Source organism: Microcaecilia unicolor, chromosome 1, assembly GCF_901765095.1.
Source record: "Microcaecilia unicolor chromosome 1, aMicUni1.1, whole genome shotgun sequence".
Classification (NCBI taxonomy): domain Eukaryota; kingdom Metazoa; phylum Chordata; class Amphibia; order Gymnophiona; family Siphonopidae; genus Microcaecilia; species Microcaecilia unicolor.
In genome coordinates this window covers 450,442,037-451,018,752 of record NC_044031.1, presented here as the reverse complement: position 1 = coordinate 451,018,752, position 576,716 = coordinate 450,442,037, and the positions used below count along the sequence as shown (strand labels likewise).

The window sequence follows — 576,716 nt, the reverse complement described above, 5'->3', positions numbered from 1 at the left end:
AAATCAGGGGCATAGCCATGGCTGGGCCTAGCCAATTGGCTAAGGCTCACTCAGCAGTGGTGTGTGGGTATCCTCAAGCCCTGCTAGCTGAAGACATCTGAAGGCTGACAGAACTCCACTCTTATAAACGATCTGGAATTCGGATTGATGAGTGAGGTGATTAAATTTGCAGATGACACAAAACTATTCAGGGTTGTTAAAACACACGAGGACTGTGGAAAATTGTAGGAAGACCTAAAGAAATAGGAAGGCTGGACATCCAAATAGCAGATGAAATTTAATGTGGACAAATGCAAAGTGATGCAAATCATTGTTACCTGATGTTGGGTCCTACCTTGGGGGTCAGCACCCAAGAAAAAAAATCTAGGTGTCATTGTTGACAGTACTCTAAAATCTTCTGCCCAGTGTGCGGCTGCAGCCAAGAAAGGCAACTGGATGCTAGGAATTATTAGGAAAGAGATGGTAAATAAGACCAAGAATACTATGACTCCTTATCACTCTATGGTGCAACCTCACCTTGAGTATTGTGTTCAGTTCTACTTGCTGTATCTCAAAGATACAGCAGGATTAAAAAGGCTCAAAGAAAAGCAACCAGAATGATAAAGGGGATGTAACTCCTTTCATACAAGGAAAAGCTAAAGAGGTTGGGGCTCTTCAGCTTGTAAAAGAGACGTCTGAGGAGATATGATTGAGGTCTACAAAATCCTGAGTGGTGTAGAACAAGTAGAAGTGAATACATTTTTTTTTACTCTTTCAAAAAGTACAAAGACTAGGGGACACTGAATGAAGTTACATGGAAATACTTTTAAAACAAATTAGAGGAAATATTTTTTCACTCAACGAACAAGTTAAGCTCTGGAACTCTTTGCTGGGTAGCGTATCTGGATTTATGAAAAGTTTGGACACGTTTCTGGAGGAAAAGTCCATAGTCTGCTATTGAGACAGACATGGGGAAGCCACTGCTTGCTCTGGGATTGGTAGCATGGAATGTTGCTACTATTTGGGTTTCTGCCTGGTACATGTGACCTTGATTGGCCACTGTTGGAAACAGGATACTGGGCTAGATGGACCATTGGTTTGACCCAGTATGGCTGTTCTTACGTTCCACTCAGCCAAACTCAGCAGTTGGTGGCAGCATTCCTGAACTGCCAGTGCCAGCACCCTGCACATGCTTAGTTTGTTTTTTCTCATGCATGAGAACTGATCATGCACGGGATGCTGGATGTCTCCATCTGGAGGGGTTTGAGATCTTTTCCAGATAATATATTTAAATGTAAAATTGAGCAGAGTGGAGGCGAGCGGGGGTTGTTGGGGGGGGGGGGGGGCAGTCAGGAAATGTTGTGACCCACCCAAAATTTGCCATCTAGCTGTTGCAAAGTTTTATGACTAGGAAAAGGTGTGACTGAGAACTTGATCTAAAAGTATTAGGAATGACAAGTTGTTAATTCTATAGGTGAATTCATTAAATCACACTTTATTTTATGAGGGAAACATATTTGAAGTAGTGAAGTTTTCTTCTCAGCTTTAATGTAGCTTGAGTCTCTGTAAGGACATATGGAGGACCCTAGACAAACGTTTGTGGATAGCCCCCTTTTTCATTTTGATGTTACAGGGGATATTTCACTGTTTGCATGTACCAAATGTTGACTGAGCTGGGCAGATACTATATTCTCATCTTTTGCCCCCCTTTACAAAACTTGATTTCTTTCGCAGGACCTTACATATAGGCAGTGGGCCAGGGATAGCTGTCTCCTTTTGCCCACAGAGTAAAGTTAGCCTGGCTGATAGCATAAAACCAGCCTGTTTCTAAAAGGACTTGAAGAGGCCATTAAAAACTGTTAATGCAAAATGGGGGTTATGTTAATAGGAAATGGATTGTCAGAGTTTATGGGGTAATAATCCATTTTGGTGCTTGATGAATAGCTTATTTACAGTAAAAGGATGCTTGCTTGAGTTTTGTTATGTATTGCTGAAACAGAGAGGAAGATTGGAGGCTTAGTGTCAAGTTTATTTTGAAATGGAAAGAATTTAAAAAAATTGGCTTCATTTACAGTGTTTCAAATGAGAAACAAGTATCTAAATGCTTCTTTAAATTTGAAATGCTCATTGTTATATTTCTCTTTATTCCCTTTTATGAATGTGTTTAGAAGAGAGTTCACATTTGCACTAGTGAGCTGCATGTTTCAATACTTTTTTGGGGGAAGTATCTTTCTGCTGAGAGGTATTCCAGTGAACAGGGCAAGTAATTTGTGACTCTCAAATTGAACTTGGAAGCAGTTATTGGACAGTTCAAATTAATAGGAACACTGCTAAAAGGTTCTGGACACAGCCAGCCAGTCAGGTTTTCAACTCATCCATAATGAATATATATGAAATAAATTTGCATGCTCTACTTCCATTCTGTGTAAATCTATTCCATCGTCATTGTGGGTATCCCAAAAACTGACTGACTAGGTGTGTCCCAGGGGTCTGTGCTGGGACCGCTGCTTTTTAACATATTCATAAATGACCTGGTGATGGGAGTAACTAGTGAGGTAATTACATTTGCTGATGACACAAATTTATTCAAAGTCATTAAATCGCGGGAGGATTGTGAAAAATTACAAGAGGACCTTACGAGACTGGGAGACTGGGTGTCTAAATGGCAGATGACGTTTAATGTGAGCAAGTGCAAAGTGATGCATGCGGGAAAGAGGAACCCGAATTATAGCTACGTAATGCAAGGTTCCATGTTAGGAGTCATGATAGGTTGAAACCTTCTGCTCAGTGTGCTGCTGCGGCTAAGAAAGCAAATAGAATGTTAGGTATTATTAGGAAAGGAATGGAAAACAAAAATGAGGATGTTATAATGCCTTTGTATCGCAGTGGAGGAGTAGCATAGTGGTTAGTGCAGTGGACTTTGATCCTGGGGAACTGAGTTCGATTCCCATTGCAGCTCCTTGTGACTCTGGGCAAGTCACTTAACCCTCCATTGCCCCTGATACAAAATAAGTACCTGGATATATGTAAACCGCTTTGAATGTAGTTGCAAAAACCTCAGAAAGGCGGTATATCAAGTCCCATTTCCATGGTGCGACTGCACCTCGAATATTGTGTTCAATTCTGGTCGCCGCATCTCAAAAAAGATATAGTGGAATTAGAAAAGGTACAGAGAAGGGTGACGAAAATGATAAAGGGGATGGGATGACTTTCCTATGAGGAAAGGCTAAAGCGGCTAGGGCTCTTCAGCTTGGAGAAAAGGCGGCTGATGGGAGATATGATAGAGGTCTATAAAATAATGAGTGGAGTTGAATGGGTAGATGTGAAGCGTCTGTTTACACTTTCCAAAAATACTAGGACTAGGGGGCATGCTACAATGTAGTAAATTTCTGGAATTTGTTGCCAGAGAATGTGGTAAAGGCGGTTAGCTTAGCAAAATTTAAAAAAGGTTTGGACGGCTTCCTAAAGGAAAAGTACATAGACCATTATTAAATTGGACTTGTGGAAAATCCACTATTTCTGGGATAAGCAGTATAAAATGTTTTGTACTTTTTTGGGATCTTGCCAGGTATTTGTGACCTGGCTGGATTGGCCACTGTTGGAAACAGGATGCTGGGCTTGATGGACCTTTGGTCTTTCCCAGTATGGCAATACTTATGTACTTATGTAAGGTGGTCAAACAGGCAGATAAGATGGTAAAAGCCAGAAGGATTCTTGGATCTTAAGAAGAGGAATGGCTAGCAGGAAAACGAAGTGAGAGAGAGAGAGAGAGAGAGAGAGAGAGAGAGAGACATCCTTTGGAGTAATGTGTACAGTTTTGGAGACTATACCATCAAAAGGATATGAACTGGATGGTCAGTCCAGAGGATGGCTATTAAAATAGGTAATGCCTTTGTCATAAAGCATATGGGGAGAGATCTAAAGTCTAAACATGTGTACCCTGCACATGAGGGGAAAGGAAACTATGGAATGATGAGTTATAGAATGAGGGTGAAAGGGGGTATATTGGGAGTAACATAAGAAAATATATATACAGTGTTGTTTTTCTAGCAAAAAAGGTGCCGGTACTCAAATGCTAGGCCACCCTTCAGGAGTGGGGTAATCACGGAGGGACCCACCCCATAATAGCCAGGCCACCTGCAACCAGTCATACAATCTATGACAAGACAGAATTGGTGTGTAGAGCCTGAGCTCTTTCATTAAAACTTGGGTTCCATGGGTCAATTTTAGCAGACAATGGAAAAGGTGCCGGTACTCAGTACCCCCTCAAAAAAAGCCCTATATATATATATATATATTTTTTTTTTTTTTTTTTTAATGGAAAGAGTGGTGGATCAGTGGAATAGTCTTAACAGTGGAAATGATGGAGACCAGGACAGTATCTGAATTCAAGAAAGAATGGATAAGCACAGAGTATCTCTTGAGGGAGAGGAAATGATTTTAGAACTGAGCAGCTGGTGTGGTTGGGCATAGAAACGGAGAAAATGACGGATAAAGACCATATGGTCTATCCAGTCTGCCCATCCATACCCAGCTGGATAGGCCATATGCTCTATATGTGTGTTTATTTTCTTTTATTCTATAATCTGACCCTGCATAGAAACCAAAATTTTGATACATGTTGTAGTGCAGGGATGTAGAAGAGAGAGCCTGATAAGAACTTTACAATGGATTCACTATTTAAAAGAGCAAGAGCTAACTACCAGGTGACAAAAAAACGCATATAAAAAGGAATGTTTTAGGAGCACAGCAGCGGAAATAGCAAAAAAAGGTGGCTAATATACTATCTGTGGGTCTTATTCCTTCAGTACCATTGAATATCTTCCATTTGGCTCCATTGCTTTGCCATTTTTCAATTTAGCTAGCTCATCACGAACATAGTGTTCTGAAAATTGTTCAAGGCCCACTTTCATGCTCTTGACATTAATCAATTGGTCAGAGTAGCTTTTGACCTGAAAGAGACAACCTTGGAAAAGGCCTGTGAGCTCAATGACACACGTGCTAAAGTCTTTTTTTTTTTTTTTTTAATGTTTGTTAAAACATTTCCTCTGGTTGGTTTGGGCTTCAAGCTCAGTTAAATCCATCCTTTATTGGACTTCTGGCTGCAAAGTCATTTATGCCTAACAGAAGTTGCTTTCTTTTATAATCCCCTCTGCCCCCATGTAGCCTAGTCATTGCAGTGACAATTCTTGGCCACAGCCAATGGATTGTGTTGCTCTTTGGAAGTTTGTGTGCATGCAGTCTAAACGTGGCCATTAGATGTCACTGAGTAAAGGTTGAAATTATCCATTTTAGAAAGGACATCCAAATCATAATTCAGACATACAAGACATACAAGACAGGACATCTGAAGTTCCATTAGTATCTTAGAACAAGGTCTGCTGACATAGAGCCTTTTCTAAATTACATGGTAAAATAGACATTCATGTATCAGTGCGTGCAGCACGAGTATGCATTTCAGAAAAATAGATGTCTAAATTATCAAAGGGATAACATAGGAACATAAATGTCCCTGTGGCAACATTTGTCGTGTTATATGAAATGACAACATAAGCGATTATGTGCTGGAACATAATGGTTGTATCAGCCAATTTTAAAACACAGGCTCTTTTACAAAATTGCGCTAAGGATTAACGCATGCTTACTGCAGCAAAAAATGGCTTATAACGAGGCATGCCGATGTGTCCCATGGTAATTTTGGAATGTGTGCTTGCTACCCACTTTTTCTAGCTCTGGGACGGAGAGTGGGCATGTTAGGCATTGCCATTTAGCAGATGAGTCCCAACCACCTAGAAAATAGGTGGCGGTGGGGGCTTAAATGCTAATGGAAGAATTAGAGCGTGGCCATTAATACTAAAAATTGGAAAATTTTTGGTAAAGTGCCCCATAGACATCTAATTCTTCCAAAGCTGTTATAGAGCCCAGAATCTTTTGCCCGTTTTTGCTGAGGGGGAGGGGTAGAAGGGAAGCTAATTACTGAGAGATGAAAGAGGTGACCTCACTTAATCTCTCCAGTGGATCGCTGCTCAATAGGAGCAGGTTTAACTGCCAATGCCCATTCCCCTCCTGAAATGGGGAGTAAACATCTATTTTTTTTGGGCTTGCCCTATTCCCCTGAAAACATGCCCAGACCCTGCCCCTTTGCCATTTGGACGTCCTTCAGTTTTAGACATTCATCGGTTTTACACATTCATATTCTGGCTTTGCAAAATTGGAAATTAGACATTTGTACATGATAGACGTCCAAGTGCTGGTTTATGGATACTCAAAACATAAGTTGGTAGAGATTTTGCATATATATATTATCTCAATTGATTCCACAGATCTTTTTCAGATCTTTTTTTTTTCTTTACTGTAATCTTTATTCAAAAATTTAATAAACCAAACTGGAACAAGACAAATACAAAGAAAAAAAAAAGAATGATACTTATTGCAGGCAAAAAACCCCTACTACTATGGCACTCAAAAATATAATCTTGGAGATCCAACAGGACAAACCCGCCCCAAATACAAATGAATAATACAAAGCCAAGTAAATAACAAAATAGAAATCCCTCCTGTCCCTGCCCCCTATTGAACCAAAACTACCTAACTCCTAAGCAACCAACACACTAGAGAGCGGTTCAGAAGGACAGTCAACAAAGAAGAAGCAATCAAGTAGAAGTAAGGCGCAGTGCTACGAGAACAGGAGCCCACAGGTCTTCATGCTGTTGCTTCCTGCCCCTCAAGGAGGATACAATCTTGCCATGTCTATGTAACTCCCCACAGACAGACAGACAGCTGCCCACTGTGAGGACTCCTTTAGATTTCCAAGAGTGAGCCAAAGCCATCTTGGCCTCTAACAACAGCAAAACCAGTATTTCTAAGTTCTGGTTACCCTGATTCTCCCAAAACATCCCAAGCAAGTAGAACTCTGAGGACGTCTTCCAAGGCATAGCAAGCCAGGTAGCAAGATGCATCCAGACAGTAGCCCAATATTGCTGAACTTTAGGACTGGTTCACCATATATGCTCAGAGTCCCCCTGGAGTCTGCCCTTCATCCAGCAAAGGCCCTCCTGATGCTGCTCATGAGACCTTTGCCTGCTGGGCAGGCGTCCAATATAACCTTTGCATCAGCTGATATTGCATTTGATTATACTCTGCTACAGAAGAGCATTTAATAGCATAGACATGGATCATTTCCCAGTATTTCTCCCCCTTAGGTTCCCTAAACCACTTCTCCCAGGCCTCCACATGATCCTTACTGGCCAGACAGCACATCTGAAGCAACTAGCTATACACCAGAGAGCGTTTCTTTCCTGGTTCCTGTTAAAACTACTTTCAAAGGAGTTGCAGTTCTACGCAACTGAGCAGCACCATCCCGACCCAGTAACAAGTCTTTCAGTTGGAGGTATAGAAAAAAAAAAGGGATTCTTGTATCTAACAGATCTTGCAGCTGCTGGTGAGAGAGCAAAACCCCCTGTTCAAACAACAAATTTGCACAATGAGTAAATCCCAGCGCCTTGAGCCTGCCAAAGTAGGGGATGGAGAAAGGAGTATAATCTTGCAGACAATTCAGGGGATGAAAGGAGCCTGAAATGCTGCAGGTCCATTTTACACCCTCCTAGGGTGACACCAAAGGGCAAATAAAAGTCATGCTGCCAGGAGACCATGGATCACCACCTGGGTCTGCAGAGTCACTGTTCTATGCAAGGCCTCAAATAAACCCTGCTCTCCCAAATATTCCTGCTCTATGGGAACCTAATAATTATGAGCAAACTGGTCATGATACTCCTTAAGCTGTGCAGCCCACCTGTGTCCTCTTCCCCTGCCATAGAAATGCTGTAAGCATTTTATTCCACTTAGTAAAGAATGCCTGAGGGAGAGCAATAGGTAACTGTGCAAAGAGGAAAAGAAACCTAGGGAGAATCATCTTCACCAAAGCTTACCCGCCTCCTCCACTGCTCTATATCATGCCGAATGTTAGCCAGTAACGGGGCATAATTAAGTGCATATAAGTCAGCCACTTGCGCGGATATTTGGATCCCCAAATACAAAAAAAATTCCTTAATAGCCAATTGGAAGGAGAACAGAAAACCAACTCCATAACCATAGTATTAAGCAGTAGAGCTTCTGCTTTGTCAGCATTCTGTCAGGTTCTCAGGTTCAGAGCCCACGGGGACGGGCTCTGGAGCAAACGTGAGCCCTTGGGCTGCTGACGAGGAGCAACAGCAGCAGGTAAAACCCACCAACCAACACTGGGCTAGCACACCGGCACAGGAACACACTGGACCTGGACCGGAACACACTGGACTGGAGTACACAGGACTGGTCCGCACTGCTTCACCTGCACTTACCCCACTGTCCCTCAGGAGTTGAGCCCCTGGGTTCAAGTGGCCGGCAGGACTTACTGGATACAGTATAACACAGGGAAAAGCAGGGAAACCCAGCAACTCAGAGTACCTATAGCGAACCAGACTGAAGTGCTCCACAGCCCACTAAATAACAGAAGTGCTCCTAAGCACTGACTTAACAGAAGTGCTCCTATACACAGTGCTCCTAAGCACTGAACTAACAGACACTAAACTTAACAGGAGAATTCCTAAGCACTAAACTAACAGAGGTGCTCCTAAACACAGTGCACCTATGCACTGAACTACAGCAGTGCCCCATAGCACTAAACTAACCAAGGGGAAACAGGGGAGCCACAAGGAGAAAGCAGGGAAGCAAAACACATAAACTAACACAGGTGCTCCTAAGCACCAAGCTAAAGCAGTGCTCCACCGCACAAAACTACCAAAGGTGCTCCTAAGCACCAAAGGGAAAGCAGGGGAGCCACAAGGGAAAAGCAGGAAAGCTAAACACAAGTAAAAAGTGCACACTGCACCCACACTAACCTGAATCTTTAGCAAAAGCAAGCAGGGAAGCTAGACACAAAGTCAGAAGTGCACACTGCACCACCCCTACCTAAAGCAAACGTTGCAAAGGCCCTGAAGGGAAGAACACCACTTCCCTATCAAGGCCCTGCCTGATGATGTCACAGCTACCAGACACGGGCAGCCAGCATACTGAAACACAGAGAGGCTAACCCACACAGCTGCAGTATAGTGAAGCAATTAGAGCTATACTGGGAGCAGCCAGCATACAGAGACAGAGCTAACTCAGGCAAAACAGACAGAAGCCAGCCCAGAAACCGACCGCCAGAAATAAGGTGAGTTTGGGAGGGGGCACGGCCACAATCGTGACACATTCATTTTAAATCCAAAATGTGAAGCGAACTGCAAATTTTCCTCCGTCGGGGTAGGCAATGAGGCTTTGGGGTCCCCTACAAACAGGTGGTATCTGCATACAACAGAATTTTATTGGCCAGGCCCCCCACAGAGATTGGAGCTATGCATGGATTGTTACGTATGGCTGTAGCCAACACAAACAAGAGTGGGAACATGGGACACCCCTGTCCTAACCCCCAGATGGAACAAGAAGTCATCTGACTGACCCCCTTTCACTAAGATGGTATTACTGGGTTGAAGATGCAAACTGCGAACCCATTGACCAAACTGACCCCGCAGCCTCATAATGTCCAGCATTTGGAAAATAAATGGCTGTTCCACACTGTCGAAAGCTTTTTCAGCGTCCAACACTGCTGTCTGGATGCGAGACCGTTGTAAATAATCGGTGAGATTAAGGGCTGTATGAATATTATTCCCCAATAGCTGATCTTTAACAAAACCAGTTTGATCTGTCCTTATCAACTCAGGTAATTTAGCTTGTAACCTGGTAGCTAAGAGTGTGGCAAATATTTTCATGTCTAAGTTGAACAATGCTATGGGGAGATAACTGGAGCAATGCACTGGGTATTTCCCTGGTTTAGGCAGCACCACCACCTCTCCTTGTATATAAATGAAATCAGCTGCCCCCCTCCCCCCAGCAGCATTGCACTAAATACCCGAGGAAGAAAGATGCTATTTAATCTGGCCTGGCATTAAAAAAATTGTAAAAGGAAACATCCTCCGTTCTTTGTGGCCATTCCCTTAATCGCTGCATGGACTTCAGAGACATGAATGTTGCTCCCCATCCATTCTTGGGCCTCCTTAGAAAGACTGAGCAAGTGCAGAGAGGGGATGAGTACTCCTGTATGTCCCCTGACAAGGAAAACTACCTCTGCCGCATAGAGTTTTTTCATAAAAGGACCGAAACTCCACCACAATCAGAGTTCTTAACCACCAGCCTTGTAGTGGAAACCTCCAAATGTCTAATCCATCTGTTTGTCTGTCTTTTTCTTGAGCTGCCAAGCTAACACTTTCCTGGCCTTGCTCCCATGCTCCAGATACTGAGCCTGTGTACACTACAGGAGATATTCCTTGTACTGCATATCTAAACTAATCAATTCCCTATGCTTTTCTGCAGCTGGGAAAGGAGTATTGCACCCCCCTTCAGTTTGTGTTGTGCTTGCAACTCCCCAGTGGCATCTAGTAGAGTTTTCATAGTAGCCTCCTATTTCTTTTCTTGGGATCCTTTTTGGATTAATAAGCCCTATGGCTTTGCCCACATCCCACAACATTCCTATACTAGTATCCCCAGTATCATTGGTGTGCAGATAATCCACTCAGCGTTCCTGTAACCAAGCTTGGATATCTCTGTACAACAGCATACTAGTATTGGCTCACCAGTGTCTAGAGCCCACGGTAACCGGGTCGAGAGCCAAGTGCTCCATCACCAGAGCATGATCTAAAATGCCTAAAGGAAAAGTCCATAGACCAGTATTAAAATGGAGTCGGGGAAAATCCACTGCTTATTTCTAGAATAAACAGCATAAATGTATTGTACTGTTTTGGGATCTTGCCAGGTACTTGTGACCTGGATTGACCACTGTTGGAAATAGGATGCTGGGCTTGATGGACCTTCGGTCTGTCCCATTATGGCAATACTTATGTTCTTATGTACTTATGCCAGTTGTGGCTATCTTCAGAGCCAACCAATTTTGAATGTGCATCGTCAGGCCAAGAAGATAGTCCAGTCTAGAGTATGATTGGAAGTGACAGAAAAATGAGAATACTCTTGGGCCCTGCTATGAAAATGCTGCCACATATACAATAGTCTTCATTCCTGCGTACTGGTCCTCAAAATCTTACCCTGCAAAAGGTCTTGTTACCAGGCGGGACCTATCCAACATATCCAAACAATTCATGTTTCCCCCAATCACATATGCTCCTACGAATTTAGTAGTAATTGCTGAAAAAGTGGTTGGAAAGACCCAGTTTTGTGACCTGTAGCGGTATATATATTAAGGGGTGAAGATTTCAGCATCATCAATGTGCCCCGTTACCCACACCTACCAGCCATTAGAATCCTTGACAGTATCATAAAGTACAAAAGGAAGGGTTTAAAAAAAATGAAAATCACCACCCCATGCTTCTTAGAACCTCCAGAAGAATAATAAATCTATCCCCAACCTCCTGTTCACATTTTAGTGGCCTTAGTCTAAGCTTGGTCTCCTGAAACATCGCTATGTCTACTTTAGAGTCTCTCGAGTGCTTCAGGATAGACTTGTGCTTGATGGGACTGTTTAATTCTACCCACATTCCAACTAGCAGAGTTCCCAAACCTGGACCTCGAAGCACCCCAGGCAGTCAGGTTTTCAGGATACCTACAATGAATATTCATTAGATAGATTTGCAAGTATTCATTGTGGGTATCCTGCAAATCTGACTGGCTGGGGTGCCTCTAGGACCAAGTTTGGGAACCACTGCCCTACAGGACCAAATTTAAAACTTTTTTTTTTCCAAGGCTCTCAGACAAAATGGGCCAGAGTACTTATGTTTCAATCATTTTTATTAAGTGAACATAATCAGCTGTAACATTTCACATTACATAAGCAAGTTCCATAACAGCAATTGGCATATCTTCACATTTTGTATTTTTATTGATATTAGTATTTCCCCCCCTAAACTACTCCCCCTCCCCTCCCTGTTCCCTACCCCCCTTCCCTCCCCAAAGCCTCCCCCCCTTTTTTTCCATATATATCCAATAACAAGCAGAGGTTACAGGAGCAGCAGCAACGGGGATTATAGGTTCAATATCTGGCTCCGGACCATTGGGGTCAAGGTTTCCCAAAAGGGTGCCCATCTTATTTCAAATTGTTGTCTTCTTATCCGTGGCTGGTTCCGCATTGCCAGATGTTCTGTACGTAAAAGTATAAGCATTTGAGTTCGCCAATATTGCAGTGATGGTGGTTTGTTCCCCAGCCACTCCTGCAGAATTGCTTTTTTCGCTACTACTGTAGCTCTTTTTACAAAGTCTGTGAATCCCTTCGGCGTTGGCTTGCTTAGCCTTGGGTGTCCAAAAAGCAACTTTGGATCATATGTCCATCTTCGGGACCAGAGTTCTGTCACTTGTTGCAGTATACTTTTCCAAAACCAAACCACTCTTGGGGCATGTCCAAAACATGTGAGCCAATGTAGCCCCTTCTTGATGGCATTTCCCACATACTCCATCCGGTGATGCTCCCATATGGAAAGCTCTTCTAGGCGCCACATATATCCTTAGTGCGAATTTATATTGTATTTCCCAGTGCTCTGCCAGTTTTGTGGTCTGCCAGAGCGACCGCACATGGTCCTTAAACATAGTCTCAGTTATCTGGCTTCCCAGATCTTGGCTCCATTTTGCCGCGTAGCCCCTGTAATCCAATTCTGGCATTGTATCTCGGATGTGGCGATGATGGTAGGCCATGGGCATTTTCAATTGCGCCCCCAGCGACATAGCAGCAGCCAGTTCTTCCCTCACGTCCTCGGTGAGGTCTGTCCAAGTCAGACTGGACACATAGTGCCTCAGCTGGTAATAATGGAAATAGTCCGCTGAATTTATTTTGAACTGAGCTCTCAGTTCTGGAAACGTTCTGATATGCCCTTCGTCTGTGAGCACATGATATAGGTATTCTATCCCCTTTTCCTTTAGGCCAGAGTACTTATAAAATTTAGCCCTCTATACACCTTTGAGGCCTCTTAAGTTTTTATGGAACATCAATGTCTGTACCCTTGTCAAAAGAAATCACATGGGCCTTTTCAGGATTATCCCCCACCTCCACACTGCCAGATGGGCTGTGCCTAATTCAGCTGTCTATTTCATGAAGCAGGTGAAAGCCAGGCTCTTCTCCCATGCCTTTGGGAACGGACTAGCCACTCATTCTGCATCTAGACTAACTTGCTGCTCATGTTGTAAATAGGACTACCTCCATGTATCGTATTTGACTGTACATATAATTTGCCTTCAGTTTTGTCACCCTTTAATTTATCCCTATGCCTTTGGCCAACCTATTTTTTCTATCTATACGTCTCAACTGTACTTACTCCCCTGGCTGTGTATTAATATGGTTGCATCTATGTTTGAACAAAAAAAACAGCACTACGGGCCTTTAAAAATGGAACACAGTTCTTTAATGAATGAGCCTTGACAAAAAGACCCGACATGGGCCGTGTTTCGGTGACTAGCACCTGCGTCAGGGGTCACAGTGATGACGTGGAAAACTTGGGGAATAACTCGAATATATTCCTCTACAATATATTATTCCTTACCCCACGTCTCATATAGTAAAAGCTACAAGGCACCAAGGCACTTTCACTTTCTGTATCCAAACGGAAAGTGAAAGTGCCTTGGTGCTTGGTAGCTTTTACTATATGAGACGTGGGGTAAGGAATAATATATTGTAGAGGAATATATTCGAGTTATTCCCCAAGTTTTCCACGTCATCACTGTGACCCCTGACGCAGGTGCTAGTCACCGAAACACGGCCCATGTCTGGTCTTTTTGTCAAGGCTCATTCATTAAAGAACTGTGTTCCATTTTTAAAGGCCCGTGGTGCTGTTTTTTTTTGTTTGGACTTTAGTTTGTACTTCGTTCCCTCTCTTTTGCTGCATCTATGTTTGAACATTCTTGTGCATGCTATTAATGTTTCCTTGCATTATGCTCATGTTGTGAGTATCTTATCTATTTATTTATTTGTTAGGATTTATTTACTGCCTTTTTGAAGGAATTCACTCAAGGTGGTGTACAGTAAGAATAGATCAAACATAAGTAGTAGGCAAATCTATGTTACTACTACTACTACTATAAATCACTTCTATAGCGCTACCAGTCGTACGCAGCGCTTTACAATTGAACATGAAGACAGTCCCTGCTCAAAAGAGCTTACAATCTAAATCAGGACCTTTGCTTCCTGTTAACAGCATTTCATTTGTATTCTGGTGATATTTATCATATTTCTGGTCTGTGAATGTCCTACAGTTCTGTAGTATGCGTATTTCAGAAACTGCATTACATCATTGATATTTCTAAGATGTATTTATAGCCTATCGCTATTTACCTCATTGATTGAATGTTATGTTTACACTTGGTTGTTGTACCATTATTAAACAGCACCATGTAAGTTGTTTGTCAGGCTGTACATTGCCTTGGATGAATTTCTTCATAAAAGGCAGTTGATAAATCTCAATTAAATAAGGAAGTTTCACTTTTCATTTTTTTCCAGCTGTGGCAAAACTGTATAGAGCAGGAGGCATGAAATGTACTGTAAAAGGTCACAGCTATTGAAAAGCTTTAAATGTGATTTAATTGGCCTCTGCCCTGTATGGAAATAGCCTGGAGGGATAGGGGGTTAAGGGAGGGGAGAGAGGTAGCAATTAATAACACAGGAACTGGCAGGTGGGAAACTATTGTTACACCCTTCTGTACAAAGGAGCACACACTCTCTCCTCCTCTGAATCAAATTACTGTTTCTTCCCCTGCTTCGGTCTACCCAGCTGTAATTAAATAATAATCATTAAACTAAAATTGCCAGAATATTGAAACAGAGAAATATAGCAAAATGTTGTTAGATAGACCATATGGCTTATTCAGTCTGCCTATCCATGCCATTTACTCTTCCTATCCAGGGCTTTTTTTTTGTGGAAGCATTTCACATTCAGTTGTAAGAGTCAGCCCTAGAGTCCTTTTCTCTCCCACACCCTGCTTCCTTTGATGTAATTTCCTGTTTCTGCAGGGGCACAGCAGAGAGAAGGACTCCAGGGCCAAGGCTCACAGCTGAATGTGATGCCCTGCTGCTGTTAGTGGTCTGAAGAGGAAAATCACATTGAAAGGTACACAGTGGTTTTTTTTTTTTTTTTTTTTTTTTGGGGGGGGGGGAGGGGAGTTGCACGGGGAAATGTTTACCCAACCTGGCTGGGGGGCAGCAGGAGAGAGACATGTTAGACTGGGGGGAAGGAGGAGAAGAATATGGAGAGGGAAGGTTAGGGTTACCATATGTCCGGACTTACCCGAACATGTCCTGTTTTTGAGAACATGTCCGGACGGGTTTTGCCAGTCCGCCCGTTTGTCCGGATTTCTGGACAAACGGGCGGGTGGCGGGCCTATCCTAGCCTCCCCTTCCCTTACTTACTATCTACTGCCTCCTCTTTCCTGCCCGGAGCGCTGCCATTGCCCTGCATCTTGTTGCTGTGACGGTCTCGGGATTCAAAATGGCCGCCGAGAGTTGAGGCGGCCTCGTGAAACTTCAACTCTTGGCGGCCATTTTGAATCCCGAGACCATCACAGCAACAGGATGCAGGGCAAGGGCAGAGCTCCAGGCAGGAAAGAGGGGGCTCTTTCCTGCCCTGAAGAGGTCACTAGATAGTAAGTAAGGGGAGGGCAGGGGAGGTGACCCGGGGGCAGGGGAGGTGACGGAGGGGAGGGGAATATGTGACAGGGGGCGTGCAAAAAGGGTGGGGAGGGGGCGGGACATGGTGTCCTCTTTTTGAGAGGACAAAATATGGTAACCCTAGGGAAGGTAGGTGAGATACTGGAAAAGGGGAGGGTGGAAAGAGAGGGAAACATCCTGGATCATGGGGTGAAAGGGAGGGACGAAAGAGAGAACCATGCTGGATTGTAGGGTGAAGGGGAGGGATAACACAAACCAGACTAGCAAAACTCACACACTGAACCTGAATCAACTCGTGGTATTTCTCAGATTTGGAGCTTGTTGTGAAACTTAGCCAAAGGCATATGTGTCACTATGGGGGGGGGGGGGGGGGGGGCAAGGGGGGCAAATCCTCCCCCCCAATTTATTTGCCTCCCCTTTTCACCCCCAGTGAAACTTAGTGCTGAAGCTGCACATCTCCTTTCCTCTCTTCTTCCCTCCCTGCGGGTCCTACAAACAGAGTTTGCCAGCTCTGCAGTGATCACCACAGGCTCTCTCCAGTCAGTCCTAGGGTTCTTCTCTCTGTTGCAACTTCCTGTTGCCACGTGAGAAGAGTACAGCAGAGGGGAAAGCCTTTGAGCCGCTGGAGGGAGTCTGTTGTAATAACTGCCGGCAATACATGTAAACTCTGTACGTTTGTAGAGCCTGTAGGGAGAGAGGACAGACAAGGAGGTAAGGATGTGATGCCAGACCTGGAAGGGGAGGGGAGAAACTGCCCATGGATGGAAGGAAAGGGGAGGAGGTAGGATATGCTGCACATGGATAGAGGGGGGGGGGGGTAGACATGCACATGGAAGGGACGAGGGGAGGGGGACATGCACATGGATGGGGAAGAGGTGGAAAACAGATTTGGAAGGAGGCGGAAAAATGGAAGAAAGTTGAAAGATCAGTGCTAATGATGGATGTAGGGCAGGAAGTGAAGAAGGAGGCAAGAAAAGAAATAGCACATAAACAGGAGGGCCTGGACATTAAGTGCACAAAGTTAAAGATACAGAACCAGAGAATGGGAACAGGATGATTAGAAAAATAAAATCACTAGATAACAAAGGTAGGAAAAATGATTTTTTTTAAAGTTAGTGATTGAATTATGTCAGTTTTGAGACTTTACATCTGCCAGCTTTATTTTGCGCTGTACAGGAGGATATGTTTCTTTCTGTTTCTCTGGTGTTGCATTGTATGCAGAGTCTGGCATCCCAGATTTCAATTAAATTTTTGTCTATATTAGTACTTTTTCAGCCCGATGATCAAAGGTAAATGTGGGCGCTAGAGACCACTAGTGTGCCGGACTGGCACCCACATTTACCTTTGCACCCATGATCATTGGGCAAACAGCGGCGGTGAGAGGATTAGCGCGCCGCAGAGCTCATTCAAATTAGATTTAAATGAGCTCTGCTTGTATTCCTCCCCTATGATCAGCGTTCTGATCGTAGGGGCAGAATAGTGCCTTAAACCTATGCCAGCTGAGAGCTGGTGTTATGTAGGGTTACCATATGTCTGGTTTTACCCGGACATGTCCTCTTTTTGAGGACATGGTCAGGCAACCGGGCGGGTTTTGCCAGCCTGCCCATTTGTCCAGATTTCTGGATAAACGGGTAGGCTGGCGGGCGGACCTAATGGTGTCCTATCCCCTAGTCCCCTACCCTTACCTTACTCTACTGTCCTGGTGGTCTAGTGACCTCTTCGGGGCAGGAAAGAGCCCCACCTCATTCCTGCCCAGAGCACTGCCCTGCATCCTCTGACTTCCCCTTTCAATGCTGACAGTCCTGCACCAATTCAAAATGGCTGCCAAGAGTCGAAGCGGCCTCGCGCTCCAGGGGTAAAAACACTGAATGATGATTAAGATGGAAGCCCAGAGAACCTGGATGAAACTGCTGTGTAAAGCAAACAGAAGAGACACAAATTACACTGTGCCTGTCAGTGATTCTGTTATTGCTCACCCACTAATCAGGAGATGGGTGCTTGCTTCCCTCAAATAGCAGGCTTCTTTGCACTTCAAAAAGATCTAGTGTTACCATTATGGCTTTGCTACTTCCTGGTGTATTCTTCTCTTATCTGCAAAGGAATTGTAGTTTAAAAGTAAAGAAGGCAAACCTAGGCAAAGGTTTGTGATTTGTGAGTCCATAAAGTTCATGTTTCTCTTGATAGTCTTTATTTGTATAATGTATTCATTGTTAAGCACATAGACCCCCCATTGTGTGGCTGTACTTGGGGTGGGGAGAGGGGGCTAGTGATTATGAGGTGAAATCAGTTGCAGAGGAAATAGACTTCAACTCTCTTGGTCCATTCTGCAGAGCATCTCTGACTTTAGATGTGCATTTTTTTGGCAATTCTTTTATTTAAAATATATATTTTTTTCTTCCTGAAGTTTGAAACTCTTGCAGGTTCATGTACGGCATTATTTCTGGTTTTCCTTTGCATCCTGTTTTCATCACCATTAAACATTCAGAGAAGCTGAAATTGGAGCTTGCAAATTATAGAAGAGAACTAATAAATATTAGTTTGTAGTTCTCTCGCTGCAAAGCATAAAACTGTTCAGTTGGGGTCCTAATATTTATAATAACAGCAGTCTGCTTTTTGTCAGGTCTGTGAGTGCCAGCACTGAGTATCAACTGCAATCTGTGTAACTTTCCAAGTCCACTGAACACCTGAATATTCAATGCTGGTGTGTAGACATGGCCCAGCATTGAATATCTGGGTCTAATTCAGCTTGCAGTTGTCAGCAGCTTAAAAATCTCTGACTGACGCGGACTGAATATCACCGGGTAAGAAAATTTGAAGTAAGTTAGGTTCTGTTCAGTGCCCCACACATGCATTTCCTTGTCACACATCTTCCCCCTCCCCCTATGCCTTAGCTTTCAAAGGAAAAGAAAAAAAACTATACAAAAGGTCCCATGCCTTAGTCTCCCAAAATTTCTTACCCCCACCTAAAGCCATTTGCAAATAAAAGGGATGATGGGACACGCACCAGAATTTGCTACATGCGCAGACATTGGTACAATCTTATAAACCTCTCTTCAGAGAGAACCAAGTCTAAAAGGCATTTTCATATTCAGCTGGGTTAACATTAGAAACATCTGGATGTCTTTGTACTGTGAAATGATATATTTCAGTTCCTGGGAGACTGATAGATAGAACACCAGGTCTTTATTTAGTCCCAGAACAAAGGGTACCAAGAGTGTTTGCCTAGGAACAACTTTCTCAGATCCTTCTAGGAGTTCTGAGCTGCTGAAACAGGGACCAAAACTTTTATCTTGCCTTCCACTGTCAAATCTGGCATTGAGGTTCAGGAATATAATATACTCTTTTTAAAGGGTTCGCTGCTTCAGAAAAAAAGATTTTTAAAATTCTCTTTGGGGTCCTTTTACTAAGCTGTGGCAAAAAGTGGTTTTAGCGTGCCCTTTTGTGGGGTTTTCCTGTATGCTTAGGCCATTTTTACTGCAGCTGTAAAAATGGTCTTTTTATATTTTGTGTGTTAATGGCCATGCACTAATATTGATCAAAATCTCCAAGAATACATATATCAAACCACAGCAAACTTCAGTAACCAAATAGTGTTCACATAATAGTGCTTGAAGGTAAAGGTTTGATGAGCCTGCCATGAGTGGGAAAGCGCGGGGTACAAATGTAACAAAAATAAAATAAATATGTCTTTTTGGAGATTTTGATCACATTCCACCTATCAAAAGACCTCTGAGGGGGAACGCCGGTCCCATTTCAGGTCTTTTGTTCTCCAATAAAATCAAATTTTGAGTATCTTTTCTCGTTCCGAGTGACTACTTGTTGGAAGACTCATCCATTGACCTTACTGCTTGCCTGGTTCTATGGACTCCGTAAGGTTCCTTTCATTCCTCCACTCCAGTGGTTTCTCCTCTCATATACTAATGTTGCCATTAGTGCACGCCATTAAAAAGTTTTACTGTGTGAGCATTTGCCACCTATTTTGTAGGCAGCAAGGGCTCATGTGGTATTCCTGCACTAGCTGGTTAGTATGTGGTAATGTAGTGGCGCTAACTGATTAGCTCAGGGATGCCCACTTTCTGCCCTGACATGCTCTCTCAAACAAAATTTAAACATTTTTGTAGCACACGCTAATTTGGTAGTAATCTCAGGACATAAGTACATAAGTAATGCCATACTGGGAAAAGACCAAAGGTCCATCGAGCCCAGCATCCTGTCCCTGACAGTGGCCAATCCAGGTCAAGGGCACCTGGCAAGCTACTCAAACGTACAAACATTTTATATATGTTATTCCTGAAATTGTGGATTTTTCCCAAGTCCATTTAGTAGTGGTCTATGGACTTGTCCTTTAGGAAACCGTACAACCCCTTTTTAAACTCTGCCAAGCTAACCGCCTTCACTACGTTCTCCGGCAACGAATTCCAGAGTTTAATTATGCGTTGGGTGAAGATAAATTTTCTCCGATTTGTTTTAAATTTACTACACTGTAGTTTCATCGCATGCCCCCTAGTCATTTTATTTTTGGAAAGCGTGAACAGATGCTTCACATCCACCTGTTCACTCCACTCATTATTTTATATAACTCTATCATGTCTCCCCTCAGCCGTCTCTTCTCCAAGCTGAAAAGCCCTAGCCTCCTTAGTCTTTCTTCATAGGGAAGTCGTCCCATCCCCGCTATCATTTTCGTCACCCTTCGCTGCACCTTTTCCAAATCTACTATATCTTTCTTGAGATGCGGTGACCAGAATTGAACACAATACTCAAGGTGCAGTCGCACCATGGAGTGATACAACGGCATTATTTATTTTTATTACATTTGTACCCCGCGCTTTCCCACTCATGGCAGGCTCAATGCGGCTTACATATTATATACAGGTACTTATTTGTACCTGGGGCAATGGAGGGTTAAGTGACTTGCCCAGAGTCACAAGGAGCTGCCTGTGCCTGCAGTGGGAATCGAACCCAGTTCCCCAGGACCAAAGTCCACCACTCTAACCACTAGGCCACTCCTCACACCTGTTCTCCATACCTTTTCTAATAATACCCAACATTCTATTCGCTTTTCTAGCCGCAGCAGCATGCTGACGGAAGGTTTGTGAATTATGAACACTGACACCCAGACAGGGCCGCCGAGAGGGGGGGACAAAAGTCCCCGGGCCTCCGGGGGGGGGGGGGCCCGGCGCCACCGCCGCTGCAGTGTGGCCCGCCCGCCTCGCTCCAGAACTAACCTTAAGTCTCCTTCTTTCACTTGGCGCAAGCAGCAGCAGGGCAGGCCACTCCTTCCTTCTGTGTCCCGCCCTCGCCTGATGTAACGTCCGCGAGGGCGGGACACGGAAGGAAGGAGGAGAGGTCTGCCCTGCTGCTGCTTGCGCGAAGTGAAAGAAGGAGGCTTAAGGTTAGTTCCGGGCCCGGTAGCGGGTGGAGGGGGGGCCTGGCGACTTCAGGTGGGCGGCGACCTCGGGTGGGGGGGCCTGGGGGTTGTCTTGTCCCGGGCCCGGCCCTGGCTCTCGGTGGCCCTGCACCCAGATCTCTTTCTTGGTCCGTAACTCCTAACATGGAACCTTGCATGACATAGCTGTAATTTGGGTTCTTTTCCCCCCACATGCATCACTTTGCACTTGTTCACATTAAACGTCATCTGCCATTTAGCCGCCCAGTCTCCCAGTCTCGTAAGGTCCTTCTGTAATTTTTCACAATCCTCTCGCGAGTTAACGATTTTGAATAACTTTGTGTCATCAGCAAATTTAATTACCTCGGTTACTCCCATCTCTGAATCGTTTATTAATATATTAAAAAGCAGCGGTCCTAGCACAGACCCCTGAGGAACCCCACTAACTACTCTTCTCCATTGTGAATACTGCCCATTTAACCCCACTCTCTGTTTCCTATCCTTCAACCAGTTTTTAATCCACAATAGGACATTTCCTCCTATCCCATGACCCTCCAATTTCCTTTGTAGCCTTTCATGAGGTACCTTGTCAAACGCCTTTTGAAAATCCAGATACACGTCAACCAGCTCCCCTTTGTCCACATGTTTGTTTACTCCTTCAAAGAATTGAAGTAAATTGGTGAAGATGCCCTAAAATTCGTTAGAACCCTTCCCTTACCGATGCCCTTAACGAATTGGTAAGGGAAGGGCATGCATCAAGGAATAGGAATGCAAATGAGCTGCTCGTTGTAGCTCACTTGCATTCTCTATTCCATCGGTAAACAGTCGCCCGTGGAGCATGCGCAGAGCAGGCAAGCGTTATGCTGGCTGCTCTGCGCATGCCAAGAACGTCCTTTATGGACGTGCTTCACTTAAAAAAACAAAACTTTAAAAACCTGTACCTCGGACTGAAAAGCCAATCACAGCGTGTTTAGCTCGGCTAAATGCGTTGTGATTGGCTCAGAGACTTCCTGGCCTCAGCTGAGTGAAGCACTGCCAAAAAAGACGTTTTTATTATTGCAGGGGTGGGAGGGAATGACGTCCAAAATGGACGCCCATCCAAAAAAACAAAATCCATTTTGGCCGTCATTACCCCCTGCAATAATAAAAACGTCTTTTTTGGCAGTGCTTCACTCAGCTGAGACCAGGAAGTCTCTGAGCCAATCAAAACACGTTCAGCCAAGCTAAACGCGCTGTGATTGGCCCCTATATCTTTGTGTGTATATACCTACAGGCAGAAATATACAGCGTCAGCTAAAGAAGAGCTGGAAACACAAAGTGCCAGTCAATATTTGTTTACTTATAGGTATCATCAACCTCTTTCCTTGCCTTTAAAATAAAAGCCCCCTAAAACAATATAATTTATTTTTGTTACATTTGTACCCCGTGCTTTCCCACTCATGACAGGCTCAATGCGGCTTACATGGGGCAATGGAGTGTTAAGTGACTTGCCCAGAGTCACAAGGAGCTGCCTGTGCCTGAAGTGAGAATCGAACTCAGTTCCTCAGTTCCCCAGGACCACTGGACCACTCCTCCACTCATACGTAAAGTAAAACAAAAAAAATATTTAAGCACAACCAATGTCATATCAAACATTCCAAGACAAGAAACATAATGGGACACACAAAACAAACTACTCAAGATACCTGGGCTAGAAGTAATTGCTTGTGAAATTTCAGATACATCTCTACAGGGTAAGTTAGGAAGCTTATTGATTTTATCATGGCCCTGGGAGCTGGTTGGCCACCAAAGACTCATTATATGAGTTTGTGCTATCTTGTTTGGTAAAGTTTGGCTCCTGTATTAAACTGGGGGATTTTAACTTATTGCTAGAGCTACAGAAATAATTATTAGTAGTAGTAGTCTGTTGAATAATAGGGTTCAAGATTTTAGGGAATTTTTAGAGATGGTGGGTTTGAGATTTCATAACGCTTTAGTCACACATTAGGATATCAGATTGATTTTCTTGCTTTTACGTGTGGCCATTTGGAGAAGAAAAATGTAGCCAATTCAGTTTGGCCTCGGATAATTTGGTCCATACCATTTTATGCTAGAATTTTCTTTATATTAGAAAAATGATAAATATGTTAGATCTAATTTTATGGGTAGGAAATGTTTTATATATCTAAGGGAAAGATCGAGTTTGGCATGTTCTGGAGTTCATTGACCTCTATTCTTGAGGGAGGGGGTGAATGGAAAAATTACATTTGATAATTGGAAAGATACAGTTGTAACTGTACTTGATCAGATAGCTTCCCTTACAGAAAGTTTGTTTTCCTAGGGTTAATGCCTCTTGATTTAATTATCACCTTCTGGCATTAAACAGCAATGTCGGCACCTGGAACATTGGTTGTCCAAATCCCGGGATGACCCAGCTGTTAAAGTAGATTGAGAAAGAGCAGTAGGAATCTATAAAGCCAGTATTTTATAGGCTGAGCATGATCACTACAATTAATTGATTCTGCAGTGTTTGACACTAAAACAATTATTTCAAATTGTAAATTCTCTAGTGAAACCTGAATTAACATTGGTTCTGCGATTGGATCGTCTTTTGGAATCTTCAGTGAATGATTTTTGCTAATCTTTTTCAAGATAAGATTAGGGCTCTGAAGAATCAATTAACTACAGTTTCTGAAGAGGCACTAGAGACAATATGTTTAGATATTGAAGTTCTGGCAGCCCTAGTTGACCGTTTGTGGTCAAACTTTGCTGTGCCAAGTATGGAAAAGTTCTGCAAATCTTGGTGTCATTGAATAGCTGTCTAAGGGCTGCTTTAATGACTGCGCCCCTCAATGTTTAAATATATATAAATGTTGTTGTAATTGTGACACCCAACAAAACATCAGCCAAAGAAATCAAAAGCACACAAAAAGCAAAATGAAATGACCCTCTTTATTCCCAGTTATACATAGTATTGGATTAATTGTACAGACTAGTCACCATGAAACTAAATTATATGCATAGAGTACAAGAGTTTTCTCAGTAGTACCAGAAACCTCTGCATATAGATCACAAATGGGACAATTTACTGCCAAGTCCTATGAGCAGTTTATTTAACTGCAGTCTTTGCAATTTGAAAACTGAAAGTATCTTGACTTTAAAAATTGATGTTGGTATTAATTGCATGCGGACATTTGCATCTGTTTTTTTCTGGAGGTACTTTATGGCACGTACATTTTGAAAAAGCAGTACATGTGCTTTATTTTCCTGTCCTGACCCAAAGACTTTCAGGCATGCTGTTCCCTAACACGGGTAAAAGTACATGTGTGTGGAAACGTGTGTACTTTTTAGCTGGATATGGATTGGCATTTTTCAGACAGCTGGGTAAATTAGTGCTTTCTTAGGTAAGTAAGTGGCTTTTGAAAAACTGCCCTCAGATAACTATTTTGTTTCTGTACAAGGGAGGCCTATCTCTGTACTTTTCTTAGTTATCTTTGTGGTGCTCCTTCTTTCTGTTCATGAACTCCCTCTTGTCTTTTAGCCTGTGCCTGATCTTGATTAAAAAAAAATATTATGTTGCTTAACATAAAGCTAGCTGTATGGGACCAAACTGAGAAGCAGGGATTTACTAGTCTAAAGAGTAAATGCAAAGACATCTGCCCAGCAACAGACTTTCCAAAGATAAAAATTAACCAAAAGCTAAACAAGATATGCCCAAGCATGTCTGCACAGTGTGGCAAACCCTTGTAGCAAGAAATCTCAGTGATCAAAAGAGGTTCAGATTAAGCTAATGTTGCCACTTGAATAACAAGAGACCAAGATAAGCTTAAATAAACTAATCGACCATGGAACAAATTGCAGAAGGAAGAAATATATATTATAGAACTAAGAGAATGTCTAGCCACCTAATAACAGAAATAAGTTGGTAAGTCTGCAATGGACTGTGCATGACTTTCTGTCTAGAAGAGGTGAGGAGAAAAGGGAAGTCAGCAGGCAAGCGAGAGAGAGAGAGACTGAGAAGATGAAGGAAGGATGAGGCAAAAGCCTTCCATAGATCACATTAAGGTAACATTGGAGCTTCTTATCTTTCCCCCTAAACCAACCTCTCCTTCTCCCCCATTCTCTATTTCTGTGGATAACACTCTCATCCTTCCTGTCTCATCAGCTCGTAACCTTGGGGTCATCTTCGACTCCTCTCTCTCCTTCTCTGCACATATTCAACAGACTGCTAAAACCTGTCATTTCTTTCTCTATAATATCAGCAAAATTCGCCCTTTCCTTTCTGAGCACACTACCAGAACCCTCATCCACGCTCTTATCACCTCTCGCTTAGACTATTGCAACTTGCTTCTCACAGGTCTCCCACTTAGCCATCTCTCTCCTCTTCAATCTGTTCAAACTTCTGCTGCACGACTAATATTCCGCCAGGGTCGTTAAGCTCATATTAGCCCTCTCCTTAAGTCACTTCACTGGCTTCCTGTCCGTTTCCGCATACAGTTCAAACTCCTCTTATTGACCTGTAAGTGCATTCACTCTGCAGCTCCTCAGTACCTCTCCACTCTCATCTCTTCCTACATTCCTCCCCGGGAACTCCGTTCACTGGGTAAATCTCTCTTATCTGCACCCTTCTCCTCCACTGCTAACTCCAGACTCCATTCCTTTTATCTTGCTGCACCATATGCCTGGAATAGACTTCCTGAGCCTTTACGTCAAGCTCCATCTCTGGCCATCTTCAAATCTAAGCTAAAAGCCCACCTTTTTGATGCTGCTTTTAACTCATAACCCTTGTTCTCTTGTTCAGAACCCTTATTTTATCATCCTCACTTTAATATTCTCTTATCTCTTGCTTGTCCTGTTTGTCTGTCCTAATTAGATTGTAAGCTCTGTTGAGCAGGGACTGTCTCTTCATGTTCAAGTGTGCAGCGCTGCATATGTCTAGTAGCGCTTTAGAAATGATAAGTAGTAGTAGTAGGGCCGATTTCAATGAAAGGGGAGGAGGTAGTTTAGGATATGTAACTTCCATTCAACTAGGTAGGGACTTATTGGGGCTCCCTATCCCCACTTGGTAGACAGGTTTTTTTTTTGTATTGCCTTTTCTCTGTTATATGTGCGATACCTGCTAGCCTGTGATAAGTGCTTTTCTGTGAAATTAATGATCCTTTGAATGTTGACGCATGCCAAGAATCTGAGAGAGTTATTTTAGCCCTGTTGGTAAATTTGGTACTGGGTATGTCAGTGAGTGTATAGATGTGGATGTGTAATTTAGAGGAGTGCTGTGCCTCAGTGATTTGCACCATTAAATGTAGAAATGAATATAATCGCTAAAAGTAATGATGAGATTCTGAGGAAGACATGTTGTTTTGATCTGCTTAATTATCGATTCCAGATTCTATAGTTGTGCTTCCTCACCAGTTCCCCCTTCCCCCACCAGCCTGTAGCAGTCCAAGCTCTCCTAGTTAATGAGATTTCTTGTTAAAGAAAAGTTATAGAAGCATAACTTGCTCTCACAGAAGCAGGGGCGTAGCTACCCAGGCCCACCCAGTCTCAGCTCAGGCCCACCCAGTTTAAGCGCAGAAAAGTGCAAAGCTGAGCTGAGCAGCCACTGCCTTTCTGCCTCGCAGCAGCGCCGGCCTGCTCAGCCACCTCCCACCTGCTTTTAAGTCTCTCGGGCGGCACTGGTAGCTGTAGTGAGCGAAGTGACGCTCCATGACGCAAGCCATGCACTGCGCGGTGACGATCAAATCCCCCACTTCCTGTGGGCTGAGGTCGCGGAAACGAGGAGCTGGGCGCAGTGGACAAACCAACACGTGCCAGGCAGCACCAGTCGCCGGTTTACCAGTGCGAACGAGAGCTCTCAAATAGCTTCATGTCTACACATCCTGAAGGGACATTTGGTGTAATAATATATATGAGAGCAGGTGAGTGGCAAAATAAATTCTTATTGCTTTTATTTCTCTTTAACCACTGTGATCGAATTACTTTAGCAACATGTATAAATTGGCATGACGATAGTTATTTGAAGGTGAATCGAGCTAAAATTAAGGAATACATTTAGGATGTCCATTGAAGTTCTAATAGGCACCAAATGCAATAACGTCAAAAGCAGATCCATAGTTTCAGTGGTTAAATAAATAGGGTGGTTGCCATGTTGCATGTTAATGCTCTTGGCTACATAGAAATAAAGGTAGTAGAAAAATTAAAAATACTGCTTTGGTTCTAACTTGCAAGACCAATTGCCATTTTTAGGTTTTGATGTGAAATTTTCCCAAGGAAATTATTAGGTCCCAGAACGCTGGGTAACAGAGAGCCTCAGTTTTGAAGACCAGGATGTCCTCCCTTACAAATTGACTTCTTATCATCTTATGAGAAAAATGCTCCTTCTGTTTACTGTGGTATTCTTTAAAAGTTCACAGAAGAAGTAATATCCTCTGACAATTAAAACTCTGATTGCTAAGTCATTATTCTTACAACTTCTCTCCCCCCCCCCCCCCCCCCCCCCCCCGTTTATCTTTTGAACTCTCAAGAGCATAAATGTTCATAATAAATAAAAATAATGTTCATAACAGTGACAGCAGTTACTTTTCTCAGCATGGGATCTGCTGGTATGTGGATTTGCACAAGAACAGCAAAAAATAATTCAGTTACAAATGCTATTTTGAATTACCACAGGCAGGGGAAGATTGTGCCTAAAAGCTTAGCACAAGCATGGCAATCCTCTCCTCTCCCCTTTCTTTCTCTCTCCCTTCTCCTCCCCATCTAACCTTGGTGCTGCAGTGTGGGCTGCTAGGTTCAGTGTATTATCACTGCAAGTCTCTGCCTCATTTAAACAAATTCCAGAAGCAATAGTTTCCCTTCTTTCATATCTGCCCCCTTAAAGGTACAGGAGTTCATGAGCTGGCAGCTATTCCTGTAGTGTGGCCTGCAAATCCCTGCATCTTTCAGAGGCTCGGAGGGGGGGGGAGCGTCATCACTTTTGGGTCGCAAATCCTCTGCCTTCCTGGCTGGCGCAGATACTAAGCCCCACCAGCCAAAGACCTCTCCTGCCTGGGTCATGCCTGCAGCAGCAGTTATTCAATAGGTGCGCTTTTTACATGCTTAGTTGAGGTCTAACTGAGCATGTGAAAGAAAGCAGGTATTAGTGATGAAGCGCTCCTGCCAGCTCAGGCATTTATATTTTGAGGAGCCAAGGGCAGGCACCATGGGGGTGGGGGTGGGGATAGAGAATTACATGCCCACCCACATTGGGCCAAGGCCCACCCAGAATTGGTTGTCTGGCTACGCTACTGCACAGAAGGGAAATGTTGCTGTGAGTCTACCCAACATCAAAGGATGAGACTGACTATGAAATACTACCAGATAGTCAAATGAGTAGACTCAGAAACCAAATAGTGGATAATCTGAATTAACCTAATATCAACTAACTAAATAGCTCCTTAGTGCAGTGATTTTCAACCTTTTTCCTCTCGCTGCACACTTACAATGCGCAAATATTGTCGAGGCACATCCCTGGAACCTAACCCATATCTGCCTGTCCTCGCTAAAATGCTCTCCATCCCTGCAAGTAATCTCCGCCATCCCCACCCATACCTGTAACCTTCAAAAGTAGTTATTTCATTTAATTATGATCCTGAAATACATTATAGCACCAATATATCTGCTGCTGGGAAAATGGAGCAGGATGGACTGTTACAGATTCTTACACAGACACCACATACTAGCAAAATCCTTAACCTCAGTTGCAGATGCAAACATGACTCTCACCTCATACAAAATAGAGAACCGCAAAAAAACTTGCAGACAAAAACTGAAAGCAGAGATACCAAGACTCTACATGTCCTGCAACACCTGAAAAATAGAAAGAAACGCATGTCCTCCTGTATCATGCAAAATAAAGGAGACAGATGTAAATTCTGAACACCTACATAATTCAATCACTAACTGAAAATAAAATCATTTTTCCTACCTTTATGATCTGGTGATTTTATTATTCCAATCATCTTGTTCCAAATCTTTGGTTCTGCTTTCATCTGTCTGTGCTCTTAATGCTGTTTCCAGAGCCTCCTTTTCATTTGCAATTTCTTTTCTCACCTCCTGCCCTATGTCTGGCACTGATCTTTTATGTTCAGCTTTCATCAATTTCTCTGCCGCCTCCTCAGATCTTTCTTGATTTCCCTTTTTCCTTCCTTCATGTGCAGCATTTCACTTATTTTCTGCTGTGGTATTTTCTCTCCTCCTCCTTCTTTCCCTGCAGGTCCTGGAAGCTCTGTTTCCGCCCCCCCCAGTCTAGCACCTCTTTTCCTCTCCATGCCCCCTCTCTTTCCTAACTGACCTCCCTGCTCAACACCTCTCTCCCTCCTTGCTCCCCCCCAGATGCAGCACCACCCTCCCTTTGCCCCTCATGCAGAACCCTCCTTCAACCCTTGTGTCAGTCTTCAAAATTATTTTCCATATTTGCTTTTCCATTTCTTCTCTTTTCTCTTATTTTCCTTCTCTACATCTGTCTGCCAGTGATCTTTTTTTTTCCCACTTTTCTCTTCTCTGCCTTTATATTTACCTATTTGATTTTACCCTAATTCTCTTTCTCACCCTCTTTTTAGTCTCCTTCTTTTTACTTCTCATCTTCCTACTGTTTTTTTTTCCATCCCCTCTCCAACATTCCCCTTGGCTCCCTTAGTCTCTCTGCCTAGCCCTCCATTTCATAGTAACATAGTGGATAACAGCAGATAAAGACCTGAACGGTCCATCCAGTCTGCTCAGTATCCTCTGTGCATTCCCTCTCAACTGTCACCTGCCTTGTACTGCATCTCATCCCCTCATCAGTCCCAGCTCCATCCCTGTCTCTCCATTCTTCTCTTGCCTCCACGCTATGCTTCTAATTTCTTACTCTCAACCTCACTCATTGCCTCTCTTTCACCACCTTTTTAACCCTATTCCAGCCCCCACAACCCTTTCAGAGACCCATCATCATCCCCTTCCGCCAATACCCCTCCTCAGGACCCCACATCCCTTTTCAGTTTCTCTCATCCTGTCTCGAGTCTACCAGGTCAACTTGTAATTTCTTCACTCAACATGTAATTAAACTCTGGAATTTGTTGCCAGAGAATGTGGTAAAAGCAGTTAGATTTAGCAGGGTTGACAACAGGTTTGGATAGCTTTCTAAAAGGGAAAATCTACTGCTTGTTTCTGGGATAAGCTATTTTGGGATCATGCCAGGTATTTGTGACCTGGATTGACCACTGTTGGAATCAGGATACTGGGCTTGATGGACCTTCAGTCTGTCCCAATATGGCAACACTTATGTAGGTCATTTACATTATGTCTCAACCTTTCCTACACAGTTCATCCCTTCTCTCTTACCCCTTTCATTTCACACCTTCACTCATTCTCCCAACCCATCAACACAACCTCACTCTTACTAATTACGCCAGATCCTCACTATCCCCTCAAATTTTTCTTTCCATCTCTCTCATCCATAGTCCCCCCCCCCCCCCCCCAAAGCACTCCTCAACTCAATCTCAGTCATCTTCTGCTCTGATTCCCTAGCCCTGAGTCCCATCTTCTGCTCTTTCCGGGGTCTCTAGTCCATTTGACATTTTTTTCTCATTCAACCATCATTCCCTCTGCGACCTGTCCTCGCTGGCACCTGTCCACTGTGTCCCCATCCCTCCCCCTACGTCCATTCCCTAGCTCAGATTCCCATCTTCTGCTGTTTCCAGGGTCTCCATGCCATTTGACATTTTTTCTCGCTCAACCATCATTCCCTTTCCATCCTGTCCTCTCTAGCACCTGTCCACTGTGTCCCCACCCCAACCCCTGTGTCCATGCCCCCTCTACTACTCAGCTCTTTCCCCTCATCCAAGGGCAGGCATCTGTTTTGATTTTTCTCTTTCCATCTTTGGGTCCAGCGACTTGCTCACTTTTCCCTCTGCTCATGTGCCTTCACCCCTCTCCCCAACATCTCTGTCTCTCTTTCCCTCCATTACTCTTGTCTCTCTTCTACTCTCTCACTACTTTATCCGATCTCTTTCTTACCTCCAGGTCACCTCCCCCTCCCCAGCATCTCTCTTCCTCCCTGCCTCGTGGTCAGGCATCTTTGTTTCCCTGCCCATCCTGCTCTGCTCAGCTGAAGGACCCCCCCCCCGAGCCAGTATCTTGCGCCCGTGCCCCCCCCCCGTGCCGGTAGAATCGGCATCTTTCATCTGCGCCCCCCTCCCCCCCAGGGACAGCATCTTCCACCTGTACCCCTCCCTCCCAGGTCCAGCAACTATTTTTATGCCTTTCCTCCTCTCCCTGACACTCTTCCAACCTTCTCATTCAGTACTAGCAGCAATGGTGATCCAGGCAGGCCACTCCCTGAAGCTTTTTTCTGCAGCTCCTGCCTATATGGGAACAGGAAGTTGCATCTGAGGAGGTGGGAGCTGCAGAAAGAAAGCCCGGCCTGCCTTGGCTGCTGACACTGCTGGTAATGAATGAGAAGGTTGGAAGAGCATTGGGGGAGGGGGAGGAGGAAAGGAATAAAAATTTGGCGGACCACTCTGGGGGGGGGGGGGGGGCATGGATTAAAGATGCCGCTTCGGGTGGGGGTGGAAGATGCAACATATCTCAGTAGAGGGGATCCTCATGGGACCCCCGCGGCATCTCAATGGCACACTTGAGAAGCAGTTGCGGCACACTGCTTCAAAAACACAGCTTTAGGGAATGTAAGGGAGGTAAAGTTTTTTGTTTTTGATGTCAGAAAGGACTTGTTTTATGGAGCAGCTGGTCCTGATCCGACCAGAAGAGAAGAAATTTCACTTCTGGTTCTCTGCTGGATATAAGAACTAAGAGTGTTCACAATGAGGGGCATTAAAAAAAAAAAAAGTCCTCCTCATAACAGCCCCCTCCCCCCCCCCCCCCCAAAAAAAAATTGGTTATCTTACAGCCAAAATCAAGCAGGAGAGTTTCTAGATTTCCTGTTTGATTATGGCTGTGAGATGGATATTTTTGCATTGAAAACATCCAAAATGAATAGCCATTTTCCAAAGTGAAATGTTCAACATTTGAATGACACAAAGTCTGGTGTTGCTTTCCCAATCTCCCCCCCCCCCCCACAGGGTTGGTGTCATTCACCCTCCCTCCCTCCCTCCAAGTCCCTTCTGTCCCCCCCCACACATTGTTGCCGGTGGCGACGCTGTGTCCTGTATCGCACTCTCCGTCCCCCCTGCAAGCTCCGGTGTCGCTCCTCCACCTCTCCACTCTGCTCCCTGCAGCCTTTCCATCTTCCGGGCTGCTGGCAGTGTTAGCAATGTAAGCACGCTTCCTTTGCGCAGCCTGGAAGCCTTCTCTCTGCAGTGAGCGACCTGCCTACGAGGAAACAGGAAGTCGCAATAGAGAGAAGGCTTCCGGGCCGCGCAAAGGCAGCATGCTAACATTGCTAACGCTGTGAGCAGCCCGGATGATGGAAAGGCTGCAGCGGGAGAAGAGCAGAGAGGAGGAGGATTGACACCGGAGCCTACATATGCCATGCCCCCTCCCTACCCATCTTCAAATCTCTGCTTAAAACTCACCTCTTCAATGCTGCCTTCGGCGCCTAACCGCTTGAGAAATATAGAATGCCCCAATCTATCCACCCATCAGATTAACTGTTCACTCGTCCTCTAGATTGTACACTTGTCTTTAGATTGTTCTCTTGTTTTTTAGATTGTAAGCTCTTTGAGCAGGGACTGTCCTTCTATGTTTAAATTGTACAGCGCTGTGTAACCCTAGTAGCGCTTTAGAAATGTTAGTAGTTAGTTGGAAGGAGAGAGAGAGATGCTGCCATGCAAGCTGCTACGGCCATGACAGGACAGCAGCTTTTGCGGTTTAAGGAGAGGTCATGCCTTAATACTTCCAGTGGTCAACTGCTCAATTAGAGCAACTGTTTGTAACTTGGATGTGACTGAAATAGGTCAAGATAAAAGTGTCGTTTTTAGACATGAACGTTTCTTTCCATTCGAAAATCCCTGTTGGGTGTCTTACAGCTGGGAAAGGGGATGGGGCTGCTGCTCTCCTTGCACCCGCAGAGTTGGCACATCTGCACAGCAGCTGGAAAGGGAGGGAGACACTGCTATTAGAGCAGGCCTTCCTCTGGCTATCTGGAGGCTTTCCCTCTGCCACGCCCCTCCTATGCAGCAAAAAGAAATCATGTCAGAAGGAAGGACCTTGGGGCTGGCCAGAGGAAGGCCTGTTCTAATAACTACTGGCAAACAAAAAATTTGTAGAATTGTGGCAGAGAGGACAGAGACCCAAAGGGTGGAAGGAGTGAAGTGTGCTGATTCTCTTGTCGATCCTGTGGGATCCCTGCGGCACACCTGGGAAGCACCCATGGCACATAGGTTGAAAAATGCTACCCAAATCCCTTCCCTTCCATTTGAACTAGGACCAGCCTAGTAAAATCTGAGCAGACTGTGATGAATTACTGGAGGACCTTGTGATATTATGGAACTGGGCATCTGAATGACCGATCAAAGTTTCCATGTGGACATTGTCAAAGTGGTGCTTATAGGGACAAATAATCCTAACCATATTAAACACATCTGGGTTCCACATCTGGAGTTACCACTCAGGAAAAGGACAATGGAGTCATTGTGGACAATGCATTGAAATCTCCAGCTTAGCCTGCAGCCATTGAACCTAACGCTGGCAGAATGTGAGGAATAGCCTATATAATAAAAAGCACCTCCAACGTTCTGAAGCTGACTCTGTGGCAGTGTAGGGTTCGTAAGTCTGTAGTTCAGCATTTCATTGGCTCTCACTGTCTCCGCCCTCACGTCGAGGAAACGGAACAGTGCATAGTTGCCAAGCAAACAAACGTGACGTCACAGGAACGAAGAACCAATCAGACAGAACGGAACAGGGAGGTAGGAACATCAGTGGAGGCAAGTGCACAGAACGGAAGGGAAGGCAAACATTAATCAGTTTCACACACACACACACACACACACACACAGACACACACACACAGACACACACACACACACACACACACACACACACACACACACACACACACACACAATCACTCTGTGTATCTCTCTCTTACACTGTCTATAAAACACACTGTCACTCTGTCTCTCACATGGGCAACTGTATGTTGCATTCTCACGAGCAAGGATTTCTTCTGATGTGATTGTTAAACTGATTGAAGGGCCTGAACAAGGAAAACTTTTACCACATTGTAACACAGTTTACGCAAAAAATATCGTATATAAAGAAATCTTACACATGTAAACAACAATTATATTCAGAATACAACCGTGGAAACATTAATGGCAGGAACTCATTACATTGCTAGCGCCCGTTTCATTGTGTTAAGAAATGGGCCTTTTTTACTAGTAGAAAATAATTTATCATAAATCAGTGACCCAGCCACACTTTGAGTATGGTATGCAGTTCTGCTTATCCCATCTCAAAATCAACATGGTAGATGTCTTTATTTTAGCCACCCATTTATTTATCCCAACTGACTCTGTACCATGTATCTTGTCCCCATCTATATATCTGCACTTGGCTCCTCAGCTGTATGGTAAACTATATTGTAGAAAAGCATTAGTATCATAGCAATGTTATTTGAATGCTCTAATTGTGTGATTATTATGTATTCTATCACTATTATGCTTACATCGTATTATGTCTCTGTTATTTGAATTTTAATGCTATTAAATGTGTATATTTTTGATCATTTTATAGCAGTGCGTGTTTCCTAGCAAAAAAGGTGCCGGTACTCAAATGCCAGACCACCCTTCAGGGGTGGGGTGATCAGTGATGAACCCACCCCACAATAGCCAGGCCCCCTGCAACCAGTCACAGAATCTATGAAAAGGCAGAATTGGTGTGTAGAGCCTGAGCTCTTTTACTATAACTTGGGGACCATGAGTCAGTTTTAGCAGACATTGAAAAAGGTGCCGGTACTGAGTACCCCCAAGTACACCCTCAAAAAAAGCCCTGTTTTATAGTAATCCTATTATTAGGTCTCCACTTGCTGCTTTTAAGTTTCCCTCTTTCATTCTGTCTCTGTCTATACTTCATTTTACTATTATTATGCTGTTAACAAAATTGTAAGTTTGATGTTAAACTGTACCTGCTGTACACTGCCATGGGTAAGTCTCTTCATAAAGGCGGTTAATAAATCCCAATAAATAAATAGAAGGGGGGGTCACGTGGTGCTATGATCGGAGTCAGACGCGGGTAAGAGCGGCTCCGTTCCTCGAGGTTCCCCGCTTCCTGTAAATTGCACCTCCACGATATTTTTTGATACCCAGAAGAAGTGCTGAAGTAGGAAAGCGGAAAAAGAGTTGTTAATAGTACCTGGAAGGGGACGATGGCAACGAAATCTGCACAAAAAGAAAAGGCACGAGGGAAAGACAAAATGGCGGCGCCGTCCAGCCCGGCGGACTCCTCGATTTCATCAGCTTGGGTAGCAGAAATAACAGCCGAAATGTCGGCGGTATTCGAGACATCGTTGGAAAGACGGTTGGCGCCTATAGATTCGAAACTGGAGACCCTAAGTGGACAATTTGGGGAGTTCACCAAGGACTTAATAAGTTGTCAGGAACATGTGAACGCGGTGGAGGATCGCGCTACAAAAATGGAAGGCGACCAGGAACAACTGAGGAAAACAGTAGCAGCCTTGGAAGCGAAGGTGGAAGACCTCGAGAATCGCTCGAGGAGGAATAACTTGTGGCTAATTGGTCTGCCTGAAGAGCTAGAAGATAGGGAATTAATATCATTTCTAGAAAGGTGGATTCCTAAAGAACTGGCCCTGGATGGGAACTTCAAGTCTCTGCAGATTGAGAGGGCACATAGAGTGGGTCCACGTGGCACGAGGCTAGAAGCTAGGCCCAGAGTGGTTATTCTTCGGCTATTGAATTTTCGCCAGAAACAGGAGATTTTACAGGCGTTGCGGTCGGGGAAAACACTGATGTATCAATCAAAGAAAATTCTTTGTTTTCAAGATTATTCGGCCGGGGTGGCGGCACAACGTAAGAAGTTTGCACCGTTATGCTCACAACTATTCCAGCGGAAAGTGAGATTTGCTTTAGTATACCCGGCTGTACTGAGAGTGACCTGGAATGGGATAACGCGTACCATGCATTCGGTGGAAGACACTAAACTTTTTGTAGAGCAACTGAACAACAATGGACAAGCTACATAAATAGTACATGAGGACTGGTATGACTGGGATATAGCGGGTACAAAGTCACAAGACAATGGTAGAGGTTGGGGGAAATATCCTTATGATGGGGAATTGTGGGGGAGAAATTGATGTCTTTGTAATGGTTAATAATGGGGGCTGAGAATTGATCTGATGTTGGGGTTTTTCTTTTATTGGAGGGGAGGGGGAACCAGGAGAGGCACTAGATGTGACGTTCCGGATGTGCGATCTGGAACACGGGTACGGGAAGAATAAAAGGGGGGGGAGGGAGAGGGGTGGGGGGGATGGTTTGATATATTTACAAATAGAGTGTGAGTTGGAGAGAAGTTCGAGGGGAGCTATGAAGAGTGGGAATATGTATGGGGGGGGGGGGGTGGAGGCTGGGCTATCTCCTCCCAAAGTTAAAAGGAAAATATTTTGATATGTTACTTTGGGGTCACTGGCTTACAGTGTGAAGGTGGTAACATGGAATGTGGGTGGTATTAATTCACCCATTAAGCGCACAAAAATATTACAACATTTACACAGAAATCACATTGATATTGCATTTTTACAGGAGACCCATTTGGACGCTGGAGAACATGGTAAGCTTAAAACATGGTGGGTAGGCGAGTGCTGGGCTGCGGATGCTAATCATAAAAAAGGAGGAGTAGCCATCTTATGTAAGAAGGGTATTATTGATAGCCATCGGGTGTTACATGTAGATTCAGGGGGGAGATATATAATGGTGGAAGTAACAATAAAAGGTTGCCCCTATTTGTTATGCAACATTTATGCCCCGAATCAGTATGACAAGCAGTTCTATAATCGCATAATACAGCTATTATTACAACAGGGGAATTTGGATAAGGTGGTGGGAGGAGATTTCAACGCAGTGTGGGACCCAGAGTTGGACAGCACAGGACGGAGGGCTCCAGAGACATACAGAGGGAATAGAGGGCTTAAGCAACTGGTTCGTCTGTTTGATTTGGTGGACAGCTGGAGAGCACTGCACCCTACTGAAAAAGACTACACTCACCTTTCGAGAGCACACTCCTCTCAGGCAAGGATAGATTATCTTCTGATTTCTAGGGGGTTATTTGGGAGAGTGGAGAAAGGGGAGCTGGGACCTTATGTGATATCAGATCATGCTTGGGTGCTAATGGAGTGGTCGGTGGGATTGGCAGATAGTAGACCCAAAAGCTGGCAATTTCCAATTGAATTATACAAAGATCAAAAATTTAGAGAGCATATTATTGATTGTTGGCATCAATATGCAAGTCATAATAAGGAACATACGAAGGATCCGATTCTGTATTGGGAGGCCGCAAAAGCAGTTCTCGGGGGAAATAATTAGCTACACTTGTAGGAGTAGGAAGTTAAGAGATAGGGAGATTCTGAGATTGGGGGAGCAGTTACGTAAGGCTAGGAAAAGACTGGGGGAGGAACAATCGGGGAAGGCCAAGCAATTAGTACTTGAGTCACAGGTGGCGTTGAACTCACTGCTCCATCAACGTGCAGTTAAGTCTCAAATATATTATAAATATCAGCTATATAAGCATGGTGATAAAACGGGGAGATTGTTGGCCAATTTGTTAAGACCTAAAGCCCGCCCACAGGGGATATTGCAAATCCAGGAGTCGAGCGGGCATTTAGTACGTACTGATAGGGAGATTTCTCAGGTATTTCACCATTACTACACAGAATTATACAAAAGCCCTCCGGACTTAGGTTTGAAGGGAGAGGTATATCTGGAATCCAAAGTACTGCCCTTGATAGATGAGAAAACTAGAGAACAGCTGAATGTACAAATAAGCGGGGACGAGGTGGAGGGGGCGATAGGGGAAAGCGCGTTGAACAAGGCACCTGGAGCTGACGGGTATAGAGCCGAGTTTTACAAATTAATGGGTACGGAGATCATAACCCCGTTGGCTGCTATGTTTAATACAATTATAGAACTGGAAAGAATGCCGCAGTCCTTAACGGTGGCACAAATAATTGTACTGCCAAAACCGGGTAGAGACCCATTGTTGCCAGAATCTTTTAGACCGATTTCTTTGCTTAATTTTGAAGCGAAGTTGTTGGCAAAAATTCTAGCTAATAGAATGGCTAAGGTGCTTCCGGAAATCATACATGAAGCACAGGTAGGATTTGTGAAGGGAAGATCAATCACCAAGAATGTAAGGAGAATATTGACTTCTTTGGAGCAGAGATCAAAGAGAGCGATACCATCTATCCTAGTAAGTTTTGATGCAGAGAAAGCATTCGATAAGGTGAGATGGGACTTTATGTTTGAAGTATTGAAGGCATATGGCTTTGAGGGTCTCTTTGTTTCAGGAATAAGAGCATTATATGCGGAGCCACAGGCAACAGTGTTGGTGAATGGAATGTCGTCAGCGATGTTCCCAGTTCTACGGGGTACTAGGCAAGGATGCCCTCTGTCGCCGCTTCTCTTCGTGCTGACTTTGGATCCCTTAATTAGAGAGATACTGACAACAGACGAAATTAAGGGGGTTCGAGTGGGGGAGGGGTGTTTCAAAGTAGCGGCATTTGCGGACGACATACTAGTACATTTGGAAAGTCCTCGAAGTTCCCTAGCGGCGCTTCTGGAAATTTTTGGGGAGTATGGAGACTTTGCAGGTCTCCAATTGAATTTGAGGAAATCGGAGGCTTTACCTTCCTCAGTCCAAGTGAAAGATGAATTGAGGGAGGGGTTTCCCTTTAAGATGGGCATCAGATTCATTTCGGTATTTGGGGATTAATTTAAGCATGGATGTGACAAAATTATATCAGCTAAATGTGGAGAAATTGATTGAAGACACCAAGGAGAAGTTGGAGCGGTGGCGTTTATTGCCAATTTCTTTAATGGGTAGAATTAATTTGGTAAAGATGGTTCAGTTTCCAAAGTGGTTATATGTTTTGCAAATTTTACCTATATGCCTTCTTCAAAAAGATTTAAGATTGTTTTATAAAAGGGTGAGTGCTTTTTGTTGGGCAGGGAAAAAGCCGAGGTTGAGAATGGCACTATTGGTAGGTCACTGGAGGCAAGGTGGTCTGGGATTGCCAGATTTGAGATTATATAACCAAGCTTGTATGCTTAGACATATGGGAGATTGGATTGAGGGGACAACTGTATATACACCTTTATATTTAGAACAGGAACATTTTGCGCCATATCATCTCTATTATCTGTTGCATTGTAAAAGAAGTCAGTTGCCTGAGGACATAAAAGGGAGTGTGCTCTTGGAAACATTGAGAGAGGGGTGGAAGGTTCTAGTGAGGCGGTTAGGAGGGGACCCTGAGGTGTCGGATCAGTTACCTATAAGAGGTAACGGTAGGTTTAGTTCAGGATGGGATAATGTTTGGTTTAAGAGATGGGAGCAAAAAGGGATATATCTTTTGGAACATGTACTGGGAGCCACAGGGGAGTTAGAACCACTAGAAACTTGGGAGGAAGAGTCCTCGAAGGGGTGGGGAGCACAGTTTGCCTATGCACAATTAATACACTACATAAAGACTTTGGATAAGAATAAAGTGCAATTTAAGCTAGGAGTAGAGCTTAGGTCATTTTTTTTCAAAGATATCGGATTGTGGATTGTCCGTCTCTGGGTTGGTGCAGGCCCTTGCTCAGTTAAGTCCCGCTAAAAAGTTTGAGGGGATCAAGGCAAAATGGGAAGAGGAATCAGGAGTGGGGCTAGGTACGTGGGAAGTCTTGCAATCTTTAAAAGGAGTTTATACTTTAACATCTGATATGCGATTGAGGGAATGTGGGGCTCGGGTGATCCTAAGGGCATACATGACCAAGGTGATACTAGCACATGTGGAAGGGGCCCAAGATTCGCAGTGTTCCAAATGTGGTCATCCTAGACATACATACTACCATGCATTTTGGGCTTGCCAGAAAGTAAAAAATTTTTGGACCCAGGTGGTGCGATTTTTGGAACACCTGGTGAATAGGTCTATTCAAGGTTCAATGGAACAATTACTGTTGGATGTGCCTGGAGCATTTCACAATTTAAGGGGGCCTGGGCGGCTGCTTTGCAGGAAATTATGCTTGGTGGCTCGGAAAACAGTATTACAATACTGGGTGGGGGCGGAGACTCCTGCATTTGGACATTGGAGGAACCAGGTACATCAGTTGATGGCATGGGAAGCTCGAGATGCGAAAGGCACTTTAAGACGCAAGAAACAGTTTCTGACAATTTGGGACCCATATTTACAAATGAGTCCAAGAGGTAGAAGTTTTATTGTTAACAATTTGTAAACTCCCTGGGGTAAGATTTATAAGAGGAAAAGGAGGGTAAATTGCTCATGCTCAGACTTTAGACATTTGAATGAAGACTGGGGAGGGAGGGTAGGGAGGGGGGGAGAGAATGGTCTGGGGGGAGGGAAGTGCTGATTCGGAATCCAGTATTGGGTTGGTTAAGGAATGGGGGGAAAAGAGGGAGGAAAATAAAGTTTGGGGAAACAATGTATTTTGGTTCACTGTTGGAATTTTATGTCCTTTCTGGAGTAGACGGAGGGTACGTATCTTGTCCAGCAAAAGTGGAAGATACTGAAGTCTTCAGAGGGAGGGGCAGTTATGAGGATATTAGTACGGACTGAACGATATTATGTTAAAAGGAGGTTATGGAGATTCTGTAAACAAAGGTTTAAGGTTTAATGTAAAGGAGGGGAGGATGGGGGGAGAGGGATTATTTGGGGATAAAAGAAGAAAATGTTTTGACGTACGTGGCTTGATAATAGTTGTATGTTGTATTAACAAGGTTGTTTGCTGAATATTATGAATACATATTTTATATGATACGTCAATAAACAGATTTAAACATAAATAGAAGGAACACAGGTGAAGAAAAACAATAAGATGCGTAGAACTGCTGCCTTATAAAGGCCTTAACAGCTGACTGTCCTTTAGGTTGTGGAAGAGTCTGCTGAGAGGGTTGTATTATAAATGTGTAGCCATTCCTTTCTTAGGAGGGTTTAGGGTCTGACCTGCTGACATACAGCATTTGTTGGTTCAAGCTATGTACAGTATGTGCTTTACATTGTACAATGGGCTCCTTTTAATTAAAAGTTTTCCTTTCTGTATCAGATATCTAAATTCTCTCTCCCTTTCCTTTTTCCGTTTTGGACCTGCAAGGGTCAAGCAGCATCATGGATTTGAGAGACTCTTTCAACCCAATCCTGGGAATGCACCAATCAGGTTTTCAAAATCCCCACAATGAATATGCAAGACAGAGCTTTGCATATGAGGCAAGGCAGGCAAATTGATCTCATGCATATTTCTTGTGGATATCTTTAAAACCAGACTGGCTGCATGCCCTAACAGTATGAATGAAATTGAAGAACAATGAAATGCACTTTTGTTTCCCTAATTCAAAATTATGAGCCATAGGAAGGCCTAATGTTAATTCAGTTAAAGAAAAATATATGTTCTTTGCTGCCTTTGCAGTTTTATAAAACGCATATGCTAGAGAAACAAATTGAAGTCCAGTTTTGTAATCTGTTTTAAGATATTTTATCTAAGCATTTCTTGTTTGTTGTGGAATGTATATAGGAGGGAATTCTATAAATAGCGCTCAAAAATGGGCACCAAAAAAAATTGACATTAAGCACTATTCTTGTGTGCCCTTTATAGAATAGCGCATAGTACCGATTCCCATACCTGACTTTAGGCGCCAGACTTAGCCTGCTGAAGCCTGGTGTAAATACTTGTACGCAAATTAGACATGCTTACCCGGTATTCTGTAACTCTGTGCTCTTGACACGCCCCCCCCACACCTCCCATGACTATGCCCCCTTTTGGGATGCATGCTATGGGAAAAGTGTGCCCTGCCTTATAGAATAGTGCCCAGCCAGATGTGTGTGCAGATTTTTAATGAGTGCCAGTTAACATTTGTAATTTGTTGTCGGCGCCCAATTATTGATGGTTAAGAGCTCGTTAGCCAATTAATTTGCGCGCACGTCTCAGCAGTACGCCCAAATTTGGGCGCCGTATATAGAATTCGGGGGTAGTGTCCAACTGTATGCAGATGCAGGTCCCTGACATGTATATGCCAATTTGTTGACTAAGCGCTATTCTACAACTACGTGCATATCTTCAATAGCATGTAGGTTGTATGTGGATGTACGCATAGGCAGTGTCTGGGCAGAAGCTAGGTGTGGGTGCAAAATTAGAAATGCAACTCCTGCACATAATTCATAGTTTATCTCCAGAATGTAGGTGCACTCACTTATGCCAGCTCCATGCCAGTGTTCTATAAAGAAACTTAGACTCCTAGTTCCTTTATAAAACATGCACCAATCAGGTGCTCAGTTGTAGAATTACTCCCATGGTGGCAGTGGAATAATCAGGATTTGTATCTGTTAGCTCTTTCCAGCCTTTTACACTAATCCTTAGGTGACGCCCTTGCATTTCACCTTTACACTGTCCTTTAAACAGGTCAGTTTGCAATGTAAACACTATCCTGTACTTTGTTTTACCCTGTTAACACATAAGAACTTTCTGTTAATGCCAGACAGAAGTGGGAACTGATTGGGTGGAATTCTAGGGGCCTCTATGTGCAAACTGACACTCCTCATTAGCAACTCAAGATTGACCCAGTGACAGTGTAAGTTTATGAGAAAGGGACTGAGCAGAAAGTTAAGTGCATCTCTTCCTCAGCAGTTTTCTTTGAGCAGATCTGACCAAATTAAAGCAGAGAAGAAAAAAGCAATGTATAGCAAAATAGTAACTCACTTCTTCAAAATTGTATGCCTTCAATTATCTGATGTAAAAAAATAAAATAAAAAAATGATCGTGAAACTGAGAGTGCAGATTGGGAAGGTAAAAGGGTGAGAAGGGTCATGGATTTGATATACTGCCTTTCTGTGTTATATATATTGGTTTATATGTATTATATGCAGTTACTTTCTCTGTCCCTAATGGGTTCACAATCTAAGTTTTGTACCTGGGGCAATGGAGGGTTAACCTTAGTAACTCATAGAACTAAGTTGACTCTAGTCTGGTGAACTCGCTTGCAGAAAAAGCCTGTTCACTTTAGGTTTTTGTGCTGGTTGGGCAGAAACTCCGAACTCCAGGCAACCTCTTGCACATGTTGTCCACTAATGGAGATGCAGCTTTTGTAGAATATTCATATATCTAATATAATAAAACGCACCGTGAACGTTCTGAAGACAACGTTCTGTGAAGCCGGAAGCTTGAAGCCGGAAATCTGAAGCCTTGAAGCCTGAAGCCTTGAAGCCTTGAAGCCATCTGACGTCACTCCCAGGCTGAGGCTGAAGGGTTCGGGGATTCGTGGTGTGAAGCCTTCAAGCCAGCCAGCCGTCTCTGCCCCGCCCTCACGACAAAACAAACAAATCCGGAAGCGAAACGTCAGGGAAGGAGGCGGCGCTCCCGACGTCTAGCCTTCCCTTCGCTGTGTTCCGCCTTCAAAACAAGGCGGAACACAGCGAAGGGAAAGCTAGACGTCGGGAGCGCCGCCTCCTTCCCTGACGCTTCGCTGCACGAACCGCCACGGAGGTAAAGTTAAAAAGAATTAAAAAAAAAAAAAAGGGATGCATGGATGCGAAGGGGGGGGGGGGCATGGATGCGAGGGGGGGGCATGGATGCGAGGCATGGATGCGAAGGGGGGGGCATGGATGCGAAGGGGGGGGGGAAGAAGAGGGCGGGCCAGGCTGGGACATGGGAGAGAGCGTAGCATGGATGCGAGGGGGGGGGGTCATGGAAGGGCGAGAGGGGACTTGCTGGAAAAGGATGAATGGAGACGGCAGGGGACAGAGGAGCATGGATTACAGAGCAGGCCTCAGGCAGAGAGGGGAAATGCTGGATAGGGAAAAATGGAGGGGCCAGGTGACAGATGAGCATGGATGGGCATGGATTGGAAGGGCAGGACTCAGGGAGAGGGGAATTGCTGGATAGGGATGAATGGAGGGGACAGATGGGCATGGATGGATATGGATTACAGAGCAGGCCTCAGGCAGAGAGGGGAAATGCTGGATAGGGAAAAATGGAGGGGCCAGGTGACAGAGGAGCATGGATTGGAAGGGCAGGACTCAGGGAGAGGGGAATTGCTGGATAGGGATGAATGGAGGGGACAGATGGGCATGGATGGATATGGATTGCAGAGCAGGCCTCAGGCAGAGAGGGGAAATGCTGGATAGGGAAAAATGGAGGGGCCAGTTGACAGAGGAGCATGGATGGCATGGATTGGAAGGGCAGGACTCAGGGAGAGGGGAATTGCTGCATAGGGATGAATGGAGGGGACAGATGGGCAATGGATGGATATGGATTGCAGGGCAGGCCTCAGGCAGAGAGGGGAAATGCTGGATAGGGAAAAATGGAGGGGCCAGGTGACAGAGGAGCATGGATGGGCATGGATTGGAAGGGCAGGACTCAGGGAGAGGGGAATTGCTGCATAGGGATGAATGGAGGGGACAGATGGGCATGGATGGATATGGATTGCAGGGCAGGCCTCAAGCAGAGAGGGGAAATGCTGGATAGGGATGAATGGAGGGGGCAGGTGACAGACAAACATGGATGGCCATGGATTGGGAGGGCAGGGCTCACGGACAGAGGGGAATTGCTGGAAAAGGATGAATGGAGGGGGCAGGGGACAGATGGCCATGGATTGGGAGGGCACGGCTCACACTCTCTCTCTCATATACAATGTCTTTCTCACTCTCACACACTCTGTCTCACACTGTATCACATTCACTCTCTATGTGCCACACAGTCACTCACACACTCGCTTGGTCTCATACACTCACTGAAACAGAGAATCTGTGTCTCACACACACTCTCTCTCTCGCCCACACACACACACTCTCACTCACACTGTGTCTCACATACACACTTGCACACACTCTCATTCTCACACACACACTCTCTCACAAACACACTCACACCCAGACTCACGCTCTCTCTCACACAATCACACTTTCACTCCGACTCTCAAACAGTCACTCTCACATACACTCTCCCAAACATACACACTCCGAGGAAAACCTTGCTAGCGCCCGTTTCATTTGTGTCAGAAACGGGCCTTTTTTACTAGTGAAATTATAAAAAAACCTTTGTGACTCTTTTTGTAAAGCAGAAATAAAACCATCTATCAATAGGTGTTTTCTTAGGCGCAGATAAAACAGAACTCTGTTTACTAAACAAGTTGCCTTTAAATTACATTTTAAGATGTTCTTTACTCATTTTTATGTTTCAGACACAGAGTAGATTGAATGATATCTCGATCTGAAAGTTAACTTTTAAGAAAAACGTATGAAAGTTTTTTTGGTTTTTTTTCTGGAGGAATAGAGGAAGCCAGAGAGAGAGAGAGAGAGATGTCAGTTGTATACAAGGTCATGATCCCAGTGTTTTTCTGGCACAGCAGTGTGCATAGGTTGTAGTGGATGAGATGTTCAATCTTACTGTACCTTTCTGTATGCAATTTTTCAGACATAGCAATGAGATAGCAGCCATTTGGAGTTTAGTGCTGTGAAAACTTTTGTCACTTTTCAAAAATATAAAAGCGGCTTATGAAGCTGAACAATAGCAATAAAAACAACTACTGAGAAGGCATGAGAGAGACCCCAAATCCCTTCCCTTCCATATGGTAGGTCAGATTCTCAACTCAGTCCTCAGAACATACCAAGCTGGTCTGGTTTTCAAGATAACCATAATGAATATGCATGTGATAAATTGCATGCATTGTCTATATTGTATGAAAAAAATCTCTCATGTATATTCATTTGGGTATCCTGAAAACCTGACTGGCTGGTATCCTGAGGACTAGGTTGAGAAACACCTGTGCTAGGATGAGGGCTTCAAACCATATTCTGGCCTCTGTTGGAAGCTAGTGTAAATTAGGCAGTACCTCAATCATATGTTATCTTCTTCAACAGAGCTACTACATATTGAATAAGTTGTAACGTTGCAATCAGCTTTTGGATAAACCCTAAAATAAGATGCTATTGTAGTCCAGCCATGATATTACTGTCACTTGTCCTGTTTTGAAGATATAGATTTTTAGTTTTGATAAATACCTTGCCAAGAAGGTAGCTTATAGGAAATTAGGAGGGAGCTGATTGTAGTGGAAAGATATTGTGAAGAAAAGATATTAAATGGAGTTAGCCTGTTCAAAATGTGGGCTGCAAAAGAAAGTGGGATCCAAAAAACTATGAGTGTCATGGTTCTCAGCAACAGCTAAAAGCAGATAAGTAATGAAGGAGCAAAATCAGTTTATTTTCAATATATTCCCATGAAAGTCTCCCTCACTAACCAAATAGCAAAGGTGTATTGTTTTTTTTAATTTCTGATGTTCTCATCTGTAGATATACATCAGATCTGGAGGGTGCTCTTACCTTTCCAGAGATGGATCTTATCTGAACATTAGACCTCCTTGAACTGTCCTGGTCTGGCAGGGATGAGCCACATGTATAGAGCTTTTAGTCAGGTTCACATGAGCAGCTTATTTCCACCATGGATATCCCAAGATTATTAGACAGTGCACACATCATCAGACTGATATCTTAGGAACTTTGGGTTCAATATTCAGAGTAATTTAAATGGGACAGAGAGACTTCTGACCATTTAAATTGCTTGTGCTATTGGGGTATATTCAGCCATACTTAACCAGACTGTGCTTGCTGAATATACCTTCTAACCACCCATGCCAAAACATGACCAAGACTGAGCTTCTTATCTTTCCCCCTAAACCATAACACTGTCATTCTCCCTTTCTCATTAGCTTTGTAACCTTGGGGTCATCTTCGACTCCTCTCTCTCTCTCCTTCTCTGCACATATTCAACAGACTGCTAAAACCTGTAGTTTTTTTCTCTATAATATCACCAAAATTCATCCTTTCCTTTCTGAGCACACTACCAGAACCCTTATACACACTCTTATCACCTCTTGCTTAGACTATTGCAACCTGCTTCTCATAGGTCTCCCACTAGAGAATGGCGCGGGGACAAATTTTGTCCCCGTCTCCGCGAACTCTGTCCCCATCCCCGCAAACTCTGTCTCTATTCACAGAAGCCTCGCTGTTTAACCACACTTAAGATTTACCTTTGGGTTTAAAAAGCAGAATCATGTGCATGTAAGGACTGCATACACGAATTAAAACAAATGCCCTAAAAATGTAATAATACTGGACTGGTCTGGCAAGCAATAATGAAACAGTGCTGGAATATTAATTCACATCTACCCTCCACTGGATCTCATCACCCTATCAGTCACCAACGCCATCCGATTCTCTTTCATTCCCTTGCTTCGAAGGCCCTATACCCCATGCCCTTCCTTCCTCTTCCCCCTTACAAGGTCGTGTCACTCTCCCTCCCTCCCTCCCTTTCTTCTTCCTTCCGTCCAAGGTCCAGTGCTACTTTCCCTCCCTCTCCCCCTCCACAAAGTCTGGTGCTTTCCCTCCATACCACCCCCCCCCTCAAAGTCTGGTGTCGCTTTCACTCCCCCCCTCACCACAAGGTCTTGTGTTGCTTTCCCTCCCTCCCCCTCCCAAGTTCGGTGTCACTCTCCCAATCTTCCTGTCTCCCCCCTCCCCCCACAGGGTGAGTGTCACTCTCCCTCCCTCCGTTCCCACAGGGTCCAGTGTTGCTCTCTCTCCCCCCCCCTCGCTGCTGCCGCCATCGGGTCCTGTATTGCGTTCTCCCCCCCCCCCCCCCGCAAACTCTGGTGTCACTCCTGCACCTCTCTGCTGTGCTCCCGCTGCGGCCTTTCCATCTTCTGGACTGCCAGCAGCGTTAGCAATGTAAGCACGCTGCCTTCGTGCACCGGGAAGCCTCTCTGCAGCGAGCGGAAACAGGAAGTCACAATAGAGAGAAGGCTTCCGAGCTGCGAGAAAAACTGCATTGACTCCCAATTAAAGAACGTATTACTTTCAAAATCTGCACCATGGTCCACAAGATTATCTATGGAGAAGCCCCAGGTTATATGATTGACCTCATAGACCTGCCAACCAGAAACACAATTAGAACATCACAAACATACCTAAATCTTCACCACCCTAGCTGCAAAGGACTCAAGTACAAATCAATTTACGGATCCAGTTTCTCCTATGTAAGCACGCAACTATGGAATGCATTACCAAAGGCCATAAAAACAACCCAAGACCACCTCAACTTCCGGAAATCACTAAAGACCGTTTTGTTCGAAAAGGCATACCCTACGGATCCAACTTAATTGCCGAACTCAGCTACACAATAAAACCATAACTTGCAACAAACATTATTTAACTTTTCCATTTTCATACGCCTACCTCCTAACGCTCTTTTCCTTCTGCACCCAATTCCTCCTATGTTCAATTTATTTATCCGTTAACCTCATTAATATTACTACAAATTGTATATTCGTCTTACGACTTTGTAATTCTTTATATTGTTACTTATGTAAGCCGCATTGAGTCTGCCATGTGTGGGAAAGCGCGGGGTACAAATGTAATAAATAAATAAAAACTCTTCTTCTCTTGATTTTCTAATGTCTCTGCAGCGCATATATCTCATTTCTCCTCGTCCTTCCCTACACCCCTTCCTGTGCACTCCGCTCCATGGATAAATCCTTCTTATCTGTTCCCTTTTCCACTACTGCCAACTCCAGACTTCGCGCCTTCTGTCTCGCTGCACCCTACGCCTGGAATAAACTTCCTGAGCCCCTACGTCTTGCCCCTTCCTTGGCCACCTTTAAATCTAGACTGAAAGCCCACCTCTTTAACATTGCTTTTGACTCGTAACCACTTGTAACCACTCGCCTCCACCTACCCTACCCTCCTCCTTCCTGTACACTTTAATTGATTTGATTACTTTTTTTTTTGTCTATTAGATTGTAAGCTCTTTGAGCAGGGACTGTCTTTCTTCTATGTTTGTGCAGTGCTGCGTACGCCTTGTAGCGCTATAGAAATGCTAAATAGTAGTAGTAGTAACATCACTCTGTATTTGTTTCATCACCGGAGGTGGCTAACGCCTCACGGTACTATGTAAGCCACATTGAGCCTGGAAATAGGTGGGAAAATGTGGGGTACAAATGCAACAAATAAAATAAATAAAGTTTTGGACAAGTTACTGGAGGGAGAGTCCATAATCTGCTATTGATACAGACATTGGGGGATAGCAACTGTTTGCCCTAGAATTAGTAGCATGGAATGTTGCCATAATTTGGGTTTCTGCCAGGTACTTGTGACCTGGATTGACCACTGTTGAAAACAGGAGTCTGGGCTAGATGGAGCATTGGTCTGACTCAGTATGGCTACTCTTATGTTTATAAGTTCCAAAATGGAATTTGTTCCAACGAGTTATCCTCCGGTGCTACCTGTCAAAGTTCTAGATTTTCTATAATCTTTTGCCATATTGCAGAAGTTCAATCTTGTATCCTCGTTTTCTCTTTGGTAGTATCCCCCTAACGTCCCCCTGTATCTTGCCTTGTAGTTTTCCCCATATAAGATAATGGTGAGTCCAAGAGAATGGTGTAGCTTCCATATTATCTATCTTTACTATGTCAGGATTACAAAAATTCAAATACAGTGTGGTCCTACTTTACCTTAGGAGTAGGAACTCAAAAGTATTTGAGGTAAAGCCAAGTCCTGTAAAGCTGTTAAACTATCCTCCCCTTTAACCATTTGCTCATTTAAAATGTATATTGAAGTTTCCCAGCTTAATTTCTCCCTTTTCAATAAAGCTTCAGTAATAAACACTTAACGTTGACCACACAGACAACTCTGCAGATGAGTTTTTTGTAACTAAAACACCCAGCTCATTCTCAGCTTTTCTTAATATTTCCTCACATGCTACTCATAAGACCCCCAGGGTGACACTATAGGCTATACCTCAGAAGGAAAAATACATCTCAAAAGAAATGTCAACCTGAAAGTTTAATGCCATATCATGGTGAAGATAAGAATGTTTGGTCACTGTTCAACCTTTGTACCTCCTATTCCAGATTCTCATGATGTTAAACCTAGTCTTCAGGAGCCCCCCCCCCCCCCCCCCGACCTGGTTTTCAAGATATCCACCACAAATATGCATTATGTGAACTGGTGTGTACTTCCTCCATTCTGTGTAGATCTGTCTTATGCATATATGTTGTGGATATCTTGAAAGCCATACTTGGGATATCTCAGTATGGGTTGAGAACTCCTGCCCTATACAAGGTTCAGTCCGAGCACTTACATATGGATTCTTTAGCATTTAGCTTGAATGCTATGGTCTAGGCCTGAGGGATACTCTTGGGCAATCTGTGTCTTAGGAGAAAATAAAGGTTTATTAGGAAATTTTACAACAGTTCATTGGTAGCTCTCAGTGGACAATATTTCACCCCCTTTAAACCTAGGGTTAAACAGACATGGGGGGGGGGGGGGGGCTTTCTTTGATCCTTGGTCTGGAAACTGTATCTAACATTGCATCAGACTATCCAGATCTGTACTCAAGTGTTTTTGGCAAAAGCAGGCAATTTATACTTTCCTTTACACACTTTGGCTCAGACGCACTGAAACTCTAGGAGCAGAACTGGAAGTATTGCGAAGAGGCCAGAGGATCCCAACCTGTTGAGTTCTGATAAGAGATTATGGGGTAAGGCTCAGGCTTTTGAATCCAAGTGGTACCACAGATGGGTGGAATGCAGAGGTGGGACCACTGGTGCATGTCAGTGCAATAAGGGTGTTCACAAAAATGTTGCATGATAGGTTCTGCAAGCCCTGGTAGTAAGGCAGACTGCCTACATAAGTACATAAGTAGTGCCATACTGGGAAAGACCAAAGGTCCATCTAGCCCAGCATCCTGTCACCGACAGTGGCCAATCCAGGTCAAGGGCACCTGGCACGCTCCCCAAACGTAAAAACATTCCAGACAAGTTATACCTAAAAATGCGGAATTTTTCCAAGTCCATTTAATAGCGGTCTATGGACTTGTCCTTTAGGAATCTATCTAACCCCTTTTTAAACTCCGTCAAGCTAACCGCCCGTACCACGTTCTCCGGCAACGAATTCCAGAGTCTAATTACACGTTGGGTGAAGAAAAATTTTCTCCGATTCGTTTTAAATTTACCACACTGTAGCTTCAACTCATGCCCTCTAGTCCTAGTATTTTTGGATAGCGTGAACAGTCGCTTCACATCCACCCGATCCATTCCACTCATTATTTTATACACTTCTATCATATCTCCCCTCAGCCGTCTCTTCTCCAAGCTGAAAAGCCCTAGCCTTCTCAGCCTCTCTTCATAGGAAAGTCGTCCCATCCCCACTATCATTTTCGTCGCCCTTCGCTGTACCTTTTCCAATTCTACTATATCTTTTTTGAGATACGGAGACCAGTACTGAACACAATACTCCAGGTGCGGTCGCACCATGGAGCGATACAACGGCATTATAACATCCGCACACCTGGACTCCATACCCTTCCTAATAACACCCAACATTCTATTCGCTTTCCTAGCCGCAGCAGCACACTGAGCAGAAGGTTTCAGCGTATCATCGACGACGACACCCAGATCCCTTTCTTGATCCGTAACTCCTAACGCGGAACCTTGCAAGACGTAGCTATAATTCGGGTTCCTCTTACCCACATGCATCACTTTGCACTTGTCAACATTGAACTTCATCTGCCACTTGCACGCCCATTCTCCCAGTCTCGCAAGGTCCTCCTGTAATCGTTCACATTCCTCCTGCGACTTGACGACCCTGAATAATTTTGTGTCATCGGCGAATTTAATTACCTCACTAGTTATTCCCATCTCTAGGTCATTTATAAATACATTAAAAAGCAACGGACCCAGCACAGACCCCTGCGGGACCCCACTAACTACCCTCCTCCACTGAGAATACTGGCCACGCAATCCTACTCTCTGCTTCCTATCTTTCAACCAGTTCTTAATCCATAATAATACCCTACCTCCGATTCCATGGCTCTGCAATTTCTTCAGGAGTCTTTCGTGCGGCACTTTGTCAGACGCCTTCTGAAAATCCAGATATACAATATCAACCGGCTCCCCATTGTCCACATGTTTGCTTACCCCCTCAAAAAAATGCATTAGATTGGTGAGGCAAGACTTCCCTTCACTAAATCCGTGCTGACTTTGTCTCATCAGTCCATGTTTTTGTATATGCTCTGCAATTTTATTCTTAATAATAGCCTCCACCATCTTGCCGGCACCGACGTCAGACTCACCGGTCTATAATTTCCCGGATCTCCTCTGGAACCCTTCTTAAAAATCGGAGTAACATTGGCTACCCTCCAGTCTTCCGGTACTACACTCGATTTTAGGGACAGATTGCATATTTCTAACAGTAGCTCCGCAAGTTCATTTTTTAGTTCTATTAATACTCTGGGATGAATACCATCAGGTCCCGGTGATTTACTACTCTTCAGCTTGCTGAACTGACCCATTACATCCTCCAAGGTTACAGAGAATTTGTTTAGTTTCTCCGACTCCCCCGCTTCAAATATTCTTTCCGGCACCGGTGTCCCCCCCAAATCCTCCTCGGTGAAGACCGAAGCAAAGAATTCATTTAATTTCTCCACTACGGCTTTGTCCTCCTTGATCGCCCCTTTAACACCATTTTCGTCCAGCGGCCCAACCGACTCTTTGGCCGGTTTCCTGCTTTTAATGTATCTAAAAAAGTTTTTACTATGTATTTTTGCTTCCAACGCTAATTTCTTCTCAAAGTCCTTTTTTGCCCTCCTTATCTCCGCTTTGCATTTGGCTTGGCATTCCTTATGATCTATCCTGTTACTTTCAGTTGGTTCTCTTCTCCACTTTCTGAAGGATTGTTGTTTGGCTCTAATGATTTCCTTTATCTTACTGTTTAGCCACGCCGGCTGACGTTTAGTCTTTTTTCCCTTTTTTCTAATACGTGGAATATATTTGTCCTGAACCTCCAGGATGGTGTTTTTAAACAGCATCCACGCCTGATGCAAGTTTTTTACTCTGCGAGCTGCTCCTTTCAGTCTTTTTTTCACCATTTTTCTCATTTTGTCGTAATCACCTTTTCTATAGTTAAACGCTAGCGTACTTGATTTCCTAGTTTCACTTCCTTCAATGCCAATATCAAAACCGATCATATTATGATCACTGTTATCAAGCGGCCCTCGTATCGTTACCCCCTGCACTAGATCATGAGCACCACTAAGGACTAAGTCTAGTATTTTTCCTTCTCTTGTCGGCTCCTGAACTAGCTGTTCCATGAAGCTGTCCTTGATTTCATCAAGAAATCTTATGTCCCTTGCGTGTACAGATGTTACATTAACCCAGTCTATATGCGGGTAATTGAAATCCCCCATTATTATTGTGTTGCCCAGTTTGTTTGCGTCCCTGATTTCCTTTAACATTTCCGCATCCGTCTGTTCGTCCTGGCCAGGCGGACGGTAGTACACTCCTATCACTATCCTTTTCCCCTTTGCACATGGAATTTCAATCCACAGTGATTCCAAGGAGTGTTTTGTTTCCTGCAGAATTTTCAATCTATTTGATTCAAGGCTCTCGTTAATATACAATGCTACCCCTCCACCAATCCGATTCACCCTATCACTACGATATAATTTGTACCCCGGTATGACAGTGTCCCACTGGTTATCCTCCTTCCACCAGGTCTCAGAGATGCCTATTATATCTAATTTTTCATTTAGTGCAATATATTCCAACTCCCCCATCTTATTTCTTAGGCTCCTGGCATTCGCATATAGACATTTCAAACTATGTTTGTTGTTCCTAAGTACATCATGCTTAGTACTTGACAGTATTAATTGGCAATCTTTTGTCTGATTTTTATTGTTATTTAAAGATACCCGATCTACTACAATCTCTTTTGCAACCTCACTATCAGGATACTCTATCTTCCCTGTTATGGTGATATCTTTGAAAGATACCGTATCCCGAACCATGCTCTTTTGAGCGACTGTCGGCCTTCCCCCCATTTCTAGTTTAAAAGCTGCTCTATCTCAGAAGAGGTGTCTACAGAGCAGTGCTTCATTTGGGAGATTTGATTCTTCCTTACAGTCTTGGACATATTATAGTAAAGAAAAGATTCTACATTAACTTACCAGCAGATCCTTGTTGATCCTCCAGACAGGGAGAACTTCTGAGGGTCCATGAGCATCAGCGGCATGCCTCATCTAGAACAGTACAGATGCATCCATGAATACTCAGTGGTGCTTGCTGAACCCTCAAATATATAAAGGCAGTCTGCAACACACCTGACTACAAAGCTCCTACTCAGGGTGTTGATGATGACTCCAAGGGGACCCTTGCAGGCCAGAACAACAACTAGCCACTGTTGCATTGAGCAATTTCTCGAGATGCCTGTAGAATATACCCCTGCTGCATGGAACCATTTGCTCCAGCAGGGCTCCTTGGTAAAGCCTGATCTTAGTTCAGAGATAGCAATGGCATACCTCTCTAGGCCTCCTACAGGAGATATGTAATCTCCATGGTTGAGAGATGTTACTGGAAAACACAGGTTCTTAACACTTAAAATGACCACTGTATAAAAACGCAGACTTCCACTGTAAGATTGATCTAAAATTTGGAGAGAACTTATGCTGCAAGTCGAGAGAGAGGAATAGCTGAAGGACGTGCACATTGCCATTTTCTAGTGCTGGCTCTTGTCTTGCCCCTCTCCAAGTCAAGCGCAACCATCACTGCTGGATTTGGGAGGAGGGCAACAGGCTACTGATTTTTGATAGAGGGGTAAATGTATGCAAAGTTTTAGGTACAATGCCGTAGTGATAACTGCATCCTTAGCAAAGAATCTTGTTCCTTAAGGTATTTAATAATTATATTTTGACTGCAAAGTACAAGATAACAATACCCAGCAGTATTTCATACTTACAGCAAAAAATGCTTTATCATAATTGAACGTTCCTGGAAATGTGTGTTGCACCTGTGGAGTGGAGGAGTACCTACTGATTAGAGCAGTGGGAGCCCAGTTCAAATCCCACTGTGGCTCCTTATGACCTCTGTCAAAGTCACTTAACCTTTTCTTCAGGTATAAACTTAGATTGTGAACCCTCCAGGAACAGGGGAAATACGTAGTGTACCTGAATGTAACTTGCCTTAAAAAAAGGCATGAGCTAAATGTATATTGACTTTTGGTATATCAAATAAACATATACTTTGTGTTTCTGTGGCCTATTAAATGACATGAAAGTTGGAATTGATAGGATAGCCAAATTTTACTCTTGCACATTAATTCAAAAGCAGTTTGATTTATGTTGGCCTATCTTCCCTGTCTGAATTATAGTTAGTATATGTTCAAGGAAAGTGGCACAGCATGTCCTCTTTATTTAAGATAAGAATACTTAAATTGTTATACATACTCATTATACTGAGAACAACATGCACTGAACAAGCTACAGTCGTTCAAAAAAATATTTTGACTGTCTCCAGTAGATTAATGGTTGGGGTGAGACTTTTGTGGTATGACCTTGGTTTTGACTAGTTACTGTATGTACACAATCAAAAAGGCTGAAATACATTCTTTAATAAAATTGCTGAAATCTCTTTTTTCTTTCTTTTTAACAGTCTATTTGCTGCAATAGGTCTTCGTGAACTGTTTGCTGACTGGTGTGTAATGAATCAGTGGAATAAAATTTTGTTCAGTTTTTACTCAACATTTGGGGAATACAAATACATTATGGTTGATGTTCAGCCAGCAGCGCTCAGTGTTTTTCTGACTGATACCAGCGTTATCCTCAGAAATTCAGTGCTGGGCCATGTCCGGGCTCTGGCATTGAATTTCTGGGTTTGCGGACATAGCTAAACGCATGACTGGCTAAGGTTGATATTTTAGCACTTAACTGGCTATGGGGCACGACTGACTTTTCTATGGTCCTGTTTATGTGGTTACCTGGGCTGGTTGCATGCTGAATATCGGAACTTACTACTACTACTTAACATTTCTACAGCGCTACTAGGGTTACACAGCGCTGTACAAGTGAACGGTCGGTCCGATAGGGGCAGTCAAATTGGGGCAGTCTGGATTCACTGAACGATAAGGGTTAGGTGCCGAACGCCCCCCCAAAATAGCAAGTTTAAAATTTGGTGCTAACTGGATGTTTTCAGTGTCACTAACAGGTTAATGCTGCTGAAGATATCTGGATAGATTTAACTAGCCAGGAGCAGTTAGATAGCTTTGAATATTGAACTAATTATGTATTAAAATAACTTGTGTACCTTAGGGAAAATAAAGGAAGAAAAAAAAACTTTTATATTTTAAAAATAACAATGAAAGTCGTAACGCCTTGAAGGCTTTCTACCTGTTGTTTGCTGTGCACCTGCTCTTAAGCTATGCTTTTCATAAGGCAGGTTTATTATACTGCACTGTACATTTTAAAACTTGCTTGAAGGCAATGGCTGTAGTTTGTTTTACAAGCTTTGCATCGTTGTGTGTTTCTTCAAATGAGGAAAAAAGCTTTAAAAAAAAATACATTGGGACCAATATAATCAAAGCAATATAACTGGCCAGAAATGACTCCTGGCTGGTGAAATCGCTTGTTCGGAGCTGTCTGCTGATATTCAGTGGCACTTAACTGGTTAGCAGTGGTGTCCTGAGGGCAGCTGACACCCGGGGCGGGTCGCCGCTGCACACCCTCCCCCCTCCGTAGCGCAACACCCCCCCCCCCCCCCCGCCCGCGAGAACATACCTGGAAGGCGGTAGAGGGGCGGGTGGGCAGGCCAATCCGCCGACAGCACGCCGCTGGGAGGGTGTCGGCGCCTCGCTGGTTCCTTGCTCTCTCTGCCCCGGAACAGGAAATAACCTGTTCTGGGGCAGAGAGAGCAAGGAACCAGCGAGGCGCCGACACCCTCCCAGCGGCGTGCACCCGGGGCGGACCGCCCCACCGCCCCCCCCCTTCCTACGCCACTGCTGGTTAGTGCCACTGAGTATCACCACAGACTGCTAAACTCAAAGCCAGCTATTCTGTGGGCAGTCCGGGGGCAGAGTTGGCACTTGTGCACATAACGTTTAAATTGTACTGTATAAAATTCTGTTCTGTCTTTAAACGCATAAGACAGAGCCGGCTGCATAAACTCAGGTATCCAGTGCCAGTGCCCAGACTTGGCCCAGCATTGAATGTCTGGGAATAATGCCAACGGCAGCTAAAAATGAAATGCTCACTGCTGCTGGCTGAATACCAATCCCATTGTATTTTGCAGGGATCTTGCTTTGAAATGAATACAAAGCAGCCACTATGTATGTATATTAATCTGATATTACCTAGTTATTAGCCGACAGCTCTCGTGGCTTTTTATTGAATATGTTCAGCACAAAAAGACAAGGAAGAACAAGAGACAGTGCAGCAAAAACTGAGCAACTCTTCTAAATGGCAACGCGAATAATGTTACAACTTCCTTGAATAATATACATTATAAAATTTTCTAAGTACATAAGTAATGCCACACTGGGAAAAGACCAAAGGTCCATCGAGCCCAGCATCCTGTCCACGACAGCGGCCAATCCAGGCCAAGGGCACCTGGCGAGCTTCCCAAACGTACAAACATTCTATACATGTTATTCCTGGAATTGTGGATTTTTTCCAAGTCCATTTAGTAGCGGTTTATGGACTTGTCCTTTAGGAAACCGTCTAACCCCTTTTTAAACTCTGCCAAGCTAACTGCCTTCACCACGTTCTCCGGCAACGAATTCCAGAGTTTAATTACGCGTTGGGTGAAGAAATATTTTCTCCGATTTGTTTTAAATTTACTACACTGTAGTTTCATCGCATTCCCCCTAGTCCTAGTATTTTTGGAAAGCGTGAACAGACGCTTCACATCCACCTGTTCCACTCCACTCAATATTTTATATACCTCTATCATGTCTCCCCTCAACCGTCTCTTCTCCAAGCTGAAAAGCCCTAGCCTTCTTATTGGGAGGTGGGAGGCTTATGGACTCTTATGGCCTCCCTCCATACCCTATCCCTCATTCCAACTACCCGCCACCCAGCCCAACCCCTCTCTCACTGGTATGAACAGATGTAGAGATGCGCGCCAGGGATAAATTAAGCCCCCATATCAAAGTTCGGTTAAACAGTAAGCTGTAACTTATTTAAGATAACGCTACTGATCTTCTGGTTAAGAGATTGAATATGGTCATTTCAAATCACTAAAAAAATGCCTTGAATGTTTACTAGGAAGATTGGCCTCCATAGCCTCCCGCATCATAAAGGTATGTAATTGTTTTCACCATTGCCAATGAGAGGGGCTCTCCCCCATTGCTGGAGGATGCATTTTTTTCCCCAGCAAGGCAGCCTTACGAAGGAATAATTTAATTATTATTGTAATTGTAAACCACTTCGATGTCATAAACCTTAAGCGGCATATCAAATAAAATAAACTATTAATAATGAATGTTGTCTAAGGCCGACTACTGTGAATGTCAATTTCAGGTTATTCACAGGGCTTACTTTTCTCCACTGCGTGCCTTTAAAGCTAAGATCATAAATTCCCCGACTTGTGCAAAGTGTGTGGAGCCTGAAGGTACGTTGTTGCATATATTTTTGGGCTTGTCTTAAAATTCCTGCCTGTTGGAAGGAGATGGCTGATTATCTGAGCCGACTGCTGGGTTCCTGCATCAAACTTTCTTTTGCAGTTTGAATTTTGAAGGTGATTTGGGGATAAGAGACAACAGTCCTAAAATATGGTGAAAAGCCAGACAAACATGTAACAGGGCAGACATGGGGTCTTATGATGGGATAAAACAGAGGAAATGTAATTACAATATTATACAATATCATAAATGTTTCAGTAATCAGAGAATACAGTAGAGTAGAAGGGAAAGAAAATAAATGGGATCATGGCTAATTCCAGCTATGAGGGGCAAGGCTAAACTACTTGATGGAAATAAGCTGTGTGGAAATGAGCTTTCAGTAATGTTTTGAAAGTCCCAAGAGATTTATTTATTTATTTTATATAGTAAAACTTATATTCTGCACTATCACAAAATTCTGGACGGATTAGATTTTACATACTGTAACCAGGTACCTCTAGGTGCAGCCAAAGATAGAACAGTCTCCTCCAGCTACAGGCTCCCGATACAGTCAATAAATAAATGTCCACCAGCAACTTCAATCTTAAGGACTTTATTCCATGCAGGTTTCTAGTAGACCTGATACACAGTTCCAACAGCAGCATTCACCTTCAATCTTAAGCACATGTAAGCCACCTGAAAGTGTGTGGCAAATCGTCCCCTTTAAGCAGTAGGCTATCAGCATGTACCAGGATTCAATACAGGCTCACAGTCAACTCCAGTCTGGGCTCTTTATCCAGTGCACAATAAGCAGTAGTTCAATTCCAAATAGAAGCAGTTCATTTCAATTCATCATCACAGTTAAGTCACAAAGCAGCAGTTTCTACCTTCTCCTCTCTTTACCTTCAGGAGGGGTTCCATACTTTAGGTTTTCTCATACCCCAAGGGATTCCCCTTTACATCGGCTTCACTGGTAGATTCAATACTTTAGGGACCTCTACTACCCAAGGGTTTTCAGCCTGCAAATACTTTTGGGACTTTCTCACACCCAAGGGATTTCACCCTGCATCTGCTTCACTCTGCCCTCTTCTCTCCTTCTGCTTCTCTCTTTCCTGGGACTCCTTCCCACCTGCCTAATCAATCCCTGGCTTCTGCCCTCACAACCAATCATTCTCCTTCCATTAGCCTCCCCCATACCAGCTGAGTTAAGCCTTAGACTAATGATGAGCTCCTGCACATAGGGTTTCCTAACTCTCTTTCCCCCTAGTGGCAGCCAATCTACACACCCTGCCAGCTTACATCCATGTCTTCCCCTATTGCAGCTAGGAGTCCAGTCCGGGTTTCTCATCTCACCCCCTGGCTCCTTGTCTGCAATGCCTTCTGGGACTTGTATTTCAGACTGAAACTGCCTTAACCCAACTATCCTGAATATGACTCTATCTCAATACACAGTGTGAAATTATACATACACAATGTCTAATGCCCATTGACCGACTATTCCAAAGAGTCCGGTGCAAGATCACTAAAGCAAGTGTCCGTGGTGTGATATAATCTAATTAACCAATGGGCTGGGATTTTATTGAGGGGAATGGAGGAGATGTGTTGGTGCATACGGTTGTCAGGAGAGTTGAAAGAAAGGACTGGAGGCCTGAAGCAGAAACATGAAATGAAATAACCAGATTCATAAGTGGTGTATGATAGGAAACAGGGATCTAGTGTTCAGACTGAATTAAAGGAGTAATGTGATCAAACCTTTTCTTTCCAAGGAGTAGTTTCACCACTGAATTTTGTATTAACTGGAGTCTGCTTAACCAAGTAGAGGGAGGCCCCTGTCACAGCGAATTACAGTAATCCAATTTTGTTATGGGAAGAGCTAGAATCGGTATATGTAATAAACAGATAACCAAAATAGACATATCTGTTGTATATAACAGGAGTTGATTCCTTGATCAGCAGCTTCACGCTTTGCCCAATAAACTTCCCAGGTGTCGTCATGTTCCTTCCATTTGTCCTTTAATGCATAAGTGATTTGCTGTCATGAAGTAATCTCCAATTTTGAATTGCATCAGACCTCATCTTGAGGTTTCACATTCTAAGTATGTGTAATAGTCCATCTTGTTGCATCCAAACTTTGAAATATTAGTGCCTTAGTTTGCCCAGATGCGCCTTGAGACCACCAGCAACCTTTTGAAGTTGTGGGTCATATCTAGTGATGTACCAGTAAAGGCCATTATCTCTTTGTATCAAGTAACTGATAAACTTTTACAGGAAGCTGATTAAGGAAGAAAGAAAAAAACAGAAATGCAATATTGATCCCTATGCAATAAACAAGAAATTGTTTTAAACAATCAACTCTGGTCCACAACTTTAGGAGATCCAGTGTTACTCACAGAAGCTGTTACATAGGAAAATTATCATGGAAATCACAATGCCACAAGAGAAAAGTGAGGAACAATTACATCATTAAATCCTATTAGCAGAACCATTACAGGGGCTCCTAACAGTCCCTTTAAAAGCCAAAAATGAAGTCACGTGAGCAGGTTCCCAAAATACATAGATATGAGACTGATAGTGCACAATGCATTTACAAGGAAACTTTGAAAAGAAAAAAGCTCCCATCTGTAACATCTTTTCTGGGGTTTTCATGAAATTCAACACAGTGTGCTATTGTGAATTAAAAACTGGTTACAAGATAGAAAACATAGAGTAGGGTTACATTGTCAGTATTCTCAATGGAGAAGGGTAGATAGTGGGGTTCCCCAGGGGTCTATGCTGGGACCGCTGCTTTTTAACATATTTATAAATGATCTAGAAATGGGAGTAACTAGTGCGGTAATTAAATTTGCTGACAACACAAAGTTATTCAAAGTTGTTAAATCACAAGAGGATTGTGAAAAATTACAAGAGGAGGACCTTATGAAATTGGGAGACTGGGCATCTAAATGGCAAGATGACGTTTAATGTGAGCAAGTGCAAAGTGATGAATTTGGGAAAGAAGAACTCAAATTATAGTTACGTAATGCAAGGTTCAACATTAGAAGTCACCGACAAGGAAAGGGATCTAGGCGTTATCATTTGATATGTTTAAACCCTCTGCTCAATGTGCAGCGACAGCTAAGAAAGCAAATAGAATGTTAGGTATTATTAGGAAAGGAATGGACAACAAAAATGAGGAAGTTATAATGCCTTTGTATTGTTCCATTGTGCGACCGCACCTCGAATATTGTGTTCATTTCTGGTCTCCGCATCTGAAAAAAGATATAATGGAATTAGAAAAGGTACAGAGAAGGGTGACAAAAATGATAAAGGGAATGGAATGACTTCTGTATGAGGAAAGGCTAAAGCAGATAGGCTCTTCAGCTTGGAGAAAAGATGACTGAGGGGAGGTTTATAAAATAATGAGTGGAGTGGAATGAGTAGGCGTGAATCGCTTGTTTACTGTTTCCAAACATAATAGGATTAGGGAGCACACAATGAAGCTACAAAGTGGTAAATTTAAAACAAATCGGAGAAAATATTTCTTCACTCAACTCGTAATTATGTGTCGAGTTAAGCTTGTGTGGGGTTCTTGTTTGTAAGGGTGCAGTTTCATCTAGTATGCTTTTGCATATTTTGTCCCATTCTATGAGGTAGTATATGGAGTCTGTTTGTGTTGCCCATTTGTTATTGTATATTAGTTGCCAGAATGTTTTCGTGTCTACTTGACCTCTTGTGCTGTAGGGATAAGTTTAGTTTGTAGTGGTCAGTCCAGGGTGTGTCTGTCCATTTCGTTTTTGTTATTGTTAGGTTCTGGTCTGTTGAGAGTTTGTGTGAGATGAGATCAAGTGTGTGCCCTTTGACGTGGGTTGCTTGCATATGTGACCATTTGAGATCGCATAAACGGAGAAATTCCTTACATTCTTGTGCGTTGATAGAGTTCGGGTCTTCTAAGTGAAGGTTGATGTCTCCTAGTACTACTGTATTGGAGTTGGTTACACATGTGTTTGAGATGAAGTCCATGAAGTTGGTCTGGCCTTCGTTCCAATTACCTGGATGTCTGTAAAACAAGACACAATTCACATGATCGCGTAGGGTTTTGTTGTGGAGTCAAGTAAATAAATGAACATTAACATGTGTCTAACAGGTGCGAGAACTTGCTCCAGCCATAGATTTAGTGGAAGTAATACCTTAGTGTTGGAGAAATGCCTTTAACATACAGTATTTTATAAGTTGTGAATGTCAGAGGGAGCCCTGCCCATGCTCCATTATGCAAGTTAAGTTAGTATTTGCAGAATAGCACTAAAGTGGAATTTTGGCATTCATGCATGTATGTAAATACATGTGCATAAATCTCATTTTAAACATTTATCAGCATATAAACATTAGCACTTAAAATAGAGCATTGCTCTCATACTGCATAAAAGTGTGCAGTTTGCATTGGTAGCGTGTACTTTTAAAGGTAGGTGTACCCCGGGGCAATTATTTTTAAGTAAAAGCACTGTTTTACACACAAAGGCTTCTAAAATTACCCCTTTGGGCAACAATTTTAAATTATCCATATTGAAACAAAACCCACAAGTACTTTAAGGGCTTTGCACTAATTTTAGAACAAAGTCCATGTCTGCTTTTTCTGTAGATACCTTTCTAAGGGTCCTGTTTATTAAGCCGCACTGTGCGTGCGCTCATGATAGACACCCATTGTATTCTTATGGGTGTTCCCTAATGTTAGCATGAGCTAATTTTTAGCACGTGCTAAAAAGTTTGCGCGCCTACAGCACGGCTTAGTAAACAGGGCCCTTGATGGAAAAGAACATGTGTAGAGTTGAAAATACAATCTAGCTGTTATTTCTCTCATCTAACTTAAACACGCTTTGAGAACACCTCCCCTCAGTGGGGGCAATTCTGTAAAGGGCGAACACAAGTTAATGTACCATGGCGCAGGAAACAACGCTAATTCTGTAATGGCATCTGGCCACCCAGATTCAGTTCTACAATCTAGCGTAAGTTGGCATTTATGCGCCAGTATTTAAGTACACTCACACTATATCAGTATCAAGATTGTGCTTTGAATAATACGCTAAAATGGAATCCTAGTAAAATGAAGGTCTTTTGGTTCAAAAATCCTTGTTATTACACCCTCTTCAGTTGTGTTGTCTACTGAAAGTTTTACCAGTTGAGTCTGAATCCAGAGTACTGGAGGTGATTCTTGATTCATCTTTGCTGTACGGCCCTCTAGGTAATCAATTATAGCAGAAAACACTTTTCAGATTAAGTTAACTGTAGTTAATAAGATTATTCTTTGATGAAGATACATTTGTTCTCTTAGTCCAAATGTTAATCCTTCCACATTTGGATTACTGTAATGTTCTTTACTTAAGCCTGCTTTCTAAATATTTAAGAAAGCCTCAACTTATTCAAAATACCACAGCTAGGCTAATTTTTGGACTCGGTACGTTTAGCAGTGTATACTATTATATTTCTAAATTGCACTGGCTTCTGGTAAGCAAACAAATCTTATTTAAAGCAGCCTGTTAGTTTTTTCAGATTCTTCATGGCTCCACCTCCGAGCTATTGATAAATATAGTCTCAGTTCCATTATTTGGATTTTCATCTCTATTGCGTAATCAGTTAATTATTCGTCTTGCTTTTATTAGGAACATGCGTTTTTTCCAGAGTGGCTAATACCATATTTTCTATTATTGGTGTGTCTTTTTGGAATTCTCTCCCTCTTCATACTAGGGTAGAAGAAAGTTACTTGAAATTTTGGAAAAAGGTAAAAACTTTCTTGTTTGATAGTGTGGTTCTTTACTCATTGATAATGTTTTGAGTAACAACATGTGATCACTCAATCTTTGTTTTTGATGAGAATGTTTTTTATGCCTTTATTGTATATTTTGTTTTATCTATTTGGGATATTTTTATTTTATATATTGTGTTTTGAGGTGTGCACTGCATTGAACTCTTAGGGAAAAAATTGTCATATTGATAGAATATCAGGCATAAATGCGACAATTTATATTGTAAAGTTACGCGAGTAAATGTGGGACTCACTCATGTGTATGTCCCCTTGTAATTGCAAGCTAAGCATGTCGAACGCAAGTGTTACAGAACACCACTAACCACACGGCTACCGCTTACATGTGTAAGTTTAGTAATCATGCATAAGTGCTAATATTCTATAAATTACATGACCAATTGGTGCCTCACTTTAAGTGATACAGAGTTACTGAATGGAGAGAATGTGACTAAAAATAAATGCGATTTGGAAGAGCCATTTGCAAACAGCCAATTAACTCGGGCAAAATGTTTGTTTACTTATGTAAATCACATTGGGGCCCTTTTACAAAGCCGTGGTAAGCACTAATGCATACTTACTTTAGCAAAAAGTGGGGTGCTACGGGGTACGCTCAGGCATCCCGCAGTAATTTCGGGATATGCATGCACTACCTATGTGCTGAAAATTTTAATTAAATTTTTGGCACGGAGCGTGTCTGGGAGTGGAGAGGAGCATGTTCTACACTAATCAGTTAGTATAGGTACATTGCCATGCGCTAACCAATTAGCGCATGAGCCCTTACCACCACCCGTTACGTAGGTGGTAAGGGCTCACGCTCTAATAATGTCCACACACCAATGACAAAATTAGTGCATGGCTATTACAACCAAAAAGGGAAATTTTGATAATTTTATCCCCAGCGATAAAAATGGCATTAGCACGCGGGAATTGACCCATGTAAGGATGCGCTAAGGCCACTTTTTTACCACTCTTTGGTAAAAGGGCCCCTTTGAAAGTTGTAATCTAACGTCTTAAAGAACAGTGTCTGTCTTCTAGGGTTCATGAGGCTGATAACAGATGGTATCATGGGTCAGGTTGCATATGAAAGTGTTCCAACATCTGTTAAAACTTTTGAAGCTGCTGAAGTGATATAACAATGTTTATAGCTTTACCAGGAAGCACTGCAGGATTTAACTGGTGGGTTTGAATAAACAAATTTTAGAGAGGGAGATTCTGGTCAGAAAACAAATTAGATACTCATTGATGAGCTCTGGCATACTTGAAAGGGGAGCAGTTGTTCTGAGATTCTCAGTTCAAGTTCCTTGAGATTTAAAAGAGAGGAAAATGAACAGGGTTATTTTGGAAACCAGCAGCAGGGAATGGTCTATTGCAGTGGTATCTAAATGTGAATGAGGGCGGGCCCTGGAGCCAGGATAAACTGGAGCCACACACACTGTGAAAAAAAAATATTTATTTACAATGTTAGGTAGAGGGTCCTGTTCAATTCACAGGTGGAGGAAGAAAAATAAGCACAAAATTAGTCCTTAAATATAAATGTCCTTTCATGGCATGCACTACTATCTGTTGTCAAAGCAGCACACAGAGCTGGGCTCAGGTCTGTCTCCCCAGAGTTTACCAGTACAGTTGTTAGCAGTTCACATAGGCAGACATACCAAGGGGCTCATTTTCAAAGCACTTAGCCTCCCAAAGTTCCATAGAAACCTATGGAACTTAGCCTCCCAAAGTGCTTTGAAAATATGCCTCTTGCAAGTCACACACATTTTGCATGTGACACATGTATTGGGCTACCGACTCCAACTCGCACACCAAAACCAGCTCTTGTCACCAGTGGCGTAGCCAGACCTGATATTTTGGCTGGGCCCAGAGCTAATATGGGTGGGCACTATATATATATATATATTCGAGATATATATATAGATATATATATATATATATATATATATATATATAGTGCCCACCCATATTACCTAGGGCAATGAGGAGCCCATCCCCACCCAGAAATTCCCCAACAATAAATTTTAATAGTGACCACCAGCTCCAGGCAGGCAGCAGGCCCCAGCTAGCTCAATTTAAAAAAAATTACACAGCACACGTCACACAATGTTAAAAATGATGAAAAAAAAAGTATTTAAATTTTTATTACCGACTCCTATTGCTGCTGGGCTCGCCTTGAAATAATGTCAAATCATGAAGAAGAACCTTCCAGGGCCAGGCTCGTGCTCCTCACCTCCGCTCCGCAACCCTCTAAAACGTGCACTGCATGGCGTGCACGTGGTGGTGGTGGTGGGCTGGACTGGAGTCCTGGACTGGCAGCTGAGCGGGTGCCACCATTCATTCCAGGCAGCTCGGTGCTCCGGAACTTTCATCTGATCTGGGCGCATTCAGAGCTGCCAAGGGGTCCCAATTTTTGAGAGGGAGATTTTTAGTACACACCCCCAAGCCCTGCCCTACTCTGTATTGGCTCCACTCCCTGACACACCTTAATCCCACTGCCATTTCAGAAAATATTTTATTTAATAGTCTAATACCCTTTTCAATTAACTTTCAGAGGCCAAATCCTCCTGCCTCAGGTCAGGACATCCTCTCCTGACCTGAGGAAGGAAGTGCTGGTCTCTGAAGACTAATCAAAAGTGTTTTAAAAATCAGTGAAGGTATCACCTTATTTTCTATTTTATGTTTTATTTGCATTTATTAGCCTTCATTAACACAGCTACCACATTGCTTTATCCTAAATTAAAAATAAAATTATTTTCTGTACCTTTGTTAGCCATTTACTTTTTCTAATTATGTTGGTCCCAGTCAAGATTCTGCATTCCTTTGTCTTGTCTTAACTCTCTTGCCAGGGTTTCCTGTTTATTTGTAATTTTTCTCTCCTTTTTCTTTGTTTTCTTCAATTTATTTTTCTGTCTCACTCTCTGTCCAGATTTAATTAATTCTTACTATCCATTCTTTAATTTCCCTCTTTTTACTTCATCTACCTATCCCTTTTCATTTTTCCTCACTTTTGTTCTCCCCATGCCCCTTCCTCTTATTCTCCAGTCTTTCATTAACTCTATCCTCTCCCCCTTTCTCTCCCTATCCTTTCAGTGTTTCTCCCTCTCTCTGAATCCAGCGTCTCCTCTTTCTCTCCCTAACCTTCCATCCAGCACCTTCCCTCTTTCTCTCTCCATCCTTCCACCTATTACCCTCTCCCAATCCATCCATTCATTGTCTCCCTCTATCTCCCCTTCCTTCTAGACAGTTATCTCTCTACCCTTTTCCATTCAGCATGTCCTTTCTCATCCTACCAGTGGCTTTCCTCTTCCTACCCTTCCATCCAGCGTCTTCCCTCTTTCTGCTCCCAGCATTTTCCCTCTTTCTCCCTCCTTTCATCCAGCATTTCTCCATTTGACCAGCTAAGGTCTCCCCCAGTTTCTCTCCAGCAGCTTCTCTCTCTTTTTCTTCTGCCATTTTCCATGTCCCCTCATTCTCTCCCCCATCTTTCTACTCATCTCTCTCTCTCTGTACCCCTCTTCCATCTAGCATCTTCCCTCTTTCTGCCCCTCCTTCTAGCATTTTTCCTCTTTCACCCTCCTTTCATCCAGCATTTCTCCTCTTTGTCTCTCCATCTGACCAGTCAGGGTATCCCCCTTGTTCCCCTTCCTTCTCCCCAGCAGCCTGTCTCTCCCCTGCTCTTTTCCATGTCCCCTCTTTCTCTCCCCATCTCTCTCTGGCTCTCCCCTGCTCTTTTCCATGTCCCCCTTTTCTCTGGCTCTCCTCTGCTCTTTTCCATGTCCCCTCTCTCCCACTCTCTCTCTGTACTCTCCAGCGTCCTCTTCTTTTTTTCTCTCCCCTCTGCTCTCTCAGACACCCTTCCCCTACCAGCCTCGTTTCCTCTCTCACTCTGGCCCTCTGAAGCAGGAGCAGCAGCAGCAGCGTCGTCGTCAACACAAGAAGAAAAACAAGCGCGGGGCCGCCCGCAGCAGCCTTCAGTCATGCGCTTTCGGCTCTCTCATCCTCTACCCCCGCTGACGTCAATTTCCCGTTCCGGGAGCAGAGGACAGGCAGAGCCGACAGCGCATGACTGAAGGCTGCTGTGGGCGGTCCCGCGCTTGTTTATCTTCTTATGCCGGCTGAACTGAAGTGGTGGCTCGGCGAAGCGTCTGTTTTTGTTCCTGCTGCTGCTCAGGAGAGAAGCGGCGGCGGCAGCAGCTGCAGCAGTGGAGTTCAGCGGGAGACCGGAACGAAGGTGGAGATGTCGATGGGCGGGCCTGGAGGGAAAGTGGGTGGGCCTGGGCCCACCCAGGCCCACCCGTGGCTACGCCCCTGCCTGTCACGCATTGGCGTTTGGTCAGGCAGCAGCACTCCCCTAATTGCTGCTTCCAATGCTGGCTCTGAGGTTTAAAATGGTGGCCGCAAACTCTTGCGAAACTACTTCTGCCATTTAAAACTGTGGAGACGGCACAGGTAGCAGCAACTGAGGATCGCTGCTGCGCTCACATATATTGCAGCTCAGCTGTGGCACAATTTGACCTGGCACAATTTGAAAGATTTCTTATTGGCTACCAATACAATACAGGGCTAAATTTAAAACTCTTATGTCTGATCTTCAAGGCCCGGAAAGGAAATGGCACTGAGTACCTAAAAAATAGGATGATCCTCCACACACTGCCAAGGACACTAAGGTCCTCCCAAGGACTTTCACTAACTACACCCGCTCCAAAAGATATTACACGATGTGATACCTGCAAGTGGACCTTCTCTGGAGTAGCCCCCCCCTCCCCCACTCTGGAATGCACTGCCTGAAAGGCTGAAGCAGGTGAAAGCTTGGCTCTTCAACCAGGCCTTTACTGGAAGATGTAACTAATTCGCTAGTCTCACACACACAAGGAGTACTCAGGCTGCATATACTGCAGCAGGACATGTTTATCCACTCCTACCCTAGCTAAGATAACATTTAACCATTTCTGTGACCTCATGTGCAACTTTCTTTAAATCAATCACCTTACTTTCTAACTCTTCCTACTTTCTTACCCTTCTATATGTTACATCTTTACTTTACCCTTCACTATCACCTATAATGTTCTATTACGTATTGTGTTGACATTGTAAATAGTATACCATGCCATACTTTGTATTATTCGAATATTTTTACAGCTCTAATTTTCTCCTGCTCATGTTTGATCTATTCTTACTGTACACCGCCTTGAGTGAATTCCTTCAAAAAGGCGGTAAATAAATCTTAATAAATAAAAGAAGCTAATTGATGTCTTATTGTGAGTTTGGTCATGATATTCCAGGTTTGATAGGAATACTAGTAGTATCCTTGATTTCTTTAGATTTAATATGTTTGTTTTTCTCTTCTTCTCATTGATGTGTACTTGGTGATGTTTGTCAATCTCTTTTCAAGTACTGTGTAGTAAATTTTCAAATAAAAAAAAAAAATACCAAAGCAAAGGGGATCTTTTACTAAGGTGGGATAACGTTTTTAGCTCACACTAAAAATCAGCTGGTGCTACAACGCTCAGATGCCAATAGGAATATACTGATCATCTTGGCGTTTAGCACCAGCTGACTTTTAGTACGAGCTAAAAACGCTAGCGCACCTTAGTAAAAGATCCCCAAAGACAGGACTTTTTTTAAAAATTTATTGATTAGAATATGTCATTTTTGGAATTAACATATGCTAGAGCTGATTTAGACTTGGCAAGGACCCGTGAGAGAAATCTCACTCATTGACCGGTAAATCTCCAGCATTGGGATGGGCCACCCTTGCCATCTGTGCATAGGCTGGCCTGTATCCAGCCAGGTTAATACCAGTTTGCAAGGTACCAAATCAAACTGGACCTATCTGACTGTCCCGGTTGCAGTTCACAGGTATGTGGTAGAGGCATATACAGTCAGACTTCGCTGCTTCCCTCTGAGCCTCCTTAACCTAGCTGTGCCCGGAACGTTTATATTTCTGGACCATGCCCTCCTGGCTTCATCCCTCCTATGTCATTTCCCTTTTTGGCAGGACTGTGAAATCTAAGGTGGTTCTAACACTGTGAGGGAGTATTCTTAAGGGGAAGTGGCAGTGTTCTCATAAGCTGCTTCCCATCTTCAATCTTAGCAATCCTCGGAGTTCTGGAAAAGAGTGTAACATTACCGCTCGAAAATTAGCTTAGCTGACTGCACCTGTATACCCTCTCTGTGTACGTCTGGCCTTCGCTTCTCAGAATCTTTGAACCCTCATTATTCTCCCTTCCAGTCATGGCCTTCAGTGTGGCTTTTGGGCCAAAAGATTTGCCCACTCCTCTTCTTTAGTTTTGTAGCAAATGATGTTTACACATGGATGTTTACTCAATTGTCTGATTTCATGTAAAGTTATATTTATAGAAACGAAGAAGTTTCAAGCCTTAGAGATTGGAAAGTAAGAGTTTATCACAAAATAACAGCATCTGAAAAGCATTGAAGATCAGACGATCATGAAGAATAAGGTTGTCAACTGGATCCAGATTCACCCAAAAGGGTTAATCTAGTCCTGAGTTTACCCCATTGCATGCAGGGACTTAGTCTTGCATTTTTTTTAGCAAATGCAATAGGGAAATGGGAATTACAAGTCCCTGGTAAATCCAGGATTGGATCAGTCCTGTTGGGCAAATTGTTTTTTCCAGATCATGTTTTAGAAACTTAAAGCACTAGAGACAGAGCATAGTGATTTCCATAATATAATCATGTACACGTGGTTTTTGTGGCACCCAAAAGTATCCTAGTGGTTAGAGCAGCTGGCTAAAACCCAAAGAACTGCTGTACAATTAATAATCCTCCTCTTACTTATAATTTACAGTAGAGAATATCACTCTTGTGCATCCAGAGTGACAACCAGGTAGGGTATTCTTTGGAGTTTTTAAAGAAGCCTTAAGAGTGCTCCCCTGTTTTAGTTACTACTTTCAACCGACTGGGGACCTCCACTCTCATCATCGGCTCCACACCTCCACCTCCCACTGGTTTTTTCTTCTCTTTCTCTTTAACGTTCCTTCTTTTTACTTCTTTTTATTATTGTTTTTTATTTTATAAGCACTTATCTGGGTTAGCTGTGTTGTACATTCTCGAGGAAAACAGTACAGAGAGGGTCTATCTTGGAATATTGACAGTTGTTAATAAAGAATCATGTCCCATTTCTGAAGGCTCTTGGTGCTTCTATACATTCTCGAGGGCCACGGCCGACTATGGCCAAAGTTTCGGTCCTTCCTCAGGGTCCGTGGCATGTCTCTATCACTCTTACACCGAACCGAGCCTCTATCACTCACGGTCGGGTCGCTGTAAGAGTGATAGAGACGTGCCACGGACCCTGATGAAGCACTGAAACTTTGGCCATAGTCGGCTGTAGCCCTTGAGAATGTACAACACAGCTAACCCAGGTAAGTGCTTATAAAATAAAAAAACAATAAAAAGAAGTAAAAAGAAGGAAAGTTAAAGAGAAGAGAAAACCAGTGGGAGGTGGAGGTGTGGAGCCGATGATGAGAGTGGAGGTCCCCGGTCGGTTGAAAGTAGTAACTAAAACAGGGGAGCACTGTTGAGGCTTCTTTAAAAACTCCAAAAAATACCCTCCCTGGTTGTCACTCTGGATGCACAAGAGTGATATTCTCTACTGTAAATGATAAGTAAGAGGAGGATTATTAATTGTATAGCAGTTTGATGTAAGAATAACCTCCCTAGCTCGGAATTAGTCATCAATATAAGACCCAAAGAAGCCAGAGTTCAAATCCTGCTTCTCCCACCTGCTGCTGCTTGTGACCTAGGGCAAGGCACTTCATCCTTCCTTGCCCCAAGTAAAACCTAGTTTGTAAGTTCACTTGGACAGGGAAATAATTTGTGCGTACCCAAACTTGTAACTTGTTTTGAACTTGGATTTAGAATAGCAAATAACTTAAATCTCAAATCCAAACGTATTTGGAAAAGAACCAACATTAGAAATTTTATTTTTTTAACGTTCTTTATCAAATTTCTAGTGATAAAATAGTGAATACATCCTCAATGAAGAGGCACCCAAGGACTTGGCAGTGCCACTATATTGTCATTCCCATGGGTGTGAGACAAACTGGTTCTCTTCAGCTTACTTTACGAAGCATTTGTATTCTGGTGTCAGGGGATCCCTTGGCTCTATAAGACAATGTACCTGGAGAGGCTGGATCCAGAGAGGAACAGAGTGGTGTGGGAACTTAGAGATTAAAAATTAAAAAGTAAAATGAACAGTTAAATAAGTAAATGAAGAAACAGTTTAATAAAATATTATCGCCAGTGAGGATTTGGGTGCTGTTGAATGTCCAATAAAAGAGTGAAGTTGGTCATGTGCACTGCTGAGGCGATAAAAAACATAAAAAACATAAGAATGATCTCTATATGATATATGGTTAAGGTGGAGGTTAAAATCATATATGAGCCTTGTTAGGGGAGTAGTTACAGTTGAAGGGCTCTTAAAGAGAGAGTTAGTAGTGCCAAGTATGTGCGGTTACAAATAATTGTTAAACATGTTTTTCAGACGATTGACCAGAAATTGTGTCTGTGGAGAAAGCTTTAGTAGATTAGGTCCCTAGAGTCGTAGAATGAAAGGGTGTTAAATTACAGGTGGTGCCCTTGTTATAGACTTACTATATCTTTGACTAGTTGTCAAGAACAATGTACCATTCTTCAGATCATTGCACTGATAAGCGAATTTAAGCATACAAGGGTATTGGTAAATTGCATTCATTCCAAGGAAGTGGGATATCAGTGAATGCCTTGGGGTCAGCCCTGGATCCAATTCTGTTAAATATTTGTATAAATTATGGAAGGACTGAGATGAAAAGGTTGCCTTTATGCAGATGATATGAGGATCTGTGGATCAAAGTGAGGTTTGATTAATGAAGAACTTTGAAGAATGGTCAGGTGTTGGGAAATTAAGTTTCAGTGCATAAAAGAATAGAATAATACATACGGGGTGCAGAAATCTAAGAGCAGTACCTGTTGGAGGAAGGAACCAATATGCAGCAATCTAGAGAGACATATTGGGATGAGCATAATTCATGATTCATAATCCTTATTAAAATACTCCTCCTTACGATTCTCTCTGGATTCCTTCCCAAGTTACTTACTAAATTCTGTTCCCAGTTTATTCATTGATCTCCTGCAGACAGAGATATCCTTCCTATTGACACATGGGCTTTTCCCGGAGAAGGATCCATTATGCTAACTCCTATACCCAAAAATGCATCAGCTTCAAGAGACAATGTAGCAAATTATAGACCAGTAGAATCTATATACCAACTGTCTAATGTAAGGCCTTGTGACTGCCCAGTTTATGGATTACATTTCCTCCTATTCCCTTGTTCAAAGTTGTCTGATTTTATACGATTCTGTTGCAGTGAAACAGTTCTAATCACTTTACTATCTAATGTCAGAAAAGACATTAGTTTAGGTAAAAAAAAAAGTCTAGTATTACAATTTGATGTGTCAAGTGCTTTTGATGTAGTCGATCATGATATTCTATTAAATTTGCTAGATCACTATAGGGTAGGTGGAAATGTTATTAAGTGGTTTCAAGGCTTTATAGAATCTAGATCATACCAAGTAAAAATGTCCGGTTCCATCTGATCTCCATGGTCACCTGATTGTGGCATGTCACAAGGTTCTCCTCCATCGCCTATCCTGTTTAATATTATGATGGCACCACTGGGTAGCAAGTTGGAAGCAGCAGGATTCCATACTGTTATTTACGTAGATAATGTTAATCTCTACATCCTTTTTAGGCATGTCATCCACAAAATTACTGACAGGATCAAGCTAGGTCTTGATTTAATGGAATCCTGGGCGTCTGAATTAAAATTGAAATTAAACAGGGAAAAAACAAAATTTCTGATAACCCCTTTGACTACTCCACTCACAACAGTTTTACCATAGATCAGACCTCATATCCTCTGGAACCCATATGCTAGGTGTGACCATTGACTGCCACCTAATGCTTTGATTGTTACAACCAAATCCTTTAAGACCCTCCGGAAACTTAGACATATAAGATCATTCTTCTCACTGAAGATGTTTTAGACTACTAGTGCAATCCCTTGTTCTGACACAATTTGACTATTGCAGTGCTATCTATGCAGGGAGCAAGGAGCATATGCATGTGTGTGTGTGTTTCCAGCATATAGACCCTTAGCACCATCTCCTACTCTCCCCCCCCCCCTTTCCTGGGGGGTCCAATAGGTTCTTTGTAGTATTTGCTACTGTAATTGGTTATAATTAGTAGTTCACTTATGGGCATATTGATGTATACAAACCCAAAGCTTAACCAAAGATAGTTTGAACTTTGTCTTTCACTTGCTGTAATTAAGCAAAGTTTTAAACAAAGGCCTCAAATCTCCCGATAGGGAATAATACACAAAGTGTTGCAAAAACCACTATCATACATGGAAATAAGGTGTTATCATCGGTCAATTTTTAAAGAAGGCAAGAGGAAAAAAGAATCAGCATTAAAAACTCGTGATTATCGGAAAAAATCTTCTTATTCAAGGAACAAAATCCCTCTTTCAAATGCATACACCAAAGTGAATGAACGCACAAAAATATTTTTTTAAACGTAGGTAAATCCACACATTACCAATGAATCATTAATAATACTTCAAGCTTGAACAAAGCAAGTAAGCTTACTGCATTCAGTGTGCATTACATAAAATCAAAGGAACATAACCAAAAAAACACAGGAGCATAGCAACAATAATAGTTCACTTAGCTGGAAACAGTCACCCATATATATTCCTCGATGCAGCTCAAACCGTACCTCAGTGGGACAAATACTTTTTGAGGTGTATATAATTGTTCATAAAAACATCTAAAATCATTAGCAATGTCTTCCTGAGAGGTTTTACCCTCCCCCATTTTAGAGATGATTTTATTAACCCATTTATCAGTTTGTTGTCTTTTCAGTTGCCATACTAATAATTTCCCTGATTTATTACTGTATTCTAAATTTCTTTGGGTCCTCTGTATCAGATATTGTATCTGACTAATATCAAGTTTGTCAGTCTGGTGTTTAACGGTTTTATTTGTTTCAAAAGCAAAACTGAAGGAGTCTCTCATGCACCATTTGAAGAAACACTAAGGGGGTGTCTTTCTTGCATTCATACTCTGCGAGCTCTGGAGGCTAGTTGAATTAATATACTGCTCATATATGCTTTCCCATCATCCCATATTCCAGCCAAGGAATCCTCCCCTTCATCATTTAATGTCAGATTTTCTCTCCATTTTTCTATCATAACCTTTTGAGTAGCAGGGTTACTTACTAGTCGAACATTAGGCCTCCACAATGTTGTACTTTCCCTTCCCTACCCCCACCTCTTCCATATATATATATATATATATATATATAACATGATCAGATATATTAATTGGATGGATACATAAGTTAGACCACAGGCCTACAGATTTTTTTTAAGCTACAAAGAAGAAATCAGTCCTAGAATAGGAAGTATGTTTGCCTGAGTAATAAGTGAATTGCTTCTCTAGAAGATTGTGAACTCTTCAAACATCCTCCAAAGCATATAATTCAAGGCATCTTTTTAAATGATTCTCCTCACTAATCTCATTTCTACCCCTTCTTTTTGTTCTATGCAATTTCCCTAGTCACATACATATTCCTCCTCCCCAATAATAACATCCCATCTCACTCTCTAATAATTTTTAACAAGTCAGAAAAAAAAAACCCTCGGTACCCATTGGAGCATAAACATTAATTATCATAAATTTTCACTGATCAAATCTGCCCACAAACCAAACATATCTTCCCATAGTATCCTTCCCAGTATCTTATTCTACTAATGGAATATTTTTATGTTATCAGCATGGCAACTCCCTTTGTTTTAGAGCTGCCTGAGCAGTTTTATATTCTGTTCCAATTCCTGTCTTTTTTTATATTTTGCATTTCCCCTGGATCCAATTTGAGCTCTTGTAGTAGAGTGATTTTCAACTGCTTATCACACAAACATTTTAGTATCCACTTCCTCTTAATTGGATGATTCACCCCTCCTACATTCCAGGTTGCCAACTTTTATGAGCTTCCTACGTTTGATTTTAGATAATAATGTTAAAAAAAACCCCAGCACCTACCATTGTCACATATTTTATCTACCCTGTTCTTAGTCTGTCCCTAGCATAAGAGCTTCGTCCTTTGCCTACTCCACTCCCCTGCCCCCCCCCAACTTTCCCTCCATCCTTGAACACAACCTCCTTTACCTCCTGCCTCCCCCTGGCCCCCTTAACCACCACCCCAATGTACTTTACTTCCCATCAGTCAATAAGTAACCTGAATGACCAAAGCCTCAAATATGTCACAATGCCACTATATGAGTATTGAGAATATCACAATATAAATATTGAATCATTGGCACTCAGTGCATCACATCCACCGGTTTAAGCTGGTAACCCTGTTACCATCTCCTCCCTCTCTCACTTCAGGATCTGATTCTGTTCCAGCATGGAACACATGGGATCCATCCTCCTCCTTCATTGAGTCATCCAATTGAGAAACTGTATCTAAAGAGAGGAGAGCAGGATTTTTCCCCCCAAGTCTGCTTAAGGGGAGCTTTCAAAATTAAAAACTTATCTTTAGCAGCTCATTGCATACAGAGTAGAATCAGGCCAGAACCTTTTGCTTAACTCTTAAAACTGCTAGTTGGGAGAACTCAGATTATTTTTGGTTTTGAGCTGTACTGTTGATGCAGTTGGTGTCCAAATTGGTTCCTTACTTTGAGTTTTCGTATAATGTTTCCTTTCTTGAAATATTACCAGTTTGGCAGGGTGCCATTCTGCCGCTTGAATTCTGTGTGCCACCACTGCTTGCTTATACTCCCAGAGGTTTTTCTGTTTCCACATAGACTCCGCACTCAAATCAGGAAAAACCCAAATATTCCAGTTTTCTAATTTACAGGTTCTAAGTTGCCTGACCATTTAAAAAACAATCCACGTCAATGAAACAAAGTAGTTTTACAATAAAATCCTGGTGTGGAAGATTGGGATTGGGTCATGGGTACATTTTACGGTGGGCCCTCTCAATCTCATATCTCAGAGTTGCTGTTGATTCTAGAAAGTATGTGCTCAGTATTTTATAGATGAACTGCCCGGGCTGAGAGCCTTGCATTCCTTCATGTATGCCATAAATTATAAGCTTTGACAGTTTATTCCAATTTTCCAAGTCCCCAAGCTTGGACATCATCAGCTTCAGCCGTTTGACATGCTACAACTTACTCAGTGTCCTTCTCCAGGTCCACCTCCACCGTGTGCATGTGGCTTTTTCAGCAATACGGCTGTGTGTCTGAGTGCACACTGCCATCTTCTGGAGAGCATTTTGACATCTGTGTAGCGATTAATCTGCTATGGTGTCCTATTCAAAAGGATATTAATTACTTTGGTGGTGAAGAACTCTCTATACACCACATAGTCCCTGACAAAGCTTCTGTATGGGCGAAACATGGCCTGTGTTGGGCATTGTATTGATTTAAAGTTATACAATAAAGATTTGTTTGTATCTACTACTGATCTGCTTTGTTTACTTCCATGTTGGATTTTGCAGTTTGGCTGCCCTGTTGCTTCTTGTGAAATTCAAGGAGACTCGTATGTATCCTTTTTTTTTTTAATAAAAAAATGTTGACCCTTATATCTAGAATTACTATCATGTGCTACATTACCACATGCTAACACACTCACACACAACCCAATCTGGAAATCATGAATAAATTGAAGTCCTATAATGAAATGGAGAAAATACCTCAGTGACTTTTATATAAGAAAAAGGTGCTGGGCCTCTATAGCAAAAATCACCACACCGGTCCAAAGAACTCCATTCCTAATCAAAACTCTCCAAAATGGTGGTAAATAATGCAGAATCTCTGAAAAGTACACAGCAATTAAATATGAACTCAGTATAGACTTGCAGAATTATGTGGAGTGTCTCATAGGTCAAATATTTATAAGCAGAATAAAGTATTTGTCTGCTTAATGCAGAGAGTAATATTCAGGAGAAGTCTATCAGTTACAGCAGCTGGAAGAGTTATGTGAATGAGCAGCTCCCGGCAAGATCCCCTGTTTCGCTGAGGCTGCTTCAGGAGTTCTGCTCAGCAGCAAATGGACTTGATTTCATCAGCCCTGTCCTTCTGCAATTTTGATATATGTTAGAAGAACTGGCATGCAGTAACGTGGTGCTGCACAATAGTCATTTTAGCCCTAAGCCTATAAGCAACTATCATTCTATATCCCATATCCCTTTCAGAGGAGTTTTAATAAAGCAAGCAGTTACTTTACCATCAACCAAATATGTGGAAGATGACTTGACCGCTGTCAGCGGGCCATTTTTGGGGACATGGCCAAACCATTAAGTTGCCTAGTACAGCATCGGCTACTAGAGTGTTTGAAGGTGGGGCCAGAGATTGGTATGTTTGGCTCCTCCAACCAAAAAGCTGTCCTACTCCCTCTGATTTTGGGTTTTATGCCAGATATAGCACAGAAATAATGGGCCCGATATTCAAAGGATTTATGCTTCTGACTTTGAGAGTTATAACTTATATTCCTAAATTGGCTTCTTTGAAAATTTTCTAGGGCTGAATGTTTGTTTATACTCAAAATTTTACTAAACTCTTCGTTTAGAACCGTAAATAGTGAGTGACAACAGGGGCGGATTTAGGGTGGGGAAAAGAAGTTAGGAGTCTTAGCACTGATTTTCAGCACTAGGCTCAAATATTAGACTGATAGATGTTGGCAAGCAAATGGCAGGACTAAATTTATAAGCATAACTTTTGAGCTCCTAAATTAAAATGTATTTTCAGCTGACAACTTAGGCTTACAAATATGGTTGAAAATTGGACAAAAAATTAGGAGCCTAACTTAGGTGCCCAGCTTCTTTTGAATATCAGGCTTGATATTTCTAGTGTTTATAGATTATTTAAAAAAAAGCAAAAAACAGGAGTGAGTAGAGATTCTGATTGCATAAATGTGTCATTTAGATTTTATAGTAGCTTTTGACATCATGGATATATTATCTTGCTTGTAAGTCTGAGTCCATTTCACTCAATGGCTCTTTTAGCAAGTTGTGTTTAGCAGGTAACACACGTTTTATCATGTTGTAGACAGTTGCACAGGCTGGCACAACTGACTCGTGGGCTAAAAAGGCAGCCATTGCTGTAAATAAACCAAAAAAAAAATTGCCTAATATGGGGAGGCTATATAATAATGAGGTTCAAAGCATAGCTATGTATGTAAAATACCTTATTGTGTAACTTTAAATAACACAGCTTGTGTTCAACTTTGTAAGTTCCATTATTTTTCCTGTGTGGGAACTTTGGGCCATTAATGTAGCCCAATGCTCCTGAGCACCATCTTAAAAGGGCTACAGCTGCACAAATAGAAGAGCGCTCTGGGGTCCCTCTCTTCTTCCCCTTGCCCCTCAACAAAGACCCCTCCACCAAGGTTCCTCTATGCCATGAAGACACATAAGTGACCAAGTAATTAAGCCCTGCCCTACTCCCAGTTGTGTGCCCCCCCCCAGACCCCCTTACTTCTCTATAGGCCCCTCTTGGCCTATCTTCAGTAACCATAAGTGATCTAGGAGTCATGGGACAGCAACAATCAGCAATTGCCTTTGTCTCTACTGGTGCTGTATTCATAATGCCTTTAACCCCTAGCAGTAATACTGCAAGACTACCACTAGGGATTGCAGATGCTATTTTGAATTCAGTGCCAGCAGAAGCAACTGGAGATTGCTCCTGTCCTACAACCCCTGGGCCACCAGTGATTACTGAAACTAGGCCTGGGGGTGGCGATAGGGCTTAATTATTTGGCCACTTAAATGACTTTGTGGATGGGGAGTATTCTCTGGAGGGAGGTCTTTGGGGAAGGTGAACTCCTGAAGCACTATTTTATTTGTATAGCTCTGGCCCCTTTGAGAGGCTCCCTGAGAACAGAGTTATTCAGTCTTTCACTGGCTGTGATAGACTGCAGCTTAAACCAAAGTGTAGAACATCGTTGTGCGACTCTGAGCTCCTGAACCATAATCTTCTTTAATGCAAATTCAAATAAAAGAAAATTACTTAGTTAGATGTGCTGGACAAGAGTAGTCTGTTTCTTGCAGAACTGGGAGTCTTCGCTACTAGCTCATTCTGCATACAAGAGGATCTGGGAGATCTGAGCACCAAGCTGAGAGTAGATGCTGTAAATACTTTTAAACTGGTAAAAACATGGTGAAATTACAGTAGCTTGAAGGGGAGAGCATATAACAAGGTACAGCAAGTCAGCTTACAGTTCTTAGAGAAAGCATGAATGCAGTCATTCCTCCACCCCACTAGAAGCAGGCCAGCTCTAACCCAGCATACACAGGGACAAGGACTAGCTAATAATAAAAATCCCACAAGGTTCAGGGAACAGGGACTTGTGCTCAGGAAGACCCTTTCACAGAGTACTGTAGGAAAACTAAGATTTGTAGTCCAAAGTAGTGTTACCATACTTCTAGGTTTTTCAGGACATGACCAGGCATTTGGGCATGTTTTGCCAACCTGCCCATTTGTCTGGATTTGCGGACGAATGGGCAGGCTGGTAGGGCCAGGGGGCCACAGGAGTTTCCTATCCTCCCCTCTCTTCCCCTCCCTTAGTGTGGTGCCCTAGTGGTTTAGCGGCCTTTTCAGAGCAGGAAAGAGCCGAGACTTCAAGCAGTGGCCTCGTGAGACTTCTGCAGAAGTCTTGCAAGGTCACTGCTTGAACTCTTGGCAGCCATTTTGAATCGGTGCCGGGAGCAAGAGAGGTCTACAGCCATGCTGGGCAGGAAAGAGGGAGAGCTTTCCTGCCCCGAAGAGGCCGCTAGACCAGGGCACTACAGTAAGGTAGATGAGGAGAGAGGAGGGGGTAGTGAATGGAGTCGTGGGTGGAGGGGAGGGAGGCTGAAAAATTGGGGAGAGGATAACATGAGGGGAGGTGAGAGAGGGAATCTGGCTTTCTTTGGAGGGGTGTTAAAGTGACAGGGCGGGGTGGGATGTGACGGGGCGGGGCATGTTTCCACTTTTTTTTTTCTTGGGGAAAATATGGTAACCATAGTCCAAAGGCACTTCCCGTCTTTCTTAAGGGCGCAAGCACTGTAAACTGTTACAGGCAATCCAATCTGATATAAACAATGTCCAGCATATACATTTAAACAGGCAATCTGTCTCCATGCAAATGGGGGCAGAACAAGAGTAATGCAGCTTGTGAGGTTAATCGCAAGTCATGTAGTTCCTTTACTTTTTTACCACTAGTTAGTGGCTCCTACGATAATCTAAGTTGCAGTAAAATGCCATATTTTACTGCAGCATACTACCCCGCAACACTGTAATTGCTCCATAGCCTATATTGTGTTATTTCTCTTATGATGTATTGAATTACTGTATTAGTTTGTGTGTTGTGAACTGCTGTGGATTGAACCTTTGTTTGAGGAAAGGCAGTATATTAATATAACATGTATAACTCAAATGTCATTTTCCCTAAGAACTATAGGCTACATTTGAATGCTGGAAGGGTAATTCATTATTCGCATACATTGAATGATAGGGAAACTAAACTGAGATATGATTTGAATCTAGACACCGACTGAGTTGTGGTCCCTTCAACATCCATGCTTGTGGCTTTAATATATTTTGCTTTGAGCTAGAGGAACCCACTAGTGAAGCACTGAACTATTTATTTTTATAAGTTTTATTTTGAGCCAGATAACAGAACAAAAAACTTTGTCTGCAAACTAAGGGTGCTCATGGTTGGCGAATGCTGATTTCTCATGGTATGTAGTGATAAGTAGGATGAGCACATGCTGTAGGGGAGCCTGAAATAGAATGGTCAAGGTCAGAGTAGAACTGAGTAAAACCACATGGGGTTAGAAAGTCCCATTGTCTAAAATTAAGCAGTATTTCTTGGCAGGATGAACAATGAGCACAGAAGGGTGATCAAAAACCTTTTGTCTTTGTTCTTGAGACCTGAGGAGAGCTACTGTTCAAGCTGTGTGGTGCTGCAAACTCATTTGCACTCCCTGCAATGTCCCTTACCTAAACTTACTTTTCATTTTTTCCAAGAAATGCCTGTGTTCATCGGGAGGGCAAAATAACTCTGAAAATTTAATGTAATGGGCTATGATGAAAAGAAACTAGGGGTTTGAAAATGGGTCAGATAGGACAAGGGATTCCGTAGAAATAAGCCCCCCTTTCCAAACACACAGAATGGCCCATTGTATTTCTATGGGAGAAGTGGTTCCAGCTTTTGCAGCATAGAAACTAAGACTAAGTGAAAAATAGCAGTTAAGGAATCGTCCTTTTCAAACTGCCTCTCGTCTGTATTTAGTTCTTCCCAACTCCCAAACTGCCCCATCAGTGAAAACTACTCCCCTGCCACTGTGTCCCCAACACGCTCCAATGCCCTCACCGCTAAATCCCCTTCAACTACCCCCACATCATCTACTCCCCCAAACTGCCCCACACTCCTAAAATAATGCCACAACTACTCCAACTATCCTACCCACTTAAAATACCCCTTGCGCCTGCCCCCAGCCCTCCAACTACCCCCCACCCTCTCAAAAGGAGGAGTGGCCTAGTGGTTAGAGTGGTGGACTTTGGTCCTGGGGAACTGAGTTCGATTCCCACTGCAGGCACAGGCAGCTCCTTGTGACTCTGGGCAAGACACTTAACCCTCCATTGCCCCAGGCACAAATAAGTACCTGTATACAATATGTAAGCCGCATTGAGCCTGCCATGAGTGGGAAAGCGCGGGGTACAAATGTAACAAAAAAAACAAACAAACTGCCTGAGGATTAATAGTTGACTGACAGAAGGTAATGATAAATGGAATTCATTCAGACAGAAGTGTGAACAGCTTAATCTCAGGGATTGGTGCTAGGATCCCAGTTCTGTGCAGTATCTCTTTGAATGATAGTGGAAGAGATAGAAAGAAAGGTTTGTGTTTTTATACATGATACTAGTGGCATAGCTAGGACTGAATTTTGGATGGAACTGGAGGTTAACACGGATGGGCATGATGCAGAGTAAGTGCTGACACCACTTCCACTTCTGGGTGGGCCTGACTTTAGTATGGTAGGGTCATGGCCAATGGTGTGCTAGTAGATTTTTAACAGCAGGCTCCCTCTCTGGTCCACCTCTGCGCCCCCCCCCCCAAAAAAAAAAATTGCAGCGCTGGCTATACCCAGGGAGAGAGCCGTGGGGGGGGGGGGGGGGGGGGGAGGTGATGCATTACTCTGTCCGGGAAAATTTTTTTTTTAATGCGCCCAGGTTCTAATCTAATTCATGTTTAATGTGGGATAAAATGCCATAAATTAGTAAATAAATAGATAGAAACTCTGAACGTTGAGCACCTGATTCCCATAACATGAGATGTCTGTTTTAGAAGCCCTTTACAAGGAGAGAAAAAAATCAATGCATCAATAACAGGGTTAGGTGTCCCTATAACTAGCCCCTCCAAATGACATACTGATTATGATTTATAACAAATTACTACTCTACCTATAAAAAGTTTTTCCCTTATTATACTTACTCTGTGTACATCCTTATGCACAAGACGGCGGCATTTTTAAAAATTTAACTTTTTTTTTTTTTACGGTATCCTCCCCACCCCACCTCACCTACCTATTAAAGACCTCCTCCTTGCTCCCCCGAGCCAAAGGATCCCACTCCCAGCGCATACCTGAAGGCAGCGTCCCTGGTGGTCTAGTGGATTCTTTGGGGCAGGAAAGATCCTCAGTCTTTCCTGCCTGCTGCCAGCGCTGACCCTCCTCCTGCCGCATCTTCTTTAAAATGGCTGCTGAGACTTACAAGGACAGCCTCGCAAGAAATCTCCTTCCTCTTTCTACCTTCCCCTCCATCCATATGCATCTCCTTCCTCTCTCTTTCCTCTCATCCATCCTTGTCCAGCTTTTTTCCTCTTCCCCCTCCATGATCTATGTCCAGCATTTCAACTCTCTCCCCTCCCCTCCATCCATGTCCAGAATTTCTCCTCTCTCCTAAATCCATGTGCATCTCCTCCTCTCTTCCCTCCCTTCCATCCATGTCCAGCATTTCTCCTCTATCCCTTCCCCTCCATCCGTGTGCATCTCCTTCCTCTGTCTTTCTTTCCCTCTAACATTTCTCCTCTCTTCCCTTCTCTCCACTCCATCCATGTCCAGCATTTCTCCTCTCTCCCCTCCCCTTCATCCATGTGCATCTCCTTTCTGTCTTCCCTCTCCTCTATCCAGGTCCAGCATTTCTCCTGCCCTCTCCTCCATCCATCTATGTCCAGCAACTCTCCTTTGCCCCCTATCCTCCCCTCCTATCCTTGTCCAGTGACTCGCCCTAGTCTGCACCTGCCCCCCTTTTCAGACCCAATTTACGGTTTTATCTCAAGTCGCAGCGGCAGCAGTGAAAGCAGCAGGCTCTGCTCGCCTCCAGCCTTCCCTTCCCTCTGTTTCCCTCCCTTGCGGAAACAGGAAATACATCAGAAGAAGGCGGCGCTAGAGAACAAATGGTGATGGAATTCAAAAAATATGGAATAAAAATAGAAGATAACCTTATGAGGGGGGGGGGGGGAGCATTTCAGCTCAAAACAATAGTGAAATGACATTTTTTGCACGTCTCAGAAGACAAGTGTAACCTGCATGAAGAGGCAGTTGAAATCCTAAATGGAAGGCATGGAGAGTAAACTGCACATAGTGGCAGTAATGATCCTGGGCAGACTAGATGGGTCTCTTCTGTCTTTATCTGCCACCATCTTCTGTGTCACTGTGTTGTGTTGAGTGCTCATAGCAATGTACAAAACAACATGATTAGAATAAATCTATGGGGTGAGGCAAAAAAAAAAAAGTAACCCCTTAGAGGTTTTTGCTGTTTTCTCAGCAATCGGTTTGAATTTCAATGAGAAATTTTATGTACTTATTTTGTCATCATACTTGGGTATTACTATTAACATTTAATTATTTTAAGCTTTGATGATGTTACTGACATTTTAAAGTTACTACTGCCTAGCGATTTTTGCGCCCTATAAATATTTGAGTTAAAAAACAGTAATATAGCCTCATTAAAATGATAAAATTAACAATTTGTCAGAATTTTACAATCACTGTGAATGGTCAAAGTGTCCACCCTCAGCTTTAACAGAGGCCTTTAGTCACTTTGGGAAGTTCTTAACAGCCTTGCCAATCAGTCCCTGTGGCAGGCTATCCCAGGTCATCTGTAGCTCTTCCTTGAGTTTGGCAATTGTTTGCAGCCTTAGATGGAGCTTGTGATAGGCCTCCAACATTGCTCCCCAAACAAACTTTGGCATCATTAACAGTAAGCTGCCACCTTGTTCTGGTGAGGTTTTTTTTTTCTCTTCAAAATAATGGTAGTTTTACAGTGCAGATGAAACAAAAAAGTGAGGAGAATGGATGAGGATACCAACTGTTTTATATTTATTCACTTAAAAAATTCACTTAAAAAATTACATGTGCATAAACAGCGACCCGACACGGCCGTGTTTCGGCACAATGGCCTGCTTCAGGGGTCTTTATAACCTTGAATGATGTAGTTTAGAATGTTTGTTCCAAGGGAAATAACAGGAAACAAATCTCTCTGGTCTCCTCTCTTCAAAAATAATATATATGAGTATATGTGTATATAAAAGCTTTTTCACAATTTGCCGATAACTCTTAGGAGAGGAGTATTTAGATGCTCGTTTTTAAAAATATATATATATCTCATATATATTATTTTTGAAGAGAGGAGACCAGAGAGATTTGTTTCCTGTTATTTCCCTTGGAACAAACATTCTAAACTACATCATTCAAGGTTATAAAGACCCCTGAAGCAGGCCATTGTGCCGAAACACGGCCGTGTCGGGTCGCTGTTTATGCACATGTAATTTTTTAAGTGAATTTTTTAAGTGAATAAATATAAAACAGTTGGTATCCTCATCCATTCTCCTCACTTTTTTGTTTCATCTTCACGGTGTCGTGAGGATTTTTTACCTCCTTTTTTGCCTTCGCTTAGTTTTACAGTGCAAACATTTTTGAACATGTGAAAATTGTTGCATGGTCACGCTAAAAAGTTTGTAACTTTGACGTGTTCAGAGATAATTTCATTCTACTCGGGACATAAAGTAACAACAGATAAAGCTGTAAAATTTCACCTTGAAATTCCATGCGGTTGCTGAATAGCAGCAAAAAAACTCTAGGGAGGTTTTTTATTATTTTGTTTTGTTTTTGTTTTTTGCCTCACCCTGTATTGGTTCCCTGCATTCTCCCCTTCCAGGATCTTAGTGCGGCATGATGAGAAAGCAGGATGCGCTTTTTTCTATTGCCTTAAAATGTGTGATAAAAGTACCATGATACAGTACAATCAAAACTGAATGGAGGAGAAACCTTATTTTTGGGGGTTCAGATAAAGAAAAGAAAACCAGTACAATGAGTGTGCTTTTTAAATATTAAAAAAAAAACCAAAGTTTCATAGAAATAGTCCAGGCAGGTATACATAGGCAACAGAGAAAGCGAGAAAGCCAAGAAGGTAGCGTTCTGGGGTCATTGAATATTTTGCTACTGCTGACCCAAGTACAGCTCGGTTAAGGGTTGATTTGAATGCCATTGTATTTGTCTCTAACTGCAGCAGAGTAGTTTGTAACAAAAGGCACTTGCCCTTAAACAGCATTGTGTCCAGTACTTGGGTGTTATCAATCATTTTGGCCTTTCCCCTCCTGCTGGCTCTAGTGATGGGCAGTCTTGCTGAGTTGGATGCTTAGAAAGGAGAAGGCAGGAAGAAGGGATGATGGATAAGGACAGTACTCTGTCTTAGGAAGGAAGTTGGTGAAATCTTTGCTTTGACTGTGGAGAGCCATCCTTTGTGAAGACTTAGGACAATGAATTGTTGTCCAGTGGCAGCATTTACAGTTAGGGGGCGGGAGGAATTCTTGGTTTTGTCTCTTCTAGTGGTTGGCAGTTGCCATAGAAACAGAATGAGATGGTAGGTAAGGACTGCAAGACAGTGAAAGTGACTTTATACTGTTCCTGTACTGGTGGCAGTGAAGATTAAAGAGCTTTTTACAAAATGTTTGAGAGAGTCTGTATTTTTAATGCATATTAACACATTCATTAACCTTTCTACGTAATGGCTGGTGTCCTTTCATGGTCTGGCAGCTCTGTGTAGTGTGATGTCTACTTGGTTTTCAAGATGAAGTTGAAAAATAGCTACTATGATCCAAATTATACACATCACCTAATCATTTTGTTTACAACAAATGATTTGATGAGCAAACTGTATATTCAGCTGTCTTTATGCAGTCAAGTAAGGACAAGACAAAGAATTCTGTGGCCCATCTCTGATCGAATCTGTCCAGAAAGGTTTGTAGGGTTTATTTATTTATTTAGATTTGCTCACATCTTTTTCAGTAGTAGCTCAAGGTGAGTTACATTCAGGTACTCTGGATATTTCTCTGTCCCCACAATCTAAGTCTGTACCTGAGGAAATGGAGGGTTAAGTGACTTGCCCAAGATCACAAGGAGCATGAGTGGGATTTGAACAGGCCACCTCTAGAATTCATTGCCAGAAGATGTGGTAAAAGCAGTTGGTATATCTGGGTTAAAAAAAAAAGTTTGGACAAGTTCTGGGGGAAAAGGTAGGCTATTTGAAATAGACCTGGGAAACTACTGCTTTCCCTGGGATTGGTAACAGCGGTTAGCGTATCTAGGTTTAAAAAAAGGTTTTGACAAGTTCCTGGAAAAAAAGTCGATAGTCAGTGCAGGTCTAAAAGAATGAATGGATGAATGAATGATGTCTCTACCTACAGCCAGAGAGTCTGCTGAAGACTTCATCCCCCTTGATATGATATAGATGTTCAAATATTTGACAGATATAAATCCACAGACAGACATTTTCCAGAGATCGGAAAGTGGTAGAACTAGAGGACATGAATTGAGATTGAAAGGGAGCCATCTCAGGAATAATGTAGGGAAGTATTTTTTCACTGCTTGAAGTGGTAGAGATGCAAATGGTAACAGAATTCAAATATGTATGTTATAAACACAAAGGAATCCTGTTTGGGAGGAATGGATCCTAAGAAGCTTAGCTGAAATTAGGTAGCAACACTGCTAAATGGGAAGCAAAGCTAGTGCTAGGCAGACCTCTATGGTCTGTGCCCTGATCGTGGCTGAATACATTTGGATGGGCTGTAGTAGAGCTTTTCAGTGGCTTCGACAACTTCAGAAATTTAGAACAAGAACGGTGTGGGGCAGACTTCTACAGTCTATACCCCGAAAATGACAAGGACAAATCAAGATCCAGCATACATATGAACTATCACATCATACCATATATAATAAGTTTATCTTGTTGGGCAGACTGGATAGACTGTACAGGTCTTTATATACTATGCTACTAAGTTGCAGGGGCTCCACTAGTGTATGAAGTGAGCAGGGAACTGGGTACTGATAGTAGGGTTACCAGATGACTCCAGTTTATCATGCCAGGCTGAGTCAGTCTTGGTTTACTACTACTACTACTACTACTACTACTATTTAGCATTTCTATAGCGCTACAAGGCATACGCAGCGCTGTACAGACATAGAAGAAAGACAGTCCCTGCTCAAAGAGCTTACAATCTAATAGACAAAAAATAAATAAAGTAAGCAAATCAAATCAATTAATGTGAACGGGAAGGAAGAGAGGAGGGTAGGTGGAGGCGAGTGGTTACAAGTGGTTACGAGTCAAAAGCAATGTTAAAGAGGTGGGTTTTCAGTCTAGATTTAAAGGTGGCCAAGGATGGGGCAAGACGTAGGGGCTCAGGAAGTTTATTCCAGGCGTAGGGTGCAGCGAGACAGAAGGCGCGAAGTCTGGAGTTGGCAGTAGTGGAGAAGGGAACAGATAAGAAGGATTTATCCATGGAGCGGAGTGCACGGGAAGGGGTGTAGGGAAGGACGAGTGTGGAGAGATACTGGGGAGCAGCAGAGTGAATACATTTATAGGTTAGTAGAAGAAGTTTGAACAGGATGCGAAAACGGATAGGGAGCCAGGTTTACCCCAGTTGAATGCAGTGACATGATACTATCTGATAATTTTACTGAGTGGATTCTCTCCCCCCCCCCCCCCCCCCCCCCATGATTAGCATTTGGTGCTGGATCAAACAGGAATCAAATTTTATTTATCACACATTTTTCAGGTATATTAGGTTTTTCTGTTGTTGGCGGGCTCACAATCTAATTTTTGTACTTGAGGCAGTGGAGGGTTATGGGGCTAATTTTCAAAGCACTTAGACTTACAAAGTTCCATGAGGCTGATTTTCGGTTGGACATCTTTACAATATAGGATCTGGACTTTGGAAGCCATTGAACCAAGTTGCCACTACATTGCTGTTCCTCTGTTGTCAAGCAGTGTGGTCTACTAGGTTGAACTCACTTGACATGTCGAATTGTAGTAGTAATATGTTTTGTCCTTGGCATATGCTTTTGAATTTCGTTATCAGGATGGTTATGACTGTCGGTGCTGTGCTGTGGTCTGAAACCTAATTGAGAATTTTGTCAAGTATTCTGTTAGTTGCTGTGTTACTAGACCTTCCATCATTTTGGTCAGTAGTGGTATTGGGTGGCGGAGCAGGTGGGGGGAAGAGGGGTTGGTGGTTGGGAGGTGAGGATAGTGGAGGGCAGACTTATACGGTCTGTGCCAGAGCCGGTGATGGGAGGCGGGACTGGTGGCTGGGAGGCGGGGAATACTGCTGGACAGACTTATACGTTCTGTGCCCTGAAAAAGACAGGTACAAATCAAGGTAAGGTATACACATATGAGTTTATCGTGGGCAGACTAGATGGACCGTGCAGGTCTTTTTCTGCCGTCATCTACTATGTTACTATGTTATTGAGGCTACTGGTCTATAATTTGTGATATCGCTGATCTTGCTGGTAATGTTTTTGGGGATAGGTGTGAGTACTGTGTCGCTTTGTTGGAAATTGACTTCTTTCAAACATGTATGTGATGTGTTTGGTGAGGTATTCAATGAACCAGTCTGAGGAGGAGGAGGAAGAAGAGACTGAATTGAAGTTGAGGAACAGGCTATAGAGAGGGTTGAGAAAAGCAAATGTAGCAAGGTAAGGGAAAAAATTCACATAAAAAAAGACTAAAACAAAAGGGGGACATAAAGGAGAAAGCAAAGAAAAAGAGAAAGTAACGCAAATTATAAGAGGCTAACTGGCTCTAAAACAACAACAGGAAAAAAAATTGGCCAGTACCCAATTGTTCTAAATATATTTTTTTCACCCTTACAATAACTGCTGCTTCTCCATTCATTTGGATAGATAAAAGAATATCTGAGGCTATCGAACCCTGTAAGATAAGGGTGTTGCTTAATCAAGGAGACTTCCCTAAACATAGATTTGTTTTCTGTTCAAAAAAGAGTGTGCTGGGACAGGCAAGGTTATATTGACCTTAAATAGCATCTTGTTCTGTTGACTGGCATGTTTCAAAGGTTAAACTAACTGTACATAAAACGAGTACAATGTTACCCAATTCTTTAAAACGTTTTTTTTTCTTCCAAAAGAAGGGTTGAATGAGGTGAGATGGAAGAAGTTGTTCTGAAGCATGAAAATAATTTTCTTAATCTTCCAGGTCACAGTTTCCTTCTTCTCTTGGGTTGTCAGAAAATGTGGCTGGGATCCCGCACCCTGTCCCTTCACTCACACAGGTGGGGTATTTAACCCCTATTTTTGTATCCCACTTCTTCATGTGGGGATGGCCATTGTAATGATACTTCTTGAGAGAGGATCTTGCAGCTTCATTGCCCCCTTTGACTTATGGAGTCATAGTACCTGGTAACGGGCGTTGATGTTTAATGATGGCCGAGGCCTACTTTCCCATTCTTTGGAATGTCCTCCTGTTGCTGGCAAGCCCATGTCCTTTTCATGAAGGTGGATACAGCTGCTATTTAGCCACTGGGCCACCTCTTTGCATCTTCAAATGAGATTCGTGTGTTGTGTAAAGGAAAGCAGTCCTTTATTCAAGTAAAACGAATACAAAATTGCTATTTTGGTATAAGTTGAGTTGCATTATTCTTTCTTTCCATCAGATCCTCTTTGGTATTGTCTTTACTATCTTTGCATACAGTAGCTAGAGTTGCCAAATCATTTGTACAGCAGTGTTAAAAAAAATAATAATTTATAGCTTGGGTCATCAGCCACATGTTATAACTATATGCAGCTGTGCCTCTTTATTTTATTTTTAATTATACTCTTTCTTTGTAGTTCAATGTTTCAATGTGGTTGAGAATACGAAATTGTACCGATTCTTGGAAAAACTGGGTTTGTCATTGGTTGACCCAACACAAACGTTATTCAAAGATGTGTGCATGAGACCACATCTGAAGAAAGGCCCTCAAAGCTCAATATGTTAACTCAAGTTAGAGTAACATAAGAATCAACAAGGTAGCAGAATATTCTGCCACCAACAGCAGCAAGCACTGAGTGACAAAACGCGGGTTGTGTGACATTTTTGGACTTTGCCTGCTGATTAGAGCAGCTGTGCGTTATTCAAAATGTTTCTCCCCAACCCCATCGCCTTTCTTTTCTATGTGCATGCTCTGTGTATTTTCTAGGGGAAACTACATACAAGTTCAGTGACAAATTTAGGGGCATATTTACTAGTGTGTTCTAAGCGGTTACACAGTTTCTAACACAGGCTTTTAGTGCAAGCCTATACTAACATCTAGTTTGTGTTAAACAAACAAACAAAAAAAAGCCAGTGCAGTAAAAGTGAGTTGGGGACTCAGCAGAGTATGGGTGGAGAGTGGACATAGCAGTCGGCACGTGATAGGTAGTGCCCACTAACTTGCAAATGTGCAGTTAACAGAAGTTCACCTAAAAATACCTTAATAGGTAGCATTAGGTGCATTAGTACTTATAAGGGCCCTTTTACTGAAGGGCACTGACGGGCCAATGATCAGAAGCAAATGCAGGTGTTAGAGGCTGTTAGCGCCATGCTGGAGCCTGCATTTGCTACCGCCCCTTGATCAGAGCCCCCGAGCACGTGAAACAATGTGTTCGAGGGCTCTCAGCTCAACTAGCATGCAAAACAGGGCTAAACCTATTCATCCCCAATGATCAGCGACCAACGCGCCAAAGATTGGCATGCTGGCCGCAGCAAACCCTACACCAGCTTGGAGCTGGCGTTAGGGTTTCCATACCATTGGGGAGGAATGGTGAGCCCTGTCCAGCATGCATTTGCATGCTAGCAGGCCCCCATTCCCCCAAATGCAGCAACCCCCGCAGGAACCCCTACCCAACCTGACCTCCCCCCCCCCCCCGCAACAGGGGGCTGGAAGTCCCCCTAACCCCCCCCCCCCCCCAACATCCCTGGGATGTCCCTGGTGGCCCAGTGGGCTGCAGGTGAATCTCCCCCACCTGGTGGTCTAGCAGCCCTTCCTCACCTCTCCCTCCCTCTTCCATCAGTGCTGCTTGCAAAATGGCGGCGCCCAGTCCTGCCCAGTGCTTCCTGGGATGCGCTGTGCGGGGCTTCACACCATATAAGGGAGATGGTGTGAAGGCCATGCTCAGGCACAATCCTCCTGCACTTCTACCCCATGATCAGAGAGAATTGTGTGCTTAAATTTGCTGCAATTATCTCTGATTATAGGTCTGGTAAAGCTCCGCGCTGTTCCAGCGCAATTTTTAGAGCACTGTTTGGAACAGTGCCGGGCTTTTGATAATCTGCCTATAAGACCTTAACACATGGTTAGCATGTGAGAACAGGCTAACACAAAATGTGTTAGTGTTTTGCGACATTTTTCCTGTGAGTGCATGGTAACCTGCATGTAACGTATTTTTGGAAGGGGCATGTCATGGATGGAGAGTGGGTGTTCCTGCATTATCAGCTAGCTTGCTAGATTAGCACACACCAACTGGATACCGGAGTTAAGGCAGGAGCACCTAGTGCCTCCTGAACAGAAGGTGGCAAGTGCTCCCCTGTTAAACGTTTTGCAGGTCTCATACACTAATGGGAACATTAATACCCGACCTGCAAATATTAAAAAAAACAAAAAAAAAACAACAAAAAAAATCCCTAAAAAGTGTCACATTGAAGCTGGGTGTAGCGTGTTTTTAACATGGGACTATAGGTTTAAACAAAAACATTTGCAGGTCGTGCACTAATTTTGTCATCGGTATGCCTGTTAAGTGCAAAACCCTAATGTTCTTTAGTAAACATACCCCTTAGTAAATAGGGAACCTTTCACTAAAGCTTAGTGCATGTTAACAGTTCTTAGCATGTGCTAAGTGCCACATGGTGATAGGTATAAAATAGGTCATACAGCATTTACCATGTGCTAATGTCCTTTAGCAGGTTCTAAGCTTTACTAAAAGGGCCTCTTAATTCTTTATCTAAAAGCATTCATGGCGGATAAATCAATTTTATAATTTAACATTTTTGGAAGGCCCCTCAAATTTCATATTTTGACAAAGCAGTGTTGAAATATTTTTTACATTTATAAGTTCCTATTTGTGAGATTTTTGTAAAATAAAAAATATATATGCATTTATTTTTATACAAATGTGTGGTAATTTTATGAGATCTTCGTTAGGTTATATGTGTGCCCACTATTTTATGATTACTTTGTTTATATGTAATTTCGTTTTACATTTTTATGTCCTTATAGATTACAAGACCTGTGATGCAGGCATATTTCACTGAACCACAGCCGTGTTGGGTCATTATTTGATTTATAAATGCCTTTTGTTTTTGAACACTGTCCTTTCTGGCTGTCTCTGCTCTCTGCTTGTGTTTGAACTGCAGAGATTGTGCCTTCTCCCTCTTTTGCTGCAGAGGTGAAGAATTCAGCCTTTCTGCTGAAACAAGAGTTCAGTTTGGCTAACACAATGCTGTTGAGTACTGAGGTTCCAGATCCCTAGCTTCATTGCCTCAGATGTCATTGAAAATTAGAATAGTTTTATAACCACACAGTAAATACCCAGTTACCTAATGAATATGATTTCTTCATGTGTCAAACTGGCCCTCTTTGGGTTTTTTTTTTTTAAATTTTGCTGTTTGTTTCCTATGGCTAATCCACCTTTTAGACTCTCAAAGCCAGGCATTTTACGATGCTGGCAATGGCATTCATCTGGAATAGTGCTGCCTTTTGTTTACTTCTTTGCCTGGCTTGAAATGCTGACTCTGGTCATCTGGTGGCCCCACTAATGTGATTTGCACTCCCATGCTCTGCAGGTACTTAGGAGTCTCTAAAAGAGAATTAAAAGCCTCAGCCTGCCACCCTGCTGGTTTATGAATCCAAGAAACCACAGGGAGTTTGTTTTTGTTCAGTGGGGTTTGTGGTGGTTCTCTTCTTTTTCAGGGTCTACTGAAGAATTTAAGGTAGATTTGGTTTATGTTCATGAATATTCTGGGGTTTCTGGTTTGACATTTGTTTTTAAGGTTAATGATGACAAACTTAGGCAAATGCTCAGATTTATCAGTTATACAGTATCGGTTTATGGTAGTTTTAATTCTATGTTTAATTCTGTTTCCATGATGGATGTTTTGTGTAACAGCCACTGCTCACAAATAGAAAAAAAAATCAAATCATATTCACACACCACCTCATACTTGCTTCATGCTATCTTCTTTAGAGGTTTTATTTTAACTGGAGTTCTTTTCTTGCGTTGATGTATATCATAATTTTGGAAACCACCATGACCTGTTATAAGTGAGGTGGTGTAGCAGATGTTAATGAGCAATAAATGAATGACAATAGATACTGAGAGACCAGTCCAAAAATAGCATTTTCTGTCCTGTTCTAATTACCATTGAAGTGTCTTGGAGGAAAGCCGGGAAATTAATAAACAGATGTTCATTGATGTATTTCTGTTTTGGCCTGTAATTCCTCCTCTGTCCTTTATTCTTCCAGCTCAGTCCAACATGGGGCTGAGACTTCATTCCCAGCTACTTAGGGATTTTTCCACTATTTTAACAGCCCCTCCTACTTTTCATGGTTGACTGATTTGCAACAGTGCTTGAGGCCAGGAACTAAGCTGCAGGTCTCCTTCCAGAGCCCTGTATCATGGGCTCTAACCAGCCACAAGGTGCTACCTTTGACAGTGATCACATCACAACTGCCTCCTCTCTGCCTCATTCCCAGCCAACATGAGGTGTGAAAGGCCCAATGTAGAAATTGGAATGGGGACTCTATTTGGCAGCACATATCCAATGGGCTGGCCTTTCCTGTTTCTTTATTGTTGAATCAAGTTGATTTAATTTTATTCAGGTGTGGTAAACTTAGCTTAAATGCTACATTTGAGAATGGGCTGAAGGATTAGACTAATTTACATAAGAAAGCAATAGAGATATGCATTTGTTATTACTAGAACTACTACTTAACATTTCTAGAGCACTACTATGGTTACGCAGCGCTGCACAGTTTAACAACAAAGGACAGTCCCTGCTCAAAAGAGCTTACAATCTAATGGGCGAAATGTCAAGTGTCAAGTTGAGGCAGTCAAGATTTCCTGATTAGAGGTATGGTGGTTAGGTGCCGAAGGCGACATTGAAGAGGTGGGCTTTGAGCAAGGCTTTGAAGATGGGCAGGGAGGGGGCCTGGCGTATGGGCTCAGGGAGTTTATTCCAAGCATGGGGTGAGGCGAGGCAGAAAGGGCGGAGCCTGGAGTTGGCGGTGGTGGAGAAGGGCACATTCAGTTCATTAGTATACTTTAAAAAAAACATTTAGTGTGTGCAAAACCAGTTTAATGCTCATTAACCTATGAATTAATGTAAAATCGTGTTGCTCACGTTCAAAAGTTCTAATTCCGAAAAGACCTCAAGACATGCCTGTTCCGGAAAGCCTGCCTAGCAGACCCGAACTAATTCATGAACAATGCATCACATCTATCGAACTAAGAAATGAACAATACCCCTTCCATATAATCATATTACTTTATACTGTACGAATTTTACCACTCCAGTTATAATTAAGTGTACTTCTACCTTTATCCTACTCTGTATTGCTCACTAGAAGCTGTAGTCCCATCCCCGGAGACTTATCAAGCTCATTGGGATTACTTACTACTACTTATCATTTCTAAAGCGCTACTAGATGTATGCATCGCTGTACAATTGAACATGAAGGGACAGTCCCTGCTCGACAGAGCTTACAATCTAATTAGGACAGACAAGCAGGATAAGTGGAGGAGAAGGGTGCAGATAAGAGAGATTTACCCAGTGAACGGAGTTCCCAGGGAGGAATGTAGGGAGAGATGAGAGTGGAGAGGTACTGAGGAGCTGCAGAGTGAATGCACTTATAGGTCAATTAGAGGAGTTTGAACTGTATGCGGAAACTTCTCTCTGTATGCTACTATATATTCGTCCCAGTGTTGTATTCTCTTTTCCTGAACCTTATCAGCTTCCTTGCACATACTGTTACTCTATTTTCTACTCTGTAGGAGTGGCCTAGTGGTTAGGGTGGTGGACTCTGGTCTTGAGGAACTGAGTTCGATTCCCACTTCAGGTACAGCTCTTTGTGACTCTGGGCAAGTCACTTAACCCTCCATTGCCCCAGGTACAAATAAGTACCTGTATATGTAAGCCGCATTGAGCCTGCCATGAGTGGGAAAGCACGGGGTACAAATATAAGTAAAATAAAATTCCCGGAGATGGTACTCTCCTCTCCGGAACCTGTAAGCCACATTGAGCCTGCTGCTGTGCGGGGAAAATGTGGGATACAAATGCCAGAGCCGATGGTGGGAGGCGGGGCTGGTGGTTGGGAGGCGGGAATAGTGCTGGGCAGACTGATACGGTCTGTGCCCTGAAGAGGACAGGTACAAATCAAAGTAGGGTATACACAAAAAGTAGCACATATGAGTTTATCTTGTAGGGCAGACTGGATGGACCGTGCAGGTCTTTTTCTGCCGTCATCTACTATGTTACTATGTAATAAATAAAATTAAATAAATGAGTGAATCAAATTTTTAAAAGCCCAACTGGAGGGGGGGAACGTCAGACTACATTTTTTCACCTTATACATATCCCTAGAAAACTACTAAGGCAGGCAAACATGCTAGAGATTAACAGTTATCACAATACTTCCACAGCTATGGTTTGAACCAAATTCCTCTGCTGTGTGCTTTTTCCTGTTTTCTTTGTTTGTTTAGCAGCCACTGCTTCAGAACTTACTGGCGCATTGGAATTCTGGGTAACTGGCTGCTGCTTTGCTTCCTTCCAGCATCTCTCCTGCCACCAAAGCTTGTCAGGCTGCTTTTGCTCCTTCACTTCCATTTCTAACGCTTGGCAAAGTTGGAACATTTTAAACCCACTGCTACTAAGGATCAGCCAGTTATTCCTCCCTTCCCCCAGTGCCACCATTGTTGAAGATTAAGTAGAATACTGCTGCAGCTCACTTTAAACCATTGGATGTTCATTCAAGAGAGAAGGAGACAGCACCAGGGAGAGTTAGAACTGCAAGGAAGAAAGACTGGAAGAAGAAAGTGTGAAAGGATAGGCTAAAATGAGAGAGGAGACAAGGGGAGGAAGAGAATGAAGGATGTGAGAGTTGAAAAGAGGTGAGGCGTGAGGAAAGTAGACATGAAAAGGTTGGGAATGAGAGGAGAAAAAAGGGAAGAGAATATTTGCGGCTGGAGGGACAGGAAGAAGAGGTAGGAAGCAAGCATTGAGATGAAAGAGGGATCAGAAGAGAGAGAGGACTATGACAGGAGGTTTCAAAAAGGAAATAGGAGATAGAAAAAAAGAATGGAAGATAAAAAGAAAACATGAACCTAAACTGAGCGAACGGAAAAAAATAAAATACACTGTGATGTACTTGTATAAGTCTCTGGTGAGGTCCCATTTAGAGTACTACGTGCAATTCTGGAGACCACACCTATGGAAAGATACAAACAGGATGGAGTCGGTCCAGAGGGCGGCTACAGAATTAGTAAGTGGTCTCTGTCGTAAAACGTAAAGGGACAGGTTTATGAACCTCAACATGTATATGCTGGAAGAGATGCAAGAGAGAGGGGATATGATAGAGACGTTTAAATACCTCAGTGGCGTCAACATACAGGAGGCGAGCCTTTTTCAAATTAAGGAAAACTGGGATGAGGGGGCATATGATTAAGAGATAATAGACTTAGGAAGAGTTTAACAAAATACTCTTTCACCAAAAGGGTGTGGATGCATGGAATGGCCTCCTAGTGGAGGTTGTGGCGATGTGGACTGTGTCAGAATTTAAGAGAGAGTGGGACAGGCATGTGGGATCCCTTAGTAAAGGAAGAGTTAGTGGTTACTGAGGATGGACAGATTGGATGGGCCATTTGTCCCTTATCTGCCGTCATGTTTCTGTGTTTCTTACAAAGAGATTGGAAAACTTTTTATGGACCTTTTTGTGTACCTCAGGGAACTATCCTGGGACCTCTTCTTTTCTCCATCTATACTTCTTCTCTTGGTACTCTGATCTCATCCTGTGATTATCAGTATCGCCTTTATGCTGATGACTCCTGGATCTACCTCTCCACACCAGAAATTTCAGCAGGAATCTAGGCCAAAGTATCAGTAATAAGTGATATATTATGCACGGTACTGGAGCAGAATTGCTTAGAGTAGGACGGAAAGAAATTATATGGTAGTATTCGTGGAAGTACAGGAAACTGATGGCTGTGCCATTAAGTTCTTAGTCTCCTTCTTTTCACTATACGCCCTCCTAACATTCTTATACCTTTATTCAGATTTTGCTCACACCTTTTTCAGTAGTAGCTCAAGGTGAGTTACATTCAGGTACACTGGGTATTTCCCTATCCCCGAAGGGCTCACAATCTAAGTTTGTACCTGAGGCAATGGAGGGTTAAGTGACTTGCCCAAGATCACAAGGAGCAGCAGTGGGATTTGAATCGGCCACCTCTGGATTGCAAGACTGGTGCTCTAACCACTAGGCCACTCCTTCCATCCCAGTCTTCTTCCAACTTCTTTTGTTAATTCCTTGAGACCCCCTAGCCACTTAATTCTTGGCTCTCATTTCCATCCTGCTGTCTCTGCCCAGATCCTCTTCTGAGCCCCACACCCTCAGCCATTTGCCTCTGAATTTCTTAGAAATTAAGTGCAGAGTATTGGGAGAGAATGGGGACAGTTGCAGGGGACATTGTACATGCACACTTAAGTGTTGTACTGCATTACTGCACTTGTCTTTGAGGATTGTGCCATCCAGCTGTAATTCATGGACCAGCCCAAGGGTATTTGACACAGCTGTGTGCGCCCCACCAAGAATCAGCTGAAGGCTTTTGACTTGTAACCACTTGTAACCTCTCACTTCCACCTACCCTCCTCTCCTCTTTCCTCTACAAATTAATTGATTTGCTTGCTTTATTTTTTGTCTATTAGATTGTAAGCTCTTTGAGCAGGGACTGTCTTTCTTCTATCTTTGTGCAGCACTGCGTACGCTTTGTAATGCTATATAAAAGCTAAATAGTAGTAGTAGTAGTAGTCCAGCATCTCCCCTTCCCTTCCCTCCACCCAGGTGTCCAGCATCTCTATCCTTACCAACCTCCCTTCTCCTGAGGTTTCCAGCATTTCTTTAATTTTCTTTCTCCCCTGCCCCCAAGGTATTCACCATCTACCCTTAACTTTTGACCCACTGAGTTGGTGAGCATCTTTGCTCCCCAGCCCCTTCCTTTCCCTTCCTTTCCTTTCCTTTCGTTTCCCTACTCTCTGGGGCAACACCCATGCAGTGGCCAGCTTGTCTAAAGAAGACTCATCCCATGGGGCCTTCAGGATTCACACAATTGTTAAAATTTGGTATATTCCATGTTCTTGATTTTTTTTTCTTTAACATGTTTATGCCAAAAAATTAAGCCTAATGTTGCTTCACTTGCTGTTCTTATATCTGATTGATATAGAAAATAATTGTGTAAGTAGGGACTGAATTAAAAAAAAGTTGTTTATAAAAAGTTAGATCCCCAGCTCCTAGAAAACTGTAAAAAGGTTTGGCAGAAGTTACTGTCTGCTTAGAGGCCAAAAGGAAGATAAATCACTGCTTCTCCTATCTCATTATTCAAATGGTGCAGCTCAAGGATTTAGCCCAAGGACAAGGAGTGCTTTTTTTTTTTTTTTTTCTTTTTCTGAAGTGCAAATCGACTGGTGAAGGGTAAACCCTTTTGGACTTTTCATTTTGATGGATTTTTTTTTCTGTGTGAATTTCTGGCAGTGACTGTGATCTGGAAGGGGCAAGGTCTTTTGTTTTTGGTCAATGGGGCAATAAGGACTTGCCATGGGGGTGTATGTTTTCTGCACACATATTGATCCTATTGTGTTTATAAGTAGTTTGTTTAAGTGGTTCTTTTTAAAACCTCACCCAAATTGAACTAATGGAGCTGTCATCTCAAGGTCATGTTCCAGTGTCACTAACCAGTATGACTGGTGGATGTTAATACACTCTGAAATGCAAGAGGTATTATACATCAGTGCAATTTTGAGGGGATCAGTCATTGTTAGAGAAAAACTGTTACATCTGTTTGACAGTGGCACTTACTTCTACTACTACTTATCATTTCTATAGCGCTACTAGACGTACGCAGCGCTGTACACTTGAACATGAAGAGACAGTCCCTGCTTGACAGAGCTTACAATCTTAATTAGGACAGACAAACAGGACAAACAAGAGATAAAAGAATATTAAGGTGAGGATGATAAAATAAGGGTTCTGAACAAGTGAATAAGGGTTAGGAGTTAAAAGCAGCATCAAAAAGGTGGGCTTTTAGCTTAGATTTGAAGACGGCCAGAGATGGAGCTTGACGTACCGGCTGAGGAAGTCTATTATTATTATTAGCATTTGTATAGCGCTACCAGACGCACGCAGTGCTGAACACCTGATACAAAGAGACAGTCCCTGCTCAAAAGAGCTTACAGTCTAAGTAATACAGACAAACAAGACAGTTATGGGTGAGGGAAGTAATGGGTGAGAAGGGAGGAAGGGACAAGGGGAGGGCAATTGTGGCTAGGAGCTAAAAGCAGCAGTGAAAAAGTGGGTTTTCAGCATAGATTTGAAAACAGGTAGAGATGGAGCTAGACGTATAGGTCCAGGCATATGGTGCAGCAAGATAAAAGGAATGGAGTCTGGAGTTAGCGGTGGAGGAGAAGGGTTCAGATAAGAGAGATTTACCCAGTGAACGGAGTTCCCGGGGAGGAATGTAGGGAGAGATGTTTCATATACTGCTGTTCCCCATAGGTGTTGGAGCATTTACAGTAAAACGTGAACAGCTCAGTTACAGCATGATCATAAACACTGAGACACATTTATCAAGATCAGTAGTATGCTAATCAGACAACAGACAGTATACAGTTAAACATATAGATTAACAGCATAACACTAAAAACAAACATTACCACATATCCTACAAAGAAGACTGATAAACAAAGTAGCCAGTGTGGGAGCAGGATGATGAGTGATGTGGCTGAGGAACTGATTAAGTAGTTGAACTTAGAGACTGGTGGTCAACCCAGTCCGTTCAGGTAAAAGTAAAATGATCAGTAGGTTCCCTGAAGGCTCAGTGCTGGGACAGTTTTTCTTTATTTCTCTGAGGACAAGCAGGCTTCAATCTTCTCACAAGTGGGTGACGCTGATCTGCGTCATCCAGTTTGGCTTTTGCCGTAGTAAAATAAAGAGAGAGCTTTGTGGAGCATGAGCCACGCTCCACCGCTCAAGCATGAATGCCTTCCCACCCGTCTTGCGAATGCGGTCTCCTCAGTTCTCTTTTTTCCGCTTCAGGAGAAGGTACGTTGTTTTGTCCTCCTCACTCTTTTGTTTTTTTGAGAGCTTTTAGTGCCTTTCATTCTTTGTTCTGTTTCTCTTGAGGCTCCTTTCATTGGGCCTTACAAACCTATCCTTTATTTTTTCCTTTGTTTTTATTTTACCCGGGTTTAACATTTCTTTATTTTTCATTGTCATCAGGCTGTTTGTAGGCCCTGACTTCGGTAAGGTCTTTCCCTTTCTTTTCTCCGTGCCTTGCCACTCTTTCAGGCACCATCAAATCATTTAATTTAGCCGACAAAGTTTTTCCATCCAGGTTCGAGAAGATTCACAGTGGCTTCAAGCATTGTACCTGGTGCAATCAGACTGTCTCGGCTGCACAGCCAAATTACTATCCATTCAAAACCTCAATTCATACATATATGCAGACGACGTAATGATTTACATCCCGTTTAAACACGACTTAAAGGAAATCACCAACGACATCAACCAAAGATTCCATATCATGCACTCTTGGGCGGATGCATTTCAGCTGAAACTTAATGCAGAAAAAACACAATGCCTGATACTCACCTCACAACATAACACGAGCAAATTCACCACCATAAAAACACCAAACTTGTCCCTTCCCATCTTGGACACCCTGAAAATTCTTGGAGTTACCATTGATCGTCATCTTACACTTGAAAGTCATGCGAAAAATACAACCAAGAAGATGTTTCATTCAATGTGGAAATTAAAACGAGTAAGATCTTTCTTCTCAAGGACCATCTTTCGCAAACTGGTACAGTCAATAGTGCTTAGTCACCTAGATTACTGCAATGCACTCTACACTGGCTGTAAAGAACAAATCATCAAGAAACTTCAAACCGCCCAGAACACCGCAGCCAGACTCATATTCGGAAAGACAAACTATGAAAGTGCTAAAACCCTAAGGGAAAAGTTACTCTGGCTTCCACTTAAAGAACGTATCGCGTTCAAGACATGTTCTATAGTTCATAAAATCATTCACGGAGATGCCCCAGCCTACATGTCAGACCTGGTAGACTTACCACCCAGGAACGCTAAAAGATCATCCCGCACATTCCTTAATCTTCACTTCCCCAGCTGTAAAGGTCTAAAATACAAACTAACACATGCGTCAAACTTTTCCTACCTGAGTACACAGTTATGGAACGCATTGCTGCACAACTTGAAAACTATTTATGAACTAACTAACTTTCGCAAATCTCTGAAGACCCATCTGTTCAACAAGGCTTACCACAAAGATCAGCAATTGTAAATGTAACACATCTCCACCTTACCTATAATCAGAACTGTCTTTTAACTATACCTGCTTGTTTAAATTTCTATTATGTTAATCATGGTCTTTATGTAACACTAATTGTCATCTATCTATCTATTATATACCAATTATGATACATTGTAAGCCAAATTGAGGCTGCGAAAAGGTGGGATACAAATGCAATAAATAAATAAGGGTACCCATTTTTGATGTCTGCAGTGTCTTGGGCCCAACCATACTCCACAAATATTTTACCAGACAGAATAACCTGAGTTAGCCTCATTTGAGCCTTCTCTTACTTCTGTTAGATCACTTCTGTTAGATCTTTTGTAATGACTACTTGGCTTAAACAGGACAATGATAACTTTCATTTTCATCTAGTTAAAAGGTGGCTTTATAAATAACATGCCAATCTCATCTTCACTTTTTTTCATATTTACTTCATCCTATCCTTTATTTTATCTTTTTTTAAGCTCTTGGTAGAATTTTAACATTTTGCAACATTCCATGTTTTTTCATGAAGAATTTCCCCATCATAAAGACCTGGCCCTAACTCAATGCAAGTGTAGCATTTTCCCCTTTTTGTACTAGGCTGCGCGTTTGATTGCTATTCTTATAAAAAAAACTCAGGCTAAGTTAGAAGAAGAAAAGGAATCTTTATTTCTCACTAGCAACAGCACAATAAATACTATTGGCTCTTGGCATTAGTAGTTTTACAGAACAGAGTCTAACAATAGGAAGGAAAGTTTTATTCCTCACTGTCATACAAACTTACAAAGGTCATAGAACAGAGAGAAAGAAAGAAAGAATCTTAGCTATAGAGAATTAGTTTTGTACGGGGGGGGGGGGGAAGTACCCCCCCTGGAAATAGTCTGTGACAAGAATATGAAACTCTCCTGCCACCCGGACTATTTAAGTGTCTCTTTAGATGAGCAGTTACTTATATACCCTTCCCATCACAAAGGACCATCTCATATATCACCCAGTCAGCAAACCTGCAAGTACATAGAAGGAGACCTGTGATAGGGCCTTAGTGTCATTGCCACACCTCTGCTTAGTAACAAACAGTTGGGATGTCTTGACAACGGGGGGGGGGGGGGTCTTGTCAATTTGTTTGTAACAAGACAGTTGCTTGGGACGTCATGGCAATGGTCTTGTCAGTTTGTGGCTAGCCAGAAATTCCTGTCTTGTAACTACCAGTTGAAACTCATAGAAACACAAACAGAAATAAGCAGACCCAAAAGAAAAGGCCAGAAAATTCCAGAACACCCTCCCCCCTTCAACTTTTCTCTTGCTCAGGCTCTTTGCCCCCTCCACCCTCAGCAGCCTCACTCCTCAGCTTAGTTTTAACTCCTCTGCAGTAGGTTCAACCCTCAGCTTTCTGTGCCCCCTCTCCAGGATGGACAACACTCAGCTTTGTCTTTCTCCATCTCATAGCAACACCTCTAGTTCCCTCTTCATTCTCCTATTGTGACGTTTGTGAGCCCTTGGCCCAGAGGTGACCTTGTGAGAATCACTCAACCACCTTTGGGTAGACCGAGTCCCCTCAGACCTAATAGTACTCCCAAGAACTGGACTGGACCACAAGTGGAGATTACCTGAGGCAGCTTTACTAGTAGCAAAAAAACACAATGCTAAAAAGGTAGCCAAATGGCACAGACAGCCTAGCTATACAGTCTAACCTAGCTGAAGCAAGGCAAATATAAAACATAGATTAAGGTAAAGTAGAACAGCCTAGCTGTATAGGGAAATGAAACATAAGCAGCCTTGCTGTGCATCTCACTACTAGCGGAACAATGCAAAGCATAAAGTATGCAGTAGAGGTCAAGTTTTTTTATTAGTATATTATAATATATTGTATTTGATTAATAACCGGGTTGGCGATTGCCTTCTCGGTTTTAAGGTGAGCCACATTGAGCCTGCAAACATGTGGGAAAATGTGGGGTATAAATGTGATAAAATAATTAGAACAGCCTAGCTGTATAGGGAAATCAAACATAAGCAGTCAAGCTGCGCATCTCAATATCAGCAAAGCAATGCAAACATATGGCATACAGCAGAACACAATAGACTAGGCAAAGGGCCCGCCCTAGCGGGGCAAAGACAAACAAGCAATACTTGACAGCGGTAGTGGTTAAGAAAAGGGTTCATTCTGTCAGTACACTCAGATGAGCCGCTGAACAACTGTGGCAAGCTCCATCAAAACCAGAGTGGAGCAGAAGCAAAACAAAGGGAAAAGAAAGAGTCTCTTGAGGAGCTGCACCTCAGATAGAGGCCAGAGCGGGTCACTCCGCTCACAGAAGACTAGGGATGACACTTAAGACAAGCAGTCACTGAGGCACCCGAGCCGAATACTCCCAAGGCAAGCAAGATAAAGCAGCCAAGCCCGAGCTGACGCTCCCAAGGCAAGCAAGGTGAAGAAGCCAAACCTGAGCCAATGCTCACAAGGCAGAAGACTCAACAGCTTTGCACAGCACCCAAGGGCCACGATCAGCCCACGTAGACCCCTCCGCGCTACAAGCACCGCTCCCTCGTCCAGAGATACATCGAGATGTGGCCTCAGCCGCTGCACCTGCAGCACTCCCTGTCATCCAGCCCACTCAGTCCCAAACACAACACAAAGCCACTCGCTGCATACAGTGACTAAGGACTCACGGTGGGCAACTGGAATCTCAACCAAGGCACGGGAGGCTCTTGGGCTCAAAGGCCTGGCAGCAGGCTTCACCGGACCCAAGCAAAGATGAAAGCTGTAGGCAGAGCTATAACTCCTCAGAACTACCAAGCTTGGAAGCTAATCAAGAAATGTATTAAGTTATGTCCAATAAAAAAGGTATCTTCTTATTTTCTTTTCCATGTTTTATTTTGTTTCACTTCTATTGATTACCTTTAAAAGTGGACTAACACGGTTACCACACCTCTCTACTCAGTAATCACAAAATATTTCAGGTCTCTTTGGAAACTAAAAAGGACCAGACCTTATTTCTCATCAGAAACATTGGCTATTGGTACAATCATTAACATTATCCTAGTTCAATTATCGTAATGCCATATACAGTGGTGGAAATAAGTATTTGATCCCTTGCTGATTTTGTAAGTTTGCCCACTGACAAAGACATGAGCAGCCCATAATTGAAGGGTAGGTTATTGGTAACAGTGAGAGATAGCACATCACAAATTAAATCCGGAAAATCACATTGTGGAAAGTATATGAATTTATTTGCATTCTGCAGAGGGAAATAAGTATTTAATCCCTCTGGCAAACAAGACCTAATACTTGGTGGCAAAACCCTTGTTGGCAAGCACAGCGGTCAGACGTCTTCTGTAGTTGATGATGAGGTTTGCACACATGTCAGGAGGAATTTTGGTCCACTCCTCTTTGCAGATCATCTCTAAATCATTAAGAGTTCTGGGCTGTCGCTTGGCAACTCGCAGCTTCAGCTCCCTCCATAAGTTTTCAATGGGATTAAGGTCTGGTGACTGGCTAGGCCACTCCATGACCCTAATGTGCTTCTTCCTGAGCCACTCCTTTGTTGCCTTGGCTGTATGTTTTGGGTCATTGTCGTGCTGGAAGACCGAGCCACGACCCATTTTTAAGGCCCTGGCGGAGGAAGGAGGTTGTCACTCAGAATTGTACGGTACATGGCCCCATCCATTCTCCCATTGATGCGGTGAAGTAGTCCTGTGCCCTTAGCAGAGAAACACCCCCAAAACATAACATTTCCACCTCCATGCTTGACAGTGGGGACGGTGTTCTTTGGGTCATAGGCAGCATTTCTCTTCCTCCAAACACGGCGAGTTGAGTTCATGCCAAAGAGCTCAATTTTTGTCTCATCTGACCACAGCACCTTCTCCCAATCACTCTCGGCATCATCCAGGTGTTCACTGGCAAACTTCAGACGGGCCGTCACATGTGCCTTCCGGAGCAGGGGGACCTTGCGGGCACTGCAGGATTGCAATCCGTTATGTCGTAATGTGTTACCAATGGTTTTCGTGGTGACAGTGGTCCCAGCTGCCTTGAGATCATTGACAAGTTCCCCCCTTGTAGTTGTAGGCTTTCTAACCTTCCTCATGATCAAGGATACCCCACGAGGTGAGATTTTGCGTGGAGCCCCAGATCTTTGTCGATTGACAGTCATTTTGTACTTCTTCCATTTTCTTACTATGGCACCAACAGTTGTCTCCTTCTCGCCCAGCGTCTTACTGATGGTTTTGTAGCCCATTCCAGCCTTGTGCAGGTGTATGATCTTGTCCCTGACATCCTTAGACAGCTCCTTGCTCTTGGCCATTTTGTAGAGGTTAGAGTCTGACTGATTCACTGAGTCTGTGGACAGGTGTCTTTCATACAGGTGACCATTGCCGACAGCTGTCTGTCATGCAGGTAACGAGTTGATTTGGAGCATCTACCTGGTCTGTAGGGGCCAGATCTCTTACTGGTTGGTGGGGGATCAAATACTTATTTCCCTCTGCAGAATGCAAATAAATTCATATACTTTCCACAATGTGATTTTCCGGATTTAATTTGTGATGTGCTATCTCTCACTGTTACCAATAACCTACCCTTCAATTATGGGCTGCTCATGTCTTTGTCAGTGGGCAAACTTACAAAATCAGCAAGGGATCAAATACTTATTTCCACCACTGTATGCTAGCTGTAAGGAGTACCTGTTGAAAAAACTCCAAACATCTCAAAACACTGCAGCCAGGTTCATATACAAAATCTCTTGTTTTGTATGTGCCTCCGTTTCATTAATCAAATTACAATGGCTTCCCATCAAAGCTAGAATCACCTTCAAATTATGTACCTTTATCTTTCAAATACTAAATGGCACAGCTCTAGACTATATGGTGCCATTAATAAACTTACCTCAAAGAAATGCTAAATATGAGGAAATAGATTACATCTTCCAAATTGCAAAAAGGTGATCTACAAAACTGTCCACTGACTTCACTTACCTAGGAACCAAATGGTGGAACTTCTTACCACTCAAAATAAGAAATATACAGGAATATACCAAATTCTGCAAAATCCTCAAATTCAAACAAACCCTCACAAAGAGCAGCCATAACTCAAACAACTAATTATTACCTGAATTGGTTTTTTACTGTATTTACCATTAACCTTCTCTTTTCTTCATGTACAATTTCTCATTCATAATAGATTTTCTTAATGTTAAACATCCATAGCTATCCCAGTACGTCTATGATATTGTATTGAATAATTGGGTTCTTACAAGTTTCTATGCATTAATCTTTGTTATGTATCCTATACTGTTTATTGTAAGCTACGTTGAACTCAAACTTGTTTGGGATAATGTGGGATATAACTGTCACAAACAAATAAAGGCAAAAGTTTGTGTTCATGAAATATAGACAAACTCAAGAAGAGGAACACAGCAAAGAATATCAAATGGATCTGAAGGAAGCCAAGAGAGACATACACCTGGCGAAAATGCAAGCAGAAGAACGAATGGCTAGAAATGTAAGGAGAGGACGAGAATGTTTTCAGGTACATTAGTGAAAGGAGGAAGGCTAAAAATGGAATTGTGAGTCTGAAAGATGCTGTGAATATCTATGTCGAGCGTGATGAGGGAAAAATGAACGTGCTAAATAAATACTTCTGTGTTCACGGAAGAAAATCCTGGAGAAGATCCACGAAGGAAGTGTTTATGTACAACTTGAAAAATTAAAGGCGGACAAAACCATGGGACCGGACAAGATCCATCCGAGGATATTGAGGGGGCTTGGAGAAGTTCTGGCAGGTCCTCTTAAAGATTTCTTGAATAAATCTTTGGAGATGGGAGAGGTTCCGTGGGATTGAAGAAGCGTGGATGTAGTTCCTGTTCACAAAAGTGGTGGCAGAGAAGAAGCAGGAAACTATAGGCCAGTAAGCCTCATTTCAGTTATTGGAAAAGTAATGGACGCATTGTGGAAGGAAAGGATAGTGAATTTTATGGAATCCAGTGGGTTAAAAGATCTGCAACAACATGGTTTTAGCAAAGGAAAATCTGCCAAATGAATTTGATTGAATTTTCTGACTTAGATTTCAGCAAAGCCTTTGACGTGGTTCCTCATAGGAGATTCTTGAATAAACTTGACAAGCTGAAGTTAGGACCCAAAGTGGTGAGCTGGATTAGAAATTGGTTGACAAGCACCAGAGGGTGGTGGTCAATGGAATTCACCCAGAGGAAGGAAAAGTGAGTAGTGGAGTTCCAAAAGGAACAACGCTGGGGTCAATTCTGTTCAATATATTTATGAGTGACATAGCTGAAGGGTTAAAATGTAAGGCTTGCCTTTTTGCAGATGATACTAAGATTTGTAACACAGTTAAACACCCCAGAGGAAGTGGAAAACTTTAAAAAGGATTTGCAAAAGTTAGAAGAATGGTTTAATGTTTGGCATTTAAAACGTAATGCAAATAAGTGCAGAGTGATGCATTTGGGAAGTAGAAATCCAAGGGAGCTGTACGTGCTAGGAAGTGAGAGAGTGATATGCATAGACAGGGAGAGGGACCTTGGAGTGATAGTTTCTGAGGATCTGAAGGTGATGAAATGGTGTGACAAGGCAGTGGCTGTAGCCAGAAGGATGCCAGGCTACATAAAGAGAGACCTAACCAGCAGAAGAAAGGAAGTGTTGTTGCCCCTGTACAAGTCGTCAGTGAGGCCCTACTTTAGAGTATTGTGTTCAGTTTTGGTGGTCGTATGTTGCTAAGGATGTAAAAAGACTAGACGCAGTCTAGAGGAAGGTGACAAAAACGGTATGGGGCTTGTGCCAAAAGACGTATGAGAAGAGACAAAGACCTGAATACGTATAATTTAGAAGAAAGAAGGGACAAGGGGGAGTTATGAAAGGTGTGGGATGAACATAGCAAATCTCTAATTAGAAAATGGATGGTATTAAAAACAAAAGAAAACAAACCTGAAATGGCTGCATGCATCTGGATGTGTCCATTTGTACTCAAATAGCAACTCGGCTGTGAAGAACTAAGGTCTATGCCATTAAGACTTGTACGGTCTGTGTCCCGTATATGACATTGTGGTTTAGGGTGGGTTAGAAAAGGCTTTGAGAGCAACTTCAGTAGCTGGAATGTGAGAACGGTGCCAGGCAGACTTTTGCGGTCTGTGTCCTGGAAGTGACAAGACGGATTCAGATAGGCTGCAGTGGGCTTTGACAACAACTCCAGTAGTTGGAAAGTGAAGACAGTGCCGGGTGGACTTCTAAGGTCTATGTTGCAGAAATGCCAAAGAAAGACCATGATCAGGTATTTTGTATCTCATTCATTGCTGGTTTAGTCATGAATTGATAATGAGTGTGACTGTTGGGTAGACTGGATAGACCATTCAAGGCTTTATCTGCTGTTATTTACTGTTACTATGTGTATCTGGATTTTCAAAAGGCATTTGACAAAGTAAATCATGAAAGACTCCAGAGGAAATTGGAGAGTAATGGGATAGGAGGTAGTATTCTGTTGTGGATTAAAAACTGGTTAAAAGATAAAAAACAGAATGGGGTTAAATGGTCAGTATTCTCAATGGAGAAGGGTAGATAATGGGCTTCCCCTAGGGTCTGTGCTGGGACTGCTGCTTTTTAACATATTTATAAATGATCTAGAGGTGGGAGTAACTAGTGTGATAATTGAGTTTGCTGACGACACAGTTAAATCGCAAGAGGATTGTGAAAAATTACAAGAGGACCATAGGAGACTGGGAGACTAGGCATTTAAATGGCAGATGACTTTTAATGTGAGCAAGTGCAAAGTGATGCATGTGGGAAAGAGCAACCCGAACTATAGCTACAGTACGTAATGCAAAGTTCCACATTAGGAGTCACTGACCAGGAGAGGGATCTAGGCGTCGTCGTTGATGATATGTTGAAACCCTCTGCTCAGTGTGCAGCAGCGGCTAAGAAAGCAAATAGAATGTTAGGTATTATTAGGAAAGGAATGGAAAACATGTTAAAATGTCTTTGTATCGCTACATGGTGCGACTGCACCCCGAATACTGTGTGTAGTTCTGGTCACCGCATCTCAAAAGAGATGTAGCGGAATTTGAAAAGGTACAGAGAAGGGCGATGAAAATGATAAAGGGGGTGGGATGACTTCCTTATGAGGAAAGGCTGAAGCGACTAGGGCTCTTAAGCTTGGAGAAAAAATGCCTGAGGGGAGATATGATAGAGGTATATAACATAATGACTGAAGTGGAACGGATGGATGTGAATCGCTTGTTTACTCTTTCCAAATATACTAGGACTAGGGGGCAAGCAATGAAGCATCAAAGTAGTACATTACAAAAAAAAAATTAGAGTATTTTTTCACTCAACGTGTGAATAAACTCTGAAATTCTTTGCCAGAGAATGTAGTAAAAGCAGTTAGCTTAGCGAGGTTTAAAAAGGTTTGGATAGTTTCCTAAAAGAAAAGTCCATAAACCAATTTTAAAATGGACTTAGGGAACCTCCACTGCTTATTTCTAGGATGATCTTATATATGAAAATGTATTTCTGTTTATCAATATGCTATCATCTAATTTTATGCAGCACTTTGATAAACAGCATATTGATAAACAGAAATACATTTTCATATATAAGATTAGCAAAGGGTGGTGGAGGTTAAGTCAATGATTAGACAATACACACAGATAATACACCCAGTCATTGGGTGAAAAATCAAATAATCTTTATCGTGTGTTATATATGAGACTACTCCACTCTCAATAAGCTGAAGAAGCAATACACTTGTATTCATGTGTGTTTAAATATTTTGTTATATTTTGATGCTCGACAGAGCACAGGCACAATTGTTTATTTCTAGGATGAGCAGCATAAAGTGTATTGTACTGTTTTGGGATCTTGCCAGGTACTTGTGACCTGGATTTGCTACTGTTGGAAACAGGATGCTGGTTTTGAGTGACGTTGGGTCTGTCACAGTATGACATTACTTACATAACATAGTAACATAGTAGATGACGGCATACTTATGTAATGAATGACTTGAATGAGGAAGAATGTAGCATAGTTCTTGAAGGCTAGCAGTAAATTAAGTCCAAGAAAAAAGGAATTATGTACACATAAGTTACTGATTAATTTTTCTTTATACAAGTGGATTAACTTGGTACCATCATTTTACCTTTTTATGAAAATGAAAATCACCAATTTGGTTCTATCTAGAGTAGAGCACCATTGATGCAGGATGGTGGGAAACATTGCCATTCTGAGTAATGGACATTCTGCTTAGTGGAATTTTTTTTATACATGAATATCATAGTTCTCTGGATAATAGATGATATGAAATTACTTCTCAAATGACAGAAATTCTTCCAGGTAATAGAGCAGGTCCTGGGGGACTGTAATATATATTTTTTCCCCCTGACAGTGGTTCTGGTGAATGGATCTGCAGATACACAGCTTTCTGCTCTACAAGTATTTATTTCTTGGCATTTAGTAGATCCTGTATTTTCAGATTCAGTGTAAAATAATTTGTCTGTGAATGAAAGCAGACACACTTTTATTGAAGAGTGAGCTTCTCTGAGTCCTGCTTACAGAGAGCGCTCTTCTCCTAGGCACATTTCCCCTACTTTGCTGGGTGATGTTAATACATCTTTTCTTTGTTAGCACTTCACAGACTATTTCCCTATCTTTTCCAGCCTGAGTTGGAGATTGTGAAACCAGGACAAAAAGTTCGTTTACTGGTTCATTTTATATGCCAACATTATTTTACTTGGCCATTTTATTTACAAACACATTTGTTTAATCAGGATGTGTTTCAACACTATGCTGCTTTCTGTTTCAAAATGCTGACATGCAGTTATCAGAAATATTGTTTCAAAAAGAACCCCCCCCCCCTACATTCCAGTTTGTTGCCTACAGTACTTGTTTTGAGGTGGGGAATGAGATTATTCTCTCTATTTGTATATGTGTGTCTTATGAATAACTTTGGCATTCAGTTGACTCCAGATTTTCAAACTGACATTTTTTTGGAGTATCTCTTTTCACCTGTTTGGGTCTCTTGAAGAGATTGTAAGCTCTGTTGAGGAGGGAGGTGTATTTTGCATGTTTGTGTACAGTGGTGCATTTGTCTACTATAGTACTGTCACAGTCACTGCCAAGGAACAGCAGATCTTATTTCGGGGGAGGGGAATGCAGCTTTGGCCCATACAATAGCCTTCCCCCACTTCTCCCTGCCATTGCTACCCTCCCCCCCACCTCCTCCCTGGTCACCTGAAGATTGAAGAAGCATGGGTACTGCAAAGGCCCAGTAAGCACAGCCCTCGCCCCCCCCCCCCCCAGGCAGATTTCCTGTCATGGGTGGGGGTGGAGATGAGACAAAGCAGTGCTTCAGGTGGGCCTTGCTTACAGGGACTGTACAGCCCTAATGATGCTTTAATCTTCAGATCAGCCTGTAGGGAGGGGACAGCGAGCAGGGGAGACCTTGGATATGGGTAGGGAAAGGAAGATGAAATGCTAGGAGTTGGAGTTGCTGGCCACCTGCCTTGGTCTAGTAGTGCTATAGAAATGATTAGTAGAAGTAGTATGGGTGGGGGGCTGGAGGAGTTGAAAGTGCATATTATTTTCAGGCTCCCTATATTCCAGAACGATATACTGTTGCCCTCTAGTAACTTTTAGGTTTTATATCTGTTTCTGCAACTGATGCACACCATACCTGGGGTTCCATGTGGATTATAACAAGAGATATTTTGGGGTTATGCATGTATTACATGAATACACATGTGCAGTTATGCCAGCTAGTAACTTTTTGGTAGTCTATCCAATCCACATCTAATTCCAGAATGCACTCCTATTGGCACTCCTGAGAAAAGTAGGTCCCTTTAGTTTAATTTATTTAAAATAGGGCTGCACATTTAATGCGTTTTTAACATGGTTAACACATTAAAATTGCGTTAACCATATTAAGATGCCCTCTCCTTGCCCTGAAACCTATCTTTCATGGGAGGAAGAAGAGAGATGCAGAGGGGGAGGGGGTAGTGAGAGATGCTGGCGTGCAGAGAAAGTGGAGGGGAGAGGCAGGCAGAAATGCCAGGACCTGAGAGGGAAAGGAAGGGAAGAGAGAAGGGAAGAGATGGTGCCCATGGCACTGTTCCCTCTAAACTGAGTAGGAGTCTTCTACCTACAGGCCTGCCATTGGGCGGTTCTGTTTAACTATCACATTTTCAATAGTGAGGGGTAGGCAGACTCTGCAGGACTCCAGGGAACCTGCCTGTCCCTAGTGATTGAAAATGTAATATTGAAGCACTGCCCCCCACGGCAAACAGGATGCTAGGAGTTATTAGGAAAAGGATGGTAAATAAGACCAAAAATACTATAATGCCTCTGTATCGCTCCATGGTTCGACCTCGCCTTGAGTATTGCGTTCAGTTCTGGTCACCATATCTAAAAAAAGATATAGTGGAATTAGAAAAGGTTCAAAGAAGAGACACCAAAATGATAAAGGGGATGGAGCTCCTCTCTTGTGAGGAAAGCCTAAAGAAGTTATGGCCCTCCAGCTTCGAAAAGAAATGGCTGAGGGGGGATATCATTGAGGTCTACAAAATCCTAAGTGGTATAGAACAAGTAGATCGATTTATTCTTTCAAAAATTACAATACTAGGGGACACACAATGACGTAACATGGAAAGAATTTTAAAACAAAGGAGGAAATATTTTTTCATTCAACGAATAGTTAAACCCTGGAACTCGTTGCCAGAGGATGTGGTAATAGCAGTTAACGTCTGAGTTTAAGAAAAGTTTGGACAAGTTCCTGAAGGAAAAGTCCATAGTCTGCTATTGAGACAGACATGGGGGAAGCCACTGCTTGCCCTGGGATTGGTAGCATGGAATGTTTCTACTGTTTGGGGTTCTGCCAGGTACTTGTGACCTGGCTTGGCCACTGTTGGAAGCAGATTACAGGGCTAGATGGACAATCAGATTGGCCCCATATGGCTATTGTGTTCTTATGTCAGGAGAGAATATAGGAGAAGGGAACTATACAGAATTGAAGAAAGCTGACTATGAAAGGTGGATATAGGGCAGAAAGTAAAGAAGAAAGGAGGAGAGAAAAGAAATAGTGACTAGACAGGAGACCCTGGAAACAGAGTTTAGAGCCAGACAGAGAACAAGATAATTATTTAAATCACCAGACAGCTGTCTATATTTTGCGTTGTAGAGATGGAAACACGAGATGCTTATTCAATTAATCATGCCAGTAAAAGCTTTAATCATGATTCCATATCATCAAGCTGATCAATCCATAGACTGGTGGGTTGTGTCCATCTACCAGCAGGTGGAGATAGAGAGCAAACTTTTGCCTCCCTATATGTGGTCATGTGCTGCCGGAAACTCCTCAGTATGTTCTCTATCTCAGCAGGTGGTGGTCACACACAGCAGCAGCTCTGGCTAGGCCTCCAAGCCTAATCCTTAGGTTTTGTTGAGGCCTGGGGTTGAGGGCTCTTTGAGCAAGTGCAAACCTGGTGGTGCCAGGTCCCTCCTTTTCTCCCCCCTCCCGCTGGCTCCGTTTAAAAAAAAAAAAAAAAAAAAAAATTTTAAACGTCTTTAAAGGCGTTTATTTTGACGTTTATTTAAACGTTCATTGCAGCTACTCACTGGGACACCAGTTCGTTACAGCTCGGAGCGGCAAGCAGGTAATTTTACCTTTTTATAGCGGGCAGGGGGTTCCCCGATTCTTCTCCTCGTGGCATATGGCGTCGGAGGGCGAGGGCGCAAAGGGTCGCTCCCCGGATCGCTGGAGCGCTTCTAGAGGGGATGCGGGGGTTTTACAGCCTGATTCGCCCTTGATGGGTGACAGTTTAGTGACCGATGAATGTCCCGGTCCTTCCTCCGGCGTGGCGGTTTTTCCCGCCATAAACGCCCATCCCCCGCTCCTCGCCTCCGCCATCTTGGCCGGCCACGCGGCTCGGACGGCTTCTTCGGGGGCCGCCCTTGAGGTTGGAGACATTAATGCCATGAACGCCCTTAATTTGGGCGACGGCACAAAACCGGCTAATGTTAAGAGCCGTTCTTCCCGCGCGGCTCCTTCGCGGAGTTTCGCGCCGGACGCCATTTTGGATGCGCAGCATGTCTCTCCCCCGCTATTTCGAGCGCCGGTTGAGAGTGCGTCTAGGGCTGTTGCCCAGGCTGCGGAAGTGCACAGTCTGGGGGGTTTCTCCCCCGAGTTTGTTTTGCTGCTGCATCAGGCCTTCCTCATGCACAACGCTGCCCCTGCTCCCTCGTCTGGTAAAGAGGTTGAGGTTCCCAGAGGCAAACGCCCTCGGGTTGATTCCCAGGCCTTGGAGGAATTTGTCTCCTCCGATGTAGATGAGGGCAGCGTGTCTGAGGTCTCCCAACGGTCCTTTGCGGATTCCTTGGAGGAGACGGATCCCCGCTCGGTTGGAGCGGATGACCCCTCTGCAGCGCGGCTTTTTAGCCCAGAGGATTTGCCCAACCTGTTGTTACAGGCCATGGACACTTTGAAGATTTCCTCTCCGGAGGACGTCTCTCCCTCAGCCCCTGTTGGCTCTGCCATTATGCTGGGGACGAAGCGCCCGCCTAGAACCTTCCACGTGCATGATGCCATGCACACCTTAATTTCGGCTCAATGGGATGCCCCAGAAGCGAGCCTTAAAGTGGCTAGGGCTATGTCCCGCCTCTATCCTTTGGCTGTGAGTGAGCGTGAGGCCTATCTGTGGCCTACCGTGGATTCTTTAATCACTGCGGTGACTAAGAATACGGCGTTGCCGGTGGAAGGTGGCACGGCCCTAAAGGACGCCCAAGACAGAAGATTGGAGGCGGCCTTAAGGTCGTCCTTTGAGGCGGCTGCTTTAAGTTTGCAGGCCTCAGTTTGCGGCTCCTATGTGGCCAGGGCGTGCCTGACTATGGTGCAGCGGGCTTCCCCCTCGGATCATTCCTTGAGGGCTGATTGGCCGGCCCTGGAATCGGGCTTAGCCTATTTGGCAGACTTGCTGTATGATGTCTTGAGAGCCTCAGCTAAAGGCATGGCTCAGACAGTCTCTGCGCGGCGGTGGCTTTGGCTGAAACATTGGTCTGCTGACCATGCCTCTAAATCCCGCCTGGCTAGATTGCCTTTTAAAGGCAAGCTGCTCTTTGGGGTCGAGCTGGACAAAATCGTGACCGATCTCGGCACGTCTAAGGGCAAGAAGTTACCAGAGGTCAGGGCTCGGGCTAGTGCTCGTCCCGGTACCTCCAGAGGACGGTTTCAGGAAGCCCGTCGGTACCGCCCGGGCAGGTCGGGTTCTTCTGCCCCCTCTTCCTTTAAGAGGAATTTCTCCCCCAAGCGGCATTCCTTTCGCAGAGACCGCCGTCCCGGAGGTGCTCCCTCCGGTCCTCCCCCAGGGTCTCGTACCCAATGACGGGGTCTTGGTCCACGCCCCAGTGCAGATTGGAGGACGGCTGTCCTCGTTTCTGGGCGAGTGGACCACAATAACTTCAGACGCTTGGGTGCTGGAAGTCATCAGAGACGGCTACAAGCTAGAGTTCTGCCGACCCTTAAGAGACGGGTTTGTACTCTCTCCCTGCAAGTCTCCGGTCAAAGCTGTGGCAGTGCAGCAGACTTTGGACAATCTGATCCGCCTGGGTGCGGTCGTTCCGGTGCCAGAAAGTCAGCTTGGCAAGGGGCGTTACTCCATTTACTTTGTGGTACCAAAGAAAGGAGGTTCTGTCCGGCCTATCCTCGACCTCAAAGGGGTCAATCGGGCCTTGAAAGTGCGGCACTTTCGCATGGAGACTCTCCGCTCTGTTATAGCGGAAGTGAAGGCAGGGGAGTACCTGGCATCCTTGGACATCAAGGAAGCATACTTGCATATTCCCATCTGGCCTCCTCATCAACGCTTTCTGCGTTTTGCAGTCCTGGGCCGACACTTCCAGTTCAGAGCCCTCCCTTTCGGGTTGGCTACTGCTCCGCGGACCTTTTCCAAAGTAATGGTGGTCATAGCGGCCTTCCTGCGAAAGGAAGGAGTACAAGTCCATCCTTATCTGGACGACTGGTTGATCCGAGCCCCCTCTTATGCAGAGTGCGGCAAAGCTGTGGACCGGGTAGTTGCTCTTTTGAGCTCCCTGGGATGGATCATCAACTGGGAGAAGAGCCAGCTGCGCCCGACTCAGTCCCTGGAGTATCTGGGAGTTCGATTCAACACCCAAGTGGGCAGAGTGTTCCTGCCAGACAATCGGATTGTCAAACTTCAGGCTCAGGTGGACCAGTTCCTAGTAGCCTCTCCTCTTCGGGCTTGGGACTATGTGCAGCTGTTGGGCTCTATGACGGCCACGATGGAAGTAGTGCCCTGGGCCAGGGCTCATATGAGACCACTTCAACACTCTCTGCTGCAGCGCTGGACTCCGATGTCGGAGGATTATGCTGTGCGCCTTCCCTTGGATCCAGCAGTGCGCAAGGCGCTGAGCTGGTGGATGCAGACAGACAAATTGTCTGCGGGAATGCCTCTGGTGACCCCAGAGTGGATTGTCGTCACGACGGACGCCTCTTTGTCGGGCTGGGGAGCCCACTGTTTGGGAAGGACAGCGCAGGGGCTCTGGTCTCCTGCAGAGTCAAAGTGGTCTATCAACCTCCTGGAACTCAGAGCCATTCGGTTGGCGCTTTTGGAGTTCATCCCGGTACTGGTGTTGAAGCCTGTACGGGTCCTGTCGGACAATGCCACGGCTGTGGCCTATGTCAACCGCCAGGGAGGTACCAAGAGCGCCCCTCTAGCCAAGGAGGCTATGAGTCTATGCCAGTGGGCAGAAGCGAACCTGGAACAGCTGTCAGCGGCCCACATTGCCGGAGTCATGAATGTCAAGGCGGACTTTCTCAGTCGCCATACCTTGGAGCCCGGAGAGTGGCAGCTATCTGCTCAGGCGTTCTTGGACATCACGAAGCGCTGGGGCCAGCCGAGCCTAGATCTGATGGCGTCATCGGCCAATTGCCAAGTGCCGCGCTTTTTCAGCAGAGGACGGGACCCTCGATCCCTGGGAGTAGATGCTCTTCTCCAACAGTGGCCGACACAAGAGCTTCTCTATGTGTTCCCGCCCTGGCCCATGTTGGGCAGGGTGCTAGACCGGGTGGCAAAGCATCCCGGCAGGGTAATCCTGGTGGGTCCGGATTGGCCCAGACGTCCCTGGTATGCGGACTTGATCAGGCTCTCAGTCGACGATCCTCTGCGGCTGCCAGTGGAGCAGGGCCTGTTACATCAGGGTCCCGTGGTGATGGAGGATCCCTCCCCCTTTGGTCTTACGGCCTGGCTATTGAGCGGCAGCGTCTGAGGAAGAAGGGCTTCTCAGACAAGGTCATCGCCACTATGCTGAGAGCGAGGAAGCGCTCTACTTCTACTGCTTACGCCAGGGTTTGGCGTATCTTTGCAGCGTGGTGTGAAGCAGGCTCACTTTCTCCTTTCACTGCTCCAGTTTCTTCAGTGTTGGCGTTCCTGCAAGAAGGTCTGGACAAAGGCCTGTCGCTCAGTTCCCTTAAAGTCCAGGTAGCGGCTCTGGCTTGCTTCAGGGGCCGCCTGAAGGGTGCTTCCCTGGCTTCGCAGCCAGATGTGGTGCGCTTTCTCAAGGGAGTTAATCACCTGCGCCCTCCTCTGCACTCAGTGGTGCCTGCGTGGAATCTCAACCTGGTGCTAAGAGCATTGCAGAAGCCGCCGTTTGAACCCTTGTCAAGGGCATCTCTGAAAGACCTGACGTTGAAAGCAGTCTTTTTGGTGGCTATCACTTCAGCCAGAAGAGTTTCCGAGCTCCAGGCGCTCTCATGTCGAGAGCCTTTTCTGCAGTTCACTGAGGCAGGAGTGACTATTCGCACAGTGCCTTCCTTTCTGCCCAAGATTGTTTCTCGCTTCCATGTGAATCAGCAGCTCTGTCTCCCTTCCTTTCGTAGGGAGGACTACCCAGAGGAGTACTCTGCTCTTAAATATCTGGATGTGAGACGAGTCATCATCAGATACTTGGAAGTGACCAATGATTTCCGGAAATCGGATCATCTGTTTGTCCTGTATGCAGGTCCTCGTAGGGGTCTGCAGGCTGCTAAGCCTACAGTGGCAAGATGGGTCAAGGAAGCCATTGCAGCGGCTTATGTGGCCGCGGGGAAGGTGCCGCCTATCCAGCTGAAGGCTCACTCCACAAGAGCTCAGGCGGCCTCGATGGCAGAGGCCGGTTCCGTCTCCTTGGAAGAGATATGCAAGGCGGCAACTTGGGCTTCGGCCCATACATTCTCCAAGCATTACCGCTTGACTGTGGCTGCTCGGGCGGAGGCCCGGTTTGGAGCTTCAGTGTTGCGGTCAGGGATTTCTATGTCCCGCCCTGGGTGAGTACTGCTTCGGTACATCCCACCAGTCTATGGATTGATCAGCTTGATGATATGGAAGGTAAAATTATGTATAATCATACCTGATAATTTTCTTTCCATTAATCATAGCTGATCAATCCATAGCCCCTCCCAGATATCTGTACTGTTTTTATTCTGGTTGCATTTCAGGTTCAAGTTCAGTCTTCAGTTACTTCAGAAAGACTTCGTGTTCAAGTTTTTTCACTTGGATTCTTCAAGAGTTAAGACGAGTTTGTGTTACAGTGAGCTGCTGCATTCCTCTCCCCTCCGTTTTACGGGGCTGGATTGAGACTTAAAATTCTGCCGGCACTCCCTCCCGCTTCGTGCGGCTGTAGGGCAGTTTTGTACCCCTCCCGCTTCGGCGGTGTTAGGGTCAGTCAGCTCCTCCCGCGGTTGCGGTTGCAGGATAAGCCAGATCCCCCCGCATCGGCGGGTGTGGTGTCCCTCCCCCGCTCCGCGGGGATGAGCTGGACGGATTCCCCTCCCCCACTTGTGTGGGGATGAGCTGGGTTAATTCCCCTCCCCCGTTTCGGCGGTGGTGAGCTGGGCAGAGTGTCCCTTCGTGGGTGTAATTCTCTAAGTGCTGAGTCCTGCGGATGGAGCTTTGATATCGACATACTGAGGAGTTTCCGGCAGCACATGACCACATATAGGGAGGCAAAAGTTTGCTCTCTATCTCCACCTGCTGGTAGATGGACACAACCCACCAGTCTATGGATTGATCAGCTATGATTAATGGAAAGAAAATTATCAGGTATGATTATACATAATTTTACCTTAATCATGCTGTTAAAAATTTTAACTAATGTGCAGCCCTAATTCAAAATACTTGTAGGCAAGGGGTGGCTCCTAGGGGATGCAGATGGATGTAGGCCTATGTGCAGAGACTCCTTGCAAGACTTCATTTGCATAAATTAGAGGGGGCTGAAGTATGGGACTGAAAAGTGGGGACATGTTCAAAAGCCACAGTCGCTAAGTGAAAGGGTCAACCCTGTTATAGGCCTCCTCCCCAGACCAGCCTGGGTCATCCAGAGCTGTTCATAGCCATCAAAAGATCACGTACATTGTTCTATGCACAACATCTAGTCATTCTGTATTTAATTTTTTTAAACAATTTATTGGTTTCAAGGTTTGTTTGTTTTTTTTCGGATGCATATCATTCTTGTGTAAGCGGTGATTTTAGAAAAGAGAATGTATTCTACCTTCCTAAAATTACTGCTTGTAATTACATGTATATTGGCCAAATCCACTTATGTGGGTGATTCTAAAATCGCTCCCAGCACCATTAGCTAGTCTGGGAAATGAAAAGCTGTAATGCTAGCAATGGCCACAAGGTGACAGTATCTTATATTAGAATAATAGACAGTAGTCATGTGTTCTGAACATGTTTCCGTGTAGCATCAGGCTGCAGGATCCTGGTGTTGGAACAGTCTCTACCAGAGGTAGGAGAACTAATAATATGTAGCAGGAAGACTATGGAGCTCTGTTAACTAGCGTGGGTTTTTACTATGCATTAGATGTTAGCATGGGCAAGTGCTAACATCTGCCGTGAATTAAAACCAGCAGTACAGTGTCAAAACCTGTGCTAGGTGCTTAGGGTAGATAGAGTGGGAGCTAGGTCTGACATGGATGGGTTGGAGGAGTGGCTAGCTGTGACAATTAGTGTGCAGGTTGGTACCATGCGGTAGCTGTCACAACTGCCAGTAGCCCATCTGCACTTAGTATCACCTCAAGAAGAGGTGTTAAGAGCAGCCGTGCTACCAGCAGTCTGGTAACATGGCCACAGATGCACTGTAGTAGGTCCGTATTCCCCTCCTTTCCGTCCCCCCAGGCATTCTAATCCCCCTGGCAACCCCGATGTCATGCGACAACCCTCCCAACACCTCCAGTCTGAACCTCCAACCCTTCTGGAGTCCATAAGCCTGAAGCGCCATTCACGTGTATCAAATGAAACCTCCCCCCCCCCCCCCCCATGATTTACCTGGAAGTGATTACTGGTGATTTAGTAGTGAGCAGGGATTGGAGCGGTCCCCCCTCTGCTCCTGCCCTGTATCAATATGGCCGCCATGACTTATAGTGGTTTTTGTGGTACCACCATTAGGTGGCATCCTTCCATATAAGGAAGTTATATGGAAGGACGCCCCCTAATGTTATGGCAACCACCAGGTGGAGTGGATGGGGACCTTTCCCCTCCCAGCCCACCATATCACCAGGAATCACCTGGGGATGGAGGGAGGATTTCTTTTGATACATGTGGGTGGGACTTGGGTTTGGTGAGGGGCTTATCTGCTTATGGACTTGGGGAGGGGGAGTTAGGTTCAGATTTGGGGTGTTGGGGGGGCTTGCCACATGACTTTGGAGGTGTTAGGGAAGGATTGAGGCATGAGATTGAGGGTGTGGGAGAGTCATGGTGGGGGATGATGTGTGTGGGGAAAGTGCCACCGTGGCAGATCTTTATTGCTATTATTTCTGGCCCTGCACCCTGTTACTTGATCTGACATTTCAGGGGTGCTCACACTGTCTGGTACTGTAGGTGACATGATGCCATGTGTTAATTGTTTGCTGTGTGTGGTAAATGCAGCACATATACTTCACACATCCTCTGCAGTTGCCATGTAGCTTTTGCACTTACTGTGTAATAGCTTTTGCAGCTAATGCTTGGTTAGTGCCAAATCTTACTACACTTTAGTAAAAGAGCACCTTTGTGATGCCAGGGTGGGTTGTAATGCTGGTGAGGTAGAGAGCATCATTAGCACCAGCAGTGGTCGAAAGCTGCAGAGAAACTAGTGTTGTGGCAACTGTGTTGATGACTGTGGAACTGACCACATTGTAGTTTAGAAGCAGTTCAATGCTACAGGCGATGTGGCACGGGGGGGGGGGGGGGGGGGGTGGAAATAGCAAGCTTCCTCCCATCCTAGTTCTGAGCAGTAGGAAGTGGCGTGAGGGGATCAGAGGTGGCGGGGGCAGTGTGAGAGAGGCGATTAATTGGGGAATTGGAGGGCAGTGGGATCAGCTGCAGGAATTATGAGGGATATATGTGTGTGAAAAGGAAAAGAGGAGATTGGTTAGGGAGGATAAGAGAGGTGTTTGACTCAATGTACAGTATGTTTGTGTGAGAAGAGGGGCTTGGTACCAGGACTGAGTGTGTATTTGAGAAGGTACTAGAAATGTGCAGAGGTGAGAGAGAAAACTCAATAATAATTATAATTCAGAATTTATAGTCCACTTTCGCCTCACAGATCTAAGTGGATTGCAATATAATGGAACTAGAACATAAACCGGGAATCACATAATCCATAACAAATAAGTCTATTACAAATGATCATATAATACAAAATTTTTAAAAAGAAATGTTTTGAGATTCATCCTAAAAATTGTGGATGATGCCAGAAAATGCAAAATCTCTTTATCTAATCAGACAGCGTGACAAACAAATAGGCTATCCATTAATTTTAATATTTTCTTGCTTTTTGCAGATGGCATAAAAATGTATATGTTTTTCAGGCAGAGTTTAAAAGAATTGTAAAAAAAAATGATCAAATAAGGAACACAAGAAATGGAAATGATGGAGAGAGAGAGGATGAAGGACAGGGAGGGGGAGAGTTGGCATGCCAGGACAGCAGGACTGGAACAGAGAGGACTCCTCCCCCTCCCCCTCCCCCTCCTAAGCCAAATGTGAAAACTCTTCTGAAGTTTGTATTCTGCTAGCCTTCAGTGACAGAATTAGAAATTCTGTTTACAGAAATCTTGTTGCACTAAACATTTTGACTGCAAATGTTTTGTCTTTGCTATGTTTTTCCCCTGAAACTGTTTTAAAAAAATGTAAAATCATAACAAGTATATCTGAATTAAAAAAAAACAGTATTAAGCCTGTGCTACCCAATTTTTGTATTGTAATCCACTTTGATAGATTTTCTCTTAAGCAGTATATCAAGACTGATAAACTTGAATAGGACTGGGGGAGGCAGGGAATAAAGAAGCTGGTATCCTGACCATACTGTGTAGTGCTGCTGCTTTAAGCTGGAAGTGTCAGATGTTTGTTGGCTGCTCACCAGCACCCTGATCTCTGCTGTACTTGAAAGTTCTCTTTGTAGATCTTGCTTGCTTTATCTGCTAGTTGAAAAAAAAAAATAACCCCCCTCAAAAAAAACTTTAGAAAGGCTGTTTGTGGCATGTAGAATCCAGACTCCCAAAATAACTCATACTTTCCCCTTTGATGATGGTGAATTATTTTCTTTCTAATTGTTTTTTTTTTCTACTCATGAAGTTTATGGTACACTGTTGGTCAGAGCAGTCCTGCCTTCAGCATGCAGTTGTGTTTCTGTCTAGAGTTCCCGGAGGTGATATTAGCTTTTGTTCACTCGCCAGTATGGTCCCTCCTGAGAGCATCTGTCACTGCAGGCATCAGAAGATGGATGAGTCTCAAGTAATCTGCTGCTTGAAACAAATGGTGAAAACAAGAGGACAAAGGGGTTGGAGGTCTGCAGAGGGGACAGACAACAACGGGGGGGGGGGGGGGGGGGGGGGGGAAACAGGGTTAGAAACCAGGAGTAAGCAGGCAATGTGGGACCTTGCAACAAGGATGGACGGCTCTGAACGCCTTGGAAAACCAGCTTCACCAGTGACGGCACCGATCCCAGGTAGTCTTCCTGTATCACTGTTAGGAAAATGATCCTTGTACTTGGTTTAAAGGTTTCATTGCGGGCAGCTTTTGCATATGAACTCGCTGTGTTTTCTTGTGACATGAATGGTTTTGACATCCATAGTCCTGGATGAATAATACTAGGATATTTTGCTGTAGAAGTAATTCATTATACTTGCATCGGTTTTTCTGCCTGATAAACCATAATCTAAGGAACTACCCTGACTTTTTTTTTTTTTTTTAGACAGCTTCCTGAAATATTTCACATTGTAAATCCTGTATTCATATTTATGGCAGCAGGTTGAATGTTTTCTGTATTGGCTGATATTTTTTTTTCTTCTTCCTGCTGAGTTAAACCAGACATGTTTTTAAACCTCAAACGCTTGTGGTCTGGAAATCTTGGCAAATAACTTTTGAAATGCTTCCTCTGAGGGTAAAAGCATTTATCAGATGATGAGCAAGGAAGGGAGTAAACTGAAAAACTGAGGTTGAAAATTTTTTTTTTTTAATTTAGAGTTTCATGGTTGGTTTGTGAGGGTACCCTGTGTTGAATGGCTGGGGAATTAAGATGATTAGAAATCTGAAAGCTTCACAAATGGTGGCGTATTTCCCCTCCGTAAGAGTGTAAATAATAGATGAAAGAGGGAAGAGTGACAGCAAAGGAGCAGGCATTGAGGAGAATGTGTGCCGGAGGAACAGAGGTCCCTGGCCTAGGGCCAAAGGTCTTTGCTCCGAGTGTAATTAGAAGAAAATACAAAAATGTCATTACTAGCAGGTGAAGTGTGCAGCACGTGGCCAAAAATATTGGAATTCTGGACCCAGGACCAGTGGGATTGAATTACTAACCTTTTTGTGTGTGTGAAAGAGAGAGATCGGTTTTGTCAGGAGCAGTGCCCCTTGACTTTGCTGACCATCTGTGGCACACTCAATGTCAGTGCCTTGCAAGGCCACCCAGCTCCAGAGTAAGATGTATGGGATGAGGGGGGGGCAGGGGGACAGGAGGACGTACTTTCTGCAAATCTTGCTTTTAATTTTCTCTCTCCTTCTGGCATGAAGGATGGAAAAGGAGAAGACTGAAGGTGATGGAAGAAATGTTTGAGGTAATTGTTTTTTTTTATAGGGGTGAGGTAGGGGGAGCCAAGGATTGCTTTTGTGAACTTTCTATAATAAGGTTGCTTTCTGGATCAATAGTTGAACTGGCTGACAGTTGAATTTTGCAATCAGAATCTTTTATGTGGGGCTGTGGCTTCAGCTGAGAAGAAGCCTGCGTTCTTTCCTTCTTTCTTTCTTGGAATTTATTGATCTTCTATGCATATGATAATGGGTGCTTTAAATACAAAGGCTAGTAAATGATGAGTTGGGTCTGTGCAGGAATGATTGTTTTGCTTCTAGATTAGGGTATATAGTAATAGAAAGAGGGAAGGGAGTTGGATTTAGCCCATACCTTTTTAGCTGCAGCTTAAGATAAGTTGCATTCTCATTTTACCTTCTATGGTTGGTATCAAACATGAGGAAATATTGGAATCGTCTTTGTTTATATGCCCTCCAATCTTGCCTTTCTTTATCTGTGGGTCTTAGAAATGTATCTAGTTATTTTCAAATTTGCAAAAATGTAAAGACCCATTTATTCATTTGCTTTCCTGATGGATTAATTTTTATAGTTTTATCTTTTTCTGCTGTATATATATATATATATATATATATATATATATATATATATATTTTTTTTTTTTTTTACTAATTCTTTGTAAACTGCTTTGAACTACTTTTGAATGGGAATTAGCAGGATATAAGAATCAGCCTACATTAAGGTACAGTATATACTTTCCTGTCCCTTACAATCTAAGGACCTCTTACTAAACCACACTAGCGATTCCCGAGCGGCAAATCAGAGGAAGCTAAGTTTGTACTTGAGGCAGTGAAGGATTCAGTAGATTGTGTCAATCTCTCATTGAAATACACTTAAATTGGGAGGCTCTAAGAAGATAAACTTTTTTTTTAACTCACTTTTAAAAAATTTGTATGAGGCAGTGGCGTAGGAAGGGGGGGGCGGTGGGGCGGTCCGCCCCGGGTGCACGCCGCTGGGGGGGGGGGGGGTGTCGTCTCCTTTGGTTCCTTGCTCCCTCTGCCCCGGAACAGGTTACTTCCTGATCTGGGGCAGAGAGAGCAAGGAACCAATGGAACCGACGCAGCTCCCAGCGACGTGGGCTCAGGGGCGGATCGGTCCTCCCGCCCACCCCTCACTGCCAAAGTAAGTTACAATGCGTTCCGGGGGGGGGGGGGGCGCGCCGGAGGGGGGGCGCCGTGCTGCACCGGGGGGGAGGGGGGTGCGCGGCGGCGACCCGCCCCGGATGCCAGTCGCTCCCGCTATGGCACTAGTATGAGGAAATAGGAGTGATGTGGCTGTATTAATTTTTCTTAAATTTCTTCCAAATTTCTGCTTACTGGTAGTTCTCTTGCTTGTGTTATTACGGGTTCGGTCTCTGGTTTTCCATGTTTGTTTCGAGATGAAGACTTTCTCATCCATTTTTTTCTGCATAAGTGTCAGAGGGCTTCTGTGAGTAGGTTTAAAGCTGAGAGCAGGAACGCTCGGGGGACTGATGTTCCAACATTCAGACTACCATTTTCCAGAACAGATGACATGTTTCCATAGGGGATGGTGCAAGGGGATTAAGTCCCATAGACAAACCTTCAACCTTGTACTCCCCTCGATCCTTCTCCCAGCCTTCTCAGATTTTGATGATAAAACTCAACAATCGTGATTACCTGAACAACACCCTTCGTAGAACAATCCTGTAAAAATGTATAATTGAACACGATACTTTTACATTTTTATTCTGCGTGTGTGGAATTAGGGAAATTTCCAAGAGCAATTTACCACCTCTCTTCCTTTTGATAGTAATAACAAAAAATGTAAAGTTAGTCCAATAAAAAAGATATTTTCTTTTCTATGTTTTATTTCTATTGATTGCCTTTAAAAGGGGACTAACATGGCTACCACATCACTCTTTGATGAAAGTGTGTGTTGATGGTTGCGACTATTGAGACTTAGGGGTTGTTTTACTAAGCTATGGTAAAATGTGGGACTTTTCTCCTCCCTAAGGCCAGGCTGAACGCAGCATTTTTAGGGCTTTTTCTTTTGTTTGAATTGTCTGTCTTGTGCTAATGTTCTCATTAGCATGTGCTAATCATAACATGCTAGCCAGATAACACAGGAACACCCACTCTTGGCCCAACATGCTCCCTCCCAAAAATATTTCTAAAAAATTAATTAAAATATTTAAAGCGTTGTTTACTAAGGCGCGTTAGCATTTTTAACACGCCTACAATTATCATGTGCACTAACTGTGTAGGCGCCTATAGGGATATTGTAGGCATGTACACTGTTAATGCGCGTACATGGGTAACACACGTTAAAGTCGCTAACACGCCTCTAGTGCATGCCTATAATGAGGCTTAGTAAACAAGGCCCTTAATGCGTGGGTTAGCGCTTGCAAACCTATGCAACTTTGTGCTTTGAAAATGAGCTCTTAACCTGTTAGCATACGATAACCACATATTAAGGGCTTAATACCATTTAGTAAAAGGTCCCCTTACTGTATGTATTCCAGCTGCTCCCTGCCACCCTAGGCAACTTCCTAGTCTTGCCTAATGGTTTTGGTAGCATTGTTATATATTCACAGGAGTACAGACTCATTTTGAAGGACCGTGAACCGCAATTAAATAATTAGGTATAAATCAAAAAAGAGAAAAATAATGTGATACTTGTTATTGACTAGGTTGCTATTTTTTTTTTGTTAGGAAAATAAACTGATAACTTTTTTTTTAAATTGGGCTTTCTTTTGTTTTGTTTCTATTTATCACCGTTTAAAATGGACTGACACAACAACCACTCTATTTGGTAGCTATGTTTGTATATTGCCAGTGTTCTTGTGATTCCTGGGGAAAAGGCCAGAAAAGAACAGGGTTGCAGCTTAGGAAAATATCTGTGAGGTAGAGTTTGCCCAGCAGTATTGTAATTTATGTGTACCCATTGGTAGGTAGAGCAGGGTGATAATTTAGCAGCGGTTAAGGGAGGAAGGCATCCTTTAACTGCAGCTGTGCTGTGTTTGGGCATTCAGAATTCTAAAAAAATGTGATTCAAGAAATGTTCTCTGGTTTAGTTATTTTTTTTTTTGTAACACAAGATATTGTGATACTAATATCAATGCGTTAGCCATGCCAGCATGCTGACAATGCATACGGCATTAAAAAAAATGGCCTTGAACATGTGTTTCAGAATCTCAGACCTGTGATTTTTTTTTATTGGGGGGGGGGGGGGGGGTAGAGAATGGAGAGAGGGCATTGTCTTAGTTATTTGATATGTACTTCAATTATATCAGATAGTAAGTTCTTAGAATTAACATTTGAAGTAAAGCTTTGAGACAGAATATCAGAGAATTGGAAACTCTCACAACTGGGGGTAGAGTAGTGGGTCTATTCTACCCCAGGGCTGGCCCAAGGGTGCCTGACGTGCTAGGTGAACCTTCATTACCTTCACCCACCAGTAGTCCAACATCTCCTGTTTCCCTCCCTACCCCTCAAAGTGTCTCTTTCCTAACCTCCTTCCCCTCCCCCTTGTTCAGCATCTCATGTCCTCCCAGCATCTCATCTCCCCTTCTCCTCCTACTGTCTCCATGTCCACATCTTCCCATTCTCTTACAAAGCCTACTCCCTCTCAGGGGCGTAGCTAGGAGGGGCCACGGGGGCCTGGGCCCCCCAGGTTTAATCTGAGCCCCTAGTTTTGCTAGGACTTCTTCGGCGCCGGTCTCCTCGCCTTCCTCCATTGCCTTGCCGCTTCCCACGCCACACTAAATACCTTTCCTGGCGGGGGTCTTTGCATGCTCAGTTTCACTTAAAGGAATGTGCAGGACGTCAGGAGGAAGAAAGCACAGGGCAGTGAATGCAGCGTGCCAGAGACCGGCACTGAGGAAGGCTTCGGCTGGTGGAGGTTGGAGACCATCGCCAGCAAAGGTATTTGGTGCGGTGGGGTGTGGTGGGGGAGGTGAGGAGACCGGTGCCAAAGAAGGCTTCGGCTGGCGGGGGTTGGGGACCCCCGCCAGCAAAGGTATTTGGTGCTGGGGGGGGGGCAAGGAGACCTGGTATTTGTTGTTGTGGGGTGTGGTGAGGTGTTGGGGGGAGGTGAGGCGGTGGGGGGGCGGGGTGGCAGACTAAATTGTTCCCCCCCCACCTCAGACTCTGACCACCTCCCACCGTGAGGTCTGGCTATGCCACTGCTCCCTCTCCTCCTCTCCTGCCACTGCCACCCTACCTCTGCACTAAAGCACTTTAAAGAGGTGTGTATGGCACAGAGCATCTGAGAGCAGGATGGAGTCAGTAGCAGTGGGCTGGGGGTGTGGTGCTGCAGCTTTTAGTATTTCTGCAGCCAAGGAGATGCTTGAACCCCTTTCAGTTGCATGCTGCCAGTCAGCACCAATAGCATCCCTAACTGCAGCTGGGCAGGCATCTGGGACCCCACCACCTGCCACCTCCCAGCCTCTTTCTACTGAACTATCAGATAGAGCCATAATCACTATTGGAGCCTTATGAGCAGGGATAGTATCTCCTGTCTGGTCAAGTGAATGTCTGCATGCAGTGCTACATAGCCACTGGCTCAAACTGCTTGTGTACTACCATGCTGGCACCTCCTGGGGGTGGTACCAGCAGCAGTGTGGCCCTGAGGGAGTTGTGGCTGGCCAAGGAACATCATTACCTGGTGCTGGAGTCCCTGTAGGAGGATGGGCCGGTGGATGGGCAGGATATACAAACTGTAGGGAGCAGCAGGGGTCAGTGTGCCAACTTCCCACTCATCCTCTATTTTTTATCCAGGGGGGGCAGGACTTCCTGTTGCTGATCTTAGTTAATTATTGCAGTTATACCACGTCTTCCCAAAAAATTTGAGCCCGTAGTGGTTTGCAAAAGAAAACAATCAGGAAAGAATAAAAAAAGATTTCATTGTACAGACAGGCCTTTTAAGAAATAAAATATCTTCAGATTTCAGCGAAATGAGCTTGAGACTAACGAATAGAAACAGGAAGAGAGTTCCAGAGCGAAGCAACCTGGTAAGAGAAGGATTGCTCCAATAGCTTTTTGAAGCAAATAAGGAAGGGAAGAGCAACTTGCTAAAGGTGGAACTTCATTGAGCCACAACACCAGAGAGAGAGCTCACTAACCATAGAAACTCTAATGGGGTCAAATCGATAAAAAGTTGAAATGCAAAACATAATATCTTAAAAATAATTCTCTTATGCATTGGAATCCAGTGAAGACTATAGAAGAGAGGACTTGCACGTTCAGATTTTGAACATTTAAATATTAAACAAGCCACCGTATTCTGGATCTATTGTAACCTCTCTTAATAGACCTGCTGCAGTGCCTCTGTAGAGGGAGTTGCAATAGTCTTAACTGTGACGAAATAAAAAATCGGTCTTGTGAGATTAGCAAAAGAAAGAAAGCATTTGCAGTGTTTGCAATCTGCACTTTTCAACAGCTGCAGGAACAGATGAACTTGGCTGTTGCTGCTTTTGCTGTAAGAGGACAGGAGTTAAGTGGGAGTGAAACCTGGGAGACAGACAAAGGCAGCCATGGTGATTGTGCTGCTCTCTGCCCCCTAAATACTGCTGTCCTAAACAACCACCTAATTTGATTCATGCAGGGGAGGACTGCCCGATTGCCCGCCCCCAATGCCGCTGCTCGCATTACAGCCCTCTCCAGTCCTACCTTGAAGGTGGTGGTCTTGTGGATTCTGTGGGGGCAAGAAAGAATCCCACTCTTTCCTGCCCGCTGCAGCTACTCTGCATGGCCCCTAGGTAGTAAAGGTAATTGGGAGACCCCTGGACACTGCCCGCAGCCCCACTGCTGCACTGCCGCCTCAATGCTGCACCACCACCCTTCCCGGCCCGGTCCTACATTGAAGGACCCCGGTAGTCTAGTGGCTTCTTTGGGGGCAGGAAAGAACCCCACTCTTTCCTGCCCTGTATTGCTACTGTGCCCGGTGGCAGCTCCACCGTGTTTTTCAGAATGGCTGCTGAAACTTACCGCAGCAGCCACGGGTCTCAGAAGTCTTGGCATCCATTTTGAAAAAGATGGCAGCACTACTGCCGGGCACCGTAGCAATAGCAGGCAGGAAAGAGTGGGGTTCTTTCCTGCACCCAAGGAAGCCACTAGACTATGAGGGTTCTTAAAGGTAGGACCAGGGAAGGCAGTGGTGGTGGATGTAGCATTGAGGCAGCAGGGGGGCAGCAGGCAGTGTCCAGAGGGTCTCCCAATGACCTTTACTGTCCGGTGGCCCCGACCACTGTTAGTCTAACCTTAGATTCCTTATAGAACTAGCCCTGTTCTTCCCTCCCCATCCCACTGCTTATTTGTTCATACCTTTCTTCTACCTTCCTCTTGCAGCAAAAGGGAGGGGGGCAGTGAATGTGATTCCTTTGCTGTATATGCCTATTCTTTTCTCGCCAGCAGGGCTGGATTTAAGATTTTGATGCCCATAGGTAAGACTAGATACATTTTAGAGAGCAAGAGTCTTTGTGTGTGTGTGTGCACATGCACATCCAAGGTCCCAAAGCTTGCAGAGGCAGAAGAGGAGCAGAGAAAAGCCACGGTGCCCCTTTGAAGCAGCACAAGCACATGACACTAAAATAAGCAGGAGCAGGTTCTTCTTTGACTTGAGTATTTGTCAACTTCAGAATTGCCTGGACTTAAATTCCGGCCCGAGGTGGGGGGGGGGGGGGCACATTTTAGTCTGCCACCCCACTGCCTCGCTGCTTCCCCTCACCACCTCGCCACTCCCCCCGAAAAAGCAAATACCTTTCCTGGCGGGGGTCCCCAACCCCCCGCCAGCCGAAGCCTTCTTCAGCGCCGCGTTCGCTGCCCTGCTCTTTCTTCTTGCTGATGTCCTGTGCACGCTCCTTTACATGAAACTGAGCATGCTCAGTTTCACTTAAAGGAGCGTGCAGGACGTCAGGAGGAAAAAGGAGCACAGGGCAGGGAATGCAGCGCTGAAGGAGACTTCGGCTGGCGGGGGTTGGGGATCCCTGCCAGCAAAACCAGGGGCCCGGGTGAAATTTTTTGGGGGGGGGGGCACAGGCCCCCGTGGCCCCACCTAGCTACGCCAGTGCTTCACATGGGTCATTATCTGCCTAAACCCCCAATAACTTAGTGTTGTTACTGTGGGTGACGTCTCTTAATGTGTATATTTCAGAGCTGCAAATTTTCCAGTATGTTGAGGATGTTAGGTTTTACAGTGTAAATATCGGCTCTCAATTTTACAGTGTGTAAATTAAACAGTACTGAAAGCCCTGACCTAGAAAGGAAAGGCTTTGGAACAGGCTCCATGTAATATGGGCACCACTGTGTCGAAAATTGGGCTTTCTTACGTGTTTTGTAGTATCGTTGCCTTGAATTAACGGGTGTGCTAAGGGAAAACCACCTCATTCTTTTACAGGATACCAGCTGTACTGTTAAGGGTTTCAGTGTTTGAAAATCCTCATGCTATAAACTCTCCCTTGGATTCTATATAGGTTGCCTAGAATTGCGCGCTGAAATGTCGGCATGTGCCCAAGATGTGTGCACAACTCAATTGAGTAACAAGCCCTTAACTATCAATAATTGCGTGTCAACATCAGTTATTGATGTCAATTAACATTTGTGCACACACCTGACTGCATGCTATTCTATAGGGCATGGCACTTAACTTGACTAGTGAGTAACTCAAAAGGGGACTTGGCCATGAGCGTGTCAAGGACATTCTAAAAAGCTGCATGCAGAATTATAGAATATGGAATCAGTACGACTAACTTGTGCACCTGCATTTATAGCAGGCGTAAATGGTGGCGCCTAAAGGTAGGCATGGGAATTGATTCTAAGCGTGATCTTATAAAGGGGGCGCATGCCCTTTATAGAATTGCGCTTAGTGCTGAAATTGTGAGCACCATTTCTAGAATTCCCTTCGCTGTATACATTCTGCTCATGTCAGGTGACCTTTCCTCTGCTAGTGGCTATTCCTCTGATGCAGTAGGTTTGTGCTGTGGTGATAATTTTTGATGTCAAATGTGTTAACAGATGCATATTTTTGTGTTTTTCGCAGGTATTTGAGAAGTAGACGGCATCTTGTATAACTTTGCTTGCAAACTTCTCTCTTCTGGCTACAAACATTATCATGACTGTATTTCAAAAGGACAGAAGGATTTAAAGCAGGTACTTTGCTGCATGCTCACTGTTAATATTGATTTGGTTTGCCTTTGGTATTGTTTAGCAATTCATAATTTTTCTTCCTGGGATGATTATTTTTTTTCTCTCTTTTGAGATGGACCACGTGTAAAGAGGTTAATGATGGGGTTCCATAGCTGTGGATACGTTTTAGGGAGCAGTTTGTCCAAAAGGGTTAGTTTTGCACATACTGTGAACCTGACTCCTAAGCCAGGGCGTGTGGAGTATGATCCCAGTCTCTCAAATTTACTGCTAACGCTCTCTTTAAAACTTATATTGTGTCTAAGAGGGCTTTACTCTGACATTTGTAAGATTGTAACCAGGGGCGTATCTGAGGTTCAGCTGTAGGGGGGGCAGGGGCTAAAGTGAGGGGGCACATTGTAGCCCCCCCCCCCCCCGGCAGCAGCTGTCGCCGACCCCCCCCCCCCCCCCGCCGTCAACCCTCCCCCGCTGTCGCCATTACCTACCCCCGCCGAGGTCCGCGTCCTCCTGCCTGCCGGTGCCTTTTACTTCAGCTGGCGGGGGACCCAACCCCCGCCAGCCCAGCCGAGGTCTTGTTTAAGTTTTCTTCCTCGTGCTGTGCTGCTGTTAAAAGCTGCATCCCTTCCCTTCCAGTTTTGGACGGAGTCTGACGTCGCAGCACGTTGTACGTGCAGGACGTCAACGTGCTGCGATGTCAGACTCCATCCGAAACTGGAAGGGAAGGGATGCAGCTTTTAACAGCAGCACAGCACGAGGAAGAAAACTTAAACAAGACCTTCGGCTGGGCTGGCGGGGGTTGGGTCCCCCGCCAGCTGAAGTAAAAGGCACCGGCAGGCAGGAGGAAGCGGACCTCGGCGGGGGTAGGTGACGGCGGGGAGGGTTGACGGCGGTAGGGGGGGTCCAGGGCGAACTCTGCGGGGGCCCAGGCCCCTGTGGCCCCACGCAGATACGCCCCTGATTGTAACACATATAGACAACCTGTCCAGGTTTGCTTGGAAATTCTTTTTGATCTAGCCTGTGGCACTCAAGATGATGGGAAATATTTCAGCCTTTCTGCTACATTTTCTCGACCACATTTCTTTGTACTCAAGGATCTCCTCTCCTGCCACAAGTTTGGTGTCCAGATGGTAATTTCTGTGCATACAGTATATCTCATAGACACTGCCTGGAAAGTGCAATGCCTGCATTCAGTATCTCGCAGCAACCTGATCTCTTAGACGTGACATTGGTTACTTTTGCTTTGTGTTCTTTATAAGTTGTCGTGCATTTTCCTTTCTGTGCAGGCAGCCCACAAATATGCTTGCATGTTTTTCTGTGACTGCTCACAGCTAGAAATGCAGATATGGTAAAGAGACTGCAGCTGAGCTCAGCTCATTGTGTTGTGCTGCTCTCCTGATGAATCCAATAAGCCATTGATTTTGCAGTTAGTAAATATGAGGTGGTAGAGGTTGCGGGCCAGCTCAGGAAACATGATGTTGTTTTAGAAGTCGTAGGCCTGTTGTGTGGTTAGTGAACGCAAAGTGATATGTACCTCACGCTGAAAGATTTGGTGCAGCTGCTTTTGGCTATAAATACTGGGGAGCAGGCTGCAGGGTATAACCAGGAGAAAGGATGTTGATCCTTTATTTTGGTCATTAAGCCATGATGTATTTCAGTGGCCTTGCATTTTCAAGAGGTGAAAGACCTGCTCCTGCTTTATGACCCTGTCATATCCTTAGGGCACCATTGAGGCCCAATAGAACAAGGGGGTCATTGCCACAGCCTGGGTTCCATTTATTGCTGCTTCACTACCACACAGATAGCAAGCTTTTTTTTTTAAAGCTATTGGTAACGTTTTAGTTTGGAATGTGTGTATTAAGGGATGGAGGGAGGGGAGGAGGAGAATAAAAGAGTGAACTGTTGCATTTTGCTGTACCAGGTGCCAGGAGGAAGCAACATTAGCCTTTTTGATATGGGAGGCAAACACTCTGGCCCCTGAAGTTAAGGCTGCAATAATTGAAGAGGTCAAAGGATAGCTGAGTGGAGTCAAGGGGACACCGTGGGGTGTATTTTGTTACTTAGTTAAAAAGCAGCATCCTAAAACCATAGAGGATTCTCTTCAGAATCCGCTTGGTGAAAAGGTTTTATGAGTCCTAAGGTAAAAGGTTGGAGGGGGAGGGGGGAGTGCTAATTTATTTCAGGAATGCTTGGTCTGACTGAATGAAAGGATAATCCTTACTAAACATAGGCAGCCAGGCTAGGGCAGTTGAAGCAAGGCTGAAAAGGACATTTGGGGTTGGAGTGTACTTTGCTTTCTAAAGTGTTTATCCTTTTAATGACTTGCTATCAGAAAAGAATTCCAAATAGCCCAGGCATTGTTTCTTCCAGGGGAAAGTGTCCTCTGGATTGGGGGAAGGGGGGGGGGGGGAGTATAAAATGAGGCAGAAAGGCCATTAAGTCTTTTTCAGAAAACCCCATTTCCCCTTGAAAATGAAGGTTCTTTTTGGTCTTTTCCTGTTTGTTAAGATCAGACTTGGACGTGAGCATAATTTAGTATGAGCTGTAACTTAAAACTAATTTTAACCTAAGGAATCTTATTTTGGGAAGATGAAGAGGGCAGAAAATAGAAGTGGTTTGTTTATATTTTGGGAAACAGAAAACTAGAGAGGAATTAACTTTGGGACCAGGAGGCCTCATTACTTCATAGCATTATGGGCTGTCTCCAGGTTTAAAGTGTTATGTTTGTTTTTTATGCTTTTGTTAAGTTATTGCAGGTTTTTAAGTTATAAGTAATCTTAAATAAAATAAATAAATTGATCTGTTTGTTTATCCATGTCATCCCCTGCCAAAAACATAAGTTTCAATACTATCAGTCCTCAGGCCATACCTAGCTGGTTAGATTTTCAGGATATCCAACAATGAATATGCAAGAGAAAACTTCACATGTACTATTTCTGTTCTTTTTAGTTCAAATTTCTTAAAGCTTTTTAAGATAGCACTACCTCTGTTCTATGCAGATTTATCTCATACATATTCATGTAGGTATTCTGGAAATCTTACTGGCTAGGTGTGTCCCGAGGACTGGATTGAGAACCACTGCTATAGAGCAAATCGCTATAAGAGAATGGAGTCCTGGTTCAGAAAGGGAAGAGACTTCTGCTATGAGTTTAACATATGCATACCTGATCTTGAGCTGGCCTTCCATTTTCAGGGTACAGACTGCAGGTGTGCCTGGCGCTGGCTGAATTTTCAACTACTGGAATTGCTGTCAAAGCCCACTCCAGCCCAACTAGAGCTGTCTATCTATAATCATAAAGTAGAGGTCTACCTGACACTAGCCTTACTTCCCAGCTACTGAATTTGCTGCCTAAGCACAGCTAAGTTTTGTTTTGATTCTGTTTTCTTTCCATATCCTTTGTGTTTATCCCATATGTTCATGAATTCCATTACCATTTTTGTCTCTTGTCACCTTCTGCGGGAGGGCATTCCAGGCATCCACCACCCTCCCCATTAACAAGTACTTCTTTAGTTGACCCTGCTGCAACCTCAATTCATGTCCTCTAGTTCTACCGCTTTGTATAATAATACCTTTCAAGTACTTAAATGTGTGCCATATCACCCCTACCCTTCCTTTCCTCTAGGGTATACATATTTAGGTCTTCAAGTCTCTTCTCATATGTCTTTTGATACAAACCACATACGTCACTTTTCTCTGAACCACATCAAGTCTGTTTGTCCTTATGAAGATACAGCCTCCAAAACTGAACGCAATACTCCAAGCTGGGTTTCACCAATGACTTGAACCAGGGGCATTAACACCTCCTTTCTTCTGCTGGTTATACCTCTCTCTATGCAGACTAGTATCCTTCTGGCTGTGGCCACCGCCTTGTTGCATAGTTTTGCCACCTTGAAATCTTCAGACATGATTACCCCAAGGTCTCTCGCCTGAAACATGGTTATAAGTCTCACACCTCCAATCTCATACATCTCCTTTGGATTTCTGCAACTCAAGGAGCATGCCCCTGGATGGCAGGCTTCTTACCAGAATGTACAAGCAGCCTACGTGCAGTTTAGGTCCCTTGGCCTGTTATGACTTCTGTACCAATCAGAGACACATCACAATGATTATCAACCACAAATTAGTTATCAGTACACACTGCTGTAAGTAAGTTGAGGTTTATTCATTATGAATGTTATGGTTTTCAGAACCTTTACAAGTGTGAAGATGCTGAAGATTTATACAGTTATTCCTTTTGCAATATAACTAATCAAACTTACACCACAATACACTTATGTATTCAGTTAGATCTTCAGATGGTAGGCTGAATTCTTTGATTATTAGTATCTTATCTCACCAAATTCTTTATCAATCTAATTTTTATATTTTTGTAATTTTTTAAACTCTCCTATAAATTTCAATATCATATTAAATTTAAAGTCTTATAGTTCTCCCATCTTATTGCACTTTGGAATTTCCAGGAAGATAAGTGAATTATAAGACTTAAATATGATATTGACAATTATAAAAGATAAAAAATGAAAAATATAAAAATTAGATTGATAAATAATTTAGTGAGATGACTGACTATTGCATAGTTTGGAGTTAATTCCTTTTTTAACATAACTTCGTCTTCAGATTGTGGTTTAGGTATTTTAGGTGGGGTATTTTTATATATATGTTTTAACTTTAGCACTGGAGAGTGCCTTAAATTGATTTCACATCTGTCTTTTTCTTTTTTCAACTTGTGTGGTTAAGTTTCAAAATGACATGAGCATATATAGTTCTGAATAATTTCAAGTAATTCAGCAGGCACTATCACAATTTCTCGTGCTTATAAGACCTCAACAGCGACTCATTTCACAAGAGCTAACTTGATCTTGATTTGCCATCGTCTTCATCAGTTAACAAACTTTTTATATTTAATTAGCATTTCAAAATGTTTTTTAGTTTAGTTTTTTTTTAAGGTAAAATGCAACATCGTATTTAAAATATACTTAGCTCATAATTGTAAATCATTCAGTGGACCACTCGTCGACATGTGGTGTGTTTTGCATTCTTGCTGCATCAGGTTCGGTCCACTATCCACGTCTCATAATGCATTTGATTTCAAGGTCTCAATTAGATTCAGGTAGAAACATAGAAAATATAATGGCAGATAAAGGCCATATGACCCATCAAGTCTGCCCATCCTCTGTAACCCCTAATTCTTCCTGTTCCTAAGTGATCCCACATGCTTATCCCATGCCTTTTTAAATTCTGGAACAGTTCTCGACTCCAACACCTCCACGGGGAGGCCATTCCATGCCTCCACCACCCTTTCTTTGAAATAATACTTACTTAGGTTACTCCTAAGCCTATTCCCTCTTAACTTTGTTGTATGCCCCCTCATTCCAGAGCTCTCCTTCATTTGATAAAGGCTCTCTTCCTGTACATAAATGCCCTTGAGATATTTAAACGTTTCTATCATGTCTCCTCTCTCCCTCCTCTCTTCCAGCGTATACATGTTGAGGTTCATAAGGCTGTCCCTATAATTTTTGCTTTCAGGACCGCTTACTAATTTTGTAGCCGCCCTCTGGACCAACTCCATCCTGTTTATATCTTTTCGTAGGTGCGGTCTCCAGAACTGCATGCAGTACTCCAAATGAGGTCTCACCAGAGACTTATACAACGGCACTATCACCTCGTCTTTCCTGCTGGTCATACCTCTCTTTTGTGCACCCAAGCATCCTTCTGGCTTCGGCCATCGCTTTTTCTACCTGTTTGAAAGCTTTAAGGTCGTCAGACACAGTCACCCCCAAGTCCTGCTCTTCCTTCGCACACTGAAGCACTACACCCCCTATACTGTACCGTTTCCTTGGATTTTTGTGACCCAAGTGCATGACCCTGCATTTTTGGGTTAAACCTTAGTTGCCAAATATCAGACCAGTTCTCCAGCTTCGCTAGGTCCTTCCTCATGTCATTCACACCCTCCAGGGTGTCCACCCTGTTGCAGAGTTTAGTATCATCCGCAAAGAGACAAACCTTACCAGGTACAGTAGGCATTTCCTTTTTCTTGGAGGACTCATAATCTAAGTTTGTGTCTGAGGCAATGGAAGGTTAAGTAGCTTGCCCAGGGTCACAGTGAGTGGCAGTAGGATTTGAACCTCGACCTTTCTGGTTCTCAGGCCACTGCACTAACCTTTAGGCTAGTCCTCTAATTTTCTTTGAGATCCATTCACTTTGGCTTGATTGGAGCTGGGAGAAAGGGAGGTTCTACATTTTGTTCCTTGTGTACGTAGCCCAGCCACTGTAGTAACAATCTTATGACGAGCAAGCACAGAACATGGCTGCCTTTGGGAACTCACCACAATGGTGCTTTTGATCCATTTGGCAGGTGTTAACTGTTGAGTGGTGATTGGGATTCAGAAGATGGGGGAGAGGGGAGAGAGAGACTGAGTTTTGTAAATATTTGACTTAGTGATGTCTCTAACCCCTGTTAGCTAAAGAAGGAGCTAGGCTCAAGAGATGAAGTTGGGTCTCCTGTGTTGTAGGAACTACTTTGATAGCCTGTGTTCTGTTAGCATAAATAATAATATACACTTGACACTTCTGTTTTTTGCTTACAGTAAAAGTTTGAAATCTTTCTTGGATACCAGAGTAAATAATTCACAGATCAGTGTTAGCCATTTTCATTGGACAATATTTGTTTTGTGTATGATTGCATAGACACAGTGAGATGGCAGCTGGGGCTGTATGAGAGCTGGAGAGAGTCTGTAAACTGATGCAGCAGAGACAGACAAACCTGATTTTAAAGGACCACCTGAATAATTGTGATGTTTGTGTGTGCCTGATCCCTTGCCAGAACTCAGAGGCCACATTGCCTAGGACTGTATTTTATCTTTGATCTCAGCCCTGAGCCCTGCAGTTGCCTTGGTAATTGCGCCACTTCAGGGAGACTTGGGGAGGGGGGGCAGAGCTTTGTTTATATCACCCAAGAATTTCTGGCATTTCAGGAAAGCAAGAAGGCAAAGAGTCTTGGCTGTGACATTCAGAGAAAAATGTGTTTTATGTGGGTGAGAAAAACAGACTCTGTTTCCTTGGTGTTTGCAGCAAAACTCACTTTGGGGGCCGATGCAGTAAAATGTGCATTGCGCACAGGTTAGCAAGGATTTTTGCACATGATTTTGAGTGTGCCGTACGTAGAAACAAATTTTGCACATGAACTAACTGTGCGCAAAGCCTTGGGTAGACATTGGCAGACAGCACTTTCACATCCATGCTAATGAAGCTAATGTAGATAAATACAAAGCAGACAAAAAGGCTCCATCAGTGGCATAGGCAGACACCCAGTTTTCGACGGCCCTGAGCCCCCTATCTCCACAGGCAATCCGTGCTCTCAAACCTCCCTCCCCATGTACCTTTTAAACACCACTTCTTCGCCTGCAGCAGTGACCGAAGCACACTGCTCAGCGCCAGCCCACAGCCTTCCCTCTGATGCAACTTCCTGTTTCTGCATAGGGTGAGCCAGTGTTGAGCCGTGTGCAATGGTTGCAGCTCACTGCTGGGAAAGAAATGGTGTTTAGAAGGTACTTGGGGGAGGGGGGGAATACCCAGTGTTTTCAGCTGGTGGGGTTGGGAATCTCGGCTGTACAGCAACTGGGTGGGCCTGGGTTTTAGATCTGCAAGTCAGCCAAACACCGTAAAGACATGGACTGCCCAGCCCCAGCCTTGGGTGAAAAAACAAGGCACCAGAAGAAGGAGACAGAGGAACTCTGGCTAGGGTCCCCAGAGATGAAATTAAAACAGACATACACCACATCCAAGAGCAGCACAAACACAGTTAAAATGGTGGAGAACCCCAGTGCACCCCTCCTCTCCCCCACCCCCTTCCTCCCCCAACATCCCTTCCCCCGTTACCATCCATGCCACCCATCAGCTGTGCCATCCCCATCACCAACAGGCAGGCCAGTGAGTCACTATAAAGCTTATGGGTACCCATTTCCACTTTAAACCATAATAAACCAAACTTATCTTATGCTTCCCATTATTAATTTGTTCTAATATAATATAATTTGAAAACTGTGGAACAGTTGTTCTTGTCTCCATCTGAATCAGTAGTTTCTGTTTAGAACATCTGCAGTCCAATCAGTAAGCAACAAACGGCAAACTGGTACAAAACTAAAACGAATTGCCTGGTCATGTTGAAGGACAATTGATCCAATCCATGACGGCCTCTGGCAATGAGTATGATGTCCATTTGCCTTTATTGAGCACTGTTAAGGTGGCAGGATATTGTAGAATAAATCTTTCTTATTTCTACACCAACATAGCACATGCAGGGGAAAAAGCACGCCACCTAACAGTCAGCGCGGCTGAACAATCTTTAAATATTTCAATCAGATCACCATCTAATTTTATTTCACCCCTGCAGCCTTTGTAGAGCCGAAGCATTGATGATTTTTGTGAATAGAGGTGGAATTTGGCTATTATTACACAAGGTCATAAATCCCTCGTTTTGCGCTGGCCCACGCCGTGAACTCAATTTAAGCAAATCGCTCCTCCCTCCCCTGCATCGGGAAACCACCAAAAGCCAAGTTTCTAGTTTTGCTTTAGTTTCATTTCTGATATTGACTCCAGAAAACTCGGAGATTATCACAGTGAGAACAGTTTTCCAAATCGTCCAGCTTCTGTTGATGTTCCTGAGTTAGCCGCTCCAATTTAGCCAACCCCTCTGCTTGGGCCTGTTGAGTATCTTCAACCTCTGACACTCGCACCTCTAATTCTCCGGTATGACGAGTAAGCTCCGATGTTAACGTAGTCAGACCTATTAGTTGTTCGGAGAGTTGAGTGAACCTGCGGTCCAGCGCATGCACCACTGACTAAGTCAGCTCTGTTATCATGGAATCTGAGTAACATAGTAGATGACGGCAGAAAAAGACCTGCATGGTCCATCCAGTCTGCCCAACAAGATAAACTCATATGTGCTACTTTTTGTGTATACCTTACCTTGATTTGTACCTGTCCTTTTCAGGGCACAGACCATGTAAGTCTGCCCAGCAGTATCCCCGCCTCCCAACCACCAGCCCTGCTTCCCACCACCGGTTCTGGCACAGACCGTATAAGTCTGCCCAGCACTATCCCCGTCTCCCACCACCGGCTCTGCCACCCAATCTCGGCTAAGCTCCTTAGGATCCATTCCTTCTGAACAGGATTCCTTTATGTTTATCCCATGCGTGTTTGAATTCTGTTACCGTTTTCATTTCCACCACCTCCCGCGGGAGTGGGTCTGTGACTGAAATGAAGAAGGAGGGGAAGCTGCCATATTGGCCTCCAGAGCCCAATTCCTTTCTTCCTTTCTCCGAGGTGGTTTAGATTCCATCACCATCATAAAGCGGGTGAGATATTTGGCCATATGCCTCCGTGGTGCTCCTTCACTAAAATTTGTTCATCTGAAACCAAGGAAAGCTTTAGTAAAAGTTGATTAGAGATGGGGCTCCAAGCAGCCGGTAAACCACACGTCCACTCCCGCTCACTACGTCATGTTACTCTCAACTTTATATAACGTGCTTTATGTTTTCTGTGTTATTGTTTCGTCAATTTAATTAACAAAAAAAGATTTCATATAAAGGAAAGATTCCCTTATATGGTTTAAAAAAATGTAAGTTTTGCTAGCTTCTTAATATTTCAGTATTAATGTTATCTATTTGTAATTTCTAGAGGTTGTTTTAACCTCTTTTGATGTTATCCACATTGAACTCTTTGGGCATATGCTGTTTCTTTGACCTTTGTAATATAAATGTTTTCCATGAAGCCATGCTGAAAAAAGAATATTGACACTCATTGAATTGCATGTGCATATGTCTGTGTGTATGTTGGAATTCTATTCTGTCTGTAAATATTGGCACTTTATATACAGAACAGCAATCCAGCATGGTTGTGGATGTATGCACATGCAATCTAACAAGTGCTGATACAGTTTTATTATGTGCAAAACATAGTTGCCACTAGTCAAGGAGGTTTTATGACAGAAGGCAGTATGACATCAAAAAGTTGAAGCCGTCTCCCCCGTGGAGCCGCCGTATTGTGTGACCCCCAAACATTCGCAGATTCTATCGAAGCATTCCACTTTTCACTCATCAGACCACAAAACTTTCTTCCTCATACATGACATCGAACATGTAGTGTCTCCTAGGTGTTCAGTTGCAAAAAAGTATTGCTTTTTGCCAATCATACTACTATGAAATCTAAATGCTCCAAAGCTATGTAATGGCATATGTTTACCTCTTAACTCTAATGCCACCTGTTACTGAAGCTACAATCTTGACAGGTTGTGCCAAAGGATTGCACGTTTTTATACCTAAAATTACTCTTACTCCATCTGACTATCAGATACAGTTCGAAAGACTGCGGTTTCCAGTTCAACAAGCCTTTGCAATGTCAATAAATAAGGCTCAAGGTCAAGCAGTAAGTCACAGGTGTCAACATAACAAAACCCATGTTTTTCACATGGCCAATTATATGTCGCTTGTTCACGAGTTGGCGCAAATAAGTCTTTACTAGAGAAAATAATATCCCAGTTCAATATAAAGTGTCCAAATTTATTCGGTACTCTTACACACACACTTGTAGATAGAAAAATTTACAGGTTTTCTTCCATATCATTGATCATTTAGCGATTCAAAATCAGTTCTTAAAATGCCTGTGATGTGGATAAATTCAATAACATCAACAAAAATTGTCTACTGCATAAAAACCAACGGGACTCGTTTCACCGAAAAATGGCTTCATCAGGTATCTATACCTATTCTTTAGATTTCATGGCTCGCATTAGACATCAAACAAAATGTAACGACCATCATAAATGAGTTAAAAATACATACATATGGTGTAATGACACAAAATTAAACCTTGCTATTCTCAATTACAAAGTACTAACCTATCGCTGAGCAACACTAGTGGGGACAGCTAGTGGTCAATATTTTCAATGGAAAAAGGTTAATAATGGAGTTCCCCAAGTGTTTGTTTTTGGTCCACTGTTTTTTAGCATATTTATAAGTGATCTATGAGTGGGAATGAGTGAGGTAATTAAATTTACTGATGGCAAGTTACTCAAAGTTGCTAAATCACAAGAGGATTGTGAAATATTGCAAGAGGACACCACAAGACTGGGAAACTGGGTATCCAAATGGCAGATGACATTCAATGTGAGCAAGTGGAAAGTGATACTTGTTGGAAAGAGGAACCCAAACTTATAGCTACATGATACAAGGTTCTGCATTAGGAGTCACCGCCCAGGAAAAGGATCCAGGTGTCATAATTGATGTTGCATTGAAACCCTCTATTCAAGGTGCAGCGTCAGCTAAGAAAGCAAACAGAATGTTAGGAATTATTAGGAAAGAAATGGAAAACAAAACCAAGGCTATTATAATGCTTTTGTATAGCTCCATAATGAGACCACACCTCAAATATTGTGTGCAAGGTTTGGTTACAACATCTCAAAAAAGATACAGCGGAATTAGAAAAGGTATAGGTAAGGGTGATGAAAATGATTAAGGGGATGGGATGACTTCCCTATGAGGAAAGGCTAAAGAAGCTAGGGCTCTATAGTTTGGAGATGAGATGGCTGGGGGGGGGGGGGGGGGGGGAGGTATCGTAGAGGTCTATAAAATACTGAGTGAATGGATACATGTGAATTACTTGTTTACTTTTTTTCTAAAATGACAGAGATCTGGGGTTACACAGTGAAGTTACTAAGTAGTAAATTTAAAACAAACCAGAGAAAATATTTATTCACTTAACATGCAATTAAACTCTAGAATTCATTGCCAGAGAATGTGGTAAAAGCAGTTAGCTTAGTAGAGTTTAAAAAAGGTTTAGACCAATTCTTGAAAAAGTCTATACGCCATTATTAAGATGAACTTGTGAAAATCCACTGCTTATTTCTTGGATAAACAGCATAAAATCTGTTTTATTCTTTTGGGATCTTGCCAGGTACTTGTGACTGGTATTTATCACTGGGCTTGATGGACCATCGGTTTGCCCCAGTATGGCAGGTACTTATGTTCTTATGGTAAATCTTTTCAGGAGTGGCCAACCTGCCAAAATTACTCTAAGGGCATAGCAGCAACTCATCTGAGAATTCACAAAACTTCACAGAAAAACATCTAGAGAACTACTGGCCTTTCTAGCCACAGTTAAGGTCAGGTTCGTGACTCCACAGTAAGAAAGAGATTGGGTAAAAATAGGATTCATGGGAAAGCAGTAAGAGCGAAACCACTGCTATTGAAGGCTAACAGCAATGCTCATCTCACATTTGCAAAAACAAACCTGGATAATCCCCTTCTGGGATTATATTCTATGGACAGACAAGTCAAAAGTGATCTGATTTTAGTTCTTAGTTATGTAATCATTCTTGGAATATAAGAAATTAGTAATTAAGTGCGTGCCAGCTTAGAGCACTTTGTGTGCTGCAAAAGGTGTTTGGATAACTAGTTGTCAGCAGTCATTCACTGAAAGCACATTTTTCAACCTGGCCAACCTAGAGGTTTCATATCAACAAGAGGGATCAGAGCTCCACAGAAATCTTGCTATGCTTGACAGGCTTAATGAATGACCCTAGCAGTTTTGGCAAGCACTCAGAAGTCAAGTACCAAGGTTCTCTTATCTTTGGAGTTTGACTCTGTGGTGTTGCCTCCTCTCATGAACAGGCCTAACAGTTGTCCAAGAAAAGGTTTTGCTGCTGAGACTGAGTCAATACATGAAGGATGTTTGTATGAATATGTCAGTAGAAATCCACTCCATTTGTAACAACTGCCCATCAAATTTCAGATCATAGGAGAAAACAAATTCCACTGTGTTTTAAGTGTTGTGAACCATGCATTGAATTCCTGGCAGTTAAAGGATGCAAAGTGTCACTTTTATGACTGGAAAGGTCACATTAACCATGTGCTGTATGAAGTCCAAAATGTCAAGGAAGAAAAGAAAAGCTGTCTATAAGCAATCACAGGCTTCTTGGACACATTTTGGAGTTACCTTAAGGGTCAAAGCATCCACATCATTGAATCATAGTGATTCTCGGTGGGTCACTTTAGAGGCTTATTTTCAAAGCACTTAGCCTTCCAAAGTTCCATAGGTTTCTATGGAACTTTGGAAGGCTAAGTGCTTTGAAAATAATGCCTCTTTGTGAGCTGAAAATGAATTCAAGATCTGCATTTGCTTTCATCTCATAAGACACTAAGAGGCTCATTTTCAAAGCACTTAGCCTCCCAAAGTTCCATAGAAACCTATGGAACTTAGCCTCCCAAAGTGCTTTGAAAATATGCCTCTAAACATTCTATCTCTCTGTGGGAGCAGATGCACAGAACTCTGGTGCTGTGGAGAACACCAGCTAGAACACAGAGTTTGAATTACCGACCAGTGCTCAACACTAACATCATGCGAATTATATGCACGTTGTTAGTGTTGAACATTGGAAGGGGAAGAAATGTTCCTGGTGCATGCTCAGAAGAGCATGTTGCCCAGTCAAAAGGCACTGCAAATGCAGGAAACTTGTGAAAACAGATCAGCAGGGAAAGGCAAGTGAAAGATGGAGTGTGGTGTTCGCATAAAAGTGATGTAAAATTATTTATCTTTGTTACGATATGTATTGAACTGCTAACGCTGAGACCAAATCATTTTTTGAGCTGTGCCTTTAGGAGGTGAGCTACAAGGTGCCCTGTAGGATTCTCATTGTGCTGGGGAAAAATACTTTTAGAAAGTAAAACCTTCTGAGTGGTATAGGTTTGTACACCTCAGAAAGCAAGGAAGAGCTCCAAACATGCAGGACTGGTAGCAACTCAAAAACAGTTGGTAGTTTTTAGACGTTAACACAGGGGGTTTCCATGCGCTGTTTCCTGAGCATTTCACTGAATCGCTAATGGCTTCATTTAAATACCAGCAAGCTCATTTGCCATAGGACTCTTGGTGGCTGTTTCCGTGCACAGTAGAAGTGGTCTCGAAAACCTCTATGCATTGGCTGCACAATAATGTTTCATTTAGACTGACTAAATCCAATCTAAATGAAACATTGCAAGCCTGTTTTGTTTTGAGCCCTCCCCCAAGTTCTGAAGTTGTAATTTTCAGTAATTTTGCTATATGACTCCCTGAAGAAAGCAAGTTACCTTGATCTTGCGTTGTAATGTGGTCACAGAGCAAGCAGCTTTGTGGACGATTAGTCTGAAATGAGTAGAATTTGAATGTTGTAATTCGTCAGTATCAGGAGGCACTAGTTAAGATTGAGCTCACGTATGTCTTAACTAAATAATTTTTAGACTTATCAAGAACCAAAAAGTCTTTCTGCAGTTGGATTGTTGGTGACCTAGATCAGAAGTAATTAATGCAGTATTCATGATCTCCATCAGAATTAAAGCATGTAGGTTTGATAATGGGACAGCTGAGAGACCTATTAGGATGTGTAAGTTTGAATGGGGTGCTGGGACACTGTAACGAATACTCTTAACTCTAGGGATTCGAACCCCCATCTACAGCGTTCCCCAGGCTCCTACAGGCTACAGGGAGTCCGGGGCTTTTTCTGCCAGGTCTTCCCTGCCTCATCTCATCCCAGGGTGGTCCGGAAACAACGTGGATCGCGGTGAAAACACGATCCCATGACAGACCTGCTCCCTGGCACCAAATGCATCTTGGAGCTCACAGCTCCCAAGGGCCAGATAAATAATAAAAATATAATTTTATATACTAGTTACATATAGCTTTTGTAAAAGTACTCGGTTTGACTTTTGCTCTACAGGAGGTATTGAGAGCTTTCTCCCTTAAACACCCAGTGTTCCCCTGCCCCTCCCCCCCCCCACAAGAAAATTAATAGTGATGAATAATTGTAGGCTCTGTACCTAATTAGAAGAATTTTAGACATGTAGGTTTCCAAAATGGCACATATATACGTCTGTGTGTCGGCACATACACATCTGCGTTCTGAAATGCCCACTCTCACGAGTAAGCGTCAACACATAGACATGTATGTTGCCAAGTTGCTTCCGTTGATGTTTTAGACATTTGACGCATACAAAATGGATTCTCCCGTTGCGTGTTGCCAGTACATACAAGTGCTCTCCTATTTGTATTTTGGACAAGGCTCTACATCGGCAGATTATTTCTAAAATGCTATTGGAATTGGATATGTTCCATCCTGGACCTTTCAATTCCAATTTGTGTGTTCTTTCTAAGATGGGCCTTTGTAATATATAAAAATTTGGTGGTCCTTTTTCCACTAGATAATTAGCTTTGCTTATAGAAAGCAACATAAAAATGATCTAAATAAAGTTGTTGGTAAAATAATTTTTAAAAATGCTGAGCTTAGAACAGTGTGTACAGATGAGTAATCATCTGCAATAGAACAATACAGTTCCATTACGGAGGAGTGAGAGGCATACATCATTTATGGAGTCAAAAGTGCATTTAGGCAGTTTTCCTTCAAGTGAGGATTTAGTGCTCTATTGTTTTGCCTTTCCATGTGATGTTTATTAGCACACTAGCTACCGTAAGTGTTTAGTGTATCCAGCTTCTTCACAGCAGTGTTCATTTATTCACTTCATGTTGAAGTCCTTCCTGCACATCTGATTGCAGTGACATAACATCAACTAAAACCTCAACAAATGAAGTCAGTGGACACTGGTCCCTCTCTAACTGAAAGCCAGAACATTTTAATCAGCTTTAAATAATATAAAACTGATTTTAAAACATTTTTTTTAATTAGAAAAAAATTTGGGGGTTTTGTTCACCTGGCTGCTTTGTCCAAATATAGTGCTTGGAATGCTTTTTATAAACTGCTGCAAAATTGCATTTTATATAACCAGCTATATAGTAATTCTTAAAAGCTTTTGAGGCAGACATAAGATGGATCTGATTGCAACAGTAAATTTGTGTGCCATGGTTTCCAGCTTGCTTAACTTTACTTGAATTCCATATCCCCATGCCTAAATATAGGGAAATAGACTGGAAAATATTGAGTTATGTCTTCCCAGCCTCCTCATGTAGCCTTTTGATGAGCAACTGGGACATCAGAAAGCTGTTTCTTCCCAATCTTAGAGCCATCCTTAGAGGTGAGTGCCTCTGCTTTGCTAGATTACTTTCCCTGACTTTTACTTTTGGTGGTTTCAGTGGTGGTGGATGCCTGCAGTAGTTAGGGGGTACTACCAAAAACAGATGTTTTGTCAGCACATAGCAGTGACACCTGTGTGAACTGGACAGAATTTTCATAACTTCAGTTTGGAGCTGACAGGGATGCTATTGAAGGCTCCATTGACCTGGGCGTAGCTGTGAGAAATGAGATAGAGAAGTCATGGAGGTACAGTAGCTGAAAGTCACTGTCTGGTGTTTCTTGGCTGTTTCAGCATACCACTTCAGCACCAATTTCTTTAGAAAATTATTATTATTATTATTACATTTGTATCCCACATTATCCCACCTTTTTTCAGGCTCAATGTGGCTTACATTTCATCGTGGATATTGGAAATAGAAAAGAATGTACATTTGGATTTACAGCAAGTTTTGGGTACAAGATGGTGAAATACATAATATTGGGAATAGGAAAGTGTATACATTGTTTTAGCAGAAGTTTTGGTTACATGATGGTGAAATACATGATAGTGTTATAGTCAAAGGCATTAGGTACAAGAAGGTATGGGAGCAAAAGACATAAAGAACATTCCTTGATATCTAGAAGAAGGTGGAGGTAGAGCAAAAGTCAAACCGAGTACTTTTACAAAAGCTATATATTTTGTCGAAGAGATAAGGCTTCAGGAATTTGCGGAAAGTGTTCACTTCGTAGACCGATTTCAGTTTATGTGGCAGTGAGTTCCAGAGCTGTGTACTTGTGTAGGAAAAGGTTGATGCATGCATCGATCTGTATTTCAAGCCTTTGCATTTAGGAGGATGAAGATTGAGGAATGTGCGGGAGGATTGTTTTGCATTTCTGGGTGGTAGTTCTATTAGATCCGACATGTATGCTGGGGCGTCACCATGGATGATTTTATGGACCAAGGTACAGAGTTTGAACGTGATGCGTTCTTTGAGTGGGAGCCAGTGTATTTTTTCGCGGAGGGGTGTTGCACTTTCGTATTTTGGTTTGCCGAATATAAGTCTGGCTGCCGTGTTCTGGGCTGTCTGGAGTTTTTTGAGTATTTGCTCTTTACAACCGGCGTAGAGTGAGTTACAATAGTCCAGATGACTAAGTACCAGTGATTGTACCAGGTATCGGAAGACATTCCTTGGGAAAAATGGTCTGACTCGTTTTAGTTTCCACATTGAATGGAACATTTTTTTAGTTATGTTTTTTGCATGGTTCTCAAGTTTTAAATGTCGGTCAATGGTGACTCCAAGGATTTTTAGGGTGTCTGAGACTGGTAGACTTAGATTGGGTGTGTTGATGGTGGTGAATTCCTTCTTGTTGTATTGCGAGGTGAGTACTAGGCATTGGGTTTTTTTCAGCATTTAGTTTCAGTCGAAATGCATCTGCCCAGGAGTTCATAATATGTAGGCTTTGGTTGATTTCGTCGGAAATTTCTCTTAGATCGTGTTTGAATGGGATAAAGATTGTTACATCATCAGCATATATGTATGGGTTTAGATTCTGATTCGATAATAACTTAGCCAAGGGTGTCATCATTAGGTTGAATATGGTCGGTGAGAGGGGGGATCCCTGTGGAACTCCGCATTCAGGTGTCCATGTGGCTGATGTTGTCAAGTTTGATGTCCCTTGATATGAGCAGGTGGTTAGGAAACCCTTAAACCATCTGAGAACGTTACCTCCGATTCCGAAGTATTCTAGGATGTGTAATAAAATACCATGGTCGACCATATCGAATGCGCTTGACATGTCGAATTGTAGCAGTAGTATGTTGTTGCCGTTTGCTATCAGTTGTTTGAGTTTGGACATAAGCGTGACTAGTACGGTTTCCGTGCTGTGATTATATCGAAATCCTGACTGGGAATCGTGCAGTAACGAGAACTTGTTTAGATACTCTGTGAGTTGTTTGGTCACAATGCCTTCTGTTATTTTGATGAGTAGGGGAATGGATGCTACTGGTCTATAGTTCGTTAGTTCATTAGTATTTTTCTTTGCATCCTTGGGTTTGGGGGTGAGTAGAATATTACCTTTCTTCTTTGGGAAGAGTCCATTTTGTAGCATGAAATTCATATGGTTAGTTAGGTCCATTATAAATTGTTGGGGGGCCGACTTCATGAGGTTGTTTGGGCACATATCTAATTTACAGTGAGATTTGGCAAATCTTTTAAGTGTCTGTGAGATAAGATCTTCTGGTAGTATGGTGAATTCAGTCCAGATCCTGTCTGCTGGGTGGATTCCGGGTTCTGGGTCTAGGCATTCTAGGAGTGTTGTATATTCAGTTGGGCTGGCTGGTATTTTGAGTCGTAGTTTTATGATTTTCTCGTTGAAGTATCTCGCCAAGTCGTCGGCTCCTGGAGTGTCTTTGTTGTTGGTGGTGACTGGGGTTGTATCTAGTAGTTTGTTCACGAGTTGGAAGAGTTTGTGTATGTCTTTGTAATTTGGCCCGACTTCAGTTTTGTAGTATTGTCTTTTGGTTTGTCTTATGGCATATTTGTATTTCCTTCGGAGTAGTTTCCACGCGTTTAGAGTGGGGGTCATCTTTTTTTTTGTTCCACGTACGTTCCAATTTCCTAACTTGTGTTTTGAGTTTTTTCAGTTCTTCATTGAACCATGGTATTGAGTTTTTCCTGTGCGAGGTTCTGGTTTGAATTGGGGCAATGTTGTCTAGTATCAATTTGCATCTATTATCCCAGTTAGAGAGGAATTGGATTGTGTTTGTCTTTGTTGTCCATCCGTCAGTGTAGATCTGTTGCCAAAATTCAATTGGGTCTATTTTTCCTCTTGTGGTGTAAGTTTTTCGTGGTTGTTTGTTAGGTATGTCTTTCCTTCTCCATTGGAGGGTGATGTTTGCTATGTAATGGTCTGACCATGGTACAGGTGACCAATTGGTGTTAGTTGCTGGAGGAGTGGCCTAGTGGTTAGGGTGGTGGACTTTGGTCCTGGGGAACTGAGGAACTGAGTTCAATTCCCGGCACAGGCAGCTCCTTGTGTCTCTGGGCAAGTCACTTAACCCTCCATTGCCCACCGCATTGAGCCTGCCATGAGTGGGAAAGCGCGGGGTACAAATGTAACAAAATAGTTAGTATAAAGTTTGCGTTGTGATCAAATTTGTTTGTTATAATGTCTAGTGTGTGTCCTTTTTTGTGTGTCGGTTGTGTATTTGGTTCTTGTAGGTTCCAGAGCTGTAGGAATTCTTTGCAGTCTTGTGTGCTTGTTATAGTGAGATCTTCCAGGTGTAAGTTGATATCTCCTATTATGATAAGGTTAGAGGAAGAGATACAGGTGTTCGAGATAAAGTCCATGAGGTGTGTTTGGCTATCTCGCCAGTTTCCTGGAGGTCTGTAGAGTATGATTGCGTTAAGGTGTTTCTGTAAGTTTGGGTGACTTATTCTTATGGAAGCGATTTCAAGTTGTGACTGAATGGATTCCGCTGTGTTTGTGATGTTGAATTCAGATTTGTATAATATGGCTATTCCTCCTCCTCTTTTTCCATTTCTTGTCCAGTGTGTAATTCTGTATCCTGGTGGACATACTTCTAAGATTATAGAGTTTTGAAGGTTATGGACCCAGGTTTCAGTGATAAATAGGAAGTCAAGATTGTCTGCAGTAATCCAGTCTGTTATGGTTTCTGTTTTGGATACTACTAATCTAGCGTTTACGTATCCCATTTGGATTGATTGGTAGGGTTCAATTCGGGGCGTTGATGTCTTAATTTGTATTAGTTGTCTGCTTTCCTGATGTCTAGTTTTGTTATGTCCTTTCTTCCCTTTCTGGTGGTTGTTTCCGTATGTATTTGTTTTTCCTTTTAGTTGTTTGTTATTCTTTTGTTCTGGTGGGTTATACGTAGATTGTATATGGGGTGCGTATGTTGTGGGCAGGTTGGTGTGTGTGTTTGGAATGGTCCATACGTGATGTATTAGGGGGAGTAAGTAAATTATCATGATCAGTATGTTGGTTTTCATTTTGGCTGATATTCTGGGTTCTTAGTATGTGTTTCAATTTGTGTAGCAGTTGATAGTTCAATTTATGTGGCAGGTGATAATTCAATTTGTGTAGTGGGTGATAGTTCGTGTCTCTTTGTGTTGTTATTAAATGTTTGGTGGGTCGTATATAGAACTTTAAAAGGTCTAATTTCAAGAATGTTAGGACATTGGCAGATGGAGAGGTTTTGGCGTGTGTTTCAAGGTAGCGGAATATTTGACAGGTAAGGAATTGGACTTGACCCTCTGTGGCAGTATCTCCTAACTTTGTAAATGTATAGCAGAAGGAGAACCAAAATTAACTTCTCAAGATTTGTTGGTAAGTCAACAGGTTTATTTAAATCAGGCTTGTCCAACCTTTTTCTATCAGAGGCCACATTTTATATTTTGTAATATTTATAGGGACAAAATGTGCACGCACCCGCTCTCTCTTTTTGAGAATCACTTGCTCACACACTCTGAGAACATCCAGTCTCTCTCTCTCTCTTTCATGTACCCCCCCCCATCTTTGCCCAGTTTCTTTCAAGTATCCCCCCTTAGCCTTCACCCAGTCTCCTTCTCTCTCATGTAATCCCCCTCTCTCCAGCTAATCCTAACCACTGCTCACAGAGATCACATAGCCATGGATTCACTGCATTGGCTAGCTGTTTCTGAGAGGTCAGCAGCAAGCCGGTTGAACAAGCAGGATTGCAAGCAGGGAATAGGAAATTGGATAGCTGGAGTGTATTGACATGAACTGGATTAGCCAAACCTGGGACGTTGGACTAATATTATAGATATCAATTTATATTAAAAGTTTTTGGTTGTACTACCTAATAAAATTCAGCCAAGAGCTTGCTGTGTGTAGGGTAGCTTATGAAGTGCTGTTAAATATACATATATAAATCAAACAGATTAAGAGCAAAGGTGCCAATGAAACCATAATAGAGAAGCTGAAATTATTTTATTAAAAGGACAAATAGTATATTTACAGTACTCACACCCAGTATGATAGGTGTGTAGTGTTTGTCAGTATATTAACATTTTCTGTTATGTGCTTTAATGATAATTTAAGGAACTAAAGTTATTTAATATATTATTATATGTATACTTGAACTAAGGGAGTTATTTCATAGAGATTTAATTAATTTAAAAAAGGGATTTGTTTGTTTTTTTAGAAAAAAATGTGAAAGGCAATTCTATAAGCTGTCAACTAAATTTGTGCACCAGTAGTTTGCCTAATTTATAGAATTAGTAGCACTTACGCTCATGATTGGCACTAATAATTGCTAATTCTGAGTGCAAATGCTAGGCACTATTCTGTAAACAGTCCTACAGATATTCAGCCAGAGGCGGTCAGCATTTTTTAAAAACTCTGACTGCTGTCGTTTAAATTAACTTGGATTTTGAGTGCCAGGCCATGTGTAGGCACCGGTAATGAATATCTGGGGTTAATTCTGGAAGCAGTAGCTGCTGAAACATATGTTGGTTCTGGCTGATATTCAGCTGGGGGCCTGGCCTGCCTAAGACAGTTATGCAGGTCCCAACTGAATGTCGGGCAGGGCCCATACAACTTTTAAAAACCTTTTTTTAACTCCTCCGAGCACACCTCCTTCCTTCCTCCTTTGTCCCAGGCCATGAATGAGAATCCCCCTCCCCCCAAAAATGGCTCCCCTCCTGCCATTCCTCCTCCTCAGGCTGCAACTTTGAGACCCCCCTTCTCTATCTCGATAGACTTTTTTGGGCCTACCTCCAATCCCTTGTGGTCAAGTGGTGGTGATGAGGACTGGAACAAACCCCACTCACTCCTGCCTCTAGCTGTGGCTTCCACCAAATGGCTGCCATATTAGTACTGCGAGGGATCGTGGCAGCTATTTGGTGGAAGCCACTGCTAGGGGCAGCAGTGAGTGGCGTTCACTCCTGCCTCCATCACCCCCACTGAACTACCAGGGAATGGAGGTAGGCCCAGGATGACCTATTGGGGGAGGGAAGGGGTTTTTCAAAGTTGCGACTTGTGGGGAGGGGGAATGAAGGAGGAGGAGTCATTTCAGGGGGGCAGGAGGGTGCTCTGAGGGGTTTAAAAAAAAAAGTTTAAAAAAGTTGTGCAGACCCAGCCAATATTCAGTGCCTGGAACTCACGTGGAGGAGCATAATTGAATGCGAATGCCCATCTCCATGGGCGTCTATGTCCGAGAACGGGTTCCTGAAGGGGCGGGACAGACCGTATTTTCGAAAGAAATGGGCGCCCATCTTTTTTTCGATAATACGGTTTGTGCCGGGCAAATGTATCGGATGTGTGCAGATTTGAGCTGGGCGGTTCCATTTTTCAGCGATAATGGAAACCAAAGGCGCCCAGCTCAAAAACGAACAAATCCAAGGCATTGGGTCATGGGAGGGGCGAGGATCCATAGTGCACTGGTCCCCCTCACATGCCAGGACACCAACCGGGCACCCTAGGGGGCACTTGTAACATTTTAAAATAAAAAATAAAATACCTCCCAAGTCCATAGATCCCTTCCTTTGGGTGCTGAGCCCCTCAAATCCCCCCAAAACCCACTGCCCACAAATCTACACCATTACCATAGCCCTTATGGCTGAAGGGGGGTACCTAGATGTGGGTACAGTGGGTTTTGGGGGCGGTTTGGAGGGCTCCCATTTACCAGCACAAGTGGAACAGGTAGGTGGGGGATGGGCCTTGGTCCACCTGGGTGAAGTCCACGGCACCCACTAACAACTGCTCCAGGGACCTACATACTGCTGTGATGGAGCTGGGTATGACATTTGAGGCTGGCATACAGGCTGGCAAAAAATGTTTTTAAAGTTCTTTTTTTTTTTTTTTTTTTTGATGGGAGGGGGTTAGTGACCAACTGGGGGAGTCAGGGGAGGTCATCCCCGATTCCCTCCGGTGGTCATCTGGGCAGTTGGGGCACTTTTTGGGGGCTTGTTCGTGAGAAAAAAGGGTCCAGAAAAAGTGACTCTACTTCTCGCTAAAAACGCTTTTCTTTTTTCTATTATCAGCGAGGGCGCCCATCTCTGCTCGGCAGATACACACGCCCCAGTCCTGCCTTCACCACGCTTCTGATACCCCCCGTTAACTTTGTTCGTTCCCACGACAGATTGTAGTTGAAGGCGCCCAAAATCGGCTTTCGATTATACCGATTTGGGCGCCCACCGGAGAAAGGCGCCCATCTCCTGATTTGGGTCGAAATATGGGCGCCCATCACTTTTGAAAATAAGGCTGATAGATAACTGGCCTATTTAGGACAGCTTTTCGGCTGTCCTAACTTGTCCGGGTTAGCTATGCAGGCCCCTGTACTGAATATTGCCAGCACCCGCATAGCCACTGGTTCTTCCCCAGTGATGCCCCCAAGTAGCGCCCCTGACCTTCCTATTTTTAAAATGACTGGTCAGAGCTGATATTCAGCTGCAGTGTTTGGTTAAGTGTCACTGAATATCAGTGGTTGGATGGCAAGAAGTGATTTAAGCGTGCCAGAGCCTCTCTTGCTCACCTAAATTGGGTGGAGTGTACCTAAATTGCTTAGTGGAGAACTGTCGAGGGTGGGGGTTCTTGTGAGTACAGGGTATGTCGCTAAATGATGTACATAACTTATAGAAACCATCAGCATAAAATCACTTTACATGGGTCAGTTACATGTTGCTTACACCAACTTATTGACCTAACTTTTCACATGCCAGTGTGACTTTGCACTAATTTGTAGAATTGCTGCCATAGCTTTTCAGTGATCTGATACTGTATTTCTTTTTTGACGTTAAGATGCCTATGACTCCCAGTGAAAGAGTGAAGCTGAAACATGGCAACTTAAGGACATTTTCTTTTTTTTTTTTTTTTTACAGACACATATATGAAAATAAAATGCTTTCGTGCAGTCAACTGAATATTCTTGAGTAGTTCAGCAATGAATGTTGGGACTGCCAGAGTAATAGTAACCTGGGCAAAATGAAATGTTAAACACAGGACCTCACTTAAATATGTTAGTTTGGCAAGCTGCGGTCAATAGTAGTGACTAGACGTCATAGTAGTAACTGTAGGCAACAGGTGAGTCATTTGTTCAGGGAAGCTGAAAAGGAGAAGCAGCCTTGACTGAACCGTTCCTGTAAAGCCAGCCACAGCAAAGAAGTGGCAGGGGGTGAAGTAACTGGGAGAGCTTATCCCCTAGTGACGGCTGAAGAGGAGAGTGGAGAAGAACCTCTGGTTGTTTTAAAGAGCGCATATGAGATGAAGGCTTTGCCATTTTTACAGTGCGAAAGTGTTTGTCCACTTTCAGTTTTTCTAGCTTCATGCAAAGCTGGGTTGTTTATGGAGTGGCTCCTATATATTTACAACAATTGGTGAGTCCCCTATATCCTGGATTGCATTTTGCACTTGGAGGATAAGGGGCTAATGAAGGTTCCTTCTTCGAAGGAGGTGAGACTAGTTTCTACTTGGTCAAAGGTGTTTTCTGTTACAGTCTCCATTTTATGGAACAAGCTACTGAGAGAGAGCTGCATGTAGAGGAGGATCTTGGGACTTTTTGTATGATATTCATTTTTATCTATTGAAGCTTTTGGTGATGACTGGTAGGGCTTTTAGATGGGGTTGCGGGGTGTTTAGGATTTAGGGGGAGGTATGGGTCAGGAGGATTGGGATATGTGTAAGTCAGTCTTATCCTTCGGATTATGTATAGGTCGCCCAAATTTGGACTGGGATCCCAGATTCACATCTGCGCATAAATGAAGTCGGGCAATAACAGTTATTGGAGTTAACAAGTACTTAATTGGCAGTAATTAGGAGTTATGCTTGGATCTGCCCTACGCCCTATTCTGTGACATGCACACTTAAATCTCATAGTGTGCAACTCCAAAGGGGGTGGGACATTGGCAGATGTTAGGCACAATGTTACAGAATACCTGCATTTGCACGTCTAATTGCAATTAACTGGGCGCCAGCATTTACACCAGGCTTTGGCAGGCATAACTGCTCATGCCAAGCTAGTATCCTATAAAGGATGCTCCAAACAGAGTAAACTTTGGGTGCCATTTATCAATTCTAGCCCTATATATTTGTGCAAGAAATGTTTGTAAATGAATACATAACTAAATACAGCTTGATGTGAGGTGAAGCTGATTTTTGCCACATGCTTCAAGTGTGTATGTTATATTGGAAGAGTGCAAGGCATAGTTTATTGTGCTACACATCAGAAAGGGGTGCAGATTGATGTACAGTAAGTAGAATTTTTCTCTACGGTCTTGTGATCTATCCTTCCCATAATAACATAGTACCATAGTAGATGACGGCAGAAAAAGACTTGCATGGTCCATCCAGTCTGCCCAAGAAGATAAACTCATATGTGTATACCTTACCTTGATTTGTACCTGCCTTTTTCAGGGCACAGACCGTACAAGTCTGCCCAGCAGTATTTCCCGCCTCCCATCACCGGCTCTGGCACGGACCGTATAAGTCTGCCCTCTACTATCCTCGCCTCCCAACCACCAACCCAATTTCGGCTAAGCTTCTGAGGATCCATTCCTACTGCACAGGATTCCTTTATGCATATCCCACGCATGTTTGAATTCCGTTACCGTTTTCATCTCCACCACCTCCTGCGGGAGGGTATTCCAAGCATCCACCACCCTCTCCGTGAAAAAATACTTCCTGACATCTTTTTTTGAGTCTGTCCCCCCTTCAATCTCATTTCATGTCCTCTCATTCTACCGCCTTCCCATCTCCGGAAAAGAATTTTTTGCAGATTAATACCTTTCAAGTATTTGAACGTCTGTATCATATCACCCCTGTTCCTCCTTTCCTCCAGGGTATACATGTTAAGGTCAGCAAGTCTTCGTTCATACGTCTTGGAACGCAAATCCCATACCATTCTCGTAGCTTTTCTTTGCACCGCTTCCATTTTTTTAAACATCCTTCGCAAGGTACGGCCTCCAAAACTGAACACACTACTCCAGGTGGGGCCTCACCAACGACTTGTACAGGGGCATCAACACTTCCTTTCTTCTGCTGATCACACCTCTCTCTATACAGCCTAGCAACCTTCTCGCTACGGCCACCGCCTTGTCACACTGTTTCATCGCCTTCAGATCCTTGGATACTATCACCCCAAGATCCCTCTCCCCCTCAGTACCTATCAGACTCTCACCGCCTAACACATAAGTCTCTCGTGGGTTTCTACTCCCTAAATGCATCACTTTGCATTTCTTCGCATTGAATTTTAATTGCCAAACCTTAGACCATTCTTCTAGCTTCCTCAGATCCCTTTTCATGCTTTCCACTCCCGGGTGTCCACTCTGTTGCAAATCTTAGTATCATCCACAAATAGGCAAACTTTACCTTCTAACCCTTCGGCAATGTCACTCACAAATATATTGAACAGAATCGGCCCCAGCACCGATCCCTGAGGCACTCCCAGCTAGGGCATCCTGTTTTTAAGTGATCGTTTGACTTGAGCAGAGTGGTTTCTGTAATAGTTCAGTACAAAATTAGCAGAAAACCATCCAGCTGCAGTGAAGGGAAAGTGAAGCTTTCACTAAGGATGATATTGGTTGCCCTAGGTGAAACTTCATCCCTATGCTCCCTCAACTAATTTTCATATCCCTAATGTGCGTTTCCCTCCCTCCCCCAAGACATCTAGTTAGTATTCACCCATGACAGTCAGCATTTTCTTAAATGCTGGCCGCTTTAGGCTAATTTAGACTCAGATAGTCAACACTTGGCCAGGTCTGGCTACCGGATCTTAATGTCTGGGTCACTGGTAGCCACTAGAAGTTATACCCGGGTAGCTATCTGGGTAGGTTAGGACTGCTGTTTTTGTGGTTCTTGCCCAGATAGTTATCTGGGCACTGGCACTGAATATTGACGGTGCATGGATAACTCCCAGCCTCCGCCTTTGCTCTGCCGTAGATTACTCTGACACTAACTGGAGAGTGCAACAGTGGCCTGTGCAGATATTCAGCAACACTCTCCAGTTAAGTGCAGTGCACCTGGTTAGCTGCTCCTACTCTGTTAACTCCCACAAAATATTGACTGGCATGCTTTTAATGAGGGCCATTTCCAGAAATAATTTACCCCATTAATTGGGCTATTTGAAAATTGCCCCTGTCCTTCCTGCAGGTAAAAGTACACATTGATGGTTCTTTTTTAGTTTGTGGAGTGTTAGGATCTGTTATTTTGCTCTGACTCCAGTTGTTGTTCTTCACTGCTGCCTTTGGCCACCGCCTAATCTTGCCTAATGGTTGGGCCAAAGGTAGGCAGACTTCATTAGAGATACAAATATGAAAAACATTTCAAAAACGTTAAAAACACAATAGGCTGTGTTTCACCTCATGCTTGCATTAGTGGTAGTTCTATCAGTGATAACACAGAGCAAATTATCAGGGGATATACCTGGACCAAAAACCATATTCAACATATGGTCAGATTTATTGCCACAAACCCACGAGCTTCACTCATAAATTATAAATATCAGAATAACTTGCCTCACAGGGTGAATCTCAAAACATACAAGACTGCACAATTCTGTGCCTCATGTTTTCTACAGTGCTACCGTTCACACTCTACCCCCAATTCCAATGTTTCCCTTATATCAGAATCTCGGTTATTCCACCCCCCACCCCCCAAAACAAAGTTCTCCTACAGCAACCAGTTGTGGCAAGCCAAAGTGGAGGACCCAAAACCGTATCTGCACCAGGAATGATGAGCATGAAGGAGGAAGAGGCTGCAGAAGGAAACTGGGAGAGGGGGTGGATTTGATGGCTACATGACTGGCTTTAACTGAAGCATGGGCCATATATAATGTTGGTTTTGGATAACCTTTATTAATGATCTCTCATCTTTCATGAGTGGAGGAGTAGCCTAGTGGTTAGAGCCCTGGGCTTGACATCCAGAGGTGCGTAGTTCAAATCCCACTGCTGCTGCTTGTGTTCTTGGGCAAGTCATTTAGGTGCAAAATTCAATTATGAGCCCGACAGGGACCTAGCTAGTACCTGAATGTAGCTCACCTTGTTTGGTAACGATTGTCTAAACTGACCTTGAGTTACTACTGAAAAAGATGTGAACAAAATTGAAATAAATTAAAATTGGAATGCAAGAGGGCAAGACAGCAGGGCACAGTATAGTCGGAGAATTTCAAGGGAATCCACCAGTTGACAGACAGTGCTTTATCTTGTTTTCTGTTATGAGGACCACCAGCCTCCTTTTCCAAAAACTGGCCTTGCTTGCTAAATACTAGTTGGTTGGCAGCCCTAACTCAACTACTAGAAATGCTGTATAAGCAAAATCATCAGAACAGTTGTGAATGCATTATAGTTTCACAATAAATCAAACCCTGTACACTTTTTTCTCCCCTTTTCTTTTGAAAGCTGAGCATGCAAGAGAGTGAAAAGAAAACAATATCCTAAATGAATCTTCTCTAATGTATGCTTAATAACTTAAACTAGCTTGATGTGACAGCTGAGGGGAGATATTATAGAGGTCTATAAAATACTGAGTAGTAGACGTGAATGACTTTACATTTTCCAAAAAATACAAGGGTTAGGGGGCACGCAATAAAGCTACTAAGTAAAACAAATTGTAGAAAATATTTCTTGACTCAATGTGTAATTAAACTCTGGAATTCATTGCCAGAGAATGTGGTCAAAGCAGTTAGCTTAGCAGAGTTTAAAAAAGGGTTGGATAATTTCCTAAAAGAAAAGTCCATAAACTTATTTCTGGGATAAGCAGTATAAAATCTGTTTTACTGTTCTGGGATCTTGCCAGGTACTTGTGATCTGGATTGGCCACTGTTGGAAACAGGATACTGGGCTTGATGGGCCTTTGGTCTGGCCCAGTATGGCAATGCTTATGTTCTTATGTATCCAAAGGGACTTAAAAGGAATGTTAGAAATTTAGGACAAAAGGTTGCTCGTTTCAGCTGTTTGGGAGGGGGGGGGGGGGGTACAAGCTGGAGAGCACAGATTGGTTTTGAGCCTGGGGAATTTGTTGTGTGAAGAAGAAAGCAGTTTTCCAGGAAGTAGTGGTCACTCCAGGCTTGGAGGCTTACATGTGTACTGGTTGTCTAAACTCAGAAATGACTCTTGCTTGGACATGGCTGGGATCTGGGCAGAAAATGCACACCTTGGAATTTTAATTATGCCCTGGTGGGGTAGCTGGGAAGGTTGGATGGGGTGTCTGCCTTAGTTGAGAAGTGGTCTGCAGTATTGTTTTTCCCCGGCTTCCCCATGTTCTCTTCTTGAATTCCAACCCTGCTTGTTTTCCCAAAGAACTGAAAGCAGCTTATATAAAATGCAAAAATCCTTTACACTAAATTAAATATAATGCATCAAATATAACAAAAATACCAAAACAGCCCACCATGATCTATTGAACCTAGCTCAGATAATTAATTCAGCACTTTAAATGGTATAGGAAATTATCATTGATTTGGGGAAAATTGGTCTCAGTGAGAGAGAGAGATGGAGAGGATAAGTGCTCAGGATGCCTACATTTTTAATAAAGCTGCAGCCTTTGCTGAAGTTTATGGAGTTGCATGGTTATATGGCATATGATTAGGTGCTCAGCCTGGTGTACTCTGTGCCTGTGTGAATAAATGTCTGCCCTGCCTTAGTAGGCACAGTCCTCAGTTATGATTTTAGAGTACTGGTGAATGCCTTGTAATCAAAATGGAGCTGTAGTATAAAAAGAAAACATCCTTTCAGCATACAGGAAACATACATTTTTAATAGCAACTATCAAATCTGGGGTAGAAAAGATATATACACAACAAACAAGGAAAGGGCAGATGTTTTTTTTTTGGGGGGGGGGAGAGGGGGGTATTGCTTTCAGAGCTAGTCAGCAGACTTAGACAACCTTTAGCACTACAGAAGAACAGTGTGTCACTATGAATAATAGAAAAGGTTGTGCTGAGCTGAGATGTGGATATATAGGTAAACCTGAAGGAACATTTCAAAGCAACACTTAAGGACAGGTTTGATCAAATGTTAAAGGTCAATAGTCAGTCACACAGACAGCATAGACAGTAACTTGAAACATCTGACTTAGTTTCAAATTATTCATATATCTAACAGTATTTTCTGTTTAGGGGAGGTAGTTACTGACCTGCATTAAGGGAGTAATGCACAGTTTTTCCAAATAATGCATGTTAAATGATGACAAAATTGTGTGTTCATTTACCTTAATGCATGTTATTTTACCACATTGTGAGATACATAATAGATGAAAAACATGCCAGTGATTCAGAAAATTGATTGGCTATGATGGCTGGATTTATATACTTGCATCCCAGTACTTCCACTGGAAGTATCTTTGATTTTGGCTGGGTACACATTACTTTCTGTATCGCGTGTTGTCTTTTGGCCTCATGTCAGCTCCCAGGGTCTTCACCAAGTGTCTAGTGGTAGTTGCAGCATCCGCTACACAGACTGGGAGTCCATGTGTTCCTGTATCTCAGCATTTGGCTGGTGAGGAGCACCTCAGAGGATGGTCCTTGGGAGTCCGTGCGGATGATTATTCAGGTACCAGAGTTATTAGGGTTCATTTTAAACTACCCCAAGTCCCATCTACATCCTGTCCAGTGATTGGAGTTCATAGGAGCCCTGCTTGAGACACAGAGAGTTTTGAGCCTACCAGAGACGAGCGCAGACAATCTTGTCTCACTTGTGTCCAAGGTTCATGCCCTAGCAGGTCACAGCTTGGCAGATGTAGAGATTGCTTGTCCACATGGCTTCCATAGTGTGTTACACCCATGACACGTCTTCACATGAGATCAGCTCAATGGAACCTGGCTTCTCAGTGGTATCAATCCACAGGGAGTCCAGAAGATGTCATTCAGTTGTCTCCAGAGCTTCTAGGCTGTCCTCAGTGGTGGACAATTTGATCAAATTTGACTCCATCTCTCCTGGGATGGGGAGCTCATGTAGATTGACTTCACATTCAAGGAGCTTTGTCCTCCCTGGAAACAAATCTTCAGATCTACCTCTTGGAGCTGTGGGCAATCTGGAACGCTGTAAAGGCTTTCAGAGATCAGTTTTCTCATCAAATTGTTCTCATTCAAACAGACAATCAGGTTGCAATGTATTACACCAACTAGCAGGATGGCATCGGATCATGCCTTCTGTATCACGAGACCGTCCGGATGTGGCATTGGGTTTGCCAACACAGTATGTTCCTTTGAGCCACTTATCTGGTGGGTGCAAACAATACCCTGGCCAACAGTCCGAACAGTATAATGCAACCGCATGAGTGGTCTGTTAATATGGGCATAGCCCGCAAGATCTTCCAAGCACGGGGCACACCCTCGGTGGATCTTTTTGCCACTCAGACAAACCACAAGGTTCCTCAGTTCTGTTCCAGGCTTCAGGCCCATGGCAGACTAGCGTCAGATGCCTTTCTCCTCAATGGGGGGACAGATCTTCTGTATGCGTATCCTCTGATACCTCTGGTTGGAAAAACGTTGTTGAAACTCAAGCAAAACCGTGGAACCATGGTTCTGATATCGCTGTACTGGCCATGACATTTATGGTTCCCTCTTCTTCTGGAAATATCCTCCGAAGAACCATGGAGATTGGAGTGTTTTCCGACCTTCATCTCACAGAGCGAGGAGTCACATCATCCCAAGCTCCAGTCTCTGTCTCTCACAGCTTGGATATTGAGAGCCTAGAATTCGCTTCCTTGGGTATTTCGGATGCTGTCTCCCGAGTCTTGCTGGCTGACAGGAAAGATTCCACTAAGATGTGTTTACTCTTTTAAATGGAGGCGGTTTGCCATTTGGTATGAGAGCAAGGCCCTAGATCCCCCTATTTCCCCTACACAGACCCTGCTTGAATACCTTGTACTCTTATCAGAGTCTGGTTTAAAGGTAAACTCCGTAAGCATTCACCTTAGTGCAATTAGTGCTTATCACCATGTAGAAGGTAAGCCCATCTCTGGACAGCCTCTAGTTGTTCGATTCATGAGAGGTTTGCTTCTGTCAAACCTCCACCAGTATCATGGGATCTCAATGTCGTTCTCACCCAGCTGGTGAAAGCTCCTTTTGAGCCACTGAATTCCTGCCATCTGAAGTACTTGACCTGGAAGGTCGTTTTCTTGGTGGCTGTTACTTCAGCTTGTAGGGTCAGTGAGCTTCAGGCTTTAGTAGTGGATGCAACTTCTCCTAAGTTTCTTCACAGCAGAGTAGTCCTCCTCACGCACCCTAAGTTCCTGCCAAAGGGGTGTCTGAGTTCCATCTGAACCAGTCAATTGTCTTGCCAACATTCTTTCCCCGACCTCATGCGCATCCTGGCGAAAGCAGCTTGCACACCTTGGATTGCAAGAGAGCATTGGCCTGCTATATGGAGCAGACAAGGCCCCACAGACAGTCCGCCCAGCTTTTTGTTTCTTTTGATCCCAACAGGATGGGGGGGGGGGGGGGGACGCCATCGAGAAACACATCATTGCAATTTGGCTAGCAGATTGCATTTCCTTCACTTATGCCCAAGCTGGGCTGGCCTTAGAGGGTCGTGTCACGGCTTATAATGCCAGAGCCGTGGCTGCCTCGGTAACCCACTTGAGGTCGCCTCCATTGAAGAAATTTGCAAGGCTGCGACATGGTCTTCAGTCCATTCATTCACATCACACTACTGCCTTGAGCAGGATACCCGATGCGGTAGTCTGTTCAGGCAGACAGTATTGCAGAATGTGTTTGGGGTTTAGAATCCAACTCCACCCTCCTAGGCCTGTTTTATTCTGTTCCAGACTGCACTCTCATTCAGATTGTATATAGTTTCAGATTAATCTGCATTATGTCCTCACCGTTGCGAGGCCTAATTGACCATTGTTTGTTGTTTTAGGTGAGCCTGGATGCTAGGGATTCCCCACATGTGAGAAGATAGAAGCCTGCTTGTCCTCGGAGAAAGTGAAGGTGCTTACCTGTAGCAGATATCCTTCGAGGTAGCAGGCTTTATATTCTCACAATCTCTCCCCCTTGGAGTTGTCTCCTTGATTATTTTTACTTTATTTTTTGCTTTAGTATTAAACTAAGGAGACTGTGTTCACGTGACAGGTGGGAAGGCACTCGCACATGTGTGGTGGAACACGACTCGTGCTTCAGAAAGCTCTCTTTTTAGCTTTGGCAAAATGCCGGACCAGGCGACATGGATCGGTATCACCCATTTGTGAGAATATGAAGCCTGCTATCCTCAGAGAATATCTGCTATAGGTAAGTATCTTTGCTTCACAAAATAATATAACATCTTCTAATTGATAATTGTAACCACATTGAACTGAAACTTGTTTTTGGATAATGTGGAATACAAAAACAAATAAATAAACAGGCCACCCTTCAATCTTCAGCTACTACTGATGATTTTAACAACAGGTTACAGATCACTAACAGCAGAACATCAATTTCTTGTTTGAATTTTTTCAGTACCCTGGGGTGAATATCATCTGGTGCAGGTGATTTATCACTCTTGTCAGTTTGGCTCAGTATGTCTTCCAGGTTCACCAAGATTACTTTAAGTTCCTCTGCGTCGTCACTCTTGAAAACCATTTCCGGTACATGTAGATCTCTTACATCTTCTTCTGTAAATACCGAAGCAAAGAATTCATTCATTCTCCGAGGACAAGCAGGCTGCTTGTTCTCACGACTGGGTGACGTCCGCGGCAGCCCCCACCAACCGGAAAGAAGCTTCGCGGGACGGTCGGCACGCAGGGCACGCCCACCGCGCATGCGCGGCCGTCTTCCCGCCCGTGCGCGACCGCTCCCGCCAGTTCCTTTTTTTCCGCGACTGGAGAGAGTTGTGCTTCTGCCACTCTCTCTGTTTCAGCCGCCGGATTTTTCGACCGCGTTTACGCGGATCGTCGCTTCGCTCGGATTACCGTTCGGTTTTCCTTTTTCTTGTTTGTTAAAAAAAAAAAAAAAAAAAAAAAAAGAAAATCTCTGCGCGTGTGGAGCACGCGCTCCCCTTTTCCCTCGCTTCCAGCGGGGACGCCACGTTGCGGCCTAGTGGTCGCTCGGTCGTTTATCTTTTCATGGTGTGATTTTAGCCACCATTGACGACTTTGACTTCGCCGACGCGATTTTTCCGTCGATGTCCTCGAAGGTCCCGAGTGGATTTAAAAAGTGTGGTCGCTGCGGCCGGCCGATCTCGCAGACCGACACCCACGCTTGGTGCCTCCAGTGCCTCGGGCCGGAGCACAATCTCAAGTCGTGTGCTTTGTGTCTCGGTCTCCGGAAACGGACTCAGGTTGCGAGGCAAGTTCTGCGGGACCGTCTTTTTGGAACTTGCGCCGGCCCCTCGACGTCGACCTCGACGGCATCGGTATCGAAGGCCGGTTCTTCGGTACCGGTATCGATGCCCGAGACATCGGCACCGATGGCAGCGACCCCAGGAGAACAGGTCCCGTTGGCCCGCCGGTCCGCCGGTGAGAGTGGGGTTGAGAGGCCGCGTGGGCAGTCGGCCCCGGCCACTCCCTCAGCTCGTGAGCCACGGGACCGACCCCTGTCTGACCCGGTGCCTCGAGACCGAGGGGGATCGACCTCCTCCTCCTCCATGCCCTCCGGCGCCGGTGACGTGCATCGAAAAAAGGATAAGAAGCGTCGTCACCGGACGCCCTCAGTGCATCCCGAAGAGGAGTCGACGCCGAAGCGTCATCGTCGAGAGGAGAGGTCTCCGTCGGTTGTGGAGGTACCGACGCGTCGGGGTTCCGGCACCTCGGTGCCGTCTCCTGGCTCCCAGCAGCTTCCGGCACCGACACCCTTACCGGCCCCACCGCCTTTCCCGGCAGCGGGCCTGGACGAGTGCCTCAGAGCCATCCTTCCGGGGATCCTGGAAGGGCTGATGCGCCAGGCTGTGCCGGCGCCGGGGGTGCTTGCACCCTCGGCGCCGATGACTGTGGCGCCGGCGAGCTCTAGCCCGGCGCCGGGGCTGTCGACACCGCCGCCGCTTGCGGTGCCGGTCTCGACTGCCACGCAGGTGGAGTCCCCGTCGACGTCGATGGAGGGAGCTCCGTCCCCGCCGGCGCGGGAGTCCACCGCTCGACGACACCGAGACCTCGGTGCCTCGACGTCGAGCCGGGCCCGGTACAGGACTCAGCTACATGAGCTAATGTCCGATACCGAGGATGAGGACTCGTGGGGGGAAGAGGAGGACCCTAGATATTTCTCCTCAGAGGAGTCTACGGGCCTTCCCTCGGACCCCACGCCTTCACCGGAGAGGAAGCTCTCACCTCCTGAGAGTCTCTCCTTTGCCTCTTTTGTGCGGGATATGTCTATCAGCATTCCCTTCCCCGTGGTCTCTGTGGAAGAGCCGAGGGCCGAGATGCTCGAGGTCCTCGACTATCCATCACCACCTAGAGAGTCCTCCACGGTGCCGCTGCACAATGTCCTGAAGGAGACACTGCTTCGGAACTGGGTGCGACCATTAACTAACCCCACCATTCCCAAGAAAGCAGAGTCCCAGTACAGGATCCACTCCGACCCAGAGCTCATGCGGGCCCAATTGCCCCATGACTCAGCGGTCGTGGATTCTGCTCTCAAGAGGGCACGGAGTTCGAGGGATACCGCCTCGGCGCCCCCGGGGCGGGAGTCTCGCACTCTGGACTCGTTTGGGAGGAAGGCCTACCAATCCTCCATGCTCGTGACCCGCATCCAGTCATACCTGCTCTATATGAGCATCCACATGCGGACCAATGTGCAACAGCTGGCGGACCTGGTCGAGAAGCTCCCACCGGAGCAGTCCAGGCCTTATCAGGAGGTGGTCAGGCAGCTGAAGGCATGCAGAAAGTTCCTGTCCAGGGGTATTTTTGACACCTGTGACATGGCATCTCGTGCTGCGGCCCAAGGTATAGTGATGCGCAGGCTCTCATGGCTGCGCGCCTCTGACCTGGACAACCGCACCCAGCAGAGACTGGCCGACGTCCCTTGCCGGGGGGATAACATTTTCGGTGAGAAGGTCGAGCAGATGGTGGACCAACTGCATCAGCGGGAAACCGCTCTCGACAAGCTCTCCCACCGGGCGCCTTCAGCATCCGCCCCCACGGGTGGGCGTTTTTCCCGGGCACGGCAGGCTGCACCCTATTCTTTTGCAAAGCGTAGGTACAACCAGCCGGCCCGAAGGCCTCGTCAGGCACAGGGACAGCCCCAGCGCGCTCGTTCTCGTCAACAGCGTGCGCCTAAGCAGCCCCCTGCGCCTCCACAGCAAAAGCAGGGGACGGGCTTTTGACTGGATCCACGGGAACATAGCCGCCCTACAAGTGTCCGTACCGGACGATCTGCCGGTCGGGGGGAGGTTAAAATTTTTTCACCAAAGGTGACCTCTCATAACCTCCGACCAGTGGGTTCTCCAAATAGTGCGGTGCGGATACGCCCTGAATTTGGCCTCCCTGCCTCCAAATTGTCCTCCGGGAGCTCAGTCTTTCAGCTCCCATCACAAGCAGGTACTTGCAGAGGAACTCTCCGCCCTTCTCAGCGCCAATGCGGTCGAGCCCGTACCACCCGGGCAGGAAGGGCAGGGATTCTATTCCAGGTACTTCCTTGTGGAAAAGAAAACAGGGGGGATGCGTCCCATCCTAGACCTGAGAGGCCTGAACAAATTCCTGGTCAAAGAAAGGTTCAGGATGCTTTCCTTGGGCACCCTTCTGCCAATGGTTCAGAAAAACGATTGGCTATGTTCCCTGGATTTAAAGGACGCATATACTCACATACCGATACTGCCAGCTCACAGACAGTATCTCAGATTCCGCCTGGGCGCACGCCACTTTCAGTATTGTGTGCTGCCATTTGGGCTCGCCTCTGCCCCACGAGTGTTTACCAAATGCCTCGTGGTGGTAGCGGCCTACCTACGCAAGCTGGGAGTGCACGTGTTCCCATACCTCGACGATTGGCTGGTCAAGAACACCTCGGAGGCAGGAGCCCTCCGGTCCATGCAGTGCACTATTCAACTTCTGGAGCTGCTGGGGTTTGTGATAAATTACCCAAAGTCCCATCTCCAGCCAACTCAGTCTCTGGAATTCATAGGAGCGCTGCTGAATTCCCAGACGGCTCAGGCCTACCTTCCCGAAGCGAGGGCCACCAATCTCTTGGCCCTAGCTTCGCAGACCAGAGCGTCTCAGCAGATCACAGCTCGGCAGATGTTGAGACTTCTGGGTCATAAGGCCTCCACAGTTCATGTGACTCCCATGGCTCGTCTTCACATGAGATCTGCTCAATGGACCCTAGCTTCCCAGTGGTTCCAAGCCACCGGGAATCTAGAAGATGTCATCCGCCTCTCCACCAGTTGCCGCACTTCACTGCTCTGGTGGACCATACGGACCAATTTGACCCTGGGACGTCCATTCCAAATTCCGCAGCCCACGAAAGTACTGACGACGGATGCATCTCGCCTGGGGTGGGGAGCCCATGTCGATGGGCTTCACACCCAGGGTCTGTGGTCCCTCCAGGAAAAGGGTCTGCAGATCAACCTCCTGGAGCTCCGAGCGATCTGGAACGCACTGAAGGCTTTCAGAGATCGGCTGTCCTGCCAAATTATCCAAATTCGGACAGACAATCAGGTTGCAATGTATTACGTCAACAAGCAGGGGGGCACCGGATCTCGCCCCCTGTGCCAGGAGGCCGTCGGGATGTGGCGTTGGGCGTGTCGGTTCGGCATGCTCCTCCAAGCCACGTACCTGGCAGGCGTAAACAACAGTCTGGCCGACAGACTGAGCAGAGTCATGCAACCGCACGAGTGGTCGCTCCATGCCAGAGTGGTACGCAAGATCTTCCGAGTGTGGGGCACCCCCTCGGTGGACCTTTTCGCCTCTCAGACCAACCACAAGCTGCCTCTGTTCTGTTCCAGACTTCAGGCACACGGCAGGCTAGCGTCGGATGCCTTTCTCCTCCATTGGGGGACCGGCCTCCTGTATGCTTATCCTCCCATACCTTTGGTGGGGAAGACCTTACTGAAGCTCAAGCAAGACCGCGGCACCATGATTCTGATAGCGCCTTTTTGGCCCCGTCAGATCTGGTTCCCTCTTCTTCTGGAGTTGTCCTCCGAGGAACCGTGGAGATTGGAGTGTTTTCCGACTCTCATCTCGCAGAACGACGGAGCGTTGCTGCACTCCAACCTTCAGTCCCTGGCTCTCACGGCCTGGATGTTGAGGGCGTAGACTTCACTGCGTTGGGTCTGTCTGAGGGTGTCTCCCGGGTCTTGCTTGCCTCTAGGAAGGATTCCACTAAAAAGAGTTACTTTTTCAAGTGGAGGAGGTTTGTCGTGTGGTGTGAGAGCAGGGCCCTAGAACCTCGTTCTTGCCCTGCACAGAACCTGCTTGAATACCTTCTGCACTTATCAGAGTCTGGCCTCAAGACCAACTCAGTAAGGAATCACCTTAGTGCGATTAGTGCTTACCATTATCGTGTGGAAGGTAAAGCCATCTCTGGAGAGCCTTTAGTCGTTCGATTCATTAGAGGCTTGCTTTTGTCAAAGCCCCCTATCAAGCCTCCTACTGTGTCATGGGATCTCAACGTCGTCCTCACCCAGCTGATGAAACCTCCTTTTGAGCCACTGAATACCTGCCATCTGAAGTACTTGACCTGGAAGGTCATTTTCTTGGTGGCAGTTACTTCAGCTCGTAGGGTCAGTGAGCTTCAAGCCCTAGAAGCTCATGCTCCATATACCAAATTTCATCACAACAGAGTAGTGCTCCGCACCCACCCAAAGTTCCTGCCGAAGGTGGTGTCGGAGTTCCATCTTAACCAGTCAATTGTCTTGCCAACATTCTTCCCCAGGCCGCATACCCGCCCTGCTGAACGTCAGTTGCACACATTGGACTGCAAGAGAGCATTGGCCTTCTACTTGGAGCGGACACAGCCCCACAGACAGTCCGCCCAATTGTTTGTTTCTTTCGACCCTAACAGGCTAGGGGTCGCTGTCGGGAAACGCACCATCTCCAATTGGCTAGCAGATTGCATTTCCTTCACTTACGCCCAGGCTGGGCTGACTCTTGAGGGTCATGTCACGGCTCATAGTGTCAGAGCCATGGCAGCGTCGGTGGCCCACTTGAAGTCAGCCACTATTGAAGAGATCTGCAAGGCTGCGACGTGGTCATCTGTCCACACATTCACATCTCATTACTGCCTCCAGCAGGATACCCGACGCGACAGTCGGTTCGGGCAGTCGGTGCTGCAGAATCTGTTTGGGGTGTAAATCCAACTCCACCCTCCAGGACCCGAATTTATTCTGGTCAGGCTGCACTCTCAGTTAGTTGTTCTTCGTAGGTCAATTTCTGTTGTACCCTCGCCGTTGCGAGGTTCAATTGACCTGGGTTCTTGTTTTGAGTGAGCCTGAGAGCTAGGGATACCCCAGTCGTGAGAACAAGCAGCCTGCTTGTCCTCGGAGAAAGGGTATGATACATACCTGTAGCAGTTGTTCTCCGAGGACAGCAGGCTGATTGTTCTCACCTACCCTCCCTCCTCCCCTTTGGAGTTGTGTGTTTCATCTTTTTTGGCTAGTCATTCAACTGGCGGGAGCGGTCGCGCACGGGCGGGAAGACGGCCGCGCATGCGCGGTGGGCGTGCCCTGCGTGCCGACCGTCCCGCGAAGCTTCTTTCCGGTTGGTGGGGGCTGCCGCGGACGTCACCCAGTCGTGAGAACAATCAGCCTGCTGTCCTCGGAGAACAACTGCTACAGGTATGTATCATACCCTATCTCTCCGTTGTGGCCTTCTTCTTTGAGTGCCCCTTTTGTTCCTTTATGAACTAGCGGTCCCATAGATTCCCTCACAAGCTTTCTGCTTCGGATGTACCTGAAAAAGGTGTTACTATGAGTTTTTGTCTCCATAGACATTCATCATTTTAGGAGTGAGGTTATGACAGCAGCACGGGTCCCCTGTGAGGTATTGTAGGCAAAATAGGGGTGTCGTAAGAACTAGTACAATGTCCTCCCAACTGCCAGTCCAACTAATCAGATAATTATCTAGCTATAAGACAGATTCTAGTGAATCATAGTTAATAAATATTTTATGATTGTCCGAGTTCCAATGTTAGTGTATAAAGAAAGTGTAAATTTGAGTGTTAGGCAAGCAATTAGTTGTAATGAGAGAGATTTCTTTGGAAAAGACTATAATGATTATTATGTGTGTTTCATTCCCCCTCACTGAATAATCATCAAATCTACATAATCTAACTACCCACAAAATTAAATAAACCATAGTCTCATGTGTTTTATGCAAAGCATCTCTGGAATCCATCGAGACCATCCAGGTCCAGCCCTGTCTCCCAGACAAGGCACTTCAGCTTTGGAGTGCAGGCAAACAAGTTTTATGAGGCCAGTTCCAGCTGTCTGACACAAAGAGAATGCAAGGGAGATAAATTAAAGTGGGATTCTGGTGGCCAGACTTAGCATGCAGGAGTGCAGTTTTCATGGAATGTTTATAGGGCAGCTCTCCTTCCTTTATCTCGGAGAATCTTTTGAACCCTTTTCTTCTACTTATCATTTAAGTGTGCTTATGAAGGGATTGCAAAATTCTTCAGATTGACTGGATGTATAGTAGCAAATCAAAGGTTGTCCCTTTGGGACCAGTCAGGTTCATGACTGAATCAGATGATGAGATATGCAATCAAGAGCACCTTCCGTTCTGTCTGGGCTCCTTTCATTTGCCATGAGCTGTCTTCCAGTGTTGTTACCAATTACTAAGGAAGTCTACATCGCTTCACTGTCATGGTTTAAACCAAGAAGTGATGTTTATCTCACATCAATGCAGCATAGTGTTACTGTAGCACATCCCAGAATCTTTGGCTTCTAAGACTCATTTTCTTTGGGTCATGTAGCACACAGATCAGTAGAAGAGAGTCTGTAAATGTAGTGGCTACATCATTCACTTTTATTCCACCTTCCTTGCCTGCTCCAAGGTTAGCTCTGTCCCCATGTGTATTCTAGTTTTCTCCGAGGACAAGCAGGCTGCTTGTTCTCACGACTGGGTGACGTCCGCGGCAGCCCCCACCAACCGGAAATAAGCTTCGCGGGACGGTCGACACGCAGGGCACGGCCACCGCGCATGCGCGGCCGTCTTCCCGCCCGTGCGCGACCGCTCCCGCCAGTTACTTTTTTTCCGCGACTGAGAGAGTTGTGTTTTCCCCTCTCTCTCGTTTCAGCCGCCGGATTTTTTCGACCGCGTTTACGCGGATCGTTGCTTTTGGCCTGTTCGGCCTCTTCTTCTTTCTCTTTTATTAAAAAAAAAAAAAAAAAAAAAAAAAAAAAAGAATTTTGCGCGTGTGGAGCACGCGCTCCTTCTTTTCCCTCGCTTTCTAGCGGGGACGCCTCGTTGCGGCCTAGTGGCCGCTCGGTCGGTTTCAGTTTTCGTGGTGTGATTTTAGCCACCATTGCCGACTTTGACTTCGCCGACGCGATTTTTCCGTCGATGTCCTCGAAGGTCCCGAGTGGATTTAAAAAGTGTGGTCGCTGCGGCCGGCCGATCTCGCAGACCGACACCCACGCTTGGTGCCTCCAGTGCCTCGGGCCGGAGCACAATCTCAAGTCGTGCGTTTTGTGTCTCGGTCTCCGGAAACGGACTCAGGTTGCGAGGCAAGTTCTGCGGGACCGTCTTTTTGGAACTTGCGCCGGCCCCTCGACGTCGACCTCGACGGCATCGGTATCGAAGACCGGTTCTTCGGTACCGGTATCGATGCCCGAGACATCGGCACCGATGGCAGCGACCCCAGGAGAACAGGTCCCGTCGGCCCGCCGGTCCGCCGGCGAGAGTGGGGTAGAGAGACCGCGTGGGCAGTCGGCCCCGGTCACTCCCTCAACTCGTGAGCCACGGGACCGAACCCTGTCGGACCCGGTACCCCGAGACCGAGGGGGATCGACCTCCTCCTCCTCCATGCCCTCCGGCACCGGTGACGTGCACCGGAAAAAAGACAAGAAGCGCCGTCACCGGGAGCCCTCGGTGCGCCCTGAAGAGGAGTCGACGCCGAAGCGTCATCGCAGAGAGGAGAGATCTCCGTCGGTGGTGGAGGTACCGACGCGTCGGGGTTCCGGCACCTCGGTGCCGTCTCCTGGCCCCCAGCAGCTTCCGGCACCGACACCCTTACCGGCCCCACCGCCTTTCCCGGCAGCGGGCCTGGACGAGTGCCTCAGAGCCATCCTTCCGGGGATCCTGGAAGGGCTGATGCGCCAGGCTGTGCCGGCGCCGGGGGTGCTTGCGCCCTCGGCGCCGATGACTGTGGCGCCGGCGAGCTCTAGCCCGGCGCCGGGGCAGTCGACACCGCCGCCGCTTGCGGTGCCGGTCTCGACAGCCACGCAGGTGGAGTCCCCGTCGACGTCGATGGAGGGAGCTCCGTCCCCGCCGGCGCGGGAGTCCACCGCTCGACGACACCGAGACCTCGGTGCCTCGACGTCGAGCCGGGCCCGGTACCGGACGCAGCTACATGAGCTAATGTCCGATACCGAGGATGAGGACTCGTGGGGGGAAGAGGAGGACCCGAGATATTTCTCCTCAGAGGAGTCTACGGGCCTTCCCTCGGACCCCACGCCGTCACCGGAGAGGAAGCTCTCACCTCCTGAGAGTCTCTCCTTTGCCTCCTTTGTGCGGGATATGTCTATAAGCATTCCCTTTCCCGTGGTCTCTGTGGAAGAGCCGAGGGCCGAGATGCTCGAGGTCCTCGACTATCCATCACCACCTAGAGAGTCCTCCACGGTACCGCTGCACAATGTCCTGAAGGAGACGCTGCTCCGGAACTGGGTGCGACCACTAACTAATCCCACCATTCCCAAGAAAGCAGAGTCCCAGTACAGGATCCACTCTGACCCAGAGCTCATGCGGCCCCAGTTGCCCCATGACTCAGCGGTCGTGGATTCTGCTCTCAAGAGGGCACGGAGTTCGAGGGATACCGCCTCGGCGCCCCCGGGGCGGGAGTCTCGCACTCTGGACTCATTTGGGAGGAAGGCCTACCAATCCTCCATGCTCGTGACCCGCATCCAATCTTACCTGCTCTATATGAGCATCCACATGCGGACCAATGTGCAACAGCTGGCGGACCTGGTCGATAAGCTCCCGCCGGAGCAGTCCAGGCCTTATCAGGAGGTGGTCAGGCAGCTGAAGGCGTGCAGAAAGTTCCTGTCCAGGGGGATTTTTGACACCTGTGACGTGGCATCTCGTGCTGCGGCCCAAGGTATAGTGATGCGCAGGCTCTCATGGCTGCGTGCCTCTGACCTGGACAACCGCACCCAGCAGAGACTGGCTGACGTCCCTTGCCGGGGGGATAACATTTTCGGTGAGAAGGTCGAGCAGATGGTGGACCAACTGCATCAGCGGGAAACCGCTCTCGACAAGCTCTCCCACCGGGCGCCTTCAGCACCCGCCCCCACGGGTGGGCGTTTTTCCCGGGCACGGCAGGCTGCACCCTATTCTTTTGCAAAGCGTAGGTACAACCAGCCGGCCCGAAGGCCTCGCCAGGCACAGGGACAGCCCCAGCGCGCTCGTTCTCGTCAACGGCGTGCGCCTAAGCAGCCCCCTGCGCCTCCACAGCAAAAGCCGGGGACGGGCTTTTGACTGGATCCACGGGAACATAGCCGCCCTACAAGTGTCCGTACCGGACGATCTGCCGGTCGGAGGGAGGTTAAAACTTTTTCACCAAAGGTGGCCTCTCATAACCTCCGACCAGTGGGTTCTCCAAATAGTGCGGTGCGGATACGCCCTGAATTTGGCCTCCCTGCCTCCAAATTGTCCTTCGGGAGCTCAGTCTTTCAGCTCCCTTCACAAGCAGGTACTTGCAGAGGAACTCTCCGCCCTTCTCAGCGCCAATGCGGTCGAGCCCGTACCACCCGGGCAGGAAGGGCAGGGATTCTATTCCAGGTACTTCCTTGTGGAAAAGAAAACAGGGGGGATGCGTCCCATCCTAGACCTGAGAGGCCTGAACAAATTCCTGGTCAAAGAAAAGTTCAGGATGCTTTCCTTGGGCACCCTTCTGCCAATGATTCAGAAAAACGATTGGCTATGTTCCCTGGATTTAAAGGACGCATACACTCACATCCCGATACTGCCAGCTCACAGACAGTATCTCAGATTCCGCCTGGGCGCACGGCACTTTCAGTATTGTGTGCTGCCCTTTGGGCTCGCCTCTGCCCCACGAGTGTTTACAAAGTGCCTCGTGGTGGTGGCGGCGTATCTACGCAAGCTGGGAGTGCACGTGTTCCCATATCTCGACGATTGGCTGGTCAAGAGCACCTCGGAGGCAGGAGCCCTCCGGTCCATGCAGTGCACTATTCAACTTCTGGAGCTGCTGGGGTTTGTGATCAATTACCCAAAGTCCCATCTCCAGCCTACTCAGTCTCTGGAATTCATAGGAGCGCTGCTGAATACCCAGACGGCTCAGGCCTACCTTCCCGAAGCGAGGGCTACCAATCTCTTGGCCCTGGCTTCGCAGACCAGAGCGTCTCAGCAGATCACAGCTCGGCAGATGTTGAGACTTCTGGGTCATATGGCCTCCACAGTTCATGTGACTCCCATGGCTCGTCTTCACATGAGATCTGCTCAATGGACCCTAGCTTCCCAGTGGTTTCAAGCCACCGGGAATCTAGAAGATGTCATCCGCCTCTCCACCAGTTGCCGCACTTCACTGCTCTGGTGGACCATCCGGACCAATTTGACCCTGGGACGTCCATTCCAAATTCCGCAGCCCACGAAAGTGCTGACGACGGATGCATCTCGCCTGGGGTGGGGAGCCCATGTCGATGGGCTCCACACTCAGGGTCTGTGGTCCCTCCAGGAAAAGGATCTGCAGATCAACCTCCTGGAGCTCCGAGCGATCTGGAACGCACTGAAGGCTTTCAGAGATCGGCTGTCCTGTCAAATTATCCAAATTCGGACAGACAATCAGGTTGCAATGTATTACGTCAACAAGCAGGGGGGCACCGGATCTCGCCCCCTGTGCCAGGAGGCCGTCGGGATGTGGCGTTGGGCGTGTCGGTTCGGCATGCTCCTCCAAGCCACGTACCTGGCAGGCGTAAACAACAGTCTGGCCGACAGACTGAGCAGAGTCATGCAACCGCACGAGTGGTCGCTCCATGCCAGAGTGGTACGCAAGATCTTCCGAGCGTGGGGCACCCCCTCGGTGGACCTTTTCGCCTCTCAGACCAACCACAAGCTGCCTCTGTTCTGTTCCAGACTTCAGGCACACGGCAGGCTAGCGTCGGATGCCTTTCTCCTCCATTGGGGGACCGGCCTCCTGTATGCTTATCCTCCCATACCTTTGGTGGGGAAGACCTTACTGAAGCTCAAGCAAGACCGCGGCACCATGATTCTGATCGCGCCCTTTTGGCCCCGTCAGATCTGGTTCCCTCTTCTTCTGGAGTTGTCCTCCGAAGAACCGTGGAGATTGGAGTGTTTTCCGACTCTCATTTCGCAGAACGACGGAGCGTTGCTGCACCCCAACCTCCAGTCTCTGGCTCTCACGGCCTGGATGTTGAGGGCGTAGACTTCACTGCGTTGGGTCTGTCTGAGGGTGTCTCCCGGGTCTTGCTTGCCTCTAGGAAGGATTCCACTAAAAAGAGTTACTTTTTCAAGTGGAGGAGGTTTGTCGTGTGGTGTGAGAGCATGGCCCTAGAACCTCGTTCTTGCCCTGCACAGAACCTGCTTGAATACCTTCTGCACTTATCAGAGTCTGGCCTCAAGACCAACTCAGTAAGGAATCACCTTAGTGCGATTAGTGCTTACCATTATCGTGTGGAAGGAAAAGCCATCTCTGGAGAGCCTTTAGTCGTTCGATTCATGAGAGGCTTGCTTTTGTCAAAGCCCCCTATCAAGCCTCCTGTTGTGTCATGGGATCTCAACGTCGTCCTCACCCAGCTGATGAAACCTCCTTTTGAGCCACTGAATACCTGCCATCTGAAGTACTTGACCTGGAAGGTCATTTTCTTGGTGGCAGTTACTTCAGCTCGTAGGGTCAGTGAGCTTCAAGCCCTAGAAGCTCATGCTCCATATACCAAATTTCATCACAACAGAGTAGTGCTCCGCACCCACCCAAAGTTCCTGCCGAAGGTGGTGTCGGAGTTCCATCTTAACCAGTCAATTGTCTTGCCAACATTCTTCCCCAGGCCGCATACCCGCCCTGCTGAACGTCAGTTGCACACATTGGACTGCAAGAGAGCATTGGCCTTCTACTTGGAGCGGACACAGCCCCACAGACAGTCCGCCCAATTGTTTGTTTCTTTCGACCCTAACAGGCTAGGGGTCGCTGTCGGGAAACGCACCATCTCCAATTGGCTAGCAGATTGCATTTCCTTCACTTACGCCCAGGCTGGGCTGACTCTTGAGGGTCATGTCACGGCTCATAGTGTTAGAGCCATGGCAGCGTCAGTGGCCCACTTGAAGTCAGCCACTATTGAAGAGATTTGCAAGGCTGCGACGTGGTCATCTGTCCACACATTCACATCACATTACTGCCTCCAGCAGGATACCCGACGCGACAGTCGGTTCGGGCAGTCGGTGCTGCAGAATCTGTTTGGGGTGTAAATCCAACTCCACCCTCCAGGACCCGAATTTATTCTGGTCAGGCTGCACTCTCAGTTAGTTGTTCTTCGTAGGTCAATTTCTGTTGTTTCCTCGCCGTTGCGAGGTTCAATTGACCTGGGTTCTTGTTTTGAGTGAGCCTGAGAGCTAGGGATACCCCAGTCGTGAGAACAAGCAGCCTGCTTGTCCTCGGAGAAAGGGTATGATACATACCTGTAGCAGTTGTTCTCCGAGGACAGCAGGCTGATTGTTCTCACCTTCCCTCCCTCCTCCCCTTTGGAGTTGTGTATTTCATATTTTTTGCTAGTCATTCAACTGGCGGGAGCGGTCGCGCACGGGCGGGAAGACGGCCGCGCATGCGCGGTGGGCGTGCCCTGCGTGTCGACCGTCCCGCGAAGCTTATTTCCGGTTGGTGGGGGCTGCCGCGGACGTCACCCAGTCGTGAGAACAATCAGCCTGCTGTCCTCGGAGAACAACTGCTACAGGTATGTATCATACCCTTTGTGTCAGCTTGAAAGTTGTTTTGTATTGGCTTGTTAGATTTACAATGTTATATTGGCTGAAGTGTATAAAGGTATGGGAAGAAAGTATGGGAGAGTTGGAGTTTGGAGCCTAGAGGTAGATACAGTTACACACCCAAAAACTATGCTGTTCTATAGCAACCATCCTCGAATTACTCAGAGAGGGCAGAATACCACAGAGTTTGATTGGTTTGTTGTTTGGTTTTATTTTATGTATGTTTTTTATGTATACCGCCTAGTGATAGGCAGTATATTTATTATTTAGATATTTATTTAGATTTTGCTCATACCTTTTTCAGTAGTAGCTCAAGGTGAATTACATTCAGGTACACTGGATATTTCTCTGTCCCAGGAGGGCTCACAATCTAAGTTTGTACCTGAGGCATTGGAGGGTTAAGTGACTTGCCCAAGATCACAGGGAGCAGCAGTGGGATTTGCACCGGACACCTATGGATTGCAAGACCAGTGCTCTAACCACTAGGCCACTCCTCCACTCCATTTATTTAAATGTTTTAAATAAATAAATATAGGAACGTGGCAGGAATACCACAGTTGATATTCCTATGTTCACATACCTGTGCACAGAGCCCATAGTCTCTCCAGAGTCCACCTTTAAACTATGTGCCATTGCATTTAGGCACGTATCCAGAATATTGGCATTTACACATGTGGAGGGGTATTTTCCATACGATGTCTAAGTCTGAGTTGGAACGTCTTGCTGGAGTCTCAAAAAAAAAAAGTCTCGCTCACAGCCATAATCAAATGAGAAGAAACTGTTTTTTATGTTTTATGCTAAAAACATCCATCTGTAAGTGCCATTTTCGAAGGAAAAAAATCCCAGGGAAAAATGTAGAAGAACAAACCATAGGGAGGGATGTCTGTCTGGCAGCATTCCTAGTATACTGGCCACACAGACACCCCACACTGCAGAGGGGCAGTCTAGTGGTCAGTGCAGTGGACGTCACATAAAGAGACCCTGGTATAAATCCCACCTAAACCCCTCCATATTGTATTGTGAGCCCTCCAGGAACAGAGAAAACCTACTGTACTTAAAGGACCACCACTACAATAGTTCTCAGGCTTTCAAGTCACTTACATATTTAGGTGGAGGAAGAATTTCTGTATTCTAGGAGGGCTCACACATTGTACTGAAATGAAGGAGTTAAAGTGGGAACTGAACCTGGGTCACATTATTCACTGTCCATTGCACTGACCACTAGGCTACTCCATCTACTTGCTGCTTTCATGGGGAATTGCCATAATATCTGGAGCTGTTATAGACACTGGTATCTGCTGTCAGTGTCACATCTTTGGAAGGTGGGAGGGAATCAGTGACCCCTAGGATATTAGGGGGTCATGTTTTAATGCCTCCAGTGGTTAGCTGGTCAGTTAGGGCAACTTGTTTTACTTAGCCCTGACTGAAACGGGTCTAGATAAAAATATGCATATTTTTTGCCCTGGACCTTTTTTTTCTGTTCTATTATCGCCAAAAAAGTCCAGATTTTAAGTCCACCTAAGTCCCACTCAAAACATGCCCCCTTGCGATTTAGATAAATTGTGGAGTAAAATGTCCCAGTTCTGAGTTTCAAAAATCGCAACTTAATTTTTGCAAAAAAAAAAAAAAAATCCATCTGCTACTTTGTGTTGCTTTTAAGACAGGTTTTTCTTTTGAAAATGAACACCTTAGATGCTGGTGGCACTCTCTTTATAGAATTACCCCCTAAATGATGAATTTTATTCCATTCAGCAATTTACTGTACTGTACTCTATCCCTTTCAAGGTGAAGAAATATTTTTTTGTAGGGAGTTAGTGTTACATTTTTACTTTCTGTATATAATTTGGGTAAAACTCTGTTTCCCACCCCCTCCAAGTCAGTACTTGTAACATCATTGACAGCAAGTACAACTGTGAGTCTGTGGTAGGTCTCCACCAACTTTGCATATCTGGGGAGTTACATTGGAAAGTGAACTTCCATCTCAATTTCTTGCAATGGGCAGCAGATTTTCACCGTTGATGAAACATCCTCATAACATACTGCCACCACTGTGCTTCAGTGTAGGGTTTGAGTTCTCGGAGTGATGTGCTGTGTTGAGTTTGACCCAAAAGTATACAGGAAAGAAAGAGAAATAAGTTAATATTCAGCCAACAGCAGTCAGCATTTCTATAAATGCTACCTGTTGCTAGCTAAATTAGACCCAGATATTCCGTGTCTGGCTCTTCCATGGCACCAAGAAGTTACGCAACTATGACTGATACCCATTGCCATAACCGCATAGTAAACTGGGCGAAGTTAGAACTGCCTTTTGTTTTGTCCTACATGCCTGGTTAGCTGTGTGGACACTATAACTGAAATATCTCCAGATTCCACATAAACTCCTAACTCCTCTCTGACTACACTTGTGGACCATATTAGCGAGTATCACAGTAATCAGAGGTGGTAGTTGATGGCACCATCCAGTTAATTGCTACTCAGCATTGTCTCCTGGACCACCCAGTGTGATTTAACTGGGCAGGATCCTCTCTTGCCAAGTTAATTCACTCTGAATATTGACCCCATCATTTTATTTCAGTTTCATCAGACCACAAAACTTATTTGCCACATGGCTACAGTGTTTCCTGAATGTTTCTATGCATGTTTCATTTGAGATTTAATATGGTACTTCTTGCCAGACTACCACACAGGCCATATCTGTGGAATGCTTGAGATGATATTGTCCCATGCGTACTTGACTAGCTATTTTCAAATTTGCTTTTAGTCTCTTGGCTTCCTTTCTGATTTGCCTAGTTTAGAGAAAAAGCCTTTTTGGGGTATCATCTTCATGGTGTCATACACCTTCCATTTCTTAATAATAGTCCTGACCATGCTCTGAGAATTAATTATTATATACTGTAACATTCTCTTCTAACCAATAGATGACATATTAAGCCCATATTTTATATCCTCCAATACCCTTGGACCCTTAATCTAACAGCATTGGTCCTCCGCTGCAGTGCCATAGATCTACAGGCTTTCTTTTTCCTCCTTTCCATTTTCATAAACTTTTATTAACGGTTTTTGCAATTCTTTCATACTCATCGCCTGCTTTATTTATGCCTTTTCAGAGTTTTGTCCAGGAGTTCCTTAGTCAGCGTTTTGGTGCTCTTGGTTTGTTTGGAATGCACTGCCCAGCAGAGGGAACCCACAGGAACTTCTGAATTTAACCTGCCATCATGTGAATCAGTACAGTTCAACGGAGGTGGGGTTAATACACTTTTGTGTGTCTTTTAGAAGGAGATTGCTTACCCAACAGCTTAAAATATTTAAAATTGTTACAGAAGTTTAAAAAAAGGGGGGGCTAGGTGGGAGGAGGCACTTATCCAACCACCTATTCCATCTTTTCTATTTTGTTTTCTAAGCCTTGCTGGAGTAGAGACCGACCGATTTTTTTTTTTTTTTTTTGCTTTGGTGCCGAAACTGGCTGGGAAATCTGGATTTACCATGCTTCAGTTTAGGCTAAAAATGCAAGTGCATTTTTGGCTAAAACCAAAACTCCCCACCCCGTGACCACTCTGTGCCATCCTGTCATCCTTTTCTCCTCCCCGCCCCTTCTGCATGTAGGAAGCCCATCCCACCAGGCCAGCCCTCCCCCCCCTCCCCGGCAGAAATCATGTCCCCTTGGATCACCCACCAACTCTGCTCTCCCCAGGTCTAACTTCAAAATCCTGGTGGTGTAGTTGTGGCTTCAGGCAGGAGGAACTCCTGAGTTGTTCCTACTCCTGTTGACTCTGCAGTCAAAATGGCTGCTACGACTTCCCACAGCAGCCTCATGAGACTGCTATGGGAGGTCATTGAAGACATTTTGAAATTGGAACCTGCAGGAGCAATCCCCAGTCATTCCTGCCCATGCTGGTTCCAGTTTCAAAATGGCTGCCACAATATCCCATGGTAGTCTCATGAGGCTGCTGCAGGAAGTTGTGGCAGCCATTTTGATTGCAGAGCTGGCAGGGATAGAAGCAACTTGGGAGTTGCTCCTGCTTGGACCACCTCCTGGGGGATGGGTTTGTGTCTGGGGATGCTGGCCCAGCGGGATAGGTTTTCTCGGGGGGGGGGGGGGGGGAGAGGAAAGGGCGATGTTTTTGATTTTGGCTTTGGTTCTGGATGCGATCGAATGCCCCAGTTTCAGTTACCATCTATTTTGGTGTTTATTTCACTTGGCTGTTGTGGGGTAGAATGTGTGAATATATGGAGGATACATTGAGGCTCATTTTCAAAGCACTTAGCCTCCCAAAGTTCCATAGAAACCTATGGAACTTAGCCTCCCAAAGTGCTTTGAAAATATGCCTCATTGTGTTAATGCTTTGTACTTCCAGAATATTTCACAACAAAATGTGGACATTTGGAAAAGGATGTAGACTTTGTATAGACACTGTAGATCGTTTATTGAATTATTCTGAATAGTAATGTTCAAATGTGAATATTCTGTTTTACTGGTAAAGATAAATCTTGTTTCTGTCTCTTCAGATCATGGGGAATTCATATGCAGGGCAACTCAAATCTGCCCGGTTTGAAGAAGCACTACACAATTCCATAGAAGCGTCTCTGAGGTGCAATAGTGTTGTACCACGACCTGTTTTTTCTCAGCTGTACTTGGATACTGACCAGGCTCCCTTCTCCCCAGAAGGTAAATAGAAATACACAGTGCTTTTATTGTGTAGTCAGGGTCGACAGAGGCAGCCGCACAGGGCCTTGTGCTCCCAGGGGCCCCATGGTCCTCTCCAACCTACTTTAACGCAACACACCCTGGTGATCTAGTGACCTCTTCAGGACAGGAAAGAACCCCACCCTTTCCTGCCCACTGCCGCGTTCTTCAAAATGACTGCCGAGAGTTCCAGCAATGGCCTTGTGAGACTTCAGTGGAAGAAGCGCTGCCAGTAGACCAGCAGCGCACGTTAAGGTGGGGGGGGCGGCAAAGCATGTAAAAAATAAATATCGTCAAAAGGGGGTAGGTAGGGGCGGGGCTAGGCAAGGATATGGGGGTTCCCACTGAACTGGTCTGTGCAGGGCCCCACAGTTGCTAAGACCGGCCCTGTAAGTAGTAACTGGCAGGGATGAGGCAGTGTGGGTACCATACACTTCAACTAGAGAGGGCCATGTGCAGATTATTTTATATACAAGTTCAATAGTTGCCATAATAAACACATATTGCTCTAGGAAAGAATAAAGGCTGCCCCTTTGACAGATGTAGTCCTGACAGCAGTTGCTTTGTTTCAGGAGGTCACAGCATAACTTTACCAAAATATGTGGAAGGGCCTGGATAGCTGGGAAGCTTTATGCTAGGTGTACAGTATGGGACTGGGACAAAACTCCATTCTCTTTACCACTAAGGCCATGATGGGCGGTAGGGGACCAAACTCTAAAGCTTCTGTGGAGGATTGTCACCCTCGTAGTTGCAATTTTTACACCACAAAGCAGGCATGACTAGGTGTCCAGCCTTCAAGAAAGTTTCTGAATAAAAACAGACTTTATTGAAATGATTTCTTTAGATGAAAAGGCCAGATACACCCTGTGTATGAACAATTCTTTGTATTCGCTGTCTCCAAATAGTTCTTTGACAAACTCTGTCAGGGTCCTCAGTTCTTCTTGCTCCTCTTACTTTTACTTTCCTCCTCTGTTTCTTAAGCTCTGTTGAACACAAGCCCACTTTTATGGACTGCTTCCTTTTGTCGCCAAGTAGCCCCTTCCTATAGGGTTTGGGCACCCCACTGGCCTCTGTTCCTCTTCAGCAGGGTGAGGATTTCCTAAAGAATTTCTCTCGTCTCTGACACACTGGACCTAGCAACCCAGTACTGCAGGGTGCAGGCTCTCTTTTCTGAGCCCTAATTACTTCCACAGTAGGGTATTGGAAGTAGAGACCCTAGTCCCTTTTGACCAGGGGTGTTAAGTACCTTTCCATTACATTACCACCAAGTCACCTTCCATATATGTGTGTCACATTATAGTTTCTATCCATTTGCCACACAGGAATCTAAGCTGTTCATGTAGGGAAAACTGGTGGGGAAGGGGGAGGGGAACAGAATTTTCCCCCACATATGGGAGAACATAAGAAAAATACTGAGATGGCTCCATAGAGAATTTCATTTTCTGCCTGGGTCACCAGTTTTTTCCAGAGGGCCAGTACAATTTTGGAGGGGGGGGATAAATGAATGTGAGAGTTCCTTGCAAAGTAGCTTGCTGCCACTTTGAGGCAAAAAAACACCCTTCATTTGTGATACTAGAGATCCCTATGTTCTCTGAGGAGGCTTCTATCTTCTCACAAGTGGGTGACGCCGATCTACATCGCCCGGTATGGTATTTGCCATAGTAAAAGAGAGTGGAGCGTGAGCCGTGCTCCACTGCTCATGTGCTTTCCCGCCCGTCGCGCGAACGTGGTTTCTTCTTTCTTCCGTGTGAGGAGAAGGGTGCTGTTTTTTGTCCTCACTCGCCTGGTTTTTTGAGAGCTGTTTTGTGCCTTCCGGCTATTTTTCTATTGTCCTCTCTTTGGCTCTTTTTATTGGAACCCTTTTTTTACCCTTCCTTTAATTTCTTTAAAATCGTTCTGCCCGGTTTTAAATTTTATTATTTTTTCCGTCTACATCAGGCTGCTTTTAGACCCTGACTTCGGTTGGGTCTCTTCCTTTGTTTTTCTCTGTGCCTTGCCTCTTTTTCAGGCACCATCCAGCTGTTTAATTTAGCCAATTAAATTTTTCCATCCATGAAGATTCCCAGTGGCTTTAAGTGCTGTACCCGGTGCAGTCGGACTATCTCGGGAAAAGACACCCATTCTTGGTGTCTGCAGTTCTTGGGCCCAACCATAGCCCTACTAACTGTTCACATGAAGAAGAGGACCCAGGTTTCCTGAGAGGCTCAACGAGAAGATTTTTGGAGCCAAGTCTGGTGCCTCGATGTTGAGCATTGCACTGGTATTGGGAACTTCAGTAAACGTGGCCTGCTGTTATACCTTTAGACACTGGGAGCAGTTAAGCATCAAGTTGGTCTTCACCTGTCTCGAGTCCTCCTCCTGTGCAGGCCCCCCCCCCTCCCGGGACCTTCCGTTGGACCCAACCCCAAGGCAACGTGAGGATTTGACAACAGCCTTGTCTGCACCGAGGAGCCTTGGTGTCATTCTTCAGGCGAAGGCCAAGAAACAACCATCATTGGACACCCTCAATGCATGGTGCCGGGAGCTCTGGGGCATCGAAGGATTCGGCACATGAGAAGTGTCAGTGCCAGGAGGATCGCTCTCCCTCTATACAAGAGGTGTTGATGTTCCTGTCTCCAAGCAGCCAAGATCCCACTCCGGCATTGACTCAAGTGATTCTTCAACCTGCACCTCAGCTGGCACCCCAGCTTTTCCTAGTGTCGGCCCTCGATGAGTGCATCTGTGCCTTACTCCCGGAGCTGCTGGATGGCCTAATGCAATAGTGTGCATCAGTATTGGGGGTGCTTGTGCCTACCTTACCTCCCGTTGCGGCCACTCAAGCCGGCACCCTCCCCCCCCCCAAGACATTGGTGGAGGGAAGCCTCACTGGAGTCGAGGTGGAAATCGACTTTTCGACGCCGCTCTTGAGGACATGGTTCCTTGGCACCGAGGCAGGTTCATTCTCGGCAGTCCCATAGGGTGATACTGTTTGACACTTAGGAGGAGCGTTCATGGGATTCAGAGGAGGATCCCAGATACTTTTGTCCAGATGAGTCTTATGGGATTCCTTCTGAACCCTCCTCTCCACCTGAAAGGAGACGGTCTCCACTGGAGAGCCTTTCATTTCCATATTTTGTAATGGAAATGGCTGAGCTATTCCCATTCCTGTGGAAGTGGAGGACAAGCCCAGGTCCAAGATGCTCGAGGTCCTGGACTATACTTCTTTCTAAGGAGACTGTGACTGAACCTCTCTATGAGGTACTCAAGGAAGTCCTCGTCAGGAACTGGGAACCTCCTCTATTGGTCCCAGTTATGCCCAAGAAGATTTTACACCCAGCATCGGATCCACGGTATATCTGCTTTTTGATGGGCCTCAGTTGCCTCACAATCCCATAGTGGTGGAATCTGTTCTCAAAAGAGCCATGAGTTCCAGGGACTATGACTCAGCGCCCCAGACAGAGGAGCTAGAACCCTGGATTCTTTTGGGAGGAAGATGTAAATGACTTCGATGCTCATCTCCCGTATGCAATCCTATCAGCTCTTCATAAGTATCTACTTGTGAAACTCAGTGCTACAGCTGTCAGACTTGGTAGACACGCTCCCTCTGGAGCAGGCCGAGCCTTTTCACCAGTTGGTCAAACATCATTAGACGTGTTGAATGTTCTTGGCCAGGGGCACTTGCGACACTTTTGACATGGCATCCAGCATATCTTTTCAAAGTATAGCAATGCACAGACTCTCATGGCTGCATGTTTCTGACTTGGTACATTCTGTTCAACAGCGGTTGGCGGATGCCACTTCCTGGGGGGATAACCTTTTTGAAGAGGTTGAGGAGGTCGCTGACCAAATCTAGAAATACACTGATACAATCTTTTCTCTCTCCCGCCGGGCACCTTCTGCATCAACCTTCTCAGCTGGGAGGACTTTTGGCAAGCCAAGGAGGAGTACCTATTACTATCCTAGGCATAGGTACAACCCTTTGGCTCACCAGCCTACTCAGGCTCAGCCCCAGTGCGCTCTTTCACATCAATAGCATGCGCCTAAGGCCCCTGCTGCTTCCCAGGCAAATCAAGGGACAAGCTTTTGACTGGCTTCAGCAGAGCATAGCCACTGTCAGTGTCCATCCCAAATGACTTGCTGGTCGGGGGGAGGCTAAAATATTTTCACCAAAGGTGGGCTCTTATAGCCCCCAACCGGTGGGTTCTTCAAATAGTCCATCTCGGATACGCCCTCAGTTGGCATCTCAAACTCCAAATTGCCCACCGAGAGCTTATTCATTCAGTTCTCAGCACAGGCAGGTACTTGCAGAGGAACTCTCCGCCCTTCTAAAGGCCCATGTGGTTGAACCCATTCCACCAGGGGAAGAAGGTGTCCCGTCTGTGGCCGTGACAACCCTCAGACTTACCCTGTTTCTGGGAGTCAGTGTCTGTGCTGGCTTCTGCTTGTCTCTGTGTCTGTGTCTGTCTTAGGTTCTCTCTGGCTCTGTGTGCTGATTGCCCTACTGAACCTCACCTGTGTGGGCTATGCCTCTTCCAAGTTGGCTGCCGCCTCCTCCTCTTTGCCAGTATCCAAGATGGCTCCCGCTGTTCCTTCCTATGGGCTGACTGCTCTGTGTGTCAAGCCTCTGTTTGGTTGCAAGGTGATTGCTGCAGCTGTGGCTCTGGTGTTGAAGGGCTTTATTAGTCACTTGGAGACTACAGTCCTGGCCTTTGCATCTCATCTAAAGGTCCTGGTGTATAGAGTGCTCTGTACACAGTTTCAGTGTTTGCTCTGTGTGAGTTTCTATGTTTGTTTAGACTAGCTAGCTTAGGCACCGTCTGGCTTGTAGCCTGTGTATAGCTTTGCTAGTGCTCTGTGTTTGTTTAGACTAGTTAGCTTAGGCACCGTCTGGCTTGTAGCCTGTGCATAGCTCTGCTAGTTCTCTGTGTTTGTTTCCAGTGCATGACTAGTTAGCTTAGGCACCGTCTGGCTTGTAGCCTGTGTATAGCTTTGCTAGTGCTCTGTGTTTGTTTAGACTAGTTAGCTTAGGCACCGTCTGGCTTGTAGCCTGTGCATAGCTCTGCTAGTTCTCTGTGTTTGTTTCCAGTGCATGACTAGTTAGTTTAGGCACCATCTGGCTTGTAGCCTGTGCATAGCTCTGCTAGTTCTCTGTGTTTGTTCCTAGTGTTAGACTAGCCGCCCTTGCTAGCCACTATCCCGAGACTGTGATTGTTCCTAGTGTTAGACTAGCCGCCCTTGCTAGCCACTATCCCGAGACTGTGATTGTTCCTAGTGTTAGACTAGCCGCCATTGCTAGCCACTATCCCAAGACTGTGATTGTTCCTAGTGTAGACTAGCCAGCTTAGGCACCGTCTGGCTTGTAGCCTGTGCATAGCTCTGCTAGTTCTCTGTGTTTGTTCCTAGTGTAGACTAGCCAGCTTAGGCACCGTCTGGCTTGTAGCCTGTGCATAGCTCTGCTAGTTCTCTGTGTTTGTTCCTAGTGTAGACTAGCCAGCTTAGGCACCGTCTGGCTTGTAGCCTGTGCATAGCTCTGCTAGTTCTCTGTGTTTGTTCCTAGGGTAGACTAGCCAGCTTAGGCACCGTCTGGCTTGTTAGCCTGTGCTTAGCTTTGCTAGTTCCCTGTGTTTGTTCCTAATACTTGACTAGCCAGCTTAGGCACCGTGTGGCTTGTAGCCTGTGTATAGCTTTGCTAGTGTTCTGTGTATGTTTCCAGTGCATGACTTGTTAGCTTGGGCACAGCTTTGTGGTTAGCTGGTGTATAGCTTCCTAAGTCTCCTGAGTTCGCTCTGTGTATGTTTCTTGTGTATGACTGGTTTGCCTGGGTATAGCGTTCCTATTAGCCTGGGTACAGTTTACTAGTCATTGTGTGAAACATGCCGACTGCCAGAACCCGGACAGTCCCTGCCTGTCTGCCTTGCCTCCGCCTAGGTGCCAGGGGGCACTCCTGGATCTTCATTCCTGCTGTTCCTGCTTGCAAGTTCCAGTTCCGGGTTTTCCTGTAAGTCCTACCGGCTGCCAGAACCTGAGGGCTCAACCCTCGTGGAAAGGCGGTCAAGTGTAGGTGAAGCCTAGGTCCAGTGTGTTCCAGTCCAGCGGGTTTCACTCCTGTATGTTCCAGTCCAGTGGGGCCACTCCAGTGTGTCCAGGCTAGCGGGCCCCACTCCAGTGCGCACCCGTCCGGTGCGTTCCAGTTCCGAGTATTCCTGTGTAGAACTCCAGTCCGGGGTTCCGGTCCAGGGTTGTCTCATCTCCACCTGGAAGGTGATCTTGCCTGCCACTGCCGCTCCACGGTAGTGGCCTATGGACTCACAAACCCCGTGCTCCCGGGGAAGAAGCCTGAAAGGATGCCAAGGTCCTCGAGAGCGCGGCAAGCGCGAGAGACGCGACAGAAGGGAAGGGATTCTATTCCAGGTACTTCCTTGTGCAAAAGAAAACAGGGAGGGATGAGTCCCATCCTAGACCTAAGGGCCCTGAACAAATTCCTAGTCTGAGAAAAGTTCAAGATGGTTTCCCTGGGCACCCTTCTCTAAATGATTCAGAAAAATGATTGGCTATGCTCTCTGAACTTTTAAAGGATGCATATACTTGCATCCCGATACTTCCAGCCTACCGGCTGGGAACACATCACTTTTCAGTATTGCATGTTGCCTTTTGGCCTTGCGTCAGCTCCCAGGGTCTTTACCAAGTGTCTAGTGTTAGTTGCAGCATCACTACGCAGACTGGGAGTCCATGTGTTCCCATATCTCAACAGTTGGCTGGCGAAGAGCACCTCGGAGGACGGTGCTTGGGAGTCCATGCGAGTGACTATTCAGGTTCTAGCTACTATGTTCATTTTAAACTACCCCAAGTCCCATCTACATCCTGTCCAGTGATTGGAGTTCATAGGAGCCCTGCTCAACATACAGAGGGTTTCTCAGAAATGCGAGCGAACAATCTTGTCTTTCTTGCGTTCAAGGTTTTGTGCCTTTCAGCAGGTCACAGCTTGACAGATGTTGAGGTTGTTAGTCCACATGGCTTCCACAGTATACGTTACACCCATGACACATCTTCACATGACATCAGCTCAGTGGACCCTGGCTTCCCAGTGGTATCAAGCCACGGGGAATTTAAAAGTCATCCAAGTGTTCCCAGAGCTTGTATGCTTTCTTCAGTGATGGAGAATTCGATCCAGTTTGACTCTGGGATTTCCATTCCAAATTCCTCAGCCACAAAAAGTGCTGATGACAGATGTATCTCTCCTGGGATGGGGCGCTCATATAGATTGGCACATTCAAGGTGCTTGGTCTGCCCAGGAAACAAATCTTCAGATCACTCTCCTGGAGCTTCGGGCGATCTGGAACACTCAAAAGGCTTTCAGAGATCGATTGTCTGTTTGGATGAGAACAATTTGGTGAGATAATCTGGTTGTAGTGTATTACACCATCAAGCAGGGGGGCACCGGATCATGCCCTCTGTGTCAAGAGGACGTCCGGATGTGGCATTGGGCTCGCCAATATGGCATGTTCCTTTGAGCCTCTTATCTGGCAGGCACAAACTATACGCTGGCCAACAGACTGAGCAGGATAATGCAACCACACGAGTGGTCTCTCAGCATGGACATAGACCACAAGATCTTCCGAGAATGGGGCACCCCCTCGGTGGATCTTTTTCATCCCTCGGTTCTGTTCCAGGCTTCAGGCCCACGACAGACTATCGTCAGATGCCTTCCTTCTCAATTGGGGGACAGGTGTTCTATATGCGTATCCTCCAATACATCTAGTGGGGAAAACTTTGTTGAAACTCATGCAAAACCGCAGAACCATGATTCTGATCGCGCTGTTCTGGACGTGGCAGATTTAGTTCCCTCTTCTTCTGGAGGTATCCTCCGAACAGCTGTGGAGGTTGGAGTGTTTTCCAACTCTTATTATTCAGAACGAGGGGTTACTTCTACATACCAGCCTCCAGTCTCTGGCTCTCACAGCTTGGATGTTGAGCACGTAGAATTTGTTTCCTTGGGTCTCTTGGAGGGTACCTCCCGTTTCTTGCTGGCTTCCAGGAAAGATTCCGCTAAGGGGTGTTGCTGTTTTAAATGTAGGAGGTTTACCGTCTGGTGTGTGAAAGTAAGGCCTTAGATCCCCTTTCTTGCCCTACATAAACCATGCTTGAATACCTTCTACAGTTATCAGAGTCTGTTCTGAAGACCAACTCCATAAGGGCTCACCTTATTACAATTAGTTCTTATCAACGTGTAGAAGGTAAACTCATCCATGGACAGCCTTTACTTGTTCGCTTCATGAGAGGTTTGCTTTTGTCAAAGCTCCCTGTCAAACCTCCACCTGTGTAATGGGATCTCAACGTTGTTCTCACCCAGCTGATGAAAGCTCCTTTTGAGCCACTGTATTCCTGCCATCTGAAGTACTTGACCTGAAAGGTTGTTTTCTTGGTGGCTGTTACTTCATCTTGTAAGGTCCATGAACATCAGGCCTTAGTAGTATATGTATCTTATACTAAGTTTCATCACAACAGAGTAGTCCTCCGTATGCACCCTAAGTTCCTGCCGAATGTGGTGTCAGATTTCTGTCTGAATTAGTCAATTGTCTTGCCAACATTCTTTCCCCGACCTCATGCCCATCCTGGTGAAAGCAGCTTGCACACCTTGGATTGCAAGAGAGCACTGGTCTACGTGGAGCAGACAAGGTCCCTCAGATAGTCCACCCAGCTTTTTGTTTCTTTTGATCCCAACATGATGGGGTTGCCATTGGGAAACTCACCATTTCAGTTTGGCTAGCAGATTGCATTTCTTTCATTTATGCCCAGACTGGGCTGGTGTTGAAGGTTCATGTCACAGCTCATAATGTCAGAGCCATGGCTGCGTCGATATCCCACTTGAGGACAGCCTCTATTGAAGAAATTTGCAAAGCTGCGATGTGGTCTTCAGTCCACACATTCACATCGTACTACTGCCTTGAGCAGGATACCCGACATGACAGTCGGTTTGGGCAGTCAGTGTTGCAGAATGTGTTTGGGGTCTAGAATCCAACTCCACCCTCCTAGGCCAGTTTTATTCTGTTCCAGGCTTCACTCTCATTCAGATTGTATATAGTTTCTGGTTAATCTGCATTATGTCCTCTCCATTTCGAGGCCCAATTGTCCAATGTTTGTTGTTTTCGGTGAGCCTGGTTGCAAGGGATTCCCCACTTGTGAGAAGTTAGAAGCATGCTTATCCTAGGAGAAAGTGAAGATATTTACGTGTAGCAAGTATTTTCTGAGGACAGCAGGCTTCATATTCTCACAATCACTCCCACCTTCCCTTGGAGTTGTCTCCGACCAGCAGAAGAAAGGAGGTGTTGATGCCCCTGTACAAGTCATTGGTGAGGCCCCACCTGGAGTATTGTGTTCAGTTTTGGAAGCCGTATCTTGCGAAGGATGTAAAAAGAATTGAAGCGGTGCACAGGAAAGCTACGAGAATGGTATGGGGTTTGCGTTACAAGACGTATGAGGGGAGACTTGCGGACCTGAACATGTATACTCTGGAGGAAAGGAGAAACAGGGGTGATATGATACAGACGTTCAAATATTTGAAAGGTATTAATTCGCAAACGAATTTTTTCCAGAGATGCGAAGGCAGTAGAACGAGAGGACATGAAATGAGATTGAAGGGGGGCAGACTCAGGAAAAATGTCAGGAAGTACTTTTTCACGGAGAGAGTGGTGGATGCTTGGAATGCCCTCCCGCGGGAGGTGGTGGAGATGAAAACGGTAACAGAATTCAAACGTGTGGGATAAACATAAAGGAATCCTGTTCAGAAGGAATGTATATTTGGGAGCTTAGCCAAGTTTAGGTGGCAGAGCTGGTGGTGGGAGGCGGGGCTAGTGGTTGGGAGGCGGGGATAGTGCTAGGTAGACTTATACGGTCTGTGCCAGAGCTGGTAGTGGGAGGCGGGACTGGTAGTTGGGAGGTGGGGATAGTGCTGGGCAGACTTATACGGTCTGTGCCAGAGCCGGTGGTGGGAGGCGGGGCTGGTGGTTGGGAGGCGGAGATAGTGCTGGGCAGACTTATACGGTCTGGCCCTGAGCTGGTGGTGGGAGGTGGGACTGGTAGTTGGGAGGCGGGGATAGTGCTGGGCAGACTTATACGGTCTGTGCCAGAGCTGGTGGTGGGAGGCAGGGCTGGTGGTTGGGAGGCGGGGATAGTGCTGGGCAGACTTACACGGTCTGTGCCCTGAAGAGGACAGGTACAAATAAAAAGTAGCACATATGAATTTATCTTGTTGGGCAGACTGGATGGACCGTGCAGGTCTTTTTCTGCCGTCATCTACTATGTTACTATGTATGTTACTCTACTTTTTGCTTTAGTATTAAACTGAGGAGACTGCGTTCGTGCGACGGGTGAGAAGGCACTCATGCATGCATGCGCGCCACAAAGCTCTCTCTTTTACTATGGCAAATGCCGAACAGGGTGATGCGGATAGGTATCACCCACTTGTGAGAATATGAAGCCTGTTGCCCGCGGGGAATCCCTTCTACAGACATGTATCTTTGCTTTCTGTCATTGTTGCAGGCCTTGATGTGTGATCAGGGCCTGCCCAATATTTTACCTGCCTCAGTGTAAGTCTTGTCTCCTACTGTGGTTTTAGCCCTGAAAGTCTGACAGCATACTGACCACCTAGTTTATTGAACCTTCCTGTTATCTTAGTTGGGTGGCCTTGGGCCAGTGCAATTTTGCAAATTTGACTGAATTGTTTGAGGAATGGGTTTCCAAAAAATTTGAAAATTACAGTTCTATTTCTGTAGTATACCTCGCATGGCCAATGAATGTGTGTTTATGCTTTTTTTGTCTGTTTTGGGAAAAGGCAGAACTTTAACTACATCATCAGAGTGACCATTGTGTTTCCTCATTCAATCGGCCACTAAAGTGGACAGAATTATTGAAATATTTGTATTTTTCAATAGAAAAAAATGTATTTAGAGGCTCTGTGAAAGTCAGCCTTGCTAAAGGCTCACAGGGATGGCTTAACCATTAGACTGAGGGCTTCAGATGATAAACGGTGGCAAAATCTCCAGCCTCTGATGTCACCCACCAGTGCCTCACCTGGTCTAAAGGATAAACCTTCTCCCCTCCCCTCACTGCAAGTCCAGCATCTCTCCCTCCCTTTTCCATCACAGTCTTGTACATTTTACCTTTCCAGCCTTTGACAGTGGACTATTTTTCGATCACTTGGCTGTTTTGTGCTGCTTATGCTGGTTTTTTTGTAAAAAAAATTCCTTTTATCCTTGTCCTGATATGCAATGTGCGACCGTTCTTATTTAAGAAAGATACAGATTAGCCCCTGACGCAGCCCTATTGTTGGGCGAAACACGGCCTGTGTCGATCAACTGTCTTACATATGGTATCTTCAATAAAGTTTTTTGGATATTATACTGATCTGCTAGTTTGTTTTCCACGTTGGATTTTGCAGATCGTCTCCCTTGTTGTTTTCTGGGACCCCCATTTTACCTTGGTTGCCAGCAGCGACAGTGGCAGCATGACCAACAGGTGGCTTTTGGCACACCCCTGCTCCTTTCTTCTGCTACGTCCTGCCTCTTCTGATGCAATTTCCTGTGGGTGGGACACGGCAGAGTGAAGACATAGTTGGCTTGGGGTGCCGTTATTCCTTGAGCTGGCCCTGAAGCCTCACCTTTTGCTGATCATCTTTGGGAACCTACCACAAAATGAGGGTGCTTTTTGGAAATCAGATTTTTTTTTTTTAATTTAAGTTTACGATATTACATATTGCCAGTGTTTTCCCTGGTTTGGGGGGGGGGGGGGAGGTGTGTGCCTGACAGGCACGCCCCCCTCAGGACCAGCTTGATCGTCTCCCCCCCCCCCCCCATATATCTCTGGCACCCTGATGCCTCCACCCAAGGAGGAAGGTTATTAAAGGATAGATTCCCCTCCCTCTCCTTCATTAACTACTACAAAACATCAGTGAATTTGAATTTCTCACAGCTCTCCTTCATCACTAAACTCTGTCCACTCTGGCAGCCTCTCACAGCTCCTACAAAACATCTTACATCTCTATCACTTACAATCTCTTCACACTGACAGAGATCACAGAACTAACTCTCAAAACCCTTCACCTCTCTGTCATCTGTGATCTTCTCAGTCTGACAGATATCCCACTAGCAAACACCCACTGGTATTTCTTTCTCCAGAAAACTCCTCCCCCTTCTTCACATCCTTAGTTGCTATGCAGAAGAGAAATTGGTACATTACTGACATCCTGTGCTGTCTGACAACATGACAGCATCAAGTACTGATGGGAAAATCACACAGATTGAAATGCCAACTTCACTAACACAAACTACCTTCTGTCACACCCAATTTATATATGGGTTACATCAGTCAAGCAAAAAATATCTGTCTGGCAAAAAGTATAGTACATAAAGAAAAAAAATGGCAAACATTTTTATTTTATTTATTTATTTAACACATTTATACCCCACATATTCCCACTTAGTTGCAGGCTCAAGGTGGCTTACACAATACCATAGAGGCAGGCTTTGGTTCGGTAAAATACAAATACACAATAATAAGGAAATAACATTTCATTCATGCATCATACCCAGTGGGATCCATTCTACAGATACAAGGAAAGAAAATGATAACTGAATCAGCAATACAACCAGCTCTCACCATCTGATTCTTTATATAAATCAACTGTTTATGCAGTGTTTCAAATCCAGTAGCTTTATTTTTACAGTATTTATTTTAAGGAAGCCCACCGTGATTAGTGCTTTTCACTGGTATCCTGCCACAAGAGTCTCTAGATTTTGGAAATAGCATCTTGTAATATTTTTAAATGAAATTATTATTTTTTTAAATATACTAACTGCATGCCTGAATTTTATTACTGCACTGTATATTTGAATATCCACAGGTTATTTGCAGTTTAGAAAGTATTTAAGGAGGATGTGCCCTTTTTATGATTTTCTGATTTACAGCAATGGTTTGCTTTCGGGCAGGCTGATCATTTTTATATAATCAATTTGTCCACTATGTGTTCTGTTTGCCACACCAGATCTTTGTCCTTGCAGTTTGGTGGTCAATTGTGTGAGTTTTTAGAAGGGTTGGCATTGGGTCAGGTGTCCAAATCATGGTTCCACAAAGCCTTGGTCAAATGTCACCCGCCCAGGGACTATCAACTATTGCGGGAGGCCTGGGACAGGGGTTTGGGGAGATGCCTTTCTATCCTCTTTTTTTCAGCACTCCTTTAAAACCTTATCTGCACAGTGCTGAGCTTCAGGATTGCCACATCCACACAGTTTATAGAGTCTGTTTTTCACAGAAGCAAGCACACCTTGAGGGGTGTACAGGCACTCTTTGTTGCATGACATGTCAGTTGGAAGGCAGGACCTTTTCTCATGGTTTATGCCATTGTAGTGTCAGGGCTTTTTGGAAAGAGCTGTTTTTCTATTTACAATTCATAATGGGTTGCTCTCTCAGGTTTTCTTTTGAAAGGGCTGTTTTTAATTTGCCTAAGTTATTGGGTGCTAGGAACCTGGGAGAGTGGATATTTTTGGGTAAATCTTATATTTTGGGGAAAATGTATTTTAACCATTGGCTGTCACCTCACCCTCCGTTCTTTTGGTATTGGCGGAACAAACTCCATGAATGAATGCTGTGGGAGTCCTATGGGGCTTGACTTTCTCCTAAAAGGCAAAAAGATTCTTATCAATATGGGATGCCTACCTCCAAAAGAGATCTCCCAAAGCCTGTAGTCATATTTTGAATTATTTTCACCATCAGTTTCTTGCTCCTTTTTGTACTCCATGGGCTCTCAGGCTGGGATTTGGGTAGGGTTGGGCGTGTGGGGGGGGGGGGGTCTGTAGGGAAGTTAGTTCTTTTTGGTAAGTGTTTGATTTGGAGTCATAAGAACACAGGCCCTGGACCACTGTTTTACTTGTTACCTATACTGTTTATTATTCAGAAGTTGTGAGGGAATGGTGGGGTTTGGTTAAAGTTTGATGATGTTATTTTACATGTACTAGTAAAGAGATTTTATAAATAGAAAGTATTTAAAAAACTTGGTTATTCCAAACATTTGTCTTAAAATGAGAACATTTGGATTGTTTATAGTGATTGCATCTTCCAAAGGTATGCCTACGTTTTGTTTCTGGTTGTTACCTGCATTGAACTGATTATGGTATATGCGAGTTATAAGCATTGTATTGGTATTTGTATTTTTCTGTCCCTGAAGGAGCGCATAATCCAAGTTTGTACCTATTTTGAGTTCTAGTGTTAAATATTAATTTATGACATTTATATCCCACATTATCTCAAATAGGATTCAAGTTCAATGTGACTCACAATATAACAAAAGCAGAACTGACAAGGCATTCTGATTTGATTACATAGAATGAAGTGTGTGTGTAAATATATATATATATATATATATATACACACACACACACACAAAAATTACTAATAACAGCAAAACATGATATGGTCATGAAAATTTCAGCTGACAATCCTACAGTTTGATCTGGTAAGTTACTACAAGGTTCATTTACAAAAACATTCTTAACAAAGAAAATGCATTGAAATCCCCCATAAGGAGGGGGTGGGGAGGACTATTTTTCCCGAAGTAGCTGCCTTGTGGCTAAGTTAGCATGTACTTTTTATCTGTTGATTTTGCACTACATTTCAAAGGTAAAGAACACATGGTCTTTACCTTTAGAAAATTGCCATGGGTAAGAAATACCTGTGGTCTTGAGCACGTACTTTTAGTTCAGGTGGGTGTTTTAATGGAAAATAATACATGTATATTGGAAAATCGGAAATTCCAAATTATTGCGCAAAACATGTCTCCCCCAAATGTAACTGTACATACATGCATTTTGCAGGCAACCACATAAATGACTCAAAATCATCCTTATGTCTTGTATCATATTGACTGTGCTGTTAAATGTGAGTGTGTCTGTATATGCAGTTATTATAAGCAGTGGTCAAACTACTGTAATTATGCTCTCATCTGATATCTGAGTGATATGGACCGTGATGTTAAGCTTGGACTTGAGTTAAATAGGCAATAGGCTAAGGAACATAAGTAGTGAAATCAGGTTTTCCATGCTGTGTGCACTCTCAGAAGGCTGTCAGCTAAATGTGGCCCTAAGAAAGTGAAAACAGGATACAGGACAAGCCAGGGGAAGTGGGAGCACCCCTACGTCTGGTTCTGTTTCATACATGGCAGAGGGGAAGTAGAAGGACATAGTATAACCTGATCCAAGAAGGAATTTCATTCCTTTGTGTTACATGAGTACAGGGGGCTAACCAGTACTGCTTGACTAATTATGTAAAAAGTCCAGAAGGGGAGCATTCTGTTCCAGGGAGCCAGGGCGACTTGATCGGTCATTGCGGACCATAGTATAAGTCCGGCTAATTGAGGGAGAGTCTTTCCTACATTGAGTAACCAGACAGGTGTAGACATTACTGCCTCACTAGTTGTGATGCAATATTGGATTTATAACCTGGGTTTTTGCAACTACATTCAAAGTGGTTTTAACCTGGGTTTATAGTTATCCCAGGCATTCTGTCTTCGTTTACTTCTATTCCACCATGTGTGCTCCCCTTCTACCAACATCAGATAGCAGAGGATGGTTTTCTAAGCGGCATAAAGGAACATGTTAGAGAACTAAAGATTACAGGTAGGTAGCACGGTGTACTGAGCCTAGAATAGGTCGGGTAAGTCTTTGACTCGCTTACAAAAAACTGTTTTTTTGGTAAGAAAGAGAACTTCAGAAACCAAAGCTGAACAATGAAGTAGTTGTAGGCATTGAGAAAAGTACTATATTAAAGGGGGTAATTTCCAGCTAAGGGGCATGACCAAGACAGATTAATTACTGTGATGATTGTGTCACTTTTGTCTGATTTGGAAAAGTAGTTTTTGAACAGTATATTAAATGGTACAGAATAAAGAATACTTAAATGAAATGCAGATCACTTGCTACTGCTAGCCACAGTTAAAAGCATAATGAGACAACAGTTAGTTCTGCTAAAAGGTAGAATAAACAGTTGAACTTAGCCTAGCTTATCTATCACCTAGCAAGCTCTATTTCCACCCAACCTCTTTTTATACTATCAATGTAAGAGAAACTATCAATTACGTACAGACACTGTGAGGGCTTGCTTGTGGGTCACAGCAGAACTCTGACATAGGATAATTGTAGTTGTACTTTTGTGAATTAGATGTGAAACCAAAAGTGGAGGACTTGGATAAAGAGTTGGTCCATCGTTGTACTCAGAATGGAAGCCTGGACTTTTCTACAAGCCATACAGTCCCTGAGATGGATGATGAAGATGAGGAGGAAGATATGTCAGATTCAAGTAGCCCGCCACTCCCCTACGCCCAGAAGCCAGCCCCAGAGGGGTCTTGCACAACAGATGGTTAGTTTTCCTATTTATCTTTTCCCAATGAATTTTCTGTACCACAGGAATTGTGTGTAAAGTGAAAGTTTGTAGTATACAGTAGTATGGGGTAATTTGTATATTCTAGTATTGAATGACTTGTGTGTTTTGCACATGGACCCTATTATCTGCCCTGATTTTGAGCCCCTACTGAGTTATGGTCTCACATCCCCTGCATCACTCACTGGGCTGCTTCTGTGTATGTTGCTTGTTTTATTGTGGAATATTAGTAAATTGTTCTAAGCTGTTGAGTGAGGAGAGAAGCTGCATCATGCTGCTACATGATACATATACCCACACAATATACATAAAGCAGTCACTATCACACAATTCACATATACTACCAGAGACAACACACAGACCCCATATGGTACTCTGAGACTTCCCCACAGTTTGCAAATGGAGGAAGGGGAAATGTGACATTGAGGCATATTTTCAAAGCACTTAGCCTTCCAAAGTTCCATAGGTTTCTATGGAACTTTGGAAGTAAGTGCTTTGAAAATGAGCCCCTTTGTGTCATGCTGTAAGTTGTACTTTTCCACTTTTCTTTTTATAACTGTTTTCACCAGTGTTTTCTAGATTTGTCTTGAATTGTACATTTTCTTTGCTTATCTTTATTTTGTCATGTGGGAAGTAATTTTATAATAGGGCACCTATTGGAAATGCCCAAAAATGATACATGATTTGTAAATGTAACATTGTTGCATATGTGCCTTTATAAAACAGGTTTCTAGTAGACTCCTAGTAGCGCACACATTCTCTCACAAATATACACCTGCTTTGAAGAGGGTGTAAGTCTGCGTGTACATGTTTTTTATAAAATGCCCATGAACAGCTCTACTCATACTACAACCTGAGAACATCTGTGCAGAAGGCACAGTCTTGTGAGGCATCCACTTCTTAACATGGGATACCTATGCACATTTTTATAACAGCCATTTCCACATCTAAACCATGCTTTTCCTGCGGAAAATGTTTTATAAAATTACCCCCATTTTATTTTGTTTATTTAACTTTGTACACATTCTGCCTTTATTCTCCTTCTTTCATTTGTCTACACGTCTTCCTTCTTTTTCATGGTGTGCTAGAGATAAACCTGTCTGGAGCCATTGCCCCCGAAAGAAGCCTTTCTTCTCATTCTGCTCCCTACTGGACATGGGGGAGGGGGGTATGGCTTTCAGCTGCCCATGGAGCATGAGATGGAAGGGGGCACACGGCTGAAGGTTTGCCTAGGGCATTAGATATTCTTGGACCAGCCCTGGAAGCTTCTAGGGCTGGTCCAAGGGTATCTAATGCCCTAGGCAAACCTTACGCCGTGTGCCCCCTTCCATCTCATGCTCCATGGGCAGCTGAAAGCCATACCCCCCCCCCCCCATGTCCAGTATATCCCCTTTCCTTCTCTGCCCTCTCCAGATCGCCAGCATCCTTCTTCCTCCCCCCACCTGGTCTATCATTTCATAACCTGTCGTTTTCCCTGGTTCTAGGTCCATCATCTTCTCTCCCTTCATCTTCCCATGATGCCTCTCTCACCCTTCCTCTTCCAGGGCAGCTCCAAAAGTTTTCTGTACCACTATGGGGCCTTCTAGTAGAGGTCTGCACTCAAGCTCTACTGCACCCTGCTTTCCTCTCGACAGGAAATGTGTTAGGGTAGTGCATGCCATGCTAGTGTTTGCACATGGGCCTCTACTGGAAGGCCTCCATGCTGACACAGAGTACTTTTGGAATGGCCCCTGAAGTGGTAAGGTGACTGAGGTTGCATTGGTAAGGGAAGCAGTGGTGTTCCTTGGTCGGCTGGCACCCGGGGCGGATTGTCACTGCACCCCCCCCCCCCCCAATGCAGCGTTGTCTCCCTTCCCGGTGCATCATCTCAAGACACCTGCTCCCCCGGGTGCAATTGCCTCTTACCTCCTGGGCTGCTGAGCTGCTGTGTGACTGTTGGCTCTGCCGATTCCCTGCTCCTTCTTCCCCGGAACAGGCAGTAACATCAGAGGGAGCAGGGTACCGGCGGAGCTGACAGACACGCGGCTGCTCCCTGCACCCCCCTTGCAGCGTGCACCCAGGGCGGACCACCCTCAGTATGCCACTGAAGGAAAGGGGAAGAAGATTTTGGACCCAGTACTGGGAGAAGGAACAGGAGAGAGAATGTTCTACCACGCAACTGCCACCTGAATACTACTGTTCTAGTTGGTTGACTAGTTCGTTTAATTGCATCCAATTCCTTTCCTGAGGGTCACAACAGCTCTCTTGCTTCCTGGACCAGGAGAAGGTATAGCTGGAGCTCAAGGATTAGGGCTTTTCCTGGACCATGGTCCACTACAGTGTCCTCCTTTGTCTGGGTCTGCTGCAGTGGAAATGGCTTTGGACCTAAGTCACACTGCAACAGCAGAGTGAGCTGTTCCATCTTTTGGCCTGCTCAGGCCACCATTCCCTGGTCTCACGCTCATCCTTCAGCTCACTACTGCTTGTGCCACTCCATAGAATCATCCCTGCCCCCTCACCCCACACTAGAGAATGACACGGGAGCGGACCACGCGGTGAACTGCGGTTAAACCATGGGAATGGAAGAAAGTTTCTAAGTTTTACTGCAGGTGCAAAAAGAGGTTATTTCCCCACCCCGTAGGAGCAGTAATAACCCCTGCAACTGCAGTAAAACGGACACCTACCTTTTTTCTGTCCGTTCTGCAGTGTTCATTCATTGGTGCTTGTCGGCTGCTTGCTCCGCCTCCTCCAGGCTGCTTTAGCTGCAGGGCAGGCAAGACACACACCTACTAGTGTGACATCATCGCTAAGAGGATTCCTGATTGGCCTTTCTTGAGTCACTTCAAATTTGTTTACAATTCCCATTGGTGCAGCTCAGAGATGCCATCAAAGTAAAGGACTGCCTCTCCTTTGTGGCCTCGCTGCATATGCACAGCAGGCAGGAGGTTCAGTGTGCTCACCTCAATCTGTGCAGCATTCCTGATCGCAGCCCATGGTCCACTCCAACCCGACAATCTCAGCTTAGCTGCCTAGCTGCTGTCCTTATACTGCTGATTTCAGCCGCCTGCAACCCTTCCCGTGATCTGAGAGGTTGAGAGGAGAGCCCTGGGCTGGCACAGCCAGAGACCTTGCTGAAGAAGACATGCACTACGTCTTACCGGTAAGACAATAAGAAGCAGTTTGTCAGATAATGAAAGACTTTGGGGCTGGGCATGAGGGGGAGGATGAGTGAATGGTTTGGAGCAGAGGGCAAAGAGGGGCATTGCCTCCCCAAACACTGCTGCACGGAGTGCCTGATTCTCTCACCCCTGCGTGTTCCAGTATCATTCTGATCTCTCTGTCTCTCTCCTCCTTCTTCCCTGTTCAACTTTGTCATTTCTTGTCCTTCCTGCATCTGCTCTCTCCCTCAAACCTCTCCCCCTCCCCCCTCCCACAGTCTTCCAGACCAAAGGCAGTGATTAGGACAGGATGCAGGTGTCAGGGCAAGGAGGTTTAATAGACAGGAATGGAAGTGAGCCTATCTAGTCCACACACACACTGTAAGCAACAAGGAAGCCAGTTAGGTTAATCTCTGTTTCTACTCCGCGCAGCTGTCATCCAGTATACTCAAAACAAAACAAGGCAAGCAAACCTATGACCTTCTGTGAGGAGGTTTAATAGACAGGAGTGGAAGTGAGCCTATGTAGTCCACTGTAAGCAAGGAAGACAATTTGCTCAATCTCTGTTTCCACTCCCCCGTGCAGCCGTCATTCAGTACACTCAAAACAAACCAAGCAAATCATAGTAGATGATAGTAACATAGTAGATAATGGCAGAAAAAGACCTGCATGGTCCATCCAGTCTGCCCAACAAGATAAACTCATATGTGCTACTTTTTGTGTATACTTTACCGTGATTTGTATCTGTCATTTTCAGGGCACAGACCGTAGAAGTCTACCCAGCACTAGCCCCGCCTCCCAACCACCGGCTCCGCCACCCAATCTCGGCTAAGCTTCTGAGGATCCATTCCATCTGAACAGGATTCCTTTATGTTTATCCCACGCATGTTTGAATTCCATTACCGTTTTCATCTCCACCACCTCCCGCGGGAGGGCATTCCAAGTATCCACTACTCTCTCTGTGAAAAAAATCTATAATAAGTCTAAAGCTGTTTTAGTTGGATAGGCAGTGCCTTAAAAGGTGGAGGACAAAAGATTTTTTGTATTTATTTTTTTTTACTTATTGGACAGCTTTTTAATTTTATTTGAAAGCTTCCCATATGCAGATACAGTGGTGGAAATAAGTATTTGATCCCTTGCTGATTTTGTAAGTTTGCCCACTGACAAAGACATGAGCAGCCCATAATTGAAGGGTAGGTTATTGGTAACAGTGAGAGATAGCACATCACAAATTAAATCCGGAAAATCACATTGTGGAAAGTATATGAATTTATTTGCATTCTGCAGAGGGAAATAAGTATTTAATCCCTCTGGCAAACAAGACCTAATACTTGGTGGCAAAACCCTTGTTGGCAAGCACAGCGGTCAGACGTCTTCTGTAGTTGATGATGAGGTTTGCACACATGTCAGGAGGAATTTTGGTCCACTCCTCTTTGCAGATCATCTCTAAATCATTAAGAGTTCTGGGCTGTCGCTTGGCAACTCGCAGCTTCAGCTCCCTCCATAAGTTTTCAATGGGATTAAGGTCTGGTGACTGGCTAGGCCACTCCATGACCCTAATGTGCTTCTTCCTGAGCCACTCCTTTGTTGCCTTGGCTGTATGTTTTGGGTCATTGTCGTGCTGGAAGACCCAGCCACGACCCATTTTTAAGGCCCTGGCGGAGGGAAGGAGGTTGTCACTCAGAATTGTACGGTACATGGCCCCATCCATTCTCCCATTGATGCGGTGAAGTAGTCCTGTGCCCTTAGCAGAGAAACACCCCCAAAACATAACATTTCCACCTCCATGCTTGACAGTGGGGACGGTGTTCTTTGGGTCATAGGCAGCATTTCTCTTCCTCCAAACACGGCGAGTTGAGTTCATGCCAAAGAGCTCAATTTTTGTCTCATCTGACCACAGCACCTTCTCCCAATCACTCTCGGCATCATCCAGGTGTTCACTGGCAAACTTCAGACGGGCCGTCACATGTGCCTTCCGGAGCAGGGGGACCTTGCGGGCACTGCAGGATTGCAATCCGTTATGTCGTAATGTGTTACCAATGGTTTTCGTGGTGACAGTGGTCCCAGCTGCCTTGAGATCATTGACAAGTTCCCCCCTTGTAGTTGTAGGCTGATTTCTAACCTTCCTCATGATCAAGGATACCCCACGAGGTGAGATTTTGCGTGGAGCCCCAGATCTTTGTCGATTGACAGTCATTTTGTACTTCTTCCATTTTCTTACTATGGCACCAACAGTTGTCTCCTTCTCGCCCAGCGTCTTACTGATGGTTTTGTAGCCCATTCCAGCCTTGTGCAGGTGTATGATCTTGTCCCTGACATCCTTAGACAGCTCCTTGCTCTTGGCCATTTTGTAGAGGTTAGAGTCTGACTGATTCACTGAGTCTGTGGACAGGTGTCTTTCATACAGGTGACCATTGCCGACAGCTGTCTGTCATGCAGGTAACAAGTTGATTTGGAGCATCTACCTGGTCTGTAGGGGCCAGATCTCTTACTGGTTGGTGGGGGATCAAATACTTATTTCCCTCTGCAGAATGCAAATAAATTCATATACTTTCCACAATGTGATTTTCCGGATTTAATTTGTGATGTGCTATCTCTCACTGTTACCAATAACCTACCCTTCAATTATGGGCTGCTCATGTCTTTGTCAGTGGGCAAACTTACAAACTTACAAATACTTATTTCCACCACTGTATAAGTATCATTCTAAACCTGAGGGATCAAACCCAGAAAAACTAAAGCAAAAAAGCTGGGTTTGAAGAATTATTTTTTACATAATGTACAGTTTTTTGTTTTTTGCCAAGTCCCGCCACCCAAATAAATAGATTTCTGCCACTCCCCGCTGCTTGTTTCCTGCTCAGAGCCGCATGCCGGGACTTCTCGTGCATTCTATGAGAATGCACAGTAAGTCCTGGCATGCTGCACAGAGCCAGAAACAAGCAGTGGGGATACAGTTCATTTATTAGGTTGCAGGGCATCTCCCTTCCATCCTCCTCCCTCCCTCCCTTCCGACTTGTCTGACATGTGCTGCTCTCTGTAGTTTGTTTGCCTTACCATCTCCTCTCCTCCCCCTGGGCTCTGCTGCACTTATTTCCTAAGTTCTTCTGACTCTGTCTGAGCAGAAAGGCAGAAAAATAAATGATTGGGAAAAAACAAAACAACCAGACAACCAGGGTAGAAAGAATTTTATTCTTAAGTCAGTGAATGGAAAATGTCAATTTTACAGTAAATTTATATGACTGTTTTCATTTTGCAGAATGTAGGGTGCTGTTTCTACTGCAGTATTTAATGTTTCCTAGGTACGGTGACGAGTCCTTGTTGTATTACTTCTGTTTTGTTTTGTTTTTAAATCTGGTGGTCATTCACTCACTGGTCAACAACAGTGTGCTTTTACTTTTATTTTTTAGATTAACTGTAGTCATGGATAAAACAATGGTACAAGCTCTAATTTGTAAAAAAAAAGTGAGAGATTTCTTTTATTGAGAATGATGGTGCTAGTGCAGTGTGGAAGTCCTTCATTGTTATCCATGTGGATGGTCAAAACAGTGGTTTCGCCATGTGCAAGACTTGCAAGACAGCGTTGAAATGGAAATCACGTGACGGGACCAGTGTGGTGTGAAAGCGCATGCAGCAAGTTGTGCGCAAAAGCATAGTATGCGCACAAAAAAACATCGGGGACTTCTTACAAAAAGTGAGTCAAGATGAAGCCAGAATGACCGTGCCAGCAACAGTGAAATCAGAAGTTACTGACGCAGTTGCCTCAATGTGTGCCATGGACATCAGGCCTTTCTCTATGGTCGAAGGTATTGGCTTCATTCATCTCGCTAAGAAGCTGGGTTCAATTGGTGCAAAATATGGTCAGCTTTCTACAGATCAGATACTCCCCTCTGCCAGAACAGTGTCTAGGCATATTTTTGCTATTGCTGGCAATGAAAAAGCAGCATTGTCTGATCTGTTGCAAAAGCATATTAAATTTGGTGTAACAACTGATCTGTGGACTGAAGATGGTACTGGGATGCCATACATAACAGTTACTATACAGTATATAGATTCAAATTATCATCTTAACTCAAGAATGCTTGCCACCAGAACTCTGCTAGAAAAACACACTGCGACAAATATCAGATCTACAGTAAAGGACATTTTAGAAGAGTTTGGGGCTTACCAGCATGACAATATATATGTGACTGACAATGAAGCTAACGTGAAGGCTGCATTCAAGGATCAGCAGTGGATATCATGTGCTGGCCAAAATTTGAACCTTGTATTAGTTCATGGACTGAAGGATGATGGCTCTGCCTCTGATTCTGCAGCAGAAGTAAGTGGTCTGATAGAGGTTTCAAAAGACATTGTCACACATGTCAAGCATTCAAGAATGCATCAGAAGCTTGAGACTAGCCTTAAACAGGCTGTTCCAACTAGGCGGAACAGCATCTATACAATGTTAGACTCATAATGTCTTCTGCTGTACCACTATCTATATTCCTAATGTTTGTTAATGTGTTCTGCAATACCACTATCTTATATTTCATGATCATGTAACCCAAAATCCTTCTGTAAAACCAAATGTACATCCTCTTCTCATTTCCAGTATCCATGATATATTGTAAGCCACATTGAGCCTGCAAAGAGGTGGGAAAACGTGGGATACAAATGCAATAAATAAATGCTAGACTCAATTAATAAAAACTTAACGCAACTTAAACAACTGGCTGCTGAATTCAATGATAAAATACTGCAGAAGCTGCTTTTGGATTTGAATGAAGCCATGTTAAATGACATCATTTGCCTCTTGTCTGCCTTTGATACAGCAACAAAAGTACTGTCTGCTGATCAAACCCCTACAATCTGCAATATCCTTCCAACCCGTGCCCAGTTGTTGAAGCATCTGAATTTTACTGCAACTGAGTCATTCATTATTGCCAGCGTGAAGGAGCACTTCCAAAACCTGATTGAGACTTATTTTCGGATTCATCCACTACACAACGTTGCTTGCCTTCTGCACCCATGTCTGAAAGACAATCCAATTATCTTCACCGAGGATGTTAAAATACAGGCAACAGAATCTTTGAGAAGGTTATACCAGCAGCTTGAAGTTGAAATGGAAGACTCAAGTCCATCAACATCTCAGGATCTTCCACAATCCACACTTTCAGAAAGTGTTGCATCTGTGGAAGAGTCTGGGCTGGGCCCCTCCAAACGAAGGAAGATGGATGTCAGCATTAGTTTTCTAAGCGACTTTTATAGAACAACGTCTTCTCAGAAGGCTGTTGTTTACGAATTTGACAGTTATGTTCGACTGATGATGATGCTGCTGATGTTTTATCATTTTGGAAAAATAAGGAAAAGTGCTGGCCAAAACTAGCAAAATTTGCATGGGGGATCCTGTGCATTCCTGCTACCAGCACATCTTCGGAGAGGGCATTTTCTATTGCAGGAAGAACAGTGGAAGAAAGGAGAGCTTGACTGAATCCCGATATTGTGGATGACTTACTATTCATCCACGGATTTAAAAAACAACAGAGAACACTAGCTTAAGAGTATAGGAAGTGCTTCATATTTGCTGAATGGAAGTAGGGTGTTTCTTGTAGTGGGTCAGGGAGGGAATGTAGGGGAGGGGATCAATTGATGAAAGCAGGGGAGGAGGGAGGGACGATGGGATGTATCTTCTATTTTTGCTTTATTATTGTTCATTTTTATACTGTAATAAAAAGATTTAAATATAAAATCAACTGTTGAGGCTTTTATGGATGGGGACAGAGTTCGCGGGGATGGGGGTGGGTATGGGGACAGTGTTTGCAGGGATAGGGACAGACTTTGTGGGGATGGGGACAAACTTTGTCCCTATGTCATTCTCTACTCTCTACACCTCCTCCTCTTGTTCACTGTACGCCAGTTCACTTGCACACTCAAGCACATTGGAGCACATTGTGAAGTCAAAGGACATGTTGAGACTGCCTTGCCATGGGTTGATGTCAGGCAGTTTGAAACTACACTGTCATTGGTTGAAGCCGTCTGCAAAATTTTGAACCAGAGAAAAAGAATAAGCATAGTGAAATGCTCATACATGACCTTTGATTACTCTTCTAGTTTTCACTCACCTTAATGCTGTGTTTGCATGAATGGTGGATATTAATACAAGAGTGGGAATACATTGTGTACAGGACAGGACCCTATAGGATAGGGGTGGGAAGCTTCAGTCCTTGAGGGCTGCAACCCAGTTGGGTTTTCAGAATTTCCCCAATGAATATGCATAAACGAATGGAGGCAGTGCATGCAAATTGATCTCATGCATATTCATTGAGGAAATTCTGAAAACCTGACTGGGTTGCAGCCCTCAAGGACCGAAGGTGCCCACCCCTGGTAGATACCCAGTTAAATTTGGATAGCATGTGTGCAGATTTGTCAAGGAGTATATCTATTCCTAGTCCTTATTTGAAAAGTAATCTTGTTTTACTGGTTGTAAGTAAGCCTCGGCAATGAGTGGAAGTCTGTAGAATGAATGACTAGCAATCAAAGAAAAAAACATGGAACTGCATGAAAGCTTATGTCATGGAAACTTCTAAATGTTTGTATCTTCATGTGGTTTGTTTGATTTGGGTAGGTTTTTGCCAGGCAGGAAAGGATCTGCGTCTAGCATCCCTGTGCATGGAGCAGATTGAAATCCCTGCAGGCTTTTTGCTGGTAGGAGCCAAGACCCCGAACCTCCCCGAGCACATTCTGGTCTGTGCTGTAGACAAACGATTCCTTCCTGATGACAATGGGAAAAACGCACTTTTAGGTGAGTCTGGCAAACAGCATTCCCCACCACCACTTCTGTGGTTTTTGGGATTTCTTCACAAGGAAAAACATGTTTAGGCGGTCTTTTACTAAAGCTTAGCTTGAGTTATCTGCAGCAGGGCCCATTTTATTCTTATGGGCCCTGCTGCAGATAACTTGAGCTAAGCTTTAGTAAAAGACACCTTTAATTTGTGATGTTTGCATGGGTGTATGTAGAGCCATCTTTTTCAGGGTGCTTCATGAGGAGGAGCTAAGCTGTTTTGTAGTGTTCTGAATGTTTGATAAAAATTAGGAACACAGAGAGGCCTGCATTTGGTTGCCTGTTCAGGCTCTTTTAGATCTGTCAGGCCAAGACTCACTGTCTTAAAATATCGAGGGAGAGCCAATTGCTCTTAAGCAGTTTCTAGTAGCCAGTCATAAAACAAACCTATCTCATGGACTTTTGTAACCAGTCAGGTTTTCAGTATATCCACAATGAATATGCATGAGATACATTTGCATTCATTGGAGACCTAATGTGCAGATGAATCTTTGTATATTCATTGTGGGTATCTTGGATACACTATTGGCTGTGGGGTCCCTGGTACTGATTTGGGAAGCCCTGCTCTTAAGCATGTTGCATGCAGTTCTGCATGCATGAGACAAAAGGAAAATAGACTTTTCATAATGGAGATCTGGAGCTGCTGATGGAGGTGAAAAGTGGGAGTTTTTGTGATGTAGAATCTTTAAAAGCAACTGTTGCACAAAAGTAGTGCAGTAGAAAAAGTAACAAATATAATGTAGCATTTGTTTTAGTTTTCTCTTAAGTACAGTCTTGATTATCTGACTTTCCCTGATCTGACCAGCTGGCATATGTAACAGTCCCCTAGTGATGTCACGAGGCTTCTCTTTCCATTTTCCAAACCTGGAGCCCTACTTTTACCACTGTTATGTGCCTAATCCCTGCCTTTACTGACTTTGTTTCTGCATTGTTTGAGGGGGTTTCCATTGTATTCTGTATTATCTTACTTCTCATTTATCCGACAGTGGGATGCTCCCGTTTAGGTCGGATAATCGAGACTTCACTGTTCTGCATTTTTGTGTCTTTGTGTAAGGATGGCCCATATTTAATCGCTGTTCCTGCCTTATGTTATTAGAAAGAAGGCATGTGAGCTGAGGGGGCTGTCAAGCAAAGTGGATTTAGAATATCTCCTCTGGAGCATGAGTATATTGTCTTAACAGCCACTGGATGATTTGCTAGACAAGTTAAATCCAATCAATATTCATATGAGAAGACTCACTTTCTTGATTTCAAACAATTTTATTACAATTGAATAAACAGGGAATTTACTGTAGAAGGCTGAAGCTGAGTGCTGCTCAGATTCTAGGTCAGTACAGGTATGATGAGTCTTTCTGCAGATAATTTTAGTTGAATGTAGGTGCTGCTTACAGCAGTACAGGGAGATAAAAGTGGGTTATATATTTAAAATGGGGATATCTTACCCAGGAGAAAGGGGACAATAGCAAACCCACACTGACTAGACATTTCTAGAAATAGCCAAAATGGTAAAGCTTACATTCTGAGCTGGGGAATGTGAGCAAAAAGATCCCAAAGGGCCTAGAGCAGGGGTTCTTAACAAAGTCCTAGGGACACACCCAGCCAGTCAGGTTTTCAGGATATCCACAATGAATATGCATGAGATAAATTTACATATTACTCCCATTGTATGCAAATCTATCTGATGCATATTCATTGTGGGCCTGCTGAAAAATTGACTGGCTAGATGTGTCCTGCAGACTGGGTTTAAAAAAAAACCCTGGCCTAGAGGGAATGGGTCATGTCCATCATTAGTCCCATGAGATTAGAGGTTATATGACCTTTACAGATACTTCAGTTACCCTGAGCAGCACAAGTCGCAGGGTGTCAGCATAACCCAAAACATGCAAACAGAAGCAGAATGGACAGAAGAATGGAAGAGCTGTCATGAAACAATGTTGGGTTACAGGAATTGTTATTTAGTAACATAATTAGCAGGAGTATACTATTTAACAAATAATTTGAAATGTTTGTCTACTGTTGCTGCTTTAAACCTCACATCCCATTTAATGTGCACAGGTTTGTAGTCCTGTTCCACCCCCACCCCACCCCCACTGCCAAACGACATTGCAACTATAAGAACCCCATGCACTGGGTCAACACCAAGGTAAAATAAGCCCCTCACTGATGACCTGCAGCCATCTGGTAACTCTGCTTAAAAATATTTGCTGCCTGACATTTTTCCTTATAAAAAATGTGAGAATTGCTGAGTGCTAATGAACAGCCCTTACATCAAGTAATTAAACTAACCTAGAACAGAGACGTTGCACACTTCTGTTTTCCTGTCTGGCTAGATCATGTCAATGTTTTCCAGGATTCTCTGGAAATTGCATTGGCTGTGGGGAGAGAGGATTTCGATATTTCACCGAGTTTTCCAACCATATTAATCTGAAGCTAACAACTCAGCCAAAGAAGCAGAAGCACTTAAAATATTATCTGATGCGTAACTCCCAAGGAGCTCTGTCAAAAGGACCGCTCATCTGCTGGAAAGGTGAGTAGCACGCTGTGGAAAGGTGTGTCGAAGAGAAGTCTTCTGACTCCGAATAAAAAAAGGCAGAGGCCGCCAGCATCTTATAGACTAGCACTCGAGCACGTTCCAATAAAATCATTCACTTTCATTGGAACTGCAATACTGCATGGTCAGGTTTTATTCTCAGATGTGTGTATGGTGTAGAAGACTGACTGGAGAAGCTCCTGTTGACTCTGGGCAAGTCACCTAACCCTGCATTGCCCTAGGTACAAAATAAGTACCTGTATATAATATGTACACAGCTTTGATTGTAACCACAAAAAGGCAGTATGTCAAATCTTATCCCCTTTTCCTTTAGTTTTGTTGTATTTTGCATACATTTCTGTTGTAGAAACAGTATATGTTCAGCTGTGGTCTGTACAGTGATTATTATTATTATTTTTTTTTTTTGTTACATTTGTACCCCGCGCTTTCCCACTCATGGCAGGGTTCAATGCGGCTTACATGGGGCAATGGAGGGTTAAGTGACTTGCCCAGAGTCACAAGGAGCTGCCTGTGCCTGAAGTGGGAATTGAACTCAGTTCCTCAGTTCCCCAGGACCAAAGTCCACCACCCTAACCACTAGGCCACTCCTCCACTCATACCTAAAGTAAAACAAAAAAAAATATTTAAGCACAACCAATATCATATCAAACATTCCAAGACAAGAAACATAATGGGAAACACAAAACCAACTACTCAAGATACCTGGGCTAGAAGTAATTGCTTGTGAAATTTCAGATACATCTCTACAGGGTAAGTTAGGAAGCGTATTGATTTTATCATGGCCCTGGGAGCTGGTTGGCCACCAAAGACTCATTATATGAGTTTGTGCTATCTTGTTTGGTAAAGTTTGGCTCCTGTATTAAACTGGGGGATATTAACTTATTGCTAGAGCTATAGAAATGATTAGTAGTAGTAGTAGTCTGTTGAATAATAGGGTTCAAGATTTTAGGGAATTTTTAGAGATGGTGGGTTTGACATTTCATAACGCTTTAGTCACACATTAGGATATCAGATTGATTTTCTTGCTTTTACGTGTGGCCATTTGGAGAAGATAAATGTAGCCAATTCAGTTTGGCCTCGGATAATTTGGTCCATACCTTCTGACAGTTGCTTGCTGTCAAAAATATCAGCTTATTTCCATATTCTTTTTTTTTTTTTTTGCATCAGTGTGGCGTAGCTCTCAGCTCATGAATTTGTTGGCCCATAAATTTGACAGAGTGATCTTTTAGAAAGGCCATTCGAATTGGAATTGAGATATCCAGATCGGGATGTCTTAAGTTCTGCTAGCATTTTAGAATAAGATCTCCTGACATATAGTCTCTTTTAAAATATATGGAGAAGGAGACTGTTATGCGCTGGTTATGTGTGCCATGGACATCCATTTTAGAAAAATAAATGTTTAAAATATCAGTGGGTCAAAATAGGCACACAAATGTTTTTATTCTGGAATAGTAACAAAAATGCTTATTTGCCTGAATCTAAATATTTATCTTAGCCATGTTGGAAACATAAAAGTTTATTTTGTCTGAAACTGCCATAGAACCCATTATCTCTTGACCTTGGCTTTCAATGAGGACATCAAGCACCGAAGAATTACCTTAGGGCAGTGTTTCCCAAGTCTGGTCTTGGAGTACTCTTTGCCAATCAGGGGTTTTCAGGATATCCACAATGAATATGCATGAAAGAGATTTGTATATAATGGAGGCAGTGTATGCAGACAAGTTCATGCATATTCATTGTGGATATCCAGAAAACCTGACTGGCAAGGGGTACTCCAGACCGGACTTGGGAAAACACTGCCCTAGATAGCAGATGTAAATCCCAGCATTGATCTGTAAGGACAAAAACATTCCCCTTCTGAAATGGGTAATAAACATTCATTATTTAGGCCGGCTCAAAACACGCGTGGAGCCCACCTCCTTTCCAATTGAATGTTCTTCAGGTTTAGACATTTATAGCCCGGCTTTATAAAATCAGAACTTAGATATTTATTTAAGATAAACATTTAAGTGCCAGTTTGAATATCTTGGAATAAGCCGTCAGCAGCCAAAGAAAAAAATGCTGACCATCGCCGGCTGAATATTGGCCGGATTAAGTTTTTCCTACAGACGGGAAAGGTGATGCCCCAAAAAGCCCATTTATGTAGTGGTTTAGAAAATAACACACTATGCACAGAAGATTCTTCCTACTGTACAATTTGTTTTTGCAACCCAGTATTTGGAGAGTTAGTGCTGCTAGAAATGTCCAGTTAGCACGGAACTCTAGCTGGCTTTTTTGGGAGTGGAGTCAGTACTTGGCTGGTTAAGTGCCGGTATTCAGAACTTAACCAGCCAAGGTAATCGCATAAATAGGACTGACTTTTATGCGGTCCTATCTGTATGCAGTGTCCTATATTGCACTTAACCAGCTGTACTTTATCCTGCTCTGCAAACCTGGAAATTCAGTGCCCAAGATCAGACATGTCCTGGCATTGAATTTCTGGGCATAACAATGGTGGCAGTCAGCAAAAATGCAAACTGCCACTGGTTGAATATGAGGCCCTTAAAGTAATTGTATAGGTTGTGCAAAAGATGCCTCTTATATAAGAAATCGTTACGTATGGATTGGTTAGGAAAATGCATTCAGCGTGGCAGTTTTCTCTGAATGCATAAAATGACTTTACAGTGTACACAAAAGATGTCTCTTGCAGTGCCTCTTCACTTGTGAATACGTTACTGAGTATAACTGACCTTTTAAATCGGGCCCATCATGGTAAAATGTAGCTTGTTGACTTTTAGAATGTAGAAGTCGACAATCACCTGCTGGAAGTCAATCTGCTAAACCAAATCCTTCAGTTTCACCGGCTGCGGCTCCAGAAAATGGAACAGCTAATGGTTACAAATCAGGGTTCACACAGACAGGTACGGTACAGATTCTTGTGTGGTTTGCAGTTTGTCTTATATGTGTAACCCCCTCCTGTTTACATATGTCTAACAAGATTTTTTTTAGGACTTGCCCATAACAGCAGCTGAAAGCATAGTTCAAAGCCTTGGGCTCACACTCCCAACCATACTGTACAAATCTGCCCAGTGTTAAAAATGTAGAAACTGTATGTGAGTTGTACTAGAGCAGTGATGGGCAACCTTTTGAGCTTGGTGTGTCAAAATTTGCGAAAAAAACCGAGCATAACTCGGGTGGTGTGTCACTTCGAGAAAAATCTACTAGGACCGCCCCCGGGCCCCCCCCCTACCCGAGATCGCTGCCCACCCGAGGTCGCTGGGCCCCCCCCTCCACCTGCTACCGGGCCCAGAACTAACCTTAAAGCCTCCTTTCACGTCGCAGCAAGCAGCAGCAGGGCAGACCTCTCCTCCTTCCTTCTGTGCTCTGCCCTCGCGGACGTTACGTCAGGCGAGGGCGGGACACGGAAGGAAGGAGTGGCCTGCCCTGCTGCTGCTTGCTGCGACGTGAAAGGAGGCTTTAAGGTTAGTTTCCGGGAGCGAGGAGGGAGGGCGGACCACACTGCGGTGGCACCGCGTGTCATCAAAAATGGCTACGCGTGTCAGTGCTGACACGCGTGTCATAGGTTCGCCATCAGGGTACTAGAGACTACTATCCATACATTTCTAGCTCTTGTTATTAGCCCATAGCAAATTGGGCATATGCTGCAAAGGAAGCTTCAGGGAACCTTGCCTTGGAGGTTTTCCCAAAGTCTGTGCCTCATCAGCTGCAAAGTCTTAAACTTGTCAAGAAAATTGTAAATTAAACTTTGTGAAGATTATGCAGCTTCTCAGTACAGAAATGTTTGTGCTGAAGTTACTGGAAGCCAGCACTCACAGGCTTGCCTGGGTTAGGCCAGATACGTGTTTTCTAGTAGGGGCTCCACAGGTTCAGAAAAGAAAAATCTAGATTGAGCATTGTTTTGAGCAATGTATTTGGATTTTGTTACTGGTAGGACATCTTGGTTTACATTCTTTTTGGATAGGCAGGTGACAGGGTATGAATAAGTTCCTTAGAGGCTGACCAAATTTCGGTTTCAGTTACTGTGCTGAAACTGACCCAAAATAATTTTTCTGCCTGGTTTCGGTCAATAGGCAACGGCCATGGTTTCGGTTTTGGCCAAAACTGACAGTTTGTTTTCAGTGGAAGCTGAAAATTTTGCTTTTTCCTGTCTATCTCCTTCCCTCCCTCCCTCCCGAATAGGAATTGCTTTCCCCCCCTGCCAAACTATAGGAGCCCCCCCTTGGGCCTATTTTACAATCTCTGGCATTCTAGGGGTGTAGGCAGGAGTGAGTCCCTGTTGCTCCTGTTGTTCCGTCCCATGCTGGCTCTGCTCTCAAAATGGTTGCAACGACCTCTTGTGGCAATCTTGCGAGATTGTCGCAAGAGGTCCTGGCAGCCACTGAACATTGAAAGAAAATAGTGGAAGATCATTCCCAAGCACTTACAAAATTACAGAGTAGAAGTTAAAGGAGCAGATAACAGGGGAGGAGGGATAGGGACCAGTTTAGAGTCCAAGAAGGTCATTAAATGAGCTGGTTCAAAGAAAATATATTTGACTAGCGGTTAGAGTGGTGGACTTTGGTCCTGGGGAACTGGGTTCGATTCCCACTGCAGGCACAGGCAGCTCCTTGTGACTCTGGGCAAGTCACTTAACCCTCTATTGCCCCAGGTACAAATAAGTAGCTAAGCCGCATTGAGCCTGCCATGAGTGGGAAAGCACGGGGTACAAATTAAAAAAAAACCCTTCTTCAGATCAGAAATAAGCAAATGTTGACAAATATCAGTATATATAAGAGAAACACAAAAGCATTTCAATGACAGTCTCACAGGAAGAGGGTTGGGTGTGTTAGGTGAGAATCAGGAGGAGCTGGGTGGATGAGAGACAGGGAGAGATGGATGGTAGGTAAGAGGGTGACAAAGCAGAAGAATTTTATGGTTTACAATGAGCTAGAAAACCAGATCTTTAAGTCCTGTCTGGTGGGTGTCAAAATATTTAATATTTTTGACTTCAAAGGTCTTACGTTCATGGATTGTCTTAAGGCAGGGGTTCCCAAACTTTTTCAGTTCACGGCACCCCCCCCCATGGGTCTCTCTTTCCCTGCATCCCCCTCCTCTCACACCAGCATACCTCTACCTCCCTGCAGCCCCTTCCTCTCACACTAGCAGACTTCTGCCTCCCTGCAGCCCCCTCCTCACACACCAGCACGCCTCTGCCTTCCCTAAATCCAGCATCACTCGCTACCTTCCTTCCTGCAGGTCCAGGATCACTGCCACTTCCTTCTCCGTCCCCTGCCGACGCTACAGTGCTTTCAGCTTACATTTTCTGGCCATCCACGATTCACACAGGCATTCCGGGCAGGGTTGCCAGGTGGAAAATTTTTTTCCCACCCAATCCAGCCTAAAAACAGCCCAAAACCCGCCCAAACTCAAACCCCGCCCCTGACACCCCCACCCCCGCCGTCATCAACCCCGCCCCCGCCGTCATCGGCCCCGCCTCCCCCGTCGTCGGCCCCGCCTCCCCCGCCTCCCCCGTCGTCGGCCCCGCCTCCCCCGTCATCGGCCCCGCCCAAAACGTCACTAACCCCGCCCCCCGCGGCCGAAAAAACCGCCTGAAAACCGCAGAAAAGAAAAAAAAGAAGCCCAAAAAAACGCGACCCGCCGCAGGCAAAAATTTCCCGCGGCGGGTCGCGGAAAACCGCCCAATTGGGCGGTAAAACCGGCCACCTGGCAACACTGATTCCGGGGCCTTCCCAGTCTGCCGCTTCCTGCCCTCTATGATACAACTTCCTGTTGCAAGGCTGAACGTGGCAGAGGGAAGTCCCTGCATTGCCTGTGTGAATTACAGACGGCTCGAAAATGTAATCTGCAAGCACTGCAGCAGCTGCAGGGGAAGAAGCAGGAAGTGGCAGATGCTGGACCTGCGGGAGCGGAAAGTAGGGAGCGATGCGCCGTGTCATCCCTGAGAGTTCGCTGTGGCGTCCCGGGGTGCTGCGGCGCACAGTTTGGGAACCGCTGTCTTAAGGTTTCCTTTTCGTATTCTCACCATGAAATCATTGATACAGTGTTCTGGTTTTGTAAAATGTTGACCCCATAGCGGTGACGTCCTGGTTGGCATTGACATTTTTCATGTGATGTCTTTGTACATTAAATCTCGTCTTTAGCATCTGGCTTGTTTCTCCAATATAGCACCCTTCTTCACACTTTTTACATTGTTGAATGTTTTTCCTTTGTGAATGACTGTGGCATCCTGTAAAATGTGTTGGCATAGTTTGCAGTTAGATATATTGCAAGGATATGTGCCACTCACTTCTTTTTCAGTTTCTATCGGGAGCTTGCTTTTCACTGGGTTTAAGATGGATGGCTGTTGGAAGGCCTGCACTGGTGGGAATGGGAATATCTCTGCAGTTCATCCTCCTGGAATAGTGGATGTATATCTTTAATGATTCTTTTCAATTTTTCTAGCTCTTGGTTTTATGTCACTATAAGGGGGATTCGCTCTGTGGTTTTGGTACTGAAACCGGACCAAATTCCGCGTTCGGGTTTTGGCCAAAAATGCCAATACATGGACAGAGGAAGTATTGGCAACCATTGTGATGGAGCAGCGGCACAATGCAGGATCTAGTGGGGTTTGTTCCTGCCTCTGAAGAGGCCACTGGATCACCACGGCTTCCTAAGGTGGGATGGTGGCGTGGAGAATGAGGGGAGCCGCCACCAGAGGGATGGGCTCAATGGGGGGGGGGGGGCTTTCTTTGTCGAATGTTGGGGAGGAAGTGGGGTGAGACAGTTTCATTTTCAGTTACTGCCAAAACCAAGCAACCAGTGTCAGTTGCAGATTTGGTTTCTGCAGAAACTGAAGATCCTGAATCAGGCTGTTAAAGTAAAAGTTTTTTTTGTCTTTCCAATTGGAGTTTTAAACATGCAGTGCCAAGAACTCTGTTTTTATTTTTCAATAATGCATTTCGGTCAGGCTGGTAGCTCCATAGCTGCAGTTCAGCCCATTTCTCTGACTGGAGACACATGATAACTTCCAGATACCTGTACTAGTCAGAAGTTCAGAACCAAATTCAGGGAAGAAAGGTGGATCACGGTCTTCCTGAGATCTACCCTACTGAAAATGAACTAAATCTAATAATGCCCATTTCAGCAGGGCCAAGATTGAAAGGTGCTCCAAATCTATCTTAAGTTGTTTACTCTCCTTAATAAAAAGCTCTTAAGTCACCTACGTCTGTGTGTTACTGTGCCTGTGGTGTGTGTGCAGAATGTCATTTGGCTGCAACTTTTCTGTTGCCAATTGGTTCTGGTGGTGTAGAAGGCTTGTCTGCTTAGGGTTACCATATTTGCAGAGACAAAAGAAGAGGACACACAAAAATAAAATGGTTGCTACCTTTGTTGGTGTGTGTCACCGGGGGGGGGGGGGGGGGGGGGGGGAGGAGGAGGTATCATGTGACAGTGAACCAGACCCAGTCCAGTGACAGTTGCAGCAGGACGACTCCCGATGACTGACCCTCCCAAATCCCGACAAGTTGGAGTCCAATGCAGTGATGACCTTCACTCTGTGTCCTTGACTGCAGCTGCTGGATGCGTGCAGAGGAGGATCTTTGCTGTACAAGGTGGCTCAGCCACACACACATGCCAATAGATCAGATGACCGTGACCTCTACTGGTGCATACATATATGTCTGCGACTGCATGTTGCTTTGCCTTGCCAGAAACCCGGAAGAAAAAAAATTAAGAAAACTGCCCAGACGCCAGACAATGTCCTCGAAAGGAGGACATGTCCGGGGAAACCCAGTCATATGGTAACCCTGCATGCTTGGATTCCTGTGGTCACACTGATATTAAATCAGCTGATTAAATGCATCTTTGAGAGCCTCTGATAGCATAGCATTGTGCCTGTCACTGTGTTCAGATGGCCTTTGCCTTTGAGAGTAGGATTCATCTGTGACCTACATTGTATTCATGGTAACATAGTAAGTGTTGACAGATAAAGACCTGCACAGTCCATCCAGTCTGCTCATTCCTTATCAGGGTGAGAGAGAGAGGAACAAAGAGTTTATCTGGATCCTAGTTAATTTTATACTCTCTCTTAGTTGAGATGTTGAACACACAGGTATCTAGTTTTGTTTAAAGCTGCAAATAACCTTGTATTTAAACACCTTTGTTTGAATTCACACCTGAGAGCTCATACCTTCCTTGCTGATTTGCCCTTATCAACTCCCCTCCCTTTATTTTCTGTTCACAGGGGTTGAATAGTTAAATCTCAATCAACAACCCCTTTTAATCTGTTATCTTCCTGTAGTAATGACACCATATTACCTGTATCTGTACACAGCAGTTCATACCCCCCTGCTTGATTAAAGTCTTCAGTGTCTTCAGGTGTCACAGGGGGTCAAAAGATGGGATAGTTCAATTTTTTTCCTACATATGAAGTTCCTTTCTGTTGGATATATTTGCAGACAGCAAAAGTCGGTATCTGGCTCCCAATTTGACCAGATGTTTTACAAGGGTAATGCACATACTTGATTTGGTTGTGATAGAAACTGAACTTCTATTAGAATTGCTCTTGGTTTCATTTTAATTTCATTTTATTAAACTTGCTATACCACTAATTTTCATCCAAAACTCATTGGTTTACAATATCAGAATTATAAAAATAGAGAAAATACAAAGAATTGTATTTTTAAAAACAGGTAGACCGACAGGTAGAATAGCAATGCAGGTTTATGTGAGGTGTTCTTTCTTTGGAAGTATTGTTGTGTGTGTAGGTGAATGATGCAGCTGTGGTAGTTTGCATTATGCGACTTAAGTTATTTTCCTTATTTGTGTGTATGTGGGGAGGGGGGATGATGGGGCAGTTGTGTTGGGGGGGATACATTTATATGGCAGACATAAGAACGTGTGGGATCTATGTACAAGGCGTTTGGGAGTGTGGGAATTAGAACTGTATTGAATATTTATATTTGATTTGGCCCCAATACATTATTCATATTTGTCCAAATAGTGATTTAAATTTGAATGCGAATAATCCAGGGCTCTATGTGCTAAATCCTACTGAAATAAACACTTGATCTTTGATTTCACGTAACTTCTTTTATTATTTGTAATGTTAAAGCTCAATATCCATTATTCGTATTTGGTCAAATAGTAAAATATGCAATTCGATACAGCTCTAGTGGGAATGGATAGATGGTGTGTTTTTGGGTTGGTAAGTATTTGAGGTATAGTTTTCTGGTATGTTATGTATTTGTAGGTACCGGATGTGTTTGAGCGTGAGTGGCACTGTGGGGTATAGTGTGTATAAGAAATAGCATAGAGTAATTTGGTGGTTTTGTGGCTTTGTATATTTTGTGGGATGTAGGGATATATCTTAACGGGCTGGATGTGTGTGGATGGGATTTGGAGGGGATTAATGTGTAGCAGGGTTGCATCTGTATAGGGAGTTAGGTGTGAGTACTTAGGGGAGGATGACTATGTATAAATGGTGGTGGTGGGGTGCTTGTGTATATGGGACTGTTTAGGGATTTGAGTTGAAAAGCTGAGAGTTATTTTCCCTGTCTCTATGCTAAGGGGGGAGGTTTGTGTATGGAAAGAGTACATAACAGTGCTTTGTAAGTCTTCTCAACCATGTAAAATTTTCACATTCTGTTCTCTAAAAATGCAATTCAGAATGAATTCAAGCGGGAGTTTATGTAGATCAATTAAATATACTCTATCTAGATGAAATAACCACAGAAATATTCAAAAAGTAATTCAGAGTAAGAAACAACAGCAAAAAAGTCTTCATTGCTGAATCTTTAACATATTAATTCAATACTTGGTAAAACAAAAAGCAACAACAAAAATACCCCTTCTGCAACAGTAACAGCCATGGATTGGTAAAGGGTAGGTGTCTACTAACTTTTCCCCCCTGTTTACTGAAGCTTAGCTTGAGTTATCTGCAGCAGGGCCCATTTTATTCCTATGGGGCCCTTCTGTAGATAACTCGAGCTAAGCTTTAGTAAACAACTCCCTTTGCTTCTTAGGGTGTTGCCACCTTTTATACAACTAAACTGACGGGAGCGCTCCCCTCGCCACACACGCTGGACATCTCGTTTTTTTGGTGGGGGGGGGGGGATCAGGAAGGAAGATGTAGTAAATTGGGAAGAATATTGATGAGTGTTAGTTTATTTACTGTTCCATCATAGGTAGTTAGAAAGTGTTTATATCTGATGATGTACCTTCTTTCTTTCTGGACTCCAATTTAAACATTCATTCATTCAATAAAAATCCTTGAAATATATACAGCTAATCTGGAGAACATGAATCAAAATCAAAATCTGACATGGCCACATTTTGACATTCATGCCTCCATCAGGGATATATATAATGCACATAAACTCCTATACAAATGTTTTGACAATAGAATACTGCACAAATCCAAGGTCAGATTACCACAAAAAAGGAGGGGGAAAAGGGGGATGGTAATGTTACAAACAACTTGATAAACTCAAAAGAATAGGTATAAGGGTACATTTCGCTACATTATGATGCAGCACCCATATGAAAAAAAAAACTCTAAGCTCAAGGAGGGTAGTTCTATAAAGTGGGTGCTAACATTTATGAGCTGATTATGCATGTAAAATGGGTTTGTGTATATGTGTGCATGTCTGCACATACACATGTAAATGTTGAAAAGCCGCCTAAGCACTATTCTGTAAATATGCACAGAGTTTAATTAGAGGTCCATTTACTAAGCTGCTTTAAGTGCTAATGTGTGCTTAACACTGTAAAAATGGCCTAACACGAGATGCGCTAAAGCATTCTGCATTAGTTTTGGCATGCATGTGCTAAGCACATGCTAATTATTTTTTCATTATTTTGTTTTGAGGAGGCGTGTCAGGGGTGGAGATTGTGTGTGCCTCTGCTAATCAGTTAGTGCATCTACATTACCACACACTAACTGGTTAGCACACAGTCAACGTGGTAAGTGTTCCCATGGTAAATTTTTTAAATGGCCACATGTCAATGCTAATGTTAGTGCATAACCATATATTAAAAAAAAAGATAGAAAATATCACTTTTTCACGGCTACGGTAAAAATGGCCTTAGCACACAGGAAAGACTTGCATAAGGGTGCACTAAGGCAGTTTTTTACAGCAGCTTGGTAAAAGGAGCCCATAGTATGTAGGCATATTAGTGGAATCTGGGAGGAACATGACCCTGGACTCCAATTTAAACATGTTAGGGGGTCAATAGTCAAAGTGATTTAACCAGCCAGAAATGAACTTTGGTTAGTTAAATTGATTTTGGGGGCCAACTACTAATTTTCAGTGGCACTTAACCAGTTACTCAATTATAATAAATTCTGAAGGCGATCTCCTTCTAACTCTGCTGTCTATATAACAAACTCAGTTGTGAAGGAGATGTACATAAGCACAACTGGCATTCGTTCTGACCAAAGATTAAATCTTTAGATTGAAGAGGTGTTGCCTCAAGAAGCCCCCCCCCGGCTCTATGTCTTCAAAGCTCACGGGGGCTGGGCTGCTTCATCATTGGCAAACACCTCCAGGCTATTAAACAATTCAATACCCTATACATTCTAATTTTTTTAATTTTAGCTTTTTTGTCTATTCTTTTTATATCTTCTAATTACTTCTCATTCAATGTATGAGTATATGCAGTATTAAACTTAAAGGCTACTTATCTTTGTAGGGGTCCAGTCTTTTCTTTATTTGACGCTGAGTGCGACCACGACCAACGGTGGCCAACGTTTCATCACCTGCTTCAGGGTCGTATGGTCTGCGTCAATCTCAGCTAGAAAAACAAACAGCTCCAGCAGACCAGGTATTGAATTGTTTAATAGCCTGGAGGTGTTTGCCAATGATGAAGCAGCCCAGCCCCCGTGAGCTTTGAAGATATATAGCCGGGGGGGCTTCTTGAGGCAACACCTCTTCAATCTAAAGATTTAATCTTTGGCCAGAACGAATGCCAGTTGTGCTTATGTACATCTCCTTCACAACTGAGTTTGTTACTTAACCAGTTAGTGCCACTGAAAATAACCAGTTAGTGCTAAACTGAAAAAACAGCTATTTTGGGGCTATTCCGGGGGTAGAGTCGGCACTTGGCCAGTTAATTGGCCAGTTTAACTGCAAAAATAAGACTGCATAAAAGTCAGCAGATTTCAGCTTGACAAATGTTGAGACTGATGGGCCACATGGCCTACACCATTTCACTCCCATGGAACAGCTCCACTTGAGAGTGGCCCAGTGGACCTCAGCTTCCCAGTGATCTCAGGCAACAGGGAACCTAACAGATGTCATTCGCATACCACGGTGTTGCCCATATCTTGCTGTCTTCCAGGAAGCATTCCACTAAGAGGTGTTACCCTTTTAAGTGAAAGAGGTTTGCCGTCTGGTGTGAGGGCATGGCCTTAAGATTCCTTTTCTTGCCCTATACAAAAACTGCTTGAGTGCCCCCCACTGTCAGGTTTGAAAACCATCTCTGAAAAGGTTCATCTTGGTGCAGTTGGCGCTTATCATCAATGTGTAGAAGGCAAGTCCATCTCTGTACAGCCTTTAGTTGTTCGCTTCATGAGAGGTTTGTTGATGACAGTGTCCCCCCCGCCCCCCAACCAACCTCCCACTATGTCATGGGATCTCAACATAGTCCTCACCCAGCTGATGAAAGCGCCTTTTGAGCCTCTGTATTCCTGTCATCTGAAGTTTTTGACCTGGAAAGTTGTGTTTCTGGTGGCGGTCACGTCAACTCAGTCAGTGAGCTCCAGACCCTGGTAGCTCATCCACTGTGTACTAAATTTAATCACAACAGAGGAGTCCTCCGCATACATCCTAAGTTACTACATGGAAACTTAGAATATTATAATGCCTCTGTATCGCCCCATGGTGTGACTTCACCTTGAGTGTTGCATTCAGTTCTGGTTATTGTATCTCAAAAAAGATACAGCAGAATTAGAAAAGGTTGTGTTGGAGTTCCATCTTAACCAGTCAATTGTTTCATCATTTTTTCCAAAACCTCATGTCCATTCTGGCAAAAGTGTACTACATACTTTAGACTGCAAGTGAGACTTTGCCTTCTATATGGAGTGGATTCAAGCCCATAGAGAGTCCACCCAGCTTTTCATTTCTTTTGACCCCAACAGGTTAGGGGTGGCCATCGGCAAATGCACACGTTCAAATTGGATAGTAGATTGCTTTTCCTTATCTCAATAGCACATTATGGACTTTTCTTCCAGAAACTTGTCCAAACCTCTTTTAAACCCAGATAAGTTAACCACTATTAAATCATCCAGCAACAAGTTCCAGATCTTAACTATTCTTTGAATGAAAAAATATTTCCTCCTGTTTGTTTTAAAAGTATTTTCATGAAACTTTATTGAGTGTCCCCTAGTCTTTGTACTTTTTGAAACAGTAAATCGATTCACTTCTACTCGTTCTACACCACTTAGGATTTTGTAGACCTTAGTCCTATCTCCCCTCAGCTGTTTCTTTTCCATGCTGAAGAGCCCTAACCTCTTTAGCCTTTCCTCATACAAGAGGAGTTCCATCTCCTATATCACTTTGGTCATTCTTCTTCGAACCTTTTCTAATTCTGCTATATCTTTTTTGAGATACAATAACCACAACTGAATGCAGTACTCAAGGTGAAGTCACACCATAGAGTGATACAGAGGCATTATAATATTCTTGGTCCTATTCGCCATCCCTAGCATCCTTTTTGCTTTTTTGGCCACTGCTGCACACTGGGCAGAAGATTTCAGTGTGTCTACAACACCTAGATCTTTTTCTTGGGTGCTGACCCCCAAGGTGGACCCTGTCAGGTAATTATGATTTGTGTTATTCTTCCCAATGTGTATTATCCACATTAATTCTCATCTGCCTCTTCTTAGGGCATATATGGTATTTTTAGACAAGAGAATGTGAAAAATGTACTGTAGTGTGAAGACTTTTTTGCAAGGCACTATGAAGGTAATTCTGTAAGATGCTGCTTAGCATTCTATTCATTTATACATATAACTAACGCTTTACCAGCAAGCATACATTGCAAAGTCTTCATGGGGTCTACTTTGCTGATGGGCATGTGCATGAGTGGAGTTGGGCAAACATTGGTGGAGCACACAGGTTCATATGTAAATTTTAGAATACTATAATTTATGTGTGTTCTCATAACCCCTAGGTGCAGGAATTTACACCTGAGATAGTGCTGGTGTAAGTGGGTGCTAAATGTACATGTGATTTTAGCCACTTAACCTAGTATTACTTTTCTTTACAGAATAGGCTTCAATTTGGTGTTTTCCTAGTGCCTAATTAAAGATGTTCCCATATAGAATTACTCTATGGGTCTTATTTTGAAACCACACGAACATCTCAAAATGGCAACACAAAAAAGGTCCTTTTGCCAAAAACGTGCAAATTGCAATTTTGGAATAGCAGAATTTGGATGTCCTACACCAAATTTCAAGTGGGCGTGTTGTGGGTGTGTTTTGGGTGGGACTAGGGAGGGCCCAAAATTAGGGTGCCCAACAGTGATAATTGAATGGGAAGAGACGTTCAAGTCTAAAAAGGATGTTTTTTTTCAGACCTGTTTTATGAACGTCCAGGGTACAAAAAGGTATTCTGATTGAGCAGCTAACCACTGGAGAGATTAAGGCATGACCCCTCCTTATTCCCCAGTGGTTGCTGTCCCCCCTCATTTTCCCTTGAAAGAGAAACCAGAAAGGAATACCAGGCTCCATGATAGCATCAGGTATTATGATCATTCTGAATAAAGCAGGTCTGAGGAGTAGCTTATTGATCAGTGGGTCCCAGGTTAAATTCCAATTTCAGCTCTCCTTTTTTTCCCTTTAAATTGTGAGCCCTCCAGAAACATAGATATAGCTACTAAATATTTATGACACAAATATAGCTACTGTTCACTTCTGTCTTGCCTCTGGAACAGAAGTAACCTTCTGAAAGAGTAAATCTTTACTCTCCAGGCAAGAAATACTCTGGCTACTAAATAAGTATTAGACATAATAAAAGTTTATTTAAATTGTCAAAGAAGCTAATTAGTAATTATTGAAATAGTAACAAATAAACTCCCAATACAGTATAATATGTAGCCGACCCTATTCAACCTGATGATGATACCCTTAGCCAAACTATTAATAAATCAAAACCTTAACCCATACATTTACGCAGACGACGTAATGATCTACATCCCATTTAAACATGATTTAAAGGAAATTTCCAATGAGATCAACCAAAGCCTCCAAACCATGCATTTTTGGGTGGATGCATTTCGGCTGAAACTTAATGCAGAAAAAACCCAATGCCTAGTACTCACCTCTCAACATAAGAAGAATGAATTCATCGCCATCAACACACCAAATCTGAACCTTCCAATCTCAGAAACCCTGAAAATTCTTGGAGTCACCATCGACCGACACCATCGACCGACAGCCACGCGAAAAACACAACCAAGAAGATGTTCCCCTCAATGTAGAAACTAAAAAGAGTAAGACCTTTTTCCCCAAGGAATGTTTTCTGTAACCTGGTACATTCAATGGTGCTCAGTCACCTAGATTACTGTAACGCACTCTACGCTGGCTGCAAAGAACAAATAATCAAGAAACTTCAGACAGCCCAGAACACTGCAGCGAGACTCATATTCGGTAAAACAAAATATGAAAGTGCTGGACCCTTTCGAGAAAAACTACACTGGCTCCCAATTAAAGAACGCATCACGTTCAAAATATGCTCCTTAGTCCACAAAATCATTCACAGAGATGCACCAGCCTACATGTCGGACCTGATAGACTTACCACCCAGGAATGCCAAAAGATCATCCCGGACATTCCTCAATCTACACTACCCAAACTGCAAAGGTCTAAAATACAAACTAGTGTACGCGTAAAACTTTACCTACTTAAGCACACAGCTATGGAATACATTGCCGCGCAACCTAAAAACGATTCACGAACTAATGAACTTCTGCAAACTGCTGAAGACCCATCTCTTTAACAAGGCATACCACAAAGATCAACCAATGTAACACACACAATTCCTCCACATATACTCAAAACTGTCTTATAATATCTGCTTGTCATGCTAGTATCTTGCTTATCATAATCGTATTGCTTGTTATACTATTATCTTGCTTTTCATTATCATATTGCCCAAGATTCCTCTGTAACATTAAATGTTTATTTCCTAATGTCTTCCATTTTTCAAGATGTATTGTAAGCCACATTGAGCCTGCAAAAAGGTGGGAAAACGTGGGATACAAATGCAATAAATAATAAATAAATAAATACAGACTTTTCCCTGGGAGCTGTCAATATGTCCACCTGCTAGTGTAGACACATTGAGGCTCACCATTCTGTTTCCTGTTAAATATTTTTTTTCTTCCTTTCTTCATTATAATTACCCTTCCTACCTAATGAATATGCATCTTTCCAGAATATTCTGTTTCCTGTTATGAATCAAATTCTATCATTTATGCTCTTATTATATTGGCAATTAGGGCCTGTCATGCATATAAGCATAAGTTTTCATTTGATATGGGTTGACCTATGTCTTTGGTATACACTGTCATCATACCAGTCCCCTCCACCCTTACAGTTTTACCCACACCCGCTCACTTTTCCTGATTGTTTATCTGGATACAGCAGGTGTCCTTAGTCATAGGAGTCTTTGGCTTAGTTGCTGACCAGCAACTTATCACAAGTTAGCACAGTCCAAAATGTCAAACCACAAATTTCTACAGCCTTAGAAAAAAGGTATTTACCAGAAAAATGCTGTCTTGCAATTCCAGATCTGTGCCCAGCTCAAAGAACAGCAACATAGCTTATAATAAAGACTAGATATATGTATGGTTTGCACCTTTTCACGGCCTTTATGATATACACTACCTAAATATGTTTGACACGAGCCTGAAGGCTATTGAGGTGGTAAACAGTCAAGTACAGTAGGGATTGTTTTTGGAGGGCTCCTCATTTTAAATAAGAATAGGGTGATATGAACCTGGGTGTCCTGGTTTACAGTCCACTGCATTGACCACTGGGCTGACCCTCTGTACTGCTATCCCTGTACTTATGACTGTTCATTTTGGATGTCTCATATATTTTCGAACAGGAAACCCCAAAGTATTTCTTGTTTGAAAATGGCTGTGAGATGGAATTTTTTTTTCTGAACATTTTGAGCAGGAAGTCCCAATTGTTACTTGGACTTCCCTTCAAAAATGTCCTCCACATGTAATATTCTAAATCACTAATCAATAGGGTAAAGTATTTCCTAATATAATTGCCATTTTATATGTTTATAGGTGTTGCTACTAAGTTTAGTAGGTGCTTTATGAAGAATGGCAGTAGGAAACAATTCAAGTTTCCTTCTATTGCTCACAGTAATACCGTACTAAAATTAGAGTGGGGTGAGGGGGTGGAGTGGAGGGGTGCATGCTGGTCAGATGAGAAAAATGAGTTGGTGAGTAGTACCTGATGCTTTATAATTCTAATTTTGTATCTCTGGGAAGGTGTTTCTGTCTTAGCTGCAGAAATACTAAGGTTTTGTTCAGCATTTATTTTCCTAAATTTTTAACTCATCGCTTAACCACTTGGGTGAGAAATTAGTAGCATTCCCCATTTCACTATTAAGTAGTTTAGATCAGTAGTTCTCAACCCCATCCTCAGAACACACACAGATAGTGAGGTTTTCAGGATATCCACAATGAATATGCTTAAGATAGATTTGCATACCAAGGAAGGAGCACATGCAAACTCAAATGCATAATTCATTATGGATAGCTTAACAACCTGTGTAAGGCTGCTGTGACCATCGGAAAGGGTTGAGAATCACCTGATCACAGATTGATCTTTAAATACACAAGATAAAATAGAAAGGAATGGAATGTATATGAAAGACTCACTCCTTCTGATGTTGCAGTTATCACCATGACCCACTGGCCTAGCTTCTCTATGCAAGGCCGCCGAGAGACAGAGCCGAGGCAGAGCCGCTGTTGCTGCTATCATCCCCCCCCCCACCACCACCGCAACTCCAAATACATTGGCTGGCAGAGATCCCGAGGCCCTATCAGCAGAAGGTCTTCCTCCGGTGCTGCTATTCAGTCCACCACATTGCCTGCCCTGCCTATGCGGCTGTTTTTTTCTCTCACATCGCGCATGCTCGGTTTCAAAACCTAGCATGTGCGGCCAGAGGGGAAAAGCAGCCGCTTGGCAGGCAATGCGGCAGAGTGAAGATTAGCGCTGGAGGAAGACCTCTTCTGCAGGTGGGGCCTGGAGGGACCCCCACCAGCCAAACCAGAGGCCCTAGCTCAAAGCCCTGCTGTGTGTGCGCCTCCATAGCCTCCAAGTGCGACCTGGCGCCGTAGTTTTCTCTCTACTGCTCCTGTCGGGACGTGGGTTATCGGGTCCCGTCAGGAGCAGGAGAGAGAGACACGGGGAATTCGCCCCCCCCCCTCCCCACCCGGCAGCCCTGTCTCTATGCACCTATGCTACCAGTACAGGGCAGGAGTTGTCGGCTCTGGTCCTGAAGAGCTACTAGGAGGTCTGTTTTTCAGGAGGTCCATGATGACTATGTATGATATATGTGTGTAAGAACCTGATGAAGTTGCATATTTGAGTTTTTCAGAACCATGCATATTTGTAGCTTGGAAGGACATGAGGAAGTATTTGCTAAGCACCCAGTGTTGTCATACCAACATGACAATCTTTGTAACTTTTTTGCTTTCCAGATCCACCCACCCTTAGTCCTGCCAAAGTATCTGCTGCTGTCAACATAAGTGGATCTCAAGATCTCTCCCGCAATAAGGGAATTGTGAAGCCACTGGCTTTGTCTGGTCAGCATGTAGGAAAGACTTTTGCCACAGGTTTGATTTTTAATTATATTTCATGTATCACAATTTACTGGTTCCTTTGGTATTTATAAAGGCTCCATAGGCTGGAGCAAAGGAGTTAAGTTTCCAGAGTCTCTTGTTCATGTGTAGCATGTATTTTCTGAGGACAAACAGGCTTATAATCATAGGCGTAGACTGGGGGGGGCGAGGGGGGGCAATGCCCCCCCAAACGACGAAGACGTGGACTGGCGCTAGAATGAAAAAAAAAAAAAAACAAGCAGGCACGCGCTCGTCTCCGTCCGCTTCGCTGCTTCCCTGCCCTCTCTGTCTGCGTCCGCCCGAAAGGAAATGACATCAGAGGAAGGCGGGACGCAGACAGAGAGGGCAGGGAAGCAGCGAAGCAGACGGAGACGAGCGTGTCTATAATCTACCCCCTCTCTTCCTACCCTCCGGCGCAGGCAGCACCAATCTTCTCTAAGCCTTTCTTGTTCCTGGCAGCGGTAGCGACGTACACGCTGCCTTCAGCTCTGCCCCGAAGCCTTCTCTTCAAGTTCCTGTTCCCGCATAGGTGGGAACAGGAACTTGAAGAGAAGGCTTCCGGGGCAGACCGAAGGCAGCGTGTATACGTCGCTACCGCTGCCAGGAGCACAGAAAGGTTGAAGAAGACTGCTGCCTGCACTGGAGGGAGGGAGGAAGAGAGGGGGTAAACGGAGTCACGATCCTGGACCTCGCGGGGGGGGGGGGGCAGCAGAGGGAAGATGAATGGGACTGGGAGGGTGGAGAGCAGAGGGAAGGAGTAAGAGATGGATGGGACTGGGAGGGTGGGAAGCAGAGGGAAGGAGCAAGAGATGGATGGGACTGGGAGGGTGGGAAGCAGAGTGAAGGAGCAGGAATTGGATGGGACTGGGAGGGTGGGAGGATTGGACTGGGAAAGGAGGTGAGCAGAGGGAAGGAGCAGGAGATGGATGGGACTGGGAGGGGTGGGTGGGGAGCAGAGGGAAGGAGCAGGAGATGGATGGGACTGGGAGGGGTGGGGAGCAGAGGGAAGGAGCAAGAGATGGATGGGACTGGGAGGGGTGGGTGGGGAGCAGAGGGAAGGACCAGGAATTGGATGGGACTGGGAGGGTGGGAAGCAGTGGGAAGGAGCAGGAAATGGATGGGACTGGGAGGGGTGGGAAGCAGAGGGAAGGAGCAAGAGATGGATGGGACTGGGAGGGGTGGGTGGGGAGCAGAGGGAAGGACCAGGAATTGGATTGGACTGGGAAAGGAGGTGAGCAGAGGGAAGGAGCAGGAGATGGATGGGACTGGGAGGGGTGGGAAGCAGAGGGAAGGAGCAAGAGATGGATGGGACTGGGAGGGGTGGGTGGGGAGCAGAGGGAAGGACCAGGAATTGGATTGGACTGGGAAAGGAGGTGAGCAGAGGGAAGGAACAGAAGATGGATGGGACTGGGAGAGGGGTGGGGAGCAGAGGGAAGGAGCAAGAGATGGATGGGACTGGGAGGGTGGGGAGCAGAGGGAAGCCTACTGGAAAGAAGACACTGCATAAAACAGAAGACACTGGGATCAAAGCGAATAGAAAAACTACATGATCAGACAACAAAGGTAAATAAAAGTTTATTTTATTCATAATTTATTAATTGAAATGTGTCAGCTTTTTGAAATGTGCATCTGTGATATTTTGCCTGTAAATTTCATTTCCTTCCTCCATATTAGCATATTCATTTGCATATGTATATATGCAAGTGATATGCTAATATGCTCCGCCCATTTTTTGCCCCCCCCAAATGAAACAGTCAAACTACGCCTATGTCTCACATGTGGGTGACGCTGTCCCGCATCGCCCAGTCCAGAATTTATCAAAGATGAATGAGAGCTTTGTGGAGCACAAGAAGCAATCCATTGCACAGGTGTGAGTGCCTTCCTGCCTGCAGCAAGAATGCGGTCTCCTAAGTTCTTTTTTTACCGTGGTGAGGAGAGGGCATGTTTTTTACTGTCTCCTCACATTGCTTGGCCCTGGAGTTCTTTTTTGTGCCTTTCAGCTATTTTTTGGTTATTTTTTCGTCCTTTATTGTGTTTCTGTTGTGGAACTCTTGTCTTTTTATTTTTCCTATAAGTTTTTTAGTGATTTTGCCCAGTTTTAAGTTTCATTTCATTTTCTGTCGTCATCAAGCCGCTTTTAGGCCTTGACTTCAGCCAGGACCTTTTCCTTTTGTTTTTGCTGTGCCTTGCCCTTTTTTCAGGCACCATCACTTCGTTTTATTCATTAATTTATTTGTTACATTTATATCCCACATTTTCCCACCTGTTTGTAGGCTCAATGTGGCTTACATTATACCGGAGAGGTGTTACAGACTCCGGTGTAAACAAATACGAAGTGATGTTGTGGTAAGATAAGTTCATGTGGCCCAGCCACACCAGGGAATCGTACAACAGAAGAGTTGTGTTATGTCCCATTACGTTCTTTAGTTTTGTTGTGTTGCAGAGATCAGGCATTTATGTTGGATTGGTAGGGTATGCCTTTTTAGCCAAGGAAGTTTTTCTTTCTATGTCCACTAAGGTTCCCAGTGGCTTTAAGCGCTGTACCCAGTGCAGTCAGACAGTCTCTGGGAAAGACACCCATTCTTGGTGTCTACAGTGTCTTGGGCCTGACCTGTCCCCACTAACTGTGTTCTCTGTCTTCGAATGAAGAAGAAGACCTAGGTTTCCAGAAAGGCTCAACAAGCGAGGATTTTTGGAGCTAAGTCCGGTTCATCGGCTTTAAGGTCGGCGTCATCGATATCGAGCATCACATTGGGAGCTTCAGTAAGCATAGCTGCTGTTAGACCCTTAGACACTAGGAGCAGTGAAGCATTGAGTGGATCTCCACTTGCCTCGAGGCCTCCAGCTGTGCAGGGCCCCCGTCCATCGTCAGACCCAACCCTGAGGCGATGTATGGATTTGATGTCATCCTCGTCAGCACCGAGGAACCTTGGTGACACGCTTCTCGTGAAGGTCAAGAATCTTCATCATTGGTCACCCTCGACACATGATGCCGGGTGCCCCGGGGGCGTCAAAGGATTTGGCACCCGAGAACAGTTGGCGCCAGGAGGTACCGCTGTGCCAGTCTCACAGCAGCCCAGACCCTGCCCCTGTATTGATTCTTGCAGTAATGCAACCTGTGCCTGAGCCGGCACCCCAGCAATTCCCAGTGTCAGCCCTCAATGAGCAAATCCAGGCCTTGCTGGCTGAGTTGCTGGATGTCTTCGTGCAATGGTGTGCATCGGCATCAGGGGTGCTTGCACCTACCCTGCCTCCCATCGTGGCCCAGCTTGGTCCTCAGCCTGCGGGGCGGCCTCTGATGCCGCATGCAGCCCTGGTGTAGCCACCCAAGCCGGCACTCTATCAGTGGAGGAAGCTTCACTGGAGTCGAGGCAGGAGCCGACTTCTCGATGCCACTCTCAAGGACATGACTCCTCCATGTCGAGGCAGGTTCGCTCTGGACACTCCCATAGGGATGTATTGTCTGACATCGAAGAGAAGCGCTCCTGGGATTCAGAAGAGGATCCAAGGTACTTGTCCTCTAAAAAGTCATATGGAATTCCCTCTGAACCCTCCCCTCTACCTGAGAGGAGAATGTCTTCGGAGAGCCTTTCTATCTTTTGTTAAGGAAATGGCTGATGCCATTCCATTTTCTTTAAAAATGGAGGATGAGCCCAGGGCCAAGATGATTGAGGTCCTAGACTACACATCTCTTCCTAAAGAAGTTGTGACTGCCCCTCTCCATGAGGTACTCAGGGAAGTCCTCTTCAGGAACTGGGAGTCCCCTATGTCGGTCCATGACATGCTCAAGAAGATTGACACCCAGTATCGGATCCACAGTGTACGCTGGGAGAGAGGGGATATGATAGAGATGTTTAAATACCTCAGCGGCGTTAATGTACAGGAAGTGAGCCTTTTTCAAATGAAGGAAACCTCTGGAACGAGAGGGCATAAGATGAAGTTAAGAGGAAATAGGCTCAGGAAGAATCTAAGAAAATACTATTTTGTGGAAAGGGTGGTGGATGCGTGGAATCGCCTCCCAGTGGAGGTCGTGGAGTCAAGGACTGTGAGTTTAAGAAAGCATGGGACAGGCACGTGGGATCCCTTAGGAAAAGGAGGAGTTAGTGGTTACTAAGGAAGGGCAGACTGGGTGAGCCATTTGGCCCTTATCTGCCATCATGATTCTATGTTTCTAGAATGAGGGATCCCATCTTCTTCCCAACCTCCAGTCTCTGGCTCTCACAGTTTGAATGTTGAGCCTAGAATTTGCTTCATTGGGTCTTTCAGAGGGTGTCTCCTGGGTCTTGCTAGCTTCCAGGAAAGATTCCACTAAGAGGTTCTATTCTTTCAAATAGATGAGGTTTGCCATCTGGTGTGAGAGCAAGGCCCTGTAGCCCCTTACTTGCCCTACACAGACCCTAGATCCCTTTACTTGCCCTACACAGACCCTGCTTCAATACCTTCTACACCTATGAGAGTCTGGTCTCAAGACCAACTCCGTAATGTTTCATCTTAGCACAATTAGTGCTTATGAATGTGTGGAAGGTAAGCCCTTCTCTGGACAGCCTCTAGTTGTTCACTTCATGAGAGGTTTGCTTTTGTCAAAGCCGCTTGTCAATCCTCCACCAGTGTCATGGGATCTCAATGTTGTTCTCACCTCGTTGATGAAAGCTCCTTTTGAGCCACTGAATTCCTGCCATCTGACCTGGAAGGTAATTTTCGTGGTGGCTGTTACTTCAGCTTATATGATCAGTGAGCTTTAAGCCTTAGTAGTGGATGCACCTTATACTAAGTTTCATCACATCAGCGTGGTCCTCCACATGCACCCTAAGTTCCTGCTGAAGGTGGTGTCTGAGTTCCATCTTAACCAGTCTATTGTCTTGCCAACATTATTTCTCCAACCTCATGCCCATCCTGGCGAAAGCAGCTTGCACACCTTGGATTGCAGGAGACCATTGGCCCCACAGACAGTCTGCCCAGCTTTTTGTTTCTTTTGATCCCAACAGGATGAGGGTCGCCATTGGTTAATACACCATTTCTAATTGGCTGGCAGATTGCATTTCCTTCACTTATGCCCAGGCTGGGCTGGCCCTAGAGGGTCATATCATGGCTCATAGTTTCAGAGCCATGTCTGCATCAGTAGCCCACTTGCGGTCAGCCTCCATTGAATAAATTTGTAAGGCTGCGATGTGGTCTTCAGTCCACGCATTCACATCACACTCCTTGAGCAGGATACCCGATGCGACAGTCGTTTCAGGCAGACAATGTTGCAGAATCAGTTTGGGTTCTAGAATCCAACTCCACCCTCCTAGGCCCATTTTATTCTGTTCCAGGCTACACTCTCATTCAGACTGTATATTATTCTCAGAGTAATCTGTGTTATGTCCTTGCTGTTGTGAGGCCCAATTGACCAATGTTTGTTGTTTTCAGTGAGCCTGGATGCTAGGGATTCCCCACTTGTGATAATTATAAACCTGCTTGTCCTCGGAGAAAACGCAGGTACTTACCAGAAGCAGGTATTCTCCAGGGACAGCAGACTTTATATTCTTACAGTCCCTCCCACCTCCCCTTGGAGTTGTCTGTCTTGTATTTTTTGCTGTAGTATTAAATTGAGGAGACCGCTTTCTTGCGGTGGAGCGTTTCTCACGCTCTACAAAGCTTTCCTCAATCTTTAGTAAATTCTGGACCAGGCAATGCGGGTCGGTGTCACCCACTTGAGACAATATAAAGCCTGCTGTCCTCGGAGTGTGCCTGCTTACAGGTAGGTACCTGCACTCTCTCTACCATATGTATTCTCACTGTGAGCTGTAAAGCAACAGAGCTCTGCATATTCCTAGAATGCAAAATTTCCTGTGGGTTAACTTTACACTTTGTTGGAGGTTCTTCCACCCAGGCCTTCCTTATTCTTTGTTTCAGTATTGTTAAGTGTCTTTCTCTGAGGTTGCATCTTAGTTCTTTCTGCTATTTCTATTCTTTACCAAGTATTGGTGTTTGAGGCTTCTGATAAAACTTAGAACAATGTTCTTTGGATAAAAGCAGCAGAGTAGGGCAAGTTTTTAAAAATCTAAATAAAACTAAAGAGCTTAAGATCATCAGAAGATGGCAGTATATGAAGGGAAACAATAAAATCAAAACATAGGAAGCATTTTCACAGGTCTTGAGGAGGGAATAATGTGAGTATTGGAGCTGGCAGGCGTAACTGGAGAGCTCTTCTCTCTTTACTTTGATCTAGTTGTTCACAATAGTTTTTTTTTTTTACTTTGTTTTGAGACTATACAAGGGTTCGTTGATCTTATTTACTAGGAATGTGGCCAGTTAAAAAAAAAAAATTCTGTTTTCAAATTTTTCTACATTTTTTCCTGATTTTAGGGTGGGGGGTTTTTTTTTTGGCTCATTTCACACATTCATTTTAATGGTGGTTTTTGATGTGTGTTACAACTTATTAATAAGTGCAGATTGATTGTACGGACCATTATTTGTAGGATTACTGAAGGTCCATTAAGCCCAGCATCCTGTTTCCAACAGTAGCCAATCCAGGTCACAAGTAGCTGGCAAGATCCCAGAACAGTACAATACATTTTATGCTACTTACTCTAGAAATAAGAAGTGGATTTTCCCCAAGTCCATTTTAACAATGGTCTATGGACTTTTCATTTAGGAAGCCATCCAAACCTTTTTAAAACCCCGCTAAACTAACTGCTTTCACTACATTCTCTGGCAACAAATTCCAGAGTTTAATTACACGTTGAGTGAAGAAATATTTTCTCCAATTAGTTTTAAATTTACCACTTTGTAACTTCTGTCACAACTGTCAGGAATAGTGAGCCTTTGGACTAAAGCCGGAGCTTTGGCAGACAAGTCACCTGGGCTGGCATAGGCAGGAGTCAGAACAGACTGGACTAGAATAAACTAGCAGACTCAACAAGGCAGGACAGAGGTAACTAAACACAATGGATAAAACCAGGAGCGGATCCAGATGAGGCAAGGAAAACAAGGCAAAGGGGCTAGAACTGGAACCCAGACAGGACAAGGCAAGTCACCAAATTAAGCATAATATGTTTGAATCTACCCACATCTTCCATTATATATGCAGTAGCATTTTGTGCCATTTGTAATGAGTGAAGCACACTCCAGTAAATCCCAAAGACAGACTATTGCAATAGTTGAGATGCGATAATATCAGTGACTGCTTTCTGAAAATCAGAAGCCTTGCTTAAAATTTTTGTTTCCTAAGCATACATAACATAAAACAACTCTAACCACTTTCAGCACTTGTGAGTCCAAAGTCAAGGAAGAGTCCAAGACGATCCTAAATAATAAATCTCAGACTTCAACACTATTTTACAATTAGCAAAATGTAGCAAAGAAGGCAAACTACAATTAGGACTGTTAACATTGCCTCAATCTTTCCCATTTTCAAGGATAATCCATTGTTAAACTAATCTTGTATTTGATCCAAAAATAGCACTACACTGGTAGAATCAAGAGGTTGTGAGACAGGGTGAGGAACACACAGTGAAATATTTCCTGCATGAATTCTACAGTTGACATCCAAAGAGTGTAACAACCAACACAATGGAATCAGGTAAATGTTACACAAAATTTCAGATAGCGATGACCCCGGTGGCACTTCCCTTGTCAGGATGCTCCAATCAAAACAATCATTTGCCGTCTACAATCAATCAATCAAACACCACCACCTATCCCATTTTTTCACATTTTGCGGTCTAAAAAATTAAAATGAAGGTTTAAAATGCACTAAAAGTAGGAGTGTATTTCACGGATATGTACATTATAATTTCATGGTAAAATTTCAGAAATATTCAAAGAGTAAGAAACAAAACAGTCTTCATAGCAAATACGTTATGTCCTTTGTTCTAGCAAACCCAAATAAACTGCATTTCTAGAATTTGCTTTAAACTGAGCCCACATGTCCCATCAAAGTTGCTGAGATGATTCAGATACTCCAGAATGATGAGTTGGACTGTTTCTATTGTTTGGAATGAACTTGAAGCAGAAGTCTAAACATGCACAACACAGAGCTAGCAAAAACTCCATGGGATTATTCAAAGGCACAGATTGGGAAAAGGCAATGAAATTAAATGTTTTAATATTAATTTGACCAATAAAGCAGAGAAGAAAAGACAAATAAGAAAAGACCTCCACAGAAATCCACAAGGATTACACAAAGCAGAGATGGCAAAAAAGCAGTTGAAAATAACCAGATCTTTATTAACTGACCCAGCACGGCTGTGTTTTGACACAGTGCCTTCGTCAGGGGTCCTATAAAGTGTTAAACTTAATAAACATAATTTATAATACAGTATGACATAAATACTGCATAAAACATACACATGAAAAATTTAAAACTTCATATAAACATATAAAAATACTAAAACATATTGAAACATTAAAACACAAGGTGAAGATACAGAGGGCTTGATAAACAACCATTTACCAAAATAATGGGAAAGTGGAATAAACTGCATAAACAGCTGATGATATTAACACAGAAGGTATAAAGTGGAGCCATGTAATATACCAAACATCTAAAAAGAGGAGGTGTCAGATATGAAAAGGGAAAAAAAACAACGTATGCCCATTTAGAACATAGATTAATAGATGTAAAATATGGAACTCATAGGTTAGATGTCTCGGAACAAATTGCAGTACTCACACACCGGAAAAGCCTTATCGATAAGTTTTCTGAATCAAATGCCAATACAGTTCCCATGTTGAATATTGCTTGGACTACTAAGTCCATCATTGTAAAGTGGGAAAAGTTTGACAACTCCAAGGCACTGCTTTGATTAAGCCATCCTTTCAAAGTCAGTAGATGTAGGGTAAGGAAACAGCTGAGGAAGGTCACTGTGAGGCCTAAGATTACTTCAAAAGAACTACAGAAGTTTCTGACTGGGAGAATGTTGACTATTCCATAATTCCAAGATTATTCTGCAAACATAGCCTGTATGGAAGGATGGCAAGAAGTAAGATGCTGCTGAAGAAAAGCTTGTAAGCTGTGCCACATCCAATTTGGAAGGGAACCCTTAAGAAACATTGTACGCATACTAGATAGGGTTTTATAGTCTGATGAGATCAAGGTGGAACATCTTTGTCTCAGTGCTAAATGATGTAAAGTGAAATATAACACATCACCCTGCTTAACACTATCAGTACAGTAAAGCATGATGATAGCAGCATTAGCTGTGGAGGACTGTGAAGCTCAAAGTAAAGATGGATGATGAAAAATAAAAGCCAATTTTAGAGGAAAACGTGTTCCAGTCTGCTGTAAATCTAGGACTAGGTAGAATATTCACCTTTAAGCAGGACAGTGATCCTCAGCACTAAGTGAAAATTGAGTAGTTCAGCAAGAAGAAAGTGAATGTCCTTGAATGGCCCAGTCAAAGCCAGCCTGAATTCAACAGACTGCAGTCATGCTACGATCCCTAGTCATCTTGAAAGAGCTTGATCCATTCTGCCAAGAAGAATGCACTATCCCCATCATGCAAAGTTTGTAAACCCTTAGGAGGTAAATATTCAGCTGGCTGCGGTGAGCATTTTGCTGACTGCCACCAGTGTTATATTCTATACCAGGCCATGTCTGGGCTTCAACATTGAACATCCGGTTTATGGGTTGCCATATAAAGATAAGTCTTGGTTTTATGCAGTCCCATTTATATGATTACCATGGCCGGTTAAGTGCGGAATATCGACACTTAACCAGTCAAGTGCCGACTCTGTCCCTGGAACTCCCCCAAAATAACCAGTTTTCATTAAGGTGCTAATCGCTAATTTTCAGCAATGATAACAGGTTAAGTGTTGCTGGAAATTAGTGGATAGCCCTGAGCAAGCAATTTAACTGGTCAGTGGCTGTTTCTGGCTGGTTAAATTGTTTTGAATATCAGCCAGTTAACTTTAAATGATTCCTTGTTGCTGTGTCTGGAAAAGGGGCTTCAGCCATTTATTGAATCATAACTGTAACGACACAGTGGGTTTCTAAGGCTATGAACTGTATTAGTTTACTGATGACATGTATTTATCCTAATTGGCCAGCAGATGGTGATTGTCTTTTTTTTGTTAAAGCTGTACCAGACTTGATAGTTTTCTTCTTCCCGCCTAAAGCTGTTAGCTTAAGCTATGCGGTATTTCTCTAGTTTCAGATAAGGGAGTGGAAAGAGAAGGTTCTCTTTTCCCTGAGACCCTGTGAACAGTTAGACTTCATAACCTGTGAGCAGCTATATCTTGTTCCTGACCTTCTCAGGCACTATCCAGGTAGTGATAAAATGTTTAGATAGTTTTAATTGATCCTTATTCAGTTACCTGTTGTTTGCCTGTTGTTTTCCATCTGCTTTTATAGTTCACTGTTCAGTATTTTTATGAAAATTGTTTATTGGCTCTGCGTTTTTCTGGACTGACTAAGAATCCTGGTGGTTTGTGTGTTGGGTCTTTGAGTGCTTTCTAAGAACTGTGGGACCACTGTGAGTATGGCCCCAGTAACTTAGAAATCACCAGGGATAACCTGAGAGTGGGAGGCTTTCCCTGAGGCAAGTGAGACCAAGTCGGTATGGTGGAGGCTGCTAGTGTAGAGCACAAGCAGCAGGTGCAGTCAGACAGACACTCCAGGTGGCTGCAGGGTTAGCCCCAGGTGGGTGGCTAGGCATTTCATCACTAACTTTTTGTTTTCTTATTCTTAATTGCTTTTTGAATTTTTCTATAAATGTTCTTTTAGCTTGAAAGTGTAGAGTATGTTGTATAAATCAGTAAAATTAAAACCTATTTTAATACATTTTGAATTGTATCTTTTAGATAGCACATTGTAGAAAATGTTTAAGAATATGGAGGCTTTAGAAGGCACTATATATATGGGTATCAGGGTGTTCGTTGAAAACTTTATTCATGCTCTGAATGGATTAAGAATGCAAACCAAGGAGCACATATCATTAGCTATTGGAGCATCCAACTCTCTGATCTCTAGTAGTGATTACTAATGCATTGAAAAATGTTCTGTGGAAGAGGCATGAAACTTGGCATTTAAAATTCAAATGATTAATTATTAAATATTAACCCATCTTTAATGTTTAACCTTGTCAGCTGTAATCTCAGGGACAGAACACATTGTGATGTCATCAAATCTTATCGATGGCTACTGTCTTGTGGTTGCTGTACTGTAAAATGGCTACAGATGGTCACATGATGTTTTCTGACAAATCGTACTTGATTTTCATAAAGGATGAAATGCCTGCTATAGTTAACATGAAGGCTATGTACAGTTGTGATATAGTACTGTATCTGTTAAAAAGAATACGTCATAGTTGTTTGACTTTGTGTGTTCAGCTCCTCTTTCAGCACGTACCTCTGATGTTTCTAGTGGAAATAGTAATGGAGGAAGAAATGTTGTTTTGACTTCTGCCCTCTCCCGACTTGGGCCTCATTCCACATCACCCAGTCCTGGCTGTGTTTCTGGTGATCAAGGTGAGAAAGAATGTTTTCTCCTTTGCATGCTCTCTCTCTCTCTCTCTCTCTCTCTCTCTCTCGGCAGCATAGAGAGAGCCATAACCATCAGAAGAAAGGAGGATTAATGTCCTTATACTAGTCATCGGTGAGGCCCTACTTGGACTTAATTCTGTTCAGTTTTGGAGACTACGGTGCTCATTTTCAAAGCACATAGACTTACAAAGTAACTTTGTAAGTCCATCTGCTTTGAAAATGAGCCTGTATATCTTACAAAAGACATAAAAAGATTGAAGCAGTTCAGAGAAAAATGACAAAAAAAAAGTATGGGGTTTGCGTCAAAAGTTGTATGACAAAAAGATCTGAGTATGTATACCCAGAGAAAGGAAGGAATAAAGGAGATATGACAGAAACATTTATATATTTGAAAGATTCTGAAGAGAGATTCAGTTTGTGGCACCTGACCTGTGCTGCTGTTGAAATGACAAGGCTAATGGGGGGGGGGGGGGGGGGGGAGAAGGGTGAAAGAGGAGTTAAAAAAGAAGGGGAAAACTCTGAATAATTGCTTATTGCATCATAACCCAATAGAAGTTGGGCCTCATTCTGCCGAAAGCCTAAGGAAACGGGACAAAATAGCCAGGGAGAAAAGAATTACCTCTTAATCTTTGTTTCATTACTTTTAAAAAAAATGCTTATATGAAGATATGGAGCTGGTTTAATTAGGCAGACTAGGCAGTCAACTAGAGCAACAGTTGGGGAAGGGGAAGCAGCAGCAACAAAGAAAAGCTGCAGATTAATCAAAACAGTAGGTTCTGACAGCTGCATTAACTCGAGGAACCATTAGCATATTTTTACCCATAGGGAGAGTGGGTAGTATATACATCCAAACAAAGTTTAAATTTCAGAACTATGAGTTTGAACTATATGTGTTTAAAAGTTTGCTCTGTGAGGGAGTGGGGTTGGAGTGATAATGATTGATTAAGTTATTGATCAAAATATCAAAGGAGAGGTTTAAAATTCTGAAATGTAATTGAGAAGGGTGCAAAACTACCTTCTACAGGCTCTTTACTACATAATGTTCTTCACCTGCATCCACCTCAGTTCAGTACTTGTAGTCAGTATGTAAACTCAGTCTTTAGGTTTCTAGCCTGTCAAAGAAAAGGATGATTGTTTTAAACTTAATAGAAGTTAAAGCTTCACCCAAGTCTTTTTTGCTAAATGAATAAAGTAAAACTAAGTAAAGGGATTATACTTAATTTCATTTCAGTTTTAACATAAAAAGTAATAAATAGAAATAAAACATAGACAAGAAAATAAGATGATACCTTTTTTATTAGTTTGTGAAGGTAACCCTTCTTCAAATCAGAAACAAGCAAATGTTGACAAATATCAGAATATATAAGTGAAACACAAAAGCATTCCAATGACATTCACTTAGGAAGAGGGTGGGGTGGGTTAGGTGAGAAACATGGAGAGCTGGGGTGGGTGACAGAGAGATGGATGGCTGATAAGAGGGTGACAAAGCAGTAGAATTTTGTGGATAGAAAACCTAGGGGTAGATGCGCTAAAGCCCTTCCCTTACTGATTCCTTAGCGAATCGGTAAGCAACGGGAATGCATCAAGGAAATCGCATGCAAATGAGCTGGTCGCTGCTAGCTCATTTGCATGGGATTTCCTTCCAAGCCAGCTGGCCAGCTGAGCATGCGCAGAGCAGCCAAGCGTTATGCTGGCTGCTCTGCGCATGCCAAGGATGACCTTTATGGACGTCCTTCACTGAAAGTCATCCCCATAATCGGGAGGGAGATGGAAGGGCTACGAGGAGGCTCCCGATGCTGCTGGCACCTATTGGTGGCTTCTGCTCCGGCCGCCTTGCTCCTTTTGGTCTGCCCCGGGGTGTTAGCAGCATGTCCAATGCCCCTTCTCCAGGTCTCTCTCAGCTAATCACAGCGCGTTTAGCTGTCACTTGTGTCAGCTAAACGCGCTGTGATTGGCTGAGAGAGACCTGGAGGAGGGGCATAATCAAAAGAGACGTCCAAATAGTTTTTTGATTTGGACGTCCTCTGCACTAGAAGGACACCCATCACAAAAAAATCTAGGGGAAAAGCATCCAAGTACTCGTCAGGGACGTCCTTTTTTTTTTTTTTTTTTTTTTTGGTTTTCTGAAGGACGTCCATGTTAGGCACTTTAAAAGGACGGCCCTGACGAGCACTTGGACGTGGCTAGGCAGTGAAGGACGTCCATAAAGGACATCCCTGATGAGCACTTGGACGTTTTTATTCCTGATTTTTTTTTTTGTTAAATTTATAGAAGTTTGTAGAGGCGAATAAATCCCGTGCAGCCCCAATGAGAGGTACAGACGTTAGATTTTCCACGGTTGGGCAATCGGAAAACGGTAGTGCATCTCATTACAATACGATTTATACACATTATTTTTTTTAATTATTTTATTTATCACATTTTACATTATTATTCAAGTTCAAATCTTGAAATCATAAAAGATGTCATTGGTCATATATATTAATAAGAAATATTGTTACAATCCCAAATAAATCACAATATGATCCTTACTCATCTTTAGTCCACTATATTTGGAGGCATTACTAACTATAATCTAGGAAAATTGCTCCAATTTCAATGAAGAAAAAGGAAGGTAGAGCAAGAAGTCCAAGTGTTGATTTATACACATTATAATACTAATTTGTTCATCTGCATTCCGTTTTCGTTAGCTGCTACCATGATAGGAAAATGCCTTTTTGTGCATGTCCTGGTTTACTACTTGCACGTTAAACTGGCTAGAACCAGTTTAAAACCCACGTTAATGGCATGTTAAGTTTAGTGCATCTGGCCCCTAGATCTATAAGTCCTGTCTGGTGGGTGTCAAAATATTTTATCATTTCGACTTCAAAGGTCTTTCGTTCCTGGATTGTTTTAACATTTTCTTTTAGTATTACCATAAAATCATTCATGCAGTGTTCTGGTTTTGTAAAGTGCTGTCCCACAGAGGTGACATCCTGGTTGGCATTGTCTTGCTTAATATGATGTCTGTGTAGATTGAACCTTGGCTTTAGCATCTGGCTTGTTTCTCCAATATAGCACCCATATTCACACTTTTTGCATTGAATTATATATACCACATTTGAAGATGAGCACTTGTAGGATCCCCTTTATGCTGAATGTTTTTCCCATGCGAGTGACTGGGGGATCCTGTGAAATATGTTGGCACAGTTTGCAGCTTGGTATATTGCAGGTACCTGTGCCACGCTCTTCTTTTTGAGCTTGTATTGGGAGCTTGCTTTTTTACTAATTTGTGTTTAAAAATTAGGTGGCTGTTGGAAGGCCAACACTGGTGGGGCTGGGAATATCTCTTTCAGTAGTTCATTCTCCTGGAGTAGTGGCTGTAGATCTTTTATGATTTTTCTCAGTTTTTCTAACTCTGATAGAATCACCCTTGTAGTGAGATACAATCTGTGACTTTCTCTTTCTTGTACTGCAGTAGGTTTTCTCTGGGTATTTTAAGGCAAGAGGCAGTATTCTTGGAGATTATTTTGGGGTTGCAGCCTTTGTTTTTGAAGGATTCAGTCAAGATTTTGAGGTGTTTGTATCTTTAACTTTAAAACCATAGAAAGGTAAAGTAGATATAGAAAACCACAGTGACTTCCAAATTCTGCCTGCTCTGGGTTCTTTGGGATATGACCTAGTCTAAAGATAAATGAGGTGTTGGATTATCTTCTCTTCCTCCTCCCCTTTCACCCCAAACATTTTGTTAGCATCTGTGTCCAGTTCTGGTCCACCAAAGAAACGGCACCGGGGTTGGTCTCCTGGATCACCAGTCCCTGCTCCTGTCTCAGCTGTGCCTGTTCCTGCTATCCGACCTCTCACAAGGAATGGTAAGACTTGCTGTAATGTTTTATTATCTCTGTTAAAGTGACCCTCTGAAAGTTAGTCAATTTGAAAAACCTGAGAGACATTATATTTAAAGCAATTTAAGTGGGCAGGAGGGGTTCCTGCCCACTTAAATCACTTAGAGCCACCATACCACAGATACTCAGCAACATTAAACTGGGTAGTACCACTGGGGAGGTTGTGGCAGTCATTTTTGGGATGCTGCTTCTAGGGCCATTAGCTAGTGGGCTTTGCTCCTGCCCCCAACGCCTCCACTGGACCACCAGAGATCTAAGGTAAGCCCAGGGGAGCCAATCTAGAATGGGGTAGGGATGGTTGGGGTGGGGGTTGGGGGGGTTGGGGGATGATCTGGAGGAGGTAGGAGGGGCTTCCTAATGCCACATACTGGGAGGAGGGGTACAGAAGGAGAGGGGAAATTTGGGGTAGCTCAGAGGGAGAAAAAAAGACAGTTAATGTGGGTCACGTCCGATATTCAGCTGGCACCTGTATAACTGTCTTATGCGGGCCCCAGCTGCATAACCTCAGGCAGCCAGGGCCCTTTCAGTTAATCCCGGATATTCAGTCCTCATGCATATATGACACAGCACTGAATATCTAACCAGTGATGGTCAGCGTTTAAAAACAAAATGCTGGTTGCCACTGGCTGAATATTAGCTGGAAGGTTTTTAGGCTGTCTCCATATACCTTCTGTCAGAGTTTCTGGTCTTATCTATTAAAATGAAATTTAAAAAAAAATCAAGGTGGCTTACAATCGGTGTAAAAATAGAAATAAAATTGAAAACAGGAAAACTGAACTAAGTGCGCCTGTGCAAGTGCCAGCAGGGTGCCTAAGCACAAATACCTGTGTAACTTACAGAGCATGTATTTGCAAGGGGGACATAATGAACAGATCTAGGGCAGGGCTCCTATTCAAGTGTGTAGCTTACAGAATACCATACGTTTATATGCATCCCTGCTGCATTCAGGCATGTGCAATTGTAAATGTGGGCGTGTAAATGTTAGGCACACTGATACTGTGTTACGCTAGTATTCTATAATGGAGCCTAGGCACCCAGGTGCCGTTACAGAACAGACTCTACCTCAGTATCCTCAGGTTGCTTAACGTTTATAGCTGCTGTAAAGTTTAGTGCCTAAAAGTGAAATTTGCACACGTAATAGTATTCTGTAAGTTAAGAGTGTAAATATCATCCCTGCCATGCCCCCCCCCCCCCCCCCGTGAATGCCAAGCTTACAATTATGCACTAAGCCACTTTAGTGAGTAATTATAGAATAGCAGTGGAGTGCACTACTACCTTTTTTGCTTGTAAGTGTACACACGTGATAAATGCTAGTATTCTATAAATTTAAACGTACAACAGGGGCTTAAATTTAGGCTACCTGTTATAGAATAAGGGAGATTCAGCTTAAAGTAATGCAAGATGATGTGGGGGAACCAGAAGAGTTGAAAAGTTGTGAGACTGAAAAGCATTCCAGAAGGAAGTGAGAAGGCTAATGCTCTGGATTATGTACATCTCTCTTTGCAACAATTTTGGCCTGAAGGGAGGATGTGAAGGTGGCGATTGATCAGGCATATCATATACTGAGGACCAGGGCTTTTTTTGAGGGGGTACTTGGGGGTACTGAGTACCAACACCTTTTCCATTGCCTGCTAAAATTGACCCATGGACCCCAAGTTTTAATGAAAGAGCTGAGGCTCTACACACCAATTCTGCCTTGTCATACATTCTGTGACAGGTTGCAGGGGGCTTGGCTATTGTGGGATGGGTCCTTCAGTGATTACCCCACCCCTGAAGAGTGGCCTAGCATTTGAGTACCGGCACCTTTTTTACTAGAAAATATGCACTGCTGATGACTATTTAGGTCTGGGAGGGAGGCCCAAGATGACCTAGAATTTATTATTCTTATAGTAAAGAGGATATTCAACTGGTCTTTATCTGCCATCATTTACTGTGTTGCTTTGTTATACACAGGATAAGACATTGGAATACCACTCATTTTGAGGGGTGGGGAAAATGGAGAAAAGATCTCATCCATATGGCTTAGAGAAAGGAGGAGGATGGATGATGCAGAATTGGGGAGAGGTGGAGGTAATGAAGAGGGAAGAGAGGTGGAGGCTACCACATCAAGCAGCAATTTAGCTAGCCAAAGTCTGGGGTACTACTACTACTTATCATTTCTATAGCACTACTAGACGTACGCAGGTACTAGAGTCTACAAAAGTGACAAGCTGAATATCATCAGCAAAAAATAACTACTGATATCTAGAGTGTGGATCACTGTTGCAAGAAAGGTTTCAATAGAATTGGGACCTTCACAGAACCCTGGGGAACCCTGCTGGAAAGTTGAAAATTGGTTCCTAGTTTAACTGAAAAGGTGAAGTATAGAAGGTAGGATAAAAACTAGTCATAATGCCCAAATCAGACGCGAGTTAAAAGGAGCGTGTGGTTGACCAGGTCAAAAACTGCACTGAGATCCAATGAAACAATCAGGATTAAGCTGTGGAGTTCCAGATGCCATTGGCTTTGTACATCAAGCCAACAAGAAGAGATTCAGTGTTGTGCCTCTTTTGAAAATCGTTAGCCTCTAAAAAGGAGCCAAGTTGCAAAAAGATTATTTTTTGAAGGATTTTGGAATTAAAGGAGCTATTCAAGGTGGATCAATCATTACTAACTTCCCTGGGATCCAGAGAGGCTTGTTTAAGAAGAGTCCAAACAGCTGTGTGTTTCTAAGCAGTTGGAGAGTCCAGAAGATAAGTTGCTATTATCCAAAGCCAAAAAGGGGACGTGCAAACCATTAAGTTTATTTATTAAAGTATTAGGGGAAAAATCTGTCATCAAAGGGCTCCATTTTATTATAGAAAGTATTTTTCCAAAAGAAAAAGCATAAATTTGGTTTAAGGAAGACCACATACGAATAAGAATGAATTTATTTGAATAAGAGCTTCTGGGCTGGGAATTGCAAAATTGAATCAGTTTATTACAAGAAGTAGAACATCTTTTTGCTTAGGAGAGCCAGACAAACCAAACTTTATTTGCCCCCCCCCCCCCCAATGTCCCCTGTTACTGATAATGGGTGGGCCAAAACTTTGTAAGGTCATGGCCCCTGCCACCAACTGGATAATTCAGCTGCCTGCAGTTTAAAATAAATATTTTTGGAGTTAGATTGGGCTCTGATGGTAAAATCAAACTACGTGCTGTCTTAGTAGAAACACAGCCTCTATCTGGCAGGCTAGGCTAGGCAAAGGATCTAGAAAGCTGTATATAAGTGCAGTGGCCGTACTGGTATGCTGGTTATTTAGATTATTGCAGAGTCTGGAGTAGAGAATGACACGGTGACAAAGTTTGTCCCCGCCCTGCGGGTTCTGTCTCCGTCCCTGCCCTGCCCTGTGGGTTCTGTCTCTGTCCCATCCCCGCAGGTTCTGTCTCCGTCCCCACCCCGTCCCTGCAGGTTCTGTCCCCCGTTCCCATGGGCTCTGTCCTCTAATGCAGAAGCCTCAAACAATTATTATTTTATATTTAAATCTTTTTATTAAAGTATAAAAAGGAACAATATGCTGTGCAACTATTGTGTATAAATTACAAATAGAAAGAAATAATAACAGTGAGGGAGAAATATACCCTACGAAGCACTGTTGTGATTTTTTAATCTGTGGATGAATAAGAAGACATCAACAATCTCAGGATTCAGTCTAGCTCTCCTGTCTTCCACAGTCCTTCCTGCAATAGAAGATGTCTTAGAAGATGTGCTGGTAGCAGGATGTACAGGATCCCCCAAGCAAATTTTGCTAGCTGTGGCCAGCATGTTTACTTGTTTTTCCAAAAAATCAAAATATCATTGTCTGCCTCACTCAAATAACAGTCCAGTTCATTAACAGACTTCAAAGTAGAAAATGATATGGGACAAAGTTTGTCCCAGTCCCTATGGACTCTGTCCCCGTCATATCCCTGTGGGATCTGTCCCCACCCCGTCCCCGCAAGCTCTATCCTCATCCCCATCCACACGGTTACTGTGGGTCCCCGTCCCCATGTCATTCTCTAGTCTGGATGCATAAGAAAAATAAGTGCTGGTGTAAACTAAGGGGTCCTTTTACTAAGCATTAGTAAAAAGTTGCGTGCGGTAGTGTGGGGGCGCGTGTTTGGGCACACGCTGGGCCATTTATTTTTACAGCGGCTTGGAAAAAGGGCTTTTTTTTTTTGATGGGCTGGTAAATGGGCATGCATTGAAATTAAAACTAGCACACGCCTATTTTATGGCCTGAGCCCTTACCACCTCCCATTGACCTTGCGGTAAGGGCTCGTGCACTACTTTTCACAGTAACCATGCAGTGTACGCCAACTGCTAATTACTGCCAGGAATGACCCCACAGTAGAAAATAGAAAATTATTTTCTACCATGGGATTCGACATGCGCCAAACTTAGAATTACCGCTGGGCGCACATGGTAGCTTGAAGGTAGTGCCAATTTGGCGCGTGCTAACTGCATGTTAGCCCTCCCGTGCCTTAGTAAAAGGGCCCCTAAATGGAGTTTTTGCACACTGTTCTACTCAAGATGGTAGAGTATGAAGGAGGAAGCCACCCAAAAAACTCTTCTGAATAAATTTTGTACTTGGCATTCTGTGACCAGCAAATGAGATGTCCCCTTTACGTGTGGATTTTGGGCAGAGTAGATGGGCCGGATGGTTTCTTTCTGCTTTATGTTTTATAGTCTGTTGCTATGACATGAAAAAGATAATTGGAAGAGGGCAGCTCAGTCTTTTTAATTAGTACTCAGATTAAAGGAAACTTGTTCAAGGTAGTGTATGGATGGTGTTTGACCCTTAATTGGCTATGAAAAATGTATAATAACTGTTGGTTGGAAAGATGCGGGGGAGTAAGGACAATGGCTTGAATTTGATGGCAGTATCCAAATATTGTAACATATTGGTCAGTGGTTTGTAAGTTAACTGATGGAACCGTGGAGAAGGCATTACTATTAAGTTGATTTATATGTTGGGCATTGTATGTGATAGCTATAATAAGAAAAACAAGGGAGGAATTTACTTATATACCCCATATTATCCCAAACGGCATTGACTTAACAATAAAAGGTTAAGTTCACAGTAAGCATAGATTATTAAATCATGCTAAAAGATATATAAATTATTGCTATCATTAATTAATCCTTATGGTTGGGTTTTCTTTATTTTTCTGGGGGGTTTTATACAGTGGTGGAAATAAGTATTTGATCCCTTGCTGATTTTGTAAGTTTGCCCACTGACAAAGACATGAGCAGCCCATAATTGAAGGGTAGGTTATTGGTAACAGTGAGAGATAGCACATCACAAATTAAATCCGGAAAATCACATTGTGGAAAGTATATGAATTTATTTGCATTCTGCAGAGGGAAATAAGTATTTAATCCCTCTGGCAAACAAGACCTAATACTTGGTGGCAAAACCCTTGTTGGCAAGCACAGCGGTCAGACGTCTTCTGTAGTTGATGATGAGGTTTGCACACATGTCAGGAGGAATTTTGGTCCACTCCTCTTTGCAGATCATCTCTAAATCATTAAGAGTTCTGGGCTGTCGCTTGGCAACTCGCAGCTTCAGCTCCCTCCATAAGTTTTCAATGGGATTAAGGTCTGGTGACTGGCTAGGCCATTCCATGACCCTAATGTGCTTCTTCCTGAGCCACTCCTTTGTTGCCTTGGCTGTATGTTTTGGGTCATTGTCGTGCTGGAAGACCCAGCCACGACCCATTTTTAAGGCCCTGGCGGAGGGAAGGAGGTTGTCACTCAGAATTGTACGGTACATGGCCCCATCCATTCTCCCATTGATGCGGTGAAGTAGTCCTGTGCCCTTAGCAGAGAAACACTCCCAAAACATAACATTTCCACCTCCATGCTTGACAGTGGGGACGGTGTTCTTTGGGTCATAGGCAGCATTTCTCTTCCTCCAAACACGGCGAGTTGAGTTCATGCCAAAGAGCTCAATTTTTGTCTCATCTGACCACAGCACCTTCTCCCAATCACTCTCGGCATCATCCAGGTGTTCACTGGCAAACTTCAGACGGGCCGTCACATGTGCCTTCCGGAGCAGGGGGACCTTGCGGGCACTGCAGGATTGCAATCCGTTATGTCGTAATGTGTTACCAATGGTTTTCGTGGTGACAGTGGTCCCAGCTGCCTTGAGATCATTGACAAGTTCCCCCCTTGTAGTTGTAGGCTGATTTCTAACCTTCCTCATGATCAAGGATACCCCACGAGGTGAGATTTTGCGTGGAGCCCCAGATCTTTGTCGATTGACAGTCATTTTGTACTTCTTCCATTTTCTTACTATGGCACCAACAGTTGTCTCCTTCTCGCCCAGCGTCTTACTGATGGTTTTGTAGCCCATTCCAGCCTTGTGCAGGTGTATGATCTTGTCCCTGACATCCTTAGACAGCTCCTTGCTCTTGGCCATTTTGTAGAGGTTAGAGTCTGACTGATTCACTGAGTCTGTGGACAGGTGTCTTTCATACAGGTGACCATTGCCGACAGCTGTCTGTCATGCAGGTAACGAGTTGATTTGGAGCATCTACCTGGTCTGTAGGGGCCAGATCTCTTACTGGTTGGTGGGGGATCAAATACTTATTTCCCTCTGCAGAATGCAAATAAATTCATATACTTTCCACAATGTGATTTTCCGGATTTAATTTGTGATGTGCTATCTCTCACTGTTACCAATAACCTACCCTTCAATTATGGGCTGCTCATGTCTTTGTCAGTGGGCGAACTTACAAAATCAGCAAGGGATCAAATACTTATTTCCCCCACTGTATATAAAATAGAAATAATTAAAAAGACACAGGTTGCCACATTTCTTGCAGTGTATTTCTATTCTAATTTGAGAGGAAGAATTGTGATTGTTGTGTTAGTCATTTTGGATCTGGAAATAAGGATCAACAATCAGGTTGTAGGTGATACTTTTTATTGGACTAACTTTCGAGTATGATCCTTGCTTCATCAGGTCAGTGTTTGATAGGTGGCAGTTGGACAAGCAGCACTAAGCAATTTTCCCGTAAAAAACAAGGGGCTGATATTCAGTGGGACTTGTCCTGGTAGGAGCCGCTCATCCGTTCATTTCTGGATTTTCAGCCGTATTTAACTCAGACAGTGCCACTGAAAATCTAGTCAGACTGTCTTGGCACTATCTGGGTAGGTACCAGGGCAGTCCTGGGCCGAGGGGATGAAACTGCACTCATATGAGCAAAGGCTAAAGGGGTTAGGGCCCTTGCACTTGGAAAACAGTCAGCTGAGGGAGGATATGACAGACGCCTACAAAATCCTGAGTGGCTGTGGAATGGGTAAAAGTGAAATTTAAAAACAAATTCTTAAAAAAACAACAACAAAGACTAGGGGACACGTGATGACGTTACATGGTACTACTTTTAAAACGAATAGAAAGAAATAATTTTTCACTCAACAAATAGTTAAGCTCTGGAACTCGCCAGAGGAGGTAGTATCAGCGGTTAGCATATCTGAGTTTAAAAAAAGTTTATACAAGTTCCTGGAGGAAAGTCCATAGTCTGCTATTGAGAGAGACAGGGGGAAGCCATTGCTGTCCCTGGGATTGGTAGTATGGAACCTTGCTACTATTTGGGTTTCTGCCAGGTACTTGTGACCTGGATTGACCACTGCTGGAATTAGGATACTGGGTTAGGTGGACAATTGGTCTTGACCCAGTAGAACTATTCTGCTCTTATATAGAGTCTGGTTAGAGCCAGGAATTTACCCAACTAGTGGCCGTATTCAAGCCTGCTAACTGGGTCACTATCTGGATAAAGCCTGTCCTAACCTTTTCTGGATAGTTATCTGGGTACCGATTTGGATATTGCTGGCACCCAGTTAAGTGTTGCTGGTTGCATTATACACAGCCTGGCACTGAATATTTAGGTATAAAAAGTCCAAGCAGCTGGCAAAATACTGACCACCATGAGCCAAATATTGACACAAAGATTGTTAGAACTCCTTCTTCCATTAGTTCCTTTGAGCTAAAATAAAGCTTAAAGTACTACTACTACTACTTAACATTTCTAGAGTGCTACTAGGGTTACGCAGCGCTGTACAATTTAGCAAAGAAGGACAGACCCTGCTCAAAGGAGCTTACAATCTAAAGGACTAAATGTCAAGTTGGGGCAGTCTAGATTTCCTGAATAGAGGTAGGTGGTTAGGTGCTGATGTTTGTTTTCTGTATTGTTGACAGAAGAGTACAGTCTGTATTGATGACAAGAGAGTTCAGTGGCCACGACTTTCCGAGGTCACATTCACATGCAGACTAGTTTGGGTTAAACATCTGAATTCAACTCTACATACCCTTCAAAGAATAATTTAGCCTGTGAATTTTTTTTTTTTTTTTTTTTTATGATGGCTGGAGAAGGAGGAAGGGGTGTTGAATTAAAGCAGGCTTATCCAACCTTTTTTTTTTTTTATCAGGGTCCACATTTAATATTTTGTAAGATTTGGAGGGCCCAAGACTCACATGAGTGCACGCATACACATACATGTGCCCCCTCCCAGGTGGGGTTCACGATGCACCCCTCTTATGTACCCCCCAGCCTTCATTCAGTCTCTTTCTGTCTCATGTACACCCCCCCCCCCCCCAGACTTAACCCAGTCTCTCATGCACCCCCTCCTCCCTCCAGCTTTTACCCAACCTCTCTCTCATATGTACTCCCCTCCCCTGGCTTTACTCACTCTTTCCCCTCTCCTGTCTTCAGCGGCAGATTCTTACTGTGGCATCCCTGCTTCCCTGCCGTAACTCCTCTAGCCACAAGCTTCAGCCATTCAGCACTGGAAGTTTGGGGTGGTCTCGCAAGTCTCCCGAACTTCCAGCGCTGTACTGCTCAAGCTTACAGATGGACAAGTAGCAGCAGGGAAGCAGAGATCCTGCATCAAGAATCTGTTTCTTTCCCCCAAAACTGCTGAGCCTCTGTGGGCCAAGATGTCACTTGGCAGGCCGGGTTCTGTCTCTTGGGCTGTAGATTGGACAAACCTGACTTAAACTGCAGTTATATTGCAGGTAGTTTTTGAGGCATTTTAACTGTACTCTCATGAAATATGTGTAGAATGAGTGTGGACTTTTTTTTTTTTTTAGTAAAATTTGTTTTAAAGAATGGGCATAATGTGTTTTAACGTGGGACTTTACTGCACACTAAACCCATATTTAACACATTAGTAAAATTAAGCTTTTTGTTTTTTAATTTGCATGTCATGTACTAATGTCATGTCAACTGCAATTAATGTGGGTACACTTACCGCCTCCTGTTTAGGAGTCACTGTGTTTCTGCGTTAAGTCTATATTATTCTGGTAGCATGCAATAATTATAACTCGCTACCCGAATAATGCTTCCAAGCCCATTCTCTACCCATGGCACACCCCCTCCAAGAAAAAAAAATTAAAAATATGACATGTGCTTTAATGCATTTTGCAGTGAGAATTTTCCTGTGTGTTCATGTTAGGGTTTAACACCCTCTAGTAAAAGGTCCCCTGTGTTTGTTATTTAATAATATTTTCTTTATTGTGTTTTTTTTTTTAATTTCCTGAAACCACTTTGTTAGTCTCTGTTCCTCAGTCCATGCTGAGTGGAATTTTACAACCACAACCCATCCCTGCTGGAGAGACTGTGGTTGTTCCTGAAAGCCTGCTGAATAACTCCGGAGTCAGGCCAGTGATTCTGATAGGTAAGCCTCCAGGTGTGACCAGTTTGAAGAACTCAGCCTGGGCTACTGCCTACTTCCAAATGGCCAAATTAAGTTAATGGATCATTTTTCTTACATTTCATGTCTATGCCAGACATATAAATAACATGTGTTTCTTAGTTCGGTTCATGGGTCATTTTAAACCTATAGTAATTAGTTGCCTAAACCACTTTGCTGTTGACAACAGTATTTGTATGGAGCTGATATTAAAAGAGTAGTTTATCATAATTTAAGTTTACGGCCATTGTAACATTACAAAATAGGCTGTTGTATTTTTATGAGATACTATGAAATTCTTACTTGCGTTATTTATTTTCGGCCATGTTTAAAAAGAATTTGAAAGGTGGGAGGGGGGACCTACTGGTTATGTTATATGTTAATGGGGAAATGGGACTTGATATATACCGCCTTTCTGTGGTATTTTGCAACTACATGACCTGGTGAGCAAAAAAACTTGAGTTCAACACCTGCCACTGACACACTGTGACCATGAATAAAATTCTCATCTCCCTCTAGCTCAATCCAATCCTAGTTAATGGGTAAGCTCTTCTCAGTAATGGTTCATTGTAGCTGTATGTACTTTGTTAGACTAGTGAGGAGACTTGTCTAATGATTTTGTGATGTATGTTGGTGGACATAAACTCCAGATAAAGTTATTTAAAAGGAGGACACCGGCAGCACCTCAAGGATAAGTCTGCATCATTCAGCAACAATACTCGCAGCAGTGTCAATGACCTGAGAGGCTCTGCAGGACGGTAGGAGGGCAGTTTTCCTGGTATCCCAGTGATGCATGTTAACTTGAGCTTGCTTAGATCAGGTCTGGGAAGAAACTGTGCCCACAGTAGAGACGCCAGACGACATCAGCTACATCTAGCTGGGTTGTTCAAAAGGACGCTGTTACTGTAGGGTGGCTCACACTTGGCATCTTTCACAAGGGATGCAAACATAAGAGGTGATCCCATTATTCTTGGTTGTATGATTTTATTGTCATTAGGTTATAAATCTGTTTGGGAATAATGGTTTTGCTAATATTTACATAATAGTGCTTGGGGAGATGAGGTGAGGGTAGGCATATCCCACTTCTGTGGGGATGTGGATGTAATGTTGTGGATGGGTTATTGAAAAAAAAAAAAAAAAAGGGAGGTGTGAGCATGGGCTGGTAACAGTGCCAAGTCTATCTTTAGTTACAAAAAGGATCATTTTTATAGGAGCGACCTTGTTAAACTTGTGTTTAGTGAATAAGAAGGAACATTTGACATTATTATGTGGATTTAGGGGCCCTTATACTAAACTGTGTTAAAGCACTAACGTACACTTAACAAGGGGAAAAAAGGTTTATAGTAAAATGCATTAAAGCATTTTGCAATAATTAGCCTGTCAGCGTGAGCTAATCATGCATTTTTTTCAAACTTTTTTTTTGAAGGGGGGGGCGTGCCCTGGGTGGTGGCTGGGCTTGGAAGCCTTTATCCATCTATCTCATTCTGACTAGCACATGCTAACTGGATAACATGGACTTAATGCAGGAGTACTTAATGCCTCTTAAATAGGAGGCAGTTAGTGTTCTTATGTTATTTTTTTGCAGGTTCCATAAACTAATGGAAAAACTAGCACAGGACCTGCAAAAAAATTGAAAACTCCTTAATATACTACCATGTAAAATATATTTTTAGTGCATGGGAAAGTCCCATGTTCAAACGTGCTAAGCCCATATTTTAGTGTATGTTAGTAAAAGGGCCTCTTAGTATCAAAGAAAAAAGTAGACGTATTTTGTATAGCAAACAAAGGATGTGGAATGGGAAATGGGTTGGGACAAATACGCTGTAACCTTTGCCCTGCCTTCCATCTACCCCAGGATAGAGATCCTGGGAAGGGGAGGAGAGAGATTGCTCTGTTAATATGAACCGCATACACCAGTTTCTGCTTTTGAGGAGTTATCAATTCCAGTTTGAGTTACCTGAGCTTTATTTATGGGTTTTTATTTTAGCAGATTATTATGTGGGCCTGCTTTGATCTTTCTGGAATGGCCTGGAATGTTATGGATATAATGGTCAAACTAGGTTTTGAACAAATAGAGAACTGTTCCACAGAGCTGGTAATATTTTAGATCTCATTTTTGCACTTCAGGGGGATGTTGGGGCTTAAGAATCTCTAAGACACTGGGGAATACCTTAGGAATTGACATTCCTTGCACAGATCACTTTTCACTTAAAGGGCAATTCTGTAAATAAGGTGTTAACATTGATACTTCAAATACATACATAAACAGCTAGAATACAGGCATTTATGCACATGTGTGAACTTACACACATAAATGCCAAAAATCTGCCCGAGTACTGTTCTGTGAATGGGCATGTATCTTAAATACTGCCTATTGATTGGGTATATGTACACATGGGCAGAGCCTGGGCAAGAATTGTGCATTTAGGGCCAGATTCTATATAAGGCGCCTGAAAAATCTGTGCAGTAAACATTTCTAACTAAGCGTATTCTATAAGCGGCGCCGAGATTTAGGCACAGTATATAGAATACGCTTAGTCGATATCCCAGCGCCTAAAACTATGTGCTTCCATTTACACCAACAAAAATGTTGTGTAGATTTACTCGCACTGGGCCATATTCTATAACTGTGTGTGTAAATTTTGGAATGCTGACAAAATGCGCATTTCCCCACTCATAGCCACACCCATTTTGAACTTGTACACATTAGAATTTAGGCACAGTTCATTACAGAATACGCTAGGCGAGCTGTGCATATAAATTCTAATTATTGCCAATTAGTGCTCATTATTGCTTGTTAAGTGCTGTTATCAACGCTGCTTAGCTCGTTAAGCCGGTTAAGTTACACATGTTATAGAATATGCCTGGATTTCGGTGCAGATCTCAAGGCATGCTATATAGAGTCCGGCAGTTAACTTATAGAATACTATAAGCTACACATGTATCTTCAGCATTTAGAAATTAGCATTTACACTAGCTCCATGGCTGGGGTCAGTGCTCAACCTGGGGTGTGTTTTACCTGTCACATTAATATTCTGTAAAGGAAAGTAGGTGCCACACAGGCAGCCCTCTAGGTCCCTGAATACAACTAGGTCACTGTTATAAAATTGCATCCCTAGTGGTCATATTTAGTGGAGAAGAGGTCCATACTGTTCAGAATGTTGAACCTATGGACTTGAAGTTGTTCTGGGAAGGGTTGTCCCAGCTTTATGATGTCGTGCATGGAAAGGAAAAGGTGGCAGACCTTTGGGTTTGAAATGACTTATTTATTTATTAGGATTTATTTACCGCCTTTTTGAAGGAATTCACTCAAGGTGGTGTACAGCAAGAATAAATCAAACATAAGCACTAGACAATTACAGCAGTAAAATTATTCAAACAGCAGCACAAAGTATGGCATAGTATTCTATGCACAATTCTACTGTATCTGATATCCTGATATGACAATGTTAACATAATCATGTAAGCCACATTGAGCCTGCAAATAGGTGGGAAAATGTGGGATACAAATGCAATAAAATAAAAAATAAATAATGCCAGCACAATACACAATAAATCATTTTAATAGACAGTATAGGGTGTAAGCAATTCCCAAATGGCAAATGAGAAGAAAACCATAGGAATTGAATGGGATTTCTCTCATTTCATACCGTAGAACCTAAGAAGACGGGAAAGGCTTCTTTATGGTGTATGGAATGAAAATTAGAAGCTGACCGAATTTTGGTTTTGGCTATGGTTCTGAAATCAGCCCCAAATCCTTTTTCTGCCTGGTTTTGGCCAAAAGGTTATTTTAATTTTTGGCCATGTTTTCAGTTTCAGCTGAAAATTTTTGCTTCGTCCCATTTGTCTACCTCACTCCCCCCAAACATGAGTTGCCCCTCCTCTTGGACTCTTCCCCCCCCCCCCCCCATCATAGGTCCCCATGGGCCTATTTTACAATCCCTGATAGTCTAAGAGTATAATTGGAACAGGAACCAATCCCCAGTTACTCCTGCCCATTCTGGCTCAGCTCTCAAAATGGCTGCTGTGACTGGGGCATCGTTACTGCCCTGACTACACCACTGCAGGTAATGCAGTTATGACCTTGCACAATAGTTTATGTGGTAAAAAGAGTGCTCCAAATAAATGATACAAAATTTTAGCAGGAATTTAACTCTAAATTCGGGATGATAAGCTCCTTAGGAATTAGCCTTTTCTATAGAGTTATGACGTCAGCTGTCACTCCAAGTGTGACACAGCTACTGTGAAATCACCTTGGCTTTTAGTTTCAGTTCATCTGTGTTGTGTGGAGGCTATTTTGCATGGAGGTAAAAATACAGTGTTTTCGTTATTTAAATTATTACATACTAACATATAGTAACATAGTAAATGATGGCAGATAAAGACCTGTACGGTCCATTCAGTCTTCCCAACAAGATAAACTCATTTTACATGGTATGCGATACTTATACCAGAGTTTGATTTGTCCTTGCCATTCTCAGGGCACAGACCGTAAAAGTCTGCCCATTCTGTCTTGGATATTTTGATTTTAGCAGAGGAATTCAGACTTTAAGCTCTGATAATCTCCTGTAGCCTTTATTGTTTCATAGTCACACAACCAAATTTAAGTTTTTGATTTGTTTCGGCTACAGCCGAAACCAAGTGATGAGTTTCGGCAGCAGTTTGGTTTTGTCTGAGAGCTTTAAAAAAAGCAGTTTGTCAGCCTCTAATGAAAATGATGTTATGGTGGCATAAATGAGTGAAGAGGAAATGTAGAAGTTAGGCTAATAAACAGATTTGTTTGGGATAATGCAACAATGTAGATCAGAAATTTTTAAAGCCGAAAAGAGTTTTTATGGGGAGTAATTATCTAGCAGAAATGTTTAGGATTGTGCAGAATTTGATGATGTCTTTTCAAAACAAGAAATCTGTATGATTTTATGGTGTGAGGTTATGGCAAAATAGTTTTGAAAAAATGTTAGTTTATTGAAGCTTTTATATACCGCCCTTAAGGCACAATCAAGGCAGTTTAAAATACAATTGCAATAGAAAGGATCTACAAAACAGTGCATGGAAGGTACAGAGAAGCAAGAAATAAAACGAAGCAAACTAGGAAAAAAAGAAGGATAGTTGGAGCTGGCAGGAAATGACCTGCTACTCAGGTATCCACAGCGAATGCTTGAGAAAATAAATTGGCCTCGAAAAGGCAACTGCACGGATGTCAGTGGGAAGGGAATTCCAGAGAAGAAGGTGCAATAGAAGAGAAATCTGAGTGATGTGTGGACTCAAGTCTAGTTAAGTACAAAGGGGGGAATAGTGAGGTGGTGCCCAGAAGAGGACTGGCATCAGCTCCCCCTTGATCTGAACACCCCTTGGAACACAATCCCACAATCCAAGCCCCTCCCAACAATGCTAAAACCTTTCCCCATCTCTACGGGTACTCCTGGACCCCTCACCCACCCCATGGGTCTACCTGGAGGAGATCTTGGTGGTGTGGTGATTGAGGTTGAGAATAGTTTCCCTCTGCTACTGCCCTGTCCAACCCCAGAACAAAAATGGTACCCGTTACCCCTAGTGGTATTATTTTGTAAGGTTATATCCTAGGGGTAGTAGTGTGAGACCACTGTTAAGTATCATGGGCACCATTTTTTGCTCATGGGGTACGACTTGGTGAGAGTGGACAGGTTTTCACTATGAGACCACCAGGATCTGCTCTGGATAGACTCCAAGAATGGGCGTGAGTATGAAGGATGCTCGGGGGAGGGTTTGTAGGAGGGTTTGGCATAGTTGGAAGGGGCTTGTCATCAAGGGGGAAGGTTCAGCACAGCTGTAGGGGCTTGCCATGGGAAGGGGTAAGAATTCAAGAATGGAATGCGGATTTGTGTTCAGAGAGTAGGGGATAGTCTGAAGGGGTCTGTTCAGAGTTTCAGAATATAATCTACAGTAATCACCCTGCCCCCCCAGTCAGAATTGTTCCAATCAATTTCCCCTCCTCATTTTCCCACCAAAATTTAAATTTGTGACCAATGGACTTTGCCACCTCAGTTTCCTGCCAAACTTGCCTGCCTTCCTGCATGTGTTCCTTTCCAATTCAAATTCCATCCAAATCAGGTTTGAGAACCCATTATGCAGAGACAAACTGAAGAAATCCACAGAATGATGGCTGAAATGTTGGTTCAGCCATTAGATTGTAAGCTCTTTGAGCAGGGACTGTCTTTCTTCTATGTTTGTGCAGCGCTGCGTATGCCTTGTAGCGCTATAGAAATGCTAAATAGTAGTAGTAGTAGTAGTGGTTCCACTTTCTTGGATGGCAAGACAACTGCAACAATCCTAGATCATTTTAGTTTGTCATTGTGACTAAAGATGCATAGTTTCCCTCTCAATCTATAACTTGGCACATTTATGTACTTAAATATATAGAATACTAATTTTTACACAGGTACATGTACACTTAACACGTGTAAGTGATAGCTTAGCGCTCAACGCTGTTCAATAAATGACGCACGCAACTCGCTTAACATGTGAATGCAAGGAGGGCATGCACTTTTAGATCTGCCGCTGTCAGTGCATTTTAAAGATGTTGGTCACAGCCTGGTAATGTGAGGCAGCAGGAGATAAAGTGACTTGTAATGCAGATCAGTGTCAGAAGCAAGAATTTGAACCTGGCCTACTCTACGCCCATTATCATAGCCACTTGGCTATTTGCTCAGGAGGATATTGGCCTGGTTGTTTGTATATGTGAAGGAAGGAATTAATTTGTTATATGTAACCACTCTGAGAAGGAACAAGAGAAAATAGTTCAGTATATGGCACCCAAAGTGAAGCATGATATTCCGCACAAAGTTTGCATTTCTGTGTGTAACTTATGTTTCAACATTTTTATTAAAGCTTCATCAGGTTAAACATCCAACATACTCCATGAACTGTTCACTATAATTCTAAAGCCTGAACATTGGAAGTATTCCAGAGATTCAACATCCAAATGTTTTCTTTTAACATTTTCCTCCCCCCTCTCGCCCTCCCTCCCCCTTTTTTGATGTTTCAATGTTTTGATTACCACATTGCAACTGGAACATATGCAGAATTCATAATCACTACTCAATCATAGTACAATGCCCATTTTTAACCATAACATAAACATCTTAACTTGGCTATCTTAAATTCAATTCCCACCCCCTCTCCCCCATAATGCTTTTTACACTTAAGAGTTTTACTTTGTGTGGCCTAAGGATAAAGAAAGAAAAAAGACAGCCTCCAAATTGCAATTACAATCCACCACAACAACCTATATTGCAATCCAACAATCCCACGAACCTTCCGTATACACTAGGCCTCAGTCCCTTGAATTATACTCGCCCCCATCTTCTCCAAATAACCCTGTGGCTTGGGCGGAAAGAGTCTGTCTCTTATACCCTCTCCGACCATCCCCACTGTTATTCAACCCCTAGCCACTAATAGTTTGTTGCCCCCCCCCCCTTCCTCACTTACTCTCAACCAATATCCTTCCCCCCCCCCTTCCCCTTATCTCCCCTCTCCTCCCTCCCTAGTACCCACCTCCCCCACCTCTGGTTCCTACTTGCAGTTCAGGTCCACTATTCCAATCTATTTAAAACTTGGCTCCTTGCTTTTGGCGAGAGATTATTGATATAAGCTTCCCAGGTCTGCAAAAAACGCTGTTTTCTCTTAGGAGTGTATCATGCCTCCCATAACATGAGTTCATGTAGTTTATTCCTCCAATACCAAATTGAAGGGGGTGAATCCGAGACCCAATGATTTAGGATACATTTCTTCCCCACAATGCACGCTTTACTGAGAAACATCTTCTCCCCCCAGGTACCCCTATCCCACCTAGCCAAGAGGATCGCTCCCCCTCTATACAGAAGGTGCCGATGCATCAGTCTTCTGGCTCCCGAGCCTCAACAGATTCTACCACTGGCTCCTTTTCTGACCCCACAGCCTTGACGGCGGCTCTCGTCGAGAGCATCAGGGCCCTGCTTCCAGAGCTTCTGGAAGGATTGCTGCGCCAGTCTGCTTCGGTGTCAGGGGTGCTTGCACCTTCCATACTATCTGCTGCAGCGGCATCTGGCCCTTCGCCTGTGGCTGCCACCCAGGTCGACTCCCCTTCAATGTCGGTGGAGGAAGCTTCACCACAGTCCAGGTGGGCGTCGACTTCTCGGCACCGCCATTGAGGACGTTGTTCCTCGGCATCGAGGCAGGCTCAGTTTCGGACTGCCCTGAGGGATGTCTTGTCCGATACTGAAGATGAGCATTCGTGGGAGGAAGAGGAAGATCCCGGGTACTTTTCTTCTGACGAGTCCTATGGGATTCCCTCTGAACCTTCCCCTCCACCAGAAAGGAGACTTTCTCCACCGGAGAGTCTATCTTTTACCTCCTTTGTCAGGGAAATGGCTGCGGCTATTCCCTTCCCTTTGAAGGTTGAGGATGAGCCCAGGGCTGAGATGCTTGAGGTCCTGGATTATCCTTCTCCACCTAGAGAGACTGCAACAGCTCTTTGCATAACGCACTGAAGGAAGTCCTTATGCAGAACTGGTCGTTCCCTCTGTCTAATCCCATGATCCTGAAAAAAGCTGAATCCCAATATCAGATCCACGGTGAACCTGGATTGATGAAGTCTCAGCTACCTCATAATTCCATGGTGGTGGACTCCGCCCTCAAAAGAGCCAAGAGTACTAGGGACTATGCCTCGGTGCCCCTAGGCAGAGAATCTAGGACCTTGGACTCTTTTGGAAGGGAGACGTATCAGGCCGCTATGCTCGCTGCCATGATCCAGACATACCAGCTCTTCACGAACGTCCACTTGCAGAACTCGGTGAAGCAACTGTCCAGCTTGGTTGATGCACTCCCTCCGGAGCAGGCCGAGCCTTTTCGCCAGGTGGTGAGGCAGCAGAAGGCATGTCGAAAATTCCTGGCCAGGAGTACATAGGACACTTTTGATGTAGCATCCAGGATCACTGCTAAAGGTATAGTGATGTGCAGAGTCTCATGGCTGCGTGCCTCTGACCTGGATCATTCAGTCCAGCAGCAGATGGTGGATGTTCCTTGCCGGGGGGATAACATTTTTGGTGAGAAAGTAGAGGATGTAGTTGATCAGATCAAGAAACATAATGATGCTATGGATTCTGTTTCCCGCCGGGCGTCTTCTTTTACTACCTCCTCATCTAGGAGGTTTTTTGGGGGGAAGAGGAGTGCTTCCTATTACTATCCTAGGCGTAGGTACACTCCTGCTTCTCGACAGCCTGCCCAGGCTCAACCCCAGCGCGCTCGTTCTCGTCAACATTGAGCGCCTAAGGCCACTGCTGCTCCCCAGCAAAAGCAAGGGACGGGCTTTTGACTGGCTCCAGTTCAGCATAGCCTCAGTAAAAGTGTCCGTACCGGATGACTTGCCGGTTGGGGGAAGGTTGATGTTTTTTCACCACAGGTGGCCTCTCATAACCTCCGACCGGTGGGTTCTTCAAATAGTCCGGTTAGGATACACCCTCAATCTGGAATCCAAACCTCCAAATTGCCCACCGGGAGCTCATTCTTACAGCTCCCAGCACAAGCAGGTACTTGCAGAAGAACTCTCCGCCCTTCTAAAGGCCAATGTGGTCGAACCCGTTCCACCAGTGGAAGAAGGGCTGAGATTCTATTCCAGGTACTTCCTTGTGCAAAAGAAAATGGGGGGGGGGGGGGGTGCATCCTATCCTAGACCTAAGGGCCCTGAACAAATTTCTAGTCTGAGAAAAGTTCAGGATGGTTTCTCTGGGCACCCTTCTTCCCATGATTCAGGAAAATGATTGGCTATGTTCTCTGGACTTAAAGGATGCTTATACACTTATCTCGATACTTCCAGCTCACAGGAGGTATTTTTGATTTCGGCTGGGAACACAGCACTTTCAGTACCGTGTATTACCTTTTGGTCTGGCGTCTGCGCCCAGAGTGTTCACAAAGTGCCCAGCAGTAGTCGCAGCGTTGCTATGCAGACTGGGAGTGCATGTGTTCCCTTATCTCGACGATTGGCTGGTGAAGAGCACCTTGGAGGCAGGTGCTCTACAGTCCATGCAAATGACTATTCAGGTGCTAGAGCTGCTGGGGTTCGTGATCAAATATTCCAAGTCCCATCTCACCCCAGTTCAAAAATTGGAATTCATTGGAGCTCTATTGAACACAAAGACAGCTCGTGCTTATCTTCCCGAGGCAAGGGCAGACAACCTCCTGTCCCTGGTGTCCATAGTGCGAGCGTCTCAACAGATCATGGCTTGGCACATGTTGAGACTTCTGGGGCACATGGCCTCCACAGTTCAAGTAACTCCCAAGGCACATCTGCACATGAGATCAGCTCAATGGACCCTAGCTTCCCAGTGGTATCAAGCTGCGGGGGATCTAGAGGATGTGATCCAATTGTCCACCGTTTTTCGGAATTCCCTTCAGTGGTGGACGATTCAATCCAATTTGACCTTGGGATGCCCATTCCAAATTCCTCAACCACAAAAAGTGCTGATGATGGATGCATCCCTCCTGGGTTGGGGGACTTATGTAGATGGGCTTCAAGGAGCTTGGTCCTTTCAGGAAAAAGATCTTCAGATCAACCTCCTGGAATTGCGAGCAATCTGGTACGCTCTAAAGGCTTTCATTTTGATTCAGGCAGACAATCAGGTTGCCATGTATTACACCAACAAGCAGGGGGGCACCGGATCTCGTCCTCTGTGTCAGGAAGCCGTCCAGATGTGGCTTTGGGCATGCCGTCACGGCATGTTTCTTCAAGCCACTTATCTGGCAGGCTTAAACAACAGTCTGGCCAACAGGCTGAGCAGGGTAATGCAACCTCACAAATGGTCACTGAACATAGGCGTAGCCCGCAAGATCTTCCGAGCGTGGGGCACCCCCTTGGTGGATCATTTTGCCACTCACATCAATCTCAAGGTCCCTCAGTTCTGCTCCAGACTTCAGGCCCACAACAGACTAGCGTCAGATGCCTTTCTCCTGCATTGGGGGACAGGACTATGCGTATCCTCCCATACCTCTTGTAGGGAAGACTTTGCTGAAACTCAAACAAGACTGCGGAACCATGATTCTGATTGCTCCTTTCTGGCTGTGCCAGATTTGGTTCCCTCTTCTTCTGGAGTTGTCCTCCGAAGAACCGAGGAGATTGGAATGTTTTCCAACCCTCATCACCCAGAACGAGGGGTCGCTTCTACATCCCAACCTCCAGTCTCTGGCTCTCACGGCCTTCATGTTGAGAGCTTAGAGTTTGCCTTCTTGGGTCTTTCAGAGGGTGTTTCTCGAGTCTTGCTTGCTTCTAGAAAAGATTCCACTAAGAGGTGTTACTCTTTCAAATGGAGGAGGTTTGCCGTCTGGTGTGACAGCAAGGCCGTAGATACTCTTTCTTTTCCTACACAGACCCTGCTTGAATACCTTCTACACTTATCAGAGTCTGGCCTCAAAACCAACTCAGTAAGGGTTCATCTTAGTGTGATTAGTGCCTAGCATCGCCCTGTAGAGGGTAAGCCTATCTCTGGACAGCCTTTAGCTGTTCGCTTCATGAGAGGTTTGCTTTTGTCAAAGCCCCCTATCAAACCTCCGCCAGTGTTATGGGATCTCAACGTCGATCTCACCCAGCTGATGAAAGCTCCTTTTGAACCACTGAATTCCTGCCATCTGAAGTACTTGACCTGGAAGGTCATTTTCTTGGTGGCAGTTACTTCAGCTCGTAGGGTCAGTGAGCTTCAGGCCCTGGTAGTGCATGCATCTTATATCAAGTTTCATCATAACAGAGTAGTCCTCCGCACGCACCCTAAGTTTCCTGCCAAAGGTGGTGTCGGAGTTCCATTTGAACCAGTCAATTATCTTACCAACATTCTTTCCCCGTCCTCATACCCACCCTGGCGAAAGCAGTTCGCATACCTTGGACTGCAAGAGAGCATTGGCCTTTTACGTGGAGCGGACAAAGCCCTTTAGACATTCCGCCCAGTTGTTTGTCTCCATTGGAAAACGCACAATCTTCATTTGTCTAGCAGATTGCATTTCCTTCACTTATGCCCAAGCTGGGCTAACTCTAGAGGGTCATGTCACGGCTCATAATGTTAGAGCCATGGCTGTGTCAGTGGCTCACTTGAAGTCAGCCTTCATTGAAGAGATTTGCAAGGCTGCAATGTGGTTATCACTCCACACATTTACATCTCATTACTGCCTTCAGCAGGATACTGTACGCAACAGTCGGTTTGGGCAGTCAGTATTGCAGAATCTGTTCAGGGTTTAGAATCCAACTCCACCCCCCTAGACCCATTTTCATTCTGTTCCAGGCTGCACTCTCAGTTAGTTGTTTATGGTTTCAGTTCAATATATGTTATGTCCTCGCCGTTGCGAGGCCCAATTGATCAATGTTCATTGTTTTGAGTGAACCTGGTTGCTAGGGATACCCCACTTGTAAGAACAAGTAGCCTGCTTGTCCTCGGAGAAAGCGAAGATACTTACCTGTAGCAGGTATTCTCCAAGGACAGCAGGCTGATAGTTCTCACAAACCTGCCCACCTCCCCTTTGGAGTTATTTGTTTCTTTTTTATGTTTTTTGATTGAACTGAGGAAACGCGCTCATGCGACGGGCGGGAAATCAGTCTGCGCATGCACGGTGTGCACTGCACGCACTCCAGAAGACTCTGTCAAAACTTTTTTATATTTTGCTTGCAAATTACCGATTCCTGAGTCGACGCAGACGTCGACCCACATGTGAGAACAATCAGCCTGCTGTCCTCAGAGAATACCTGCTACAGGTAAGTATCTTCGCTTTGCTGTACCTAACTGCCAGGACTTCGGTGCAAACATTTATGCCAACCTTTGGCTGTCATAAATGCTCAAGCCTAGAGTTAGATGTGAGAATGCAAACTTAAGCTAGTATTCTGTAAATGCAATTATAGAATTCGTGCTTAGAGCACATCATCCTGGCAACTAACTTTGGGTGGTCAAAAGAGAAGGGGGTCCAAAACTTCCACAAACAAGCCAAAGATATCAAAACACACAAAGGTGGAAGAACGCCAGATCCAAAAAGACCAGTCCTGAAAACACGATAGTAAGAGCACCAAACAAAGTTTATTGGGACCCTACACGGTCCGTGCTTCTGTTTATTTTTTTATTATTATTATTATTTTTAATTTTTTGTTTAATTTTAATTATTATTTTTTATTTTCACATCCCCTCATTTTCATTTTTATTTTAAATTTTTATTTATACATTTTTTATATTTTCATTTCTATTTCTTATTTTTCTATTTCTGTTCTATTGGTTTTTGTCATGTAGCACTCCTGGAGATTAGACTATTGGTTTTACCATCAAGTCACGTTAAATCGGTTTCACTATTAGGGTTAAACTGTTATGTCATCATGTTCGTTACGTCATTACGTCTTTTGGTTTAAATTTTTGGCGGTCTAACAGGACATCAAGTTTGCGTGTTCACTTCATTGTGGATTGTGCACCACACTGGTATGTATTGTCTTCTGTGCGGGTAAGCCTTTTTGGTATGTCTTGCTATTTTACTTTGGTTCCATAGTACCTATCGCTTCTAAAGGGGCTCTTTATCGTAACATCTCTGCTTTAACCTATGCTATTTGGAATTCATACATACGTCTTTAACTATTCTCTACTTTTTTTCATACTGTTTAATATTCTTATACCATCAGATGGTTAGTTTCGTCATCACGTTCGGCTCCCAATTACATTTTTTTGTCATTATGCCATTGTAACACCATCGAGTTTGTCATCACATTTTATTTAATTTTATTTTGGTAGTTGTAGCGGAGCATCGAGGGTGTATATATATGTTATATTTTACATTCAAACCCGGTCTTATTTGTTATTTTTTAGAACTGATTATTCTTATGAGGCATCGTTCGTATGTTTTACTCTTATTATTGCAGTGACAGTTCCACTTTTTGTAGGTGTAGCGGAGCATTGAGGGTGTACGTTAATGTTATATTTTACATTTTACATTCAAACCCGATCTTATCTGCTATTTTTTATATTATTTTTTTAATATATATTTTTAGTACCGACTATTCGTAAGAGGCATCATTATTATTGTAGTGACAGTTCCACTTTACCATGTTTCCCTTTTTATTTTTTTATTCTTTTTTTTTTTCATTTTTTCCGTTTTTAACCATCATCCGCTTTTTTTCGTTACACAATTGATGAGGTTTATATATCCTTATATCATTTTTTATATCCATTACAGTTTTATGCGTTCCTCATTTTGAGAGATTAAGAAGCCAATCTGTATACGTCAAGCTGTTGGTATGTAGATTTATGACGCTATTTACAAATAATTCTGATGTTCATCTGAGATCGCTCAGTATATATTCATGCATAAGGTTATATATGTACACATATCTATATGTGTTTTTATTTGCTATTCACTTGATTTTATATATAAACTTTGTGTGTTAAGGGTATCTGGATGTTGCAGTTATTATACATGTGTGTTTATATATGTGAGTGTGTGTGTGTATGTTTATATATATGTATATGTTCCAGTACATTTTATTACATAATATATTTTATTACATTATTTCACTTCATTACATATTTTGTGTAATTCATTATATTATATGTCCTGTACAATATATCATATTCTTTTTATTATGATTGATTTTCAGAATTTTGAATTTTTATATGTCATGTCTGTATAATTTAGATGAAAAGTTTTCATGTTTTTAAACTGTTTAAATCTATGTTTTTAGACCCGTGATGAAGGCTTTGTAGCCGAAACATGGACCGTGTAGGGTCCCAATAAACTTTGTTTTGGTGCTCTTACTACCGTGGCTTCAGGACTGGTCTTTTTGGATCTGGCGTTCTTCCACCTTTGTGTGTTTTGATACCTAACTTTACTAAATCCCCCCCCCCCCCCTACAGGGCAATTTTCAAAGCCATTCCTAGAGGAAGAATTCAGGTGGGGCTTGAAACAACACACGCATTACTGTATTTTCAATAAGTATGAACAATCTTTTTGGCCAGAATAACTACCTAGTTGAAAGGAGGTGGCAGCGTCTGTAGGGACTTACGTGGAAGTGTGGGACATACATTGCACTTATGTAGTGAGTATGAAAATAATCCTCTTAGAGTAGCATGTTTTCGGGAAGTTGAAGATATTTTATTAAGCTGACTGTTTCAGATGATGATCAGAAAACCTTTGCTTTACTCTGTTTGCTTGTGTTTGGGAAATGGACCCATTAAGAGAGCTGTATATTTTGTCCTTTTGTTAGGTTTTGGCAGCTTACCATATTTCTACGGAAATGTTGGTGACATTGTAGTAAGTCCCTTGCTGGTGAATTGTTATAAGATCCCACACTTGGAGAACAAAGATTTGGATCAGTTGGGAGTGGTTGGCAGTCACCTACTGAGCTTAGAAAACATGATTCTCTTAACTATACAATACCTTGTACGCCTGGGTAAGTTATTTCTGACAGTAATTTCTCTTTTTTATATTTTCTCTTTAACTCTGCCACACTTTGCTTTCCTTCTCAAGATACCATTTTTCCCATGTGTTTGTATTTGTTTTAAAGTTGCATTGGTGGCTGGAGCAGTTGGAAAACAGCCTTTAAAACACGGTACTGTAACTGAAGGGAAGAAGGTCAGTTTCCCTTTAGAGCTAATTAGGCAAGATATGTATGTATGTAGGTATGAATTTAGTAAAAATTCTATCCTGACAGATCAAGGAAGCTTTCAGTGCCAGACAAAACTAATAAAAGACCTGACAAACAAGACATGATGAAATCCAAATCCGAAAGATAAAATAAGCACAATAAAGACGTGCTAACTTCCCTCCTAACTAAAAGAATTTTTAAGATCTTTATAGAAATTTCAGTGATTGACTGAAATGATAGAAAAATGTCTGGAGCACATTTTGGACAAATGGAGAGCTTTGACTGAAGGGAGACAGAGTGCACCTGAAAGCTTGAAGGGTATCAGAGCAGTGCACATTCATGTACTGTAGGTAAACTTCTGTCCCTGGAGGGCTCACTATCTAAGTTGATACCTGAGGCATTGGGGGGTTAAGTCACTCGCCCAAGATGCTAGCAACCATTTATTGATGTTAATTGGTACCAGTTGGGATTTGCGCATGCATCTGGCTGCGAGCTATTCTATAATACTAGTGGGCCGATCAGAAGCAAATGCAGGCATTAGAGGCTGTTAACACCATACTAGCACCTGTGTTTGCTACTGCCCATGATCAGAGCTCTTGTGAGACAACTCGCTCACGGGCTCTGAATGCAACTAGCATGCAAAACAGCGCAAGTAGCATGCAAATGCATGCTAAATATATTCCTACCTAATGATGAGCTTGCAACGCACCAAACCCTACGCCAGCTCAGAGCTGGCGTTATGGTTTGCAGACCATTGAGTTGAATGGTGAGCCATGTCCAGCATGCATTTCCTTTGCTAGCAGGTCCCCTATTCCCCCCAAATGCAGCGACACCCCCACAATCCTCTTGTACTTCTATGCTATAATCAGAGAGAATAGCGTGCTTAAATTTGCATGCTATTATCTCTGATTATAGGGGTGGTAGAGCCCCGCGCTTTTCCAGCACTATTTTTAGAGCACTGTTTGGAACAGGACGGGGCTTTCGATTATATCTACCCATAGGTGCCTAAAAAGTATCACCTCAAAGAAGCTTTTTGATTGTTTGCTTTTCAAGGCGCAAAATTTTGGAAATTTCTATAGTCAGTCTTAGAAATATTACTGGTTATACCATCTTTAAGAAAGGTCTGAAGACATTGTTTCAGATCAGTGTGACAAAGAAATAATCTGATTCATGGTTACCTTTTGTTTTTCCTTATTATTAGCATGCTATTGTTTTTAAAGGTTAAAGTATTTTTTTGTATTATTATGTAAATTCCTAGACTACTGTGCTCTAGAATCTTATTGTAATCAGCTGTGAACTAGTGGAGGAGTGGCCTAGTGGTTAGGGTGGTGGACTTTGGTCCTGGGGAACTGAGGAATTGAGTTCAATTCCCACTTCAGGCACAGGCAGCTCCTTGTGACTCTGGGCAAGTCACTTAACCCTCCATTGCCCCATGTAAGCCGCATTGAGCCTGCCATGAGTGGGAAAGTGCGGGGTACAAATGTAACAACAACAACTATATTAATGGGAAATGGCGGGCTATAAATTAACTGTAACTGTATCATATAGCAGTGGGATTTGAATCCTAGTTCCCCTGGTTATTAACCCACTGCTCTGTTACACGCTACTCCAACAATGTAGAGCTTCCCAAACCTGAACTGGTGACCCCACAGCCAGTCTGGTTTTCAAACTATGTGGTAATTTTTCAATGTGAATGAATCTCCAATGTATGTGACTTTGTGGGGTCCAAGGACAGGTTTGGAAATCCCTGTTGTGGTAGGTCAGTCCACCCATCTCCAGGGAAAGGAGAAATGTGAAACATCCCTTCTTTAGCTGGTTTTGAATGCAAATCTCCTATTGGCTTTGGGCTAGTGACCTTCTCACCTTCTTTCTCTTGCTTTCATAATGAAAAACAGGGTGTGATATGGCATTATGCAGCTCTTTCACAGGTGGTGTTTGCTGATATCTTATCACTATTGTTTGATTGAATTGCATTGTTTATAAGATAAATACCTCTGTTTTTAAACACAAAACCACTATCTTTGAATTAGTTTGTATTTAGTAAGGATATTAACTATTGTTAGGTAGGAATGTCTTTTGCATTAAGATTTTCCCTCAATGCAAATTTTAAAAAAATTGCTTTCAAGGTCAGCACTGGTAGCCTTGAGAAACTGATAACATGGGGTCATACCAGGTTTATAAACAGATGGATCTGTAGAAGCTTTCGTACTCTGCATGTAAAAGCTCAAATTTAACTGGAAAGTGGTTCACCAAAATCTTACTGAGGAACTGATGTTAACGTATTTAATTGTGAAGTTGAATGCCCACCACCATTCCTCTAAGAACTACAGAGTGAACACCCACTAGACAAAATAATTAGTGGATGTGCTAGCCATTTCCCTTTTCTGTTTTAAAGCCCACATATTCTCTTCTGATGCCAGTCAAAAGAGGACAGACAGTGGGTTTTTGATTTGCACAGATTATGCAATCCATAGAGATAACACAGCAACAGGCAGATGATCAAAAGCCCCGCGCTGTTCTAAACAGCGCTCTAAAATAGCGCTGGAACAGTGTGGGGCGCTATTAGACCTATGATCAGAGATAATGCATGCAAATTTAAGCAGTGCAATTATCTCTGATTATGGGGTAGAAGTGTGGGAGAATTGTGCCTGAGCATGCGCTCAGCACAATCCTCCCGCACTTGTTTGACAGGTCTGTGCTGGAGACCAATGAAAAGGGAAGGACATCCATCTTTAAATCGGAAGATGGACGTCCTCAAGTGCCCTGTTGCAGGGACGGCCAAATTTCAAGGGGTGTTGGAGGTATAGCGACGTTTCTGCAATGGGCAGTTAAGGACATCCAAAATTGGATGTTTTTATGAGAAAGACGTCTTTCTCATAGAAACATCCAAATTTTGGACGTCCTCAACTGCCCTCGCTGGCAGGTTTGCTGTAGTGGGGAATGGGGTCCTGCCAGCATGCAAATGCATGCTTTACAGGGCTCACCATTCCTCCCCAATGATCTGCAAACTCTAATGCCAGCTCAGAGCTGGCGTAGGGTTTGTCGCGGCCAGCGACCCAATGTTTGGCGCACTGGATGCTGATCATTGGGGATGAATGCGTTAAGCGCTGATTAGCATGCATTTGCAGGCTACTTGCGCTAAGAGCCCTCGAGCGCGTTGTTTCACGCGCTCGAGGGCGCTGATCATTGGGTGGTAGCAAACGCCAGTGCTAGTATGGCGCTAACAGCCTCTAGCACCGATGTTTGCTTTTGATCATCTGCCTGCAAATGCATTAAAACGTGTGGCTACATACTGTGATAGAACAAAATTAATTCTACCTCCTTTTATTGATGTGCATTTTTGGGGTTTGAATCTTGCCTCCAGGACTGTGCATTTGTTTAATATAGTTTCCCTCCTACTGTGTCTGTACAGCGCTTCTTAACCCAGTCCTTGGGGCATGTCCAGCTACTCAGGTGTGCAGGATATCCACAGTGAATATGCATGAGAGAGATTTTCATTCATTGCCTCTGTGGTATGCAAATCTATCTTATGCATATTCATTGTGGATATCCTTGAAGGCCCATTGACTGGGTGTGTTTCAAGGACTGAGCTGAGAAACAAAGGACCTGTTTTCTTGACACTACGGCAGGGGTAGGCAACCTCGGTCCTTAAGGGCCACAACCCAGTTGAGTTTTCAGGATTTCCCCAATGAATATGCATGAGATCTATTTGCATATAATGGAGGCCTTACATGCAAATACATCTTGCATATTCATTGGGGAAATCCTGAAAACATAAGAACATAAGCATTGCCATACTGGAACAGACCAAAGGTCCATCATGCCCAGCATCCTGTTTCCAACAGTGGCCAATCCAGGTTACAAGTATGTGATAAGATCCCAAAATAGTACAATACATTTTATGCTGCTTATCCTACAAATAAGCAGTGAATTTTCCCCAAGTCCATCTTAATAGTGGCTTATGGACTTTTCTTTAAGGAAGTTATCCTAACCTTTTTTAAACCCTGCTAAGCTAACATTTTACCACATTCTCTGGCAACAAATTCCAGAGTTTAATTACATGTTGAGTAAAGAAATATTTTCTCTGATTTGTTTTAAATGCACTACTTTGTAGCTTCATTGTGTGACCCTAGTCCTAGTATTTTTTGAAAGAGTAAACAAGCAAAGTTCACGTCTACCTATTCCATTCCACTCATTATTTGATAGACCTATATCATGTCCCTCAGCCGTCTTTTCTCCAAGCTGAAGAGCCCTAGCTGCTTTAGCCTTTCCTCATAAAGAAAGTCATCCCATCCCCTTTATAATTTTCGTTGCCCTTCTTTGTACTTTTTCTAATTCCACTATATCTTTTTTGAGAAGCAGTGACCAGAATTGCACACAGTATTTGAGGTGCAGTGGCAAGATGGAGAGATACAAAGGCTTTATAAAGTCGTTATTTTTGTTTTCCAGTCCTTTCCTAATAATACCTAACATTCTATTTGCTTCCTTAGCTGCCGCCTCACACTGAGCAGAGGGTTTCACCATATCATCAGTAGAGAAGGCTGAAGCTCAAGTTATTGTGTTTCTGAGATATTAAAATACTATGCAAACTCACTAATATAATGTCCAAAATGACATTGCCTTGTGTCTGATCTTTAGGAAACTAAGTAGAATGCTTAATTTGCTGTACAGATCACACACTGTAATTTTCTGGCAGGATATATGGACAACATGTGTATTAAGTGCTAGTGTAGTTGACAGCTGTGCTTCTTTATATCTATATAGATATAGCTAGTAGAGAGATAAAAACAGAGATAATATAGCTATGTATAAAACCTTTAGCCCATAGAGAGGCCTGGTGATAATCCCAGGAACTTTGCGATTCTAGAAGTCTTTCCTTACCTCTGTAATTCTGTGTTTATTTAGGTCCTGATCAAATACCCCTGAGGGAAGAATTTGAACAGATCCTGCTTAAAGCCATGCAAGAGATCACTGTGAAAGAGAGGTCCTTGCAGATGAATACGCAGAGTATCTCTATGTCACCAGCACAGCTGCCTTGGCTGGCCAGGTTAACCGCCAGTGTGTCCCGGGACTTGGTGCATGTTGTCGTTACCTACAATTCCTTAGCGGAAGGGATTTCAGAAACGCTGAGATCTCTGAGTGAAACAAAGCATCAGCACAGACTGCCAGATTATGTGGTAGCAATTTGTTCATCAAAGATCCGAGGGAATGAGTTTTGTGTGATAGTCTTGGGTGAGTAACTTCCCATCAATGTGATGGGCAGGTGTTTTGTACTCTGTGCTTGATCTGTTAGGTGAGTTCCGGTTTTCTTCAGTTATTTTTGTTTATCTTTCCCCTCTTTGTCTGATCCCCACATACAGCTTTCAGAACTTTGCACATGAAAATTCACAGTTGCTGTTAAACAACACTCAACATTATTAATTTTTAGATGGGGCAAGACAAGAAGCACATGGTGTCTGCCTCAGTGTTTTCATTATCTTCCTTTCCTCGCATTGTATAGTAATGTCTTCAGGAATGTCATCTAGTGAGATCTTAACTGAAGGGATGGCTCTCTTGCCAAGACCCCTAATGAGACAAAATCTGATTGGACCATAATCTGATTAGTACACTCAGTTCTTGTGTATTAAGTAGTTGAAATTACTGTACTATGTCACAAGATCCTAATTGGTACCCTATCTTCAGAACTTGCAGGCCCATGGGCTTCTAAGCCAGCTTTTAAAGAGAGACTGTTCCTTTTTAAAAGTCTCAGTGGGTTTCATGATTGCAAATCTCTGCTGGGAAGTGCACCAGGGAGTTAAAAATCATTCCCTGTGCATATCTTCCAGGACAGACCTCACTGCTGGCATTGTACTTTTTTCCTTTGAAAAATCACCCCTAACCTGTGGGCTATATTTACTAAAGCAGATTAGTGTGTTGGTGCGCACTATTGCTGTTAATGCATGTTGTTAGTAAATAGGTCCATAGGGCCTGTGGTAAATAATATACATTTATTAGTGTATGGTAATGTGTTGGCACTTTTTAATAAATCTAATTATATATTAATAACTTAGTGTTATAATACCTTTTTATATATGTATTTTTACAAACCTATATGAAATGTTAGTTACACTGGGGCTGATATTCAGCCAGCTAGAGGCAGCCCACATAAGTGCCACGGTTGGTGCTGACCTCAGATATTCAATGCCAGGCCATTTCTGGTGACCGGCATTGAATATCTAGGGTTTTTTTTGGGCTGACGCTAACTTAACCAGCTAAGCAAATATTCAGCACCTACAGGTTAACTTAATAGTGGGCAAAGAGAGAACCGCTATTTATGCGGTCCGATTTGCCCACTAAGCTTAGTCAGTCAGTGCTGAATATTACTGGTTATTGCGCAATATAGCTGGTTAACGTTTCGGCACTAACTGCGAATATTCATTGTAGATAACAGCTTATCTCATACTGAATATTTGTGGATAGGTGCGACATGCTATTTAACTGGTCAGCAGCTGTTTCTGGCTATTTAAATAGCTTTGAATACCCAGTTCCAGGCTGGAGATTTTGGCCCAGTCTTGGTTTTGAACTTCCATTCCAAAGTAGTGTGGGATTTGTAGTGCCTGATCCTGCCCATTGAAATCAGTGCTGCAAGTTCCATAATACACCAGGATGAGGTGGTTAGAAATCCAGGACTGGCACAAATCTCCAGCCTGGAACTGGGTAACTTGGCATCTCTGTGAATATCGGGGGGACTGTGTCGAGAGAAGTCTAAAGAAAGATTGTGTGCCAAAGTTGTTCTAGAAGCAACAAGGAAAGAAGCCCTGACACATGAACTGAATAGGATTGTATATTTTCATTTTGGTTATATTTGTATCATGTTATCAAGTGCTCTTTTGTTTAGCAAGCATAAAACTACACACACTAACATGAAACAATACATGTGATTTTATGTTATCACAGACCAAAATGAAGCAAAAACTACAAAAATGTTAGAAAAGAAATATAAGGGTCAATATTCAAAGCGATTTAACCATCCAGAAACAACTTCTGGCCAGTTAAATTGGCTCAACCAGTTAGTGCTGCTGAAAATAACTGATTAGCACCAAACTGAAAACCAGCTGTTTTGGGAGGCGTTCCAGTAACAGAGTTGGCACTTGGCTGATTAAGTGCCAATATTCAGCACTTAACCAAACAGGTTAACCACATAAATATGACCACATAAAAGTTGGTCCTATCTTTATGTGGTAACCCATAGCTGGTTAAGTGCTGAATATTGCACTTTGCTGGCTATGCATGAGCTGGCGGTGCACAGAAATGGCCTGGCATTGAATTTCTGTGTTTAATGCCAGTGACGGTTAGCAAAACACTGATTGCCGCTGGCTTTATATCGGCCCCAAGAAATAAAAATTTTCCCTCTTCATGCCCTTAGAATGTAAATGTTTGTGTCGTCCTCAGCATGTGGCTCCTCTTCATTAATGCATGAGCCCTAGAGATAATATTGAAAAGTTTTCCCAGCCAGTTTCCCAACAGCTCTTTGTGTTCTAGGTCAGTATCAGTCAAGAGCCCTGGCTGAAAGCATGCTTACGACCAGTGAGTTCTTGAAAGAGATCAGTTATGAACTCATCACAGGAAAAGTCAGTTTCCTGGCATCACATTTCAAAAACACATCATTAGGTGAGTCTTTTGGAAGCTGCAGTGTGAGTCAGAATGAAGTTGCTTCAGTCTGTAGGCTTCACATCTGTTTTGTTTTTTCTGTGTGGGGGAGGTAATTTTATGAAAGAGTTTTTGCATGTAAATACTGTTTTATTCACATAAAAAGCTTAGTAAAGTACCCCACTCATACAAGTATGCATTTTGACAATTAGGCATACTTGTATGCAGTGTAGGTGGGGGCAGAGCATGGGTGGCATCGAGAGAGAACACACTCTCATTCTGTAACTTGGTGCCTAATGTTAGGTGCCAACTCTTGGATTTTATATATGGCGCCCAGATTTGGGTGTGCTTTTGAGATATGTGCACAACTTAATAATCGAACGGCGCCGGCAAAATAGCTGGCCGGCCATCTTCGGGGCTGACGACGCAAAGTGGGCGGAGCCAACTGAATTTTCGAAAAAGATGGCCAGCCATCTTTTTCTTTGCTAATACGGTCGGGCCTGGCCAAATGTCAGATTTCGCCAGGTTTGAGATGGCCGGCATTGGATTTCGGCCATAATGGACAATAATGCTGCTGATCTCAAACCCGACAATTTCCAAGACATTTGATCGTGGGAGGAGCCAGCATTTGTAGTGCTCTGGTCCCCCTCACATGCCAGGACACCAACCAGGCACCCTGGGGGCACTTTTAAAAATTAAAATAACCCCATTAAAATAGCTCCCAGGTGCATAGCTCCCGTACCTTGTTTGCTGAGCCCCCCCAAATCCCCCCCCCCAAAACCCACTCCCCACAAGTCTACACCATTACCATAGCCCTTATGGGTGAAGGGGGGCATCTACATGTGGGTACAGTGGGTTTGGGTTTTGGAGGGCTCCCATTTACCACCAAAAGTGTAATAGGTAGAGGGGGGTGGGCCTGGGTCCACCTGTCTGAAGTCCACTGCACCCACTAAAAACTGCTCCAGGGACCTGCATACTGCTGTCATGGAGCTGGGTATGACATTTGAGGCTGATATACAGGCTGGCAAAAAAAATGTTTTTAAATTTTTTTTTATTTTGGATGGGAGGGGGTTGGTGACCACTGGGGGGGAGTAAGAGGAGGTCATCCCCGATTCCCTCTGGTGGTCCTTTGGTCAGTTAGGGCACCTTTTTGAAGCTTGGTCGTCAAGCCTGTCTTTTTTTTCCCCCCATTATCAGGCGAAGCCGGCCATCTCGTGAGCACACCCCAGTCCCGCTCCCGTCCCGCCTTCACTACCCTACCGACATACCCCCTTGATGTTTCGCCGGCTTCGCGTCGGGAAGCAGTTGAACCTGGCCAAAATCGGCTTTCGATAATACCGATTTGGCCGGGTTCAGGAGATCGCCGGCCATCTCCCGATTTGTGTCGGAAGATGGTCAGGGATATCTTTCGAAAATGAGCTGGATATTGAGTTAAAAATGGATCAGAGCAATTTACTTTAGATTTCCAGTATTCTGTGGGAATGTTTAATGAGTATCCTATGGAAGGATCTTCTTGGGGAGGGATTTTTGGTTCTAATATTTTGGTTTAAGGAGCCTTTAATTTTGGTACCAGTTCTGAAGACCATTCTTCTTCATTCCTTGAATTGGTCTACTGTACCTCATGATCCTTTCCCATCACCCCTGGGGCAATTTCTGAGGGCCAAATTAGAATCTTATATTGTTTCAGTGGTAAAAACCAACCTTCAGGATGGTTTTGTGCCCAACTGTTTGAAGGAAACCAGAATTAAGCAGATCATTGTAACTATAAATCAGCTTCAAATCTGCCCTTTCAAAAATTACAGAGAAGGCTGTTTTCCTTCAAATGAATGAGTACAGTATCTCGAAAGTGAACACCTTTGACCCTAGATAGTTTGGCTTTCAGGAGTGCTATAGCACAGGGGCAATGTTGACTCCTTGACTAATAAAGATGTGAACCTTGATGTTGGCAGGATTGCCTTGCTAATTATGTACACAAGCTCAACATTTGATATTGTGGATCTGCTTCTCAAGCTTCTTTTTGCGGTACTGTAGGTGTTTGTGATAGGATTTAAACTGTTTTAATACAGTATCTGTCTGGACATTCTTTTGCTGTTTAATGGAATGGCACGTGTTCTCAGCTTCATCTTCTGGTCTGCAGTGTTCTGCAAGGATCTGTCCTTGCCACTCTTTTTCTCACTCTCTGCCTTGCCTTGCTGAGAATACTAATTCAAGATTATGGGGTTTGCAGTTGTTATTATGCAGAAGATACACAGTTAATTTACTGTACAGAATCAGAATTGCCTGATCTTGCTGACCTGAACAAATGTTTAACTGCTTGGCCGATTGGGTTCTTGTTCATAAGCTGAAGTTGAATCCAGCTATATCAGAGATATGGATATTCAGAAGAAATGCAAGGCCATCTCTCTCTATCATTATATATCTCAAACATAGAGATTCCACTGGTGGAGGCGATTTATGTTATAGACCCTGATTTGAGTTTCAGCCACATATGTCTAGACTGACTTAAAATCTCTCTCTTCTTCCTGTGGTAGATCTGTTTGTTGTGCCTCTACCTAGAGCAGAAGGATCTTTATCAGTTACTGCATGGTTGGATGCTTAGTAGGTTGGATTATGGAAATGTTCTGGTTGTACATATCTCGCTGCTCAATCAGTCCCGAGAATACAGTTGGTATAGAATATTGCCATCGAATATTGAGAAGAATAATCTGAATCATAGTTATCTGGTGCTAGGGTCCATTTTAGGAGTCAGTGCTCAAGAAAGACCTAGGTGTCATTGTAGCCAATATGCTGAAATCTTCTGCCCAGTGTTTGGCGGTGGCCAAATCTAACAGGATGCTAGGAATTATTATGCAAGGGATACAAAATAAGACTAAAAATATTATAATGCCTCTGTATCGGTCCATGGTGTGACCTTACCTTGAAGACTGCATTCAATTCTGGTCTCTGTATCTCAAAAAAGACATAGCAGAATTAGAAAAGGTTCAAAGAAGAGCGACAAAAATGATAAAGGGGATGGAACTGCTTTTGTATAAGGAAAGGTGTCATGACTGTGGTTGTGACTCCACTTTTCAGTCTCACCTTGTCTTCCGGTAGTCGTCTTCTTCAGAGGTGGCTCCAGTCTGTTCTTTTCTTTGCATTGTTGCCTCTGCTGCCACTTTCTGTGTGTTCCAAGCCTCTCTCTGGTGTTCAGTGTGTTTCAAGTCTGTTTCCTGTAGTCGTGACTTCATCAGTGAAGGCCCTCATAAGGAAGGTGAGGACGTTCATTCAGGGCCTTTGCAAAGCCAAAGGTCTCCAGGTTTGTCAATGTGCTTGCGTAGCACTTCTGCCCTGTTTCCTAGTTGGTGTACTTGTTTAGCACTCCTGTCCTGTTTCCTAGTTAGTGTGCCTGTATGTACTTCTGCTTTAGTTCTTCTGTTTGTCTGTGTGCTAAGGTTAGCACTTCTGCTTTAGTTCTTCAGCTTGCCTGTGTGCTAGTGTTAGCACTTCTGTCTTTGTTATTACCTGTTTGTTCTGTTGTATGTTTGTGTGGTCCAGCCTTGAGCTCTGCCTAGTCTGCCTCACCTAGAACTTTGCCTAGTTTCTTCTTCCTTCTGCTGTTGTGTTTGGGTTCCCATTCGGCCTTGCGGCCCGCATGAGAGGGCTCTGTGTGCATCCGTTCCCGGTCAGCCTTGCGGCCGGTTTGAGTGTTTTCTCTTCTGGCTTTACTTAGTTCTGTCCCTGTGTTCCCTGCCAAGTCCAGTCCTGGTTTGTGTCTTAGTACACCCGGTGTGCTCTTTGCTCTTCTTCTGCCTATGTGCTCATTGCACTTCTAGTCTGCTCCAGTCCTGCTCATTTAGTCCAGTCCTGGTTTGTGTCTTAGTACAGCCTGTGTGATCTGTGCATTTCTAGTTGGTTTCTGCCTGTGTGCTTATTGCACTTCTAGTTTGCGCCATTCCTGCTTGGTTAGTCCAGTCCTGGTTGGAGGGTTTTGCCTGCTGCTGCCGTTTGTCGACAGCAGTCCAAGAGCTCACGTTTCTGAGTCCGTGACTGTTTGCTTAGAGCCTGGGACCATGAAGAGGTTTGGGCTCTTCAGCTAAGTAAAGAGATGGGGGGGGGGGAGGAGGATATGATTGAGGTCTACAAAATCCTGCGTGGTGTGGAGTGGGTGGATGTGAATCAATTTTTCACTCATTCAAAACGTACAGAGACCAGGGGACACTCAATGAAATTGCATGGGAATACTTTTAAAATAAGTAGGAGGAAATATTTTTTCACTCAACGAATAGTTAAGCTCTGGAACTCATTGCCATATGGTGTGGTAACTGCAGTTAGTGTATCTGGGTTTAAAAAAAAAAAAGGTTTGGACAAGTTCCTAGAGGAAAAGTTCATAATCTGTTATTGAGATGTATACGGTCCCAGTTCTTTGGACAAAGCTGGTTTACTTTTCCCACTTCTTTTATCTCTCCGGGATTGGTGGCATGTAATGTTGATATTAATTGGGTTTCTTCCAGGTACTTGTGACCTGGATTGGCCACTGTTGGAAGCAGGATACTAAGCTAGATGGACCATTGGTCTGACCCAGTATGGCTTTTCTAATGTTCGTATGACTTGTGTGTTATGCCCATAGGTTTGCACTCACTACTCTATTGCTTGCAGAATATCATCTTGAATCTATACATCATCAGGCCTTTTTTCTTTTTTTGCCCCTTTGCTTTGGAATTTTCTGCTCTAAAAACACACACTGGGATTGATGCCAGTAGTTCTTATGTTGGGTAGAGTCCAGGGACAGATACCATAATCTTCGCTGTTCTTTTCTGTTAAATTATGGCATTCCTTTCTATTTCTGGTAATATGTACTTGACTGTGAACTGCTTTGCTTTGTTTGTTCAAGAGCGGTATATTAAATTTAATAAACTATAAACCATCATTGGCTCCAAGTTATACAAAGGATTGATTTTTAAGATGTTGACTTTGGTATTTAAGGTTTTATTGCTTGGCAGAAGGAAAATAGTCTTCTACCCATCAAATCTTTTGATTCCTGCCACTCCTTGGACTTTACACTCTCTGGACCAAATTAATATGTTATCCCACCTCCTAAGATGTGGTTTGAATTGATATGATGTATGGCCTTAGCTACTGAGCACCTTTTCTCTGGAATTCTCTACCAGATTTAAAGGTAAATATCACATTCTTCTTTTTCAAGAGTAAGGTGAAAACAAGGCATTGTAGATGGGCCTTTGAGACTAGTTCTGGCCATTGGAGTTGTGTTATGTTATGTTAACAGGTTCTTATAACTCACCAGCTCTCCCAAAAGACACGAGGTAACACAAGTAAATGCTGAAACATATATCAGGGTGTCACAAGGTAAAAACAATAAAAAAAAATAATAATCAGATTATTTATACTAAAACTTAATTAAGGAAACAAATGTACTTTTAACACCTTCTGAAAAACAGATAAATTCCTTAAAGAGCGAATCTGCACTGGTAAATTATTCAAAAGACGAACAGCAGAAATCCAAAAAGAACCAGAAAATATTGCAGTGAATCAAATAGATCTAGTGGATGGAAAAGCTAGTAATAAGTGATTACATGAGCGAGATATAGAATTATTTTTTTAAATCATAAAAGTGTACAAAAGATCTGCAGAACATGCTCCATATAAGGATTTAAAAAACCAAACATAACACTTTAAAATAAATCCTAGTCTGAACTGGCAGCCAGTGCAACCTAAACAATGGAGGAGACGCTCTCTCATACCTAGGGCTAGAATAAATTTGTCTGTGGTGGGTTTATTCTGTGAGTAGGCATCTCGGATTAGGTATTTCATAGGCCTCTGTCTGGTATGTGTTGTGAGAGTTGTCACAATTCTATTCCATTAGCTATTTAAGTTCTGTTAATGTCAATATTATTGTACATTTTCTGTCATCGTATAGATTGAGGGTAAATTTATAAGGGGATGCTAGAAACCCACATAAATAGCAATATTTTAGTTATAAATGTGTATGTGGTAGCATGCATGCATAAATGGGCATAAATAAGCACATAGGATCAATAGTGTGTACTTTACAGAAGGCATACGCTTGGGCGGGGTTTGGAAGGGCACGCAGTGATGTGTATAAATAACAAAACCATACAGTTTATGCACATACTAGGAAAAGCATTTATATCAGCTCTAGGGCTGGTATTAATGTCTGTGCCTGCAATGTAGGCTGGGTTATACTACATGCGCTGGTTTTGTTTGTTTGTTTTTTAAAGGGTGATTATTTAATTGTTATAAATTAAAGCATTTCTTGCTATTACGTACTATGTTAGTTTTAGGTTATTTTATATTGTGTATTATAATGGCTATGAGGGCAGTCCTGTGACTTGGCGCCCCAGTGCTGGGCGGGGTTCGCCTATTCTTTAACAGCAGCCGGATTCCATTATAGAATATTAGTGTAAACCTTCATTAGTTTGCCTTAATGTGAGCACGCCCATTTCCACTAGGTCAGTCAAAAGTGTAGTTGGACGCACCTAAGTGTGGTGTGCAGTATTAGTAACTTAGGGTCCCTTTTACTAAAGCTTAGTGTGTACTAATGGAATTCTAGGAAGCCCATATGTAAAAAATAGGCTTCTTAGCATTTAGTGTGCGCTAATTCTGTTAGCGCACGCTAAGCTTTAGTAAAAGGACCCCCTTAGTGACTGAAAGTTGTGTGAATAAGCGGCAGCCTCTGCCCATGCACTGCCTTTATGTATGCTCCCTCGCAGTTTTGTGCAGCCCTATAGAATAGTACATAGAGGCATATTTTCAAAGCACTTTGGGAGGCTAAGTTCCATAGGTTTCTATGGAACTTTGGGAGGCTAAGTGCTTTGAAAATGAGCCTCATAGTGTACTTACACACGTAAGTTAACACTTGTCTGCGCATTCTCACGTAACTGCCTTTCACATGCCTGGTTAAGGGGTTGATGCGATTTGTATTCATAGTATAATTTACATGGATTGTGTTATGCTTTATACTACGTATTTTAGTAGTATTGTGAATTGCTTTGGTTTGTTACGAACGGAAAGGTGGTGTATCAAATAAAATCTGTGTGTGTTGATACAAAGGGAAGACAGGTCTGTATGTGAGAAAAAGGAACGGGGTATGGTGTGATGTGGCTGTGTGTAACTTTGGAAGTGTGTGGGTGCTGACTTTGAAGGTTGGTTTTGGTGGCATCCTTCACCAATTGCTTCATCTATTTCCCTCTTTTTCTGGATTTGGTAGGTGAGGTAACTTTGTGCCAAACTGCTGGAAGGATGCAGATGGGGGAGGGGTTGGGATGATGTGCTTCTTAATATTCTTCAGATTTGGTTTCTCACAGAAAGTAATGGGAAATATTTTTAGAGGCTTATCGCTCCAAAATGCTGACCCAATGTTTTCTAGTTTACAAACTTGTCCAATATATTCACATTTTCTGTCCGATATTCAAAAGCATTTAACTGGTTAAGATCGGCACCTGGTTGGTTAAATGCCCTCAAATAGGGTATCTGTTGATATTCAGCGGGGTATAACCGGCTATCTCCCGCTGAATATCACCCACAATATAACCAGCTATCCACAGATTTTTTTTTTTATGTGGGTTTGGTGGCTGTCTTTGGCCATGTGTGCAGGTAGGATATCTTTGACCGATTTGAATTTATCTGGCCATCACAGAATATCGGCCATAAAAAACTGGATAATCAATGCCGGTCACCTGAAATGGCCTGGCATTGAATATCTGGCATTAGCATCGACCATGGGAGTTTGCCAGGCTAACTCCCATGGTCTGGATATCAGCCCCTTTGTTATTACTTCCTCAATTTAATGAATTTTCATCCTTTCTCTCGGAGAATTACTGTGCCTGTGGGTAGCTGAACAGATGGACATTTGTCCCTTGAATATAGAGGGAGATTTCCAGTGACCCTGACATGCATAAAACTCCTGATGACACACTATCATATTGGGAGAACAATGAATCTATAATAATCAATATCAACTTTAGTGCTAAACCACTTCCCCTACAGAGCTCAACCTTGGGGGCTACAGCAATATTAATTATCAGTTTAAAATGCTTCAAGCAATACATAATAAATCCACAGTGCAAAGTTGGGGGGGGGGGGGAGAAAAAGCCAAAGGCTAAAAAAAAACTCCACTTATAAATTACAAGAATTAAAAAGCTCCCAACTGAAAGGATGGAAAAAGGTTCAAACGAATGCTTATACAGTTTCTTTAAATAAAGGTATTATTTGGCTCTTGTCGACTGAGAGTACAAATTGCTCAATTCATATAAGAAACATTTATCTTAGTTCCTGTGTCCAAAACATTTTTTTTAGCTGCAAAGTGGAGCTGAAGTTGTCCAACTGAACCCGACAAGGGCCTCTTGCTTTGCTATCCGCTTCATCAGTGGTTACACCTTCTAGAACTAGTTATTACAAAATTACCCAACATATATGTGGATATCAGGGAGGTGTTCACAGGGCATGGGTTTTGGTGGCAAGTGTGCTTAGGCACATATTTTTCATTTAACATGAATAAACCTGTGTTTAGAATTTTTCAAAAAAAGTAAATGTGCTTGTTGGAAAATTGCCTCTATAAATTGTATTGGGAGAGAGAGTTATGAATTACCATTTTCTCTAGTGGGAACTCGAGGTGTGGTAGTTTTATATTAAGGAGTTTTAATGATGATGTTTTGAGGCATTTTATTGCAAACCAAAAATTAATATAGCAAAAATAGAACTAGGAGATTTTTAATTAATATCTTATTTTCCTAGGAGATGATTTAGATAAGTTACTGGAGAGGATACAGCAAAGAAGAGGAGATAATGTAGTAATTCCTTTCAACGGAGATGTGAATGACCAGGTCCTCTCTCTGGAGGCGTCAGAGATGGCTCCCACACCAAGCACGGGTAATGCTTGCCTCTTGCCTTACAGAGGGAAGGGTTAGTTTCCTGAGGATAGCAGTGCCATATTTGAAATAGTCTGCCACAGCTAAACAGATGACTGTCCAGCTCAGTGAGCCAAGGATTTTTATTATTTTTGGGCCTGATATTCAAAAACATTTAAGAGGGCAAGAGGTTTCCACTTAAATCATATTGAGCGAGCCAAGGGAGGATATTCAGTAGCTCTTACTCAGGCAGTGCCACTGAATATTCTCTCTGACCACCACGGCACACTTAGTTCCAGGGCAGTCTGTGGTGGAGTCTGGGCAGAGCCTGGAGTTTTGATACCAGCGATATTTAGTGCCTGTGCCCACCTAGTTATCTGGGCAAGTAGGGCCACTTAAATAGCTGTCTTATTCTTGCCTGGTTAGCTAGATGGAGTATGGCACTGAATATCATTTGTACCCACATAACTTGTGGGCACTGCCAAAGATCAGAATGGTGCCTGGCACTAGTCCCTCTAAGCTGAGCGGGAGTCCTCCAACTGCACTGCTGCCAGTGGAGTTGGTGGTTGAATATTGTGTTTTCAGTGTCTAGAGACCTGCAGAGCTTGCCTGTCTTTGGCTGTGGAAACATGATAGTGAAACAGCACTACCCACTGTGTGGAGGGCTCCTGCTCAGCTTAGAGGAAACAGTGGGCCGGCACTGAATATCTGGGTCTTTTTTGTTTTTAGCCACCATCATTCAGCCAGCTGAATATAGATCCGTTTATTTTTAGCAGTTATTACAAATTCTGGTGAATACCTTAAAACTGACATTCTCTCTCCAGAACTGTGTGCCATTTGCTGAACAGAAACATTGTGTGATAACTGTGAACTTGTGTATGTAGCTCACTTTAAAATTGTATTATAGGGTCCCAAACATTTCCCTTTTGGACCCTGCCCAATGAGGAGGTATAACATTTTAAGAACCACCAGAGAAATAAATGCCCTCAAAATCTAAATTATGATGTATCGTCTGTTTTTATGGAACATTTTGGATCTTTATAAAACTAGTGTCTTCCTGTTCAGCTTTTGTTCTTTAATGTTCCTAGTTATCCCCTAAAAGGAGCCTTATGTAAGCATGTACCTGAAGAAACTGTCCAGGACCCTTTAGGTGTCTAGATCTGAAGATCTGAGGTATGTATAGAGCTGTTGTTCATTTAAATAATTGCATGCCTCTACCATTTGCTTCCTAGATCCAGACGCTGAAGTCTTCCAGATCTACCCGCCTCAGCTTACTGTTGCCAGAAAGCTTTTGTCACAGGTGTGTTCTATTGCAGACAGTGGCAGCCAAAGTCTGGATCTGGGTCGCTTCAGCAAAGTGGACTTTCTCATCTTAGTCCCTCGCTCAGAAATCTTGGTGCAGCAAACCCTTCAGCGCATTCGCCAATCAGGTAAGAAGAATGAGAGGAAATGCAAAGGATGAAGATGCCAAGGGGAAGATATTCAGCCGGTGGCAGTCACTGTTTTGCCCTGATATTCAACACCGAGCCATGTCTGGGCTCTGTCACTGAACACTCGGGCATACTTGGCCACCTAAAACTTAGCCAGTGCGATATTGAGCACTTCACTGGCTAGGAAGAACCACATAAAGATAGGACTGTGTTGTATGTGATCCTGCTTATGCGGTTATCTTAGCTGGTTAAGTGCTGAATATCTGAATGCCCCCAAAATAGCTGGTTTTGGCTCGGACTCTTAACAGAGCATTTTTAGCAGCGCTATCTGCTGGATTCTGTGTAGCATGCCTAGAGGTCCGCATCAAAATCCAGTTGTATTCTGTAACAATGCACGTAACTTAATTGGCTTAACAAGCTAATCAGCATTGATAACAGCACTTAACATGCAATAATGATCACTGGCAATAATTAGAATTTATGCACACAGCTCACTAAAGGGTCCTTGTACTTAGGTGCCTATGCAAATCCAACACGTGTCAAATTGGAACTACTGCCTGGCTACCGCATGCCGCAGTCGGTAATTCCATTTTTGACGCGTGTCCAAAACATGCGGTAGAAAATATTTTCTATTTTTCACAGCATGGCGCTTACCTTACAGTAATCAGCAGTTTACGCGCACTGACGATTACAGCTCAGTTAACGCGTGAGACCTTACCATTAAGTCAGTGGGTGGTGAAGATGATCACCATAGACTTACTGAGCTAATCTAATAGTAGATAATACAGAGACGAAGAGAGGAATGTTGAGTATTCATATAACACGGTATTGATGATCATGTTAAATTGCACTGAGTTGTTAAAGATTGAAATCTGTTACTAATCATTATAGGGGACATAAAACATATAAGAGACCCATCATTGAGTTAATACACAGAGGGAAGTAATAACAAAGTCACATAAAATAGGGGATTAACGGTATAAGGTTAGGAACTACAGGGAATGGCTAGAAGAGTATAAGGAGGGGAGGGGAAATATGATTAGAAGATGACGAATATACTAAATAAAAATTAGAACAGAAAAAGGGAGAGGCGTTGATGGTGACCTAATTCCAATAGGAATAGAAAGGGATAGTAGGGGGGGAGAGGGGAGGGGAAGAGGGAGGGGGGGTTATAAGAGAACTTACCAGAAAACATTAATGATATCTGAAAAGAGGGATAGATTGCTCGCTCGAATGTCAAGAACAGAGGGGGGGGGGGGGGGGCTGGAGGCTGGGCTGGCTCCTCTCGGGCACCAAGATCACACAAAAATATGGAAATGGATGGGCCAAAACAGACACACTAATTAAGGTTGTGACGTGGAACGTGGGAGGTATCCCTTCGCCCATTAAAAGATCAAAAATCTTAAGACACCTCCAACGGCTTAGAGCTGACATAGCCTTTTTACAAGAGACACATTTATCTGCAGAAGAACATGCTAAGCTGAATAAATGGTGGATGGGAGAATGTGTGTCAACAGCAGCGATAGGGCGAAAAAGGGGAGTGGCAATTCTCATTAGAAAAGGTATAGCAAGCCGTATTCATAAGATAATCCAGGACCCAGAGGGACGATATGTGTTAGCTATTGTCACAATTAATAGACAAAAACTCTTACTGGGCAGTGTATATGCTCCAAATGTCTTAGATCTTAAATTCTACAAGAAACTAGTGGCAAAAATAGTACATAATATTGGGAGGAGATTTTAATATGACCTGGGACCCACAACTAGATCGCTCGCACCCTTCGGCAACAACCCACCGGACACAAACTAGAGGGTTACCTGAATTCTGCACCACACTAGATCTCATAGATATATGGAGGACATTGCATCCTGGGACTATAGAGTATACACATATGTCGAGGGCCCATGGCACCTCTTCTAGGATTGATTATCTACTAGCATCAAGCACACTATTTCCCACAGTTAGAGACGCAGACATAGGACCATGCGTAATCTAGGATCATGCGATGGTACATATGAATTGGGTGGGGGGGCCGGAAGAAGAGAAGTTTCGGGGGTGGACGTTCCCAACGTATCTAGTAAATAATGTGAAATTTCGAGAACATTTACAAACGAAATGGGCTGAGTACAAACATTTTAATGAGGAAACAGCATCAACCTCAACTAATTTTTGGGAAGCCGCAAAGGTGGTCTTGCGGGGAGAAATTATCAGTTTCACTACCCAATATAAACGTGCAAGAGATAGGGAAATTTTGCGACTTGAGAAACAATTGCGAGAAGTGAATAGACACTATGGCTTAAATCCTTGTCCTCGACTTAGGCAGGAGGTGCTGGAGATACAGGCGGCTCTCAACTCCTTACTTCATGACAGGGAAGTGAAATCCCAAACATATTATCGATTTCAATTATATAAATTTGGGAATAAGGGAGGGAAATTTTTGGCAAGAATCATTGCCCCTAGATACGCTTCCAGAAATATCACTAGTTTAAAAACACAAGAGGGGAATTTGATACATTCTAATAAAGAAATCAGACAGGCATTTAAAACATATTATCAACACTTATATAGCTCCACAGAACAGGAAGGATTATCAGGCAAGCAATATCTTCAAAACCTTACGATCCCAAAGATAAACGAGCATGACCGCAATTTATTGAATGAGGAGATTAGTGAGGATGAGATCACATGGGCTATAGGACACAGTAAGACGGGCAAAGCTCCAGGTCCCGATGGATACAAAGCACAATTCTACAAATTAGTGGGAGAGTCGATAGTACCTACATTAACTAAAGTGTTTAATGAATGGATATCAAATGGTACACTACCTGAGCATTTAAATCTAGCACGCATAATAGTGTTTCCAAAGCCTAATCGAGATGCGCAACTAGTAACGTCATATCGACCTATATCGCTTATTAACCATGAAGCAAAACTATTCGCAAAAATTTTAGCAAATAGATTAGGCCGTGTTCTACCAAAAATAATTCATGAAGCTCAAGTTGGTTTTGTGCAGGGCAGGTCGGTTGCCAAGAACATCCGACGAATCTTGACATCATTGGAATATCTAGGGCACACTAATAAACAAGCTTTAATGATTAGTTTCGACGCTGAAAAGGCGTTTGACAGAGTGGAATGGTCTTTCTTATATGAGGTGATGGAGGGGTATGGTATACAAGGCGAGTTTGTACAGGCGATTAGAGCTCTGTACGCAGCCCCTCGAGCGCAAGTAATGGTTAATGGGAACCTATCTGAGGAAATTCATATAGGCAGGGGAACGAGACAAGGTTGCCCGCTATCGCCCTTACTTTTTGCATTATATTTGGACCCTCTAATTAGAGATATTCAGGATTGCCCAGCGGTGCCTGGAGTAGATATACAACATCAGATGTTCAAATTGGCTGCATTTGCTGACGACTTGCTAATCATTTTAAAGAACCCAAAAGAAGCGTTGGATAATGTATTAGAAATTTTTAGTGAATTCGGAGATTACTCGGGATTCACGCTAAATCTTGACAAATCGGAGGCCCTAGCTATAAATGCAGATGCCCATAGTTTGTGGCCCATAGATTTCCCGTTAAAATGGGCAACTAAATGTTTTAAATATTTGGGCATCTTGCTTCCGGTAAATACAAGAGACTTATATGATCTAAATGTTAGCAAACTCAAAGAGCAGACCATGCACCAGTTAGATTCCTGGCACAACCTTACGATATCTTTGGCAGGGAGGATATGTTTAGCGAGGATGGTAATAATGCCGAGGTGGCTGTATGTCTTACAGGTTTTACCACTAAGACTCAAGCAAACTGACATAAAATGCTTTTATAAAATCCTGATGAAATTCTGTTGGGCGGGGAAAAGGGCCAAACTTCAACAGAAATTCCTACTAGGCGGGTGGAGACAAGGGGGAATGGGGATTCCAAATATTAAATACTACAATATGGCTTGCTTGCTACGACAGGTTAGAGATTGGTTATTGAATACATCAGCTCATACACCACTTGAGTATGAGACAGTGTACTTTGCCCCATATAATTATATAGCGCTATTATATACTCAGAATAAAATACTCCACCATAGATTTAAACATAGTGTATTGCTACAGCCCATCAGGGAAGCATGGAGATATATAGGGAAACTCCTGGGGGGAGACCCATCTAACACCGAGCTACTAACTATTTGGGGCAACCCGATGTTTAGGCCGGGGATGGAGAATCAAACCTTTGTCACATGGGAAAGAAATGGCATAGTAACCATGAAAGATATACTGGGGGCTGACGGGCATATCAAAGCGGTAACACAAATGCAAATTACTGCACAATGGAGGGACCGTTTTGCGCATTGCCAACTCACGCATTATGTGCGCACACTAAATACAGAAGAGATTAGGAAGCAATTAGGTGAGAAAGTAAGAACATTCTTTGAATAAATAGCTGAAGAGGTCCCATCGATCTCCAGCATACATTCGAAACTATGGGGACTGATGCCTAGGAGAGAGGTTAGCCAACTCCGTCAGAAGTGGGAAACAGATATAGGCAGGGCATTGACAGAATGGAATATTGTAAAACAAATACAGGATATACCCAGAATAGTAGGAGGGGCAGGCCTTAGGGAATGTGCGTTTCGTATTCTGCATAGGGCTTATTTTACCCAGACACAATTATTCAAGTCGGGGCATTCATACCGCTACCTGCCTGAAATGTCAGAGAGCAGATAACACGCTATATCACGCGATATGGGTGTGCCCTTTAATACAACGATACTGGAGACAAATAGCTGTATTTCTGTCTACAATTGTGAAATGTAACATAGCATTGAATCCCTTATGTTTAGTATTAGATAAACATGACGCCTATCCCAGATTAAACAAAGACAAAATAATGCTGTGTCGTAAAGTATGTCTCATCGCAAAAAAAATGTATAATGCAGCACTGGACCTCCGCACACCCTCCGACCTTCTGGCATTGGCGGAACCAGGTACACCAATTGCTGACTTGGGAAGCAAGAGAGGCAAAAGGAACATACAAGCAAAAAATGCGCTTTCTAAAGATTTGGGGAGGTTATTTGGACGGGATGACTCATAAAGGGAGAAGTCGAATTCTTAATACTTTGTAATATATTTATATATATATATTTTTTTTGGATGTCAATTGTGGTAACAGAAGACTCATCTATAGGTTAATAGGGGGGGAGGGGGGTCTATTGACCAAGCTGTACTAGGGGGTATATCATACAGCTGAGATCAAAGGGTAACAAATGAGAAACATAGGCAGTGGAGGATGATAATATTTATTTTATTATGTAAATGATGTTATATATATATATATATTATTTTTTTCCTTTTTTTTCTTTTGTCAACAATTTTACAATGGTATGTCAGTTTATCGGAAGGGAGGGTTGGGAAGGGGGGGGAAGGGAAAGGGGGGGAAAATTATTATTACAAAATATTGTTGATGTTATACTTAATTGACTGAGATGTATATGTACTAAATTTGGTATATGTATAATGATTTGGCATTATGATAATATAATAAAAAAGTTGAAACATAAGTCAGTGGGTGGCAGTAAGGTCTCAGGCTGACGATGGCCACGCGCTGGTTTTAATTTTGTCGCACTTCCATTTTTGGCCACAAAAAAAAAGATCTTTTTTCTAGGTGCGCTGAAAAATGGATCAGCGCACGTCCAAAACGCATGCCTACACTAGCGCAGACCATTTTTCAGTGCACCTCAGTAAAAGGGCCCCTAAGCATATTCTGTAATGAACTGCACCTAAATTTCAACGCGCACAGTTCAAAAGGGGTGTGACTATGGACAGGGAAATGGGTGTTTCATGGCTATTACAAAATTTACACATGTAGTTATGGAATGTGGCCCAGTGCGTGTAAATCTATGCACAGGGATTTACTCCCTATGCAGTTAAGTGCCACTGAATATGCCCAGTGATCCCAAGACAGGCAATTTAAATGGCCAGAAGCCTCACCTGGTCATTTAAATTGTTTTGAATCAGGGGCGTATCTGCTATGGGGCCACGGGGGCTTGGCCCCCGTAGATTTGCCCCTGGACCCCCCTACTGACGACCCTCTCAACCCCACCTCCTCCCGCCGTCACTCCGCCGTCGTGCCTCACCTCCCTTTGCTGGCGGGGGACCCCAACCCCCGCCAGCCGAAGTCTCCTTCCTTCGTTTGGGTTTGGTTTCTGACGTCCTGCACGCACGTACAACGTGCAGGACGTCAGACTCACGGGGGGGGGTGTTTAAAGTAGTTGGAGGTGGTGTTGGCGGCAGGCGGGGGGTGGTGGTGTCGTCGTTGTCTTCAGCGGGGGGGGGGGGGGCTAAAATGTGCCCTCTCACCTCGGCTCTGGCCCCCCCCTACCGTAAAGTTCAGATACGCCCCTGTTTTGAATAGCTGTCCTTAAGAGACTCTACTTTTAATTTAAGTAGGTCCAATTCTCATGATGTTTTTATAGTGTTATTTTACTCTTTGTTCTCAACTTTATTGTCTTGAAAAAAAAAAGCAGATATTCTTTGTTTTTGGTAGGCGTTCTTGTGGATCTCGGTCTGGAGGATGGTGGCGTTGCTTATCAGAGAGCTGAGAAATATGTTGTCCGACTAGACAGTGATATTCAGACAAAATTTGAGGCTTTTATGAAAAGAGTGAAACAAAACCCCTACACGCTCTTTGTTTTGGTGCATGACAATTCCCATGTGGATCTAACCAGGTGAGTTTATTTTATAAGCAACACAGCAAAGTAGCTATGAAATGCAATAAAAATATAGCCTGAGCTTTGTAATGTAGCTTGAGTTTAGACCCCTCCCCTTCTATATCTATCAATATATTTATTTTAGAGGTGGGTAGGGATGAAACTTTTTAACAGCAAGATTAATCACAATTGAATATGTTGTAGTTTTTAGTCCCAGAGCAACTGAATTCTGTTCAGAAATGCATAATCCACTATATAAGTGATATAAAAAAGCTATAATAAGTAAATGACATATATTGCCAGTTTATAAATGGAAATGTAAATTTTATTGGTACATTTTGAAATTTAAAACATTCTTTTCAGGAATATCTCAAGATTTCTTTGCAGTTCTATTCTCAGTTCAACCATTTGTACAAACAGTTTGCTTGTTCTGGTGTAAGTGTCCTCCTGTATTTGTTTAATATATGTGATCATCTCTGGTTGAAAGGTGACTAAAGTCTCCAGAAACAAACAAAGCGGTTTTAATGAATTCTGTTAGAGCAAACAATTAACCCTATCCTTTTCATGTGAAAAAATAATTTTAAAAAAGTTACTGAAGTTCAAACATGTAACATTTTCATTTTGCTTATGGACCCATGATATGAAAAATTAGCCGTTCTCAACATTTTTGATCTACTATTTTAGTTACCTTTTCTCACAGATGGTCACATATGACCAACCATAGAAAACATTTCACAAGGTATTATTGTTGCACATGTTAGATATTTCCTTGCTATCACAGGGCAGGGTATTCAGAAATCCAGCATTTCTATGTCTAAAATATTAGTTTCATCACAAGATTGGTTCTGACCTGTAGCATGAAATTTCAGCAGCAACATTGTCTGTTTTATAGTTTGAGGGCCTCTTACTAATCCTCACTAGCAATTCCTGCACGGCAAATGAGAGGAAGCCCATAGGAATTGAATGGGCTTCCTCTCATTTGCCACACCGAGAATCAGTAGCGCAGCTTTGTAAAAGAGGCCCCTAGTCAGGTGATGGATTAAACACACATGTTTTCTTCAGTGTTGGTTCGTTAGGTGTGGCATAATGTGCTGAAGATGATGATGTTTTTATGGTGAACCCCCCCCCCCCCCCCCCCCAAATTTTTATTGAAATTCAAATTTCAACATCATACCAAATATAGCATTGACACAAAATGTCAAAAGTCCAGTATCTAGAAGAATTTTAAGAAACAATGAATGATTCAGGGTTGAAGGGGAGGGAGGGGGTTAGGAAGGGATAGGGAAATGACAGGGGGCAAGATTGATCTCACCACCTGTGACAGGCAGGCGAAAAGTAAAACTGGGGACAATAAAGAGAGGAACAAGGTTGGAGGGTATTGTATTTTGAGATATGTGGGTAATTAACAAGATGTGTAAATGTTGGTTATATAAGTTAATTGGATAGTCAATATGTTGTGACTTTGAGAAGAAATGGAAGCATAAGTGGAAGTATATTGTATGGTCTCATTGATATAAATGTTTTCAGATATTTCAAAAGACTCAATAAAAATTTAAAGTAAAAAAAAAAAAAAAAGAGAAACAATGAATGCCTATTTTTGTAAGGTCCCCTACCCTCCATTACATTACGTTACTTCTAGACTTGTATCCCGCTAACATCTTTCAGTTTTAAGCGGGTTGCAATCAAAAATAACCAGAACAAACCTCTGGGAATTAAAAATCTAACTATATTACATGTTTTTTTTATAAATAAAAAAGTTTTTATGTTCTTCCTAAACAAAAGATATGATTGTGTGAGAGAGAACTTCTCCAGCAGTATCTTTCCATAATTGAGCTGCTTGAACAGCCAAAGATTTATCAAAAAGCGCTAATCTTTTCTTACCCTTAACTGAAGAAAAAGTTTAAAAAAATATCAGTATCACTTCTAACTCTGAGAAGATGCAAAACAAAAATGAGCTAACATGTAACCTGGAATCTGTCCTTTTAATATTTTAAAAAGAAAGCAAGCAAACTTAAAAGAAACTTGCTGCAATGGGCAACCAGTGGAGCTTAACATAAAAAGAAGAGACACTGTCGAGCTTAGATAACCCAAAAATCTATCTTATTGCCGTATTTGTTGTAGTTTGAATCTTCCTTAGGGACACCTTTGAACAACCTAAGTAAATCAAATTACAGTAATCAAGGGATGACAATCGTTCATATTGATCAAGTTCAAAAAATTTATGAATAATACGAAACCTCTTCATTAAGAAAAAACATAACCACTGTATTAACTTGTGGTTGCATTGAGATAGAACAATCAATTTGAACCCTTAAGATCTTAATGAGGTTTCCCCCCCCCCCCCCCCATCCTTGTGTTCCCTACAGGATGGTGTATCAAATTATAAAAAAATATTGTCAGGTATCAAATTATATAATCATATCTACATTACTACAGGCACTCTGGACAGAATAACAAACCGTCCGCTCTCTATGTAATAGTCTGTGAGCCCAGGGAGTTTAAAAGTGAGCTTTGCAGTCTCATTTATAATAAATTTAAAAATGGAGTCCAGATACATATAAATCTTTTGTTCTCCTTTTCCCTGGACTGACATACACTTCATACGGAGTAGGCAGTGCATTTCATTTCTCCACATTAATGTGGGATGATCCTCCTTTATCCATTGGAATAGGATATGCCACTTTGTTATCAAACATGCTTTCTTTACAAACAAGGAATATTCATCATTTTCCAATTCCAAGTCATTCTCTAAATCCAAAAGACACAATCAGGTGAATTTTCGAAAGAGAAGGGCGCCCATCTTCCTACACAAATTGGGAGATGGGCGTCCTTCTCGCAAGATCGCCCAAATCAGCATAATCGAAAGCCGATTTTGGGTGCCTTCAACTGCTTTCCATTGCGGGGACGACCAAAGTTCATGGGGGCGTGTCGGCAGTGTAGCGAAGGCGGGACTGGGGCGTGCTTAGGAGATGGGCGTCCTTGGCCAATAGTGGAAAAAAGAAGGACGTCCCTGATCAACACTTGGGCGACTTTACTTGGTCCATTTTTTTTCACGACCAAGCATCAGAAAGGTGCCTGAACTGACCAGATGACCACCGGAGGGAATCGGGGATCACCCCCCCTTACTCCCCCAGTGGTCACTAACCCCCTCCCACCATTAAAAAAAAAACGTTTAAAAATACTTTTTGGCCAGCCTCAAATGCCATATTCAGGTCCATCGCAGCAGTATGCAGGTCCCTGGAGCAGTTGTAGTGGGTGCAGTGTACTTCAGGCAGGCGGACCCAGGCCCATCCCCCCTTACCTGTTACACTTGTGGTAAATGTGAGCCCTCCAAAACCCACCACAAACCCACTGTACCCACATGTAGGTGCCCCCCTTCATTCCTAAGGGCTATGGTAGTGGTGTACAGTGATGTGTTTTGGAGGGGGGGTAGGGGGGCTCAGCACCAAAGGTAAGGGAGCTATGCACCTGGGACCTTTTTCTGAAGTCCACTGCAGTGCCTCCTAGGGTGTCTGGTTGGAGTCCTGGCATGTGAGGGGGGCCAGTGTACTACGAATGCTGGCTCCTCCCACGACCAAATGGCTTGGATTTGGTTTTTTTTGAGATAGGCGTTCTTGGTTTCCATTATCGCCGAAAACCGGGGACGACCATCTCAAAAACGACCTAAGGACGACCATCTCTAAGGTAGACCTAAATTTCATGATTTGAGCATCCCCGACTGTATTAGTTAGAGTTTGAAAGACCTCTGCGATGTTGTTTTTAAAAGTTATATAGATAGTGACATCGTCCACATATATAAAAGGATTAAATCTCATTTTTTCTAATTATTTGACAAGTGGGGGCCTTCATTATATTAAATAGTGTGGGTGATATTGGGGAGCCTTAGGAGACTGCACATTTGGGGATCCATAGGGCTGAGAATTTGTTTTTCAGAAGCCTTTGAACCAGGCTGCCATTCTCACTGATTCTTATGTTGTCTATCAGGGACAGTAGTGTTGTGTGGTCTATTACATCGAATGCATGTGACATATCAAATTGTAGAAGTGGAATTTTCTGAACTTGGCATATTCATCTTCTGAATTTTGTTTACAATGTGATTATGACTGTCTCTGTGCTGTATGATGGTCTGAAGCCTGATTGAGTTGTGAAGGATTGAGAATTGCATCAGGTATTCCATCAGTTGTTGTGCTACAAGGCTCTCCATTGTTTTGGTCAATAGTGGTGTTGAGGCCACTAGTTGATAATTTGTGGGGTCGCTGATCTTATTGATGTTTTTAGGAATTGGAAGCGAGTATGATCTTGCCTTTATCAGCAGGGTATTGATCTTTCAAGAGCATGTGTTCTATGTGTTCTGTGAGGCATTTAATGAACCAATTTGGTGGATTTTTATCATATAATTAGGGCAGCAATCTAGTGCCAGCTCGTCTGCTGCTGTTGGTGGTTTTTTTTTTTTATGCTGTTAGGTTCTGGGTGTTTAGTAGGCTTTACATTAGCTCATATACTTTTTTGTGTTCATTTGTTCTCAATATGTGTTGTAATATTCAGCTTTTGCTCTTTTTATATATGATTGTACATCCTTAAGAGCTTTCCTCCATATGTTTTTGTTCATGTCTGATTTGGTTTTGGACCATTTTCTCTCACGTTTCCTGCACAATTTTTTCATCTCTCTAGTAGCTCTTCATTAAACTGCGGGCATGGTTGTTTTTTTATTTTTTTTCATTTTGAATGGTACTATTTTATTCAGTATGTTTTTGCTGAATTCATCCCAGTTTCTCATGAATTGGATGTTATTAGGTAGTATTTACATTTGTTCGTTCTGTGCTATTGCCCAGAAACTGTTGGTACCCACTTTTCCTCTAGTTGTATATTTGTACAATGTTCTTGGTTCCCTATTTTTGCCATTCTGTTTCCATTGTAGTGTGAATGTGAGCTTGCTATGATCTGACCATAACACTTCTTCCCATTTATGGTTTTCTAGCATGAAGTTATTTATGTATGTAGGATCATCATCTGAGACGGTGAATTTATGCAGCAGAATAACATGCATAGTTTTCTCTGCCCAGCAGTTCTGTTGCCTTCTTGCATGACTGAAGCACCTAAGAAATTTACTCTAACTTTTCCTATTCAGTTAATCCCATAAACATGTCTAAGACTACATTTGTTACACTTGTATCACAAGAACTGCTGCCCTATGCTTTAGAAGTCATTGCAATATATCATTGGTGCTGTTCCAGCAATTGGGAACATGTTGAATGAAATTTTCTTCTGTCGAACCTTTCCACTTTTGGTGTTTATTTCAATCATTGGTATTAACTGGACTGTGCTAAAGTTTCCAACTCTCTTCTGCACTTTGAAAGAGACATTTCTTTGTTAGCTTTTAATTGCATTATTTACTGAAAGTTGAAGAGCATGTGAAGTGCACAGAGTGTGTTCATAAGGTAGTGCTGATGTTAGCGTTAAGGTTTCAGGCATTGGTTTTTGCAACCAGTTTAATGTTTTCACACAGGTTCCATGCCTTCAGCATGAAATTAATGTGCTGTTCTGCATTTTCTGATGTATGACATTCGGTGAAATTAAATATTCCAGTAGCAAATGACTTGATTCCATTCTTTATCAACGCCCAAATAGCTCTCGTTTGCCAACGATCTGTAGTTATCAATACATAGGTAGCATCTGCCAGCATGGCTAGTTTTCTCTGCTTGTATTCCTTTGAGCAGTTCTGTTATTTTTCTATATATTCTTTTTGAGAGCATTTCATAGGCGGTGTCAGATGTGACTACCCTCAGTATATCTTGTAGATCTGTGCCTGTAACAATATTTTTTGGCCTGAGTTTTCTGAGATCCAATGTGCAATGGCATCCTTTGTTACATCACTGTTGGCTTTGGAGGTAGGCTAGCTGTTATTTATAAAGTCAAACAATCTTGGCTTCAAAGAAGCCAAAGTTAAAAAGACGCTTTCAGTGATTCTACTCAAAGGAAAAGTAAATGTATGCTTTGAATTAAGATAGTAGTGTAGGGGGTGCTTCATCAAGGTGCAGTAAAAGATCACCTTTTACTGCAAGATTCAGTAACCTGTGGGATCTCAGTAAAAGAATAACACTGCTTGTGAACCACCTTGCGAAGCTGTGACCTGATTCTCCTGGGCTGGAGACAGAGCTATCCAGGCTTCTGCCCCACCCCTCCAAAGCACATCTCCACACCTCAATTAAGCCCCTCTCCCTAATGCAAGCGCCAAGCCTCCATAATCCCTCCCATCCCACTGCTAAGAGGTCATGTTGTTGTATAAGGATGAATGAGTCCCTAGTGACAGTAGCGTGAGACTACTGCTGAGGGTGCTGTTTTGACAGGTGGTGCCAGTAAGGCAGGAACAACTGGAGATTGCTTCTTTCTTGGACCACTAGACCACCAGGCCAGAGAGGTAAGGACACAGGGGTGGGGTGAGAAGGATTATGGAGGTTGAGAGTAGAGAGCTGCACGGCTTCCGTCCCCGCAGGAATCCCGCGGAACCCGCGGGATTCCCGCGGGGACGGAGGCAGTTCCTGCGGGGTTCCCGCGGGGATGGAACCAGTTCTGCAGGGTTCCCGCGGGGATGGAGGCAGTTCCTGCGGGGTTCCCGCGGGGATGGAACCAGTTCTGTGGGCTTCCCTTGGAAGTGTAAGCTGCACCTGCACCAGACTCTCATCTACCGAATACCAATTTATTTGAGTGCTGTCTCCTCCTCCTCTTCTTCCTTGCTTTAACAGCATAAATGTGGAAAGTCTTCCATTAAGGAGGTGATAGAGTCACAAATGATGACTGAATTCAAAAAGGCGTGCTAACCTTAAATGGCTGCATGTGTGTGGATATGTCAAGTGACACTTAGATGACGACTCTGGCTGTGATGAACTAGAGCTGATACCTGGCAGACTTGTATGGTCTGTGTCTCATACATGGCAATCTGGTGTAGGATGGGCTGGAAAGGGCTTAGACAGCAACTTCAGTGGCTGGAACATGAGGACAGTGCTGGACAGACTTTTATGGTCTGTGTCCCACAAATGAGAACATGAATAGGTTGGAGTGGGCTTCGATGGCAACTCCAGCAGTTGGAACATAAGGATGGGGCCAGATAGACTTCTGTGGTCTTTGTTCCAGAAACACGAAAGAAAGACTATAATCAAGTATATAATATCACACTCGTTGATTTAATGATGAATTGATCATGAGTGTGACTATTGGGCAGAGTGGATGGACCGTTCAGGTCTATTTGCTGTCACTTACTATGTTACTATTAATCCTCTTTGCTCCCAGGCTGGTGCACAGACCTCAGCTCTGACACAGGCATGAGAATCAGATGTCACCTGATCTACTGGCACGTGCATGTGGCGACCTCTCAGCACACACTGCAAGTGAATCAGAGACAAATCTTACATGTGCGCACAAGATTGTTCCAAGTTCCAACTTCCGTTCCTTCCTTGCCTACAGTGCTGTGGCTCAAATCCAGAGAGAGACTGAGGGAGCTGACTGGAACTTTCTTTTATGTACTATTAAATTCTTACGGGGATGGGTGAGGATGGGTTAAATTTTTACGGGGATGGGTGGGGATGGGTTAAATTCTTGCGGGGACGGGTTGGGATGGTTTAAATTTTTGCGGGAATGGGTGGGGATGGGTAAGATTCCAGTGGGGATGGGTGGGGATGGGTAAGATTCCAGCGGGGATGGGTAAGATTTCTGTCCCCGTGCAACTCTCTAGTTGAGAGCTTGCATCGGGGGGCAAGGGATCTATACCACTGCCCCTTTAAGCTCCAGCCGGGAGCATCAGGCCGTAGCTTTGAGTCCCGATGCACCCGGCAGGGTAAAATGGTAAAATTACCTGAGCTTTTGGTTGGTGTTATTTTGTTGTCATTTTCTGTCCATAATGTGACTTCTGGAGTATCACCACAAGTCTCGTTATGGTATTTACATAGTAATGAGATTTAAAACATGCATGTGCATGTTTTGCATCTCATTACCATGTAACCTGCGGTGACTTAAATATTGCCATGGTAGTTTAAGACAAGCTGCGTTAGAGCCATTCGTTGCATTAAGGGGCAAATAATGCGACTTAAATCCCTAACACAGCTTGATGAATCCATACAGTGCCAGAGATTTGCCAGTTTCTTAGGCAACAGTTTTACTGATATAAAGCAGTTGATGAAACTCAAGAGTACCTTGCAAAACAATATGAATTTGGAAATTCAAGACCTGCAGGTTTAAAGCCAACCGGCCAGCATTACTCTAGATACTGGAAAATTGTGAGAACTATGTATCCAGGGCAGGGGTTCTCATCCATTCCTCAGGACAGAAAAGCCAGTCTGGTTTTTAAGATATTCACAATGAATATGCATGAAATACATTTGCATTCACTGCTTCCATAGTATTCTAAATTCTCTCATGCATATTCATTGTGGGTATCCTGCAGACCTGATTGGCTTGGTGTGTCCCAAGGACTGGACTGGAACCCCCGATCTAGGGTAAGGGTGACAGGCTGGCTCAGCAGTACACTAGACTGAAGCCAGAAGCCAAGATGTCCATGATAGAATATTTGTAGGAGCCACTTCTCCTCCAGAGTACAAAGTTAACTCTTTTTTTTTTTTTTTTGTAACTATAAATCTGATGGTAGTGAAATTAAAATATTTTTTAAAACTTGAAATGGTTTTATTCCAGAGGGTACCTTTTGTCCTAAATAAGTGGTCCTGGAATGTTCATTCGATCAGAAGACAGCTAGAAAATGTAGAAATATGGGAAGGAAGTTCCATTTGCAGAAAACAGTTTGGTGCGTTCCTAGCCCGGGAAATGCCTTTTGTCTAGAAATGCAAAACAGCAGATCGATGATAGTAAAGGTCCAATTTTTATTCACCACACCAGAAACTATCACAAAATTAATCAAATTCATCTTAACTCACAACTACTTCCACTTTAACAATGATATCTATCTGCAAATAATGGGCACTGCGATGGGCACCAGGACAGCACCCCAATATGCCAACCTTTTTATGGCTGAGCTGGAAGAGACATTTCTGAATACACACCAGACCAAACCTCTAAAATACTACCGGTACATCGATGACATTTTTATGATTTGGACGGAGGGTGAAGAAACTCTGAAACAATTTTATTCTGCATTCAATACATACCATCCTACAATCAGATTCAAAATTGACTACTCCCCAGAAAAAGTCAATTTTTTGGACACCACGGTCTCAATCAGTGATGGCTGTATACAAACATCTGTATACAAGAAACCCACAGACAGATGTAGCTATCTCCACAACTCCAGCTTCCATCCTTCACATACAAAAAGATCCATCATTTACAGCCAAGCCACAAGATACCACCGTATCTGCTCTGACCCAGGGGACAGAGACAGACACCTTAAAACCCTGACTGAATCCTTCAAACAGAAGGGCTACAACCCCAAAATAATCTCCAAGAATATTGCCTCCTCCCTCAAAACATCCAGGGAGAATCTGCTACAGTACAAAAAGAAAAGATCCACAGACAGAATCCCGCTTGTAGTGACATACAATCCAGAGCTGGAAAAACTGAGGAAAATCATAAGAGATCTACAACCTATACTCCAGGAGGATGAATTACTGAAAGAGATATTCCCATCCCCACCAGTACTGGCCTTCCGACAGCCACCCAATTTAAAACACAAGCTAATCAGAAGTAAACTTCCTTCACAGACTGAAAAGGAACAGAAGGGCACACTTCCCTGCAATTTATCCAGTTGCAAACTATGCCAAAATATTTCACAGGACCCCACAGTCATCCACAAAGGAAAGATATTCAACATAAAGGGATCTTTCACTTGCTCATCTTCCAATGTGGTATATATCATTCAGTGTAAAAAATGTAATGAAGGATGCTATATTGGAGAAACAGGCCAGATGCTTAAGACAAGATTCAATTTACATAGACATCATATAAACAATGCTGGTGCCAGCAGGGTTCCCACACCTGTTGGGCAACATTTTACAAGACCAGGACACTGCACCAGTGACTTCACAGTGAGAATCCTCAAAGGTAACTTTAAAACCATACAAGAACGTAAGACCTTTGAAGTCAGAATGATTGAATATTTTAACACCCAACAGAAAGGACTTAACAAGGACCTGGGGTTCCTAGCCCATTATAAACCATAAAGCTGTATGTCTCTGTTGATCACCCTCCCCTCACCTATCCACACCCACCCTGTTAGAATACCAATGATATGCTTTGATGTCCCCATGCATACTTCCTACCCACCCCCATCCTCCCACCCTGTCAGACTGTCATAGCAATGCTTGAATGTTCTCACTTATATACACTGTCAGCTAGCACATTTGCTTATTTCCGATCTGACGAAGAAGGGCAACCTTCGAAAGCTAATCAAGAAATGTATTAAGTTATGTCCAATAAAAAAGGTATCATCTTATTTTCTTTTCCATGTTTTATTTTGTTTGATTTCTATTGATAACCTTAAGAGTGGACTAACACGGCTACCACACTCCTCTACTTATTCACCACACAAAAGCACAAAGAAATAAATACTTAAAAGCCTGACATGGCCATGTTTTGCTCTATAAAATTTCCATGTTTGAGATTTGATATACCATCCAATTGGCAATCTAGGCAGCTTGCAACAATAAAATAATATTCATAAATGAAAAGATTGCCATTTATAATAGGATAAGAAAGCGGAGCGAGAAGGAAGGAAAGGGAGGAAAGCATTTTAACAATAGTGAGCAGCTCTCTGCACAACTAAAAGAAGAACAAAACAAAAACACAAGACAATTTTTTTTTTAAGTGTCGGCAGATACAGAGAAGCAACACAAACGTTCATCCAGGCTCAGCAAAAGGGGGATGCGGGAAGAGAGAAAAGAATTAGGTGCCAAAGGCAGTCATGAATAGAAATGCTTTCAAGTATTTCTTATAAAGTGGTAAAGATGTCTCTAGCTCTACTTTGAACGTCAGTGTATTCCACAAAGAGGGCCAGAGACACTGAACAATTGAGGTCTGAGTGAGTTGAGTGTAATCACCTGGAATGAGGACGCTACAACTGATTCTGTGAGGGCTGCATCAGGGACATAAGTCAACATCGATGATCATAATAGATATGAAAGAAGTGCATGTTAGTATAAATCATAAGAACCATAGAATAAATAAAAGCAAAATCATAAAACATCTTCCCAATTAAGAAATGTATTAAAAAGTGTAGACAGCAGGAATTCATGAGGAGTTGGGAACTCTGCTGGTTTATCATAGAAACATGGCAGATAAGGACCAAATGGACCATCCAGTCTGCCCTTCCTTAGTAACCACTAACTCCTTTTCCTAAGGGATCCCACTTGCCTGTCCCACACTTCCTTAAATTCTGACTTAGTCTTTGTCTCCATTACCTCCACTAGGAAGCCATTCCATGCGTCCACCACTCTTTCCTTGAAATAGTATTAATTCTTCCTTAGCCTTTTTCCTCTTAACTTCATTCTATGCTCTCTCATTCCAAAGTTTTCCTTCATTTGAAAAAGGTTCAACTCCTGTACATTGACACCACTGAGGTATTTAAACCTATTATATCCCCTCTCTCCTTCCTATCTTCCATATATACATGTTATAGCCATCCTCTGGGCTGACTCCATCCTGTTTATATCTTTCTGTATGTGCGGTCTCCAGAATTGCACGCAGTACTCTAATGGGGCCTCACCAGAGACTTATACAGGGACACTATCACCTCTTTTTATTTTCCTGCTGGTCATCCCTCTCCTTATGCACCCAAGCATCCTTCTGGCTTTGACTGTCGCCTTTTCTACCTGTTCGGCTACCTTAAGGTCATCAGTCACAATCACCCCCAAGTCCTGCTCTTCTTTCGTACACAGAAGGACTTCTCCCTTGATATGGTACTGTGCCCTTAGATTCTTGTAACCCAAGTACATGATCTTACATTTCTTAGCATTAAATTTTAGTTGCCAATTATTGGACCGTTCTTCAAGTTTTGCCAGATCTTTCCTTATGTCACTCGCACCCTCCGGGGTGTCCATCTTATTACAGAGTTTGGTATCATTCGCAAAGAGACAAACCATACCAGACAGTCCTTCCGCGCAATATCACTCACAAAGATGTTAAAAAGGGCCAGCCCGAGGACCGATCTGTGCGGCACACCACTGATAACATCCCTTTCCTGGGAGCAAGTTCCATTTAGTACTACCCTCTTTCTCCTCCCATTTAACTAGTTTCTAACCCAGTCAGTCACTTTAGGTCCCATATTGAGGGCACTCAGTTTATTAATCAGTTGCCTGTGTTGAACCGTGTCAAAGGCTTTACTGAAATCCAAGTACACCACATCTAGCGCCCCTCCCGCATCTAACGGTTTGGTCACCCAGTCAAAGAAATCAAATTCGGCTGACACGACCTGCCTCTGGTGAATGCCAGGCTGTCTTGGGTCCTGCAGGCCATTTGATTTGAGAAACCTCACAATCTTCAGCTTTAGAAGTGTTTCCATTAGTTTACTTACCACCGAGGTCAGACTGACAGGTCTGTAATTCCCAACCTCCTCCTTTCTTCTGCTCTTGTGCAGAGGGACCACATCCACCTTTCTCCAGTCTTCCGGGACCACACCAGACTCTAGGGAAGCACTGAAGAGGTCAGACAGTGGAGCTGCCAGGACATCTCCTAGTTCCTTGAGTATCCTCAGATGTATCCCATCAGACCCCATCACTTTGTCTACTTTTAATTTAGCTAGCTCCTCACGAACATAGTTTTCTGAGAATTGGTCCAGGTCTACCATACATCCATCCCTATTAGCTTTTGTTTTCTGAGGTCTTACCCTCGGCCTTTCATCTATGAACAGAGAACAGAAGTAATTGTTAAGCAGTTCAGCTTTATCCTTATCGGATTCTACATATTTCTCCCCCTCAACTTTGAGCCTCACAATGCTGTTACGGCACCTTCTCCTGTCACTTACATATCTAAAAGTCTTGTCCCCCAATTTTACTGTATCTGCTATCTTTTCTTTCATTTGCCTGTTGGCTTCCTTGACAACTTTTCCAGCTTCTCTTAGGTTTTCTAGGTATTTTTGCTTGTCTTCCTCTTTCAGAGTTGTCTTGTATTGTACGAAGGCTGTCCTTTTTTTCCCTTATCTTTTCAGCTACTACTGTCTTTTAATTTCTTTACCTGTTTTGGTTTCCCTCAGTGGACAAATACAGAGGTAAAACTAGAGCTCCAGTACCATCAAATGTGATCAGCACACCACACATGGTGGGTCCTATGGACAAACATCTGTGTTCTGCATCTGCACAACCCTCTGCTTTCCTAAGGGGTATGTTTACTAAGGTGTGTTAGCATTTTTAACATGCCTTTAGGCTTGTTAAATGCTAATGCCGCTTAGTAAACATAAAAAAAGTAAAAAAAAAACTCTGCAAGGGTTGATCAATGAGGATGTAAGCAACACCAAGTTACGGAGACAAAAGTCCCGGATGGTGGAGAGTTGAAAATCTGAAGATCCCCGTTTTTGATAAATGTTTGATGTGAAGCACTGGGGTATTAGGAGCTAATATCGTTATATGGACATTTGAAATGAAAGTGTTTGGGATAATTGTTATTATGTAGCTTAGTAAACATAAACATATGGGTAAATGATTTGTCTGTGTCAGGCCCCTCCCTGTCTACCCCATCTTCACCAGTAGTCACCCAGACTCAAGGCTTTTGTTCAGATGGTTTGCCTTCAGCTGGGTTAATGTTATCACAGGACTCAAAGGGGTCTCAGGGGTCTGCAGTTCCTATTCCAGTTGCAGTGAAATGTCTGTGTTTTCCTCAGCTTGACTCTACAGTCCCAAATGATATTACTTTAAGAGAAATATGGAGATTGATTTCCAGGACTGAAATTTGTTTAAAAGCTTCCGTTCCACAATTGTGTGATTTCTTGTGTTAAACTGTGGAAAAATTGTCAGATTTGGATCTACTTTAACTGAATACTTAGTTATGGTATTACCTACCAAATCACCATGTGTCATTCAAAATGTCTGCAATTACTGTAATTACAATTTATTTTGCATTTTCTGTTCATGAAAGATCAAAGGCAGGCAATTAATACTGATTTTATAATGCTGACATCCACATGTCAGACTGAACATGCAGCCAAATCCAATAACACCCCATTCTCAACAGTCACGATGGGGGTAGATCTAACATTTGGGTGCCCAGAACTATGTGGTAAGGCCTATTCTGTATCACAGGGATGAGTTATCATGGTCCTTGAGGGCCACAACCCAGTTGAGATTTGAAGATGTCCTCAATTAATATGCATGAAATTGATTTGTGTGTACTGCTTCCATTGTGTGCACCTAGATCTCATGCGTGGCACTTTTTCTGTTGCTTGCAAATAAGTCTTATACATATTCATTATGGAAATCTTGAAAACCTGACTGAGTGGTGGCTCGTGAGGACCCATAGTTGCCCACCCCTGCTATGTCAGAACTTAGGAGCCTACATTTTGTGATAAAATACAAGCTTAACCTGGTATCGGCATGTCTAATGTTTCAGCTGTTGCATTTATGCCAGCCATAGACCTGGTATAAGTGTGGATATCTCAGTGGGGCAGGGACTCACATAAGTTACATGTCTAAGTGGGAGCCCCGCCTATGGCTCACCCATGCATCTCCCTTGTAAATCTGCGTGATGTATGTTAAACCAGTATTTGCAGAATAGAGCCGAGTTGCCTTGCCAGCACTTTTGTGGGCATGTGTGCGCATATGCGATTGTGCAGTGGGTGCATAAATGTGAGAGCCTAGTTTATAGAATTGCCCTTGCGTTGTGTTTGTGTTTTTCAAGGGCAAGGTCTTTATTGCAAAGTAGCAGACATACTATGTTACATTTCTGTTCTGCAGTTCACCAAACCCTATATTTCCTAACCATAGTAATGTATTTCCTAGACTAAGTCTGTTTTATCTTTGGGGGAAAATAAATCCCATAACTGCTGTCATACAGAGACTAAGGTAAGATGTTCTGTCTTCTTTCCTTCCACAGTGCAGTTTCAGGGTCCCTTTCACACGGAGAACCAAGTCATGGTCTGGCCGATAGGGTCATAAACTGCAGGGAGACCTTGGAAGCTTTCAACCTCATTGTTCTGCAAGTTAGCTCTTTCCCATATGCCCTGCAGACCCAGCAGTCCAGGATCAGTGCTAGCAATGAAGTGCACTGGATACAAACACCGGTGAGTAACTGTTACCTACTGAACTGCTGCTCGCTTCCTGCGCAATGAAATCATTCTAGAACCCATTATAGAAAGTAAAAACAAAGTCTGAACAGATGAATGGCTACAGATGCTTTGTTTGCTTGGTAACTAGATGGGATTGTGGATTTAGCTCACATATTTTTCAGTAGTAGCTGAAGGAGAGTTCCATTCAGGTACAGCAGGCATTTTCTAAGGGGTCAATATTTAACCATGTCAGTCAGTATCAGGACCGCTAAAGGGGGCAAAATTCCTTTGGCCCAGGCCTCCAAGGGGGGCCTGGTGCTGGTAGGTCTCTCTCTCTATCCTGTTCCTGACAGGACCTGGGTGATTGCATCCCGACAGAAGCAGGAGAGAGAAAACTCCAGCACCAGACCCCCCTTGGAGGCTGGGAAGGACCCGGAGGAGCAGACACTGCAGGTCTAGCGCTGCTTTTCACGCTTCCCATTGCTTGCTAAGCAGCTGCTTTTCCTCTCAGGTGTGCTAGCTCAGTTTTGAAACTGAGCATGCCTTGAGAGAAAAAACAGCCACAGGGGCAGGCAATCGGCAGAGTGAAAGAACAGCGCTGGAAGAAGACCTCTTCTGCTGGCGGAGCCTCAGGATCCCCGCTAGCCAAGGTATTTCAAGTGCAATTCTGGCAGCGATCAGGTGGTGGTGGGGAGCCGCAGCGGATGTCGATTGTGGGGGAGGGGGTCGGCCCTACCCTGGGCCTGGTTCAGTCTCTTGGTGGCCCAGTATGCAGCACCCAACCTTAGCTCTGGCATAGTTTGGCTAGTGCCAAGGTGGGCAGAGGAAATATTCAGTGGCACTGTCTAGTTAGCGCCATTGAATCTCTCTCACCGGTAGTTATCTGGTTAGCAGCAGATGCTAACTAGACAAGTGCTATTGAATTCTGACCTCTAAGTTCATTGGTACATGAGGCAATGGGAGGGTTAAGGGACTTGCCCAGGATCACAAGAAATAGCAGTAGGCTTTGAACCCTGGCTTACCTATTCTCAGCACACTACAATTTGGTCGTTACTGTATGCCCCCTAGCACCTCAAGTATCCAATTGTTTACCTATCAGTGCCCCCTAGAGGTCACAGATGTACATTGAGACGTATGTGTTAGGCGGGGAGAGTCTGATAGGTACGGATGGGGAGAGGGATCTTGGGGTGATAGTATCTGAGGATTTGAAGGCGACGAAACAGTGTGACAGGGCGGTGGCTGTATCTAGAAGGTTGTTGGGCTGTATAGAGAGAGGTGTGACCAGCAGAAGAAAGGGAATGTTGATACCCCTGTATAAGTCGTTGGTGAGGCCCTATCTGGAGTATTGTGTTCAGTTTTGGAGGCTGTATCTTGCTAAGGATGTAAAAAGAATCAAAGCGGTGCAAAGAAAAGCTACGAGAATGGTATGGGATTTGCGTTATAAGACGTATGAGGAGAGACTTGCTGACCTGAACATGTATACCCTGAAGGAAAGGAGAAACAGGGGTGATATGATACAGACGTTCAAATATTTGAAAGGTATTAATCTGCAAGCAAACCTTTTCCGGAGATACGAAGGCGGTAGAACGAGAGGACATGAAATGAGATTGAAGGGGGGCAGACTCAAGAAAAATGTCAGGAAGTATTTTTTCATGGAGAGAGTGGTGGATGCTTGGAATGCCCTCCCGCGGGAGGTGGTGGAGATGAAAACGGTAACGGAATTCAAACGTGTGGGATAAACATAAAGGAATCCTGTTCAGAAGAAATGGATCCTCAGGAGCTTAGCCGAGATTGGATAACAGAGCCGGTAGTGGGATGTGGGGCTGGTGGTTGGGAGGCGGGGATAGTGCTGGGCAGACTTATACGGTCTGTGCCACAGCCAATGGTGGGAGGCGGGGATAGTGCTGGGCAGACTTGTACGGTCTGTGCCCTGAAAAAGACAGGTACAAATCAAGGTAAGGTATACACAAAAAAAGTGGCACATTTCTTGGGCAGACTGGATGGACTGTGCAGGTCTTTTTCTGCCATCATCATCTACTATGTATTACTTTCATGTTTACCTACATTGTTTTCCTGGCCACATCCCATTAGAGTGAGAACTAGGGTCAGCTTCAAAGGCTATGCTTACTTTGGCTATTCTAAAAAGAATAAAGTGGTACAGTACATCCAAACAGATTTAGTGAAGAACAAACAGGCAACTTAAATTTTACCTTATATTTGTGTCTGTGTCCTGAAGGTTTGGGATCTTTACTTATTTATTTATTTAGATTTTGTTCACACCTTTTTCAGTAGTAGCTCAAGGTGAGTTACATTCAGGTACTATGGATATTTCTCTGTCCCACGAGGGCTCACAATCTAAGTTTGTACCTGAGGCAATGGAGGGTTAAATGACTTATCTTAGATCACAAGGAGCAGCACTGGGATTTGAGCTGGCCACCTCTGGATTGCAAGACCGGTGCTCTAACCACTAGGCCACTCCTCCACTCCACTTTAGTCTTCAATCAACTGGAATAATTCAGCTTCCCATCTTGTAACAATTTGTTCTTGCAGCGGGGAGCTATTGCCAGTTTGCAGACTTTGAGATTGTTACTCAGAGTTCTGTTTTTGTATTTGAAGGTATCATGATAACAAACATAGTAAATAATGGAAGACAGTGGTGTGTTTCCATCTGTCTTGCTGTGGCTAAGGATCTGTCTCAGCTGTACTGCTAGATCCTGTGTCTGGTTTTATTTGTGCCAGTGGCTAGGGCTTTTTTTCACTTGATTTCTCTATTATTATGCCTGAATCTTTAGTGCCTGTTAGAAAATGTAATCATCTTATAAAAGGTAACTGAGACATCAGTCTGTTGAAAGTATCTGATACTTTGGAAGTAAGATGTCCCTGTAACTAAAACAATATCTTACAGAAGGTCGAAGCATACGTAATTCATTTGAACCAAGAATGGAGGTATCTTGGTATTGGCATGAAGTTAACATGAAGCATATGGGAGCATGCATTCACAAACAGGGCAGGCAGCACTTCAGCACTCTCCTTTCATGCCACACTATACACAACATATATCCACACTTGACAATTTATCTAAGAAAAGAGTAGAATTTATTATGCCCGCAGCATTCAACAACTTATGTAAATACATTCATATTATCAAGCAGTTTCATTCAGGTATACATCTTACAGTGATAAGCAATTGGATATATGATTCGATTTGTTCTTGAGCATTTGGGGGAAGGTGGCCTATCCTTTTAAGTCACACAGATCGCTCTATTTGCCTTAGTCAAGATGTAAATTTTCTGCCTTGCCTGGGGCATGTACTGCCAATATGTCTAGGCGCTAACTTCCCAGCTTTGCTCAGGGGATCACAGTAAAAGTGTCCCTCACAACCAACTCTTTCTTGAAACCTTTAGCCTCCCCATTCCATCCAAGACTGAGGTAGACACTGCTGATTATCATTTACTCTGGCATTGGCCCCCCTCCGTACAAGAGGGGAGCTGCCCTTATCAGGCTAGATACTCACCGCCACAAGACTGAGACAGTGATACCTCGCTTGTCACGGTCTCCCCACCAAACTTGGTCCTAGCTGCGGCCACTTCCCACTCTGAAACTTTTTCGTGCAGTGTAACAAAAACCCAGGTATTCGTAGCCTGTATTCATGGCCTGCAGTAGGCGGCTCTCGCCTATGTCTATCTTCAGAAGATGGCTTAGCCACTAATGGGTTGAGGAAGTATGTGCGACTATCCAGTGCTCCTGCCTTTGTTCACATCCTTGGGTGGTAGTATGAAGCATGGCCCTCTTTGTACCAGCTTCCCAGTTTTCGTTTCGTATCCTCCCATCCTAGAACAAGCTGGGGCACTGCTGGTAGAGCATTGACAGATCCTATGTGAGTTTTGTCCCACCTATGCAGGTCAGGGCACTAAAACTCAAGAGCCCCTTGTTAGTGTGATGTAAAAGCACCCCGCTTCCGTGTGAGCCTGGGTGGTAGGGTAAAATAGGTATTGCAGTTCATGTCAGCCTGACATATATATATAGCAGAGTTTAAAAAGGGGTTGGACGGTTTCCTAAAGGACAAGTCCATAAACCGCTACTAAACAGACTTGGAAAAATCCAAAATCCCAGGAATAACATGTATAGAATGTTTGTACATTTGGGAAGCTTGCCAGGTGCCCTTGGCCTGGATTGGCCGCTGTCGTGGACAAGATGCTGGGCTCGATGAACCCTTGGTCTTTTCCCAGTATGGCATTACTTATGTACTTATTATGGAAGCATCACATGATGGCCATCAGACTATGGAGATACAATTAGTGATTTATTATTTCATAGGGGTGTTGACCAACCCATCCAGTTTGTTATTAACGAATAATTCTCTTCCAGTGAAACATTTCCTAATATCAGATGTGCCTCTGCATTTAAACCATTAGAGACAGCACTTATTAATCCAGGGACTGGCTCACATATACTCATAGAAACTTAAGGCACAATTAGCATTACCTAAAGCCGTGAAAACAACATATGATCACTTAAACTTCCGGAAATCATTAAAAACCAACCAGTTCAAAAAGGCATACCCCACCGACCCAGCTTAAATGCCGGTACCTTGAAACACAACGAAACCAAAGCTCGTAATGGATACATAAGAACTCTTCTCTTTACAATTCTCTTCCTCTCTGCAGTCCCCTAATATGTTTGTTACACATGAACCTTATTCTACCAAAGCATTACTGTATTTGTTCATACCGGAATTGGCAAATGCCTTTACGGTACTATGTAAGCCACATTGAGCCTGCAAATAGGTGAGAAAATGTGAGGTATAAATAAATAAATTATGAATCCGATATCATTGGTAGTGCAAGAGCTAGCTTCATCACATCTTTAGGTACCCATTGAGTACAGTAGCCACTGATAGCTCTCGTTGAATCCTATCAACTCATGTTGGTTATACCATTAGCTGGCTAACTGAAATGAGGTAAGGACTGTAGGAGAACATGATACTGTTAAATGGCTTTGAATGTATCTGTTGGTGTTTACCGCTTTAATTGACGATGGGCTATGAATGTATCTGTTGGTGTTTACCCGCCTAATATATGATCAGGATCTTGCAGTGTCCACAGGATCTTAGCAGTGAAGGTTTTCTGGAAGTCTGCAGGAACACTGTGCCCTGGGCTGGGGCTGAGCAAGTCAAGACATTTACTTGCTATTGGATTAGTGTACATATCGGTAAAGATACATAAGACAACTGCCAGGTGCATTTTACTATATACACCACCTGCCAGGCCTAAATGTCTTGCAGGTGTATTTAGGATATAGAAGCAACCTAATTCTATTTCTGGCAGCATAGAAGAAAACAAGAGCTAGTGAAGTAAACTGCCAAGCCCTGGAACCGATGTCCTTTGCCTAAATGAGGAGAGGAATTCCCTAAGCTGAAAGACAGCACATCCGACTAGGGCCCTTGCAGCGATACAAGCCCTGACACTGAGACCGTATAGGTCCTGGTAGTAGGTGATACATGTGACCTGCCAACCATTGGCCAGACGTAGTCTATTACAGCAGCGTGCCTTCCTGTGCAGGTGGCATATGGGAAACCTGTTGAAGCAGTGTGTATCCTAGGAAAGCCAGTATATGCAAAGGCTGTTTGAAGCAGTGTGTATTAATGTGCTAGTGGTATAAGCAACTTGCCTGCTTGTAGGCTATTGAAACCTTGGCCATTCAGTTGCAGATAGTATATGAGAAAATTTGCTGTGAGCCACGTACATTCATGTACCAATAAACCTGCTCCACATGGCTGCTAATTCCGATATATGATCTTCACAGTACATCAGACTAAAGCAACATGGCTGCCTGAGCAGCTGACCACACTCAACCGCATTGCCTCCCTATGACTAGACTTAGATGGCTGCACCTACTGCTGAAGCTCCCAAATAGAAGCTTGACCCGTGCCTACTCCGAGCAGCCTGTTGCAAGGTGTTGACTGCAAAACAGAGCCACAGTGGGTCTTGAACTTGTTCCTCTGGTCTAGAATACACCGCACTAAAGTATACTGCAACAACCACTATGAAAATTTCCAAATAGTGGGGCTTTCTCCCTATCCCTGCAGTGCTGCACAAGAGGGCCTGAGCCTCAGCTTGCCTTTTTTTTTTGTGTGTGGAAGACACAGTCGAGTAGATTTAGAGCTGTTTGGGTATTTTAAGATGACTGCGCCCATGCAGTATGCAAGATGGCGGCACCCATGGGGTTTTGCTAGCATGATCCCCATTAGGGTGGCACCCATGGCTAATGACTGCAATCCCCTTCGGTCTGCATTCATATCGCTTTCAGAATCCCTAATTGCAAGGACATCCTAATATTGCACTGTACACTTTACTCTCTTATACCTTTAAAGAGTGCAGCCTCCGCTTGCTGCCCAGACCCTTTAAAATTAGTGACTCGGTAACCGCACCCTGGACCCAGCATTCTTTTGTAAGAAAACCCTCCGATGCAAGACAGCATTCTAGGGGGATTACCAGCTGCTTTTTAGTACAACACAGTGTGGCAGGCACTACTGAAAGTGCCCTTAGAAACCGCGGTGGTTGGAGCTCGGAGCCGCAGATTCATGACCCGACCTTTCAGAATCACTGACCCCCACAAATGCCTTCCCGCGGCATGTTCACATCACTGCAAATGCCCACCCGTGTTCACTGCCCATGACACCTGTTAATTGAACCTTCCAGATGCAAGTAAGCATCAGAAGGGGCTTACCAACTTGCTCCTGCACAGGCGCCTTTTGCATTTGGTGCTGGAACACACTCCTGTTGGCGCCATGTGCTGCATGGACAATCTCCTGTGGAGCTGGGAATTGGGAGATGCAGGAGCCGGCCTGGAGTTTTCTGTGCCACACGCTTAGCGTGTTTTTTTTTTTTTTGATTCTCCAGTTTCTTCTTCCCGTGCAGGACGCTCGGCCCGTGCAGGGTTCGCCGCTCCTGTGAGGACGTGCTGCAACAAAAGAAAGTTTAGATTTTGGAGCTGCTTATACTAGGTACGTGTCAACGCCACTACTCCCACCAGGGGTCTCTTCCAGAATAGCTGAGGTGCCAGGGGAAGCCGTGCCTGCCTACCCCAGCAACAATGCACATGGCACCTTGGTCTAACCCGACAAGTAAAACTAGACCCCCAAAATGGGAGGCAGACAGGAACAGTGAAGGCGGGACAGGAAAACGCCGGGATTGCCGATGAACACTGTGCGGCACAGTAGGAGGTGCCAGTCTAGCTCTGTACAGCAATGCTGCAAACTGCAAGTCCTGGCACTGCTTCTAAAATCCTCCCCCCCAGAAGCACCATTCAAAAAAGGGGAGCAGTGTTGTGCTGCCACTCCCAGCCGGACAAAAACCATGTGAAACGAGGTGATATAAGAGGCATCGGGTGTTAAGAAGCTGATAAAAGTAAACAACACTTTTTCCATTTTTCTTAATTGCACAACCAGGAGGGAGCAGCTTGAGCCATTAGACCAGCAGGCAAAAATGGCGATTACCCTTTGCAAATGTCACCCCTTACTGCTTCCAGTGGCCACATCCTTTCTCCACCACCTGGACTTCCTCTCTTGTTACTTGCTTCCCAGTCCTTCTTCTACCCTCACTACCTCCACCTTTCCTATTTCTGACCTGACTTGCTTAAACCTACAAGCCCTTGAGTACATGGTATGCTGGAGCTGGCTCGCACCGGCTCGCAAGAGCCGGTTAAAGTTTTAAAACATTTTGCGAGCCAATCAGGCAGGACTCCTTCCCACTCCCTGTTTGCCTCTCCTCCCAGCTCCCCTGAGCCGCAGGGTCCTGGCACATACCTAAAGCCGCTACCCTGGTGGTCTAGTGGATTCTTCGGGGCAGGAAAGATCCCTGTTCTTGCTACTGCATCGCTCTTTAAAAATGGCTGCCGAGACTTTCAACGGAAGTCTCGGCAGCCATTTCAAAGCAGATGTGGCAGCAAGAGGGTTTGCGCCAGCAGCGGGCAGGAAAGACTGGGGATCTTTCCTGCCCAGAAGAATCCACTAGACAACCAGGGTGGCGGCTTCAGGTATGTGCCGGGAGTGGGAGGACACCCTGTGGCCCGGGGGAGTGGGGCGGAGGTCTGGAATTGCCTGGTAGGTGGGTGGGTGGGATATCATACAGACTGTAAAAAAAATTGTTGAATTTTTATTTAATATTACTTATATTTTCAAACATGCCGTCTTGTGCATACGGATGCACACAGAGGAAGTATAATAACAGAATAACTTTTCATAGATAGAGTAGTAATTTGTTATAAATCGTAATCAGTGTGTCATTTGGCGGGGCTGGTTATATTCTCCTGGTAAAGGGCCACTAAAACAGACATCATGTTATGAGAATCAGGTGCTCAACATTCAGAGTTTCTATCTATTTTACTTATTTATGGCATTTTATCCCACATTAAACATGAATTAGATTGGAACCTGGGAGCATTTACATTTTTTTTTTCCTGGAAAGAGTAATGCATTGCCCCCCCCGGCCCGCCAGGCTCTCTCCCCGGGTATGGCCAACCCTGCAATTTGGGGGGGGGGGGTGCAGAGGTAAACTGGGGCCCCAGTTAACCTCTGCATGCCCCCCCCCCTCACAATTGCAGGGCTGGTCATACCTGGGGAGAGAGCCTGTTGAAAATTTACCAGCACACCACTGCTTGCGTATCTCCCCTTTCCCTCCCCCCCTCCCCCTCCCCCCATACCCTTTCCTCTGGCTGTACTGGGCTGCCACCCATTTGTGCTTGTGACCACCTAAAAGTCTGGGTCACTGTCCTTTCTGCTTTCCCATAAGTAATCTTCAGTGTTTATACAAATAAGAGGAAGCCTTTATGGGGGCAATTCTATAAAGGCTGCTAAGATGCAGCACACCAAACATTATTTCTGTAGTGGGATCTGGGCACAAGGGCTGGATTATGACCTTTGTGGGCCCCAGGCATTTCTGCCTTCGTGGGCCCCTTCCTCGGTGGCATTTAATATATGACTCAGCTTTTAATTTGAATTTTATATGTGTATTTGTTTTGTATTTTATGTGTTTGTAATCTATTTATTGTGCATATTTTCAAGGCCGAAAGACGAGGCATAAAAATAATTAACTTCTACTTAATTTTTATTCTTTCTGATTTAAAAAATATTTATTTGGATTTTGCTCACACCTTTTTCGGTAGTAGCTCAAAGTGATTTACATTTAGGTACACTAGGTATTTCCCTGTCCCTGGAGAGTTCATAATCTAAATTTGTACCTGAGGCAATGGAAGTTTGTGACTTGCCTAAGATCCAAGGACCAGCAGTGGGATTTGAACTGGGAACCCCTGGATGTCAAGCCTGGTGCTCTAACCACTAGGATACTTATCCACATTTTCGTGGGCACTGTGCCTATTGTGAGTAATAGGTAAGTCTGCCCTTCTGGGCAGCCAAGCCCCGCTCATCTGTATGCCCCCTCCCCCATTGCTTACCTGTGTTAGAATCAGTGCTTTTTTTGAGGGGGTACTTGGGGGTACTGAGTACTGGCACCTTTTCCATTGTCTGCTAAAATTGATCCATGGACCCCCAAGTTGTAATGAAAGTGCTCAGGCTCTACACACCAATTCTGCCTTGTCATAGAGTCTGTGACTGGTTACAGGGGGGCCTGGCTATTGTGGGATGAGTTCCTCAGTGATCACCCCACCCCTGAAGGGATGGCCTAGCATTTGAGTACCGGCACCTTTTTTGCTAGAAAAAAACACACTGGTTAGAATACTACTGAGTGTGCACCTAGCATTTAGGCATGTAACAGACACATGTAAACTCTACTGTTCTATAACTTACACGTGCAGTTGGTGCCTGACTTTTGGAGACCTGCTATAGATGAGGGGGGATAGCTTTGGGCTGTATATACTAAGGACATAAGGTTCTTGTGTCTTTGCCATGCACAAGGGGATACATTGACACTCCTGAAGCCAACAGACTCCGTAGCATTAGTGCAGATATATTCAGCCCTCGACGGGCAGCATTTTTGAAGCACTGACCACTGCAGGCAGATTTGGGATCGTATATTCAGTGTCGGGCGAAATCTGGATAGGGGCACTGAATGTCCAGTAATCAATGGTTGCTGAAAGTTATCCAGGTATGGCCAATATTCAATGCCGGCCCCGGATAGCTATTAGATTATGATAGGATAGCCTTTTATCATAGGCGTAGTTTGACTGTTTCATTTGGGGGGGCAAAGGAAGGGGTGGGGCATATTAGCATATTCATTTGCATATATGTATATGCAAATTACGCTAATATGGAGGAAGGAAGGGAGCAAGAGCTGGCTTTTTTGGGAATAACCAGTGTTCGTTTGCTGATGGATAGCAACTGAATCGGAGAGGCAGCGGGTTTGGCGGCAGGCAGTGGTGTTCTGGTAAATGTTTAACAACAGGCTCTCCCCCCGGTCTCCCTCTGCGCCCCCCCCCCCCCAAATTGCAGAGCTGGCTATAGCCAGGGAGAGAGCCTGGGGGGGGGTATAAATAAGTAAATATAAACTTTTAATGTTGAGCACCTGATTCTCAAAATGAACATATTCCAAACACTATAATGAAAATAAAATGATTTTTTTCTACCTTTGTTGTCTGGTGACTGTTTTTCTGATCATGCTGGTCCAGTATCTGATTCTGCTGCTATCTGTCCTCTTAACTCCGTTTCCAGGGCTTCCTTTCCATTTATTTCTTTCCTTTCCTCCTTTCTTCTTCATTTCGGGTCCTCAGCTTCTGCCTATTTTCTTCATCCATGTGCAGTTTTTCTCCTCTCTTCCTTTTCCCTCATCTCATCTCCTTCCTCACTCTTTCCTCCCCTCCATACATGTCCAGCATTTCTTTTCTCTCCCCTGCCCTCCATCCACCCATGTCCAGCAACCCTTCTCTCCCTTTGCCCTGCAAGCACCCATACTCAGCGACCCTCCTTTCCCCTGCCCCCATGCCCAGTGGCCCTCCTTTCCCCTGCCCTCCATCCACCCATGTCCAGCAGTGACCCTCCTCTCCCCGTCCCCATGCCCAGTGGCCCTCCTTTCCCCTGTCCTCCATCCACCCAGTCCAGCAGTGACCCTCCTCTCCCGTCCCCATACCCAGTGGCCCTCCTTTCCCCTGTTCCCATGCCCAGTGGCCCTCCTTTCCCCTGCCCTCCATCCACTCAATCCAGCAGTGACCCTCCTCTCCCCTGCCCCCATACCCAGTGGCCCTCCTTTCCCCTGCCCCCCATCCACCCAGTCCAGCAGTGACCCTCCTCTCCCCTGTCCCCATGCCCAGTGGCCCTCCTTTCCCCTGCCCTCCATCCACTCAGTCCAGCAGTGACCCTCCTCTCCCCTGTCCCCATACCCAGTGGCCCTCCTTTCCCCTGCCCTCCATCCACTCAGTCCAGCAGTGACCCACCTCTCCCCTGTCACCATACCCAGTGGCCGTCCTTTCCCCTGCCCTCCATCCACCCAGTCCAGCAGTGACCCTCCTCTCCCCTGCCTCCATGCCCAGTGGCCCTCCTTTCCCCTGCCCTCCATCCACCCAGTCCAGCAGTGACCCTCCTCTCCCCTGTCCCCATGCCCAGTGGCCCTCCTTTCCCCTGCCCTCCATCCACTCAATCCAGCAGTGACCCTCCTCTCCCCTGTCCCCATACCCAGTGGCCCTCCTTTCCCCTGCCCTCCATCCACCCAGTCCAGCAGTGACCCTCCTCTCCCCTGCCCCCATGCCCAGTGGCCCTCCTTTCCCCTGCCCTCCATCCACTCAGTCCAGCAGTGACCCTCCTCTCCCCTGTCCCCATACCCAGTGGCCCTCCTTTCCCCTGCCCATCCACCCAGTCCAGCAGTGACCCTCCTCTCCCCTGTCCCCATGCCCAGTGACCCTCCTCTCCCCTGCCCTCTCTTCATCCCGCCCTCTCCCCGTTCCTTCTCCTCCCCCCCCCCCGCACCGAGCCAGTTCTCCTCCCTCCCTCCGGATCCATCCCTCACCAACTTGATCTTCGAATTCTTCACCTGCCCGCTAGCGCTGACTCTCCCCTGCCGGTTCGCGCTTCAAAATGGCCGCCGAGACTTCAGCAGAAGTCTCGCGAGGCCGCCTCTGGAAGTCTCGGTGGCCATTTTTAAAGTGCGAACCAGCAGGGGAGAGAGCGCTAGTGGGCAGGCAAAGGATTCGAAGATCAGGTCGGTGAGGGACGGATCCGGAGGGAGGGAGGAGAGCCGGCTCACGGGGGAGGAGAAGGAACGGGGAGAGGGCGGGGCGAAGGGAGAGCTGCCTGGTGCCGGCCCTGCATTTGGGGGGGCATTGCCCCCCCTCGCCCCCCCCCCCCCCCCAGTCTACGCCCATGCCTTTTATCCAGCTCAGCCGGCACTAAATATTGGCGGTGCCCGGTGTTCCACTTTAGCTCTTCCCTGGATTCTGCCAGCACTAACCAGAGAGTACCATGGCGGTCTGACTCTGTACTGATATTCAGCAGCACTCTCCAGTTAAGTGCTTCTGAATATCGGCGCTTTAACCAGGTGAGAGCCCTCCTACCTGCTTACATCACGCTCCCTAAATGTTTAAGTGAAGAATTAGTAATATCTGTTTGCTGTAGAACTTTTGAAAGTATATTTCTGTCTATCGGAGGGGAAACCTGCAGTGTTTCTAAATGTAGCTTTAATAGTTTCATATTCTTTTGAAACAGGAGGATGTGGGCATTGATGAAAAGATGTATTTTGGCCTGAATGAATACAGCAAGTCTTTGCAGTGGGGAATCACAAGCCCACTGTTAAGATGTGATGAAACCTTTGAAAAAATGGTGAATACACTGTTGGAGAGGTAAGGAAGCAAAATACGAACAGCTCTTTCACAAAATTATTTGACCTCCTGCCAGAAACAGTCAGTGCCATGCATTGATGTAGTTCTGGAAAATAAAAATCAGAGGTCAGTCCGACCTTGCCACCTTCTATTTTTTCCATGTTTTGTGAGTAATGTACTAATCTTGCTTACATAATTAGTGTCTCTTTAAAATTCAACAGCTTTTCTTGCTGAAAGCTATCAGCCTGTTGTTGAGTATGTTTTTTTTTTTTTAAGTGCAGCTGCTGGTATTATCTGATCACCCACCTCTTTGTAGGCGTTCAGACATGATGTATAGTCTGGTGTTGGGGAGTTAATATGTTGCTAGCATGGATCAATTTAATTTTTAAGATACGTTTATAAATCTGAAGGTGAATATTCAGTGCTTTTCCACAGCAGATTTTTTTTTTAATTCCTTGCATGTAACCAATTCAGATGAACTTCTAGAAGTCATGAGTATAAGCAAATGATGGTTTGACTTTCAGAATGGAGACAAATTAAATCAACTTATTTTGTCATAATCAGGTTTAGCTTTATTTTTAGTTGTGCACATTTTCAAGATTTTCTACCTCTCCCCGATCCCTCCTTCCTGATCCAGTTCCCCTATAAGATCAGAATATAACCAACACCCTCTCACAGTCTGATCCACCTTCAGGCCCCTCCACTAGTTCAAGCCACCCTGGGACTTAACCGTAGGGAATCATTGGTCCTCTGGTGGCATAAGGTGGTGGTAGTCCTCCTGTGTTCCTGCCCTGCCAGCTCCAGGTTCCAAAATGGTACTGATGACCTTTCATATGATATCTCAGTACTACTGTTAAACTGTACAGCGCTGCGTAACCCTAGTAGCGCTTTAGAAATGTTAAGTAGTAGTAATAGTACAGCCTGTGGAATTGGCTGACCCCTAGTGGTAGAACTGCAATATGACTTCTAGGTCATTGACATGCCATTTTGGAACCTAGAGCTGATGGGGTGGGAGTAGAGGGACTGCTCTCACTCTGTGCTAGTGGAAGATGCAGGGATTCCCTGAGATTAATTTGGGGGGGGGGGCAAGGGGAAGATTAACCTGAGGAAATGTGGGAGGGGTGTTGTGCCAGGGAGAGGCTTGAAGAGGGATGTAATTAGGAGGGGGAATGGGGTACTATAATCTTAAAGGGGGATTGGATTGGGAGGGAGGGTTTGGGAAGGGGGGGTTGTTATTAGAATTGTGTTGTAGGTGCACTTACTGCCACCTCTTTTTAAAAAAATATTTATAGACTGCATTGTCTTACGACTTTAGGCGGTTTCCAAAATAACATACACATTAAAATTCTTAAAAGTACAAATAACATACATATTGTAAGATCTCCACCACCGGGAGACTCTTGAGTCCCTCGGCCCTTTAGCTGAGCTGTGTGCTGTAATCCAGTGCTAAAGAGCACACGGCAATCCACAAAGTCAGATCATTATATTTTATTGTAATCCCTTGTGTCAACTGCTCCTCCAAAGATAGTTCCCACCACAGCATTTCTCAAGAAGCATAGCAGTTCAACAGCATAATATTCAAAACAAAAAAAAGCCAAAAGGTTCCAAAATCTCAGCAGTTCATATAAAGCAGTTATGCAAAGCAATTCTTCAAACAAAGTAGCTCAAAAAGGGCTCAAACTCCCAGCAGTTTATGTATAGCAGGTATGCAAAGTAATTCCCCAAACCCGGTAGCTCCAGAAAGGGTTCAAACTCCCCAGCAGTTCATGTAAGCAGTTATGCAAAACAATTCCCCAAACACAGCAGTTCAGAAAGGGTTCAAACTCCCCAGCAGTTCATGTAAGCAGTTATACAAAACAATTCCCCAAACACAGCAGTTCAGAAAGGGTTCAAACTCCCCAGCAGTTCATGTAAGCAGTTATGCAAAACAATTCCCCAAACACAGCAGTTCAGAAAGGGTTCAAACTCCCAGCAGTTCATGTATAGCAGTTATGCCCAAAACTACCACTCCTCCTCTCTCCCTTTCAAAAGAAATCAACCTAGGGAGAGTGGCAAAGGTCCCTCCCCAGGCCAGCATTATACCCTGACCAGCACCCGCATGACCCTTCCATGGTAAACCTGTTCTCTCAGCTCCCCTCGTGGGCTTGTGAGCGCCCCCCCCCCCCCCCCCCACCACTACTTAAGAATTTTATGTTATCTTTTTATAATGTTTTAGTTTGAATATTGTGAGGAATATGAGGGTGAGAGGGAGAATGAAGGCACATGGAGAAACGAGGAGGCTCGAGAGGGAGGTAGACTGGGTAGAGAAAGGAAGGAATCTTTTCCCTTGGTGGATTGGAGAAAAGGAAAAGACAATTCCCAGCAACCCCTGAGTAGGGCCCATGGTAGAAACAGGGACTTCAATCCCCAACAGCCCCCAGAGGTCAGGAGAAGGGAGTTGGAAAAATCTGTCCCAGAGAGCCAAGATGAGAGAAGGAGTTCTGAACCTGCCCAATCAAGCAAACGGAGAGCAGCTGAGCAATGGGTGTGGGGAGGAACTAGAGCAAGAGGAGCCGATGGAGATTAATGCTCTGACTAAACTGGAAGGAAAGGCGGTGAAACAGCAGAGGGCTGCCTGGGAGGAGAGCCTGGTAGAAGAAGGGAAAAGGTGGCTCTCCTCCCAGGCAGCCCTCTGCTGTTTCACCGCCTTTCCTTCCAGTTTAGTCAGAGCATTAATCTCCATCGGCTCCTCTTGCTCTAGTTCCTCCCCACACCCATTGCTCAGCTGCTCTCCGTTTGCTTGATTGGGCAGGTTCAGAACTCCTTCTCTCATCTTGGCTCTCTGGGACAGATTTTTCCAACTCCCTTCTCCTGACCTCTGGGGGCTGTTGGGGATTGAAGTCCCTGTTTCTACCATGGGCCCTACTCAGGGGTTGCTGGGAACTGTCTTTTCCTTTTCTCCAATCCACCAAGGGAAAAGATTCCTTCCTTTCTCTACCCAGTCTACCTCCCTCTCGAGCCTCCTCGTTTCTCCATGTGCCTTCATTCTCCCTCTCACCCTCATATTCCTCACAATATTCAAACTAAAACATTATAAAAAGATAACATAAAATTCTTAAGTAGTGGTGGGGGGGGGGGGGGGGCGCTCACAAGCCTGATCAAGTATGGATGCGTAGAGCTATTGCTCTACCAAGACCTTGTCTTTTTTCTTCATCATACTGACTAACAGTAGTTTTTAAAGTCACATGAGTATAAGTCATCTTCTAAAAACCAGAAATTGGATGTTTTTACTCAAAAACAACAAGGCATTATATGTGTAAGAAAATATTTTTCTCGCTACCTTAATGCAGGAAATACTGCAAATCAAAGATCTCCTAAAGGACAAGACCAACTCACTACTAAAATTAAGACCAAAATGCTCAACACGAAGCAGCAAATTTAATCTCTCAATTACTGTTGAGATACACGACAATAGACTTAATGCACATGATACTCAACTTCTGGCCCTGCCTAGAGTTCATAAGTCCATCCTCCATCTTAAACGTGATATTGAAGATTTATTCAATTGTTCAGGAAGGAACAATTTTAGAATACCTGACCTGCCCAAAGGCACGGAAGCTTCTGATGCTATTTCATTTTTGGAAAAATGGATCTAGCAATTTCTTCATTTACAGTTTTCACCCAGATTGTAGTTGGAAAGAGCTCATCGGGCCCCCTTATTCGTCCCTGCTGGCTGTTCCCTCGTCTGATCATCGCAAAAGCAGTTCATTACCAGAATGTGATAATGATCCTACAAATGGCTAAAGCACCTCTAAAATATGAAGGGCATACCATAATCTTCATTGTGGACCTACACAAATGCACAGTGTACAGAAGGAAAAGTTTTCTATCCCTCCGTCTATTGCTGCGCAATGCTGGCATCAAATATGGTTTGTTCTTTTGGCAACTTTAAAAATAATTCTGAATAACACTACAAAATCTTTCGAAGATCCAGATTTACTTTGTGAGCAGCAAGGAGTAAACACTATAGAAACTTCAGCTGAGCAACTCCAGATATGAAACTTCAAATTTTCTCATAACTGGTAATCTGCTATACACCACTTCTTTGGTTGCTTCCTGGACCAGCAGACTATTAAGAAAAGTCTAAGCGTGTGCACTAAAACTCAATCTAGAAGATTATATTAAGAGGCATATGTATAGTAGTAGCAAATTGGAGGTTTTTAGGCCAGTGATGCCAGTGGAATACCCCGCTAACATTTGATAGTGTAACTGCGAAGAGCGGTGACATATCAAGACACATGAGTCTTTTCCTTCTTAAAACAAAAAAAAGAATACAACAATGAGAGATTTTTTGTAGATGTCATCAATGTTGTTATATTACAGTTTATTATGTCGCAATTTATGATGACGCTTTATTATACTGCAACTTATAATAGCACCTTGTTACTATGGGAACTTTCATCTTATAATGATCTGCTCTCATTTTCTAATGTTATAACCTAATTGTTAGTCTAAGACCTTTAGTCATGGTAATAACGAGGTTCTGTGTGTGTCCTTCTTGCCCAATCCCATGCTGGCACAAACAGAGTTACTTGTTGTTTTCACAGTTTATTTTGTTCATTCCCAGGAACAAGAGCAAATTCCATCTCATTAGATGTGGCTACTCGTCTCCTTACCAAATAGTATTCTCATAATGTCATCTTTCCAAACTGTCCCCAGATACAATTTTTCTTCAAGAAACTCACTTAAATTCCAGTCACACTCATCTTCTCAAACACAAACAATATTTCTTTGCAGCTGCCTCTCCTGTCATTAATAAGAAAAATGACACAGCTATTTTTTTTACAAAGTTTCTCTTCCTTTACAGATTACCTCCACTCTGACGGGTAAGATGGATATCTATCCTCACCTCATTATTTAATTCTCCTTTTTTATTTTGTAACATATATGCCCTAAACGGCAATCACCCAGCCTTTTCTAATGTGTTAGCAAACATCTTTGCGCAATATCCTGAAATACCTATAATTGCAGGGAGTGATTTTAATCTTGTATTAAATCCAGTTATAGATAGGAACTCTACCCGCCCTGTACCTACATCCAAAAGTAGACAAATACTTCTTGATCTTATTTCATCTCTTAATTTGACGAATGAATGGAGACTATATTTCACTCCACCACGCTTGACTACACATTTTACTCTATAGCTCACCACACTCACTCCGAATTGATTTCTTTTTAATATCCAATCTTCTCCTACAGTTAGTATCCAAATCCAATATATTACCAACCACAATTTCTGATCACGCACCAATCCATCTCCAACTGTCCCTAAAAGAATCCCAAAATCTAGACTACAATGGAGATTTAGCTCTAAATTCATAAATGAGCCTGATTTTATAAAATAAGATCAAAACAGCTCTGCAAGAATACAGCCAATTTAATAAAATTGAGGATACCTTATTAGCGTCCTGGTGGGATGCTCTCAAAGCATGCATTAGGGGGTCCATTATTAGTTTTAATTGCTTCATAGCATAAACAACACAAAGCTAAACTAAATGAACTTGAAGCCAAAATTAGATAGAATTATTATTTGCTAAAATGAATAATCCTAACCTCTATATACAGCATAGTGAGGCATGTAATGAGTTTAATACTATTTACAGTAAACTAGCTCAGCATCAAATAGTTAGTCTTGGTGCCAGATACTATTCACAACAAAATAAGGCTGGTCGTCTAATGGCTCAATATCTTAAAGGTAAAAGACTCAAAGCCAAAGTAACTTCTCTAAAAAACCCTTCTCATAATGATCCCATTTCAAATTATGAAGATATTAAGTTATGTCCAGTAAAAAAGGTATCATCTTATTTTCTTTTCCATGTTTTATTTTGTTTGATTTCTATTGATAACCTTAAGAGTGGACTAACACGCCTACCACACTCCTCTACTGAAGATATCCTAAAACTAAATTACAGTCTGGCTGTTTAATTGGCAGGACTTATACTTGTAGGTTTGTCAAATGGAGCAGCTACATGTGAAAACTGCTAAAATGACATGTCCATGTGTAGGTGCCAGTATTTCCCCTTGGCGTTTGCTGGGTTCATGCTGTTCATTTGTATATTTCTAAAATAGCTGTTCCTGAAAAAAAAAAAAAAAAGGAAAAGAAAAAAGTAGAAACTGGTTGTTCCTGCTGTTGGTAATGGGGAATACACATGCATTCTTTCAGTTATTTTAGAAAGGTCAGCAAAACCTTTTCTTAAATGCTGTTGGAATTTAGCATGTCCCAGTCTTAACATCTCAATTCTGGTTTCTGTGTTCTATGAAAAATGGGCCTTTACAGCAAAACAATTTGAGGAAAGAATGCCCGATATTTCTTCAATGACAGAGAACATTCTCCTGCAATAAATTTAGTGCAAGGATCTAATTTAATTAAATTTGAATTCAATACAAGTTTTATAGCCTGTTAGTTTCAACCAAATGGCCATACAGGGTGGATTACAGTCAAATAAAATAAAAATACAGAAAATTTAACACCACCCCTCCCCCAAATTGCTTATCTCACAAAAGCAAACCTATAAAACAAAATTACACATATAGAGAACTTTGTTAGGTATAATGTGGAAGTGGGTAAATTGGGACATGCTTTTTCTGGTTTTGTGCACCAATAATACAGGTTTGGGCTTTAATAAGAGATGCGGCCTGAGCAGTGAGGACCTTATTTGATAACTTTAGAATGATTGTTTCTGTTAAGTAAGGATGTGAAATTATTTGTTAGGAAAACATTGTTATTAGCTAAGAAATGCATTTTTGTAAGTTGGAGAACCGAAGACTCATCCTTATTAATACAGTGGTATATTGCTCTGCATAATTTGATGGTGTTTGAATATTTTATGCTTGTTTTTATGTTTTGTTGTTCTTCTTATTCTGCCTCACTTATATAGACCTAAGCAGTTCACAATAAAATTTATCTTTTAATAAAACAAAATGAAACTCCATTGACAATAGGAAAGCCTGCTATTAATTACTACTACTACTTACTTTTTTTGTAGCGCTACTAGAATGTATGCTGCGCTGTATGCTAAACACATATGAGACGGTCTCTGCTCAACAGAGCTTACAATATTATCAAGACAAATAAGAGATTAGGGAATTCCATGTGGTGGGAATGATTAAAATAGGCATGGATACTGAAGCCTGTCTTATTCATACAAAGGCCACACATACTAAGTAATTATCATATGTTCTCAGACACATCTTAGTCTCCTCTGTCTTTACCTCTTTCACGTTTAACTATTCTCAAATGTCTGAGTAAATAAATAGGTCGTCAACTAAATTTAAAATTTTTAGAGTCCAGTCTGCTGATTATTTTCAGCTAGGCAGCCTAAACATTCTTGCTGGAGACCTTTCTTAAAGATATGGGGGTTTGTACTGTGATTTTTCACCTCATAAAGCAAGGTATACTGCCATTAATATAGAATTCCAAGACTCAGAAGAAGGCGATAATCCTTTGCAATTTGCAGCTGGCATCTCATTTATCAAATGATCATCAAGGGGAAAGGGAGGGCCTAATCCAGTGGTTCCCAAACCTGGTCCTGGAGGCATCCAAGCCAGTCAGGTTTTCAGGATACCTACTGTTCTGACCTGGTTTTACAGCCTGCCTCACTGACACAGACTACTCAGTAATTATTGTGAATTCTTTTGGGTTCGTATTAGGTAAATGAGACTTTTATTAGAGGTTCTAAAATACACAATGATTAAGATATATACAGTGATTAAGCTATATAACTGAAAAGAAACAATATCTATAAACAATCATTACATCACTGATCCCTACATCCGAGCAATGCTAGGAGTTTCTAGACCAGGAAAAGAAGCATTAATACACTATAATATACATACGTCCATCACTGATCATTACATCTTCCAGGCTTTTATCATCAGCTGGGGGGGCCCTGTTCACAGGGAAAGCCAGGAGTTTCTTTGACCAGGAAATATGGTTCTCTGCACAAGTTCGTATGTTACTCACAGATGAGCTCTCAATTTCACTGACAGAAACCCCCTTTTTTATTAGGCTTAGAACTCATGTTCAGAGCTAAGGAAAATTACAGAATCCTTGAGAATTTGTCTGTTTTGGTAAACAAGCCATACTGTGGGAATGTGGTCACATGTTTCTCAGTCTAAGGAATGAATGCTACATCTGTCCAGTTTCATTTCTTGAATTAATTGTGCTCGCCAGAGGACCAGGGAGGGACCCTGGTCCGACATCCAATATCTCAAAATGGTGGAGAGCCCATAAAAGATGGCCAACTGCACAAATCTTTTAAAACCCTGGGGTGGAGTTGCAGTAAAGCTATATTTATAGAAGAGCAGCAGAGGGTCATATATTAGGGTACACCCCCAAAGTTGTTCTACTAAGCGTACGATACCCCCCCCCCCCCCCAAATTTGTTTGACTAAAGGACACAACCAGAACATGTGTCCCAGAGTGGCAGACTCATTCCCGCATTTGAAACAAGAACCACCACAAGATTCAATTACTCGAGCTGCTCTTTTAGGGGACATATGTGTTCTCAGAAGAAATCTGTACAACTTCTTGCACTGCGGGACTGACAGTGAAGAGAAGTTTTAAAAGGTACACCAGGAGGGTAGGATTCAGAGACTATGGGAGATGGTGGATCGTCAGCCAGGGGAGGGGGGAAGGGAGGGAGAGATGTTGGACCATGGGGGGTAATGGTGGGGGGAGTGTGAAAGCGAGAGGTAGAGATGCTGGACAGCAGGGGGAAGTTAGCCAGGTGGCGTACTCACTAAAAAGACCTTGGAGGGGTCTTCGGCCGGTGAGGCTTGACAATTCCTGCAAGTAATAGTGAGGGTGCGCCATTCATGGATGGGCCTAAGCCCAAAGTGAGCGGGCCCCTGCCTGCTAGAGCCCACCTGTGGTTACACCACTGCTCCTAAGATCACATAGTGAAAAAGTAATAGAGGGAGATATTCTGAAAAGGAGAATATTTTAAAGTTGCAACCAGGTTTCTTCAAGAGCTAGCAGTATATCAATCTCTCACAGAAGGGTGATATAATCAGATGGACCTTGCTACGCAGCCTGCACTGCATTGCACGTTCGCCTTGTAGGTGCTGATTTGATAACGAGACACCTATGTGGAAAGTCCAGAGCAGTCTATTCTAGAAAAAGCTACTTAAAATATGTTTCTGGCAAATTAACAGGGTGTAGAACTTATAACAATATCCACACTAACCATATAAATAAAGAACCTGGCAAATCCACAAATTGTATCTTCAATTTTGGGAAAAAGTCCTCAGAAAATGCCCAGTGGTATACCTTCCATTACATATTATGGCTTCCTTAGGCACTCATGGGCGGCAACTCAGTCATCGGTCTTGAGACCCCCCCCCCCCCCCCCCCCCCCCCCGAAAAATATTTTATTCACATACCGTCTCTTTTTAATTATTTAATTATATCCTCTTGTTCGTTTCTTCAGAGGATCTTCACTCAATTGCTGAAGTACCAGCGAGACAATGTTTCTAATGTTAGCTCCGCAATTGAGTAAAGATCCTCTGAAGAAACAGGTTCAGTGAAACGGGTGCCTATTAAGATCTCCTACTACAGATTAAGTGAGCAAGTTATGTTCATCCTCACTTTGTCAAGGGAAATGTGTTAAAATACAAAAAAAAAAAGGTTGTGAAACAAACAAGAAGATATAATTAAATAATTAGTAAGAGATGGTGTATAAATAAAATATTTGGGGTTTTTTATTCAGGACTGATGAATGAGTTGCCGCCCACAAGTGTAATACGTAATGGCAGATATACCACTGGGCATTTTCTGAGGTCCTTTTCCCCACAATTGAAGATAAAGTTTGAGAATTTCCCAGGTTCTTTATATGGATATTCTAGAAAGGCAACATAGGCACCTGTCTACTTTTATAAAATAGGTGCCCAGAACCATTTCCAGTAGTGCCCAAATTAGCATCTGTTCTGAACCAGATGTAAATTTATGGAGGTGCTCTGCCTGAGCGCTGGTGTATTTTATACAATTGTATGTACATTGTAGCTTCATCTTTTCTTCTTCCAAACTACACCCCAGGAACACCTGTGTAAAAGTGGGCACATGTGTGTCTGTTTATTATACATGTGGTCTCACAATTTCCTAAAAGCCGTTTACTGCTTGTAAAACAGACTATAGATGCAGAATAATCTTTATAGAATTACCCTGTAGGAGAGAAAATGCCATCCCACATGTCACAAAGAGCACAGAAAATTAATTTTTAGATTCCGCTAATGCCTTTGTTTTAAAGGCTGTTAACGCTATATCCTTTTGTATTCAACCTCAGAAAAACATACTAATCTGTATGACTTAAATCAGCTTGGATGGTAAACTCCTTAAAAGAGCCTGGGTCTCTCACCATTTCAGTTTTGCAGCTGTTCTGCAGTGGTAAATTCCTAATTATTTAGAAAATAGCTGCAAAAAAGGGAGTTGTTATGCCTTTGTTTTTGGTGCACAGTTTCTCTTATTGATGTCCCTATTTAGACTTTTTAAATCTGTGGGCATTGACTGATTCTCCTACTGTAGGTAACCCTGACTGTTCAATTAAATAGCACTGTTATCTGAGAGTTTGAAAAAATGCTGGTGAACTAGAAAGATGCTGAATGTTTGACTATGGCAGCCCTTAAACCTGCGGTAAGCTATCTAAAGCCTCTTACCTAGTGCTGTTGCCTTAGAAATTTAATGTTTCGATGTGATAAGGTTTGTTTTCAGAACAAGATGTTTTGCTGACTGAGTAATGTCTGTGTTCTCTGTAAGGTATCCTAGGTTGCACAGCATGGTAGTTCGCTGCTACCTTCTTATCCAGCAGTATTCTGAAGCCCTGATGGCCCTCACAAGCGTGACGTCCCTTAGAGACCATACCACACCGGAGACTCTCAGCATCATGGATGATCTCATCATGTCACCTGGGAAGAACAAGAGCGGGCGAGGCCATATGCTGGTCATTCGAGTTCCCTCTGTGCAATTGGCAATGTTGTCAAAGGAAAGGCTTCAGGAAGTACGAGACAAACTTGGCCTGCAGTACCGCTTCGAGATCATTCTTGGGAACCCAGCTTCGGAACTCATTGTGGGTCAGCACTTTGTGACACGATTAAAGGTTTGCAATAAGCACATTTCATTTGAGGCTTCATATCCTCTGTCCTCTATATTTTAGATAAACTCCAAAGATGCATGGGGTCCGGGAAGGATATTTTAGCAGGGGATCAAGAATTTAGTACCTTACTATGGCAGGCTGCAACTGTCCGTATTGGGGTTGATCTTATAACAGGATTTCTAAGTAAGAAGTCTAAAAGGTGTCTATTTTAAGCTTGTTTTACAAAGGCAACATATGTGCCTTTGTAAAATTGGCAACCATATCCAGCCCCAAATGTGCACAAATACTAGAACACAAATTTACACATACTTCAAAGAAGGTGTAAATGTGTACATGGACTCTATGCGCCTAAAGTTAGGCACTAATTAGGCACGCAACTTTCAGGATGGAAATGCGTTCTAACCAATGCAAGGCACCGAAACAGGATTGAAATGGCAGATAGGCATTGCAGATACCCTTACGCACCCAGTTAAAGGATAACAGGATTTGCATCATGTTTCTTCTGGTGTAAGTCCTTGAGCCCAAAGTTGGGTGCAGAATTCAGCACCCAACAATATTCTGTGAAGAGTGCTCATCCTGGAGCGCCTTTGTAGAGTAGTGCTGGGTGCCAATTTTTTTGTAGCACCCGAATTTGAGTGCCATATATGCTTCTGCTCCACTGAAAATGCACCCCCAGGATTGCCTGTGAGCAAGATCACAAATTTTTCTGCATGTAAACCAGATTTCACACATAGAAAAGGCTTTACAAAATTACTCATCTCATTAAAGCTTACATGTATCACATCCATAACACAGTGAGTGACTTGACTAGTACTGCTGAATAAACAATGGTATGAGTTAGGAAGGAGCTACACTGTCTTGCATGTTTTAATGTAAGACAAATATCAACCCTGTGATGTGTTGGTCTAGGGCAGGGGTAGGCAACTCCGGTCCTCGAGAGCCACAGGCAGGTCAAGTTTTCAGGATATCCACAGTGAATATGCAGGAGATAGATTTGCAAGCACTATCTCCATGGTATGCAAATCTATCTCCTGCATATTCATTGTGGATATCCTGAAAACCTGACCTGCCTGTGGCTCTCGAGAACTGGAGTTGCCTACCCCTAGACCATGCTCCTTGGTACACTCAGTCCTTAAGTCCTTATTGGCGTTAGAGATCCTGTAGATGACTAGAAAGGGCCTGGATAAGGTTGAGAGATGTAAATTCAAAATTAACTTGGAGAGAAAGTATTAAGAAATATAAATGTGCAATAACTGAATTTAAAAAAATCAATTTTACGACAATTATAGGCTTAGATAAGTCTGATCAGAAGAGTCTTTTTAAAATTAATAGACTCACATCATCTGTAGATGCACTTTCACCTAGTATACAGTTACAGCCTTCTGGACATGATCTTGCTCAGTACTTTATTGATAAAGTTCATAAAATTAGTCAATCCGTTAACCAGTTTAATTCATTAATAGAGTTGGAGGGCCCAAATTTAGAGGGCTGTAATAATGGTATTCCAGTAGATAGAGTATGGAATAACATTGAACTTGTCTCAGAATCCACAGTTTCTTCTGTTTTGACAAAATTATCATGCTCTACTAGCTCCCTTGATATTTGTCCATCTTTTCTATTGAGAGAATTACCTAAAAACATACTAAGTTGGTTAATCCGTTTTGTCAACTGTACCCTGGCTGATGGATACTGTCCTGAGTCTCTTGGAAAAACTTCTATTAACATCTATCCCCAAAGGTGAAGGGGTTGATTTGACAAATTCTGTCAACCTTTGTCCCATGGCAAGCATTTCTTGGCTTGCTAAGTTGTTAGAAATTACAGTAGCTGACTATACTGCTACTTTTTTTGATCTGTTGGGATGTTTACACCCAGGGCTTTTTTTTTGATGGGGTACTGAGTACCGGTATCTTTTCTATTGGCTGCTAAAATTGACCCATGATCCCCAAGTTTTAATGAAAGAGCTCAGGCCCTACACACCAATTCTGCCTTCTCATAGATTCTGTGACTGTGTGCAGGGGGGCTAGCTATTGTGGGGTGGGTCCCTCAATGATCACTCCACCCCTGAAGAGTGGCCTGGCATTTGAGTACCGGCACCTTTTTCACTAGAAAAAAAATGCACTGTTTACACCATACACAGTTTGGTTTTAGACCTTTACATAGTACAGAATAGTAAATGGGATTAGTCAGTTTGTGTAAACATATTGCTTTTACAATTTGACATTTCTGCTACTTTTGGTACAGTTGATCATATTTTATTATTACAGAAAATGAATGAGCTAAGCTGCTGTGGCCCAGTTTTTGTCCTGGTTTACTGGTTTCCTTAGGAAGAGATATTAGTGTCTAAGAATGATGTGTTGTCTTTCTTTCTCTCTCTCTCTCTCTCTCTCTCTCTCTCTCTCTCTCTCTCTCTCTCTCTCTCTCTCTCTCTCTCACACACACACACAGGTTTCTTGGCTATAAGGACTATCTGCAGTTTTTAATATGCAGATGATATTTTTGTTCTTTTGTTCTTATTCCCGTTCTTGAGGTTCTCTCCAGTGCTTTGTATAATACAATGCAAGCTATTGAATTGGTAGATTGTTGGACACAAGCAGGCTTATTTTCGAAAGTGATCGCCGGCCATTTCCCGACATAAATCGGGAGATGGCCGGCGATCTGGGAAAAGCGGCGAAATCGGTATAATCGAAAGCTGATTTTTTGACAGCATCGCCGCTTTCCCGTCGCCTCGCCAGCAAAAGTTCAAAGGGGCGCATCGGCAGCGAAGGCGGGCATGGGCATGGCTACCAGATGGCCAGCTTTCACCGATAATGGAAAAAAAAGCGGCGTTAAGCAGTATTTCGACGGGTTTACTTGTTCCTTTTATTTTCATGACCAAGCCTCAAAAAGTTGCCCCAACTCACCAGATGACCACTGGAGGGAATGGGGGATGGCCTCCCCATACTCCCCCAGTGGTCACCAACCCCCTTCCATACTAAAAAAATAAAAACCTTTTTTGCCAGCCTACATGCCAGCCTCAAATGCCATACCCACCTCCATGACAGCAGAATGTGTTGTATCCTCTGACAGCCTTTCCCTGGTTGTGATGTGGCTCTCGGGTGAGTGTGACACCTTTTCTGTTAGGTGCACTGCAGAGTCACATCAGCAATGCATTGTGGAGGGTGTAGGGTAGTGGGCTCTACTCCCATGGTGCTTTTCCCCTTGCTAACTGGGTCAGAGTGTGCCCTGTTTTGTTTCCAGTAGTCCATGAGGTAGTGGCCATTTTTGTAAGCCAGTTTTAGATCCCTTTCATGTGTTACCCACGTTAGAGAACTTAGTTATTACCTTGAATGTGGCTAAAAGAGAGCATTGTACACCATTCTGCCAGCTCTGACCTACTGCTAATCTCAGTACCAGGGAGACTCTTTGCCAGTGGGGCACAACCTCTGATCTGCAGTTAACTGTGAGTAAACATGCTTATTCAAATAAAGGACTTTTTCAAAGAGATTAGTCTTCAGGTGTCAACTGGTGTGCCAAGGTTATACAGCAGCAACAAGTCCTAGAGGCCTGCATGTATGCAGGTCCCTGGATCACTTTTAGTGGGTACCGCAGTGCACTTAAGGCAGGCGGACCCAGGCCCATCCCCCCCACTGTACCCACATGTAGTTGCCCCCTTAACCCCTAAGCGCTACGGTAGTGTTGTACATTTGTGGGTAGTAGAGTTTGGGGGGCTCAGCACCCAAAGTAAGGGAGCTATGCGTGTGAGAGCTTTTTCTGAAGTCCACCACACTGACCCCTAGGGTGCCCAGTTGGTGTCCTGGCATGTGAGGGGGACCAGTGCACTACAAATGCTGGCTCCTCCCACGACCAAATGCCTTGGATTTCGTCGGGTTTGAGATGGCTGGCATTTTTTTCCATTATCGCTGAAAAACAAAAACGGTCATCTCAAACCCGGCGAACTTGTGGCATTTGGCCGGGCTAAACCGTATTATCAGGAAAAAAAGATGGCCGGCCATCTTTTTCGATAATACGGTTCCGGCCAGCTGTAGCGCCGCTGCCAACATAGATCGCCGGCGATCTATTTCACCAGCGACGTTCGATTATGCCCCTCAAGGTCATCTTAAACTTAAATTAAAAACTATAATACTCTGTTTTAGTTATATATCAGATGATGCCCCCTCTAATAGTAAGTTCAATGGATTCTATCACAATATAAAATTTGGTTAAAGTTATGGGTATATTACTTGATTCTCAGTTGTCTTTCAACCCTCAAGTGGATAATTCAGTTTGGAAGATAATTTTCAGATTGAGATAGCTTAGATCTATATGTCTTTTTTTTTTTTTTTTTCAAGCAGCTTACTTCAGATTATTAGTTTGTTCTTTCGCAGCTTGACTATTATAATTCTCTTTATTTGAATATTTTCTCTAAACCATTGCAGAAACTCCAGTTATTACAGAATACGATGACTAAATTGATTTTTGGAATGTGGAGGTATGATATAGTGACACTGTTACTGATTCAGTTGCACTGGTTGCCAATTCAGACCCAGATTGAATTTAAAACAGCTTGTGTAGTTTTTAAGATTTTACATGGCCTTGTTCAGATAGTCTTGTCTCTTAGTTTTTAAAGAGAAGTTCTTTATTTATGACTACTCTGATTTTAAGTTGTTCCTTGGTTAAGCAGATTCGCTTTAAACAATTATGAGAGAGTTCCCTTTCATTCCAGACTAATAAAATCTGGGATGGCCTACCTCTTTCATTGACAATACTGCCTTCTTATTTTATTTTTCAGAAACATTTGAAGAGCCACCTTTTTCAAAAATAGTTTTTATTATAGATTTTGATTGAATTTATATGTTTAGACTATGTAATTTGGCATAAAGGACTAGATTCTGTATATGGCGCTTGAAAAATCCTTGCAGAATATAGGCGTATTCTATAAACCATCTAGGTGTATACTATATAGCGAGCATAAATCTAAGTGGAGTTTATAGAATACGCCTAGCAGCCATGACTGCACCTAACCGTAGGCGCGTCCATTTATGCCAAGTAAATGCGCAGAGCAGGTATATTCTATAACCAAGTGCATAGTTTTTTGGAAAGCCCACGACGCACCCATTTCCCCACCCATAGCCATGCCCCTTTTTTGATGTACACATTAGAATTTAGTACAGTGCGTTTCAGAAGATGGTTATTGATATGTGCATGTAAATTCTAATTGTCAATTAGTGCTGATAATTGCTTAAGTGCTATCAACTCTGATTGCCTTGTTTAGCTAATTAAGGTACGCACTTTGTTATGGAATACACTTGGATTTTCGTGCTGAAATCTAGGAGCACTATACAGAATCCCAGGGAAACTGTGTTACTTTTCTTTGTTAACTGCCTTGAACCCTAGAGGACTTGACCGGTTATAAATCTGCGGAATAGGATAGAATACCGTCTTAAATTGATATTCAAAAATTGAAGGGGTGACATTACTTGCCTTTTAAAAAATTGACATTGTAATGATCAAACAATAGAAATAATATGTCCTTTATTTTGAATTATGATCCTTATGGGTTATTTTAGAAGCATTTACACATGTGAATCACATGCATATGTAAATAATGCTGCTGTTTGAATTAATCCCACATAAATTTTTAGGTCTTTTTACCACGTCTCCAAATCTTCATATACCAGTTACCCACGATTTGTAGAGATAAAAGATCAAGGCTGCAATTTATGAGGAAGATAATTTATTCACTTACCAAGTATTGATACAATTAATATTTTCTCATGGGAGGATAGAACTACTGCATAAATATGCTGGCTGTATTTATCACTCCAACATACTGGACTGAAACAGCTATTTTTATACACTTGTATTTAACAGTGATTTACAAGCCTTCAGCCAGTTATCTTACTCTGGATCATCTGATCATCTTTGAAACCTATCTGGTTTCCCTCACCTGCTAGACCACATTCTCATGTTTGTTAATGCTTCCTCCTTTCCCAGGCCTGTTTGCCTGCAAGGACATCATATCAGATCATAAGTTCCTGGGCCTCACGATTTATGGCCTTTGCCCTTTGATTCTACTCCAGGGTGCATAACTGTGTTTATTATCTACAGTCCCCCCTTGAAGCCCTTCGAAAGAAAGGGCTTCACTGCTTTGAACCCTTGCTGTAGTTCCGTCCATTCGGAGGGGAGCAATAGGTTCTTTTTCAAATGTATATTAGGGTTAAAGGGATCGTAGATGTGAGTCACAGTTCATGTCAACCCCTTTACAGATATCGGGCTAAGTGTAACAAGACAATGTGGTTATAGTGAAATGTAAGTTCCACCTCTTCAACCTTCCCCGGGCCTTATGTTACTCACAATATCTTCCCATCTAAATGATCCCGGAGGAAGATAACAATGCTAGACCAAGGAAATCATAAATCATAAAAGAGTTAATCATCATCAACATACATCTTCAATCTGTGTTAATGTGTAGTTTTTCATACAGAACATAGTGTCCTATGGGTTCTCTCTTACTTAAAGCAGTTTCAATTAAACGTTGTACTAAGCTTCTGATACAAGGTGTTACACAACAGCCAAGAAGTACAAATACAACAATAATGATTATCAATGTGGTCAAACCATATACTGTGAAAGTTTTCCATAGCATTGGGAAAATTGTATAAGCAATTAACATCTATAGTACATAAAACAGCCTACGATGCAAGGAGATAATTCAGTAAGAAAAATAAAATCTTTAGAAAAGTCCATAATATGTAAATGATTAGAAATCAGAGTATTCAAAGTCACTTAAAATTTCGTTGATCTGATAAGTAGACAATCTTGGCATTAGAGAAAGTTTACGTCGGTGTAGGTTCTGGTATTGTCAAGCAGCAGTCTGTATACTGTTGAGAGGCTCAAACAGAGGGGTATTTTCAACTGTGGATGCCCATCTCTAAGGGCGCTCATCTCAGAGGACTGTGCGCGGGGCCGACTGTATTTTCGAACGAGATGGCCGGCCATCTTTTCTTTCGATAATACGGTTGGGGCAGGCCAAATGTCAGAGATGGACAGCCTCGGTTTTTGCCGATAATGGAAACCGAGGCCTGCCATCTCAAACCCAGCCAAATCCAAGTCATTTCGTCGTGGAAGGAGCCAGCATTTGTAGTGCACTGGTCCCCCTGACATGCCAGGACACCAACCGGGCACCCTAGGGGGCACTTCTAAAAATTAAAAAAAAAATTAAATAGCTCCCAGGTGCATAGCTCCCTTACCTTGGGTGCTGAGCCACCCAAACCCACTCCCCACAACTCTACACCATTACCATAGCCCTTATAGGTGAAAGGGGGCACCTACATGTGGGTACAGTGGGTTTTGGGGTGGATTTTGAAGGGCTCCCATTTTCCACCACAAGTGTAACAGGTGTGGGGGGGGATGGGCCTGGGTCCACCTGCCTGAAATTCACTGGACCCACTAAAACTGCTCCAGGGACCTGTATACTGCTGCGATGGACCTGAGTATGACATTTGAGGCTGGCAAAAAAGTTTTTAAAGTTGTTTTTTTGAGGGTGGGAAGGGGGTTAGTGACCACAGATGGAGTCAGGGGAGGTGATCCCCGATTCCCTCCGGTGGTCATCTGGTCAGTTCGGGCACTTTTTTGGGACTTGGACCTGAAAAAAAAGGGACCAAATAAAGTGGACCAAATTCTCACCAGGGACGCCCTTCTTTTTTCCATTATTGGGCGAAGCCGGCCATCTCAAAGCACGCCCCCGTCCCGCCCCTGTCCCGACTTCGCTACCCTACTGAAATGCTCCCTTGAAGTTTGGCTGGCTCCGCGACGGAAAACAGTTGGAGCCGTCCAAAATTGGCTTTCCATTATACCAATTTGGCCGGCGTCAGGAGATGGCCGACCATCTCCCGATTTGTGTCGGAAGATGGACGGCGATCTCTTTCGAAAATAACCTGGACAGGCAGGCATCATGTTGCATTCAGAAGACTTCCACTTACAGCATCTCATGGTTTCCAGCAAGTTAAATAGTCCATATAGTTATCCAATTCATTAGTAACATGTCATTAACTTAAGCGTATTCTCAGATTTCATTCTTTGTACAGTTCAAGGTATATGTAGGATATTAAAAATCAATGGCCATACTGGTCTGACTAAAAAAGGATGTCAGAAGTCATATACATGTCTCTGTACAAACATTTTTACTCAGATTCAGTTTACACATGCATATTTTCAGCTCTCATTACAAATAGACTTTCTCATTTGTCTAAACATTTCTGTAACTTTGTACATAAAATTTCTAAAATTGAATGGGAGAATGCTTATTTTTGCACAAATGTATTCTATAAAATTCAAGACATAATTTTAAAATCTTTATCATCAGGCTATCACAAACAAACTTCTTAAAAGCATTAGATAGGCACATTTCATTTATGGAAAAACAAAATTAGAGAAAAATAAAAGTTACATCAGCATCCAAGTGTCAACAGTGTGGAAATTTAGGGAAAATAAAGTTCTATATTTGTAGTAAGAAAATTAATTCATAGCTTGCATAACAAAGAAAATTAGGGCATTAAGTAATCAGTTAGGAGCACAGTTCTCCATTTATACTAAACAAAGGTCATAAAGAATACAGAAAAAAGGGAGAAAATAGTTTAACATGACAGTTGTTATCAAAAATTGTATATGTTATTTTGAAGCATCACTCTTGTTTCTGAAATATGGTGAAAGAGAAGGTAATTTAAACCAATTAAGGGCAAACTAGGCAATCACCTAGAAAGACACTATCTTTGTTCTGGGGCAGTATAAATATCTTAACTTCTTCTTAAGCTAAACATTCATCTAAATTAACTTTTCCTGTGGGGCAGTTTCTCTAGAATCTCAGTTAGCTGAGGTAAAGTAACACAGATATTAATGAACTAAACACATTAAGTAAAACAGGATACAAATGTTAACTTGCATTATTAGCAAAACAAAAGTTTCAGCAGGACTGTTGTAAATCCTGTGTTGATGAATCTCGCTTGCAAAGTACAGCTGATTGTTCAGGGATAAAAGAATGTAAACATATGGGAACAATAAAGCATGTAGAAATAACAGAAAAACACAGGCAGGAACCTAAGGAAATGAGACCCTAATTCTGTACTGAATGAACATTACACTTTAAGGAAATGAGACCCTAATTCTGTACTGAATGAACATTACACTTTAGCTGTAACCATTATACTTTAGCTGTAACTAATGCATTAGAAATGTTGATAAGAGAATATAAGTAGTTAACAGGACTAGGTCTCCTGTAGGTCTCCTATTTACAATGCTTTGCTACCATCCCCCCCTTCTGTCTGGCATTTCCCTGGGAAAGGCAAGACAGAGATGATAAAAGGTTGTAAATTAGATCATGCTATTGACATGCAGTACTGGGCATATCCTTTAAATAAACATGGTGTTATTCACAAGTATGCATGAGAAATTACTAAAACAGTGTCCTAGGGCTAGATGTACTTCCTATGTGCACGAATTAATATGAGATAGCTACTCTAGCAGTAGGAAAAAATGTACACCCATACTGCTTAAATGCTCCTTTGAGTTTCTTTATTTCTGCAGGTAATAAAGAAAGTCTTGGTGGAGTGCAAGCAACTAATAAAAAAATATTTATTTATATTCCACTGGTCTAGCTATGTCATTTTGTAGGACACACATGGACATGTTTCATTAAATAATATTCCTAATATGGTAAATATACTGAAAATTGTAAAATTCGTAGCAGGAAAACAAAATTGTTATCTAGAAATCATATATTCAAAAGAAAACAATGAAATGCAATTGTAAGCAAAAGAAAACATTGGAGTAAAAGTGTATTAAATATTAGATTTAAGCCACCAGTATTACAGCTGAAAAGATAAAGGGAAACCTGGCAAACTGGTTTTGTTCCTTTAATGATGCATGCCTGGTCAGCAGATGTGTTCAGTTGATCACTTTGGGCTAAAGACAAAAGGTAATTCAATCCTTATCGGTACTGCTGGATTTCAGAGCTTACACAAAGAAGGAGATAGGCAGACTAAAAACCAGTTTATCATTTAACTGAAGACAAAGAATTAAACACATTCAATATTTCACAAAATTTGCAGGTAGAATCAGTTGTGTACAATCGTTTTAGGGCAACAGTCCAACAGGATCATGAAATCCTGTTTTGTTATAAACCTCACAGTCGAGTCACGTGATGCTGTAGAGGGAGCGAGACATGTTCTCCTGCTCTCTGGGGCCCCAAAGTCTAAAACTGAAAGATAAAACCCCACAAAGATTAAATTTTCGAGACAAACTTTCAGCTGAGACTCTTCGATTTATGGACAAGTTCTTAGTGGCGCCAGCGAGAACGATGGCTAGCAGAAGGAGAAAGACAAGCCGCGAGTGGTAGAGAGCAATGCGGAAGAGAGGAGCATGGCGGAGGGGCCGTCTTTCTTGGCTGAGCAGCTGACCCAGTTAACCACAGCCAGTGGGAAAGACGATGGAAGGGAAGTGGGAACAATTAACCTGCCAAATCGCGAACATTGAAACGCTAATGGGAGAGACCACGCAGTGCACCGGAGAGCTGAAGAGGATCTCACACTGGTAATGCAACGCACTAAACTGATGGCCTCCACGATAGCGGATCTATCCGCGAAGATCGATGACCTGGAGAATAGATCGCGGAGAGCTAATCTAAGGATTGTAGGGCTTCCAGAATCGGTGGGAGACAGAGCGCTGGGGACAGTGCTAGAAAAATGGCTCACAGCAGAGTTTGCACTGTCAGATCACGCGGGGCCCTTGTGCTTGTAACGGACACACTGTGTGGGAAGGAGACAAGATGGCCGCCAGACGCCCATGACAGTAATTTTGAAAGTGCATAATTATATCCATAAAGATGAAATTCTAAGGGGCTACAGAACGAAGAGAGAATCCACTAAATATGATGGCCACCTGATCCAAATATACCAGGATTATTCGGCACAGCTTCAAGACAGATGGAAGCAGTTTACCCTGGTATGCAGACGGCTGCATGAGATGCAGAAGCAATTTATGCTGATGTACCCAGCGATCTTAAAGATCAAGCACGAAGGCACCTGGAAGTCCTATGATAACGTGAAGGAGGCTTTGGAGTTTGTGAAAGACTGTGAGAACAAACAAGCAACCAAGAGCGCTGGTAGCCCCAGACAAGGAAAATTGACAGTGGATACAGAAAAGTAGATCTCATTGGCACAAGGAAAGTGATCTCGGAAAAAATGTAAGTTTGCGTAAACACAGGGGTTTAAAGGGTAACTGAAATGGATGGGGGGGCCCTAAGCACAGAAGTGACTCTAGACCTACTACAAACTGGGTAGGCGACAAGCAGGAAAGGGGGGGCAGGAAGGGGGGCGGGCGAGGGAGGGGGGGAGAAGGGAAATGGGATGGTAAGATAGGGAGTGTGGAAGTAGACAAAAAGATATGCGAGAGGAGTGTAGAGATTCACTGGAGGCTGTAAATAATAGTTGGTGCAGATGGAGGATGACAGTGGGCTGGGCAGAATGAAACTGGCTCCTGGGGGTGAAGCTGGGCGCCCTTGGGGAACTGATAGGTAGAACGCTGCAGAGATGGCATCACTTGGGAGGTTGGTTAGACAGGTGAGCCGGGGGGTACGTCTGGTTTAGTACATAAGTACATAAGTAATGCCATACTGGGAAAAGACCAAGGGTCCATCGAGCCCAGCATCCTGTCCACGACAGCGGCCAATCCAGGCCAAGGGCACCTGGCAAGCTTCCCAAACGTACAAACATTCTATACGTTATTCCTGGAATTGTGGATTTTTCCCAAGTCTATTTAGTAGCGGTTTATGGACTTGTCCTTAAGGAAACCGTCCAACCCCTTTTTAAACTCAGCTAAGCTAATCACCTTCACCACTTTCTCTGGCAACGAATTCCAGAGTTTAATTATATGTTGGGTGAAGAAAAATTTTCTCCAATTTGTTTTAAATTTACTACACTGTAGTTTCATCGCATGCCCCCTAGTCCTAGTATTTTTGGAAAGCGTGAACAGATGCTTCACATCCACCTGTTCCACTCCACTCATTATTTTATATACCTCTATCATGTCTCCCCTCAGCCGTCTCTTCTCCAAGCTGAATAGCCCTAGCCTCCTTAATCTTTCTTCATAGGGAAGTCGTCCTATCCCCACTATCATTTTAGTCTAACATTGCTTTTGACTTGTAACCACTCGCCTCCACCTACCCTCCTCTCCTCCTTCCTGTACACATTAATTGATTTGATTCCTTTATTTTTTGTCTATTAGATTGTAAGCTCTTTGAGCAGGGACTGTCTTTCTTCTATGTTTGTGCAGCGCTGCGTACGCCTTGTAGCGCTACAGAAATGCTAAATAGTAGTAGTAGTAGTCCCCTTCGCTGCACCTTTTCCAATTCTACTATATCTTTCTTGAGATGCGGCGACCAGAATTGAACACAATACTCAAGGTGCGGTTGCACCATGGAGCGCTACAACGGCATTATAACATCCTCACACCTGTTTTCCATTCCTTTCCTAATACCCAACTTTCTATTTGCTTTCCTAGCCGCAGCAGCACACTGAGCAGAAGGTTTCAGTGTATTATCGACGACGACACCCAGATCCCTTTCTTGGTCCGTAACTCCTAACGTGGAACCTTGCATGACGTAGCTATAATTCGAGTTCTTTTTTTCCCCACATGCATCACCTTGCACTTGCTCACATTAAACGTCATCTGCCATTTAGCCGCCCAGTCTCCCAGTCTCGTAAGCTCCTCTTGTAATTTTTCACAATCCTGTTGCGATTTAACAACATTGAATAACTGTCATCAGCAAATTTAATTACCTTGCTAGTTACTCCCATCTCTAAATCCTTTATAAATATATTAAAAAGCAGCGGTCCTATTAATTAGGGACTTTCAGTTAAGAACCCTGGGCAATCTCCCCACTAAACTATTTTGACAGCCAAGCTGAAGAACAAGAAAACATCCATTTAAGTCTAAAGTACATGTGAAGGCTAGAAAACTATGCCAGAAATAACTGAAAACTGAACTATGCACAGAATTAAAGTAGATAACCACCGTATCAACTGAAAGAGGGTTTTGGACATGTATGGAGGAACTAAAGAAAATTGGCAAGTAATATCTAATTTCACCTTCAGCATCCCTCCAGACCAATCCAGATGTGTGGGATGTACCAAAGAAGAAGCTAAGGGCAGGATACAGAAAGACCGATCAAGATATGTGCGCCACAGGCAACATCTCAAAAACATCTTTTAAAAAGGCATGCAGCAGAGAGAGGCCACGCAAAACTAAAGAGGAATAAGGCTAAACTGTAATGAAGATATCTGCACCATGGAACGTTTGTGGCATTACATCTCCTATAAAACAGAAAAACATTCTGGAGGCTCTGAAGCGCCATGGGGCGCAAATAGCATGTCTCCAGGAGACAAGGCTTTCATTAGAAGAACATGATAAGCTGAAGAGACAATGGGTAGGGGAGATGTATTGCTCGCCAGCAACGGGAAGACGAGGGGGGGTGGCGATTCTGCTACACAAGAGCTTGGCCTGCAGTGCTAAGCTCTGTTTTAAAGATAAACCTCACAGTCAAGCTACAGCAGATAATATGGTCCCTCTTGTTGTGAATTGGACCCTGAAACACAAAACGGGGAAAGAATGGTATTCCACATACTGTAAAAGAAAAACAAATTTGGTGTAATTTAAATATAAAATGAAATTAAATCAGCTGTAATAGGGACAGCCGATTAATCCCATAAGACTTGAGTGAGAAAAAATCATAACGGGAACAAGGGCACTGTACCAGAGTAAGTTCAAGACAGGACATAACTGATGGGCAAAACGAATGTGCACAGCTCAAAGAAGATAGCAAAAGGCAATACAAGCAAACAGTTTATTTCAAAGAAAAAGTCTCTGTACAATAAAGTTCAGGAATCTCTTATAATGCTAAAAGTTAGTGCTCTCAAACAAAGTGAAGTTTCTGTCACGTAACTTAAAACAAGGCAATTAACAAAAGAACATGGCTAAATATACAGGCAGCTGATATCTCCCTGAAAGAAAGCACAAACTAGACTTCACTCACGCCCACACATACTTATGAAGGATAGCAAAAGAAAGAAATGATCACTGCTTTCAATCCAGACAACCTGTGCCGGGAAGCAAGGAAAAGAATGTTTAGAAAGATATGACTTTCCTATCCCCAGATCAACTGCCAAAAAATAAACATTTTATTACACAAAACAGCTCTCGTTTATCAAGTAACACAGACTGTTTGCAACTAAAAAAAATATTCCTCTTTTCTCTGCTAAGTGACATCACAAGAAACCTCTCTGTACAATAAACTCTCCAGCACTGTTTCTCACTTTATTCCAAAGTTCAAACAGTAATAAATGCTGTGACAAGCTGTTAGCCCTCTCACAAATATCCAAGGCTCTCAACAAGACTACAAGATAACGGGGTAGGAAAGATCCCTCCTTGAAACAGGACAAAAAAAGAGGTAGACTTTAGCAATTTATGGCATTTTACATTGTACAATTTAATATCCTGAACCATTAAAGGAAGAACAGTACATACGCAAACTACAAATACTGACTTTTTATCATGCTTCCTCTAACACAAATCATTTACAAGTTCTTTCTCTAATAAAGAATTACTGGTACACACAATTTTAAATGCACTATCCATTTCCTTCTCTCAATGAAATTAGTTGAGAATTAAAAATTAACTTCCCTCTTCAAAATCTAAATAAAAAAAATAGCAATACTTACAGCAGCCGGCTTCAAACTTATTTACACGCACACTTTCAAGTATACCTGTGATGTCTGTACTTCTCATCGCTTTAGGCCGGTGAACTTTATCATACCCTGTGGTCTTTCCCCACAGGATTCAATACCACTTCTCAATTTGTCAGCTCCAGAGGATCCCTTCTCTGAGCTATCCATAAGTCTTCACAGACCAGCTGCAGGGATAGCCCAGGCTTTTTTATTGGGGCAATCATGTGTAATCCTATTGATGTGATGGTGGTGGAAATTTAGAGGAGTCAGGTAGACTCTGGGATTCAAGCAATTTTTCACCCACCAAAATCCATTTATTAATATCTTGCTAATGTTTCAATCAAGATTTTCCCTTATTCTGTTTCTCATTGTAAGCAATTAATTGTTTCAATAGGGAACCCTCAAATGAGCCATTTGGTGTCCAGCAAAAATTAGTTTGCTGTTGATTCCACTTTTACCATTTTTGATTTAATTTAGTAAGTTCTTTTTTCTCTAAAGGAAAGTACTTAATTACTGTCTCAAGAGGCATAGCCATTATGTGTATAATAAAAAGCCCAGTATTTTAAAACACCTATTCTAACAATCGAGACTTAGGACCTACTAGAACTTGTTTTCTAAACCCGGTATTTTACTCACACCTAAGGCTGATCAGACCCTAGGACCTACCAGAGGTTTTTGCTATTTTAAATACACCTAGCCTGTGTGCAAAGTTCAGACCTAGGACCTAGCAATAATAGGAAATAATTTAAAGATGTCACTTACCAAACTTCGTGTTAAACAACACTGTCGGTGTGTCAGGATTCCTGCAGCTTGAATCTGAGCACCATGAAGCTCCCTTCTAATCCACGTTGGGGAGTCACCAATGAATTAATCCCACATAAATGTTTAGGTCTTTTTACCACGTCTCCAAATCTTCATATACCAGTTACCCACGATTTGTAGAGATAAAAGATCAAGGCTGCAATTTATGAGGAAGGTAATTTATTCACTTACCAAGTATTGATACAATTAATATTTTCTCATGGGAGGATAGAGCTACTGCATAAATATGCTGGCTGTATCTATCACTCCAACATACTGGACTGAAACAGCTATTTTTATACACTTGTGTTTAACAATGATTTACAAGCCTTCAGCCAGTTATCTTACTTGGGATCATCTGATCTTCTTTGAAACCTATCTGGTTTCCCTCACCTGCTAGACCACATTCTCATGTTTGTTTATGCTTCCTCCTTTCCTAGGCCTGTTTTCCCACAAGGACACCATATCAGATCATAAGTTCCTGGGCCTCACGATTTATGGCCTTTGCCCTTTGACTCTACTCCAGGGTGCATAACTGTGTTTATTATCTACATGTTTGCACCTGGAGATCCAAACTATCTAGCAATTTCAAGGAGCATGTTTTGAGAGTGGTTTGAGTGGCCCAAGAATCTACACATGCATTTCCCATTTTACCAAGGGGATACATGTTTATGGGAAGACATTTCCTGTTGGGTTTTCACTAGCTCATAGGCAGGTTCAGACTTTGAAAAAGTGCTCATTTTGGTCAGGACCATGATTGATTAAGGGAGTAATTCTCCTTAATTCCATGTTATCTATTTCTGCCTCCAAAATGAAAAATAAAAATTGAAGCCTCACTTCTTAACTGTAAATTTTTGCATAGGCTGCAAAGATCAACTCATAAGAAAACTACAGACAGCACAAAACACGGCTGCCAGACTCATCTTCAGAAAGATACACTTTGAAAGCGCGAAGCCTCTCCTAAGAAGCTTAAAATACAAATCTTCACATGCCACCAGCCTCTCCTTTAAAGGCACACAACTTTGGAACTCACTACCCAAAGACCTGAAACTCACAGAAAACTACCTACAATTCAGAAAAAAAACTGAAAACACATCTTTTCAACAAGTCATTCTCCCCTGGATCTGCCTAATCCCATACCACCATACATCACAAAAAGTTCAGAAATGGAAAACAATAATAATAACCTCTCTCACAATCTATATATATAAAAGGCAACCCCAACGTTCTGAAGCCTCCACAGAAGTTGAGGCGCCCGAGATATCCGGTGTGCCCTGGAGTGTCTGCACCGCCCTCGCGTCAAAACGTCATGACGCGTCAAAACGTCATGACGTCGAGGGCGGAGCTATTGACACTCGAGGGCCGAAACGGCCCACAGCGAACAAGGCAAGTAGCTTCGAGGGACGGAGGGAGGGGGCCCCTTGCTAGCGCCCGTTTCATTCTGCTCAGAAACGGGCATTTTTTCCTAGTATACTAATATATCAACCTAAGCATTTATTGTACTTCTGTATTATGTACTAGACTTCTACAAATCTAAATTTTGTAACCACCTTTTTAGCAATATGTAAGCCACATTGAACCTGCCATACGGTGGGAAAATGTGGGATACAAATGTAATAAATAAATAAGCACTCACGTAAGTCTGTAAAATGGGACAGCTAAGTGGAAGTTATGAAGTTGTTTTTTCCATGTGGAAAATGCCAGGTTCATTCCGCTTATTTTTCCACCTGTATGTTTATAAAATGACTGCTCCTGCTCCACATGCAGGCAAATAACACATGCACTTTTGCATATCTTTGTAAGTATTTTACAAAAAGCTCTCCGTTCAGCAGAGTCTTTTGTAAAATACCAGCAGAATGGTTTTTGCTTGTGTATAACCTGATAAAGGGCTTAGATTTTGCTTAAGAGCAGCTTTTTGCTACTATAATGAAATGGTCCTTCAGGTGTATAGCTACAGATTATTCTGCTATACCTTCAGAAGGAAAAGTAACTTTTGATTAGAAAGGTGCAGAGGTCTTGCCTTGAAGTTTGGCAGAGTATTAGTAGCATACAAATAAAAATACAGCATACAATATTCACAGTACACTTAACTGTTCTAGGTACAGGAATCTAAGCCATCCCTACCCATCCCCGTGGGGAATCTAACTTGTCCTCTCTGCAAGTAATCGCCTCCATCCCAGCCCCTGGCCCACCCAGCCCCTGCCGCACGGCAGTCACCTTGCTCCCCACCCCCCCCCCCCCCAAGAAAAAATGTGCATGAAAGAAAGCATTTATTTTTTATTATTTTGACTTATGAAAACCACTTGTCCCCGAAACATGCTTAAAACAGAATAACCCATTTTTACAAAACAGATGAGGTGACAATGTGATTCTGTGTGCCCCAATGAAAGGAGAGTTTAATTTTACTTCCAATCTTTATAACACCAGGCTTCCCAAGGCAGATTACAACAGTTAAGATGGAACCCATCAGTAAACAGGATATCCTCACTGAAATTTGGCCATGTATTACTGTATTGTATAGAACAGTGTAGAAAAATGAGCACAAAATACAGCCTTTATTAGTGCCATTTCTACCAGTTACAATAATTGTTGAAACTGTTTTAGTGATTTCAGTTTTTATTTTATGATATTTATATCTTCATATGGGAAGCTTTCAAATGGCACTGCCTATCCAACTGGAGCAGCTTTTGACTTCTTACAGATGAACCACACATAGGCAGCCCCTTATTTCTAATAATCTTTTGCTACAGTTTCAGTAGCATTGGCTGCTGTTTTGGTTGAACGAGCGTGGTGGCAATCTCCGCCTACTGACTTCAACCCATATAATGGGCTAAATAGCCTTGTACCGTCTCCTGATCTCAATCTAACCTCCTTGCCCCTTACCAATCTTTTTTCCCTCCTCCCTGTACCCACACTCCCACCCCATTTACAGCCCCTGTCTCCCACGTACGTAAATGACTGCATCCACCTCCCCTCCAGCCATTTTCTGATGAGTAGTACCAGGTGGACACCCTAGCAACAGAGGGACCCTAAACTGTATTTATTTTATAGGCATGGAAGGGATGTGAACAAGAGGACTGGAACCCTCGAACATACTGGGATTTGGAAGGGCTACCTTGTATTGTAATCCTAACTGGCAAAGACCCTCTTGGAGAGACATTCCCCAGGTATGGCTAATATTAATATATAGGGCAAACTGTTTTGTAGTCATTTCACAAAATACAATTTCAGTTTCTGTGGATCTCCCCCCCCCCCCCCCCCCCCCCCCGTAAGTTTGATTTTGGTGTGCAATCAAAATAGCATATCAAATGTGAGGTCAGTATTCAGCTGAACAATATCTATTTAAAGATGACAGGATAACTTAGTAGGGGTAGTTATATATTTTATGGTTCTAAAATAAATTATTTGTTCTTTAATGCCTGTTAAAGGGCAGAAACCTGTTATCATAATGCACATTGAAATATGTTACTGCATGATACAGAATGAGATACAAATGCATGCAAAACACCTCATTACTATGTAAATCAAACAATGCTGCTTGTGATGAACGCTGCATAAAAATGCCGTCAGATGTTCCCAAAAGTTTCTTAAATGGACTGGCGCTCTAACTAAGGAACTATCACCCTCCCTTTGCTCCCTGATGCCTCTCAAAATCATATCTTCAAGGACCCCCCATCACATCCGCCATGTATCTACTACTACTTAACATTTCTATAGCGCTACTAGACGTACGCAGTGCCGTACAGTTGAACATGAAGAGACAGTCCCTGCTCGACAGAGCTTACAATCACTTTCCTCCTGAAGATCCTCCCAGCTCACTGTCACCCTCCTGATGTCCTCCCCACCTCAAAGATGACCCTCATTCATATGAAACTATATTTTAGCTTTGTATTTTTTTTTAGACTGTATCTTAGCCTTTTTTTTGATGATGTAAACTGCAGCAGACCTGATTGGGGAGGGCGGAGATATATAAGAGTGTGCTGATATTGATAGCTTCTGTATGAAGCTTTTGAAAGAATTCCGTGCCCCGGGTAGAGGGAGCATAGATATTAATAATAGAATATTTAGCCTGACCAATAGATATATTAATAAGAATCCATCTGCCCTCTAGGTAATAGAGATAGTTTTCAATTTGTATTCATAATTTTATTGCATTCTTTGACCCATCTTCTCTCAATTTCTCAGATTCTTTAACATTTATGTGTGTGTAAACATAGGTCTGATTTTTGGGGGTTTTTAAAAAGATAATGTAACACTTTTTTTCTTTTTGTTGGGATAATTGTTCACATTAATAGGAAATATTTTTACATTGGTCATTAATCTGAAATTATAAACATTAATTGAGGTTCCTTTTTATGTTTTGTGATAGTAGCACATAGACCCTACAGGTAATAAAACTTAATAAAAATCAGTTGACCTGTCCTTCAAAATAATGGTCAAATAGAGTTCAGCCCCCCCCCCCCTTACCAAAAACACCCATACTAGCATTCTCCAACATTAAACCTATACCTTCAGTAAATGCAGCAGTGTGGTGTCTTGTCACCTAAAACTGACCCCCCCCCCCCCCCCCCCCCCCCACAGCTTGTTCAGTGCATGAGTTAATCTGTAGTGAGAGGTTGGCAACTTCTGATTGTAATGCAGCAATGTTTTGTGTGCTGCTTTGCACAAAAGATTTAATAGTGTATATCTCAGACATGACAGGATCGAGAATATCTTGAAATTCTCTGGGTGCTGCCATCTTTATCAGAGTGGGTAAGTTCTGTTTTGGTCTGTTGTCACCGGTGCATTGTTCATCCCTGTTCTTGCCTGTAGACATTGTATGACAGTAGTTATAGTTACTATTCAAACGTTTAGTGATTTTTAAGTGCAGGAAATTGAAGCTTTTAAAGACCGGGCTAAGGGAGAGAAGAGCTCAGGCTACTAGCTCCCTTGTGGTGCAGGCTCTGTCCCCATTTTTATATGTGTTTTATTGTAACTTGCTTAGCAATTGTATGATAGATGAGGCATAAGTAAATTTGATCGATTGACTGAAGGGTTCTGCCTGAGGTGGTAGTACGTTCTGGGAGGGAAAGTGTCTGTGGTGGGTCTGCAGGGAGGATGTTAGGGATGCAGTTGGGGAGGGGGGGTATCTGCATGGAGGATGTGTAGGAGGAAGTGTCTAAGTTCTGCAGGGAGGGTGTGTGTGAGGGAATGCAGTGGAAGGGAGGTGTCTCAGGTGAACCTATAGTAGGGTTATGCAGTGGAAAGGAGATGTCCCATCATTGTAGTTTGCCTTTTTACTTGTCCCGGTTGGAGGGGGGGAGCAAAGGGCAAATAAAACATACTGGCTGTGGAGGGGGGGAGGTTAAAGTCAGTGTTAACACCCGCAACATTTGGGTAGAATTGTCCCCCATGCTCACCCCAAACTACACCTATGTCCTTGTCTGCAGGGAGGGTGTGGGGGAGAGGGTTGCAGCGAAGGGAAGGTGTGTAACTTCTGCGGAGAGGGTATGTTGAAGGGGAATACAGTGAAAAAGTGTCATAGGTCTGCAGAGAAGTTAGGGGAGTAAGGCAGTGGAGTGTTGAAAGAACACTCCCCACCTCTTCCCCCTTCCTGTGGCTCATATAAAACATTTTTAAAAGACTGAATGTGTACAGCACACACACACTGCATTTATCTTGAGCAGTTCTGTGCTTGCCAAGCCATCTCCTGATCTCGAGCCACGAGACCTCATAGCTCTTACCATAAGAGGTTTGCCCCAAAATGAGGTGGTGTAGCGTTTAACTTGGTCTGGTCACATGAGGGAAGAATTTGATGACAATACCGGGAGTGTGGCATGGCAGCACTGCCAGAGATAAATATAGTGTATGCAGTTCCTTCTAGCACCCACATCATCATCTTATCCTTGCAGCCCCCTACCAGCTGGCAGCCCAGGGCTTTTGCTAGGCTTACTCAATGGTAGCTATGCCCCTGATTTTGGAGAACGAAGTAAACACTCTCACCTGGCACAATATAGCGTTTTCACTTCCAAAGGAGATGCTGTATAGTGGATAAGAATCCAGAAAGTTCTGTTCTCTTCTGCTCTTGAATTGGAACGCTGTGTGAGAAAAAGCTCAGCAAAGTAACTGATATCATGTTAATCTGCTTTTATTGGTTACTTTGAGTTGAACACTGAGAATATTTAGTACCATTTTCAGAATCAATTTAAGTGAGTAATATGTTAACATGAGAAACCTTGTAGATAAATTTCCTAGATTCTTTTCGTGTGCTTGTTTGTTTTTAAGGTCCTTGAAATACTGTGATCTCAGGCTGATCGACTCCAGCTTTTTGACCCGCACAGCCTTGGAACAAGAAGTAGGCCTTGCATGCTGTTATGTCTCCAGAGAAGTAATTCGGGAACCAATTGTGGCCCTTGACCTCAGTGAAAAGGAGCAAGAAAAGGTTACCACAAGCGAGAATGAATCAGATGAATTGCTGATAGACTTGGAGAGACCTCAGAGCAATAGCAGCGCAGTGACTGGAACTTCTGGTCAGTTTTCATACCAGTTTCAGAGCTTGCTCTACCACTGAACCTTGATAATTGACTTAACACTGCAGCTAGCCTTGAATACAGGAGCATAATCTGTTGACAATCAGTTTTCATCTCAGACTAATAATAATTATTTCATTTATTTATTTACAGCAATTTGATATACTGCAAGGGGGCCAGACTTGGCATCTATGTGGTTAAAATAATAAATTGAGAGCAAAATAGCAGAAGGAAAAAAGCAAGAAAAGGGGTAGAGGAAAAGGAGGGATAGAGAGGAGAATTAAATGGACAGAAGCCCAAAGGACTGCAGGAAAAGGTGGGTTTTGAATAATGATGAAATTCGAGAGGGAAGTTTCCAACCTAATATGAGATAGGAGAGAGTTCCACAGTTTGGGACTGACGTAACTGAAGGCACGTTCATGTGAGATATTCAGAAGGAGGGAAGATAGAGAGGGAAGGGAGAGAAGGTTATTATGAGCGAATTGAAGGGTCTCTAAGGAGGTGTTAGGGATAAGAAGATTGTTAGTATAGGCAGGGGCAGTAGGGAAATGGCCTTTAGAGACAAACAGAAGGACCTTGAATTTAATATGGGTGGAGACAGGTAGCCAGTATTCAGTACGGAGAAGGATGGTGACATGGTTGAAACGGTATGCTCAGTGGAGGAGCTTTACTGCTGTTGATTGAACAAGCTGAAGGTGCTTCAGTGAGTGAAAGGGAAGACCAGTGTACAGGGAATTGCAGTAATAGAAGTGGGAGATAATAAGGGCAAGGAGCAGGGAGGAGAGAAGAAAGAGCAGATAGCACAGATACAATGCAGAGTGAAAAAAGAAGCGTGCAGACTGCATCGATTGTGGCTTGATTGAAAGCCTACTATCAAACAACATACCAGGGATTTTCACTGATCCTTAAAGGGAAGGGAGTGGCCATCAATAGACAGGAAGGAGGGAATTCCTTTAACTCCCTCACATTTTCTGTTTTTATTCTGTCTCGGTATTTTGGAAGGTGAGATTTTCCTGTCCATGATCCTGCACTTGTTTGTGGGTGCTTAGGTTTGTGTTTTTTGTGTGTGTCTGTGAGGCTTGTGTGTGTGTTGATGCATGCATTTTGTGTGTTAACTATGATTTACAATTCTCTGCCTTGATCTATTAATGCTCATTGGTAAAAAAAAAAATTTGAAACTGCTCAAAATATCCTGATTTCTGATCACTGTTATTTCCCGATGAATAGAACACAACTAAAATTACATAAGAATAGCCATACTGGGTCAGAACAATGGTCCATCTAGCCCAGTAATGTGTTTCCAACAGTGGCCAATCCATGTCACAAGTACCTGGCAGAAACACAAATGGTAGCAACATTCCATGCTACCAATCCCAGGGCAATCTGTGGCTTTTCCCCTTGTCTGTATCAGTAGCAGACTATGGACTATCTATCTGTCTGTATAGATAGATATATACACATACACACACATAGCTATAGATATGTATAGTTAATATACATACATGTATACTGCTGTATAAGTACACGTATTTGGTACATAAAGAATCATGTGTTCGCCTGCCCCAGCCATTTTTATATATAATATTGTCTTGTTTTAATATCATTTTTCCATAGATCTATGAATTAAGTATTCATATTTTTCATCTATGTTCCTCATGCAATTAAAATGTTTTTATTTGTTTGCAGTTTTGATCTACATTTTATCATTCATAGATTAGGACATGGAAAATAATGTACATTCTACCATATTCATTATACATTTCTATACTATGTTCCATATACACAGGCATCTTGGCATGTTCTTCTTGTTGGTACAGCAGGAGGGGGTGAGGGAGTTTCGGCTTCAGCCAAAAATGCTCTGCCATTTTTGGCCGAAACCCGAACCTGGATGTTGGGCCAGTTTTGGTGCTGAAACTGAAACTTGGTTGACCTCTTCCAGTATAAGCCTGCTTTCAAGCACTGCTGCATCCCGCTCTCCCCTGATACGAAATGTCAGGTGAGAGACACAACAGTGCTTAACTGTGGACCTCTACTGGAAAGTGCCCCTCTAGTGCTGAGTACCTTTGAATTGACCTGGGAAAAGGTTGGGTGTGAATAGTAGTAGCAAGGGGAAAGGAAGGAGGAGATGCTGGTATCTGTATTCTGGAATGGCGTAAGCCATGACAGAAAATTGTAAGCCACATTGAGCCTGCAAATAGGTGGGAAAATGTGGGATACAAATGCAACAAATAAAGAAATGTAACTTGGAGAGGGTAGGGTGGGAAAGGAAGGATGCTGTCTATCTAGGGGGAAGTTGGGAAGAGAAGGGGAGATACTGTACCCAGTGGGGATAGAGAAAGGGAAGGGAGGATACGTGTCTGAGGTGGAAGTAGGAAAGGGGAAAAGGTTGTTGGCCACCTGGGATGGGTAGAAAGGTGAAGGAGAACGCTGGCCACCTTATGGGTGGTGTGGAGGTGAAGTAGCTTGCTACCTGAGGAGATGTAGAGGGGAAGGAGAGATGTTAACTATGGGAGGGGGGTATGGTTTTGTGGGGATGGTGGTTGCACAGTTGGAGGTTCATTTATAACGTCAGATACCCTTGGGCCAGCCCGCTATGAAATGTATGGTGCACACTTGTTATTAAAGCCAAAGATTCTTAATGTATTTAGGGCTGTATCTCTGTTCTCTAGGTGTTGATTTTTTTTTTTTTTGCTCCTTTTCATTTCCAATAGGTTCCATAGCAGAGAATGGAGTGAGCTCCTCCAGTGCCACACACCATCCTCAGAAGCAACCATCTACTCTCAGCTTCCAGAGTGTAGCCAGTAGCTCAGTGGATGAAGGAACCTACCCAAATTCCACTGCTAGTGACTTGACATGTAAACAAGAATGTGACTCTTTAGCCAATCAGCTGGCAAGCAGCACCACTTCTAAACTGTCTGCATCTTCAGTGTCTCAGACTTTCCATTGGTCCAACTCATCTGCCAAAGTGCATAAGCCATTGTGCCTAGCGCTGCCACGTATTGTGATCCTGTCTAAAGCTGCATATATTCTTCTTGCTTCACAGAAGAGTGGGCAGTTGCCCATTTCAACTTCTCTTTTGCCTCATGGCGATGTATCGTGGCAGAGTTCTTTAAGGCCTTTGCTCCACAAGGATATGAGCAGTGAAGATCAGTCGCTGCATTATAGACAGTGGACAATACCAAGGCAGCATCATGCAGATTACAACATTCAGAGCGAAGCAGCTGGCCCTAGAGCCATTCACCCACGACGACTGCTTTTGACAGGACCCCCACAGGTCAGTGAGTTGTTTTCTGTGAAGCGTCAATACATGTTATTAATACATTTTGTAGGTATGTGTTCTAATTGGGTGCTTCTAAGTGGTACCTTTTTCATAAGTAGTGTACCGCCAATTTTATGGAGCTTTTCCTGCTTGTAGAGCATGTTTTGCATTAGTGAAATGGCTTTCATAAAATTGTGTACAGATAAACATGAGTAAAAAGTAAGCATACAGAAGGACTGCATCATATTTTTGTGTGGACTGTGTATAGGCATTCCCAGGGGAATGTTTTGTGTGGAGCTGAAATGGAATTTTGATGTATGTGCGTAGTTTATAAACTAGGTGAGTACACATAGATTTACACCTGCCTTGGAGCAGGTATAACTTTGTGTGGATGTATTTGTGAGCTAGTGGCTCTATTTCTGGGTGTGTGTGTGTCATGAATTATGTTGCCTTTATAAAATACCAAACAAAAAAACATTTCTCAATAAATAAAAATGATGTAGCAGCCTCACATTTTAACCAAATTAAAATATATGGAGGACCATCATACAGAGGAGACACCAAGTTATAATACTTTGAGGGGCATAATTGAACGGGGTGCCCAAGTTTTCCTGAGGACATCCTTGCAGGATGTCCCAGCGAAGGGGCGGGGAAACCCGTATTATCGAAACAAGATGGGCGTCCATCTTTCGTTTCAATAATACGGTCGGGAACGCCCAAATCTTAATATTTAGGTCGACCTTAGAGATAGTCATCCTTACAGATGGTCGTCCCCATCGTTTTCATCGATAATGGAAACCAAGGACGCCCATCTCAGAAACGACCAAATACAAGCCATTTGGTCATGGGAGGAGCCAGCATTCGTAGTGCACTGGACCCCCTGACATGCCAGGACACCAACCGGGCACTTTAGGGGGCACTGCAGTGGACTTCACAAATTGCTCCCAGGTGCATAGCTCCCTTAACTTGGGTGCTGAGCCCCCCAACCCCCCCCCCCCCAAAACCCACTACCCACAACTGTACAATACTGCCATAGCCCTAAGGCAGTGATGGGCAACCTTTTGAGCTTGGTGTGTCAAAATTCGCCAAAAAAACCGAGCATAACTCGGGTGGTGTGTCACTTCGAGAAAAAAAAAACATAATTTTGCGATATTTATAGTTTAAATAACAATTGTAATATATAACTGTATTTAATAAACCAAAAACTAATTATTTAACTTACCTGCTTAGTGACTTCTTTGTTCATCTGTCAGTCGGTTTCTTTTGTTGGTCTTGATATTATTTAACTTGTGTGGGGTGCCGTGAACTAAGATAAGTGAGGGGGAGGGGGAATTCTTTAACTAATCTGCCTATTAGTGACTTTTTTGTTGCTGAATTTCATTGGCTAAATCTTCAATTGATATTTCTACTGAGTGGTAACTCAGATATTCTCTTAATAATTGCATCTTTATTCTGCATATCGTGAAATAGAACTGGTGCACATCTTAGGAGAGTTTCTTTAATAAATTCTCCCTCACTGAGTGCTTTTCCATGCTGAGCTATGGAGTGAGCAATGCTCAAACTTGCAGATGTTAAATTTGTAGAACCTTTTACAAATTTAAGGATGGAATTAGATTGGCTCTTATAAAAGTGTAGCTGCCTGGAAATGTATTCCTTCCTTTCATCCTCACTTTTTTTCAAGAGCTGGGAATGATTAGTTTCAAAATGTCTATTTATATTCCACGTTCTGCTTACTACCGTTTCAGTACATAGAACGCAAAATGATCTGCCATTTTTTTCTATAATGCCATACATCTCGGTCCATGTCTCTTGAAAGGGTCGGCTACTGCTACTACCACTTTCTTTACTTAACCTTGGTTTTTTATTTTTTGGGTTCTCCATCAGGGGGGCAGTGACAGAAGATAGAATTATAGATAGCCTGTTAGCCCTGCAGGCAATTAGGGGTTAACTAGCCTAACTGACCACCTTATGTAAATTAAGATGGCTGCCGCTATTTCTAATGGCGGGAAACGGCACCCATAGCACATGCCCTCGCCTCTCCCAGCCTCCCCCTCACCTATCTCAGTAATGATGGTCAATTAGAAATCCACGACACCCCAGAACAGTAGATTAGATGATGGTTGCTGTGGTTATGTGGTAATGGCGATCACAGGGCCCCCAGAGATGCGTCCCCCACGGCATTCCGCTGCTCTCTGCTCCGCCGGCCGGAAGTGAGGTCAAAGATCCCCTAACGGCCGTGCAGGAGCCGGGGCAGAGGGAGCAGCAGGGAGGGAACAAGCGGAGGACTCGGAGGGAGCCAATAGGAGCGCACACGGCACCCCCCCAGCGGGTAAACATGCACCGGGAGGAGTGATTTCGCCGGGGGGGGGGAGGTCGCGCTGCACCTGGGGGGGGCCGCATCAGCGATCCGCCCCGGGGAACGCCGCTGCTTCTCTGTATGCGGCCACATGCGGCCACGTGTCACCGAAAATGGCTACACGTGTCATAGGTTCGCCATCAGGGCCCTAAGGGGTGAAGGGGGCACCTACATGTGGGTACAGTGGGTGTCTGGTGGGTTTTGAAGGGCTCACATTAACCACCACAGGTGTGGGGGGTGGGCCTGGGTCCCTCTGCCTGAAGTGCACTGTACCCACTAAAACTGCTCCAGGGACCTGCATACTGCTGTCAGGGAGCTGGGTATGACATTTGAGGCTGGCATAGAGGCTGGCAAAAAAATATTTTTAAATGTTTTTTTTTTTAGGGTGGGAGGGGGTAGTGACCACTGGGAGAGTAAGGGGCGGTCATCCCCGATTCCCTCCGTTGGTCATCTTGTCAGTTTGGGCACCTTTTTGAGGCTTGGTCTCAAGAAAAAATGGACCAAGTAAAGTCGGCCCAAGTGTTCATCAGGGACACCTTTCTTTTTTTCCATTATCGGCTGAGGACGCCCATGTGTTAAGCACGCCCTTGTCCTGCCTTCGCTATGCTTCCGACACGCCCCCGTGAACTTTGGTCATCCCCACGACGGAAAGCAGTTGAGGACACCCAAAATCGGTTTTCGATTATGCTGATTTGGGCGACCCTGTGAGAAGGATGCCCATCTTGCGATTTGTGTCTTAAGATGGGCGCCCTACTCTTTCGAAAATAAGCCTGTTTGTCAACCAACTCACTCTATCTATAGTCTAATCATAGGTCAAAAAATTCTAAATTTGTGCAAATCCTTTGTGCTACCAATAATTCAAAAGAATGGAAACTTTTCTTAATGCTCAAATCCTTGTGCTTCCAATAATTCAAAAGGATGAAAACTTATTTTAATTCTCAAAAAACATCTTCAAAAGTGTCCATCTACTAAAATCCTGTCAATCCTTTCTAAAATAGGCTGCAAATAGGCACTGTTTTGCCCTCTCAGTCGGGGCAACTTTATGAAACTACTTTTATTAATCCATTTTGTGTGGTTAGTATTCTGGTAGGCTTTCACTTCCTCCAAACTATTTACACTTAAACCAAATAAATCAGTACATTAAAAGAACATAAGAATAGCCATGCTGGGTCAGACCATTTGGCCTAGTATTCTGTTTCCAATAGTGGCCAATCCAGGTAACAAGTACCTGGTTGTAGCAACATTCCATGCTACCAATTCAAGAGCAAGCAGTAGCTTCCCCCATGGCTGTCTCAATTGCAGACAATTGACTTTTCCTTCAGGAACTTGTCCAAACATTTTTTAAACCCACATATATATGCTAACTATTGTAACCACATCATCTGGTGGTGAGTTCCAGAGCTTAACTATTCGTTGAGTGAAAAAATATTTCCTTGTATTTGTTTTAAAAGTATTTCAGTTTAACTTCATTGAATGTCCCCTACCTAGTGTTTGTACTTTTTGAAAGCGTAAAAAATTTATTAACTTCTACTCATTTTACACCATTCGGGATTTTATAGATCTCAATCATATTTCCCCTCAGCAGTCTCGTTTCCAAGCTGAAGAGTCCTAGTGGTTAGTGCAGTGGACTTTGATCCTGGGGAACTGAGTTCGATTCCCACTGCAGCTCCTTGTGACTCTGGGCAAGTCACTTAACCCTCCATTGCCCCTGGTACAAAATAAGTACCTGAATATATGTAAACAGCTTTGAATGTAGTTGCAAAAAACCTCAGAAAGGCGGTATATCAAGTCCCATTTCCCTAACCTCTTTAGCCTGTCCTCATTTTGGTCGCTCTTCTTTGAACTTTTTCAAATTCCGCAATGTCTGTTTTGAGATATGACGACCAGAACTGAACACGATACACTTAAGGTAAGGTCGCACCATAGAGCAATACAAAGTCATTATTGTATTCTTGGTTTTATTTATCATCCCTTCCCTAATAATTCCCAGCATCCTGTTTGCTTTATTTTTCGTCTGCCACCACACACTGGGCAGAAGATTTGAGTGTGTTGTCTACAATGACACATAGATCTTTTTCTTGGGTGCTGACTCCCAAGGTGGACAGGTTAGGTTGGATGCATCGACTAATTGGACCCAAAAAGTGAGTGAAGTTGAAATGCTCTTAGGTTTCTAATTTTTATTCCAGCTATTGTGCACCCAGCTACTCCTCTAATTCTTTTAATGTACGCTTTGGGAGTATTTCAGCTTAATACTTGAATATGAACAGCTCGAGTACTCGAACACAACTAAATCAAATGTTGCTTATGCAAAACAGATTGTCTGAGTGAATAGGGTCTTTTAGGAGGGAAATATCAAGCTGCATTAGGGCATTAACCCACAGTATGTGCTCCTTAATGTATGTTAAAGGACTCTATCACTGAGTGTGATGCCCTAATATGGCATTAAACAAGTCTCTGTTACCTAGTAATGAGATGTAAACATGCAAATAAACATAAAGTAGCTCATTACTATGTAAATTTTGTGCCATGGCTCGTGCACCACTAGGGGTCACTGGTGTCATTTTAGATGATGGCATCCACAAGGGCAGGAATGATTGGGCATCACACCTATTCAACCACTAGACACAAGGGATTTTGCCTAAGGTAGGCTTGAGGGGGGTTGGGTAGAAGTTGACTGCTAGGGAGTACTATTGACATGGGGGGAATCTGCTTGGGGAGGGACACTTTGATTAGCAGATTGCTGAAAAGAGTTTCAGCTTGGCAGGGGGCCCTGTGCCCACTACGTCTGTGTCTAGTACTGGCCCCTTTAAAAAAGAAGGCCTGGTAGCATTGGGCTGCAGCTTGGCAGCCTGGTGCTCCCAGGCTGATGGACTTAACACTGTGTGTATGGTGGTTCACAGGCAGAATTTTCCTTTACCACAGGAGTTAGCAACCTGTGTTACAGAGATATCTATGCAAGATGGTGAATCCTGTGGTAAATCAAAGTGCGGTAAAAGCTTGCTGAGTAATGGGCTATTTGAAAGCTACCTACCCTGTGTGTGGATGAAAATGCACATGTAGTTTTATGTGTGTTGAACAAAGGCATTCCTAGTGATGGGATTAGAATAGGGGTTCTAATATTTTATTTAAAACATTTTTTTAATCTGCTCTATCTACAAATCTAGACAGGTTACAAAATCCCATATATTAAAAAAAATTACAAACATTACAGAATACATCAGCAGATTATTGTGTTCTGCAAGAAAGTTTGTTAGTTGCACCCTTTTATGCAAAACTTCATTGGCTCCCCATTTGAAGCAGAAACTATTTTTAAAATTTACATGATGGTTATTAAAATAATATATGGACAGGCCCTTTAGTCTATGTGTGACTTGTTGGTACTCTCTTCCACATATAGTAATATGTCCTTTAGGAATCAATTGAGACTACATTTTCCCGCTAAAAGAGGTGAGATATAACATACGTTATCTTCTACTTACCATGCAACAAACTTATAGAATACCTTTCCATCTGAGGTAAGATTGATTGCTAAATACTAAATACTAAACAGATGCTATTTTGAAAATATTTGAAAGCATTTTTATTTCATAATTTGTGTTATCAAATTGTCAAAACTTCGAGTCTGTTCATCTTTAATATGTTGCAATTCATAGGAATGCCTAATTTTCTTTTTTGTCCCCCGCATTGAACTGTGAAAGGTATATGCGGTATACAAGAAACATTATATTGTATTGTACTTGAGCATTAGCCATGTGGAAATGCTATTGCCCACCATATAGTGGAATTAGAAAAGGTGCAGAGAAGGGCGACGAAAATGATAAAGAGAATAGGACGACTTCCCTATGAGGAAAGGCTAAAGCGGCTAGGGCTCTTCAGCTTGGAGAAAAGGCGCCTGAGGGGAGATATGATAGAGGTCTATAAAATAATGAGTGGAGTTGAATGGGTAGATGTGAAGCATCTGTTTACGCTTTCCAAAAATACTAGGACTAAGGGGGCATGCGATGAAGCTACAATGTAGTAAATTTAAAACGAATCTGAGAAACTTTTTCTTCACTCAACGTGTAATTAAACTCTGGAATTCGTTGCCAGAGAATGTGGTAAAGGCGGTTAGCTTAGTGGCGTTTAAAAAAGGTTTGGACGGCTTCCTAAAGGGGAAAAGTCCATAGACCGTTATTAAATGGACTTGGGGAAAATCCACTATTTCTGGGATAAGCAGTATAAAATGTTTTGTACATTTTTGGGATCTTGCCGGGTATCTGTGACCTGGATTGGCCACTGTTAGAAACAGGATGCTGGGCTCAATGGACCTTTAGTCTTTCCCAGTATGGCAATACTTATGTACTTATGGGCAAATTCTGCTTTACTTGTGGCGTAACATAGAGGGGAATTTTAAAAGGCATTTTCTGCTGGTGAAGCTCTGCTTTCATAAAATTGCCCTCCCGATATACGTGCAGACTTACGTAATAGTGCACACACATAAGTTTACCTGGGCTGGGGTTGAAGAAGACTAATGCTCAGGTGTATACGTCAAAAAATATACATGCAAATTAAGCCAGGAAATGTGTGTGTTGCAAAGGGCAGGTGTAAATGTATGTGCCTAAATTTTTTGTACTGGTACATGTACAGGAAAAGTATTCATATTCTATATATTAGCCATTCCCAACCTAGTCCGCACACCTAGTCCCATCGGGTTGTCAGGATATTCACAGTGAATATGCATAAGAAAGATTTGCATGCACTACCTCAATTGCATGCAGGTCTAACTCATGCATATTCATTGTGGATATCCTGAAAACCTGATGGAACGTGGTTGGGAATGACTGCTATATATTCATGCCTACAGTTTTAGAATTTTCCATCAATAAGCAGAACAAAAGTGGGTGACATCGTCAGACAGCATCAAGATTGAACTGTCCTTCCAGAGCTCAGAGCTAATGTATTCTGTGCATGTCTGTCCCTTCCTGCTTCTGGTGATCTCCTCAGCACTTCAGTGTTGTTTTATCCATGCTGCCAAATAGATGCAAAAAAATGAAGCTCTCCTGCATTTGAGAGGTTTTACCTCTGAGTTTTTGTTGTCATTTATTGTCATCATCATAGAAAAAAGCATGCGGCAATGTAGCTGCGCTAACTGATTAGCTCAGAACTTGCCTACTTTCTACCCCTGATCCATCCCCCAGTGCTAAAAAATAAATTTCAGCCTGTGTGTAACTCACGCATATTCAAAATTTACTGCAGGACATCTGAGCATGTCCTGTGGTAAGCCCTCTTTTGCTGCTGTAAGCACGCATTAGTGCTACTGCAGCTTAGTAGAAGGACCCCTAAGTGAAATTGGGTAAATATAAAGTAAAGAAGATGGCGGAAAGCAAAGATCCCTGGTGGACCCCATAGACCACCAGTTACCAGGCTAAGACAGAATTGCCAGATTTCACTTGAATTGTTCCTTCAGTCAGAAAGGGTTGAAACTAAAGCAAAATAGTCCCAGGAAAACCAAAGGAAGCCAACCACTTGATTAGTATATTATGATCAACTGTCAAATACAGCCAGCACTTCCAGCACATTAACAACAAATAATGACCTATGTTTATCCCTTGGCAAAGGACATCAACCACAGAAACTAGCAATATTTCCATACTGTGGCTGCAGCAGAAGCCACTTCGAAAAGAATGAAGACGTTGGCTATCCACCAAATCCTCATCCAACTGAAGAAACACACTTTTCAATAAATTTGCTCAATATAGCCAGATTAGACACCAGTCAATAAGTAACCAAGATGATCCTATCTTTCATTTCCCACTTCAGTAGTGGATAGAAAACCAAGCTCTCTAAAACTAGAGGGTAAATTCCTGATCACAAAGAGGAACCAACTGCATCAAATATGGCAACCATATTTAGCACCCCATGCAGTGTTAACAATGAACAATAATCCATGGTGGTTCTACTCATTTCATCCTGTTCAGTACTTGCAATCTGGTAAAATAACACTCCAACCTGATTAAGGGGTCCTTTTACTAAGGTGAGCTAATGATTAGCGTGCGCTAAATATGTTAGCACACCTTAGTAAAAGGACCCCTAAGTTTGGATTTAATTAACACCAGCCTTAATATTTGCAAGGCTATTGTGAATTTTTATCCCATATTGCTTGATTTTTATTTTTCATCTTTACACTTCTCTCCCTGTTGAAGTGAGCTTCTTTTGTTTCTTATTTCTGGATTCTTATTGATTTTTTTTTTTTTTTAAACACTCCAAGTAAATCAGATTCTACTAAAGGCTCTGGCATGTTCATCAGTCCTCAGAGCAGATGTGGATAGTACTTTGTCTCAGTTACCTTAGCAACATGACACTCGGGAAAAGAAATGGCAGGAGGACCTTCACGCACAACTTTCAAACTGAGCCTATCCATTAATTCTCTCACAACCTGAAATAATAATCAATAATAATATACATTTGTTTAGTGTTTAAGGTGCAGTTATAATGCCATAGGTATTCTATGTCTTAGAGATCACTTATGTTCCTGCAAGTGAAGGAGGCTCTGTCCCTTATGCAATCATACCTATCCTGAAATGTAATAATCCAGTTTTTTCACACTATTCACTTCGGAGTAGCCTAGTGGTTAGTGCAGTGGACTTTGATCCTGGGGAACTGAGTTCAATTTCCACTGCAGCTCCTTGTGACTCTTGGCAAGTCACTTAACCCTCCATTGCACCTGGTACAAAATAAGTACCTGAATATATGTAAACAGCTTTGAATGTAGTTGCAAAAACCTCAGAAAGGTGGTATATCAAGTCCCATTTCCCTTTCCCTTCTCTGTACACATATGTCACTGGCAAATTTAAACTACTTAATTCTTAAGAACCTTGCATAGAGAATGATGGTAAAAAGTTAAATGGGAGGAAAAAATCCTCAGAACCCCACCTATATGTTAATCATACAATTTAATGGGTAGTCACCTCCCAGGCTTGAAAAGCCACCCATAACACTGTAAAGCATCTCATTACTTGGAACCAAATGACGCTGAAATTTAGCAGTGCATGCAGTCTACTGAGTTTTGATCCTCTTACACCCTGAAGCAGCCTTGTGGCGAAACTAGTTGGTGGGATTTTTACTGTTGGAACACGCTGAATAAAGATAAGTCACTTTTAAGGTTACCAGTAATGAGATACATTGCATAGAGCCTGAAGAGTTTGTTATGGGAAGTTTTTTTATGCCTGTGAGGTCACTACCCGTTACATCCTATGATTAACATATAGATGGGGTTCTGAGGCTTTCCTCCCATTTAGCTTTTTACTGCCGTTCTGTATGCAAGGTTCTTAAGAATTAAGTAGTTTACATTTGCCAGTGACATGTGTACAGCGAAGTGAATTGGTGCGATTATTATTTTTTTTCTGTTCTCGAAATGCTCATACTTGATCACCTTCACATACATCTGCCCCAAGATTTGGAACACAATATCAAAAGCTTTAAAGTGCACGAACGACTACACAACCTTCTGGAAATACCTGAAAGCCCACCTCTTCAGAAAGGTTTTCTTCAGTGAACCCACACGTTCGTCGTGAACAACAGCCAACACACCCAGATGTATGACCACTTACAGACTCTGAACAAAGCTCCCGACTGTTGCAAATAGCATTGTAACTGATATACCAAAGTAATCTGTAAGCCACATTGAACTAACAACTAGACTAGAAAATGTGGGGTACAAATGCAGTAGTAAATAAATAAATATCAATATTCCAGTTTTTTGCCACGAATCATACTGATCCCATTGTAACACTTAATGGAGCATTTTACTAAAATACTGTGTTTTGAAGTGTTATAATGGGATCAGTATGATTCATGGCAAAAAATTGGAATATCGATATTTATTTAAGTGCTCCATGGCCTGGCAAGAACTTGTTGAAATCCTAATGCAGCCATTGCTTCCAAAAATGATTCCACATCAGGGTTGGACACGTCATCTACATGAAGATTGAAGTCACCAATTATTATTGAAGTACCTCAGTTAAAAGCTGCTGTTGCTTCATAATTGATAATAAAGAATTGAAGGCCTGAGGAGCAGATGGTCAGTAGAACAGAGGGCTAAATATGGAAACCGGACCACTAGTCTGTCACTGCCAGTACCAACTTGCACCACAATTACAACACAACCCAGACTTGTCATATAAATTGACCCACCTTTGCCACTGTCTTTCCCCTCATGTTCGTATCAGTACCTAGTAGGGCAAAGGTCATTCAGTACTAACTGATCTGCATCAGACAGCCATGACTCTGTGATGCATCAAATATCAGCTGAACTATCAGTGATCAGATCAAGAAATTGGGTGATACTGGGCTAGATGGACCATTGGTCTGAGGCTATTTTTATGTTCTAAACTAAGTGTGCATTTACATAGACAAAAGATAAAAGATTACACATAACACCTTCCTCCAAATAGTTAGTGACTTGAGGATAAATCAGTACTCTTCCACTCACCTTGACATAAGTGCTTAACATAGTAGCATAGTAAATAACAACAGATAATCCCAGTAAGGTGACTAGAATTGTACCTGCTGACCTGTGTAGGCTACACCGCTGTGTCCATATCTAGGGTTTTACCTGCCATTCCATTCAAGTTACAGCCTTCCATGTCCTTATTTGGGGTTGTACGTGCCACTTCTCATAGGATACAACCCTCTACACAGTGGTGTGCTGGAGCCGGCTCGCACGAGCCCCTTGTTAAATTTTATTGATTTTTACGAGCCGGTTGTTGGAGTCAGGCAGCAAGCACACAATTATCTGTTTTTTTTTTCTCCTCCTCTCTCCCTCCTCCCCAAGTCCCCACCCTCCCATAGGCTCCCAGCATACCTCGTCATGTTGTCCCTTAGGATCATCATCTCCCCCCCCCCCCTCACCACTGCCTGACCAACCCAGAGCCTTTTCTCTGCTGGATCCCACCCACAGGCAGTTGCATCAGCGGGGCTGTACACTCACTGGCAAAGACAGGCTCTGGGTGGATCAGGCAGCATCTTGTGTTACCACTACAGCTGCAGGAACAAGTAATGTTTAAACAATGGCCAGAGGGAATGGAAGCTGAGAGGTAGGATTCACAGAGGAGCAGCAGGAGGGAGATTATGCTGGGTTTGAATGAAGACAGCATGAAGTTAAAAAAAAAAAAAAAAAGTTGAAGCTATTTAAGTTAGTCTGTTTCCCCTTCCCGTGCAGGCTGTCCTCGCCGTTAAACTGAAAACAAAATCAAGCAAACTTGAGCTGCTGCATGTAGGTTGTCGTTATTTATTGTTCGTAGCATTTTAATTCAATCTCTCTTATATTTTCAAACATGCCAGCTTTGGCAGCATACAGATGTACACAGAGGTCAGAGGAAGTATAGTAATGGAATAACTTTTCATAGATACAGTAGTAATTTGTTATCAATCATATTCAGTGTGTCATTTAGAGGGGCTGGTTATAGGGACACCCTAGCATGTATTATATTTGTGCAGATATCTTTTTTTCTCCTGGTAAAGGGCCATTAAAACAGATGTCATATTATAAGGATCAGGTTTCTATCTAACTATTTATTTATTTAGTTAGTTAGTTAGTTACTTATTTATGACCCTGCAGAGATTTATTTTTCTCCTGGTAATGGGCTTCTAAAACAGGCATCATGTTATGGGAATCAGGTTCTCAATGTTCAGAGTTTCTGTCAATTTATTTACTTATTTATGGCATTTTATCCCACGTTAAACTTGAATTAGATTGGAACTTGGAAGCATTTAAAAATAAAAAAAATTTCCCGGAGAGAGTAATGCATGACCCCTCCCCCCCCCCCCCCCCGGCTCTCTCCCTGGGTATAGCCAGCTCTGCAATTTGGGGGGGGGGGGGGGGCGCAGAGGTGGACCAGGGAGAGAGCCTGTTGTTAAAAATTTACCAGCACACCACTGCCTCTACATCTTCTTTGAAGTATGAAAGTAATTTATGTTTTGCTTTCATTACTATATTTACTTCATATTATATTTACTGTACCTTACTCTAGAATAGTAGGAATCCACCTGCTACATCCCCACTACCAAACGTTCCAATTATATTTATCCCCTATACATAATTGCACACACTAAAATCCCTCAGGCCAAATAAATTCCAACACAATCGTCTAAAACTTACCCAAAACCCAAGATCAATCCTCAAGAACACATAATTGAATCCTAAACATCAATCTCCCAACCCATTGCTCCTTAAGCAAAAGCGCTCAACCACACACATTTACTTAACCAGTTTAAAATAATTTGATAGCCAGAAATATTCCCACTCAACCTCTAAAACCCATCCATCAAGCAACACCTAAAAACCCAAGCAAATAAAATAGTAACAAAAGAAGACAAACACTAAAACATACATATCCATTCACTAGACAACACTGAGATACAGCAGATTAAGCCCAGTAGGGTGACTAGAATTGTACTTGCTGACCTGTGTAACCTACACTTCTCTCTCCTTGTTTGGGGTTTTACCTGCCACTCCTTATAGGATACAACCCTCTACACATCTATGTTTTGCTTTCATTACTATATTTACCTCTGGGGGTGGCAGTTGGAAGCAGGTCATTTTAGGTAGTCACCCCCAGCAAAAAAATAAGCTCTGACAATATTATCAGTTCATTTCTTAGCAATGCCACAGTAGGTGAGACTAAGCAGAAAAATTACACAGAAGATGAGACTGCCACTGAAATGTAGCTTGAAAAGCGATGACCACCTTATTTGTGTACATAATATTATAAGCTGTATACCATAGACACAGACGAATATAAAAAAATATTTTTCTTTTAAATAAGTTTATAAATGTGTTTATATGTTTTTAATTTTAAATGGCAAAAATTAATTACACCTTTTTATGAAATAGTTTTTATACCTGTCCAATGGTTTATTATTTATTTTTGTATACATTTTTTTAATAGGTTTGTTTGTGTGTCTAAAGTGTATATTATTTCAAAGAGTTTATTTGTATACTTTATATTAAGATACATATGTGATGTTTATTTCTCCTTTTTTTATATCTATCTATATATAAATATATATATATTATTCTCACCACCAACGTTGTACGAGCCTTCCTGCCTGTGTCCGTAACTTTCTTCGCTGGGCTCCAAAGCCCCAGCTGACGTCATTGGACCCATTATGCCATAATTCGTGGCGTGGACGAATGATGTGATCAAGTTGGAATCTGTTTGTATGCGTGCGTCTGACGTCGGACGCACGAACACAAACTGATTCAAACTTAATCACATCATTCGTCCACGGCTCCACGCTGTGCGGCCGAGAACAGGACTTCGGCTGGCGGGGGTCGGGGTCCCCCGCCAGCACAGGTACGCGACGGCAGCAGTGGGGAATGGTTGGCTGCGGAAAGGGGGGCTCAAGAGGGTCGCGGCAGGGGGGTCCAGGGGTCAGGAACTCCCGGGGGGGTCTAGAAATCGGAGGGAGGGGGGTCTGGAAATCGGAGGGAGGAAGGCAGGGAGGTGGGATCTGGAACTTGGAGAGAGGGAGGGGGTCTGCAAATTGGAGGGAGGGGAGACTGGGAGGTGGGGTCTAGAACTCGTAGAGCGGAAGGGAGGGCTCTGGAACTCGGAGGGGGGTCTGGAATTCGGATGGAGGGAAGGGGGTCTGGAACTGGGGGAGGATGGGGGTCTGGAATTCGGAGAGAAGGGGGTCGAACTGGGGGGGGAAGGGGCTCTGGAATTCTGAGGAGGGGACGAGAGGGGAGGAGGGGGAATGCACCACCTGTACTAAAACTTAAAAAAAAACAACAAACGAGGGGACAACCCTGGAACTCGGAGGGACGGGGGGGGGGGGGGGGGGACGACCCTGGAACACGGACGAAGGGGGGACACTGAAACTGGTTGGGAGGGGGGTATACTGGAAGTGGGTGGGAGGGAGGGGCCCCAGGCACACACACTCTCTCTCACAGACACACACTCGCACACAGTCTCACTCACTCTGTCACACACACACACTCGCAAATTCACTCTCTCTCTCACACAGTCACTCTCACACACACACTCTCAAATATACACACTCCGAGGAAAACCTTGCTAGCGCCCGTTTCATTTGTGTCTGAAACGGGCCTTTTCTACTAGAATGTAATATTTCTTTGTGAAATATTTTTTAATAGTAATACTTACTTTGTAGACTCCTGAGGAAGGCGCCTTTTAGCCCTGAAACACAGCTGTGTCGAGTCGAGTTTTTCACTGTGTACTTGGAATAAAGGTTTGATTTACAATATACGTCTTCCCCAGTTTCTTGGAGGAGCCTTCCCTTCCTACTCCCTGCTTGTGCGTACTGAACCAGGGTGCCCATTATCACCATTGTTATTTGATTTTGCCCTTGAGCTATTATTATTAGTTATTAGACAACATAAGGACATTACGGGAATGTCCATGGCTGAGTGTGAGTACAAGTTTTCTACTTATGCGGATGACATCCTGTTGTATCTTACTAAGCCTGATGAAACAATTCTGGTTCTGATTGACATCATAACTTCATTTGAGTTTATAAGATCAGTTGGAGGAAGTCTGAATTGCTGCCTTTAAATCCCCATTGCACTAAGGGTCTTCTGGATTCTTATCCATTTAAATGGCAGCAGGCTGGTCTTAAATACTTGGGTATCCAGCTCAGACCTACACTGGATAATACCTTGAAACTAATTCTACAGCTATGGTGACCAAAGTAAAAGCCTTATGTGATGCATGGGCCCCTAAGTGGCTGTTTTGATGAAGTCATATTACTACAGTTAAAATGTCTATTGCCTCAGTTGTCTTGAATTATTTAAATATGATGATTCCTGTGTTTTTTGCTCCAATTCCTAAGGTACTTGATAAGCTTATTACATCTTTAATCTAGAGAGTTAAACAACCAAGGATTGCATTGAGAAAACTACAACTTCCTAAAGACATGGGGGATGTCAACATGACTTACTTTTACAGCTGTCATTGGGCTTATATTTTGAGCCAGGGGGCAACATGGCTGGTAGACTAGCCTGATCATGACCTACCCGCATGGTATATGCTAGAGAGGGCATTGAAAGCTCAGATGCATCTACAAGATCTTTTTGAATCGCTTCTATTGGATTGTTTTTCCTCCAATAGGATTATGGTTTCTACACACCAGGCACTACATACATGCTTTGGATGCTAAGTTTCAAATTCCGATTAGCATCATCACTTGTTGCCCATTATGGAACAATACCATGTTGTGTGTAGATGGCAAATGTGTTTTGTGGTGGTCTTGGTTGGATAAAGGTATATACACTGTAGGTGATGTCATGGACAAATCTGTTTTTCTCTCTTATTCCCAATTGCGGCATAAATTTGGATTGCCTTTTCATCAAAGCATCGAATGGTCTCAATTGCATCATTGATTGCACAGCAGCTTTCCTGATTTAGAGCACTTACAAGCAGATTCAAGTGTTGCTCTGTCTGCAGCACACATTAGTTTAGGACATGAAGCATCCTAGTGGTACAAACTTAAAATGTCTGTACTGTAAATATTTTAACATATGAGAGTCTGTGGCTTCTGGTCTAGAGAGATATAACTATCTATCTCACCTGTTCAGTGGAAATGGTTTTGGACACGTTATATAAGCTGTTGTGCTTCTGCTTCTCTGCGTCGGTCTTTATACAATGTTGCACGCAGTGGTTTGGACACCTAATCGTCCTCATAAAATGGATGCCAAAATCTCGAACCTGTGCTGTTAATGTGCCCAAATTACAGGCACATTAGATCATCATCTTTTGTACTGTCAATGGTATACAGTTTCTGGACACAAATGGGAATGTCAGATCTGTACTGTATTGCGCTTGGATCTCCCTCTGTCATATGCTGGAGTGTTATTTCTACTTTTCGGAAGTTGTGATACGGTCATGGAAGATAAAACTATCCTCATTTCAATTTTGTCTGCTATTGCTATCCAGGCAATTCTTCACAACTGGAAAACTCCTGGTCAACTTAATGTGCACGTGTGGTGGAGTGCAGTGTGTCTTGTCTGCAGATATGAAGCCAATCTGGCTGAAAAACAGAATAGATTAAGTCAATATCTACAAATTTGGGAGCCTGTTTGACTTTATGTGCAGTCTTGAATTTTGAGGGCCTTTTGTTTTTGCTACATATATGTTTGTTGTATATCTGAATGTTCCTTAGGGATTGTGGGGTAGAGATGGGAAGGGGAAGGGTTAGTTCTTGGTTTGATGTTCTGTTTCTACTTTGCCTTTAGTCTTTATATGTTGATTATGCTTTTGCAGGCAGCATATAAAATTTGTTCAATTTCTAAATAAAGTGAACTTTAAAAAGAAAAAAGAGCTTTCTGTCCTATGCTCTCAAATGATGTCATCTACTTGTGTGTTTGATCAATCCTGCTATCTACAGGAAATAGTTGTTACAGGTGATAAGTAATGCTTTCTCCAAGGACAAGCAGGCCATATTCTCACGTGGGTGAAATCATCCACGTTGCCTGGTAAAGAGTTTATACAGCTAAAAGAATAGCCTTTTTTAAATCATGCACACCGTCCCCATTGCACATGCGCGAGTGCCTTCCTGCTGCGAGAGCGCGGGACTATCAGTCTCTTCTCATCATCTCATCCTCAATGAGGAGAAAACGCAATTGTCCCACACTGCACACAATGGCTGGTGCATGAGCACTGTTTTCAGTTTTGTGCCTTCCCTTCATGGTTTTTTGTCCTGATTTTTGTTTTGTTTTTGTTGGTAGATTATCCTCTCCCATCCTTTATAGTTTTAGTTTGAGTTTTTCCCCATTTTAAATTTTCTTTGTTTTACCACACTCGATAGGCCCACTTAGGCCTGAACTCTGGTCAGACTCTTTTTTTTTTTTTTTTTTTTTACGCTTGCCCCTTTTCTCATTCACCTTTGAGCCATTTGATTTGGCCACGGCTTTTTCCCTTCTATGTCATCAAAGGTTCCCAGTGGCGTTAAGCGTTGTGGCTGGCTCAATAGGATCAGTGCTTTGGGGCCTGCACATACCCCTTCTAACTGTGTTCTTTGCCTTTGTATGAAGAAAAGAACCTAGCTGGCCAGCTCAGAGAAGTTTTTGGAGTCTGGTCCAAAACCTCGGTGTCAGGAGTTGCATCGGGTGCCTCAGTCCATATGGCTGGTATTCTTGTCTTGGACTGGGAGTGGATGGTACAGTGAGTGGATCTCCACCTGCCTTAACACTGACCACTGTGCAGACCCCTGCGACCAGTCAGCATTGGATCCGACCCCGAGGTGACATGGGGATTCAACATCGGCACCTAGGAGTGTCGATGACTGGCATTGGGTGAAAGCCAAAAAACTCAGCATCGATCTCCCTCTACGCAGGGTGCCAGGAGCTCCAGGGCATAGAGGAATTTGGTCCCCAAGAAGCATCAGCGCCAGGAGGATTGCTCCCCCCTCATACAAGAGATGCCAATTGAGGGTCTCCACTCAGCCAGGACCAGATACCTGTCTCGACCCCTGTAGTTCAGCAGTCTGTCACTCAACCGACACCCCAGCCTTTCCAGATGGCCTCTCTCAATGAGCACATCTGGGCCATGTTCCTTGAGCTATTGGCAAGCTTCTTAATGCAGTGTGCATTGGCGTCTGGGGTGCTTGCCCAGCTATTCCTCTTGCTGCCATCCTGCAAGGCCCTCAGCCTACAGTGAGGTCTCTGGTGCTTGTGTTGCATGCAGCATCGATGTCAACAGGCACCCGTGCTGGCACCCCCTTGTCATTGGTGGAGGAAGCTTAGCCAGCTTCGACACCTCATTGATACTCTTGGGGAGATGGTTCTTCTGCATTGAGGCAGGGTCAGACTCGACCCTCCCATGAGGAGTTTGTTGCCGACACTGATAGCGCTCATGGGAATCCAATGAGGATCCACAGTACTTCTCAGAGAAGGAGTCCTATGGTATCCCAACTGACCCTTACTCACCAGAGGAAAGGAGGGAGTCTCCACCTGAGAGCCTTTCTGATGCGAGCCGCTAGACAGCTGCCTACACTATGAGCTCTGCGAGCAACTAACCCACAGCCTGCCAGCTAGACAGTCTCTAATACAAGCTCTCAGGTACAACCTTCCCAAACTGGATCATGAGGCAGCCTGCTGTAAGCTCTTTACTGCTATACTGTCTCTCCACGGCTATTACAGTCCTTTAAGTTTCCCAGAGATATGTGCAGATAACACTCAGACATTTAATATAGGTAAAATAACTTATCTTTTATTTGCATACTGTAGTTCCGTTCAGACAGAAAACTTCATATCTTAGCTGATGGTCCCACACTCTCGCAGTGGGCAGGAAGGAAATTGTGCATCCACAATGGAGATGCTGCGAGTGATTAAAAAAGGCTATTTTTAGCTGCATAAGTTCCGCACCGGGCGACATGGATGATGTCACCCACATGTGCAAATGAATGGCCTACTGTCCTCTGAGAATACCTGCTACAGATAAATATCTTTGCTTTACTCCTTTAGTATGTCTGCCATGTAAGAGAACACTGATCCTTGTTCCTTTTGCTTCCTTTGTTCCTGAGCAGGTGGGGAAGACTGGTGCTTATCTGCAGTTCCTCCGGATTCTCTTCCGCATGTTGATCAGGCTACTGGAGGTGGATGTATATGATGAGGAAGAGATCAACACATGTAAGTAGCCTGTGACTTCTCTTGTGTTCAAACATGTTTTCTTTATGGGGGGAAAATTGATTTAAGCACAAAAACCTTTTCTTTGTACTAAATTCATTAAGATAGGTAAAATTAGAAAAATATACAAAAGGAAAAATGAGTTAACCATCAATCGGGTAGGCCTGTGTTAACATTTGAAAAAAAAACCTCATATGTAATGAAATGACATTGAAGGTTCTAATATGTGGAGGAGTGGCCTAGTGGTTAGGGTGGTGGACTTCAGTCCTGGGGAACTGAGGAACTGAGTTCGATTCCCGGCACAGGCAGCTCCTTGTGACTCTGGGCAAGTCACTTAACCCTCCATTACCTGCCGCATTGAGCCTGCCATGAGTGGGAAAGCGCGGGGTACAAATGTAACAAAACAAAAAAAAAAACACAGCATCCTATATTTTCAGACACCAGGATTATAAGTGCTTCTGTGCTATCCGGGAGCAGGTACCATGTGTTAATCAGAAATGTTAATGCATGACCTGCAATAAAGAAATGTGCATTATACCCAAAATAATATGCAATAATGTATATTCTGACATAGTAACTATGTTACTATGTCATAATGCATATTATTAGCCCCTTAATGTAAATTAAACATTAATAGCATGGATTATATTACAATGGCTACAAATACATGGAAAACAATCCCATTGTTATATAAATCTGACCAGCTAAAAGCTGCTGGTGGGTTCCTGCCTAGGAGCATCTTTAAGGGGATGGGCATTAGTCTCTTTCTCCCTCTTCTCCCTGAAACCCTCAGAACACATTCTCTCTCTCCTGAAGACCACCCATCACAATTCATCCCTGAAGTATCTTCTCGCTCCCCCAGAGACTCCCTTCTTGTAGCCCCCTCCCCCTGGCCTACCTGTAGAAATCCCTGGTGTCTAGGGATTCTGGGACAGGAGAGATCCCCAGTTGCGGGGTTCAAAATGACATAGCGATCCTTAGCGGTAGTGTCATGGTAGGTACCGCAAGGATCAAAATCTTGGTAGTACTGCATGACTAACACTAGCAGTTGCCAGCACCATTTTGTACTCAGCACCAGCAGGGGCAGAATGCTTCCTGTTAGTTAGGGAGTCACGACAGGGATGGCCAGTGTTCCCATTATTATTTGCCATTGCTGTTGAACCATTAATTTGTAGGATCAGGGTGAATCAGAGGAAATGGCCAATACACTTAGAGAATGTAAATAAAAAGGTTTCCTTATACATTGGCAGTACCATGAGATATATAGATAGAGCCACAGATTTCAGTGCCAGTAATGATGGCGGAGATAGAGTAATTCTCAAAATTCTCTTGATTTAAGGCCTGGCCCAAATGTATCCATTTAATAATGGGGCAGATCAGAGGTGTGCCAAGATGTTTACCAGATAGTGCAGATATAAGTCTCTGACAAATATTACAGTCTTAAGATAACCAGGTAAATGTATGGAGTTATCTTTTAACCAGCTATAGTCAAACAGCTGGACTTTTCTGAGGGTGATACCCAAAAGCACTATGTGGCAGTTTGTTTATGTTGGTTGTAGGGGTGGGCAAAAAATTTTAATTACACATTCAGTCGCACCTCTAGCCTTGGATGGCTTTGTACTAGTAAATTTCTGCTGCACAGACTGTATGGAAATTTTTAAACCTTTTAATATAATGAAAAGCTGCATACGCACACTTCCTTCCCATGGCACATTACTCCCCCTCCCCTCATACAGATACCTACCTTTCTCCTCTCCTGCTGCATCCTTACCCTGTACATACACTCAAGTGTCTCCCCTTCTGCCGCTAAACCTTCACACATAGACACCCATTTCTCTCTTCTCCTTCTGCTGCTGCCCCCTCCCCCCATTTATTGTAACATTTATATGGCTCTTCATAGGATCTCTGAAAGCAATTCCCACATGCTACCTGCAATTGACGCTTATGCCATTCCTTTACTGCGTTATGCCAAGGAGAAATAGGCAGGGGAGAGAAAGCAAAGCTGGACAATGGAGTTAAAAATTTTGGTCAAAATTAAAAATTTAATCCTATTTAACTAAATGTTCACCCCTAGTTTATTGGTAACTTGAAATACTGCCTTTCAAACAGTAATCAAGGGGGTTTACAATTCAGAGTAGGGGAAAAAGGGAGAGGATTTATAAAGCAACAACAGGATTGAGAAGAAGAGGCAGGAAAGGACAGCAGTCAGAAAGGGACACACACAACCCATTGGTTTGCACTGGTCAAGCAGAGAGATGGAAAGACCTATTTTCCATAGGACATTGACAGAGACTTGAGATATCCAGGCAGGATGTGCACAGTTCCCACTGCATTTTACAAAAGGCTCTTCCGAATACAGAACCCTTTGTAGAATAGCTAGAATAATGTGCAGACATGCATGTTCTTTTCCTGGAACATCCAATGGGAGCAGTAATTTTACAAAACAAAGATAAAAAAATATTGTGATCCAATATGTAAGTATGCAGTGCTCCAGCCAGGAACACCATAGGTTCCTGGCTATAGCAACGGGATAACAGGTCCGAAGTTGGGCCTGCTCTTTGTTCAGAGGCCAGTAGTGAGGATCACATCCCCTTTTACCTCCCCATCAGAAATAAAGCTGTTTCCTTAACCCATCTGACACAAGTAAAGGACCCCACATCCCCCTCATCATTCCCAATAGGCCTCCTCCCTCCCCCCACTCCCACAATGGATCCAGGTTGGGACGTGTTCACTTCTGGTGGTATTCTAGAAATAGGTCTGCTGATACCGAACTTTTTCTAAAATACCTGCAAGAGTGCATGTGCATTTGCTGGCACATGTAGCAGAAGGAGCAGTTATTTTACTAATCTACACATAGAAAAATGAACAGCATGAGTCTAGGGGCTTTCCACATGTACCCTTTCCATGTCTGTCTGTCCTATTTTTAAAACACTTGTATGTGTGCCTGCAATTTAGTGAGGCTGCAGTTTTAACTTGGTTTCTTTTTGGAGGAATCAATAGAAATAAAACAAAATAAAACATGAAAAAGAAAATAAGATGATACCTTTTTTATTGGATATAACTTAGTACATTTCTTGATTAGCTTTCAAAGGTTGCCCTTCTTCGTCAGATCGGAAATAAGCAAATCTTGGTAGATGACAGTATATATAAGTGAGACATCAAAGCATTTCAGTGACAATCTAACAGGGTGGGGATGGAGGTGGATGGGTGAGACAGGGGGATATGCATGGAGACAGAAGAGTGACAAACAAAGCAGTACAATTTACAATTTTATGGCTTATAATGGGCTAGAAAGCCCAGATCTCTGTTAAGTCCTGTCTGGTGGGTGTCAAAATATTTAATCATTCTGACTTCAAAGGTCTTACGTTCCTGTATTGTTTTAAAGTTACCTTTCAGGATTCTTACTATGAAATCACTAGTACAGTGTTCTGTTTTTGTAAAGTGTTGCCCCACAGGCGTGGCAGCCTGGCTAGCAATGGCGTTTTTTATGTGATATCTATGTAAGTTAAATCTTGTTTTTAGCATCTGGCTTGTTTCTCCAATATAGCATCCTTGGTCACATTTTTTACACTGGATGATGTATACCACATTGGAAGATGAGCATGTGAAGGATTCCTTTATGTTGAATGTTTTTCCTTTGTGGATGACTTTGGGGTCCTGTGAGATGTTTTGGCATTATTTGCAGCTGGATATATTGCAAGGATATGTGCCATTCTCTTCTTTTTGAGTCTGTGTTGGGAGCTTACTTCTAAGTTGGGTGGCTGTCTGAAAGCTAGCACTGGTGGGGATGGGAATATCTCTTTCAGTAATTCATCCTCCTGGAGTAGAGGCTGTAGATCTTTTATGATTCTTCTTAATTTTTCCAGCTCTGAGTTGTATGTCACTATAAGGGGGATTCTGTCTGTGGCTTTTGTTTCTTTGTACTGTAGTAGATTTTCCCTGGGTGTTTTCAGGGAGGAGGCAATATTCTTGGAGATTATTTTGGGATTGTAGCCTTTATGTTTGAAGGATGCAGCCAGGATTTCTAGGTGTCTGTCTCTGTCCCCTGGGTCAGAGCAGATACGGTGGTATCTTGTGGCTTGGCTGTAAATAATGGATCTTTTTGTATGTGAAGGATGGAAGCTGGAGTTGTGGAGGTAGCTGCATCTCTCTGTGGGTTTCTTGTATATAGATGTTTGTATATTGCCATTGGTGATTGAGACTATGGTGTCCAAAAAATTGACTTTTTCTGGGGAGTAATCAATTTTGAATCTGATTGTAGGATGGTATGTATTGAAGGAATTGTAAAATTGTTTTAGAGATTCTTCCCCCTCAGTCCAAATCATAAAATTGTCATCAATGTACCGGTAGTATTTTAGGGGTTTGGTCTGGTATGTATTCAGAAATGTCTCTTCCAGTTCAGCCATAAAGAGGTTGGCATATTGGGGTGCTGTCCTGGTGCCCATCGCAGTGCCCATTATTTGTAGATAGAAGATATCATTGTTAAAGCGGAAGTAGTTGTGAGTTAAAATAAATTTGATTAGTTTTGTAATAGTTTCTGGTGAGTATTGATGGTCCAGTGTTGATGTTTTTAGGAACCTCCCACATGCAGCTATGCCATCCGCATGGGGGATGTTGCTGTATAGTGATTCTACATCCATCGTGATCAGAAGGGTGCTAGGTGGTAATTGCTTGATAGTTTTCAATTTATTCAGAAAGTCTGTGGTATCTTGTATGAAGCTGTTTGTTTTGTGCATGAGAGGTTTCAGAATTCCCTCTATGAGTCCAGATATTTCCTCCTTGAGCGTGCCAATACCTGATATGATTGGTCTGCCAGGGTTTCCGGGTTTGTGGATTTTGGGTAGCATGTGCCCACAGAAGGCTGGTTTGGTATGAGTTTCTTAAGATGTGGCTGTACTTGTTTAGGAAACGTTCTGATAAGGTCTTTTAGTTGTTTTGTATAATCCTGTGTTAGGTCCACAGTTAGTTTCCTGTAGTATGTATTGTCTAAGAGCTGTCTGTGCCCTTCTTCAATGTATTTTTGTGTGTCCATCATTACCACTGCACCTCCTTTGTCTGTGGGTTTGATGATAATGCGTTTGTTAGTTTGCAGAGTTCTTATGGCCGCTTTTTCTGGTGGGGTAAGATTGTACAGAATTTTCTTTTGTTTGGTGGAAAGTTGTGATTTTACCCTATGTCTGAAGCTTTCTATATAGTTGTCAGGTTTGTAGTTTTGTCCATCCTGTGGGGTGAAATAAGTGTTTTTTTGTTTAGAACTGTATTCCGGTTTGTTGGGTGCCCCTTTATTGTGAAAATGTGCCCTCAGGCGCAGTTTTCTAAAAAATTTTTCCAGGTTTGAGTATAATTGGATTTCATCCAGCTTGCTGGATGGGCAAAATGAAAGTCCTTTGGAGGAAGAAATAAACTACATGGGATTAAGCAGGGGCGGCCCAAAGCAAGATGCCGCCTGAGACACAGCTGAGATGCCACGGTCTGGCATCTTCCCCCTTCCTTCCTCCACCCCCTTGTCCGAGTCTACCTTCCTTTCCCATTTTTCAAAAGGCGGCGGCGGCAACGATTCCTGTGCACTACCCTGCCACCAGCACCAGCCTGTTCTCTCTGAGTTACATCAGAGAGGTGGGCCACAGTAAAGAGAGGAAGGCGGTGCCAGCAGCAGGGCAGCACATGGAAATCATTGCTGTCTTTTGGAAAATGGACAAATAAGGTAAACTAGGGGAAGGGGGAGATGCCGGTCCAGGAAGAATGCCACCTGAGACCCCACCTCAGGTGGCCTAGTGATAGGGGCACCACTGGGATTAAGCAGAATCACTCCCTTAATGCCCTGTGTAAAACCTGGCCAAGATGAGCACTTTTTAAAAACCTGTGCGTGCCTTTAAACTGGTATAAAAGTTGACATGAAAATTTTTCCGATACTCATGTATTCCCCTTTGTAAACTAGGAAATACATGTGTTGATTTTAGTCCCACCCAAACCACACTCTTGAAATCTCTGTATGGTGTGGATCCCTGAGTGTAAGTAGTGACTTTCTGAAATCAGTATTTCCCTCTACCTCTGAATATTACCCTCGGTATGTAAGTCTTGCAGCACTCAATAAAATGATTTTTGTTTGTTTTCTGGAGGCCACACTACAATAAGCTGTAGTACTATACAGTTAACTCTTCCAAGAGCAATATATAACCCAAAAGCCTCTGCATTAATGCTGTTATATTGCCACTCTGTAGAATTTCCCCGTATGTGGATGATGATGGTCCTTGGCCCTGTGTTCAGTATCATCTTCTTTAATCCAGGGACTTAATTCTCAGCTTTTAATACATTCACATAGCTGCATACAAAATAGACAAATTTTCATTCTCCTCCATTCACCTATATTGTCCACATGTTTTTTTTTTCTTTTAATTTTTAAGAACCAAAAACTTGTACTCAGTATGACTAACAAACAGAGAGAGGTGTGTCATACATCCTTGGTTTATTTATTTATTTGTGACATTTAAATCCTAAGTAACCAAAAAAAAAAAAGGGGGGGGGAGCTCGCTTGGTACCTGTGTAATTACCAAAATAACACACAAAGCAAACTTTTATATCGGTATAAGTTAAACACTTGGAAAAAAAAAAGGAAAGAAACGGGGGAGAAGACCTCAGAAAGTTGAGGCCGCCAGCTGCAAGGCTGGAACAAACAGTCTGAATCTACCTAACCCCACCGTTCTCTTTAATCATCGGTCATAAAACCCCCCCAAACCAACCAGTGTGTGTCTTTAAGATTCTTTTATTTTATTTAATTTTCTAATTGCATTTGTGCAAAAAACATTGTAAAACAAACACTTTCCACCACATTGCTGTAATAGTCACTTATACATTCAACTTAGCTTGACTTAGCTTGGCTATTTTCGACCGTCCTTTTTTTTTTACGTGTTTAACTTATACTAATATAAAAGCTTGCTTTGTGTGTTAGTTTGACATTTATTTCCCACATTATCCCAAACAGTATAGGATACATAAAGAATAATGCATAAGAAAGTAATTTATTGTAAGAATTCAATTTTACAATACAGTATCATAAACATACTGGGATAGCTATGGATGTTTAGCATTTAGAAAATCTATTATGAATGAGAAATTATACATGAAGCAAAGAGAAGGCTAATGGTAAATAGAGTAATAGCCAATTCAGATAATAATTAGTTGTTTCAGATATGGTGATTCTTTGTGAGGGTTTGTTTGAATAGGAACAAAAGTTTGATTACACAAACTAGTATGGTTGCTAACTAATGTTAAAGCTAACCAATCAGCAACGGCATCCAAACATTAAAATAGACTTCCTTCATAGCCTCATCTCTTTTAAGGTCTATCCACTTTTGACCTAAGTTTTGTTGCAGTACTTTTAAACCATTTTTTAATTTCTTCAGTAGGGCATTCAAGTCAGTCCCAATCAGTTGTTTGGTCTCTGAGTCCCTAGCTTCCGTGCCGTCTATCAGGGATACATGAATTGGCTAACTTCCAGTGCTCATTTATTTCTCCTTTTGAAATAGCTTTCTTGCATTGTAGCAGCCATGTGAACATCATCTTATTCCTCTATCTTTTTAAGTCAAAGTCTAGTTTTAAGTGGTTATTAGTATTTATGAATTGGTGAGCCACTCTTGCTTCATGCATCCATCAAGTGAAATGGTGTCACCACACCCCTGTTTTTTAATGAGATAATGAGAACTTGGTTTTTGAAAGTAGGACATGCATGGGACTTCTACACTGACATTAGAAGCTATTGGTGTCATGTTTTAATGTTCTATTGAAGACAGTAATACTTGTAAAAAGTGTGTGTGCCATTCTCTCCATTCTGATCAAGGGTGAGCAACCATGGTCCTCAAGGGCCACAGTCAAGTCAGGTTTTCAAGAATTCCACAATGAGTATGCATGAGATTTGATTTGCATGTACTGATTACAAATAGATCTCATGTATATTCTTTGTGGAAATCATGAAAATCCAACTGGAACGTGGCCCTCAAGGATCGCGGTTGCCCATCCCCAATCTAGATAGATTTTCAGAAGTCTGCAAAAAAAAAGAATTGTGTATCACTTTCAGACTGGTTTCAGGTTTAGCATGGTGCAGAACCATGTCTGGGAGTGGCAACAGGCCTCATAGATAGATATGCATTCCCTGTTTTGCTATCTCTGATGTGTATTATTCATTTGTATATTTTTTAGATCATTCAGAAAACAATGACATTTCACAGTCTGTGAGTGATCAGTGGCCTGACATTGAGATCTTCAGCAAAATGGCTTTTGATGCGACTGTGCACGATCCAAAATATAGCAGCATAAGCCCTGTGTATACAGAAAAGCTCTCAAAGGTGAAGCTAGGTTAGTAAAAGCTTGATTCTTAAAAATGCTTCTGCTGTCTCAAATTTAAGTTGCTGGCAAGGTTTCATGGCATACTTTGCAGAAGGGTCTATAAGAAAGGGTTTTTTTACAAGCCACAAAAGTTAAAACTGGACAGTACACAATGCTAGTTCAAATCTTCTGCCTCTCTATAGGAGATGCTTACCAGATCCAGGCATCAGTCAAGATGCCTTGAAACAAGCCCTACTAATAGGAATTGTGTAAGATACTCAGCATATGTAAAACATAATGAAGCACCAACACGAAATGCAGAATTAATGCTGTGTGCATGACTGTTTTTCAGTCAAACCTCATGTATTCTTACTTCTAACAGAAACTAACAATGAATTGAAAAATGAGGAACCTAAGAAGCGGAAAACTGTATCCATGATGTTGACAAAATACGCTGCTTATAACACATTCCATCACTGCGAGCAGTGCCATCAGTACATGGATATCAACCCTTCTGCACAGGTTCGTACAGTGAGGAGAGGGTGAGCAAGTCCTCCTCAAACAGTCTGACATTTGTCACTGGGTAGAAGATTTCCAAGAAGAGTGCAAAGATAGTCCTGTACTCCTTCTCATGGAGACCAGCCCCCCAAAATGTTTTTGGGCCTGTTTCTGGGCTTTAAGTCACCACCCGCTGAAAGAGGAGAGCTTTGTTAACCTGAATGAAGAGTAATTGGGATTAGGCTACAGGGTATTAGCATTTACGTGCAAATCTCTTAACAACTAGAAGCCTGTCCAGGTCTTGTACTTTCAGACATTTCATCCATAATTATTAGTGTTTTCTTCCTAGAAATATCATGTATGCAGTTTCAGACCTTGAGAAGGATTAAATATTTATTGCTGTTAACTAAACTATTGTAGGAAGCTGACATTTTTACTTTTATTTTGAGCCCATGCATAAACTGATTTTAACAGGAAAATTTGTGATTCTAAGTGAATCAAATGTTTTATCGTTTTCACTTTAATGAGAAGGAATGACTGTGGAGTTTAAATATTGACCTTTTAAACACTGGCTGCTGCATTTTAAAATATACTGGAATATTCAATTCTGCTGACGTCCACATGTTGACATTAACTATCCAGGCATTATTCAGATACTGGCAATATTCAACCCTTTTGCTGTCCTAAATTGTCCTGATAGCACCTGGGTGTGTGTGTAGAAATTTTCAGGTTTATATGGCCCAGATCAGCAGCCTGTATCGGGATAGCAGCACCTGGATATTTATATAGGAGTTTCTTTGCATGGTCTGGTTGTCCTGTTCCTAAGTAATTCTGAAATTGTGTTGTGGAGACTAATCTTACTATCTTATTTTTGGATTTAGATTACACCTGTTCAGTAGTTCCTTTAGTTGATATTCTTTTTAATTTAAAAACAAGTTCATTTTTTTTAGAACATAAGACTAGCCATTCTTGGTCAGATTGATGATCCATCTAGCTCAGTGTGTCTTGCTTTCAACAGTGGCCAAATCCAAGTCACAAGTACCAGGCAGAATCCCAGAGTGTAGCAAGTTTGCATGCTACCAGTCCTAGGAATAAGTAGTAGCTTTCCCTAAGCAACACTTCAACACCCTGCAGAGTAAATTAAGACTCCTCTTTTCAAGCATGTGGCTGCAGCGGCGTAGCGAGGCGCACCGCCCCCCCCCGAGTGCATCATTACCGTTGGCGCTCCGTCCCGCCGAGTGCACGTCATCTCTGGGAGCTGTTTGGCTCCATTGGTTCCCTGCTTTCTCTGCCCCAGAACAGGAAGTAACCTGTTTCGGGGCAGAGAGAGAGCAGGTAACCAGCGGCGCCAACACCCCCCCCAGCGTGTGCACCCGGGGCGGACCGCCCCACCGCCCCCCCCCCCCTTCTTACGCCACTGTGTGGCTGTCTTAACATATATTTCTCTGCAACGTGGAGAGGCATTAGGTGTAGAACAGATGTCCCCCAGAGGCGTGCCACATCCTTAATCAAATATAAAAACATTTCTATTTACATCAGAGACAGTACCAGAAAACAATCATGGACTCCAGAGATAAGAGGGACAGCCTTGAAACTTTTAATAATTTTTATTGATAAAAAGACTCGACATGACACTATGTTTTGGCCTATGGCCTGCCTCAGGAGTCTAAAAAAATAACAAAAACTTATAACAAATGAAAATACAATAAGTAAATAAATTGATAATACTATAAAAAAAATTGTAAACAACAATGCAAAGTAAGAAAAAAATAAATGATATTAACAGAAAAGTCTGTATGTAATAATACAAATGATAAAAAAGATGGACAAGGCAATTAAAAAACATGATTTAAAAACATATGTGAACCAACCTGTTGATGAAAACTCTCTTATGTAGGTATCTTAAAACCAAAAGAAAATGTTAGAGAGGTCTGTAAAAGATACACCATAAGTTAAGAATAAATTCTATGTACGATGTGAAAAAGCAGTCAAAATATTAAAGACAAAAGTCATATTTAAAATTATATATATATGTGTGTGTGTGTGTGAAACAGGCCCGTTTCTGACAGAAATGAAACGGGCGCTAGCAAGGTTTTCCTCGGAGTGTGTGTGTTTAACAGAGTGTGTGTGAGAGTGAGTGTGTGATAGAGAGTGAATGTGTGTGTGTGTGACAGAGAAGAGTGAGACTGGGTGCGAGAGTGTTAGTGTGAGAATGAGAGTGCCCCGCCCCCCTCCCTGCCAGTTCCAGGGTCTGCCCTCTACCCCTCCCAGTTGCAGGGTCCTTGTGCATGCCCCCCTCCAAGTTCCAGGGTCAGCCCCCCTCCCTCCCTCCTCCCTCCCAGGGTCGTTGCCCCCCCATCTCTCCCTTCCTCCCTCCCATTTTCAGGGTCATTTTGCTCCTGTCTCCTAAAAAAAGTAAAACCCAGCCCCAGATGTGAATGTATGCCGATGTCCTGCAGCTGCAACGTGGCACATACAGGAAAAGCAAATGTATGAATGTGAAAGAAAAGGTCCCTTTACCGTTTTGCTTTTTACGTTGTCCAAGTGTTGACGGTGTGAAAGTTTTCTTGTGTCTGTGAGCGGATTGCTGAGACTCTTTTCCTCTGCTGTGTGTTGGCAAACGAAGAGCTGAAACGTTCCCTTTGTAGTTGGCAAATAAAACCGTTTTTTTTTTTCTGTAGAAATTCTTGTGCTCCTCTTCTCTGCATCTTGTTCGATTACGACTGCAGGCAAAATTGTCAATGTGTTGCAAAGAAGAGGAAGTTTTTAGTGCTCTGTGTTCAAGAGGACGTCAGTCTGCTCAGCTGTTGTTTTTTGTTTGTGTGAGCGGATTGCTGAGACTTTTCCTGTGCTGTGTGTTGGCGAACGAAGAGCTGAAACCTTCTCTTTGTAGTAGGCAAACAAAACGGGGGGGGGGGGGGGGGGTTTCCTCTCGAAATTCTTGTGCTGCTGTTCTCTGCCTCTTGTTCGATTACAACTACAGGCAAAACTGCAAGGTTTTGGGGCAGGGGGAGATGTCACAGTTCTGACTTCCGGTTTCCAGGCATGAGCAAACAGGATATCTCTGGTGCCTCGCAGTTCCGGTTTGGGGGGGGGTTGTGAAGCTTCATTTAGAACGTTGGGGTTGCGAATTATGTCCGGAAGGGGCGTGGCTGAGGGCGGGTTCTGAGTGACAGTGAGTGGTGCATGAGTGAGAGTGAGTGTTGCTGACAGCCTAGCCTTCAGTGTTTCTCTCCCACAGAGTGAGCTTCAGAATGTTCCAGGTGAGAATTATTATATAGGATATCTTTGCAAAACAATGCCAATGAGGAATCACTTGAAGGAGATCTTTAAAAAGTATTGACTTCATTCTAAATATACAATTCAATCTAGTCAACTCGGATATTCAATAAATAAAATAAACTAGGCCATAACTGTCCATTGGCTGCATAAGGCTGAAATGTAGTACACAGGTCATTTTTTTCTTTTATATATATATATATATATATATATATGTATATATGTATATATATATATATAAGAAAAAATTGACTTGTGTACTACTTGTCAATGGACAGTTATGGCCTAGTTTATTTTGTAAAGAAGATGAGTTTAAAGATGTGTCTGTCTATTGCTATTGTGAACTGATTTGTTTTCTGTTCAGCAGATGTCAGACTCTACACTGCATGCGTTTACGTTTTCATCTTCCTTGCTGGGTGAAGAAGTTCAGCTTCATTTTATCATCCCTAAGTCCAAGGAACACCACTTTGTCTTTGGCAAGCAAGGAAAGCACCTTGAGAGCATGCGCCTACCGCTTGTATCCGACAAGGTAGGTTAATATTGTTTACAGCATTTCACACTTTATTCTCTGGTGTCTGTTTCTGGCAAAAAAAGGGGGGGGGGGGATTAACAATAATATATAAACGTCTGCTATACATACTGGTAAACTCATGTTCTCTAGTTTTAATACCTTTTGGCCCGTTTTAGCAAAGTGCAAACACAGTGAAGAGCCCTATTTTCACTCCGTCAAGTGGCCGCCATGAACATGGCCTTTTGAATCTTTACCATGCAATGGAAGGCATCAGTCACCTTCATATCCTGGTGGTTAAGGAATATGAAATGCCGCTTTATCGTAAATACTGGCCCAACCACATCATGTTGGTGCTACCTGGAGTGTTCAACAATGCTGGCATTGGTAAGTAGGACTTTGATGGGATTTTGTATAGAATTAGCACTATATAACATTACCTAAACTAAATTATTTTATTGCAATACGGCAATGTTTTCAAACAGTTGAACAGAAGTTGACATCTGTATTTCAGTGGCTATCAATATTAGTTGGACATCTAGCACTTTCTCAAACATACCCATTTATAAGGATAATTTTGTAACAGACCACCTAACTTATGCAGCAAGTGCATGCATAAGTTGCACTCATGTTCATAGAGAAAGTAGGCTTTCACACATTTACACCTTCTGTTTAGTATACATAAAATTTACAAAGAGAAATGTATGCGCATAAGTCTGAATGTTGCTCCTACTCCATCCCTGGGAACACCTCCGCTCATCGTGGGTAGAAGCATGGGCACAATGACATGCAGAGCTGGATAATTTGATTTCAGAGTTGTTTTGGATTGTTCGTGATTTTTCATCCTCTCTTCCTGCAGCCCCATTTTAGACAGATCATAGAAGTAAGAATTGAGGCCTGCAGGTCAATGTGTCTCAAGTTTCACCAGTATTTTAGAACAGAATCTGCTGACCTAGAGCCTGATCTAAAATTCAGGAGAAATGGGTGTTTTTGCACCAGGTGCGTGCAGCATAGTCTTCCCCAGGGTCTGTTCTAGGACTACTGCTTTTTAACATATTTATAAATGATCTAGAGATGGGAGTAACTAGTTAGGTAATTAAATTTGCTGATGACACAAAGTTATTCAAAGTTGTTAAATTGCAAGAGGATTGTGAAAAATTACAAGAGGACCTTACAAGACTGGGAGATTGGGCATCTAAATGGCAGATGACGTTTAATGTGAGCAAGTGCAAAGTGATGCATGTGGGAAAGAGGAACCCGAATTAGGAGTCACCGACCAGAAAAGGGGTCTAGACATCGCTGTTGATGATACGTTGAAACCCTCTGTTCAGTGTGCTGCTGCGGCTTAGAAAGCAAAAAGAATGTTAGGTATTATTAGGAAAGGAATGGAAAGCAAAAATGTTATAATGCCTTTGTATCGCTCCATGGTGCAATCGCACCTCAAATATTGTGTTCAATTCTTGTCACCTCATCTCCAAAAAGATATAGTGGAATTAGAAAAAAGGTACAGAAAAGGGCAGCAAAAATAATAAAGGGGATTGGATGATTTCCTTATCAGAAAAGGCTAAAGTGGCTGAGGCTCTTCAGCTTGGAGAAAAGACGGCTGAGGGGAGATATGATAGCGGTCTATAAAATAATGAGTGGAGTGGAACAGGTAGACGTGAATCAGTTGTTTACTCTTTCCAAAAAATGCTAGCACTAGGGGGGCACGCAATGAAGCTACAAAGTACTAAATTTAAAATGAATTGGGCAAAATATTTCTTCACTCAACGTGTAATTAAACTCTGGAATTCATTGCCAGAGAATGTAGTAAAAGTGGTTAGCTTAGTGGGTTTAAAAAAGGTTTGGATGGCTTCCTAAAGGAAAAGTCCATTTGGAAACAGGATACTGGGCTTGCTGGACCTTCGGTCTGTCCCAGTATGGCAATACTTATGTAATTATGCAAGACGGTATCAAATCCATGACCCTTTTAGTTTGCACTATCAAATATGCAGTTAGCATAGGTATTCCTAACACCATTTTAAGAGCTGGCATTAGGTGTATCCGCACTACTCACACTTGACAGTAACATACGGTAGAAAATTTGTGTGGAAACCGCAGGGGTATTAAGAGTTTCCATACTAGATCAGGCTGAAGGTCCAGTTACTACAGTATCCAGTCCACTGGCAGAGTCCCAGAAAGTATCAAGATTCCATGAGCACACACCCAACAGTTACCACACAGCCTGCATTTAATTTTGTCTGTTAACCCAGTCTTTTGGTTTCAGGATATCCTCAATGAAAATGCATTAGAAAGATTGGCATAGATTTCCTTCTTGGTGTGCAAGTCTATCTCATGCATATTCATTGTGGATATCCAGAAAACCTGTGGGATTTGGTGTGCCCTGAGGACTGGGTTGAGAAGCCCTGGGTTTAACCCACACTGCAAATATCTATACACTGTAGTAAGCTGGCCCCATGGTCTGTGTTCTCAAACCTGCTGAGTGCTTAGTTGACCAATTTGTGTGCACTACCCTTCCCAATGAATGCGTGATTGCTGAGTGTACATTTTCTAAAACCAAACCAAACTGGAAGGTATATTTAAGGATCAATCCAAAGAGAATGCAAAAGCAACGTACATCACATAACATCATATCATTTATTTCTTTTATACCTCACTCCCAGCAATATTACTGCTCAATGTGGTTTACAACAAATATGCGTAAAACAATACTTTAATTCAGAGCATCTGATAAAATTCACACTATTCATAAATATATAAAATAACAATCCTTCCACAGAAACCATCGGTTTTCATGTACCATTTTTTCTTTATTTTATCATATGGCATGATTAATAACTATAGGTTCTTTAGTTTGTGGAAATTAAGTATGTGTATATTTGATACTGGCTTATGGACACCTGTCAGCAGAGCATGTAACATTTTCTGAATTAAAGTAAATGAAGTTTTAAATAGATTTTGCTTAACAGTATATATATAATTTTTTTTCCAGGGGCTGAAAGATTTCTTATAAAGGAACTGTCTTACCATAATCTCGAGTTGGAGAGAAACCGTTTGGAAGAACTAGGAGTCAAACGCCAGTGTGTATGGCCCTTCATTGTAATCATGGATGACTCTTGTGTTTTATGGAACATGCACAGCGTCCTGGAACAATCAAGGTAAATGGAACAATTCTCTGGCTAATCATTTTGCTTGTGTCAGAAGAGAGGAAGTAATAAAAACCATATTATATGTTTTTAATTACTTACTACTACTACTACTATTTAGCATTTCTATAGCGCTACAAGGCGTACGCAGCGCTGCACAAACATAGAAGAAAGACAGTCCCTGCTCAAAGAGCTTACAATCTTGAACTTCCAAGCAGTCTCAGGTGGCTGGGTTCTTGAATGCAAATGTCTCTGAACAATCAGAAGCTGATATATTAAGGTCATGTAATTGAGGTAACACACTAAGGCGATTTGACTCGATCAGTGCTACTAGCATACCCCTAGGACATACCTTGGATTGCGTTCATAGCTGTCTGTGCAGACAGAGGAAATCAAATGATTTATAACATCTTAGACTTGTCCTGTTACTAATTTGAGTTGGACTTTAGCCAGTGCATGACAGAGGTCTCCAGGGAGAATTAGCTGTTGCAGGAAGTAGAGTTGGTGATTTTATGAAGCTTGGTTTCTCAAGTAGTGCTGACCAGCTTGCATACACCAGATATTAGAGTGCTTTGTTTTAATGAGCACTATATTGTCACTATCATTATAATTATTACCCTCTGGGATTTGTTTTCAGGGTTGGCTCATGAGCATCTTGTTTCAACATTTTCACCAAATGTTGTATTTAGTTCTGATGCAGGACTGGGTTGCATCATTTTTGGAAACAGGAAGCTTGCTTGTAGTTCTTAGAGGTCAATGTGAATCTGGTTTCCTCATTGAATGTAGCCTCTGAAAACTCTGGATATTTTTCTTTATTCCATGCATTTTCATTGCTGAGGAAATAATTTCTCTTAAAACATCCATTTGTAAACTGTATTTCAGCTTTCGTTTGGAACAGTTTACACTGGTTATTTAATCTGTCCTGCTGTTTTTCAATAAAAAATTTTTGAGTTAATGTGTGTTAGGTAAACTGAAGTTTGATGTTGCTTTCCCCCCCCCCCCCCCCCTTGTTGCTATCTTAATAATTTTATTTATATGAACTCAGGTCATGCTTGTTCAGTTATAGCTCAAGATGAATTGCTTCCAGTTACAATAGGTTTTCCTTTTCCTTGGAGGGCTTACAATCTAAGGAGTCATTTTACTACAGTGTGTTAGATTTTGCAGTTACTGCACCTTAATCCAATAAATTAGCCTGTGGAAAGTGCAGCTTTAATGCAGCATCTATATGGCTTTTGTTTTATTTCTGCTTGCTATATTGCCATACCTAACTGGTAGATCACAACGGTTTACAAAATTAAAAATAAAAAGGGAGAATCAGATAGAAACTACAGATTGTTTAAGAACAAACCATAAGGGCAACAGGGAACAGCCTCTCCAACCCATTTTAATGGAAACTACAGATTGTGTAAGAACAAACCATAAGGGCAACAGGGAACAGCCTCTCCAACCCATTTTAATGGAAACTACAGATTGTGTAAGAACAAACCATAAGGGCAACAGGGAACAGCCTCTCCAACCCATTTTAAAGAAGATGCCTTTTTAAAGAGCAATAAAAGCTTAAACATTTTAAAAGTTTGCTCAGATTGAATAGGGAGGGGAAGAGAATTCCACAACGAAGGGGAGACAAAATAGAAAGCACAATGCATGAATTAGTGTGCACTAACCATTAAAATAACATACAACCACATTTGTGCAGTAGCAGTTAACATGCACTAATTCGCGTGTTAAGTGGCTAACACACTTTAATAATAGGACCCCTAAGTTTGTACTTGAAGCAATGGGGGATTAAAGGATAATTCTATAAAGGGGCACCTATATTTTGATGTCTACAACATGCCTACTTGGAGCCTATTCTACATTAAAAAAAAAATAGGTGCCTAATTTTCTTTATAGAGTACCAGTTTGGCATAACAAGAACATGCCTGTATGCTAGACACAGACACAGCAGCCATAGAGCTTGGGTAAATGCTTGCATGAAGATTGGACATGCATGCAGATTATAGTATTTTATAATCTGAGCACATAACTGTGCCCCACCTACACTTTGACTATGTGAATGCCCACTCATAAACTCTGCAGTATGCAACATCTCCCGTTTCTGTATAGGTAACTCATAGTAACATAGTAGATGATGGCAAATAAAAACCTGTATGATCCATCCAGTCTGCCCAACAAAATAAACTCATTATATAAGGTATGACGTGATACTTTGTCTGTACCTGATTTTGATTTGTCCTTGCCATTTTCAGGGCATAGACCATAGAAGTCCGCCTGGCACTGTCCTTGTTCTAAAATTTCTGATGATATCAAAACCCCTGTAAATTTCCACTCCAGCCCATCCAAATCTATTCAGCCATGAACAAGGCACAGACTGTAGAAGTCCGCCCAGCACTGGCCTTGTTCTTCAACTTACAATCAGAACCTGTCCAGCCAAGATCAGGGCACAAACTGTAGAAATCTGCCCAGTTCTGGCTTTGCTTGCTAATTACCGTTATTGCTGCCTAGTCTCCACTAAGGTTCTTTGAATCAATTCCTTCTAAACAGGATAGTTAACATAATACTTGATGGCAGATAAAGACCTGTACAATCCATCCAGTCTGCCCAACAAGATAAATTCATAGCATGGCCTAGTTCTCTAACTTCTAAGTTGTCATTGAAGCTCCACTCCAGCCCATCCAAATCTCTCAAGCAATGATCGGGGCACAGACCATAGAGGTCTGCCCAGCACTGGCCTTGTTCTCCAGCTACTGAAGATAAATCTGTCCAGGCACAATCAGGGCACAGACCGTAGAAGTCTGCCAAGCATTGTCTTTGCTTCCAAATTACTGGTGTTGCTGTTGCCATTTTTATCTCCACCTCCTGTGTGAGGGCATTCCAGGTATGTACCACCCTCTCCGTGAAAAAGTGCTACCTGACATTATTCCTGAGTCGGTCCCTCCACAACCTCAATTCATGTCGTCCTGTTCTTCCACCTTCCCGTGTCTTGAAAAGGTTTGTTTGTAGATTAAAACGTTTCAAATATTTAAATGTCTGCATCGTATCACTCCTGTCTGTCCTTTCTTCCAGGGTATACATGTTTAGGTCCTCATTTGTCTTGTGAAGCAAACCCCCATTCCATTTTTGTCGCTTTTCTCTGAATCACATCGTCTTTTTACATCCCTAGCAAGATATGACCTCCAAAACTGAACACAGTATTCCAAGTGGGTCCTGACTAATGACTTGTACAGGGGCATCAACACCTACTTTTTTCTGCTGGTTATACCTTCTCTATGCGGTCTAACATCCTTCTGGCCATGGCCTCTGCCTTGTCACATTGTTTCATCACCTTGACATCATCAGAAACCATCATCCCAAGGATTCCTGAGCTGTGCTTATCAACCTCTCTCCTATCTGGAACATCTCCTTTGGATTTCTGCACCCCAAATGCATCGCTCTGCACTTCTTGGCATTACATTTTAACTGCTAGACCGTTGACCATTCTTCTGGTTTTTGGAGATCTCTTCTCATGGTTTCTACTCTCTCTGTGGTATCTACTCTGTTGGCTATCTTCATGTCATTGCAAAAAGGTGATGAAACAATGCGACAAGATGGTAGCCATGACTAGAAGGATGGGCATGGGCGGGTCAGGGGCATTCCCAGAAGTTACGCATGGTGTTAGAGAACAGTTAGGATGTGCACCTAACTTTGGGCACAGGACTTATGACAGCTTCTATCAGGTGTAAGTCCCGTGCCCAAAGTTAGGCATGACCTGCATACTAAAGGTTCAGCACCCTTTGCAGAATACTAGCTTAGCATGGATCATCCCAGGACCTACCTGTGGACGCCATTTACTGAATCTACCTCTATATGTGCATATTTACAGCATAGTTCATAGACAGCAGTATGCTAGTCATTTACATGTGTGTGTGTGAACAGATTAACCTAAATGACGAGAATACCAGCATTTGTGCTCATTTAGGTGGTTCCTTATAGAATTATCCTCCTAAGTTACTTGCCCAAGATCACAAGGAGCAGCAGTGGGATTTGTATCCTGGCTTCTTTGTTTCTCAGACCACCGCTGTAACTACTCCTGCATGCCTTTACTTCAAGAAGTAAGTGGTCAAATAATGCTTCCTTGAGGCTTCATAAATACAAGAAAAATTTGTGATGCTTAAGTTTCAAGTTTATTAATAACTTGCTATCCCGTCTATCGGGCTTACCAACTAAGCGGCTTAGAAGCTAATAAAGAAAGAGAGGTGGAAACAAGAGATACAACAGAGACAACATTGATAGAAGGGAAAGAAGGGGAGAACTACAATATTCATGATAGGAAAAAAGGTTAGGGAAGCATAATAGGAGGGAGAATGTTCTCAGAGCCAAGTGATGCCTACCCACATATGAGGCCATAGTGATCAGCGAAATCCCTCTGAGTAAAGATAGGTTTTGAGTTCAGATTTAAACGTGCCAAAGTGGTGTGTGATCTAAGGTGCTCTGGGAGCTGGTTCCAGAGCTCAGGGCCTTGCACAAAGAAAACAAAGTTTCTAATTTTGGAGTGACCAGTCTCTCGATGGGAAGGGGACAGTCGAGCAATGCTGAGTGGAGGAACGGTGAGATTGGGCCAGAACATATTGAGATTGCAGACAGTAAAGAAATGAGGGATCTGCAATGCAGCATATCTTAAAAACCATCAGTAAAAGTTTGTAGGTAATGTGATAAGATAGAGGAAGTTAAAGAGAAGCATATAATAACAACGTGATGTAGTTGTATTTGTGTGCACCATGGATAAGCTTAATTGCAGTGTTCTGAACCAACTGCAGTCAGCAGCGATCCTTCAGTGTTGGCGATTTATAGAGGGAGTTGCAATAATCAAGTTGGCTAAGGAGAAGTGAATGAACCAAGATATTAAGAGCAGATGAGTGTAAGAGTGGTTGAATAGAGCGAATGTGTCTTAATTTATAAAATGAGCGAGAGATAGAGATACATGTATTAGGAAAGTTTATTATCCAGGATAACTCCAAGAATACATATACTAGATCCTAGAGGGACCAGGGTATGACAAAGCAGCAGTGGAGAGCCAAGGGAAGCCTCTCTTTCACCAGTGAAAAGAAGATAGCATTTGTTAGGGTTCAAAGCCAATTTGTTGGACCAGAGCCAGTTAGTAAGCTGCTTAAGCTTAGAGTTGAGGGCAGAGATTTCCTGTAAATTGGTTAGGTCAAGGGTACAGAGCAACTATACAGTGGGGGAAATAAGTATTTGATCCCTTGCTGATTTTGTAAGTTTGCCCACTGACAAAGACATGAGCAGCCCATAATTGAAGGGTAGGTTATTGGTAACAGTGAGAGATAGCACATCACAAATTAAATCCGGAAAATCACATTGTGGAAAGTATATGAATTTATTTGCATTCTGCAGAGGGAAATAAGTATTTAATCCCTCTGGCAAACAAGACCTAATACTTGGTGGCAAAACCCTTGTTGGCAAGCACAGCGGTCAGACGTCTTCTGTAGTTGATGATGAGGTTTGCACACATGTCAGGAGGAATTTTGGTCCACTCCTCTTTGCAGATCATCTCTAAATCATTAAGAGTTCTGGGCTGTCGCTTGGCAACTCGCAGCTTCAGCTCCCTCCATAAGTTTTCAATGGGATTAAGGTCTGGTGACTGGCTAGGCCACTCCATGACCCTAATGTGCTTCTTCCTGAGCCACTCCTTTGTTGCCTTGGCTGTATGTTTTGGGTCATTGTCATGCTGGAAGACCCAGCCACGACCCAGTTTTAAAGCCCTGGCGGAGGGAAGGAGGTTGTCACTCAGAATTGTACGGTACATGGCCCCATCCATTCTCCCATTGATGCGGTGAAGTAGTCCTGTGCCCTTAGCAGAGAAACACCCCCAAAACATAACATTTCCACCTCCATGCTTGACAGTGGGGACGGTGTTCTTTGGGTCATAGGCAGCATTTCTCTTCCTCCAAACACGGCGAGTTGAGTTCATGCCAAAGAGCTCAATTTTTGTCTCATCTGACCACAGCACCTTCTCCCAATCACTCTCGGCATCATCCAGGTGTTCACTGGCAAACTTCAGACGGGCCGTCACATGTGCCTTCCGGAGCAGGGGGACCTTGCGGGCACTGCAGGATTGCAATCCGTTATGTCGTAATGTGTTACCAATGGTTTTCGTGGTGACAGTGGTCCCAGCTGCCTTGAGATCATTGACAAGTTCCCCCCTTGTAGTTGTAGGCTGATTTCTAACCTTCCTCATGATCAAGGATACCCCACGAGGTGAGATTTTGCGTGGAGCCCCAGATCTTTGTCGATTGACAGTCATTTTGTACTTCTTCCATTTTCTTACTATGGCACCAACAGTTGTCTCCTTCTCGCCCAGCGTCTTACTGATGGTTTTGTAGCCCATTCCAGCCTTGTGCAGGTGTATGATCTTGTCCCTGACATCCTTAGACAGCTCCTTGCTCTTGGCCATTTTGTAGAGGTTAGAGTCTGACTGATTCACTGAGTCTGTGGACAGGTGTCTTTCATACAGGTGACCATTGCCGACAGCTGTCTGTCATGCAGGTAACGAGTTGATTTGGAGCATCTACCTGGTCTGTAGGGGCCAGATCTCTTACTGGTTGGTGGGGGATCAAATACTTATTTCCCTCTGCAGAATGCAAATAAATTCATATACTTTCCACAATGTGATTTTCCGGATTTAATTTGTGATGTGCTATCTCTCACTGTTACCAATAACCTACCCTTCAATTATGGGCTGCTCATGTCTTTGTCAGTGGGCAAACTTACAAAATCAGCAAGGGATCAAATACTTATTTCCCCCACTGTATATTGTCTGTATAGACATATGCGGTGAACCCCCAGGGAGTCTATTAAAGTAAGAAATGGTGCTAGGTAAACATAAACAAGAGAGGGGCCAAAATTGAACCCTGCAGTACTCCAGAGGTGAGGTTTAAAGAAGGAGAATCAGAGTTAGTGGTCCTAATTATATGCCTACGTTGACTAGGTATGAAACAAACCTATAGGCTGTGCCTCGGAGCCCCATCAAATGGAGGCGAGAAAGTAAGATGAAATGATCAGCTAAATCGAAGCCAGCAGTAAGCAAGAGCAGTAGAACAGATTGTAACTTATCAAGATGGTGATATCAGTAGGTTGTAATACCTAGCATAGTGGATTCTGTACTATGGTTCAGACAGAAACCAGTTTGGTATGAATATAATAAATGCCTGGGTGATTATTAGAAACATGTTTTTTCTGAAGTCTAGGGCGGGGAAACTTGGATTTGGATTTTAGACTAAATGTACATGTGGGGTTTTTTTTGGTCCTGAAGTGTGGGGGGGTAATTATTAGAAAGAATATGGTATATAACTGTAAAAAAATGTTTTTTTTTAGTTGTGTAACATCTTTTGTCATATATAAGGTATTTAGTCATTGAAAATTCATTTCATTATTTTATGTTATAAGCGTTATGCATATACCATTACTCATAAGACATATGACTACAGACCTTTAAATAAAATTAATGTTGAAGATTCCATGACAGTTTTGACAAGAGTGCTAATTAAGTAGTTTACTAGGGCACAGTTACCTGAATTACCTTTGTAATCGGTGCACGCTACTCACATGCTAAAAAATGAAATTTATTTTTTAGCGCTGGTGGTGTGTCTGGAGGCAGAGAATTGGCATGCTCTGCGCTAATTGGTTAGCACAGCTACATTGCCATGCACTAACCAATTAGCATGTAGTTAGCGCATGAGCCCTTGCCACCTACAAAATAGGTGGTTGTAGGGGGCCACACACTAATGGTAAAATTAGCGTGTGGCCATTAATGCAGAAAATAGGAAAATCAGCCATTCATTTATTTATTAGGATTTATTTACCGCCTTTTTGAAGGAATTCACTCAAGGCGGTGTACAGTAAGAATAGATCAAACATGAGCAATAGGCAATTACAGCAGTAAAAATATTCAAATAACAATACAAAGAATGGCACGGTATACTACTTGCAATGACTACACAGTATGTAATAGAACATTATAATTGGTAGTGAAGGGTAAGGCAAAGTGGTAACATATAGATAAGTAAGAAAGTAGGAAGAATTAGAAAGTAAGGTGACTGATTTGAAAGTTGCACATGAGGTCAGAGAGATGGTTAAATATCATCTCAGCTAGGGTAGGAGTGGATAAACATGTCCCGCTGCAGTATGTGCAGCCCAAGTCAATCCTTTGTGTGTGAGTGAGACTAACAAGTTAGTTACTTCTTCCATTAAAGGCCTGGTTGAAGAGCCAAGCTTTCATCTATATATATAAAAGGCAACCCCAACGTTCTGAAGCCTCCACGGAAGTTGAGGCGCCCGAGATATCCGGTGTGCCCTGGAGTGTCTGCACCGCCCTCGCGTCACAACGTCATGACGCGTCAAAACGTCATGACGTCGAGGGCGGAGCTATTCACACTCCAGGGCCGAAACGGCCCACAGCGAACAAGGCAAGTAGCTTCGAGGGACGGAGGGAGGGGGCCCCTTGCTAGCGCCCGTTTCATTCCACTCTGAAACGGGCATTTTTTCCTAGTCTGCTTCCTAAAGTAGAGATAGTCTTGTGTTAAGCAGAGCCTTTCAGGCAATGCATTCGAGAGTGTGGGGGCTACTCCGGAGAAGGATCGCTTGCTGGTATCACATCGTGTAATGTCTTTTGGAGAGGGTGTAGTTAGTGAAGGTCCTTGGAAGGACCTTAGTGTCCTTGGCGGTGTGTGGAGGATCATCCTATTCTTCAGATACTCAGGGCCATTTCCTTTCAGGGCCTTGAAGATCAGACATAGAGTTCTAAATTTAGCCCTGTATTGTACTGGTAGCCAATGAACGTTTTGCAAAAATGGTGTGATGTGGTCACGTCGCTTGCAGCCTTCTATGAGCCATTGTTCCTCCTATGGTAAAAATGGCCTTAGCATGCAAAATGACCCAGATAAGTACGCGCAAAGGCTACTTTTACCACAGTTTGGTAAAAGGGCCCCATAGTATGCTACAGAAAACTGCCCCCCTTCCTTTAGTTAAAGGAGCAATCTCATTAAAATGCTTTTATTTTGCATACCTTAGGTAGCATGTAAAATGGATTTGTTATCTGCTGAGCAAAATGGTAGCAAAAGTGGGGTATGTAACTTATTTATACCACAAGATAGAGGGATATCAATTGTACAATCCTGCAAAATTGCAGCTTCAGGTATGGACTAACCACGTCTTTAAAAAAATGAGAAATGTTTATCAGTAAAAAAAAGTAACTAACCCCAGAAATTAGAAATTACATACCCTACTTTAGGTATCATTTTTAGGTACCTGCAGATTTTAGGCTGTAGAGCATGATAAACATCTGTTGTGAAAATAATTGAATAGTCCCATTCTACTGACCCTATAGTACACAAAACGTTCAAAAATGATAATTGCCCCTCCAAACATTTATAGCCTTTATCTGTTATTTGTAACTCCACTTTTGGCATCTTTAGACTCAATGGGTCACAATTTTGTTTTCCAGCATTGCTTGTACATTTTAGTTCTCATTTACTAAATCCTGGTTTGTGCCATTTCCAGTGAAGATATGCTGTTCCCTAGGACAGTGTTTCTAGAGACAGTACTGGAATACTTCCAGGCCCATTTGGTTTTCAAGATACTCCTACTAAACATGCAAATAAAAGATTTCCATTCACTGTTTCCAAATCCAAGGTGATCTGGTGGACCCCAGCAGTACCCCTGATCCCCTCACACACAAAAATCTCCCTCTGGTCTAGTGAAATCCCCACTCCCCTCCCCTTCCTCGCTGTACCTTAAAATGTAGGAGGGCAAGAGCACCACCTCCTCTGGGCCTGCTTTCCCAAAATGGCAGCGCCCAGCCCCTGCCTGCTGCATTCTGGGATGCATCGGGAGGGGGCTATGCACTATATAAGTCCTTATATGGTGCTTAGCCCCTCCCAGTGCATACCAGAATGCACCGAGTTGGGGCTGGGTGCCGCCATTTTGAGAAGGCACACCCAGAGGGAGGAGTGTTGCTCCTGCTCTCCTGCTTTCTACATTTTAAGGTATGGGAAAGGGAGGTGAGGACTACCAGGGAGATTTTTACTGGCGGTGGGGGGGGGGGGGGGGGTCCATTGGGCCACTATGGATTTATTGCATGGGGGAGGCTGGGGGTGCAGAGGTGTTGTGAGGATCCACCAGACCACCATGGATTTGTGCTTGGGAGTGTGGGTGGGTTGAGAAGGGGGTGCAGTTGTGTCAGGTTCCAGTGGACCACCAGGGATTTGTGCTTGGGCAAGCTGTCATATGCATTTGACAGCTTCAAGTCGCAAACAGCGACCAATGCACAAAGGGGGATCTGTGCATCTCATTTGCTTGCAATCCGCTTTGTGTATCATTCGCTGTTTGCAACTCGCTAAGTTTTACCACAGCACCCATAATTAATGGGTGCCTTTGTGCATCGGGGTCTCAGTGGATTATCATATTCATGTATTCAGGAAAAAAAGCATATGAAACATTTTGCGATTGGAACAATCATATAAACCTATAGACAACTTCATATACATCAAACCCAGAAATTTATAATCCTTTTTGTTTGGAATAATTGAAGAATGCATAATTATTTCAGGTAGAAAACATGCTTCCTTAAATTCAGGCTCAGTGCTAGGAATAAAATTCCTGGTTGCTTCTAACCTTTGCTGGACTGTTGCATGGAAGTGCATATGCTGAAAGAGGGGGGACTATGAGATCTTTGAGGTATGCAAGTTTTTTTGTATTGAAAATTGCCTTCAGTCATTTCAAACTGCCCATTATATAATTGTTGTTTATCTTTATAATATACATACATTGTAAATTGTGAGATGCGCCAGATTGGGGGGGGGGGGGGCTGTATAAATTCCTTTTTTCAAAATAAATCCTCACAAACTTTTATTCTGTTTTTGTTTTTTTTGTTTTTTTGTTTTGTGTTTTGTTTTTTTGCTTTACCAGCCAATCCAAAGAACCAATCGTTACCACCAAAAATGTGTCACTAAAATACGTTCTACAGCATATTGAAGCCACGCCAAAAATTGTTCATTATGCAATTCTGGGTATTCAGAAGTGGAACAACATGTTGAATGTCAAGAGACCCATACCTCCGTTTTCCAGATGTCATGTGCATGACATTACAGTACTCAACATAGACTTGACGCAGAATGTACAGTATGATCTAAACAGGTAGGCAAAATACAGATAAGTAAGAAGTTGTTTCAGATTTTCTGTGTATTATAAAATAGAACAAGGACAATGTTTGTTTCCTAAAATATATTTGTTAAAAGAAAACCAACAAAGTACCTGACTAGAAATGACCCTCTCAGGAGGGTCTTCAGTATTTCCACAAAGCTTGTATTATGAAATATTTGTTATCTTGCTCAGGCTTTATCTTGACCTAATTAGTTTTAAGGGGTTTTGTTTAAAATAAATCTAACGTATATATTCTTAGCCAGGTTCCGCCCTAATTTATCACCTTCAGGAAACAAGTGAGATAAAAAATGGTGAAACCCCAGAAAAGTAAGAATTATTCAAAACCACCTAAAAATAACAAGAAGCATGGATAGAAAATGCTGAGCCAAAATGAATGGGGTGAATAACAATTTTAATGCATCTGGAAGTCTGTGGCAGCCATTTTAGGAAGCTTGTGTGGGATTTGCACACACGTATAGTGGGAAATGCATGTGTAAATGGCCCTATGTATCTAAGGGGCATAGTTATCAACATGGGGGCAGGGAACCGGCGGAGCAGACAGCTGTGCAACTGCTTCGTGCACCCCTTGCTCCCTGCACCCAGGGCAGATCGCCTTGCCCTTGGTACGCTAGAGCCTCCAACATTTTTCCAAATAGCCCAAAAATAATCTACTCCAGCAGAAACTTCTGCCTGAAATTCGAGATATTTCAGAGTACTTTATTTTTCAACAGAATGGAGCTCCAGCAAATCGAGTTCACAAAACAATTAAGCTCTTGGTTAGTGAAACCCCAGAATTAATTGAGCCAAAGGCTCAGTGGCCTCAAAGACTTTGTGAATGTGTCAAGGTTGAAGGAGGACATTTTGAACAGAAATTATGAATTAAGAAAAAATATTATACTAATCTGTTTTCAAAGGTCATACTAAATGTTTAAACAATTGTGAAGTATTTTGAAACTACGTAAGGGAGCCTGTTTTTTCTGGATACCATGTATAAGGGCATATAAATGGTATAGTGACCAAATTGAAGGGGGGACATTCATATTGGGGGGGGGGGGGGGGGGGGGGGGGAGACCAAGGGTGAGGCTGCCACTTAGCACATAAGTTGTAGAGTACGGTAAGTTATATGCGGCCTTGCTGCATTTATACACATGTAGTTACGTCAGCTCCAGGGCCAGCTCAAGGGTGGTGGCGCCCTGAGCGAATTTGCTTTGGTGGCACCTCTCTCCTCATCACTTCGCTTCCGGTGCCTCTTCCCTCCCCACCCCCACCTCCATGGGTGTGGCATCTCTCCCCCCCCCCCCCCCCCCCCCCCTTTCCTGTCTTTTTCCTTTTACTATGTTCTCTTTCCCACGGGTCCAGCACTGCTCCCTCACCTTTTTATTTCCTATCACTAGCACTGAATATTGAACTGTGAGATTTTAGAAGCCAACAATATGTGATAATAGGAAGCCTACAAAAGGGCTCAAATTTGTGTATAAGATACTTCTATATTTATTAAAGTTAAAATGGCTTCTCCTTTTGGAAAACAAAAGGGAAGTTGAAAACTACTGCCTTTTTTTTCTATAGTGAATTCAGAATGGGAAAAGGATGGAACACCATGCATGTTCAAGTTTATCTAGGGCAACAGAAAGCCTTGGACAGGCCTTTCAATCAAAATACACATTCATGACTAAATAGTTACTAAATCAGGGCTCCCCAAATCAGGTTGCAGAGCCTGTGTTTGGGTCGCAGCCTGAGCGGGCTGTCAATAGAAACATCATCAGCCCACTCCTCTGAGCATCATGTTCTCTCTGTAGCCATGATAATGAAGTCATTTTCACAGAAAGTTTGATAAGCACTGTACTAAATACAGGGGCTAAGAAATGAAAAGCACAATTAGAAGTGTCCTAAGTCATTTTTTTTATTAAACATTGTGTAAGTTATTGCCAGTCAGCGGGGCGCTGCTCACTAATAACTTAGGACCCTGTTTACTAAGCTGTGCTATAGGTGCGCTACCATTTTTAGCGCATGCTAACGCTAGAGACACCTATAAGAATATATGGGTGTGTCTAGCATTTATCATGTGTTTAAAATGCTAGCGCATGTTAGTAAACGAGGGCCCTTAGAGTCTACTGAGAATCTTTATTTTATTGAAGGTTAGAACCTAGCAGATAAATGTTTCAGGGGGCTAAGCTGGCTACTGTTCAGCGTTGCAGGTGGCGGGAAATAAAAGTTGGTGCTTAATTGTTCAAGCCATTGCAGGTTACATGTGTGATTAATCTCTGCCCCAACTGGTGCCTGACTGCTTTATTAAAATGTTAAAAGCTTTGTGTCAGTGTTGTGGCCCTGCTTTGAAGATGCATGAGTTAAATTTTACATTCAAGAATTAGATGTCTTTGATTTCAAACACAGAACTATATTATCTTTGGTCTTCCCCCAAACACAGGATGGATCAATCACTCTGGTTGTCCTGGCAACAGAAGTCTCACTGATAACCTGGCCAGAACACCCTTAAGGATTTCCTCTGAATACTACAGTCTCTTCCTATTTGGGATTTTGTGAAAACTTTTCTGAACAAACTGCTTCATTCCAATGTTTTGTCCATAGGTACTTTTGTGAAGATGTGGATTTTAACCTGAGAACAAACAGCAGTGGTCTGTTGATATGCCGATTTAACAAGTTCAGTCTGATGAAGAAATGTGTACAAGTTGGAGGGCAAAAAGACTTTGTCATTAAACCCAAAATTATGGTAGGTTATATGAAACTTGGAGAAAGTGTCTTATGGGAGGAGATAAGTGACATCATCTTTAATTGTCCTTGTGAGAATGAAAAACAGCATTTGATTTAGTGTGTTTGGTAGTGCTGCTCTTGTATCCTATTTGTGCTAGAGTTTAAATTAGAATTTCTCCGATGAAATCTCTTAGTGAGCCGAAGTGTAGACCAGTACCCACTTTCCATAGAAAGATCATAAAACCTCCTTTAAAATTTTCTTTTCTAATATCACACTGGGGGCCATAAAACGTTGTGTACTCTCTTGTAACTCAGCTTGAGCATGGATTTCAAAAAGGCAAGCATTCAAATGTAGAATCCAGTATCCAAATCTAATACAATAACCTTTCTGTTAGAGCATCAGATGCTTTTGCATGCATCTAAACTTTCTTCTTTATAGCAGCTCTGTAGGTGGTTGAGCACTCCCAGTATTTTCTCCTGTGATCCCTCAATTGAAAACTGAGAGCAGGGCTACAGGTGAAAGGATCCAGTCTCCAAGGCTACTGTTCTCACCTCCCCTTCCAGCACTACAGTCACTGGGTAATGTCATATTTTACTGGAAAGATGGGGGAAAGGGAGGAGGATGTTGTAGCATGCAATACCATGAACTGAAATCTCTCTTTTCAAAATTGCTTTCTCTGATGACAAGCTGGACTGTGAATCCTTGCTTCTGAGTGACACCACTGACAGCCCAATGTGGAAAACCTTAACTCAGCATCTTTTTCAAGAAGCGTTTCAGCCAGCTGACCACACATCTGTGCTCATTCCTTCCTGCCACTGTCAAACGGGATCTCTTCAGTCAAAATTTTTTTAACCTAATTTTTAATCTATTTTTGTAGCAGTCATTTCAGCACCTCAGATTTTTTTATTTTTATTAAAATCTTGTTAGTCCTGTCACTCTTTTGTGGTCTTTTGCATCTTCCCAGTAGCTCCTCAGTCAGATTTTTCGCCGGATTGGATTATTTCTTGTTTCACTTTGGCTCAGTGTGGACCACTTTTTAGCCTTGAGCTCTCAGCCTGGGTATTTTCGTCATCATTGAGTTGTTTGATTTTGTTGCAGCTATTTTTCTGAATGAAATGTCAAAAAAGAAAACCCCAGTGTCTTAAAAAAAAAAAAAATTCTCAGTGCAACAGGACCATAACCATTACAGATGCTCATGGTGCTCACAATGTCTGAGATCCAACCACAATCCCTGTTGTCGTACATTCTGTGCATAGATGCCATGATAGAGAAAAGCAGAGAGAAAAGCTTTTTCATGATAAAACCAGTCCATCAGCATCTGAAACATCAGTCTCCATTGGTCCAGGAGCTACATTGTATGCTAAGGATGCATCAGTATCAAAAGTGTCCCCGTCACCCTCATCATTGAGCATCAGTAGAGCCATCTTTGAGCATCAGTAGAGCTCACCGGTGGTGGTCATTTTTAAATTCCCACCTGAAGAAGCGGAAGAATTCAACCTCATCTTCATTGATGTATCTTGTAACATCCCATGTAGCAAAAATCATGCTGAAGACTGGGGAACCATAATTCAAATAGCCTCTTATTGACCAAGTCAAGTGTGTGTTCCACTTCTGTAGGACCTGTCCATCAGAAATCTTATAAAACTGGAGTGTTTTCCAATACTGATCATTCAAGAGTCCCTAGCTCTCAGGGCTTGGACCTTGAAAGGTTCACGTTGTCTTCCCTGAACTTGCCAGACAATGTCTCACAGATCTTGCTAGCTGCCACAAGGGATTCCACTAAGGGGACACAGGGATTTAAATGGAAAGAGTTTGCCAGCTGATATGAGGGCAAGGCCATAGATCCCTTCACTTGTCCTGCACAGAAATTGCTTGAATTCCTTCTACATTTGTCAGAGGCAGCAAGAGGTATGATATCACTGGCCCTAACAGATTGGCCTTACTTTGCCAGGAATTCCCCAGTTGAACCTCTACCACATATGCTCATAGTATCTTAGCCAGTTTCCGTGGATGTGACCAGTGTGCACCAGGTTAGTTATTGCCTCCTCAGTTTCAGAGGTACAGCTAGGAAGGCCTTGTAGAACCAGATAGCCTTTCATATTTATAAGCAAACCATTAGGATTAATTACAACACCTGCTATCGATTCCCTTCAAATCAGTATCACATTTTGTTGACTTTTACAATTTGCTTCTAAATCCAATTTGATCTCCAGTATAGAAGGATCTACTAATCTCTGAAAATTAATTTAGATGGCATCGTTTGTCTATTCTATCATAGAAGAGCCATCAACTTATTTACCCTGCTTCACTCTCATACGGAATGGAGCACTTAATCTGTATCCATCTTACCTCCTGAATAAACTTCCGGAAATCACTAAAAACTTACCTGTTCAAAAAGGCATACCCTACTGACCCTACTTAAATACCAGAACTCTGCAACACTTTGAAACCAAAGAACGTAATGGACATAACTTAACTCTTGCTCTATACGATTCCCTAATATGTTTGTTCCACATGAACCTTATTCTACGATAACATCACTGTGTAACTGTTTATACCGGAATTGGCGAACGCCTTTACGATACTATGTAAGCCACATTGAGCCTGCAAATAGGTGGGAAAATGTGTAATACAAATGTAATAAATAAATATAGTCCAGGACGGATCTAAGCCTTTTAAGAAGCTCATTAACAATTAGTAGCGCCTCCCCAGCATACATGGTAATGATCAGGTGTCTTACAGTCACCTTACCCAGTTGGAGAGAGAGCTGTAGCTGACCAATGATTTGATTACCATAGGCCACAAGCAAGAGATCACAAGGTGCCAGTTTGCAGGGCACTTGAACCCCCTAAGGAGGCACAGACCGTAGAAGGCTACCCAGCACTGGCTTTGCTTCCCAGTTACAGATGTTGCCACCCAATCTCCACTAAGCTTCTTTGGATCCATTTCTTCTAAACAGGATTCCTTTGTGTTTATCCCGTACATTTATTTCATTCCATTATAGTTTTCATCTCCACCACCTCTTTTGGGAGGGCATGCAAGGTATCTGTCACTCAATGAAATCATCATTGTAACTTCTGAGGCTGTGTCAATCTCTCACACTAAAATCCTCCTGAATCTGAATCAAGAGTCCTTGAAGTCTGCATTCTCTGCTTTATAAAGATTAGGTGCGAAGTAGAAAAATGTTTGTTTTTAACTCATTGGCATAACCTTCATGTGACCACTCTTTTCTACAGTTCATGCTGTATGCTGCTTGATGAGCAGTGAAGGACTTTAGATATGGCCCATAATTTTTAAGCAGGGCCTGTTCAAAGGCTGCCAGGTCATTTTTCTCATATGATGATATGGCAGCTAGGAACTGTTGGTAGGAATCAGAAAATGCCCATGATAACACAGTAATCATATCTTGTTCCCTGTCAACCTATAAAACTTTTCAATACTTCATGTTTGGTGAAGGTGGTCCTTTATGGGGACTGTGCCCCCTTTCACAAAAGGGATGCCATTTCCTTAAGTCCCTTTACATCTGTGGGCTTAGCATTACCTGATGGAGACCTGTTCCAAGGTATGGATGGATGATCTGCTTTTACTTTCTGGTGTCCACATTGGAACCCGGGATATTCCTGTCTCTTCTCTGTAAATGTTCCTTATAGGCCTGCATGAGTGTTGTGTTCAGTCTTCAGCTTTCTATTCTGTCTTTATCTTCCTCCCATTTATAGAGTCTACTTGATGATTTTCATTTTTCCTTGCAGGACCTTTTCTATGGAATTCTCTCCCTCCATATCTAAATCCAAAGCCTCTTACCATGGCTTCAAAGTAGCTTTTTTTTTCTGAGTCTTTTAAGGGTAGATAATCGGGGTTTGTGGGTCGGTTGACCAGTACATGAGGCATTTCTTTATTATTCTGTTTTCTTTACCTTTGCCTTCCTATGAATTATTGTAGTTCGTTTTCCCTTTTCTGTTGCTTTCATGTTGTAAACTGCTTTGGTTCACATTATGAAAGGCAGTATACCAAATATCGATAAACTAAACTAAAGGCACCCTTTTCATAGGAGTACTACCCACCTGTGGCAGCCTAAGAAATTCCTGTTTATTTAGGCCACAGGGTTCCTCATCAGACCCTTCATCTTTGCTATCCATCCTCCTGTACTATGTGATGCTCCTGTACCCTGCTTTCCAGAGCTTCCACAAGCTGTGGGCACTGCCCAATTAACGCAACACATGTATCTTTCTTTTATTGAATGGGCATTTTCAGTTTCCAGCATGAACATCCTATGTGTACCTGTTCTCCCTTGCAATGTCTCTGTGTTCCATTTGTTTTGTTCCATTATCTCCACCAAATCCAGCTGCAGTTTAGCAGTTTTTGTTTGTAAGCTTAGGCATTGATGAGCCATATCAGTTATCTGTTTCTGCAGAAATACAAAACAGCTTGACAATTCTCTGTCATGTTGGACTTCATTTAAGGACCCAGTCATTCACTGCTCCCTATCTGCCAGGATCTGCCTACTTCTGAACACTTTGATTTCCTAATGAAGAGAATTCATTTTAACTTGCATGACACACTTCTCTTTTAATAAGCCCTCCATCTCCTTTTGTTGAGTGAGGTACTGTTTCCACACTGCCTCTGCAATTGGGGAGGCATCTTTATTCCCCCCATTGGCAACTTGATGCTGCTGCAGGACAGAGACTTTCTAATAAGCAGATCAATAAGTCTAAGCCCACCTCCTTTAGAGCATGAAAATGGGCTGTCAGTTCCCTGGTGTCCTGAACCTCACTGTTGAGTGAGTCATTAAGCTTTAGTGTTTATCTCAATAGATTGTATTTCTTATTCAGATCACTAAGCTACATTCTGCCCTTCCAAGGATAATTTTACTTCTACAAGGCTACCTTTCTCTTGTTTGAGCTCTCCGAGATCCTCTTGGGCTAACCCCAGCTCCCTTTTGGTAGTAGTTAGTTCCGTTTGTACTATGTCCATGAGCATGGTTAAGGCCTTTACCGCTTTTAATAATTTATCTTGGGTCATTGCCACCACACATGCATTCTGTGTGGAGGGGGAAGATGTGTCTTGGTCTCTACCACAGCTTTAGTTATGACTGCATGTACTTGTGAACTATGTGCCATTACCTCCTCTACAACAATTGAATTGTTAACTTTGTCAGTGTATTTGACAGCAACAAGCTACTATCTTGAAAAGAGCCTGAGAAACAAGGTCTTCCAACATAAGACCATATTGGAGGCTCTATAGAATTCATTCCACATGTTAGAGAAACAGTTGAAAATGATGGCATACCTATGTAAAAAAAGCTGCGTATTTTTTTCTTCATCTGTTTTTCCTTTCACTGGAAGCAAAAACCTTCACATAGCATAGTTCTAATAAGAATTACAGCCAATTCATTATCTTAATAAAAACAATCCTTCTAAAGCCTCAAACACTAAATACAAATGAGAAAAATAAAACAGAAGACACTCTCAAAATCAGAAGAGCAAGAAAGGCTGCTTATCAATAAGTATCTATATGAACTATCAATATCTCGGTTGAACCTCCAAATTACTGTGAAGGAAATACTAGTAATCACCACAGACCCCTACTGGTCACAGGTAGAAAAGACGTGCAAAAAATAACCTTGCAAGCACTCTAGAAAAACATGTCATATATTTAACTAACCTAAAGTCAATATCTTATATCTTACTGATTGGCAACAAGAACTTACACGATAATAATAAAAAATAAATAAAGGATTTATTTTACAGAGGCAAAATATGAAACAACATGTAACAGAAGAAAAAGCAAGAACAAAGATTCCTAATTCAATGTGTGAGATGATAAAACAAATGAAATGTTAGAAAAACACACATGCTCCCTACTATGAACATTATTTCTTAAAATACTCTGAATGTTCTCACTTCTTTTAGCATAGATAAACATATGACCTTGAAGGTGGTTTCCTTACTCTCCAGCTGGCACATAGAGTTGTTTTTCTTGGTAAGAGAAGGATCACAGTCAGGATAACAGTGTTGAGTAAGATCAGGATAGAAATCCCCCGTGCCACTAACAAGTGCATTTTATGCTATCTTATCAGTACTGACATTTGAATCACAGTAGCATATTGATATGTGATTGGTCTGGACCCAATTGCTAGAGATATGATAGTTGCATGAATGTATTTGACCTCTCGAGAAATATTTCTTCTTTTTCTTTATATTTATTAAGCATTTTAAAACAATATAAACAAGCACAACAAATCTTCTTCCATAAGAAAAATGAGTAATTACAAAGAAAAGAGAAACTAAAGGCAAATGAAAAAAAAATGAGTATAAATCAAGCAAATACTCCATTAGTTCCCAACAATTTAAGAGGGCAAAATAATGATATCAAGGGAGTTTTCAAGAAAAATATATTTCAAAGAAGAAATAACCTTAACACTCAAACGGCAAATCTTAATTAAATGTTAGCCATCACGATCCTCATTAGGAGTTAAAATAAAAGTTACTAGAATTAGGCACTTTTTAGCATCCAGAAAGCTGTTCAGCTGATCAGGGACATTAAAAAAACATAATTATTCCCCAAATATTCAGCAGTACATTTGCAAGGATATCTAGGGAAAATTATTGCATTATTCCTGCTAAATCTGGAAATATCCAAATGTTATGTCCCAGAAATAGTGTTTGAGTATTGCAAAAATAAAGACGCAAGATCAAATTCAGATCTTATTTGAATACTAGTGTCAGAAATAAGGTAGCATTTACTATAATATAAAGGTAGCGGGTTCCAAAAGGTTTGTTGACTCTACTTCCAAAGATGTTAATAATTCCATTCCTTCATGTTGATGACCAGAATAAACACCACTTTAGGTGGATATCATCAGAAAGCCAGTAGTACAGATGTATATAAGCTAAACGTTTGTGAAGCACTGTACAGATATTATGATGTGGGGGAGGGGGTTCTCCACAAGTAGTAGTACTATTTACCTCCCTGATAGCAAAGGGGAAATGCTCTGAATAGGGGGGGGGGGGTACTATTTGTGAAACCTGTTGTAGGATATGGTTGTTACACACACACATAAATATATATATGTATATATATATATATGTGTGTGTGTGTGTGTGTGTGTGTATTTACCTGTAGAGGCTTTGATATGGGAACCTGCAGGTCAGTGACAGCATGGTGATACAGTAGCAACATATGTACTGGGTGCTTTAACATGGCGTTACTGTGGAGCTCATTAAAGTAACAGGCCATTAGAATTAAAGAGCTGAGCCAGGGTTCCATCCTGGCTTGACTTTTTGTTTTTGGTCTGTAGGTTTGTATCATGCAGCCTTTTTGTCTTTGTGCTGCTGTGCCCTCTACTGACTCTTTGTTTCCATCTCTGCTCTCTGTCTTATTCAGTCATATTCTTACTTCCTGCACTTTTCATTTCAGGTATCAGAAAGCTTGGCCCCCATACCACCTGCTCAGTTTGTCTGCGCACCAGACAGCGAGCATATGCTACTGGCAGCTCCAGCTCAGTACCTCCTGGAGAAGTTCCTTCAGCATGCCACGTACAAACTCTTCCCAAAGGCTATTCACAATTTCAGAAATCCTGTGCTGGCTGTTGACTGCTATTTGAATATTGGACCAGAGGTAAAAATAATTGCTGTAGTTTTTATTGAGTTCTCTAAAGAGAGATCTGCTTGGAAAACTTGAGGTAGATGCGCACCATGCTATGCCAAATGTTGGTGGTATGCAGATACATTCAGCTGGTTGCAGAAATTTCTGGTGCTTATGCATGCTCCTTTCTTCCCATGCCCTGTCAGATCATTTTTCCACTAAGTTTTTTTTTTACACAGTCCATTGCCAGTGTCAGCTGATTAGTCTATCCTGGTGCCCACCATGTTGAAGACAGCTATAGTACAGGACCCAATATTCAAAAAGAAACTGAACTCCTAAATTTATGCAGGGAGTGCCAATTCTGTAATGGCATCTAGGTACTCAGATTCCATTATAGAATACTAGCATAACCCAGCATTGACTTGCCTTCCATTTAGATGCCTGCACTTACACCAGCTTTAGAGCTGACATAACTGAACACACCAACCATGTCCCACCCATGCTCCACCATTCATTTGCATGCTATAGCACTTACCCATGCCCTTATATAATAGCACTTATGGCATTTACACACACAAAGGAGCATCTAACATCAGGAGCCCAGTTATAGAATTGCCCTTCACGCTCCTAAATTTGTGCCCTAATTACTACTACTACTATAAATCAGCCAAACTTATATGAACATAAATTTGCTGCTGAAAATTCTTCTTAAATTAGGAGCTTAATGGTTATAAACTTAGACTTGCCTTTCATTCATTTGGATTTATTTTTTTATTCTGTTGTTAGAATTCTCAAACTTACATATACTCAAATGCAAGAAAGAAATATACAAGTCTACATTACAGGGAGACCTGGAGTACAAATCATAAAGAAAAGAAAAAAAGAGGCAATTTGAGCAGCTATACAATTACACTGCCACATTTACACCTATACAATTAGATCTCTTTCAACTAACTCCCCATCAAACTGGCAATCTCTATAATAAACAAGAAGAAATCATTTCAGTCAGTCACATATACAGGAACAGCCACTAACAGAATCTGGTCTTCCTTCCAACTACCAACCCATGACAGTAAAACATTGCCTCCTAAAATACTGAACCTCACAGTGCATACTAGACCCTTGTCCTAGTTACTTTATGAAGGAAGCTTCTAATGTATTCATTAATCTGCTTTAGCAGCATATTTCCTTCCACGCCACTTTCCCTGATAATAAAGGCTCTATTATCCTAACATCAATACCAAAGCATAATTCTATCACCACAACTGATATAGCAAACTACAGACCAATAGCTTCCATTCCTTTGACGATAAAGGTGATGGAAGGAATAGTAGCAGTACAAACTATGGGACTACCTTTCACATTTCTCCATTCTACACAAATTGCAATGAGGTTTCAGACCATGCTATAGCACTGAGACTGTCCTTACTATCCTAGTATCAAATCTCAGAAAATAAATTAGCATAGGGTCTAAGATCTTAATAATACAGTTCGATATGTCTAGCACATTTGATGTAGTAGATCATAATATCCTACTAAACATACTAGACAACTTTGGTATATGTGGCACAGTCCACAAATGGTTTCAAGAATTCCTGAAATCAAGATCTTACAAAGTGAAAACGAAAGAAGCCTTATCCTCTCCTTGGTCCCTGGACTGTGGCGTCTCTCAGGGCTCTCCACTATCGCCCATACTGTTTAATGATGTCACCACTAGGTAACAGACTAGAAACAGCAGGATTCAAAACATTCATATATGCTGACAATGTTACCATATACATAACCTTCAAAACGAACATTCAAGACATCTTACAAAAGGCAAAACTTGGCTTAAATTTGGTGGAAACCTGGGCCTCAGAATCCAACTAAATAAAGGAAAAACTAAATTCATGGTCATTAGCAACCTATTTGACCAAAATGACTACAACAGTTTCACAATTGACAGCACTTCATTCCCCGTTGACAGTAATCTGAAAATTCTAGGTATAATTACAGACATTTAACATTTGATACTCAATTTCCTCAGTAATCACACAATCTTTTAGGTCTCTTTGGAAACTAAAAATGATCAGACCCTATTTCTAATCAGAAACATTCAGACTATTGGTAAGAATCATTAACATTATCCCAATTTGATTATTGTAATGCCATATATGCTGGCTGTAAGGAGTACCTGTTGAAAAAAACTCCAAACAGCTCAAACACTGCAGCCAAGTTCATATACAAAATCTCTCGTTTTGAAAGTGCCTCCCCTTTATTAATCAAATTACACTGGCTTCCCATCAAAGCGAGAATCACCTTTAAATTATGTACCTTTATCTTTCAAATCCTAAATGGCACAGCTTCCGACTATATGGCACCATTAATAATCTTACCTCAAAGAAGCACTAAATATGAGGCAAGAAACTATCTCAGACTACACCTCCCAAATTGCAAAAAAGTGATCTACAAAACTGTCTACTCTGCAGACTTCATTTACCTTGGAACCAAATGGTAGAACTTCTTACCACCCAAAATAAGAAATATACAGGAATATACTAGATTCTGTAATCCTCAAGTCGTTCCTATTCAAACAAACCCTCACAAAGAACAACCGTATCTCAAACAACTAATTATTACCCAAATTGGTTATTACTCTATTTACCATTAACCTTCCCTTTGCTTCATGTACAATTTCTCATTCACAATAGATTTTCTAAATGTTAAAACATCCATAGCTATCCCAGTACGTTTATGATACTATATTGTAAAATTGGATTCTTACAACAAATTTTTTTTTTTTTTAAATTTGTATCCCGCACTTTTTCCCACTCATGGCAGGCGCAATACTTTCTTATGCATTATTCTTTGTTATGTATCCAATACTGTTTATTGTAAGCATCATTGAACTCAAACTTGTTTGGGATAATGTGGGATATAAATGTCACAAATAAAATTTCACTTTTTTATCTGTCAGAAACCACTCTAATTGAGATGAATCAAAGAAAGTATAACTAGAATCAGAAGTTTTTATCAAGCACTTGCAGGGAAACTGGAAAAAAAAAAGCTTGCCCCTATTCCAAGCACACATAGTTTCACTTGAAAAAAATTGTTTTCTACTTAACTGTGTGGCACAAGCCACGTCAGGAAACATTTGAAACTTTCCATCACAAAACAGATCATCCTTTTTTCCGAAATAGGACCTTAATACTATTACCTTATCCTTTTCAGATAAAGATACCAAAAGGGTGACTCACTGTGAGAAATTATCCTGTGATGTTTCAAGGAATTGTGTCAAATTAAATAGTTCAACTGGACCCATAACATCAGACTTGCCTTCCTTCTGGGAAATCTGTTTCACATTCTTTGGAATATAATGACATAGGGAAAACTGAATATTGTCAGATTCAGAAATTAACAATACTACTTTGAGACATTTCTGAAAAAGAATCTCAGGTGATAATAAAAGACATACAGGAGAATTCAATATTCTTACATTTTTTTACACCTAGCTTGGTTTTCCACGGCCTCTAATTGCCTATAAAGATCCAAGCTATCTTTAATTACTTAGGATCCAATAGCCTATAAATTACTACTCTTAGGGGCCCTTTTACAAAGGGTCTATGTGCTTGTCAAATCGGCATTACTGCCTGGCAGTAATTCTGAGTTTGGTGCGCACTGAAAACATGTGGTAGAAAATAATTTTCTACTTTCTACCGTGGAGTATTCCCAGCGGTAATCAGCAGTTGGCACACGCTGGACAATTACTGCGCGGGTAACACGTGAGCCCTTACCGCTAAGTCAGTGGGTATCTTAGGCCATAGATGCACTCTGGTTTTCATTTTGCCGCACGTCCATTTCCTGGCCCACAACCCTTTTTCCCAGACGAGCTGGAGAAATGGTCCAGTGCGCATCCAATACATGCACCCATACTACCACAGGCCACTTTTTGGCACGCTTTTGTAAAAAGGCCCCTTAGTTTCTAAGGCATTCAGATGCTCCTCCATATTAGCCATCTTAGTCTCAATATTACCAGCACTAGTAACTATTTGAGATGAGAAATCGCATAACTGAGAAACTGGTCTTTTCAAAAGATTCAGCAAATCCGCACTATCTTCCAAACATTAACCAAACTCACTTCCACAGGAGGAATTAATTCCTCTGAAGATGAAAACTCTTTCCACAGCACTGACTGCAAAGGCCTGGGAGACTCATTTGATGGTGACGTAGAAGGCAGATTCAGGTTGGAAATACCTTCTCTCAGAGGGTTTGCACTCTTTTTGGGGGCATGTCCAGGCAACTGGATGGATTTTGCCAGTCTGCCCGTTTGTCCGGATTTCTGGACAAACAGGCAGATTGCTAGCCTCCCCTCCCCTTACTTACTAGTGCCCTGGTGGTCTAGTGACCTCTTCTGCCTTCAGGACAGGAAAGAGCCCCCTCTTTCCTGCCCAGAGCGCTGCCCTGCATGCATCCTTCCTGTTGCTGATCCTCTGAGCCAATTCAAAATGGCCGCTGAGAGTTGAAGAGACCTCGCGAGACTTCAACTCTTGGTGGCCATTTTGACTCGGCGCCGAGGATCACCAACATGAAGGATGCATGTAGGGCAGGAAAGAGGTGGCTCTTACCTGCCCCGAAGAGGTCACTAGACCACCAGGGCAGTAGTAAGGTAAGGGGAGGGGGGTGATGGGGAGGGGGGGAGGGCGATGGGATATGTGACAGGGGGGAGGGGAAAATGTGATGGGGCGGAGCGAGGGTGTGACAGGGGGATGGAGCGGGGTGTGTGGTGGGGCAGGGCATGTGTCCTTTTTGGGGGACAAAATATGGTAACCCTAGTTTGGACAATCCTTTAACACCTCTGGACTCAAAGAAGGCATAGGTGGAAGTGGAGTAGGTCAATTCCCAAGCTTAATTAAACTCCAGAGAGAGATGTAGAAGAAGAGACTGCTGGAGAGAGAACTGGCCCCGATCTCACATGTTTGTCTATTGTCCCAGTGAACTTTAAAGCAGTCTTAGATGAAGGCCTCTGCATTATGCTAGTGACAGCATTTAATTTGGACCACTAAACTGTTGTAAAGAGTTGATCAGAATGTTCTTTGTCCGTATTCCTGGTATAATCACGACCCTGTGTTCTTGTGACTCCACGTTACTCATATACACACATAAACATGGATCATCAACCCACAGACTCTCTGTGTTTAGTTTCTGTGAAAAGTACAATTGCCTAGTCTACAGAGAATAACACTAGGAACCAGATCCAACTGGATGAAGTGGAGCAAGGCTCAGCAAATTAGGCCTTTGATGAAGAAGCCTTTGAAAAGATTGCAGTGTTGTAGGAGCAAGCGATGGACTTCTCCCATCATCACACATGCTGTACCACCTCAAGCTGTCTATGTAGTGAAGCACTACATAAGCTGTACCTGTTGTCATCTGAATTTTGACTCATTCATAGGTTTGTAATTAAGGGACCACCTTGATATATAATCCCAACTGTATTTTTTCCATTGATTATTGAAAGAGTAACATTTTAAGTCTTACAGCACACTTGCGCTAGGTTGAATAGGCTTTTGCTTGGTTTGTATTCTAAACCCATTTCATATTTGATGGTTTCAGGTGGCCATATGCTGTGTTAGTTCCAGGCCGCACTCTGTCAACGTGAACTGCGAGGGGGTGACTTTTAGTGGATTGCTCCTATATCTTTGTGACTCCTTTGTGGGTGCAGATCTTCTTAAGAAGTTCAAATTTCTCAAAGGTAAATCTGCTTCTGTATCTGTGTTGATAGTTACTCTCACTTGGTTTAAATGGTGACCCATAGCAGTAATCTAGCGGTACTACCAGTATAGGGTCAAGCTTTTTTCCAAGATGGGTGAGGGGAGAGACTGGCAGTTTGACTGCTAGCAGTAGTTCTTTGAGACTATCACTAGAGGGTCGCCTGTGCCATTTTGAACCTGGCAGAGGCAGGAGCAGCAGGGGATTGCTCCTGCCTTAGACCACCACAGTTTGATAGCAGTAGCTATAGTGGGGGAGAGGGTCTTCAAGGTCAAGGTTATGTCTTTTTGAGGGTGGGATCTTCGGGGGTGGGGAAGCACTCTGTACTATTAATTTGGAAAAGTTTCAGCCTCTTTAAGAAGGCTCTGTGTGAGCAACAAGCTGAGCGTTAGTGGGCCCCATGCTCCCAGGGAGCTGAATAACAGCTTATGAGGTTGATTGCAAGTTACTATTCATTCAAAGCTGGAGTCACTAATCTGCAGAACTGAGTTACTGCAGATTGATGTCTTCCTTGATAAACTAAATTGCAGCAAAATGCTATATTTTACTGCAGCTTAGTAACATCCCCTTAAGAGAGTAATTTTTTAAAGCTATTTCTGCAGGTAAAATGGTGCTTTATCCATGGAAATTATCTAGCTTATATGCACTGTCCTATAGGATACTCCCACAGTCCATGAGGTTAGGGAGGTTACCCAGGTGTTGGGTAGGCCATATCACAGAAATTCCTGGGGCTAAGCATATCATTTGAAACTGTGCTACCTCATTGATCTCTCTGTATGTTAGTTACCTCTTTCAAGCTACATAATCTGAAACCCCTAAGTCACTGGATGGTGCTGGGTGATTAATAGGAGTAGCCACACGTCTGAAGAGTGGAGAAGTACTTGGAGTTGAAAGGCAGCACTTCCGTTGAAGAGAGAGAGAACTGGGTCTTTCTTGCTTGGCAGAGGATAGTTGCAGCAGTAGATGAATGGCTAATATATCTGATAGGAGGGAAAGCACAGCTGCAGGAAATCTGTTCAAGTTATAGTTTACTTGTCATTCAACACTGTGGCAACTAAGAGCATGAGCAGCTTTTTATTGAACTGGAAGCCTAGAAAACTCATTATAACAAAAGAGTTCTCATGTTCAACCTTCATCTGCCAGTTTAGGTGCTTCACAAAGAAAGTAAACAGGTTTTTGTTGTTCTAGTGGTGCTCACAGTATACATTAGCAGCTGTATTTGATATGTAGCATTTTATATTGTACTTGGATTGCAGACAGTTCTCACTTTGCACCAGTGCAGGGCTGGACTGACAGTGTTCTGGGTCCTCGGGCAGTAAGGGCCATGGGCCCCTAACCACCAATCAAAAGTGATTAAATGGAACCTAGGGGAGAGTGGGGCCCCTACTGCTGTGGACCCTCAGGCACTGCCCTATTGTTTAAATAGTCAGTCTGCCCCTTGGCCAGGTCAATTATGTATGCAAAGTTTGGGTGTACTTTATTATTTTCAGGTTTGTAGGGGGGGGGGGGTTGTTTTTTAGGTTAGGGGGGTTTTTTGTGGGCGGTCCGTTTCCTCCTCCCTTCCATCTCCATCAGTTTTGCCTATAGCAGTGACATTCCTTGCCTGGTGGCCATGTGCCAGGGCTCCTTCCATATCCCTGAGTCCAGCCACCAAGTGACAGCTTTAATGAGAATGACTACCTTACTCCAGAGGATTATGGATGCTGCCTCTATGGCATCTCCAGCCCTGGCTGATCCAAACTCAACTTGGGGATTGAGCTGGACCTTGCACATGGCAGCTCATAGCATTTCACACACACTCCAACATACAGTGGAGGAATATGCTTCACCACTAATTTATTTAGGGTAATGGACCATCAGTAGTAATTCACATCTACAATGAGATGTTAGACTGGTTAATATAACCGATCACTTTTATCGTCATCAGTCCATTTAGTAACTTCATCATTTCTTCAATCCTAAGGTTTTTTTTTCTTTACAAAAACTTTTTTTTAAAAGAAGGGCTGTAGTTAACTTATCTTATTGAGGCGAGATCACTATTACCCTAAATAAATTAGCAGTGAAGGATATTCCACTAGTGTATGTTGGAATGTGTGTGATATAGTTTTAACACTGGTGTAGTTCATTGTTAGATATTGGCCTTTGGAAGGCTTTTCAATCTCACAGCATTAGCCACCTTAGTGCCTGGGACTGAGAGCCCTGAGTCAGAAATTCTCTGACACAGACCCAGGAGCCACAGAGTATCTGAGATGGGACCTGCCCCTTCCACCTCCGAGATCTGACCTACCTTCTTTTTATTCAGATTTATCTCATCCATATTCATTGTGGGTATCCTGAAAACCCATCTGGCCAGGTACTCCATGAGGTCTGGGTTGAAAACCACTGATCTAGAAGAGCCTTGTAAGAAGAAGAGCAGTACATTTGTTGCAGCCTTGTAACTTCAAAGTGACTGCGTTTGTTTTTTTGTCGTTTAGGTGCCACCCTTTGCGTCATTTGCCAAGACAGAAGCTCACTCCGTCAAACCATTGTCCGATTGGAGCTGGAAGATGTGTGGCAATTTCGTCTCCGAGATGAGTTTCAGACTGCCAACAGCAGCGATGACAAACCACTTTACTTTCTGACTGGGCGCCATGTATGAGGCCTGCAAGATGATTAAATTATTATGGGAGAATGCAGATCACTGTATAAAGTACAATCACTGTGGAGCAAAGTGCAACCAATATTTAAATAGACTAAAGATAAAAGAGCCAAAGAACCTAAATGATGATTGTTGACTTTAATTCATTCAGGTGTGAACGCCATGAACTTGGATTTAAGTTAAGGTCAGTCAGAGAAACTGCTTTCAGATAGCTGCAATGTGAGGGAGATGTAGATGAATTCTCCCTTGAAGTTGCATGGCGCTCTTTTGGAGAGCTTTCTCCTCCATCAGACTGTGACAGCAGCATCAGCCGGCCTGAGCATGTTCCATGGACCGTACATCCCTAGTATGGAGTTTGTGGAAGGTTACATGCTGAGTCAGGATGCCCTCACTCTCTCTTAAAAGCTGTGCTTCGGTGCAGTGTTACTCAGGGGTTTGAAATTTACCAAATGTTGTAGAAGATATTCGTACTAAAATAGTCTTGTTCTCTTTCTGTGCAGTGGTTAGAGTTAAGATTTGTACCTTGTAATTTTTATATATCTTGTTAACTGTGTGTTTTGGCAAAAATTTCCACAGGTGTTAAGTTTACACTACTTGGAAACCTGAACAAATCAGTAAATGCAGGGAGGTGCGTGTGTGAGTGTGTTTGATTGCACATGTAGTCCCCGTCCTGCTCTGTCTCCCTTTTGCTTTTTTGATTAACAGCACCATTGCACATAAACGCTACAGGAAAAGGGACGTATGATAAGGGCAAATCATGATGAGCTAGAAAAAAAAAAGAGAAACTGATAGGTCATTTAGTTTAGGCCTAACATTTCTGGTTTGAAAGGTTAAATTTATATATCATATACAAGAAATCAAATCTATTAGTGCGTTTGCTATATTGTTTTGGGGGTCAGTATTCAGTGTGGTTTAAGTGGGCAGGATAGGCTTCTGCCCACTTAAACCAAACTGAGCTGAAAACCAGGCTTTGCTTCTGAATATGGTCTCTGACCACCTTGGCACAATCTGGGACAGTGCCAAGGAGATTCAGGGTAGAGAATTGCATGGGGACAGAAATTTCACCCATCCCCACTGGAATCTAACACATCCCCGCTGTGTCCCCAGTGGAATCCCCTCACCCAAGTAATTTCCTCCATCCCCACCTATACTAAAATAACCCAACCTGTGGTAAAATAGCTCAACTTAACAGTTGCCCATGTTGATAATTTTCCCTCTTAGTGGTTATGGGGATTTCAATGCTATCAAACATATCCAGTAATTTTTTAGTACTATTATAATTGCCATGGCACAAGAAAAGGATAGGTAGGCTGGCCTGGCACTTCACTTCCACAGGGACCCTGCAGGGCCTGGGTCCATCCCCACAGAAGTCCTGTGGACCTTTAGGGGATCCCTGCGGGAACCACAGGATTCCCATTAACCCTGTTCCCATGCAGCATTCATTCAGGGCAGAGCCAGGGTGGACCTGGAAGTGATGTGGGCACAGGCTTTATTCAGTGCCACATAAAAAGCAGTCTTATCTTTGCCCGGTTAAGTATATGGGTACCGATACTGAATATCAGCTGGCACTCATGTCTTTTGGATTCACAAAAGGCCAGATATTCAGTGCCAGTATCCGACCAACTTTGAATATCTGGGTCTAATTTAGCCAGTAGCAGTGAGTGTTTAACAAAAAAAAAAAAAAAAAACGCTGACCACTGCCAGCTGAATATTGACCCATTCATTTTTAAGAATTAGCATTTCTTGTGCAAGACAATTCTCTTCACTTTGGAGGTATCTGAGTGTGTGGGGTATTCAGTGATGAAGGTGAGGAGCAAAATGTCATTGTGTTTCTTGTAACGTGTAACAAAATGACCCCAGCTATGAGAGGTGTATTAGGCAACTGATTTAATACATACTTATCCAGTGATTCAGTTCCTTAAGTATACATAAATAAACACCCCTTGCATAGCGCCCCTTGCACATCCTTAAAGCTCACTGTTAAGATATGGTGATGAAATTAGTCTTTCCCATGACAGTGTTGTGCACAAGAAAGTGCTCCAGCAAAGTAAATATATAAACAAGTTCTAGTTGAAGGATATAAACATGTTGAAAAATAAATAACCATTTGCCCCACCCAGTCTGCCTAGTCCTCATCCACTGTGTCACTACAGACTCTACTCATTCCTTGGTTATCTTATCCTCACCGTTGACCTCTTTTTCTGCCAAACAGGCAGGGATTCTGGCAGTATTTTGCATCCACTACCCTCATTTGTTGTTAAGTGCCACTGAGTTTGTGTTAACTCATGTGAACTTCTGGATAGTTGCCCTGAATTGTGTTCAGTCTTCAGTCAGGAAGCTAATTGTTAAGAACATAAGAATAGCCATACTGGGTCAGGCCAAGGGTCTATCTAGCCAAGTATCCTGCTTACAACCATGGCCAATCCAGGTCACAAGTACCTGGAAGAAACCCAGTTAGTAGTAACATTCCATGCTACCAATCCCAGGGCAAGCAGTGGCTTCCCCCTTGTCTCTCAATATGGACTTTTTCTCCAGGAACTTGTCCAAACCTTTTTTAAAACCAGATACACTAACCACATCATCTGGCAATGAATTCCTGAGCTTAACTATTCGCTGAGTGAAAAAATATTTCCTCCTATTTGTTTTAAAAGTATTTCCATGTAACTTCATTGAGTGTCCCCTAGTCTTCCTACTTTTTGAAAAAGTGAAAAAAATGATTCACTTTTACTTGTTCTACACCACTTAGGATTTTGTAAGCCTCTATCACATCCTGCCTCAGCCATCTCTTTTCCCAGTTGAAGAGCCCTAACTTCTTTAGCCTTTCCTCATACGAGAGCAGTTCCATCCTCTTTATTATATTGGTCATTCTTCTTTTAACCTTTTCTTATTCCATAGTCGTTGACAGAGTGGCATCCATACTGTTGTTGTTGTATCAATCCATCATATTGCCAGTCTTCCTCTTTTGCATTGACCTTCAACCTTGCCAAGCATAATGTCTTTCTCGAATTAACTTTTCTTTGCATGATGTGTTGGAAGTGTGAAAGTCCTGTCATTTGAGCTTCCAAGGAAAGCTTATAAGTACATAAGTATTGCCAAAGGTCCATCAAGCCCAGCATTCTGTTTCCAACAGTGGCCAATCCAGGTCACATACACCTGGCAAGATCCCCAAAAAGTACAAAACATTTTATATTGCTTATCCCAGAAATAGTGGATTTTCCCCAAGTCCATTTAATAATGGTCTATGGACTTTTCCTTTAGGAAGCCTTCAAACCTTTTTTAAACTCCGCTAAGCTAACCACCTTTACCACATTCTCTGGCAACGAATTCCAGAGGTTAAATACACGTTGAGTGAGGAAACATTTCTCCGATTTGTTTTAAATTTCCTACATTGTAGCTTCATCGCATGCCCCCTAGTCCAAGTATTTTTGGAAAGCGTAAACAGACACTTCACATCTACCTGTTCAACTCTACTCATTATTTTATAGACCTCAATCATATCTCTCCTCAGCCGTCTCTTCTCCAAGCTGAAGAGCCCTAGCCACATTAGCCTTTCCTCATAGGGAAGTCGTCCCATCCCCTTTATCATTTTCGTCGTCCTTCTCTGCACCTTTTCTAATTCCACTATATCTTTTTTGAGATGCGGCGACCAGAATTGAACACAATATTCAAGGTGCGGTTGCACCATGGAGCGATACAAAGGCATTATAACATCCTCATTTTTGTTTTCCATTCCTTTCCTAATAATACCTAACATTCTATTTGCTTTGTTAGCCGCAGCAGCACACTGAGCAGAGCATTTCAACGTATCATCGACGACACCTAGATCCCTTTCTTGGACCGTGACTGCTAACGTGGGAACTTGCATGACGTAGCTATAATTCGGGTTCCTCTTTCCCACATGCATCACTTTGCACTTGCTCACATTAAACGTCATCTGCCATTTAGACTCCCAGTCTCGTAAGGTCCTCTTGTAATTTTTCACAATCCTCCCATGATTTAACGACTTTGAATAACTTTGTGTCATCAGCAAATTTAATTACCTCACTAGTTACTCCCATCTCTAGGTCATTTATAAATATGTTAAAAAGCAGCGGTCCCAGCACAGACCCCTGGGGAACCCCACTAACTACTGAGCTTAGGTTTGATCTCTGGTATTTTTCTGAGTGTCTCTCGTTCCAGCTTCACTGCAAGAATTCCTTATCTTTGACCTTCCTTTACCAAGTGGAAGAAGTCAGAAACTTGAATATTTCTCTTGTGTTCTGCCTATAAAGCTGCTTTTACATACAAAAAGCAGCGTTTCTAAAATTGAGTGGCTATATACAGACATCAGTACACTTAAGTACTTACATGTACCACGTATAGGTGTTCTGAGGATGGAGTTGGAGCAGAGTTGTGTACTTGCTTAGAGTATATGCAAACCTTTACACTGGCCTCAAAGAAGGTGCACATTAGTTCATTGAATTTTTGTGCTACTGGGCTGCTTCTTGATGTCTGTTGCGTTTTATAAAATAGGTGTAGTAACCACATTTTTTAGGTATCCTGTTATCAAATTCCCTTTTACCACAGGTTTTCAACCCAGTCCTCGGTTTGAATTCAGTGGGGATATTCTGAAAACCCTGACTGGCTAGGTGTGCCCCGAAGACTACAAAGCTAATTAATATGCCCATTTTCCATTCCATCTCTAGTACTACAGGGCCCATCCAGTCTTCAGTTCTACCTTCATTTCTTTAGAATTGCTGACTCTCTCTACTGATCCCCTACTTTCTTCAGTTCTAGTGCTCTTGTCACCCCTCTAGCTCTTCTAGGAAACAGTTTAATTTCATTAACATCTCTGTGAAGACATTTCCAAATGTTAACTATTCAGTTCACCCCTTTTTCCCATATCATGACCCTTGTTAAACTGTTGCTATTGTAAATTGCTGTTTGCTTTTACATTAGTGAGATATTTGAGGTATTTTTATCCTTTCCTTTAGGATGTATGCATTGAGGTCTTTATGTTTAGCTTCATAAGGTCAGGTTTTACATCATTTTGGTAGCCTGTGTCTGGACTGCATCAGGATTCAACTCAGTACTATTGGTAATATGTCATCAACGATTTGAAATTTTCATCCTATGTTTGTTGGATACACTGATTTTTTTTCCTGGAATTGCGCCTAGATATTGGTTTGGTCATCAGTGATTTGAACAGAAGCATTATCGCCTTCTTTTTCTTTTCTACATCGCATACTCTCCAGGTTCACCTTAGATTATACCCCGGTCCTGTTTTGCATAGCATCAGCATTGAAATGATTGCAACCGTTAAGAGGTCTGCTTCTTCCATGGTGGTGGCCACAATTTTGTTACCAAGACTTTGAGGACTTGCACACATTACATCAGATTGAAAACTCCTGAGGCACTTTATTTTTGTTGGCTTATTTTTGCCTACTGGTTTTCTTCTGCTCCTCATAGTTCCCAGCCCTCTGTTGGGCTATAGCTTGTTTGTAGCCCAACTCAGTTTATGGAATGCTATAGCTTCCACTTGCAACTCCCTCTTTCTCTCCACTTCATGAAGCTCGCCCCTATCTGGTTAAGTTACTGCAGCAACAGTCCTTGGCCAGGATTCACAGACCATTATGCTTTAGAGAACTTGGTATACATGTGTGAGGGGAACCTAGCAAGGGTGAGGGCAGCCAAAGGGAAGGGTCACCTTCGAGGAAAACAGAATTATACCACAGAGCTAAATTTGGTGCATGGTTTGTTTGTTTTTTTTTAAACTTGTATTAACCACAACAAACAAAACTCCAAGAACAACATTATACCACAACACTCAAAACACACTTAGAAAGAATACATATTTCTGATATAACATATGTAGCTTTGTTTTTTTGAAAGAAACCTTCCCTCTTTCTCCCCCTTCTTTTCCAAATATTCTTCAGCTGTTCCTCAGTCATGGCCACAACTGCCAGCATTGTTCCTTCATGGCAGCCATGATGTTTATACACGCAAGCTCCTTATGTTTCAGTGCAAGTTTATTAATTCACTTACTCTTAGGAAGACATGGGTTTAGTACGCTGTAATCTTAAGCATGCCAGGATTAAGACAGGCAAACTAGCCATGTGCCCGGGACTCACGTGTTTGAGAGATGTGCTATCTCAATGGCTCCAAAGGTAGATTTTACCCCTGGTTAGCTAGAGTTGGCTTGGGAATACAGGAGCCATTACTACCCTCAGAGGTCTATCTGATATCCTCCAATTGGCAAGAGTAGTGGGTGTACAGTGCTTCTTACCTGCTGTTTCCTTTTCTGCTGGTTTTTCTGTGCAGTCAGATTTACAGGGGGGTTGGAAGTTAATTTATGAGAGTTTTAAAGGTGCTCATTTTCAAAGCACATACTTGTCTCAAAATGTCCAAAAAAACGTCCATCTGCCAACATCATCTAAATCATGATTTTTTTTAAGCACAAAATTAAGATGTGTTTCATTGCAGTTCATCCAAATAGTAAGTCGGTATGTCGGAGGCATGTTTTGGGCAGAAAAAGAGCGGGCCCAAAAGTAGGATATCTTTCAGCAATAATGGAACAGGAAAGGCAAAAAAGGACATTTATCTAGACATGTTTCAATCATATCTAAGTTACAAAATAGTGCTCTGACTGACCAGCTGACCACTGGAGAAATTAAGGCTTAATCCCTCCTTAATCCTTCTGAAAGGGAATACCAAGTTGTATGACAACTGCAGATATTATGTGCATACCCAACAGAGCAGCAAGCAGCTTCCAGGAGTAGCCTAGTGGTTAGTGCAGTGGACTGTGAACAAAGGGATTCGGGTTCAAATCCCACTCTACCTAGTACATTTGTGGTAGAAATTATGAGCCCTCCAAAATCACCAAATTACCTACTGTACCTAAATATAGGCGTCACCTGCAAGTTGGAGGTACAGTAGGTTTCATTCTGTTCCTGGAGGGTTCACAATACAAAATAAAGGTGCTATGGTGGGAATTGTACCTGGGTGCTATTGTTTAAAGTCCACTGCACTGACCACTAGGCTGCCCCTCTGATCTGCAGGGACGTCTGTGTGGCCATGTCTCTCAAAATGATGCCAGCCAGATGTTCTTGTGCCTGTTTTTTTGGCGTTTATAATTTGAACATGTCATTGTGGAAAATGGCTCTTCTTAGACATCTTCTGTGCAAAAATGTATATCTTCCTGTTGGAAAATAGCTCTAAGATGATTGTGGTGGTTTTTTCCATAATGAGCTAAACATCCTAATTCTGACTTGGATGTTTTTTTTCAAGAATGCCCCTCTACATGTATTTATATTTTGAAGGGGAGGTGAGGGCAGAGTGCTTTTTTGCCTAACGGCCACCAAAGGGAAATCCTGCCCTTAAGAACAGTGGCCAAATTCATTCACTCATAAGGAGTCCATCAAGGAGATGTAAGCATAAATACATAGCACATTGGATACAGGACAAGATACCCAGAAGTAGAAAGAATGCAGCCCAATGGGAATCTGAGTCCTAAGACCAGCTGGAATCTGAGCAATGGATTAGGACCTCACAGAGCAGAAATACACATAACAGATGTGTAACATAGATACAACCTAGTGCTGGAGCAGGGCAGATTAAACCCTGCTTGCTGGGCTGACCCAACTTGGCCAATCAGATAGACACACCCAACAGAGTTGGACATGGTAGGGAAGATGAGAGAACACTTCCGTCCCTGAAAGACATACAAGGAATAGGAACCCTGCTATTCCAAGAGGAGAGGAAGCTCATGCCCAGCACTATCAAGATCAGAACCAGCACCCTGTGACCCTGACCACATGTAATCCAAGTCCTTTCCCCTGAGACCTGCAGCCATGCCGTAGCCAGTCTGGGGAGCAGATTCCATACTAGGGAATCAAATCTAGGTTTCCTGCATGGAAGAATGGGCATTTCTATCCAACAATATAAATCTCATGGATCAGATGTACATTCCACTGTTCTAGAAAGTGCTTTAGAGGCAAAAATACTTTACATTTTCTTCATTGGTTTGGGTATGTGAATCATCATATGCAGTTATTTTCTTGGTCACTCGTAATACAATATGGTTCAGTTGCACATTAACAAAAAGATTTCCCAATTTCCAGGCACATTTGGGTCACATAGAGAATGGAGCAATAGGAGATTTTTCATATTTCTGTATTTTAACAATTAGATATATGTTTACATTTAACCTGGATTAATCAGACTAATTTCTAGTAAGACAGTCCATCTAGATATGCCAGTTAGAGTGGCTGGGCCCCTTCAGAGTTCTCTCTGCTTCTGAATACAATCATGAAATTCAAATGTGGCTTCCAGAAATGATTTAAGCCTTTCAGTTTCCATTTATCAGAACAACATAGGGTTTTGATAGGACAGCCTTAGAAAGCATGTATACATATTGGTGTTTGTTTAAATCTTTATACCTGGGGCAGGTTTAAATCTGAAACAAAATATCAAAAAAACATTTGTTAAAATGGGTTCATTTTCTCGCTGAAAATTCTTGGTGGGCATTCTGCATTTGGCATCATGATTGTAGCTTGTATTAATTCTACTGATTTTGAATTCCTTTTGATAGTTTTAGATCATAGAGGTTTTTGTCTCTTGTGTCAATTACAATGTAGAAGAACCAGTTCTGGTGATTGGGACAGTCGGAACTGCTTATCCTCATCCTCTCCATGCCCACACTGCCTGAGATGGCTCTTGCAACCACCAGAGACATCTCACCCTATCTTATACACACCAGCAAATAATTGAAATTTGTAGTTTTGTTAAGGTTTTCTTTTCTTTCTTTTTTTTGTTTGTTTTAAAACTGCATGTTTCATTTTCTGGCATTGGGGGAAAGCTAGAAGACAACAAAACAATGTCACTCTATTTCTCCTTTTGATGCAGTTCTAACTCCAGCAACAGCATACGTTTCTCGCATCTCTTACTGAAAAGAAGCCTGCTCAGACTTCTCAATCCCAGCTCTAAAATGGGGACGAGTTCCAGAAAAGAAATAATAGGAGAAGAGAGAGAAAGAAAAAGAGTTTACTACTATATTCATCTGCTATTTACTTCGGGGTTTTTGTTGTTAGTTTTTGTTTGTTTTGTTTGGGGGTGGGGAGGGGTGGGTTGGTAGTAGACATTCTGAATATAGTGGGGACAAACATTTCAGTGGACTTTTACCAGAGAAGGTAGAAGTGGGAATGTTGAAACTGCATTTACTTATATTGCATAGTATTAGGCAGCATAAAAAAAAAAAAACTCTCTTACAAAAAGGGTAAAATGTTTACAGATAGTAAAAGAAAAATAATATATTAAACTGAAGTGCAGAGTAAAAAGGTTTGCTTAACTGCTTTGGTTTCCAGTAGCTACCAGTAGTTCTGTCAGTGTAGCAGAATTCAGATTAATAGCTGATCTAAATCTCAGTGGTCCTGTGACAAGGGTTTGCCTTATCTATTTTTTACAAACATGCCTTTGTGCGAGTGTGGCAGAAAACATTGTGGTAAACAAAGGGATACCATTTGATTGTCGCTGGTGACGTGTGAATGTTTAAGCCTGGATGCAGAACTTGTGTCCTGGACTTGCAGCTTCTCTATCAATTTCTGTACACGTTGATGGGAAAGGAGGAGAAAAGTAAAAGGCCGACTCCATCACGAAATGCTCCGTTCTTTCCCTTTCATTTCTTCTGTTTTGTTTGCACTAAGTGATTTCCATTGCACATGCTTGAATATTGTAATTGCTGCATAACCTTGGGGTGTGTGATGAAAATGAGAAAAGATGAGGAACTTCCATCTAGAAGTTCTGAATAGCCTTTGGCTGCATTCAACCAAAGACAGCTTCACCCTTCATGGTTTGCAGTAGACGAGGAGGGATTGTTACAGAACATTTATATTGATGGTATCAATGGAAAGGTTGCACAGCGGAGCTTTGTCTCCATTTATGCTGTAAGTACAGGTTTTAGGGAGCTGGGATTTAGAGGGGAGGCCATCATTCAGTAGCTTTTAAAAGTTCTGTGCCTATGTTTACTTAATATCGGACCTTGCCATCAACAAGGAGATTGGTTTGAATGTATTAGGCCATCCTATTCTTTTTCTTCTAGATGTGTCAATTCTGGGAATGGTAAATGGTGAAAAGGTGAAATTTTAGTCTTACATGACTAATATTGAATGTAAACTACAGATTAGAATCAAGTCACTGCATTCAGATGCCTTTTTTCTGCTGTAACTTATGCAATTGTTTTTTGTCGTGATTTTTGAACGTGTGTCAAGTGTGCTACTTTCTGAGTGTACAGTTTTTCTTAACCAAAACGTGGTGAATTTGTTCACTAGTTCATCTACCTCATATTCTATTATGACTTGGAAAGGTGTGCAGTCGTGGCTAAAATTGTATTGTTAAAATGTTTCTCTTCTTTTAATTTGATGAGTATATTAAATTGCAATTTTAATTACAAAATTTTGCATATTTTTTTCTGAATTTTATTGCTCCTTTTTTAGCTGTTTCTTTAGTAATTTGAAGCAAGTTCCATCTTCAGTTATTTCTTGCTCACAAGCATTTACTTAAAAAAAAAAAAAAGGTTTCAGATTATGGACTTTTAACTCCGTCACTCAAGACTGAAAACACACCACGAAAGAGCTGCATTGTAGACTTACACACACATCAGATTCTGCCACCAATGCTAACTTATGTTGCCAGTGGTAATCTTTAAATCAGGTAGCAGTGCTTATTATTTCAAACAATTTCACTTACAAGAAAAGGTTTTTACCTGCTAAATTTGCAAAAGGTAAATAAAACGGTAACAAAATCTGTTTTAATTTTGAAAATCTTGTTCAATTCAGTTTATTAAACAGAATGGATTGCTTCAAACTCAATTCAGGTAGAACATGTACAGCCCCATTTTAGATAGAATGTAGAAATCTGAGACATCCAGATCAGGACATGTCAAATTTCGGCACTATTTTAGAAAAGAATCTGCCAACATAGAACCTTTTCTAAAATACTTGCAGGAATTCATGTGTATAGACCACATCTAAAACATCAAGGGGGCCTTTTACAAAGGCACGCTGAAAAATGGCTTGCAGTAGTGTAGACTAGTGTTTTGGGCATGGGCAGAATCATTTTTCAGCGCACCTGTAAAAAAAAAATGCCTTTTAAAAAAAAGTTTTGCTGAAAAATGGACATGCGGCAAAATGAAAATTGCCACGCGTCCATTTTGGGTCTGAGACCTTACCGCCAGCCATTGACCTAGCGGTAAGGTCTTTCATGGTAACCGGGTGGTAATGGTCTATGCACATAAAATGCTGATTACTGCCTGAGCGCCAGAAAATAAAAATATTTTCCGGCGCGTGTAGCAGACACGTGTCAAAAATGAAATTACCACAAGGGTCACTTGGTAGCCAGGCAGTAACTCAAAATTGACACTTATTGGGCACACGTAGGTGCCAATGTGGCTTAGTAAAAGGGCAGCTAGGCAATATACACATGTAGGTGCTGATACTTTAGACATATAACTTGGTATTTCTGAATCTAGATATGTAAGTGCCTACACACAGACATATGTATGTGCCATCTTGGAAACCTGCACTATTGATTTGGGGAGAGGGGAACACTGGGGAATTAAGGGGGTGACTCCCCTAATCCTTACTAGCAAGGGTGAGGGCAGCCAAAGGGAAGGGTCACCTTCAAGGAAAACAGAATTACACCACAGAGCTGTTTTGATGCATGGTTTGGGTTTTGTTTTGTTTTTTTAACTTGTATGAACCACAACAAACAAAACTCCAAGAACAATATTATACCACAACACACTTAGAAAGAACATTTCTGATATAACATATGTAGCTTTGTTTTTTTGAAAGAAACCTTCCCTCTCTCCCCCCCCCCCCCCTCCTCCACCCTTCGTTTCCAAATATTCTTCAACTGTTCCTCAGTCATGGCCATGATTGCTGGCATTGTTCCTTCATGGCAGCCATGATGTTATACACGCAAGCGCCTTCTTATGTTTCAGTGCAAGTTTATTATTTCACTTACTGTTAGCAAGACATGGGTTTAGTACGCTGTAATCTTAAGCATGCCAGGATTAAAACATAGGCAAACTAGTCATTTGCCCAAGGCTCATATGTTTGAGATGTGCTATCTCAATGGCTCCAAAGGTAGATTTTACCCCTGGTTAGCTGTCTGAAACAAGCACTTTTACAAAACCTAGATGTCTATGAGAACAGCTTTAGATACCAAGATGGATCACGGTGATCATAGGTGTTTATTCCCCTTCTGGAATGGGAATGCATGTGTATGGTTTGGTCCTACCCTTCAAATAGAAAAAGTACCAGGAGCCTTCAAAAAAAGGGACGTAAATCCTTTAATCATAAGTGTTGGTGAAACAATCCTTGAATGGACCCGACACGGGCCGTGTTTTGGCGCTTAGTGCCTTCATCAGGGGTCTACATTAGACATAGAAACAATGGTTAAAAAAGGAATACTATATATATATATATATATATACACACACATACATATTTTACACACACATATATATATGGCTCAGCACGATGAGTAGCAGAAAATGTGCGGCAAAGTTGTGAAACTCAACAAAGTTGTTAGAGGCAATATGCTGCAACGCTGTGTTGTCCCTCTGGAAAAACATATCATATAAGTACAAAAATGCAAACGGTTAAAATCACATCGATATTCTAAAAGAGTTACAAATAAAATCCGTTTCAAACAACAGTTGGCGGTGATAGTGATAATGTGCAGTAGCAGAACATACTGACACTAAACAGCAGTTCCAGCATTAATGTTTGATGATTATAATATGTCTAGTTATGGAAACAAAATTTAAAAACAATACTATAATAATAGGTAATGGCATAAGTGAATGTCACCTTATAAAATGTATACCAATAAGCGAATAATCCATTAAGGGTAGATATATTTCTTTCTGGTCATACCGTAAAGCTTTAAAACAATGTATCTGTTACGGTGCTAAAGTCTTTTAATATTAAAACAGATGTTCCAGAGTGAAGTGGTGAAAAGGCGGGAAAAGCCATTTGCGCTTGAGTACATAGACCGCATACTGTCAAAGTACTTACAAAGAAAAACGGAACAACTAAATAAAATAGATTGTAGGGTTGAGTTCAGGCAATTTATATAATGAGCTTACCTTCGCACAAAATCAAGTAGAAAGATACTCTAGTAGAAAGACGCTCTCCTTCAGTAACAGAGTCAATAAAGTAAATAGAGTGGTGGGACCTTTATACTTAAATTTCCTTGTAAATGTTATGTCTCTTTAGAATCCATAAATTATATTTTTTTTGAACCAGGGAAATTATTGGAACTTATAGTTAGTAAAGAGTGATGTGCTGTTAGCCTTGAATTGTACGCATTATCGGCTGCCCCGTTTTGGATTCTTGCCCTTCCCTTTGCAATAGAATGTGATAACAAACTGTTTTAGTTTTGTTAATTTAAGTACCTTGTTCTTGGATCACATTATGTGGACTAATATAATTGACATTTTGCCTGAATTTTTATTTCCAATAGAATGTATGTTTCTTTAATCTCATTTTATGTTTTGTTTTACATAAATGTAAGGAAAATTTAATAAATAAACAAAATAAAAAAAAAAATAAAGTAAATAGAGTGACTGTTACCGGTACTGGTATAAATGTCTACCCTGGTGACGTCAAAGATGATGTCCTTAATTTATGACATAAATTGCAGTGAACTCAACACTATTATATTAAGAATATCTATTGTGTGTGGCCAAAATGTTATTTATTAAAAATAATGTTTGGATGTTATAATAAAAGAAAGTGTGCGGTGACGTGTCTTCATGTATATGTATGAGTTGAACTGCCATACTGGAAAATGCTAACCAGTCCTCGTTTGCATATGTATGAGTTCAGGTTCAAGTTAGACCAAGGTAAGCAAATACTCCAAATATCATGACCTAGGTTGGATATAGTCAAAATGCTGATTTTTAAAAAAATTAATGATTTAAAAAATAACTGACAGGTAGTTGTATATTATTGATATTCAACCTAGGTCATGATACCTAGAATACAAACCAGTTATTTTTTTAAATCAGTAAATTTTTTTTTTTATAAATTGCCTGAACTCAACCCCACAATATATTTTATTTAGTTGTTCTGTTTTTCTCTGTAAGTACTTTATTTTGACAGTATGCGGTCTGTCTAGGTACTCAAGTGCAAATGCCGGCACAAACGGCTTTTCCCGCCTTTTTCACCACATCACTCTTGGCTATTTTGGGCTAATGTGGGGTATAAATGTCATTGAATAAATAAATAATACGTGTTAATACATAGAAACATATACCATTTATTCATAAAACTTGATATACTGCCATGGCCTATACAAGTAGGCATAACACAGTTTACAAAATAAAAGAAACAGAGCAATGTACTACATACAGAGTAAAAAATATATACATGTGTAAAATTGAAACATTACCATTCCTTACAATAAAAACAAAAAGGTGAAAGAAAGTCATACACTGGGAGAAAAAACCTGGGTAAATGACAGCAAATAAAGAACATATAGCCTAGCCAAGGATTTAGGAGCCAGGTTGCCATGGCAACTAGAAAATTATACTTTGCACCTAAGTCTTGTGTGCCAAACACAACATGGGCTGCTGTACTGGGGCTCATGTGGTTATGCTCAGTGTGGCTGAAAGGACAGTTGTGTCATTAGATAGTACCAACTGAGAAGACAGGGTGTAATAGTTCTGCAATACTCTGAAGTAGTAACAGTGAGGCCATGATGACAGTGGCCATAGGAGTGCAACAACAATTTCATCAACCCACAAGGAGCATTAAATGGTGAAAGAAGGCCGATACCTGAATCTCCAACAGGGTGGATAGAAGTAATGGCACAAATTTTAAAGAAGCTGTTTGCTTGGTGGAGAGAGTGGTAGGAGAGTTCAAGAGCAGCTACTACTAGAGTTACACTGAGGTTACAGCTTCTGGGGTGGGTAGATGGACAATAGTGAGGCAGATGCTACTGTGGGGGGGAGGGTCAGTGAGTGATAGAAAGAGGTTGTGGCTGCTTGGTGGTAGGCAATAGAGGCTGGGGCTGCTGAGAGGAGTAGACAGTGGAGTGCAACTGAGACTGTGGCTGTTTGGGGGTAGATGAGCAGATAATGGAGAGGCTGATGGGGTGGGGCTGGGGCTGCTCAGGAGGCTGAGCCAGGTGATGGAGAGAGGCTGAAGCTATGGCTAATGAGGAGGGTGGCTAAACTTAACCTCATTATCTCCTACAGTCTGCTCATACAGATGATGTGAACCATCAGCCATTGCTGTTCACTAATAAAATCTGTTCAAAATGCAGCTTTGTGTTTTATCTCTCACCAGTATCACTAGACCTATAACTCTTTTTCTCAGGTCAATACATTGGTCCCCTATCTGTTTTTACATACAGTTCAAGCTTGTCTTACTCATCTACAATACAAGTGCATTCATTATGTAGCTCCTCACTGCACTTCTCACTCTCTCTACACCCCTCCTTGGTGAACTTTGCTCGTCAAGCAAGTCATTCAAATCTACGTTCTCTTTCACTGTGAACTGATGCCATGCTTCCCACTTTGCTGTGTAATATTTATTTATGCATCATTGTATCCCACTGTTATCCAAAAACAAGTCTCTGTTCAAAGTGGCTTACAATTTACATTTTGGTGGCGATACAATAGTGCTGTGCAAAGTTGAGAGGGCATCTATAGTTTGTGTGGTTATTCATTGAGTTTTTGGAGACATAGATTTGAAGTGGAAAAGGTAGTCGTAGTTTTTGTGTTCAGTTGTAGAGTTTTGGTGATAGTTATTCATGTAGTTCACCATTTGGAACCCAGGTAGCTAAATCCTGCTGTGTAGATAATTTTGTAAGTGGTGTTTCTGCAGTTGGGTAGATGTAGGAATAGGTAGTTCCTGTTTTCTGGGCTGACATTTCTTGAGGATAGTTCAATCATGTTAAGCATATATTTGAGTGCCATTACAAATAGTATCTTGAAAATTAGGGTGCTCGCTTTGAAAAATATTCTTGCCTTGACTGGTAGCCAATGTAGTGTTTCAAGCAGGGGGTTTGCTCTTTCATATTTCGATTTCTTGAAAATCAGTCTTGCTTATGTGTTTTGGACTGTTTGCAGAAATTTTAGTGTGTTTTCCTTGCACCCTATGTATGCTGCGTTATAGTAGTCTAGTTGTGACAGTATCATTGATTGGACCAGTATTCAGAAAGATTGTCTAGGGAAATAGTCTCTTATTCTTCTCAGGTTCCATAGTGTTCTGAAGCATTTTCATGTTACTGCTGATATGTGTCCAGTGCTAGGTGTTTGTTGAGAATGATTCCTAGTATTGTGTTTCGACATGGTATGTTTTTTGGTTGATTGTGAATTTTTGGTAGGATATGGGATTGTGTGGGCTGGATAGTACCAGGAATTTGGTTTTGTCTCTGTTCAGTTTGAGTTTGAAAGTTGTTGCCCATTCTTCCACCAGGTCCAATCCTTTTTTTATTTTGTCCTGTATATTTGTGATATTGTTTTGGAAAGGTATGAAGATGGTGACATTTCCAATTTTTTCCAAGTGGTGCCATCATTACATTGAAAAGTATTGGTGATACTGTCAATCCCTGTGGTACACTGCACTCAGAGATCCATAAGGCTGATGTTTGGTTGGACATCTTTACAATGTAGGACCTGGTCTTTAGGAAGCCATTGAACCATGTTGCCACTACACCACTAATTCCTATGCTGTCGAGCAGCTTGAAGCTGGTGTAGGGTTTGTCACGGCCAGCGACCCAATCTTTGGCACGCTGGACGCTGATCATTGGGGAATAATGCGTTAAACGCTGATTAGCTTGCATTTGCAGGCTACTTGCGCTAAGAGCCCTGGCGCACATTGTTTCACGCGCTTGAGGGCTCTGATCATGGGGCGGTAGCAAACGCCGGCGCTAGTATGGCGCTAACAGCCTCTAGCGCCGGCGTTTGCTTTTGATCATCTGCCTGTGAGTGAACAAATATTTCCTGCTATTTGTTTTAAAAGTATTTTCATGTAAAGTTGTGTCCCCCCTAGTCTTTGTACTTTTTGAAAGAGCTAAAAAAAATTTGATTCGTTTCTACTCCACTCAGGATTTTGTAGACTTCAATCTTATCTCCCCTTAGCTATCTCTTTTCCAAGCTCAAGGGCCCTGACCTCTTTAGCCTTTCCTCATATGGCAGGAGTTCCATCCCCTTTATCATTTTGGTCGCTCTTCTTTGAACCTTTTCTAATTCTGCTCTACCTTTTTTGAGATACGGTGACCAAAACTGAACACAACACTCAAGGTAAGATCGCGACAATAAGCAAGAGGCATTATAGTATTTGCAGTCTTATTTTACCATCCCTTTCCTAATAATTCCTAGCATTCTGTTTGTTTTTTTGGGCAAAAGATTTCAGCATATTGTCTACAATGACACCTAGATCTTTTTCTTGGGTGCTGATGCCCAAGGTAGAGTATCTGAAAACAGTATCTAAATTCAAGAGAGCTTGGGACAAGTACATATGATCTCTAAGGGAGTGATAGGAGAGCAGATGGCATGGATGGGCAGACTGGATAGGCCATGTAGTCTTTATCTGCCTATATTTTTCTATGGACCCTAGCATCAGGTAATTATGATTTGGATTATTCTTCCCAATGTGCATCAATTTGAATTTGTCCAAATTCAATTTCATCTGCCAAGTAAATGGGACTTTTATACTTAGGTGTTTATATATTGTAAATTTAGATGTTTATTTTCCAGCTAATTAGGGATTCCTAGAAGACAAAAAGTTCCACGTTCATGGGTGTTTCTGCATCACATTTACGATTGCTGGGTACTTTATCCTGATGGAATCAAAGATGTATGTTTCTACCATTTAGGAGTGGTCAGCACAAGAAAGGCATAAGAACTTGATTTGTTTTGTATCCTCCAGATGGGAGAAATGAGCTTGGGAAAGTGGGTTTTTCCATTGTTTATCCAATAATTTTCTTGCAGCAGGGTTGCTTGTTTACCAGTTATATCTTAAAACCATAAGCCCTATAAATAAAGAAAACAGAGCTGCAATATAGGACCAAGTCCACTGCTAGAAAGTGCATGAAACTGTCATATATATGATCATGGGTACATTTTTCATTCAGGATCTGACTGCACTGTTATTCTCGGATTAGGTCTTTTCTTAAAATTTCTCAAACCGCAATATCTTGTTATATTGCATCTGTACACATTTGAACATTTCTTGTACAAATATTAACACTGTGTTAGCTGAATATTATGCCTGCAAGTCCAAATTCTACAGTTATACACTGTAGCATATTCACCAAATGCTCCTGTAGGGACAGCCCCTGTTGATGCAAACTATCACAGAAGGATCTACCAAAAATATATAAATAAGGTTATACAAAAAAAAAAAAAAGGAAACAGCTGACTCTGTATATTCTTTAGAAACTTTATCAAGACTTTTATTAGCATATTCTACATTATTTACAGTACATAAAGGCCACAGCAATTCATCAATATATATAAACTCTTTTTAAAGGGAAGGGCATTAAGTGAGATAGGTACTGTGCCTTGCAAAATTCATCACATTCTTGCATATTCTTTTATTGTTTAAAAATTATAATTCAAAATGTATTAAAGTATGGGTTTGTTTCATTGAGCTAGACATCATATTCTACACGGTCAAGGTGGAATAATAAGAAACCAAAAAGTTTTGATTACACAAATTTTCATACTAAATGCAAATTAGCACTGTTTCCAAAAATTGCCTTAAAAATTGTCCAATCAGTGGCTGAGATGATTCAGGGGCCCTTTTACAAAGCCACGTGTCTACGCGCCCAACGTGCGCCAAAATGGAGTTACTGCGTGGCTCTTGTGGTAATTTCATTTTTGATGCGTGTCCGATACGCACATCCAAAAAAATAATTTTTATTTTCAGCTGTGCATATCGGATGTGTGCCAAGTGGCATTTGATGCGCATAGGTCATTATTGCCTGGTTGCCGTGTAAGAGTTTACTGATAGGTCAATAGCTGGCGGTAAGGTCTCAGACCCAAACACGTAGCAATTTTCATTTTGCCATACGTCCATTTTTGGCAAAAAGTTTTTTAAAAAAAGCATTTTTTACAAATGTGCTGAAAAATGATTCTGTGTGTGCCTAAAACATGTGTCTACAGTACCTCAGGCCATTTTTCAGCGCACCTTTGTAAAAGGGCCCCTGAAATACCCATGGGTAAAGAATCAAGCTGTTTTATTGTACAAAGTTAGTATGAAGCATAGGTCCAAACATGCCAATGCAGACTTGCTGAAAATACTCAAAGATAAAGTAATTCAAAAGGTACAGATTTCACACTGGAACTGTAGCATTGCTGTATAGATCAAATAAACAAACTCCTAAATTAAATCCTGAATTCTTTTTCTTATTTTTTTAATAAATCTCTGCAACGTTGAGATTGGTGGAATATAAATGAATGGAATGAAATTAATTGTATTTTTAGAGAGAAGAATGTGGAAATGTATACAAGGGTGTGAAGACTTGCGTAGGGCACTCTAAGTATCTCACTGAAATCTACTAATAAAAAAAATATACACTAGTACAAAATGTGAAGAGCAAAATGAAGTCTAGTTCAAGCTTCACTAGAAGTTAATTGATAATTTTTGTTTCCCTCTCTAATTCTGATTGACAAAGCTTGACCAAGGTTAGGAAAGGAGCATCCTCCTAGGCTAAACTGTTCACTGCTGGTTCTTGCCAGTAGGGGAATTGTCACTGTAAAAGCACAGCTGTGCTTCTCTTTTCTAGAGTCTGAGCACAGAGTGAGTCCTAAACAGGTCAGCTACACATAAAGCAGTAAAGTTTTCTTTAAAGTACATACTATTCAATTACCTCTTTGGATGTCATTTGAAAAAATAAAACTGTCATGATAGGTACCTGGCCCGAACGTTTCACTATTAAGTAACCTTGAAGGATATACCCCCCCCCCCCCCCCTTGGCTATGATTAGGAACAACTTGCAGTCTACAACTCATGTCAGAATTCTTTTCATGAGTGACATTCATTGATGATGGTGTAGCCAGTTGAGAAATAAAGCAGCTACAGTTTACTCCAGAAATGCAAGACAGGCAAAAAATATATATATCTCTTTTAAATTGTCATTAATAATTTAAAACCCTTCCTCCCTGCAAAAACATTCCTAAAAGAAACAAAACAGCATGAAAACAAGTAAGCAAGAATTCTGCAGAGTATGTTAATAGCTATTTCTTTTATATAATTTGCAGCACCCTGAAAATGAATGAAACCGAAAAATGCGCTGCTGCTTACTCTTCCAAATATCTTGCTCAAGTGTGTCACTGCTATTTTCTGTCTATGTGGAACTTAAGTTCAGCTGCATCCAATTTCTCTGTGCAGGTTACCAGCATTACACCCTCCCCAAACTCATCATATGCCCTTTAGGACAACTGCCAGTGTACAGTTCTAAGCTGTGCTTAAATTTAGCCACTTTGCCATTCATGGCTCAGCATGTACAATCAGGTAAAAGTTATAGGAACGTTTAATGATTTTGTGATCTTTATCTTTTCATAAGATACTATGCAAGACCTTTGATTTTGCTGGTTCTGTATATTCCTCAACTGACTTCGGTCTTAAACCAATGAAGAAAAAGGCTGAGTACCCAGATAATACTGGTTTATTCCCATAGGAAGAACCTCAGCCTATATTTAATCACTGAGACTGTAGCCTCTATTGGTAGTTCACAGTCCATTATGAACAACTGTATGCTGCATGTAAACATGACTAATTATAAAGAAAAATACATTAACCAGAATCTTCTGTAAAAGATAAAATATCTGCTTTAAAAAACTAAGCTATTACTGCATCTTTTCCAGTTTTATTAAAAGGAACTACCCCATTGGGTGTTACCAGTCCTGAGTTCTTTTAATTAAAAAATTGCCCTAGCTCCCATTCAAAACATCCCTCTGCTAATAAGTTTGGGGGTTAAAAAAAACAAGCTCTTTCAGTTGCTGGCATACACCTTTTTTTTTCAAGTCAGAACACAGGGATATTTCTATCAGTCACCTGCCGTTCTCATTTTCACACACCAACTCTTATCAGGGTTATGTTTAAAGTTGAATACCAGTCAGCACTTCCATAGTAGTCACCTTCAACTAGCCAGCTGCTGTCCGTTGAGAAAATTATATACTAGGAACTGGCTAGTCTCACAATACTGTGTTGCAAACAGCTTTCCATCCGGAGTTGGGTCAGAGAAAGCAATTTCATCTTTACTCAGGTATGAGCCATATATAAAGTTATTTCTGTAACAAAATAGATTAAAAATTAATTAAATGGTCATGTATTTATTAAATTTTCAAAGTTACCAAGGGTACATGTATTAGATACTACCAAGGGAACTGATAAAAAGCAGGGCTCTCAGAGATAAAGCGTTAACATGGAACAACAATGTTTCAACACCACACACAGTAACTTTAGGAGAACGGAACAGTATCAGCCAAAATAGACCTGAAAAGTAAGGGTTTATCTTACTGAATATCCCACAAAGGTAAAAATCCTCATCATAAAATGTAGGAAGGTCATGCCTGTGTTTATCACCTAGTTAGAATAAAGGTTCTCTTCAAATCCCTGTACATTTTTAACCAAAGGATTCTTAAAAAAAAAATGTTCTACCAGTATGATATCAACAATGTTTCATGACACACTTTTTAAACTCTTGTATAATAAAGACAACTAAGCGTGATTTTACTCATTAAAGTACACTTTTTAAAACATGTAGGAGAAATTAAGTCTTACCTGGTTATTTTCTTTCCATTAGTCCTTCCCACTATTCCGGAACCTGTGGAGGTAGAGACCTGAAAACTGAGATGACACATATCTCTCTTGGCATCCAGTCCAGCTCCTCAGTATTTACATAGTAAGGAGAAATTCAGAATAAAACACAACCTTAAACAACTCGCTAACATTAACCAGATGGCACCATGCAAGGTGAGTTGCTATTAGGTCCATTACTTCACACCGACTAAACACCTCAGAAACCTCAGGCAGACCTCTGGACTAGTGGGAAGGACTAATGGAAAGAAAATTATCAGGTAAGACCTAATTTCTAGCTTCCCACTACTCCAGAATCTGTGGGATGTTCAGAAACAATCCCAAGAGTGGATGGGATTCTGGCATTGCTGCCCTGAGGACCAAAGTCCCAAAACTAGTACTTGGCAAGGGTATGCAGAATTGACCATGTCGCAGACTTGCAAAAATATCTGCTGGAGACAGTATGGTAGTCTCTGCCCAGGATATCATTATACACCTCACAGAATGAGCCCGTAAGGCCTGAGAAGCCTGCTTCCCTGCAAGCAGATAAGCTGACACAATAGTCTCTTCAGCCATTTAGCAATTGTGGGCTTGGAAGCCACGAGGCCAAGCCTCTGTTTATCAAAAAGCACAATCTGTCCAATTTGCAAAACTCATTCGTGACTTCCAGATATCTAATGAGGACTGCACACATTGAGAAGCGTCAAGGAAAAGTACTGGAATACTAAGCCTTTTTGGCCTCTCTGCAAAAGGACAGACGCACCACAGATTGGTTGAGCTGAAATGCTGATACTGCTTTTGAAAGAAAGGAAGAACCGTGCACAGGGAGAAGAGTGGATCAGCCTTGCATCATTGCATCATTCCTGTCCACACGAAAGGAAGATTGGCAGGCCTGAAAGTGGGACTTCTGACCATATTAATGACCACTAGGCCAGTACCATCTGCTATCTTGAGATCTAGCACCCCCTTAAGACAGTTGACTAGAGGCTTTCGGCTTATTCTTCAGCAACTGCTGTGGCTTAGTTTCCACCAGTTACGGAGATCTTCTCCAAATAGCCACTTGCCCCAAAAGGGAAGTTTAGCTAGGTGTGACACTGACGATGCATCCGCTTCCCAATGCCTCAACCAGAGTTGCTGACATGCCGTGAAAGCCAGACATACTGAGGAACATAACCCATAACATGTCATAAATAGCATCTGCCAATGGTGCCAGTCTTGTGTTGCTGATTGCTGATGTCACTTCAGGCATGCTCTTGCCATGAACAAGCTGCACACTGTCACTTGAAGGCCCGAAGAGGCCACTTCAAAGCCTTCTAGCTTCCTATGCTTAGGTAAATATATCTGCACTTGGCCCCCTCAGCTATTTGGTAAGCTGTACTGAAGAAAAGCACTAGTATCATAGCAATGTTATTTGAACGTTCTAATTGTGTGCTTATTATATATTCCATCACTATTATGCTTACATCATATTATATCTCTGTCATTTGAATTTCAGTGCTGTTAAATGTGTACATTTTTGATTCTGTATATTATTAGGTCTGAATTTGCTGCTTTCAAGTTTTCCTCTTTCATTCTGTCTATGTCTATACTTGATCATTTTACTATTGTTATGCTGTTAAAATTGTAAGTTTGATGTTAAACTGTAACTACTGTACACCACCTTGGTTGAATCTCTTCATAAACACGGTTAATAAATCCTAATAAAGAAATAAAATTCTAACTGTTCCTGCTTCAGTAAATAGGCCTGGTGTAAGAGCCACATAAACTCCGGAGAAAACAAAGATTCTGATGCAGCTGCATGCTCTGTCAGTCCTGAGGCTGTAAATTGTGACTGTGCTCCGCTCATGATCAGACAGGTGCCTGCTCCTCGCTGCTAGCCTGTTCCTGCGTTCTCCTGAACCAAACTGAATACCTACCTTGCCAGAGAGCCCGAAGTCCCTGGAATATTCAGATCCTGTACCACATCTGAAGATGTGCCTGCCACTGACCATTTCCTGCACATCCTGTGGGCTTCCTGGCTTGCATGCACTGTAATGCCCCATTGCTGGCTGGAAGGTCCCTCAGCGGGAACAATGCTTAACTGCCTCCGCAGGAGTCACCATTCACCCCGACTGTTACAAGAGCAGCACAACATGTCCCAAGCAGTGAGTTAGGATTCCTCCCCTGCACCAAGTAGACCTTGCATCCCTCCAAGCAGTTCTTAGTCAAACTTTAGTCAAAGTTACCACTGCTGGCTGCTCCCCTGAAGCTCACAATCTCCACAAGTCTTACCACAGATGAGAAAGTCTCAGGGCTGATACTCTGTCCCACGCTCTCTAGCAAACCTCTTTCCGTCTCCTTTTATTTTTTTAGGTGGTTGTGCTAGAAAAGGACAGTGCCACAGGAAAGAGGGAAGAGGTGAAGGGAGAGCAGAAGTAAATTTGCAGGGCATCAGAGACCAGGGATTTGACAATATGATTCTACAGACTCAAACCACTCTCAAAGCTCAACTGGGGACCAGTTGACCAACTGGACCAGGAACAAAGCACTTAGAACCAGAGGCTGAAAAGTGTGTCCATCCACCTGCTGAAGATAGAAAGTACTAAGGAGCAAGACTGGATGCCAAGAGAGATATGTCTCAGCTCAGTTTTCAATTCTCTATCTCCACCTGCTGGTTGGTGGACACAACTCTCCCACAGGTGCTGGAATAGTGGGAAGCTACATCATGGAAGGTTACCAATGCTTTTAGGTTTCCTCATAGAAATGTAATGGTACCTATGGACCTTTTTGCTGAAGTCTGTGTTAGTCCCAGCAGAGGAAATATTGAGACTGCCACAGAAGAGAGTGCATGGAACTTTTGCAGTGCCACATCCCTCTAAGAGTGGCCACAGTGACATAGTCCTAGGTCTTGGTCAGTACCCAAAATAATGCTCTGCAGAGTTCATGATTTGCTGGAAGGAGGAGCAGTTCCACTTTCTTGGTTTGAGATGGCAGTTTGGGGAGGCAATGTGTTTCATGGCTCTAAATTCCTGCAATGGCTGCATAGGGTTATATATATTCTGGGACCAACTTCTCACTACATGAGCGAAGATCATGGACACCTGAATATACATCTATATATCTATATACAGTGGGGGAAATAAGTATTTGATCCCTTGCTGATTTTGTAAGTTTGCCCACTGACAAAGACATGAGCAGCCCATAATTGAAGGGTAGGTTATTGGTAACAGTGAGAGATAGCACATCACAAATTAAATCCGGAAAATCACATTGTGGAAAGTATATGAATTTATTTGCATTCTGCAGAGGGAAATAAGTATTTGATCCCTCTGGCAAACAAGACCTAATACTTGGTGGCAAAACCCTTGTTGGCAAGCACAGCGGTCAGACGTCTTCTGTAGTTGATGATGAGGTTTGCACACATGTCAGGAGGAATTTTGGTCCACTCCTCTTTGCATATCATCTCTAAATCATTAAGAGTTCTGGGCTGTCGCTTGGCAACTCGCATCTTCAGCTCCCTCCATAAGTTTTCAATGGGATTAAGGTCTGGTGACTGGCTAGGCCACTCCATGACCCTAATGTGCTTCTTCCTGAGCCACTCCTTTGTTGCCTTGGCTGTATGTTTTGGGTCATTGTCGTGCTGGAAGACCCAGCCACGACCCATTTTTAAGGCCCTGGCGGAGGGAAGGAGGTTGTCACTCAGAATTGTACGGTACATGGCCCCATCCATTCTCCCATTGATGTGGTGAAGTAGTCCTGTGCCCTTAGCAGAGAAACACCCCCAAAACATAACATTTCCACCTCCATGCTTGACAGTGGGGACGGTGTTCTTTGGGTCATAGGCAGCATTTCTCTTCCTCCAAACACGGCGAGTTGAGTTCATGCCAAAGAGCTCAATTTTTGTCTCATCTGACCACAGCACCTTCTCCCAATCACTCTCGGCATCATCCAGGTGTTCACTGGCAAACTTCAGACGGGCCGTCACATGTGCCTTCCGGAGCAGGGGGACCTTGCGGGCACTGCAGGATTGCAATCCGTTATGTTGTAATGTGTTACCAATGGTTTTCGTGGTGACAGTGGTCCCAGCTGCCTTGAGATCATTGACAAGTTCCCCCCTTGTAGTTGTAGGCTGATTTCTAACCTTCCTCATGATCAAGGATACCCCACGAGGTGAGATTTTGCGTGGAGCCCCAGATCTTTGTCGATTGACAGTCATTTTGTACTTCTTCCATTTTCTTACTATGGCACCAACAGTTGTCTCCTTCTCGCCCAGCGTCTTACTGATGGTTTTGTAGCCCATTCCAGCCTTGTGCAGGTGTATGATCTTGTCCCTGACATCCTTAGACAGCTCCTTGCTCTTGGCCATTTTGTAGAGGTTAGAGTCTGACTGATTCACTGAGTCTGTGGACAGGTGTCTTTCATACAGGTGACCATTGCCGACAGCTGTCTGTCATGCAGGTAACGAGTTGATTTGGAGCATCTACCTGGTCTGTAGGGGCCAGATCTCTTACTGGTTGGTGGGGGATCAAATACTTATTTCCCTCTGCAGAATGCAAATAAATTCATATACTTTCCACAATGTGATTTTCCGGATTTAATTTGTGATGTGCTATCTCTCACTGTTACCAATAACCTACCCTTCAATTATGGGCTGCTCATGTCTTTGTCAGTGGGCAAACTTACAAAATCAGCAAGGGATCAAATACTTATTTCCCCCACTGTATATAGATATAGATATATATATATATCTATATATAGATATAGATATATATATATATGTTTCAGGTGTCCATGATCTTCGCTCATGTAGTGAGAAGTTGGTCCCAGAATATATATAACCCTATGCAGCCATTGCAGGAATTTAGAGCCATGAAACACATTGCCTCTCCAAACTGCCATCTCAAACCAAGAAAATATATATATACCATGTCTGAGTTTCAGGTGTCCATGATCTTCGCTCATGTAGTGAGAAGCTACTGATCTAAAAATGCCTGGCTATGTGGAAGGAGAGAGCTATCCATCAGGTGCTGTGGTCAAAGAGTCAAGAGAAAAGGAGAAGAGAGGAAAGATTCAAGCAATTTATTCTACACTGGCTTGACAGTGTATCTTTTAGAGGGAAACTGTTCCATAGAATCCGCTAAGGTTTGATAAGAGATGAGGCAGCCAAGTTCTACAAGGGCTGCCGAGGGGGGGGGGGGGGGGGGGGGGGGGGGGTCAAATTCCCCAGGCCTGGCCTCCAGGGCGGGGGCATGCTGGAAAGCCCAGGGGGGGGGGGGGGGGGGGGGGAAGCAGCAGCAGTCAAAGTCCTACCCTGGGCCCTGTAATTGGCCCTGAGTTCCAGATGTATGACAAAGATATTCAACAGTAGCTGGAGTTGGCCCCCCAGAGAGAGGAGTTTGTGTTATGGTTGAATAGCTGCCTCCAGAGGATAATGGACTGGACGCAGATCGATAAACTGAATGCCTGAAGTGAAGTTGGAGAGGGAGAAGCTAGAACCATGTAACCAAGTTCAAGGGGTGGTATCTTGGACTCTGATTTATCTTTGAGGGCCCAGATGAAGCCTGGTGTAAAATGTTGCTCTTTATGATTGTCTAAATTATACTCTCTTTTTGGAAGAAGTGATTTCATTTTGTTGGTGTACATGACAGTAACCCATAGAGTAGATTGCCATAGTTCCTTGTAGGTAGCTTTGCTATAGTCTACTATTGAGAAGTGTCAAAATTTGTCAGATCTTGCTTTCCTTTAACTTTACATAAAGACAAATTATATGCAATTCTGTCATGTTTTTTTTTTTTTTTTTTTTAATATGGCTGTTTAGGAATTAAATTCAATGTAATTATTCATGTTATAGTAAAATCAATTCAGATATTTTATATAACATGTGTATTAACTGTCAGTTTATAAATTCAGATTTGTAATTCACCTTCAGCTACATTTTTGGTTAAACAGAATATAAATGTGTAATCAAATTAATCTGATCTTTAGCCATGTTCTCATATTATACTCACTTTAAACTCAGCCTACTGTTGCCAATTCCAGCCCAAACAGAATGAAGGGACCTTTTGTTTTAAAACATGGTAACTATAATACTCTCTGTAGCAAGAGACTCAAGCTCTGCAGATGAGATTCAGATGTCTTCTGTCAAAGAAATTAGAGTAGTGGTTCCAGTTGAGGGTCATCTCAAATTATTATTTTTTTTAAATCTTTATTCATAACATTGGATCAGAGATAGTTTTGTAACCTTAAAATTCACAACATGAAAAATAGCACACATTACCAGAAGAGGTCAAATAAATTGCATCATAATTACAATCCACACCGTGAGAATTGCGAATTTAGTGAAATGACAGTATAAAGCATGCAATATAGCACAAAAATTACACCCAATTCTCCCATCCAATGCAATTTTATATCAGAACATAGGAAAAAAACTCCAACACTCAACATTCGTGCTCAGCATCCAATTCGCAAACAAACATACCCCCACCTCATATAACCCCCCCCCCCCCCACACACACACACAGAATCACAATACCTCAAAGCAGATGTAGGGCACTGTTTATGGTATGTTCTCCAAAGTTCTATATAATGCTTGTAGTGGTTACGGTATGTAGCAATCTCAAAATAGGTAATTTCCTTCATCTTTTGTCTCCAACAGGCCAATAATGGTGGTTCCTCTGCAGAGGCCCTGTATTGTAATATCATTTTCTTTATTAAGATGAAGGAAATGTAATAGAATTTGCAGTATAGGAAGGTGACACTTTGAGCGATCAAGTGCTCCCAATTATAGAGTTTCATAATCCCACTGAATCTTTAGGGATGTCACCTGCTCTAAAGAGGCCATTGCTCCCTGCCACAGCCCAAGTCCAGGACATTCCAAAAAGGTGTTAACTAGTGTTCCCAAGTGGGTCTTACACCTCACACAGGAGGCATCAGCTCATAGGCCAAATTGAGCTCCATGTAATCTGGATAGGAATGCCCTATGTAAAAGTTTAAACTGGGTCTCCTGCAGGTCCACTGACTTAACCACATCAAAAAGATTATGATTATGAAATAAGCTCCATATAATACAGATGGTCATGGTCTGTTCCCAGATCTCGATTCCACTCCCTAAAAGCTGATCCATAGTGTCCAAGGGAAGATTTGTCTTCAGTAATCTATACCAAACAGAAAGATTATTTAATCCAGAAGTCATTTTCAGGAGATAAGGGTCCAATTGGCCCCAGAGCCAGGAAGGTAAAATTATGTATAATCATACCTGATAATTTTCTTTCCATTAATCATAGCTGATCAATCCATAGACTGGTGGGTTGTGTCCATCTACCAGCAGGTGGAGATAGAGAGCAAACTTTTGCCTCCCTATATGTGGTCATGTGCTGCCGGAAACTCCTCAGTATGTCGATATCAAAGCTCCATCCGCAGGACTCAGCACTTAGAGAATTACACCCACGAAGGGACACTCTGCCCAGCTCACCACCGCCGAAACGGGGGAGGGGAATTAACCCAGCTCATCCCCACACAAGTGGGGGAGGGGAATCCGTCCAGCTCATCCCCGCGGAGCGGGGGAGGGACACCACACCCGCCGATGCGGGGGGATCTGGCTTATCCTGCAACCGCAACCGCGGGAGGAGCTGACTGACCCGAACACCGCCGAAGCGGGAGGGGTACAAAACTGCCCTACAGCCGCACGAAGCGGGAGGGAGTGCCGGCAGAATTATAAGTCTCAATCCAGCCCCGTAAAACGGAGGGGAGAGGAATGCAGCAGCTCACTGTAACACAAACTCGTCTTAACTCTTGAAGAATCCAAGTGAAAAAACTTGAACACGAAGTCTTTCTGAAGTAACTGAAGAGTAAAGTTGAACCTGAAATGCAACCAGAATAAAACAATACAGATATCTGGGAGGGGCTATGGATTGATCAGCTATGATTAATGGAAAGAAAATTATCAGGTATGATTATACATAATTTTACCTTCCATATCATCAAGCTGATCAATCCATAGACTGGTGGGATGTACCGAAGCAGTACTCACCCAGGGCGGGACATAGAAATCCCTGACCGCAACACTGAAGCTCCAAACCGGGCCTCCGCCCGAGCAGCCACAGTCAAGCGGTAATGCTTGGAGAATGTATGGGCCGAAGCCCAAGTTGCCGCCTTGCATATCTCTTCCAAGGAGACGGAACCGGCCTCTGCCATCGAGGCCGCCTGAGCTCTTGTGGAGTGAGCTTTCAGCTGGATAGGCGGCACCTTCCCTGCGGCCACATAAGCCGCTGCAATGGCTTCCTTGACCCATCTTGCCACTGTAGGCTTAGCAGCCTGCAGACCCCTACGAGGACCTGCAAACAGGACAAACAGATGATCCGATTTCCGGAAATCATTGGTCACTTCCAAGTATCTGATGATGACTCGTCTCACATCCAGATATTTAAGAGCAGAGTACTCCTCTGGGTAGTCCTCCCTACGAAAGGAAGGGAGACAGAGCTGCTGATTCACATGGAAGCGAGAAACAATCTTGGGCAGAAAGGAAGGCACTGTGCGAATAGTCACTCCTGCCTCAGTGAACTGCAGAAAAGGCTCTCGACATGAGAGCGCCTGGAGCTCGGAAACTCTTCTGGCTGAAGTGATAGCCACCAAAAAGACTGTTTTCAACGTCAGGTCTTTCAGAGATGCCCTCGACAAGGGTTCAAACGGCGGCTTCTGCAATGCTCTTAGCACCAGGTTGAGATTCCACGCAGGCACCACTGACTGCAGAGGAGGGCGCAGGTGATTAACTCCCTTGAGAAAGCGCACCACATCTGGCTGGGAAGCCAGGGAAGCACCCTTCAGGCGGCCCCTGAAGCAAGCCAGAGCCGCTACCTGGACCTTAAGGGAACTGAGCGACAGGCCTTTGTCCAGACCTTCTTGCAGGAACGCCAACACTGAAGAAATTGGAGCAGTGAAGGGAGAAAGTGAGCCTGCTTCACACCACGCTGCAAAGATACGCCAAACCCTGGCGTAAGCAGTAGAAGTAGAGCGTTTCCTCGCTCTCAGCATAGTGGCGATGACCTTGTCTGAGAAGCCCTTCTTCCTCAGACGCTGCCGCTCAATAGCCAGGCCGTAAGACCAAAGGGGGAGGGATCCTCCATCACCACGGGACCCTGATGTAACAGGCCCCGCTCCACTGGCAGCCGCAGAGGATCGTCGATTGAGAGCCTGATCAAGTCCGCATACCAGGGACGCCTGGGCCAATCCGGACCCACCAGGATTATCCTGCCGGGATGTCTTGCCCCCCGGTCTAGGACCCTGCCCAACATGGGCCAGGGTGGGAACACATAGAGAAGCTCTTGTGTCGGCCATTGTTGGAGAAGAGCATCTACTCCCAGGGATCGAGGGTCCCGTCCTCTGCTGAAGAAGCGCGGCACTTGGCAATTGGCCGATGACGCCATCAGATCTAGGCTCGGCTGGCCCCAGCGCTTCGTGATGTCCAAGAACGCCTGAGCAGATAGCTGCCACTCTCCGGGCTCCAAAGTATGGCGACTGAGAAAGTCCGCCTTGACATTCATGACTCCGGCAATGTGGGCCGCTGACAGCTGTTCCAGGTTCGCTTCCGCCCACTGGCATAGACTCATAGCCTCCTTGGCTAGAGGGGCGCTCTTGGTACCTCCCTGGCGGTTGACATAGGCCACAGCCGTGGCATTGTCCGACAGTACCCGTACAGGCTTCAGCACCAGTACCGGGATGAACTCCAAAAGCGCCAACCGAATGGCTCTGAGTTCCAGGAGGTTGATAGACCACTTCGCCTCTGCAGGAGACCAAAGCCCCTGCGCTGTCCTTCCCAAGCAGTGGGCTCCCCAGCCCGACAATGAGGCGTCCGTCGTGACGACAATCCACTCTGGGGTCACCAGAGGCATTCCCGCAGACAACTTGTCTGTCTGCATCCACCAGCTCAGCGCCTTGCGCACTGCTGGATCCAAGGGAAGACGCACCGCATAATCCTCCGACATCGGAGTCCAGCGCCGCAGCAGAGAGTGTTGTAGTGGTCTCATATGAGCCCTGGCCCAGGGCACTACTTCCATCGTGGCCGTCATAGAGCCCAACAGCTGCACATAGTCCCAAGCCCGAAGAGGAGAGGCTACCAGGAACTGGTCCACCTGAGCCTGAAGCTTGACAATCCGATTGTCTGGCAGGAACACTCTGCCCACTTGGGTGTCGAATCGAACTCCCAGATACTCCAGGGACTGAGTCGGGCGCAGCTGGCTCTTCTCCCAGTTGATGATCCATCCCAGGGAGCTCAAAAGAGCAACTACCCGGTCCACAGCTTTGCCGCACTCTGCATAAGAGGGGGCTCGGATCAACCAGTCGTCCAGATAAGGATGGACTTGTACTCCTTCCTTTCGCAGGAAGGCCGCTATGACCACCATTACTTTGGAAAAGGTCCGCGGAGCAGTAGCCAACCCGAACGGGAGGGCTCTGAACTGGAAGTGTCGTCCCAGGACTGCAAAACGCAGAAAGCGTTGATGAGGAGGCCAGATGGGAATATGCAGGTACGCTTCCTTGATGTCCAAGGATGCCAGGTACTCCCCTGCCTTCACTGCCGCTATAACAGAGCGGAGAGTCTCCATGCGAAAGTGCCGCACTTTCAAGGCCCAATTGACCCCTTTGAGGTCGAGGATAGGCCGGACAGAACCTCCTTTCTTTGGTACCACAAAGTAAATGGAGTAACGCCCCTTGCCAAGCTGACTTTCTGGCACCGGAACGACCGCACCCAGGCGGATCAGATTGTCCAAAGTCTGTTGCACTGCCACAGCTTTGACCGGAGACTTGCAGGGAGAGAGTACAAACCCGTCTCTTAAGGGTCGGCAGAACTCTAGCTTGTAGCCGTCTCTGATGACTTCCAGCACCCAAGCGTCTGAAGTTATTGTGGTCCACTCGCCCAGAAACGAGGACAGCCGTCCTCCAATCTGCACTGGGGCGTGGACCAATACCCCGTCATTGGGTACGAGACCCTGGGGGAGGACCGGAGGGAGCACCTCCGGGACGGCGGTCTCTGCGAAAGGAACGCTGCTTGGGGGAGAAATTCCTCTTAAAGGAAGAGGGGGCAGAAGAACCCGACCTGCCCGGGCGGTACCGACGGGCTTCCTGAAACCGTCCTCTGGAGGTACCGGGACGAGCACTAGCCCGAGCCCTGACCTCCGGTAACTTCTTGCCCTTAGACGTGCCGAGATCGGTCACGATTTTGTCCAGCTCGACCCCAAAGAGCAGCTTGCCTTTAAAAGGCAATTTAGCCAGGCGGGATTTAGAGGCGCGGTCAGCAGACCAATGTTTCAGCCAAAGCCACCGCCGCGCAGAGACTGTCTGAGCCATGCCTTTAGCTGAGGCTCTCAAGACATCATACAGCAAGTCTGCCAAATAGGCTAAGCCCGATTCCAGGGCTGGTCAATCATCCCTCAAGGAATGATCCGAGGGGGAAGCCCGCTGCACCATAGTCAGGCACGCCCTGGCCACATAGGAGCCGCAAACTGAGGCCTGCAAACTTAAAGCAGCCGCCTCAAAGGACGACCTTAAGGCCGCCTCCAATCTCCTGTCTTGGGCGTCCTTTAGGGCCGTGCCACCTTCCACCGGCAATGCCGTTTTCTTAGTCACCGCAGTGATTAAAGAATCCACGGTAGGCCACAGATAGGCCTCACGTTCACTCACAGCCAAAGGATAGAGGCGGGACATAGCCCTAGCCACTTTAAGGCTCGCTTCTGGGACATCCCATTGAGCCGAAATTAAGGTGTGCATGGCATCATGCACGTGGAAGGTTCTAGGCGGGCGCTTCGTCCCCAGCATAATGGCAGAGCCAACAGGGGCTGAGGGAGAGACGTCCTCCGGAGAGGAAATCTTCAAAGTGTCCATGGCCTGTAACAACAGGTTGGGCAAATCCTCTGGGCGAAAAAGCCGCGCTGCAGAGGGGTCATCCGCTCCATCCGAGCGGGGATCCGTCTCCTCCAAGGAATCCGCAAAGGACCGTTGGGAGACCTCAGACACGCTGCCCTCATCTACATCGGAGGAGACAAATTCCTCCAAGGCCTGGGAATCAACCCGACGGCGTTTACCTCTGGGAACCTCAACCTCTTTACCAGACGAGGGAGCGGGGGCAGCGTTGTGCATGAGGAAGGCCTGATGCAGCAGCAAAACAAACTCGGGGGAGAAACCCCCCAGACTGTGTACTTCCGCAGCCTGGGCAACAGCCCTAGGCGCACTCTCAACCGGCGCTCGCAACAGCGGGGGAGAGGCCTGCTGCGCATCCAAAATGGCGTCCGGCGCGAAACTCCGCGAAGGAGCCGCGCGGGAAGAACGGCTCTTAACTTTAGCCGCTTCTGTGCCGTCGCCCAAATTAAGGGCGTTCATGGCATTAATGTCTCCAACCTCAAGGGCGGCCCAAGAAGAAGCCGTCCGAGCCGCGTGGCCGGCCAAAATGGCGGAGGCGAGGAGCGGGGGATGGGCGTTTATGGCGGGAAAAACCGCCACGCCGGAGGAAGGACCGGGACATTCATCGGTCACGAAACTGCCACCCAACAAGGGCGAATCAGGCTTTAAGACCCCCGCATCCCCTCTAGAAGCGCTCAAGCGACCCGGGGAGCGACCCTTTGCGCCCTCGCCCTCCGACGCCATGTGCCACGAGGAGAAGAATCGGGGAACCCCCGCCCGCTATAAAAAGGTAAAATTACCTGCTGTCCGCTCCGAGTTGTAACGACCTGGTGTCCCAGTGAGTAGCTGCAATAGACGCTTAAATAAACGTCGAAATAAACGCCTTTAAAGACGTTTAAAATTTTTTTTTTTTTTTTTTTTTTTTTTTTTTTTTTAACGGAGCCAGCGGGAGGGGGGAGAAAAGGAGGGACCTGGCACCACCAGGTTTGCACTTGCTCAAAAGAGCCCTCAACCCCAGGCACTCAACAAAACCTAAAAATTAGGCTTGGAGGCCTAGCCAGAGCTGCTGCTGCTGTGTGTGACCACCACCTGCTGAGATAGAGAACATACTGAGGAGTTTCCGGCAGCACATGACCACATATAGGGAGGCAAAAGTTTGCTCTCTATCTCCACCTGCTGGTAGATGGACACAACCCACCAGTCTATGGATTGATCAGCTTGATGATATGGAAATACCATATTGTCTCAAACACTCCCCAGTAACAGCAAGCCTAGAAGTAAGGCATCAGATGCGTATCACACAGATTCCATTTCTTCTGTATATTAGGAAAAGAAGGGAATGACCCATCACCTAATTCTAACAATTTGCTTATCACTCCACAACCCCATCTAGTCCATTCCTTGAATTGTGAAGCTCCTAGGCCTGCTGGAAATTGTGCACTGCCCTCAAAACTCGGCAATGGCAAAATCTTGGCTGCCTTATTTTGCCTTTTCCTCCACCATCGCCAAGCAAGTCGTAATGTTTTCAGAAATTGCAATTGTGATGCAAATCGTATATCAGCAGAAGGGGTCATATGTACAAGGTTAACAAAGGAAGATGGGGCACTCCAGCTCTCCATCCAGTTGCATGGTGTAACCTTAGCCCACCCTTAAACCCACTGAGACTAGGCGCATTAGCGCCGCCACATTATAGAGACGGAGATCTAGGAGGCTTAATCTGCTTTGTGACTTATCCTGAACTACCTGCAAAGCACCTTTGTCATTGCCTCTGCCTGTATCATAGTCCTGGTACTGCGGCAGCGTTGGCTCCTGTGGCCGGGGAGTCAACTTTGCAATCAGTCCCAGAGTTCCCTGCCCCTTCTGCGGGTCTGCTGCTCTGGCACGTGCTGGCGTTTCTCCCCTATTTAGGGGCATGCTGGGGAGGCTCATTGCTTGAGCGCGTGCTCCACTCACACAGCTCAGTTCTGGGAGGCCGCAACGCTGGCGCTGATCACAGCACACAAAAGAAGCTGTGCAGCGCTCGATTCTGTAGCCCCACCTCAATCTCTCCGACTTACAAAACATTATAGCACACAAAACTCATGGTTTATAAAAGATCTATATCTATTTAAAAAAACAGCTCCAGCAAGCTGAAAGGAAATGACAATGAAATCCTTCTGCTGCGCACTTTTCTGTTTTTAAAAGTACTCAACACTCTTACAAATCAGCAATACTGACAGCTAAAAAGAAGCACTTAACTCCCAAAATTGTCAAAGCCCCCAATATTGCTATCCCCTACAGAACACTTAAGTCTCTTACTACTTTTCACAATTCACATACTATCCCTGCACAGGCCCTATCAGCTCAATCTCTGTCAACCTACTTTAAGATGAAAATTGTTACTCTGAGGCAGTCTTGCCCCTTTGTCTACTCCTCAGCTATCTCTACCATGCTCACAATCAGCATCAGTCTCTTGTAGCACTATGACTCAGTTCAACCAACCAGCTCTCAGAACTAGGTAAAATCATTAAGCCATTGAATACCACCACTTCGTTGACTGACCCAATTCCTACTTCCTAAATTGAGGGTTCCCTTTTATCTCTAGTTACTGTTGACGAGCTGCTCTTGTTTCTTTCAGGGTGGGAGGTGATATCTTGGGACTGCTGGAATTCTCTTTGCTGTCTCTCTTGGGGGAGGGGGGGGGGGGGCAGAAACAGATCATCCTAGCCTCAGAGATACAGAAAGAGGAGCTTGGTTGCCCCAAAATATCACATTTTGTTATTGCTCTGGGGTAGAGACATGATATGTTGAGGTTACCAGGTTCCTCTTGCTGTTGCTCTGCTGAGCCCTTCATCCTGTTTCTCTAGGGGTGGAAGTCTCCCAGCCACAGACAAACAGCAAGAGGGGTGTGGTGGCCCCAACCTCTAACCTCCCACTGAGAGGTGATGTGATGGAGCCGCTGAGCCTCTCGTTGTTTATCTGGCAATGATAGGTGATATGCTGGGACTGCTAAGCTTCTCTTGGTTTATCTGTGGTGTTGAAAGTTGATATGATGGAGCTTCTGCTCTCGCGTGCTTTCACTTGGGTTGAAAGGTGATATGTAGGGGTTGCTGAGCCTATTTGATATTTTTCTGGAACAGACCAGGCTCATCCCTTCTCCAGTTTACAGAAAGCAAAGTTACTCTCCCGTAGCAGATGTTCTCCAAGGGCAGCAGGACGGACATCTAACACAGCCCAGCAATCCAGAATCTTCTGATGCCTTTGGCATCCTTGTATTGCACATGTGCAAGTGCCTTCTTGCCTGACCCGATCATACAAGACCAGCACTAAAGTACAAAGATTAGAGAATTCAACTTCTAGGGGAGGGGGGGGAGGGTATGTAGTACTATGTATCCTGCTTTCCTAGAAGACAAGCAGGGCATTCACTTACCACATGTAGAAATCCCTAGATACCAGACTCACCGAAAAGAAACAGAGAGACTTGACACAGGCAAGGCCAACCCATAATCAGTCAAACTAGAACAACCCCCCCCCCTCCCCCAACCATTCCTTTTGTGTAGGTCCAGCCTGGTACACAACAAAAATAGGCCTAGGAGGGTAGAATTGGATTCTAGACGCCAAAAAAATTCTTCAGAACTGTTTTGACCACACAGACTGTTGTAACAGGAATCCTGCTCAATTCAGTACTAAAATGTGAATGTGTAGACTGAAGACCATGTTACAGCCTTGCAAATCTGGGCTACCAATGCAGCCATAGCCCTGACACTGAGAGCCATGACAAGACTCTCCAGACACAGCCCAGCCTGGGCATAATTAAAGGATCTGCAATCTGCTAGCCAACTGGATAAAGTGCACTTACCATATTGTTTGGGGCTAAAGAAACAAAAAAACCAAACTGTCTATGGGCTTTAGTCCCCTCCAGAGAGAAGACTAAGGCTCACTTGCCGTCCCAAGTGTGCAGCGTGCTTCCGCCAGAATGGAAATGAGGGTCTTGGGAAAAACATTAACAAAGCATCTGACTAAGGTGGAATTCTGAAACCACCTTTGGAAGAAACTTAGGATGTTTAAAGAGAACCACTCTATTATGATAGAATCTTGTGTAAAGGCCTGAAGCTTGCTAACCTTGAATGCTGAAATGACCACCACCAGAAATAGAACATTCTAGATCAAAAACTTCAGATGACATGTCCAGCAGTTCAAAAAGAGCTTTCATCAGCTGGGTGAGGAATATGTTGAGATTCCATGATACTGGGGGAGGTTTGAAAGGGGGCTTAGTCAAAAGGAAACCTCTCAAACAGTTTTTGTGTAGGGCAGGAAAAGGGATCTAGGGCTCTGCCCTCACACTAGGAGGGAAACCTTTTCCACTTGAAGGCCTAGCATATGTGGGTCCAGTATTGGTAATCCATAAAATTAAGAAAATCATAATCTACAGACAGTGAAGTGTGGAGACAATTTTTTCTTTCTGTGGATTACAACAAAGTTCATCTCAGCAGCCAGCACAAGACCAAGCACTCCTTCCTTTCCTTTTCCTTGACAGGTAATTGGAAGGCAATGAGTCATGCAAGTCACTGTTTTTGATGAGTGTGTTCAAAGTGGCCATTTGCTGATAACCAGGGTGCAGGAGGTTTTCCATCTGAATGAGAATTGCTCTGTGAAGAGATGAAGGGGATGGACATGGGGAGGAGGTGTGATAGGCATTCCTGGCCAAGGCAAGGGGAGACATGATCATATTTCCGGGTGTGACAGAGCAGTTTGATAGCAGTGTTTTGAAGAGTCTGAAGTTTGAGGATTGAACGAGAACAGCCGAGATAGACAAGTCTAGTGATAAGAAGAGAACCTACGACGTAAATGGAGTTGATGGAAAATAAAGAAACAGTTTTACATAATCCTGAAACCTGTTGAGGAAAAACTAAGTTGAAAATCTAATACAATGCCAAGATAGCAGAAGGCGTCAACTGGGGAGACAGTGTGTCTAAGAGGAGTCTATGAGAAGGTAGACAATCTGAAATGAGAGCAAGGCAGTCCTGTAAAGGTTGAATGGACAGTGTAGTTGGGTTAATATACAGGGCTGAACATTCCGAGCATAAAGAGTAGAAAGTTCCACTGGGACTATTACACCTAAATATTGTATACAAGAACAACCCAAGAGAGAGGTAGATCCCCCTTCCAATGTTCTTTTATAGAAGACTGCAGAGGCATGACCACAGATTTTTAATAATTTAACTTAAAGGCACCAAATTCAGGTATCAGAGAGCTTTAGCTAGAAAACACTGAGGTTGAGTCAATACTAACAAAAGGTCATTCACAAAGGCAAGAATTTTAACAGAGAGAGGCTCCACCTGCACGCCTTCTACCTCTGGGTAACAAAGAATTGTGCATAAGAGAGGCTCCAAAAATAGTAAGAACAGTAGCAGTGACAAGGGGCAACCCTGACAAGTTCCTCCTTGAATGAGAAAAGGCTCTGTCACTCTTCCATTAACCAACAGGGAGGCCATAGGGTCAGTATATAGTGCCATTATAGCATCGAGATACCATCCTGACCACCCTACATCAGACAGGTCCAGTTGACCTAATCAGATGCTTTCTCTGCATCCAATACAGCTGCCACGGAATCCAACTCCAACTTTTGACAATGAGTCATTGCTAAAAGCAGTTTCCTGACATTCACTATAGACTGTTCCTTTACGAAGCTATTTGAGCTCCATTAATATGTTTAGGCAAAAAAGGGGACAGCCTGTTTGCCAGTATATGAGAGAGTATTTTAATGTCCACATTGATTAATGAAATTGGCCTATCGGAATATAGTTGCTCTGGTGGGTGATCCAGCTTTAGGATTCAAGGTGATATAAGCTGTATTAGAATATCTAGATCACGCGCCATTCGCAACAACTGTATTATAATAGGCCAAAACAGGGCCACATAACTGCAACTGAAGAAGTTTATAAAATTTACAAGTATAGCCAACCGGCCCTGGCACTGTGTGAGCTTTGGAGTCTTTCACAGCTTGTTGAAACTCTTGCTGTCAATGGCTCATTTAGATGAAGAGGTAGGATAGGCATGCCCTCATTTTCTTCAGTGAAGATGTGTTGCCCGCTGCAGACAGTGATCTAGTAATCTCACAAGATTTTTGCCAAATCCCCAATTTGTGTTTTAAGCTTACCCTGTGGTGATTTAGGCATAGGGATATATCATGACTCTTCCCCCCCCCCCCCCCCCCCCCTCAAATCTTCGTAATGTGCACTAATGGCCACCCTACTCTATTTCCATACTTATGAAAATTCCTATAAAGAAGCAAATGCTGAGTGCGTTGATGAAGTAGGGAATTTAGGGAAGTCTGAGTGGCTATCAGTATCTCCCTATTTGCCAAGGAGGGATAAACAATATAAGCTTGTTTCACCTCCTCCAGCACTCTCTCCAAAGTTACTATACTCTTAGATATGCGCAAATTCCTCAAACTTGTAAAAACAATATCATTTCCTCTTAAGGTTGCCTTTGCAGAATCCCAGAAAAGCGTAAGGGTCCTCCCTGTGGGGCTCATTATTGGAACTGTATTCCTTCCACTTACAAAAATAATCCTGAAACTCCTTATCTTATACCAAATACAAAAAGATATCTCCAAGGCCTAGGCCCCCACAAGGAAGACCCAACCTCCAAGTCCATCCATACTGGAGAGTGAGCTGAGATCTGAGTGGATCCTATAGTCACTGACAGCACTGAGGGAAATAGTCAAGGAGGTAAATATATAGTCTATATATGCAGAAGTTCCATGAGCTCAGGACAAATGGGTATTAGCTCTCTCTTCAGGGTGCAACAGGTGCCAGAGGTCCACCAGATCCAAAGCTGTACAAAAATTCCTAAGACCCCTGGAACCACTGCTGGTAGAATCCCTGCACCCCGAAGAGTATCTAAAAAAGGATCCAATAGTAAGTTATGGTCCCCAGCTATCACTAGAAGAGTCCCCAGATATAGTATACAAAGTTTTACCAGTTGAACCCAAAAATCAAAATCATAATTGGGTCCATATACCACTAATAATAGGAGCTCCTTGCCTACCAGCTTTAAAGCAGAACAATAAATATCACCCTTCCTGATCTTTTGCAATCAATGTTGCTGTACCAGCCAATGCTTTGTTAATTACTACTGCTACCTCTCCCCTTTTCTAAAAGCCAAAGAGTAATATAACACTACTCACCCATGCTCTTGAAAGCTTTTCATGTTCCACATCAGAAAGCCTGATCTCCTGCAAACAGGCAATGCCTACATGAAACCTTCAAAGGGCAGTCAAGATTAGATTAGAAAAGTTATGCCAGATACAAGACAAAAAATAATTCTGCATCTAGCACAACTCAGCAATCAGTCCATGAGAGGAGCGCTGAAAGTAACACAGTGTATCTATTAGGTCTCAGGACAAGGTGGAAGAGATCACTGACCTTATCAAGAAGTGAACTGACACCATGAAGTCCCTCCCTCGGCTGACTCTTTCTGCAGCCGCCACCTCTCAAAGGTTCTCGGGTGGTACTCAAAGGCGTAGGTAGATTCCTCTGGCCCACGCTTCCCAGCAGAAACAGTGGGCTCCACTCCAAGCCTAGGCAGCAGAGGTCCAAGCAGATCCAGCCAGCTTCCCAGCTGAAGCAAGGGGAAAACTTTTGACTGGCCCCAGAAAAGCATAGCCGCAATAAAGATGTCTTGCCCGGATGGCCTACTGGTAGGGGAAGGCCGAATTTTTTCCAAGCAAGATGGCCCCTTATAACCTCTGACCAATGGGTTCTTCAAATAGTCAGGGGGGGGGGGAGGGGGGTTACACCCTAAACTGGTGTCAGATTCCTCCAAACTGCCCACCAAGATTGCCAAACTTCTTCTCTCAGTACCAGGCTGTGCTTTTAGTAGAATTCTCTTCCCTTCTACAGACGCATGTAGTTGAGCCCGTACCACCAGGGGAAGAAGGGAAGGGATTCTTTTCCAAGTAGTTCCTAGTGCTCAAAATGATTGGGGGGGGGGATTTTGTCCCACCCTAGACCTAAGAGCCCTGAACAAATATCTGGATAAAGAAAAGTTCAAGATGGTTTCCCTGGGCACCCTGATTCCCAGGATTCTTGCAAATGCTGGCAATGCTCTCTGGATTTAAAGGATACTTATACCTATATATTGATATGTCCTAGTCACAGGAAGTATCTCAGACTCCCTATCCCCTCCATCTATGTTTAGCATTTCTCCTTCCTCTCCTCCATCCATATTTAGCATTTCTCTTCTGTCTCCTCCATCCATGTTCAGTATTTCTCCTCTCTTCCCTCCCTGCCACCTACCATCCAACCTCACCCACTTTCTCTATTTCCTCATCTCCCTCGGTCCAACATTGTACCCCATCTAGTATTTCTCCTTGAACTTTCCTCCCTCCCGCTGCCTGCTTCTGAGAGTCTGGGCCCCCAGCAGTATTTAGACAATACTAGGTCCACCACCAGCAATAACTTCAGCAGGGAGAAACCTTTACGCCCACACACTGAGGAAGGCCCTTGAGGAGCAGGTAAATAAGGTGCCGGTATGCCACACTGGTATGTACCAGCACAAAATAACAAAACAAAAAACAAAAACAAAGACCTACTTTTTGCCTTCTTTATCCATGCTTTGTATGTAGCTTGCCAGCGCTTATGGTGCTTCTTATTTTTTTCATTCGGGTCCTTTTTCCATTCTTTGAGGATGTTCCTTTGGCTCTAATAGCCTCTTTCACTTCACATTTTAACCATGCTGGCTATTGTTTGCTCTTCATTCCACCTTTGTAAATACATGGAATACATCTGGTCTGGGTTTCCAAGATGGCATTTTTAAACAACACCCATGCCCAAGTTAAAGTCCTATCCTTTGCAAATGATCATTTTTAGCTTCTTTCTAACCATTTTTCTAATTTTCTCATAGTCACCCTTTTGAACATTAAATGCTGCTATAGTAGATTTCCTGTTATGATCACTATTTTCTAGCGAATCCAACACAGCTACCTCTCGTACAATGCCTTGCATTCCGCTAAGGATTAGGTCTGAAATAGCTCCCCTCTTGTCTGTTCCTGGAACAGTTGCTCAAAGAAGCAATCATTTTGTTAAGTCTAGGAATTTTACCTCCATAGTTCTCCCTGAAGTAACATTTTTAAAGGTGAAAATGCAGAAGAACTGAAAAATCTCTGTGAAACTGGAAGATATACTGTGGCATATCGACAAGTTAAAGAGTGATAAATCACCTGGACCAGATGGTATACATAACCCATAGTACTGAAAAAACTCAAAACATGAAATTGCTGCTCTGTTAGTGATAAAACCTGTCGTTAAAATCATCTGTAGTACCTGAAGATTGGCGGGTGGCTAATGTAACACTGATTTTTAAAAAAGGGTTCCAGGATGATCCAGGAAATTACAGACTGGTAAGCCTGACAGAACACAGATAAACATGATTTGATGGACAGAGTCAGCATGGGTTCAGCCAAGGGAAGTCTTGCCTCACCAATTTGCTTCATTTCTTTGAAGGCATGAATAAACATGTGGCTAAAGGTGAGCCGATTGATGTAGTGTATCTAGATTTTCAGAAAGCTTTTGACAAAATTCATCATGAGAGACTCCTGCGAAAATTAAAAAGTCATGGGATAGGAGGCAATATCTTTGCGGTTATTGGACAAAGCAGAGGGAAGGGTTAAATGGCTATCTTTCTCAATGGAAGAGGATGAATAGTGCTGCAGGGATCTGTATTGGGATCGGTGCTATTTAACATATTTATAAATGATCTGGAAATCAGAACGAGTGAGGTGATTGAATAGTTTTGTTGTCATCTGCAAATTTAAAGTTGTCAAAACACATGCAAATTGTGAAAAACTGCAGGAAGACCTTAGAAAACTGGAAGACTGGGCATCCAAATGGCAGATGAAATTTAATGTGGACAAATGCAAAATTATGCACAATGGGAAGAACAATCCGATTCCTAGTTACTTGATGCTAGGGTTCACCTTAGGAGTCAGCACTCAAGAAAAAGATCTAGGTGTCACTGTAGACAATACACTGAAATCTTCTGTTCAGTGTGCGGCAGTGGCCAAAAAAGCAAACAGGATGCTAAGAATTAGGAAAGGGATGCAAATAAGACCAAGAATACTATAATGTCTCTGTATCGCTCCATGATGCAACCGTACCTTGAATACTGTGTTCAATTCTGGTTACCAAATCTCAAAAAAGATATAGCACAATTAGTAAAAGTTCAAAGAAGAGCAACCAAATGATAAAGGGGATGGAACTCCTCCCACATGACGAAAGGCTAAAGAGGTTAGGGCTCTTCAGCTTGGAAAAGAGAATGAGGGGAGATATGATTAAGGTGTATAAAATCCTGAGTGGTGTAGAATTAATAAAAGTGAATTGATTCTTCACTCTTTCAAAAAGTACAAAGACCAGGGGACACTCAATTACATGAAAATACTTTTAAAACAAATAGGAAGAAATATTTTCTCTCTCAAAGGATAGTTAAGTTCTGGAACTCGCTACCAAAGGATGTAGTAACAGCAGTCAGCTTATCCAAGTTTAAAAAGGTTTTAGACAAGTTACTGGAGGAAAAGTCTAGTCTGTTATTGAGATGGACATGGGGAAGCCACTGCTTGCCCCGGGATTGGTAGCATGGAACGTTGCTACTAATTGGGTTTCTGCCAGGTACTTGTGACCTGGATTGGCCACTGTTGGAAGCAGATTGTCCATTGGTCTGACCCAGTATGGCTATTCTTATGTAATTGAAATCGTCCATTATTATTCTGTTGCCCAATTTGCCAGTTTTCCTAATTTCTGTAATCATTTGTTCATCTGTCTGTTCATTTTGTCCTGGCGGACAGTAGTACAGCCCTACCAGTATACTTCTTCCCTTCATACATGGAATTTCTATTCATAAGGATTCCAGTTTCATGTAGTATGATTATTTTGTTTGACTCAATTTCCTCTTTAACATAAAAAGCAACCACCACCTCCCCTCCTCCAATTTGATCCACTCTATCAGTGCAATATAATTTGTACCCTGATAACACAGTGTCCCATTGCTTGTCGTCCTTTACCAGGTCTCCAAGATGCAGTCTGTTTCATCACAGATACCATGTATTTCATATTCTAACACTTGTTTATTGGTCTTCTCACATTCTTGCTGCAGGGCTATTTATTAAGGAAAAATAAAAGTTCTTCACAAAAGTGGAGAAGGTGCCTATAGTGACCAATCAAGGTTCATCTTTTATTTTTTGGGAAAATGAAACAAGGAATCTGATTGGTCACTTTGGGGAAATTCTCCTCTTTTTATGAATAGACCCTATCTACAAGAGTCACTGTTCATTTTTACTCAGTTTGTAAGAACACCGCACCATCTGTCAAGGGGCCAAATCGTTTATATGAGTGAAATATAACAAATCATGCGAACTGTCTTGTTCCATATGTCATGTCCAATTACCCGTGTTATATATGTTAGGTTAGTTAATGGTGTAATAATAAAATGTCCATTTCAAAATCCCTGCATATCAGAGGTTAGGGGTACTCTGTTGAAATCTGTTTGACTTAGGGAGTACTTAGCTTGAAAAAGTTGAGGGAAACTGTTCTAGAACTGACAATACGTGGTAAGGTAAAATAACATACTACCAATTAGTGCCATTTTTCCATGCAATATCATCACACACAGTTACTGTTTATGGATGATTCAAGGAATTGAAAACAAAAATTAAAGACCCATTTCTACAGGAAAAAAATACACAAAGCAATAACTATTTAGTGTGCTTCTACCTTCCACTAAGATCATTTAAGAAAAGTTTATCAGACTATCGCCACCCACAATGAAAATAGTTGAGATACTCAAGGTGAAATTGTGAAAGGATACTAGATAGGAACTATAAAACTGAACATGTATCTTCAGCAAAAAGACATTTAAAAAGTTGTTTGTAGAGCATTTTTTCCACATTTCCAAGATAAGAGCCATGCAGCTGCTATTTTTTAAAATCTATCATGTGCGGAGTCACGCGATGTTGTTAGTAGCACTGGATGTGTATTTGCAGGCTGCTCTGGGATCTCACAATAAATCGTTTTAATTTGCACCCTGGGACCATCTATTTAACACCACCTGGACACTAAAGTCTTCCATGGTACAAAAGCAGAAGCACAAAGAGGCTTGCATTGACAGAGCACCAGCAAGATGGCGGAATCATCCCTGTCCCACAGTGATGATTACAGAACTTATTGAGACAGTAGTGTGCGCACTAGACCCGCAGTTTCAACAGCTTTCGGAGCAAATTGCTAATCTTTCTCAACTCACCTCTGATATATCTCAGCGAACTAGAGAACATGAAGGTTGCATGTCCGACGTTGAAGACACAGGTGGGAGAGTTGAAATGCTGGTGGAACGTCTTGGAACTCGGCAACAAAAACTCGATCTGGAAAACAGGTTGTGAAGAGACAACATACGATTTGTTGGGTTCCCCCGAGTCTGTCCCTGACTGGACTCTCCGCCAGACATTGGAGGTTGGTGCAACTTTCCCAATCAGATTGGAGCAGGCCCATCATGTTAGGCCTGTTCATGCGGGAGACACCAGGCCACGCATCATAGTGGCTAAGTTCCACTCAGTCAAAAAGCGGATTTGCTCAGAGCGTACAAGAGCTAATGTGAGGCCATATGCTACAACAACACTCCAATTGTTTCAAGACTTACTGACTTCACGGTAAACCTGGAGGACGTAATGGGGCAGTTCAGCAAACTGAAGAGTAGCAAATCTCCTGGACCGGATGGTATTCATTCTAGAGTACTGACAGAACTGAAAAATGAGCTTGCGGAGCTACTGTTAGTGATATGCAATTTATCCTTAAAATCGAGCGAGGTACCGGAAGATTGGAGGGTGGCCAATGTAACGCCAATTTTTAAAAAAGGTTCCAGGGGAGATCCGGGAAATTATAGACAGGTGAGTCTGACGTCAGTGCTGGGGAAAATGGTAGAGGCTATTATCAAACACAAAATTACAAAGCACATCCAAGGACATGGATCACTGAGAACAAGTCAGCACGGCTTTTGTATGGGGAAATCTTACCTGACCAATTTACTTCAATTCTTTGAAGGAGTAAACAAACATGTGGACAAAGGGGAGCCGGTTGATATTGTGTATCTGGATTTTCGAAAGGCATTTGACAAGGTGCCTCATGAAAGGTTACAGAGGAAATTGAAGGGTCATGGGATAGGAGGATATGTCCTATTGTGGATTAAAAACTGGTTGAAGGATAGGAAACAGAGAGTAGGGTTAAATGGGCAGTATTCACAATGGAGAAGGGTAGTTAGTGGGGTTCCTCAGGGGTCTGTGCTAGGACCGCTGCTTTTTAATATATTTATAAATGATTTAGAGATGGGAGTAACTAGCGAGGTAATTAAATTTGCTGATAACACAAAGTTATTCAAAGTCGTTAACTCGCGACAGGATTGTGAAAAATTACAGAAGGACCTTACGAGACTGGGAGACTGGGCAGCTAAATGGCAGATGACGTTTAATGTGAACAAGTGCAAGGTGATGCATGTGGGAAAAAAGAACCCGAATTATAGCTACTTAATGCAAGGTTCCACGTTAGGAGTTACGGACCAAGAAAGGGATCTGGGTGTTGTCGATAATACACTGAAACCTTCTGCTCAGTGTGCTGCTGCGGCTAGGAAAGCGAATAGAATGTTGGGTATTATTAGGAAAGGTATGGAAAACAGGTGTGAGGATGTTATAATGCCGTTGTATCGCTCCATGGTGCGACCGCACCTTCAGTACTGTGTTCAATTCTGGTCGCCGCATCTCAAGAAAGATATAGTAGAATTGGAAAAGGTGCAGCAAAGGGCGACTAAAATGATAACGGGGAAGGGACGACTTCCCTATGAAGAAAGACTAAGGAGGCTAGGGCTTTTCAGCTTGGAGAAGAGACGGCTGAGGGGAGGAGACATGACAGAGGTATATAAAATAATGAGTGGAGTGGAACAGGTGGATGTGAAGCGTCTGTTCACACTTTCCAAAAATACTAGGACTAGGGGGCATGCGATGAAACTACAGTGTAGTAAATTTAAAACAAACCGTAGAAAATTTTTCTGCACCCAACGCATAATTAAACTCAAATTCATTGCCAGAGAACGTGAAGGCGGTTAGCTTAGCAGAGTTTAAAAAGGGGTTAGATGGTTTCCTAAAGGACAAGTCCATAAACCACTACTAAATGGACTTGGGAAAAATCCACAATTCCAGGAATAACATGTATAGAATGTTTGCACGTTGGGAAGCATGCCAGGTGCCCTTGGCCTGGATTGGCCGCTGTCGTGGACAGGATGCTGGGCTCGATGGACCTTTGGTCTTTTCCCAGTGTGGCATTACTTATGTACTCTGTGTATCTTAGAAAGAAGCATCAAGCCTTTGGCCCGGCATACTCAAAACTCTTTGCACTTCAGTACCTGGCCATATTTAGCCTTTAGCGATTGCTGGTGGGCAACATTCTTCTCCAGATGATGGAGTCGCATGGCTTAAATAAACCTGATTTAGCGTGATATTTATCATATTTACTTTTTTTTTTCTCTTTAGCTGTGTTTAATTTCTATGGACCCAAGATATTACATTACTTAATTTGACTATATGAGCCTTTAAAGGTGGTTTCATAGACTATGGTGGACCACATAAAGCTATATGAAACAACTTATTACAACTTTCCACATTAATGCATCAGAAGTGTAGCCAGGTTGAAAGAGTGGGCCACCGAAGGCACCAGCATATGTTTTAAACACCACCGCCAACTCCAGGCTCCGCTCATTCTGCCTCACCTCACCCTATGCTTGGAACAACCTTCCTGAGCCCTTACGCCAAGCCCCCTCCCTGCCTGTCTTCAAGTCTTTGCTTAAAGCCCACCTCTTCAATGCTGCGTTCGGCACCTAACCCTTACCGTTCAGTGAATCCAGACTGCCCCAATTTGACTGCCCCTATCGGACCGACCATTCACTTGTCTATTAGATTGTAAGCTCTTTGAGCAGGGACTGTCTCTCTTTGTTAAATTGTACAGCGCTGCGTAACCCTAGTAGGGCTCTAGAAATGTTAAGTAGTAGTAGTAAAAAATAGGCGCCAGCACAAGTCCATTTGGGAGAGCAGCCACTTCCCTGGTGCCCCCCTAGCTATGCCCTGTAATGCGTGTCCTTTTAGGAGTGTATATTCTGCATCTATTTATCTAATCTGTAGTAAGGGGGCAACCTCAGCTAGCATCACAAACGTGACGGCTTGAGTCTCTTCACAGCGTGGGAGGTGTCATGCAGGGCCTACAAAATGCAAGGAGGGTGGGGAAGGTTATTCTTACATTGGTGTTTGTGGTTTGGTTTTTTTTTGCATTGGTCTATGGGAGTTTGGGGGGGGGAGAGGAAGGAATGTTTGTTCTTTTTACAAGAAAGGTGGTATGTCTCTGTCAAGAAGCTCTGAAGGTTTCTCTTCTCTGTATGGAATGATCTGGTTTTCTTAAGCGCTAGACATGTGGAGTATAGGCTGGGTAAGGCTTGCTGCCTGGAAAGGACAGTAGACTTTATTGGTCCTGCAAACTAGTTCTACAATGACATCTTTCTATGCGCATAGGCTCCACCAGGATTATAACTCATTTGAAATTGTGCAAGGCAGTCATTGCCCATCTCTAAGAGACCTGCTTGATTTATTTATTTAAGTACATTTATACCCCACATTTTGCCATAGTGTTATAGCCCCAAAGTGGCTTAAAAATGAACTAATTAAAATAAATCAAAATAAATACATTACAGTTACATTTTAGTAATTAGAGTGGGAGAACAGGAAAGGAAGGGAAAAAAAGACAAAGATGACCAGCGAAAGTCCTGGGGGGCAAAGGAGAGAGATGAAAAACCAGGCTGACACAGAGAAGACCAGCAAGATGATCCCCAATTCAGGACTGCAGCAGGGCCCAGATGGAACAAATGAAGTTGGAGACAAACATCCACAGCGTCGCAGCCATCAGAGCAGAAAACAAGATGGCGGACCAACGGTCGTCCTCCGCAGGCTCAGCCGCTGGGGCACTCCAGCCAGGGACCTCCATCACTGCAACTCCAAGGAACAGCTGATTAACGTCGAGATGGGGCTCCTCCTCCTTTCAGAAGTCTTCAGTGCTGCAGTGCCAACAGCAGCCTTACTCACAATAACACCTGAAATTGAGTAAGGTTTACGTGCGAGAGACCTTCTACTCTTTCACCAAATGTAGGCATGGTGGTGTGGAGGTGTTGATCTGTAAAGGTTTGCATGCCAGGCCTCGCTTACAAAAAAAAAAAAAAAAAAAATACACAATACACATGGTAGATTCCTTTTGTTAAAAATGATGACTCAGAAGTGTGCATTTCATCTCCACTTGGTCTATGCTCCTAATACTTATGAACATACTTTTTTTCAAAAATTGGTTCAAGTGGCCCTGACAGATATGAGGTAGCTAATCCTCAGATGGAACGTTTTTCCCCCTCAGCGTGTGTGGGATTGGGACCAACAAAGGGCATCACCTACCCTTTGTACTTCTTTAGGATTTGGTGGATCCCTGGAGATTACTACACCCATGTCTAGGGCAGATTATATCTTAATCTCCCAAATGCTGTTTTCCTAGGTGGAATAGGTGGACATTGGCCTTATTTCAATCTCTGACCACTCCATGACAAACATTTTCATGACTGTCTGTTGAACAAATGGAAGAAATATGCTACCTTCAATGCCCAACATGTCTTGAACCCATAGTTGTACTGGAATGCTCTGTAAACAGTACTGTGTGTGGATATTATTTCTTACACTGCGGCCCAAGCCAGACAAATTTCACAGGACATTATTCATTTGGAAAAGCAGTATGCTAAGGCTTAGCATGCTTATCTACTAATGCAGCCTTCATCACTAAAGACGTTCTCTTATCTACTCAGACAGTCCTAAATTCTTTGCTCCATGAACGTATGAAAAAAAAAATGATACCTAGATTGCACAGGAGGTATGGAGGATGGATCTCTTCTCAACAGCAGAACAAGAACATCTGTAACCATACAGGACTGAAAGTTGCAGATGTAATCAGGTGAGAGCAGGGAAAAGGAGGATAGCCAGGACCCATGGAACCAGAAAGAGAAGCCAGCAGCTTATGGGACAAGAATCAGATAGAAAAGGGAGGGCAAGCTAGAGAGTGTAACCTGGGCCAAAGGGAGAGAGCATGAACAGGTTGTGAGATCGAGAAAAAAAAAAAGTGAAAATGTATGAGTGGACTAGAGCTTGGGGAGAACCAACGTTAAGTGCTGTGATCTGGGGGAGGGGACAGGCAATGGAGTTAATGGGGGGAGGAAGAGCTAAATAAAGAATGGGGGGGGAGCAGTCAAACCCATAGAGAGAGAAATGGAGGAGGGGTGAAAGACCTAGGCTGAAGTCAAGACTTAGCAGGAGCTGCAAGACAGACCCCTGGTGGTGTGACAGAATTGAATGGTTAAAGTTGGGGGGAGGGGAAAGCTGGAGTGGTACAGTCTCTGGTGGGCCTCCAGGCCTGTGGGAATTCAGCATAACACATTATTAAACATTTTGCATTTTTGAACAGCAGATTTCTGCCTGCATTTTAAAAGCATTACTCTAGTAAAGTGACTATATTACTTATTTTTGACAAAAGTATGCAGAATTTTTAAATATTGTGTGCATAATTTACATTCCGTTAACCCCATTAGTTTTGCGTTTACCACAAACTGTATATTCTTCTTACGACTTTGTAATTATTTATATGGTTACTATATAAGCCGCATTGAGCCTGCCATGTGTGGGAAAGTGCGGGGTACAAATGTAATAAATAAAAATGTTCCTCAAGAGCAATATATTCTGTTACCTTAGACACTCTAACATCCGTGAGGCAATCTTCTTCCGACGCATCATTCCGAACACCCATATACGACTGATTCCGCAGATTGCGGGTTCAGGAGAGGTGGAGCAGCACCATGCTTTCTGCCGTTCAGAGTTGGCTCTCTCTCTTTCTGAATCTCCTTCAGCAATCTTCTCGTCTATAACCCGATAACCCTAGAAATGATGGTAGTGGTCAAGATCATGTTCCAAGATCATGCTCCATTTACTATTTAAAGTATTCTACTGTTACAATAGACTTCTTTGCACAACACTTTGGAAATTATCAAATCAGGTTATAACAATTACCTTTTTCAGTAATATGTGAAAGCTCAAAAAAGTACTAATCAGTGAAATACCTTGAAACAGTCTCTACAGATTTTGGTGCATGTGAAGAAAAAGTGTGTGTTTAAGCCTGTAAAATGTATTAGATATTTTCCTGCACTGATTATGTTCTGAAGTGTATTTCTCCCATTTGGACAGCAGATGGTGTTTTCTTTCTGTAAAGCTGTTACAGAGAACTGAGTGTTTTTTTTTCCTTTAGTTTGACACAAACAGGAAGCAAGAAGCAGTATATATTTGAAATCTTGTTGACTGGGCTCTGATTGGCCCAGGAGCAGTGTTGCCAGGTGGGCGGTTTTCCGCGACCCGCCGCGGGAAATTTTTGCCCGCGGCGGGTTGCGGTTTTTTGGGCTGTTTTTTGGGCTTCAGGGCGGTTTCTTGTGCGGCTTTTTCGGCCGCGGGGGGCGGGGTTAGTGACGTTTTTGGCCGGGGTTAGTGACGTAGGAGGCGGGGCCGATGACGGGGGAGGCGGGGCCGATGACGGGGGAGGCGGGGCCGGTGACGGGGGAGGCGGGGCCGGTGACGGCGGGGGCTTTGACGCGGGGGTGGGGGTGTCAGGGGCGGGGTTTGAGTTTGGGCGGGTTTTGGGCGGGTTTTGTGCTGGATTGGGTGGGAAAAAAATTTTCCACCTGGCAACACTGCCCAGGAGCTCATCTCATTTGGACTTTACTGATTTTGAGTTCAGTTTCAGGCTGGGAGGAGAGAGAGAGAGAGAGAGAGTTCTTTGCTGAAGCCCTGTAAAAAAAAAAAAACCCCAGTTATATTTGATAATTGGTGAACAGCTATATATGTCCTGATCTCCCCAGGTACTTTCTAGGAAGTATAAAAATGTTTAGTTTTCTAATTGATCTATTTTTCAGTTACTTGTTACTGTTTGCTAATTGCACATTTTTTGTCCACTGTTCCAAGTTCTGAGCATAAACACATTTGTTTGTTTGCTCTGCCCTGTCTGGACTGATGAAGAATCCTGGTGGTTTGTGTTTTGGGGGTTTGTGAATGCTTTCGGGACCACTGGGAGTGTGGCTACAGTAATCTAGAAATCACTGGGGATAATTTGAAAGCGGGAGACTTGCCCAGAGGTGGTAGTGACCCAGTCAGTGGGAGGAGGGTGCTAGTGTAGAGAATGAGAGGGCAGGTGTAGGCAGACCTCAGCTGTGCTGGGGATAGACCTTAAGTGGCCGGGGGGGTAACCCCATGTGGGTGGCTAGGAGTTTCATGACAGACCTTGCCTTCTTTTTTGGTGGCAGTGTGGTGGGATGGTCAGACTCAGTGTGTAGAGCAAGGGCCACCATCCACTGAGTGGTTCTGATTCTTTACCTGTAACCTCCGGACACAGAGCACAGTGAACAAGTGCAGCAGTAACGGGGTCCCTTTCCTGTTTTTTTTATTTTTTGGCAGTGTTAGGAGATTAGCAGTATGCTGACGGCAACTGGCAGTGGGCCAGTAGACAATGGAGATGTCTGTCCTTAAACAAGAGCAACCGGATGGCCTCTGAGGGGGAGACAGCGAATGCTACATACCTGTAGAAGGTATTCTCCGAGGACAGCAGGCTGATTGTTCTCACTGATGGGGTGACGTCCACGGCAGCCCCTCCAATTGGAAACTTCACTAGCAAAGTCCTTTGCTAGCCCTCGCGCGCACCGCGCATGCGCGGCCGTCTTCCCGCCCGAAACCGGCTCGAGCCGGCCAGTCCAGTATGTAGCAAGACAATACACTTCAAGGGAAGACACAACTCCAAAGGGGAGGCGGGCGGGTTTGTGAGAACAATCAGCCTGCTGTCCTCGGAGAATACCTTCTACAGGTATGTAGCATTCGCTTTCTCCGAGGACAAGCAGGCTGCTTGTTCTCACTGATGGGGTATCCCTAGCCCCCAGGCTCACTCAAAACAACAACATTGGTCAATTGGGCCTCGCAACGGCGAGGACATAACTGAGATTGACCTAAAAAATTTACCAACTAACTGAGAGTGTAGCCTGGAACAGAACAAACAGGGCCCTCGGGGGGTGGAGTTGGATCCTAAAGCCCAAACAGGTTCTGAAGAACTGACTGCCCGAACCGACTGTCGCGTCGGGTATCGTGCTGCAGGCAGTAATGAGATGTGAATGTGTGGACAGATGACCACGTCGCAGCTTTGCAAATTTCTTCAATGGAGGCTGACTTCAAGTGGGCTACCGACGCAGCCATGGCTCTAACATTATGAGCCGTGACATGACCCTCAAGAGCCAGCCCCGCCTGGGCGTAAGTGAAGGAAATGCAATCTGCTAGCCAATTGGATATGGTACGTTTCCCTCTGGCCAGGAATTTTCTGCACGCCTTCAGCTGCCTGACCACCTCCTGAAAAGGCTTGGCTTGCTCAGGGGGAAGAGCATCAACCAAGCCCGCCAACTGCCGCACATTGTTCCGCATGTGTATGCTCGTGTAGAGCTGGTAGGACTGGATCTTGGACACGAGCATAGAGGAATGGTAGGCCTTCCTCCCAAAGGAGTCTAAGGTTCTAGCGTCCTTGCCCGGGGGCGCCGAAGCATGTTCCCTAGAACTCTTAGCCTTCTTTAGGGCCAAATCCACAACTCCAGAGTCATGAGGCAACTGAGTGCGCATCAGCTCTGGGTCCCCATGGATCCGGTACTGGGACTCGATCTTCTTGGGAATGTGGGGATTAGTTAATGGCTTGGTCCAGTTCGCAAGCAATGTCTTCTTCAGGACATGGTGCAAGGGAACAGTGGACGCTTCCTTAGGTGGAGAAGGATAGTCCAGGAGCTCAAACATTTCAGCCCTGGGCTCGTCCTCCACAACCACCGGGAAGGGGATGGCCGTAGACATCTCCCGGACAAAGGAAGCGAAAGACAGACTCTCGGGAGGAGAAAGCTGTCTCTCAGGAGAGGGAGTGGGATCAGACGGAAGACCCTCAGACTCCTCGTCAGAGAAATATCTGGGATCTTCCTCTTCCTCCCACGAGGCCTCACCCTCGGTGTCAGACACGAGTTCCCGGACCTGTGTCTGCAACCTCGCCCTGCTCGACTCCGTGGAACCCCGTCCACGATGGGGGCGTCGAGAGGTAGACTCCCTTGCCCGCATCGGCGAAGCTCCCTCCGCCGACGTGGTCGGGGAGCCTTCCTGGGAGGTGGCCGCGGTCGGCACCGCACGCGGTACCGACGTCGGGGACCTCAACCTGGGCGATGGGCCAGCCGGCGCCACGCTCGACGGTACCGGAGGCGCAAGCACCGCCGGTACCGGAGGGGTAGGGCGCAACAGCTCTCCCAGAATCTCTGGGAGAACGGCCCGGAGGCTCTCGTTTAGAGTGGCTGCAGAGAAAGGCTGAGAGGTCGATGCAGGCGTCGACGTCAGTACCTGTTCCGGGCGTGGAGGCTGTTCCGGGCTGTCCAGAGCGGAGCGCATCGACACCTCTTGAACAGAGGGTGAGCGGTCCTCTCGGTGCCGATGCCTGCTGGGTGCCGAATCCCTCGGCGACCCAGAGCTCTCGGTGCCGACACGGGGAGGAGACCGGTGTCGATGCTTCTTCGATTTCTTCCGAAGCATGTCACCGGAGCTCCCCGGCACCGACGAGGAGGACGTCGAATCCATCCGTCGCTTCCTCGGGGCCGAGACTGAAGAAGGTCGATCTCGGGGGGGCTGTACCGCAGGAGCCCTCAGGGTAGGCGGAGACCCACCCGAGGGCTCACCGCCACCAGCAGGGGAATGGACAGCCCTCACCTGCACTCCACCCGATGCACCACCGTCCGACGACATCAGCAGACGAGGTCCTGGTACCACCGACGTCGATGCAGCTATCCGATGTCTCGGCGCCGATGCAGAGGCCCGATGCCTCGATGCACTCGATGCAGGGGCGGCCGAGGAAGATGGTCTGGACGCTGACGACGTCGATGCACTCGAAGATCCCGGTGCCGATGCCGACGAAGAGCCCGAGAACAACACGTTCCACTGGGCTAGTCTCGCTACCTGAGTCCGCCTTTGAAGCAGGGAACACAGACTGCAGTTCTGAGGGCGGTGCTCGGCCCCCAGACACTGAAGACACGACGAGTGTCGATCAGTGAGCGAGATAACCCGGGCGCACTGGGTGCACTTCTTGAAGCCGCTGGAAGGCTTCGATGTCATGGGCGGAAAAATCACGCCGGCGAAATCAAAAGCCGAAATGGCGAAATTTGAAGCACCAAAATTTAGAGGGAGAAAAATCTCGACCGAGGCCAAAAAGAGGCCTACCCCGACGACGAAAGAAAACTTACCGGGGCAAAAAGCTGGAAGTACGGGGAGGATTTACACGAAACCCGGCGGGGGGTTTCCGGAGCACTTCCCGACTAAGAGAAAACTTTCCCGAAGGAAAAAAAACACGCTCAAAATAAATTGGACGCGCGAGGTCGACTTTCCGGGGCTCGACACGGCGAAAACACGACCGTACCGAGTGCGGACAAAAGAAGACTGGCCGGCTCGAGCCGGTTTCGGGCGGGAAGACGGCCGCGCATGCGCGGTGCGCGCGGGCGCGCGAGGGCTAGCAAAGGACTTTGCTAGTGAAGTTTCCGATTGGAGGGGCTGCCGTGGACGTCACCCCATCAGTGAGAACAAGCAGCCTGCTTGTCCTCGGAGAAACAGGATTCGCCTGCGCAGATTTCTCTTGAGGGGAGACCAGACTCCTTGTGGACAACGGCTCGTCAGCTGGCAGGGCCAGATGCCACACCAGCTGAGATCTGGCAGATCAAGATGCTAGAGCAACAGCAGCTAGATGAGCTGCAGTGTGAGAAACGGGAAGAGTGACAGTGGCGTAAGGAACGGAAATAGGAGCATGAGAAATAGGAACGGCGTGAGGAGCGTGATTTCCAACTGCACTGTGAATAGCTGTAGTGTGAGGAGCAGGCGTTCCAGCTGCAGAAATTAAAGATGGAGATTGAAATGGTTCGCATCCAAAGTTCCAGGCCAACCTGTGTCAAGGCCCGAGGCAGGATCCACAGCCCAAATTGGGCACAACTTGTTTTTGCAGTTTGATGATACCAGAGGTGACATAGATGGATATCTAACTGCCTTTGAAAAAATTTGCCGCCTCAATGAGATTCCTCAGAAAGACTGGGAGACCTATCTAGGAGGAAAGCTCACTGGTAGAGCACTTGAGGCATTTCACGGTCTGTCCATGGAGACATGCTCCCAGTTTGAGGTGCACAAAGCTTTGTTGAATCGTTATGCCATTACCCCCAAAACCTACAGACTAAAGTTCCGGACTTTGCAAAAGGGGGTGTATGATACAACGAGTTTGTGATTCAGCTAAGATACCAGCACCAGCAGTGGCTCAGTGGAGCTGAAGTTAAAACCCTGGAGGAATGCCAAAACCTGATGGGCCTGGAGACGTTTCTGCAGCGTTGTCATCCAGAGGTGAGAGAACATGTTCAAGATCACCAGCCCCATATTCCAGAGAAAGCGGCTGAGTTGACTGACATCTTTATGGTTAACCGTTCCTGGGTGGCAAAAAAGGAACTGACCATATCTACAGCAGCCAGTATCTAAGGGCAGCCAGGGCCCTAAGCCAAATATCCCTGCAACCTCAATGACTGTCAGCACACCCTCCAGAGTTCCCTGAAAACCTAAAGACTTTAGGCATGAACATCCTTATTACCAGTGTGAGCGCACAAGATATTTCAAAGCAGATTGCCCAGATATTCCCAAGCCTGCACTAAAGAGCATTCCAGTTCCTGCACCAAGGCTAGCAGCTTTCATGGGTGGCTCCAGTACCACGAAGGAGACCCACACAGTTGCCGCAGCACATAAGGTTCCTGGCCATGAATCAAGCAAGGAAGCAGATGGATTTCCACAACACTACAGCACTCCAGTAACTGTGAATCAGACCCAGGTGGTTGGGCTTGTGGACACTGGCTCTAGCATGACTTTGATATGACCAGTGCTAGTGCCGGAAGATGCTATTCTACCAGGGTGCACTGCAGAGGTAGTGCTAGCCAATGAATCCAGAGAGACTATACCCACTGCTTGAGTATTCCTGGATTGGGATACCAAGCCTGGATACAAAGAAGTAGGCATAATGAAAAACATGCTGGTACCAATACTGTGTGGGACCGACGTGGTCCAATGAACATTACCCTTGATAGCGGAGTCAGCATTTCAACTATGGTAACTATAGTCAGGCCAGGGAGGCCCAACAAGCAGAAGCAGCAGAGATCACCTCTGCAGTTCCAGATCCTGAGCCAGTCCAGGTGGGACCAGCTGACCAAACAGCAGGAGGAGATGCTCCAGTGCTTCCAGAAGAACCATTTCCAGAGGTGACTGATTTTTATTTAAGGACACCTGATCTACTATGGTCTCTTTTGCATCCTATCAGGATACCCTATCTTCCCTGTTTTGGTGATATCTTTGAAAGATACCTTATCCCAAACCATGCGCTTTTGAGTGACTGTCAGCCTTCCCCCAGTTTCTAGTTTAAAAGCTGTTCTATCGAGAAATCTGATATGCTTATTAAGGATAAGATGGCAATTCATCGAAAGATAGAATACTTTGAGAACTTTAATAGACGTTTAAATTTGAGATTTTTGAACTTCCCTGTTTCCTCTGAAATTAATGTGAAGGATCTGTTTAAAAAATTTCTTATGGAAAATCTTCTATACTCCCCAGATTTGATTCCTCCAATTAATAAAATATATTACTTACCAGATTTGAAAAGGGGAGAAAAATTGAAGACTTCAGGAGATTTACAAAATCTAACAGCCTTCTTAGAACAATCAACTACTGAAATTTTAACTAGAAAAACTATGCTTGTTTCATTAGTTTTTGAACAAGATGTGAATGCCATTTTGAAAATGTACTTCAGAAACTCAACTAAAATGTTTTTTGGAGAAAAGATATGGATATATCCAGATGTGGTGAAGACCACACAAGATCGAAGAAAAGCTTTTTTAGCTTATAGAGAAGAAACTCGATTGCTAGGGGCAAGATTTATTTTGTCATACCCTTGTAAATGCATGATAAATTACTTAGATAAAAAATATGTGTTTTTTGAACCAGAACAACTGAAAGTCTTTTTAGAGATGAAAAAAATAACCAGATAATCTCCGAATAATGAAAAGATCAGGATTAATAATAATAATAATTGTGGAAGCTATCCAGGCCATATTTATTAGATATTTGTTTTCCACATGATTGTTCCATCATTTATGCTTAGCCCCCTCCTTTTTTCTTTGTTGGTGGTCTAGGAAAGAACTTGTATGAGAGGAGAGTTAAAACTTTATTTCCTATTAAATATTATATGTGTTCTGCTTTTCCTGAACAAGATTTAATGCTTGTATAAAATTGTTGAAATTATAAATAAAAAATAAAAAAAAAAAGCTGTTCTATCTCCTTTTTAAATGCTGATGCCAGCAGCCTGGTCCCACCCTGGTTAAGGTGGAGCCCATCCTTTCGGAATAGGCTCCTCCGTCCCCAGAATGTTGCCCAGTTCCTAACAAATCTAAACCCCTCCTCCCTGCACCATCGTCTCATCCACGAATTGAGACTCCTGAGCTCTGCCTGTCTCTTGGGCCCTGCACGTGGAACGGGTAGCACTTCAGAAAATGCTACCCTAGAGGTTATGGATTTGAGCTTTCACCCTAAGAACCTAAATTTGGCTTCCAGAACCTCTTTCCCACATTTTCCTATGTCATTGGTACCCACATGTACAAAGACAGCCGGCTCCTCCCCAGCACTATTGGCCTAGTGGTTAGGGTGGTGGACTTTGGTCCTGGGGAAATGAGGAACTGAGTTCGATTCCCACTTCAGGCACAGGCAGCTCCTTGTGACTCTGGGCAAGTCACGTAACTCTCCATTGCCCCATGTAAGCTGCATTGAGCCTGCCATGAGTGGGAAAGCGCGGGGTACAAATGTAACAAAAAAAAATCCTATCTAGGTAACGCGTGAGGTCCGCCACCTTCGCACCAGGCAGCCATCCTCCTCCGCCATCTTGTGCGTCTCTGGCGCCTTTGCTTTCTCCAACTGTTTTCTTAAAGATTTCACTTCCATCAACTCGCTGCTTTCAGCTTTTCTCCACTCGACCACCTCTCCTACCTATTTCAGGGTCCGTTCGCTCGTTTTGTAAATATTTTTGGTAGGTGGATAGGATAGGGGCCTGGGAGCTCCTCTCACTTATGTCCGCTCCTCAGCGTGACATCACGTCACCTCTCTAAATATTTTTTTTAATTAAAAAATAATTAGAAGGTGGGTTCTTGAAACTAAAACTAGAGAAATTTCAATCTTCTCTCTATTGTTTTCTCATGAGCTTGTGACTGAAGTTGCTAGCCTGATAGCCCTAGAACCTCGAAATGTCTAGCCACAAAAGCAGTAGAGAACAGGCAGTAGCACCAACTCACCTTGCTATGTTTCAGTCCTGCTCTACAGAAAACACCTTTTAAGGGGGCAATTCAATTCTAGAAGTGACTTGAGTAGGCAGAACAGCATTTTACAAGTTCATGTTTGTGCTGTGCATTGGTAAGCGCTATCTTATGCAGTACACGTAGGCATTCTGCAAGTGGACACTGGGCGGGTTGCAAGATTCATGTGTATGTTATAAAATAAGCACATATTCTTGCAAACAAGGAAGTACCTACTTTCTGGTGGGGTAAGTTTATGAAGGTACATATGCACATATACTGCTTTATAAGGTCAGTTTAACATGTGTTATGTATTTCCCAGCCTAAGTATTTTATTAAAATATTACCCTTCCAATGAGTTAATGAAGTAACGGCCTGCATTAGTGAAAAGTACACGGACTTTGCCAGAATTTCAAAACTAAAAGTACATACTCTCGCTGAAAACGACAATATACACACACATACATTTATACATGCTATTTGGTACATATTTTTTCCATGAAAAACTCCATGCATAAATTTAACTTTTCAGAAGTATGTGTTTCAGTACAAGTCTCTCCCCAACTCTGTCCCTGGGAGTTCCTTTATTCACTGCAACGAAAAAGATGCACATACAGGCTCTATAAATGTCCTTTTACCTAGAAATCAAATGGGCAGTTTTGTAAAAGCCCATTTCTTCTGGTAAAGATCTAGTTTACCAGCAGAAATGGCTTTGAAAAAAGCCTCTTAAGAGGTCTCCAGTTCTTTACTGCCTTTGTCCATGTTACTTTTAAAACTATAATGGCTTTGGCAATATGGATAGATGCCCACCTGGACTGAGACCACCAAATGACTTTCAAAAGGAAATAGCTTTGATCACTGTTGACCAGAACTTTTACTTGAACCAGTGACCCAGATGAGAAGGAACTATAATCTTCTGCCGATACACAAAGTCAGCCAATACCCATAAAACAGATTAACATTTCAAGGTATCTAAAGAATGTATTCCTAGAGATCAACATCTATAGAGACAATTTTACACAGTAACTCACCCACTGGATGTGTTCTGCTATTAAACAGCCAGCTACTTTTTTGTCATTTGAGATAAAAAGGAGTGTTTTAGTTCTGGAATGGAGCTTGAGAGGAACCTGCTGGAAACCCAGGTCATTATCTACCATCTCTCTGATCTCTTCCACCTGCCAAAACACATACCAGAAAACAATTTACTTACAAGCTTGAATATACACAGAACACATAACTAGGAATATCAACAACTAATTTCTAAAGATGGCATACAAGAATAAGTGTTCTCTGCTCCTCCAGTTCTTCTGTCACCTTATGATTATATCTATTCAGCGCACTGTACCAGTTACAAGTCTCTTGTTACAATGTCTGTGTCATTAAAATAAACACAAAGATTTGGTTTTCTACCCCATCTCCGATTCTTGGATTGCAGCAGCTTAAAGAACTGCTTGAAAAAAAGGGCAAGAGAAGCAGAAACCCTAACCCTAAAAAACAAGTATATTAATAATACTTATTTTAATCTGTTGTCTAGCAGAGGGAGTATTTTGACCTGGTACAGAATGAGGAAAGGATGGCATATATAAAGAGATAAAAGTAATTCTTAATTTAAAATTAATTTGTGTTTATATTCCATTAATGTAAACCAACAGAAATTTGCTCTGCAGAGTCAGACCAGGCTCATACCTTCTCCATTTTACAGAAAGCAAAGTTACTGTCTTGTAGCAGTTCTCCAAGAACAGCAAAACACACATTACCACATGTGGGTGATGTCATCCGACACAGCCAAGAACAGATGCTACTGAGCGATCCAGAATCTTCTGAAACCTTTGGCAGCCTTGTACTCGGCACGTGCAATGCCTTCCTGACCAACCCGAAAGTGCAGGACCAGCAGTAAAGTATAAAGATTAGAGAATTCAACTCCTACGGGAAGTGGGAGGGTATGTGTCCTGCTGTCCTTAGACAACTTCTGCTACAGGTGAGTAACTTCACTTTCTCAAAAGATAAGCAGAACACTCACTTGCCACATGTGGGAGTCCCTAGTTACCAGGTTGACTTAAAAACAGACAACAGAAACTTACAACAGGCAAGGCTGACCAATAATACGTCAAACTAGAACAAAAAAATTCAAATTGTGTAGGTACAACCTAAAACACAAAAACAAAATGGGCCTAGGAGGGTGGATTTGGATTCTAGACTCCAAATTCTGCAGAACTATCTGAACAAAATGCCACAACAGGACTCCTGCCCTAAGCAATAGTAAGATGTGACTGTGTGGACTGAAGACCATATTGCAGCCTTTCATTGATGAAGAGTAGGTCAAGGTCTTCTGCCATGATCCAGTCTTAGAATTGTATTTGATGTGTGCAATACCTAACGCCCAGGTCGTCAACCAACCCCAGTACAGAATTGCTGTTTTGTTTACTGCGGATCTGGCATTGATGTAGCCCACTTGGATCGTTTGGTATGGGTCTTCTACGTTTGGTGTTGTGTGGATTTTTATTACTTGTTGTTTCTTTGTTGGGGTGAGTTTGTTTGGCCCCTTTTTTGCATTCTGTATCATTTGTCCACATGCTGGTGTTCTTCCTTTGTTTAGGTTGTTGTCTGTTTGATGAAGTGTGGTGTGTCTGATCAATCTTTGATGATTGTGCAGTATGTGTATGATGTTGCTGTCTGCAAGGGGGTGGTTAGTGTAAGGTGGATCAGTGATAAGGAGTGGATTATTAGGAGTAGTAGTTTATTCATTTTGGTTTCTATTTACTGTGGGCTAGTAGTGGGGCTGTTTCTGATGACTGGATGCATGGGAATAGTTTTTGTTCTTTGGTGTGAGTCTGGTGTTCTGATGTTGTGTGTTAATTCCGCTTGCCTTTCTAGCTGTTGAGGTCCAGTGACCTGCAGAGAACAACTTGTTTGGAATTTGCTTCAACAACTAACAGTTGCTTCAAAACTAGCAGTTGATCAGTGCTTTCCAGCAATCTGGTAGAAGCAGCTCAAGATCTCAGTTCCTTTGCTTTTGTGAGTAAATGTTGGAGTTACACCGTTTGCAGGAATTGTCAGTTGTGTTCTGTCTCAATTCTGCAACTGTGAGACTCTCTGTGGGAAGCTGCTGCTTTTAAAGTTCTAATTGTGGCACTCTGCAAGCCTAGGAGGAGGAACTTCTAGAAGCAGTGCATTCAAAAAAGTGTGTATCTTGTTGTTGTCGCGAACCAAGCAGCAATAATGAGAAGAGAAGCAATACGTAGCATGGAAGTATTTCTCCTTCACCAGTGGATGAGGCTGTTCCCCCCGCAGCCGCCAGCATGTGCGATGCAGAACAGTTGACTGGCCACGCGCTGCTCCGATCCCTGGTGTCGAGTCTCCAAGGCCACCGCCGACAGCTGCTCCTTCGTCAGCCCTCTGTCGGTCCCGCGGTCGTGTGCGCGGCGCACTTGCCCTCCTCCTCTCCTGCAGCCCCGGGCCGGCATCCGGCTGGTTGACGCTCTTCCCGGCTTGCAGCAAGGTTGGGGGCACCGCTGTCTGGCCGGCAATGCCAGAGACGAGGATGGGCACCGGCGGGTGTTCCTCCCCACACGCAGCGGAGACCAGGGTGTGGACGGGTGCTGAGGCTCGGACCAGGGCAGCGCCGTGGCCCACGGGAAGCTGCTGTCTACTCCCAGCCCTGGCCCGGACAGGATGTCTGAGAGATGGCATGGGTCAGCAGCGCCTCCCACTTCACCTTCCAGACGAGACCACCAGTCAGGACAGCCTGCCGAACTCCGCGTCTGGGTCCAACGGTCTTGTCAAACAAACAAACAAACAAACAAAAAAAAAAACGCAGATTTTGGAACCTGTTTACTCGGATCTCCAGATCATGGAATTGCACTTGTCTGGATAACCCAACTTCTTTTGTTCAGCCTGGAGCAGAACCAAGGGATTTTGTTGTTGCGATGAGTGGCAAAGAGATCCACAGAGGGTGTGCCCAGTCTTGGAAGATCTTCCAGGCAACGCCCATGTTGAGAGACCATTTGTGCGGCTGCATCATCCTGCTTATTCCCCACCAGGTACTTTAGGAATGTATCCATACATATAACCACACTATAAAGCGAATGCTACATACCTGTAGAAGGTATTCTCCGAGGACAGCAGGCTGATTGTTCTCACTGATGGGTTGACGTCCTCGGCAGCCCCCTCCATCGGAAAGTTTACTAGCAAAGGCCTTTGCTAGTCCTCGCGCGCCCATGCGCACCGCGCATGCGCGGCCGTCTTCCCGCCCGAAACCGGCTCGAGCCGGCCAGTCCAGTATGTAGCAAGACAATACACTTCAAGGGAAGACTCAACTCCAAAGGGGAGGCAGGCGGGTTTGTGAGAACAATCAGCCTGCTGTCCTCGGAGAATACCTTCTACAGGTATGTAGCATTCGCTTTCTCCGAGGACAAGCAGGCTGCTTGTTCTCACTGATGGGGTATCCCTAGCCCCCAGGCTCACTCAAAACAACAACCATGGTCAATTGGACCTCGCAACGGCGAGGACATAACTGAGATTGACCTAAAAAAATTTACCAACTAACTGAGAGTGCAGCCTGGAACAGAACAAACAGGGCCCTCGGGGGGTGGAGTTGGATCCTAAAGCCCAAACAGGTTCTGAAGAACTGACTGCCCAAACCGACTGTCGCGTCGGGTATCCTGCTGCAGGCAGTAATGAGATGTGAATGTGTGGACAGATGACCATGTCGCAGCTTTGCAAATTTCTTCAATAGAGGCTGACTTCAAGTGGGCTACCGACGCAGCCATGGCTCTAACATTATGAGCCGTGACATGACCCTCAAGAGCCAGCCCCGCCTGGGCGTAAGTGAAGGAAATGCAATCTGCTAGCCAATTGGATATGGTGCGTTTCCCTACAGCCACTCCCCTCCTATTGGGATCAAAAGAAACAAACAACTGGGCGGACTGTCTGTTGGGCTGTGTCCGCTCCAAATAGAAGGCCAATGCTCTCTTGCAGTCCAATGTGTGCAGCTGACGTTCAGCAGGGCAGGAATGAGGACGGGGAAAGAATGTTGGCAAGACAATTGACTGGTTCAGATGGAACTCCGACACGACCTTTGGCAAGAACTTAGGGTGAGTGCGGAGGACTACTCTGTTATGATGAAATTTGGTGTAAGGGGCCTGGGCTACCAGGGCCTGAAGCTCACTGACTCTACGAGCTGAAGTAACTGCCACCAAGAAAATGACCTTCCAGGTCAAGTACTTCAGATGGCAGGAGTTCAGTGGCTCAAAAGGAGGTTTCATCAGCTGGGTGAGAACGACATTGAGATCCCATGACACTGTAGGAGGCTTGACAGGGGGCTTTGACAAAAGCAAACCTCTCATGAAGCGAACAACTAAAGGCTGTCCTGAGATCGGCTTACCTTCCACATGGTAATGGTATGCACTGATTGCGCTAAGGTGAACTCTTACAGAGTTGGTCTTGAGACCAGACTCAGACAAGTGCAGAAGGTATTCAAGCAGGGTCTGTGTAGGACAAGAGCGAGGATCTAGGGCCTTGCTGTCACACCAGACGGCAAACCTCCTCCAATGGAAGAAGTAACTTCTCTTAGTGGAGTCTTTCCTGGAAGCAAGCAAGATGCGGGAGACACCCTCTGACAGACCCAAAGAGGCAAAGTCTACGCCCTCAACATCCAGGCCGTGAGAGCCAGAGACTGGAGGTTGGGATGCAGAAGCGCCCCCTCGTCCTGTGTGATGAGGGTCGGAAAACACTCCAATCTCCACGGTTCTTCGGAGGATAACTCCAGAAGAAGGGGGAACCAGATCTGACGCGGCCAAAAAGGAGCAATCAGAATCATGGTGCCTCGGTCTTGCTTGAGTTTCAACAAAGTCCTCCCCACCAGAGGGATGGGAGGATAAGCATACAGCAGGCCCTCCCCCCAATCCAGGAGGAAGGCATCCGATGCTAGTCTGCCGGGAGCCTGAAGCCTGGAACAGAACTGAGGGACTTTGTGGTTCACTCGAGATGCGAAGAGATCCACCAAGGGGGTGCCCCACGCTTGAAAGATCTGGCGCACCACTCTGGAGTTGAGCGACCACTCGTGAGGTTGCATAATCCGGCTCAGTCTGTCGGCCAGACTGTTGTTTACGCCTGCCAGATATGTGGCTTGGAGCACCATGCCGAGACGGCGGGCCCAGAGCCACATGCTGACGGCTTCCTGACACAGGGGGCGAGATCCGGTGCCCCCCTGCTTGTTGACATAGTACATGGCAACCTGGTTGTCTGTCTGAATTTGGATAATTTGGTGGGACAGCCGATCTCTGAAAGCCTTCAGAGCGTTCCAGATCGCTCGCAACTCCAGAAGATTGATCTGTAGATCGCGTTCTTGGAGGGACCAACTTCCTTGGGTGTGAAGCCCATCGACATGAGCTCCCCATCCCAGGAGAGACGCATCCGTGGTCAGCACTTTTTGTGGCTGAGGAATTTGGAAGGGACGTCCCAGAGTCAAATTGGAGCAAATCGTCCACCAATACAGGGATTTGAGAAAACTCGTGGACAAGTGGATCACGTCCTCTAGACCCCCAGCGGCCTGATACCACTGGGAGGCTAGGGTCCATTGAGCAGATCTCATGTGGAGGCGGGCCATGGGAGTCACATGAACTGTGGAGGCCATGTGGCCCAGCAATCTCAACATCTGCCGAGCTGTGATCTGCTGGGACGCTCGCACCCGCGAGATGAGAGACAACAAGTTGTTGGCTCTCGCCTCTGGAAGATAGGCGCGAGCTGTCCGAGAATCCAGCAGGGCTCCTATGAATTCGAGTTTCTGCACTGGGAGAAGATGGGACTTTGGGTAATTTATCACAAACCCCAGTAGCTCCAGGAGGCGAATAGTCATCTGCATGGACTGCAGGGCTCCTGCCTCGGATGTGTTCTTCACCAGCCAATCGTCGAGATATGGGAACACGTGCACCCCCAGCCTGCGAAATGCCGCTGCTACCACAGCTAGGCACTTTGTGAACACCCTGGGCGCAGAGGCGAGCCCAAAGGGTAGCACACAGTACTGGAAGTGGCGTGTGCCCAACTGAAATCGCAGATACTGTCTGTGAGCTGGCAGTATCGGGATGTGTGTGTAGGCATCCTTCAAGTCCAGAGAGCATAGCCAATCGTTTTGCTGAATCATGGGGAGAAGGGTGCCCAGGGAAAGCATCCTGAACTTTTCTTTTATGAGATATTTGTTCAGGGCCCTTAGGTCTAGGATGGGACGCATCCCCCCTGTTTTCTTTTCCACAAGGAAGTACCTGGAATAGAATCCCAGCCCTTCTTGCCCGGATGGCACGGGCTCGACCGCATTGGCGCTGAGAAGGGCGGAGAGTTCCTCTGCAAGTACCTGCTTGTGCTGGAAGCTGTAAGACTGAGCTCCCGGTGGACAATTTGGAGGTTGAGAGGCCAAATTGAGGGTGTATCCCTGCCGGACTATTTGGAGAACCCACTGATCGGAGGTTATGAGAGGCCACCTTTGGTGAAAAGCTTTCAACCTCCCCCCGACCGGCAGGTCGCCCGGCACTGACACTTGGATGTCGGCTATGCTCTGCTGGAGCCAGTCAAAAGCTCGCCCCTTGCTTTTGCTGGGGAGCCGCGGGGCCTTGCTGAGGCGCACGCTGCTGACGAGAGCGAGCGCGCTGGGGCTTAGCCTGGGCCGCAGGCTGTCGGGAAGGAGGATTGTACCTACGCTTACCCGAAGCATAGGGACCAGTCTTCCTTCCCCCGAAAAATCGTCTACCTGTAGAGGTAGAGGCTGAAGGCTGCCGGCGGGAGAACTTGTCGAATGCGGTGTCCCGCTGGTGGAGAGACTCTACCACCTGCTCGACTTTTTCTCCAAAAATGTTGTCCGCACGGCAAGGCGAGTCTGCAATCCGCTGCTGGAGTCTATTCTCCAGGTCGGCGGCACGCAGCCATGAGAGCCTGCGCATCACCACACCTTGAGCAGCGGCCCTGGACGCAACATCAAAAGTGTCATAAACTCCTCTGGCCAGGAATTTTCTGCACGCCTTCAGCTGCCTGACCACCTCCTGAAAAGGCTTGGCTTGCTCAGGGGGAAGAGCATCAACCAAGCCCGCCAACTGCCGCACATTGTTCCGCATGTGTATGCTCGTGTAGAGCTGGTAAGACTGGATCTTGGCCACGAGCATAGAAGAATGGTAGGCCTTCCTCCCAAAGGAGTCTAAGGTTCTAGGGTCTTTGCCCGGGGGCGCCGAAGCATGCTCCCTAGAACTCTTAGCCTTCTTTAGGGCCAGATCCACAACTCCAGAATCATGAGGCAACTGAGTGCGCATCAGCTCTGGGTCCCCATGGATCCGGTACTGGGACTCAATCTTCTTGGGAATGTGGGGATTACTTAGTGGCTTGGTCCAGTTCGCAAGCAATGTCTTTTTTAGGACATGGTGCAAGGGAACAGTGGACGCTTCCTTAGGTGGAGAAGGATAGTCCAGGAGCTCAAACATTTCAGCCCTGGGCTCGTCCTCCACAACCACCGGGAAGGGGATGGCCGTAGACATCTCCCGGACAAAGGAAGCAAAAGACAGACTCTCGGGAGGAGAAAGCTGTCTCTCAGGAGAGGGAGTGGGATCAGAAGGAAGACCCTCAGACTCCTCGTCAGAGAAATATCTGGGGTCCTCTTCTTCCTCCCACGAGGCCTCACCCTCGGTGTCAGACACAAGTTCACGGACCTGTGTCTGCAACCGTGCCCGACTCGACTCCGTGGAGCCACGTCCACGATGGGGGCGTCGAGAGGTAGACTCCCTCGCCCGCATCGGCGAAGCTCCCTCCGCCGACGTAGTCGGGGAGCCTTCCTGGGAGGTGGCCGCTGTCGGCACCGCACGCGGTACCGACGTCGGGGACCTCAACCTGGGCGATGGGCCAGCCGGCGCCACGCTCGACGGTACCGGAGGCGCAAGCACCGCCGGTACCGGAGGGGTAGGGCGCAACAGCTCTCCCAGAATCTCTGGGAGAACGGCCCGGAGGCTCTCGTTCAGAGCGGCTGCAGAGAAAGGCTGAGAGGTCGATGCAGGCGTCGACGTCAGAACCTGTTCCGGGCGAGGAGGCTGTTCCGGGCTGTCCAGAGTGGAACGCATCGACACCTCCTGAACAGAGGGTGAGCGGTCCTCTCAGTGCCGATGCCTGCTGGGTGCCGAATCCCTCGGCGACCCAGAGCTCTCGGTGCCGACATGGGGAGGAGACCGGTGTCGATGCTTCTTCGATTTCTTCCGAAGCATGTCACCGGAGCTCCCCGGCACCGATGAGGAGGACGTAGAATCCATCCGTCGCTTCCTCGGGGCCGAGACCGAAGAGGGTCGATCCCGGGGGGGCTGTACCGCAGGAGCCCTCAGGGTAGGAGGAGACCCACCCGAAGGCTCACCGCCACCAGCAGGGGAATGGACAGCCCTCACCTGCACTCCTGACGATGCACCTCCGTCCGACGACATCAGCAGACGAAGTCTCGGTACCACCGACGTCGATGCATTCGCCCGATGCCTCGGCGCCGATGCAGAGGTTCGATGCCTCGATGCAGTCGATGAAGCGGCAGCCAAGGAAGATGGTCCGGACGCTGACGACGTCGATGCACTCGATGCCTCCGGTGCCGATGCCGACGAAGAGCCCGAGAACAAAACGTTCCACTGGGCTAATCTCGCTACCTGAGTCCGCCTTTGTAACAGGGAACACAGACTGCAGTTCTGAGGGCGGTGCTGGGCCCCTAGACACTGAAGACACGCAGAGTGCCTATCAGTGAGCGAGATTACCCGGGCGCACTGGGTGCACTTCTTGAAGCCGCTGGAAGGCTTCGATGTCATGGGCGGAAAAATCACGCCGGCGAAATCAAAAGCCGAAATGGCGAAAATTGAAGCACCAAAATTTAGAGGGAGAAAAATCTCGACCGAGGCCAAAAGAGGCCTACCCCGACAATGAAAGAAAACTTACGGGGCAAAAACTGAGAAATACGGGAAGGGCAGAAAACCCGAAAGGGTCTTCCGGAACACTACCGGAGCGCTTCCCGAACTTTTTTCAAGGAAAAAACAGCAAAAAACACGTCGAAAAGGACGCGCGAGGTCGACTCTCTGGGGCACGAACGGCGTAACACGACCGTACCGAGCGCGGACGAAAGAAGACTGGCCGGCTCGAGCCGGTTTCGGGCGGGAAGACGGCCGCGCATGGGCGCGCGAGGACTAGCAAAGGCCTTTGCTAGTAAACTTTCCGATGGAGGGGGCTGCCGAGGACGTCAACCCATCAGTGAGAACAAGCAGCCTGCTTGTCCTCGGAGAATAAGAGGTATATGAACATGTTGGCTTTAGCTCAAAAAGATATGGAAAAAGCTATATATGAAATATAGGAATAATTGATACATAAGCAGATGTAAACACTATTTCATTACAGCATCATGAACGTCTTTGCTCTTGAAATAACTGTTTAATGTATTGCAGAATATGTTGTGATTAAGCTCCAATTTTGATTTATAGTGAGTACTATGGATACATTCCTAAAGTAATTTTTTGTTTTTGATTACATTTGTACCCCACATTTTCCCACCTATTCACAGGCTCAATGTGGCTTACATGTTGCCGGAGAGGTGTTGGTAGACTCCCTGTTTGTTGACATAGTACACAGCAACCTGACTGTCCATTTGAACGAGGATGATTTGATTCATCAACTGATCTGAAATACTGTAAAGCAGGGGTGTCCAACCTCAGTCCTCACCAGGTTGAGTTTTCAGGATTTCCCCAATGAGTATGCATGAGTTCTGTTTACATAAAATGGAGACAGTACATGCAAATAGATCTCATTTATTGGGGAAATCCTGAAAACACGACTGGATTGTGGCTCTCGAGGACTGAGGTTGGACAGTTCTGCTCTAAAGGTTTTGAAAAACAGCCCTTAGCTCCAGGAGATTAATATGGAAATGGGTCTCCTGAGTGAACTACAGATCTTGAGTGTGAAGCCTGTCTACATGAGCTCCCCAGCCCTGGTTGGATGCATCTGTTGTCAGTGTCTTGCGGGAGAGGGGGGCAGGGGTGGATTTATAATGGAAGTCCTAAGGTCAAATTGGGCCAAATCATCCACAACAGGGACCTCGCTAGGCCTAGAAAGATTGTTCATATCCAGTAGGTTCCCCTAAGGCCTGGAACCACTGGGAAGCTAGGATCCACTGGGCTTCTCTCAAATACAGATGTGTCATAGGTGTGACAGTGCTGTGGAGAACATGTGGTCTAACAATCTCAACATATGCCAAGCTGCGACCAGCTGGCTTTGTTAAAATTGCTGTACAATGCAGATTAAGGCATTGGCTCTGGGAGGTGAAAGGAAGGCTTGAGCCTGAAACGTGTCTAGCAGGGCTCCTATGAATTCTAATTATTGAACAGGAAGAATGTGGGACTTTGGGTAGTTTATAATAAACCCTGGTAGGTGCAGCAACCAAACGGTTCTTCATAATGATTCTTGTGCACCTTTCTTGGATGTGTTCTTGATCAACCAATTGTCCAGACAGGGAAACACACTCGCTCCCAGTTTATGTAGCAATGCTGCAACTACGGCGAGAGACTTACGGAATATCCTGGGAACGGACGTGAAGCCAAAAAGATATGTGATACAGGTATTCGTGTTTCACAACTCAAAATCAGAGATACTTTGCGACAGAGACGTATCTGTATATGGGTATACGCATCTTTTAAGTCCAGAGAGCATAGCCAATCATTTGCTTGAATCACAGGAATAAGGATGCCCAGGGAAATAATCTTGAACTTTTGACTAAATATTTGTTCTGGGCCCTTAGGTCTAGGATGGGACAAAATCCCGTCTTCTTGAGCACTAGGAAATACTAAGAACAGAATCCCTTCCCTCCAGCCAGTAATCAAGGCTCGACCGCATGGGCCTGTAGAAGGGAAGAAAGTGCCTCTGTGTGCACTGCCTGGTGCTGAGAGCTGAACCTTACTGCTCTCCAGTGGACAATCTGGAGGAAGCTGTCACCAACGAAAGGCATAACGCCCCCAGAATACTTGAAGAACCCGCCGGTCTAAGGTTACAAGGGGTCACCTTTCCTGAAAAAATATTTAGCCTCCCTACTACTGGTAGGCTATCTGGGATGGTTACTTTTACTGTGACTAGTGTCATGGACCCAGTCAAAAATTCATTCCCTACTGTAACTGGGGAGCTGGCTGGGCCTTCTAAGTCCTTTGCTGCTGTGGGAAGGAGCAAAGGCCTTGAATCTTTCTTCTGGGAAGGGCAAGAAAGAGTAGTAAACCTATGTCTTTTGAGAGTAATAGGTGCTCCTATGACTGCCACCCAAAAATATTATGACAGGTGGAGAACACAGAAGAAGTGGGCCACGACAGGGACTTTATGTTATTACAGCCTTTCTTGATGAGGTTGATGACCTCCTCCACTTTGCTCCCCAAAACGACTGTCTCCTCAGCAAGGAATGACCACCAGTTTCTCCTGAATGGCCTGTCCTAGGATTGAGACACATAGCCAGGTGAGTCTGCGCATGCAGATACCTACAGCAGAGTCTCTGGACACCACATCAAAAGCATCATAGGTTGTCTAAGCCATTTGCTTTCAACACTCTTCTGCTTGGCTACTAACTCACAGAGTTGTGTGGTCTGCTGTGCAGGCGGTATGTCTGCAAACTCTATTACACTGAACACTAAGTTCTGCAAATGGATGCTCATGAGATGCTGGTAGGACTATATGTGGGAGCCTAGAGCCCTGGTAAACCTTCCTCCCAAAAGGCTAGAACAGTGGAGTCTCGCCCTGGGCCCTGAGGCATGGGTTCTAGGACTTCTAGCCTTTTTGAAAGCAGATTCGACTACCACAGAATAGTGAGGAAGCTGTTGCTTTTCAAACCCTGGAGCCTTCTGGACTCTATACATAGAGTCAGCATGGGCTCTGTCAGTTACAGGTTCCTTGAGAGGGGTGAGATAGTCAAGCACTTTCCTGGGCTCGTCCTTGACCTCCAAATTAAATGGGGCAGACTTAGTCATGTCTCTCAACAAAGTGACAAAGAAGGGTTCCTTTGGGGGAGATGCTCTTTTCCTGAGGTAGGGATGTGTCTGAAGGTATATCAAGGGAGCTCTCCTCCGAGAGTTAATCTGGTTCCACATCAGACACCCAAGAGCAATCCATATCACACTCGACAAAACACTCTTCATAAGATGGCTGAGTCCTTGCCTGCCCAGACAGTGAGCCAGAGCTCTGAGGGACAGATCCTCTCCTGGACTCTGGGGGAGCTTCCTACAGCAACCTGCATCAATTGGACCATCCAAGGATATCAGAACCAGAAACTCTAAAGTTCAAACCTGCAATCCGCGAGTTAAAATTTTTTATTTTAACTACATAATCTATAATCTACTTCTATAACTCTGAATCTTTTAGATTCCTTAAAACTAAATTAAACCTATGCACTGTTTCCAAGAATTTCACATAGAAGTGCTAAGTGCAGCCATTTGTTTCTCTATTTGATGGAAGACTTTGATCTCGCAGGCCTGGTCTGAATTTACAACTTTAAAAGGTCTGTTTTTTCAGCTATTAAAGCCTTACCCCTGCATTGCCTACTAGGAAGACTGCTGATCTACAGGCTGTACTCCAAAGAGTGGACTGCAGCGCCACCCAGTGGAATTTTGCCTAACTAGCTTCTGACACAAAAATGTGTCATGAAAGCATCCCAGTGGTGTGTGGGAGAAGGCAAAAGTAGAAGAGGTCAAACACCTACATAACAGTACTTAAAAGATCACCTCATTGTCACACCAAAGCTACCCACAGCACCCCCAGACCACCCTTGGGAACTATAGGATTGGTGAATGCCAGATCAGCTGCAAAGAAATCCTCGGTGATCCATGATACCATAAATGAACAGCATCTTGACATCCTAGGAATAAGTGAAACCTGGCTAAATGAAAGTGGGGGTTTACCACTGGCTAACTATGCCCAACAGGTTTCAATATCCAACATCAACCAAGACCAGGAAGACAGGGTGGAGGGGTAGCAGTATTGATTCGGGACACAATCAAACTGCGCAGAATATCCATCTCCCAGCTACATGGATAAGAATCTCTTTTAATCCAACTTGAAGAGGACAAGCCAATCTGGCTGCTCATGATTTACAGAGCACTTCGTAACAACACATTATCTGTGCAAGAACTTCTAGACCTAATTACTCAAGTGACCCTGAATTACCTTAGGCTGGTGATCATGGGAGACTTCAATCTACACATCAAAACCCCAGATACAACCACAGCTGCCTTTCTGGACACAATGACAGTACTAGGATTTACACAAGTGATCAATTCTCCAACCCACGAAAAGGGTCACATACTAGACCTGGTATTCTACAAAGAGTGGATATCCCAGAATTCCGGCATAACAGTATTGAAATAACACCCCTATCATGGTCAGACCATTTTCTAATTAAATTCTCCCTAACTTACCACCTGAAACAAATGGCACCTCCCAGAGTTTGGAAGCAGATCAGATACAAAAAAAAAGCTGACCGCTGAGAATTTCCTAGAGGTCTTGGACTATCCGCATATAGATAAAAGACAGCAGAGGCAGAACAAGTTGACATCTGGAATACACCTAGCCAAGACCTTAGAGAAAACAGCACCACTAAAAAAGGTCTTATGCCCCACTCACAAACGCTCACTTTGGTTTTCTCCAGAACCTCGGATCCTTAAACACGAAGGACGAAAGCTGGAAAGGAGATGGCGCAAATCTCACCTAGATGAAGATAGGCGAAACTGCAGGAAGCACATGGCAAAGTACCGCCAAGCCTTAACAGCAACCAAAAAACAGTATTTCTCTCAATGCATTGCACAGGCTGCCAATTCAACCAAGCAGCTGTTCAGTATAGTAAATAGCCTACTGCAACCCCCCCACAACAAAACCAGCCTGCCCAGTCTAAACTGAACTGCAATGATTCTGCTGCATACTTTGCCAACAAAATTAAAAGTTTCCACCAGGATTTACAGGCAATCCCACCCAGTGCCCAACCAGTCAACCAGGAGTGCACAAACTCGCCCCCTCCTAACAGAAACGGATGGAACACTTAACCTAATGACAGAGGAGAGCCTTGACAAAATCCTAAGAGACCTTCGACCAACTACCTGCTCCCTTGATCCCTGCCCATCAAAGATAGTGCAGCAGGCAAGTATGGGCCTTATAGAAGGCGCCCCAAAAATTGTGAACACCTCTCTTTCTAATGGGCAATTACCAACAGAATTAAAATGGGCAGTGGTTCGCCCTCTGCTGAAGAAAAACAACCTTGACCAGGACAAATTTGAAAGTTACAGGCCAGTATCCAACATCCCGTTTCTAGGGAAACTCATAGAACAAACAGTCTGTGTTCAACTTAATGAATGGCTAGAAAAGAGTAACTGACTAGATCCATGTCAATCTGGATTCAGACCTGGTTATGGAACAGAAACAGTCCTCGTATCCCTGCTAGATGATCTTCACAGAAACTGAGACAAGGGATTTGCCTCGATGTTAGTACTGTTAGATTTCTCAGCAGCTTTTGACACTGTGGATCATGATATCTTGCTAGCATGACTGACAGAAACAAGTATCAATAGAACAGTACTTGCCTGGTTCAGATCCTATCAGACAGGCAACAATCCATAATGACTGGCAGCAACTCATCACCATCATGGACACTGACCTTCGGGGTACCACAAGGATCGATACTATCACCTATTCTGTTCAATATCTACCTCAAGCCACTAGCTGAGCTGATTCGGTCAATGGACACTCATGCAGATGATGTGCAGCTACTCATACCCATTGAACCCGACTTACCCACAGCCTTGTATAAACTGATCACTTGTCTAACATCAATTCAAGAATGGGCTAAACCCAACAAACTTTGCCTGAACCCAAGTAAAACTGAGCTTCTCTGGGTCCCTAACACAAGTGGATACATACCCGACATCAAAATCCCTTTTGGGAAGTATAAACTCCCCCTCAAATCACAAGTCAGAAACCTTGGAATACAGTTAGATTCAACACTTACTCTGATGCCCCAAATCCAAGCAACCTTCAAGAGCTGCTTCTACTATTTGCGACAGCTACGCTGCCTCTCTCTTTACATCGAGAAGGTAAATCTTACCCCAGTTGTGCATGCCATGGTAACATCAAGACTGGATTACTGCAATGCACTGTACAATGGTCTGACTACAAAGGGCCTGCACCAGCTCCAGTTGATTCAGAATGCAGCAGCAAGACTCATAGAAGGTTGCAAGCGACATGACCACATCACACCATTTTTGCAAAAACTTCATTGGCTACCAGTACAATACAGGGCTAAATTTAAAACTCTATGTCTGATCATCAAGGCCCTGAAAGGAAATGGCCCTGAGTATCTGAAGAATAGGATGATCCTCCACACACCGCCAAGGACACTAAGGTCCTCCTTTGGAGAACGTCACCCACATGTGGTGAGTGATGCCCTGCTTGTCCTCAGAGAAATCAGATATTACTGTAAACACACATATAGATTAGCCAAATGTATAACGCTTATGATGCATTTCCTGTCAGGGGAGGGCAAGATGCAGCAGTGATTGAACACAGAAAGCCCCATGCCAGTGCAGAACACTTCTGAGTGACACCAGAAGAGGCCACATGAGGAAGAAAAAGGGGAGAAGATGCTGGCCTTGGGCCAGGGAAAGGAACAGGAGATGACACAATGGGCCCTGGGGAAAAGGGAGTTGCTGGACCCAGCATGGATGTAGAGAAATGTTAATGTCTGATCTGTGGCTTGGCTTGTATACAGGTCGCCTTCCTGACTTTTAATTTACAGATAATTCAAAATTTTGTGGCCTATATACAAGCATCTACAGTATATAAATCCTACTTATACCAGAACAGGGTCATTAAAACATGCAGAAAGGCAGAGCTCTGCACAAGCTGAACCCAAACAAAGTAAATTTCCAGAGAAGAAAAATGAACGTTTCTAAGTGAGGTTCCACTTGTGAATTTTAAGGGATTAAAAAAAAAAAAGCAGCAGTCTCATTAACTGAGGGTAGAATACATCAATGGTGAGTAAAAGTAAATGCATGGTCAGATCTGGTTCTTGAGCATCACAAATCTATTTACACACTGTGGCTTGCAGGTGACCCAAAATGTAGACAAACATCTTATGAATATTTGTGTAATTACTGCAAAACGGATGTTTGTAGCACTGCTCTCAGGGCTGGAGGCAGCCTTTGGCTTGAGAGCTCTTAGAATAATAAACATATCACCTGTTGAGAAACACATATATTCTAATGCAGTATATACTTTGGATTATAAAAATGTACAGATTTCAAAGTAGATTGAGCTTTACCATTAACAAGACAGAGAACTTGCCACTTAAAATGCCTAACCAAAGGAGACCACATAGCTGAAACTCTAGAGTGGAGGAGTAACCTACTGGTTAGAGCACTGGCTTAACAATCAGAGAAGCCTGGTTCAAATCCCACTGCTGCTCCTTGTGATCCTTGGGTAAGTCACTTAACATTCCATTGCTTTAGCTACAAACTTAGAATGTAAGCCCTCCGGGGTAGGGAAATACCTATTGCATCTGAATGTAACTCACCTTGAGCTAATACTGAAAAAGATGTGAGCTAATTTCAAATAAACAGTTTCTCATAAAAGGACAAAAAAAAAAAAAAAAAAAAGAGAGAGAATGCTACTAAACAAGAGAACTGCATCAGCCAAAACCTGCATCTATACAGGAGGGAGGAGGAACAGAGCAAAGTTAAAAATGAAGTCATGTCACCAAAGGCCTCCCAAGAAAGTCAAGACATGCCATAATCAGATCTCAATATTTGTGCTCACCCTATGTGGGATAAATCACTGAAAAGCTAGCAAGGTCCAAGGCAGGATGATGGAGAGAGAAAGAAATTGAGAAGAAATTAAGGGAGATGCATTGACACTTTCTCCCCACAAACAAAATGAAACCTATGAATCTCTTGAATTTACCTTTTTAAGAGCATACTTTGGATCATCAGGAAAAACCATTATTACTCTGCCATCAGGGTATTCAGCCACAATTCTTTCCTTTTTCCATCCCTAGATTAAAAGGACAAAGCTACATTTTCATAGAAGGCACATATTTTCAGCCCTTTCCTTCTTCCTTAAATTCAATATCCAATTGCTAAGAGATTTACAGTTCTGAAAAACATTTTAAAACTATTCTTCATAGCTTAAAATCAGTTAAAGTAGCAAGATTTCTGTGTTAGACCGCTTGTAGAATATCTAATTAGATATGCACTATATAATATTTCTTATCACCAGTCACACAAGTGGGTTACATGACTGCGCTCTGTACCACAACCAAAAGTCAAGATTCCTTTCATATCAATATGAAAATAAATAAAATGTACAGATTCTAGTAAAAGGGGGAAAAGACATCAGTTATCAGTCCTGTAGAGATACAAATTCTCTAGACTTTAAAAATATCAGTGGTCGTAAAAACCTCCTTGTATTGACCAAAAGTGAAATTATTAACTGTCCCACTACCAGTTAAATTGGAGAAATTAAAGAATAAAAGCCCATGGGCTCTCTCTCCTTCCCTCTCACCCCTTCAGATTACATCTTATCTCTTATGCAAGGTCCAGGGTGCAAAGGAGGGAGGAATGATGCCAGCTCACTGGCCTGCACCATTTTGGCATATACCATCAGCAGTGTAAGAGCAACTGGGGATCACTCCTACCCCCTTACAGCCCCAGGGATGATGGTAAGAAAAGAGGGTAGAGAGGGATTGAGGGCAAGCCTGACTTTGGGGAGGGGGTTAAAGTTTAGAGGCACCTATTTAAATTATTAGAAGAGCAGGGCCAGTTGCCAGTTACTGGCACAAGGCTTCCCAGGTCTGTCCTGGGGACTCCACAGCCAAACAGGTTGGCTGGCAGTAGGGTCCCTCAGGACAGGTTTAGGAAGACCTGTACTACTGTGTACAACCTGTAAATAGCATGCACTAAAAATGGTGTTAACACTACACATTAAAAAGTTTTTCCTTTACTTAGTAAACAAAATTACAGAAAAATGAAACAATGACATTTTCTATGTCCATTGAAATGGAAGCATATCCCTAGTTATGGGTAAGCAGCTGACCTTTACTGGAATAAGTGGGTCTCTAGCTGAAGGGTGTCTTCCACAAAAAGAAAACCCCCCACAAAAATACACCATATGAATGTAACCTGGGTCTCACCCGTGCGCTAGCTCCGGCCCTGGGCCACAAAACAATTCAGTTTCACATCTAGGGCTAACCTCTCCTCACTCATCAGTTCCAACACACATGCAGTCAAGCTTGGGAGTGGGTCAATGGTCTGGAATAGTAAACTGGGGGTTTGGAAGACACACTTTTCCAATTCTGGGTTCCACTCAGCACTTCAGTCCAGGAACCACATGGCAATACAAAAGGGTTTAATAACAAAATAAACTTTTATTGCAACCTCTGCAACAGGCAGACTAACTTTAACCTTCCTCACAGTCACTTAATAAACTCCAGCACAACTCAATCCCAGACTTCTGTTATCCCCGGAGGGAACACTTTTTCCACTATTCTCAGGTATACAGTGCAATCTGCTTAAGTGCAAGGGTCTGGGACCAAAGAAATACATGCAGTTAACCGGAGGGTGCACTTAACCATTGTGACCCAAAGAAGCTTGACATCTGATAAACATATGTACAGTACTGTTTATTATACATACAGTATACAGTCTCCGTTAACTGACGTTAGGCTTACTTGAAGTAATCAGTCATAATCCTCTGTACACTCTTATGTCTGTGAGTTCCATACATTACGACTACCAGACGGTAAAAACTGTCATAGCACTGACATCCAGTGGCCTCCAGATAGGCCCGCACAGTGTTGAGACTCTCCAGCGCTATTGCAAAAGTGACAGGAGGCTGCTGAATTTTGTCAGCATGTGCCTCGCTGCTCATTTCATCATCAGCTGTTGCCTGAGTGTAGGTACATATCTGGACATCAGTGCTGTCGTCAGCTGTTTGTAGATCGTAATCAACAGCTACGTAGTGATGAAACTCCTCTTCAGCAACACAGGCTGGGATGTCACTAGCTTGTTCATCTGACGCGTTTGCAACAGCTGCATCTGTTTCGTCCCTCTCCACATCCCTAACAAAGCTTGCCCGCTTATAGCAGTTCACAATAGTTGCCTGTGTAACACAATTCCAGGCTTCTTTCTGCATATGTAGGGAATCCAACAGTGATAGATTACGAGCCAGTTCAACAGCATGTTTATCCTTGCCAGTCTGGTCATCCACAACGCTCATCAGACGACGTAGCACAAGAGCCCGATAATCTTGTTTGAAATTGGCTATTATGCCCTGATCCATAGGTTGGATCAGAGAGGTAGTGTTTGGTGGCAGGAAGACCACCTTGACGTTAGACAGCCTGACATCATCACTGGGTGCAGCACAATTATCACAAAGCAACAAAATCTGACGCTTTTGTGCCCGCATTCTAGTTCTAACTTCTTTAGCCACTGCTTCCAAATTTCCCCAGTCATCCATGAATTTCTGTTAGCCTCGTATGACACAGGAAGTCGCTTAACATTCTTGAAGCAACGGAGCTGCTTGCTCTTTCCAATGACGAGTGGTTCCAACTTCTCACTCCCATCCATATTGCAGCAAAGGAGGACCGTCAGTCGGTCCTTTGATGTTTTACCTCCTGTAGTTTCGGCTTGTTTGAATGCAAGTGTTCCATCAGGAATTGCTCACCAGTAGAGAACGTTTTCGTCAGCATTGAAAATGTCATGAGGGGCAAACTCGTTCAAGATGGTAGGAAGAACTGAAACAACCCAATTTTCTGCACCAAAGTCATCAGTGTCTTGTTTTTCACCATGCTGTTTCTTAAATTTTATGTTATTCCTCTCCTTCCATCTTTTCAACCATCCAACAGTGGCTTTGAATTCAGTTAGTCCAAGACTTTCAGCTAGCTGATTAGCTTTCTCCATAAGCAGTGGACCACTGACAGGAAACTGTCTGCTCCTGACTTGAGAAAACCACTGAAGAAGAGCAACTTCTACCTCCTCAGCTTTTCCCGCCCGTTTTTGTTTCCGGTGTGAATTTGTATGGTTTTGCCTGTCTTCCAGAAGCTGGTCTTTCTGCTTCAAGATATGTGAAATTTGACTGGGATAGATACCATATTCTTTAGCAATAGATGCTTGACTTGTTTTCTAATTTTTTAAGAAATTCTATTTGTTCAGCCAGTGTTAAGTCTTACAGTTGCGCGACGACGACTCCAGTGTACACTAACAACATTCTTTCGCTTATTCTGCCTGTGGCAGTTAAAGGGGCGGTAAATTTGAAATATCGTTGGTTGTCATGCGTCAATCGGCTTTTATATTCCGTGCACACGCTTATGCGGAGTCTTTCCTGCAGAGGAGCGGTCTTAAATCATGCATATAAGCGAATCTTGCACTTATCAGTGGTGCGCTAAACTGAAGTTTGTCCCCATTGAAATTGATGGCGCCAAAAACGGGACCGAAGTACAGCATGCAGTTAAACAGAGCATGTGCTTATCCGACGTGCACTTAAATGGAGTGCACCGTATTTACAGGGGTACTTTCTTTCAGGGGTTATATACATATTCACAAAACTCTTGCCCATGCCTATCCTGTAGAGAGATTTTTATTTCCAAAGGCTGCACTCCTCCTCACAGTATAATTTCTCTGTATTGGGCTCAGACCCTCCTCTAGTGGAGACTCCATTATGGATCCACCCTGGTCCTACTACTACTACTATTAATAATTTATATAGTGCTACTAGATGTATGCAGCACTGTACACATTAAATGCAGGTACTTTCTCTGTCCCTAGAGGGCTCAGGGAGGGCCCTAGAGGCAGTTTTTGTACCTGGGGCAATGGAGGGTTAAGTGACTTGCCCAAGGTCACAAGGAGCTGCAGATGGAATCAAACCCATACTGCCAGAATCAAAGCCCGCTGCACTAACCATTAGGCTACTTCTGGGACATACTCTCCCTAGCTCCGGTCCCTTGCTCCCGGGCTGGGCCTCTCTACACACCCATAGTACACTCTACTCCTGGTTGCCACTTTATGGAGCCGCAACCGGCCTCTTAGGATCTTTCTGCTTTCCAGGATTCCCCTTTCCCTCCTCCAGATCAATGACAGGGGCCAGTGCAGGCAGCTTAAACCTGTAAATTTCAGTATTCTCTATCTCCTCCTGCTGGTATACAGACATAACTACTACTACTTAACATTTCTAGAGCGCTACTAGGGTTACGCAGCGCTGTACAGTTTAACAACAAAGGACACATAACTCTTTGTCTGGGATGAGTTATTGAGATGCAATGGAAAAATACATTTAAAAGTTCCAACAATTTAACAAGAAATAGGGGAAATTTGACAACAAGGCACATACAAGTAGAAAAAAGATCTTTTACAGGGCCACTGTACCAGAAGGCATGCTTGAGGTTCTCAGCAAACAAACCGTACGACTGCAGCAGCATGGAAGCTACCATATATGAGCACTTGAAGGCTTTTGGCTTTCTAGACAGGTCTGGAAGATTCTGTCTATTCAATACTGTGAGTTCATACAATTTGTGACTATGGTATACCAATTGTCTTCAGAAATATAAAGAGTAAACAAAACCTTTTTTTCTGTCCAACAATTGTATGTTAAAAAGAATCTCATGAAACGGGTCAATGTACGTCCAGCCATCTATCTTTATGCATAATTTCCAAAAAAGGGAACAGTGAATCACCAAATCTGGCATGCAGGAAGAAAATATCTTGGACAAGTTTGCACTAGATCAGTGCTTGTCAATCTTCTTGTGGCTGTGACCCCATGATCATGACCAAATAAAATTTTATGTCTCCGGGATGTGCAATACAGTGATACACCTACAGGCAGCCCACCCAGGTCACATCCCAGAACACAGGGTTGGGAAGCTCTGCACTAGATATACTCAAAGAACTAGGCTTCCAAAACTAGTCTCTCCATTTTTCTATGGAGAAATTGTGAGATGCTGTAGAAAGCGGATTCCAGATCCATTCCAAAGTCATCTCACTATTCAGCTAAAAACCCTAGAACCACTCTGGAGTAGCTTTGCTGAAAAGAGAAGTTAGGAGAGCAGTCATTAGTATATTTAGGGACTGCAGCTCTTTCCTACTCATAAGGGAAGGTACTTGCATCAGTTATTTTCTGTGATAATAGAGGGTTCCATTTAGACTGACACTGAATGCCAATTCTATTCTGTCCAGTTTACCAGCGGCTCACAGTCTCTTAGGATATGTGCTTGGAAGAGACCTGTTTTATTTGCTAGCTTTAATGGGGCAGAAAGTCGACTCTCAGCAACTCATTTAACCCTCTGCTGCCCCAGATACAAAATAAATAAATATTGTATATAATGTGTAAACCACTTTGACTGCAATCACAGAAAGGTGGTATGTCAATTCCCATCACTTTTCCCTATTATCAAGTAAAACTAGTAGTTCAGTACAGAAAGTACACTTTTGATTAACTTCTATCACCTAGAACTTGTTTGCTGACATTTTTTCTTTATATCAAAGTAGATTAACAAGGGAACCACATTCAATTAAATCACAATTGTACAAGCAAGTACCTTGCAAGGTGGTTGCAATTTTTGTTGCCTCAAACATAACTGTGTCCCTAAGGTTGCTAAATTGTGCATTACTGGGATAATTCAGTATTCACCTACTAACACCAGAAGACCAAGAACAGTATTACCACAAATAAAATCTCTTTGGAAGATGTGATCTTATATTAAAAACCCGATATAGCCAGGTTTCACCCTCAGGCTGCGTTAGGGATACAATGATACAGCAAATCCCCATGTGCAAGAGACAGTATGAGAGCAGTTTTACATTGCTCTTTATTCCACATCTGAAATAACCTTGTGTTTGACAGTGGGATTTGCTTACCTTGTATCTCTGACGCAGCCTGAGCGCAAAACTTGGTCACAAAGTTGATAATAAACAACTGCTTGCTTTATAAGCTCTACCCACAAACTGCAGCCTGGGCTTAGTTGTAACGCTGCTGCTTGAGCTCAGCTATAGCAGCATCTCTCCTAGAGCCTGTGCTGTACTTTGGCAGGCAGCTCTGTTTAAAAAAAAACAAAAAACTATATGTAGGGTCACACCTTATTCAGTATGGACCAATCAGATCTCACCTGCCAACGGTTTGATTCCAAAGTTTCAGGCAAACTGCTTAAAAACTTCACTAACAAGTTAATATGTGGCCCAATATTCAGTGGCGCTTATCCAGGTAAGCATGGCTCCTACCCTGACCCAGATTTTCAGCAGTTTTTCTGGATAATGCTGCTGAAAATCCTCTGACCACCTCACCCTACCCAGATTGCGCTAGGGAGGTCCAAGGACAGAACCGGAAGTTATCTAGGTACTGCTGATATTGAGTAATGGTACCCAGATAGCAATCTGGGTATGTTAGGACAGTCAATAGTTATCCAGAGACTGGCACTGAATATTGGTATTACCTAAATAACTTCTGGCAACCACTTCATTCCTTGGACATTCAAATGCAAAGCTCAGCATTTGAATTCAACACTGACCATAGTGTTTAAAAACTGTGTGTAACTGTGTAAGGGGGGGGAGGGGAAATAATGCTTTAACTGATAAAGGGTATTATATTTGCCAGAAACTTCAGAAATGAATAGCACGCAGTACCAATTTGAAAGGGGAAAGGATTTTCAAATACTTACTAAAGCCTAGTTACAAGAAAAGAGTGCTGTTTCTATGATTAAAAAAAAAAAAAAAAGGTAAAGATGGTTTTAAGGCCTTCTAAAGTGCTTTGGCTTTATTCTGGTTTGTCCCTTTGTAGTTAACATTTTGTATACAGTAATACAGTTGGATTATGGGTTATTAGGTATGCCATCCACACCACAACAGGAACAATTATAAGTCGAATATCAACATATAATAACAATTCTACCTCTAAATATGCACCGGAGAAGACCTAGAGAAACCACATTTAAAAAAAGAAGTGGAGAAAAAAACCACCACCTCAGTGGAAAAACAAGACTACCCCACCGGCAACAACCTTTACAAAAGGCAGCCCTTTGTAAAGGCTGTTGCCTTTAGGGTTAGTCTTGTTTTCCACCAAGGTCTTTTTTTCTCCAATTTTTTATTTTGATTTGGTTTCTCTTGGTCCTCTCTGGTACATATCTAGAGGTAGAATTGTTATTGTGTGTATTAGGTATGCCCCCATAGTTTCTTTTCTCAGAATCATAATAGGATTAGGCACTGCTGTTTCCCAGGGAATCATCTCCTAATAAGCCAGACTGTGAAGAAGGACATTTTACTTCTGCTGTTCCTAATCCCCTCCTTACCACATATTTGACAGCACTAATGAACTGGTTGTGGAAAAGCAGGTGTTGAGTTTCATCTTCAGGATTCGAAGCAGTGTAAAGCATTCCACATACATTGCAGCTAATGGCACCAAATCTTTTCTGTCCTGCATCCTGTAAAAGAAGAGAGAATACATAGAAAGTTATTTTTGTAAAATATTAATAGTGTAGACAACACTGTACAAAATTAGGTAGATCGGTCAATACAGAGATACAACTGTTCAACAATAAACATATAGAAGTCAATCTCAATGTATTCCTACAGGACACCCAGCTGAATATACAGACTTCACTGTTAGTCCTAATGTAAGCAAATACATAAGTACTCACTTCCAAAAGTGACATCATATGATCTCATCTTAGATTCATCCCTGTTCCCGCCTTCTGTAAATACCAAATGCAAGACCTTAATTTCTGTCATTTGCTGGTCCTGCTCTTCACAGAGCCCACATTCTTTTATCTTACCTATTCCCTTTTGATTTTTCACCTTCCCCTTATATGTCTAAGAAAGATGTCTTCTCTTATTAAACGTGCAATTTTCTCTTCAATTTGGGCCTTTGCTCTAACTGCTTCTTTTATCACGTTTTCTTTCTTGATAATTCTGTATGTCCTTCTTGGTCTGGGCTTTTTTCTAAGTTTTGAATGCTAACTGCTTTGCTCTTACCATTTGTGTCATGTTGTTAGTTAACTATATCAGTCTCTTTCTCCTTTTAACTTCATTAGCCTACCTTTTACAAAAAATTGTTGCTTTCTCAATGATTCCTTTTACAACGACCAAAGTTCTCTTTACCCTTCAGCCCTTAGAATTCCAATAACTCCTCCTCAACATTATTACACATTTTGAAATTAATCCTTTAAAGTCTGAAACTCCAGTCTTAGTATGGCTTGGTTCAAATTGAGGTTTAATATTGATCAACCTACTACGACCATTAGGCCTACATTTTTCCTCACCACGAGGTTAATGACACAGTCTCCATTTGTCAGTACCAGATCTAACGTAGCCATCTCTCGAGTGAAAAGAATACTCCTTATAGAGTATCGGCCTGCTTATCCGACATTGCTGCCTGGATGTCCAACCGCCACCTGAAACGGAACATGGCCAAGACAGAGCTTATTGTCTTTCCACCCAAACCCACTTCTTCTCTCCCTCCACTCTCTATCTCAGTCGATGGCACCCTCATCCTCCCCCAGTCTCATCTGCCCGCAACCTCGGTGTCATCTTCGACTCCTCCCTCTCCTTCTCTGCGCATATCCAGCAGATAGCCAAGACCTGTCGCTTAAGACCTGTCACTTCTTTCTCTATAACATCAGCAAAATTCACCCTTTCCTCTCTGAGCACACCACCTGAACTCTCGTCCACTCTCTCATTACCTCTCGCCTTGACTACTGCAACCTACTCCTCACTGGCCTCCCACTTAGCCATCTATCCCCCCTTCAATCCGTTCAGAACTCTGCTGCACATCTTATCTTCCGCCTAGACCGATATGCTCATATCACCCCTCTCCTCAAGTCACTTCACTGGCTTCTGATTAGGTACCACATACAGTTCAAGCTTCTCCTACTAACCTACAAATGCACTCAATCTGCAGCTCCTCATTACCTCCTCTACCCTTATCTCCCCTTACGCTCCTACCCGAAACCTCCGCTCACACGACAAGTCCCTCCTCTCTGTACCCTTCTCCACCACCGCCAATTCCAGGCTCCGCCCTTCTGCCTTGCCTCTCCCTATGCTTGGAATAAACTTCCTGAGCCCATACGCCAAGCCCCCTCCCTGCCCATCTTCAATCCTTGCTCAAAGCCCACCTCTTCAATGTCGCCTTCGGCACCTAACCATTATACCTCTATTCAGGAAATCTAGACTGCCCTAATTTGATTGACTGCACATTTTGTTCATTAGATTGTAAGCTCCTTTGAGCAGGGACTGTCCTTCTTTGTTAAACTGTACAACGCTGCGTAACCCTAGCACACTTTAGAAGTGTTAAGTAGTAGTAGTAGTAGAGCATCCATGAGCTTTCTATTCCTCGCTAGCACTGGAACAGTAAGAGTCCAGTCTTCAGTTAGAAGAGTTACATCACTTACAAGCAGGACCTCTCCTTTGCAAAGCATTTTCGTGATGCCTCTTATATCTGATCCCCGCCCCATCTTCCTTCTCAGAACCCACTGTAATTCAATTCCTCTCAGCGCCTCCTTTTATTTGTTACTATTATTGTATTCCCAATACAAAGAGAGATACTGCTCTCCCATTTGCTTTGAAAGAGATTATAGCTTGATTCTGGTTTCTAATACACCAAGACCTAGTAATTGCAACTATATCTAAGTCTATCTATGTCATAATGTCATCTTTATTTTGTTTAAAAGACTTTTTTTTTTTAATGTTGTACCCCCGCGCTTTCCCACTCATGGCAGGCTCATGCGCTTACATGGGGCAATGGAGGGTTAAGTGAGTTGCCCAAAGTCACAAGGAGCTGGCTGTGCCTGAAGTGGAAATCGAACTCAGTTCCTTAGTTCCCCAGGACCAAAGTCCACCACCCTAACCACTAGGCCACTCCTCCACTCCACTCCACTCAAAGCGGCTTAGGTACTTATTTGTACCTGGGGCAATGGAGGGTTGAGTGACTTGCCCAGAGTCACAAGGAGCTGCCTGTGCCTGCAGTGGGAATCGAACCCAGTTCCCCAGGACCAAAGTCCACCACTCTAACCACTAGGCCACTCCTCCACTGCATGTATAACTATCTTCTATGTTATTTTGCCTGCCTATTACTTCACTTTTGCTTACTTATATTGAATATCTAGCCTCTGATTATTCTTGCTGTTCGTGTTATTGGTAATGCCTGGTTTACAGAATGAAGTGTAGATATTTCCTGCAATTAAGATGAAATGCCATCCCCAGTGAACATAATCAGTCCCTTTCGACAAGTAGGGGGAAGATGTGTGGGGGGGGGGGACTTTTTTGCAAAATAAAAAACAAGAAATAAGGAGTTTTATGAGGACCAAGATGGGATGTAACCCTCTGATCTTTTCGGAAATGAGGAAATACATTGAATAAAACCTTTGATTCCTTCCCTGTACTTGGACAGGTTCTATTGCAGTGGCTTAAGGAAGTAGAATGTCTCTGTGGACAGGAGTGTGGGCTTGTGATAACACTCGGGAGTCTTTCAGGAGGAAAAAAAGAAAGAAAAAAAAACCACATGGGAGACAGTAACCAGATTTTAGGATGCTGATCACCTAGGAATTTATCACCTGCTATCATTCATGAAAAAAGAACTGCACCCAACCCACTACAGGTAGGGCAAGATGTGTACTGGTGAAAAGAACAGGTAATGTTTACTTATGTTCACACAGTACAGTCAAAAGGAAAATGGATGATAGGGCTGAATGGCGGTGGCTTGCTTTTGTCATCTTCTCAACTCAGAGAATTGATGTTGGGGCTGTTACGGTTGCTTAGCAGAGACCATGAAACTTATTTCTCCATAGTAAAAACCTTTCATACATCAGATTGTGCTATTTATCTATAGAACGATGTATATAGCCCATGCCACTCTTTATGGTCATCTCAAATAGGGCTGCTTTGTTTACGCCTTTTATCTGAAATTAGGCTATCAACATGTTGCACTGCTTTCTCTTATTGTGATCCTTCTTCGTGGAACACTGCCTCAGGAATTCAGAAACAATCAACAGTTGCTTGCTATTCTGGAACCTTATGCTGGAGGGTGGATTCCACATGAGAGATTAAGATTATTTGTATTACGTGCTATGTAGATTTTAGCATGTTTTTATTTTATTCTGCAATGGTTGATGCTTTAAGATTTAAATTGCTATTTCTTTAGCACATATTTTTGTTACCTGATAATTTTTAGTCCTATCAGACCAGTCCAGACCAATGGGGTTGTGTCAGTCTACCAGCGGATAAAGTCAGAGAATGAAAATGGTTCTTAAGTGATTCGCCCCTTAAGAGTATCGTGCTGCATAGGATGTTTAGTATTTCGAATAGCCAAGCAATGGTGCTCAAAATTCATCTGGTGGCCAATAGTGAATATTTGAGACCAAATGCCTCAATCCAGTCAGAACCTTACCAGCCATTACAGCATATCTCTACTGACATGCAGATATTTTACTGAGTCAGGAGATATGCAACATACAATAGGCTAGGAAACTTAACAGTAGAATCAGTAATATCTGAAAAATATAGCTTATAACGAAGAAAATTAAATCAACCAAACAGGTAGGGATTCTGGACTGGTCTGATAGGACTAAAGGAAAGAAAGTTATCAGGTAAGATAACTTTTCCTTCCATAGCATCCTATCAAACCAGTCCAGACCAATGGGGTATAGCAAAGTAGCGTCCCCAACATAGGGTGAAACTAAAAGGTTTAAACACTCAAAAGAGAGAAACTGGAATAGCCTTAGAGATCTTTCCCAGCAAACCCCAGTAGAAAGAACCAAGACCAATCAGAAGTATTCTGGAAAGACAACGGGTATGGAAGAGGAGAAGAGAGTGAGTCACATGATAAGTAGAAAAACAGAAAATAGCATTGATAGACAATGGAAGAGATGCATAAAGCAAGAAACAACTCAACTGTTTTTTTTTTAATGGGTCTTTGAAGGCAACAGCCTAAGATCAAAGCACATCTATGAGGGGAATATTGTAACTACAATAGAAGTCATGGAGGAGTTAAATATTCAGAGAAGGGAATATAAGAAGAAAGTAATCAAGAGCTGACCCCCCCCCCAAAAAAAAAAAATATATATATATATAGTGCTCCTCCGTCTGTGACAACCAGGAAAATCCAGAAGCAAACTGAAGAATCAGCCTTCGCTGAGAATAAAGAAGGGAGACCAATGAGGTCTAAACAGAATGGCTATTGACTGATATGGTGGCAAAAAATGCCCTATTCAGACATGAAAATCCAAATATCATCATAAGCATAAGAAGAGAGCATGAGGGCCCTGAGACATGCCACAAAATATAAGACACTAAGACAGGACAACCAAGAATGGGAGCCTAATAAGCTCAGAATAAAACCACAATATCAGAGACTTCCTGGATTTCAGAAGGCGTTGACAAAGTACCTCATGAAAGACTCCAGAGGAAATTGGAGAGTCATGGGATAGGAGGTAGTGTTCTATTGTGGATTAAAAATTGGTTTAAAAGATAGAAAACAGAGAGTAGGGTTAAATGGTCAGTATTCTCAATGGAGAAGGGTAGATAATGTGGTTCCTCAGGGGACTGTGCTGGGACCGCTGCTTTTAACATATTTATAAATGTTCTAGAGATGGGAGTAACTAGTGAGGTAATTAAATTTGCTGATGACACAAAATTATTCAAAGTCATTAAATCGCGGGAGGATTGTAAAAAATTACAAGAGGACTTTACAAGACTGGGAGTCTAAATGGCAGATGACGTTTAATGTGAGCAAGTGCAAAGTGATGCATGTGAGAAAGAGGAACCCGAATTATAGCTACGTCATGCAAGGTTCCACGTTAGTGGTCACATACCAAGAAAGAGATTTAGGTGTCGTTGTTGATGATACATTGAAACCTTCTGCTCAGTGTGCTGCTGCTGCAGCTAAGAAAGTAGCTAGAATGTTAGGTATTATTAGGAAAGGAATGGAAAACAAAAATGAGGATGATATATGCTTTGTATCGCTCCATGGTGCGACCGCACCTCGAATATTGTGTTCAATTCTGGTCGCCGCATCTCAAAAAAAATATAGTGGAATTAGAAAAAAGGTACAGAGAAGGGCGACGAAAATGATAAAGGGGATGGGACGACTTCCCTATGAGGAAAGGCTAAAGTGGCTAGGGCTCTTCAGCTTGGAGAAAAAGCAGCTGAGGGGAGATATGATAGAGGTCTATAAAATAATGAGTGGAGTTGAACGGGTAGATGTGAAGCATCTGTTTACGCTTTCCAAAATACTAGGACTAGGGGGGCATGTGATTAAGCTACAATGTAGTAAATTTAAAACGAATCAGAGAAAATGTTTCTTCACTCAATGTGTATTCGTTGCCAGAGAATGTGGTAAAGTTGGTTAGCTTACCGGAGTTTTAAAAAATGGTTTGGACGGCTTCCTAAAGGAAAGGTCCATAGACCATTATTAAATGGACTTGTGGAAAATCCACTATTTCTGAGATAAGCATTATAGAATGTTTTATACTTTTTTGGAATCTTGCCAGATATTTCTGATCTGGATTGGCCACTGTTGGAAACAGAATGCTGGGCTTGATGGACCTTTGGTCTTTCCCAGTATGGCAATATGTACTTATAACAGCAGTGGTTAATGCCAGTGCTATAGTGTTAGCTGTGCAAAACAGCTAAAGTATAGAATTCCACAAAGTACATAATTTATGCAGCCTGAGTCATATGGGTAACCAGCGAAACTGTACTAAATAGTTGTGCAGATTAAATGAGGCACATAGTCAGTTACCAAAACCAGAAAAAACAGTCTACTGACGAAGCCAAGCACCTTAAGCAAATGCATCAAGAGATGTTATACATGTAGCCACATATCGCTTCTGTACCTTATATTCCAAACTGATTTCTTCCAATATTTGTTCGCATAACTGCTTAACTCTATTAAGTTCTCCCTACGTTCTCTATGTAACACCAATTTGTATTCTTCTCACTCTGGAATGGCGAAAGCCATAACGGAGTACTGTAAGCCACATTGAGCCTGCAAATAGGTGGGAAAATGTGGGATACAAATGCAACAAATAAATAAATATAGCTGTAGTTATAGATGTGGCTGTCAAAACTGGAGACATCCATGCCACCGCTGTCGCAAGATTTACAGAAGCAAGTGTGCAGCAGTATCCATACAGGCATCTGCAGTAGCTGGTGCCATATAGTCAGCCGCAACAGGTAGTGCCACACAGGCAATCATGGTAATCTGGTGTCATAGAGGCACTGTGGTGGTTAGTAAAATACTGGCAGCTGCAGTGGCTGATGTTATACAAACAGCTGTGGTGACTGGTGACAGAGAGACAGCTACAGTAGCTGGAACCATACAGGCGGCAGAGTGGTAGACGTAGCTGTAGTAACTGGCATCATACAGGTGGCTGCTGCATCTGAAGTCACACGCTTGCATGTTGCAGCTGAAGCCATATCTACAGATACTGCATGTAATATAACAGCTATGGCAAGCGCATCTGGTACCCTACTTATAGGTAGTGCAGCCGAGGTCATGCAATCAACTGCTGCCTGGGAAGCTACACAAAATGTGCATTTAATGTCCTACAGACAGCTAGTATATCTGACGTCCCATAGGCAACTTTGCAACTTGCCATATACACAGTTTCCATAACAAACATACAGACAACTGCTGGAACTGTGCTATACAGACAGCCAGTGCACATACAGGGTGACAGAGTAGTCATGCTAAACAGCTGGCTACTAGAACAGCACTACAGCTGACTTGGAACGTCATGATATGTAGACAACTGCTAAAGAAGAAATTCAGCTATTTCAGCTGCACAACGCAGCTGACTGTGTAACTGCATAAGCAGAGGGTTGTCGTATCTATGAAATAGTGGCACTGTGCAATTGAGCTGGTTGTCACAGGGACAGAAAATAGGCAGCTGCTTAAGTTGAACAGTAATGACAGCTGTTGTAACTATGGAAACAGCTCAGTTGTTGCACATATGTAAAACAGGTGACTTGCAACTACACAACAGAGGTGGAGTAGCAGGAGCCACACAGGTAGATGATGTAGGAGAACTAGACCAGCAGCCACATAGAATAGCAATACAGGTGGTTTCTGCTACTGGGAAGAAACCCAAAGGGGTGCTGCAATTCTGCAATATAGCTGGATGCTGCCACCATACAAACAAGTGGTCAGTGCCACTGTGCAACCAAGACAGTTGCTACAAATGTGCCACGTAGGTGGCCTGTGCCACTGTGCAACCTAGGTGCTTGCTGCAACCGCACAACCTAAGAGTCTGCCATCCTGTGTGATATAAGTGGGTGCAGAAAGCTTGCAATCCAGGTGGTCAACAGTGCCACCCACGCAGGAGCTGTGATGCACAGGAAGATATAGAAAGAGCTGTGTACTACATGTGGAAGACAAGTGCAACACAGCTGAATGGAAGAACTGAGCCAGCTCCGAATCATCACAGGCTACCAAACTTCTTTGACTGTATTATTCCCATAACCAAAAAATAGTGCTACCATGCTAAATCTGGTAAGCCAAATGAGTAGCTCATGCTGAAGCAGATCGTGCTCATCTAATTTAGTAGAACACGGCCAACAGTTGAATTATACAGCTTTGACCAGTTAGAGAATGAAAAAAAACACAACTGCCTTACCTTAACAAAAGAACCAACTGGGACAGCTCTATGCACAGTTAAGTCATTTCAGAAGATATATAGATAGATATTTTTTTTTCTTTATTTTAAGAGTAGAAAATGTCTCTAGGACAGAAAAGGACAAAAGGGATCCTTTTCCCCTTGCTGAAACAGATTATTTTCTCAGGTAAACCAGGGGCGTAGCTACGGGTGGGCTTGGGTGGGCCATCTCAGCTCAGGCCCACCCAGTTTGTCCTGCTCCTCCAATCGGTGCCGGTCCTCTAGGCGCTGATTAGGCCTGCAGCGGGAGGGAGTGCAGTGCACAGCCGACAGAAAAAAACAGCAGCTCACCTGAGTTTAGTCCTCCGACAGATTTAGAGAGCGCTGCAGACTGTACTCCATGTGCTTCCACTTCGTTCCTTCCTACCCCCCATGTCGCGTGCGTTTAAACCTTTTATTTTCCTCGCCGCAATCAGCAGTGGCTTACAGAGGGCGGGGCGGTGGGGGCGGACCGCCCCGGGTGCAACCCAATGGAGGGGGGGGGGGTTCTAACCTTTACTCCATCATCAGTTCGGCCTGCCTTCGCACCGACGCATGCCTAACATCTCTACTGCCTGCCGCTCGCTGCATGCATCTCCTCCTTCTCTCGTCCACCGAGTCCCGCCCATCTCGACCGATGACTGCTCAGCCTTCCTTCCCCTGCGGCACCTCGGCCAGTGCACCTTGCGGACTGATGTCTCTTCCGATGGCTGGCTCCTCTCTCCCTCCTAGCTCGCGGCTGCCCGCCATCATCAGTGCAGCCACGAGCCTGCGCTTTCCGCTTCCTGCTGCGCTTGCACTCCATCCTCGCCGGGCCACCAGTAGTATCAGCACTCAGCAGAAGAATCATGGAGGCCATTTCCATCCCAGGTCCGGAGCACAGCCAGGTAATTAGGCCCTGCAGACTTGGGGGAGATTCCAAACTATGGGGGGATGGGTAAAGGGTAGGTCAGGGCTAACACTAGATTACGGGGAAGGAGGGATGGGGGTAGGATAGAGAAGGGAAGGACTGATGCCAGGCTATGGAGATGGGGTTAGGGTAGAGAAGGGAAGGGCTGATGCTGGGCTATGTGGATGGATGCTATGGGATTGAATGAGATAGGAGGGGGTAAGGTAGAGAAGGGAAGGACTGATGTTGGGCTACAGAGATGGATGGGAGGTAGGAAAGGATGGGTAGGGCTGATTCTGAGCTATATGAATATAGGGGGGGGCAGGTTAGGAAGGGAAGGGTAAAGCTGATGCCAGGCTACAGGGATAGATGGGTGGTAAGAAGGGATGGGTAGGGCTGATATCAGGCTACAGGGAGGGATGGGGGGGTGGGAACAAGGCTGATGGGTAGGGCTGATGCTGAGTTACAGGACAATTTAAAAGTTTTGGTCCTTTATTCTGTAATTGATAAGGGTTGGTCTGTGTTCTGCATGTGACTGAGGTGAAAGATTCTTCTGGCATGTGGCTTGTGTGGGGATCTATATCAGTCTGACTTTTTTTGTTTGGCTTTTCCAATGGGACACATACTGCTGTTGTGTATATTCACTGCTGCCTTTTTAAAGGTGCTGTTATTGATATTTGTGTGTTCAGAATTGGTGGTGGTAAGGTTTGCAACATAGGTATTTATTTGATTAATGTTTATGCAGGACACTTGTTGGGCAGGCTGTTCATTAGAAATCCTTCATCAAGGCATTATTTAGGAGTATCCCAAGAAATGCAACTCACACCTATATACATAGTGCCCACCCATACTAGCTCTGGGCCCACCCAAAATGTTAGGTCTGGCTACACCACTAGGTAAAACTATAGATAACTTCGTATTATCAGAAAACAGAGAATAGATTCTTGTGGGAAATATAGCCAAGGTATTAGGCAAAGATAAACAGTCTAATCTACAGCACAAATATATAGACAGAAGAACTTATGCTGCAAAGAACAAGGCACATCAAACAGTTGATATGAGAACCAACATACACGAACTGCAAGCAGTATGTTCTACCATATTCACAAACACAACTCTCAAAATTAGCAATTATCTGACACCTTAGGATCCACACCTAAAAAAGAATAAAAGGGAGAGCCCTTAACGCGAGTTGCTTTATTTTTCTTAGATGTTCAGATTTGTCTACAGCTTGGATAAGCAAGCAAAAAAAAAAAACACACCAGCTGATAAAAACAAGAAGAGAAAATTCTGACAGAGAAAAAAAACTGACAATGTAAAGCAGCACCTATAAACAAAAAGCTAGTCCTACACAAAGAGAGTCACAGATAAATATTACTACCAATAATAATGTCTATAGCGCTACTAGACGTATGAAGTGTTGTACACTGGACATAAAGAGACAGTCCCTGCTCGACAGAGCTTACAATCTAATTAGGACAGACAAACAGGACAAATAAGAGATAAGAGATAAGGGAATTACTAAGGTGGGAATGATAAAATATGAGTACTGAACAAGTGAGTAAGAATTAAGAGTTAAAAGCAGGATCAAAAAGGTGGCCTTTTAGCCTAGATTTGAAGACCGACAGAAATGGAGCTTGACGTACCATCTCAGGAAGTCTATTCCAGGCATATGGTGCAGCAACATAAAAGGAACGGAGTCTGGAGTTAGTGGTGGAGGAGAAGGGTGCAGATAAGAGAGATTTACCCAGTGAACAGAGTTCCCAGGGACAAGTGTAAGGAGAGGTAAGAGTGGAGAGGTACTGAGGAGCTGCAGAGTTAATGCACTTGTAAGTCAATAAGAGGAGTTTGAATTGTATGCGGAAACAGAATCGGGAGCCAATGAAGTGACTTGAGGAGAGGGCTAATATGAGCATAGCGACACAGGTGGAATGTAAGTCGTGCAGCAAAATTTTGAACAGATTGAAGAGGCGAGAGATGGCTAAGTGGGAGACCTGTGAAAAGCAAGTGCAATAGTCTAAGCAAGAGATAAGAGTGTGGATAAGGTTTCTGGTAGTGTGCTCAGAAAGGTTTAAAGAAACCAGAAGAGCAAGGCTTTCTGTCAGTAACTCATGCAGCTGAGCAGGAAAGAGTCCTTGCTGTGAGGGATGAACAAGCCAGATATATATGTGTGTGCGTGTGTTTAAAAAGGAACAGAAATACAGACAACACTAGTGCACTGAAATAGCCGAAATAAATCGGAGCAGACTAACTTCCAAAGGAGACCACTGATGGTCCGGGGGTGGTGGGGATCTCAGAGACCTCAGACATACCTCAGCTCCACAGAACAGCTACCTTTTTTTTTTTTTTTTTTTTTAACAAACAGGAGCTAATGCCAAAGAAGGCACCCCAAACTCAACTGAAACCCAGATATTAAACTGGGTCAAGAGAACAAGCCCAGGACGGCACCCCCAACCCAACAGAAGTACAGTTGAGAAGCTGGTTCAGGAGAACAAGCCAAATAGGTCAGGCACTATCCAAGTCAATTGAGACTCAGCATAAAACTGGCTCAGGAGCACAAAACCCCCAAAAGGTAGTTAAAGCTCAAGTGAAACTAGTCAAAACCACGACAGGAGCAGGCTGTTAGCCCATCATCCATCCACTTGGGAGACAGAAATACTGAACATTCTATGCAGCACGATACCCTTAAGGGGCAAACCATTTGAGATTTTCATTCTCTGTCTTTATCTGCTGGTAGATGGACACAACCCCATTGGTCTGGACTGGTCTAATAGGATGCTATGGAAACATTTTAAATGTGAAAAAAAAACACCAAAAAAACCACTAAAGTCACATTTCCTTAGAACAGCCAAAAAAATACTCAAGCATTAATAACCATATAAACATATGATGCAAGTGCTCCATCTTGCAGAACTGAACACTCAAAGTGGATAAAATTTTCTAATAGTTTTGTTTTGATCAGAAAATTAACAAACAGTTGCAAATAGATTTGAATTAGGTACTTACTATGACAAGTTGCTTGTCACTCTCTTTTTCAGCGTCTTTTAATTTTTTTATTTCTTTCTGAATATTCACTTCAAGAGACTGAGTCTTCTCTACTGAAGAACCGTTTGATAAAGGTACCCTTTCAATGTAAACACAAGTTTCATATTAGGAAAAGAAGGCAGCTGCAGCTTCCAAATTCTGGATGAGATACTATATGGCCGAAGCTACCACACGTGATAAATGTCACAGCAATGGCATGCATCAATCACAGACAGTCTGATGAAATATTCTGAGACCATTCTAAGTCAATGTGTTGTTTATATACCGCCGATCCCCATACGGGTTCACCATGGTTTACAAATGAAGAAAAATCAATAACAGAAACAACTTAAAATAAACAAACTAATAAAAAAAAATTAAACGTATCATTTGTCAAATAAAGAAGTTTTCAATTTCTTTTACCCCCCCCTCCCCCCAGATATGAAGTTTCTAATCTCAATGAAGACAGAAAAGAATTCCACAAAGAAACTACCACATAAGAGAACAGATTAGCTAACTATATATGTTAACTGCCCAAAAACCCAGACCTGAACCAATAAATTCAACAGATACAGCAAAATCATCATATGGCAACAGCATAGCTCTAAGCAACTCGAACGTTACATATCCACTAATAGGTTACTGAACTGGGGCCATACCATTTTTCACCCATCTCAGATGCTGGCGTAGAAAACAAGTTCCGTACTGGCAATTTAGGATCAGAACCTAAGATTTAATTTGAAAACAAAGATCTTAATTACTTTTTGTTGAATATTTGTAATGAAATTTACACATTTTATACCTCTTGAAGGAGGCAAAACATTTTTTCCACTTCTCTAAGTACCATATTTTCATGCATATAGGACTAGATTCTATATATCACGCCTAAAAATTTGGCGCCAAAATGAAATACACCCAAACAAGTACGCCTTAATTTAGGCGTACCTTTATATTTCCAAGCATTTTATAAAATATGCCGAACACTGGTCAGCATGACTAAATTTAGACGCGGGCAGTTACATCAAGTAAAACCTGGTGTAAATGCAGACACTTAAATTAGCCGTGGAATGAGTGTGTTCTATAACAATGTGCATAGATTTTAGAAACGTCCACAACCCACCCATGGCCATGCCCCCTTTCAACTATACAACTTAGAATTTACACGTAGCACGCTATAGAATATGCTTACAGTTCTACGTGTAAATTCTAATGCCAATTAGTGTCAAAAATTGCTTAACTGGCATCAGCACTGATTGGCTTGTTAACCAATTAGGTTATGCGCATTGTTATGGAATGCACTTCGATTTCCACATGGAAATCTCGGCACGATATATACAATCTGGGGAAAAACATGCGCATTATACACATTTTTACAAACCATGCACATGCTATATGAGTGGGCATCCTATACCGGTGTATTTTTACTAAGATGCACTAAATGTAAAATTAGTAGATTTAAGCCTTTTTGTTTTTGTGAAGCAATGATGTCTGCAAGAACCTCTAATGAAAACCCTTAAAAAATTGTGTTAGTTTGGCACTTAGCACTGTCAGGTTCTCTCTGGAGCAAACATGAGCCCTTGGGTTGCTGACGAGGAGCGACAGCAGCAGGCAAAACTCACCAACCAACGCTGGGCAAGCACACCGGCACCGGCAGGGACTGCAGGCACCGCCCAGCGAGCCAGAACACACGGACTGGAATCCCCCGGACTGGAGGACTGGAACACTGGACTGGAACCCCCCCGGACTGGAGGACACTGGACTGGTCCGTACAGCTTCACCTGCACTTAGCCACTGCCCCCCAAGGGTTGAGCCCCTGGATTCGAGTGGCCGGCAGGACTTACCGGATACCGGATGACACAGGGACCAGGACTAGAACAAGCTGGAAACAGCAGTACTCCTAAATCCTAAACTGACATAAGTGCTCCCAAGCCCTAACCAACAGAAGAACTCCAAACAGAACCCAACAAAAGTGTTCCTAACAATAAACCAACAAAAGGACTTCCTAACCCCTATACTAACAGAAGTGCTACCAATAGCACCACTAGGAAAAGCAGGGGAGCCACAGGGAAAGAGCAGGGAACCTAAACACAAACTAGTACAGGTGCTCCTAAGCATCAAGCACAACAGCTCTACAACCCTAAACTAACTACGGGGGAAAAAACAGGGAAGCTAAACACAGAAGTACTTCTAAAGCACCAACCACAGAAATGCTTCCAAAGCACCAAAAGAGAAAGCAGGGGAGCTACAAGAGAAAAGCAGGGAAGCTAAACACATAAGCCAAAAGTGCTTCTAAAGCACCACACACAGAAGTTCTACTAAATCACCAAAAGGGAAAGCAGGGGAGCCACAAGGGAAAAGCAGGGAAGCTAACACAGATCAAAAGTGCACACTGCACTACCACTAACCTGGACCTTAAGCAAACGTTGCAAAGGCCCTGAAGGGAAGAACACCACTTCCTTATCAAGGCCCTGCCTGATGATGTCACCACTACCAGACACAGGCAGGCAGCATACTGAAACAGAGCTAGAGCTAACTCAGGCTTAACTCCCACAGCTGCAGTATAGCAGAGAAATTAGAGCCACGCTGGAAGCAACCAGCACACAGAAGCAGCTAGCTCAGGTAACATACACAGCTGCAGTATAGTAAAGCAATTAGACTCATGCTGGGAGCAACCAACCCACAGACACAGAGCCAGCTCTAGCAACACAGAAAGAAGAAACAGAAGCCAGCACAGAAGCTGACCACCAAAATGGGGTAAGTCTGGGAGAGGTCACGGCCACAATCGTAACAAGCACATCTTAGAAAAATGCGCTATACCAGTTTATTTTTCTATGACGTGCTAATTGCCAAACACATTTGTTTTTAAAAAAATTTTTGTTTTAGGTTCTTGCAGGCATCATTGCTGCACAAAAGCTAAAAATAAAAAGCCTTAACAAATCCGCTAATTTTGGTATGTTATACCAGTTTATTTTTTACATAGAATCAATTTGCCTGCATTATATACATGGACGAGTTATAGGCCTTATCCTATAAAGGTTATGCTCCTAATCTGTGAGCATAATTTATGCTCCTAAATTAGGAGCATATTCTATTTTGGAAAACAGAGTATGCTCATAAATTAAAAGCATAACCTTTATATAGTATAAGGCCCTAACCCCTGGATTCTATATAATGCACTTAGATTTAGGCAATGAAATCAGCACAGATTCTATAACACCATGCATAATTTAATTGGTTTAATAAGATAATGACCACTGAGATCAGCACTGATTAGAATTTAGGCACACAATTTACTAAGAGTATTCTGTAATGTGAGCCGAACTTCTAACCTGTGAAAGCAAAAAGGGGCATGGTTAAGGGCGTTTCATGGGCATTACGAAATTTAGGTACCTAGTTATAGAATATGGCCCAGTGCACCTAAATCTACATGCTAGGATTTACACCATGTTTTAGTTGCTGAAAATGGATGCGCGCAGATTTAGGAGCTGAAACATCCACTAAGCATATTCTATAATCGGCACCTAAATCTATACGCTTAGTCGGCACCAATTTCAGCGCCGATTTTTTAGGCGTCATATATAGGCCCTCCTCCTAAATGTGTAAAACCACAGTACACTGCAAATTCAGATTCTGGTAGATTGCAGGTATAGCCATGTAAACAGTTTCATTTTCAGAACTTGTTGAAAAAAATAGCCCTTCCTCAGTGCCTCTAAAAAGTTTATACACTGTGGAACACCATTCAGACATTTAGCCATACTTAATAGAGGGGCCACAAGGGCATACATAGTAATGCAATGCTACCCCATTTCTTTTAAAATTACACTGGCTTCCAATCAAAGCAAGAACTGATTTTAAAATTGTGTATAGGCTTAATGCTGGATCTCTTGGTACTTTGGTATCTCTTTACTTTTCTAGTAAACCTTGTTATTCTTAGGAAATTAATTTAACTATCCCTTCTAATATTGTCGGAAAATTTCCTCAACACAAAGATCAATAGTAGGTAGATGACCTGATTTGTGGAACAGGCTACTAAAAACCTTGAGAGAAACTGACTATTACTATTCTTTTCGATGTCATTTGAAATCTTATTTGTTCTCCCAATACTTATTGAAAAAATAGTCACGATAGTTGTTTTGGGTTGTTTTTTTTAAATATAGATATAGGGGCTTTTTGCTCCCATTTTCTCCATGTTTTAGGGGGGAAAATGTATGAGGCCCTTCTACTAAGCAGCGCTAAAAAGTGGCCAGTGTGGGTCTTTCCTGTGCGCCGACGCCACTTTTAGCATGGTGGCAAAATGGCCCATTTTCCATATTAAATGGCCACGTGCTAATTTTCCCATTAACACGTGGCCATTAGAATGAGCCCTTACTGCCACCTATTTTGTAGGCAGTATGGGCTCACTCACTAACCGGTTAGCGAACAGTAATGTAGCTGTACTAACAAATTTGCGTAGAACATAGCTACTCTCTGCCCCCACAGCTACAAAATAAATTCTATTTTTAGTGTGTGAGTAGTGTGCGCCAATCCCAAAACTATTGTGAAGTCGCTTGAGCACGCACCCTGCGGCAGTGCTTTTTGCCCTGCAGTAAGCATGCATTAGTGCTTACCGCAGCTTAGTAAAAGGACCCCTATGCTTTCCTGGGACTCTAGCCCAATCTCTTGATTTGTGATCTGCATTGAGTCTAAACTGGTTAAGCAGAACAGAAATGCTCAGATTAGATTAGGTTTTCACATCTGTGTGTGTACCTTTCCAGCAAAATACTACCCATAACAGACAGGTGTGGGCGACCGCACATTTGTACTCATGCCAATATCTGACACAAAAGTATGCGAATCGTTTTCTTTTGAAAATAGGGGCAAAACCTGTGGGGTTAAAAGTACCCATTCTTCTTCCTCCACTGCTATTCTTTTATTTCCCTGCCTATCCTAAAGTGTACACACACACGCCAGGAGCTGAGCTACTCCCCCCACAAGCCAGACTGCTGCCTTTTTATGCTTTTTCTCCTTTGAGCCATGCCTTTGATTTTCTATCTAAATCTGTTGCACTAAAGCACAATTTTTTGCAAATAGGGCTTTGTGCAATTAAAAATGGAGTTTTGCAATTTTTAACTAAAGACACCCTTTAGCTAAAACATTTTTCAAAACAGACTAGTCTTGTAAAGATGAACTTCACACAATCGTTTATTTATATTTCTCATTAATGAGCTACTGAGAAGCAAAATCATACGAAGCAGCTCACTAATGAAGGATTTTGCTAAATTATGCCTGTTACTTCCATTAAGGTTCAGGTGGTGTCATTTTAACAGTGGCAGCTGCTGATCATCCCTCTGAACCTTTAGGGGAAGGGGGGAGGGGAGGGTCTGACCTCACTATTTCTGCTTTTTAAGAGGTTGTGGCATTAATCGTAACATTTATGTTCCTAGTTGGGGATGACAAGAGGTGGAGTGGACTGTTAGACTACTAGGGATTGAGGGCTATCCCGGAAGATGAGGGGTGCCTTGGATTCCAGCTTTAATTTTATGCCAACCACAATTTGAAGGGAAACACATGGCAACATGCAAAAAAAAAAACCTTGAAATATACCTACAAATGGAGGCCTCATTTAACTAAGTTTTGCAAAAACCGGTTCCATTCCATGAATTATTTTTGCAAGTTAGCACATGACACCCTTACACAGGGTGTCTAAGGAGGCACTTTGAGATGAAGAGAAACTATACTGTTAGAGCTACAATGATGTGCAAATGTTTTTGCTCCCCCTTCCCCAACATCCCCTGTTATTGTATATGTGTCATATTGAATGGTTTCTGATCTTAGATTAAGGGAACTTGAGTAAACACATAACAGTTTATACATTACTAGCCGTTGAGCCCGTAAAAACGGGCTACTAAAGGAAGGGGGGGTTGAAAGGCCCCCCCCCTCCGGGGGTCACCGCCACCCCCCCCCCCCCCGGAGTCCCCTCCGCCACCCGGGCCAGGTACCTGGCTTCACTATTCAAACCGCCGGAACGCAGCACACAGCTCAACTGAGCTGCCGTCGGCCTTCCTTCTTCTCTGCGTGTGTTCCGCCCTCGTGTGACGTAACGTCGGCGAGGGCGGGACACAGGCAGGTAAGGAAGGCCAACGGCAGCTCAGTTGAGCTGTGTGCTGCGTTCCGGCAGTTTGAATAGTGAAGCCAGATACCTGGGCCGGGTGGAGGGTGGGTGGCGGCGGCGACTCCGGGTGGCTGGGGGGAGCGGTAGCGGCAACCCTGGGGGGGGGGGGGGAAGAGGTGGCGACGGCGGTTCCCTCACTCACAGGTGCGCAGGTTCCCTCTCTGTCACACCCCCGTCATCACGTATTGTCGCAGGGGCGGGACAGAGAGGGTCTCTACTGCACATTTGCGTGTGAGTACGCATCTTGCCATTTATATGTTTGATTGCATCATTTAAGGAACAAAGCTATCCAACACCCATATCACCCATTTGATAAATTAACTTCCCCCTAAACTTAACTGGTTGCAGTACCTTTAGCAGAAATATTTGTGACAAATATTCCCTATAATTTATCATCAGTCTTTCAATGTTGAGGAATCTTAGCCCACTCTACTTTGCAGAAGTGCTTTAATTCAGACACACTTGTAAGTTTTTTTTGCATGAATTGCTCATTTCAGGTTTCACCACAGAATCTCTATTGGGTTCAAGTCAGGACTTTGACTAGGCTAATCAAAAACGTTGTTTCTCCTCAGCCACATAGAATATAGACTTAACATAAGAATAGCCATACTGGGTCAGACCAATGGTTCATCTAGCACAGTATCCTGCTTCCAACCTGGCAGAAGCCCAATTAATAGCAACATTCCAGAATTATTGTCTTGTTGCATAAACCAATTAGGCTTCAGCTTTAGCCCATGGACAGATGACGGACATTCTCCTTAAGAATTTTCTAGTACAATGCATAATTCCTTCAATAACAGCAAGTTTTCAAGGTCCTGAGGCAGCAGTGGCGTACCTAGCTTGTTCCCCACCTGGGGTGGGGTCACTACTATACCCCCCCCCCCCCCCGTGCTGCATCCAAATCACACTACACAACCCCCGAAGTGCATCACCCCTACCACCTTTCCTCCTAGCAGGGGTTGTCGGCTCTGGCAGTCCCCTGCCCTGGAACAGGAAGTAACATCAGAAAGGGCAGGGAACTGGTAGAGCAGCAGGTGGCGAACAAGCTAGGTGGACAGCCCACACCGCCCTGCCCTTGGTATGTTACTGTGAAGCAGCAAAGCATTCCCACACTATCACCACCATGTTTGACGTTATTACTGTGAAATGTTATATTTGTTTTATGCCAGACAAAAATGGGACCTGTGTTGTCCAAAAGAGTTCCACTTTTGACTTCTCTATCCATAGAGCATTATCCCAAAGGCTTGGGGAATCATCTAGGTATGTATTTGCAAATGTGAGACAAGCACTAATGTTACTCTTGGAAAGCAGCAGTTTCCTCCTTGCTACTCTCCCATAGATCACATTTTTGACCAGTCTTTTTTCTCCAGAAGTGGCAGGGAAAGCACAGAGCTCATCTGTGGGCATGGTGGCAGTAATACTTTGTGAGCGAGCAGAAGAACCTGCAAGCACATGCCTCAAATGGATAGGCTTAATGGTGAGCTGGAGAGCTGCCAGTTCCAGGAAGAAAATTCTGAACTAGTCCTGGATTTCTGCAACTTATCCTAGTGCATTATGAGTTATGAAACACCGATTTAACTTGAGTAGTATCAGGGACTACAAATAACACACTAAAATCGGCAGGTAATATCACCACCGGATTGGCCAAAAAGCCTTCCTTCTGGAGCTGGGTAACTTGGTAGCTCTGCAGCAGTGAGCCAAGAACCAGAGAAGTTGCACAAGTCATTTTCACCCTCCATTGCCTCTGGTACAAACCAGTGGTGCCAAGGGAAAATATATCTGAGGTATATATTTACAAAGTTTTATATGTGAGAAAAGTTTCACAAATGGAAGCAGCAAAATAAAAAAAAATTACTTTCTTTGGGGTTTATGAAAGGATATAGACAAAGAAAAGGCAGAATTAAGACAGTGTTCAAAGGAATTTGCCCAGGAAACTTAATAGCTAGCTGGGTAAATTCCCTGGGCTGAAAACTTCATTTCATTTAGTACATATACAGGTACATTTGTAGCAATGGATGGAACCAGGCTGCTGGTGCTAACATTAAAAAAAAAAAAAAAAAAAAAAAAAAAAAAAGACAGCAGCTTTTAAACCAAAAGGGGGGTGGGGGTGGGGAAGCCAACAGTAGCCCAGGAGCGCATGGTTCAGAGTGGAGTATCCTTGAAGGATACAACTGAAATAGGATCTTTAAGGAATCACAATGCAGAGGTTTCCATAATGATGAAAAAAAAAGGCAGGAGTGTTTAATGGGAGAACAGAGTAAAGCATGCAAATTATCCCCATCAACTTCAAAGCCGCATATACATGCAAGGAAAAAAACTAGCATCTATATACAAATGCTAACAGCATAAAAAATAAGATAGGAGAGTTGGAGTATATAGCACTAAAGGATGAGGCATTTCAGAGACCTGATTGAAGGAGGAAAATCAATGGGACATTGTTAATCACTGTACAATTTATATTGCAATGATAGATTGGAGCGGAGTGGGGGGGGGGGGTTGCGCTATATGTTAAAGAGAGAATTGAGTCAAACAACATAAACATTCTAAACGAAACAGACAGCAGCGTGGAATCCTTATGAATAGAAATACTATGTGTGAAGGGGCGTATACTGGCAGGGCTGTACTACCGTCCACCAGGATAGAACGGACAGATGAGGAAATACAGAAATTAAGAAAGCTGGAAAACTGAGCAACACTATAATAATGGGTACTTTCAATTACCCTAATATTGACTGGATAAATATTACATCAAGGAGCACTAAGGATGTACAATTCCTAGATGTAATAAATGACTGCTTCTTGGAGCAACTGGTCCAAGAACCAACAAGAGGGGGAGCCATTTTAGATCTAGTCGTTAGTGGAACAGAGGGCAGTGTTGGATCCACTGGGAAACAGCGATCATAACATGATCAAATTTGAGCTGATATCTGGAGTGAAATCACTAAGGAAATCTACTGTAGCAGCATTTAATTTTCAAAAGCCCACCTTTTTGATGCTACTTTTAACTCCGAACCCTTATTTTATCATCCTCACTTTAATATTCCCTTATGTCCTGTTTGTCAGTCCTCCTAATTAGATTGTAAACTCTGTCGAGTAGGGACTGTCTCTTCATATTCAAGTGTACAGCGCTGCGTACGTCTAGTAGCGCTATAGAAATGATAAATAGTAGTAGTAATAGTAGTACAACAAAATGAGGAAATGGTTTAAAAGAAGCTAAATGGGTCGGCCACAAAGGGAAGGACTTTAAATCAGGCATGGAGGTGGTTTAGAAATACCATCATGGAAGCCCAGACCAGATGTATTGCATGTATTAACAAAGGTGGAAAAAAGAGCAAATGACAGGAAATACTGTTAAAAGGTGACTTGAAAGAGGCTATTAGAGCCAAAAAAATATCCTTTAAAGAATGGAAAAAGGATCCAAATAAAGAAAATAAGTAGTAACACGCACTGGCAAGCTAGATGCAAAGCACTGATAAAGAAGGCTAAAAGAGAATATGATGAAAAACTTGCCTTGGAGACAAAAGCTCATAGTAATACCTTTTTCAGGTATATCAGAAGCAGAAAGCCTGTGAGGGAATTCATGGGACCGTTAGATCATGAAAGAGCAAAAGGGTCACTCAGGGAGGACAAGACCACTGCAGAGAGATTGAATGAATATAGTGGAATTAGAAAAGATTCAAAGAAGAGCAATCAAAATGATAAAGGGGATGGAACTCCTTCCATATGAGGAAAGGCTAAAGAGGTTAGGCCTCTTTAGCTTGGAAAAGAGATGGCTGAGGGGGGATACGATTGAAAACTGCTCTCACACAATCCAACTAAAGAATGAGCAGCACTTCACTGTAAGTGTACTTTTAAGCTGGACTGAAGAAAAGTGCTCCTATGGATGTGTTTTGGATGGAATCAGAACACACACAGCTTATTGAGGTGTACATTCAGGTGTATTCTGAGTGGAGTGGAACGGGTAAAAGTGAATCGATTTTTCACTCTTTCAGAAAGTACAAAGACTAGGGAACACTCAATGAAATTATATGGAAACACTTAAAATAAATAGCAAATAGTTTTTCACTCAAATAATAGTTAAGCTCTAGAACTCGTTGCTGGTTAGCGTATCTGGGTTTAAAAAAGGTTTGGACAATTTCCATAGTCTGTTGTTATTAAGATGGACATGGGGGAAGCCACTGCTTGCCCTGGGATTGGTAGCTTGGAATGTTGCTACTAATTGGGTTTTTGCCAGGTACTTGTGACCTGGATTGGCCACTGTTGGAAGCAGGATGCTGGGCTAGATGGACAATTGGTCTGACCCAGTATGGCTATTCTTATGTTCTTATGTAAAGGAAAGATTTTCAAAGGGAGGCCCTATATAAATGACATAGAAACATACGTAAGTGTATGCACTCTCTCAGGCAGTGTCCCCACCTCCACACAATCATGCAGAGTTCTTGCATTTGCTGCCTGATCTTTTCTTCAGACTGCAGCACATCCTTCACACTTTTGCCCATTTTCTTAAATTCCTACTCTCTTTCAACAATTCTGTTCCCTCACAATACTGTTTCCACAGCTCTCTCCAAAACCCGGTGCAGAGATCAGCCTCTATCTACTCCAAACCTTGCAGCTCAGCCCACCTTCCTATGACTAGAAGCCTTCCTCATTACAATCTCTGCACTAGAAGGAGGGAGGACTGGAGAGCTATAAAAGACTAAAACTATGAAAATATTCAAACAATTTAACCATCATTCTGACTTTGGGCCAAGTAATTTACAAATTTGTAGAATCCTAAAAAAAAATCCAGACAGTTGGCAATCCAAGGCTCCTGAATACTGTGCACATCTGATAGGGCTCCCCTAAACTTTTGGGCCCAAGGAACATGCCTAGTTTGCCTATGCCTTAATCCGGCTCTGTTTACAAGGGTGATAAATTAAAAGGCAGTATTATATCAAATCTATTTATTAGAATTTATTTACTGCCTTTTTGAAGAAATTCATTCAAAGCAGAAGTACAACTAACGTTTTGTGGCTACAAAATGATCTCAAATAAAGTAATTGATGAGAAGGAACAAAAAAAAAAAGTATCTGTTTATATCTAGCTCTCTATATATATATCTATCTAGATATCAAGGAGAAACATTTTATTCATTTCAACTGACATGTAATCATATTCATGAATAATAAATACCATTTTACCTGGAGATTCCTTCTCCCCATTATCCAGTTTTGCTCGGTTTGGTGGAGATAGTCCTGTTGTGCATTTCTCTGGTGTATTTTCGGGACTTGATTCCAAATGCAACCTAAATGTCTAAAAGTATTATTATTATTCTTCATAGTAAATCGGGACTGTTCTCTTTTCACCACACATGACATCAGGGGGTCTGCAGGCCAAACATTTTCACTTTTAGTTTCCTGTGTTGCTTACGGGATTTCTACGGGGGGGTTGTTTTTTTTTGTTTTTTTTTTCGGGGGGGGGGGGGGGGGGAGGGGTGGTATAACAACACTGTGCTACTGAACAATACAATGCAGTATTGATGAGACAAAGAATATACCTAAAGGTTTTTGGAAGGCTTTTCCTGTCATTTCAGCTTAAAAATGGCATATCTTTTCAAACAAATGCATATCCCTACATTACATATGGGTAGGTGATACTTACCCAGTTTTGGCAGACAAAATTTCATGATTATTTTCAAAGGCATTTACGCATCTATATTGGTTATCTGAAAACTGCTCTCACACAATCCAACTAAAGAATGAGCAGCACTTCACTATAAGTGTACTTTTAAACTGGACTGAAGAAAAGTGCTCCTATGGATGTGTTTTGGATGGAATCAGAACACACACAGCTTATACTTTCAAATCTGTACATATTAGCCACAAAAAAATGTACCTGCACAAAAAAGCAGGTGCAAAAGTCCATGGGTACGTTGCACTTTGGCAGACAGTTTGAAGAAAAACTCATAATTCCATTTTTTTTTTTTTTGGCAGAGCATGGTCTCGTTTCATCTTATCAAAGAAAACATGATTTGATGAGAAGTTTTTTTTTTTTTTTTTTAAATCATCCTACAGCTATTGCCCAGTGGTAATATTCCAGGTTATCCACAAGTATAAAAAAAAACCTGACCATCATGATCATGGACAAATTTTCTCCCCCTCCCCAGAATATCATCAGGCCAGCTCAAAATGCAAATCCATACTGAGGAATGCTTACTATATGACTATTCTACATATCCAACTGGACAGTGAGCCCAAAAAACTGGTGTGCTACAAACACACTATTTCAGAATTCTGAACATCAGCAGGACTCAGTGTTAGAACAATGGTTTCAACCCTCACCCGTAATTCTATAACTGTGTGCTTGTATATACTGATGCCCAGAGTGCACCTGATTAGTGCCTAGTTTCCTTTATCAGATACTAGAGTAAAAGGTTGTATGTATATAAGGAAAAACTTGAGGAAGGCTCATCTGCCCCATTTATGTTGCAAGTAGAGGTAGCGGGTAGACCGGGTCCAGGCCCTACTGGATTCAGGAGACATCAGCCCATGATGTCCAAATTCTTAAGGGATATATAGGTTCAGTTAGAATCAAATGCATCCATGGAGCCACCACACCCTATCCACTGTACTGGGTTAACCTGGTCTATAAAAGGACACAAACACAAAGTACAAATGGCTATTCTACCCCAAACGCCGTACCCCCCTGATTTTAAGCAGGGATTGGAGTTATTTTCCAGCAGGCTTACAACAGGAAATCAGAAAGGGAGAAGGCCTGGTCCTCACACAAACCCAGAGCCAGAAAGAAAGACTGATGAAACAGATCCATTGGGAGACCTTTTTCTTTTTGAAGGGGATGTCATAGGGACTCTTTATCGACCCCAGGAAAAGTAGGGAAGAAAAGAAAGAGGAAAGATATAACAGGGCACTCAACTATGCCCAGGTCATTCAGGAAAAGGACATGCCCTGGATTCCTGAAGAGGTAGTGAACAAATTCCCCACTTTTGGGCAACAGCAGAGAGGAGACCCCGTTTTAAAAAAAGCCTTTGAACAAGTAAATCCACAGCTGACAGAATTGCCCCCTCCCCCCGACTAAATTAAAAGAGGAACAGTTGGACAGGATTGCCCAACAACCACAGGAGGTACGCCTAAGACAACAGCTAGTGGTGCCTAGAACCTTTCGGCAAACAGTTATTCGTTTAAGCTCATGATCATCCCTTATCGGGACATAAGTGCACCAATAATACTATAGATCAGATCCTAGAACACTTCTATTAGCCAGGAATCTACAAAGAAGTTAAAAGATAAGAGTCGTGTCCTCAGTGTCAGAAGGTCACCCTTAAGTTCCTAGAGAAGGCTCCGTTACAGCCTATGCCCATTATAGGGGAACCCATGACGAGATTAGGGATGGATATTGTGGGTCCCCTGGAGCGCAGTAAACGGGGGTTTATGTATATCTTAGTAGTGGTGGACTATGCAACCAGGTTTCCCTGGGCAAATCTGTTAAGAAATATAGCTGCCTCCACTATAAACCTGGAAATTAGTGAAATTATTTTGTGAAGTCGGGTTCCAGAGAGAAGTACTTAGCCAATTTTAGATCTGAGACACTTAGGCAGTTGTGGAAAACCTTTAACATTCGCTGCATTTACACATCAGCCTACCATCCCCAAAACAACAGGTTGGTGGAGCGGTTCAATCAGACCCTAAAGATGAGAAAAGGACTGGAAGGGGTCTGGGCGGACTGGGATCAATTGGTGCCTTTTGCGCTGTATGCTTATAGGGAGATTACCCAGGCATCTTTATGGGTATCGCCTTTCGAGCTCTTGTATGGAAGGTTACCTCGGGGCTTTTGGATATTGTGAGGAAGCAGTGGACAGGAATTGGAGGAGAACCCCAGGAACCACTCACCTATCTTACCCACTTGAAAAGAAGATTAGGTAGGGTAACCGAAGTGGCTCATATTCGCCTGTCAAGGTGTCAAAGAACAGCAAAAAGCTTTGTATGATGTTGGCACAAAGACACGCAATTTTCAGCCGGGCGATCAAGTATTAAAACAGGTTCTTACCACCACAACCCCGCCCCCCCATAAATGCATCGCCCAATGGTGAGGACCAGGACAAAGGCAGTTAGGGCCCTTAGGCTAGGAGGTGAGGAATGAAGGGGGCATACAACAGTCATATGTGAATATCTTGAAACCTTGGAAAAAGAGAGAAAGTGCGGTGGCAGAAATTGGGGAAAAGGAGGAGGGGGATTTAGGCCCACAACTGGATGATTTGCAGGAAGTAGAGAGCCCCCAAATAAATCCCGATTTAACCCTTAAGCAAAAGAATGAGGTAAATAAGGTAGTAAAGGAGTCTGAGGATGTATTATCGTCCCTGCCAGGGAAAACCCAGGTTGTTTTACATGAGATAGTGACTATCAATGGGAAAGCAGTAAGACAGCACCCCTACCGGTTACCGGAGAGTAAGCGGCAAGAAGTCATAAGGCAGGTACAAGAAATGAAACCGATTGGGTTACTGAGGAATCCCAAAGCCCGTGGAGTAACCCTATTGTCCTTGTACCCAAACCAGATGGGACAACACTTCTGTATTGACTTTAGGCAGGTTAATGCCATATCTCAGTTTGATGCGTACCCTATGCCCTGGGTAGAGGAGCTCCTAGAAAGGTTAGGACCAGCCCAATACTTGCCTACTTTACATGTGACTAAAGGGTATTGGCAAATCCTTTGACACCCGAGTCGCAACCCAAAACAGCATTCAGCATGTCAATAGGCCTTTTTCAGTTCAAATGTATGCCATTTGGACTAAATGGAGTGGCTGCTTGCTGTCAACACCTGGCCGATACCCTCCTGAGGAAACACCAAGAATACCCCTAACATACATGGATGATATTGTAATCTTTAGCCAGGGCTGGGAAACCCATTTACCCAAGGTAGGGGCAGTATTAGAAACCCTCAGAAGAGCTGGTGTCAAAAGGATTACATCATATTATATCTGTTATTTGAATTTCAGTGCTGTTAAATATGTACATTTTTGATCCTGTTTCTTGGTAGTCCTATTATTAGGTCTGAATTTGCTGCTTTCAAGTTTTCCTCTTTCATCCTGTGTCTTTACTTGTTCATTTTACTATTGTTATGCTGTTAACAAAATTGTAACTTTTATTTTAAACTGTACCTGCTGTACACCGCCTTGAGTGAATCTCTTCATAAAGGCAGTTAATAAATCACAATAAATAACGAAAAAAAAAAAGGGCACTCTCCCATGTTGAAGCCAAACGTGCTCCAGCAACATGGGTATCACAAAATCCCTTTTTTTATATACATTAGAAATCTGATCCAAGAACGTTGATTGATAATCTATAAGAATCCCTAAATATTTAAATGACTCAACCAGTACCACAGGATGGCCTAATAGAATTGGAATAACATTTGAAAGATTTGACAGGTACATAGCTCTGAGAAACATTCTGTATGAAATTACCTACAGTTTGACAGCTTCCCTGCACAGGCGGTATGATCCTGCCTTTGTACACACTATACATGGCCATCTGGTTGTCTGATCTAGGATAACCTTGTTGGACAGGCAACCTCTGCAAGCCCTTAGATCCATATTTCCTTTAGCCCTAAAAGTTTATGTGAAGCTGTTACTGAACAGATTACAAACCCTGGGGATGAAACCCATCCACATGAGTTCCCCCAGTCCAATTTGGAAACATCCGTCATTAAAGATGCTTGAATTTGAACAATTTTGGAAAAGTACTCCTTTTGCCAGATTGAAATGATCTATCCACTAGGACAGCAAGTCCTGCAAAAGATCGGTGACAGATACTATGTCTCAAAGGTTCCACATGGACCACTGTATGGGTAAGGTTCACTGGGTTCAAAAGAAGACATTACCTGAGGGGTTATGTAAACTGAGAACACCATGTCACCCAGCACATCCTCAACATTTGACCAGCTTATACTTGCTGCATATCTTCCACAATGGATACAAACATTGTGATCCTTTGTTGTGGAAGAAGACCAGTTGCCCGAGTAATGTCTAGCAAGGCTCCCATGAACTCCAATTGCTATACTGAGCTTAAATGAGACTTGGGCTGCCATAACGGCTAGGCATTTTGTAAAGATATGATGAGCTGATGCAAGAGCAAACAGTGGAATATAATACCAGTAGTGATGTTTTCCTATGACTTGAAGGTATAGGAGAAAGTGCACATCTTGAACAAGTTTCTTGACACATTTTTTACATCATTTTTTAATATTCAATTCACGCTTTCTGGTTCATTTTACATTTTTTACTTTTCAATTTGTTACTCTTCCTGGTCCCTCCCTCTTATCTACCCCTTCCTTTCCTCCCCGTTTTTCTTCCCCTTTACCCCATTCATTTCTTTTCTCTCTTTCCTTCCCCCTCCCCTCGTTCCTTTCCCCTGCTCCCCTCCCCCCTTTTTTTCTCTTTTCTCCTCTTTTCTTTTTTCCTCCTTCCTCTTTTCTTCCTTCTTTCCTCTTGGCATTGACTTGCATTCACCATTATATCCCATTTTTTTTAATAATCCCTTCTGGATTACAATTCATTTTGTTTTGATTAATCTTTTATTTTTTTATTTTGTATTCATTTTCAATTTTTTATTTTCCATCCATTATGATTATTTTTCTAATATTTTCTCTTTTTTGTTTATTTATTGTTTGTTACTTTTTATTTTATTTTCACTAATAAATTTCCAGCTCCCATACATGGATTAGAAATGATACCCACTTTTACGTTTTATTACCATTAGTTTAATATGCATCTAGTGTTTTTCACCAGCATTTTCTATAATTAATTTTACCTCACATATTGAAATATGAGGTATCTTTGAGAGAAGGTATACAGCTACATATGATATGCATAGGATTAGAAAGAAAAAGAAACGTGTATAGGAATATATGAATGCACATATGTGTGCATATGTATATATACATATACAGAGAGAGAGATAACTGTTTATGTACCATACATAGAATACATATTTTTAACACATCGTGCAGATATAATCTCCATTTTTTATTCAATCATTAATGCTTTATTCATTTATTCATAAGGCACTGTACACATCATTCTTCAGTTTCAACGTACCATTCTATGGTTGACACAAGAATGTTTTAAGAACACACGTATAAATGTGGTATGGTTATGTATAGCAATTGATGTATACACATTGTTTATTTGCTTTTTAACTGATAAATATAAACAAATATATATAAAAAATATGTATATATATTTTTTGAGTATCATTTCATTTGATTAGTGTTTAGTTTGTTCTATTATTCATTATAAATTTCTTTAGTTTATTAAAGTTTTTGAATATATGTTTTTGTTTTATCTGTGATGACTGTACAGTCAATGTTTTTTTACTAATGTATACGTGTATATATGTATCTTGTAGACTCCTGATGCAGGCCTAACGGCCGAAACACAACGGTTGCGTCGCGTCTTTTTTTCATCAATAAACAAGTGTTTTTAACATCTATTTATCCAGGATTTGGTTTACCTTTGTCAAACATCCCACTTTCTCCTATACCTGTATTCTCCCGTGGGGCGTTCGAGTTCTCAGCTTGTTTGCGGACTTGTTTGAACACATTTTCCTATGACTTGAATGCATCTCAATATGGGTGTATAGAACATATCCAGTCCGCTTTTTGGAGAATTAGGGAGCCTAGGAAAATCATCCTGGACTTTTTTGTTGAGATACTTGTTCAGAGACTTTAGATCTAGGATGGGGCACAATCTCCCCCCCCCCCCCCCCCCCCCCTATTTTTTTTGTTGACAGGAAATACTTGGAATAAAATTTGTTTCTCTTTCACCAGCAGAACGGGTTTGACTACATTAACCTGCAAGTTTGAAAACCATCCTTCATCTTCTCTGGAAGGTTTTCTGCTGGCACCACCTTCAAAATAGCTATTCTGTTTTCTTCCAGTAGCATGTAGTCATTAGCAAGTTTGATTTACATGGTACCTGAGTTCCTCCATTGTTCTCAATCTCATTGCCAGCAAGCCTCCAGAAAATGTGGGGGAAGAATCAGAGTGCAATACTTAAGTCAGTGCTCTCCATTGTATGGGTCCCATGCAAGTGGTTACCCTAATCAGCCTTAACACTATGGAGAAAGAATGAAGTCAGCAAGTAGTGACAAAAAAAATCCAACCCAGGACAGCTGAAGGTGACATATCAGCATGAGGAGAGTAACCAGACTGTAGCACATCATTGTGATTTCAGATTAGTCAAATGTGTTACAACCACTGGTTTTCAACTGGTTCACCCAGTTTATGCCATTTAGATAATATGGATCCAACATGCCTCTCATTAACATAGCTTCCAGGGATACAAGGGAATGGCCTAATGGTTAGTGCAGGTTGCAGACCTGGAAAACCAGGTTCAATTCCCTCTGCAGCTCCATGTGACCCTGGACAAGTCATTTACCCTCCACTGCCCCAGGTACAATATAACACTAGATTGTGAGCCCATTAGGAACAGTACCAGTACCTGAAAAAGAAAAAAAACTGTAAACGACTTAGGTCTAGGGAGTATATAAGTATTGAAAATAATAATAAAACAAAAATAAGCAGCTCAACAGTAAAATTTGAACTGGCACTGTGGACAGAATTCTTTGATGCACCATCAATAATGAACAGTACACAAAGCATAGTTTTACTTTACACTTACATCTGATGGGAGGCAATGAGGGGCATTTTCGAAAGGGACGTCCAAGTTTTGATTTGGACGTCCTCGCAAAACGTCCTGATGCAGGGGTGGGGAACCCGTATTTTCGAAACAAGATGGACGTCCATCTTTCGTTTCGATAATACGGTCAGGGACGTCCAAATCCTGAAATTTGGTCGTCCCTAGACATGGACAGTTCTGATTTTCAGCGATTTTCGAAACCAAGGATGTCCATCTCAGAAATGACCAAATGCAAGCCATTTGGTCGTGGGAGGAGCCAGCATTTGTAGTGCACTGGTCCCCCTGACATGCCAGGGAACCCTAGGGGGCACTGCAGTGGACTTCAGAAATTGCTCCCAGGTGCTGAGCCCCCCCAAAACCCACTACCCCCAACTGTATACCACTACAATAGCCCTTACGGGTGAAGGGGGGCACCTAGATGTGAGACCAGTGGGTTTCTGGTGGGTTTTGGAGGGCTCGTTGTTTCCTCCACAAACGTAACAGGTGGGGGGGGGGGGGTATGGGCCTGGGTCCACCTGCCTGAAGTGCACTGCACCCACTAAAACTGCTCCAGGGACCTACATACTGCTGTGATGGACTTGAGTATGACATCTGAGGCTGGCAATCAATATTTTTAAAGATACTTTTTGAAGGTGGGAGGGGGTTAGTGACCACTGGGGGAGTAAAGAGGTCATCTCCAATTCCCTCCGGTGGTCACCTGGTCATTTCAGGCACCTTTTTGTGCCTTGGTCGTAAGAAAAACACAACCAGGTGAAAACGTCCAAGTGTTCGTCAGGGACGTCCTTTTTTTCGATTATGGGTGAAGGACATCCAAGTGTTAGGCACGCCCAAGTTCCGCCTTCACTACACTTCCAACACGCCCCCTTGAACTTTGACCGTCCCTGTGACGGAAAGCAGTTGGGGACGTCCAAAATCAGCTTTCAATTATACCGATTTGGACGTTTCTGTGAGAAGGACGTCCATCTTCCAATTTGTGTCGAAAGATGGGCATCCTACTCTTTTGAAAATGAGCCCAAATGTCACCTTGATATCCTAACCACATTGTAGCAGCAAATGTGCTCATTTAGGGGTCTTTTTACCAAGCCGTGCTAAAGAGTGGCTGGCGCTGTTGTCGACATATGGGTTTTCTGCACCCTGCGGCCACTTTTAGCTTGGCGGTAAAATAGCCGCCTTTCCATATTTTTTTGTAATGACCACACGCTATTTTCCCCAATTAGCATGTGGCCATTACTACAGGAGCCCTTAATGCCCCCTATTTAGTAGGTGGTAAGGGCTCCTGCACTAAATGGGCAGCATGCAGTAGTGAACCCGCTCTACCTGATTAGGGCAGGGCATGCCTCATGCATCGAAAAGTAAATAATTTTTAGTGTGAAAGTAGCATGTGCTGATGGCCAAACTATCTCTGGACGCCTCAGCAAGTCCCGTGGCAGTGCTCTTTCACCGCATGGTAGGCAAACACTGGTGCCTACCGTGGCTTTGTAAAAGGGCCCCTTAATGATAAGAGATTCGTAACACATAACTGACACTATATCATACTATCATACTATCACTTGTTGTTAAAATTACAAAACAAAAGGTTTGCTGGTTTTTCACCTCATCTATGCAACTTTAGCTCTCTTTGCTAGCCAAAATTAGAAAGGTGAGGCTCCAATGGGATGGAAAAGACAAAGTATCACTGAGAAAATGTAAAATACTGAAATTATTTCTGCTTTTCACCAGGATCAGTAGATTATATAACCATATTTTTCCTATTTACTAGGAATGTGCATTCGTTTGAAATGACATAAGAAATGTTAATGACATATCCCATGTTGATTCATATCACTGGAAAATGAAAACGAGCAGAACAAAAAATGTTTTCATGCACTATAAACAGTACACACTATTCACAGAAAAGCCCGCATATGCATTTTTAGCGACCGCACAATATTGAGAAAAGTGTGCACGTTATTTTGCAAGACAACAAAAAAAAAACCAAACACTCCCGGTAATAACAGGAAATGAAAATTTTCTGGCTGTAGACCCCCTACTATTTACTGTATTTGAATGCTGTCCCTATAGGTAAGCATGCAGGTTTGTTTATGCACTGTGCCACAGAGCAGCCCTTCCATGTCTGCAGCTAGAAGTAATCTAGGACATCCACCACTGAAACTGAACCCTTTGTCTTGCTCTTTAATTTGTATGTTTTTCTTTTCTTTTTAGTTTTTGCTCTCTACAATCACTACTTACTTACTATTTTCTACTCTACGCTGTTCCTTGTCCACATTCCTCTCTCACTTTTCCCTCCAATTTACTGCACCCACTCTCCTTCTGGCTCTCTTCCTCTCTAAACCTGCTCCCTGTTCCACATATCCTCAACATTCAAAACACTGCAGGTTGTGGCAGTAGACTCCAGAGAGTGGCTCTTCCCTCTCTCAATGGACTAGCACAGTGCTTCCCAATCTGTGGGTCGTGACCGTAAATGGGATTGCAAAATCCACATTTGAGGCATACCCATGTCTCCTGTTAAGCACACTACAACTAAGACTATGCAGGTTCCATGGAATAATGGCCAACATTGCAACCAATGCTACAGCAGTGTCAGAAGCAGTGGATCTGAAAGATAAGCCTCTGTGTCACACGCTTTCTACAATTGTGAAAATGGGATTACAGCCAAAGAAAGTTTGATACGCATGGGTCTAGCAGCTGCAATAGTAGCACCATCCCCTTTCTGTAGCCTGACTAGTAGATTCCACTGGTCCACAGGGACCCCCCCCCCCCCCCCCCCCGATCCAGATACTGGTATGCATTCAGGTCACAGAGGCACTATCACCTCTTTGCAGCCCAGCAACCAAGACTTTCCTGCAGCGACACCTCCCATAGTCTACAATCTTGGCAGCTGGGACATGGCTGCAAGTGCCAAGAAAGGCATTTTAGTTGCTGATGGATTCTCCAGCCTTGCTCCTTGTGTTTAAAGAAATTTCTACAATATCCTTGTTCCTCAAACCTTTAAAGCTACAATATGTTTTTCAAAAGTTGTCCTGAATAGCTAAAGGCTCCTTTCTTGGCTTGGGCAATTGTCAATCACTGCCAGAAAAGCCCAGCTCAGTGCTTGTGTGTTTCCCAGCTCCAGCACTCAAGTTTCAGAACGGAAGAAGCCAGGCACACCGCAAGCCAATGACCACAAGCAGGCACCTGCAAAATCAACAGCTGTTACAATTTCACCTTATAACTATTTTAAAGTTGTGTACTAAGGCACAGTGATGTGAAAATGTTTTTGCATACCTTTGTTACGTTTATTCAGGTTCCCTTTATCTAATACTAGTAAAAAAGGCCCGTTTCTGGAACGAATGAAACGGGCGCTAGAAAGGTTTTCCTGGGAGTGTGTATGTTTTAGAGAGAGAGCCAGAGTGAATGTGCGGGTGTGTGACAGAGTGAGACTGTCTGTGTGACAGTGTGTGTGTGAGAATGAGTGTGTGTGACAGGGCCCCCTCCCCTGTTCCAAATGCCCCTCACCCCGTTCCCTCCCCTCCTTTTCCTCCTCCTTCCCACACTTTGGGTTCCTTAAGGCTTTCAAAAGTCTATGTACCCCCGTGGCCCTAACGCCCAGTATACGGATACCCCACCGCTTTCCTCCTCACCCCTCCCCCAAGATGTAATACTTTCACGTCCTTTTTTTTTTTTTTTTAAAGTGTCCTATCTACCCTGTGTACAAATGCCCGGCATTCAGATTGTGTTCCTCTCGTAAATTTTCATTTCTTTCATTCATTCAGAACTTGCCCCCCCCCTCCCCCCACCCTTGAACACTTTTGGTTCCTTCAGTCTTTTAAAACTGTCCTATGTACCCTGTGTGCTAATGGCCAGCATTGAGATTGTTTTCCTGTCCCAAATTTGCATGTCTTTCAGTCGTTCAGAACTCCCCCCCTCACCCCATTTAACACTTTCGGTTCCTTCAGTCTTTTAAAACTCTCCTATCAACCCTGTGTCCTAATGGCCAGCACTCAGATTGTTTTGCTTTGCCAAATTGTCTGTCACTGATGTCACTGAGGTCAGTGCGTGCCTGCCTAGCAGACCACTTCCGGCAGGCACGGTCCCAAGCACATCCTGTTGGAGGTGAGAATTATTATATAGGATAACATTTTGTTTAAAGATCAGAAACCAATCAGTGTGACATATGAATAATAAGGGAAAATCATGAGGGGAGCAAAAAGTTTTCCACATCACTCTACAAGCTGACCTTAACTGTCTCTTGAATTATGTTACAATTGGTCATCTTCAAAATCTTATCAAGTTAGTACTCAGGCAAATTAATACAAGACATAAACTGCACACAACAAATAAACACCATGAGTTACCTCATCTGGCATGGCCTCTAATTCATGTTCTGCATGCTCAGAAATCTGACCATTTTCAGTAGGCACTACTGGTCTGAATGTGCCTGGCCTCAACTCCGCAGCCCTTCCTATTTCCAAAGGCGTTTCATCCATTTTAATCTGATTAGGATTTCCACATTCCTTCTGTGGACCTGCCACTAGTGGCTGGCTGTTTTTCTTTGGACAATGAGATTCTGCACTATCGCACTGTGTTGCCAATGGGGCTTTAGTTCTTTTCAGCAACTCCAGATTGGGAAGTGCTGTAGGTTTTGTTACATGATTTCGATTCATGAGACTGGCTTTCTTCAGTTTAATTTTATTCCACTTGGAGTTCTTAGTGGTTGGACTTGTTTTCCCATTTATCTTACATTTCACAGGCAGTGCTTTTCTGCTAGGGAAAAAGCACTTTGATGGATTACTTTGACTTTGGTCACACAAAGTTAATTTCTGTGCTTCAGTCTCCTTGTGCTCTTGCTGTGGTTTTTCAGGTGTCTCCTCTTCCTTTCCTTCTTCAGCATTCGCTACCTCCTTGATCACTTCCACTGTATCAGACTCAATTTCTCCTGCTATTTCCTCACATAATTCAAGAATGCTTATTCGTTTGGCCTTGCTGTCATTCTCTGGTTCCTGGGCTGGTTTGATGTCAGGCTCCTGTAACTGTGGAAGTTTCGGTTTCAATTTGCTCTTCACCTTCTGGCACAAGGCTTGCTTCGAGCCTAGCTTTTGTCCTCCTTTCGCTTTCAATTTGCTCTTCACCTTCTGGCACAAGGCTTGCTTTGAGCCCAGCTTTTGTCCTCCTTTCGCTTTCACAGTTGTTGCTTGGACAGCAATAGCCTGCCCTTTAGGGTCCTTAACGGAAGAAGCTGGAGACACCTTCTGATCTCTTTCAATCTCTTGGTGAAGACTCTGTTCAGCAGAAATCTTTAATTGCTGTTGGTTAGTCTCAAGACTGCTGCGACTACTTAACTTACGGACAACTTTACCAGCTGCTTTTTCTTTTTGTGTCTTCCTTACACCTTTATTCTTGGTTTCTTTACAGTTTCTGGATACCTCTTGTTCCATTTTGCCCTTCTTGTTGTACTTTGTTCGTGATATAGCTAAATTACCTTTTTTCTGATTAAGTTGTCTACTCTTAACTTTCAGCACCTGTCCTTTCTTCACTGCAGTGTTTTGCTTTGCTTTTCCACTCTTCCGCTCATTACAGAGGGATTTTGAAGACACATCTAATGTTGCCTGCAGTCTCCGAGACCTCCTGCTATCCGACACTGGCTGTCTCTTATTGGGTCGAGGCTCAGGTGACTTCACCTTGTCCACTTGTGCTACATTATAAGATGTAGCAACAAGTGACCGTGAAGTCCTACAGCTATGCATCTCTTGTGTATCTCTTGGGCTTCCACGACAGGATTTCTGCAATGAAAGAGTGGTTTCTCGACCAGCTGGCTTTCTTGACATGTCCCCTTTAGGACTTTGCATATGTTTTCCTAAATCAGTTTTGTTACTTGTTCTAGTTTTAACTAGTGTCACAGGGATATTCCTTGAACTGTTTCGTGTGGCCTGCACGTCTAACTTTGTGGTCCTTGGAATAGTTTTATTTAACATTCTTACAGATTTCATTAAGGAAGATTTGGCACTCTGAACACTCAGGGTCTTAGCTGCACATTTTTTCTCAGCTGTGGATGGTCTCAATTGATGCTGAGCCTGACTTTTAAGTAAACTTGCTGCTACCTTCTTCTCAGATGTGTTTGTCTGCACACGTGTTGTGCTTGAAGAACTTTTTGTGACTTTGAGCACTTTATTATTTTGAGAAGATTTTGAAAGGTTGGCATGGCTTTTCTTGGAAACTGAGGATGCAGTTCTTGATGGGGATTTTAATGTGGTTCTCTTTATGGGGGCATTTTTTACAAACACTGTTTTCTTTGTTGGTGTTTTTGAGCTTAGCTGGGTCTGTTTTTGCACTGTTTTTTTCTGCCTGGAAGGCTGCACGGCTTTTTTTGTTCCTGTCCTATTTGGTTTGACAGAGGATTTAGGCTCTTTTTTCTTCTGCACTGTACCTACATTTTGTTTTGACTTATTTGCACTACGTTTTGCTGGAGGCACCTTCTTTTTCTTGCTTGTCGCAGCAGTCCATTTATTGCCTTTGTCCAGACGCCTCCGTTTTGCTGAATCTTCCACTAATGTCGTCTTCCTTTTCTGGGCTGCCATTTCTGTAAAATACAGAAGAGAATCAGAATTTTTCAACTTTGCTATGCTACTATTAGCATTGCATGCAGACTGTCTCGATAAGTACATAAGTTTACTCTGACTCTTCATTTTATACTGTACTGTGATTGCATTTGTATGTACATGCATTCCCCACAGCCAATCAATTCCTTGGCAGCTCACATCCATGAAGAACCAGTCTCCTTAATAGCTAAGCATACTTCTGGCTTCCTTGACAAGTTTCTCTAATTTTGGTTCTGCATTAAGACATTCTGTATTGTTTCTGTCATTGTAAAATTATGCCTTACCTGATAACCCATTCATCTGGACTGGTCTGGTACGACTAAAGGAAAGAAATTTATATCCATCCACCAGTGGATGGAAACAAAGAACAACATATAGTTCCAAGTACTTCACCCTTAAGGGCACTGTGCAGCTTGGAATATTCAGTATTTTGAACAGCCAAGCAGTGGTGCCAGAAGAAAGCAATTGGCCACAGTAACAAAGGCTGTCAATGAGGGAAAGGAGGCAAACTCAACTGACAAACGGGGGAAAAAAACTCCCTGAGCCAGGAGCCGTGAAACTCTGTAGTGCAATCTAGAAGAAGGAAATAAAAAGAAATAACAGTACCATGATAGGGAGGGTCTCTGAACTGGTCTGGTACAAATAAAGGAAAGAAAATTATCAGGTAAGACAATTTTACCTTCCTCGTCATCTAAACCAGACCAGACCAGTCTAGAAAAATGGAATGTAGCAAAGCAATGTTCCCTGTTGAGCGAGAACCTCAAAATACCCAGCATGCCCACAAGAAAAAAAGAATCATTATGGTGTAAAGGTGTAGGAAACAACCGGCATCCTTGACTAAACACTGTGCTAGCCGGCTGGGCTCTGCAAAGAAAGGACATGTCCGTGGGAACCAGCGGGAAATGCCACCGCGTCGAGAGACAGAAAGCCTCCCTGTGCCAACGCCCTAAGGTCAACATCTGATGATGACAAAAAGACACTACAATGCAGCCAAGTAATGGCTGGGCAAGGCCACACCAGAGACCACCACCCTGACAGGGTGCTGACAATGTGCAATAGTCCAACTCGGACCCCGTTCCAGAAGACAACAGGAAATCAAAAAAGATAGCAAGGTCCAAAGAATAAGCTGCCAACTAAGCTGGAGCACAACAGGAGGCACAGCACTGGGTTCGAGAAGTACCCAGGTGCACACTTCGAAGGTTCTGAGCCTAAGGGGAAGAAAGGGAAAACAGGACCCTGGGAAAAAAAAAACATACTGGCAGGCTGCAACCATCCAGAGCTCGTAGAATTTGTTTAGGAAAGGGAAACAAAGAGGCTTGCAATCCCTTAAGGACTGAAAGAAACCAGTAGCAGCACCCCATACAGGATGCAGCGAGAAGGACAGGCCAAAAACCTGAAGCATCACAGAACGGGGAAAAAAAAAACCTGTCTTGGGAGAACCAACTGGAACAGATTGGAAGAAGTCTTCCTGAGAATGGAAAAAGAAATCTCGTACCATGCCAGGGCAGAGCCTCACTGAAGAATAAAAAGAGGTGGAACTGAGCCATGCTAGAGCCGCTGAGCACAGAATGGGCAGAGAGAGAAACAGAAGCACACCTGTCATGGCTAGACAGAGGCCTAGGCCCTCAACAGAAATAGCCGAGCAGGTGTGAAAAGCTTAACCCTCTCCTAGGGAGGGCATCCCAGAGAGCTTCCATATCGTACTGCGTCCAGCCGCTCTGTACTGACAAGTGGAAAATGAAAAATCATAAGAAAATGTGCTGTACATGCAGTGAGAGAAACAAACTATGTCCAAAGATGGAGAAGTGCGCTAGATTCAAAGACCGAGTCATGGTCCACGGCAAGAAACAGAGACATGCTCTGTAAGCAGAGGAGAGGTTACAGTCGAAGCCAGAGACGCCCACTACACCTATAAATGGACATGTGCTCCCATCCAGAAATGTACAGATGGTCTTCCTGCAAAAGTTGGTCCATACCGTAGCCCAGTAGAGGGACCCATACTGTTCTGCCAGAAAAGAATCCTGCTGTATCTCCAGAGGAGAAGACATACTACACAGCCAGAGGTGGGGCTGTGCCGTACATCGACAGCCAGAGCTGTACTCTACATGAGAAGATAAAGTATGCTCCACATCAAAATATGAAGTAACACTCTACATTGAAAAAGGAACCGCAGTTATCGAAAGATGCGGCTGCATTCGGCAATGAAAAATTGAACAGCACTCAACATCACCTTAAAGTGATAGACGGGACTGAGCTCTACAATGAGAGATGGAGGAGAGTCTACTACACGGGAAGGGGCAGTGCCCTAACCCTAGAGACAGGACCATGGCTAGAGGTAGAGTGCAACTTCTCTGGCTCTAGAGATGGAGCCATGCTCTATATTCAGAGATGGAGTCGTACCATATATCCAGACATTCAGAGATGGAGCTGTGTTCCACAATTAGAGACTGGTTACACTCCGGGCTCCTCCGAAAGACACCCACAGCAACTGGTGCAAGCCAAAATGGCAGAAAAAAAGGAAAGGAAGAGCAGCCTAAGCAAAGGATCCATTCCCTAAACCAAATACTCCACTACACCAGCAAAAGACTGAGCACCACCTGTCACCTCAGGAAGGCAAGGTAGAGAGACCTGCGAGGGGCAGGCGCATCTCCACCGGAGTGAGCCGGACAACCTAGGCAGAGAAGAGCCTGACTGCACAGACAGGCTGGAACCGCTGGCCCACACCACAAAAAAAAAAAAACAGGCAGACCTGCGCAGGGGAAGCCCTTGCAGCAGGAATAGAAAGGCTGACACCTACAAAGGGGAACAGCATGAAAAACACAGCCCAGAGAAAGGAGTAACGTCCAGGCTAAGGACCGCTGCCGCAGGACGCCCCATGTGAGGGGGAAAAAAAGCAAGAGAGCGGCACAGAAGGCAGATAAGAAAGAACACAAAATGCAACCAGACCCTTCTGAGTAAAATCCTCCCGCACAACCGCAGCGGCAACCCAGCCGCCACAGGCGCTCCCCCCTCCCCCAAGAGAATGAACAGATACCACAGACCACAAGTAAAGAGGATTCCAACTCGGAGAAGCCCAGAGTGCATCATGAACGCAATTCCCAGACGCCAGTCCGAGTACGCCCCCAGAAAAGGAAAGAGCAGAAGCATCCAAAGTCACTCCCAGCTGGAAGCCCCTGAGAGGTAGAGGAAACAGAGACCTCGGCGGGACAAAGAGCTGTGGAAAAAAGGAAAGGGCAGCCAAAATAGCAGTGGACATGGCGAGAAGGGAAGGCCTGTTAAGAGCATGCTAGAGCCCTCCAAAAAGAAGGGAAAAGTGCGCCATCCACACCAACGAAGAGTCCAGAGCCACAAACAAAAAGCCATGAAAAACAGCACAGCACTAAGAAAAAGTCAGCCAGCAAAAATGCTCTAAAAAAAACCATACAACTTACCCTACAAAAGGAAAAGAAGAAAGAGTTTCACAATTTACCGAGGTACATACTTCGTCAGAAGAAGCCTGTAGCATGCCACATGAAAGTCTGCCGAGCCTCACAGGCCTCCAGCATGAAAGGGGAGGGGAGGGACCCAGCGGTACTGCATATCCCCTAGTTGGTCAATGAGGGACTCAGGATCACTATCATCCTAAGGAAACCCAAATCAGGGTTACAAGCAAACCCCTTGCTCAACACCTAGCCAAGCTGGGGTAGGAGCTAGCCAGTTAACACCAACAGGAGCTGCACATCCGTCCACCATCTACTAGGAGACAGAGAAAATACTGAGCGTTATAGGCTGAACGATACCCTTAAGAGGCGAAGTACTTGGAACTATTTCCTCTGTCTTCTTCCGTTGGTGGCTGGACGTAACCCACTGGTCTGATATTGATGACAAGGAAAGGTAGTTGGGGTGATAGATGAAAAAAAACAAGAGACTATACTGAAATGGAGGACTAGACCTTTCTGTGGCAGGCAAAAGGATTCTAACTGAAAAATTCAAACAATACAGATAGGCATTTAAACTAAATAAATGGGGTGGCAGGAGTAAAGTAATTTCAGAAAGTCACCCCCAGCATAAACATTACAGTGGTATAAATAACAAGAGACACGATCTCAACAAAGGGAAGGAGGTGACCAAAATAAAACCTTTACAAAGTACAAGCAAGCCATCTAAATATTGGTGGAAGGCTTTGAACACAAATGCTCAGTTTAGCCAATAAAATTTCTGATCTGGAAGCCCTAATAATTGGTATGGACTTGAACATTGTGGTGTAGGTCAATCAGTCTCATGAATGGGATAACAACATACCTGGCTATAACCTATTCAGGAGAGCTAGAGATGACAAAAGAGGAGTATCAGCAATCTATGTAAAAAAGGCAATATTAAAGTAGCTGAAATGCAGGGGGTGTGAGAAAAAGAGGAAGCCCTGTGGGCTGTGTTGGAAAGAGGAGATGGTATTCTAATCCACAGTTATAGTTTACAAACTGGACAAAGAATTGATCAATGATGTAGGTAGGAAAGAAAAGGATGGTGTGGATACTGGGTGACTTCAATCTACTGGATCTGGATTGCAGTGTCTCATCTGCAAATCTGGAAAAGTAGTAGAAAGACACATTTGGGCCAAGGCCTCAACAGGGGCTTCCTATTTACACAATTGACCATTTCCATACCATACAGAAAGCTTATTGAATTTCCTGCATTGGGAAGGACTTAGGACGTTTAAACCCCCAAGCAGGTTTCTCAATGGAAAGTACCATCAGTGCCTCAGAAATAAGAGTACTGAGCTCCTCTTTATGAAACTACCTTAGTACTTTCAGATCATCCCCCTCAGGGTGGGACCAGGCTGCTGGCGTCGGCATTCAAAAAAAGAGATAGAGCAGCTTTTAAACTAGAAATGGGGGAAAGGCCGACAGTCGCACAACAGCGCATGGTTCGGGATAAGGTATCTGCAAGGATACCTCACAAACAGGGAAGATAGGGTTTCTGGTTAGTGAGGTTACACAAGACACGTGGTAGGCCAGGTGCCCTTAAATACAACTAAAGATCAGAAAAAAGATGGCAAATCAATAGTGTCAAGCACTAAGCATCATGCAATTAGGAACAACAAACATACTCTGAAATGTCTATACACAAATGCTAGGAGTCTAAGAAATAAGATGGGAGAATTGGAATATATTGCACTGAATGAAAAATTGGACATAAAAGGCATTACTGAGACCTGGTGGAAGGAGCATAACCAGTGGGACACTGTCATACAGGGATACAAAGTATATCATAGTGATAGGCTGGACCGGACTGGTGGAGGGGTAGCACTGTATATTAACGAAAGCCTTGACTCAGATAGATTACAAATTCAGCAGGACACAAATCACACCTTTGAATCATTGTGGGTTGAAATTCCATGTATAAAAGGGAAAAGGACGGTGATAGGAGTGTACTACTGTCCACCTCGCCAGGATGAGCAGGTAGACGCAGAAATTATAAAAGAAATCAGAGACGCAAACAAAATGGGCAATGCGATAATAATGGGTGACTTCAATTACCCAAATATAGACTGGATAAATGTAACATCAAGACATGCTAGAGAGGTACAATTTCTTGATGAAATCAAGGACAGCTTTATGGAGCAGCTGGTGCAGAAGCCGACGAGAGAAGGAAAAATTCTAGACTTGGTCCTTAGCAGAGCGCATGATCTAGAGAGGGACGTTATGGTACTGGGGCCGCTTGATAACAGTAATCATAATATGATCAGTTTTGAAATCAACCTTGAAGTAACTATACATAGGAAGTCAAATACGTCAGTGTTTAACTTTAAAAAAGGAGACTATGATAAAATGAGAAGAACGGTTAAGAAACAACTTAGAGGGGCAACTGAGAGGGTAAAAACTGTACAACAGGCGTGGATGCTATTCAAAAGTACCATCCTAGAGGCTCAGGCCAAACATATTCCGCGAATTTGAAAAGAAAGATGGAAGTCCAAAAGACAGCCGGCGTGGTTGAAAAGTGAGAAGGAAGCTATTAGGGCTAAAAGAAACGCCTTCAGAAAATGGTAGAAAGAACCGTCTGAAAATAACAAGAAGCAACATAAGGAGTGTCAAAGCAAATGCAAGGCACAGATAAAGAAGGCAAAGAGGGATTACGAAAAGAAAAAGATAGCAGTAGAGGCAAAAAAACATAGTAAAAAAAATTTTCGGTATTTTAAAAGCAGGAAGCCGGCAAGAGAATCGGTTGGGCCGCTGGATGACCGAGGGGTAAAAGGGGCAATCAAGGATGACAAAGTCGTAGCGGAGAGATTGAATGAATTCTTTGCTTCAGTCTTCACCGAGAAAGATTTGGGTGGGATACCGGCGTCAGAAATGGTATTTCAAGGGAACAAGTCAGAAAAACGTACTGAATTCACAGTAAACCTGGAGGATGTAATGGGGCAGTTCAGCAAACTGAAGAGTAGCAAACCTTCTGGACTGGATGGTATTCATCCTAGAGTACTGACAGAACTGAAAAATGAGCTTGCGGAGCTTCTGTTAGTGATATGCAATTTATCCTTAAAATCAGGCATGGTACCGGAGATTGGAGGGTGGCCAGTGTAACGCCAATTTTTTAAAAAGGCTCCAGGGGAGATCCGGGAAATTATAGACTGGTGAGTCTGACGTCTGTGCCAGGGAAAATGATAGAGGCTATTATTTAAAACAAAATTACAGAGCACATCCAAGGACATGGATTGCTGAGATCAAGTCAGCACGGCTTTAGTGTGGGGAAATCTTGCCTGACCAATTTACTTCAATTCTTTGAAGGAGTAAACAAACATGTGGACAAAGGGGAGCCGGTTGATATTGTGTATCTGGATTTTCAAAAGGCGTTTGATAAGGTACCTCATGAAAGGCTACAGAGGAAATTGGCGGGTCATGGGATAGGAGGATATGTCCTATTGTGGATTAAAAACTGGTTGAAGGATAGGAAACAGAGAGTGGGGTTAAATGGGCAGTATTCACAATGGAGAAGGGTAGTTAGTGGGGTTCCTCAGGGGTCAGTGCTAGGACCGCTGCTTTTTAATATAAGTACATAAGTAATGCCACACTGGGAAAGACCAAGGGTCCATCGAACCCAGCATCCTGTCCACGAGAGCGGCCAATCCAGGCCAAGGGCACATGGCAAGCTTCCCAAACGTACATTCTATACGTGTTATTCCTGGAATTCTGGATTTTTCCCAAGTCCTTTTAGTAGTGGTTTATGGACTTGTCCTTTAGGAAACCATCTAACCCCTTTTTAAACTCTGCTAAGCTAACTGCCTTCACCACATTCTCTGGCAACGAATTCCAGAGCTTAATTATGCGTTGGGTGAAGAAATATTTTCTCCGATTTGTTTTAAATTTACTAGACTGTAGTTTCATCGCATGCCCCCTAGTCCTAGTATTTTTGGAAAGCGTGAACAGACGCTTCACATCCACCTGTTCCACTCCACTCATTATTTTATATACCTCTGTCATGTCTCCCCTCAGCCGTCTCTTCTCCAAGCTGAAAAGCCCTAGCCTCCTTAGTCTTTCTTCATAGGGAAGTCGTCCCATCCCCGCTATCATTTTAGTCGCCCTTCGCTGCACCTTTTCCAATTCTACTATATCTTTCTTGAGATGCGGTGACCAGAATTGAACACAATACTCAAGGTGCGGTCGCACCATGGAGCAATACAACGGCATTATAACATCCTCACACCTGTTTTCCATACCTTTCCTAATAATACCCAACATTCTATTCACTTTCCGAGCCACAGCAGCACACTGAGCAGAAGGTTTCAGTGTATTATCGACGACGACGACACCACCCAGATCCCTTTCTTGGTCCGTAACTCCTAACGTGGAACCTTGCATTACGTAGCTATAATTCGGGTTCTTTTTACCCACATGCATCACCTTGCACTTGCTCACATTAAACGTCATCTGCCATTTAGCCGCCCAGTCTCCCAGTCTTGTAAGGTCCTCTTGTAATTTTTCACAATCCTGTCGCGAGTTAACGACTTTGAATAACTTTGTGTCATCAGCAAATTTAATTACCTCGCTAGTTACTCCCATCTCTAAATCATTTATAAATATATTAAAAAGCAGCGGTCCTAGCACAGACCCCTGAGGAACCCCACTAACTACCCTTCTCCATTGTGAATACTGCCCATTTAACCCCACTCTCTGTTTCTTATCCTTCAACCAGTTTTTAAGCCACAGTAGGACATTTCCTCCTATCCCATGACCCTCCAATTTCCTCTGTAGCCTTTCATGAGGTACCTTGTCAAACGCCTTTTGAAAATCCAGATACACAACATCAACTGGCTCCCCTTTGTCCACGTGTTTGTTTACTTCTTCAAAGAATTGAAGTAAATTGGTCAGGCAAGATTTCCCCACACAAAAGCCGTGCTGACTTGGTCTCAGTAATCCATGTCCTTGGATATGCTCTGTAATTTTGTTTTTAATAATAGCCTCTACCATTTTCCCCGGCACCGACGTCAGACTCACCAGTCTATAATTTCCCGGATCTCCCCTGGAACCTTTTTTGAAAATTGGCGTTACATTGGCCACCCTCCAATCTTTAGAGATGGAGGATGGCCATTTAGAAATGGGAGTAACCAGTGAGGTAATTAAATTTACTGATGACACAAAGTTATTCAAAGTCGTTAACTCATGAGAGGATTGTGAAAAATTACAGGAGGACCTTACGAGACTGGGAGACTGGGCGGCTAAATGGCAGATGACGTTTAATGTGAACAAGTGCAAAGTGATGCATGTGGGAAAAAAAGAACCCGAATTATAGCTACGTCATGCAAGGTTCCACGTTAGGAGTTACGGACCAAGAAAGGGATCTGGGTGTCGTCGTCGATAATACACTGAAACCTTCTGCTCAGTGTGCTGCTGCGGCTAGGAAAGCGAATAGAATGTTGGGTATTATTAGGAAAGGTATGGAGAACAGATGTGAGGATGTTATAATGTCGTTGTATCGCTCCTTGGTGCAACTGCACCTTGAGTATTGTGTTCAATTCTGGTCGCCGCATCTCAAGAAAGATATAGTAGAACTGGAAAAGGTGTAGCGAATGGAGACAAAAATGATAGCGGGGATGGGACGACTTCCCTATGAAGAAAGACTGGATGTGAAGCTTCTGTTCACGCTTTCCAAAAATACTAGGACTAGGGGGCATGCGATGAAACTACAGTGTAGTAAACTTAAAAGAAATAGGAGAAAATGTTTCTTCACCCAACGCGTAATTAAACTCTGGAATTCGTTGCCGGAGAACGTAGTGAAGGCAGTTAGCTTGGCAGAGTTTTAAAAGGGTTGGACGGTTTTCTAAAGGACAAGTCCATAGACCGCTACTGAAGACTTGGGAAAAATCCACAATTTCAGGAATAACTTGCATAAAATGTTTGTACGTTTGGGTAGCTTGCCAGGTGCCCTTGACCTGGATTGGCCGCTGTTGGGGACAGGATGCTGGACTCGATGGACCTTTGGTCTTTTCCCAGTATGGCATCAGGGGGGAGTTCTCCCTCCTCTAACGGCTCCTCCGAATGACTGATCTGAATAGACCAAGGCCACATCAGATATGGAGGGAGAAGCAGAGAACCTCATCTGCCCACTCCTGAAGGTCTAAACGAGATCTCTTAGAAGTTGGAGGGGCAGTGGAGTGAGAAACTGAAGCATCTTGGAGCAACTCCAACTGTTCCTGCTTCGGTCAATAGGCCTGCTGTAAGGTAAAATTATGTACCATACCTGATAATTTTCTTTCCATTAATCATAGCTGATCAATCCATAGACTAGTGGGTTGTGTCCATCTACCAGCAGGTGGAGATAGAGAGCAATCCTTTTGCCTCCCTATATGTGGTCATGTGCTGCCGGAAACTCCTCAAAGCTCCATCCGCAGGACTCAGCACTTAAGAGAATTACACCCACAAAGGGACACTCTGCCCAGCTCACCACCGCCGAAACGGGGGAGGGGAATGAACCCAGTTCATCCCCACACAAGTGGGGGAGGGGAATCCGTCCAGCTCAACCCTGCGGAGCAGAGGACGGACACCACACCCGCCGATGTGGGGGGGATCTGGCTTATCCTGCAACCACAACCGCGGGAGGAGCTGACTGACCCCAACACCGCCGAAGCGGGAGGGGTACAAAGCTGCCCTACAGCCGCACGAAGCGGGAGGGAGCACCGACATAATTTAGGTCTCAATCCAGCCCCGTAAAACAGAGGGGAGAGGAATGCAGCAGCTCACTGTAACACAAAATCGTCTCAACTCCAGAAGAATTCAACCGAAAAAACTTGAACACGAAGATCCTCCTGAACAGGAACTGAAGACTAAAATTGAACCTGAAATGCAACCAGAATATAAACAGTACAGATATCTGGGAGGGGCTATGGATTGATCAGCTATGATTAATGGAAAGAAAATTATCAGGTATGATACATAATTTTACCTTCCATATCATCATGCTGATCAATCCATAGACTGGTGGGATGTACCGAAGCAGTACTCACCCAGGGCGGGACATAAAAATCCCTGACCGCAACACTGAAGCTCCAAACTGGGCCTCCGCCCGAGCAGCCACAGCCAAGCGGTAATGCCTGGAGAATGTATGAGCCGATGCCCAAGTTGCCGCCTTACAAATCTCTTCCAAGGAGACGGACCCGGCCTCTGCCATCGAGGCCGCCTGTGCTCTATTGGAGTGAGCCTTCAGCTGGATAGGCGGCACCTTCCCCACGGCCACATAAGCCGCTGCAATGGCTTCCTTGACCCATCTTGCCACTGTAGGCTTGGATGCCTGCAGACCCTTACAAGGACCTGCGAACAGGACAAACAAATGATCCGACTTCCGGAAATCATTGGTCACTTCCAAGTATCTGATGATGACTCGTCTCACATCCAGATATTTAAGAGCAGAGTACTCCTCTGGGTAGTCCTCCCTACGAAAGGAAGGGAGACAGAGCTGCTGATTCACATGGAAGCAAGAAACAATCTTGGGCAGGAAGGAAGGCACTGTGCGAATAGTCACTCCTGCCTCAGTGAACTGCAGAAAAGGCTCTCGACATGAGAGTGCCTGGAGCTCGGAAACTCTTCTGGCTGAAGTGATAGCCACCAAAAAGACTGCTTTCAACGTCAGGTCTTTCAGAGATGCCCTCGACAAGGGTTCAAAAGGCGGCTTCTGCAAGGCTCTTAGCACCAGGTTGAGATTCCACGCAGGCACCACTGAGTGCAGAGGAGGGCGCAGGTGATTAACTCCCTTGAGAAAACGTACCACATCTGGCTGCGAAGCCAGGGAAGCACCCTTCAGGCGGCCCCTGAAGCAAGCCAGAGCCGCTACCTGGACTTTAAGGGAACTGAGCGACAGGCCTTTCTCCAGACCTTCTTGCAGGAACGCCAGCACTGAAGAAATTGGAGCAGTGAAGGGAGAAAGTGAGCCTGCTTCACACCACGCTGCAAAGGTACGCCAAACCCTGGCGTAAGCAGTAGAAGTAGAGCGCTTCCTCGCTCTCAGCATAGTGGCGATGACCTTGTCTGAGAAGCCCTTCTTCCTCAGACGCTGCCGCTCAATAGCCAGGCCGTAAGACCAAAGGGGGAGGGATCCTTCATCACCACGGGACCCTGATGCAACAGGCCCTGCTCCACTGGCAGCCGCAGAGGGTCGTCCACTGAGAGCCTGATCAAGTCCGCATACCAGGGACGTCTGGGCCAGTCCGGACCCACCAGGATTATCCGGCCCGGATGCTTTGCCACCCGGTCTAGTACCCTGCCCAACATGGGCCAGGGCGGGAACACATAGAGAAGCTCTTGTGTCGGCCACTGTTGGAGAAGAGCATCTACTCCCAGAGATAGAGGGTCCCGCCCTCTGCTGAAAAAGCGCGGCACTTGGCAATTGGCCGATGACGCCATCAGATCTAGGCTCGGCTGGCCCCAGCACTTTGTGATGTCCAAGAACGCCTGAGCCGATAACTGCCACTCTCCGGGATCCAAGGTATGGCGACTGAGAAAGTCCGCCTTGACATTCATGACTCCGGCAATGTGGGCCGCTGACAGCTGTTCCAGGTTCGCTTCCGCCCACTGGCATAGATTCATGGCTTCCTTGGCTAGAGGGGCGCTCTTGGTACCTCCCTGGCGGTTGACATAGGCCACAGCCGTGGCGTTGTCCGACAGGACCCGTACTGGCTTCAACGCCAGTACCGGGAGGAACTCCAAAAGCGCCAACCGAATGGCTCTGAGTTCCAGGAGGTTGATAGACCACTTTGCCTCTGCAGGAGACCAGAGCCCCTGCGCTGTCCTTCCCAAGCAGTGGGCTCCCCAGCCCGTCAAAGAGGCGTCCGTCATGACGACAATCCACTCCGGGGTCACAAGAGGCATCCCTGCAGACAACTTGTCTGTCTTCAGCCACCAGCTCAGCGCCTTGCACACTGCTGGGTCCAAGGGAAGGCGCACAGCATAATCCTCCGACACCGGAGTCCAGCGCTGCAGCAGAGAGTGTTGTAGTGGTCTCATATGAGCCCTGGCCCAGGGCACTACTTCCATCGTGGCCGTCATAGAGCCCAACAGCTGCACATAGTCCCAAGCCCGAAGCGGAGAGGCTACTAGGAACTGGTCCACCTGAGCCTGAAGTTTGACAATCCGATTGTCTGGCAGGAACACGCTGCCTACTTGGGTGTCAAATCGAACTCCCAGATACTCCAGGGACTGAGTCGGGCGCAGCTGGCTTTTCTCCCAGTTGATGATCCACCCCAGGGAGCTCAAAAGAGCAATCACCCGGTCCACAGCTTTGCCGCACTCTGCATAAGAGGGGGCTCGGATCAACCAGTCGTCCAGATAAGGATGGACTTGTACTCCTTCCTTTCGCAGAAAGGCCACGATGACCACCATTACTTTGGAGAAGGTCCGCGGAGCAGTAGCCAACCCGAACGGGAGGGCTCTGAACTGGAAGTGTCGGCCCAGGACTGCAAAACGCAGAAAGCGTTGATGAGGAGGCCAGATGGGAATATGCAAGTACGCTTCCTTGATGTCCAAGGATGCCAGGAACTCCCCTGCCTTCACTGCCGCTATAACAGAGCGGAGAGTCTCCATGCGAAAGTGCCGAACTTTCAAGGCCCGATTGACCCCTTTGAGGTCGAGGATAGGCCGTACAGAACCTCCTTTCTTTGGTACCACAAAGTAAATGGAGTAACGTCCCTTGTCAAGCTGATTTTCTGGCACCGGAACGACCGCACCCAGGCGGATCAGATTGTCCAAGGTCTGCTGCACTGCCACAGCTTTGACCGGAGACTTGCAGGGAGAGAGTACAAACCCGTCTCTTAAGGGTCGGCAGAACTCTAGCTTGTAGCCGTCTCTGATGACTTCCAGCACCCAAGCGTCTGAAGTTACCCTGGTCCACTCGCCCAGAAACGAGGACAGGCATCCTCCAATCTGCACTGGGCCATGGACCAGGACCCCGTCATTGGGTACGAGACCCTGGGGGAGGACCGGAGGGCGCACCTCCGGGACGGCGGTCTCTGCGAAAGGAATGCTGCTTGGGGGAGAAATTCCTCTTGAAGGAAGAGGGGGCAGAGGAGCCCGACTTGCCCGGGCGGTACCGACGGGCTTCCTGAAACCGTCCTCTGGAGATACCGGGGCGAGCACTGGCCCGAGCCCTGACCTCTGGTAACCTCTTGCCCTTAGATGTGCCGAGATCGGTCACAATTTTGTCCAGCTTGACCCCAAAGAGCAGCTTGCCTTTAAAAGGCAACTTAGCCAGGCGGGACTTAGAGGCGTGGTCAGCAGACCAATGTTTCAGCCAAAGCCACCGCCGCGCAGAGACTGTCTGAGCCATACCTTTAGCCGAGGCTCTCAAGACATCATACAGTAAGTCTGCCAAATAAGCCAAGCCCTCAAGGAAGGATCCGAGGGGGAAGCCCGCTGCACAATCGTCAGGCACGCCCTGGCCACATAGGAGCCGCAAACTGAGGCCTGCAAACTTAAGGCAGCCGCCTCGAAGGACGACCTTAAGGCCGCCTCCAATCTTCTGTCTTGGGCGTCCTTTAGGGCCGTGCCACCTTCCACCGGCAACGCCGTTTTCTTAGTCACCGCAGTGATTAAAGAATCCACGGTAGGCCAAAGAAAGGCTTCCCGTTCACTTTCAGGCAAAGGATAGAGGCGGGACATAGCCCTAGCCACTTTGAGGCTCGCTTCCGGGACATCCCATTGAGCCGAAATTAAGGTGTGCATGGCATCATGCACGTGGAAGGTTCTAGGCGGGCGCTTCGTCCCCAGCATAATGGCGGAGCCAACAGGGGCTGAGGGAGAGACGTCCTCTGGAGAGGAAATCTTCAAAATGCTCATGGCCTGCACTAACAGGTTGGGCAAATCCTCTGAGCGAAAGATCCGCGCTGCAGAGGGGTCATCCGCTCCATCCGAGCGGGAATCAGTCTCCTCCAAGGAATCTGCAAAGGACCGTTGGGAGAACTCAGATACGCTGCCCTAATCTACATCAGAGGAGACAAAGTCCTCTAAGGCCTGGGAATCCACCCGAGGGCATTTACTTCCGGGGGCCTCAACCCCTTTATCGGACAAGGGAGAAGGGGCAGCGTTCTGCATAAGGAAGGCCTGATGCAGCAGTAAAATAAACTCGGGGGAGAAACCCCCCAGACTGTGCACTTCAGCCGCCTGGGCCACAGCCCTAGACGCACCCTCAACCGGCGCTCGCAAGAGCGGGGGAGAAACATGCTGCGCATCCAAGATGGCGTCCGGCGCGACACTCCGCGAAGGAGCCGCGCGGGAAGAACGGCGCTTAACTTTAGCCGCTTTTTTGCCGTCGCCCAAATCAAGGGCGGCCATGGCATTAACGTCTCCCAGCTCAAGGGCGGCCCAAGAAGAAGCCGTCCGAGCAGCGTGGCCGGCCAAGATGGCGGAGGCGAGCAGCAGGGGATGGGCGTTTATGGCGGGAAAAACCGCCGCACCGGAGGAAGACCCGGGACACTGACCGGCCTCCGAACTGACACCCAACAAGGGCGAGTCAGACTTTAAGACCCCCGCATCCCCACTAGAAGCGCACACGCGGTCCGGGGAGCAATTCTTCGCGCCCTCGCCCTCCGACGCCATAGGTCACATGGAGATCGATCGGGGAACCCCCTGCCCGCTATAAAAAGGTAAAAATTACCTGCTTCTCGCTCCGAGCTGTAACGACCTGGTGTCCCAGTGAGTAGCTGCAATAATCGTTTAAATAAACGTCGAAATAAACGCCCTTAAGGACGTTCAAAAAAATTTTTTTTTTTTTTAACGGAGCCAGCGGGAGGGGGGAGAAAAGGAGGGACCTGGCGCCACCAGGTTTGCACTTGCTCAATAAGAGCCCTCAACCCCAGGTACTCAACAAAACCTAAAAATTAGGCTTGGAGACCTAGCCAGAGCTGCTGCTGTGTGTGACCACCACCTGCTGAGATAGAGAACATACTGAGGAGTTTCCGGCAGCACATGACCACATATAGGGAGGCAAAAGGATTGCTCTCTATCTCCACCTGCTGGTAGATGGACACAACCCACCAGTCTATGGATTGATCAGCATGATGATATGGAATCATCCTGATTATCACAAACGACACCATGCAGTCCCAAGCGGTGAGTCAGGATTCCTTCCCAGCATCAAGCAGAACTTGCAGCCCTCCAAGAGGTTCTGAATCAAAATTTAGTCGGACTTACCATTGCTGGCTGGTCCTCCCACGCTCATTGTCTCCATAAGTCTTACCCCAGATGAGACAGAATCTGGACTTATACTCTGTCCCACGCTCTCCAATAAAACTCTTTCCTCCTCTTTTTTTTTAAGGTGATGTGCTGGAAAGGAGAGCTCCATAGAAAACAGGAGAGAGGTGAAGAGAGGGAAGAAGTAAATTTGCAAGACACCAGAGTATGGAATCTGCAGACCCAAACGACCTGCAAAGATTAATGGGGATCAGCTGACCAACTGCACCAGATGCACCAATGTTGGAAAATAAAAAAAGAAGATGAGACATCCCTGCTATAGAAGATAATGGTGACTGTGGAAATGAAAACAAATTAACCAAGTATTCTGGACTAGAGCTATCAGATATTTTATAAATCAAACATGCAAGTTTAAAAGAAATCCGGTAGTCAATGAAGCCAGTGCATTTTTATAAGACATGGGGCAGCATAATCAGATCTTTCTTTATGAAAAATTAACTTAGTAGCTGCATTTTGAAGAACCTGAAGCTTTGACAACAAAGTAGATGACAAACAATATATACCACTAAAATAAACTAAATGAGACAAAGTTAATGACTAAACCAAAACTGCAAAATGTTGTTTAGATTAAAAAAAAAAAAAAGATTTAACCACAGAATTAATTTGAGGAACAAGAGATAGTTAAGTATCCAAATACTCTCAAAACTTTGGAAACTAACTCAAAAAAGTCAAACCATTAACCACAGCACTGCAACCATAACAGTTTCATTTTTTCCTTATTAAGCTTGAACCCATGGACAATACTAAAACGCTCAATTCTCTCTAAACATTTTATGACATTGGGTCAAAGAGAAATGATATGTTTCTCAACTGGAATAAAAACCATCATCTATATAAGAAAGAAAAATGTCACCTAAGAAAGAAAATCATGGCAAAACAGACATATAAACATTAAACAAGGTCGGACAGAGAGGAGAGCCCTGGGTAGCTCTGCAAGGAGATCTCCACTCAGATTAAAATTTGTTGTCCATCTTAACTTTATAGTGTCTACGGGCCAATAATTCCTTAAACCAATCTAATACCCTGCCTGTATTACCCAACAAACTCAATTTATACAACAAGATGTAAAGGTCCAATGTATGAAAGGCTGCGGTAAGGTCAAATTGCAATAATATTGCAGCTTTGCCCAGGACAAATAGTAATTTTGCTTCTGATATAATTGCTAACAAAATAGCCTCAGTTGAATGAAATGGTCTAAAACCAAACTACAAGGGATGCAAGCAACCATATTTAATCAAAAATCTGAAAATAATTCTGCAACAGACTTCCAGTAATTTCACAAGAGGAGGAATACTGGCAACAGGTTGATAACTGGCCAGCTGAGCAGCAGCCATCCTCGAGTTTTTTTTAAGACTGGAGTTAAAATAATGCCACCCAATGCAATAGGAAAAGCCCCTTTACATAAAAAAAAAATTTACAAAAGTAGTAACCCAATCAACCAAATGGTTGGGCATATGTGGCATCAGATAAGATGGACAGCTGTCCAGCAAACAGCTTGATTTTGATCATCTCATTATCAATAACGGTCTTAGAAGCTGTAAGTGATGGAAAAACTTTACTTATCTTCGCGATAATTTATGAATCATGATCCAGATAAAAGATAACAACCGAGTCAAGATCAGAAGGAAAAAAAATCTGAACTTTTCAATTTTATCCAGAAAAATGCTAAAAATCAGCTGGACAAAACTGTAAATCATTATTAATGGAATGGATAGATTGAAACAAACCAAAAAGTTTATTTTGATCTTAGAGATTATCCTCAATTTGTTAAGCATATATATTACACATTTAGCTGATTGAAAAGAGGATTTATAACAACATTTGAAACTATTTCCATTCTCATCTGTATTCTTTTTTTTTATCTTTTATTTATCATTTTAATAAGAAATATACAAAGAATAGCTCTTTGATAAGATACACCAATCTAGGAAACATATTCTAATAGGTAAATTTTACAAGCAAAAGTATATATTCAGTTGGTTATTATAGTCCACAAATTGAGGGATTCAAGATATAGTAATACCAAAGGAAGTTGGTGCTAGAACACTATTAAATTAAAAGAAAACAAGCAGTGGTTATCCATAATTATATAGGACTCATTTATCTGGAATTAGGCCTGGTCTCGCTTCGTATCAAGGAATGACCTCAATTGGTCTGGCTCAAAAAACACATTTCTTCTCTTTAAGTATCAAAACACATTTACATGGAAAACGTAATTGGAAGACTGCTCCTATATTTAATGATTCCTGTTTCATAAGCAGGAATTTTTTCCGTCTTTGTTGGGTCCATCGAGCAATGTCTGGAAATATAGAGACCTTGCTTCCTTTAGATTCAGGACACAAGTTTTTAAAATAAAGCCTCAATAAAGATTCTTTATCTTGCAGAAAAACAAAAGATACTATCAGGGTTGCTCTAGTCTCTGTATTATCCTTCGATTGTTCTAGAAAGTTTGTCAAATCTAGCGTTTCAGATGGTATATCCTGTGCAGAATTTTCCTGTAATGGAGGAGTCTTCACATCCAAATAGTAAATTTTTTGAATTGGGGGAATTGTTTGTTCAGAGTATTTGTATATTTCCTTCAAAAATTTAGCGAACATGTCTTTAGGAGCCACAAATTGAGATCTTGGAAAGTTTAATATTCGCAAGTTCAGATTTCTTGAGTAATTTTCCATATTTTCAATTTTTCTGTGGATTAATATACGATCCCCAGAGATCTGAGCTTGTTGCCGATTCAATTTTTCAACTTGTGTTTCCAGACTAGTCTGCTTTAGTGATATTCCCTCCATTTGAACTTTTAAGGAATTTATCTGAGAAGAGTTATTCAGTGACAACGTAATGAATGAAGTACAGACCTTGTGAAGTGATTCCAGGGCTGCCCAGATAGATTCCAGCGACACCACTTGAGGCTTAATCAGCGGTTCAATCGCTAAGACGCAAGCCGTAGCCTGCGCTGTTGTTTCGGGCGACTTCCCACCGATTGCCCCAACTAGATCTTCTGGTGTTCGTTGGTCTCCCTGCGCCATCCCAAACGTCTCCACGGGCAGCACGGGTGTCTCCGGAGAGCACCACTCCTTCGAGCTCTCCTTTCCGTCAGGGCTCGGCACAACACCTCCGGGTGTCCGCGGCGGCGTTGGGGTCAAAGGTCCCAGCGGACTGAGCGATACGTCGCTCTCCTGAGCAGGGCTCTTCCCTGCCCCGCTAGCAGATACGTCCACAATTGGAGTTGAAACCAGATATGCTGACATGGACTGCTGCCCAAGTAAGGAGGGAATTTGCTTCGGGAGAGGTGGTCCCCTCGGCTTTCCTTTCCTTTTCGGCATAATTATTATAAGAAACAAAGCTTTTGGAAAGTTTTTCTAGGAGCATCCTCATCGCACATCCTGCTTGGTCGCTATCTTGAATCATAATTCCTCTCTCATCTGTATTCTTAGTCTTTCTCCTCTGATGTTCCAATTTACAACATGACCTCTTAAGATCAGAAAGTTCTTTAATAAACCAAGTAGTTTAATGTCTAACTGGCTTCTTTTTAAAAATTATAGGCGATAAGATATCAGTTATTCAGGACAGAACTTTATGCCATGTGTCTAAATGATCTGCAATAGTTAATAAATTCAGCTGAGAAGAGGCCATCTCCCAAAAGGCAGATGGTTCTGTTTTACGTCTAGTTGGTATAATAGCTGGTCTAGTAGAGGGCTTTGATAAAAAGTACAGAAAGTGTAAACTTAGCTTAAAAAAAAATGATTAGGCCATGCCCCGAGCATGCACCATTTCCAGGGAAAAAAAGAAAACCCTCAGAAATGGCTTGCGTGACAGTAATCAGGCATCGCTCAGTTACCACCACCACCACAATGGGTGGTGGTAAGGGATCCCCGCCACATGACCAAGTGGTAAGAGTTCTCTTACCGCATGGCCATGTTTGTCTGGGGATTTTTTTACCTGCTACAGTAAAAAGGGCCCCAGAACGTGGGGAAAAAAAGGCCTCCGCCACTAGCGCAGGGCCCTTTTATCCCTGCCCCTAAACCAATAAAAACAGACAGCCGGTCTACTTTGGGCCTTTTCATGAGAAGGTTGTAACTTACAAGTCTTCACTAACAGAGTGTCTAAAATTGATAAGGTTATCAATAGAAATCAAACAAAATAAAACATGGAAAAGAAAGTAAGTGAGAATCCTGAAAGGTAACTTTAAAACCATACAAGAACGTAAGACCTTTGAAGTCAGAATGATGAATATTTTAACACCCAACCGAAAGGACTTAACAAGGATCTGGGCTTCCTAGCCCATTATAAACCATAAAGCTGTATGTCTCTATTGATCACCCCACCCCTCACCTATCCACACCCATCCTGTTAGAATATCAATGATATGCTTTGATGTCCCCATGCATACCTCCTACCCACCCCCATCCTCCCACCCTGCCAGACTGTCAAAGTAATGCTTGAATGTTTTCACTTATAAACACTGTCAGCTAGCACATTTGCTTATTTCCGATCTGAGGAAGAAGGGCAACCTTCGAAAGCTAATCAAGAAATGTATTAAGTTATGTCCAATAAAAAAGGTATCATCTTATTTTCTTTTCCATGTTTTATTTTGTTTGATTTCTATTGATAACCTTAAGAGTGGACTAACACGGCTACCACACTCCTCTACTTAAAATTGATAAGAAATCAATAACATCATGATTCACACTATTTGATATGATCGAGCGAAAACAGGGAGTCAAAAACAATTGCTGAGAAACAAAATTAATAAAAATGTCTCGCCTTGTTCTAAGGACCTGGTGGACAATATACCAGCACAAATCCCATCAAAACCAATAAGGAGGGATCAGAAAACTTAAAAGAAAAAAAATCTCAATACTAGGAATAGAAAGGGAATCAAATTTACTTTATAAAATCCATTATAAATAATTGCTAAACCTCCACTCTCGTTAACTGGTCTATGAAGACTTAAAATTTTGTAACCAGTTCAAAGATGACTTAAAAGTATCAGAATCAGCAAGCCAAGTTTCTGTAATAAAAGCAAAGCCTACCTGAAGTTCCTCAATGCATTTCTAATAACATCATATTTATTTCTAACTGATCTGGCATTAAAGTAGATAACTGGTATAGGCTAAAGAGAAAGCTCTTTAATAGTATCAGCAATAGCTGGATAATAAAGAGAACTAAAAAAAAAACTTTAGACTTAAATGTCTTTTGCATCTATTAAAATGGTCTATGCTGAATAATAACCTCTATAGGTTTATCAAAAAATGGACTATTTGATGCTAGATCACAATACACAGAATTTTGATGAAAACAACACAGTGCCATAAGGAAAGTCATCTGCCCCATATGCTCCCACCCTCACAGCCACACTAAAATTATCTAAAATTAGTTTTATATTATATTCAAAATGTGGCTAAGTTCAACAAAATGGTGCAAAAAGCAGAAGAAACCAGTCTTCGCAAGAAAAACAACAGCAAGCAAAACAGTGAAGATGACTAACAGAAACAAAAACAAAAAATCAAAATCAAAAATATGTACAAAAACATCAAAATCTAAAAATAACCATAAAATATGTATTTAAAAATATAAATACATAAAAAAGACGACACTCTGGTTGTAAAAATTAAAAAATATATACTTTATTAGCCATAAAATAGTAGGGAGAAAGGGACTCGACACAGCTGTGTTTCGGCCGTTCAGGCCTGCTTCAGGAGTCTTCTCACCATATGCTGGCTACTAATTCTATCCAAATATGAGAGGAATATGTATATCTCTTTATTGATATTGTAGCGCTAAATCATACTCGAAACCATGTCGAGCGGAAAACATCAATTACTAATCCAAACCAAAAACTAATAAGCCTTCCTTCATTAAGTCACTATGCAGAGACGCACGCTAATATGTGCATCTTTAGTTTGTGCCTTAGGCAGAATGCCGAGCAGCAGTGTGCCACTAGGTGCCACGGTTAAAACTCACATGGTGTTTGACTACTACTACTTAACACTTCTAAAGCGCTACTAGGGTTACGCAGCGCTGTACAGTTTAACAAAGAAGGACAGTCCCTGCTCAAAGGAGTTTGACATCAAGGTAATGGGTGAAGCATGCTTAAGAGAGACAGATGGTATAGCAGACACCAGCGATCACCAACAGTGCTAAGGGTACAGTAAGGCTGAAAGAAGGCTGTAACCACATCCTCTGACAATGACTTCGAGAGCTAAACTATTTGTTGAGTAAAAAAAACGTATTTCTTATTCATTTAAAAAGTATTACCATGAGTATCCCCTAGTCTTTGTACTTTTTGAAAAAGAGTAAAAAAAAAAAAAAAAATTTTTTTTGATTCATTTTTACCCATTTTATACCATTCAGAACTTTGTAGACCTCTCTCATATCCCCTCTCAGCTGTATCTTTCCCAAGCTGAAGAGCTCCAATCTCTTTAGCCCTTCCTTATATAAGAGGAATAGCTTAGAGGTTAGTGCAGTGTACTTTGATCCTGGGGAACTGGGTTCGATTCCCACTGCAGTTCCTTGTGACTCTGGGCAAGTCACTTAACCTTCCACTGCCCCAGGTACAAATAAGTACCTGCATATACTATGTAAACCGCTCTGAATGTAGTTGCAAAAAACACGGAAAGGCAGTATATCAAGTCGCATTCCTATCATTTTGTTCACCCTTCTTTGAACCTTGTCTAATTCCACTATATCTTTTTTTGAGATACAGTGACCAGAATTACACACAATACTCAAGGTGAGGTCACACCATAGAGCAATACAAAGGCATTAAAATATTCTTGGTCTTACTTTCCATCTCTTTTCTAATAACGCCTAACATCCTGTTTGCTTTTTGGCCATCACCGAACACTGGGCAGAAGATTTCAGCATATTGTCTACGACGACACCTAGACCTCTTTCTTGCGTGCTGACTCCTAATTGAGGAACTACTGGGTATTTCTCTTCTCTTTGTGTGTGTTGACAGAGGTGTAAAAATGTGCAGGATGTGGGTGGGGCAGGGCACTTCAGGATGGAACCCCTGATTATTTGTCTAATTTTACTATATCTTATGTCCCTTCACAGATATTATGTTCACTAAATGATCATTGATTAGTCCTCCCTCCTCCATCACTAGCCCACTGGGAGTTCACAAGGTCCGGTGCTCTCTTTTTCCTAGCGCTATCTCTGTAGAACAGTCTGCCCTTAAGGCTTCACTCTGAAACTTCCTACAAAAAAATTAAAGTAGGTCTTAACACACACTTATTTCTAGTGACATTTAATCCTCCATAAAGAACGCGGATCAAGGATATAGTGATTGCTCATACTATCCATCCATGTATAAGTTGTTTTTACAGTCCTTTTACTGGAGTTAAGTTTTGCTCTTTGTATGAGTTTCTTTCCTTTTTTTGTTATAAATTGTTATGGTCCTTGTATATCACTTTGACTTGGTTAGTCCAAAGTTTGGTGATTTAAGTATTGTAATTAAACAAATATAATGGGATGTGGTGTGGGTGTGAATGAGCTCTCTGGGATCGCAGTGTGGGGTATAAGTGTATGTGTATGCACTGGGGAGCTTGCACATGTGGGTCTTTGAATGCTCTTTTGGAACCATCTTTTACCAGCTATTTCATTTATTGCTCTTTGTCACTGTTAGGCGGGGGCTTTTGAAACAGAGCAGGAGTGAACATGCTATAGCTTCTAACAGTTTCCTATACAAAGCAAAGAGGATTTCTTTTTGAGGGCTTGGTGCTCTAAAAATACCAACTGATGTTCAAAATCATCCATAAATATTCATGCTGAATTTCTGTCCTTTTCGGACATGAGTTAAGCCTACAAATGGATATCAATATTTTGTATGTTCTTTTCAACAGAGATGGCAGCAGCAATAGAGATGAATTTTCAGGAGACTATAACAATCTCAGCCTTCTTACTAGCAAGTGGAGGCACAACAAACCTACTTGTTCTCCCTATATAATGTTGGTGCAGCAAGGGAGTCAATCAGTTACTATTGTCAGGTATCTTCTAAAACAAAGATCTTCATAAATACCACCTTTTTTCACTCCATTTGCATTTGTTTTTAATTTAATTACAGAAACATTTCAGTGTGTCCGTCCGTCCAAACCTCCCACCCCACTTCTCCAGCATCAACTGCTATGTATAGCTGACCAACACTAGGGCATGACTGAAAATACAATTATAATAAAGTATAACTAGACTTCCCTCTTTGTCTATGCCAGACCAGGGGGATACACCAGAGCAATACGTAGCTAAGGAGGTGGGGGGGGGGGGGGCGTCCCCAAGCTTCACCAGGGTTACAGACCTAAAGTTTGCTTGTAGTCTAATTCATAACAAATCTATAATGATAACAGAATACATAAATTATTTTCTCTGTTGCTGCCGTACAGATGTCCTCATACTTGTGGAGCTGGATCTTAAATTTCAAGACACCAGTGTCCCTGCATGCCTTTCAAATCCATCTGGCTATGAACACCTTTGAAGTCGCCTCTCCCTTCTTGCCCCCCCCCCCCCCCTTTAAAAGAACAAAGGGCATATCCGTTTTCCAAAAAGCTTCTGTCTTTCAAGATCCTCCTACATCTAAGTAACGTAGGAAGTCATCAACTGGAATGACAAAAGTTGGAAGCTCAGTGGTTTGGTTAAGATAAAATGGAGGATGTTAGAAAAAAAAATCTCTCACACAAGAGACCCAGTCTCTAGAAATCGTAAGTAGGGTTCCTTGCACGCTAACTGCAGCTCCAATATTCTTGCAGAGGTAAATGCTACCAGGAATACTGCCTTCTATGTAAGAATCATGAATGAAGCTTACAAGAGTGTCTCAGAGGGATCTTGAATCAAGGCATTCATTACTAAATTCAAACCCATGCAAGTAATAAACCTATATACATTGATGGTCTAATATACAAGACCCTCTTCAAAAACCTAACTACATCTCCATAACCAGACATCAACACACACGCATTTGACTACCCTTACGCTCTCACATGCCAAGCGCCCTTTTCGACCCAGGACCCCTCCTTCACCGCCTCCCCCACGGTTCTACCATCTCTTCTACTCTATCCAATCTAATACATCTCCCATGCCCATCCTACCTTCAAATTCATACTGAGGTCGCCCGACCGACACCGACCCCACCGATTTCCTTCTCAGACACCCCGCCCCCTCTGACGTGCTAAGCGGCCGCCCTGCCGGAAAAAGGAAGTTGCGCGTCAGAGGGGGCGGGGAGTAGGGCCGAGGTGCTGCCGGAGTAGAATGGGTCGTGTGTGAGTCAAGGAGGTTTAATAGACAGGAGATGAAGTGACGTCAGAACGCTGAAACCAATTAGGTCAATCTAAGTTTTCCCTTCCGAGCGCGGCCGTCATTCCCGTTCCCGCAAAACAAAGCAAGCAAACCTGTGTGCTGCTGCATCCACCTTGTCGTTATTTATTGTTGGTAGCATTTTTATTTAATCTCACTTATATTTTCAAACATGCCAGCTTGTGCAGCGTA

At 43.4% G+C, this 576,716-nt stretch overlaps 2 protein-coding genes across 5 annotated transcripts; one reads left to right on the top strand and one right to left on the bottom strand.

The window, feature by feature from the left end:
• The first annotated feature begins 134,498 nt into the window (after positions 1-134,498).
• On the top strand, positions 134,499-428,938 carry GREB1L (GREB1 like retinoic acid receptor coactivator). 2 transcript variants are annotated; one of them, XM_030212875.1, is made up of 34 exons: positions 134,499-134,569; positions 184,695-184,828; positions 186,094-186,253; positions 202,457-202,654; positions 212,417-212,593; positions 214,983-215,159; positions 217,961-218,083; positions 233,889-234,023; positions 245,343-245,480; positions 249,227-249,346; positions 258,939-259,061; positions 274,306-274,491; positions 279,592-279,918; positions 282,208-282,336; positions 291,067-291,201; positions 292,412-292,609; positions 299,144-299,324; positions 314,328-314,514; positions 327,149-327,282; positions 338,053-338,392; positions 356,998-357,113; positions 360,211-360,455; positions 363,167-363,729; positions 382,598-382,700; positions 390,894-391,049; positions 391,402-391,541; positions 395,164-395,325; positions 395,484-395,691; positions 398,297-398,462; positions 409,413-409,640; positions 412,233-412,374; positions 419,773-419,973; positions 425,530-425,668; positions 428,160-428,938. In XM_030212875.1, the coding sequence occupies exons 3-34, from the start codon at positions 186,097-186,099 to the stop codon at positions 428,321-428,323; spliced, it is 5,898 nt and encodes a 1,965-aa protein (XP_030068735.1). In that variant the 5' UTR covers positions 134,499-134,569; positions 184,695-184,828; positions 186,094-186,096; the 3' UTR covers positions 428,324-428,938. The 2 variants fall into 2 exon arrangements, with proteins under 2 accessions (XP_030068735.1, XP_030068742.1); XM_030212882.1 differs by lacking the exon at positions 274,306-274,491.
• Positions 428,939-447,462: 18,524 nt separating this feature from the next.
• On the bottom strand, positions 447,463-576,457 carry ESCO1 (establishment of sister chromatid cohesion N-acetyltransferase 1). 3 transcript variants are annotated; one of them, XM_030212854.1, is made up of 11 exons: positions 576,320-576,457; positions 550,063-551,510; positions 549,289-549,996; positions 537,444-537,555; positions 526,772-526,838; positions 526,095-526,212; positions 513,863-513,994; positions 506,494-506,583; positions 489,564-489,707; positions 479,829-480,016; positions 447,463-449,615 (listed from the first exon to the last, which is right to left on the bottom strand). In XM_030212854.1, the coding sequence occupies exons 2-11, from the start codon at positions 551,506-551,508 to the stop codon at positions 449,465-449,467; spliced, it is 3,156 nt and encodes a 1,051-aa protein (XP_030068714.1). In that variant the 5' UTR covers positions 551,509-551,510; positions 576,320-576,457; the 3' UTR covers positions 447,463-449,464. The 3 variants fall into 3 exon arrangements, with proteins under 3 accessions (XP_030068714.1, XP_030068707.1, XP_030068723.1); XM_030212847.1 differs by having other exon boundaries at positions 549,289-551,510; XM_030212863.1 differs by lacking the exon at positions 447,463-449,615 and adding an exon at positions 477,779-478,146 and having other exon boundaries at positions 549,289-551,510.
• Between the last annotated feature and the right edge of the window lie 259 nt (positions 576,458-576,716).

Bases quoted from the DNA above. Each gene is read 5' to 3' on its own strand.
- ESCO1 (XM_030212847.1), bottom strand. From the start codon at position 551,508: ATGGCAGCCCAGAAAAGGAAGACGACATTAGTGGAAGATTCAGCAAAA. The intron at 526,213-526,771 runs GTATGGCCCCAG...TTACATTGAAAG, and splicing joins TCTGAGATGGGTGAAAAATG to GGTACCTTTATCAAACGGTT. The intron at 513,995-526,094 runs GTAAGTACCTAA...CTTCTTTTACAG, and splicing joins GTGACAAGCAACTTGTCATA to GATGCAGGACAGAAAAGATT.
- GREB1L (XM_030212875.1), top strand. From the start codon at position 186,097: ATGGGGAATTCATATGCAGGGCAACTCAAATCTGCCCGGTTTGAAGAA. The intron at 291,202-292,411 runs GTAATGCTTGCC...TTTGCTTCCTAG, and splicing joins GGCTCCCACACCAAGCACGG to ATCCAGACGCTGAAGTCTTC. The intron at 382,701-390,893 runs GTAAGTAGCCTG...TATATTTTTTAG, and splicing joins TGAGGAAGAGATCAACACAT to ATCATTCAGAAAACAATGAC.